The 576,716-nt window shown below is 41.4% G+C and overlaps 5 protein-coding genes, 3 long non-coding RNA genes, 1 other non-coding gene and 3 pseudogenes across 20 annotated transcripts in view, besides 30 other annotated features; 6 read left to right on the top strand and 6 right to left on the bottom strand.

Annotated features, from left to right (window-relative positions):
- The window catches only part of EIF5A2 (eukaryotic translation initiation factor 5A2), a 20,220-nt gene extending 8,074 nt beyond the window's left edge, over positions 1-12,146 (top strand). Inside the window, exons 4-5 of the mRNA NM_020390.6 lie at positions 6,141-6,272; positions 7,145-12,146. Of these exons, the coding sequence (NP_065123.1) occupies positions 6,141-6,272; positions 7,145-7,204 (192 nt within the window). The 3' untranslated portion in view covers positions 7,205-12,146. The remainder of the gene's footprint in view (positions 1-6,140; positions 6,273-7,144) is intronic.
- Positions 16,250-16,830: an enhancer, noted in NCBI's record as "NANOG-H3K27ac-H3K4me1 hESC enhancer chr3:170601523-170602103 (GRCh37/hg19 assembly coordinates)". NCBI's record gives its function as "activates a minimal SCP1, AML or CMV promoter by ChIP-STARR-seq in primed H9 embryonic stem cells {active_cell/tissue: H9 hESC(primed)}" and the evidence as "EXISTENCE:reporter gene assay evidence [ECO:0000049][PMID:30033119]".
- Positions 29,205-29,930: an enhancer, noted in NCBI's record as "H3K27ac-H3K4me1 hESC enhancer chr3:170588423-170589148 (GRCh37/hg19 assembly coordinates)". NCBI's record gives its function as "activates a minimal SCP1, AML or CMV promoter by ChIP-STARR-seq in naive H9 embryonic stem cells {active_cell/tissue: H9 hESC(naive)}" and the evidence as "EXISTENCE:reporter gene assay evidence [ECO:0000049][PMID:30033119]".
- Positions 29,931-30,657: an enhancer, noted in NCBI's record as "NANOG-H3K27ac-H3K4me1 hESC enhancer chr3:170587696-170588422 (GRCh37/hg19 assembly coordinates)". NCBI's record gives its function as "activates a minimal SCP1, AML or CMV promoter by ChIP-STARR-seq in primed H9 embryonic stem cells {active_cell/tissue: H9 hESC(primed)}" and the evidence as "EXISTENCE:reporter gene assay evidence [ECO:0000049][PMID:30033119]".
- Positions 30,369-35,689, top strand: RPL22L1 (ribosomal protein L22 like 1). 3 transcript variants are annotated; one of them, NR_135259.2, is made up of 4 exons: positions 30,369-30,405; positions 32,174-32,266; positions 32,363-32,551; positions 34,040-35,689. NR_135259.2 is itself a non-coding variant. In NM_001320451.2 (4 exons), exons 1-4 carry the CDS (start codon positions 30,397-30,399, stop codon positions 34,182-34,184), a joined length of 366 nt encoding a protein of 121 aa, NP_001307380.1. In that variant the 5' UTR covers positions 30,369-30,396; the 3' UTR covers positions 34,185-35,689. The 3 variants fall into 3 exon arrangements, 2 of the variants coding, with proteins under 2 accessions (NP_001307380.1, NP_001093115.1); NM_001320451.2 differs by having other exon boundaries at positions 32,177-32,266; positions 32,430-32,551; NM_001099645.2 differs by having other exon boundaries at positions 32,430-32,551.
- Positions 30,827-30,876: an enhancer, noted in NCBI's record as "active region_20807". NCBI's record gives its function as "activates an Ori minimal core promoter by ATAC-STARR-seq in GM12878 lymphoblastoid cells {active_cell/tissue: GM12878}" and the evidence as "EXISTENCE:reporter gene assay evidence [ECO:0000049][PMID:35858748]".
- RNY5P3 (RNY5 pseudogene 3) lies at positions 58,392-58,466 on the top strand (annotated as a pseudogene).
- Positions 60,698-60,898: a silencer, noted in NCBI's record as "peak4920 fragment used in MPRA reporter construct". NCBI's record gives its function as "represses an SCP1 promoter by STARR-seq MPRAs in K562 erythroleukemia cells {active_cell/tissue: K562}" and the evidence as "EXISTENCE:reporter gene assay evidence [ECO:0000049][PMID:32103011]".
- Positions 62,941-132,649, bottom strand: LOC105374211 (uncharacterized). Its single transcript, XR_924701.2, has 3 exons — positions 131,639-132,649; positions 128,497-128,695; positions 62,941-63,251 (listed from the first exon to the last, which is right to left on the bottom strand). It is a non-coding gene; the product is annotated as an uncharacterized LOC105374211 (long non-coding RNA).
- Positions 64,698-65,261: an enhancer, noted in NCBI's record as "NANOG hESC enhancer chr3:170553092-170553655 (GRCh37/hg19 assembly coordinates)". NCBI's record gives its function as "activates a minimal SCP1, AML or CMV promoter by ChIP-STARR-seq in naive H9 embryonic stem cells {active_cell/tissue: H9 hESC(naive)}" and the evidence as "EXISTENCE:reporter gene assay evidence [ECO:0000049][PMID:30033119]".
- Positions 82,394-82,971: an enhancer, noted in NCBI's record as "OCT4-NANOG hESC enhancer chr3:170535382-170535959 (GRCh37/hg19 assembly coordinates)". NCBI's record gives its function as "activates a minimal SCP1, AML or CMV promoter by ChIP-STARR-seq in naive H9 embryonic stem cells {active_cell/tissue: H9 hESC(naive)}" and the evidence as "EXISTENCE:reporter gene assay evidence [ECO:0000049][PMID:30033119]".
- A 12,709-nt stretch (positions 132,650-145,358) lies between the features above and the next one.
- On the bottom strand, positions 145,359-433,279 carry SLC7A14-AS1 (SLC7A14 antisense RNA 1). Of its 3 annotated transcripts, NR_135556.1 has the most exons (6): positions 433,168-433,279; positions 423,691-423,793; positions 192,370-192,520; positions 174,945-175,004; positions 170,869-171,208; positions 145,359-146,175 (listed from the first exon to the last, which is right to left on the bottom strand). It is a non-coding gene; the product is annotated as an SLC7A14 antisense RNA 1 (long non-coding RNA). The 3 variants fall into 3 exon arrangements; NR_135555.1 differs by lacking the exons at positions 145,359-146,175; positions 170,869-171,208; positions 174,945-175,004; positions 192,370-192,520 and adding an exon at positions 238,441-241,161; NR_135557.1 differs by lacking the exons at positions 145,359-146,175; positions 170,869-171,208; positions 174,945-175,004; positions 192,370-192,520 and adding an exon at positions 395,187-397,753 and having other exon boundaries at positions 433,162-433,279.
- LOC124906302 (uncharacterized) lies at positions 166,614-191,791 on the top strand. Of its 2 annotated transcripts, XR_007096159.1 has the most exons (3): positions 166,614-166,881; positions 186,497-186,661; positions 190,190-190,294. It is a non-coding gene; the product is annotated as an uncharacterized LOC124906302 (long non-coding RNA). The 2 variants fall into 2 exon arrangements; XR_007096158.1 differs by lacking the exons at positions 166,614-166,881; positions 190,190-190,294 and adding an exon at positions 191,681-191,791 and having other exon boundaries at positions 186,175-186,661.
- Positions 170,070-170,364: a silencer, noted in NCBI's record as "tiled region #4779; HepG2 Repressive non-DNase unmatched - State 24:Quies". NCBI's record gives its function as "represses a minimal TATA promoter and a strong SV40 promoter by Sharpr-MPRA in HepG2 cells {active_cell/tissue: HepG2}" and the evidence as "EXISTENCE:reporter gene assay evidence [ECO:0000049][PMID:27701403]".
- Positions 210,928-211,500: an enhancer, noted in NCBI's record as "OCT4-NANOG-H3K27ac hESC enhancer chr3:170406853-170407425 (GRCh37/hg19 assembly coordinates)". NCBI's record gives its function as "activates a minimal SCP1, AML or CMV promoter by ChIP-STARR-seq in naive H9 embryonic stem cells {active_cell/tissue: H9 hESC(naive)}" and the evidence as "EXISTENCE:reporter gene assay evidence [ECO:0000049][PMID:30033119]".
- Positions 211,501-212,073: an enhancer, noted in NCBI's record as "OCT4-NANOG-H3K27ac hESC enhancer chr3:170406280-170406852 (GRCh37/hg19 assembly coordinates)". NCBI's record gives its function as "activates a minimal SCP1, AML or CMV promoter by ChIP-STARR-seq in primed H9 embryonic stem cells {active_cell/tissue: H9 hESC(primed)}" and the evidence as "EXISTENCE:reporter gene assay evidence [ECO:0000049][PMID:30033119]".
- Positions 218,197-218,915: an enhancer, noted in NCBI's record as "OCT4-NANOG-H3K27ac hESC enhancer chr3:170399438-170400156 (GRCh37/hg19 assembly coordinates)". NCBI's record gives its function as "activates a minimal SCP1, AML or CMV promoter by ChIP-STARR-seq in naive H9 embryonic stem cells {active_cell/tissue: H9 hESC(naive)}" and the evidence as "EXISTENCE:reporter gene assay evidence [ECO:0000049][PMID:30033119]".
- Positions 222,186-222,687: an enhancer, noted in NCBI's record as "NANOG hESC enhancer chr3:170395666-170396167 (GRCh37/hg19 assembly coordinates)". NCBI's record gives its function as "activates a minimal SCP1, AML or CMV promoter by ChIP-STARR-seq in primed H9 embryonic stem cells {active_cell/tissue: H9 hESC(primed)}" and the evidence as "EXISTENCE:reporter gene assay evidence [ECO:0000049][PMID:30033119]".
- Positions 246,263-246,628, top strand: RPL28P1 (ribosomal protein L28 pseudogene 1; annotated as a pseudogene).
- Positions 265,840-266,049: an enhancer, noted in NCBI's record as "active region_20806". NCBI's record gives its function as "activates an Ori minimal core promoter by ATAC-STARR-seq in GM12878 lymphoblastoid cells {active_cell/tissue: GM12878}" and the evidence as "EXISTENCE:reporter gene assay evidence [ECO:0000049][PMID:35858748]".
- Positions 267,371-267,450: an enhancer, noted in NCBI's record as "active region_20805". NCBI's record gives its function as "activates an Ori minimal core promoter by ATAC-STARR-seq in GM12878 lymphoblastoid cells {active_cell/tissue: GM12878}" and the evidence as "EXISTENCE:reporter gene assay evidence [ECO:0000049][PMID:35858748]".
- Positions 267,511-267,560: an enhancer, noted in NCBI's record as "active region_20804". NCBI's record gives its function as "activates an Ori minimal core promoter by ATAC-STARR-seq in GM12878 lymphoblastoid cells {active_cell/tissue: GM12878}" and the evidence as "EXISTENCE:reporter gene assay evidence [ECO:0000049][PMID:35858748]".
- Positions 293,598-293,798: a silencer, noted in NCBI's record as "peak4918 fragment used in MPRA reporter construct". NCBI's record gives its function as "represses an SCP1 promoter by STARR-seq MPRAs in K562 erythroleukemia cells {active_cell/tissue: K562}" and the evidence as "EXISTENCE:reporter gene assay evidence [ECO:0000049][PMID:32103011]".
- SLC7A14 (solute carrier family 7 member 14) lies at positions 314,489-441,016 on the top strand. The gene is made up of 8 exons (NM_020949.3): positions 314,489-314,653; positions 373,476-373,931; positions 399,219-399,455; positions 401,680-401,897; positions 414,196-414,342; positions 417,042-417,250; positions 419,398-420,275; positions 433,187-441,016. Exons 2-8 carry the CDS (start codon positions 373,628-373,630, stop codon positions 433,507-433,509), a joined length of 2,316 nt encoding a protein of 771 aa, NP_066000.2. The 5' UTR covers positions 314,489-314,653; positions 373,476-373,627; the 3' UTR covers positions 433,510-441,016.
- Positions 315,710-316,004: a silencer, noted in NCBI's record as "tiled region #6075; HepG2 Repressive non-DNase unmatched - State 10:DNaseD, and K562 Repressive non-DNase unmatched - State 10:DNaseD". NCBI's record gives its function as "represses a minimal TATA promoter and a strong SV40 promoter by Sharpr-MPRA in HepG2 and K562 cells {active_cell/tissue: HepG2 | K562}" and the evidence as "EXISTENCE:reporter gene assay evidence [ECO:0000049][PMID:27701403]".
- On the bottom strand, positions 403,468-405,199 carry KRT8P13 (keratin 8 pseudogene 13; annotated as a pseudogene).
- Positions 465,873-481,696, bottom strand: CLDN11 (claudin 11). Of its 2 annotated transcripts, none has more exons than NM_005602.6 (3): positions 481,272-481,696; positions 477,237-477,401; positions 465,873-468,040 (listed from the first exon to the last, which is right to left on the bottom strand). In NM_005602.6, exons 1-3 carry the CDS (start codon positions 481,495-481,497, stop codon positions 467,808-467,810), a joined length of 624 nt encoding a protein of 207 aa, NP_005593.2. In that variant the 5' UTR covers positions 481,498-481,696; the 3' UTR covers positions 465,873-467,807. The 2 variants fall into 2 exon arrangements, with proteins under 2 accessions (NP_005593.2, NP_001171985.1); NM_001185056.2 differs by lacking the exon at positions 481,272-481,696 and adding an exon at positions 479,227-479,338.
- Positions 474,208-474,707: an enhancer, noted in NCBI's record as "H3K27ac hESC enhancer chr3:170143645-170144144 (GRCh37/hg19 assembly coordinates)". NCBI's record gives its function as "activates a minimal SCP1, AML or CMV promoter by ChIP-STARR-seq in naive and primed H9 embryonic stem cells {active_cell/tissue: H9 hESC(naive and primed)}" and the evidence as "EXISTENCE:reporter gene assay evidence [ECO:0000049][PMID:30033119]".
- Positions 474,708-475,209: an enhancer, noted in NCBI's record as "H3K27ac hESC enhancer chr3:170143143-170143644 (GRCh37/hg19 assembly coordinates)". NCBI's record gives its function as "activates a minimal SCP1, AML or CMV promoter by ChIP-STARR-seq in naive H9 embryonic stem cells {active_cell/tissue: H9 hESC(naive)}" and the evidence as "EXISTENCE:reporter gene assay evidence [ECO:0000049][PMID:30033119]".
- On the bottom strand, positions 477,402-477,461 carry MIR6828 (microRNA 6828). The gene has a single exon (NR_106886.1). It is a non-coding gene; the product is annotated as a microRNA 6828 (primary transcript).
- Positions 480,996-481,948: an enhancer, noted in NCBI's record as "H3K4me1 hESC enhancer chr3:170136404-170137356 (GRCh37/hg19 assembly coordinates)". NCBI's record gives its function as "activates a minimal SCP1, AML or CMV promoter by ChIP-STARR-seq in naive and primed H9 embryonic stem cells {active_cell/tissue: H9 hESC(naive and primed)}" and the evidence as "EXISTENCE:reporter gene assay evidence [ECO:0000049][PMID:30033119]".
- Positions 503,715-542,849, bottom strand: SKIL (SKI like proto-oncogene). Of its 6 annotated transcripts, NM_001145098.3 has the most exons (8): positions 542,801-542,849; positions 540,688-540,865; positions 539,135-540,196; positions 519,223-519,320; positions 515,799-516,031; positions 510,100-510,341; positions 509,304-509,528; positions 503,729-508,305 (listed from the first exon to the last, which is right to left on the bottom strand). In NM_001145098.3, exons 3-8 carry the CDS (start codon positions 540,170-540,172, stop codon positions 508,147-508,149), a joined length of 1,995 nt encoding a protein of 664 aa, NP_001138570.1. In that variant the 5' UTR covers positions 540,173-540,196; positions 540,688-540,865; positions 542,801-542,849; the 3' UTR covers positions 503,729-508,146. The 6 variants fall into 6 exon arrangements, with proteins under 6 accessions (XP_005247778.1, XP_006713798.1, NP_001234937.1 ...); XM_005247721.2 differs by having other exon boundaries at positions 503,715-508,305; positions 539,135-540,865; positions 541,919-542,849; XM_006713735.2 differs by having other exon boundaries at positions 503,715-508,305; positions 539,135-540,865; positions 542,708-542,849.
- Positions 515,847-516,047: a silencer, noted in NCBI's record as "peak4917 fragment used in MPRA reporter construct". NCBI's record gives its function as "represses an SCP1 promoter by STARR-seq MPRAs in K562 erythroleukemia cells {active_cell/tissue: K562}" and the evidence as "EXISTENCE:reporter gene assay evidence [ECO:0000049][PMID:32103011]".
- Positions 538,257-538,757: an enhancer, noted in NCBI's record as "H3K4me1 hESC enhancer chr3:170079595-170080095 (GRCh37/hg19 assembly coordinates)". NCBI's record gives its function as "activates a minimal SCP1, AML or CMV promoter by ChIP-STARR-seq in naive H9 embryonic stem cells {active_cell/tissue: H9 hESC(naive)}" and the evidence as "EXISTENCE:reporter gene assay evidence [ECO:0000049][PMID:30033119]".
- Positions 542,267-542,336: a silencer, noted in NCBI's record as "silent region_14887". NCBI's record gives its function as "represses an Ori minimal core promoter by ATAC-STARR-seq in GM12878 lymphoblastoid cells {active_cell/tissue: GM12878}" and the evidence as "EXISTENCE:reporter gene assay evidence [ECO:0000049][PMID:35858748]".
- Positions 542,427-542,556: a silencer, noted in NCBI's record as "silent region_14886". NCBI's record gives its function as "represses an Ori minimal core promoter by ATAC-STARR-seq in GM12878 lymphoblastoid cells {active_cell/tissue: GM12878}" and the evidence as "EXISTENCE:reporter gene assay evidence [ECO:0000049][PMID:35858748]".
- Positions 542,607-542,836: a silencer, noted in NCBI's record as "silent region_14885". NCBI's record gives its function as "represses an Ori minimal core promoter by ATAC-STARR-seq in GM12878 lymphoblastoid cells {active_cell/tissue: GM12878}" and the evidence as "EXISTENCE:reporter gene assay evidence [ECO:0000049][PMID:35858748]".
- Positions 542,997-543,896: a silencer, noted in NCBI's record as "silent region_14884". NCBI's record gives its function as "represses an Ori minimal core promoter by ATAC-STARR-seq in GM12878 lymphoblastoid cells {active_cell/tissue: GM12878}" and the evidence as "EXISTENCE:reporter gene assay evidence [ECO:0000049][PMID:35858748]".
- Positions 544,177-544,276: an enhancer, noted in NCBI's record as "active region_20803". NCBI's record gives its function as "activates an Ori minimal core promoter by ATAC-STARR-seq in GM12878 lymphoblastoid cells {active_cell/tissue: GM12878}" and the evidence as "EXISTENCE:reporter gene assay evidence [ECO:0000049][PMID:35858748]".
- Positions 547,462-547,531: an enhancer, noted in NCBI's record as "active region_20802". NCBI's record gives its function as "activates an Ori minimal core promoter by ATAC-STARR-seq in GM12878 lymphoblastoid cells {active_cell/tissue: GM12878}" and the evidence as "EXISTENCE:reporter gene assay evidence [ECO:0000049][PMID:35858748]".
- Positions 561,676-561,876: a silencer, noted in NCBI's record as "peak4916 fragment used in MPRA reporter construct". NCBI's record gives its function as "represses an SCP1 promoter by STARR-seq MPRAs in K562 erythroleukemia cells {active_cell/tissue: K562}" and the evidence as "EXISTENCE:reporter gene assay evidence [ECO:0000049][PMID:32103011]".
- Positions 569,909-570,203: an enhancer, noted in NCBI's record as "tiled region #5121; K562 Activating DNase matched - State 8:EnhW". NCBI's record gives its function as "activates a minimal TATA promoter and a strong SV40 promoter by Sharpr-MPRA in K562 cells {active_cell/tissue: K562}" and the evidence as "EXISTENCE:reporter gene assay evidence [ECO:0000049][PMID:27701403]".

The following is a 576,716-nucleotide window of genomic DNA, read 5'->3' as shown; positions in this document are numbered from 1 at the left end:
CAAGTTAGCTCTTGAGTCCCTTTGACATGGGCCTAATTTTAATTCTCCTTGATAGCTCCTTGCTTTTTAGTACAACAGCTTCTCCAGGTTCATCTTACACACTTCCTGATCTGGACCTGGAATTATGCAAGGAGCCCTAGAATATTTTAGTAGGAAATAAAAAATACCCCATTCTTTTTTTTTTTTTTTTTTTTTTTGAGATGGAGTCGTGCTCTGCCACCCAGGCTGGAGTGCAGCGGCGTGATCTCAGCTCACTACAACCTCTGCTTCCTGGGTTCAAGTGATGCTCCTGCCTCAGCCTCCCAAGTAGCTGGGACTCCAGGTGCCATCACATCTGGCTAATTTTTGTATTTTTAGTAGAGACGAGGTTTTGCCATATTGGCCAGGTTGGTCTCGGACTCCTGACCTCAAATGATCCGCCTGCCTTGGCCTCCCGAAGTGCTAGGATTACAGGTGTGAGCCACTGCACCCAGCCAAAAATACCACATTCTGATAGCCTTATAACCTTATATACTGCTCAGGAGCTTGGTACGCCTCCACATGCCTAACATCTCTAAAGTTTTTTGACCCTCACCTCTGCTGTCTCCCTGCTTGCTACTAACAATAATTACTTTCTACCAAAAAAAAAAATGTTCAAAAACATCTAAAAGTGATCAAATCAGTAGGTTTGTTTAAAGGTAAAGGACCAGAAGAAGATACTTACAACAATTTCCTTACCATCCCCACCTTCCAACTCTATGGAGTCAGAGAGGCCTTTGAGAGAAGATAGAAACATTTGCACAAAAATATGCTTGGGGACTTGACGATGACACTGTTGGCTTTTTTTTTTTCTTAAAGCTTGCAAATTACAAAGGGGGAAAGTGTAACTTTGGAGTGGAAAAATCTGGCAGATAACTACCTTAGTCAGCATATCAAAGTTGGCATCACTTGTAATGGGACAAATTGACATTTGCCTCCTGATAGGATACTCTGAGGACACATCATTTGTATAGTATTCCTTTCAAAAATGCATTACCTTTATCATGAGGAAACAGTGAGACAAACACAAACTGAGGAATATTCTATAAAACAGTGAACCCCCAGGAGTTTGAGACCAGCCTGGGCAACACAGGAAGACCCTGTATCTACAAAAAATAAAAATTAAAAAAATAAAAAATAAAAAAAATCCCAACAGGCATAGTGGTTGTATGCCTATGGTCCCAGTAACTCGGGAGGCTGAGTTGGGTGGATCACTTGAGCCCTGGAGGTTGAGGCTGCAGTGAGTCATGATCATGCCACCACACTCCTGCCTGCATGAAAGAGCAAGACCTGGTCTCAGAAAAACCAAACCCCCCAAAAAACAAAAAGATACCATGAAAGTTAAAGGGTGGAGGAAACTGTTAGAATTAAGAGACTAAACTGACATGATAGCCAGATAAATACAAGGTATGACCCTGGAGTTAGGGAAATAAGTTGCTATCCAGGACAATACTAGGACAATTGGCAAATTTAAATATGTACTATATATTGAATAATAGGTTATCAATATTAAATTCCCTGATTTTGAAAAATAAATTGTTGTTATCTAAGAGTATATCCTTGTTCTTGAGAAAAATACACTGAAGTTTTAATTGCTGAAAAGTCATGGCTGTTGCACTGAAGTATTTATTGCTGAAGAATCATGATCTTTGGAACTTACTCTCAATAGTTCTGTAAAAATAATAAGAATATATATGATATATATATATATTGGATGTATACATAGAGAAAATAGTGCACATGTGATTAAATGTGAACAATGGATGTATCTAGGTAAAGGATATGGGATTTCATTGCATTATTGCAACTTTTCTATAGAACTTAAGATTTTTTAATAAATAATTCAATTTAAAAGATTGTATTAGTCCATTTTCACACTGCTATAAAGAACTACCTGAAACTGAGTAACTTATAAGAAAAGAGATTTAACTGATTCACAGTTCCACATGGCTGGGGAGGCCTCAGGAAACTTACAATCATGGAGGAAGGTGAAAGGGAAGCAAGGCATGTTTTATATGGCAGCAGGAGAGACAGCAAGCAGGGGGGATCTGTCAAACACTTTTAAGCCATCAGATCTCATGAGAACTCACTTACTATCATGAGAACAGCATGAGGGAAACTGCCCCCATGATCCAATCACCTCCTACCAGGTTCCTCCCTTGACATGTGGGGATTATAATTCAAGATGAGATTTGGGTGAGGACACAGAGCCAAATCATATTATTCTGTCCCTGGCCCCTTCCAAATCTCATGTTCTCACTTTCAAAACACAATCATGCCTTCTCAACAGTCCCTGAAAGTCTTAACTCATTCCAGCATTAACCCAAAAGTCCAAGTCCAAAGTCTCATCTGAAACAAGGGAAGTCCCTTCCGCCTATGAGCCTGTAAAATGAAAAGCAAGTCAGTTACTTCCTAGAAACAATGAGGATACAGGCATTGGGTAAATACTGTTATTTCAAATGGGAGAAATTGGCCAAAACAAAGGAGCTACAGGTCCCATACAAGTCCGAAACCTAGCAGGGTAGCCATTCAGTCTTAAAGCTCCAAAATAATCTCCTTTGCCTCCATGTCTTACATCCAGGGCACACTGATCCAAAAGGTAGGCTCCCAAGGTCTTGGGCAGCTCCACCCCTGTGGCTCTACAGGGTACAGCCTCTGCAGCTGCTTTCACTGGTTGGTATTGAGTGCCTGTGGCTTTTCCAGGCACATGGTACACCATTCTGGAATCTAGAAGATGGTGACCCCCCTTCTCACAGCTCCACTAGGCAGTGTCCCAGTGGGGACTCTGTGTGGGGGATCTAACCTGACATTTCCCTTCCACACTGCCCTAGCAGAGGTTCTCCATGAGGGCTCTGCCCCTGCAGCAGACTTCTGCTTGGACCTCCAGGCATTTCATACATCCTCTGAAATCTAGGCGGAGGCTCCCAAACCTCAACTCTTGCCTTCTGTGTACCTGCAGGCCCAACACCACATGGAAGCCACCAAGGATTAGGGCTTACACTCTCTGAAGCAACAGCCCAAGCTGTACCTTGACCCCTTTTAGCCACAGCTGGAGCTGGAGTGGCTGGGACACAGGGCACCAAGTCCCGAGGCTATACAGAGCAGCAGGGCTCTGGGCCTGGCCCATGAAACCATTTTTCCCTCCTAGGCCTCTGGACCTGTGTTGGGAGGGGATGCCATGAAGATATCTGGAATGCCCTGGAGACATTTTCCCCATTGTCTTGGCTATTAATATTCAGCTCCTTGTAACTTATGCAAATTTCTGCAGCTGGCTTGAATTTCTTCCCAGAAAATGGGTTTTTCTTTTCTACTACATGGTCAGGATGTACATTTTTCAAACTTCTATGCTATGCTTCCCTTTTAAACATGAGCTCCAGTTTCAGATCATCTCTTCATGAATGCATATGACTGTACACTTTCAAAAAAAGCCAGGTTACCTCTTGCACACTTTGCTGCTTAGAAATTTCTTATGCCAGGTAACCTAAATCATCTCTCTCAAGTTCATAGTTCCACAGATCTCTAGGGCAGGGCAAAATGCTGCCAGTCTCTTTGCTAAAGCACGGCAGGAGTGACCTTTGTTCCAGTTCCCAGTGAGTTCCTCATCTCCATCTGAAACCACCTCAGCCTGGACTTCACTGTCCATATCATTGTCAGCATTTTGTTCAAATCCATTCAACAAGTCTCTAGGAAGTTTCAAATTCTCCCTCATCTTTCTTTCTTCTGAGCCCTCTAAACTGTTGCAGTCTCTGCCTGTTACCCAGTTCCAAAGTTGTTTCCTTATTTTCAGGCATCTTTATAGCAGTGGCCCAAACTCCTGGTACCAATTTTCTGTATTAGTCCTTTTTCACACTGCTATAAAGAACTACCTGAGACTGGGTAATTTATAAAGAAAAGAAATTTAATTGAGTCACAGTTCCACATGGCTATGGAGGCCTCAGGAACCACGGCAGAAGGCGAAGGGGAAGCAAGGCACATCTTACATGGCAGCAGGAGATACAGCAAGTGAGGGGGGAACTGCTAAACACTTTGAAGAGAACTCACTCACTATCATGACAACAGCATTGCGGAGACTGACCCCATGATCCAATTGCGTCCCACCAGCTCCCTCCCTCGACATGTGGGGATTACAATTCAAGATGAGATTTGGGTGGGGACACAGAGCCAAACCATATCAAAGATTAAATAATTCATTCTCATTATTTTTGTTTTTCGTAGCTTAGTTTTATTTTTGAAAACTAATTGTATTTAATATAGCAATTTATCTTAATGTTTAATGTTTGTAAATGCATTGTTTTACTAGATGTTTTATATATTTGTACATCTGAAATGCTTTATATATTTCATTCCACAGTTTATGATTCTTAACTCTTAAAAAATAAAATAGCTCCATTACATACATCATTTTCAAAATATCAGTATTATTATTTGGCTTCTGTGTTTCAGTCACTAGTGGCACAGTACGAACATTTAACTCTTGAAATAGACAAGCTGTGCTTTAGGGAATTACTAAAAGAACAGAAATCAGAAAGATTTGTCTTGGAATGTTGTGGTTGTTTAAAAATTACACTTCAAGCTAGGTGCATTGGTGCACACCTATAGTCCCAGCTCCTTGGAAGGCTAAAGCAGAGGCTCACTTGACCCCAGGAGTTCGAGGCCAGCCTAGGCAATATAATGAGACGCCCATCTTTAAAAATATATATATTTTTTAAAAAGTTACACTTCTACCTCAACCTCCTTGCTCCCACTTCTCTACCAGCCACCTCACAAATATTTGAGGGTCTAAGAGGTTAGTTAAAAGTCTTTGTTGTAGCTCTGTAGGATTTCTTATTTTTGAGATTTCTAGACATATAAAAACTCAAATTTCCTGTGATAGATGGAGTTTCTGTGGAGAGCCATAGGCAGTTTTGGTAGATGGTGTATGTGGAGGAGAGCAATCCCAACGATATGCCTGGGTTATATCATAGTGGTTACAGGGGTTCAAGGACCATTGTCTTTGACTCCTTTTGTAGATATTAGTAGCTGGTATTCTGGATGGTAGCCTTTTATAAAACATGTTAGGATTCGAGGCATACTAATAGTGTACATGCTTTTATTAATAGAATAAATGAGTGGAGGTTGGTTGTTTACTCATTCCTGTAGTAAAAGAAGTTCAGTGGTATCAAAACCGTGCTTTTTTGCAGGTTGGGTTGACAACTGGGTTTTTTTTTTTCACTAATGTTATCCATACACTAGTGGATTTTGTTGTTGTTGTTGTTGTTGACTGAAGACCAAAAGTTTTCCACTTAATTTTGTTCATACTCAAATTAGAAAATGCATTGTTTGTAATAGCAAAAATAACTTTTATGCCCAGTAATGTGAAATTGGTTAAATCAGTAATAGTATGTCCATGCAGATATGTGGTAGTTAACTAAGGTAGGTTTACATTTTCTGCTTAGAAAGTATTTATAAGACATATTATTAAGTCAAAACAGCTCACTGTAAAGTACTTATAATATCTCTTTTTTTTTTTTTTTTTTTTTTGAGACAGAGTCTCGCTCTGTCGCCCAGGCTGGAGTGCAGGGGCACGATCTTGGCTCACCGCAAGCTCCACCTCCTGGGTTCACGCCATTCTCCTGCCTCAGCCTCCCAAGTAGATGGGACTACAGGTGTCTGCCACCACACCTGGCTAATTTTTTGTATTTTTAGTAGAGATGGGGTTTCACCGTGTTAGCCAGGATGGTCTCAATCTCCTGACCTCATGATCCGCCCGCCTCGGCCTCCCAAAGTGCTGGGATTACAGGCGTGAGCCACCGCACTTGGCCCAATATCCCATTTTGATTAAAAAAAAAAACAAAACAGCAACTATATTTATTTTGTGAACATAAATGGAATACACTATAAAGAAACCTAAACTGTTTAACAAGGCAGAGATTGGGTATGGGAAGTACCGGGAGGAGTAAACTTATATTTCCATTCTGTACATATTTTATATTTTTTATATTTTTAGCATTTTAAATACCAAGAATATTAATATATTACTGTATACTTATATGAATTAATATCAATTGCAATTTAACTATGTAAGCATTACACAGAAGTGGATATAATCTAATCAGCACAAATGATATAATTTCTTCTAATAGCTGATATGCATTCAAGATGGTTACCTTTCCCTGCTGACAGAAACTGGTGAAGTTCGTGAGGATCTTAAACTGCCAGAAGGTGAACTAGGCAAAGAAATAGAGGGAAAATACAATGCAGGTGAAGATGTACAGGTAAAGACTTAGAGAAGGATTATTTTTGAAAACCATTTTATAAAAACTTTGACCTCAACTAGTTAACATAAAATACTACATATGGAATGTGGTTTAAAAATACTGCTAAAATGTTGAAAATGATCTCTCAGGCAGGTTTTCCATAAAACCCTTAGAGACTCATTATCAAAGAAAGTATCAAAGTTCATTTTTGCTACATCAGCATTACTCTCAAACCCAAATTTGTTTTGAAGCTCTGCACCTGACTTTTTTTTTTTTTTTGAGACGGAGTCTCCCTCTGTCACCCAGGCTGGAGTGCAGTGGCGTGATCTCGGCTCATTGCAACCTCCGCGTCCCAGGTTCAAGCGATTCTCCCCTCAGCCTCCTGAGTAGCTGGGATTGCAGGCGCGTGCCACCACATCTGGCTAATTTTTGTATTTTTAGTAAAGATTGGGTTTCAGCATGTTGGCCAAGCTGGTTTTGAACTCCTGACCTCAGGTGATCCCCCAACCTTGGCCTCCCAAAAGTGCTGGGATTACAGGCCTGAGCAAGGCGCCCAGCCCTGAGCTATTCTTACAGGTAAGAAATGATGCTAGTGGAATGTTAAAGAGTGAAGGAGATTTACTGTCTTCGTTACAACTTTCAGAAATGTAACGGGTAGTAAGTGTTCAAACATTTATAGTTATTTTTCCTGTTCCCTGGAAGTTGTCTTACAAACCACTCTGAGAAATTCTGCTTTAGAAAACTGTAAAGAAAGTAGCTTGTTTTGGAATACCCCTTTCAGAAGTCCATATGTACAAAATATCCACAAATATACAATATATGAGGAACTAATTATATCTTCTATATGTATTGTCTTCTGAATAACGTTTTGCCTGCTTTTTTCCTTCTAGGTGTCTGTCATGTGTGCAATGAGTGAAGAATATGCTGTAGCCATAAAACCCTGCAAATAAACGGAAACATCAGGCATGAACACTGTTTATGTCTGAATCAACTGCAGATCTAATTTGGTTCTAAGTTGTCACCAAAGCTATAGCCTTCATAAGCAACCTCATTTCTTTTTTTAATTGTTTTCAGATTGTGCTGGGTTAGTTTTGCAAGCAATTGATAATTTTTAAAAAATTATCAATATGTATAATTTTTTTTGAATTTTGTAGATATGTTTCCTATAATATTCCTGTGGTTTTCAGTATGTCAGTCCAAGAAACAAACAAGATAGCTTCAGCAGATGTGATTTGTCTGAGCAAATCATTCCTGTGTTTTAGTTAGATGATAAACCAGGGTTTTAAATCAAACAATGTAGCATAAAGTGGTATTGAAGTACCATATTTAAGTTGAACTGCTCTGCATTAATTACAGATTTAATATAAAATGAACTGATTATATATTGGAATTGTTGCACTTTCAGCCTGTGTAGGGCAAACACAAATCCTTAAACAAAAATCATGTTATCAAAAACTGTCAGTTATTTTGGTGGCCACATGCAACCATGTGATTACTTTGGTCATACTATTTACCAAATTGTTGGCAAACTTGATGTAACCTTATATGGTGGTTTTAGTCCCTTCTTATGGTTGGCAGAAGGGCACTGAACTGTTGGGTGAAAGTTAGTTAGCAAGTAAGATTATAAGGAAGACACAAAAGACAGTGGCAAAGAGGGTTGATTAAATCTATAAGTTTTTATGTGAGGACTTTGTAAGTCAGCATAAAAATGAAAAGTTGTTTCTCAGTTGTTTTTGCTTTTAACTTTGCCCCCAACGTTTAAAGGGAGTGATCTGCTTTACATGATACTATGCAATGCTTGTTTTCCAACTATGTTGAATAAATAGTAATATTTATCAGTAAATACTCCTTTCCAACTTCCTTTTTTTTTTTTTTTTTTTTGAGACTGAGTCTCACTCCATCAGCCAGGCTGGAGTGCAGTGGTGCAATCTCGGCTCACTGCAACCTCTGCCTCCCGAGTTCAAGCAATTCTCCTGCCTCAGCCTCCCAAGTAGCTGGGACTACAGGTGCATGCCACCACGCCCAGCTACTTTTTTGTGTATTTTAGTAGAGATGGGGTTTCACCATGTTGTCTAGGCTGGTCTTGAACTCCTGACCTCAGGTGATCCACCTGCCTCAGCCTCCCAAAGTGCTGGGATTACAGGCATGAGCCACCACACCCAGCCCCTTTCCAACCATTTCTAAGTAGATTTTTTGACATTAATGTATTTATTAAACAAAAACTGAGAATTCCTTAAATTGATTTGGAATTTTTGTTAATTTTATGTCCTTTTTTTCCTAAAGTGAATTAAAGTGAATCATGGAAGCAGCATTACTTTATATGAATATTATTATTTAAGTTAAGTTATTTTAAGTATATGCATTTTTTCTGATTGTTGTGTGACTTAATTCAGTTGCTGGTGTGAACTATAACTAGCAAATAATTCTATAAACTGAATTATTTTAAAAGGTATTTTAGGTGACACCACTGCATTTCTATTTCATCTTTTGAGTCATATGTATATTATTTCCAGAATTTTAGACATTATTACAGGGTTTGTGAGGACCTTTGACTCAGTGACAATCATCATATTGGAGCAAAACATAGAACAAAATCACTATCTCAGAAATACCTTAATTCTCTAAGACTGGCTCTTAGACCTCTCCCATCATGCCTTGACCTCTAAAAAGCCCTTTGTTCCTATCTTCTAAAGGAAAGTATATCATATATGATGATGTAACTGATCTAATCAGTGACTGGAAATAGCATTAGTAACAGAAGATCCCAAGTTTTAGTTGCTTAATTTGTACACACTTTTAAATATTGTCTTAGCCTCGGCAAACCAATTTGGGGAAGAAGCAAGATACTTTAAGAGAAATACAAAGGAAATTTCTAAAGCACAAGAAATAGTGAGGTAGTAGTTAGTCGTCTTTCCTACAACATTTTAGCTTTTGCCCATCTAAAGCACAATTAAAATTAGGCTACATTCTTTCCAGTATTCTATTTAAGTACCTACTACATACTGCTCTAGTTTCTTAGTACTCTGTAATGTGTATCTTAATTGCTACTGGTTGGCATTGTAACTCATAGGAATTCCAGAAAATTATTAATCCGTGCTGCTTGCAGTTCATTCATATGGCCCCTCTTAACCATGCTGGTGTTATGATTCAGTATTAACTCTCAATTAGCATGCCCCTGTTCTTCCTAACTTGTAAAATTTCACATAAATATATTTTCAATTGTGTACAAATTAAGGGTGTACAAATTATAATAATGCATCTCTATCTTCATACTTTGAATGGCAAACGCTATTTATGCATAAATATTTTCATTTTAAGTAATATATGAAGTGTAAATACTCGATATATAAGTATAGATTTTAAAGATATGGGACTTTATTTTCACATAAGTCAATAGATGTTTCTCTAGAACAAAATATTTAGTAAAGCTTTATAAATTATATTAAAAGGAAGCGGGGAACATGTATTTTTTAACATAGAACAGAAGTGACTTCATTCTTTTTAGACATCAGAAATGTTAAAGTTGATTCCCAATATTTGTTGTACTTTTTTGTAGCAAATGTTAAAAATCACGAGTTACCATGTATAGAATGTGGACTGTCATGTTGATATCATTGTACAGTGATAAGCCATTTTTATCTGTATACATTTCACCAATTTATTAACAGGTTGAATATTTGTTTCTTTTTAGAACATTTTATTTATACTGTGAAGACTTTGTTATACCTTATTTGCTACAACATAGATCATATCATTGCTACTTTGACTTAGCATTTGCATCATAAACATAATTATGATGTTTTTTTCATGCTCCCTTCCAGGGGCTCAGTCACTTGAAGAAACTGTTGCTAACCAAGCTCTTGACTCTGTTTCCCTTAATGATACAAGTCTCTGTACCAGCGCTTTATGTTAATTACCAAAACTCTCCTGCATCAGAGCATGATATCTATAATAGGAGATACTGCAATAAAATGATTAGGCTGTAAAATTTGGAGACACAATTTTTCATTACAATGCAATTTGCATGTGCACATGTGCGCACATAACTTTATATGTTAGTTCTTTTTTCCAAACTCCCAACTCTTAAAAGTATTGTAGTCTGTTGGTGCCTCAACTGTTGGTAACTTTTTTTTTTTAAATTTACAACTTTCCACAACTTGTTTTTGTACTTTAAGGTTTCTCAATTAGAATATTTCTAGTTGAGCTGTAATTTGAATGCATTGTTCTCAGGGCTATTTGTGCTAAAAGCTGAAATTTCATTATTTTAAAGCTAATTGCCTGAAAATATATTGGCAGAATTTTCCCAAATTGTAATAACTGTGATACATGCATATAAAAAAATCCTTAATGTCAACACACTTAAACTACATGCTAAATAGTCAAGAAAAAAATGGAAACAGTAGCATCCATACTGGAATCTTGCCATATTTTTTTCATTTTAGAATAGATTTTGGCAGTCTCATCTTAGAATCCTATCCTTAGGATACATCTGAAAGCATTCCTTTGGCATGGACCCCAGAGATAGTTTTGGAGCCAGGCATTGATGTAGAGGTTCACCAAACATATTTAGGGATAATAGATAAATTCATAATGCTTTTTTGGGTACACTGAAATGTTTACATACTGAATTCTGTAATATGAACTAGGAACGCATTTACTATGAGAAAATATGGCTCTTAAGCAGTGTAAGAGTGAAAATATAAGCATATTTCCATTAACAGTATATTGTACTGATCAGCAGCTCTCATTTTAACATCAGTTAGGCATAATATTTCATAGTTTTCAAGCCTTTTTTTTCTGCTAACATTCAGACAAGTAACAGGCAACAAAGATTTAAGAAAAATTTATGGTGGAAAACCTTAAAAATTGAGACAATTCAATCTATTTAATCTATTAAATTTTTTCTCTGAATTGGGTATATGGCATCATTATTTGATTTTAGCAGGGAACATTTGGATTTAGCTTATGAAACACAGATGTTCTATGGGAACATGGCTTGAAGCCAATATGTAATTTAATGTTTTTCCATTAAACAAACATCTGAACACCAACTTAGCTACCAAGTGAGGTCAAGTGCCTGAAAAGTACTGTATACATCTAATAAGCATGTTTTCCTTATGTAAAAGATGCACTTTATGGCAATGCATACCAGGCTTTCACCTGCTAGAAACATACTTGTTGCCAACTTTGCCATCTACCACTATTCTCCTCCTTAGAACAGGTAGAAACCTATTTTACAAAAAAAAAAAAAAAAAAAAAAAGACAGGTTATTGTATTTATATGAAGTCCCTAAAACTGTTTCTTGGTATTGATAGACTTAAGTTTATCTTAGTTCAAGATTGCACTTTTTAAAAAACTCTGGACTATTTTCAGCAATGACCGAACAGCTTGTCACACATCATAGTTGTGATCTTTTTTGAGGAGTTATTTATTGTGGTTAATATCTACTATAAATAAGCATTCTTGTGCTTGTTACAAAGCATAATGCAAATTACTAGTTCTATACTAGTATAATGAAAATGACTAGTTCTATACTGTTATGTACTTTTGTCTTCCTCCCCAAAAAGGAAACAGTTTAGCATTGTCTAAATTCAGTGGCACTTTTTTAGTAATACATTTTTTTTTCTTAGATACAGGAGAACTATTGCTTTTACCTGCAGAAACTCAAATGTTTTCGCTAAAACTTTAAAATTCTAAAATACGTAGTATGGGTATTACTAATTGTACATTTTACATTTCAAAAATAGTTAAAATTCAAATGTTAAGTCTTTGACTTAAAAAACCTTTAAATATAGATAATACCTTAACAATTATAACTTTGTGATATTATTAAAATATATTTGTCTGTTAACTTCATCAGTTGTATTAAATAAAAATAGTTAACAGCTTGCACTATTCTTGTACATATACATCTTTAAAACAATTTCATACCCAAAAATTGTATGACTTAAGCGTATGTCACTTTAAAAGAAAATCTAACTTGTTTTTATTGAGTACTTTTATATTCTAGGTCCTTACGTAGTGCCCTCGCATTATGACTGGGACTATTAATTTCTAAATTTTAGTTTGAGGTTTAGGTACAATTTTATTTTTAAATGTTTAATGTTTTTTAAACTATATAAAATAGTCACTTGGTTCAAAATTCAGCAGGTACAAAAGACTAAAGACATTTTCCCCTCTTCATCCCCTTCCTATGTGTCCTTCCAGAGATATTTAATGTAGGAGAGGGCAATGCTACTTCCCTCACCCCTGATTTCCCAGGGTGTGAGGTGTTTCTTTCCTACAAGCTGGGGTTGCTTTTCCCTTTCCACAACATGAGTGGTGTGATAATTCCCTGAAGCAAACGCTTCACCCTTTTGCCAATCCTCACCATGTCTAATCCACACCAACTGGACATGTTCATTTCTAGGTGGCTCGGTGGTTTCTTCCTTATACACTGTACCATTCTAGAACATCCCTCTTGCTCCCCAACAGGTGAGCCATGCCAGAGATACCATGGCAGTTGTCACCTTGTATCTATGATCATTACAAATATCCATAATCTACCAGATCCACAACGCAAAGTTGGGCAGTAAAAGAAGTACCAGTTAAAGTCTTCTAGCCTGTATCCCCACTCCTTTTTGCCACTTGCAAATTCGGTAGCCCAGTTACCCAGAGGGAGGCATAGGAGGGAAAACGAAGACTGAAAAGGGCTAATATGAGTTTTGTCTCTTACAATTTATCTGCATCTTATCCTTCCCCCACCCCCCATCATTAAATCATTAAACATTCTATCCAAATAGAATGCCCTTCTGTGGAACTGCATATTTGGAAACCATACTGCCTGTTTAACTTATGCACTCCACTGGGAACTTACAGTATCTGTTTCCCACAATACTTGCAGTCATATCAGTTACAACCGCTGGGTGTGTATTGGTTCAAAAGGACCTACCTACAAGGTTATATCAATCCATTGTCCAATTTGAGAGATTTTTTCTGAATCCAGTTAAAATAATTTTTGGCTACACCTGGGGACACTTCCCAGGACAACAATGACTTGTAGTCTAGTGCCCAAGAAAGCCAAAAAGGCCCGGCAACCTTGGTTGCCACCAGATCCCCAACAGACAGATTCTAAGGGAGAAGAGAAGTTCATCAACTAACACTCACAGTGTGTCTGCATTTTTCCTTCATAATTATGTGAGTTTCACTTAATGGGGCTGTCACTGTAGCTCATTTTAATTGCTATAAATCAATGAGGTAAATCTTTTGCATATATATCAAATATTACCATCCTGATGTTAGAGATTTTCTTTCCAAGGCAAATAGAACTTTCACCAAAAAAAAAGGATACTTAGAGCACAAAGAAAATAGCAGTAGCTTCTATAAAGCAGAAATATTAAAAACACTGTTACCAGTCCCAAGTGAAATTAAAAACAAAACTAGAAAATAAAAAGGTCTTTCTAACTAGCAATTTAAAACCTATTATGCAGGGTACAATGAAAGGGGAAATACAAAAATTAAGGAATTCCTGAAAGATAATGAAAATACTATATATCAGAATCCATGTAAAAGTATTATCAGGAAAATTCATTGCCCTACCATCTATATAAATAAAAATGACAGAATGAACATAAATAGTAAATCAAACAGCTAGAAAAATAAACCAAAAGGAAGCACACAGGAGGAAGTAACAATAACAAAAGCAGAAATTAATAAATAAGAAAAATAGCAAATAGATTAAAATACTAGCTCTTTGAAAAATTAACAAAATAGATCGATCATTAGCTATTATTTAATAAAGCACAAATATAAAAAATGAGAAATGACAAGGAATAACTAATGCAGAGGAAATAAAAATAAAAACTGCAAATCTCTGCACATAAATTTGAAAACCTAGATGATATAGTTTCTTAGGAAAATGTGTTTATTAAAATTGACCTCAATAAAGATGGAAAGCTTAAACAGTAATTTTAATAGAACTACAGAAAGTTGTCAAGAAACTGTCCCACAAAGAAACCAAGCTGGGGTTGCTGTTCCCACAAAGAAACGAACCAAACAAAACCAGGTCCAAATGGTTTCACAGGAGAATGTTACCAAACTTTTAGAGACCATATGGTCCTAACGTTATGTACAATGTTTCAGAACAGGGAAAATAAACAATCTAAATTCTTTTTAGGAAGCAAACATTGATACTAAACCTGTTAAAAATAACAAAAAATATATTAAGGCAAAAATCCTAATATAATACTAGTTTTTAGACTCAAACACCACGTGAAGAAAGTAATACACTATGTCTACATGGAGTGTCTATCAGAAATGTAAGAATGGTTCAATATTAGAAAATCTATTAATATAGCTCACTATCATAGGACATATATTAATATATTGGGAAATCTTTTCATAGCATTTTCTATATTAATAGGCCTAAAGGGAAAAAATAAGGCTGGGCATGGTGGCTAATGCCTGTAATCCGAAGCGGATGGATGGCTTGAGCCCAGGATTTGAGACCAACTTGGGCAACATAGCGAAACCCCCTTCTCTATAAAAAAAATACAATTAGCCAGGTGTGGTGGAGGGCACCGGTAGTCTCAGCTGCTCAGGAGGCTGAGGTGGGATGATCACTGGAGCTCAGGGGGTGGAGGCTACAGTGAGCTGTGATTGCGCCTGCACTCCACTCTGGGTGAGACAGCAAGACACTGTTTCAAATACACAAATAAATAAATTGAAAAAACATATGATGTTCTGCACACATACTGAAAAAAAACTTGGGTAAAACAAGATCCATTCTTAAAACATCTCTTTAGAAAACAGAGATGTATGAATACTTATTTGATGTAAATGTATTTATGTTTATGTATGTTAACATGGTACACCTAACATTAGCTATGTATGTGTATGTATACATATGTATAAATATGTGCATATATATGTGTGTGTGTCTTTGCATAAAATTCCAAAAGCTAGCCTTTTCCTTGGTGGAGAAATGCTAAAGGCAGTCTCACTAAGGTCAAGAACTAGACAACAATGCTCAATATCTTGACCCCTATTGTTTTGGAATTATTAGCTAGTACAAGTGGACAATAGAAAACAGACATATTAAAATTGTAAGAATAAAAGAAAAGACTATTTTCTGTTTTCAGATGATCTGACAGTATATCTGGAAAATCCCAGATAATGATAAAGCAAACTCAAACAATAAAGTTATTCATCGAGGTAGCAGGAAATGAAATTAACATGCAAAAATAAATAGCTTTATATATACAAATAATAACCAATTAGAATACATAATGAAAGGAAAATGTTCAAAGCCTATACAAAGATAACTATAAAGCACTCCCAAGAGACAGAGTTGACCTGAACAAATTCCATATTCTTGGTTGATAGCTAGTTAGTAAGATGATAGTTCTACCTAATTTAATTTATAATTTTAATACAGTCTTAATAAAAATATCAAGTTTTTTTAATGAAGTTAAACAAGTTGTTAATAAAGTTCATATGGAAAAATGAATATGCAAGAATCACTAGGAAAATAATGAAAAGACAGAGCTGAGTGGGGACTAGCATTACCAGAAACTAAAACATATTACAAAGCCTCTATATCAAAACAGTGAGGTACTGGCAAGTGAATAGACAGATCAATGGAATAGTATAGAAAATCCAGAATAGATCCAGATACACATAGAAATTTAATATACGATCAAGATAGTATTGCAAATCACTGGGCAAAGATTGACATACATTGGAAAGGGAGGAGCCAAGATGGCCGAACAGGAACAGCTCCAGTCTACAGCTCCCAGCGTGAGCAACGCAGAAGACGGGTGATTTCTGCATTTCCATCTGAGGTGCCGGGTTCATCTCACTAGGGAGTGCCAGACAGTGGGCACAGGTCAGTGGGTGCACGCACTGTGCACGAGCCGAAGCAGGGTGAGGCATTGCCTCACTTGGGAAGCGCAAGCGGTCAGGGAGTTCCCTTTCTGAGTCAAAGAAAGGGGTGACAGACGGCACCTGGAAAATCGGGTCACTCCCACCCGAATACTGTGCTTTTCCGATGGGCTTAAAAAAAGGCGCACCACGAGATTATATCCCACACCTGGCTCGGAGGGTCCTACGCCCACGGAGTCTTGCTGATTGCTAGCACAGCAGTCTGAGATCAAACTGCAAGGCGGCAGCGAGGCTGGGGGAGGGGCGCCCGCCATTGCCCAGGCTTGATTAGGTAAACAAAGCAGCCTGGAAGCTCCAACTGGGTGGAGCCCACCACAGCTCAAGGAGGCCTGCCTGCCTCTGTAGGCTCCACCTCTGGGGGCAGGGCACAGACAAACAAAAAGACAGCAGTAACCTCTGCAGACTTAAATATCCCTATCTGACAGCTTTGAAGAGAGCAGTGGTTCTCCCAGCAGGCAGCTGGAGATCTGAGAAAGGGCAGACTGCCTCAAGTGGGTCCCTGACCCCTGACCCCCGAGCAGCCTAACTGGGAGGCACCCCCCAGCAGGGGCACACTGACACCTCACACGGCAGGGTATTCCAACAGACCTGCAGCTGAGGGTCCTCTCTGTTAGAAGGAAAACTAACAAACAGAAAGGACATCCACACCAAAAACCCATCTGTACATCACCATCATCAAAGACCAAAAGTAGATAAAACCACAAAGATGGGGAAAAAAACAGAACAGAAAAAATGGAAACTCTAAAAAGCAGAGCGCCTCTCCTCCTCCAAAGGAACGTAGTTCCTCACCAGCAACGGAACAAAGCTGGATGGAGAATGACTTTGACAAGCTGAGAGAAGAAGGCTTCAGACGATCAAATTACTCTGAGCTACGGGAGGACATTCAAACCAAAGGCAAAGAAGTTGAAAACTCTGAAAAAAATTTAGAAGAATGTATAACTAGAATAACCAATACAGAGAAGTGCTTAAAGGAGCTGATGGAGCTGAAAACCAAGGCTCGAGAACTACATGAAGAATGCAGAAGCCTCAGGAGCCGATGCGATCAACTGGAAGAAAGGGTATCAGCAATGGAAGATGAAATGAATGAAATGAAGTGAGAAGGGAAGTTTAGAGAAAAAAAATAAAAGAAATGAGCAAAGCCTCCAAGAAATATGGGACTATGTGAAAAGACCAAATCTATGTCTGATTGGTGTACCTGAAAGTGATGGGGAGAATGGAACCAAGTTGGAAAACACTCTGCAGGATATTATCCAGGAGAACTTCCCCAATCTAGCAAGGCAGGCCAACGTTCAGATTCAGGAAATACAGAGAACGCCACAAAGCTACTCCTCGAGAAGAGCAACTCCAAGACACATAATTGTCAGATTCACCAAAGTTGAAATGAAGGAAAAAATGTTAAGGGCAGCCAGAGAGAAAGGTCAGGTTACCCTCAAAGGGAAGCCCATCAGACTAACAGCGGATCTCTCGGCAGAAACCCTACAAGCTAGAAGAGAGTGGGGGCCAATATTCAACATTCTTAAAGAAAAGACTTTTCAACCCAGAATTTCATATCCAGACAAACTAAGCTTCATAAGTGAAGGAGAAATAAAATACTTTACAGACAAGCAAATGCTGAGAGATTTCGTCACCACCAGGCCTGCCTTACAAGAGCTCCTGAAGGAAGCACTAAACATGGAAAGGAACAACTGGTACCAGCCGCTGCAAAATCATGCCAAAATGTAAAGACCATCGAGACTAGGAAGAAACTGCATCAACTAATGAGCAAAATAACCAGCTAACATCATAATGACAGGATCAAATTCACACATAACAATATTAACTGTAAATGTCAATGGACTAAATGCTCCAGTTAAAAGACACAGATTGGCAAATTGGATAAAGAGTCAAGACCCATCAGTGTGCTGTATTCAGGAAACCCATCTCACGTGCAGACACACACATAGGCTCAAAATAAAAGGATGGAGGAAGATCTACCAAGCCAATGGAAAACAAAAAAAGGCAGGGGTTGCAATCCTAGTCTCTGATAAAACAGACTTTAAACCAACAAAGATCAAAAGAGACAAAGAAGGCCATTACATAATGGTAAAGGGATCAATTCAACAAGAAGAGCTAACTATCCTAAATATATATGCACCCAATATAGGAGCACCAAGATTCATAAAGCAAGTCCTGAGTGACCTACAAAGAGACTTAGACTCCCACACATTAATAATCGGAGACTTTAACACCCCACTGTCAACATTAGATAGATCAACGAGACAGAAAGTTAACAAGGATACCCAGGAATTGAACTCAGCTCTGCACCAAGCGGACCTAATAGACATCTACAGAACTCTCCACCCCAAATCAACAGAATATACATTTTTTTCAGCACCACACCACACCTATTCCAAAATTGACCACATACTGGGAAGTAAAGCTCTCCTCAGCAAATGTAAAAGAACAGAAATTATAACAAACTATCTCTCAGACCACAGTGCAATCAAACTAGAACTCAGGATTAAGAATCTCACTCAAAACCACTCAACTACATGGAAACTGGACAACCTGCTCCTGAATGACTACTGGGTACATAACGAAATGAAGGCAGAAATAAAGATGTTCTTTGAAACCAACGAGAACAAAGACACAACATACCAGAATCTCTGGGACACATTCAAAGCAGTGTGTGGAGGGAAATTTATAGCACTAAATGCCCACAAGAGAAAGCAGGAAAGATCCAAAATTGACACCCTAACATCACAATTAAAAGAACTAGAAAAGCAAGAGCAAACACATTCAAAAGCTAGCAGAAGGCAAGAAATAACTAAAATCAGAGCAGAACTGAAGGAAATAGAGACACAAAAAACCCTTCAAAAAATTAATGAATCCTGGAGCTGGTTTTTTGAAAGGATCAACAAAATTGATAGACCGCTAGCAAGACTAATAAAGAAAAAAAGAGAGATGAATCAAATAGACGCAATTAAAAATGATAAAGGGGATATCACCACCGATCCCACAGAAATACAAACTACCATCAGAGAATACTACAAACACCTCTACGCAAATAAACTAGAAAATCTAGAAGAAATGGATAAATTCCTCGACACATACACTCTCCCAAGACTAAACCAGGAAGAAGTTGAATCTCTGAATAGACCAATAACAGGAGCTGAAATTGTGGCAATAATCAATAGCTTACCAACCAAAAAGAGTCCAGGACCAGATGGATTCACAGCCGAATTCTACCAGAGGTACAAGGAGGAACTGGTACCATTCCTTCTGAAACTATTCCAATCAATAGAAAAAGAGGGAATCCTCCCTAACTCATTTTATGAGGCCAGCATCATTCTGATACCAAAGCCAGGCAGAGACACAACAAAAAAAGAGAATTTTAGACCAATATCCTTGATGAACATTGATGCAAAAATCCTCAATAAAATACTGGCAAAACGAATCCAGCAGCACATCAAAAAGCTTATCCACCATGATCAAGTGGGCTTCATCCCTGGGATGCAAGGCTGGTTCAATATACGCAAATCAATAAATGTAATCCAGCATATAAACAGAGCCAAAGACAAAAAACCACATGATTATCTCAATAGATGCAGAAAAAGCCTTTGACAAAATTCAACAACCCTTCATGCTAAAAACTCTCAATAAATTAGGTATTGATGGGACGTATTTCAAAATAATAAGAGCTATCTATGACAAACCCACAGCCAATATCATATTGAATGGGCAAAAACTGGAAGCATTCCCTTTGAAAACTGGCACAAGACAGGGATGCCCTCTCTCACCACTCCTATTCAACATAGTGTTGGAAGTTCTGGCCAGGGCAATTAGGCAGGAGAAGGAAATAAAGGGTATTCAATTAGGAAAAGAGGAAGTCAAATTGTCCCTGTTTGCAGACGACATGATTGTATATCTAGAAAACTCCATTGTCTCAGCCCAAAATCTCCTTAAGCTGATAAGCAACTTCAGCAAAGTCTCAGGATACAAAATCAATGTACAAAAATCACAAGCATTCTTATACACCACCAACAGACAAACAGAGAGCCAAATCATGAGTGAAGTCCCATTCACAATTGCTTCAAAGAGAATAAAATACCTAGGAATCCAACTTACAAGGGATGTGAAGGACCTCTTCAGGGAGAACTACAAACCACTGCTCAAGGAAATAAAAGAGGATACAAACAAATGGAAGAACACTCCATGCTCATGGGTAGGAAGAATCAATATCATGAAAATGGCCATACTGCCTAAGGTAATTTACAGATTCAATGCCATCCCCATCAAGCTACCAATGACTTTTTTCACAGAATTGGAAAAAACTATTTTAAAGTTCATATGGAACCAAAAAAGAGCCCACATCGCCAAGTCAATCCTAAGCCAAAAGAACAAAGCTGGAGGCATCATGCTACCTGACTTCAAACTATACTACAAGGCTACAGTAACCAAAACAGCATGGTACTGGTACCAAAACAGAGATATAGATCAATGGAACAGAACAGAGCCCTCAGAAATAACGCCGCATATCTACAACTATCTGATCTTTGACAAACCTGACAAAAACAAGCAATGGGGAAAGGATTCCCTATTTAATAAATGGTGCTGGGAAAACTGGCTAGCCATATGTAGAAAGCTGAAACTGGATCCCTTCCTTACACCTTATACAAAAATCAATTCAAGATGGATTAAAGACTTAAACGTTAGACCTAAAACCATAAAAACCCTAGAAGAAAACCTTGGCATTACCATTCAGGACATAGGCATGGGCAACGACTTCATGTCTAAAACACCAAAAGCAATGGCAACAAAAGACAAAATTGACAAATGGGATCTAATTAAACTCAAGAGCTTCTGCACAGCAAAAGAAACTACCATCAGAGTAAACAGGCAACCTACAAAATGGGAGAAAATTTTCGCAACCTACTCATCTGACAAAGGGCTAATATCCAGAATCTACAATGAACTCAAACAAATTTACAAGAAAAAAACAAACAACCCCATCAAAAAGTGGGCGAAGGACATGAACAGACACTTCTCAAAAGAAGACATTTATGCAGCCAAAAAACACATGAAAAAATGCTCATCATCACTGGCCATCAGAGAAATGCAAATCAAAACCACAATGAGATACCATCTCACACCACTTAGAATGGCAATCATTAAAAAGTCAGGAAACAACAGGTGCTGGAGAGGATGTGGAGAAATAGGAACACTTTTACACTGTTGGTGGGACTGTAAACTAGTTCAACCATTGTGGAAGTCAGTGTGGCGATTCCTCAGGGATCTAGAACTGGAAATACCATTTGACCCAGCCATCCCATTACTGGGTATATACCCAAAGGATTATAAATCATGCTGCTATAAAGACACATGCACACGTATGTTTATTGCGGCATTATTCACAATAGCAAAGACTTGGAACCAACCCAAATGTCCAACAATGATAGACTGGATTAAGAAAATGTGGCACATATACACCATGGAATACTATGCAGCCATAAAAAAGGATGAGTTCATGTCCTCTGTGGGGACATGGATGAAATTGGAAATCATCATTCTCAGTAAACTATCGCAAGAACAAAAAACCAAACACCGCATATTCTCACTCATAGGCGGGAATTGAACAATGAGATCACATGGACACAGGAAGGGGAATATCACACTCTGGAGACTGTTGTGGGGTGGGGGGAGGGGGGAGGGATAGCATCAGGAGATATACCTAATGCTAGATGACGAGTTAGTGGGTGCAGCGCACCAGCATGGCACATGTATACATATGTAACTAACCTGCACAATGTGCACATGTACCCTAAAACTTAAAAGTATAACTAAAAAAAAAAAGGAAGAAAGAAAGGGAGTAGAACAATAAGTCAATTATGCATTCCTCTCATGCTCAATAAATCTATATTTTACATAAGAGAAAGTAAATATGTGAAATTACAGCTATCTGTCTGGGGACAGAAGGAAGGCAGTTTTTGCATGACTCAGTTCCCAAGCTTAACTTCTCCTTTGGCATAGTGAGTTTGGGGTCCCAAGATTCTATTTTCCTTTCACACTTTTCTGGCACATAAGTTGTATTTAACATATGAAGGGAAGCCCAATTTTATTGTAAACAAATATTTTAAAGTACTCTGTTTATCTGTTGCTTATATAAGGAATATTTGGTTGCTGCAAAATAAAACCATAAGTTTTATAACAAAAAAAAAAAAGATTGACATACATTAATTGTTTTAGGACAACTAGAAAAATAAGATGAATTCCATACAACATACATATGAATAAACTACAAATGAAGCAGAGATCTAAATGAAAGCAATAAAACTATACAAGTCCTAGAAGAAAACATGAGTGACTTCCTCTGTAACCTGGCTTTAACAAAACTGGTTGGAAGTCCAGAAACAATAAAAGAGGTATATGTGTTGGTGAGACAGAGAACAAATAAGTGGGACAAAATAAGTAAAAATCTGGATAAAGGGAGGGTGTGTGTGTGTGTGTGCTTTGAACTGTTTTTACAATCTTTTATAACGTTTAAATTACTTCTAAATAAAATTTTTTGAACTCAAAAAGTATATATAGTACCATCCAATCTTTATAAATTTATGTCATCTAAAGGAGATAGATAGATAGATAGATGTAAGTAGATAGACAGATGCACACAGACATGTTTACAGACATGCACATCTCCAAAGCATTTAATAGCTATTTCTGAGCAAGTGGGGTTTTACATATTTTTATGCATTATATTTTTGGTTTCTCTATATTTTCTTGCATGAACATTTCTTTTCACATAAGATAATTTTGTTAATTAAGAAAGTTCTGGCTGGGCGCAATGGCTCACACCCCAACACTTTGGGAGGCCGAGGCAGGCAGATCACTTGAGGTCATCAGGAGTTCAAGACCAGCCTGGCCAACATGGTGACACCCCGTCTCTACTAAAAAATACAAAAATTAGCTGGGCATGGTGGTGCATGCCTGTAGTCCCGGCCACTTGGGAGGCTGAGGCAGGAGAATGGCATGAACCTGGGAGGCAGAGCTTGCAGTGAGCCGAGATTGAGCCACTGCACTCCAGCCTGGGCAACAAAGCGAGACTCCGTCTCAAAAAAAAAAAAAAAATTCCTCAAAACATTGTTTATAATAGTGAAAAAATGGGATAATCTAAATATCCATCCAATATGCTGAAAATAACAAGAAATAAAATGAAGCAATGAAAAAAGATACTTGTTTTCATTTTAAAGACTGATCAATGTTCAGAATTCCTGTGGCACTATACAACAAGAAAATATTACTTGGATGAAACTGCAATTTGTTAAAAATAATAAAAACAAATAACTTAGGTTTTCCTAAATACACATTGAGACAAAAGATGCAATGAAGCAAGCGTACACGTTTTAATCATAGTTTTTAATGCTCTTGAATCTAATTAGTAAAGAAAAGGCAAGCAGCAGTAACTTAAGTCCCTATTTCCCTTCCCTGGTCCCCTTAGCTTTCATTAATGAGTATATAACAAAGAACTATACATAGGTTTGGGATTTTAAAAGCAATATTCTTCAGTACTTTTAAGATTGTCCTCAGTATCTCATTGTTGTTTGCACAGGGCTTCAGCCCATTCTTAGCCAAAGCTGCACAGTTTGCTTCCATGAGACTGTTTGCACTTCAATGTCATTAAAGTATATTTTCCCGGAAATGGTAGTGCAATGCCTCATGATGCTCAACACGCTCCACTTTGTAGCACATGGCACAGAAAGAAATAGAATGCTGTTTGCTACACATATAAAATCTATATATATTTTTTTACAATACTTAAACAGTGGTAACTTTGATGACTGGAAGTTTGGGTAAAGGGTAATTTAGAGACTTCTCTTTTTTTTTTTTTTTCCAAATCAGCTTCTAGAAAATAGATGAGCTCTTTGGGAGGCCGAGGCGGGTGGATCACGAAGTCAGGAGTTCGAGACCAGCCTGACCAACATGGTGAAACTTCGTCTCTACTAAAAATACAAAAATTAGCCGGGCATGGTGGCACACACCTGTAATCCCAGGTACTCAGGAGGCTGAGGCAGGAGAATCGCTTGAACCCGGGAGACGGAAGTTGCAGTGAGCCGAGATTGCACCACTGCACTCTACCCTGGGTGACAGAGTGACACTCCATCTCAAAAAAAAAAAAAAAAAAAGAAAAAAAAAAGAAAAAAAGAAAATGAAAAAGAAAACAGATGAGTTTTAATAACAAGTATATTTCAGAGATGCACACATTGTCTACTTTCTACATTACAGTGTGATCCTTTGTGCTGTTAGCAGAGCTGAGGTCTTCCAAAAGACAACACTACAGAATAAGGTGAACCATCTGCTCCTGTAAGAAACCTTGTGTGATGCACAAACCCAGGACAGATACAGAGCTGCAGAAAGACAAGATGTATGACATATAAAAGGACCACAACAGAGAATTCTGTTTAGAGTACTATTTGCCTAAATGTCACAGCATTTTTTCATAGTTCAAAATACACAGATACTTACATTATGGATATATTTATGAATGATTGTAAATAATCTAATGATATATTGTTAGATATGGTTTGCTAAATATTTATCTGTGACTATAGTATGTTGTATATATACACATATATATAGAATATATATATATATATTCATGAATGAGACTGGGGTATAATTTTCCTTTCTCAAAATGTCCTTGTCAGGTTTTAATATCAAAGTTATGCTGGCCTCATTAAAAAGTTGATGAATGTCTCTAATATGCCCAGAGAGTTTGTAAATTGGTTTCTTAGCCTATTGGCTGCATGTAGTTGATTTATTTAGGAAGTGATCTCAGGTAACAGAAGAAACCAGGAAAAATGAAACTTGGAAAGAACAAAAGCAAACAGAAATGTGCTGGGGACAACCGAGGCTTAATTCTTCTGGAATCTCTCATGTAGTAATATAGAATGCACTAAACCGTCCAATCAAAAGAAAGAAAGGAGCAGCAACCAGTTTCATGCAGGCGTAACTTGACAGCACCTCCCCGCATATATTTCACCTTCTACCCCATGGCTTCTCTGACATGAAGCATGGGACACCTGTGGGAACCTCCCTACAGATACCCACTTATATATTTACAACCTGAAAATGCAAGGGAGTTAACAAGCCAAAGACAAACATTTATCAGCAGGGGACAGGAAGCTGTAGATAAATTCTCCCCTGCCCTGAATTAAAAGGTAAACTGGCAGAATGTGAGTTTTGGCATAAAATTGTTACAACTGGCATTGTTTCTTCCTCAATTGTTTGGTAGAATTCACTGCTAAAACATGAACAGTATATAATCTGCCTATGGTTTTTTTGTGGGAAGGTTTTAATTACAAATGCAATTTATTTAAAAGATATAGGACTATTCAGATATTCTATTTCTTCTTGTGTACATTCTGATAAACTGTATTTTTCTAGGAATTTGCTCATTTTATCTAATTTGCCATATATTGGCAAGTGGTAGTTTATACTATCTTATTACTATTAATTGAATTATAACATATATACAGAAAAAATGAACAGATTATAATTTACAGCTTGATGAGTCTTCACAAAGTAAACATACCCATGTAAATATCACCAAGATGAAGAAATACAACATTAACAGTACATAATCTGCCTATGATATTGAGTTTTTTAAAAAAGTTCTGTGAACCCACAAATTAGACATAATTATTACTATTGTCTACAGTTAGTAGTTGTTTAGATTTACTCACAAGTTTGCTATTTTCTTTGCTCACCATTTCTTTTGACATATAAGCCTTCTTTCTAGGGTCATTTTCCTTCTTCCTAAAGTATATCTTTCAGAATTCCTTTACTGAAGAGCTCTTGATGGCAAACTTTCAGCTTTGTGGCCTAAAAATGTCATAAATGCATCTTTACTCTTGAAATGTATTCTTGGTTTTGTTTTGTTTTTTGTAGCTCTAGGTAGACAGTTATTTTCTCACAGTGCTCTGCAGATAATATTCCTTTGCCTCCGGCTTCCATTGTTGCAGATGGAAAGTCAGCTATTAGTATAAGTCATTTAGTAAATATTTTGTCTTTTCCTTCTCTGGGTGCTTTTGAAATGACTTTGTGTTTTGAAGTTTCACTACAATGTATATAGGTGTGCATTTCTTTAAAATTATCCCTCTTGGGGATTCCTGTATCTGGAAATTCAGCCATTATCTCTCTAGATTTTGCCATTTCCCCATTGTCTCTATTACATCCTTCTGGATCTCCTGGTTGACATATCCAGAAAACTTTTATTCTGACATCCTGGTCTCTTAACCTGTTTTTTATACCTTACATCTATTTGCTTTTCCACATTGCATTCTAAGTAATTTCCCACTCACTGATTTCTCTTCAGCTGTTTACTCTCTTGTTTAACTCATCTACTTTTTCTAATTTCAGTTTTTCTCTTTTTAATGTCTAAATGTTCTCTTTTGTTTTTTTGTTTTTTTTTTTTTTGAGACGGAGTCTTGCTCTGTTGCCCAGGCTGGAGTGTAATGGCATGATCTCAGCTCACTGCAACCTCCACCTCCCCAGTTCAAGTGATTCCCCTGCCTCAGCTTCCCAAGTAGTTGAGACTACAGGCATCACCACCACACCCAGCTAATTTTTGTATTTTTAGTAGAGACGGGGGTTTCTCTATGTTGGCCAGGGTGGTCTCGAACTCCTAACCTCAAGTGATCTGCCTACCTCAGCCTCCCAAACTGCTGGGATTACAGGCTTGAGCCACCGTGCCCGGTCTCCTTTTGCTGTTTTTCAAAAAAAAAAAAAAAATCTGATCAATTTTGATTGTCTCTGACTTCCTTATCATATCCTAAATACTTTTAGTTTTTGCATATACTACAAATACTTATTTTATATTCTGCATTTCATAATTCCAACATATAAAGTCTCTGTGAGTCTGATTTCATAGGTTTTTGATGTTGATTTTCATCCACGGTGGCTTGTTTTCCTGTATTTTCATGATTTTAAAAAACTGTCAGCTCTGCCGGGCACGGTGGCTCACACCTGTAATCCCAGCACTTTGGGAAGCCAAGGCGGGCAGATCACGAGGTCAAGAGATCGAGACCATCCTGGCCAACATGGTGAAACCCCGTCTCTACTAAAAATACAAAAATTAGCTGGCATGGTGGTGCGCCTGTCGTCCCAGCTACTCGAGAGGCTGAGGCAGGAGAATCACTTGAACCCTGGAGGCAGAAGTTGCAGTGAGCTGAGATCTTGCCACTGCACTCCAGCCTGGCGACAGAACAAGACTCCATCTCAACAAAACAAAACAAAACCTGTCAGCTCATATTTCTTGAAGCTTATCTCAGGGAATTATTTGTACCTGGATCTAAAATGCATTTCTCCAGAGAGTATTTGCCCTTGCTTCTGTCTGGTGTTAATAATACAAGCACACTTTAAACTACATATTCAGTTTGGAGCTTTTTCATGCTATCTGAGCAGAGCTAATTCAAGTTCCAAACATGTATGATCATTGCTTGTCATTTCTGCCCCTAAAAATTATTTTACTTTTCCACCAGCTCAACCATACATTAAAAAATTATTTATAAAACTGTATTTTAGGCCGGGCACAATGGCTCACACCTGTAACCCCAGCACTTTGGGAGGCCAAGGTGGGCGGATCAGTTGAGGCCAAGAGTTCGAAACCAGTCTGGTCAACATGGCGAAAACCCTAGTAAAAATAGAAAAATTAGCCATACCTGGTGGTAAGCGCCTGTAATCCCAGCTACTTGGGAGGCTGAAGCAGGAGAATTGCTTGAACCAGGGAGGCGGAGGTTGCAGTGAGCTGAGATTGCGCCACTGCACTCCAGCCTAGGCGACAGAGCAAGACTATGTCTCTAAAAAATAAATAAATGCATACATAAAAATAAAACTATATTTTAGCCATTGGTAAGGTAGTTACATATGGAGGGGTTTTTCTGTGTTTTTTTGCTTACTGATCTGTTTACTAAGGCTTCAGCATCATGTAGATCCAATGACTGAAGTTTATAATATATTAAATACATATCTATCATCTATTATATCTTATATTGGAAGAGCTGGAAAGGCATACTCCCTTTCATTGGTCTAGAGTGTCTTGGCTCTTTTCAGACATTTATTGTGTCATACGTTTTAGAATTAGCTGTCAACACAAGCCATAAAGAACAAAATCACATACTTTGCAGCAACATGGCTGCAGCTGGAGGCCATTATCCTAGGCGAATTAATGCAGGAACAGAAAATCAAATACTGTACTTCTCACTTGTAAGTGGGAACTAAACATTGGATACTCATGGGCATGAAGATGGCAAAAATAGACACTGGGAATACTAGAAGTGGGGAAGGGTTGAAAATCTAATTATTGGGTACTATTTTCACTACCTGGGTGAAGGGATCAATCGCACCCCAACCCCACCATCATTATATATATTCATGTAACAAAACTGTACATGTACCCTCTGAATCTAAAATAAATGTTAAAATTTTTTTAATTAGCTGTCAAATTTTTAAAAAATAACTATAGGGTATTGACTAGCATTGTGTTACTATATACGTGTGCACACGCACAGTTTGGGAAGAACTGAATTATTTACAACTTTTAGTCTTCCCATCTGCACATTTCTCGCTAATATTCTTGTTTTTTTTTCTAATTGACAAACATTTTTCCCCCATTACAGTTTCTAACTAGTTATTTGGTGATTACTAGTTCTTGTGAAACAGGTATGTTTCCATATCCTCCTTGTACAAATGGCTTAATAGTGCTTAAGGAGTTTATTGTCAAGACATGGAAGACTGCTAAAGACAAGCAAAATAGAATCATTTCTGCCCCTCAGCTTAGGCAGCCCTTGAGGAGGAAATGCCAATTGCTCCCTTTAATGTTTGGAAAGAGAAATGTGATTATTGTAGCTCTTAAGGCAGACAACTAAAAAATCTTGTTGAAATGGATTTCTTCTAGGAATTCAGGGCCTCTCTTCAGACTCTACAAGTCATATGCTCTATTAAAGCATAGTTTCCACGATAACTACTTGCTGGCATAAAGGCCACGAACAGTTCTTACTTTCTGGGGTCATTCTTCAAATTAACAACAAAGTCCACCCCATCCCTTACCCCTACCCCTAGGTATGATAATTTCATCTCCACGAAAACATATTACTGCTAAACCCAAGCGGTTCAGCATGCCACTTTTCGGATCTGATGTCAATTTACAATCCTTCAAAGCTCAAAAGCTACTTTTTCCTTTTGTCAGCAAGACACTTCCACCCTCGTGTGTCTTGTACATACTGATAGGTCACAGCAAACATTCATTGAATTTTAACTGGGAGCATTTTGGATGGAAATCAAGAGACCTGGGATTAACTGTAAAACCCATGATAAATTATACCAAACGAATGAACAAGAAGCAAGCACTACGTGTTTTTCCCTTTGAGACAGTCTCACTGTTACCCAGGCTGGAGTGCAGTGGCTCGATCTCGACTCACTGCAACTTCCGCCTCTCAAGGTAAAGCGATGCTCCTGCCTCAGCCTCCCGAGTGGCTGGGAGTACAGACGCGCACCACCACGCGGGCCATTTTTTTTAAAATTGTTTGTAGAGACGGGTTCTCCCTATGCCTACGCTGCCAAGGGTGGTCTCGAACTCCTGGGCTCAAGAGATTCTCCGGCCTCGGCCTCCCAAAGTGCTGGGATTACAGGCGTGGGCGTGTAAGCATATATATACATGATTTTTTTTTCCCGAGGACCTGGTCCCCGAAGCACCAATTTCCCTCAACAGTCATTTAGAAAACGAGGCTCACAGACAAAACACAAACAAATAACTTTTTCGCTGGAGGATTATAACTGCAATAAAAGGAGATCCCAAAGCAACCTGAGACACTGCCTTGCCCTGATTGGAAAGGGGATTCCGGTGATTAGTGAAAGATGACTCCTGCATCCCTCGCGTGCGTCCGTATCCGGGAGCAGCCACTAGGTAACTGTAGAGGCCACTGCAATTAATCGGCTTGAACAGCCAGGAGCGGAAACCCGAGAGTCAGTTCAACCACAGCCACCCGCGTGTGCCCGCGGAAAGCCGATGGCCTACTCTCGTCCGGCAGCGCACTGGTTTCCTGGGTTACCGGCCTCAGCGCTCCTCCCGCTTTCTTTTCCGGGAGGCGACAATCTGACGCTCTCAGCGCGTGACGCAGCACGCTTTGATATAAATGCAGACCGCGCGGCCGTAGCTTCCTCTCTGCTCTCGCGGCCGACTCGCAAGATGGCGCCGGTGAGTGAGCGATGTCTTGGTGGGAGTGTTGTGTGGCAATTTAATGATTTCCGCTGTAACGATTTTTGCATCTGTCGAGTGGAGACGTCTCAGTCAAGATAAAGGGAGGGGAGTAGTGAAGTCTGGGTCAGAAACACAACCAAGACGCGAGGATCCTGAACTGTTTTTCGAGACTCCCTGGCAGCTGCCATGAGGTCTAGTGGAGTTGGAGCTGGGCCCGGAATTGGTTTAGGATGGGTGGTTTTGGACACGCGGGAAAGAGGGAGGCACAACTGTAAATGGGCCGGTGGTACTGCAATCTGAGCCATTTCTTTACTATCTCGCGCCTGATAATGCTTTTGCCACTCAGCACTGGGTAGGGGAATGGTGGGTAATCGGGCCGGTCTGACGACCTTTGCCAGGCCAGAGGGAGCTCCTAGGCGCTCAGCTCCCGCGATGGCCGACATCACAAGTTTTTGAGAACTTTCAGTTGGGGAAGAAGTTTCTCGGTGAAGTAATTTTTAGAAAAGTATAAGTCTAGATTCCAGCAATGTGAAATAAACGTGCTTCAGATGTTTTACTTAAGTCATTAGTAAGGGAACCAGTAAGATGTTAAAATGTTCCTAAGAATATCTGAAAAGCTAGATATACATGCGCAATTTACAAATAAAGTTAGGATAAAATTGCTGGGCTAGCTACAAAACTGGGTAATGCCCAGCATGGCCATAAACCCTATAGGGTTATCTGTTCCATTAGACAGAAGTTGTTTGTGTCTCCCAAATTAACTTCTGCGCCAACTGGGTAATTATCTTTTGGCACATGTTACCATGCTACCTGAGAAAGCAAACTAATGTGTAATACTTGGTAGCCACTTGGGTGAATCTAAATTGGAGGTTATAGTCTGATAAATACAGATTTGTTTGTTCATATTGCAGTGAATGTACATGGTTGCTGGCCACAGTAACATTTTGCTTATGTAGCCATATTATATGGTCTTGGTATAAAAGGTTTGGATATGGAAAATTTAAGTTCCACGGTGTTGGTTTTTAGGTTTTTTTTTTTTTTTGAGACAGAGTCTGTTGCCCAGGTGGGAGTATAGTGGCATGATCAGGCTCACTACAACCTCCGCCTCCCGGGTTCAAGCAATCCTCCCGACTCAGCCTCCTGAATAGCTAGGATTATAAGCATGCACCACCACACCTGGCTAATTTTTGTATTTTTACTAGAGATGGGGTTTCACCATGTTGGCCAGGCTGGCCTTGAACTCCTGACCTCACGTGATCCTCCTGCCTCAGCCTCCCAAAGTGCTGGGACGGCACCTTGCCTTTTTTATTTTTATTTTTTCTTTTTCTTTTCTTTTCTTTTTTTTTTTTTTTACCAAAGTCCCCTTCCCTTGCCTATAATAACGTAAGAATTGAATTTTCTAGACATAGGTGGGTGGAATCCTAGCTCTGGCACTTACCTGAGCTTGGGCTAGGCAGTATACTAACCTATTCCCATCTGCAGTGGGGTGGCAGAAAAGCACGATAATTTAAAATTGATCATTGGTAGTATAGAAAACAATGAAAGTCCGTAACTTTTTGACAACTTGAACATATTAGGACTTGGTTAGAGGTTCAAATCAACCCCGGCGTGGGTAGTGGTGGTGTTTTTTTATTTATTGTTACATTTCTGTATATGTAACCTAACAGTACATTGTACAGATTGCATTGGTACAAACTTTAAAATTGTTTATATAAATTGAATAAGTTGTTTTATATAGCTACATAATTATTTCTCATTTATGTAGCAGAAAGACAGGAAGCCCAAGAGGTCAACCTGGAGGTTTAATTTGGACCTTACTCATCCAGTAGAAGATGGAATTTTTGATTCTGGAAATTTTGTAAGTATCATTCTACTCGGCTTATTTTTGTAATCAGAGTTATTGATAATGGTTTAAATATATAGTATTTGATAATAACCTAAGCTCTATTCCTAGGGTACCTTCCCTAGTGAATATCTAGGGTTCTCTTCCCTAGTTTTGCATTTTTTCTGTTTTAAAATAGGAGCAATTTCTACGGGAGAAGGTTAAAGTCAATGGCAAAACTGGAAATCTCGGGAATGTTGTTCACATTGAACGCTTCAAGAATAAAATCACAGTTGTTTCTGAGAAACAGTTCTCTAAAAGGTTGGTACTTTTGCAAATTTTAATAAAACTATAGTAGTTTTGGAATATTTCATAGAATATGTAGTTATTACATGTATTCTGTTTATATGCAAGAATAAATATGAACTTTAGACTAAAGGCCTACATAAATGGGAAATTCAGTAAATGAGTGCCAATTGCTGAGTCTAGTTGTAAGTGTCATTTATTGCTAGAATATGAGCCAGTTGTGTCCACAGTCCCAGTCCAGTAAATTATAGGCCCTGTAAATCCAAATTGTATATAACCTTTAATGCTGAGTACTTTAGTATTTGAGTATGTTGCAAGAAACATGTCTGATGTGTACATAGGAGAATTGTCTCAAGTTATTTATTCAGTAGAGGTAGCCAGTTAAAGTCAAAGTCTTAACATCTTGCTGCCAGTTTTTATTTGTTGAATTTATTCACCAAATATTAAATACTACATGGGCAGCACAGGACTGGGTAACCCAACAGTGAACCAAGCAGGCAGTTTACCCACCACCAAGAAACTTCTAGTGGAGAAGAGAGAGTGAAATGGAATTAATCAAGCAGTGATAAGTGCTGTAAGGGCATAAAACTAGTTGCAGAGTTTTTGGGTACGTTGGTAAGTTGGTCAGGAAATGAAATGCAGAAGTGAGCCTTGCAGTTGTTACAGGCAGGATGAACCAGAAGCCTGGCAGATTAAAGTAATAGTAACAAAGCCAGTGTGTCTGGGGTATAGTGTTCTGGGAGGAATGCATGAGATTGGAGGGTGTCTGGGGAGCAGATCTTGAAAGCCATGGGATGTGTAATGGGAAGCAATTGTTTATTGTGGCTGAAAAAGACTAGGGTGATACATCTGGTGGAAACTGAAGATGTAAGAGCTAATTTCAGTGAGAGACAATGATGGCTTGGACTAAAGTGGTTGCAGTACATGTTAACTGAGATTATAATCACTAAGGATTCAGAGATAAAAATGTAGTAGCTGTAGTAGCTGTAAATCAAGTATCTTACAGATAATCAGATAATTATTGTAAAATACAACTCTAGTTACATTAGATGTAGAGAGAGCCCAAGAATTTTCAGAGAAGTTGAGACTTAATGAGCATAGTATGGGTTTAACCCTATTATTAATAGGTTGCCTGTTGAGCCGGGGTGGGATTGGGAGCTAGGGGGCTTGATAGTGGTGAAGGAGGTGTTAACGTTTTCACATATATATACACAGATAATATATTTGAAGAGTGAAATCATATTGCTTAAATAATTTGGCTGTAGCAGTTTGACAAGAGAATGCTACCCTAACAATCTTGAACAATATATAGTGTGGCAGTATGACAAGAGGATGCTACCCTAACAGTCTTACACAATACATCCTGTGAATGGAAGGATGAAATATTTTGGAGGAAGCTAGGTACAGAAAAGATGAATATGATGATGTATATTTTTCGTATAGTAAACCTTTACATAGTAGGAATTGTATTTCTTAATGAAATTTATGTTTTTATTTTAAAAGGTATTTGAAATACCTTACCAAGAAATACCTTAAGAAGAACAATCTTCGTGATTGGCTTCGAGTGGTTGCATCTGACAAGGAGACCTACGAACTTCGTTACTTCCAGATTAGTCAAGATGAAGATGAATCAGAGTCGGAGGACTAGGCAAAGGCTCCCCTTACAGGGCTTTGCTTATTAATAAAATAAATGAAGTATACATGAGAAATACCAAGAAATTGGCTTTTAGTTTATCAGTGAATAAAAAATATTATACTCTTGAACTTTTGTCTCATTTTTTTGAGTATGCTGTTTATATGATTTTGATTTCCCTCTGATAACTATCAACAGTATTTAAATAGCTTATAGCTGGTATAATTTTTTCCCACGATTTCCAAAATCTTTTATGTACTCAGGTAAAAGTAGCGTTATATAGGAAATCTTTTTTTTAGACACTCTCGTTCTGTCACCCAGGCTGGAGTGCAGTGACTCAGCTTCCTAAATAGCTGGAATTACAGGTGTGAGCCACCATGCCCGGCTAATTTTTTGTACTTTTAGTAGAGTAGGGTTTGGCCATGTTGGCCAGGCTGGTTTCAAACTCCTGACCTCAAGTGATCTACCCACCTCGGCTTCCCAAAGTGCTGATTATAGCTGTGAACCACCATGCCCGGCCAGGAAATCTTACTGTAGAACAATTTTTTATATAGCTGTATAAAATGTATATGATTGTCTTGACAGTCTCAAATACTGTTTTTAATAGCTTGTAAATGTAATCTCAAGTGCTTAGAACAGTTCTTACATATAAGTTGCTCTGTAGTTTGCTCTTATAGTTAGCCCAAAGACTCTGGGTGTGAGGCCTGCTGTAAACCAATGTTAAACTGCTTATTAGAAAGCCCTAACCACCTGCTTTGTAGGCACCAGAAACTCAAAACCAAATCTCAACTCAGCTACAGAATCTACTGTGGTCCTTGTCTGAAAAAATTAGTTCACTCGGTTGGAATCTTGTCTCAGAGCATCCTCATCTCTTTCTCAAAAGCCCCTACCCCAACACCGGCGTGTTGGTTGTCTATTGAAACTTACAAGTGGATGGACCCTTTCTCCCGAATAAACTGGCCTTTGAAAGCTCTAATCGAAATGGTTTGGCAAAATCCATACTGCAGGAGATTAGGGAGGACAAGAATGATGTGCCTTTTTGTACTGCTGAGCCTGATGGTGGTGCCACTACTTCAGGTACTTAGATGAGTCTTGATGCTAATAGAATTGTGTCGCCAAACATATCTGGACAGTTACAACCTAATCTATGCATTAATTGGTTTGGGAATTGCTTGAAATTATTGTTTAATTCAATGTTTTAATTCGTTTTCCTAAAAATTTAAGTGCCCCCATCATCGTGCAATACCTCAGTGCAGCAACTCCTTGATTCTTGGATGACTGAACTTCCTAACTTGGCTCTGCCCCATTGTTCCCATTTTTCATGTTTTTCACAAATAGTTAACCAGGTACCTACTACTGTGCACCGCTGCAGAGCATTGAGGATGTATGTGATGAGTAAAAACACCCAGCCTGCTCTGCTGTGTTAGTATTATGACGGAAACTGATCAAATCACATGTGAACAAATTTACTGCTACAAAAGGGAGGGCTTAATAAAAGGAATTTCATCTGGGAAGGCAAATGAAGTTTGTGAGCACTTTATAGAACAGGGAAGGTAGGCAGTATCTGGGAAGGGGAAAGTAGGGCATTCCAGACAGAGGGAGGAGCACTTCTGAAGTTCTCAGGGCATTGGGAGTCTGGTTGGCCAGAGTACATTCTGGAATAGATGTGATCATGAGGATAATCTGGAAAAGTAGAAGCTAGCCAATGCAGGACTGAAGTCCATGTTTTCATCTTGAGGGCAATGGGAGCTTGTAATGAAAGTAACGTGACCTGATGAGATATGCATTTTGAAAAAGATCAGACTGTATTGTGGAGAATGGATTTGTTGTTGTTTTGTTTTTTGAGATGGAGTCTCACTTCGTTGCCCAGGCTGGAGTTCAGTGGCATGATCATGGCTCACTGCAACCTCCACCTCCTAGGCTCAAGTGATAATCCTGCCTCAGTCTCCCGAGTAGCTGGGATTACAGGTGCCTATCCCACGCCCAGCTAACTTTTGTATTTTTTTTAGTAGAGATGAGATTTCACCATGTTGGCTAGGCTGGTCTTGAAATCCTGACCTCAAGTGATCCACCTGTCTCGGCCTCCCAAAGTGCTGGGATTACAGGTGTGAGCCACCGCACCAGACCTGTTCTCAGTATTTTACATGAATTGAATCATTTATCATCATAACATTCTTTTGAGATAAGTATTAATATCCACATTGGCAGCTAGGGAAACTGAGGAACATAGAGTTAAGTAATTCGTCCAAAGTCACACAGTAAGTTATGCAACCCAAAGTTGAGAAAGAGGGTAGCTTTGGGAAATCGGACAGGGACAATGCAAATTTTAAGGTTAAATTGCATTTAGGAAGTAATGAACAGTGAGGATGGGTGAAATTGCCTGACAGAAATGTCATGATCTGATCTAGTTTAGATTACAGTGAAGTATTTCGTTAGTCTATGACAAGAAGGAATGAGAATGCAGAGAATCTCTTAATCAGACTATGCATTTTGAGAATGTGACTTCACAGTCGTGAAGCTGACTTTATTCTGAAGGGCTGAATATTCTGAAAGAGAGCAAATGAGAATCAAGTATTGACAAACACCAATTGCTTCCTCCATTCTTTTCCTAGAGTGATCTTTCAAAAACACATCTGATATTCACATGTTTAAAATTCTTGAAAGCTAATTTAGCATTTAATATTTATTATGTGCCAGGGACTGGGTATATTATGTCAAGTAAGATATTCATGCCTTTAAGGTGTTGGGAGGTTTGTTAAATAATAAAATTTATTGAGGGCTACTGCAGGCCAGGTACTGTTTTGGATACTGAAGTAAACAAAATGGAAACTCCTGCCTTCATGAAGATTACAATCCAGCGGAGGAAGACAGACAATAAAATAAATAAAGTGTATGTTACATGGTGGTAAATGCTATGAAGAAAAATAAAGGAAATAGGGAATGTAGGAAGGAAGGTGTGTTACATTTATAAGTAGGATGAGGGAACATCCTCACTATTCCCCTCCTCACTTTACTGAGAAAGGCTCATTTGAGTAAAGACCTAAAGGAGATACTGAATCTAACCAAGTAGATGTCTTGGGGAGAAGTACTTCAGGCATAAAAAATAGCAAGTGCAAAGGCCCGAAGGCACGAGCACCCCTGGTATAATCAAGGAACAACAAGGAGGCCTCTATGACCTGAGCTGAATGAATGGTGGAGAGTAGAGATTAGAGAAGTAAAAAGAGGTATACATGGGGTGTGGAGAGTGGGATGATGGTATATGAGTTATCGATTACACTAAAGTGTAGCAACTTGAAAGAAATATATCTCACATTTCCTGAGGCTCAGGAATTGGAGCAGCTTATCTGCATAGCTCTGGTTCAGGGTTTCATGAGGTGGCAATCAAGCTGTGAGCCTGCACTGAAGTCATGGGAGAGTTACCAAACTACTGCCTGTTTTTGTAAATAAGATTTTCTGGGAACACGTTAATTTTCATGTTGTGTATGATGGAAAAGTTGAGTAGTTGCAATATAAACCACATGGCCTGCAAAGCTCGAACTATTTACCATCCAACCCTTTAAAAAAAGTGGCTTGACTGAAGCTGGAAGATCAGCCTCCATGCACACTGACAGAGCGGTTGGCAGGAGAATTCAGTTCGCCGGAATTCTTGCTATGTGGCCTCTGTATGACACTGCTGATAACATGACAGCTGGTTTCCCCCAGAGCAAGTGATCCGAGGAGGAAGAAAGAAACCAAGATGGAAGCCACAGTGTCTATAACCGAATCTCAGAAGTAACATGTCATCACCTTTTCTTTATTTTACTGATCACATAGACCAGTCTTGGAAGAGAATAACAAATACCAGGAGGTGGGGATCATTTTGGGGGGCCATCTTGGGGGCTGGCTACCACTGAGGGGATATCAAGTAGGGAGAGTTCTGTAGGCTATTACAAGGGCATCAGCTGTTTTTCTGGGTACATATAAAGTACTGGGGAGCTACAGATAGACTTGAGCAGAGAAATGTCATGATCTGATATATTTTAGATTACAGTGAAGTATTTCGTTAGTCTATGACAAGAAGGAATGAGAATGCAGAGAATCTCTTAATCTCAATCAGACTATCCATTTTGAGAATGTGACTTCACAGTCGTGAAGCTGACTTTATTCTGAAGGGCTAAGAGATTCTTAGATTTTCTTGCCTTGCAGTCTCTGCAAGAGCTGGGCAAATTTTTGTTTTCTTTTTAACTTTTTATGGTTTTTATTTATTTTTAACTTTTTATTATGAAACATTTCAATTACATATGTAAGTAGAAAAAATGTGTTTAATCTATATTCCTTCTACTCCCACATCCCCAGATTATTTTGAAGCAAGTTCCCAACATTTTATCATTTCTTCTATAAACTTATGCTTATATCTCTAAATGTAGTGTCTAAAAGATAAGGACTCTTTAAACATAACTGCCATACCATTATCACACCTATAACAAACAAATTAACAATAATTTCCTGTATTACCCAATGCCCACTCAGTGCTTAAATTTCCCCAAATATCTGGCAATTTTTAGCTTTGTACAAAGTACAGTTGTAATAAGGTCCACAGTTGCAATTAAATGTCTCTTAAACCTCCTTTAAAAGTTTGCCCCCTGCAGCCTGGGCGACAGCGCAAGACTGTCTCAAAAAAAAAAAAAAAAAAAAAAAAGTTTGCCCTCACTCTATTTCTCTCTACTCCCCCATCCCAATTTCTTTGTTTATCACACTAGGTCATTTGTCCTGTAGAATTTTCTCAATTCAGATTTTCATAATTCCCCTCCCCATAGTGTCATTTAATGTGGTCCTCTGTCCACTGTATTTCCTAAAAATTGATGGTCGGATCTAGAAGTTTGATCAATATCAGATTCAAGTGATATTTTTTTACCTGAATACTTAAAAGTGCCATTGTGTATATCTCTTAAGAAGTATGTAATGTCTAGTTTCCTCTTCTGTCGTGTTAGCAGCCATTGATGACCATTGCCTAGATCATTGTTTCCCTAAATGTTGCCCAATGTTAATACTCTATCATTCCTTTTTCACTTAGTAACTAGAATACCCCTATAAAGAGGTACTTCTCGTCAACCCTGAGGTACAGTTCACATAAGAAAGATAGGATAAATGATGCTTCTTTTCCTCTATATTATAATTTTTCAAGTTAATTCCCAATCAGATATTCTCTAAAGGTGATCAGTGAGGGTTTTATTTTTGTTATTTGGTTTTGTTTCAGTTTCTTTGTTTTAGTATCATATTGAACCTATGATGAAAAAGATATGTTATATTCTAATCCATTGTAGTTACTCTTACTTGCAGGGACCAGCCCCACAGGGTCGGTGGGTCTGTCCGTGTGTGCGGAGATGACAGAGTGTAGAAATAAAGACACAAGACAAAGAGATAAAAGAAAAGACAGCTGGGCCCGGGAGACCACTACCACCAATGCGCAGAGACCGGTAGTGGCCCCGAATGCCAGGCTGCGCTATTTATTGGATACAAAGCAAAAGGGGCAGGGTAAAGAGTGTGAGTGATCTCCAACGATAGGTAAGGTCACGTGGGTCACGTGTCCACTGGACAGGGGGCCCTTCCCTGCCTGGCAGCTGAGGCAGAGAGAGAGAGGAGACAAAGAGAAAGACAGCTTACGCCGTTATTTATGCATATCAGAGACTTTTAGTACTTTCACTAATTTGCTACTGCTATCTAGAAGGCAGAGCCAGGTGAACAGGATGGAACATGAAGGCGGACTAGGAGCGTGACCACTGAAGCACAGCATCACAGGGAGACGGTTAGGCCTCTGGATAACTGTGGGCGAGCCTGACTGATGTCAGGCCCTCCACAAGAGGTGGAGGAGCAGAGTCTTTTCTAAACTCCCCCGGGGAAAGGGAGACTCCCTTTCCCGGTCTGCTAAGTAGCAGGTGTTTTCCCTTGACACTTACGCTACCGCTAGACCTCGGTCCGCCTGGCAACGGGCATCTTCCCAGACACTGGCGTCACCGCTAGACCAAGGAGCCCTTCTGGTGGCCCTGTCTGGGCATAACAGAAGGCTCGCACTCTTGTCTTCTGGTCACTCCTCACTATGTCCCCTCAGCTCCTATCTCTGTATGGCCTGGTTTTTCCTAGGTTATGATTATAGAGCGAGGATTATTATAATATTGGAATAAAGAGTAATTGCCACAAACTAATGATTAATTATATTCATATATAATCATATCTAAGATCTATATCTGGTATAACTATTCTTGTTTTATATTTTATTATACTGGAACAGCTCATGTCCTCGGTCTCTTGCCTCGGCACCTGGGTGGCTTGCAGCCCACATCTCCCCCCTTTTTATTAACTAGGATCGCCATCGCCATCATTGCTTGTCGTTGACTTCGGACTTGGTTTCGGACTCCTTGGAGGCATCTGCAGACTAAAAGGAGACTACATAAGCATACCAATATTAATAATGCCAGTAACAACAATGATCCTCCGAAGGGTTTGAGCCATTTGAAGGGATTAAAATCAGATAATTGTTTAGTTATGCCTTGAAAAATATCTGAGCCAGGAACAGTGGATAAATGGGCTTGTGAAGTCTCAAAGAATTGCTCTTTAAGTTGTGAAATATCCAACGTTATGTTATCATCACAGGTTTTTAAATGTCTTGAGACCTTTTCCCAGCTATGTTGATCTTGATTATAAGCATAAGGCGTTATGCAATAATCAGAAGTATTCCAATCACACTATAATTGCATACAGTGTTCCAAGTTCATAACTTTATCTCCCAGCCAGGTTACACTTTGGCGGAGATCATTAATTTGATTAGCTAATTTTTGAACAAATTGAGCCTGAGAATTCCAAAGTCTGGAGGAGTTTTTTTGCCATGCTTCAACATAGTGAGCAGTTTGAACAGAATTGTGGATGGCAACTCCAGCAGTTGCCGCTGTTGCAGTAACCGCAATTAGTCCTGCAAGGACTGCATTAAGAGTAAAAATAAATCTCTTTGTTCTTTTGAGGATACCTTTAAGAACTTCATTGACTGTGTGAATAGAGGGGGAAGACTCCCATGGACGATGTAAAGAAACTGGTATCCATACCCCCTCTCCAGCCCTAACTAAGAGAATACTTGTAGTGGGATTAAAAGTAGTATCAATGCACGTGAACAGCTTACAGTTATCACATTGTATAGTTTGTGTATTAGGAATAATAATTATATTTCCAACCAACAGCATGTAAGGGGGTTTGACACAGCTGCTGATGGGTATCACCCGTTCAGATATGAAGGTGATGTTGAATGTGGGTGTTTTGGTATTAGTACGAAGGAGTTGATAGGTAGTGTTCCATATCCTTATTCCTGTCAAGGCTGCAGCTAATTTCCATAGTTCAGGATGTTCTGGGGTAACAAAGGGATGAATCATTTTTGGTCTAGGAGGAGCAATGCCTGCATCCGTCCATCCATTTGAATGGGTAAGGAGACACCCATTGTCTCAGCCTGTAAGACTGCCATCCATTCTCCATATAATCTAATAAATAAATAAACTCTGAGCATGAGGTATTTTTGCCGGAGCAATCTTGCGAATAATGCCCTTTTGGAGCCCAATCAATAGCAATACCCGTGGCTAGACTTTGGAGCACAACAGCTTTGGAAGCATTACAATTATCCCATAAAACTGAAGTCACTATAAGAGGCCCCTTTGTAGGTTTCTTCGGGCAGTCTGGCAGTTCTTTTGTTTTATTAGTTTTGGTAGTTACACTTACTAATATGCAAATGGTCTCATACTGAGCCAATAGGAGCCTCTTCAGGTTGACTCTTGTATCCTTTTGGCATGATCTTATTTGGATTTTATTGCTTATTTGGTTTCTGGTATAATAGGATGTGCTAGGCTCTTCCAAATTTCCTGCCTCAGATCTGGAGTCATCCGTTTTTTTGTTGTTGTTGTTTGCTTGTTTTTTTGAGACAGAGTCTTGCTCTATCACCCAGGCTAAGTGCAGTGGCGCGATCTTGGCTCACTGCAACCTCCGCCTCCCAGGTTCAAGTGATTCTCCTGCCTCAGCCTCCTGAGTATCTGGGACTACAGGCATGTGCCACCATGCCTGGCTAACTTTTGTATTTTTAGTAGAGACGTGGTTTCGCCATGTTGGCCAGGCTGGGCTTGAACTCCTGACTTCAAGTGATCCTCCTACCTTGGCCTCCCAAAGTGCTGGGATTACAGGGGTCAGCCAGTGTGCCTGGCCAGGAGTCATCCATTTCTACAAGGAGCTCTGGACTATTTTCTAGGTGCTGGAGATGCTTGTCATTACTGGGGTGGTGTTTGTTTCTAGGCCTTTTGAGTGGACAGAGTGAAGGAATACATTTTTGTTCTTAAGAGGAAATGATATGTTTATTCTGATGCTTCCAATTCAAAATCAGGATAAAAGAGTTTTTATTTCATCAATTGTATGACCATATCTCTTTTTTCCCATGCTGAAAGTTCCAGTTCTCAATGACACCAACACAAATGCTCATTTGCTTTATCTCACAATATACACATAATAGTTTCAATAAAATAATACCAACAAAACTACCTATAATATAATGACTTTACAGCTTAAGATTGTTTTGCAGTTCTTTTTGTCCTTATGGTATATCCCACTAGAAATGAACAAAGTTTCGTGTTTTAAAGTCACTAGAAATGATTCATCTCTGTGTGGGCGTAGAACAAGCTTGATACACAGAGTCATTTGTTTCATTTTGCTTTTGATTAAAAAGTTTGCTTAAGCCCACTTTGTTTTTTATAATTCTGTAAAATATTTACAGGATTCTAAAGTCCAATCTACAAAACAAAGTATATTTAGAAAAGTCTAGTTTCTCTGTCTTTTTTTTTTTTTTGAGACAGAGTCTCGCTCTGTTACCCAGGCTGGAGTGCAGTGGTACAATCTCAGTTCACTGCAACCTCTGCCTCCTGGGTTCAAGCAATTCTCCTGCCTCAGCCTCCTGGGTAGCTGGGACTACCAGCTCCTGCCACCACACCCGGCTAATTTTTGTATTTTTAGTAGAGAAGGGGTTTCACTATATTGGCCAGGCTGGCCTCGAACTCCTGAACCTGTGATCCACCCGCCTTGGCCTCCCAAAGTGCTGGGATTACAGGTATGAGCCACCGTGCCCAGCCCCTAGAGAGGAGTTGTAAACCTGAGACTTACAGGTCAAAAGATAAATGAATGTGTAATTTCTAGATATTGCTGAATTTCCCTTTACAGGGGTTGTAGCATTTTGCTCTCCCACTAGCCTTCCCACCAGCAATCTGTGAAATCTGTTTTCCTGTAGACACACCAAGAGATAACCTTGTCCAATTTGAGGCTTAACTGACAGGTGAGACCTGGTTTTCAGGGTAATTTTCCTTTGCATTGTATTTGTGAGTGAGGTTGAATGTCAATAAGGGTCATTTGCATATCTTTCTCTGTGAGCTGCCTGTTTATATCTCTAATATATATCTGTGGAATTCTTGTTTTTATTTTTAATTTTTTACTTTTAGAAGCTCCCTCTATGTTAAGGCTATTAACTCCTTGTGTGTGATGTAAATTACAATTTCTTTTTTCAGCTTCTCATTTGTCTTTTTCCCCTACTTATGGTATTTTTGTTTTTTAACTTTTTTTTGAGACAAGCCCTTGCTCTGTTGCCTAGGCTGGATCATGGCTCACTGCGTCCTTGACTTCGTAGATTCAAGCCATCCTCCCACCTCAGTCTCCTGAGTAGCTGAGACTACAGGCACACACCACTACCTGGCTCATTTTTTAAAAAATTTGGGTAGAGATGGGGTCTTGCTATATTGCTCAGGCTGGTCTTGAATTCCTGAGTTCAAACAATCCTCCTGCCTGAGCCTCCCAAAGTGCTATTATTGCAGGTGTGAGCCACCATACCCAGCTGCTATTTTTCTTTTGTTTTATTACTAGTTTTCATTTTGTTTTGTTGTAGTTGTTGCTATAGAAGCATTATTTTTATTTTTATGTAATTAAATCAATTAACTTTTTTCTTATTGCCATGGTTAGAAAAGCTTTCCCCGTTATCAAGAATTCATTTATGTTTTCTGCTAGTACTTACATATTTTCATCTTAAAAAAATGTAGGTCTCTATTCTATTTGGAATTTATCCTGGTTTACAATTTGAGAAGTGGATCCAATTATACCTTTTTCCCATGTGACTACCCACCTATACCATTACCCCTGATGAAAAAGTTCCCAGGAAGTTTTGCTTAGCATAGGTTTTCCTACTTACTGTCTGGAAACCCTTGTATGTGGTCATGCTGAAGGGACTGGAGTCTAGATATATAGCTTCAGTGTGTGCTCTTTTACAAGCTGGATGATTAAAATGCCAGGAAGGCCAGTTTTAAACAATGTGTTGCATTTACAAATGGCTTTCTCTTTTCTTTTGATCCCTTAACAGCCCTCTGTGGCACAATATTATCTTCCCATTTTTCAGATGAAAAAACCAGGTCTCAGGTTTACTGGCTTGCCCATGGTCACACCATGGCACCCACCTCTCACTCCTCACCCAGTGCTCCTCCCACACACGGGGCCATGTCACACATCCTGCCTCTCTGTTGCCTACTAGCTTTGTGACCTTGGACACATCTCTTCACCCTCTGGGCCTCAGTTTCCCCTTCTGTATATAAAGAAGTGGTTAAAAATAGGTCAGCATTTCTCGGGCTTTAGTAACACCTGCTTCCTTTTGATAAACACAGATATTTCTCATGTTCCTTGTTCCCAGTTCCAATTGCCACCCTGTGATATAACTGATGCATAAATATCCCCACCAACCAAGGTATTTTGGGGCTTTCTATTCTGAAACAAAACAAAGTAAGATTTTTGGGATAATTTTCCCACTATAAACTCATAATATTGGATATACCTTTTTTTTTTTTTTTTTTTTTTTTTTTTTGAGACGGAGTCTTGCTGTGTCGCCAGGCTGGGGTGCAGTGGCGCAATCTCGGCTCACTGCAACTTCCGCCTCCCAGGTTCAAGCGATTCTCCTGCCTCAGCCTCCTGAGTAGCTGGGATTACAGGCCCACACCACCACACCTGGCTAATTTTTTGTATTTTAGTAGAGATAGGGTTTCACCAGGTTGGCCAGGATGGTCTCGGTCTCCTGACCTCATGATACACACAAGCTTCTTGAGAGTAACATACTTCCCCCATGATAAGGCTTTTTTTTTCTGTCCTAAAATCCTATGAGTTAATGAGCCAAACTGGGAATCATGATCTGCTATCTCAATTATGATGGAATAGATATGTTTTCTCCCAAGGGAGGGAACACTGCAACTCCTCTCTCCCTCTTTCTCTGAGATGGGGAGGTGTGAATTACAGATTCCATACATGTCACAAATATATGGTCAATGATTTCTGCCTTGGCAGTCGCAGTCATGGGAGATGATGGGTGAGTTATATATACTCTCTGCACTCAAGGAAATCCCAGTTCTAACGAGGGGAGCAAATGTGGGTACAAATGACTTTAGGTAAGTGTGGTTCATGCAGTAATAGAGATATTACAAAATGCTTTAGAAGCACCAATACCATAATGAGTGGGAAAAGGAATCCAAGAAGGCCTTCTGCAGGAGGTGGCTTACCCTGACTTCTCTTTAAGGAAGAATGGGAATTGATGGGGCAGAGAAGAAGAGGGAGAGAATTCCAGGCTGAGGAGGAATGGTGATAGTGGCTACTACTCATCGAAGGCATCTGTTTTGGAATCTTTACATACTACATCTCATTTAATTTCCACAGCTACCCTTCAAGCTAGTTATTAGTCCCCTTTTACAAATCAGAAAACCAAGGGCTTAGAGTGCTAAACAGTCGGTCTACGGCCACACAGCTAATAAGTTCCAAATTGGAATTTAAATTCAGATCTCTCTGGCTTCAATGCTCATGCTCTGTAAATGCTTTAGTGTAAAAAAATGTTTCTAAATTTCTCCCTGCCAGGCAATCTTTTCTCACAGTGATGCACATTCAGCTGGCTCCTTAGGAGAACCAAGCCTAAGAATAATCTAGCTTTTGAAGAGAACCAAGCTTCTTTTTTCCTCTTCTGGAGAACCACAAACTGGCTTAACAGAGGGCTCTCTGACGCACAGTTTTATTGTAAGAAGGCCAGTCACAGGAGACGGCCTACTGCCTTCAAGAAACAGCATGGAAGATTCCTTATTTCATCACCCCTGTACTTTTCATTGAGGTATGAAACAGACTTTTCCAATGAGACTTTTTCTCTCCTATTTCAGCTGAGACTCCAAGAACTGAGAACAAAATTAAGGTGCCAAATATTCCCACATTCCAAATCTATGCAGAGCTTACAAAGGAGGTGCTCCAGCTCCAGTTTTCTAAGACTTAGTTCATTTCCTACTTCCAGGACACATGAGAAATTGAAGACTTTTAGGCATTTGACTCATCCTTGAGAAAAACTAAGGCAAAGGCAGTGGCTGGAGCAGTTTGCCTACGGGAGAGCAATGAGGGGTACATTTCCATAGCTACAAGGAGGCACAGGTGCTTCCCCTGGACCAGATGTAGTCCACAGATGTAGTGCACGGGGAAGGACCAGGCTTGGGTTGAGTTCTTGTTCACCTAAGAGGACTGCTTGGGAGAGAAGTGGGACCCCAAACAGAAAGAGTCTGTGTATAAGGGACAACCACATGCTCAGGAGCTACAGGTAGTGAGTGAAGATCCTGAGAAATGGCATTGCTTATGTCACGAATGTTGCAGCAAAAGATTCTCTGTGATAAATCTTTGAGAAATCCAGAAATGTATACTTCAAGAGAAAGAAGAAGCCTTGAACTTTCTTCAAGCCCAGAAAGCCACATCACCAAACTGTAGTGGTGGAGACAGACCTTTTCTGTCCCTTCCTTTTGCCTCCCAGACCCTGCTCATTTCAAGGCCAACCCCAGAGAAGCCAGAGGCAGCCTATTGAAGTTGGAGGAGGTACACACCTTGGAATTCCCTGGTACACAAACTAATACCACTGCCTTTTTGTTTAAGCTATATCATAAACATTCTGACACTTTGACAGAATTTTTGGTTTATTTGTTTTCCTCCCTCACTAGACTGTAAATACTTCGAGGCTAAAAACCAGGTCAAATTTATCTCTGTGTGCCTTTCTGGGTAAGCAAATCCATATAACTACAAAAGAATCCCAAGTCAGATAATTAGTAACATTACCTTTCATTCATAAATGTAGAAAGGCAACCAAGGTTCACTCAAAATGAGTAGAACCAACAGTATCAAAGAAAATGATTGGAATGAACAAATTAAAACAAGTGACCCAGGACAGATATGCAAGTAGCAGAAGAAAGTTTCCCTCCGCCCAAGAAAATCTGGATCCTCATATTGCGAGGTAGGCCAGGTAGGATGAAGGGAAAAGCTCATAACTTCCTGAAGAAGTTTCAGTACTCCAAAGGATAAAAAGAAAATCCCAAAAGCTTCCAGAGGGAAGAGAAAACAAAACAAAACAGTTTACCTACAAAAAAATAATCTTGAATTGGACCTACTAAGGGAGTGCACTAAGCTTACCAGCAGGAATGTCTGGGTCTCATCAGCTATAAGAATCCTTTCCTGTCCTTAGGCTTCCTGTTTTCTATAAATTAAGAGATTAAACCAGCAGATTTCTGTTTCTCTCTCTCTCTCTCTCTGTCTCTCTCTCTCTCTCTCGCTCTGTGTGTGTGTGTGTGTGTGTGTGTGTGTGTGTGTGTGTGTGTGTGTGTTTCCAGGTCTGACTTGCTGTGAATGCTTGTTGATGTACTCCAAGGCTGACCTCTCTTTTGGAGCTTTCCTCATGAAACCCAACAGGCCACTCCATAAATCCACAACACATACAGTGGATTTTTTTTTTAAACTGCCATATGCTTTAAATAAGCATGTGAGTTTATTGCCTGAACACATGCTGATTTATCAACTCAATCTTATTTCTTAAGGACAGGAATAGTGGTTTCGAGTACAGTACACTATAAATAGAAAACACAACACGTGACTGCTGGATTAATCAATCAGCGAACTTTTATGAGCATCTGCAGTATGTCTCTTTCTGTCTCTCTTTTTTTTTTTTTGAAACAGGGTCTCGCTGTCTCACTCAGGCTAGAGTGCAGATCACAGTTCACTGCAGCCTTCACTTCCTGGACTCAAGGATCTTCCCACCCCAGCCTCCCAAGTAGCTGGGACTACAAGTATGTGCCATGAAACCCAGCTAATTTTTATTCTCTCTCTCTCTCTTTTTTTTTTTTTTTTGTAGAGATGAGGTCTCGCTATATCCCCCAGGTTGGTCTTGAACTTGTGGGCTCAAGGATCCTCCTGCCTCAGCCTCCCAAAGTGCTGGGATTACAGGAGTGAGCCATTGTGCCCAGCCAATATGTCTCATACCATGAAAAGTCATAGGATTTTGAGAAGACCATACAGATCTTTTGCTCCAGTGTTTATCAAAGTGCATAAAACAGGACTGTAGTTCCATGTGAACATAGTAAGTAGTACAGTAACAACAAAATAACACATGGGAAATGGACAGTTAAGCAAACTAAACATTTATTTGCTTTGGGAATTTTTCAGGTCTTTGTGACTCTCCATGCATCGGTTCCCCCAAATATGTAGCTTTGCTCAAATGTAGTGGATCATAGAGTACTTTTATTTACCAACTCAAGAAAGCATATGAGTTTCTAGATCTAACTGATGGTTTACAAAAGATGCAGTGGGTAAAGAACATATTAAATGATACCAGGAGGATTTAATCAGCCATTCCAGAATGTAAGAGATTCTACAAGATAAATGACCAGTTTCTCCAATGACAAAGAAATAGCATTAACAGAAGAGGGTGGGCCAGTTATAGAACAAAAGAGATTTAAGAGAAAAATCACCATATGTAATATGGGGACTTTTTGGAAAATGATCCAAACAAACCAAATGCAAATAGATATTTTTGAGATAAGCAAAGATAATTGAACATGAACTGGGTATTAAAAAATATAAGCATTACATATTCTAAAACCTAACTATTGTTCATTTTACTCAGTGTGATTATGATATTACTGTTATTTTTTAGTTTGTTTTGATATACATACTGAAGTAGTAAAGGTAAATTAATACCAGAATTTTCCTGTAAACATATACTGGTAATGCTTTTCTCCTTGATATGAGTGTTTTGTAGGTGGGTATGTTAACTTTATTAAAAAGATGTTCTTAACACTTATGATTTGTTCACTTTCTATGTGTAAGTCCTATTTCAAAAATTTTATATATAATTTAAATATTATATATGCATATATAATGCATATAGGTGGTTTAAAAATCAGTTTCTATTGTAAAAGAGTACACAGTGAAAAGTATTCCTTCCTTTCCCTGAAGCCTACTGACCCGTTTCTTCTCTCAAAGACAATGACTATTACCAGCATTCATCTGAAGGTATTTTTATTTTATGTGTGTACAAGTATGTCTATGCAGATATGTCTTGGATATAATCCATGTAAGTATATATAGATTTTTCCATTTTTAGTAGTAACATGTTATTTTATTGTGTGTTTTACTGTGTGTTATTTGCCTGGTCACTTAGTGCTGGAAATTTAGGCAGTTTACAGTTTTTGTACAGTTTTTGTACAGTCTTTATGCTCATGGGTTTTTAAATGTTAATAGATGTTGCCAAATTGTCCTCCAAGATGTCTGTACTAGTTTACCTCCATTTCCACCCAGTAATATATATATCACGGTGCTCAAGTTCACAGTATACTGAGTCATATATAGTAATGCCCTCAAGAGGGAGGTATCTTTAAAATAAATTCAGGATAAATTGACCTTTGATTATAACTGTTCTTACTCAAATACCTTAAACAAGGAAGACACAGCTTATTTGTGTATAAAATTAGTATAGCAGAATGTCTACTTAAGTACTTCTAGAATTAAAGCTTTTCTCTTCTAAATGGTGTGAAAAATGGCTATAGTAATCAAGATTGTGTGGTGCTGACAGAGAGACTATAAAGGGTTGGTTCAGTACTATGCACAAGATGTAGCACCAGGTGCTTTAAATATATTATCTTATTTTCTACTGATACATTTTATAAATGAAGTAATTGAGACTCAGAATGACTAAATAGCAAAGCTGGAATTGGAACCACTTGCAATTGGTCTGATTCCACAGCCTGTTTTTTCCACTTCTTCAAAGCAGAAAGGTATGAGCAGGAGGAAATAGAGCTATAGTACATGGCATGAGTGGAAGGGTATGGGGAACATTGGAGGAAAAGTTTGAAAAATTAGAGTGGAGTGAGAGTAAGGAAGAAATTGAAACAGAGATGTGTATGTTGGGGAATGAAATGATGAAGGCTGAAAGTAACATGTAAAATATATTAGTTGAAAGAGACTGATGTCTGGTGTGGGGGAAACCCTAGGAAATCATCAAAGAAAATTAGCAAAGAGACTTGAATGGTTACCCAGGCAGGAGGAATTGAGGGTTTAGTCTTGAGATGAAGGAGTGGATGGATGCAAGAGAACCTGACTTCATTTGCTTAATTTTGCATATACGTATAGAGTGCTTGCCATGAGCCAACATGATGCTCAGGGCTAGGACTGCAGCAGTGAACAAGATAGACCCATGCTCTGCTGTCATTGAGCTTACAAAAAGTACTAACAGGATTTGATGATGAAATGGAGAGAGGGGTGAAAGAAAAATGGAGATAAAATAGACTATAATTTGAACCTGGAGGTCAGATTCTCAGAAGTGAGGACAATTCATATCTCTGATTTGATGTCATTGAGTTTGAGTTTTGAAATAGACATTTTCCTGCTGTATCTTCATAGAAGAAAGTTTTACATAAAAGAAAGGATGGGCAAGAACACTATGATGATTGTGTTTTCTTATCTATTTCTAAGAATTGTGATTTCTTACATGTCAGAGACTCTAACATTCTAGTTATAGAATCACTTCTCTTCAGTGGGGCTTGGTTTCCTCTATCGTAAAATATGTTGGCTGTCTTAAAATTCACCAGGGCCTAAACCTGGCTGCACGTTAAAGTCAGCTGGGGGATTAGAATCACCTGCACATTAGAATCTCCTGGGAGAGCTTTTACGTAATACCCAAGCCCAGGACTTACCCAGACCAGTTAAAAAAGAATTTATGTTGGTGGTTTCAGGCAGGGGTATTTTTGTTAACTTTCCCAGATGATTCTAATACTTAGCCAGGGTAGAGAACCACAAGTTGGATAATCTCTAATGTCCTTTCCACGTTTGAAGAGGCCATGATTTTCAAGGGCAGAAAATTAAACACTCTTAAGGTTACATTTTGTAGATTAATAGGGTGGGAATGAGCTTAGGGTGTGGGTGGTTATACGTAATAAAAATATATTTATATTCGTCTAATCCAAGGAAAAGAGATGCTCTTGAAAGAACTATAAAAATAAAAATAGCCGAGCATGATGGCTGATGCCTGTAATCCCAACACTTTGGCAGGTCAGGATGGGAAGATCACTCGAGCCCAAGAGTTTGAGACCAGCCTAGACAACATGGTGAAACCCTGTCTCTACAAAAGATACAAAATTAGCCTGGCATGGTGGTGCGTGCTTTAGTCCCAGCTACATGGGGGGCTGAGGTGGGAGGATCACTTGAGCCTAGGAGTTTGAGGCTGCAGTGAGCCATGATTGCACCACTGAACTCCAGCCTGAGCAACAGAGCAAGACCCCGTCTCTAAAATATAAAAATAAAAATACATTTACATTAGTTCAATCCAAGGAAAAGAGCAGCTCTTGAAGGAACTTTTAGATCCTATCTGGCTGCAAAAAAGGAGAAGCACAGAAACACATCCAGTATTTGTGTATGTGTGTGTATAAACTACATACACATATAATTATTATTAGCACTCATAGAAATATTGGATTAATTCCTAGCTGCATGATAGGCTGTAATGTGATATTTTTCCCATTAGATGGAGCTATATCTTTGTTAAGGAGACTTCTTATAACTTTCTAAAAGGGATATTTTATAGATGATGAATTTTCCAGTGAAACAGGAAAGAACCATTATTAAAATGCATGATATAAATTGTTTCTAAAATAGCCATGTTATTTCTAACTCTTTAAATATCTTGAGTTGTTCATCTGTTTGGCTTTGCACAGGCTTTATATCTCACATACTGTGTGGACATAAACATACTTAATAAAACTTTGTTTTCTGTATTTCCCTTCAAAAAGGCCCAAATCAAACTCAACTCCTGGAATAGTAGCTCTTAATAGTATTTCAATTAGGATATTTTTAAATACGAGTCTACAATCTTTTATTTGCAGTTTCAAATTAAAAGAGGCACATTTCATAAATTAAAAAAAACAGACATTCAGTTAAACTTGAATTCTACTTAAACATTTTGTGTGCATGTGTGTGTGTGTGTTTTGTAGAGACAGGGTCTCCCTATTTTTCCCAGGTTCATCTTGAACTCCTGGCCTCAAGTGATCCTCCCACCTCAGCTTCCTAAAGCCCTAGAATTACAAGCGTGAGCCACCACACCTGGCCTGAATATGTATTTTTTTTTTTTTTTTAGTATAAGTGTGTTTCATGCAATGTTTGGGGCATATACTAAAAAATTACTTGTTCCTACACCACCACCACCACCACCACCACAAAAAACAAAAGCAACCACAACGATAAAAATTATTTGTTGTTTATCTGAAATTCAAATTTAACTGAGCAGTCTGTATTTTATCTTGCAACCCTATCTAAAAACCTAAGATTTTTGTAACTATTTTATGGCAAAATGTAACCTAGAGGTGAGGCTATTTATCGTCTTTACTTTGTGTGAATGTTTATATGTATTACTGTACATTATATGTATTAATGTTTTCAGTAATGGGTACTGCTCCAGATTCCACTGGGAATGTTACATAATCCCTGATATTTGTACCGTATTATCTTTTTAGAATAAAAAAGCAAGGAATTCCAAAATATATTTGTCTCCAATACTTTTGGAAAAGAGATTGTGGGCCTATAATAAATTTCTACCTTTGTAAGCAAGAAAAATAAATATGCAAGAAGTTATTTCCGAGAGTGCTGTAAGAAATTTTTAAAATTTCAAAATTACTTCATTATCATTAGTAGGACTGGAAATAACCATCTATTTCTTTTTTAAAAGAGTCTCTTACACATGGACATGGGGGGGTAACATCACACACCAGGGCCTGTCAGAGAGTGGGAGGCAAGGAGAGGGAGAGCATTAGGACAAATACCTAATGCATGCGGGGCTTAAAACCTAGGTGATGGGTTGATAGGTGCAGCAAACCACTATGACACATGTATAACTATGTAACAAACCTGCATGTTCTGCACATGTATTCCAGAACTGAAAGTTAAAAAAAAGAAAATGAGTCTCTTAATTTTTGCTGTCTTCAAAGAAGTCAGGGAAAGAATAAGGGAGACAAGGAACCTACAGTCCAAACTGAAAGAACTAAAGGAGAAACCATCGTCCTCCTCAAAAGGAAAGTCACCACAGACCCCAAAAGATAGGTGGCCATTTTTTCTTTCCTTCAAGCCAAACAAACCCTGAGAAAGAAGACTCCCCAAATGTCTTCACATTATATCCCAGAATGTTGTTACTTTGCTACCTAGGAAGTGCTTTTTTTTTTTTTTTTTTTTTTTTTTTTTTTTGAGACAGTCTCACTCTGTCACCTAGGCTGGAGTGTAGTGGTGCAAGCTCAGCTCACTGCAACCTCCGCCTCCCAGGTTCAAGGGATTCTCCTGCCTCAGCCTCCCAAGTAGCTGGGATTACAGGTGCCTGCCACCACGCCTGGCTAATTTTGCATTTTTAGTAGAGATGGGGTTTCTTCATGTTGGTCAGGCTGGTCTTGAACTCCCAACCTCAGGTGATCCGCCCGCCTCGGCCTCCCAAAGTGCCGGGATTACAGGCGTGAGCCACCGCACTTGGCCTGGAAAATGCTCTCTAATTTGTCTGAAATCTGTCTGCTTTCAGTACATGTTTAATAGAATCAATGTTGATGACCATTAAAGCACTGCTTACCAACATTCTCACAAATATGCCTTTTACTTCATTAAATACGTATTGGTTTTCTCCTCAGATTTCTATTTCCAGTTTCAATCACCTCAATTCCCTTCAGAATTTTTCCATTGTAGCCATTTCTCAAACATTATTATTATTATTCTAAAACAACTAGCATTAGTCTTGTATGCATTAGTATATTAAAAGCTTAATATATAGGATTACCTCTCTGCAGTTAATATACACCCAAGAATTATGCTCCAAAACAGTCTCAGTCTTTACAATGTGTTCACTAGGTTTTTTTCTGCTAAGTCCCTTTATATCAAATCAGTTTCTTCTAATAACTTTGAAAAATGCGTTTTCCCTAATATTCTCTTTTTCTTTTACAAAGAAACACACACACACACAAACACACAGACACACACACACACATGCATGCATGCATTTTGCCTATATCTTCCAACTTTCTAAAATCAACTCAAAATCTTATTATACCCTTGTGCTGTCAGCAAGTTTGTGGTGATCTGTCTTGTTAATTAAAAAATAATAGTAGTCCTTTGGTCACGCATGTATAAAATGCATAGTATCAAAAGGGAAACAGGTCTGTTTAGTGCCATTGTATGAAATGGTCTATTCATAATGGATGTCAAAATATGTACAAAAATATATATTATATGATATAGATACATTTAACACATATTTGACTACAGTATATGAATAATTTTATATTTTTGTTGCAAATTATAAATTTTGTTATAATTACAAAATCTTGTAATTTTGTATTTTTAAGCTAATATTATAATGTTATCATTTTCCCAACAAACACAACTTTCAATAGGTCCCTCATGTAGATTTACCATAATTTGCTTAAACCATTCCTCTGTCGTGGAACATTTAAACTACTTTAAATTATTTACTACTATAAACAGTCTGGCAGTGAACATCATGTTGGGTTTTTAAACACTTAGGGTTCTCTAGGATAGATTTCCAATAATTGAATTGTGAGGTAAAAGAATGAGGAATAATTTAAGGCTCTTGATACGTAGTGTGGCATTTTTTCCCAAAAGGATTGTGTCAGATTATAGTCTCATTAGCAGTGTATTAAAATGAGTCTTGCTTGCAATTATCAGGTACCTAAATAAGGTGATCCTTTTCTTTAGTTTTTCATATGACTCTCTTCCTTGAGATTTTTATTTCAAGATGGCTAAGAGCATTACCTGAAAATGGCTAAATTTACCTTTGTAATGAATTATGCAGTTTACTGAACCCAGTATTGATCTGTGGCTTTTAACGAACATAGAATTACAAGTACAGAGAGTTTCTGATGTTAATTCTAATACCTCTTCATTACTGAATGGTGAAATCCATAGTGAAACTAAATCAAAATGGCTGATACATTGCATGGAGGCACATGGACAGCCTTTGTGAACTTTGGAAGCAGAGAAATTGAGGGAGGACAACCTGCTAGCCCTCCCTTATTAACTTAGCATTGCAGTTCCTTGTGGTAGTCACTGGATCTGACCTCAAATATCCTACTTTTCCTCTTTCTGGACATGAGACTGCACATTCTCAGCTCCCTTTAAAGTTAACTGTGGGCATTTGGCTTGCTTTGGCCATTGAAATGTGAGAGTAAAGTGACACAGGTCACTTCTGGGTGGAAACTTTAAGAGCTAGTGTGTATTTTGCCACTTTATCTTTTCATGCCTTGGTGATTGTGGAAGCACATGTTGAAATGAAGATTCCATCAGCTTGGGTCCCTAAGAGATTACAGTGAGCAGAACATCCTTGCCAATCTGCAGTGGATATATAAGTGTGAGCAAGACATTAACATCTGTCATTTTAAGCTCCTGAGATTTTTTTAAAGTTGTTTGTTTATGCAGCAAAATCTAGCCCATACTGACTGATACACTCCTTACAATTCAACTGCATATGGGAGAATGGTTTCTTTCTCCACCTAAGGTGAGTCAAAACATGTGTGTAGTCTCATTCCTGTGGATAGTTTCCTAGGAACTTCCACCTCCAGTGCCTTTACAGCCCTTTTCATCTCCAAAGAGCACATGCCATTTTTCTTCTCACCATACCATACCTAGATTTTGCTTTGGCAACCCTTTCCTCTGTTCAAAGGTAAGAAAAAGGAATCTCTTTTTTGTTTTATGCAAGGAATGCAGAACACAACTAGGAGTATGAAGCAGGGAAGACATTGAGAGTTTATGTCAGGACTCATTTCACTAGTATTTCCCCATAACTGCAATTGGCCCCCATTTTTCCTTCACTCAGGTTCATTCATTGTTATCCTTCCAAATCCCATAGTTGTTCACAACTCAGGCAAGTCACGGTTCCCTCCTTTGATAAAGAATAATAATAACAATGTAGATCTCTCTCACTTTCTCTTTTTGCAGTTCTCAAGACCAAATTTTAAACTACAGAATCTTTACTAACTGTATTTCTACTTCCATGGCCCCACCACACAGTTTATCTGCTGCTGCATGCATCTTTATAAATGCTGGGGGTTAAGAATATTTCATTCTATGTTACTCTGCATAAATATCTGATGCCTGAAAATTGTTTTTTCAATGTGACTCTGATAGATGGGATAGATAAGCTGTCCTAATTTTTTTTTTGAAAGAGGCAACTTCCAAAGTTGGATTTTACATTGAGATATTCTCCTTCATTATTAAAACAAAAAGACAAACAAAACCAATTCTGTGGTTATTTCCTGTCTTGAATTATGGAAACCATCCCTGTTATCTATAGCTGTCTGAATTTTGGAAACCATCCCTGTATCTATAGCTATCTGAATTTTGATGTTTGGGCATTTTGCATACATTTATGTGAGGGTTAGACAGATGTCTTATGACTGTATGAGGAAATGACATGATATAATAGTTTAGAATGAAACTCTGAAGAGAACCTTGGCTTGTACTCTGGACATTCTTTAATGCAAACTTGGGGTGATGAAACCTATCACAAAGGCTTGTTGTGAGCACTTAATGTGAATGGAATAGAGGAAAATAACATTGTTATTCCTAACCCCCTTCACTTTTTAAAGAAGTTTAATTTGCTGATAACTGGGTGTATAATTATGCAGGCTGCAGGTGATAGACTGGAGGGAGGAAAAGGAATCAGTGGGGCTGGGGGCTCTATGAGGGTTGAAGGGGACAAGGAAAACCCCAGCTGGCAGCAAAGTTGGAGAGTCGGGGGAGGATAGTTAGCTCTGATGAGGATGTTTGAAACAATTTGATGAGGATATGTGATGTAAGACCTCTTCTGTGTTTCGTCTTTGAAATTTTTAATAAAGTCTATTTTTTAAAATCTCAAAATGCTGACAATGATTGTGTTTCTTATGTAAAAATGGTGTGGAGGCCTAAGTTCTTACTGGCATTAGGCTAAAACAGAGTCAGTTTGTAAAGAAGGAGTAACAGCTTCTATCTTCATTATAAATGAAAACAGTCCACTGCCTGGCAAATCAAGGAGGTCTAAAAATCTCTCTACATCCATTGTCTGAGAGAGAAGGAGGTATTTTGTAACAGGGAACAAGAGTGGACATTTATAGCATTTGAACAGTGTTACATTTGCAAAGGTCTGTGATACAGCATTTAGAGATTGAAGTAGCTGGCAATTAGCAACAAAGTTAAAGAAGACATTGTTTCTTAAAGTCTGAGATTTAGACAATTGGAGACAGAAATACTAAGGATTCAAGTACAATATAAAGAAATCAAGTGCTATCGTGAGGACTCAAGACTGCCATGTGATACGGTCCATTGTGCATACAGAGGTAGCTGTGGATGATACTGAACTAGGTTATGAGAGAATACAAAAATCTGGACAGGACCGGGGCTTCCATAGGAGTTTCTATAACCATTTATGGTGGATCATTCATCTGTATCCTAGAGTAAACAGTTTTGGGGGAATATAGTAGTGTTTGTAAACTATATAGTTGTTGTTTTGCTTTGGGGCTTGGCTCAAATGTTTATTAACTTTATCATAAATCATTTCTTAATGTGGGATCAGTTCTTAATCAAACTTTTTAACAAAATTCTTAGAAAATACATCTAGGTACCTAACTTAGATGGATACAGGATTACATTTATGGCTAAGTTTCTGAATCCCAGAACGTAGAGTAGGTAAGAAGCCATCCTCGTGAAAATCTGTCTCAAAACTCATCATTGTGCACTTCCATGTGTGTTTGATAGCCCAGGATTTTCTTTTCAATATCCTTCCTCCTAGTTATAAAAGTAATAAGCACTATAAAAATAAACACCATAAAAACAATACAAAATAGTTGGTCTGAGGGTGCTGGGTTATTGTTAAGCTGAGTAACATTGTCTCCTCCCACAACCATACTTGACTAGTTTTTTAAAAATATAAAATGGGAACGCCTAAAGAAGAAATTGAAAACCATACTTAATCTCACCATCTAGATATAAACATTTTACACCATAGAATATTTAACATTTGGGTTTTGGAAACTAAGTTGATGAGCTCTATAAGGACAACCCTGAAAATAAAAAATTGGTCCTTAGCCAAGATTGAGATATATGTACATATATATCCTTTAATTCTTGAAATTTACAGAGGAACCCTACAGTCTTTTATATTATTCCTTAGATACGCAGTGATTTCAGTATTTGGAATTGCAGAAATGAACATTTGATTTATTAAGATAATCTTTACTTGCTTGCCAAATTTGTTTAACTATCTAACAAGAAAAGTATTGACTACTCTAGGTGTTCCATCATAGCTGATTCATGTGTGTGATGAAACAGGTGAAGGTATCTATTCTCTCTCTTATTGTCATGAAATAAAAAGACATCTTTTCTCCTATTATTATACACCTTTTATGGCAAGTACACTGTTTATTATAGTTTTTCTTAACCTCTTTACATGTTTTCTTTATTCTGTGTGTTACTTTTCTGATTTAACTCTGAAAAATAAGATAGAAAAGAATGAAGAATGTAATTTTAAATAATTAGGACTTGATATATTGACACATCTCCTTCTTAAAAATTATTAAATTCTATGGGAAAATTCACGGAACACTAAGCCCATGAAGGAATCTGCATACATGTCTGCATTACAGTATTGGATATAATATTTTGGCAAGTTTGATTACAGAAAGACTTGCATAGGATGATAAAGTTTGGTAAGGGCAATGTTTTCTGGGGATGTGTTTAACCTCCCATAGTGGAGAGAAGGAAGTCTAGGGAAAATTCCCTAACTACTTTGATTAGTCTGTAAAATTTATCTAATTAGATGACTTCTTCTGAGCACATTTGACTTGCTAATTAGTTTTCACTTAGTTAAGCAAGAAAAAAACTGGTCACCATTAAAGAAATTCTCACCCCCTACTCACTTAAACTAGATCATCTTCATGGAGATGTTTAGAAATTAACTGAAATGTCATTAGCATATTCCATTTCTTAGTCAACCTAACAAGACAATTCCCTGATGTAAAAAATGTGCCACTTTATTCTGAGCTAAAAAAAAAAAATCTATCTTTGACCAGAGTTTTTCTCATATGAATATTTTAGAACCAAGTCTTATCATTTCTAACCACAATCATCTACCAAAGAGGGAAAATTATCTGCGATTTTGAAAACATTCTTGCTGCTGCTGTGTTGAAGAAAAATGCATCTTATTAAAGCATCTTCAGCTGGCATTTTTCATGAATTGATGGACATCTGTTCAGCTTGGGTATTGTGCAGCTCAAAACACATTTATTCTCTCAGCATTCTTAAGGGGCTCTGTGCACTCTTTGAATGCCAAAGATAACATCTAGATCAGCAATTTCTCATAAATCATTGGAACATGGAACATAAAACAAGAAGAAACCAGGAATTCAATAATAAATATGGCAAGGTGCACAAACAAGAGAATTGAAACCAGATGAAAAGAAGCCTTTCAGAACAGAAGGTCAAGAAACACGTTTCCCCTGCTCCCTCAGAATAATCCCTCTGATTGTGCTTCTATCCAGCCATCAGCTTACTGCTCTGAGTTGGTTTTGGGATATTTATGTGGTGAATTTAAGGTTTTAACATACAACTGAAAAATTAGTGTAGTTTATTTTAGTTTGCTCTAGGCTCCAGGCCATTACGCAATGAGGGGGTAAATAGTGTTTATTGTACTTTAAGGAGTACTGTGCCCACATGCCTTAACATAAATTCTGGATATGAGTACATAAATGTAGCTCAATGTATGACATACACACACACACACACACACACACACACACACACACACACACACACACGAAGTTACATAAAGCAATGTTCTTACCAAAAAGGGGTCCTGATCCAGACTCTAGAGGGTTCTTGGATTTCATGCAGGAAAGAATTTGGAGTGAGTCCATACAGTAAAGTAAAAGCAAGTTTATTAGGAAAGTAAAGGAATAAAAGACTGGCTATTCTATAGGAAGAGCAGCTCTAGGGGCTGCTGGTTGCCCATTTTTATGATTATTTCTTGATTATACGCTAAACAAGGGGTGTAGTATTCATGCCTCCCCTTTTTAGACCACATAGGGTAACTTCCTGATGTTGCCATGGCATTTGTAAACTGTCATGGTGCTGGTGGGAGTGTAGCAGTGAGGACAACTGGAGGTCACTCTCATTACCATCTTGGTTTTGGTGGGTTTTGGCCAGCTTCTTTACTGCACTCTGTTTCATCAGAAAGGTCTTTATGACCGGTATCTTGTGCTGACTGTCCATCTCATCCTGTGACTAAGTATGCCTTAACTTACTGGGAATGCAGCCCAGCAGGTGTTAGCCTTATTTCGCTCAGCCCCTATTCAAGATGGAGTTGCTCTGATTCAAATACCTCTGACAATGTAACTAGCTTTGTTTTTAAACAAAAATGTCAGAATTTGTCAGGAGCCATGTTAGAAAGATATACATATTCCAACAATATTGACATAACTAAATATATTATGGAAATATTGCTTTGAATCTTGAAAACTGAAGTCCATTTATTAAAATATCCTCTGTGGTGACAAATTGTCATCATTTTCAGTGAGGTTGAACTTCTGGAAACATAATCATTTGGTGACAAGTATGGTAAATAGTGTAGGTGAAATAATCTTGTTAAAAACAACGTGGAATACTTAATAATGAAAGTGGTTTTGAAAGCACTTCCAAGGACAAGTTACAAAAGATGGCCAATGTCTTCCCACACAGTTATTCAATATGTAAGCTGAATATTGGGATGTTTTTGGACTTTGTTTTGTCTGTAACAGCCTCGTTTTACTCTTTTATTTTTAATATTTTAGTTTAAAGTGCTTGAGGAGAGCACACTTATAAAATGAATCCTAAGCAATCATTTTAAACTAAAGAAATTATCATATGAATAAACAGTAGATCACTGCAAGTTCAGATTTATTAACACTTGCATGTTGTTTGTTGTTTTAAAAAATCTGAATGCTTTCATGGCATATTTTGTGATTATATCATCTTTAAGATACTAAGTTGATTCATTTTGGTCCTTTCCAGGTCTCCTTAAATTTAGTTTTTTACCCTTGATTTTAGTTATCCATATTAGGCTTATCAGAAATAAACCATTGCAACACAGGCAAAATCCCCTCACACCCACCTCCTCAGTCCCCCACTGAGGATAACTTCTTCCCATGCAGAGATACATTATCCCCCGCATTGGTCACTGTTCAAAAACCGAATTCTATTTTGTTACCTAGGTTTTTCACTACACAGGTAGGCATTATCACATGTGGACCTGGCTCTATAGCTAGAAAAGCAGGGTCAAAGATGCAGCCCTTCCACGTGCCAACTATTACTCAAGTTGCTCAACTGCTCTGTGCCTTAGTTTTCTTGTGGGCAAATTGGAAATTATTGTAGCTCCTAATTTATGGATTGTAAGTTTTAATGAGTTTAAAACACCACAAAGAGCTTCTGGTAAATGGTGAATCTCAATAAACATTTGCTATTATTAATATACTAAAATAAATATATAGACAGGGCATGGTGACTCACGCCTATAATCCCAGGAGGATTGCTTGAGGCTAAGAGTTCAAGATCAGCCTGGGCAACATAGAAAGACCCCCATCACTACAAAAAAAAAAAAAAATAGCTAGGTGTGGGCGTGGTGGTGCACTCCTGTAGTCCTAGCTACTTGGGAGGCTGAGGTGGGAGGATCACTTGAGCCCAGGAGTTCAAGGTTACAGTGAGTGATAATCATGCCACTACACTCCAGCCTGGGCAACACAGTGAGACCCTGTTTGTAAAAATTAAAAAAAAAAAAAGAAAAGAAATTAAATCAATAAAATAGATATACAGAGTAGCCTTTTAGCTGTATAATTATTCTTTTAATTTAGAAATGTATGGAGAACATTCTCCCATACCTGTAAACACATATTTTATAGCTGATAGTATTTCAGTTTATGGATACACAATAATTTACTACATTAACCCACTACATTGGATATTTAGATGTTTCTAAATTTTTGCTTTTGTAAATGATGTGACAACTTTGTTCATTATTGTTTCCTTAAAATAATTGCAGTTTATGGGCAATTTTATACTGTGGGTGTTTTTTGTGGGTTTTTTTTTTTTTTTTTTTTTTGGTAGAGATGAGGTCTCACTATGTAGCCCAGGCTGGTCTTGAACTCCTGGCCTCAACGATCCTCCCACTTCAGCCTCCCAAAATGCTGGGATTGCAGGTGTAAGCCACTGCATCTGGCCTCAGGTACATTTTTAATCATTTTGATTTTATTTTCCAAATCAGCCATTAGAACTGCATCAACGTACAGTCACATCTATAGAGACTATATTAATCTCTAGAGCTAATCATGTACATTTCAGTCTGTACATCAGCATAATTCCTCTCTACTGCTCTAATATATTAGCTGCCTCTATACATTTAACACAGACTTCTCACACAGAAAAACAGGTTTTTACTAGTTCAGTCACCCAAATTATCTATATTATTGCAAATGCCTGGTTCTTTCCCACTGCCTTTGTCTTTCTTCTTGATTCCATTTCCTGTCTCGTCTCTACTCCTTTCTCCTTACATCCTGTTGCATGTCTGTTTCTTCAGAAAGGTGCAAGCTCCCAATCTCAGGAATTTTCTTCTGACCTGCTATCACTAGAGTTCTTCAAAGCTTAGGGTCCCTACTGCACAAAGATCTGGTCTTCTTCCTTTAAGCCGGATGAAATAAAAGATGAATACTAAAGAAGGCTTACAATGAAAGCAGAGGCAGAAAACAATAAAAGAAGAGAAACCGGCCGGGCGCGGTGGCTCACGCCTGTAATCCCAGCACTTTGGGAGGCCAAGGCGGGCGGATCACGAGGTCAGGAGATCGAGACCATCCTGGCTAACATGGTGAAACCCCGTCTCTACTAAAAATACAAAAAAATTAGCCAGGCGTGGTAGCAGGTGCCTGTAGCCCCAGCTACTCGGGAGGCTGAGGCAGGAGAATGGCGTGAACCTGGGAGGCGGAGCTTGCAGAGAGCCGAGATCGCGCCACTGCACTCCAGCCTGGGCGAGAGCGAGACTCCGTCTCAAAAAAAAAAAAAAAAAAAAAAAAAAAAAAGAGAAACCTCTACTATGGGGGATGATTCTAAGGTAGGGCTCATGTACGTGGAAGTTCTTTATACATTGAAACAAAAACATTTAAGAGACATCCTCAGGTGTAGAAACAAGGCATAGAACAAAGTGTAGTGAATGTTGCCATTTGCATTAAAAAACAGAGTATAAGAATATGTGTGTGTTGCTGGTTTATCCATAGCACACATCTGACAGCATACCAAACACTCTGGTAGCTCTCATGGCCTCAGGAAAGCTGGGGGTGAAGAACAAGGATGTGAAAGGGTTCTTTTCATTCCCTATCCTTTCATACAGTTTGATTTTTTTTTTTTTTTTTTTTTTTTAAGACAGAGTCTCCCTCTGTCGCCAGGCTGGAGTGCAGTGGTGTGATCTCGACTCACTGCAACCTCCACCTCCCAGGTTCAAGCGATTCTCCTGCCCCAGCCTCCCGAATATCTGGGATGACAGGTGCGCACCACCATGCCTGGCTAATTTTTTTTTTTTTTCTTAAGTAGAGATGGGGTTTCATCATGTTGACCAGGCTGGTCTCAAACCCCTGACCTCAGGTGATCCACCTGCCTTGGCCTCCTAAACTGCTGCGATTACAGGCGTGAGCCAATGCACCCAGCCTGAGTTTTGAACTATATGAATGTATTGTCTGTTCAAATGTAGATAAGTAAAATATGTTAAAACTTCTCATTAGTGAATGCGTTGTATTACTCCTTAACTTACATAATGAAGCTTTTCTCTTTATAACCCACTCCCTGTCTTTATCCTAAATTGTCCTATTAGCATACACAATAAAGGACCCCGGGGACTAAAAGGCATTCTTCTGACAAAATTGTTAATCGTAAATTTCAATTATCCACAGCCTGAATATGACACATCTCTGTCATGAAATCCTTCCATGTTATCTTCATTTTCATTTTATGTTGGGTAAAAACTAAGGGTTTGGGAGGGAGGGGCAGCAATTGCTTGTAGGTTTCAAACTCAGAGGCAGGGTTGGAGGAAAAAAAACCTAGGCTTTCCTTTTTTCTTTTCTTTCTGTTTTTTTTTTTTTTTTTTTTTTTTTTCAGAAGGAGGAAGCTCATTATGTTTGGATCACCCACAGCTATAGATTCTAAAAATATTTTGGCTTTTTTTGAGGTGCTTTAGTAAAATATAACCCCAAATGATTCACTTGGACAAGTGGTCTTAACAGCAAGGAAAACAAACACTTTATGAAAACAGCTATAAGCCTTCTGTCTTTTATCTTTACTATTTTCTCCGAGTCTGGCATGAAACAGATACACAGCAGCCTCCACAGGGGGTTAAGTAGAGAACCATCCAAGCATCACAGAGTGTCATCCAGAATTCTGATGACTTCCATTCGTTGACTCTGATGCACAATATGCCTGGCTTGGGATGCAGCGACCATGATGCCCCTCCCAGAACAGACACTTGCAGAGTGTTCCAGGAACAGCAGCTCCCTCCAGCCCCCAGCACAAGATGCACACATCTCAGAACAAGCCTCCATCCTTTTCCTAGAGAACTGAGCATAAATAACTTGTTCTATATCTGGCTCCAAGTCCATTTCTGTTCTGTCTTGGAGTAGAGTCTTAGCTCCCAGTTTGTTTTAGGTCAACTTTCAGCACCTACTTCAGCTCACTTGTTTGATTTACTAAGCTCTTGCTTCTGTATATTATCAAATGTAGGGATGTAGGGAGAATAAAAGGATCTAGATACTTGCTTTTAGGAGAGATTAGAACAAAGCTGAAGGTGGAGGCATTAGTTCCTAGGTCTTCAGATCTCAGAGCAAAGGACCCACTCTGGAGCCTAAATTCTATGAGAGACCACAGAGCAGCCTGAAATCCAAAGGAGTTTTACACAGGAAAAAAAAAATACTGTGAGGACTTACACTAAATAATAATGTTGTTTTGAATGGGGTTGTGGGTAATTCCTATATTCTTCTTTATAACTTTTGTACTTTTCAAATTCCCTAATGTGAACTCACTACTTAGTAGGTCTGTAAGCTTAAACATTACTATGGCTTGGAATCTCATTTCAAAAAATCTTTAAAATGGGGACAAGAGTAAAAATTTCTTAGCTTCTATGGAAGAATAAAATGAAATTATAATGATACAGTGCCTGGCATGTTGTGGTCGCTCAATAAACACTGCTTTCCTCCCCATTGTCCTCCTCTTTATTCTGTTTCATTACAAGGTCAGCAGATTGAATCAGGACCAGCTGGGAGGGCTACTTCTATGAGAGAAGATCTGTCCACAGTCATGGTTTTCAATGTTTAGTGCACCAGAATCACCTTGAGGGTTTGTTAAAACAGACTGCTGAACATAACACATCTATGAGAATGGCCAAAATCCAGAACACCAAATGCTGGTGAGGATGTGGAGCAATAAAAACTCTCATTTATTGCTGATGGCAATGCAAAATGGTACAGCCACTTTGGAAGACAATTTGCCAAATTTTTACAAAACTAAGTGTACTCTTACCATACAATCTAGCAATCATGCTCCCTGGTATTTACCTAAAGGAGTTAAAAACTTATGTCTAGACAGAAACCTGCATATGAATGTTTATAGCAGTTTTTTTCATAATTGCTAAACTTTGGAAGTAACCAAGATGCCCTTCAGCAGGTGAATGGACAAATAAACTGCAGTAGATGCAGACAGTGGAATATCATTCCATTCAAATGAGCTATCAGGTTGGTGCAAAAGTAATCGCGATGTTTGACATTATTTATATGGTTAATGGCAAAACCCACAATTACTTTTGCACCAACCTAATGTTAAGCCATAAAAAGACTTGGAGAAAACTTAAGTGCATATTACTAAGTGAAAGAAGCCAATCTGAAACGGCTACAGTCTGTATAGTTACGACTATAGGAAATTCTAGAAAAGACAAACTATGGAGACAGTAAAAGGATCAGTGGTTGCTAAGGGTAAAGGGGAGAGAGGGATAAGTAGGCAGAGCACAGAGGAATTTCAGAGCAGTGAAACTATTCTATATAATACTACAATGGTGGATACATGTCATTAGACATTTGTCCAAACCAATAGAATGTACAATAGCAAGAGTGAGCCCTTAATGTAATGTATGGACTTTGGGTGATAATGATCTGTTCATGTAGGTTCATCCATTGTAACAAATGTACCACTCTGGTGGGGGATGTTGATAATGGGAGAGGCTATGCATTTGTAGGGGCAATGGGTATATAGGAAATCTCTGTACCTTCCTCTCAATTTTGCTATGAACCTAAAACTACTCTAAAACATTGAGTCTTTAGGAAATAAACTTATTTAGGAAAAGAAAAAAAGAAACCAGACTGCTAGGTCTCGCCCCCAGAGTTTCTGATACAAAAGGCCTGGGGTGGAACCTGAGAATCTGCATTTTAGTAAGTTCCCAGGAGATATTGATGCTGCTGGTCCAACAAGCACACTTTGTTGGTCCAGAGAGCACATGTGGATCTACAAGATGTATGATAAAAGTCCATTTCAAATTAGTCTAAATGTAAATATCTGGTTGCTTCTTTCTTATTTCTCTTTCCTCCCTCCCTTTCTTCCTTCCTCCTACCTCCCACATTTTTTATCTTCATATTTGGGGGTTATAGAAACCAACTATATTTCTCACCTCTGTATTTTTTTGTCAACAGCTCAAGCCTCTTCTTATGTTAAGAAACCAGGAGGGAGCAACAATGTTGTTTTGTGTTAAGTATCTTGTTTCATTCAGATACTAAGAAAGAGAAACAAGTATTCTCTGGGTTGTTTGCTAATCTGAACTGGTATTGTCTATTCAGAATAGAAAGTCTTTTTGATGACTGATGGTTTAAAAAAAAAGGGGGGAAACTCTATAGGCTACCTGTTGCCAAAGAGTATTTTTGACATTTTAGGGTTTGTTTTATCTTTTATCAATATAAATATTTGAAAAATATAATAGTCAGGAAAATGGCTAAGGAAAACATTTCAGATCAGTGCTTGAAAGGACAGCTCAAGTTCAGCCTGAAGACTATTAAAGCCCTCCTCGTCTTCCACTCAGCAGCACCGTGTCCTTTCTTGGGGCCCATGAGCCCACTGAAGTTGAATACAAAGTGCTGTGTTTGCTTATGTGCATTTTTCTGGGAAGGTTTATGGCCTTTGGTGGATTTTCAGAGGGATTGTGACACACACACAAAAAAAGATTAAGAAATACTGCTATGGGGATGTGTCTGGTCAAAAGCTACATCTTAATTTCTTGATAAAAAAGGTAAATTTCTAGCGAGCTAGCAAGATACCACCATCTCAGCGTTTCTCATTGTTAGAATAGAGAAAAATGTTTTCCTAAATGAGTTCTTGTCACATTTAATGAGAGGTTCGTAAGGCCCTTAGCATAGTATCTGGTGTATGATAGATGCTAAATAAACGGCAGCCAGTAACAGTGAAGTCCTGCTTGCTGTGCCATTTGTCTTACGGTGATTGCTACACAAGCACTAGAAGCAAAAATCTTTGGCATATCTTTGATTCGAACTGAAGGATCAGTGGTCTCTCTCTGTGAGATAGGGGTTATTACCTTCATTTTACCAATAATGAAACTCAGCTTCATTTCCAAAAGGACTTAGAGGTAGGTGTTATTTTGTTACATTCACTTATTAGAGCCATATTTTCTGTCAGTGAAGTTGTATCATCATTACATACGTATACCAGCATTTTACCCATTGTGTCTTGCAGGGAGTATCGTGATTTCTGAGCACTCAGCCTCTGAAACAAGTCTGAGAAGGACTGGTCAAGATGAGATCTTGGAAGACAGCTTGGCCCAGGCTGGGAAGCATTGATGGGTAAAGATTCCTCCATGCCTTTTCATGGCCTTGTCTGGTTCTCAACTCTGTGCTCTGCCTCTGAACCACTGCCATGGTGAGGAGTATTGCTTATCCCCCCGTGTCATGCTCCCTAGGAAGTAGTTTTGTACTTAAGCAAAAACTTGGCTAAGAAAGGGAAAATATAACATATGCTCATGCACAAAACAATAACACACACATACCACTTAAAATATTTTGTTTTCCGAAAAACGTGAAAACAAACAGACTCCAAATTAAGATAATATTTTAACAACTTACACTGTTGAGGTTGATGATAACACTCAGCAGAAATGCTTACTGTTACTCCCAGCTAATTAGTCTCTTGTGTTATTACAGTTCCTCCTCTTAGCCAAGGACCTCACAAATGGAGTAGTTAGGTCCTTGCTACTCAACATGTGGTCTGTGCATCAGCAGGATCAGCATAACCTGGTCACTTGTTAGAAATGCAGAAACTCAGGCCCACCACAGACCCGCTGAGTCTAAAATATACATTTTAATAAAAGCTTCAGGTCATTCATATGCACATTAACGTTCAGGAAGCATTGGTTTAGGTAACCAAATACTTTCTGCTGAGCACATTTCCAGGGCATGGAGATAGCTTTCTGCTTCTTGCCTTTCGTCCTTCCAGCACACAGAAGGGTCAGTACCAGAGTACCTCTCTGCTCTCTAGAATCCTCCTCCTCCTCTTCCTCCTCCTCCTCCTTCTTCTTCTCCTTCCTATTTCTCTTTCTCTTTCTTTTTTCTTCTTCTTCTTTATTAGAGACAGAGTCTCACTATGTTGCCCAGGCTGGTCTTGAACTCCTGGGCTCAAATGGTCCTCCCTCCTCAGCCTCCCAAAGTGCCAGGATTAGGCTGGGTGCAGTGGCTCATGTCTGTAATCCCAGCATTTTGGGAGGCTGAGGTGGGCGGATCACTTGAGATCAGGAGTTTGAGACCAGCCTGGCCCACATGGCAAAACCTCGTCTCTACTAAAAATACAAAAAAATTGGCAGGGTGTGGTGGTGCACACCTGTAGTCCCAGCTACTCAGGAGGCTGAGGCAGGAGAATTGCTTGAACCCAAGAGGTGGATGTTGCAGTGAGCCGAGATTGTGCCCCTGCATTCCAAGCTGGGTGACAGAGCGAGACTCCATCCCAAAAATAAATACATAAATAATTTTTTTAAAAAAGGTAGCGAGATTACAGGCGTGAGCCACCACAACCGGCAAACCACCTCCTTCTTCTCCTTTTGTGGCTTCTGGCTCATTGAAGCATCTAGGGATGTGTCCCATGTTGATCAAGATTGATTGCCACCCTCTCCTGAAAAGCCCTGAGCCAGCAAAATCAGAAGCCAGGCAGAAGCAATTCTCCATTCCACCAAAATTCTTCTGTGTGGGCACTAATGGGTAAAGTGTAAAGGCTCTACTTCCCAATCACAGCACTCCTAGAGCAAGTTTTTAATGACTTAAAATGAAAGAACTTGCTGCTCAGGATTCTAACACATAATTAATAAGAGCATGCTGGAAAAAAAAAAAGGAGAGGTTAGGAAGTGACACGAGTAAAGAGAGATGTATTTAAAATAGAAACATTGTGGGCCTTGCTGGGGCACTGTTCTATTTACAGGTAAGCCACTTACCTAACAATTTCTGTATGGGAAAGTGCTTTACCCAGTTCCACAGTGATGATTTTCAGAGTGCGCTTGCATACCAGTAGTGAATTTGAACCCACTATTGGCCAAGAGCAAGCTGACTATGTGGATCCTGGGACTGCCAGTTCAATGTGTGTGCCTGTTTTAAGGGTAGAAAGGATTTGTTGTTAACCAGGTATAGTCAGAAACGTAGACACGGACACAACTGTCCTGAAGGAAGAAGTTTTCATGCTCACAGATCCCTAGAAACAGGAGGCGTGGCAGGTTGCACAGGGCCACATAGGGAAGCATTCAAGAGGCAGAGGAAGCAGGAAAACACAGGCAAGAGCCTCGATTGTGGTTTTCACAGGAAGGACCAGGCGAGGCTGAGTAGGCAGGTTCGTGGCAAATTTGAGCACTTTCAATGAGCTCTGGGGTACGGGAGCTGTGTCAAGCTGTCTTGTAGCTGGCCCTGGGGTGATTAGGGCAGGTCCCAGAGTGTAAGAATCCTGAGAGAGTTCAATAAAGGAGGTGTTTGTGGGTTTGGGCTCTGGATTGGTTGGTTTGTATGTAAAAGGCGCATTCACAAGCTAATTGTCTGCTTTCTCTAGTAATTAGCTAACCTTGGGAGGGGTAGTCCCTCCAGGGTCAGCAAGGCCTGAAAATGTCAACACATCAGAAATATAAAAATAAAAAGGCACGATTAATACCAGCCCAACGAAATGGAATGAGCCTTTGAAGCCAAAGTCTGGAGAAGTTCAAGCTGTCTGTTCAAGCTGTATCTACACACGCAAACAATCATTTTGACCATTTGGAGGGAAGAACTAAAATTAATTCTGTAAGCTGTTCATCTAATATACATTTATTAGTGGACAAACTGAGTAATTCATTTGGGGGGTGTCTAGGGAAGGTGGCATTAGTGAGCCCTAACTTCAGGAATATAAACCATGCTCTTAGGGGTATCCAGTAACTATCACCAAGAGAGATGGGAACTGTTGTTGCTGTTGTTATTATTATTATTATTAAAATGGTGTCCAGACTTGGGGACAGAGCAAATGATGGCAGCTTCCCAAAGACACAGGGAGAGAAAAAGCAGGTTGAGTCGCTGAGGGTAGAAATCAAAAAAGAGAACCTTGTCAGGGGCTAGCCTTTGACACGAGGAGCTCTGGGATTCTGCAGCAGAAAGTCCTCCAGTGAGATCTCCTCTCAGACTCAGGGAGGTTAAGTGATGTGACAGAGGTCACAGAGGAAGAAAAAGGCAGATCCCAAGCCCAAATCCAGCTCAATGGGCTTCTTAGCCTGGAGAAGTCCAGGGTAGTGTTTCTCAAACTTTAGCTGCTTCCAAATCATCCGGAGGGTTTGTTAAAACAGAGTGCTGGGCTCCAGCTCCAGTGTCTGATTCAGTAGGTCTGGAAAGGGAACTGACAGTTTGCATTTCTAAGTTCCTAGGCAATGCTGATGCTGCTGGTCCAGGGACCACACTTTGGGAACTCCTGCTCTATAAACTTCCACCACTAGATAGAGACAGTTTGGATACTGCTTTCCTAACAGGCCATTACCATGTTCCTAACTCCTAAGGACGGCTTGTCTACTGGACTATAGCAGAGAAGTCCATTAATGCATAATAGGGACAGGAATGATCAGTGTTCAAATGTCTCCTCCCTCCCTCTGTTTCTTCTCCTCTTCCCCTTCCCTTTCTCACTGGGGAAAGATTTTGGCTTAACAGTCAGCTCCCAGGTTCTTTTCTAATATGTTGAAACCTCCAATTAGGCGAAACAGAAAATACAGGAAGCCTGAGAGGCTAAATTGCTGTAAATTAATGTTAAAAGAAAAGGAAATAGATTAAAAATCAGCTTAGGCTAGGCATTGCAAAGAGCCTTGGGGGTGAATTGAGAGTAGAGTAGAGAGTAAGAGGATCTGGAATCACGGCAGAAGGTCAGGAGGAGAAGAGAGAAGAAAGGTTCAGTAGACTATGGACTAAATGTCTTTCATAGCCTTCAACAGATACAATCAGAGATTGAAGTGACTTTTACTCCTGAACTGTCTCTTTCATTGTAATTCCATGTGAGTCTGGGTCACATGGGTTCTAGGATTGATAAGGAACACAAAATTGGTCTTAGAGTAGTGGTGATGGCTTTATTTAGACTCATTCTCTCCATTCCATTTCAACAGATGCCAAGAAAGCCAGCTAGGAAGGCATTATCAAGATGCCCAAGGAAATTCAAGAACACTGATGTTGCATATTTAATTTTTAGTTATTTTAAAATTTGTACTATGATTCTTCTTTGTTGCCTCCAAACATTCAGTAAAAGTTTATTATACAAAACAGAAATGTCCTGGAGAATGAGAAAGAAAGTAGTGTGTCTGTAATGGGAACAAAGTGGTAGTGAAGAGGATAGCAGCTGATAAGAGCAGTGATGCAAAAAGTAGAGGGGATGGAAATGAGACCAGGAGTGGAGGTTTGGAGTGAGAGGTGATAAGTGAGTGTGAAAATAATATAAAAATTGTAGAAAGCACTGAGTTCCTTACAGGCTATAATAGTTCTTTAACCATTAAACACAAAATTGGTTCCAAAAGCTGGAGAATAGTGGTACCTCTTAATGCTAGAGAAGAGAGTTGGATCATTTAAGCAATTTTTATAAACTCGTATAAGTTATTTAAATGTACATATGATCTGTCTTGAAACAAGAGAGCTATTATACTAAGAGTCAAGTCACCAGGAGGTGACTTCAGGATATGATGAAAAAATATATTCAATAAAAACGTCATAAGAAAGGCTGCATTTTGTAATGTTCCTAGGTGGATTCACCTTGATCAAAGAGATTTGAGCAAGGAGTTAAACATCTGGATTACAGGAAATATTTAAACAGTGTTGGTATTCTCAAAGAACCACAGAGTCCGATTTAACTTAACCAGTTGGTTTTTAGACTAAAAATCACCTGCCTGCCTCTGAAATACTTACAGAGCAATTTCAGCATTCAAATGCACAGCAACCTGACACAGGATCAATAATTTCTTTATTTTTTGAGGTTTGCTTTTCCATAATTTTAGGTAAGTTGCCCTCATTGAATTCTACCTTTCCAGACTGTAGAATTAAAGTGTGTCTCCTATTTTTATGATATATCATATTTGTCATAGTATTATTCTCTATTATATCACTATCATATATATTATTACTATATGGCATGTCATGTATATATCATAAAAATAGCCTGAATCAACAGCCCAATAAGCCTGCAATGAGCAGGCCCAGAAGCTAGATACCCATGTCTGTGGTGTGAATTGAAAAATAGTTCTGCTAAGGTGCCCAACTTCTTCCTTAGGACAAAGGCTATTTTACTCAGGAAGGTAACACATTAGATAATTTAAGCGGGTTGCATTGTAAGAGGTCTCTGATGTCACAAAATCCCAGTTCTACCATTTACTAGCTTAATATCTCCAGCCTCACTGTTCTCACCTATAAAATGGAGGTAAGTGTAACTATTTCACAGCACAGTGCCTGGCATTCAGTGCAGGTTCAGTAAATGTTAACGTCCTTCTCCCTTTGGTGTCCTTTTGGGTTACTCATAAGCTCACAAAGAGGGGCAGGATAGGAACACAAGGGCTGATCTCATTTCCAGACTGTGAGAAAGTAGGCTAGATAGAGATGAAGGTGCTACACAGGTAGAGTACTGACCTGTCTTTGAAACCTTTTAAATGCCAAGCATTGTCTATAGGCTACATGAACAAAATGCCTCACCTATTTCATTTTTCAAAAGTCTGTGGATGCTGTTATGATTCCTAAAATGTAATTTTAAAAATATCCATTTTGAATATATGGTAGCTTTGGTCATTCTATATGTTCTCAATCACTGGATGATAAAAGTATCACTATGCTAATAGATGGCATCCTCCCTCTCCACCTCCCCCCTCTTTTTAAACTTTTTTTTTTAAACAAAAAAACCACCTCTGATTGGAATAGGCTTGGACTGTCTGACCTGGAACTGGAGCCTTGTCCTAAGCTAAGGAGACAGGAAGGATCTAGGTGGCCAGAAGACCGGGTAAGCCTTGGCTTTGGGATTAGGGATGAGAAAAAGAAAGTGACAACAGGAGAATGTGCCCCCATCTCCCCCCGCCCCCAGTACAAATGTGTGGGGTTAGTTTGGGCTAGGCTCCCCCTAGGACAGTGAAGCAAAGTGACAGCAAATGAGCAACAACCTCAAAGCAAAGCTGGCTGTGTGAGGAAAAACCAGATTCTGCCATAGACTGGGAGATTTGGAATTCCTTCCACAGGCGGAATTGTAATTCTATTTGCTTTACCCCCTCCCACATTCTCCACTTCCTTTTGGTTTCCCCTCTGCTCATCTTTCCTTCTTTCTCAGTTCTTCATCTTTTCACACCCAGGGAGAAACCTGATTCCAGTAGTGAGAAAAACTTGTGAAACAAATATTTTTGTTGTATTACAAATCGGTTGTCATTTGTTTCCCATTTCCGCTGACTATTTACATCTGCCTCCCTGCCTGGCTTTATTTGGAGGCGGGGGAATGTGTAGTCAAGCCTTAGTACACGAACTAAAACAGGGATGACTCCAGAGCAGTACAACATGATCAATTAAGATGCTTGCTCTTAAAAAAACTTTGGCTATATACCTTTTTTTTAAAACAAACAAACAAACAAACAAAAACAACAGAGTCTTGCTCTGTTGCCAAGGCTGGAGTACTATGGCACAATCTTAGCTCACTGCAACCTCCACGTCCTGGGTTCAAGCAATTCTCCTACCTCAACCTCCCAAGTAGCTGGGACTACAGGCACCCATCACCACGCCCGTCTGATTTTTTTGTATTTTTAGTAGAGATGGAGTTTCGCCAATTTGGCCAGGCTGGTCCCGACCTCCTGACCTCAGGTCATCCACCCACCTTGGCCTCCCACAGTGCTGGGATTACAGGCGTGAGCCGCCGTGCCTGGCTGGCAATATACTTTTTTTTTTTTTTGAGACGGAGTCTCGCTCTGTCGCCCAGGCTGGAGAGCAGTGGCACAATCTCGGCTGACTGCAAGCTCCGCCTCCCGGGTTCATGCCATTCTCCTGCCTCAGCCTCCCGAGTAGCTGGGACTACAGGCGCCCGCCACCATGCCCGGCTAATTTTTTCTATTTTTAGTAGAGACGGGGTTTCACCGTGTTAGCTAGGATGGTCTCGATCTCCTGACCTCTTGATCCACCCGCCTCGGCCTCCCAGAGTGCTGGGATTACAGGCGTGAGCCACCACGCCTGGCCAGCAATATACTTTTTAACCATTTGAAGGGTGTTTTCTGAAGACCATATGGATACAAATGGAGTCTTGCCAGCTGCAACCAACTTTGTAATGTAACAAGTTTTACAGATATATGCCATTCTTGGAACTTTGAATTGCACTGTAGATACTACTTTATGTCTTGCTTTATTTTACTTAATATTTTGTTGTGTAAATTTTCCTTGTTATAAAATTTATTCATAGAGGAAAACATCTTTCATGGTCACATTCTATACTCCAGTGTGTAAGGTAGTAATATGCATGTAATCACCCTTCATTTGTTGTATATTTAGGTTAGTCCCAGTACTTACTAATATAATCCATGCTGTGATGGCCATCTTTGTGAACAAAACCACCACCTGCATTTGTGGCCCTTTCCATGGGACAGTCACTTGAAGTGACAACTCCTTGGCCAAAGAATATGAACATTTTGTGGGCTCTTAACCCATCTTGCCAAATTGTTTTCCAGAAAAGTTGTACCGTCTCACTACTCCACACCTACTACCCCTACCCTGTCTCCAGTCTCCACATGAGTATAAAAATAAAATGTGAAATGCTTGGTATACAGTACTTGGCAACTACTAGTGACTCTGTAAATGGTAGTTGATGGTGACGTTGCTGATGAATGAGTTTATTATCACTGTTACCTCTTCCTTTTCTCAGACTTGGTGTAGGGCCACAGTGCTTCTATAGTGCTCTAGGGTTTTCTCTGTTGTACATCATCTGCATGTCCAGAATCACCCATTTATGTCCCCGTGGTGCACTCCCAAGGAACTGAGTGGCTAAACTGATACATTTCTTGAAACAAGGGTCATTTTAAGAAAAACGGCTTACAGGTTTACCAGCCGTGGATTTTCAATTAGTGTCTTAAGACCAAACTCAGTGGTTCTGAGCTCAGGCCATATAATAGGGTCACCTGGGAGATTTGTACACAATACTAAAGCATGGCCTTTGTTGAAGGGAAGGCCTGGGCATTGGCATTTAAAAAATTCTTCCCAGGCAATTCATTTTTTTTGAGATGGAGTCTTGCTCTGTCGCCCAGGCTGGAGTGCAGTGGTGCAATCTCGGCTCACTGCAACCTGCAACCTCTGCCTCCCAAGTTCAAGCAATTCTCCTGCCTCAGCCTCTCGAGTAGCCCAGGCAATTCTTATGTAAGTGAGGGATGAGAACCACCCCCTTAACCCAAAAGGGAAGTCATTTGGGAATTATAGTTGTCATGTGGGACCTAGTGGGAGACTTATTTAGAAGCTAGGTGTCCTTCATGATCTTTCCCAAAGATTAAACCATGAACACTGGATGAAACCTTAAGGGTCCATGATACCTCAACAGGTTGGCAAGTATTAACTAACATTCTGCCAGATAAATCAATGAACTCTTTCTAGAAAAGCTCTGATTCTCTCTGTGTTTATAATAACTTTCATAATACCCTCCCGAAGAAGAAACTGAAGCTCAAAATGGTGAATTTGTCAGGCCTCTGAGCCCAAGCTAAGCCATCATATCCCCTGTGACCTGCACGTACACACCCAGATGGCCAGTTCCTGCCTTAACTGATGACATTCCACCACAGAAGAAGTGAAAATGGCCTGTTCCTGCCTTAACTGATGACACTGTCTTGTGAAATTCCTTCTCCTGGCTCATCCTGGCTCAGAAGCTCCCCTACTGAGCACCTTGTGACCCCCACTCTGCCTGCCAGAGAACCCCCATTTGACTGTAATTTTCCTTTATCTACCCAAATCCTATAAAACGGCCCCACCCCTATCTCCCTTCTCTGACTCTCTTTTCAGACTCAGCCAGCCTGCACCCAGGTGATTAAAAGCTTTATTGCTCACACAAAGCCTGTTTGGTGATTTCTTCACACAGACTCACATGAAATTTGGTGCCATGACTCGGATCGGGGGACCTCCCTTGGGAGATCAATCCCCTGTCCTCCTGTTCTTTGCTCCGTGAAAAAGATCCACCTACGACCTCAGGTCCTCAGACCCACCAGCCCAAGGAACATCTCACCAATTTTAAATCAGGTAAGTGGCCTCTTCTTACTCTCTTCTCCAACCTCTCTCACTATCCCTCAACCACTTTCTCCTTTCCACTCTTCAGTCTCTCCCTTCTCTTAATTTCAATTCCTTTCATTTTCTGGTAGAGACAAAGGAGACACGTTTTGTCTGTGGACCCAAAACTCCGGCGCCGGTCACGGACTGGGAAGGCAGCCTTCCCTTGGTGTTTAATCATTGCAGGGACACCTCTCTGATTATTCACCCACGTTTCAGAGGTGTCAGACCACGCAAGGATGCCTGCCTTGGTCCTTCACCCTTAGCGGCAAGTCCCGCTTTTCTAGGGGAGGGGCAAGTACCCCAACCCCTTCTCTCCATGTCTCTACCCCTTCTCTGCCTTTCTGGGGGGCAAGAAACCCCCAATCCCTTCTCCTTCACCCTTAGTGGCAAGTCCCGCTTTTCTGGTGGAGAGGCAAGTACCCCAACCTCATATCTCTGTGCCCCGATCCCTTATTTCTGTGCCCCGACCTCTTATATCTCTGCGCCCTGATCCCTTATTTCTGCGGCCCGACCTCTTATATCTCTGTGCCCTGATCCCTTATTTCCGCTCCCCACCCTCTTATATCTCTGTCTCCTGATCCCTTATTTCCATGCTCCGACCTCATATCTCTGCGCCCTGACCCCTTTCCTGCTTTTCTGGAGGGTAAGAACCCCCGAACCCCTTCCCTCCATGTCTCCACTCTCTCTTTTCTCTGGGCTTGCTTCCTTCACTATGGGCAACCTTCCACCTTCCATTCCTCCTTCTTCTCCCTTAGCCTGTGTTCTCAAAAACTTAAAACCTCTTCAACTCACACCTGACCTAAAACCTAAATGCCTTATTTTCTTCTGCAATGCCACTTGACCCCAATACAAACTCGACAGTAGTTCCAAATAGCCAGAAAACAGCACTTTCAATTTTTCCATCCTGCAAGATCTAAATAATTCTTGTCCTAAAATGGGCAAACGGTCTGAGGTGCCTGATGTCCAGGCATTCTTTTACACATCGGTCCCTTCCTAGTCTCTGTGCCCAGTGAAACTCATCCCAAATCTTCCTTCTTTCCCTCTCGCCTGTCCCCTCAGTCCCAACCCCAAGCGTCGCTGAGTCTTTCTAATCTTCCTTTTCTACAGACCCATCTGACCTCTCCCCTCCTCCCCAGGCTGCTCCTCGCCAGGCCGAGCTAGGTCCCAATTCTTCCTCAGCCTCCGCTCCTCCACCCTATAATCTTTTTATCACCTCCCCTCCTCATACCCGGTCCGGTTTACAGTTTCATTCCGTGAGTAGCCCTCCCCCACCTGCCCAGCAATTTCCTCTTAAAAAGGTGGCTGAAGCTAAAGGCATAGTCAAGGTTAATGCTCCTTTTTCTTCATCAGACCTCTCCCAAATCCTGAGCATTTAGGCTCTTTCATCAAATATGAAAAACCCAGCCCAGTTCATGGCTTGTTCAGCAGCAACCCTGAGACGCTTTACAGCCCTAGACCCTGAAAGGTCAAAAGGCCGTCTTATTCTCAATATACATTTTATTACCCAATCTGCTCCTGACATTAAATAAAACTCCAAAAATTAAATTCCGGCCCTGAAACCCCACAACAGGGCTTAATTAACCTCACCTTCAAGGTGTACAATAATAGAGACAGCCAAGTAGCAACATATTTCTGAGTTGCAATTCCTTGCCTCCACTGTGAGACAAACCCCAGCCACATCTCCAGCACACAAGAACTTCCAAACACCTAAACTGCAGTGGCCAGGTGTTCCTCCAGAACCGCCTTCCCCAGGAGCTTGCTATAAGTGCCAGAAATCTGGACACCAGGCCAAGGAATGCCCACAGCCCGGGATTCCTCCTAAGCCATGTCCCATCTGTGCGGGACCCCACTGGAAATTGGACTGTTCAACTCACCTGGCAGCCACTCCCAGAGCCCCTGGAACTCTGGCCCAAGGCTCTTTGACTGACTGCTTCCCAGATCTCGGCTTAGCAGCTGAAGACTGCCACTGCCAGATCGCCTCGAAGCCTACAAGACCATTACAGACACTCTGGGTAACTCTCACAGTGGAAAGTAAGTCCGTCCCCTTCTTAATCAATACGGAGGCTACCCACCCCACATTACCTTATTTTCAAAGGCCTGTTTCCCTTGCTTCCATAACTGTTGTGGGTATTGATGGCCAGGCTTTTAAACCTGTTAAAACTCCCCAACTCTGGTGCCAACTTAGACAATATTCTTTTAAGCACTCCTTTTCAGTTATCCCCACCTGCCCAGTTCCCTTATTAGGCCGAGATATTTTAACCAAATTATCTGCTTCCCTGACTATTCCTGGACTACAGCCGCATCTCACTGCTGCCCTTCTCCCCAACCCAAAGCCTCCTTCGCGTCTTCCTCTCATATCCCCCCACCTTAACCCACAAGTATGGGACATCTCTACTCCTTCCCTGGCAACAGATCACATGCCCATTACCATCCCATTATAACCTAATCACCCTTACCCCGCTCAACACCAATATCCCATCCCATAGCACGCTTTAAAAGGATTAAAGCCTGTTATCACTCGCCTGCTACAGCATGGGCTTCTAAAACCTATAAACTCTCCTTACAATTCCCCCATTTTACCTGTCCTAAAACCGCACAAGTCTTACAGGTTAGTTCAGGATCTGCGCCTTATCACCCAAATTGTTTTGCCTATCCACCCTGCGGTGCCCAACCCGTACACTCTTTTGTCCTCAATACCTTCCTCCACAACTCACTATTCCATTCTTGATCTTAAAGATGCTTTTTTCACTATTCCCCTTCACCCCTCGTCCCAGCCTCTCTTTGCTTTCACCTGGACTGACCCTGACACCCATCAGTCCCAGCAGCTTACCTGGGCTGTGCTGCCGCAAGGTTTCAGGGACAGCCCTCATTACTTCAGCCAAGCTCTTTCTCATGATTTACTTTCTTTCTACCCCTCCGCTTCTCACCTTATTCAATATATTGATGACCTTCTTCTTTGTAGCCCCTCCTTTGAATCTTCTCAACAAGACACACTTCTGCTCCTTCAGCATTTATTCTCCAAAGGATATCGGGTATCCCTCTCCAAAGCTCAAATTTCTTCTCCATCCGTTACCTACCTTGGCATAATTCTTCATAAAAATACACGTGCTCTCCCTGCTGATCGTGTTGGACTAATCTCTCAAACCCCAACCCCTTCTACAAAATAACAACTCCTTTCCTTCCTGGGCATGGTTGGATATTTTCGCCTTTAGATACCTGGTTTTGCCATCCTAACAAAACCATTATATAAACTCACAAAAGGAAACCTAGCTGACCCCATAGATCCTAAATCCTTTCCCCACTCCTCTTTCTGTTCCTTGAAGACAGCTTTAGAGACTGCCCCCACTCTAGCTCTCCCTGACTCATCCCAACCCTTTTCATTACACACAGCCGAAGTGAAGGGCCGTGCAGTCAGAATTCTTACACAAGGACCGGGATCACGTCCTGTAGCCTTTTTGCTCAAACAACTTGACTTTACTGTTTTAGGCTGGCCATCATGTCTCCGTGCAGCGGCTGCTGCCGCCCTAATACTTTTAGAGGCCCTTAAAATCACAAACTATGCTCAACTCACTCTCTACAGCTCTCATAATTTCCAAAATCTATTTTCTTCCTCACACCTGACACATACACTTTCTGCTCCCCAGCTCCTTCAGCAGTACTCACTCTTTGTTGAGTCTCCCACAATTACCATTGTTCCTGGCCCGGACTTCAATCCAGCCTCCCACAGTATTGCTGATACCACACCTGACCCTCATGACTGCATCTCTCTGATCCACCTGACGTTCACCCCATTTCCCCACATTTCCTTCTTCCCTGTTTCTCACCCTGATCACAGTTGGTTTATTGATGGCAGTTCCACCAGGCCTAATCGCCACTCACCAGCAAAGGCAGGCTATGCTATAGTACAAGCCACTAGCCTGCCTCTTAAAACCTCTCATTTCCTTTCCATTGTGGAAATCTATCCTCAAGGAAATAACTTCTCAATGTTCCATCTGCTATTCTACTACTCCTCAGGGATTATTCAGGCCCCCTCCCTTCCCTACACATCAAGCTCGAGGATTTGCCCCCACCCAGGACTGGCAAATTAGCTTTACTCAACATGCCCCGAGTCAGATAACTAAAATACCTCTTAGTCTAGGTAGATACTTTCACTGGATAGGTACAGGCCTTTCCTACAGGGTCTGAGAAGGCCACTGCAGTCATTTCTTCCCTTCTGTCAGACATAATTCCTCAGTTTAGCCTTCCCACCTCTATACAGTCTGACAACGGACCAGCCTTTATTAGTCAAATCAGACAAGCAGTTTTTCAGGCTCTTAGTATTCAGTGAAACCTTTATATCCCTTACGGTCCTCCGTCTTCAAGAAAAGTAGAACGGACTAAAGGTCTTTTAAAAACACACCTCACCAAGCTCAGCCACCAACTTAAAAAGGACTGGACAATACTTTTACCACTTTCCCTTCTCAGAAGTCAGACCTGTCCTCAGAATGCCACAAGGTACAGTCCATTTGAGCTCCTGTATGGACACTCCTTTTTATTAGGCCCCAGTCTCATTCCAGACACCAGACCAACTTAGACTGTGCCCCAAAAAAACTTGTCATCCCTACTATCTTCTGTCTAGTCATACTCCTATTCACTGTTCTCAACTACTCATACATGCCCTGCTCTTGTTTACACTGCCGGTTTACACTGTTTCTCCAAGCCATCACAGCTGATATCTCCTGGTACTGTCCCCAAACTGCCACTGTAAACTCTTGAAGTAAATAAATAATCTTTGCTGGCAGGACTATGCTGAATCTCCTTAGGCACTCTCTAATCAGATGTCCTGGGTCCTCCCAATTCTTAGACCTTTTATACCTGTTTTTCTCCTTCTCTTATTCCATTTAGTTTTTCAATTCATACAAAACTGTATCCAGGCCATCTCCAATAATTCTACACGACAAATGTTTCTTCTAACAACCCCACGACATCACCTCTTACCACAAAATCTTCCTTCAGCTTAATCTCTCCCACTCTAGGTTCCCACGCTGCCTCTAATACCGCTTGCAGCAGCCCTGAGAAACATCGCCCATTATCTCTCCACACCACCCCCAAAAATTTTCACCATCCCAACACTTTACCACTATTTCATTTTATTTTTCTTATTAACATAAGAAGACAGGAATGTCAGGCCTCTGAGCCCAAGCTAAGCCATCATATCCCCTGTGACCTGCAGGTACACACCCAGATGGCTGGTTCCTGCCTTAACTGATGACATTCCACCACAAAAGAAGTGAAAATGGCCTGTTCCTGCCTTAACTGATGACATTGTCTTGTGAAATTCCTTCTCCTGGCTCATCCTGGCTCAAAAGCTCCCCTACTGAGCACCTTGTGACCCCCACTTTGCCCGCCAGAGAACAACCCCCCTTTGACTGTAATTTTCCTTTATCTACCCAAATCCTATAAAATGGCTATACCCTTATCTCCTTTCTCTGACTCTCTTTTCGAACTCAGCCTGCCTGCACCCAGGTGAAATAAACAGCCATGTTGCTCACACAAAGCCTGTTTGGTGGTCTCTTCACACTGAGAACCACCCCCCTTAACCCAAAAGGGAAGTCATTTGGGAATTCCAGTTGCCATGTGGGACCTAGTGGGAGACTTATTTAGAAGCTAGGTGTCCTTCATGGTGTTTCCCAAAGATTAAACCATGAATACTGGATGAAACCTTAAGGGTCCATGATACCTCAACAGGTTGGCAAGTATTAACTAACATTCTGCCTGCTTGAGAGGCCAGATACATCAATGAACTCTTTCTAGAAAAGCTGATTCTCTCTGTGTTTATAATAACTTTCATCATACCCCCCCGAAGAAGAAACTGAAGCTCAAAGTGGTGAATTAACTTGCTCTGAGTCTCTAGCAGCAAGAGACCAATTTGAGAATCACATCCAGGAATCTAAATTCCATGCTCTTTCTGCCACATCATGTTGCCCTTAAAAAATTACATCCATCTTTTTGTACTCATGTAACTGATTTTGATTTTATTTTTTTGCTACATGGGGCTGACTTGGCTCCTCATTTTCAAAGAAGCTTGCCAATAAAAGTGCTCCCCGAACCAACAAACAATAGTTGTATTTTGATCAGATATTATAGGTGTGTCTGAGACACAGCCCAGGAGGAATGTGGCTGTATCTATTCATCTCTTTATAAATATTGATGAAGAATGGTAAAAATGTTTTAAAGGAAACTTTATCTGAAGGAGTGTCTTGGAACGCAGCTGCTTCTTTCCATGTCTTTCATATTTCTTACCCCTGGCACTGAAATCCAAACACTGAAGGGTGGGCCACATCCTAGGGTTTGTTTATGACTGTGGCATCAGCAGTTCTGTATTGGGTTGGCTTTGGGGGAGGGTGGCCCCAGCAATTACCATTGGCATACCTGGTCATTGTCCCTGAGCTGTGACAAAAAAATAACACGGTAGCTCCACAGAGGGAGTTCTGAGTTGCAGATAATTTTATGAACGCCCTTTATTTCAAGGATATGAGAAAAGAAAAAGCCCATTTTGTAGCAAAGAAAACTGAGGTGAAGAAACATTGCTTAGCTTGCCTGAGGACACAGTAACACTGGCACATGTTGGAAGGGAAGTCAGGCCTTCAGGGGTGTGTTACTCTGGGGCCTGCTCCACTACTCATCATTTTCCTTTATTAGTTTCTCATTTAAAAGTTGAGGACAAAGAAGTATGCACAAAGAGGTTTCTCCTTCCTTAGTTACAACAGCAAAATTGAAAACAATTTAAATGGCCAACAGTAGGAAATGTTTAAGAGAAAAAATGTGGTCTATTTATTCTATGAAATATCTAAATATTAAAAACAATAGTTAAAAAATAGTTTGTAATGACTTGGAAAATGCTTTAGTAGAAATTTAGTAGAAATTATCTTTCTGCTGCTTTTTCATCTTCTGGACCTCTGAGCCCATGGTACTCAAAATGCAGTCCTCCCACTGGCCAGCAACATCAACTTCGAGCATGTGAGAAATGTAGAATCTCAGGCCCTAGCGCTGCTGAATCAGCATCAGCATTTGAGCACCATCCCCACGTGATTTACATCACATTAATATTTGTACCTATCTGAGTAAGGAGTCTCAAAGATTCAGTCCTCAGGCAACTTCTCAACTCTGAATACATCTGTGCCTTAAGTTAGTGATTCTGGTGGCATGTTAAGTTTGGTTAAGTTTGGCATGTTAATGGTGGCATTCTATTGCTCTGGGATGTGGCCATGGGGCATAGCACTTGTGTAAGTAACTCAGATGTTTCAAAAATACAGATGAGGTCAAGATCTACCATCTGTGTCAGTGGTGCCCAAACTTTTTGGCACCAGGGACTGGTTTCATGGAAGATAATTTTTCGATGGATGGAGAGGCAGATGGGGGATTGTTTCAGGATGAAACTGTCCCACCTCAGATCATGAGGCATTAGAGTCTCATAAGGAGCACACAACCTAGATCCCTCCCATGCACAGTTCACAGTAGAGCTCCTGCTCTATGAAAATCTAATGCCGCTGCTGATCTGACAGGAGGCGGAGCTCAGGTGGTAATATGAGCCACGGGAGTGACTGTAAACACAGATGAAGCTTGCCTGCCGCTCACCTCCTGCTGTGCCGTGTGGTTCCTAACAGGCCACAGACTGGTAAAAGTCCTCGGCCCGGGGGTTGGCGACCCCTGGTCTACATGATTTCCCCTGTGATACAGTTTTAAGCAGAAAATTCATGATACCAAGTTGTAGGTTCTATGTGTTATTAACTATGGAAAAATGCATACAGAAAAAGACTGGAAGAAAATATACCAAAATATTAATCATTATAAAAATTGAGCTGGGTCCAATGGCTCAGGCCTATAATCCCAGCACTTTGGAAGGCGAAGCAGGTGGATGGCTTGAGTCCAGGAATTCAAGACCAGGGCAACATGGCAAAACCCCATCTCTACAAAAAAAGTTAGCCAGATGTGGTGCTGTGTCTGTAGTCCCAGCTACTCGGGAAGCTGGGAGTTGGGAGGATTGCTTGAACCCAGGAGATTGAAGCTGCAGTGAGCTGTGATCACGCCACTTTACTCCAGCCTGGGCAAGAGAGTGAGGCCATCCAGAGAGAGAGAGAGGCAGAGAGAGAGAGAGAGACAGAGAGAGAGAGAGATGCATTCTTTTGAGGAGGAGTTGGTTTCTTCATATTTTTCTTTATAGTGGTCATAAATCTCAGGCCACAGACTCAGATGTGCAAGAGACATTAACTTTATTCTTTCATACGCCAACTTAATTTCTACTTAGTTCCTCAATCTGCTTGTGGTGAAAACTTTTCAGTCACTTCAGAGGGACCTCTGTCAAATCAAGTTTTGCTCAGTCAAGCTGCCACTAACCTATGGCATCATTGTGCAAATTAGAAAAAGATCCCCTTCCAGGAGGGTGCAGCCCCGCGCCAACACAAACTAGATTTCTGCCTACACCTGCTTCTTAAGCTAGGGGTCCCTGTGCAGTGAATAGTATGCATTTCTGTGTATGGTGGTTCTGGGGACAGCTAATGTAGGACCCCAATTCTTTATCCAGCATTGCAGGTAAATTCCAAGAAGCTTTCAGGTGGCACTGGACTGAATAGAGAGAGGCCACGGAGGGCATAAAGTCCCTGTAGCCTTCATCACTGACATTGTCCTTGCTAGTGTGCTCTGATTCCCATTAGGTCACCAAGGGAATTGGCTGAACAGACTAAGCTTTTTTGGGCTCGGCTCTCTCTCTAGACTTCTAAGCCCCTCTGGGAAATAACTGGCTGCTCCATGAGCCTCCGAGGGAACTCCATGAGATCACCTCAGCCTTGTCTGCCTGGATAGTCTTTGCAGCCATTCTTTAAGTTACATTTGGGGAAGCTGCATAATGGCTGCTGCCCTCCTGAACTTCAGTCACATGCCCCAAAGCTTCTATTCTTAGATATCTCAAACTTTCTTATGAGTTTTTTTTGCCACCTCTCCCTTCTCTAAGAATGGCTGGGGGCTAGAGGAGGAATGGGTAGGACATAAAGCCCTTCCTCAGTGCTATTCTTTTCTACGCAGGGGATCTGTTCCTCTGGGGTAGGCAAACTGCCTCTTGTATCATTTTGTACTCTTCCAGTCTATTGCTTATCCATGGGCTTCATGTCCTCCTCTAAGATTTACAAATCAAAACTTTGACTTAAGGCATTTCCTCTACTTTTCTCTAGTTTCACTCTTACCTGGCTTAGTGAGACGTAATGTTTTTGCAGGTGGTCTGATGTCTGTTATTAAAGGGAAATGCAAGGTTCACAGTGAGAACCCGACACTGGTTTTAGCTCATTCCTTGCAGGAAGCCTGATTTTTCTCACTCAATTTTGTTGGTCAAAATTTAATGAAGGCTGTAAAATCCAATGCAGGATGAGAAACACAACATTCATTCCTGGGTACTCATAGACATTCATGGAGACACTTAGGAGCATCACTTGGGTAGACAGGAGCACGTTCTTCTGCCTGACTACATCTTCCCTACTGAAATGCTGGTTTCGAGTTCACATACCCAGAGATCACTGAAAGCCAGGCACTGGGGAATGGCTAGTAGGGAGAATAGTACAGGGGAAAACACTTCACCCGTGGGTATTCACGAGCTTCCCCAGGAGTGTTTTTAGATCAGAAGACAACTGGTGAATTTCCAGGAACAGCTGCTTCAGTGCTGCCACATCCGTCAGCTCTCAACACGTGTTAGTGTCTGTCCTCCCTCCTTCTTTGGAATTTAGAACTGTGCCATGGTCTGGTTGCAGGAATCTCATTAAAGAGCTTCCCTTTCTGTATTAGTTTGCTAGGGCTGCCATTAACAAAATACCAGAGACTGGATGGCTTAAACAACAGAAATGTGTTTTCTCACAGTTCTGGAGGTTGGAAGTCCAAGATCATGGTGTGATCAGGTTGGTTTCTGGTAAGGCCTCTCTTCCTGTTCTTTGTAGACAGCCACTTTATTCCTGTGTCCTCACATAACCCTTTTTCTGTGAGCACGCAAGGAAAGAAATTTCTGGTGTCTCTTCTCCTTCCTATAAGAACCCCAGTCCTTCAGATTATAGACCAACCCTTAGGACCTCACTTAATCTTAATTACCTCCCTAAAGGCTTGAACTCCAAAAACAGTCACATTGGGAATTAGGAGTTTAACATCAGAATGGGCTTGGGGACTGGGAGAGTAGTTCAGTACTTTAACGCTTTCCCTGACAGAAAATTTTGTGATCACCTACTACATGTTGGGCCCTGTGCCACATGCTGGGGATAATAATTTATAAAAATGTTTCAACCCCTGCCTCAAGGAGCTCCTCCTCTGGGGACTGAGTCTGCAGCCATCAGAGGAGTGGGGTCACAATGAGATGTCTGGAAATGGACCTCTGTGGTAAGTGGGGATTCCTGCATGGCTTTTGCTATGATCGTATCTCAAGAAAGCAAATTCTGCAAATATTCTGAGTGGGTGGTAGTAGAGCTATTTTCTTGATGTGGCAGAGTCGCATACAAAAGCCCTTAAAGGGATCAATGAGACGAATTTCTGAGCTAGTCTGAAACAAGAACTGGGGATGAACTTTGGCAATTGGGCCAGAACTTAAACACAGGATTTTGCTGGGGTCCCAAGGTTCTGCCCATTTGGGACAATCTCTTTCACATGCGCCACACCATTCCCCTTACCACGCCAGCAGATTCAAAGAGGCAGCTTGGTACGTTTTGGTAGGTTTTGGGAGTGAGAAGGCCTGGGGTGGGGGTTGCGGCAAGAGGAGAGCAGCAACCCCTCTCACATTATCAGCTGTGCAGAACCAAGGAGAACCTAAGAAGATCCGCCAAACAGAAAAAGCTGAGATTATGCTTCACAGACCCAAAGACTTTTAAGCTCTTTATTAGCTGCAACAGAATCACCACATGGCAGTACAAAAATGTTCTTGAACTTGACACTTGAACTTGGCTGCAACCCTGCTGGTAAAACTTAGTAATTAGGCAAACAAAAAGCTGGGGAGTGCAATTACGGCCATTGAACCACTAGGGGGCACTCATGGTTTCTCATTCAGAAGAGGAGAGGGGAGGAGGAGGTTATAGGGCTATGGCTTAGGGTGGGGCATTCAGTGTGGTATTGGAGAGGGATGAAAGTTAAAGCTGTTTTGTGTGTTTGTTTTTTGGAGGGAGAGGTGTTAAAGACCTAGTTATTTCGCTAATAATATAGTATGCATTAACCTGGCCTTGACTTCTGTGAAGCTAGCGGGCCCAATAGACTAGCTGGTGGAGAGTTCTGGAGTGTGACATCCCAAACAAATAATTGTTCACTTTAAGATAACTTTCTTTCGTGGGCATTAGAAAAAGGGCATGTTTTGCATCACGAGGGAGAGCGTTTTACGCGCATGCACACACATACTAAACAGACACACCTACTGACTTAAAAACATCAACACACTGTCTGAATATTGCTTCAGGTTGGAAAACAAGGTTGCATCCAAATTGTGTCATCTTTTCAAAATACAGCTGGAGAGAAAATGCTGCCTATATTTCAGGGAGCTTTTAAATTTCAGTGACATACCAGTCTAGGCTGCCAAAAGCTAGAAGAACATGAGTCATCAAGCTAGGTGCACTGATCATAGGAAACACCAGGTCTCAGGCTCCAGCCATCCCCTATCCTCTTCCCTACCCCTACACAAATTTGTGGCTTGTGGCCAGTACCAGGATTTGCTGTTAGTCCCCATGTTCCCGGGGCCTCCTTTCCTCTAAGGTCTTCCAGCCATTGTAACTGGCTTTCTTCCCTTTTATACCTAATAGAGAACTGCTGAGGGCCTTCTTCTTTGTATTTGGGATTATCGGATCAAAAGATTGAAAGTGTGATTGCCAGGTTCTCCCAGAGCGTCCTGCATCCAGATTTGCCACCCTCATCTCATCTGCAGGAGGTGACAGTCAGAAGCAGAAGTTAGACCATGGGCAAGGGCCCTAAAATATTCATTAGGCAAAAGCAAGAAAGCTTGCCTGCCATTGGGGCAGGTGTTGGGCTTGAAACGTTCAGTGTCATTATCTCATTTAATTTTTACAACAATCTGCCAGTTGCTATTACCACCTCCATTTTACAGATAAGGAAACCGAGGACCAGAGAAGCTAAGTACCTTCATATAGATCTGGGATTTAAATTCAGGCATTCTGACTTAAAATTGAATGTATTTTTTAGTCCTAGCTACAAAGCCACTGTCTACCAGAACTACTTGAAATCTCCTTCCCTTTTCTCTGGCTTCTCCTTGTAATTGAGGATCTTACATTGGCAATGGTTATATGAATGATGACGATGATAATTACAATACCAGCTAACTTTTACTGATTACTTACTATAGGCCAAGCAATGTGCTCAACACCAAACTTTTATATCTTCAATTCTCACAGAAAATTTACCGTGAAGTTAGTATTTTTACTGCCATTTCATAGATGAGGCACCTGAAGCTTAGGAATGTTAAGAAATTTTTGCAAGATTACACACCCAAGTAGAGCCTGGTTTGGAACCTAGGTCTAATTGCCCCTAAGCCCGAGTATTTAAACCACTATGCTATACTGTGCATAGGGAGATAATTGAATCTATGGAGAAATACTCAGGGCTATAGTACTACTAATCAGACCTTTAAAAACTGAAAGAATAGTGAAAAGGGGTATAGTCATATCTTTATGTGGCATGGTATAATGATGAAGCTGGAAAAGAGTGCTTACATTCTAAAACAGGAAGCTTTCTAACCTTCCCTGCTTAGAAAAATAATCAACTCTGATTATTTCCATGTATTCTGTTCTTGAATTGGAAATTCCAGGAGTCTGGTTTTAATTGCATAGGAAGTCAACCTGGACTGTTATTGTTTGTCAGGAGTCTGTTTTATCATTTTTATGGTCAAGCAATGGACTTCATCACTAGGGATTTAGTTCATGTGTGTTTCTGTTTCAATGGATACTATCAAGTAATTAAGGTTGAGGGAATGAATGGCTACTTTATTGCTAAACGCTAGCATCTGGCTATAAAATGAGGAAAGAGGGAGTGGTCAGGGGAAAGTGGAAGTATGACTAACACTGAACTTCAGTTAATAGATCTGGACACATTGAACCTGAGTAAATAGGTCTGATATTCTCCTGCTTGCAATGCTGGGGATGAAGTAGATGAGCTCCTTCTCACCAGCACCTTGAAAAGAATCAGATATTAAACTAGAACTCAGCAACTACTCAGTATTATTGGAGTAATATTTTTAAACCCAAAGCATTTGAGTAGTTCCCTAACAATATTTCAAAGAACAAACAAAAAGATGTGTTCATCAGCAAGGTCAGATGTGTATCATCTGAATGCCTGCACTGTGAATAGCTCTGCTAATTGGTGAGCTGAGCATGAAGTGACTTGGATGATTAATTAAGGAGATAGGCCTTGAATAGGACGGAGGTGCATGGCCATTGTTGAGCACCTAAGGCAACAGCCTAAGGAGGAAAACTCACTGAAATTCCCTAGGTGGCAGCAGTGAACAAGGCGTTAGAAGGCCCCGAGGATGTGACAGCTCAGAGAAGGAGTATCTTCTAGGGGTCCAGGAGAAGCTGGATTTGCCATCTGGTTTAAGATTTTGAGGTGGGTGGAGATGGGTGTGGGAATGGGAGACAGTGTAGCACAGCGAAGAGTTAGAATCAGTAAGCCTTCTTAGTCCAGCTCTGCCGATCACTGGCTGTGTGGCCTCGGGACAACTGTTCTGTCAGCAACCTCCACCCACCCCCATTTCCTCCTCCCACAAATGGGGCTAGGTGAGGTCATCCCTGGGTACCTTTTGGCATTATATGATTCACAATTTGATGATGCCTCTGGCATTTTCATTGCACTCTTTACAATGAAAGAACTTGATTACCTTGGTTGGGACGTGGAGGAGAGGGTTGTATGTGTGTATTCCAGAGAGATGCATTATGCTACTGTCTTTTTAGCAGTGTTCTCTGTCTGGAGAATATGCTGATCTTTGCAAACTAGAACAATATTGTTGTCCTACCATTAGCGCAGGTAGGTTTTATATGGTTGACATAATTCGCTCACCTATCGCGCACTCTCAACCGTACGCCCTTGCAGTCCCGCAGCTGTGCTCATAAGGGACAGAGCTTTTTAGCACTCTCTTCCAGCCAACTGAGTTTTTGGCTATGTCTTGGTAGTTATAATATCTTTGTTCTTTTTACGTGGTGCCAGGCACTTTGTTAAGCCCATAATACCTCACAAACATACAGCTCTTTTATTCTACCTTCAAGTAGCTTTTAATTATCTTTGTTTAAACAAACCAATCTCTCAAACCCAATTCACCTTAATAATAACTAATATGTACAAATGTTTATTATGTGCCAGGCATATATGTGTGTCCTGAATATGTTATTCTATTTAACCCTTAAAATAAGCCTATGGATTAATACTAGTACTTTACATTATCTGTAGATGGAAATTGAGGCCTAGAGAGGTTAAATAACTTGCCCAAGGCCACAAGACTGATACACAGCAGAACCAGGGTTTGAACCCAGGAAGTCTGTCTCTAGGATCCTCCAAGACACTGCACTTGAAAAAGGGCTAGTGATTTATGCACATGGCTTCTTTTCTTCTCCACTAGATTAAATATAGGTTTTTTTGTTTTTGTTTACTTTTTCAATTTGTTAATTTGCTACAGAGACACTGTATTAGTTCGTTCTCACACTGCTATGAAGAAATACCCAAGACTGGGTAATTTATAAAGACATGAGGTTTAATTGATTCACAGTTCCGCATGGCTGGGGAGCCCTCGGGAAACTTATAATCATGGTGGAAGGCACCTCTTCACAGGGCAGCAAGAGAGAGAATGAGTGCCAGCAGGGGAAATACCAGACATTTGTAAAACCATCAGATCTCATGAGAACTCCCTCACTATCATGAGAACAGCATGGAGGAAATCACCCCCGTGATTCAATTGCCTCCCACCGGGTCGCTCCCACAACATGTGGGGATTATGGGAATTACAACTCAAGATGAGAACTGGGTGGGGCCATAGCCAAACCATATCAGACACTCTGATTTAATTTTGTTCTCTTCCTAGGATCTATAGTTTGGGAATGTCATCACAATAACAAATCCCACCACCACCTCACTAAGATAATTTGTCTCCCCACTAACATTTATTTTAAAAGTCTTTTTTTTTTTTTTTTTTTTTTTGAAACAGTGTCTCGCTCTGTCACCTAGGCTGGAGTGCAGTGGCACGATCTCGGCTCACTGCAAGCTCCGCCTTCAGGGTTCACGCAATTCTCCTGCCTCAGCCTCCCGAGTAGCTGGGACTACAGGCACCCGCCACCACGCTTGGCTAATTTTTTTGTATTTTTAGCAGAGATGGGGTTTCACCATGTTAGCCAGGATGGTCTCGATCTCCTGACCTCGTGATCCACCCGCCTCAGCCTCCCAAAGTGCTGGGATTACAGGCGTGAGCCACCGCACCTGGCCAAAAGGTTTTTTTAAACCTATAGTAGAGGTTGGAGACAGTTATTTTTTGTGTGAGTTTGTGTGTATGTGTGTGTGCATGTGATTGCCAAGGAAATAGTCGCTGAAAAATGGAGAAACACCTTGATGAAAAAAAGGCAGACGCCTTTGGCAACACGTTGCAGGGTATCTGCCAGGGGAAGTTATAAGGATACAAGAAAAGAGATCCATGGCTTGAATGAGTTATTTGCAACAGGGCACAGAGATGAGAAACAGTGAAGAAGACACTGAACGGCAGGAAAGTCAACTGTGGAGTCAAAGGTACCCTCTTGAAAGAATACAGCTGGAGTCCAAGGTCACACTGCAGGAGCCCCAGTGAATTTTTCATGGCTAACTGGAGGACACTGACTGTACTTCTAAAGTTTTTTTTATCTTGACTATAGGATAATTGGTCTACTTTATAGATGTCTCTTATTTAATATTCTTTGGAGAATTTCTCTGTGGAGTTAGACTGGTATCACAAATTAGTGTCTCCATTTTTGAAATGGAGTAAATGAGGTTTGAAATGATTAAGCTACTGGTCTGCAGCTCACCACAGCCTGATGTTACCAGGAAAATAGCTCTTCATTCTGGTGGAGTTTCCTCTCCTCTCTATTCTATCTTCTTCCCTGAGTTTCAGCGAAGACTCAGGTGTTTATGTGATGTCTGTCTGGGGCCAAGGTAAGCATGGAATATGGTTTCTGCATATTTTGTTCAGTATTTGTGCATCTCAGAGGTGTTCCAAATTCAGGCTCAGAGCCAAATTTGCCACTGGCCATTGGCTTCAGTTTCTCCAGAGGAGGAACTCACAGAATAGCCAAAGGTTTTCATTCCTCAGGAATTTAAATAACAATCTATCTTTGTTCATCAGGGAAGAAAGAAGCAAAGACTAATCTCTCAGCTGTGGGAGTTTATTACTTATATGTCACCATGTGGAGCACACTGTCCTCAGCTCAGTGATACTTGGCAAGTCAACAAAGTTTTTCTCCAGCATTGAACTGTTTACGTTGCACCTATTTTGACTGAAGGCTCATGCTATGTGCTTCCTCCACAGAGCCTCTCCCAGAGTTGTTCCTTGAAGGACGTTGGTAAAAAATACATATTAATCACAGGAACACCTGCAGTGCCAGAAAGGACTATAATTGGGAATAAGTGCCATTTGAGGTCTGTCCTTGCCTTCCCCAGTGTCTTATCAATACCCTAAGCCTTTGCTTGGGAGAGAGAGATTTCAAGTTTTCTGTTGATTTACTCTCATCTAAATGCTTGAGGGAAAACTCTTCAGTTCTAGGGGCAGTTGACTCAGCTAGGAGACATCACTTGACCTTCACCTTATATAAGATATCTTGACTTATTCAGGGTACTTTGAAATACTTGGCAATAGGCCAGGCGCGGTGGCTCACGCCTGTAATCCCAGCACTCTGGGAGTCCCAGGTGGGTGGATCACAAGGTGAAGAGATCAAGACCATCCTGGCCAACATGGTGAAACCTTGTCTCTACTAAAAATACAAAAAGCAGTGGGCATGGCGGCATGTGCCTGTAACCCCAGCTACTCGGGAGGCTGAGGCAGGAGAATTGCTTGAACCCGGGAGGTGGAGGCTGAGCTGAGATCACACCACTGTACTCCAGCCTGGATGACAGAGCAAGACTCTGTCTCAAAAAAAAAAAAAAAAAAAAAAAAAGAAAGAAAAAAAGAAAGAAAATTAAAAAGAAATACTTGGCAATAAATCTCATCATTTTACCATTCATTATTCTGAAGTCATTGGGCTATCTCTTTCAGAAATGCACACTTCCCTGGTATTATTTACATAGGTAATAGTAGGAAACACTGTTGATGTTTCTCCAGTATTTCACAGTACTGCAAAACTCTTTTTATTTTTATTTCGTTTTTCTATAACTTATTGGGGTAGAGGTGGTATTTGGTTACATGAGTAAGTTCTTTAGCGGTGATTTGTGAGATTTTGGTGGGCCCATCACCTGAGCAGTATACACTTCACCATATTTGTAGTCTTCCTTCCCTCACCCCCTCCCACTCTTCCCCCTAAGTCCCCAAAGTTCATTGCATCATTCTTATGCTTTTACATCCTCATAGCTTAGCTCCCACATATCAGTGAGAACTTACGATGTTTGATTTTCCATTCCTAAGTTACTCCACTTAAAATAATAGTCTCCAATCTCATCCTGGTTACTGCAAATGCTGTTAATTCATTCCTTTTTAATGGCTGCATAATATTCCATCATATATATATATTACAGTTTCTTTATCCACTTGTTGATTAATGGGCATTTGGGCTGCTTCCATATTTTTGCAATTGTGAATTGTGCTGCTATAAACATGCATGTGCAAGTATCTTTTTCAAATAATGACTTCTGTTCCTCTGGGTAGATACACAATAGTGGGATTGCTGGATCAAATGGTAGTTCTACTTTTAGTTCTTTAAGGAATCTCCACACTGTTTTCCATAGCAGCTCTACTAGTTTACATTCTCACCAGCAGTGTAGAAGTGTTCCCTGTTCACTGCATCCACGCCAACATCTACTGCTTTTTTATTTTTTGATTATGATCGTTTTTGCAGGAGTAAGGTAGTATCGCATTGTGGTTTTGATTTGCATTTCCCTGATCATTAGTGATGTTGAACATTTTTTCATATGTTTGTTGGCCATTTGTATATCTTCTTTTGAGAATTGTCTATTCATGTCCTCAGCCCACTTTTTGATGAGATTTTTTTTCCTTACTGATTTATTTGAGTTTCTCACTGATTTGTTGTAAATTCTGGATATTAGTCCTCTGTCAAATGTATAGATTGTAAAGATTTTCTCCTACTCTGTGGGTTGTCTGTTTACTCTGCTGACTGTTCCTTTTGCCGTGTAAAAGCTCTTCAGTTTAATTAGGTCCCAGCTATTTACCTTTGTTTTTATTGCATTTGCTTTTAGGTTCTTGGTCATGAAATCCTTGCCTAAGCCAATGTCTAGAAGGGTTTTTTCCAATGTTATCTTCTAGAATTTTTAATAGTTTCAGGTCTTAGGTTTAAGTCCTTAATCCATCTTGAGTTGATTTTTGCATAAGGTGAGAGACGATAATCCAGTTTCATTCTCCTACATGTAGTGAAATGATCTTCTTCTACATGCATCTCACTCTGCTTTTACTTCTCGCTTGCAGAGCAAGAGGGAGGAAAACTGCTGCTTCTATGATAGAAACACTGCAGACTGAGCCTTCATGGAACTTTCTGTAGATTTCCTCCAGGATGAAGGGCTTAGCATATGGAATTATAGATCTTCTGGGCTGAAGGTGACCTTAGACAAGCCTGGCTCCCTCTCATGCTGAGGAGGAGGCTGGAACCCAGAGGGTCACATGGCTGATAGATGTCTGAACTGTCTCCTGACTCCTAATCTAGTGCTCTGGCTTTGATCTACAGACCATAAACATGGCACCCCTTTTCAGCTCAAAGGACCAAACAGCTTTCTTGTTCCTCAGTAAATCATCACATTTGCACTGCAAAGCTTGTTTAAAATAGAGTGGGTGATTGTCATAACAACATGTGGTTAAAAAAAACAAAGTAGAAAGAAAAAGATGATGACTTTTGGGGAAGCTAGTTAGATTTTTGATAAAGAGGCCATTTTAGTTACTTTTAAAAGAAGTAGGGAAAATATTCTGTGCATTAAGCCTTTAAAGCAGAAAAGGAAAATTTAAATGTGATTTATTTATTTATTTATTTATTTATTTATTTATTTACCTACCTTCAAGATGATCAAAGGTTGAACTAATTTACATTTAGCTTTAGCTAAATGTAAAGAAAAAAAGTCATCTGAGATTGAATTTGAATTGAAATGGACTTTTCTGGTCACTGGGCAAGATTTTAAAGGAAGGAAGAAAATTGTTCCCCATTCCCATTCTCTAACAGAAATGTTAGCAAGCTTTGGGTTATTCATCTGAGAAATTTTTCTTAGCACCATTAAAACACATCAGTGAGTAGACTTTAAATCTCTACTGTAATGTATAGGAGATGAAAGGAATCATGTTTGGCATGCAGCTGTTTTATCAAAAATAAGGAACATGTAGTTCGTTTGTGAACAAAAGACTTTAGTTTTCGCAAATTGGGATGGGAGGCAGAGATTTAAAGGGCAGAGGCATAGCTGACTCCCAAGAAGACCCTGCAAAACTTGCAAACCTTCAAAAAATGACAGGTCCCTCAGTATCAATGTGAGGGCATTTGTCCATATAATGTAGAAAACAGTTGTCCTTCAGGGAACAGAATTTAAACTACAGATAGGTCATACAGAGTGAGGGCAGTGATTATTTCCCTGAGTCTTGTGATCTGCCTTTTTCTTTAAGTTGCACTCAGACTAGCAAACTGATGGGTGAGCAGTCCCACCTTTTTTTTTTTTTTTTTTTGAGACGGAGTCTCGCTCTGTCGCCCAGGATGGAGTGCAGTGGCGCGATCTCAGCTCACTGCAACTTCCACCTCCCGGATTCAAGCAGTTCATTACCTCAGCCTCCCGAGTAGCTGGGATAACAGGCGCCTGTCATCACGCCCGGCAAATTTTTGTATTTTTAGTAGAGACGAGGTTTCACTGTCTTGGCCAGGCTGGTCTTGAACTCCTGACCTCATGATCCACCCACCTCCACCTCCCAAAGTGCTGGGATTATAGGTGTGAGCCACCACGCTGGGCCTCCCCAGTATTTCCTGATAGGAATAGCTCACAGTGCCTAAACTATTTATGCAAACAATGTGGTTTACACTGAAAATCTGCTTCCCTTCTGGGAGTCTGGAATTTTGGTATGTGAAAACCCTGCGTGCTAAGTCTCAATGAACTTTTCTGGAAGACAACATTTTATGCATGTTGTCACAACTCATTGCTGGAAGAATTTAGCATGTGCTGTGCAATTCCACTGGGAGAAGATTCTTGGAGCGTGTGCCTGGCTTCCCCCAACATCACCCGATGTGTCTTTTATCTTTGCTGATTTACTGTGTATCTTTTCACTGCAATCAATTTTAGCCATGAGTACAACAATATGTTAAGTCATGTGAGTCCTCTTAGTGAATCATCTAAGCTGGGGGTGATCTTTGGGACACCACCCCCGTAAACAGCAGGATTAACGGAAATAATAAAGGATGGTAAGGCCTCCAGTGATTAGCAAGAGAGGAATGCCAGTTAGGGGCAGGAGAAGGAAGCAGTTACTAGACCTCTGTGAGAGCTGGAGCTGCAGAAAGTGGGGGACAGTTTACAAGAACTGAAGCTCTATGGAGAAACACAGCCACTGACCAAACACATCCCTCTCTGTCTCTTCTGGACCTCCAATAACCTGCTGGTGCCTCCCAATAGCCACTCTACTGGAAGGCAGAGGCCAAGGGATCCTGGGTGAAGTAAGCCTCCTATGGCACAGAGTAGGAGACAGAAGGTGAAGAATGGATCTGAGGGGGAAAATGGAGAATAACTAGGACAAGTTTAGAAACAAATCCCTTAAAAATATTGCTAAGCCAAGTTGATAAGTCAGCTTATTAATAAAAGGCAATATTTCATAACATTGCATTATTCAACAACCCTGGATAGACCCTCATTGCACATACAGAATAAAGTCCAAATTATGTTGCATGGCATTCCAAAGCCCTTCTTAATCTGGCCCAAGATGCCAGCTTTAGCTCCCTCTCCACTGTCTCCTCACCCCACAGTCGTGTGCCTTTTACACTCCTCGTCAACCAGCACCAGCATTTCTTTAATACAGCAGCATCCTCCCACCTTCATATTTTGTTACCTCTTCTTTGTACTTTGTATGTGACCTCTAGTAACCTCAGATTAATGAAGTCTCACCAGTCCTTAGAACCCAGCTCAACTGCCATACTGCTTACAAAGCATTTTCAAACTCCACCCTCTCCCCCAGAAAATAAACCTGCCCCATGGTACTGATCAGCCTACCTCAGGTCAGGTTTGGGTTAATGTCCACCCTTATGAGCCCTCTTCAGTGTCCAGGGCAGAGACCATAGGCACCACCTAGGAATGCCCAACTGAGCCCCGACCTATGAATTCTCTCACACATTGTCTTCCTTCGTGTGGTAACCATTTCCGGTGCTAATCTGGTACCCTACTGGATGCTGCATATTGTTCACACCCAACCAATGCAGGCTCTAGACCTGTGTTTCTGCAGACCCCAGAGTAAGTGCTGGAACTCTATCCCCTGGGCCTGGGGTAACTTAGTTCCCTTGGAGAACTGCTCCCTTGGAGAACTGCTCCCTTGGAGACTGGTACTGGGTATTGTCCATTTTCCTCACTAGGTTATGACCATCTTGAAGACAGTGACTGTCACACATTCATCTTAACACTCTCAGCATTGATTAGTACAGTGAATTGTGCATAGAGGGTGTTTAATACACATTACTGAATTAAATTAATTGGAATAAAAATAAGTAGAATAATAACAACTTTTTTTTACACTCTAATCTCTGTAACTTTTAGAAGTCAGGAAAGTAGACTGTTCCAGTTTCTAGTTTTAAACTTGAGAGCCCTAAGAAATAAGGGCTATGAAGATGAATCGTCTCTGAAGGAAGACCTTTTCTGTACCCTGGAGACTTTGTCTTTGACAGACAAAATGAATCAGCCATTTTAGAAGGAAGGAAAGGTTTCTGTGATATGACCTCCCCTTTCACTTAGACAAATTAATACACAAAGTGAAAACTTGCAATTTTAATTATAAAGTCAGCTTTTTCAATTCCTAAACTAAAAAAAGAAGACTTTAGAATTACTACCAAAGATTCAAAGTCATTCTGGAAACTGTTTTATGTGTGCATGGACCTTGCTTTTTTTCTTTTCCTAAGGCCATGTAGAATAAAAACTTGATTAAAAATAAATTTTTAATATTTCAGTAAGTGGTATCCTAGCAACAAGAAGTGAGAGAGTGGAGTGAATAGATACAAACTGTGGATAGACATTCCATCTGAAATTGTTTTTAAAGGCAGTTGATAAAGAATGACCATAATCAAAAGCTGGTGGGAATGTAAACTAGTACAACCACTGTGGAAAACAATGTGGAGATTCCTTAAAGAACTAAAAGTAGAACCACCATTTGATCCAGCAATCCCACTACTGGGTATCTACCCAGAGGAAAAGAAGTCATTATACAAAAAACATACTTCCATACGCATGTTTATAGCAGCACAATTCACAATTGCAAAAATGTGGAACCCGTCCAATGCCCATCAATCAGCGAGTGAATAAAGAAATTGCGGTATACCATGGAATACTACTCAGCCATAAAAAGGAAAGAAATAATGGCATTTGCAGCAACCTTGATGGAAATGGAGACCCTTATTCTAAGTAAAGTAACTCAGGAATGGAAAACTAAACATCATATGTTCTCATTCATAAGTGGGAGCTAAGTTGTGAGGATGCAAAAGCATAGGAATGATACAATGGACTTTGGGGACTCAGGGGAAAGGGTAGGAAGGGGCTGATGAGTAAAAGACTACACATTGGGTACCGTGTACACTGCTCAGGTAATGGGTGCACCAAAATCTCAGAAATCACCACTAAAGAACTTAGTTATGTAACCAAACACCACCTGTTATCCAAAAACCTATTGAATAAAATAAATAAAAATAAAGGCAGTTGATAAGGTGATCAGATCATACATATGGCTTATCAGGCAACAAATTATGTTCCTGAATAAAAGATACAGTGGAGAGGAGATTTTCACCTAATTTGCCAGTGTTTTATGGCTTTATGCTCAGTACAGATTAAGAAGTTTTTGAATTAGCTATTCTGCAAGCTGGTCATTTAAATTTCCCATAGAATTTTAGGAAATAAACCAGAATTTAATTCTTCTGTACATTTAGCTCTAGAGTATCTGTCTAAAGAACCTCTTCTATAAGGAAAATGTATGTAAGTTTTGCCAAACAACAGACCCACTAATCTTTGTGAAGTTGTTGGGGAACAGGGCTGTTGACTCTCAATTTGTTTGCCTTAAAACACAAATCAAGCATTTATCTGATTTACTTATCAATATACATATTCCTAGAAATGGAAAGTGGGCTTATAATCCTGTGGAACCCCTGGAATAGTTTACTAAGCTATCATCACACTCTAGCTATTGAATTTTTGTGAGCCCAAAGATATAATTTTTATAATGACCTTATTGACACAAAATTCATATATCACAAGATTCACCCTTTTATGATGTAAAAGTCAGAGGTTTTTACATATACATACAGAGTTGTATATGTACAGAGTTGTGCAACCTTCAACATTACCTAATTTTAGAACACTTTGATCTCCCTTCAAAGAAACTGCGCATTAGCTGTCATTCCCTATTCTCCCCTCCATCTAACTCCTCACATCCACTAATGTGTTTTCTGTTTCTTTGGATTTTCCTATTCTGGACATTTCATATCAATGGAATTAAACAATACGTGGCCTTTGTGTCTGACATCTTTCAATCAGCATAATGTTTTCAAGGTTTATCCATATTGTAGCATGTGTCAGTATTTTGTCTCTTTTTATTGCTGAATAATGTTTTATTGTATGAAAATACAATGTTTTGTTTTTACATTCATCAGTTGATGGACACTTGGTTTGTTTTTACCTTTTGCTGTTGGGAATAGTGTTTCTGTGATCATTAGTGCATACTTTTTTGTTTGAACACCTATTTTTAATTATATTGGGTATATACCCAGGTGTGGAATTTCTAGGTCGTATGATAATTTTCTGTTTAACATTTGAGGAATTGCCAAACTATTGTCCAAAACTGCTGTACCATTTTACAGCAAGGTATGAGGGTTTCAATTTTTCCACATTCTCACCAACACTTGTTATTGTCTGTCCTTTTTAGTGTAGCCATCCTAGTGGATGTGAAGTGGTGTCTTATTTAGATTTGTATTTACCTAATGACTAATGATGATAAGCATCTTTGCATATACATAGTGGCCACTTGTGGGTCTTCTTTGGAAAGATGTCTATTCAAATTACTTGTCTACTTTTAAATAGGCCATTTGTCTCCATTATTGAGTTGTAAGAGTTCTTTATATATTTTAGAAATAAGTTTCTTATCAGATATATGATTTTCAAATATTTCCTCCCATTCTTGGGTTGATCTTCATTAAAAAATAGACTATTGCTTATCGCTTTTTTAGGTTCAGAGGAAAATTGTGCAGAAATTAGAGATGTCCCATATAACCCCTGGGCCCACAAATCCACAGCTTTTCTTACTATCAACATCCCATACCAAGTGGTACATTTGTTACAATTTATAAATCTACATAGACACATCATTAACACCCAAAGTCTGTAGTTTACATTAGGGTTCACTCTTGGTGTTGTGCATTCTATGGGTTTGGACAAATGTATAATGACATGTATCCACCAACATAGAATATTTTCACTGACTTGAAAATCCTCTGTGCTTCACTTATTCAACCCTTCTCCCTCTCAACCCCCAGCAACCACTGATTTTTTTTTTACTGCCATCATAGTTTTCCTTTTTCAGAATGTAATACAGCTGGAATCATACAGTCTGTAGCCTTTTAAGCTTTGTTTCTTTTGCCTAATGACATACATTTAAGTTTCCCCTACGTCTTTTAATGGCTAATAGCTCATTTCTTTTTAGCACTCATAATATTTCATTGTCTGCATCACAGTTTATTTGTCCATTTACATACTGAAAATCATCTTGGTTTCTTCCAAATTTTGACGATTATGAATAAAGCTGCTATAAACATCCACGTGGGCTTGTCTTTTTTTGTGTGTGCATGGACGTAAGTTTTCAACCCTAATATGGTTTGGCTGTGTCCCCACCCAAATCTCATCTTGAATTGTAGTTCCCCTAATCCCCACGTGTTGAGGGAGGGACCCAGGGGGAGGTAATTTAATCATGGTGGGGGTTACCCTCACACTGTTCTCGTGATAGTGAGTGAGTTCTCATGAGATATGATGGTTTTATAAAGGGCTTTCCCCTATTTTGCTCAGCACTTCTTCCTGCCATCATGCAAAGAAGGACATGTTTGCTTCCCCTTCAGCCATGATTGTAAGTTTCTTGAGGCCTTCCCAGCCATGCTGAACTATAAGTCAATTAAACCTCTTTCCTTTATAAAATACTCAGTCTTGGGTATTTCTTCTTAGCAGCATGAGAATGGACCAATACAAACCCTTTTGGATAAACACCAAGAGCACAACTGCTGGTAAAAGTATGTCTCATTATGTAAAAAACTAGAAAACTGTCCTTCAAACTGACTGTACTATTTTGCATTCCAATAAGCAATGAATGAGAATTCCTGTTGCTTCACATCCTTGCCAACATTTAATGTTGTCCCTGTTTGGGGTTTTTGCCTGAATTGATTTTTCACTTTCTTGACGTCGTCCATTGAAACACAAACATTTTTAATTTTGACGAAGTACAGTTTATCTATTTTGCTGTTACTTGTGCTTTTGGTCTCGTATTTAACAAACCATTGCCTAACCTAAGATCAGAAAATATAAATTTACTTCTACATTTTCCTCTAAGGCTTTTATTGTTTTAGTGGTTACATTTATGTCTATTATCCATTTTGAGTTATTTTGTATATGTTGTGAGGTAGGGGTCTGACTTTACTGTTTTGTGTGTAGATATCCAGTTTTCCCAGCACCATTTACTGAAAAGACTAGTTTTTTTTATTGAATGGTCTTGGCATCCTTATTTAAAATCAATTGATCATAAATGCAAAGATTATTTCTGAACTCTCAATTTCATCCTTATTCCAACACTGTCTTGATTACTGTACCTTTGTACTAAGTTTTACAATGATGAAGTGTGAATACTTCAACTTTGTTCTTCTTTTTCAAGATTGTTTTGGATATCTTAGGTTCTTGACATTTCCATATAAATTTTATTTTTATTTATTTATTTATTTATTTATTTATTTATTTATTCCATATAAATTTTAGACTAAGGTGATCACTTTCAACACAAAAGTACACTGGTATTTTGATTAGGTATGCACTGAATCTTTACATCAATTTAGAAAAATTTGACATAATAACAATAATTGTGTTATCTAATCCATGAACATGTTATATGTCTCTACTGATTTAGGTCTTATCCAGAATATTCAGGTAGGTGTAGGGTGGGGGGTGTTGAGGTTTAAGTAAGCAAAGTACAAGTACTTTATTAGGGTGGCAAAATTATTCTGTATGATATTGCAATAGCGAATACAAATTGTCAAAACTCATAGAACTTTACAACACAAAACATAAAGGTTGTGGACATATTTTGTTACAGTTATTTTGCTTTTTTGGCATGGTATTAGCAAAAGAATAGACCCAAGGATCAGTCAAACAGACTACAGGGCCCAGAAATAGACCCACACAAATATAGTCAACTGATTTTTGACAAAGAAGCAAAGGCAATACAATGGAAAAAGAATAGTCTTTCCAACAAATGGTGCTGGAACAATTGAGTGTCCATATGCAAGCAAGGAACTCAAACACACACCTTACACTTTTCACAAACATCAACTCAAAATTCATCATAAACATAAATGCAAAATGCATAGGTATAAAACTCCTTGAAAAAAATAGGAGACAATTTATACAGCCTTGGGTTTGGTGGTGAATTTTTAGATACAACACCAATAGTAATGCAAAAAAAAAAAAAGATGAACTTTCTTAAAAACAAAAATTTCTGCTCTGCAAAATACCCATTAAGAAAATTAGACAAGTCTCAGACTCATCCGATATGCAAAGCACATATCAGATAAAAGATCTGCGTCCAAAATACATAATAAGAAAATAACAATCCAATTTAAAAATAGACAAAAGGCCTCATCAGACACCTCACCAGAGAAGATATGTAGGTGGCAAATATGTATATATAAAGATGCTCTACATTATTTGTTACTAAGGAATTTCAAATTAAACAACAATGAGAAGTCACTGCATACCAATCAGAATAGCTAAAACAAAACAAAACAAAAACTACTAACAGAGTAACAGTAGCTCTCACTCATTGCTGGTTGGAATGCAAATTGATACAGCAACCTTAGAAGGCAGGTTGGCTGTTGCCTACAAACTAAAAATTGTCCTACCATATGATCCAGTAACCACGCTATTCGGTATTTACTCAATGATTTGAAAATGTATGTCCATACAAAAACCTTCATGAGAATGTTTATACCAGTTTTACTTATAATTCCCCCCAAACTGGAAGCAATAATGATGTCTTTCAGTAGGCAAATGAACAAACTGTGGTACATCTATTCAATGGAATATCATTTAGTGATAAAAAGGAACAAGCTAGCAAGCTATGCAAAAACATAGATAATTCTTTGATGAATATTGCTAAGTGAAAAAAGCCAGTCTGAAAAGGCTGTATATTATTTCAATTTTATGACATTATGGAAAAGGAAAAAGCCATAGCAATGGTAAAAGGTCAGTGGTTTCCAGGTGTTCAGCAGAGGGTGGGTGAGTAGGGCCGGGAGGTTCGAACAGGTAAAGTATAGGTAAATTTTTGGGAAGGCAAAACTATTCTATATGATACTGTAATTGTGAATGAAGGTTATAAAGCATTTATCATTCCAATTTTAGTATGTGTGCTGCCAAGGCGAGCATGAGCATTTATCAAAACTCATAGAAATTTATAACACAAAAAGTAAACCTTTATGTATACAAGTTTTTAAAAACTTTAGAATGTCAGAGGATCCCAGGATGGAATATAGAGTATAACAAAACAATCTAACTCTATTTAAGTGTAGGTAGCCACTTCATTTAAGGAGGTTACTTAGAATGCTGATCTAAGTAACTTTGGAAATGAGTAGAGTCTGTAAAACTAAGGGTAAAATTAACTATACATAAGGACAGTATGCTAGTTGATAACCATTTTCCCCCTACAGAGTTAGAGGATAACAATTCTCAAACCAGTATACATGTATACTGAAACTGAATAATTAAGCAAATGAATGGAAGATGATGTGATCCAGGTTTCTTGTTGATGCAATGAGAGGTTAAAAGGGAAGGAAGCAAAGATGATCCTTGTGATAATAGATTAAGTTGGAGATATCAGTATGAACTTATGTTTGGCTTAACATAGATACCCATGGTTACATATAGGAATATGTGTAGATGTGTATATATACACAAGGAAGTATATACACAAGGAAATATGTACACACATATATGTCTTTGCTCTGGCAGCTGAGAAGACCTAAAAGCAATGACACCCCAATAGCAATGAACATACCTTGCACCCAGATATTGGTTTCCAATAGCATTCTCCCATAAAAGGAACTAGTTCTCCTTGGAGAAATGGCTGCTTCTAGGAATAGAGCCAGAAATACACAATATGTGCCTGGAGCATCTTGTAATGTCAGAACGTCAAAAAATGCTCAAATATAAAAACCCACAATGATGACAATATGTTAAAGGGACACAGAAGTCAACTAAAAGAGCTCCCAGTGGCCAAAGTTGGAAAAATCTGAGCAACATAAATAAAGTAGTATTGAATTATAACCCAAAGTATAAATAAATATCCATGAATGCATATGGACATAAATCAATGATTGAACAAATAGTCTGGGAGCAGTGGCTCACACCTGTAATCCCAGCAATTTAGGGGGCCGAGGTGAGCAGATCACTTGGGGTCAGGAGTTCGAGACCAGCCTGGCCAATATCATGAAACCCCATCTTTACTAAAAATACAAAAATTAGCTGGGCGTGGTGGCGCACACCTGTAGTCCCAGCTACTTATGAGGCTGAGGCAGGAGAATCACTTGAACCCAGGAGGTGGAGGTTGCAGTGAGCCGAGGTTGTGCCACTGCACTCCAGCCTGGGTGACAGAGCAAGACTCCGTCTCCAAAAAATAAAAAATAAAATAAATGATTGAACAAATAATTAATTAGGGGAAAGTAGATAAATCACATCTTCAGAAGAATTCCAAATAATTCATGTACATTTTTAGTACCTAAGGAGATAGAGCAAAACTCCTTACTCCTTAAGTGCAGGTAATGTATACACATGACGTTCCAAAGAGTACAGTATGGACAGGAGCTGCAGCAGAGTGGCGAGTAACTTTACAGTGGTGAAACCAGACTAATACTGCTGCAAGCCAAGTGATCAAAGTTAACATCAACAGTAATAAGTGTTATTGATATTATGTACTCTGGATATGATATAGTGAAAATGGCACTTCATCTCCATGGTCTTCCCCCAAACTCATAATCCCAGCCTAATCATAAGAAAAACATTAGGCAAATTCTAATTGAGGGACATCTACAAAAAGCCTGACCAGTATTCCTCAGAGTTATAAAGGTCATAAAAAACAAGAAGTGTTTGAGAAACCGTCGTAATTGAGGTGTCTATGGAGACATGACTACTAAATGCAATGTATCCTGGATAGAATCCTGGAAGAGGAAAGAGGATATTAGAGAAAAACTGGGAAAATCTGAATAAAGCATGGGTGTTAGTAATATATCAATACTGGGGCATTAATTATGATACATGTCCCATACTAATGGAAGTTGTCTATAATAGGAGAAATTGGATTTGATGTATGTGGAGAATCTCTACTATCCTTGCAATAATTCTGTAACTCCACAACTGTTCTAAAATGAAAAGTTTATGTCAAAATACTCCAGAGATTAAGTATATATAGGTATTGAAGAAATAATATTAGGATAAAATTGCTAGATTGATTATAAAACTGGTTAATATTCTACAAAGAAATAAAACAAATTCTAGGGTTATCTTTTTTACTAGACAGAAATCATCTGCAACATATTAATCTTCTGCATATTAACACATAGCTTCACAGAATCTGCTCTCTAATCAATAGCAAAAACTAAGTCAAGCAAAAGTGCATTCCCCTAGAGCAGAGGTTGGGAAGTTTTTCCTAAGGAGCTAGACAGTAAATATTTTAGGCCTGCAGGCCATTCAGTCTGTGTTGCATCTACTCAACTCTCTTGTAATAGCCCCAAAGCAGCTATAGATAATATACAAAGAAATGAATGTGGCTGTGTTCCAACAAAGCTTTATTTACAAAAACATGTGGCCAGCCTATGAGCCAGAGTTTCCTGACCTCTGCCTTAGAGTATTGAATAAGCCTCAATGGGGCTGTTAGACAATACTCCAATATGACATTGAAAAGACTTGGAGTCGCCTGTTTGCCTTTTCTTTAGGCTTGGATCCATTTTCCTACCAGTCCCCAGTTGATGGTCTTCTGTAGCTTGCTACTGCTGAAACAACCTCCTTTGCTCCAGCATGTTTTATAAACACTGGTCAGAACTTTATAAATGATGTTTTATAAATTTGGTGAGACTATTTCTGGCCACTGTCATCCATTTGAGACTATGTCTGCGGCCAATGCTGTGTGTCTTTCCTGGGCTTCAGAGAATCCTCCCCATAGAGACAGTGATTGGGCTGTCCTTGCTTGGCCTCCCCTCCTTGGGCCTCCCCTTTACTGTATTGTCCTGTTACTAAGGTCAACTGGGACTTCACTTTTGTTCCCATCTGTCTTCCACCAGGGATGTATTAGAAATCTGTCAACAATGGTTCTGATTTTTCACCATTGGGAAGAGCATACTCCTGCACACATTCTTCAATCTGTCCTTCTGGAGGGAGAAGTGGCTGCACTAAGTCTTTAAGATTTAATAGGAGTTAGAGGACTTTTAGTTATGTGACATTCTTTATCCCTAACCCACCCTAACCTCTCCTTCTCAAGACAGACTGTCCAAAGTTCTCAATATATGTCTTTATAAGGTTTTAAGTAGTTCTTGGTCCTAGAGGTAAAAATACAAGCATTGTTTCCCTAGCCCATATTGGTTTTAAGGAACAGTTTTTGACTCTTGAACCCTCACTCAGTGTCATTATTAGAAGACAAATCCCCCTCTTGTCTTTCAGTACCCAAGAGTTTCCTGGTCTGCCTTGGGGTTCTTGGCAATTCTTTGAGGTAGTTGCCCCCCTCCCTCCAATACTTGAATTTTCCTCCTTACTGTTCTCTGATCCACAGAGTGGTGCTGCATTCTAATTCTGCCTGGTCTGTGCCACCACCCCTTCTTGCTAATGTTTCTATTTGCTTATTCTGTATCATGCTAATTTCAGAGTATAACAAAATAGCTGAACAACTTAGGTCGAGTATTGATTTGTCAAGTCTTCAAACTGATAGTCTTTAAACATTTGTCCAATATTTGAGAGAGGGGGCAAGTGTTTGATGGAAGAAAGGAAAGTAGAGATGGACAGCCTGAGAGATAGACAGCACATGGCTGAGACTCTATTGTCTGGAGCAATTCAGCTCTGGCCCTGAGCTTGCAAACTCCATTCAGCAAAACAAAATCTCCACAATTAGACAGAACCACCATCTTTAAAAGGCAATCAGAAACACATACTGCCTATCCAGATCCTTTTCCCCTAAATAAGTTCTGTATATTCTTCAAGACTTGATTCAGATGTTGTATGCTCCAGCTTGGCCTGACACCTGTACACCTCTAGAACCCTGCGTATATATACCTGACTCTTAAAATGAACTATTTATGTGTCTGTTCTCCTACACTGTGAATTCCTCAAGGACTGGGCCCAGTCTTCACTACTATTGTATCTTCTGCACTTATAGTATTGTGCCTGACATGTAGTTGAAGTTCAATAAGTTTTGGTTGAACTCAGTTGAACACTCATTACATTATTGAGAACTTACACATAACATTATAGTGGATCAAAATAGTTATTTCTAATTTAATTAGCGTCTTTAAGACTCACTTATGCTATTATTAAATATGAATGATGACAGTAACTATGATTCACATACTTTATGGGCTGAATTAATCTCTAGCTGTAGTGTTTACAGCTAAACTTTTTATTGAGGAGCTAGCTTACTTTGGCTATGCCTTAAAAAAAAATGACAAAGGAAGAACATCTGTTTATAGTTTTACTGATTCTTCTAAGTTTCCATTTAGTGTCCTGATGCAGAAAATTACTAAATGCTACCCTGGGATTTTGAAGGCATAAATAGAGCTTACAAAGAGCCCTGTGAATTTCCCTGGAAGCAACTCATTGTTTTAGGAAAATGTGCTTCATTAACTATGATAATAGGTCAAAGAGAGATGGATATGGAAGCATTTTCATAGCAAGAGCCCTGAATCTGTGCAGATGATGCATAGATTAGGTGTGGGTATAAAACTGTTGGTGGAGGGGAAAAGGTGAGATGTTGGGAAACCTGTGAGACTAAGGTAGATCTTTTTAAGTGGTTTCGACTTGATCCTCAGTAAAAAAATAATTTTACATCATGATCCAGTACATACATACATGCATGTGTATTATGTATAATTAAAATTTAACTTTCATTCAAAAACACTTTTATTTTATGTGTTCTGTTTTAGTCTATTCTATCCCATTAAAAAAATGCTTATTTACTCTCTAAATTTATTTTACCGCCCTTTAGGTTGTCAAGGTTTACAATTATTTCCCCAATATTTTATTATGAAAATATTCAAATATATAGAAAACCTAAAAGAATTACATTAAACACTCATATGTCCACCATTTAGTTTCAGCAATTCAAACTAAGTTTCAGACACTTAACTACCAAATGCTTCACATACATATTATAAACTAGAGTTCAATTCTTCTGGTTCTTTTTTTTTAGGTAAAATGTGTAGGTAGTGAAATGCACAAGTTTAAGTGTGTATTATAATTTCCTAGGGCTGCCATAACTAATTTCCACAAACTGGGTGGCTTAAAACAACAATTTTGGCCTGGCATGGTGACTCACACCTGTAATACTAGCACTTTGGGAGGCCGAGGCAGGTGGATCACCTGAGGTCAGGAGTTCGAGACCAGCCTGGCCAACATGGTGAAACCCTGTCTCTACTAAAAATACAAAAATTAGCTGGGTGTGATGGCGGGCACCTGTAATCCCAGCTACTTGGGAGGCTGAGGCAGGAGAATTGCTTGAACCTGGGAGGTAGAGGTTGCGGTGAGCCAAGATTGTGACATTGCACTCCAGCCTGGGTGACAAGAACGAAACTCTGTCTCAAAAAAACAAAACCAAAAACAAACAAAAAAAGAAATTTGTTCTCTCCTAGTTGTGCAGGCCAGAAGTCTGAAACCAAGGTGTTGGCAAGGCTGGTTTCTCCTGGAGGCTCTGAGGGATAATCTGTTCTATGCCTGTTCTCTCTCCTGGCTTCTGGTGGTTGCCCATAATTCTCAGTGTTCCTTGGCTTGCAGCTGGATCACTCCAATATCTGTCTCTGTCATCATATGGTATTCCCATTTGTCTCTGTATCCCTGAGGCTTTACATGGCCTCCTTGTACTGTCACCAGTCATTGGAGCTAGGGCTCACCCTAGTCCAGTATGTCCTTATCTGAATTTGATTACATCTGCAAAGACTGTATTTCTAAATAAGATCATAGTTACAGGTACCAGAAGTTAGGACTTTAAATAACTTTTGGGAGAACATAATTCAATCCACAACAAAGTGCAAAACTCATTCCACGAGATTTCACAAGTACATACACGTATGTACCTGAAATTTTATTAAGATATAGACTATTACCTTCATCCCAGAAAGTTCCCTAGGTTACTTTCCAGTTAAGAGACAACCGCTCTCTTTATTTTTTTCACCCTAGAGTGGCTTTGCCTGTTCTAGAACTCCATATAAAAAGAATCATACAATATGTATTCAGTGTTTTTATTCAGAATGTTTGTGAGCTCATCCATGTTGTTGCATGTATAGTAGTTTATTCCTTCTTATTGGGGAGCAATGTTTCATTATATGAACATACTATAGTTTGTTTATCCATTATCCTATTAATGGGGATCCAGACTATTTCCAGGTTTGGGCTGTAAGAATAAAACTGTTAAGAGCACTTTTGAACAATTTTTTTGGGGGACGTATGTTTCCATTTCTCTTTGGTTTTGGTTTGTTTATTGTTTGTTTTTGTTTGGTTGGTTTTGTTTTGTTTTGAGACACGGTCTGTGTTGCCCAGGCTAGAGTACACTGATGTGATCTAGGCACACTGCAACCTCTGCCTCTCAGCCTCAAGCGTTCCTCCTGCCTCAGCCTCCTGAATAGCTGGGACTACAGGCGTGCGCCACCATGCCTGGCTGATTTTTATATTTTTTTATAGAAACGGGGTTTTGCCATGTTGGCCAGCCTGGTCTCAAACTCCTGGACTCAAGCGACCCGCCTGCCTCAGCCTCCCAAAGTGCTGGGGTTACACGTGTGAGCCACCATGCCAGGCCTCCTCTTTGTTACTGTATTAGCATCGCTTTCTATTGCTGATGCAACAAATTACCACAAACTTAGCAGTTTATCATACGAACGTATTAACTTACAATTCCGCAGGTTAGAAATTCAACAGGGCTCTCACTGGGCTAAGACCAAGGTGTTGGCAGGGCTGTGCTCCTTTCTGGAGGCCCTCGGGGGAGAATCCATTTCCTTGTCTTTCCCAGCTTCCAGAGGCTGCCCACATCCTTGGCTAGTGGCCTCCTTTCTCCATCTTCAAAGCCAGCAACATTGCATCTCTTTGATGTTTCTTCTCTAATTACATTGCCCTCATACCCTAATACTTTTGCCTCCCTCTTCCACTTTTAAGGACCTTGTGATTACACTGGGCCCACCCGGATAATCCAGGATAATCTCCCTAATTTAAGGTCAGCTGATTAGCAACGTTAACTCTCCTTTGCCATGCAACAGAGGTCTTAGGGATTGGTACATAGGCAACTTGGGATGGAGTGGGGGTGAAGGGGGCACATGGTGGCATTATGCTGCCTACCACAGGTAAATAGTCAACAGTGGAATTAATTGCTAATCATAGGGAAGATGTATGTTTAACTTTTTAAAAAATTGCCCAAACTTCCCCCAAAGTGACTGTAAAATTTTATATTCTCGTCTACAATGTGTGAGAGTTCTGGTTATGTTATGCCACATCCTTGTCAACATTTGCAAATGTCTGTTTTAGACATTCTAGTGAATATTAGTGATGTTTTATTGTGGCTTTAATCTGCATTTCCATGATGACTGGTGACTTTCAGCCCTATTGATTTGCATATTTTTCTTCTGCAATTTTTTTTTTCAAATGTTTTGCCCTTTGACAAACAACCCAGTAAAAAATTAGGGATTAGTACAAAATGCCATCATGTTCCCCCTCCCCCAACCCCCCACTCCATCCCAAAATGCCTATGTACTAATCCCTAATTTTTTACTGGGTTGTCATTTTATTCCTGAATTGTATGACTTCTTTTTATATTCCGGATAATAGTCTTTTTTTTAAATACGTTTTGCTAATATTCTCTTTCAGTCTGTGATTTGTCTATTCATTTTATTAATATATTTTGATAAGCAGAAGTTTAAACTTTTTGTTTTATGATTTTTGCTTCCTGTGTCCTTTTAGAAGTTTTATAGTTTTAACTTTGATGTTTAGGGGAATGATCCACCTTGAATTATTTTTCTGTGAATAGTGTGAGCTAGAAGTTGAACTTTCTTTCTTTCCATATTGCATATTCAGTTATTCAATAATCATTTGTTGAAAAGATTTTCCTTTTCTCATTGGATTGCTTTGGCGGCTTTGTTGAAAATCCAATGACTATATATGTGTGGGTTTATTTTTGAATTCTTTACTCTGTTCCATTGATCTAGTTATCTTTCCTTACGTATATGAGTAACAAACTTTTGATTACTGTGGTATATAGCAAGTCCTGAAGTCAAGTAGTGTGAGTCCTCCAACCTCATTCTTCTTATTCCATTTGGTTTTGGTCTTCTTTGCACTTCCATACAAACTTAAATATCAGTTTATTCATTTCTACCTAAAATCTGGTGGAATTCTGATTCAAGATGCATGAATCCATAAATCAATTTAGGAATGATTAACATCTCAAAATATTGAGTCTTATAACCCATGAACCTGGCATTTTCCCATTTATTTAAATCTTTAATTTCTCACATCAATGGCTTGAGTTTTTAGTGTAAAGATTATGTCCATGTTTTGTTACATTTATTTCCAAATCTTACATTTACGTTTCTATATTATTGTAAATAGTATTGTTTGAAATTTTATTTTCAAATTGTTTGCCATCGTTTTGTAAAAATATGATTTATTTTTGTATATTGATTTTGTGTCCTGTGATATGGCTAAATTAACTTGTTAGTTCTATTAATGTTTCTGTATATCTGAGTATTTTCTACAAGCAGTCATATTATCTGTGAATAAAGATAACTCTCTTCATTCTGTTATAATTTCTATGCCTTTTAATTCTTTTGCTTATTTTGTTGCATTACCCAGGATTGCCAGGACAGTATGCAACAGAAGTGGATGAATATACATGCTTATTCCTGATTTTAAAGGGAAAAGATACACTACCTCAACATTAGTATAATATTAGTCGTAGGTTTTTCTTAGATGTTCTTTATTAGATTGAAAGGTGTCTACTCCTTATTTGCTAGGTTTAAAAACAATTATGAATGAGTGGTGTATTCTGTCAAATGTTTTCTCTGTGTCTATTTAGATGACAATGTTCTTCTCCTTTCTCCTGTTGATATACTGAATTTGTTGATGGACTTTTGAGTGTTTAACCAAACTTGATTTCCTATAAAGCCAACTTTGTCATAATGTGTCATCCTTTTTATATATCACTAGATTCCATTTGCTAAATTTTGTTAAGGATTTTTATGCTATGAACAAATGATTTTGGCTTGTATTTGTGTGTGTGCGTGATTTCTTTTTCAGGTGTTAATTAACATTATGCTGAACTCATAAAATCAGTTTGAAAGTGTTCTCCTTCCTGAATATCTGAGGTTCTATACAGCATGATTTTCTTTTAGTCTAAAGAATTTCCTCCTTAAACTACTGGGTGGGGAAAAAAAAGAATTTCCTTTAGAAGTTTTTTGTGGTACAGGTATGCTGGCAACTAATTCTGTTTGTACTCATTTATCTTTTAACAATTCTACCTTCCTCATTCCTGAAGGAGCCTTCCTTCCTTTCTTTCTTTCTTTTTCCTTCCTCCCTCCCTCTCTCTCTCTTTCTTCCTTCCTTTCTTCCTTTTTGTTTCTTTCTGTCTTTCTTTCTGTCTTTCTTTCTCTCTTTCTTTTTCTTTCCGTTGTCTCTCTCTTTCTTCTTTCTTTTCTTTCTTTCTCTTTCTTTCTTTCTCTCTCTCTCTTTCTCTCTTCTTTTCTTCCCCTTATTTCTTTTCTCAAGGTCTCACTCTGTCACCCAGCCTGGAATGGTATCTTGATCATGGCTCACTGCGACCTCAACCTTTCAGGCTCAGATGATTTTCCCACTTCAGCCTCCCGAATAGCTGGGGCTACAGCACTCCTGGCTAATTATTTAAATTTTTTTGTAGAGACAGGGTCTTCCTATGTTGTCCAGGCTGGTCTGGAGCTCTTGGGCTCAAGCAACCCTCCCACCTTGGTCTTCTAAAGTGCTGGGATTACAGGTGTGAACCACCATGCCCGCTTCTATTTTTTTAAATATAAAATTCTAGGTTTACAGTTCCATTCTGTCATGCTTTTAAAGACATTCTACTGTCTTCTGGCCTCCACTGTTTCCAGTGAGAAGTGAATGGTAATTCATGTCTTTGTTTCTCCGTACATAACAAGTTGCTTTCTCTGGCTGCTTTCAAGATAATTCTCCTTACCTTCACTTCCTACATTTTGACTTTGATGTGCTTAAATGTAGTATATTTTGCAACAGTCGTGCTTGGATTCATTGAGCTTCTTGAATCTGTAAATTTATGCCTTTTACCAAATTTAGAAAAAAAAATATGCCATTGTTTCTACTAATACTTTTTTGTTCCTTTCTTTTGTTTTGGGATTCCACATGCACATATGTCAAATCAGTAATGTCAGCAGGGACCTAGCTTCCTTACACTTTTCTGCTCTGCTATTCTGGCATATTCTTCACACTTACTTTCTTCATGTTTCTAAGATGTTCACCACAGGACCAGACCACATGAAGATGCAACACTCCATAAAAAAAGAAGGTGTATTTCTTTTTGTATGCATGTTTTTAAGAGCTAAAAGAAAAACTTTCCCAGATGGTCTTTAGTAACATTCCACACGCAAACATCTCATTGGCCAGGACAAACACAACAGTAAGTTAATCAGTGACAAGGGAAATGGGACCACTCTGATTAGCTTAGTTTAATCAATATCTATCCCTGGGAGGTCATGGAACAGAATATGATTCTCCCAGTATGGGAAAAGGATATTGGGTATGAGTTATCAGGAGACAACAAACATTGCCACCTACACTGGAGAACTCCTCAGGTGTTTCTATTACCAAGTCCTAGAGTCATGTCTATATCCCTTCTCTTTGGGAGTTTCGAAGCTGCCATCCTCCACTCTTCTCTGTGATATTCCTGGCTTTGGGTTTCCCAAACCCCTCAGGATGCTTGGCTTTTTATCCCTCCTGCAAATGCACAGTTTGTTTCATTATAACATCCTTGTCTTTAGGAGATTGTAAGAAAAAAAGGGGGTTAAAAATGAACTATGAAGAGGCTATGAAGCTTTAAAAAAACATTCACAGTGTTTACTCTCATGGTCTCTGAGCCATAGTTCCCAAGTTCCTTCTGAGATAATAGCTAAATATCTGCTAGATTATTGTTTTCAGCTCTCTATCTATTCCAGAATGTCCCCTGGCTGAATCCACAGTACCTTGTTCTTTAGATTCAAAGCAATGCTAAACCCTTTATTCATGAAAGCATTATATTTGGCTAATACTTGCAGAGATCCGTCAGTTGGAAAATAGCATTGGGAGGATCCCTTGACTGATGACAGTGATATGTTCCCCCACAAAGCAGCCACTTTGGGCACCTCTGCCAGTCCATGCTGGGCTTCTCCTGATTCTCTAATGCTGTAAAGAGAAAGGCTGCTGTATTCAGACTGCGATTTAGGAATTTTCTAGAGTCTTTCTTTGCCATTGAACAGTATCTCTGAAACTTTATGCCATTTCTTGATATTCCATCCCTAAAAAGCCTCATCTCAAAATCTTCAAAATAGGTTCCCCAAGCTCAGATAGATATTCCATCCCAAACATACACATAACAAGGAGTACATGCTTGTAAGTGTGTGTCATTATTTCTGGGTTCTGTATTCTGTTTCATTGGTCTATGTGTTTGTTTTTGTACCAGTACCATGTTGTTTTGGTTACTGTAGCCTTGTAGTATAGTTTGAAGTTGGGTAACGTGATGCTTCCAGCTCCGTTGTTTTTATTTAGGATTGTCTTGGCTATTTGGGCTCTTTTTTGGTTCTATGTGAATTTTAAAATAGTTTTTTTCTAGTTCTTTGAAGACTGTTATTAGGAATTTGATAGGAATAGCACTGAATCTGTAAATTGCTTTGGGCAGTATGTCCAAAATATTCATTCTTTCTATCCATGAGCATGGAATATTTTTCCATTTGTTTGTGTTGCTTCTGATTTCCTTGAACAGTGTTTTGTAATTCTCATTATAGTAAACTTTCACCTTCCTGGTTAGTTGTATTCCTAGGTATTTTATTCTTTTGGTGGCTATTGTAAATGGGATTGCATTCTTGATTTGGTTCTCAGCTTGGATGTTGTTGCTATATAGAAATGCTACTGATTTTTATACATTGATTTTGCATCCTGAAACTTTGCTGAAGTTATTTATCAGATCAAGGAGCTTTTGGGCTGAGACTGTGGGATTTTCTAGATATAGAATCATGTTGTCTGAAAACAGGGATAGTTTGACTTCCTCTCTTCCTATTTAGATGCCTTTTATTTCTTTCTCTTGCCTGATTTCTTTGTCCAGGACTTCAAATACTATGTTGAATAGCAGTGGTGAGAGAGGGCATCCTTGTCCTGTGCCAGTTTTCAATGGTGTTGCTTCCAACTTTTACCCATTTAGTATGATGTCGGCTGTGAGTTTGTCATATGTGGCTCTTATTATTTCGAAGTATGTTCCTTCATTGCCTAGTTTGTTGAGGGTTTTTAACATAAAGGTATGCTGAATTTTATTGAAAGCCCCTATTGAGATAATCGTATGGTTTTTGTCTTCAGTTCTGTTTATGTGATGAATCACATTTATTGACTTGTGTATGTTAAACCAACCTTGATCCCAGGGATAAAGCCTACTTGACCATGGAGGATGAGTTTTTTGATATCCCCCTGGATTTGGTTTGCTAGTATTTTGTTGAGGATTTTTGCATCTAAGTTCATCAAGGATATTGGCCTGAAGTTTTTCTGTGTGTGTGTCTCTGCCACGTTTTGGTGTCAGGATGATGCTGCACTCATAGAATGAGTTGAGGAGGAGTCCTTCCTCCTCAATTTTTGGGAACAGTTTCAGTAAGAATGGTACCAGCATTTTTTATACATCTGGTAGAGTTTGGCTGTGGACCTGTTTGGTCCTGGGGTTTTTTAGGTTGGCAGCCTATTTATTACAAATTCAATTTTGGAACTCGTTATTGGTCTGTTCAGGACACACAACAGTGTGAACAGGCATAATTGTGGCTGTCTGGCCATTCTTTCTCTCTACTCTAGAAATAAACAATACAGAGCAGAATAGCTAAGAAAAGAATAGAAGCAGAGTATGAGCACAATAATGACAAGGACTGAAGTCATATCAGATTCAAGAACTCATGTTATATGGTAGACAAGGGAGTGTTCAGAAATAAGGGAGTGGAAATCATGTCTGAAAATCCTGGTGGTTAAACATTTAATAGGGGTTTGACATCGAGCTGTTGAGGCAAACACTATTGAGTTGTGGTCCTTAGAAGTTAGGCTATGAGAAAAGTTTTGGGAGTTTGGAGTCTAGGCAAGGGAGTAAGAGAAGATAGCAGTAGAATTGTAGAGATGGATAACCCAGAAAGTTAGGCAAAGAAGACAAAAGAAGATGTGGCCATTGGCCAGGAGTGTATCTGGCCCAAAAGTGTGTGTCTTCTGGCCTGAATAATACCTTCTAGTGGGCATGGAAGGTCCTGGGTCTGCAGGTGTGTTCAGAGAGGTATGGTATGTCACAGAAAGGATACTGGATTAGGAAGCACCAGGCATAAACTTTAATCCTAGCTCTGCCCCATGCAAGCTATATAGCCTTAGGGAATTCATTTAATCTCTCTGAACCTTCGCTTCTTCATTTGAAAAACTTTGATGAAAGCACTTGTATTCTGTGAGGATAAGACAATACATGTAAAATTACTTTGAAACTTTAAATTACTGTGCAAGTGTAAGCCATTACTATCTTATTACTGTGAGTACAGTGCCCTCTGATTAAAATAAGCAAAGAAAGGAGATAACAGAGGTATAGCGGATATTCAAGTTCCAGACATCCAATAAAGAAGCTATCCATATGAGCTATCCGTATCCATATGAGCCTAAATTATTTTTTTCTCAGCAATGTGAAGTTATCTAAGACTTAGAGTAGTAAGACAATGCAAATAGCTATCATTTTGTATAGTTGTTAGGACTTTTGGCTTCAAATGACTGAAATTGGCTTCAAATGACAGAAAAAAGGGAAAGTTTGTTGACTCACAGAACAGGAGAAGGCAGAGAGGCAGCTTCATTTAACCATGGCTCAGTTCAAGGGCTTAAATGGTGTTGTAATCTTTCTCTTTCCCTTCTTAGTTGTTTACCCCTGTGTGGACTTGTTTGCCCTCACATTGCTGGCTCATCATATCATTCCAGCTTAGCAACCTTAGCAGAAGGAAAAATGGACTCTCCCACCTTCCATATGCTAATCCCCAAAAAAGACTTGGATGCCCCCTGCCCCAGCACCACCCTGTCCTCAATCTTTGGGTAACATGCTCACCTCTGAATAAATCAGAGCATATTTACTTTTTCCAAGTATCAGATGCATAAAGTTATAAGTAAAAGAATCTATTTTCATTAACATGTGGTCAAACCAGAAGCTCTCTTCTATCAGGAATATATTTGATAATACAATATGTACAATTATAAAAGTGCCATATGCTTTTTTCTTATGATAGAAACTCCATGAAATTGAATTTATTAGAATTCTTGAGTTTATAGCCTATGCTTGTGATATTTGACAGCTTTCTGAAATTTGTCACTTGTTTCAATTTTTCTTCTCTTCATTTGGCACCTACTGTGTGTCAAATGCTTCACTGGTCGCTGGGGATATACAAGTGAACACAGTAGGCCCTTATGTCACTTGCCTAGGAAATTGTCAGATCACCACCAGTAAAATGAGAGGGCCTCCAAAGGACTTCTCTGTGAACCTTTGGTCACCCAAAAACTGTAACTGCCACTTCACTATACACTTAGGTTGATTTTTTAAAATCTGTAAGTCTCCCTGTAGCCTAGCACTGGAAGATAGACAAAAACAAAAGAGAACTAGTTAACATCTATTAATGAGACAGAACAAAGCAAGACAACAAAGGCAAGACTGCAATAGTGGCAGAGACCAACTTTCTGTATTTGAGGTTGGATCTTGACTTTTTTGGAATTTTATTTTAGCTATTTTTATCTTAATGAAAACTATATAATAATGATGGTGAAATGTATAAGCTGTGAAATCCTGTGTTTCTGGATGCAGGAGGGATATTCAATGGGGTGAAACAGGAAATGTCATAAAATCCAGGCACTATTATGCTGGAGAGACATTTTAAAGGTGCAGATTAGCCTGGAATTTGTCTCTTAGCTCAAAAGCCGTAAGTTTATAAAACTCTCCCTACCACCACCTACAGCAACCCAGAACATATCAAAATTAAAAGCTCAAAAAGACAGTGCAGAGAAATGCTCTGCCATTTAAATAGAGACAAGACACTTTCAAGTAGTAAGCAACTTCGGCTGGCATTTTGCAGAGTGTATTAAAAAATAAATCTTCTTAAATTGTAGCATGCAATGAAGACTTAAAGTATGAACTTTAAAAATCATTGCCGCCAAGAGATTTGTGAATTCTCTAAAATGGTATTGAAATATCTGCTATAAGAAAGAAGCCATTTCAAATGCAGATGGTGAAGGTGGTAAATACCTTCTGAAAGGGAAATAATCTATAAATTTACAGTAAAGGAAAAAGAGACATTCCCTTGGCATCCTCAGCTAAGGGTTTCAACAATTCCTAGTTAAGGATTGAAGGGTTGAAAGTTATTATCAGACTCTATGCTGTTTATTATTTTTTAATGTACATACACCTAATAGGTATGTGTATGGGCATGGGTATGGATATGGACACAGACATAGATATATAGATACATGGATATAAACACACCCATTCTGGAAGGGCTATTATTGCATACTTGATCTTTTACCTTTATGTATCAAACTTCTATACACATCCACACATGGTTAAGTAATGTAATAGTCAAGTATATTTAGTTTTCATTCTATTGAGTGAGTTTAGTCAATTTTACCCTCTTTGTTGCCATTACAAAGTCTCTGCTTCATTACCCTCTCTGGTGAACTGAAAAGACCTTGACATCAGATCTTGGTATAAAATTTGACTCTTTCACCTGCCAGACATGAGACCTCAAGCAAATTGTGTAGTCTCCAAGTTGGTAAAATAAGAAGAATAAGACTGATGCCCAAGGCTACTTTGCCCAAGATTAAATTATGTAATATATGTAAAGTTTCTGTAACCTACCACCCTAAGGGAAACTTCCTGCCCATATTTTCTGTTCACAGGGACTAGTGTGCCACATATAAAACAACGTGACCTCCCCTATTAGTTTTGGCCCTGGGTGGTGACCCACTCTCTGGTACCAGAGAGGAAATGACCCCAGTCCCTGGGCCTGTGTCCTCTGAGCCTATGGGGGCAGGGGCCGCCCCATCAGCCCTCTGCATCCATGGAAGTTGTTCTTCCTTCATTTCATTTCATCACTGTCCTTTTCAGTCCAGGCTGGCAGTATTTGTACTGGTATAAAATTCTCAGAAACCTCACTGGCCTTCTGTGCAATTCATGGAAATCCAAGCTATCAGACAAGAGGTCTTCCAGACTTTTAGATAACTATATCTCTATTCGTGGCTTCTGCTGAGATGGCTAATGGGATCCATGAGTTAAAAGCCTAATCTCTTTAGCAAAGGCTTCTCTAGACACACCCTTTGCCCTCTTTCCAGAGAACACTATCTGGTGAGGCTGAGACTCAGCCAAAGCATCAAGTGCTGGTTTCTTTTTACTTAGCAGTTTATTCTTCAATTTATTTCTTTCTTCTCATGTTGTGTTAAAAGCAATAAGGAGAAACCAGGTAGTACCTTCGAAACTTTTGTTAGAAATTTCCTCAGCTAAATATCCAAGTTCATTGCTTACAAGTTCTACTTTCTAACACAGCACAATTCAACCAAGTTATCAGCCACTTTATAACAAGGATCACCAGTCCTCCAGTTTTCAACATTTCGTCATTTCTGTCTGAGACTTCACCAAGCACCTTTAATGTTCATATTTCCAGCAACATTCTGTTCATGTGAAAAATGTATTTTCTAAGACAATAGTAGCTTTCTCCAAAGCTCTCCTCTTTCCTTTCTGAGCCCTCACCAGAATCTCCTTTAATGTCTATATTTCTAAAAAAGTCTTTTCAAGGAAATCCATGCCTTTTCTTTCACGCACCACACAACTCTTCCAACCTCTATCCACTACCCAATTTCAAAGCCATTTCTAGCATTTTAGACATTTATTACAGCAGCTCCCCAATTCCTGACACCAAAATCTGTACTAGTTTTCTAGGGTTTCCATAATAAAGTAATACAAACTGGGTGGCTTAGACAACGGAAATTCATTGTTTACTGTTCTGGAGGATAGAAGTCGGAAATCAAGGCATTTACAGGGTTGCTTCCTTTTGAGGGCTGTGAGGAAAGGAGCTGTTCCAGGCCTGTCTCCTTGGCTTGTAGAGGGCTGTCCTCGCTGTGTGTCTTTACATAGCTTTCTCTTTTTGTGCCTGCCAGTGTCCTAGTTTCTTCTTCTTATAAGAACACCAATCATATTGGACTTGGTGCCCACACTACTCTAGTATGGGCTCATCTTAATTATTTATACCTGCAATGCCCCTATTTCCAAATAAGGCCACATTCTGTGGTATTGGGGATTAGGATTTCAATGTATGATTTTTTTGGCTGGGGGGAGGACACATTTTAGCCCACAATATCTCCCTTACATGGTACCAGTTGATTAGGCCAGGGTTGGGCAGCTGATCTATATATTACTAATTTATAGTTGGCCTATGACATTATCTAGAATGAACAAGTAACTCTTGGGCATTTAACTTGAAAAGTCTAGCATCATCCAGAAAGTTTGCAGGAAGAGGTAACACTGAGAGAAACACAGAGAAGAGTCCCTGAGGTAAACAAGGGTTCCTGAGCAAGCCAGTTATGTGGGGGCAGTAGCTCTGAGTCTTGAATAAGCTGAGATGTGTGATTAGGGTAAAGATACAGGGCAGGGAGAAGTAGCAAAAGGAGACTCAATAAGCTACACATGGAGAAGGGCCGACAGAGAGCAGTGGAGTTAAGTGAAGGCAGAGCACTAGAGGATAAATAGGTTCAGTATCACAGCCAAGGCCCCCGGAAATGACCAGGATATGGTTCCAGGCCCCATGAGGCCAGGTCCTGCTGTGGCCCCTGTTCCTGGAATCATGATCTCTGTCTCCTTCCTAACTCCTTTCTTACTGGCCCCTCCCCGCAAAAAACCCCAACACCTCCTTGAGCTAAGCCAGGTACAATACAAGGAGCCCAATTAAATTAGCACCTAATTCAAGGATGGAACAAAGTCGGTCCTCAACAGTGTTAGTTTCCATCCCTCTTCACCAGCTGTTAACTAGATCAAGATTCTGGTGCACAAAGCTACCAGACTAAGCAATGGCCCTTCCATGGTGGTTGGCTCATTAACCCCTCTTACTCTTATATGGGTTTTAATGAGTTAAGGCACTGTCAGATGCCGCTTCTTTCAGGAACACATCCTTCAGACTGTACAAACCTTGGTACAAACATTAGGAATTGTTACACTTAGAAACTCTCATTTTTATGTTTATAAACTGAGAAGAGGAGGTCATCACAGAGCAGTGGCTTTCCTTCTCTTTAGTATGCAATAGCAAAGGTGGGAGAGGAAAAAAGAGAAAACTGATGAGAGAAAAGAGATGGCTGACTGTTGCTAAGCAACCTTTGTTGGCAAAAAATCTAAAAACAAGAATCATGAGCTTGTAATTTGGCCAATATCATAGAGGATATTTATAATTCCTGAGAGATTTGTTTTCAGACCATTCCTTTTTGTAATTGAAGCACTTAATCACTTATTTTAGAGATGGTTGTCATAATTACATAAAATTTTATCACTTAAAGCTAATTTTGGAATGTCACTGATTGAGTTCCAAGTATTTGCAGAAGATATCTTAAGTTTTTTTTTAATGAAATATGCATCAGAATATATATGGTTTACACATGAGTACCATGGCTCTCCATATCTATAGGCAAGTATGCGTCTCTCTGTTGCTGTTATAGCACTGAGAATGGAAGGGCAGCACCAAAGCTTACCGTTTACATAATTACAGTCTTGGATAGGGAGATTAATTCATCCTGATTTGTCCAGAAATTTCCCAAGTTTAGTACTGAAAGTCGTACATCCCAGGAACCCCCTCAGTCCTGGGCAGACCAGAACAGTTGCACACCTTATCTCTGATCTTATTGTTGTACCTAAGAGGGTTAGATTGGATTTGCAATGAACCCTGGGGCTAGAGTGTTCTTGAAAGATCTTTTCTGAACACAGCTGAACTTCATATCTTCATATGAACTTTATATCTGGGGATTCCTCTGGGCAACTAGCTAGTTTGAACCTGATGGGCTTTAATTCATTTGGTGGAGCCTCAAGAAAGAGTAGTTCAGTGGAATCCACTGGAACTCCTTGGGAGTGAGAGTGAAACCAACCTGTTTCCTTAATCTGTATTCTGGGCCCATATCTTAAGCCCAAGACTTCCAACCTCTTGTCGAACCCTAGATGCTTTATATATGTAACAAATTCCTGTCTATAACATCAGTCATTATACAAAGCAATTCCCAATGGGTATGGATGTAGTGGGGTCTGCCATGGCAGATGTGTAGTAGTAAACGGATGTGCAATTTGAAAGAGAAAGCCATCCTGCAGTTCTTACATGTATCCCAGGGAAGAGGCTGTTCCCACTATGGGAGCAGTCACATCCTCTCACACCAATACAAAAGCATTCTTTCGAACCACTTTGGCAATCAGAGGTTTGGGTTAGGCACAATAAATTGACCAACTACATGTCTACTTGCCTCTGAGGTTCTTGGCACATGGTACTATTGACTATGTGATCAATTGGCCTGCATCCTGTGATCAGTTGACTATGTGATCAATTGACCTGCATCCTGTTATCTAGGGCACATAATAATAAGGTAGGCTATGCATCACAGCAAACTGAATTCAATGTGGAGGGCCCAGGAAGGAGGTATTCAAGGTGCATAAATAGTTAGAAAATAAGATGGCCAGAACAGTGGTAATTTAACTTAGTAGAGATAAGACTGGGCATGGCGCAGTGGCTCACGCCTGTAATCCCAGCATTTTGGGAAGCTGAGGCAGGCAGATCACCTGAGGTCAGGAGTTCAAGACCAGCCTGGCCAACATGGTGAAACCCTGTCCCTAGTAAATATACAAAAATTAGCCAGGCGTGGTGGCTCATGCTTGTAGTCCCAGCTACTCAGGAGGCTGAACCCGGAGAATTGCTTGAACCCGGGAGGTGGAGGTTGCAGTGAGTTGAGATCATGCCAGTGCACTCCAGCCTGGGTGACAGGGCGAGACTTTGTCTTAAAAAAAAAAAAAAAAAAGATAAGACTGAAAGGTAATAATCAATGCTCATGTAGATAAGGATTATTTCAGCTAAGGGATAGGTCTTGTACTGAAATAGAGCAAATAAGGGAAATTTTGAGCAATCCAAATATGCCAGAGTTAGGTGGAACATCCTGACATTCAACATGTAATAATTATATCTCATCTGGCAATACAGGGATGCCCTGTATCCAGGGTTAACAAAGGATTTCCCAAGGCTTGACCTGATAATTCTCTGTGTTAATCAGTTTATACACTGCAGGAAAGACCCTAGATGAATGTACCACCACAGGTGTCCCTAATAATAATCCATGGTATCGCTCAATGCCTTGAATGAATACCAAAAAATTCTACAGTGATTTGTGTGTGTGTGTGAGCTGATGGCTAAGAGGCTGAGAGGTGAAATAGGACTAGGCAATTAGGTTGTAAAGATGTAGAATAAAACTCAGTTGATGCCCTTAAACTCAGCATCATGCCATTCTTTCAAATGAATAGAATTATGTTTTAGGCTGGCATTAAGGAGGGACAATGATGTTGCATATTTAACTAACAAATGCTAAGGGAGTTATAAGTGGATTTAAATGAAAAACTTTGCAGGTGAAGAAAGATAGAAAAAAGCTGAGAGTAGAAAAATAACAAAAAGCTCTCATCATTCTTTATTCTGGGAAAACAAGGGTACCAGTTTCTGGGTTGACTTGCTTATGTAAACTAAAGCATTTTTAAAGGGTGCAACCCATACATTATCTTCCTTAACAATGAATGAAAGGGTGGTACTATAAGTCACAAGAAAGATTATAGTGGGGTGAGTCAAGCGAATACTCAGAATTCTAAAATTCTGAATTCAATTCTTTGGGCTCAAGGGATATATTCTTACTTATATAATACTAAGTCAACAAGGAATTGGTATGGGGCATGGTGTAAAGTAGGGGAGGGTTGTGGAGGTTCAGAGATGGCTTTTTTATTCCATCTATCTTGTTCTCAGATCCATCCACAGACACAGGAACTTAACCCTAGACTCTTAGGGGCCCCCTGTGGCTAAGCCCTCAGTCAGCAGAGCTCGTTTCACCTGCACTATCTTCCTTGCTCCAACCTCTTTCCCCCACTACATACACACACACACACACGCACACACACACACATGCACACGCACACACACATACACACAGTCCCCAAGCCCTTTTAGGTCATTTCATGACCAGCTTTCCACTTAGTATAGCACATCAGCCATCTTCTGCTCCACAGGGACTAGGAAGTGGGGACATGCTTCTTCAGATCCTGACCTAGGAGAGAATCCCTACAAACACATTTCCTACTAGAACAGCTACAAATCTTATTGTGGTCAATGAATGTCTGTTTCTCTCTCAACCTTAAAGCCTTCCTCCCAATTCTTATCCTCAGTAGTCACCAGAAAAGGGAAACTTGTCCTGCCACAAAAGCATTTGAGGTTTATCGTCTTTAATGCTCGTATCCCAGAGCAAAGTAGTTGGAGAGGCTGATTCAGTAAACAAAGATTTGGACCAGGGAGAAAGGAAGGAAGAAACGGGGGAGAGAATATGTGAAAATAAATAAGGAAAATGAAGGAAGAGAAAAGAAAGACAAAAGGTAAACCATTTTCTAATTTGCCAGTGGAAGGAGTCTATGTCCCACAGACTGTATAATAGGATGACAGGAGTCATATTCTCTGTTCTCTCAGGACTTTCATCCTTGCCATTCCTTATCCCCAGAATGCTCTTCCAGCAGACTCTGGCTTGCTCCCTTGCTCCCCTTTTCCTCTGTTCAAGGTCAGCTTGGCAGGGAGGCCTTTCCTGACTACCTCTGACCCCTTGTCTTTATTCTTGCCCTTTATTCTTCTTGTCTAGCACTTATCACTGCATAATAAGTAGTACTACTTATTATGTTTTTACTTGTTTATTGTCTATTTTCTCCATGCTAAAAGGCAAGCTCTGTGTGAACAGGGACTTGCTGGTCCCCAGAACAGCCATCCTCTGCAACATAGCGAAAGGTCCTTAAGTATTTATTGAATGAAAATTAGGGTAGGGCTTCCTCTGGGAGCTTTACTGATGTTTTCAGGATTCACTCTATTGGTTTCAAGCACACAAGATGGGTGCTGGGGTATTAGGCCTATGATCAGTGTTCTTCAGCTAAAAGAATAAACATCAGAACCAACCTGGGCACTCCTTGGTTTGTAGACCACCAGATGCTTCCTGGCAGACTAATTTCTTTCCTCTTGTGGTAAATGAGGAAGAACTCCTAATACCTGGGTGTGAATGACCAAGGGCAATGGCCTTTCAGACACTGTAAGCCTTTAGATGGGTAGGAATTCTTGAAGGATACTAGCCAGTTGCATACAGGTCAAAGCCATCTGGGAGCTCTATTCTATGGGCTGCAACCCTTGCCACTCACTCCCAACAGGCAAGTGGATGTTTTAATTTGACTAGCTGCAACTCATTTTATCTCTGCAATAATTTGAGCAGAAAAACATCTGCTTGAAAAGAGCTTTGAGACCCTAGAATAAAAAACCAATGACCCAAGATTAAGCAAAGGGGAGTGTGGATGTGGGAGAGTCAATTAATTGAACACTGAAACATCCCACTTGGGGTTTGGGCTCATCTTCAAAATTCTTTTCTTGTTTCATCTATTGTAATTCCCCCAGACTGCTACAAAGAACTTGCATTTTATCCAAAGTAAATATTCCAGTAGATGAAATCTAAGCAGACCACTCTAGCACTACAAAGTGGAATTCTAATGGGTTTCTCCCACGCTGAGATTTGAGACTTTGGTGGAGGTGGGGTTGGGAGAACTATAGTTTTGAAATGAACAGTATTTTCTCTCTCTAAATCAATTTTACTTTAATGGATCTACACCTCCAGACCAATCTGTTGTAGCAGGCTGAAAAACAAAAAGTTTCTTTGGAAATATTCCCCTCTCCACTACCAGATATAGAAAATCTTACCTTATTCTAGATGTCTGTATCATTTTCTGCTTTATTTGCACATTGTGTATGCCTCTTTCACTTCTTATTAGCCTGCAGTATTTTTATGCCTTTTCCTTAAACTTGATGGACATCTGAGGATGACTTGGAAGCTCTCTCTCGGGAATGTCATGCTTAAGACAGACATGGCTTTCCCTCAAATCAAAGATGAGTTGAACAGCTGGCAAAGAAGGTCATTAGCTTTAGAATGGCTACATTTTTTAAATTATTTTTTAAAATTTACCCCTCCGATAGCATCAAGAAGAAAATTTAACATTTCTATGCAAGTCCTGAGCATCCTCTTTGTGCAAAGACAGATGACCACTGGACTGAGACGTTTCTGCCATTGTTTCTGCCTGAGGTCTGAGTCAGAACCCTTCCTCGAGCACCTGCTCTGTGTCCAGGATTCTGCTATACACTTGGTGTAGGGACTCACAGGAAGAAAAGATGCAGCACAGTCCTTCAGCATTCCTGAATGGCCTCTGTACAGGGAGGCTGCTCATGAATGTCCTAAAATATCTGCTCTCAAGTCAATCTTGCCTCCTCCAATCCACTCTCCATACAGCAGCCTGAGTAGCCTTCCAATACCAATCAGATGAGAGTCATTATCCCAGCTGAAACCCTTCAGTGTCTTGCTCTGAGTAACTTGGGATAAAGTCCAGCTTTTCTTTTTCTTTTTTTGAGATGGAGTTTCGCTCTGTCGCCCAGACTGGAGTGCAGTGGTATGATCTCTGCTCACTGCAACCTCCGCATCCCGGGTTCAAGCGATTCTCCTGTCTCAGCCTCTTGAGTAGCTGGGACTACCGGTGCACCCCAACATGCCCGGCTAATTTTTTGGATTTTTAGTAGAGATGGGGTTTCGCCATGTTTGCCAGGTTGGTCTCAAACTCCTGATCTCAGGTGCTTTGTCCGCCTTGACCTCTCAAAGTGCTGGGATTACAGCATGAGGCACCACATCCAGCCAAAGTCCAACATTTTAAATATGATTTATTCCTTGCCTAACCTTTCCAGCTCCATCTCTTACCTCCCGCTTAGAGCTCTGGCTGTGAGCAACATTTTACCTTCCTTAAACACACCTGTCCCCTTGTGCTGAGGCTCATCTCTGAGCCTTTCCATCTGCTGCTTCGGCTGCCTCACATTCCCACCCTCCCTTTCCTGCCCCTCATCGCCTGGAAATCCCCATTCATCCCTAATGTCTCCAGACTAGGTCCTCTTCTATATAGTTCTACACAAGAGTCTTCAACTCAAATACGTTCAGGTGCAAGACTGATAAATCAGACAGGTGAAACTGACTCTATATGAGACAATTCAGAGTAGAGGAGAGTAGCAAATGGTAGAGTGCATCCTTTTCTAAATAGACAGTCATTGTCTCAGCTCCAGGCAAGTGTTGCCATTTGGGACTACAAGCCTACTTTTGCCATCTTTTCTTATTTTTAAAGAGACATTAGAAATCTATATTTTTATTGGAAATGCCTCGATGTTTAACATGCTCTGTGGGCCCAGATGTGGCCTGTTAACCATCCAATGAAATATAGATTTGCTTTAGTTGTCTTCTCTGCAGAGTCTGTTTCTCAAACTGTAGTGAGCACGTCCTCAAAATGCAGAGATTTAGGCCTCACTTTCAGAGGGAGGCAGATTTGGGGGAGGCAGGAAGACAGAGGTGGCAGTCTGTGTTGTTCATTGTTTTATGGTACTTACAATGCCTAGCATGGGATCTAGGGCATAGCGGGTGCTCCAAAAATTACTGGTTGAATAACACATCCTAAGTTGAAGTATCGAACCTGGCCTAGTTCACAAGCTGCTGCCTCTCAAATCACCAAGACTAGTTGGGAATGAGTTGAGAGGAACTGACGCCGGCTACCACCAGCCCTCCCAAATTCCCTCCTATTTTTAGTTTCTGGAATTGAGGTTTATCCAGATATGGTACTGGATGAGGTAAAACCATGAGCATTTAGGGCATTGTATCTTTTTCCCTGACCAATTTAGATTTTTCTAGAATCAGTTGCTGAGGAAAGAGATGAGTAGTTTCACAGACAGGACAGTGAAAATCAGAAGGTGGTCTGCTTGGCAGCCCAGGGAGGGAATTCTAACCTCCTCCTAAGCTTTTCTCTGCTGGGTCCGGATTTCAAGGTGTCTCCATATACATGAGGGCATGTCCACCTGGGTGGTAAAAAATGTCATCTTGCATGGACAGCCTGGAGTCCATCTGGGAAGACTCCCTGCAGTGCACTCCACACTAAAGGTGGGAAAACTACCTCTTGTAAACCAGATTATTTAGTTGTAAGCTATTCTGTGCTTATTTACTTTTAATTTTCATTACAAGGCCTTTAGCACAGTCTTGCTTAAATGTTCCAGCCTTATCTGGAAGGGGAGACACCTCAATATAAGCAGCACCCTTTAGGTGCCAACTGGTGGCAGCAGTAGAGACGGAGCAGTATGGTCCTAGAGTGCTTGTTAGAAATGCACATGCCCAGGCCTCCTGCCCTCCCCTAGACCTGCCTCCTTCTGGGAGTGAGGCCTAAATCTCTGCATTTTGAAGACATGCTCACTACAGTTTAAAAAGCACTGCCTGGCCCAGCGCAGTGGCTCATGCCTATAATCCTAACACTTTGGGAGGCTGAGGCGGGTGGATCACTTGAGGTCAGGAGTTCGAGACAAGCCTGGCCAATATGGCAAAACCCCATCTCTACTAAAAATACAAAAATTAGCAGGGCGTAGTGGCACATACCTGTAATCCCAGCTACTCAGGAGGCTGAGACAGGAGAATCACTTGAACCCGGGAGGTGGAGGTTGCAGTAAGCCGAGATTGCGCCCCTGCACTCCAGCCTGGGTGACAGAGTGAGACCCCATCACAGAAAATAAGTAAATAAATAAATAGCACTACCTAAGGAGAAGAGTAAGGGGAGGTGAATTTTTCCCTCCTTCGTGTCTACCTTGTAACTTTGAGGTTTCATTTTGTCCAGGAAGATGGCAGGTATTTTTTTCTGGGGCAGAGATAATGCTTATTTCCTGAATGTGTCACACGGCATGATCTAATAAAGGCACACTTGGCTAAATGGTCCTAATGATTTGGACCTTTGCGCAAGGCGTCAATTTCAGCTCTGTTGCTCACTTATGCTCTCACCTGAGACTTTGGTGGGCTTATTTTGTCAATAAATATGTGGACCAAGACCCTGTAAGTAGGCCATTTCACAGTCATCCTCTTGTCTGTCTTCCTAGCAGTCAACCGCAGGAACAGACTGTTCAAGTGCATAAAAAGAGACATGTAGTGACACTCAGCAGGGAAGTAGGTCTTTTCTAAATAAGCAGCTTCATTGTTTTCCTGCTCTGTGTGGTGTTTACAGCATGGGAGGCTGACCAGCTCAGTTGACTCAGAAACAGAAAGAAAAATCAGGGAGCTGGGAGCTGGGGAGTTGTCTCAGTCCCTGCCTCACTGTGTGGTCTGTGGTGAAGTCCTCTGCCACCCCCCTCCACCCTGACACCCTGTAACGAGAAGGAAACCACACTACCATGCTCTGTAAGCTGAGGATGATAGGATCATGCATACTGGTTATTCAAAAGCAGTTTGCAAATTCCAGCATGAGATGAGTCTGCTATCTGTGTGTAGAGGTGAGGAAGGAGAGTCTGGACTGTTGCTGAGCCACATGTGCTATTATTGGAACGATGTTATTCCAGAGTCTGACCAGGTTTTAATTCTTGGCTTTGACATTAGCCTAACTGTATTATCATGAGCAAGTCACCTGACCTTACCAATCATAAGTAAGGAAACTTAATGCGAAATGTGAGATGGGTTAGGTGATGCCTAAGGTCCTCTTGATGACCCTAGCCCTGTCTAGTCCCTTCTGAGTTCATTCAGAAGGAAATCACCTTTGCTCAGGAGCACCATTTGTTGCTCTGACTTCCTTCAAGTCCTAGGTAGTTTGGTCTTGGAATAGGTACCACAGAGCAGAATAGGCTCTATAATACCTCTTGTGTCCCTTCATATGTAATTTAAAATTAAAGCAGTATGAAGCTATAAGGCAAGTGTTAGGAAGTACAATTCAATTCTCATTTTTTCCTACAATTAAATTTTTTGAAATGTTTTCTTGGAAATAGCAACCAAATTCTTTAAAAAACAATTGTTTTGGTGCCTCTGATTTGCAGAAGACAAGAATGTGTGTTTATTCCTGGTTAACTCAACACCGGAAAGACCATCTTGCTGTCTCTGCAGGGATTCTGCCAGTAATTGAGCCTCCACCACAAAGTGGAGATAATTCTGCTCAGAGAAGAGGAATTGGGGTATGAAGTGTGAAGGAGAAAGGAATCCAGGAAAGTAAACACTCAATGATAAACTGAACCCCATGGTCCCAGCTCAGGTTCAGATCTCAAGTCCTTGTTTTGATTCAGATAGCTGGGAAGGGAGTGGTGTTTGTCTCATGGGCTCTCTGATAGCTACTCTAAACCAAAGCTGGCTGATTAAAAAGATTCTGGGCATTATTATGAGAAAATATCAGATCAGTAATATTCTTGTCCTCATCAGGAGCCCTTTGATCAGGTCCTTCAGGTTATGGGGCTGTCAGGTGGTACAAAGAAGAGAGTGAGGAAGGCCCTGTTGATTCACTTGAGGCCTGTACCTCCAGCATGGGGCCTCTGAGTTCCCTTTCTCTTCCCATTGTCTTGCCTTTTTCTTTCCTTGAAAGTTATGTCACCATCTGAACACAGCTCTTCTGCCTTCTGGGCTGAGACTTATCCTTTCCTCTGAAGCAGAAAGCAAACAGGAGGTCAGCCACCTGCCAAGATCTAGCCTGTGGGACATGGCCAAGAACCTCCCTCTTCATTATATTCCTAGTTTCTGCTGTTTAGGACCCAGTGGACAGAGGGTCAGATGATCTCACCCAAGTGGCTGACTTACAAAGATATTGATTTTCTGTAAAGTTTGAGGTGGTGGGCTGGGGCCAGGGAATGTGATAGGAGCCTAGGCATGGAAGGCCTTTCTTGCTGAGGAGCTTGGGAGAGGACGTACTAAATAATTTTAAACAGGAAGTGAAAGATCAGATGTGTGCCTTAGCAAATCACTCGGTGTTGAAAGTAGATTATGGCAAAGTAGTCAATGGGAGATATAATGGTGGCTAGAGTGGGGGTAGTGTGAACGGAAATGGGGAGAAGTATATCGATTCCTGAGATTTTGGAGGGAGCATTGACTAGTCTAGGTGATTTACTGACTATGGGGGATTGGGAGTAAGGGAAAGAGAGAAATCTAGGTTTTTAGTTTGGACAAACGAGATGATACTGAGACCATTCACTAAACTTGGAAACACAGGTGGAGGGACTGTAATTTTGTCTGGGTGGCAGATATTGAAATGATGAGTTTGATTTGACTATATGATTCTGAGGTATCTTTGACATATTCAAATACAGATTCTATTAGATAGTATTATACACTTGCCTGGAATTCAGGAAAGACATCAGAGCTGGAGAAAACCACGAGGATAGTTGAGGTTGTCCGGGGAAGAGCTGCAGAGTGAGCACAGCAGAAGTCCTAGACTACCCTTCAAGGAGCACTCATGAGAAAGGAAAGGAACCTTGCAAGGGGGGCTGAGAAGGAGATGCCAGAGAGGGAGGAAGAGAGTCAGGAGACTTAAAGGAGGAGTGCTTAATGGTGACAAGTGTGGCCAAAGGGGTAAGAAAAGGAAAAGGTGAAGTGCCCATTGAATACAGCCAAAAGGGAGTTGTTTGTGATCTTGTTAAGGGTAGTTTTAGAGGTGTGGCGGGGACTGAAACCAAAATGCAGTGGGTTGAAGAAAGAGGGGAGGAGAGAGTGAAGGGATGACTATTTTAAAAAGTTTGCCTAGGAAGGGGAGACAGGAGTGGCTGGGCTGGAGGGAGGCTGTGTATAATCAAAGGAAGTTTGTTTGTTGTTTTATTGTATTTTGTATTTAAGATGAGAGATAAGTATAGTGATGTAAAAGAAAAGAAAGAAAAATAGCCGTCAAGTATGTCCAAAATGAATGAATCTGAAGAGTGTCATGCTAAATGAAAGAAGCCAGACTCAAAAGACATCATACTTTACGTGTAAGGGATTCTAGAAAAGGCAAAACTATAGTAATGGAATGCAGATCAGTGTTTGCCAGGGCCTGGGGGTGAGGCAAGGGACCAACTGTAAACAGGCAGCAGGGAGCTATTCGGGGCATTGGAAAAGTTCAATACAGGCAGTTTTTGCTTTGCATGTTTTCCATATGCCCAAATTTCAGTTTATCATAGTTTGGTTGAAAAACATGAGTTCCTCAACAACATAGTTCCAAATTTCAGTTGCCACAGTTCTCTTAACTGTAATTGCATAAAGTACAAATTCTGCTGCTAGCTCTTCAGTCTGCAAATTGTTGTGTAAATAACAGATGTACACATGATCAGTGACTGGCCACATCCCGTCTGTGACTGACCAAAGTCTGTTGGTCACAGCACACTTGATATCCATGTGACTTGCAGACAACAAAGCATATCTCTCTGTTGACTGCTTGTGTCCCAGTGATAAAATCCATATGACATTTTACAAAAATGAGCTAATCGAAAGAGGGAATTGGCCAACAGAGATGAAATAACAGCAAATAAATGAAAAGTGATAATGCTGGACATGAAATTAGAATTGAATGTAAATGATGTTCTAAAAGAAATAGCTGGCTGTTTGAGAGACTCTAGATCTGCAGCCAGAGGAATTTAGAAAAGGTGAGCTTATTGACATCAATGAGGAAAGTAGTTGTGATGAAAAAGATGATGATGTCCCGGAAGAAGTAAAGTTGATATTTGTAAAAAACAGACTTCACATAAAAGGCATTCTCAGAGAGCTATTTCATGACCTTGAAAATACAAAAGATACAATGTTTGGAAGCAGATCCAGACCTAGAAAGGAGTCTGGCAATTCACCAAGGCATGGGAAAGATGCTCACTTTGTATAATAGGTTACAGGACAGTCCAGGTGTGGTGACTCGTGCATGTAATCCCAGCACTTTGGGATGCTGAGGCCGATGGATCACCTGAGGTCAGGAGTTCAAGACCAGCCTGACCAACATGGTGAAACCCATCTCTACTAAAAAAATACAAAAATTAGCTGGGCGTGGTGGCAGGTGCCTGTAATGCCAGCTACTTGGGATCAGGAGGCTGAGGCAGGAGAATTGCTTGAACCTGGGAGGCGGAGGTTGTAGTGGTCTGAGATCGTGCCAATGCACACCAGCCTGGGTGACAGAGTGAGACTCTGTCTCAAAAAAAAAAATAGGTTACAGGACAAGAAGGAGGCAAGCACTGCTCCTGCTGCTCTTGAAAAGCTTTTCACAAATAAATAAAATTCTTTAATTCTCAGTGTTTCTAATGTTTTAAATTACAGTGTACTAAATAAACATTTGCTTTACTACTTTTTATTTCTCAATTCACTGACATGAGTGTTTTGAATGTTTTGACAAAAATGTTTGTAAGTCACAGACCAGTTGAAATTTTCCTCATTATGTATTAACTTGGCTTTGCGTGGTCTCAGATTGCATGGTCACTTTTACTATCCCGTGCTACTGTGCCAAGCAAGGACTGCCTATATCTCAATTGAGGGGTAATTATAAGACTATGCTTGTCAAAACTCATCAAATTGTATATTTAAAACAGGTGACTTTTTGTATGAAAACTGCATCTCAATAAAACTTTTAAAGTAGCAATTATATATTGAAACTGCTATTTGACATTTTAAAACACGTATTATCTCTAATCTTGCAGCAGTGCTGCAGGGTGGTTATGATATCAATTCATAGATAAAAGAACAAAGGCTCAGAGAGGTGCTATGACTTTCCAAGGCCACACAGCTAACAAACATCAGAGTTATGCTCTGTGCCCTCCCTACATCAGAGGTCTCAAACTGGGCTGCTTATTATTAGAATCATTAGAGGAGAGAGATTTTAAAGTCCCAGTGTCTAGGCTGCATCCCTAACCAGGTTGGTTCACCAGGGCCTACACCTGCTGTCTTTCATCTGGCCAGCATGAGATCACATGGGGTGACATCCCACATGAAAATCATTTTCAAATCTGGGTGGGGGAATGGAGTGTCTAATTTCTGTAAATAGGAACCAGTGAAGGTTCATTACAATTGTTTTCTATATAGAGGCCCAAACTGCAAAGCAAACTTATACAATTTATAATCTTGTCTAGACCAAAAAAAAGCCACAGGTAGAATTGAGATTTCCTTTACAATCCTTTACAATGTACGAGATTTGGGTTCTGAAAGACTTTTTAATCTCAGTTTTAACTCTGACTCTTTAATCCTTAATTTTCAAGAGTTATTGAGTACCTGTTATGGCCTAGGCACTTGCTGAGGGCTTTCGTACACTATCTCATTAAGTCCTCACCCACGACAACCCCATTATCCTCATTTTTCAGATGAGATTCAGATTATTTAAAGTCTAGATTTAAACCCACATCTGACTCTGAAGCCTGTACTTCTACCTGCATTATGTCATTATAATTACTAATAAATTGTTATTAAATAATATTGCCTAAACAAAATGTCTAGTAAGGTTCCTGGTGTATGGAAAACACTTAGCAAATGTGTGTTCCCTTTTCTAAGGCTCTTGTCAACAGGGTTGGAAGGGACTTCCCAAGGCCCATCAGTGGCAATGAAAAGGCAGAGAAAATCTCTGAGGAGCTTTGCAGCCCCAAGTGGGACTCTGGGCAGGAGGGGAATAAAGCAGGTGGGGTCTGTGCCTTTGATGACTAAGGGGCAAGGGCTGTGCTGGTGGGAAATTATCAAATGATGTGACTCTACATGGTGGGCTTGTACTGGGCTTCAGGAAGCTGACACCTTGGGCAGGCTACAGTAGGATGCCTGCTGAATTGTTGGAATACAAAGGACATCTGCTTGAGTCAGGTTCATTTGCCTTTGGGAAGACCCATGTGAAGCAAGTTAAGGTTATGTTTGCTAATCATGAGACACGATATTACCAGCCACAAAACACAGGTGTTAAAAGCCTGGTGGTTAAAGACATGGGCTTTGGAGTCAGGTATACCTGAGGTTAGATCCTGGCCTGACCACTTATTAACTGTGTAACTTTGAGCAAGTGGTTTAGCCTGATTATCTTATTCATAAAATGGAAATAAAACTGCTTACCATCTAAGTCTATTGTAATTCATAAGTAAGTTAATATATGTAAGGCAGCTGGCACAATGCATGGCATATAGTAAGTTCTTAATAAATAGTAGCTATTGTTATTACTGCTGAAACACAAAAGCAGTTGAGAGGAGAATACTATCTTATTTCCTGTTTCATTAGAGTACAATGACATGAGAGCTAAATTTTACAATAAATCCAAAGATATAGGATTCTTACCTTTTTCCATGTCTTCCTTAAGGCACAACTCATGTGTGAACCTGTCTTTGATGCAATTCTTTCTTCCTTTATGTTCCCTTAGCCTGCTTTTTAATTTTTATTTTACCTGTATTATGATACTTCACAGGCTGACTACATTGTGTAAATGTAATAATCTTGAGATCTGTTTATGCATCAAGGGGCATGTTGAGTGTCATTTGGAGAAAGTACTGAGTTCTGGTATCCTTTTTAAAAAAAACCAATAATTTAAATCACTGAATGGAAAGTTTCTGTCCTGAGTGTGTCAATGCCAGTATGAATCAACCAGGTACCTCACAATTTGGAACGGGTGACCATAAAACAATTAGAAAAAAAGATTGATTGAAACTGGAGTAAATGCCTGGTATTAGACTTAAGACAGCCCTCCAATACGCAATCTATGAAGTAAGAGGATAATAGAAAACAGTTGTGATTTGAACAGGGATCAACAGTGTAAAGCTGTTTTTGAAATTTGCAGGATACAGGGTTGGGCCAAAAATGAATAAAGTCATAAATATTCTGATCCTTTGGGATATGTGTACATAGGGAAATACCAAAATATTAAGGGTGATTATTCTAAACATTGACAAATATAAAGATGTTAAATGTAGTCAAGAAAAGTAGAAAATGAAAAAGAAAACATGAAAAACAGGAGAAAGGAAAAGGAGAATGAAACAAGGTCAGAAAAGAAGAGCTAGTTAGCATTTTAGATGCTATGTAAACAAGAATTTCTCAATTTAAAAGTTATTAAAAGTTTAATAAATGTTATTAAAAGTTTCTCAGTTAAAAGTTTGTGAAATGAATGAAACTATCTTCTCGGTTACCTTGAAAGCCACATTCAAATTTAAGGATGAACACAAAGGACTTCTTTGAGTCCTAGGAGTCCATGACACTTGGCTTTCTGGCTTGTGCCTCTGGACGCACTATATGTTTCTAAAAATCAAAATCTTAAACCATGAAGCTTGAGTGGCTAGTGCACTTTTCAGAGGATTCAAATCAGATTTTTGGATTTCTCATTCTGTGATCATCATTCAATTCCATTTGCCAAACAGCCTACCAGACCCCTTTCAGACTGGAAACAAATGGGCCAGGTGAAATAGCAACAAGGGCCCATCCTACAAATACTACCATGTTTTTTTCCCCAGTATGGACTTTATATCAGGTTTCAGAGTCCTCAGAGTACAATCTGTATGCCACTGGAAAAATGTTATTCCTGTTATTCTGTTGTTTCTTCATAGAAGTCCAAGGATGTACGTTTACCTGAAAGTTTTGTAATGCACTGTCTTTCATTCTGTGTCCAGTGAGCAGCCTGGCATGGACACTGTGGCAGCCTCAGTTCTCTGGGGCAGAGCATGAGAACTGGGTGATTAACCCTGTGTAAAGAATGGGGCCTGATTCAGTTCTGACACATTAAAGGGTCAATATTTCTTGCCAGTAATCGTTCCTGCAGGATACCTTAGAAGGAAATCTTACAGAAAGGAAGTTATAGGACTGAATTCCAAACCCACTGCTTGCCGAGTTAGGATGGATAGAACCATAATGCATGCCCAGGTATATGCAGTGCCAATGACCTCATGAAGAAATCTAACTTGTTATTTTCAACAACACCCCTTAGAGTGCAATAAAACCACCAGAGGGTCTGTGCTTCTGAAAGAATGTGTTGCCAGCTGTGGTTGTTGCCACATGAAACCCTACCTGATGCTAACTGAATAATACTCTGCAATCCCATTTCATAAAGTTGTATTTTTAAAAAATTTCCTCTGTTCCTAAGAGCCTTCTGTTCTCCTGCTACCAGTCTCAGGAGTCGTTCCTCCCTCTTTGTTCTCTTCATCTGTGCCTCTTGCCCCCCACCACATAGCTCTACAAATACAATTTTCCTTTACCAACAGCTCCATGCTTTCACTGTGCCCCAGTTAATCATTCTAATTTCCTTTGGTGGTCTCATTACCTCCCAAATTAAGCTCCCCATTGCACCAATATTCAAGCTTAAAATGATTTGGAAATTAAGCCTGTTTTTCCACAAGGGCAAGATGCCTGTTGAAGTAACAGTGTGAGGTTGAATCTCTTTGATGAATGCCTTTTATTAACTGATTAGACTGGATTTTACTTCCTGCCTGAAGTCAGAGTCAAAGAATCTCTGAGTGTGTCTAACCATCTCTACTCTTCTACCTGATCTGAAAATAATGGCCTAACCCTAAAGTGTTCCCCTGTCTCCCTGCTATCTGTCTTGCTTCCCAGCTCCCTGGTAACTGGTTCAGCTTTGTGTGGTGGTGGTGAAAGTTACATTTCTATGGAGAAATGCAGCAGCACATAGCAGAGTGGCAGAGAAGCTCTATTTAGGCTTTGTTTCTTGACCACATCACTTGATTTTTAGGGAGATCCTATGATTGGTATTCTGAGCATTTTCTGAGTTGCCTCATCGCTGGGTCAATGGCTTTATCTACTAAAAGAAACAGAAAGGGAAATTGGTTCTGTCTCACTGAGCTTGCCAGAGTGGAATCTGGCCAAACTGCTAAACACCACTGAGCTTCATTCCTCACCTGTAAAATAGAGATAAATAATAAAACATACACTGTGTGAAGATTAAATAAGACAATGTATGTAAAGTAAATAGCGTGGTGACTGAGAGGTCAGCACAGTGCCGTGAATAAGAGCATGAACTGGAGCAAGACTGTCTTCCCCAAATTCTCCCTCAGTCTTTTGCTGTCTATGTAGTTTAGGGGCAAGCCAAACCACTTGTGCCTCATTTGCCAATCTGTAGAAAGGGCGATAATAAAATTTACCTTATAGGGTTGTTGTGAAGATGAAATGAATTAGTGAAAACTGCTGAGAACCATGCCTGGCACACAACCACAACAAACACTAAAAGTGCTTGCCAAAAAAAGTGTTTGCCATTATTATCAGAAAATACTGGTATTATTACAGCTATTAAAATAAGCTCTGGCCTTGAAAACATTGTCCTGAAAAGCTGATACAATCAAAATGAAGCAATAAAGGTTTAACCTTTGGTCATGCATAGACTAAGATGTTTTACTTACTTTTTCTTTTATTTGCCAAAAGGAAATAGAAAATTCAGAGGCGATGTTGACTTGGGGAGACCTTCTGAGGAAGGAAGAAATCCCAGGTGACCTGGTTCTCTTCACATTCCTCAGGAAGCCCGCTGGTTTCAGGAAGACCTGCACAAAGGGGAAACCTGACCTCATAATTGAACAAAGCTGATTTTTAAACATGGGAAGACAGGGCTAATGGGGTGGTTGTGAGGAGTATTAGTCCCCTTCAGGGAGAGAATTTAATATGACTGAGGTCACAGGAGACAATCTCCAATATACTCATTAGCAAATTAGTATTTTGTTTATCTTTAAAAAAAAGGGTGAGCCGGGCACGGTGGTTCACACCTGTAATCCCAGCGCTTTGGGAGGCCGAGGCGGACGGGTCACGAGGTCAAGAGATTGAGACTATTGTGGCCAACATGGTGAAACCCCGTCTGTACTAAAAATAAAAAAATTAGCCGGGCGTGGTGGCGCACACCTTTAGTCCCAGCTACTCAGGAGGCTGAGGCAGGAGAATCGCTTGAACCCGGGAGGCGGAGCTTGCAGTGAGCTGAGATCGCGCCGCTGCACTCCAGCCTGGGCAACAGAGCGGACTCCATCTCAAAAAAAAAAAAAAAAAAAAAGGTGGGGGTGGAGTCAGTTCAAAAGCATGGTGGGGAATTCTATGTTGAGGCAGTGCAGTATTTGGAGAAACTGCTGAGAAGATGTGAAAGACCACACATAACTATTTTATGCCCCTGTGAGATCCTTGCCAGAGCTTGATGGTGCCCATTAGTTCATTATTCCTTATGTTTTAAACTTTTGGTAGAACCTATAAGGATTATTATATGCCAGATGTATCAACTATGTTATAAACATGAACAATGAAAAGCTATTTTTTAAACCTATATGAATCTTGTGTAGCTTTTAAGAACATGTGTCCAAAAAATAAAGAATAAAAATAAAAACATGTCCAAAAGAACCATCATATAGAGTGGTCTGGTATAGACAGTGAATTAAGAGTCATCTGGGTTAAGTGCCTTTGGGAAAATCACTTCTCTGAATTTTAGTTTCTACTTCCCCTGCTTATTCCAGAGGGTTATTGTGGACACCAAATAAGGTGATGAATGTGAGAAAACACTTTTTAAATGCAAAACTCATGTTAGGAAAACATGTTATAAATGTAAATTTATAAAGGTGAGACTGGGAGAAGCAGGATAAAGAGAGGGAGAAAATCAGAAAGACGTCAGTGAGCAAAAAAGGAGGAGGAAACGTGAGGAAAAAAATCAATTTTCAAGATATTCAGGCATAAAAGAAGGCAGTTTGGAAGTGAAAATATACATGGTAAATGAACGACAATAGACAGAAGCTAAACATAAGTCACATATCTGTAAGACGGAATATTATGTGGATATGAAAAGTTATGCTTATGAAGTATTTGAATGGCATCAAAAACACTCAGCATGTTAACTAACAACAGATACAACATTGTATGTGTGAAGAAAATGCAGCCAATTGCATAAGAAAAGTATTAAAAGAGATTAGAAGGAAACATGGTAAAGCGGTTGCCTCTGAGTCGTAAGCAATTAAAGGAGGTTTCTATTCTTTCTGAAAAATTACCGTTTTCTTTAGTGAACATGAATCACTTTTCTATTTAAAAACTAAGCTGAACTAAATTAACAATAAAAGATAGGAGAAAAGCTAGATCAAGGAGATATATGAAGCAGAGTATCAGGAAACCTCCTGAAGCTTCTTTAGGCCTAAATATGGGATTTGTACCTGAAAGACCAAATATAAGTGCTTTGTTACCTCCACTTACGAGCGGTTCATTGTATACACATTGTATACACATGTACATTGTATACACAGTTCAATTATACACTGCTCATGTAGTACAAGGAACTATTTATTTTATTTTATTATTTTTCACACATTTTATTTTTTTCATGTATTTTTTTAAATTTTAATTTATTTCAATCGTTTTTGGGGAACAGTCGGTTTTTGGTTACATGGGTAAGTTCTCTAGTGGTGATTTCTGTCTGAGATTTTGGTGCACTTGTCCCCGAGCAGTGTACACTGTACCCAATGTGTAGTCTTTTGTCCCTCACCCCCGCATCCTTCCACTTGAGTCCCCAAAGTCCGTTCTTAATGCATCATTCTTATGCCTTTGCATCCTCATAGCTTAGCTCCCATTTATAAGTGAGAACAGACGATATTTGCTTGTCCATTCCTGAGTTACTACATTTAGAATAATGGACTCCAACTCCATCCAGGTTGCTGTGAATGCCATTAATTCATCCAGGAACTATTTAAGTGGTTTATATTGCTAAATAAAATATATGGGAGGCTACTGTTTTGGACTAAGCTCCTGCACTAAGTGCCACCAGACAAGACCAAAACAGAATGGAGTCACTCCTGCTAGATAATCATACTATACTTAGAGATGGGCCAATTTTCAAAAAGAAAAAAACAAAAACAAAAACAAAACAGGAGATTTGCAGCAATTAATCCAAAGGGCCCCAGTCAACCTGAAGCAGCATGAAAGAAGTCCCCTCTACTTTAACTCTGTAAGGAAAGTAACCTTTTTTTTTGAGACGAAGTTTCACTCTTGCTCAGGCTGGGGTGCAGTGGTGTGACTTCGGCTCACTGCAACCTCCACCTTCTGGGTTCAAGCGATTCTCCTGCCTCAGCCTCTTGAGTAGCTGGGATTACTGGCACCCGCCACCACTGCTAATTTTTGTATTTTTAGTAGAGACAAGGTTTCACCGTGTTGACCAGGCTGGTCTTGAACTCCTGACCTCAGGTGATCTGCCCACCCCGGCCTCCTAAAGTGCTGAGATTACAGGTGTGAGCCACCATGCCTGGCCAGGAAAGTAACTTTGAAATGACCAATCTACTGTTGGTTCCTGATTTTTGTTTTCTTCAACCTTTTCTTCCTGGAAAGTCTACCCCCCTGCTCTGATCATCAGAGAGCCTTTCTATTTTGAAGATGGTATACTACTTGACTTATACAAGTCAATTAGATCTTTAAATTCAATTTGTTGAGGCCAGGTGCGGTGGCTTATGCCTGTAATCCTAGCACTTTGGGAAGCCAAGGGAGGCGGATCACTTGAGGTCAGGAGTTCAAGACTAGCCTGACCAACATGGTGAAAACTCGTCTCTACTAAAAACCCCATCTCTACTAAAAATACAAAAATTAGTCGGGCATGGTGGCACATGCTTTGCCACTTATTAGCCCTCAGATCTTAGGAAGTTATTTCTCTGGATCTCATTTTCTACCTCTGTAAAATAAGGAGGGGGATAAAATTTCTTTAAGAGTGTTATGAGTGAGCCATTTATTATTTATTTATTTATTTTTGAGACAGAGTCTTGCTATGTTGCCCAGGCTGGGGTGCAGTGGCACTATCTCAGCTCATTGCACACCTCCTGGGTTCAAGCAATTCTCATGCCTCACCCTCCCAAGTAGCCATTAACCATCCAATAACCAATGTGATTATTACACATTAGATGCCTGTATCAAAATACCTCATATACCCTATAAATACATAAACCTACTATGTCCCCATAAAAATTTTAATTTCAAAAAATAAACTACCTTCTCAACTATCAATAGATAAGGTTGAATTCAATAAGCAAGTTTTGCCCCAGAAGTCTACCTATATGTGTTTGATTTATACTCCAAGATACTTCTTACTGGGCTAGTTTCATGTACTCTGTACAGGGCCAGGGTACAAAGCATATGGGGTTAGAGCTTCTGAAGCTTCAGCAAGTTGAGCCACTGGTGAATGAATGGAAGGAGGCATTCACAGGTATGTGATCCCACATCAAGGGCCTGGCATTGCAGCACAGCCAGTGGCGGTGATTTTGAGGTTTTCTCACATTTTCTGCATTTTATAATTATTCACCTGGTACTGCAGTTTGGCTGGGAGATCAAATGGGTCCTACCATTTGGCATCGTGAGCTTGCTACCTCCCTAGGAAAGATCACTGCCCCAAGCTCACACAGACCCTCCCCCAGCAAGTTGAGAAGCTGCTCACCAAGGGCTCTGTATGGTGAAGAAGGGAAAACCATCTACACTGGACAGTGCAGGGTCCCCAGCACCATGGCATCCTGTTGATCCCTCAGGCCCTGGGGCCACATCTGGGCACGTGCCTATGGGCCCAAAAGGAAGACCAGAGCCCTGTGTCATGAGAATTTGCACAACCAGCCCCATGGAAGTGTCTCACACTGACTTCAGGGCATCTCTCAGTCCCTAGCAAGTCACCATTCACTATTTGATTGCTTGAATTACAAGTTTTCAATGGAATCTTAGAGTTTTAGGGCTGGGAGACGCCTCTGAGATCATCCAATCTCCAAGAAACAGTACAGGGTAGTGTGTGGCAAAATCAAGGCCAGAGGCCATGTCTCCTGATACCCCATCCAACAGGAAGCTGGTGATGGAAAGATGCCTACTCTTGAAGGCTCCTCAGATGGTTTGTTTTATTTGTATGGAAACAAATTTCCCCATTGCACGTTTCAATGTCTTTCTTTTGCTTTCTCTACTTGCTTCCTTATCTGTAAAATGAGACCCTAAAGCCCATAATATGTGTAAAGCACTTGGAATTGTTATTAACACATAGAAAACAGTAAATGAGATGCTGTTGCTATTATTCATATTACTATTATAATCATTGTTAATTTCCAAGGGCTGCCATAACAAAGTAACACAAACTAGGTGGCTTAAAACAACAGAGCTTTTTTGTCTCGCAGTTCTGGAGGCAGGAATTCTGAAATCAAGCTGATAGAAGAGCTATGTCCCCTTCGAAGCTCTACAGGCAATTCTCCCTTGCCCTCGTCCAGCTTCTGGTAGCCCCAAGAGTTCCTTGGCTTGTGGCAGCATAATTTCAATCTCTGCCTCCATCTTCACATGGTCATCTTCCCTCTGTGTCTGTGTCTCTTCTCTTCTTACAAAGACATCAGTTTTATTTAATTAAAGATCCACCCTACTCCAGTATGTTAACTAATGATATCTGCATCCATCCTATTTCCAAATACAATCACATTTACAGGAACCAGGGGTTAGGACTTTAACATATCTTTTGGGATAATCCAATTCAACCCATAGTAATCATTACCATTGTCAAATTAGCACTTGTTGGAATGGACATTTCCATGTAGGGTAAAATGTGTTCACTTCATTCTTGTCATAGCCCTGGATAGAGCTGCCTCAGAGCTTGCCTGTACTCATTTCAGTCAAAAACTGATTTAGATGCTGGGCTTATAGAAGTTTCAGATCTTCTGGATAGAAAAAAAAAGAGGGATTTTAATTTGTGAAGAAACTGCAAAGGCAATACATTAATGCTGCTCTGTTGTTTTTATTAAGGAAGCTATAGAGAAAGTTAGAGTTCATCAGTAGGGCAGTTTCATTAGAACCATTTTTTTCTGACTAGCAATTTCTCAGTATTCTGGGTTTACACATCTAATTCCTCCAGAAGTTTCCCAGGGGGAGAAAAGACAACAAAACTTGAATAAAATTATGACTGTTGCACTTCATGAATATATTATTCTAGTACCAGGACTCTCCAGGACAATTTGTCCTCACAGTTTATTCAGAAGAGGGTAGGATAAGAAAAATGCACACATATTTGTATATGTATATAAATGTTATGTATACATGTATCTATATATAAATAAATACATATACACATAGATATGCAAAGGGTGAGTCCTTATCGTAGCTCCCCAGAACTAAATGTATCATTTGTCATTGATAATATAAGCATAGGTAGAAAATGCTTCCAGTAAATTCCAAGGGAAATGAGTAATTAAGAGAAATACTTTGATGGTGATTTGAAATCCCCATTTTAAAATGTATTTCAAGCTCTTGCCAATTGATTCAAGTATAGGTCATTTCCCCCATTTGCTCTCCATGTCACAAACATCTTTAAATATTGATTATTTCTTTGGCTACTACTAAAATCATGTCATACTACCATATTGAAAAAATTATGGAGATTTTTTTTATTACCCTAATTTGTGAGCTTTGGGCTGTTTATAATTTTTCTATGAGTCATTTTGAAATCCAGGATGCTGCTCAGGAACTCAAATAACAGTGATTTTGTATGCTATTATTCAGCTCCTTCCATACAGAGAACAGACTCTAACGTGCATCTAATGGAGTTAATATAATAAGTGCACTTTTCATGTGAGCAATTCCCCAGTGGGTTGCTGCTTTCTCTTTGAACATGAATCACAGATTACAAAATCTATAAGTAACAAAGCAAAATTTCTTATGCATCTAAAGGAGGAAAGATACCTTGTCACATCTTATTTTATATTCGAAATGCCTTTTCAGTGAAGGTAAGATATTTGTTTCCTAAATTTTTGACTAGTAGAAGGTGCCTCGGTACTTTCTTGGGGTCAAAAATAAGATAAGTGAACTAAAATGGATAACAAAGTGTCCCAAACTGGTAATGATAATGTGAACCAATTTTGAGTTATCATCCAAATGATGTTTTCAAAAGAACACAGAGGAGTTCTCGTCAGAGCATTTTATGTTGATTTTTTTTCTTTTGCATTAATGGTTTGCTCATTCCTGAATCTTGCTTGTTTAAATTGAACAAGCCGCAGTGACAGGCAAGAATGACTCTATTCTCTCTCGTCTTCTAAAAATGGCTTCAGGCAAAATATCATTTTTTCCTCCTGTTTTCCTGATGAAATCAGATAGTCGGATGGCATCTGTTCAGGAAAGAGGGCAGCAGCACGAGGTCTCTGGTGAAACCTAGCCACTCTGATTTGAATCTACATTCACCAGGTATCTTGTAGGGCTCCAGGCAAATGCTACCAGGCTTTGCCCCACTCTCTCCTACTCATCACTTGACCACCATGCCACTTTCACCAAGTTTGAAGTCCCTGGAACACCATTTGTTGATTCATTAACCAACATTTATTACACAACTGCTATGTGTCAGACACTGCTCTAGGTGATGGGGGCCCAAACATACTGTCCCTACCCTCAAGGACAATACTGATTATCTCTTAATCCCCAGGAGCCCCTAGAACACTCGGGCATTAGGCCCCTAACATCCCAGCAAGCCCATTCTGGGTCCCATAGAATTAAAGAATCTGAAGCTAATGCATATTTACTCAGATTTCTATCCCCCGATTTGGATTTGTGGGTTCAAGGGAAAGATTCCAAAGAGGGGTGGGAGTGGAAACTGACATTTCTCTGTACTTCCTGTACATAGTCTGCAGTTGGCCTTATCTGTGGGCACTGTAACTTCTAGGGATGGCTAGTGCCATTTTGAGCCTGAGTTGTTTATTTTGCTCTATAAACTTAAATCTCAGCTGTGTCATCAACAACTAGAGAGAGGAGTAAGGACTCTGACTTCTATTTCTTTGGAATCTGCATATTGTATTATACACCAGTAGGTTCTATAAACATGCTCTTGAGAGGCATATGAATGCATGCTACTGATTTGTCATCAAACTTGTCCTCAGTGTGAATGCACAGATTGGTGTCAGCAGCAACAACTCAGAAGGGAGCTCTCTCTTTTCTTCCTAAATGGCTCTAATAAACACCATCCTGTCAAACCCCAGACTTCTCTTTCACACACTCAGCATATCCTGCTCATGTGTGTGGGAGCTGTAATCACTTCTGGGGTAATTCAAAAATCCTGAATCAACCAAACACTAAACACAGTGATAGGTGCACAGTGCAAACTTAAAAGATATTTGGAGTTGAAACCAAATGTTCTATGAGAAATCTCAGGGGGTCCTTCTGAAATTCGGTCCCTGTGAGCATGACTTGCCTGAGGCCCCCTCTAAAACACGTTCCATCTCTGCTTTCCTCCCTCTTCCTCCCCACATTTCCCTGGAGGGTACAGGCATGCTTGGGTTGGTGCCCAATCCTGAATGACTCAGGGAGTTTACTTTCCTGGTAACATTCCCCAGCTGCCATTTAGAAATAAAAGAAAACAAATACATGGGGCCAGGAGGCCAGGAGCCAGCCAAGAGGTGGTCCTGCATACTGGTTACAGGCTCAGACTCTAGGGTCAGGTAAATCTGGATTCAAATTCAGGCTCTCTCACTTGCCAGTTTTGCACTTGATGGAAATTATGGAATTTCCTTAATGCTCATTTCCTGATCCATGACTAATGATAGTGCCTCTCTTGTGGTTTACTGTGAGGATTAAATAATGGCATTAATGGGAAGTCTTTAGCAGAGAGTCTAAGAGAGAGCACAAGCTCAAACTAAATGTTGCCCAAAAGCATTTTTCTGAGATGCTCTTTTCCTATGCTTCCTGGGGTCTATCCTGGTCTTTATGCCTCTTTGTGGCTGCTAGAATCCCTCTTCTTGAGGATTTCCTCTGCTTGGCTGCCTCTGCCACTTCTCTTTCTCACCCATTGCATCACATCAAAGATGCAGACTCTGATATATACCCTAGCCTAAAGCTCTACTTCCCAGGAATGGGGGCTCCCAACCAATAGTCTCCCTGACCCCAGATCACTCTCCATCAAGCTCCTCCTAGCTTGTTCAAGGCATCTTGTAGCCCGAAACAGTTGACACAATAAAGAATAATTTTGCTTGGTTACAATTTATAAGTGTGTCTTGATTTTATAGGTATCACATGCTATAACCATAAGCTTTATGTTTGTTCTTATTTGAATAATAGCATGATAAAAATAACTCAAGTGAATGCTGCAATAGTTTCTTTTAAAAGTTCTGTGTGTTTTGTAAGTTGAAAAAGATGGGTTTAAAGGATTAAAGTTACAGCATTTCAAAGCTTTTTTATGAAATGTATAACATGCTAATGTTTACTGTGTAGTACATATGTAAATGCCTTACTTGATTGTACATGTTTTGAGCAGAAATGGAATTGTATTTATATATCTCTATAGTGCCTACTACTGAGTTTTGCCTGTCACATGTTCTCAATATATATCCTAATCATGCAGCAAATGGTTACTGAGTATCCGCCTTGTGGGAAGCAATCTACAAGGCTTTGTAAGGAACACAAAGATGAGAATGACACAGGTCTGTCCTGGAAAGACAAGTGATAGGTAACCAGCCAGCTACCATAAGGGGAGGGTGGTTGGTGTGGTCGGAGATAAAAATTAAATGCTGGAGGTTCAGAAAGGGAATATGTGCTTCTGGTTAAAAGACCTCCCTTAAACCTCATGGAAGAGGAGGCATTTGAGCTGAGATTTGAAGGAGATGTAAGATCTGGACATGCCAAGATGGAGCAGGAAGGCTTTGTAGACAGATGTGACAACTTGATCAAAGACCAGAATGCACACAATACAAATAGAATATGGGCAGGAATCTGATTGGTGGTAAGTATGCTAAGTAGGAGAACAAGCCAAGAAAGCAGATTGGACCAAATCCTAAGGAGCTTGGCTGCAGGCTGTGAGGAGTTGTTCATGGAAAGTTTTTGATTAAGTGAGCAACATAGACAAATTATTCTGGTACTTCCCATTTTCAAAGAGTAAAGAACAAATATCCTAATGAAATGTAATCCAGAATCACAAAGTTTTGAAGGATGTGATAAAATTGGAAGAGTAGAGGATTTTCTGGAATCTATTGCAAAGGCCAGAGTGGGAATTTCTCAGGAGCTTCATGGCACTTAGAGCTGAAACCATATGTTAGACCCTTATCTATCCTCATCAGTATGATGTTTGCTGCTTACATCTGTCAAGTCAGGCAACTTATGAGGCACTCAGAGCCTCACAATCCACACTCACTGATGGAACAAGTAGATATTTCTCAAAGATGAGTAAGATTCTGTTTAGTTCTTTCCTTCAAAGAGACTTCTGAATAATAGGAAGAAGACAATCACTCTGATAATATTGTTCCTTGAAAGCCTGTTCCCAAGGCAAATGACCCATGAGAATGGAGCCTGCTGAGTGAGGGGGAAGAAATTGGATGTAGAGATACCATTTAGGAGGCCAATTCAGCCCTCTATGAGAGGCATAGTAAGGAACTTAATGTGAGGGCCACAGGGTGGGGAGAGGGGGTGGAAAGAAGGGAAGATGGGAGTTTAAAGTGTAGACTTAAAACAAACAGGGCTTGTCACATCATTGGATATTAGATGGGGTAGAAAGAGAAGTTCAACATGACCCTCGCATCTTGTGTGTTTAAAGAGATGATGGGGCCATTGCTCCATCAGTAAGAGCATGTTGGGGAATAGGGGGAGTTGATGAGCCTGGAATATTTTGAGTATCACTGTGACTAGATTATAGGTATCTTCATTCAGTGGTTTGCCCAAGGGAAAGGATTGTGTGATGTTCATGTGAGTAGTCCCAGCACCCAGCACAAAGCCTGATACTGAGAAATTTCTCAATAGATATCAAAGAACTGAACTGTTGACTTGAATGGCCCAGCACACAGATATGCCAGTCTGGTGCTAGGGAGAGGAGTGGATCTGCTGAGAGGTGAATGTTGAGGAGAAAGAGCATAGAGCAAAGAGGCAGAGGACAGCACCTTATACTGAGGTAGCCACACGGAATATGGGGAAAGGAAGAAAAACCCATGAAGGAAACTGAGATGGAACTTTAGAAAGGAGAAAAGAACTGAGAAAAATGCAGGGTCCCTGAAACATTGAGAAGAAAAAACTTCAAGAACAGGAGTTAGAGAATACTTTTTAAACAGGAGACTAAAACCACTAGCTGTTAAGGAAAATATGGAACAATTTAATTAATGTTAACATTTTCTGTCCTTCAAAAGTAACCATTAAGATAGTGAAAAGGCAAGCCACAGATTGGAGAAGATATTGACAACACAGGTAACTGACACTGAACATAATGGAGACTATATGAACAACTACTACAAATAAATAAGAAAATGAAAGGCAGTACAAAGGATAAACAGGCAAGAGACTTGAAAAGGTACTTTATAAATAAAGAATATCCAAATGTCCAAAATGTGTGAAAGGATATCAACTAACAATCATTGGAAAGCAAATTTAAAATATTATACAACTACCTTTATGGCCAAAATTAATAAGACTGATTATGCCAAGTTTTGGTGAGGATTTAGAACTATAGAAACTGATATACTGCTGGTGGGAGTGTAAATGAAGACAAACACAACACTCTGGAGAACTGTGTGGCACTGTTTACTAAAGTACTGGATAATGCAATCTATTCCTCAGTAATTCCACTCTTAGGCATATCTCCAGAAGAAATGTGTGCCCACACATCAAAAGACATACACAAGAATGTTTAGAGCAACACTATTCATCCTACCTCCATCTGGAAACAACGCAAATGGCCATCAACAGTAGGATGGATAAATAAATTGTGGTATATTGTGTGAAACACTATAAGAGCAATAAAAATAACTAAACTGCATCTAAATGCAGGAAAACAAATAAATCTCACAAATATAATGTTGGCTGAAAGAAGCCAGATCCAAAATATTATTATAACCAAACAGAATATACTGTTTGGGGCCAGGCACAGTGGCTCATACCTGTAATCCCAGCACTTTGGGAGGCCGAGGCAGGTGGATCACCTGAGCTCAGGAGTTCGAGACCCTCCTGGCCAACAAGGCGAAACCGTGTCTCTACTAAAAATACAAAAAATTAGCCAGGCATGGTGGCGGGCACCTGTAATCCCAGCTACTTGGGAGGCCAAGGCAGGAGAATCACTTGAACTCGGGAGGTGGAGGTTGCTGTGAGCCGAGATCATGCCACTGCACTCCAGCCTGGGTGACAGAGTGAGATTCTGTCTCAAGAAAAAAAAGAATATACTGTTTGGTTCCAATTGATAGACAAAACTAAGTATTTAGGGGTGCACACTAGTGGCAAAAGAGTAAGAAAAGGCAAGCAAGTAAGTGATGTAGAAACAAGGGTAGTGGTTGCCTTGAGGAGGGCAGGATGGGAACTGGAAGGGTCGCAGCTGGGAGACTGGCATTGTTTAATTTCTTGTCCTGGGAAGTGATTACATGGATAACAATCCATCAAGCTGTGTATTCATGTAGCTTGCACATTTGTATACATATTTTATTTTAGAGGAAAAAAAATTTTTAAAGAACAGGATGGTAAAAAAAATTACAGCTATTTCAGTGTGGGGTTTACGTGGATAATAGCAGAGGACAGACTCTTGGCTTTATGGGTTACTTTTAATTTTCCAAAGAAGAGTTTCAGTAAGACAGGACAGAAGCTACATTTTAAGGGGTTAGGGAAGAAATTGGTTTTAAGGAAATGGAGGTCAATAGTAAAGACATGCAAAGGTTTTTTTGACAAAATGAAGGAGAAAGAAGAGGAGGCAACTTGATTGGGTAGAAAGTTTCCACTTTATTTTTAAGGCTATAAGTGTCTTCAATATAAAGACAATCTGGAGAGGTGAAAAATTCAAATGATAGCAAAGATAATTGATGGATAAGGTAAATGACATGTGGCAGTATTGGCTGTCATTGAGGGGTTACTTCCTAAGTGGTAAACATAAAGGAAGAGCTCTCAAGGATGGAAAAAAGGGGGGTCAAAGAGGAAAACTGGGGTTCAGAGGTCCCCCTTCTGCTCAGTGACACAGAAGGTAAGAGGTGCTAAAGCAGCCTTGAGGACCTGAGAAAGGTATACATGCCCTACGTAGACCCCAGGGTCTGTAGGTGGCATCTCAGGTCTAGCTGAAGTTGGTAGGAAGAACTTGGGTGGATTTGATCAGCAAGGCTTTTGAGGTTCTCTAGCAAGTACAACAGATTGGAAAGAATAATGATGAACTGGACAGTGTCATTTATCATGGTCCATACATTGATGGTAAGGGCAGGCACTGCTGTAGCTATATTTGCAGGGAAAGTTCAGAAAGCTGAAGAGATCAGAAAAATGATATTCCCTTGTTCTTCTCAACAAAATAACAGAGAAGATTATTTGCTGAGGGTGGAGGGATTGAGAGCTTTAAAGAAACTGATAAAGTTTGAAAGAGTCATTGAAGGCAATGAAAGAAGAGCTGATCAAAGTCAAGTTCAAGAATTGACTGACAAGGCAACACGGAGAGCCAGGCTGAGGTTTGGAGCCATGAGTCTGCTGTTGCATGAATCTGCAGGCTGTGTTCCCAAAACACCAAAGGTTCAGTCTAGGTCCTGCTGCTCACCTCACAGAAAGCCAATCACTGAGACAAGAGTATTTCCAGAGAAGAAGGCTTTAATTAGGTACTGCAGCTGGGAAGATGGGACGTCAGTCTCAAATCCATCTCCCTGACCAACTAAAACCAGGAACTTATATAGCAGGGAAGAAATGTAACATGCAGGAAAACAGGAATTAGGGAGGGGTAGGGAAGAGGAGTTGGTCAACAGAAAGCAAGTGGTCAGATAGGCAATCATGATGGGTGAGGGGTCTGGAATGTTGTCCAGATGGAGTGAACTGGTACGTTCCAGTTCCTTGATGCTATCTGGGAGGACTGATGTTTGGTTTCCTGGGAAAGAACTCAGATAAGACAAATTTATCTTCCTTAAGTTTTAAGACTGGAAGAGTCAATTTTTATGTTTATTCAAAAGAAACCATAGTATCAGTTCTATGGGTCAAGTGAAATCAGTTGAATGGGACAATTGGACTTGTTTCAGTTGTAGGATTTTCTCCTCAGCTTCTTGGAGAAGGAAAAATAAAACTGCAGTACTAATCCCATACCATGTTTTGCTAGATGAATATAGCAAGGGACAGGGTGAAGAAGTGGTGGCAAGAAATTAGAAGATACTGGCAGAAATTGGTTTAGGATCTCACCATGTGGCCCAGAATTTGAAAGAAAAGATAAAAGAGGAATTTCTGGATAAAATGAACCTCGATAGTCAAAGAACAAAGGCAAAAGAAATAGAGTCATGAGAACACTGGAAATTTTGAATATTGCAATCTGGGAGGATATTAAGATAACTGTTCCAACTAGTGACAGTTTCTAGGGTGTAAATGGATGGCTGAAGTAGAAACAAGGTCATTAAAAGAAGTGGTCTAGGAACTGAAAGGCTAGGTGATCAGATAAGCCTAATGGATGAATGTTCATAGGATGATAAATAGGTTTCAGATTTTATGCCAACTCAGCCTGAACATTCTGGCTGCCTCAGTGCAGTATTGAGAGGGATTCTGAGGCCATTTTAAGGGCCAGACAAAAAGAGTGCAGGAGTTGGCATGTAGAAGAAAACAGAGTAAGGTATGACTCAGGAATTCAAAGAATGAGAGGTAGTGACTAGTTCAAGAAGAATTGCAGGCATGCAATAAATATTAATCACCAAGTTGATATTCTTTTCTTTCCAGTCAGGCTATATTTCTTCTCTTATCTCTCTTCAACTAGTTACCACCATGAACCCAAATCCCCATTCATTTTAAAGATGGCTTAAAATCTTCCTTTGCCAGCACTTTTTGAGTTTTGTCCAATCAGAGGTCACTCAGTGGAAAACTGTACAGCAACATCCATACACACTTAAGGAATTCCAAGCCATTCACATTGAACCCACATGGTCTCTTAGGAGTGCTCCCAGGGTTGTGTAGAAGAAAAAGAAAGCAAATTGGACCCTTTACAGAAAACACATTTTTATTATCTGTGAAACTCAACTGGCCATTTAGAGTATGATTGTTCTGTACTTGGAACAGTGGAAAGATGGGCCAAGTTATAACACATTAAGCATGCATATTATTTCAATTAATACTCATGATGGCCCTGTTGATGAGATATTATCACTACCATTTATTTAACAAAGTATTTAAAATACTTTGTTATTTTAAATTAAAATTACATCTTTCATGTAACAAAATACAGATGCATGGATAGCATAAATTAAAAGTCTTTTTCTCAACACATCTTACACCCTTGTCCATTTTGTTGACAGAGACAGTCCCTTTGAGATTAAAACACTTGTCAAAAGTCACATAGGGAGTGGAAGAGGTAGCAATGAAAGCCATGTTTGTCTAACTAAAGACACTTTAATCTTTGTTTTATTACTTAAACACCATTGCCTAGTACTAGTCTTTTCAGGAAGGATATTACAATGAGCAGAAAAGATAATAAGCGGCGATCATGAAGACTACTTATTATTAACTAAACAGAAAGATGAGGCAATGTCAAGTGATATGGTTTGGCTCTGTGTCCCCACCCAAATCTCATCCTGAACTGTAATAATCCCCATGTGTCAAGGGTGGCACCAGGTGGAGATAATTGAATCATGGGGGTGATTCCCCCATGCTGTTCTCATGATAGTGAGTGAGTCCTCACAAGATCTGATGGTTTTATAAGGGGCTTGCCCCTTCACTCAGCACTCATTCTGTCTCCTGTGGCCCTGTGAAGAGGTGCCTTCTGCCATGATTGTAAGTTTCCTGAGCCTCCCCAGCCATGTAGAACTGTGACTCAATTAAACCTCTTTTCTTTATAAATTACCCAGTCTCAGGTATTTCTTTATAGCCACGTGAGAACAGACTAATACATCAAGGAAAATGGAAACTGACACAAATGTAAAAATTCTATTGAGACAGACTGACCTAAGCTGGTTCTGTCTATGGTTCTGGACTTGCTTATAAAAGCAAGTGACAACAGCAAAAATATGGAATCAATGTAAGCGCCCAACAATGGATGAATGGATAAAGAAAATGTGGTATACATACAGAATAGAATATTATTCAACCATACAAAAAGAATGAAATCCTGTCATTTGTGACAACCTGGATGAATCTGGAAGACATTTTATTAAGTGAAATAAGCCAGATGCAAAAAGACAAATACTATATGATATCACTCATATGTAGAATCTAAAAAAAATTGAAAGGCTAGGCATGGTGGCTCACGCCTGTAATCCCAACACTTTGGGAGGCCTAGGAGGGAGGATCACTTGAGATCAAGAGTTCAAGACCAGCCTGGCCAACATGAGGAAACCCCCATATCTACTAAAAATACAAAAATTAACTGGGCATGGTGATGTGCACCTGTAATCCCAGCTACTCGGGAGGCTGAGGCACAAGATTCACTTGAACCTGGGAGGAAGAGGTTGCAGTAAGCCAAGATCATGCCACTGCACTCTAGCCTGGGTGACAGAGTGAGACTCCGTCTCAAAAAAATAGATATCATAGAAGCAGAGAGTAGACGGGAGGTTGAGGCAGGAGGATCACTTGAGCCCAGGAGTTTGAGGCTGCAGTGAGCTATGATTATGCTGCTGCACTCCAGCCAGGGCAACAGAGTGAGACCTTACCTCTAAAGAAAAAAAAAAAAAGAAAGAAACAGAGAGTAAACAGTGGTTACCAGAGACTAGAGAGGGGAGTGGGGAAGAATGGAGAGAGAGTGGTCCACGGTACAAAGTTATAATTAGATAGGAGGAATAAGTACCGCTGTTCTATTGCACAGGAGGGTGACTGTTACAAAATAGCTAGGAGAGAAGCTTTTGAATATTCTCACCACAGAGAAATGATGAATGCATGAGGTGATGGATATACTAACTACTCTGATTTTATTGTTATACAACATATATATGTATTGAAACCCTAAATTGCACACCATAACTATGTACAATTACAATGTGTCAAATTTTTTTAAAAAGGCAATTGAACATATAGTTGACTTTCACTTCAGCCAAAGATGGAGTAATAGGGACAGGACTTACTTTCCTCCTGAAAAAAATCTGGAGAAAATATATGAAACAACCAAGACCATGGACATCAGCAATGCAGGACAGTAATTCCTATGGACAGTTGCCCTAGGTTACCGCCTGGAGAGAATGTCCAAGCTGTGCCACAGGGAAGTGGAAAGCAGAAGGGCCCAGTGTTCTCTCTGAGTGGAGGAGATGAAGCAGGGAGTCTGGGAAGGTGGAGTCAGCTGGAGTTCTTGGGGCAGAGTTGCAGAGAGGAAAAATCTGCATGCTAAGGGAACTCCAGAGGTCTGTGGAAGGTTCCCTTTGGGTCTTTAGCTCCATACTGATTGGCACATGTAAGATAAGAAACTATCTGAGGTCGGTATACAAACCAACCAACAGGATTAGAGGGAACATAGCTGAGGCTCACACAGAACCAGGAATAATTTCTGATCTACCAGCCACAGTACAAAACCTCTTAATTCACTGGGCATCAGATGGTGTATTGAAAAGGTCTTTGCCTCAAAAGAGGAGCAAAATTAGGTCTAGAATAAATGATGCTCTGGTCTCACCTAAAGAAAAACCTTAAAATCAAGACCCAGAAAGATCAAAGTGTGTCTAGATAACTTAATTGTTAGGACAAATCTCATGCATGTTTATAGGAATATACAAATATTCAGCACTCAACAAAGTAAAGCTGCCAATGTCTAGCATCCATTCAAAAATTATCCAGCATGCCTCTTCCTCAATCCATGTTTTCAGTTCTGATCCATCTGTTCCATATTATTTCCAGCTGTACCTTAGGTAGCAAATGTTAAATGTGTCTTTCCTCTCTGCCACTTTCTCTGAATTCTTAGCAGCTTTCACTAGGATTTTGAAACTGCATTCCTGTACCCAAAGACCTCTAGGCCTCACTTGGTTTCTCTCCACTCTCCTGCTAACATAGCCTGAAGCCACCTTTTAGAGAGGATACAAACAAAAACAAAAACCCAAAAACAAACCAAAAAAGGAATGTTGTAGGCCCCAGCAATTTCTTGGTGTAATTCATTTACTAAGAACTGCTCCTTTGGGGACGAATAATCCAGCTTGTCTGACAATTTCTATGTATTATATGCCACTCAGTACAAAGTGTAGTAGTTTAATGACAGGAAGATTTGTGTTGTGAGTAATCTGAGCAAATGTTCCTCAAAGCCACAAGAAGCTTAGGGTTTAAAGGCAAGAAATTTGGGAACGTTTTAAATGTGACTCATCCAGGTAAATAGGACCACAAATATAAAATTCAAAACACATGCTCTAAAAATATCCACATCTTCACATGAAGCATGCTCTCCTTATGTAATAAGGCATGTCTTTTAGATATTTTTCAGAAAGAATCTGATTTCATTCTTGAGAAAAGCTATTAAATTCTAAGATCTGTGCTTTGTGTGATCTCAGTCTCCTGACTAAAGCCTCAGGCAATAATAATATATCAAAAACAAAATCGGCATTGAAAAGATTTTAAAATAGAGGGAACTGCAATAATCTCTTCCTTCCTGGAGGCAGGTCTCTCAGGCTAGGGATGGAGTCACAGGATTCACCTAGAAACGCTTGGTATCCTTGGGATGTCCTCTTAGGTAAGAAAACAAACAAACATCCAAGTATTTGTCAGATTCCTACCACGTGCCAGATTCTGTGTTGTGTGCCAAAGGCTTGGAATAAAATGAAGCCACGCCCCAGCCTCGCAGTTAGTGATGCTCTTATTCAAGTGGTTTTGGTTTGGCTGCCTCTGACACTTTATTCCATGTTGCCTAATAGTTTTAAAAGCCCCTATTTTATAGTCAGTGCATCTTTCTGTGGGTCCCCAGAGAAGGGAAGACTGTGAGGTAAGGGAAATACAGTTTCTTCCCTCCTCCCTCTCTCTCCTCCTCCTTTCATGCCCTTCTGGGCTCTCTGACAAGGGCTGTTGTGGGCGGGGGAGCTCGCAGCGTTTGAGGCTTTAGTTTTAAATTCTGTTCAGGTTTTCCTCTAAGTACTGCTCTTCACTGTGTCTGCTCATAACTGAGTCTCCCCACTTTCCTGGCTCTGCTTATTCTTAGAGCTCAAAGGCCCCTAGGATCACTTCTTCTGCCCCAGCCAAACTCAGCTCTCCCCTCCATTTTGATGTACCAGAAACAACTTTCGGTCCACAAGAAACAGTGGGTTTGTTTGGCAAGTCCCAGGACACTGGGGTATGGCCTGGCAATCAGACCCTGCTGGGCTGGGCTGTGAGTGGCATGTGAATGTGAACGCTCCTACCATGAGCGGCATCAGGCTGTGTCCTGCTCCTTCCCCTTCTTTCCTTTGTATATAGTGATCCCTGTCCCTGGAACTCTTCTCTCATTCCTGCCTACTGCCTCTATTTTCACCTAGCCAACTCCTTTCTTCAAATGTTTCCTCCTATAGAAGTCTTTGGGGGTTAGGTAGTGTTATGGACTGAAATGTTTCCTCTGCTCCCAAATCCATATATTGAAATCCTAAACCCCAGTTTTCAGAATGTGGCTTTATTTAGAGATAGGTTCTTTTCAAAGGTAGTCAAGCTAAAATGAGGTCATTAAGGTGGGCTGTAATCCAACATGACTGGTGTCCTTATAAAAAGAGAAAAGTGAACACAGAGCCGTGCAGAGGAAAGATGATACAAGGAGACACAGGGAAAAGACAGCCATCAACAAGCCAAGGAGTGAGTCTCTCACAGCCCTCAGGAGGAGCTAGCTCTGCCAACACCTTGATCTTGGACTTCTAGCCTCTAGAACTGTAAGAAAATAAATGTCTGTTGTTTAAATCGCCCCACCCATGGTATTTTATTATGGCAGCCCGAGCTGTTGCACTTAGCCTCTCTGAGCTTCAGTTTCTTCATGTATTGACTAGGGGTGATAATTTCTATTTTATGGGTGGATGTGAGGATTGAATGAGATGATATATATGAACATCCCTGGATAGATGGCTGTTCTGTGCACAGGGACAGGCAGGGCATGTCTGCACAGCAAGTGGGGACTGAAGCCAATTTGGGACTTATTGATCATCAGGTGCCTATGGGACATCCAGGAAGACACTCTAGTAGCAATGGCACATACAGTGCTGGGTGAGTGCCAAATCCATGTCAACTGAATTCCTTTATTTTCCCTGTTCCCCATTTCTCTCTCCCTCATTTTCATATGTGTAATCCAACAAGGCTGATGTTCTCCACACCGCCTTTCCATCTCCACTCTTCTCTCTACTCCTTATAACCTGTCAGCACAAACAATAAAATGTGTATGTATCTATCTATCTGCCTCTATTACCTGGGAAGTCATTTACTTTATGAAAAAAATAAAGATTGGAAACCCATGGGGCTTATGGAGGATGTAGAGAATGTTTGAATGGAGCAGGGCTTCCTTTGTGTCACAAAGACGATAGTGGGTGGTATGGATGATTTGTGAGGTTTTTGATGGTACTTACCATGAGGAGACTTGGGGAGGCAAACCAACTCATTTATAAATATGAGCTACTTCCTTCGAACATTTTATACTGAGACATGTAGATAGAAATGCCTCAGGCATGAATTCTTGGCAATTTAGTTGCTTCTGGGTTTTAGAGAAACAAATTTAAGTGCATTAAATGATTATATCTGGGAAATTATACCATACTGCTTTGAAATTAAAAAAAGCTCTGTCATAAGCTCAACATGTGTAAGTATATGTAAATGCGTGTGTTTATGTGTGTGTGTGTGCGTGCACACACATACATGTGTATTTGTGTGTTTGAATAAGAAAGTAAACTGAGGGAGAGGAAGATACTTGATGTTCGTTTATATTCACTAGTCTTTTATCTCAAGCTGAAATCTTTTTTCTTTGGATACCTGTGGTTGTCTGATCACCACAGGTGTTAGTGAGAGCTAACAAAATGACCAGAGAGAAGAAATATAAAATTATACAGAGAAAAGCCCAGACTAGACTTTCAAATCTGACCCATTCCATGATGTATTGCCTTTCACAGAATTATGAGCCATAGCATGTCATAACCAGGAAGGACACCACTGTCACCTGGTTCAGCTCCCTCATTCCAAGGCAACGATGGGAGGAACAGAGAAACAAAGCGATCTGTCTAAATGACCCATGGAAAAGCAGTGGGGCAGCCCCATCCAAGCCTGGGCAGAATTTCATGCTGTGAGGCCACTGTGTAATCCACATGAGGATCTAGGTCAGAGGTGATGGGTTTATGAGAGGGCAACGCTTCAGTGTGGCATTTTAATTTATGAAATTGAAGCCTACTTTGCAGTAAGCAACTCACCAGCTGCTGAAGCAGGGCTCCAGTAGCATAGAAGGTGCCTTCATGACAAATTAGAAAAAGGCACCCCCTTCAGGCATATGACACAGGAGAGAGATATACCTTTCAGTAAAACAGGGAAATCTCCCTTCACTACCTCTGAGTAGGTGTCCATGGTTGGACACCATGCTTGGAAAGCAGAGAGCAGCCTGGATTTCAATCCCCACTGGTCCCTTGGCTGAGGGCTCTATTGCAGAACAACCTGCCCAACTGTGCCTGGCAGATCTTTGCAGAGCTGTACCCTCACTGTGGCTGAAGGAATGGGGAAGTCTTTGCATAGCTAGATGAGACCTGGGGTTCCTCTTTAAAAAACAATAATGTGTTATTGATACATTATCTTTGAACGTATTTGTGGGGTACATGTGAAATCTTGTTACATTCATAGAATGTGTAATGATCAAGTCATTGTATTTGGGCTATCCGTCCCCTCAAGTATTTATCATTCCTATGTGTTGGTAAGATTTCAATTCTTCTCTTCTAGCTATTTATTTTGAGATATACAATACATTGTTGTTAACTATAGTCACCCTCCTCTGCTGTTGAATATTAGAACTTATTCCTCCTCTCTGACTATATGTTTGTTCCCATTAACCAACCTCTCTTCATCCTCCCCCTGCCCCAACATACCCTTCCCAGTCTCTGATAGCTATCATTCCATTGTCTACCTTCATGCGATCAATTTTTTTTTAGCTCCCACATATTGATGAGAACACATGATATTTGTCTTTCTGTGCCTGCCTTATTTCACTTAACATAATGACCTCTGATTTCATCCATGTTGCTCCAAATGACAACATGGATGAATAAAAAGGATTTTATTCTTTTTTATGGCTGAATAGTATTCTATTGTGTGTATATATACCACATTTTCTTTATCTACTCATCTGTTGATGGACACTTAGGTTGACTCCATATCTTTGCTACTGTGAATAGTGCTGCCATAAATATGGGGGCACAGTTATCCTTTAGATACACTGATTTCCTTTCCTTTGGATAAATACCCAGTAGCGGAATTGCTGGAATTTTAGTTTTTTAAGAAATTTCCATACTGTTTTGCATAGTGGCTGTACTAATTTACATTCCCACCAACAGTGTATAAGAGTTCCCATTTCTCTGCATCCTCAGTAGCATCTGCTATTTTCTGTCTTTTTCATAATGGCTATTCTAATTGCGGTAAGATGATATCTCATTGTGGTTTTGATTTCCATATTCCTGATGATTGGTAATGTTGACCTTTTTTTTTTACCTATTGACCATTTGTATATCTCCTTTAGAAAAATGTCTATTCATGTCCTTTGCCCATTTCTTAATGAAATTATTTAATTTTTTTTTTTTTTTTTTACCATTGACTAGTTTGAGTTTCTTATCTGCTGGATATTAGTCCTCTGTTGGATGAATAGTTGGCAAATATTTTCTCTTTCACTCTGTTGATTGTCTCCTTCACTCTGTTGATTGTTTCCTTCACTGTGCAGAAAAGAAGCTTCTTAGTTTAATATAGTCCCATTTGTCTATTTTTTGTTTTCGTTGCCTGTGCTTTCGAGGTCTTAGCCATAAAATCTTTGCCTAGATCAGATCGAGACCATCCTGGCTAACACGGTGAAACCCTGTCTCTACTAAAAATACAAAAAATTAGCCGGGCGTGGTGGCGGGCGCCTGTAGTCCCAGCTACTCAGGAGGCAGGAGAATCGTGTGAACCCAGGAGGCAGAGGTTGCAGTGAGTCGAGATCGCGCCACTGCACTCCAGCCTGGGTGACAGAGCGAGACTCCATCTCAAAAAAACAACAAAAAAAAAAAACAAAAAAAAACTTTGCCTAGACCAATGTCCTGAAGTGTTTCCCCTGTGTTTTCTTCCAGTAGTTTTATACTTTCAGGTCTTATGTTTAAGTCTTTAATGCATATTGAGTTAATTTTTGCATAGGTGAGAGATGGGGTCTAGTTTTATTCTTCTGCGTATGGGTATCCAGTTTTCCCAGCACCATTTATTTAAAAGGGTGTCCTTTTCCAAGTGTATGTTCTGGATGCCTTTGTTGAAAATCAGTTGGCTGAAAATAATAGATTTGTTTCTGGGTTCTCTATTCTGCTCTGTTGGTCTATGTATCTGTTTTTTTATACCAATATTATGTTGTTTTGGTTACTATAGTCTTGTATTTTGAAGACAGGCAGTGTGATGCCTCCAGCTTTGTTCTTTTTGTTCAAAATTCCTTTGGTTATTTGGGCTCTTTTTTGGTTCCATACAAATTTTAAGATTGTTTTCCAATTTCTTTAAAACCTTGCTCTTTTGATAGGGATTGCATTGAATCTGTACATCGTTTTGGGTAGTATGATAATTTTAACAATATTAAATCTTCTGATCCATGAGCATGGGGTGTCTTTCCATTTGTTGGTGTCCTCTTCGATTTCTTTCATCAAGTTTTGAAGTTTTTCTTGTAAAGGTCTTTTACCTCCTTGGTTAAATTTATTCCTAGACATGTTGTTGTTATTGCTATTTTTTTGTAGTTAGTGTAAATAGAATTGCTTTCCTGTTCTTTTTACGTATTTCATTATTGGTATATAAAAACACTACTGGCTTTTGCATGCTGATATTTTGTCCTACAATTTTACTAAATTAGTTTACCAGTTCTAAAAGAGCTTTTTTTGGTGGAGTCTTTTGTTTTTCCAGATATAAGATCATATTATCAACAAAGAAGAACAGTTTTACTTTCTCTTTTCCAATTTGGATGCCTTTTATCTTTTTCTCTTGCCTGATTGCTCTGGCTAGGACTTCCAGTACTATGTTGAAAAGAAGTGGTGAGAATGAACATTTTTTTCTTGTTCCAGTTCTTAGAGAAAAGGCTTTCGACTTTTTCACATTCAGTATGATGTTAGCTGTGGGTTTGTCGTATGTGGCATTTATTATGTTAAGGTATGTTTCTTTTATGCTCAGTTTGCTGAGAGTTTTTATCATAAGGGATGTTAAATTTTATCAAATGCTTCTTCTACATCTATTAAGATGGTCCTGTGGTTTAGTTGTTCATTCTATTGATATGATATATCACATTTGTTGATTTCTATGTGTTGAACCATCCGTGTATCCCTTGTATAAATCTCATTTGACCATGTTGTATTATTGTTTTATATGCTGTTGGATTCAGTTTGCTGGTATTTTGTTAGAGGATTTTTGGGTCTATGTTCATCAGAGATTTGGGTCTGTAATTTGTTTTTTTGTTGTTGCATCCTTGTCTGTTTTCGGAATAAGGATAATGCTGGCCTCATAGAATGAGTTAGGGAGAATTCCCTTCCCTTTAATTTGTTTAAATAGTTTGAAGAAAATTAGTGTTAGTTCTTTATACATTTGGTAGAATTTAGTAGGGGAGCCATCCAGTTTGGGACTTTTCTTTGTTGGGAGACTTTATTACTGATTCAATCTCACTACCTGTTACTGGATACCTGGGCTTCTTAAGCTGCTTCACCATCTCTTCCTGCCTCCTTCCTGTCTCCTCTTTTACTTCTTCTTCTTCTTTTTTTCTCACCACTTGGTAAAGTGGCTGGTATGGCACCAATAGGACACAAAGATGCTATTTTAGAATAACATACGGAGACTAATATACTTTACCTAGCCTTGCAAGATTACTGGCTCAGGAGAAGCCACACCAGGGTTCCCCACTTCTCCCCTGTGTTTATGCAGATGGGATGCGAGCCACTTGCAGGCCTGGCCTATAAAAGATTCCCATACATGCTTTCCATTCTCAGCTCCCTTTCCAACTGACTGGGATCTCAATGCCCATGGAGCCCTTGGAGGCCACATACTGAACACAGACAAGTCTCCTTCAGTCAGAGTCTCTGAAAGACCGTGTCAGGGAGAGCTGCTCCACCAACCTTGTAGCAAAAAATGTGTTTTTATTATGTTAAGCCACTAGAATTTTGAGGTCTATTTGTTTCTACAAGTTAATGCAATCCACTTAGCAGATGGCTGCATGGCCCATAAAAGAGATGATGAGGATTTGGTTCAGGGATGAGGCCACAGGGAATAAAAATGCAAAGATAAACTGTGGCTCAAGCCATACAAGCTTTCCTCACATTGCTCAGAGGAATGGAGAGGAGTTAAAGGAGTCCATTGGAGTTGAATGAAAGCTCTACTGCCTGGAAGGAACTCCTGCAAGCAGGTAGCCAAATAGATGATGAAGCTGATGGTGGAGGTGTCAGTCAGGAAAAGTAGTAGCCATGGCAACAGACTTGGTAGAAAGGCCACCAAGAGGCAGTACAGAGCAATTTGGCCGGGACAAAACAGCAGGAAGATATCAATAACAGAGATGGAAACTGTTGGGACTCGGGAAGGCAGAGGTGGAGGCCCTGGGTTTAGCTCAGGGGGTTTGTGCTGTCTTTCTCCTTGCCTCGCTCTCCCTGCCATAACACACTGAAGAGAGTGTTCAGAAGCCCAAGCTACAGAGGGAGAGAGGAGGATGAATAGGTCTGGAAGAAGGAATTTGCTTGAGTTCTTTCCTCTTCCACTTTTCCTGTCCTTTTCTTCAACACTTATCACAGATCCTCCCTGGTTGCTTCCAAGCAGAATAGAGCCCAGGCTGCCATGCTAAACACGACTAAAACATTCCAGAGATGTCATCAAGCCCCAAACACTTGCTAGCAACACATTTTAAGAGTGTATGTGGTATGGGGGCGGAGTAAAAGAATTTATTAGGGGGATAACTAATGATTTTGGCGGGTCTCAAAGATAATTGTTTTGAGCTGTTATTTATCCTGTTTTACCTCTGCCCGCCTTTTCCCATCCTACCCCAATTCTCAAATCCTTTACTAAGTGTTTAAGAGATGCAAATGCCCTTCCCCCCTTCCCTATCCTGCTTTCTTTTGCTGTCAGAGTCTCTATTTTTACTTCTATTTTTTCCCCCAGATTTCAATGCAGCAAACCCTGTGAAAACCTAATCAAACTTTTTATTAAATATGAAGATTCAGAGCAGAATGGAGCTGAATGGATGCTGGGCAGAGGGTCAGTTTTACTTTAGTAGAGCATCTTTTTGATGTGCTGGTAAAGACACGACATTTATCAAAGAATAATTTTCCCAAAAAGGGGCAAAATCATGACTCTCATAGAGATAAAATGAACATGTGCTAAAGATTTTATTCGACTCATTGATTAAGTGACTGAACCAGGTAAATATTATAACTGCTTAAAGGAGAAGTGAAAGAAGCAAAAATATATACTCCAGTTTTATGGCAGTATATATTTTTATATTATTTTATTGAATAAAGGAATATGAAAATGAATGTGAAAATGAATGCAAAACTGACTTTTTCTTGGAGTGAGGAAGAGGTTGTCCCTTCCTCGGACTTAATTTATTTACTTATCTATAAACAAGAATTATTTTGTGTTGCTATCAGTTATGTACAACTTATAGTCCGAAATAGTGCCCATGGAATTAGAAGTAGACAACCCCAGATAAGTGTGCTTTAGAAAAGGCACAGTTTTTTACTGAAGTATACATTTTTTTCCTTATACATTTAGACTAAATGCTCCTGGTGTGGAAACTCACTCACTAACTTCTCCCATGGGTGGCCTGGACTACCTCAGAGAAAGTGGATTACAATGAGCATCTTAAATATATAACAATCCAGGCTGAATTAATAATAATTTAGCTTCAGTAGTATACAAAAACTCTGCTCCTAATCAGCCCCATCCTCCTTATGTTGTTATTATCACATATTACATTTTTGTACAATGTGTCAAGAAGGAAACTTGGGTCTAATTGCAGTTTGCCTTCCAATTGCCACACAAATAACTCAAATTGGAACTTGACCCTATCTAATTTTCATGAAAGGGCATTAAACTGTGTCTCATGATGAGTTAAAAAAAAAAAAAAAAAAAGACAAGTCTGGATTTGGCAGTTGTAGAAAGATTTAGGAAGCCCATGACCTAGTTCCAGCTTTCTGGCCAAAGGGGTGTGTAATCTCTGAGCCTCACTTTTCTTATCTCCAAGATGGAGAAAGGGCAGACAGATAGCCTCAAAAGTTCCTTTTCATTCTCAGTTCCTGTGATTCTACTTATCATATCAATAGGATGTTTTCTGTTTTATATTACTGTGTGGGTTAATTTTATTTGTCAACTTGGCTGGGCCATGGTGCCCAGGTGTTTGGTCAAATATTGTTCTGGATGTTTCTGTGAATATAATTTTTGGATGATATTAACATTTAAATCAGTGGATTTTGAATAAATCAGATTACCATCCATAATGTGAGCGGGCCTTATTGAATTAATTGAAGGCCTTAACAGAACAAAGACTAACCTCTCCTGAGCAAGGAGGAATTCTGCCAGAAGACTGCCTTTGAACTTGAACCATAACTTTCCCGAGTCTCCAGCCCACTGGCTTAGCAAATCAGATTTTGGATTTGCCAACCCTCCACAGTACATAATGTGAGCCCGTTCCTTACAATGGATTACACACACATACACACACATGCATATTCTGTTGGTTCTGTTTCTCTGGAGAACCCTGACGAATACAATTGTTGTTTCAACAACAGAGAGTTGTTGAAAATAGATTCCTCTACGCTCTTCTGAAATCTGACAAAACCCATGATCTTCTGCCCATCTGAAGAGAAGAACAAAATTTTGCATATGATGTCTATTCAAAGGACCTTTCAGACTTCTTTGATAAAATCCAATATATTCATTGAGTAGGAAAAAGAAAAGAGCATTCTTGAAAGTGATAGCTTGATTCTCTGATCTATGACCTCTCATTTTTTGACACCAATTGAAGGGGACTGACCCAGAGGATCATGAGCCTATAATTTCCTTCCCAACTTCTCAGTGAAGTCTGGCATTCCTAGGAGCTAAAAAGGTAGGGTTATTAACCTTAGTTTTCACTACCATGATCCTTGATCTTTCTCTTATCCCATCTGAGACAGGATGGAGATTATTAAGTTTGAAAGCATCCATTTGACTTATAGATTTATTAAGGCCCAGGGGTAACCGGATGGGATGAAACTGAGGAAGCAGATTGGGAATCAAGTGGCCCATTCCATACTGGCAACACATCAAGATCATTTAAGTAATGATACTAAGTGCATCAATGATTTATTATGGAGCAAGAAATTTCCCAGCACTGCTCTTTTAAGTATAAGGCATGTCATGATGATATTGAGCTCCTGCAACGTGCTAGACTCTATTCAATATCATACAACATTCTTGTATCTGTTCTTATCTTTTTTTGTCTCTTTTTCTTGTTTAAACAAATACAATTAAAGGGATAGTAGAATCAAGTGGCTCACTAAAGACCACAAAGCTGGTAAGGAGCAGAGACAAAAATCTAAGCCAGATTTGCTGACTGTAAGGTTCCCTGTCTTTCCACTGCATCACAGCTCTGCTCCTGTGGCCTACCCTCTCTGCTCCCCTCCTACTGTGTGGCCATAAACAAGAGCTTCACACAGAATGCCAAATGAGAGATGATGCTGCAGGGAAAATGAAGGAAAAGAAACAGCACTTCTTAAAGCAGCTATCATTGGCAAGGGAAGCAGTGTTCCTGTGAAAACATGGTATCCAAAATGCTTTTATTGGTGGGAAGGTAGGAATCTCACACACAGACACACACACACAATGGGTAGGGTCTATATTGCAGAACCAAGAGGATAATCTTCACGACTGTTGTGACTGAAGAAGAGTGCTAACAGATTTCTCCACATGGTTTGCTGCATATGCCTGCTATAGAAAAGACTTATAATTTCACACTAAGGGTAAGCTTGATGGTGAATATGTACATTTTTAGTAATTCGATTGAGTTTATTAAACATGTATTATGGTCAAGACTCTGACCCCAAAGAGGCTGGAGAGGGGCCCCAGGAAAAGGAATCCCTAGTCTCTGCCCTTCATAGCTTTTTTTTTTTTTTTTTAAGATGGAGACTTGTTCTGTCGCCCAGGCTGGAATGCAGTGGTGCAATTTCAGCTTGCTGCAACCTCCAGCTCCTGGGTTTAAGCAATTCTCCTGTCTCAGCCTCCAGAGTAGCTGGGATTATGGGCCCCTGCCACAGTCACCACCCGGCTAATTGTTTTGTATTTTTAGTGATATGGGGTTTCACCATGTTCACCAGGCTGGTTTTGAACTCCTGACCTCAAGTGATCCACCCGCCTTGGCCTCCCAACCTTCAGTAGCTTTTTATCCAGACTTACCAATAAAGAACTTACCAAGGAAGTTACCAGACTGACCAAGTAAGATTGAATTAGAGCTGGATGTACAGCCAGTCTGCCCCATTTGCTCCAAAGGAGGAGTGCTTAATTTCAACTGGAGAGTTGGGAAAGGCTTTATAAAGTAGGCAGAATGTGAACTGGACCTTGCAGGCAGAGAGCCACTCTGTTTGGCAGAAAATGAAGGGAATTTCATTTCCAGCATAGGAAACAGACATGAAAGTGTGGCATCATGTGTTTAGGGAGAAAGGAGACCATTCAATGTGGCCAGAGCACAGACAAGATAAGGAATGGTGGGAGACGAGGCCAGCTGTGTTTTACGCTAAGATAAGGAGTGTGCTGTAGATTTTTATTATGCTTCCCAGTGCTTCACTTTTCCTTCCTGTGAGAGAATTACACATCTCCAGTCATTGCCATTGGACTGTTAGTGCCCACCATGAGAGGAGTACACATTTCTGCCCCACTGACATGGGACTCACTCATGTGACCTGTGAACAGATGCCTTCAGGCCACTCCCTGTTGACAACAGCTCTCTAGCTTTTTTCCCTTTGCCACCAGAATGGCTTATTCCATAGAGGAGCTGCTCCTCCAGCTGAGTTCTGGAATGAATGTTATCCATGGAGCAGCCCCACAGTTGACCCCACAATGACCTATAACTAACATGTAACGTGATAAAAAGTAAACCTTTGTTGTAAGTAACCGAAATTTTAGGGTTGTTTGTTGCCCCCAGCAAAGTTGACTAATAAATGTTTTTTACTTTATTATCAAAAGCAATGGATTTTGTAAAAAAAAAAAAAAAGAGAGAAGAAAAAAAAATTTTTTCCTTCTCTCCTTTCTGGCAGTCTCATGAATTTCAGTGCCGAACAAAACTTCATTTTAAATTTCCAACTGTGCTCAGATTCAATTGCTTTTTCCATATCAGGCATTCTGGAGGAATAGAATAACAATTAATTTATACTCACTTTTTGTAGCCACTGGATCAGATTCACCTGGAATTCATGTAAATCTAATAAATAGCACAGTGGGCGTCCAGTGCTTTGTAGCTGATGGCAGCAGATACATCACTTCCTTCCAATTGTTGAGGATATATAGCCAATTTGCCAGATAGGAATAAAGATTTCAATTTAAACACAAAGTTTATTTTTCAGAGATGGAATATTCCATTCAGGCTCAGCAAAGAAATAAGTAGACAGATGTTTCATGCTGAGGGGAACACCAGGGAAATGGCTTGGTCATGCTGGCCATGATGCTGAAAGCTCGTGCTGCCACCAATTTAAGTAAGTTCAAGGAGGCTTAACCTTCCTGGGGTTGATGAGAAAAAATTGAGAATACATTTTGTTATTATTTATATTATTTATGTATCACTGAGTTGAGCACTACCAAAGGTCACCATTCAGGTAGTATGGGAGGGAGCATGCCAGGTGGAGAGTACAGAGACTTAAATAGTATTAGGAATGGTGATGATAATGATGATAAGATATAAAAAGAGAAAGAAAATGGGCCTGGAGTCAGCTAAAACTCAATTACAAGAATGGCTTACAACTTACTAACTAAAGGTTTTATGGGAAAGCTGCTTTTAAAAAAATCTCTAAAACATAGTTTCCTCATTTCTCACATGGAAATAATAATACCTCTCTATTATAGTCATTATGAGGATAATATGAGATAATGAATGTAAAGTATTTGACATGTAGTAAGTGCTCAATAAATGTTGTTGGAGTTCTTTTTCTTCAGCTTTTTAACATCCTCCCTCACATGAATGCTTTTTCCTAACCCTGTTCAAAAGCCCATTCATCCTATAGTGCCTGGACTTACCAGCTCATCAAAGCCTTCTCTGACTCCAGTCTGTGATACTCTACCTTCTCTGAAACAGCAGTAATGGCCATAGGTGTTCATTATTTTGAATTCATTCACTCATTAATTCATTCATTCACCAAATATTTCCTGAGTACCTACTCTGTACCAGGCACTATTCAAGGTTCTGGAAATACAGCCGTGAACACAATATCCTTTCTCACCAAGCTTACGGTATAGTGAGGAGAGAGGGGAATAAACAAATAACAAGATGTAGCAAATCAAATAATGATTAAGTACGATGAAGAAAAATAAAATAGGGCAAGAAGAAAAGGGAGCGCCAGGGTGGGAGAGATAGGATTTCGTGTCAAGGCAGAGGGTCAAGAAAGGCCTCACTGAGGGGACACTGGAGTAGAAGGAGTGAGCCATGGGGAACCTGTGTGATAAAATCTCAGGGTAAAGGATCTAACCCATGCAAAGGCCCTGAGGCAAGCCTGACATGTTCTAGGAAGGACACCAGTGTGGCTGAGCAGAGTGAGCCAGAGAGGGAGTGGTGGGAGATGAAGACAGAAAGGTAGGATCCAGCAGGTGATGAAGAGGATTTTGATTTTTAAACTGAGAGAGTCAGGAAGCCATGGGAGGGTTTTGAGGAAAAAAGTCACATTATTTTACTTAGATTTTTAAAAAAAAAAAAAAAAGGTTCACTCCATCTGCTGGGTTGAAAATAGACTTCAGAGGAATAAGGAGAGAAGGAAAAACAAAGTTAAGGGATTTTTGCAATAAGAAGTGAGAGATAATGGCAGCTTAGAAGAGATAGTAGTAATGGAGGTGTTGGAAAGTGGTCAGAGTTTGGTTATATTTTGAAGAAGGAATTTCAAAAAAATTATCTGATGTGGTGCGACAAGAAAGAAAGGAGTCAAGGATGACTCCAAGGATTTTTGTCTGAACAACTGAGAAGATTCAGAAGATAGGAGTAGGAGGAGTTTTTGAGTAGGGGGAGAATCTTGTGTTCATTTTGGCATCTGTTGACTTTGAGATGTCTGTTAGATAGCCAAGTGGAGACTGAGTAGGCAGCCGGACATGAGTCTGGTCTTCAAGGGGCGAAATCTAGGCTTGAAATATGAATTCGGGGATGAAATAAGTAAATAAAATTTAAAGCTATGATCCTGGAGAAATCAGTGAAAGAGTGATTCCTGGGGCACTCCAGTGGGCAGGGCTTGGGAAGATAAGGAGGACAAGGAAAAGATACTGAGATGGAGCAACCAGTGAGGAGAAATGAGGGTGATGCCTCAGAAGCCAAGCAAAGAAAGCATTTGAAGAAGGAAGTAAGCAATGGTGTAAAATGCTGCCAATAAATTCAATAAGATAAAGACTGAGAATTGGCTATTGGATTTGATCATGTGGAGGTCACTGGAGATATTGATAAAAGCAGTTTTCAGGGAGCAATTTTGAGAGTGAAAGATTATAAGGAGAGGAATTGGAAGTAGTGGGCTTAAAAGTCTTGTTCAAGGAGATTTGCCGTAAAGGGAGCAGTAACTACAGGGAAAGTTGGGTCAAGGAAGGTTTTCTCTGTGAGACGGGTGGTGATTCAGCATGTTTCTATGCTGCTGGCAGTGACTCAATAGAAAAAGAAATATTCTTGAGCAGGAAAGAGAACAGATAATTGCTGGAAATAAGTTTGTGGATAGGAAAAAAGGATGGGATCAAGTGCACAGTGTAAAATTTGGCTTCAGATAGAAACCCAAACAGATCATCCACAACATCAGGAAAGAAGGCAGGACATAGATGGACAGACAGTCAGTTGGGAGAAGTGGGAGTTGGGAGAATAGGGAAGGTCTCTTTTGAGAGCTTCTATCTCCACCAACCCTACCCACACCCTCCTCCACCACCACCACAAGCCAGTGAATTAGGAAAAGGTAAAAAGTTGGAGGAGGTGCTGGAGATTTGAAGAGAGACAAGAAAAGGTACAGTGGTTATAGGAAAGTAGAGGATTGAATGGACTGATCAGGACAATGACGAAACCTTGCCAGCAGCTGTATGGGCCCACTGTGGTTATTAGTCATGAGTTTAAAATGAGATTTGTCAGTGTGGTTGTGGGGATTTTCTCCAGCCACAATCAGCTGTGGGGGTGCAGGGTGTAGAAGAGGAGGGAAACTGGATTTAACCAGGGTTTTACCAAGCAGACGTGATGAATGAAAGGAAGGAAAAGGTACTGGAGGGTGAATGAGTGAGCAGTTTTTAATAATGGACCATAGAATGTAAGCTGAGTCTAGAGGGAACTGAAGATTTTATGGGAGTGAGGGATGGTGAATGGATGGAGCATAGGTCCTAGTGAGGATGAAGAATTTTTGGAGTTGGAGTATCGAGGAATGGCATGGAAAGAAGAGATCAGTAGGTCTAAGAGTGGATGCATGAAATGACCAAGTCTGGGGTATAATTATCGGGTAAGTGACTGAGGCGAAGCAGAGGATAAGATCATTAATCATCATTACCTGGGTCTTATGTCCCCAGTAAGTACTTAGAGGAGAAGAACCATATCTTAAAAGTCTGTACCTTTCTCCTCAAGCATCTAGCACAGTGCAATGGGTTTCACAAGGGCTTTGTTAATTTTTGAGACAGAGTCTCCCTCTGTTGCCCAGGCTGGAGTGCCCTGGTGCAATCTTGGCTCACTTCAAGCTCCGCCTCCTGGGTTCATGCCATTCTCCTGCCTCAGCCTCCCAAGTAGCTGGGACTACAGCCACCCACCACTACACCCGGCTAATTTTTTTGTATGTATTTATTTATTTTTAATAGAGACAGGGTTTCACTGTGTTAACCAGGATGATCTCGATCTCCTGACCTCGTGATCAGCCCACCTCAGCCTCCCAAAGTGCTGGGATTACAGGCGTGAGCCACCGCGCCTGGCCTGGGCTTTGTTCATTTTTATAAGTTGATATTGAATGAAAAGTTTAACATCAACTTATAAACATTGAGGAATTTTAAAAATTGGGACAATGAGACTCAAATTTTCTACTACAAACTACTATTTTCTGCATCACCCCGTCACCCAAATTATTGCCAAGCTTTCGGGATCAACTAAAGGGGATTCCTGGCCTTACAGATATTAAAGTAATGATTTCAATTATTCAAAGCCAACCACAGAGTTCCATGGCAGGAGGTCATTTGTAACTTGTGAAAGCATGAACTTGGACTTCATGGCTTTAAGCCTTAGCTGGTGAGTAAGACTAGCCAATCAGCTACTTACCCTCTGTATCTCAGTGTGGCCATGTTATTTTACAGTTATTATCAGATCTGCAGACACTCTCTAAAGAGAAGAAAACATTATATGTAAAATTGCCTGAAAATCAAAGTGGTACTTTCATTAGGGCATCCATAGAGGGCTCTGCATAGAAACCTCAAAACGTAAAAACAACCAAATTTCACAACCGGTTTATTTAAATGGGCTCATTGCTTTAATCTGTATTTCAACATGTTGCTAAATACTCAGGCCAAAAAGTACTAAGCACTTGGAAGGGGTGGAGGTTGGGGGGAATTATCTTCAGCTCATTAGTGGCAAGCTCAGGGAAACAACAGAAAAAAATCTTTTGGGGTCATGGGCTGGGAGAATGAAAATAAACCAAGGTTTTTAAAATAAATAAATACTATCTTGTCAAATAAAACATACAGCCATAACTTGCAGGGGAGGAATAATTGGAAGGCTGAGGCTTATAGTAATCAATCAAACCTGATCACACAGCAGCTTTGGCAAGGAAGAGAAATAGGGGCTTTAGTTAATGTCTTGGCAAGAGCCTGCTTCCTTTCCACTTGACCTGGCCAGAGAGACAAGGTGTCCAGAGGTGTCAGACATAATGTTAGCTACCACCCCCACCCCCATGTGGTCCCTCGCAGTCCACAAATCTTGCTGACTGAGTTCTCATAACCATCCTATGTGGTAAGTATTAGTGTCTCATTTTGAGGATGTAAGTGGAGGCTGAGGGACCAGGCAATCTGCTTAAGAACATCCAGCTTGTATGTGGCAAAGTAGTGATTCAAACCACATCTTCTGGGTCCAGGCCAAGCTGTTTTCACACTCCAGCCAGCCCTGTGTCCATGAGTGTCTAACCTAAGGAGTATTTGTCCTAGTTTATTTAGGGTGCATTTCAATCAGGATTACCATTTGGGAGGGAAGCACATGCCAGCATGAGTTGCTCAGCCTAGCATTCAAGAGGACTGAGTCTTCCTTCATGATGTCTCATGTATGTTTCTTCCCCTTTTTCTTCTCACTGCCCTTCTTTACCTCATGCTGGGATATTGTGTCTAAGCTGAACATTCTGCCACTTTCACTTCTTTCCTCCAAACCAGTTCTTGTATTAATATAGACTAATTTTCCTAAGATACCAGCTTCATTACTTATTTTAAAATGTTTGCTGGCTGCTGTTCTCAGGATCAGGTATAAACTCCTTAGCTTGGTGTTCAACTCCTCTGCAATTTGGTCCCTAGTTATTTTGTAATTTTATGTCCCCCTTTCTGCCCTTTGACAGCCCAGAATGAGCATATTTCCCAATCCGAACCCTCATGTCCTGTGTTCACTTTGAATGCAGTGCCCTCGTCTCTCTTCTACACCTATATTTTCTACTTTTACTCTTTCAAAGCTAAGGTCCATTCTTACCACCTCATGGCCTTCCCCCAACATTTCAGCATATGGTGATTCTTCCAGGGCTAGTATGTTCTGTTTATCCCTCCAGGTCTGCTCTCCATCCTCTCCTCCCCGCTACCCAGGAAGCTGAGCAGCATCGACTGTCTCCCTCACTCCCCAAATACTGAACTCTCTCTCTGGTTTTCTACCACTCAACACCCACCTTTGTAAATAACTTTTTAAACAATTAAGCTCTCCTCAAATTACCCAATTTGAATCTGCCATCTGCTTCCTGCCAGGACTCTGACTGATATCTCTCCATTCCTCTGTATGTTCACAGGCCTTATTTATTGCTCTAAGTCTTCATGTACCATATCAAAGTCTGCTTTGAATTAATAGCTATTTTTCTCTGTGATTACATATTCCCAACCTGACTAAAGTTTCCTAAAGGCAAGGAATATGTATTACACTTTTATGTATGCTTCAATATTTTCCTCACCGCCTCCTACCCCAATAATACTTAGCACAATATACTAAGCAGTTAATAAGGACATTACAGGTCAATGTTCAAGGATAATGCTAAGAAGAGGGGGTGTGGGAATCAAACTAGAAAAACCTTCAAGTCTTCACCATTTTCTTTATTTCAAAAATGAATAAGGCTTAATTTTCTTATTTACTATTTGTAAAATGGGGATTAGGTACTTGCTCTTTCTACCTCACAGGAATGAAGAAAGAATTAAATCATGCAAAGCATGTAAAAGTAGTTTGCAAACTATAAAACATTGTGCTTTTTAAATGTAAATGATTATTACTTTTAGCAAGTTAATAGCTAACCAGCTATAAAGGCTAGTGTTTCAAATGATTGATGAGAGAGGCAAACTTCCAAAGGAATGAATGCACGATTAGGCCATGAAATTTGAAAAAGTAGTAAGGAAAACACTTGAAAGTTTAAAGAATTTTCAATGAACAAAGCATTTGGACATCTTCTATTATCTTGTGTTCCTATTTTAAAAACATTTAAATTGGTTAGAAAAAGCAGGCCAGTTTAAAGCCTTAACAAACACACACTTGAAAGCATCCAATTACAAGGATAATAGGTAATTGAGTGGTGGCGGGAATTGATGATTTACAAGTCTTGCTCAAAATTAAGCAAGTTCTTTTTTTGTGTTTTTTGTTTGTTTGTTTGAGACAGAGTCTCCCTCTGTCGCCCAGGCTGGAGTGCAGTGGCATGATTTCGGCTCACTGCAAGCTCTGCCTCCCAGGTTCACGCCATTCCCCTGCCTCAGCCCCGCCGAGTAGCTGGGACTACAGGAACCCGCCACCACGCCCGGCTAATTTTTTTGTATTTTTAGTAGAGGCGGGGTTTCTCTATGTTAGTCACGATGGTCTCGATCTCCTGACCTCGTGATCCACCTGCCTCCCAAAGTGCTGGGATTACAGGTGTGAGCCACCGCGCCCCGCCAAGCAAATTCTTATAATAACTCAAAGACATCTCCACTGGCCTCAGTTTACATACCTCCTGGCTAGTGGAAGACAGCTACATTGAATGCTACCAACTTTAAGGATCTGACAACAAACCTTCTGTACCTTAGAAATGGCTTCTAAAAGATCTGGAAAACAATTTTCCAGGAATTAAGGAAGCAACCAAAGTTATTGTAAAAGGTACACCTATTTTCCACAACATTGATGAAGAATTAAATAATCAATATAAAATACCTAGCTCAGTGCCTGATGCTGACATCATTCAGTGGGGGTAGCTCCCTTCTCCCTTATATTCAGATGCATATACATCATATATAATTATATTAAACATGCAGAGTTATAAATAAAAATTATACATAGGCTTAATTATAAATATATTGCATATGTTAAATGTATAGCAACATAATACAGATTGTGCTTTTGGAAACTTAACTGAGAACAAAATCTACATGCTTTTAATTATAGTAAATATGCCATGCATTAAGGAAAATTAACATTTCTCAAAATTCATATGCAAGAGAGTTGCTGCCTAAGACAATTTGCTGGAAAATGAATTGTGATCTGTACAGTGTCTTTGTGCTTGTTGTGAATTGCAGATATGGGAGTGTTCTGAGTATTTATTTTATGAACTTGTCCTAGGCATTATAATTACTTGTAAACTCAATCTCTATAGACCTTATAAAGAAGCTTTAAGAAAAAAGATCATTGAATCAGTTGACAAGAAATGAGAATTATAGATAACCAGCTAAAAGGTATCTTTATATTCTTGTAAACATCTCACGAATAATGGGAAATTGAGGAAGGCATCAGACTAAATCCATCTACAGGCTAGATTTGAGTGAATTAGGGTTTTTCAGGTTTCCTCCATCTCTTCTGCTTTTTCTTCCTGCTTTTCTTATTCCTCTGCTACTTTGTTTCTTAGGCTCTGCTTCCCTGCATTTGGGAACAGTTGCCAACCAGTAGAGCATTTCTGTTGGGCTGAGCTCTAGCACCAGGTCAGCACCAGCATAGACATGACTGACTTTTGGTTCAGGTGCTGCTCCAGGCTCTGCTCCAAGCAAATGTGGCCAGATATTTGGTATTATGTAATACCTGTGTCTGAGAAATTCTCAAAGTGGCCTGGAGACATGGTTAGCACCAGTGTAACTCACAGAATATAAGCACTCCAGGAAAATCATCTTTTTTAAAAATTATCTTTAATTTCACATTGCAGGTGCATATATCTATGGGGTACAAGAGATACTTTGATACAGGCATGCAATGCATAATAATCATGTCAGGGTAAATGGGCATCACCTCAAGCATATATCATTTGTAATACAAACAATCCAATGATACTCTTTTAGTTACTTTAAATAGAGATGGGGTCTCACTGTGTTGCCCGGACTGGTCTCAAACTCCTGAGTTCAAGCAATCCTCCTACTTTGGTCTCCCAAAGTGCTGGGATTACAGGTGTGAGCCACTGCACCTGGCAATACTCTTTTAGTTACTTGAAAATGTAAAATTAAACTGTTATTGATCGTAGTCACTATGTTGTGCTATCAAATATTAGGTCTTATTCATTCTTTCTAACTATATTTTTGTTTCCATTACCCATTCCGACTTCCCCTTCCCCTCACCCCGCCACTACTCTTCCCAGCCCCTGGTAACCATCATTCTATTCTCTGTTTCCATGAGTTCAATTTTTAAATTTTTAGCTCCCACAAATAAGTGAGAGCATGCAAATTTGTCTTTCTGTGCTTGGCTTATTTTACTTAACATAATGACCGCCAATTCCGTCCATGTTGTTACACGTGACAAGATCTCACTCATTTTTACAGCTGAATAGTACTCCATTGTTTATAAGTACCACATTTTCTTTAACTATTCATCTGTTGAGGGACACATAGGTTGCTTCCAAATCTTGGCTATTGTGAATAGTGCTGCAATAAACATAGGAGTGCACATATCTCTTTGATATATAGATTTCCTTTCTTCTGGGTATATACCTATCAGTGGGGTTGCTGGATTATATGGTAGCTCTATTTTTAGTTTTTTGAGGAACCTTCAAACTGTTCTCCATACTGGTTGTACTATTTACATTCCCACCAATTTCTCCAAATCCTCACCAGCATTTATTATTGCTTGTCTTTTGGATAAAAGCCATTTTAACTGTGGTGAGATGATATCTCATTGTAGTTTTGATTTGCATTTCTCTGATAATGATGTTGAGCACCTTTTCATATATCTGCTTTCCATTTGTATGTCTTCTTTTGAGAAATGTCTGTTCAGAACTTTGGCTCATTTTTTAACCAGATTATTAGATTTTTTCCTATAGAGTTGTTTGAGTTCCATATATATTGTGGTTATTAATCCCTTGCCAGATGGGTAGTTTGCAAATATCTTCTCCCCTTCTGTGGGTTGTCTCTTCACGTTGTTGTTTGCGTCCTTTGCTGTGCCGAAGCTCTTTAACTTGATGTGACCCCATTTGTCCATGTTTGCCTTGGTTGCCTGTGCTTGTGGGATATCGCTCAAGAAATCTTTGCCCAGTCCAATGTCTCAGAGAGTTTCCCTAATTTTTTCAGTTGTTCTATAGTCTCAGGTCTTAGATTTAAGTCTTTAATCCATTTTTATTTGACTTTTTATATGGAGAGAGGTAGGGGCCTAGTTTCATTCCTTTGTTTATGGATATCCAGTTTTCCCAAACCTATTTATTGAAGAGACTGTCCTTTCCTCAATGTATGTTCTTGGACCCTTTGTTGAACCCTTTGTTGAAAATGAGGTCACTGTAGGTGTGTGAATTTGTTTCTGGGTTCTCTATTCTGTTTCATTGGTCTATGTGTCTGTTTTTATGCCAGTGCCATGTTATTTTGGTTACTACAGCTCTGTAGTATAATTTTAAGTCAGGTAATGTGATTCCTCTAGTTATGCTATTTTTGCTCAGGAAAGCTTGGGCTATTCTGGGTGTTTTGTGGTTCCATATAAATTTTAGGATTGTTTTTTCTACTTCTGTTAAGAATGTCATTGGTATTTTCATAGGGATTTCACTGAATCTGTAGATTGCTTTGGGTAGTATGGACATTTTAACAATATTGATTCTTTCAATTCATGGACAAGGAATATCTTTCAATTTTTTTGTGTCCTCTTCAATTTCTTTCATCAATGTTTTCTAGTTTCCATTGTAGAGATCTTTCCAGGAAAATCATTTTGAGGTCACTTCTAAATCTAAGATTCTATGACTACCAATTCAGAATGAGATTCAATTAATATGTGTTGGATGACTATTGCATGCCAGCTGTTCCCACATATACAGTCTCATTTATTTCTTACAAAAAATACCACAGTACAGTTTTACCATAGTTTATTGACTCGGAGATGCCAGTAGTTATAAGCTGAATCATTATTTTATATGCCATTAAGACTGAAAAATATTCCCAATTAAATTTTGACACAATATTCTCTTATCACTTAGCTTTTTGTTGTGCTCATCTCAAAAGCACTCTCTTAAACTTATATAGACATAGCTTTTCATTACATATCATTTTGTGTGTACGCTGAAGGGAAAATACAGCAAAATAAATTAGTGAAGGTTTTCTGAAAACCTCTTCACTTTCAGAGTCTGACTCTTTTGAATTACTTTTCTGTTGAGTTGTCCAAAGATGCCCAGGTTCTTGCACTTGATATTGTCCTCTGGACCATCAAGTGCATTGGTGATTCTTCTGTTCTTTAAAGAAAATGTGGCATATATGCACCATGGAATACTATGCAGCCATGAAAAAGGATGAGTTCACGTCCTTTGCAGGGACATGGATGATGCTGGGAGATACATTTAATAAATAAAATTCATGCCATGTTCATAGATGGAATGCTAAATATTAAATATCCATTTTCCTGGAAAAAAAAAGGGGCTCCGCTATTGTCTCTGATAGTTTCTTTCATGCTGCTTATGCCTATTTTGCAAGTTTTGATGCTAGGACATTGTTTTTATCTTATTGTTGTGGAAAATTGTACACTCAAATTCCTCAAATTCTTCTTAAATGGTCAGAAGAGCTATAGGTCCAGTCATGCCTTCAGGAATAACAGTAAGTTCACACCTATGCAAGCAATAACAGCCATGTCACTACTGCCCTGTGACTATCCAAGACAGTAAGATGTTGCTAATTGCAAGATGTTAAAATGCCAAAAGCATATCTTAGAATCAACAATTTAGGTATTATTACCATAGATGAGGCTCAGGGACATTTTACCTGGTTCCCTGTGAAAGCGGTGGGAAGAGAATTAAGTTATTGAGTATCTACTTGTTTAAGTATCCCAGAAAGTTCATTTGTGTTATATCATTGAATGCTCAGGAAAACACTCTTTGAAATATGTGTTGCTTTACAGATGAGAAAGTTAAGATTAGAAGGTGAAATAATTTGCCCATAATCATAGATCATCAAATGGCAGAGCCAGAATTTAAACCCAGATCTGTCTTGTTCTCAGCTAGACCAGTCCATAAAGGTTGGAGTGGGATTAGAAGACTGGACAAGAAAGACAGCTAAGACTCAGAGAAAGCACTCTTTCACAGACCAGCACACTGCCAGTATTAAGGATACACATGAAAGAGTGGATGAAGTTCCTCGGTGTCTGAGGTTTGGTGGTTAATGGAATCAGCTTCCAGCCCACTGGCTCACTGCTTTTTATACCCTAGGCTAGAAATGGGGTCTCATCAGTTCTCAGAACTCTAGCACCCATCATATGGAGAAGTCACACTACACAAGTTAGTTATATTCTTCTCCATTCTGTTTCTTATCATTTCATCCAGCTTGCTGTAGATCTAACTATGACCTCCTGACTCAAATGACCTACTACTGAGCATAAAGCTTGTACTTTCTTTTTTGTTTGGTTTTTGTTGGTGTTGGCGTTGCTTTGTTTATTCGGTCCTAAAGTATTAAAAGGATGTCATTTTATAATGTGATCCCAAAGAAGTAACTTAAGTGAGCATTTTCTTTTCATTTTATTCAACATTTAGACAATAATGAACCAAGAAAATGTCTAGTATAAACCTGAAAAGAGCACAGCTGTTTTTGAGTGTTATACCTGAGGCTAAGATTTCTGCTGTGGGCAGAAGTGAATGGCTGGACATAAGATTTCATCATTACAGATTACATTGTTGCTCTGAGCTCCTTCAGCTCTTGGCAAGCAGCCCGGGGCTGTGTCTAAAATGAAAAGCCAAAGGGCGAGAAGTCAGTCCAAGATGGGGCTAGAGCTCTCCACGAATGGAAGTGTTTGATGAGTGCTCTGACTTCCCTTTTTGACACCCTTGTTCTACATCCTCTGTATTTTGACTCACTCCAGTTTGAAAACCTATTCTTTTGGGACACTTCACACAAAGGAACAACACTTCCCTTCAGTTCAGCAGACCAAGTTAATGCAACAGGTCCAGACAGAAGGTCTCTGGGACATGGGTGGGAGTTGGAATAAGTCTCCTTGATTTTCCCACAAGACCTTGATCTTTACATAAGACCATCTGAATGGGAACATCAGGACCCAAAGACTTTCACACAGGCAAACCAAAGTAGGGTGGCCAATGTTGTTGGAATGCCATGGTTGATAGTTGGGTCTCTAATGTCAGAGAGCTTGTATTAAACATATCTATAGGGAATGGGGTCTACCTAGCCTTGGTTCAAGGTTCAGTAATGGTGATTCTAGGTACAGGTCAGTAGGAATCGTTGGAGCACGTGTGTGTGTGTGTGTGTGTGTGTGTGTGTGTGTGTGTGTGTGTGTGTGTGAAAGAGAATGTGGAGTTCTGACTGAGAAGGTGCAGCACAGGAAGACCATGCTGAGAGGAAAACTAGAAGCTATAATTTGAGGTGGAAAATGTAAGCAGATATAGGTTATTGTGGAGCTTTCATAATCTTACTCCCTCATTCTTCATGTTTTATCTTCATAAACCCTTTTTACTTTTTCCTCATTGGCCAATTTATTCACTCAATAGATACTCATGGAGTTTCTATGATTCTGCATTCACTTTACTCAGGGAAAATGTTCATTCTCATTCAATTTCTTTATGGAAAAGAGAACTATTCTAAATATGCCTCCACATATCCCCTCTGGAGTGCACTATAGACTCTTTACTGCATCATCTCACTCTTCAAGGCATTTCCTTCTAGAAAGGCTCAATAAATGCTCAAATGCCTCCCACAAAGGAAGCCTGAGGCAAGATTTAGACCCACCATCCATCTGGAGGCACGCATTGTTATCTCTGTGCTGAAAATTCCAAATGAGGCATAACAGTCTGAGAGATTTGCCAGTTCTAAATCACTGATTTGCCCTTCCACTGGCATCCCGTTGTCCTTAAAATCATGGACAGGAGAAAAAGGTTTAAAAGAAGGGAGGGAGTCGTGAGTGGAGAAAAGAACAAAAAAGGGAAAGGAAGGGAAAGGATGGAGAGGGAAGAGAAAGAAAGAAAAGAAAATAGCCATTTCACTCTGCTGGTGGGAGGAGAATAATTCACTGAGTTACGAAAGCATCCTAATCCAGGGTCCACTTGTGTGTGTGTATGCACATGTGTGTGTTTGAACATGTGTGTGTGAAGACGAAAATGAGTACATGCAGTTTTTGTATTGCTTCAGAAATTTATTAAAATTTATCACATTTGATCCATGACCAAAGTGCTATTTATGTGCATTACAACTAAAGTATGACTACATTTAAATTACCAAATAAGCCGAGCTGAATAATCTCTACAACTGAAAATGAGATGCTCCCTCTTTCTTGGCTCTGACTTAGCATTCCTTGATTGAATTACTGATAGTTCTGTTTCAATTTAGACCAACTTCTTCTCTTCATCAAGGGTCAATTTTGGCTCAGAGACACCATGTATTTTCAACTTCTCTTCAGATTGAATGTTTTGGTGACTATACTAGTACTGATGGTAATTATCAGGCAGAGATAGGGTACAAAGTCATCCTGTATAATAATTAGCACTCTCTCCTCCAATTTGACTTTCAACCTTAGGGTCAGTCAGAGACTCTGCAAAGCTTTGCAGGGACAGATATATCACTGCTGTCTTGATATGGTTTGTCTGTGTCCCCACCCAAATCTCATCTTGAATTCCCACGAGTTGTGTGAGAGACCTGGTGGGAGGTAACTGAATCATGGGGGCAAGTCTTTCCTGTACTGTTCTCATGACAGTGAATAAGTCTCACAAGATCTGATGGTTTTATAAAGAGGAGTTCCCCTGCACAAGCTCTCTTTCTTTGCCTGCTGCCATCCATGTAAGACATGACTTGCTTTTCCTTTCTTTCCACCATGATTGTGAGGCCTCCCAAGCCACGTGGAACTGTAAGTCCATTAAACCTCTTTTCCTTTGTAAATTACCCAATCTTGGGTATGTCTTTATCAGCAGCATAAGAATGGACTAATACATGTCTCCATATCTATGAGTTGTGGCACCTGTTTCTCTCATTCTGAGTTTTCATAGACTCTTGTGCAAGAAATTCTGCTTGAAAGAATTCATTTTTGCATTCTTGATCATTCTATTATATTCATTGAAATTACTTGTCACATGAACATTATCAGTGAGTTACCACAAGCATTGCAGTTACTCGTGTGCAACTTTATTATACTTCCACAAGTTATAGCACTATGGAGGATAAGAACTTTGCCATTCTATTCATCTTTCTGTGCACTTAGTAGATACTCAGTGAATGTTGCAGAATCTATGAGGAGTTGTCATTTCTAAATGAATGCTCTTCTAGAATAAATAAGAATTTTCAGGTGTTGACAAATGGTATTCTCTTTGATATAAACCAGTTCCAAATTGCTGAGTAGTTTAGAATTTGTTTGATGTTGTCAGTTTGGGCACAGCATCATTATTTTCAGCAGTAAGTACCATTTTTAAGTGGTTATCTATCTGCCAAGCACTGTGTTTAACATATAATTTTTTTCTAATCTACTAAATAATCCTGGATATAAATTCTACCATTTTGATTTTAAAGATAAAGAAAGTGAAGCTTAGAAAGGTTAAGTAACCCGACCAAGATTGCATATATAAACAGTGAGTAATGTTGCTGGGATTCTTACCACAGTGGGTCTGCATTCATCTTCTACATCATCATACCTCTCATAACCCAACTATAAGGAAAAAAAACAGAAACTCCAAAGATTGTTTGAGATGTGTAACTTATGCAGTGGGTAGCTTTTCTGGAAGCAAAACTATTTTACCTTTATATAGCATTTTAGAATGTATTAAGTACTTATTCATATTATGACTTTATTTGATCTTCACCGAAACCTTATAAGATATTGTTTTTATTTTTATAGTCCAAAGAATTTATAGATAATCTTACTGGATCAGAAAGACTAGAAACCTGCCCCAGGACAGAAGTTGCAGAGCCAGAACTAATCACAGGATTTCTGTGGTTTCTACATGATTCAGCATCCCAAAGATAGCAAGGAATCCTAAAAGACTGAACAGAGAAGCAGTCAGCGGATGGGCTCTAGTCTAACACTGTGGAAACAGAATTGGAAGTCAAATACGTGCCAAAATGTAATGCTGATAGCATGTACATTCAAAGAACATATATAGCAACCACACTTCAGTGCTGATTGGGCAGGGTTTCCATAGCAATATGATTTATTTCCAGTAGAATTTTTCAACTGAAAAGAGTAAGCTTCCCCTCATTAAAAGAAATAAATAAAAAGTTCATCAATATTTATTTTTCCATTATACACAGATCATAATGCCTGGTTATGGCAAAAAGACCGCAATTCCCACCAGAGAGCAAAAAGGAAGTAAAGCTACCATTGTTGATCTGAAACTAAATGGATTCTTGTCCGTTGTGAGGAGCAGCAGCCTACAAAGCACACTGAATGCCAAATGTGTTGCACCAGGGCTACAGGTCTGGCTCCTTCATACCTGCACTGTACTATAATGCACAGATGTTTACACTGGTCTTCCTTAAGTAGAAAAAAAATTAAAGAGGAAGTGAACGATTTTCTTCTAGCTTTCTGTAGGGCTAAGGGAACACTTAGGCTTGAATGGGGCAGAGAAGTCAAGAACTAGAAGAAAACAACAATAATAAAAGTTAACATTTTTTGCATTCTTACTTTGTGCTGGACGCTATTCTAAGCTTCTCCTATGAATTATCTCAGTTACTGTCCCCAACAGCCCCATGAGGTAGGTATTACTACTCTCCCTGGTTTACAGATGTGCAAACCAATGCGCAAGAAGTATCCTGTCCAAGGGCACACATTTGGGGATTGGCAAAGCTAGGATTTAAGCTCTGGAATTTTGGCCCTCAAACCTGAACTTTTAACTCCTTGTCCACACAGGGAAGGAAATTAAAAAGAGAAACTTTCATGCTCAAGCTTCTACGTGTCCTATGTGACCAAACTTGAGATCTTAAGCTGCAGGTTCGCTGGGATTTCCATCATCCCAGGCTGGCTCTTCATCCACAGACTAGGGTGCTTGGAGAATGAAAAGAGACTCACAAGAAGCAAAGCCATGAAACTGATAAAGGCATCTGTTTTTCTAATGCTTTTTCATAAACATACTCATTCCTCTATAATTTCAAATATACAGCTTTCTCCAAAACTCCCTCTACAGCTCAAAGTCTGCTGAAGCCCAGATTTTGGTGAAGCTGCAATTTGATTAGCTGATAATAATTATTTCAAGTTCAAACCTCCGATTTGAACTTGAAATAATTTGCCATTCAGCAATTGTCGTATTTGGAGAAATAGGGTCTGATCCACATTCCTTTCAGCCAAGGAATGATGATATTGTACAATGGCTGCATTCCACACACCAGCTATCTTTGATGACCTTGCAGATAAAAATATCTTGATTAAAAACAAGTACTTTGGCAGCTACTTGATGAGAGCAAAAACCAGAAAAGTTTTTCTGTGAGCTGGAGTAAGAAGATAAATATTGGGGAAGCAGTTTTGCATAGCCATTAATAATGTCACTTCTTCAGGAGGGTCAAATCTCATTTCTACCATCTACCAGTAACCTTGAACAAGTTATGTAACCCCTCTAAGGCTCAGTTTGCTCCTTTATAAAATGGGGCAAATGGTACCACCCTCATAGTGTTATAGAAATTAAGTGAGATAATAAATATTTAGCAGTTAGAATGGTATCTGGCACACTATAAGCCTCGGCCCTGGCTTCCTTTACCTTTGCATGCCAATGATACTAAACTTTTTGAAGTTGTCCAGACATGCCATGTTATATAAGGCATCAGTGCCTTTCTACTCTGCCTGGAAGTCCTATCTCTTATATATTCTCTTGAAAAATACCCTTCATTCTTCAAGTTCAGCTGAAGTTACTCATGTCTCACCCAGGCAGTCTTCCATATCTCTTCTATCCTTCCACTGTTTCTAGTAATCCACTTCATAATGCTTATTTAAACTGCAATGATTTGCCAGAATATCTTTCTCTTCATTCAACTATTTGAGTATATATTAATCCCCAGTGCCCAGCACAGAGCCTGGCACATGATGGGCACTCAATAAGTAGTTGTATTCAACAACTACTTATTGTAGTCAACAAATACTGAATTTCGGTATGAAATCCAGTCATATTCAACAAATTAAAATGATAAAATCTTCAGGAGGTAGTAACAATCTAATATCAATCAGAAGGGCTCTAACCATGAAATCTAAAGTACATTCCCACTTTGGTTTTAACTGAACCCCAAAGCTTTAGAAACTATAGTCCCATTAGACCCAGAAGAGATTATAGATAATTTTGTAATGAGGCCAGTGAAGCAGTTACAATGGCATCTGGCACACTGTAAGCCTCAGCCCCTGCTTCCTTTGCCTTTTGCATACCAGTGATACTGAACTTTTTCTCAGCCTGAAAAAGAGGCTGAGATCTTGACCCAACTTCCACAAGAGAAATTCCACAGAATTCAAATTCTTATTTCATGTCCAAATCAGCACATAGTAATTGATTTTTTTGCCATCTAGTAAGTTTTACAAATAATAATGGACCAGGGGACACTGATATATAAAAACACATTGTCTTAGTCCATTTTGCATTGCTATAAAGGAATGCCTCATACTGGGTAATTTATAAGGAAAAAAAAGCTCATAATTGAGATGATTTGGTTCATAATTCTTATGTCTGGAAAAGTTAAAGATTAGGCATCTGATGAGAGCCTCAGGCTGCTTCCATTCATGGCAGAAGGTAAAGGGGAGCCAGCTTGCGCAGACATCACATTCTGAGAGAGGAAGCAAGAGAGAGAGGAGAGGTGCCAGGCTCTTTTTAACAACCAGCTCCCTTGGGAACTAATAGAGAACTTACTCCTCACCCTAACCTCCACCTCCACCCTCAGGGAAGGTGTTAATCTATTCATGAGTGATCTGACCCCATGACCCAAACTCCTCCCATTAGACCCCATCTCCAATATTGGGGATCAAATTTCAACATGAGATTTGGAGAGGACAAACATCCAAACTGTAGTACACATCAAGAATAACTAGAGTATTTTTTTTTTCACGCTAAACTAAGGATCTATGGAAATAGTGATATCCCTTTTATTGTTCCAAAGGGACATCCAGTTGTTGAGCAGCTTCACTATAATGGAAACAGAGCTAAGACCTAAGTCTGGAAACTAGCCCATCCACACAATTCATAGCTCCCCAGGCCTAGACTACTGTAGCAGGGAGGATGAGAGCATATTGAAAAGGACAGAATATTTCCACTTTTCCTGAATGAGATCTGAGAGAATATGCACTAAACAAATACCTTATAAAGTCACACTGTAGAACACCCCCTCCACACCCCAACCCCATGTAGCCTGTTGACCAGACTATATAAAGCTGTATCAGCTCATAACCAATGGAGAGAGCCAAAATCATAAGTATCAGGCAAAGGCCCCAGAGCAGAGGGAAAAGCAAGGCTTTTTCTCAGGCAGACTCCATGAGAAAAGCCAGATTATACAGGGTGTCTGCAGGCTTGGGGGGGACGTATGAGGTCCCACAAAATTACTTTACAGACTAAAATTGCTTTTGTGTACATCCATCTACAATGTCATGGTCAGAAGGAATATGTGTGTGTATACACATAAAAACACATACCATATTTTCCTCAAGATACAAGACAATCTGATACTTAAAAAAAATCAATCTGATACTTAAAAAAATCAATAGGATGGCAAAAGTGTGTCCAGCTGGAGTCCACAAAATCCAATTTACATTTCTCATCATTTTTCCATGTGGCTGTTTTCAGGTTTCCATAGGAGGACAATGGGTATTCCCTACTCTGATATTTCCTTCCATGTGGTGGGTGTTCAGTGAGAGTGATGCTCTACTGTCTATCTGCTCCTTTAATGGTTCCTGTCCAATAAGAGTGACTGATCTTATTGGTGAGTTTAGGAAAGGAACTAGGCAAAAGTAGCTCAGTCTTTTCTCTCTCCTTCCTCTAGGGAGTCGACTGCTCACAGAAAGCAAGCATTCTGTTCTAATTCTGTGCTGTAAGCTTTGCAATAAGAGGCTCCATATGAGAAGGCTGGTGGTTGCCCAGCTGGGCTTATGACAGGTGGGTCTGTCTGATTCTGGGTGCAGAATAGGAAGTTAATTCTTCCTGCACCTAAATCACATTCACCAACCTAATCTATACCATCAAAAAAGCTGATATGTTGGACACCAGCTGCCTGATTGGTTCAATTTTGAACCAATTGGTTCAAAACTAGATAGAAGAAAAGGAGTACATGGGCATACTTCAAAAATATTGTGGGTTTGGTTCCAGATCACCACAACAATGTGAAATCTTTTTTTCTCTCAGCAGTAGATCTCAACAATAGGCTTAAAATATTCAGTAAACTGTGCTACAAAGAGATATGCTGTCATTCAGACTTTGTTTTCCCATTTATGAAGCATAGGCAGAGTCGATTTAGCATAAACATTAAGAGCTTTAGATGTTTGGAATGGTAAAAGAGCATTGGCTTCAACTTAAGGTCACCAGCTGCTTTAGCCCCTAGCAAGAGTCAGCCTGTCCTTTGAAGCTTTGAAGCCAGGCATTGACTTATCTTCTCTAGATGTGAAAGTCTTCTTCCAATAGAAGACTGTTACGTCTCCATTGAAAATCTGTTGTTTTGTGTAGCCACCTTGATCAATTATCTTAGGTAGTTCTTCTGGACAACTCGCTGCAGCTTCTACATGAGCACTTGCTGCTTCACCTTGCACTTTTATGTTATGGAGATGGCTCCTTTCCTTAAACCTTATGAACCAACATATGCTAGCTTTGAACTTTTCTTATATAGCTTCCTCACCTCTCTCATCCTTGATAGAATTGAAGAGAGTTAAGGCTTTGCTCTGGATCAAGCTTTGGCTTAATGGAATGCTTACTGGGGAGTTGAACAGAGGAGGCTTCCAGGGGGAATAGCGTGAATGTGTGATCTACTGGGCTTCATGGCTGCAGGGTGATATCACCATGGCTCATGGATAGAGGGGAAGGAGCCCAGATGGATGAGCCAAAATGACTCCACCAGGCTGGGTCACAGGGTGACACATTAGCCTGGGTTCCAGGCTAGATGAAGACCTCATAGACTTCATAGAGACACTCCAGATGCACAGGCTAAGGGGGAAGTTTGGAAAGGAAAGGCTCTGACAGAGCAAACAGATGGTATTGAGAAATCTTCTCAAAAGAACTTTGCATCATCCTCTGCTTTGGTTTTGCAGATGTGATTACATCAACTCCCAAGGATGAGAGAATTTGCTACAGATCAACAAGCATTTTCAAACAATAAAAATTGTATAGTATGTATCTCACCAATTTTAAGGTGATGAGTGAGCCTGGCAAATTCCAATTTTCATTATGAGAAAGACTAAATAGAATGTATTATTTTTGTATGCATGCTTTCATATCTAAAGATTTAGGGTTTTACATAACATTGTATGTTTTTTTCCATTTTCAGACACACCCAGATGTTTTTAATCTATGCAAAATAATGATGGATACTTGCTACCTTCTTCAACTAATTTTCAAGATGTATTTATATAAAATAAAAGAGTCTTTTAAAGCACAACTTTTTTCAAATGTATTTGTTACTGCACCTTTTGCCCTGGAAAATTATTTTTCTATTTTTATTTTTATTTTTTGAGACAGGGTCTCACTCTGTCACCCAGGTTGGAGTGCAGTGGTGTGATCACAGATCACTGCAGCCTCGACCCCCACAGGCTCAAGTGATCCTCCCACCTCAGGCCCCTGAGTAGCTGGGACTACAGGCATGCACCACTATACCAGCTGATTTTTAAAACTTTTTGTAGAGACAGAATCTCACTACATTGCCCAAGCTAGTCTCAAACTTCTGGTCTCGAGCCACCCTCCCACCTCAGCCTCCCAATGTGCTGGGATTACAGGCATACGCCACCACACCCAGCCTTATTATTTTGCTCTTTAGAGATAAGATATCCAAACTTCAAAAATATTGTTAATTTGGTACAAGTTAAATCTCAGAAATTTTGGAAACAATCGCCTTCTGTAATATATGTAAAATATTATACACAGTGTCTGGCATACAGTTAGTGCTAAATAAAAGTTTTTCCCTCCCTTCTTCCTCCTCACTTACCTCATTGCCAGGGGCCATTTGGGAAAGAACCCTACCTTCTCATCCTTCCTGCATTGGCGTTCCCATTCCATTCCCATTCCTAATCTCCCTGAAGATACGAAAAATCTTCAAGATATTTCTGCTTAAATTGCACCAGGTGCTGAGAATGCAGAGATGACTCAGTCTTTGCCCAAAGAAGCTGACAGCCTAGAGGGGGAGAAAGGCATGAAAACCTTTAACAAACTCAGTCAGACACTCACCTGTCTGTATCTAATTCTATGGTTTTCTGTTACATTATGCTGTGATCATCTCACCTGGCTAGCTCTCCACTGGTTTTCTTCTTCCTTGGACCACTGTCTGATGAATGGGGTCAGCCCTTATAAATTATGCCTGCCTCACACAGCCCTTCAAACTAAACTGCAGAAGAGTAATAGCTACATGGCTAGGCTTAATAGAGGCCTTAAACAGGCTTTCTAAATGAAGGAGAATCTGTTCTTGAACAGGGAGATAGTTTTAAAAGTAAGTATTTGTGTAGCAAAGACACCTACCTACTCACAATTTGGATTTTAGGAAACAATTTTTCTCACTTCTTTTCATTTTTACCCATCAAACCTTCCATTTAATAAGTACATATGGAGTGCCTGCCTTGGACCAGGCACTGTGTAGGGTTAAGATGAGTTGAACATGGTGCCTGCCCTCAAAGAGTTCACAGCCAAGGAGAGAAGAAAGGCAACTCAACAGGAAATGAGAAGGGAGTGTGATGAAGGTAATGACAGAGTCATGCACATGGAGCTTCAGAAATACAGAGGAGATTCACTTCAATCAATTTGGTAACACTTGTTCCTTCACAATGTCTCCCTGGCCAAGTTAATCTCCATTACTGTAAGAGCAGTGATCCTGGCACAGAGAATAAGAAGGTTATTTTTCCTGATTCCAATTTGGCTCCCAGGAAAGTGGAAGTGGTATGTCTTAAAGTTTGCATTCTTACTGCTAAAGCAGTTAAGGTTATTAAGATATTGGTCTCAGTCTGACAGTCTTCTGGACTCTGTATTCAACATCCCTGAGAACATCTCAGGATGCACATCTCAAAAAATGGCAGCAGGACTGTCAATGGCATAGTCAGAGCTCCTCCCAATAAAGTCTGGGTTTAGAACTGGTTTTGTCCACACTGAACAGAAACTTATCCCCTCATATTTCCACTCTTGGTCCATTGGTATCCCACTAACACTTGGTGTGCATCATCACCTCTTTGCTTTTTGCACCTCCAAGCTGGATTAGACATTTTCATTTCCCTCTAATTCTTTCTCTCTCCCGACATCCCACTTTTTTTTTTTTTTTTTTTTTTTTTTTTTTTTTTTTTTGAGGCAGGGTCTCACTCTGTCACCAGGCTGCGTGCAGTTCAGTGTCACCATCAAGGCTCACTGCAGCTTTGACCTCCTGGGCTCAGGTGGTCCCCCTACATCAACGTGTTGAGTAGCTGAGACCACACAGGAGCACTCCACCATGCCTGGCTAATTTTTGTATTTTTTGTAGAGAGGGGGTTTTGCCATGTTTCCTGACCTTCTAATTCTCTTTTTTAAAGGTGTGTCCTCTAACTCTTTATTCTCGTATCAGGACGGATGAGCTGCGGGGCCAAGGAGACTCTCTCACCTGATTCCAGTTCAGAGAACTAAGAGATATGGCATGTCCTTTCTTGGGTTCTACCACTGCTATTTCTAAAGTAAGAAGTTTTGTAGTGCTAGGGGTAAATATGGGGTTGGAAGAAAAGACCTAGGCCAGGTGCTGTGGCTCACGCCTGTAATCCCAGCACTTTGGGAGGCCAAGGTGGGTGGATCACCTTAGGTAAAGAGTTTGAGACCATCCTGGGCCAACATGGTGAAACCCTGTCTCTACTAAAAATACAAAAAAAAAAAAAAATTAGCTGAGCGTGGTGGCACGTGCCTATAATACCAGCTACCTCAGAGACTGAGACAGGAGAATCGCTTGAACCCAGGAGGCGGAGGTTGCAGTGAGTGATCGTGCCACTGCACTCCAGCCTGGGCAACTCCATCTCAAAAAAAAAAAAGAAAAGAAAAGAAAAAAGAAAAGAAAAGAAAAGAAAAGACCCAGTAAACGCCCTGGAACCTGTGGCAGAGTGGAAGGTAGGGGAGACCAGAACATGAAAGTGGGCCTGGTGTGGCCAGAGCTAAAAGTTAGGAGGTAGTCTTATCAACCAAGCCAAACTCAGCCTAAGATGGAGAGATTAAAAGTGCTTAAAAATATATTAATTTCTTAAAATAACATTTAAACAGGCCGGGTGCAGTGGCTCATGCCTGTAATCCCAGCACTTTGGGAGGCCGAGGCAGGCGGATCATGAGGTCAGCAGATCGAGGCCATCCTGGCTTACATGGTGAAACCCCATCTCTAAAAAATACAAAAAATTAGCAGGGCATGGTGTCAGGTGCCTGTAGTCCCAGCTACTCGGGAGGCTGAGGCAGGAGAATTGCTTGAACCCAGGAGGCGGAGGTTGCAGTGAGCTGAGATCATGCCACTGCACTCCAGCCTGGGCGACGGAGCAAGATTCTGACTCAAAGAAAAAAAAAAAACTTTTAAACATAAATAGAAATCAAGTTTAAAATATTTTATGCTTTGACACAGACAGTTGTTTTAAAAATTGTTTGGCAATTATGAAATTTTTGGTAATGTTTTACAAATTATTGGAGTTGCTGGAAACATCACTAGGGTTTTAAGGGAGAGCTATTTATGAAAGTAGGGGCGCTTCAAGCTTCAAGCTTGTCATAAACAGCTCCTCCTTAAAACTTTAGGTGAGAGTAAGAGCTTCTCAAAAACTTTTTTTTCTTATTGAAAAAAGATTTTACATTACTGTGTGATTCAGAAGTGTTGCTTCTGCTTTTGCCTTGTTGGGGAAAGGGAGAGACGCCGCTCCCAGGAGGGGAGGAGAAAGACGCTGTGTTTTTCTCCCTCTACTCACAGTTCTTCTTCAGTTCAATGAATGACAACGAGACTAAAATAACAGAGCAATAAAAGCAACTATGTATTGCTACAAAAACAACTATCTTACTTCATTGCAGAGTTAAGCTCTTTATAAGCCTAGAGACTTCCATAGCAAATCAAAGAGGGACAAAATTAACATGTTTGCATGGCTTTTTTTTTATATGAACAGACACTTCTCAAAAGAAGACATTTATGTGGCCAAGAAACACATGAATAAAAGCTCATCATCACTGGTCATTAGAGAAATGCAAATCAAAACCACAATGAGATACCATTTCACACTAGTTAGAATGGCAATCGTTAAAAAGTTAGAAAACAACAGATGCTGGAAAGGATGTGGAGAAATAGGAACGCTTTTACACTGTTGGTGGGGGTGTAAATTAGTTCAACCATTGTGGAAGACAGTGCGGTGATTCCTCAAGGATCCAGAACTACAAATACCATTTGACCCAGCAATCCCATTACTGGGTATATAACCAAAGGATTATAAATCATTCTACTATAAAGACTCATGCACACGTATGTTTATTACAACACTATTCACAATAGCAAAGACTTGGAACCAACCCAAATGCCCATCAATGACAGACTGGATAAAGAAAATGTGGCACATATACACCATGGAATACTATGCAGCTATAAAAAATGAGTTCATGTCCTTTGTAGGGACATGGATGAAGCTGGAAACCATCATTCTCAGCAAACTAACACAAGAATAGAAAACCAAACACTGCATGTTCCCACTCATAAGTGGGAGTTGAATAATGAGAACATATGGGCACAGGGAGAGGAACATCACACGCTGGGGCCTGTCGGGGGTGGGGTGGGGGCTAGGGGAGGGATAGCATTAGGAGAAATACCTAATGTAGAAGACGGGTTGATGGGTGCAGCAAACCACCATGGCACATGTATACCTATGTAACAAACCCGCATGTTTTACGCATGTATCCCAGAACTTAAAATATAACTTAAAGAAAAAAGAACTGAAAGAAAATGTAGAAAAGTACCTTAGCAGTTTCTATGAACCATAACTGATGAGGTTTAATGAATAACGTGCTAAAAACATACATAGATGTTTATTTCTGTAAATCTCGCTCTATAAGAGTAGTGTTCTCTAATGTTCTTATACCTATTTTCAAAATGTCATATTTTACAAGATGATAACTGGGTAGAAAAGTGGGGTTTTTTGTTTTTTTTGTTTTTTTTCAGTTCACTTGCCTGCTATACAGATTCTCTGACCAAAACTAAAGTACCTCAAGTGACTTCAAGTCAGGATATACAAATTGCAGGAACACTCCATAATGGGTTTGGGATTAGCACATTCTTAAGTAATGAATTTGCAAACTTAAATATAAAATGGCAAGGGGTACTCAGTAAATGCCTATCTGAATAATAATATGTCAAACTTACAGTGATCAAAACATCTTAATGATTGAACAAAAACCATTCTCTTTGAGCTCTGAAGGCAGTAAACATGAATAAAAGTCTTGCCAAAAATTATTTTGGAGGCCAAATGGTGGCTTCTATGGTATTAATTGTCAGAGTTGAAATCAAAGTCAAAGCCACCTGTGAGAAAAATGAAATTTCTCAACCCTGAGAATGATAGTGTAATTTTTTTTTTCCTGAGGTATGTGTAGATAATTCAAAACTGTAAGCTGGGTTTACCCTTTGGAATCACATATCTTGAAAGAGGCTAGATCACAAGAAAGCCATTCACTGCTCTCTTCCCTTCATGGGCACTGGCCTTTGGAACCCAGCCACCATGCTGTGAGGAAGCCCAAATAAGCCCAGGCAGAGAGACCACATTGGGAGGCCCCATATAGGTGTTCTGGCCAACTGAGCCCAGCAGAGACCCTAATCTACAGTATCCACTGCCAGACATGTTGAGTGGAGATACCTCCAGATGACCCCAGCACCAAGCTGTTGAATCTTTACAGCTAAAAAGCCCCAGACATGTGGAGCAGAAGTTAGCCGTCCTTGCCATGCACTGTCTGAATGACTCACAGGATCTATGAGTATTATCAGATGATTGTTCCATCCAGCTTAGTTCTGGGGTGGTTTCTCACATAGCAATAGTAACTGCAAAAATATCTTGAAGTCTCCCAGTCCAGAGAAGCTCTGTTATAGTATCTTGAGAACAAATCTCCAGTCTTAATTCAGGATAGAAGAGAAGCAAATGCCGGCCATTTGGACTCAGAATCTAACAACTTCTTTAATGTACTTTCAGTTATGCTTATCCTTAATCACACACATACTCCCACTTCCAGAGGTCTTGGTGCCATCAATTCCTAAGACTTTTGAGGGGTCCGCTAAATTTTTTCTCACCTTCCCCTTATGCCAGCTCAGGATCCCACTTTCTTTGCCTCTAAGGTCATTGCTTTAGTTCCCCAGCTTCCACAATTTTGTTGCTGTAGTCTTCTCTTCCATTTCTTTTTCCTGAGAGTTTATGCTTTAAAAAATCATCATATTGATGTACTAATTGAATTTGTGGAGGAAATGGGATTAAATGAACATGTTCAATTTACTGTCTCCAATTAGAATTTTACCTAGCACTTGTATATCTTTTCTGGATGCTATGACTCTGTTTTCTTTTATTTTTTAATTAAAATCAATTACTCAAGAGCGCTGGATGCAAGAAGGCTTGTGCTTTATTGAAAACAGCAACAGCAACAAAAATCTTTACACTCACTATCTTTTTCAAATCTTTTAGTTCTTTGAGGTTTGTCCAAACACATGTGAGTCTGAAATCTCCCCCTTTCTCTAATTCCAAACATCATCAAAGAGCTTTTGTGTATGGTCTGTGTTGCATATTCATAAGAAGTTTTAAAAACACAGACTCATTTCTGAAGGAGAAGACAACTTAAAGATAGAAAACAATGTAGAGAAAACACCAAGACTGTCAAAGAGCATGCCATAATTGTAAATAATAAGTAGATTGGATAAAAGATTTACAGACTGAATGAGCTAAAGGTAGAGTAGGTGGTGTAGGCCATGGTGTCAAGAAAGTTAGAGGTTTTTTTGCTGTGGTCACAGCTGTTACCACTTAACAGGACCTCTGACATGTCCCTTTTCCCCTGCAGACAGGGCCTTGGAGACTGCTGTTTCTGCTGTTGGACTCTTCAGAAATGGGAGACTCTCCCTCTCCTGTTCTCTGTCTTTGCAGAAAAGAAAACACTTCTCCCTGGGGTACAATGTCCCCCAACCTCTCAGCTGAGTCACAGCCTTTCTGTTACTTGCTGCAGGTCTTCCTCATTGTCTCAGCCATTGGATGGCTGCAAAGGGCTACCCAGAGAAACCATTCTCCACAGTTAACCAGTTAACCAGCACTTCCATTCCCTACTTCTAGACCTGCTAGTATTGGACAGCCATTCTGCTATTTCCCTACCACATTCTGACTCATTCCAAACTCGAATTCTTCTCTATGTGGGAGCCTCTCTTTCTCATTCTCTTTGGGGGAAAAAAAAATTATATATATATATGTAAAATATATACTCTTTTTGTCGTTTTAAAAGGATCGGGTAGCCTGAAGTAGCTTTGTATGTGATAACCCTAGCCAATGAATGATCAAGCATCCTGTGATCATGTGAAAACCATGCCTATTAATTCACAAGTGTTTTCTTTAATAGATATGAGGTTGGTAGTCCTTAGAAGAATTGTATATGTTCAAGTATTTAGTTTTTTAAAGTAAGCTTGAAATTTCTCTAAGTGTAACCTTAAACTAGTGTCATTTATTTTAAAATAGTATATAAAGCTTTTTTTTTTTTTTTTTGAGATGGAGTTTCGCTCTTGTTGCCCAGGCTGGAGTGCAATGGCGCGATCTCGGCTTATCACAACCTCCATCTCCCAGGTACAAGTGATTCTCCTGTCTCAGCCTCCCAAGTAGCTTGGATTACAGGCATGCGCCACCATGCCCGGCTAATTTTTTTTGTATTTTGTAGAGACGGGGGTTTCACCATGTTAGTCAGGCTGGTCACAAACTCCTGACCTCAGGTGATCCACCTGCCTCAGCCTCCCAAAGTGCTGGTATTACAGGCATGAACCACCATGGCCGGCCACATTTTTATACACCAAATAAACAGTATATAAAAGCATTTTTGAAATTATATGCCTCTGACAATTATCTGTGCAAATACTTTCATGCATATTAGGGTATTTATTTGTTTAATCAAGTCTAAATAACTTAAGGAATATGAAAATAGTTAAAACGCCAAAGAAGAAATGCTTAAGTGAGAAACAAATGGGCTAATGGACAAAATGAAACTAACACTATGAAGACAAAGAAGGACACATATCAGAAACAAGAAAGAGTGAAATGCCAAAAGACTAATGAAATAGAAGCATCTAATGAGATCCCTAACAAACCATAGTGAAGATAAAAGAATGTGATAGGAAATGTGTTGACTTTCTGTAAACTTTCACGTTGGCCTCACATCACACATGTCTCTTATTTCATCTGACACAACTGCACTTCTCAGAGGCAGACAAGGCAGTTCTCTATACATTTCACACTTTTACAGTCACCATCAACAAATTAAAGAAGCATATTTATTAAATAGAATATGCTATACCTTTAAAACCTATTTTTATTCATAGTTATGCGCTAACCTCAATAATTGAACCTCCTGTGATCCCAGCACTTTGGGAGGCCAAGGCAGTTGGATCACTTGAGGCCTGGAGTTTGAGACCAGCCTGGCCAACATAGCAAAACCCCATCTCTACTAAAAAATACAAAAATTATCCAGGCGTGGTGGTGCATGCCTGTAATCCCAGCTACTCAGGAGGCTGAGGCAGAAGAATCACTTGAAACTGGGAGGCGGAGGTTGCAATGACCTGAGATCACACCACTGCAATCCAGCCTGTGTGACAGAGTAAGACTCCATCTCAAAAAAACAAAGCAAACAAAAAAAAGAACCCATTTAATATAATGGCTAAGAAAACAGATTGTACAACATTATGTTTAAGTGACAAATATAAGTAAATAATTACAATTTAATGATATTTTTATTAATACATTTAAAATCCTTTGGTTCAGGTTACTCCAAAGAAAATGTGATAATTTTCAAGTAAACCATAACAGTTCTTTTTAAATTCTCTCCTAATTCCCATTCCTTCTCTTCAGAGGCAACCACTGTTAGGTACTTAATTCATTATGTAATTAGGCGTATGTACTTCCAGTCTTTTTCTATGCATTTTAATATGGATTGGCTGTGTCCCCACCCAGATCTCATCTTGAATTGTAGTTCCCATAATCCCTACGTGTCGTGGGAGGGACTCAGTGGGAGGTAATTGAATCATGAGTGTGGTTTCCCCCATGCTATTCTCGTGATAGTGAGTAAGTAAGTTCTCATGAGATCTGATGGTTTTATAACGGGCTTGCACCTTTATTCTCTCATTCTCTCTCCTGCCACCATGTGAAAAAGGACTTGTTTGTTTCCCCTTCCACCATGATTGTAAGTTTCCTGAGGCCTTTCCAGCCATACTGAAATGTGAGTCAATTAATCCTCTTTCCCTTATAAATTACCCAGTCTCAGGCATGTCTTTATTAGCAGAGTGAGAACAGACTAATACATATTTACACACCTATGAGTATATATACACTTGTGGTGGGCAGAATAAAAACCTCCCAAAGATGTCTACATGCTATGCCCTGGAATTGTGAATATAGTAGATTATATAGCACAGGGCAGTTAAAGTGGCTAATCAGCTGACTTTAGAGAGAGACATGAACCTGGATTATCTGTGTGAGCCCAGTGCAGTCACGGGAGTTCTTAAATGTGTAAGAGGGAGGGAGGAGAACCAATGTCAGAGTGACGCAATGTGAGAAAGACTTGAGTGGCTGTTGCTGGCTTTAAAGATGGAGGAAAGGGCCAGGAGCTAAGGAATACAGACAGCCTCTAGAAGCTGGAAAAGATAAGAAAACAATTTTTCCCCCGCAGCCTCCAGAAAGCAATAAAACCATGCCAGCATTTTAATTTTAGCCTAGTGAGACTTACTTAGGACTTCTGGCCTAAGATACTGACAGTGGGAATTGCTTAATAAATGGCCTACCCAGTTTATCCAACAGTGATGTTCGGAATAAATAAGCTCTATGCAGATACACAGTTTCTAATCAGCTCTTTTCTCCATTTATAATCATGAGCAAATAGACAAAGATCCACAGATATCTGAAGAAAGCCTTATACATGAAAAATAGAAAACAATGTTTTAAAAAAGCTTGGAGTAGTCAAATCTGTTAGTCTTCTCCTGTAGGGCTTCTGGATTTTTGTGAATTGATAAGCAAAACCTGCCCTCTTTTTCCATCAAGATACTAAGGTTGTTTTCTATATTTTCTTTCAGTTCTTATAATGTTTTAGGTTTTCATTTTTAGCCCTTGCTTTATAACCCTTTTACCCATAATAAGCCTGGGCTGATGGTCTCAGCCTTCTATAGTATATACAGATTATCAGTGCCTTTATATCATGATCTCTCCCATCCTGAGGGGTTCTAGCCCTCAAGGTTTTGTGATAAGGAGTGAGTAATAATTACAAAACTAATTTGTAAAAATAAAGTTTAAAAAATTATAAAGCACTACTCAAATATAAAGTTTTAGAATGCTGATGATGATGATTACCAATATTTCCCACAGCTCTATTCTTTGCCAATTATTTGCAGGCACTTCTTTCTCATCATCTCATCTCTGTATTTCTGACTTCCCTTTTGTTTCTGCCTCATCGGTCATGTCCCCAGAATTCCCAATAAGGAATTCTATATCACCTGGGAAGATGGACTCTGCATCACCAGAAACAGGCCTGAGCAGCACAAAAATCTCGGAGTTCTCATAATGTCTCTAGCATCACCATTTAGAGCAACCTGGATAAAGGCAATTGCTTCACACAGACAAAAGCAAATCATCCTCTGGGCCCCACCTGCTGGGGTTTATTTACCAGGCTGGTATTCCAAACAGAAGCTCCACTCACTTTATCTCTTATTCAGGCTTCAGAGGGTGCCAGACACAGGTGGCAGACACATACCCTACACCATGGCTGAAGTCCTGAGTAAGCTTGTTAATAAAAGTTTCTCCAGCTTCATCTAACAACAGGGGTGTGTTGAATAAAACTCTCAGTCAACTGTTGGCTCTGCCTCCTTGAAAGGAAAGCAGTGAGACAGGAAAGGCATCCAACCGAGATAAAAGCTAAGCTAACAAATGATAGCATTTCTAAAACAAATCATTGGACTTGAATGCCCTGGAATGAAATAGAAGAGGAGGGAGTGTCAGAGAAGAGCACAGGACGAACCCAACCTTTTGGTCAACAGAAGGCAGGGGGCTGACAGAAGACCTTGATATAAGACGTGGGTCTTTCTGACAGTTTTCCCAAGATGCTGCCCGGCCTGTATTATGCTACTCTTCCTGTTTGCCCCATACTTCCTGTCTTCTTCACATGGTGCATGCTGAAAGGACATGTTAGGCTGTCATTCTAGGCTGATAATTATTTTCACTGTTCTGTTTAAGAAAACAGTCTATTGGGGAGAAACACAGAGTTGATGGAGAAGAAATAGCCTCATTGTCTTAGCATGGACAAGGGGTAGTGAGAAATGATGAACAAATGTGATGATGGAAAGGTTTGGATGGTGGAGACAAGATCATGCCCAGGCCTCTTAGGTCACAGTCTTGCTCCTACATCAAGGCGATCTCTGAGTCGCTGTGCTGTAAAAGCATAGCTAGGCCACTGGAGAGTGCAGAGGGAAACCATCCCAATCCATGCTTTCTTAGTACCTTCTTTGTGCTAGGCATTATGCTATCTTGGAAAGGGCATAAAGATAAGCAAGACATCCTTGTGCCCCCAGAGGCACATCACTCAGCAGAGGTAAAGGAAAACAGGAACATGTGACTCATTTGAAGAGTGTCAGCAGGATTTGGTGATTGTCTTCAATAAAACTCTTTTGGTTTCAAGGATGAACTTGACCTAACCTTCGCATGGGGGTGGGTATCACAGGTGCTACATCATGGAAAAACCAAGTATTGCAAAGGGCAGTAATACGGTAGAGTCTCAGAGTCAATTGGAACTGAGAACTTGAATGCTGCCATGAACTCTTTTTTCATCTTAAGCAACTGCATCCTTCTTTCCTCTTTACCTGTTGATTATCCTCTACTTCTCTAGTAAAGCATTTGATAGAATTCAGCTATTAGAGAAATTATTTTTGTCCTTTCTTGATTCCAAGTCTAAAAGTCCTAGGTGGAATGTCATTGATCCATCTTGATTTGTGTTCCATCTCTGATCAACCCACAGAAGTGAAGGAACAGCTCCATGTAAGAGCATAGATGCTCTAGTAGGAACCTCGCAACTACCCTCTTCAACTTGGTAAATCCCTATAAGCTTTGCTTCTCATAGTCACTTTAAGCCTTCTGATGTTTATCTGTTTTTTCTGCTTTTCTCACAGAGTCTTATGTCCATTCAGATTCCCCTTTCTCTGCCCAGCTCTTTCAGAATAATGAGCAATTTGAATGATCTGTGTAGTTTGAACCTGCTCTGTGAACACTGGCCATAGGCTCATGATGTCTATCCAGCCCAGGCTCCTGGATGCCAGGCACCATTGCCTAGGCAGTGATATTATGATGTCCATCAAATGACCATGGAGTTACCCAGAACACTGTTTGAAATGTGGGTCTGGAGCTCAAAAGAGCATTTGGATTGAAGGCATTGATTTAGGGGAATTGTGTGCCTGGGGATGACAGCAGAAGTTGTGCAAGCCTATATATCATTACCAAAAAAGAAAATGGTGTGTGAGAAAAGAAAAGAGCCAACGAGGACATGGAGTACCCTATATATAGGCAGAGGAGAAGAAGACTTCATGGGAAAAAAAAAAAGCCAGAAGATGAAGAGTAGGAGGGAATTTGATTGACTTAGAGGACTGACTTGTATTATGCTGCAGGCAACTCTTAGCTATCCAATGGCCAGAAGTGCTAGACTTCAAAGTCCATGATTTCTCTCCATTTTTCTATTTCTAGTCCTCTATTTCACTTCTTGATAACATTACCATTTGGGGCCGAGAAAGCAGATGAATCAATTTCATTTTGCTTCAAACACTAGGCCTGATAAAAAAGAGCTGACTGGATAGGGAAATGGCAAATGTGCAAAGTAAAGATTTTTTTATTTTCTTATTTATGGATTTTTATTCATCCCTTCTAACAGGGCATTAAAATTTTATTTCATTTTATAGTTGCTTAGGATTCTAAGAAACAAACTGACTGCCTTCCAAGTTTAGGAGACCAAGGTATATAAGATTGCTTATTATTGCCTAGAAAGGTCTTTCACTATAGGATACGCTTTTTATGTCATCCTGTTGTCCTTTTATTTACACACTTGGCATTTAAACCATGGCAGGAAATGGACAACCCTACTGAGAAAAATATATGTCTATGTTTGCAATAGCATTCATTGCCTAACTGTTTTGGCCAGTTTCCATGCTTGTGAGTATATTAATAGATATATTAACTGCAAAAGGATATAACCGTCAATTAACATAGATGTTGGAGGTCATAAATGAATAAGTTCTTCTTTTCTCATCAGTGATGTAAAATATTCCTCAAGGTTTTGAAAATCAGATCTTGTGGGTCAGATTATGGTGATTTGTCAGGCAAAGTGCGTGTCCTGGGATTTTTTTTAATAAACAGCTCATATCAATTTTCTGCAAAAGCCATTCATCATCAGTTTCTGAAATCAGTAGTAAAGGAAATTTTCCAGTGCCTTTTAAAAAATCCTTTCTTTTTATACATTGAACAATGAGCCAATTGAATAAAATCAGAAATCCTTCAAAGAAACAACAGCAATTAAGATAAATGGAAGTAACAACCACAGAAGTTGTGGCACCACCCTAAAGTATTATACCAGGACAACACTCCATTGGGCACTTCAAATATTTAGTGACAGGGACCATGTTAACTCCTATCACGTTTGCACTGTACTTACTTTGGCACACACTGCCAGCCTCCTACATATTCCCATTCCTATTTAAATCACATTTCCAACATACTTCTTTATATTAGACATTCCGCTCCTGATCCACTGAAAGGCCACCTTTTAAGTGTGGGGCTTCAGCTGACCAGAGGGCTCCAGATGTGGCCTAACTAAAGCAGAGGGCAGTAGCAGGATTCATACTTCTTGTGGTCTAAATATTGCATTTGTTTTCTGAACAAACTGTTCATTAAAACAGTTGTTTATTGGCTGGGCGCAATGGCTCATGCCTGTAATCCCAGCACTTTGGGATGCTGAGGTGGGCGGATCACGAGGTCAGGAGATCAAAACCATCCTGGCTAACATGGTGAAACCCCATCTCTACTAAAAAAAAAAAATACAAAAAATTAGCTGGGCGTGGTGGCAGGCGCCTGTAGTCCCAGCTACTCAGGAGGCTGAGGCAAGAGAATGGCGTGAACTGGGAGGCAGAGCTTGCAGTGAGCTGAGATCGTGCCACTGCACTCCAGCCTGGGTGACAGAGCGAGACTCCGTGTCAAAACAAAACAAAATAGTTGTTTATTAAAACATATATATATATATATATATATATATATATATATATATATTTGAGACGGAGTCTCTGTCACCCAGGCTGGAGTGCAGTGGCACAATCTCAGCTCACTGCAACCTCCGCCTCCTGGTTTCAAGCAATTTTCCTGCCTCAGCCTCCTGAGTAGCTGGGATTACAGGTGTGCACTACCACACCTGGCTAATTTTTGTAATTTTAGTAGAGACAGGGTTTCACCATGTTGTTCAGACTGGTCTTGATCTCCTGACCTTGTGATCCACCCACCTCGGCCTCCCACAGTGCTGGGATTACAGGTGTGAGCCATCACACCCGGCCTATTAAAACATATTTTGTAAAATGCTTGGTGTAAACTGTCTATACTGCATTGAGAAAAATCTTAAAGAACAGGAGTTTCCATGGCTGGGATAAATTTGAAAAAGATATTTTTCTATCTGACAAGTTATGGCCAGAGAGAAAGGGTATAAGTGAAATGCCTTACCACTCTTAAAAATCAAGAATAACCAAAAATGGATGAAGAAATAGAAAGAACTATGGTGAAGGAATTTGAATGCAGCGTGGTATCATGAGTGAGATATGGGCAGAGATGAGCAGAAGCCAACTCAAGGCCACAAAGAGATGGAGTCCCAGAGCACCTCCTTTTCATAATATCCAGTGCGTGTGTTGGGAGTAGGAAACATGGCCTATAAGGGTAACACGATAAATATTCCCAAGTGTATTAGTCAGGGTACTCCAGACAAACAGAACCACTAAGAGACAGATAATTAGATGACAGAGACAGAGAGAGATGAGAGGGACTCATTATGCAAATTGGCTCGCACGGTTATGGAGGCCAAGAGGTCCCATGATCTGCCATCTGCAAGCTGGAGAACCAGAAAAGCTGGTGATATGATTTAGCCCAAGTCTGAAGGCCTGAGAACCAAGAGCGCTGATGCCTGAGGACAGGAGAAAACGAAGGTCCCACCTCAAACAGAGGAAATGAATTCACTCTTCCTCTGCCTTTTTATTCTGTTCAGGCCTTCAAACTATTGAATGGCACCCACTCACATTGGTGAGGGCAGAGCTTCTTTACTTAGTCCACTGATTCGAATGCTAATCTTTTCTGGAAACATCCTCAGAGATACACCCAGAAATATTGTTTTACCTGCCACCTGGACATCCCTTAAGCCAGTCAAGTAGACATATAAAATTAATCTCCACATTGACAAAATCAGCTGAAGCATTTATAAACATCATCTTCATTGACAGTTGCCAAATACCATTATGGTTTTGATGATTTTCACATGAAACATTTGATCCTAACCGATCCAGTTGTTAGTATTATTCACAAATTATTTCTGGCTTTCATTTTCTAGACATTGAACTTCACTTCCTCCTTGGAAGCTAGATTTGGCCATGTGATTAGCTACAGTTAATGTTTGTAAGTGGAAGCCTTAAAAGTTGATGTGCAATTTGCTACACTCCCTTCCCACTGCCAAATGTTGGTGAAAACGTGTCAAGATGATGCCTCTGCCAGCTTGAGTCTTCATACCCTTCTTCTGACTTGCTTTGGACATGTAGTATCATGGAGAACTAGGATTTCAAACTGGATCATTTTGAGGGTAAAAGGGACAACAGGCACAATTTGACAATGTATGTTCATCCTAGTGAAACTTGTAATGTTAAGCCACTGAGACCTGGGGGTTGTTTTTTTACCGCAGCGTAACCTAGCCTATCTTGATTGATATATAAATGCATGTATAGAAATGCTCAATAACTCATTCATAGAAGTGCAACAAATGACTCATGTTGCACTATAACTGTGTGAGGTTGGTAAGAAAATGGATTCTAACATCTAGGCCTAAGGTGAGTCAGCTACATGGACACTGACAAGTGAGTAACCTGCTGGGATCAAGAGCTCTTGGCTTCCAAGTGAAGGCTCTTTTTCAGATCTTTCCAAGGAAATGTTACCAAGGAGCTACATTCAGGACAAAAGCTGCTGACATGAGAAAAGGGTTAGTATAGCCCAGAAAGACTAGCCTCGGTCTTGTCTGTATGACCGTATATGCTTAAGAGTATGGCACCAAGTTTTTACCGTGGAGGAGCCTGAGCCAACCTACAGAATGTTTGATTTGACCAGCAGAGTATTGTAGACAAAACATGAATTTGCAGCCCTTTCAGTTGAGGAAGCACTCTCAGCTTTGCCACTGCCCTTTGTTTCTTTCTGTCATTTGATCCTGCTCTTTTCCACTTCTTCACCTCAGTTGTATTACCTGCCTGGCTTTTGAAGACATTTGAGTTTGGACCTCTGCAGGGAACCATTGTACCTGAGATGGAAAGCACAGCAGCCCGCATGGACAGAAACAGGGCACTTCACCTCTGCAGTGTTCCTTCCATAACCCCAGTCTAATCATAAGCAAAATAATCAGACAAACCCAGATTAGGAGACATCCTACAGGATACCTGGACAGCATTCCTAAAGCCTGTCAGGGTCACAAAAAACAAGGAAAGACTGAAGACTGTCATAGGCCAGAAGCAAATGGAGAGACATGGCAACTAAATGCAATGTAGTGTCCTGGATCAGATACTAGAATAGTAAGTAACAGGTCATCAATAGGAACACTGGTGAAGTCTGAAGAATGTCTGGAATTTAGATAACAGTTACGTACCAATAATGGGCTCTTAGTTTTGACAAATGTACCATGGTAATGTAAGACATTAACAATGGGAGAAACTGGGTGAGGGGTATACAGGAATTCTCTTTGCTTATATGTGTGACTTTTCTGTAAATCTAAAATTATTCCAACATAAAAAATTTAAAAATCCTTCTTTGTATAGCGATGAAAATGGAATGAGCCCATCCAGAACCCATTTCTTCCCTTCTCTCCACATTCCAGATACTTGAGATGCAGTAATTCTTTGCTCACATGTCTCCAGACCTACACAGGACTCTTCTACATCTCCATCTTCCACATGGAGACTATGCTACCATTATAAATCTGTCTAGGCCCCTGTGGTCCCCAAAAGGAGGCTGTTTACAAGCTCGTGTGGACAGGGCTTGGATAGGGAAGCCAGTGTGCCTATGTGCAGGAGGCTCCTTGTGGGGTCGGATGAAGCCAGGGGATGGGAAAAGAGGGTGAGTGGGCTGCCAGTGGGGATCCCTAGCTGTCCCAGGTCATCACATTCTGGGGAGAACTCTGAGAAGTCCAAGAAGGCTGCAGCTGAGCTTGGCCTCTCAGATCTTTACACATATTTATGAAAAGTAGGAGGACGGAACATATTAATTCATCAGTCTCTTAGCTTGATGTAAAACTTTTAGGTATCCAGACATATGGTGCGTGGGCCTCCACTGGTATCTGAGTGGGAAGACACATGGGCCAGGTGCTGTGAATCTCTCTCCGCACCTGCTAGAAGTGGTGCTCAGGGCTGTTGCCCTTCACCTTGCTTTGCAGTGTATATTTCTTAGTAGAGGTTGCAGAAGCCCAATCAAACAAGCAGAATATGGCACAGCAGCCTCAGGACAGAATTCACCCTCCCTCTACCCCACGTCGCATCCCAGGGCAGGAAATATTACCCAAGTGGGGATAAAGGATATCACGGCTTTTTGTACAAAAGGTCCACATGTCAAAATACATGTGGTTGGCTTTAAACACAAGGAGAAAGACACAAAAGGATCCTGGTTGAAGTCTTATGGGAAAAATGACCAGGACCAATGCTGAAGTTTTATCAAGGAGCAGGCATATCTTTGCTCTGCAGGAACTGGGGAAATGTGTATATGTGTGTGTTGAAGGGATGGGGACCAATCCACTCCAAGGTCAGATCTGCTCTGAAAGCCAGGCCACTGTGCCCCACGTTTTCAGAATAAGGCATCAGATCCCACCCAGGGAACAGCATCTGGGGTCACCGTGTGGCCTTCACCTTCACCTGCCTCCTCTAGACTCAGAACATGTTAGAGAGCTCCACAGTGGACACCTTTATATAAACATAAAATACAAAAATACAGAAAGCATATATTTATAAACAATAAATAAATAGGTAAACATAATAAAATTTAAATAAATACGCATAAATAGAATACACATTTTATAAAAAGGAAGCCTGCAGAAGACACACGGCTTTCCTAACACACATAACGCCCAGGCCGGCCAGGCCGGCCAGGCACTTCCAGCTGCCTCCGGCACACCGCCACTAGGGGGAGCGGGGTCCCTGCACTTCCTGTGGTGGTGGTGGTTATTCTCCAAGACATTTTAAAGGCCCCACTTCATCCTCTTTTTTATTTTTCCCACTCTCCTGCCCACAGAGCCCAGAACAAGGGGGAAATGGAAACAATGAGAGAAGACATATTTTCTCCTAACAGTAGGTTCTCACTCAAGTCTCGCCCACCCCGGGGAATTCTGACTCAGTTGGTCTAACTAGGGTATAGTCTGGGCATCAGGAGTTTTGAAGTTCCTTGCATTGTTCTGCTGCTCTAACACCCCCACACCTGGGAAGACGTTTTCTGTTTTAGGCCAACGTTTCCCAAACTGCCATGCCACTGAGACTTCATTCAGGAGAAAGACATCCTTGGGCATCCTTTCAGCAGCACTGGGCAAATCCATGCTATAAGTGTAGACACAATAATGGTGAACTTATACTTCATGCAGTGTCAATAGACACATAATACTCTCCCCCATTGCTTGCTATTAGCACCATATTTGGCACAGATAAAAATCAATATAAAAATAGCTTACTGCGAGGGCTAGAACTTAAATACCTAAACTATTTCACTATTTTAAAAAACACAACCTAAGGCAATAATTTGTTTCAAGACTTTAAAGTGCTAAGTAAATATTTTAAATTGTAAAATTATGATACGTATTCTTGATAATTACTAGGCTTTTCATTTGCACAGAGGTCCTTTGCATATGAATCTGAAGGCACCAAGTGTTTTTTTTTTTTTTTTCCAGAAAATATGTAAGGAATCTTGAAGGGTAGACTCAACTCCTTGGAATGCTCTTCACTGATCACTTGTCCTGAGGCCAAAGCAGGCAAAGCCCCAGGGGCAGCTCTAGAATGTCTGTGAGAGACTTAGTCCTAATGCTGACAGCCTGGTGGCACAGACTGCCTGCTAGGCCCATGTCTCCTGCCCCCACTGAACTGTACTTTCCCTCTTTGTTAAAAGGAAGAGAAGCAATCCAGAAAAGAATTTGAAAAAGGAAATGAACTGGAATGTCACTGGTAATAGTCTCTGCCTCTACATGGGGAACAAAGAGAGTTCATCTGATAGGTAAAAAAACAAGGGATGGGTCTGGGCAAGATGGTTCATGCCTGTAATCCGAGCACGTTGGGAGACCAAGGTGGGAAGATCACTTGAGCTCAGGAGTTGGAAACAAGCCTGGGCAACATAGCAAACCTCGTCTCTAAAAATAAAAAACTTAGCTGGGCATAGTGGTGCACTGCACACGTGTGGTCCCTGTCAGGCCTCTGAGTCCAAGCCAAGCCATCACATCCCCTGTGACTTACATGTATATGCCCAGATGGCCTGAAGTAACTGAAGAATCACAAAAGAAGTGAATATGCCCTGCCCCACCTTAACTGATGACATTCCACCACAAAAGAAGTGTAAATGGCTGGTCCTTGCCTTAACTGATGATATTCCACCACAAAAGAAGTGAAAATGGCGGGTCCTTGCCTTATGTGATGACATTACCTTGTGAAAGTCCTTTTCCTGGCTCATCCTGGCTCAAAAATCACCCCCACTGAGCACCTTGCGACCCCCACTCCTGCCCGCCAAAGAACAAATCCCCTTTGACTGTAATTTTCCTTTACCTGCCCAAATCTTATAAAACGGCCCCACCCCTATCTCCCTTCGCTGACTCTCTTTTCGGACTCAGCCTGCCTGCACCCAGATGATTGAAAGCTTTATTGCTCACACAAAGCCTGTTTCGTGGTCTCTTCACACGGACACGCATGAAATTTGGTGCCGTGACTCAGATCGGGGGGCCTCCCTTGAGAGATCAATCCCCTGTCCTCCTGCTCTTTGCTCCATGAGAAAGATTCACCTATGACCTCAGGTCCGCAGACCGACCAGCCCAAGAAACATCTCACCAATTTCAAATCTGGTAAGCAGCCTCTTTTTACTCTCTTCTCCAACCTCCCTCACTATCCCTCAACCTCTTTCTCCTTTCAATCTTGGTGCCACACTTCAATCTCTCCCTTCTCTTAATTTCAATTCCTTTCATTTTCTGGTAGAGACAAAGGAGACACATTTTATCCTTGGACCCAAAACTCCGGCGCCGGTCATGGACTAGGGAAGGCAGCCTTCTCTTGGTGTTTAATCATTGCAGGGATGCCTCTCTAGTTATTCACTCAGGTTTCAGAGGTGTCAGACCACACAGGGATGCCTGCCTTGGTCTTTCACTCTTAGCGGCAAGTCCTGCTTTTCTGGGGGAGGGGCAAGTACCCCAACCCCTTCTCTCCATGTCTCTACCCCTTCTCTGCCTTTCTGGGGGGCAAGAAACCCCTGACCCCTTCTCCTTCACTCTTAGTGGCAAGTCCTGCTTTTCTAGGGGAGGGGGAAGTACCCCAACCCCTTCTCTGTGTCTCTACCCCTTCTCCTCCTTTCTGGGGGGCAAGAAACCCCCAACCCCTTCTCCTTCACCCTTAGTGGCAAGTTCTGCTTTTCTGGGAGAGTGGCAAGTACCCCAACCTCATATCTCTGCACCCCAATCCCTTATTTCCATGCCCCGACTACTTATATCTCTGCACCCTGATCCCTTATTTCCATGCCCCAACCTCTTATATCTCTGCACCCCTATCCTTTATTTCCATGCCCTGACCTCGTATCTCTGTGCCCTGACCCCTTTCCTGCTTTTCTGGAGGGTAAGAACCCCCGAATCCCTTCCCTCCATGTCTCTACTCTCCCTTCTCTCTGGACTTGCTTCCTTCACTATGGGCAACCTTCCACCTTCCATTCCTCCTTCTTCTCCCTTAGCCTGTGTTCTCAAAAACTTAAAAGCTCTTCAACTCACACCTGACCTAAAACCTAAATGCCTTATTTTCTTCTGCAATGCCACTTGACCCCAATACAAACTCGACAGTAGTTCCAAATAGCCAGAAAACGGCACTTTCAATTTTTCCATCCTGCAAGATCTAAATAATTCTTGTCATAAAATAGGCAAACGGTCTGAGGTGCCTGACGACCAGACATTCTTTTACACATTGGTCCCTTCCTAGTCTCTGTGCCCGTGCAACTCGTCCCAAATCTTCCTTTTTTCCCTCCCGCCTGTCCCCTCAATCCCAACCCCAAGCTTCACTGAGTCTTTCTAATCTTCCTTTTCTACAGACCCATCTGACCTTTCCCCTCCTCCCCAGGCTGCTCCTCGCCAGGCCGAGCTAGGTCCCAATTCTTCCTCAACCTCCGCTCCTCCACCCTATAATCTTTTTATCACCTCCCCTCCTCACACCTGGTCCGGTTTACAGTTTCATTCCGTGAGTAGCCCTCCCCCACCTGCCCAGCAATTTCCTCTTAAAAAGGTGGCTGAAGCTAAAGGCATAGTCAAGGTTAATGCTCCTTTTTCCTTATCAGACCTCTCCCAAATCGTGAGCATTTAGGCTCTTTCATCAAATATGAAAAACCCAGCCCAGTTCATGGCTCATTCGGCAGCATCCCTGAGACGCTTTACAGCCCTAAACCCTAAAATGTCAAAAGGCCGTCTTATTCTCAATATACATTTTATTACCCAATCTGCTCCTAACATTAAATAAAACTCGAAAAATTAAATTCCAGCCCTGAAACCCCACAACACGACTTAATTAACCTCACCTTCAAGGTGTACAATAATAGAGGCATCCAAGTAGCAACATATTTCTGAGTTGCAATTCCTTGCCTCCACTGTGAGACAAACCCCAGCCACATCTCCAGCACACAAGAACTCCAAACGCCTGAACCGCAGTGGCCAGGGGTTCCTCCAGAACCTCCTCCCCCAGGAGCTTGCTACAAGTGCTGGAAATCTGGCCACTGGGCTAAGGAATGCCCAGAGCCCAGGATTCCTCCTAAGCCATGTCCCATCTGTGCAGGACCCCACTGAAAATCAGACTGTTCAGCTCACCTGGCAGCCACTCCCAGAGCCTCTGGAACTCTGGCCCAAGGCTCTTTGACTAACTGCTTCCCAGATCTCAGCTTAGCAGCTGAAGACTGACACTGCCAGATCGCCTGAAGCCTACAAGACCATTACAGACACTCTGGGTAACTCTCACAGTGGAAAGTAAGTCCGTCCCCTTCTTAATCAATACGGAGGCTACCCACCCCACATTACCTTATTTTCAAAGGCCTGTTTCCCTTGCTTCCATAACTGCTGTAGGTATTGACGGCCAGGCTTTTAAACCTGTTAAAACTCCCCAACTCTGGTGCCAACTTAGACAATATTCTTTTAAGCACTCCTTTTTAGTTATCCCCACCTGCCCAGTTCCCTTATTAGGCTAAGACATTTTAACTAAATTATCTGCTTCCCTGACTGTTCCCAGACTACAGCCACACGTCATTGCTGCCCTTTTCCCCAGTTCAAGGCCTCCTTTGCATCCTCCTCTCATATCACCCCATCTTAACCCACAAGTATAAGATACCTCTACTCCCTCCTTGGCGACCGATCATGCACCCCTTACCATCTCATTAAAACCTAATCACCCTTACCCCCCTCAATGCCAATATCCCATCCCACAGCACGCTTTAAAAAGATTAAAGCCTGTTATCACTTGCCTGATACAGCATGGCCTTTTAAAGCCTATAAACTCCCCTTACAATTCCCCCATTTCACCTGTCCTAAAACCAGCCAAGGCTTACAGGTTAGTTCAGAATCTGTGCCTTATCAATCAAATTGTTTTGCCTATCCACCCCGTGGTGCCAAACCCATATACTCTCCTATCCTCAGTACCTCCCTCTGCAACCCATTATTCTGTTCTGGATCTCAAACATGCTTTCTTTACTATTCCTTTGCACCCTTCATCCCAGCCTCTCTTCGCTTTCACTTAGACTGACCCTGACACCCATTAGGCTCAGCAAATTACCTGGGCTGTACTGCCGCAAGGCTTCACAGATAGCCCCCATTACTTCAGCCAAGCCCAAATTTCATCCTCATCTGTTACCTATCTCGGCATAATTCTCATAAAAACACATGCTCTCCCTGCTGATTGTGTCCGATTAATCTCCCAAACCTCAATCCCTTACAAAACAACAACTCCTTTCCTTCCTAGGCATGGTTAGTGTGGTCAGAATTCTTACACAAGAGCCAGGTACGCACCCTGTAGCCTTTCTGTCCAAACAACTTGACCTTACTGTTTTAGCCTAGCCCTCACGTATGTGTGCAGCAGCTGCCGCTGCTTTAATACTTTTAGAGGCCCTAAAAATCACAAACTATGCTCAACTCACTCTCTACATTTCTCAAAACTTCCAAAATCTATTTTCTTCCTCATAGCTGATGCATATACTTTCTGCTCCCCGGCTCCTTCAGCTGTACTCACTCTTTGTTAAGTCCCACAGTTATCATTGTTCCTGGCCTGGACTTCAATCTGGCCTCCCACATTATTCCTGATACCACACCTGACCCCCATGATTGTATCTCTCTGATCCACCTGACATTCACCCCATTTCCCCATATTTCCTTCTTTCCTGTTCCTCACCCTGATCACGCTTGATTTATTGATGGCAGTTCCACCAGACCCAATCGCCACACTCCAGCAAAGGCAGGCTATGCTATAGTACAAGCCACTAGCCTGCCTCTCAGAACCTCTCATTTCCTTTCCATCATGGAAATCTATCCTCAAGGAAACAACTTCTCAGTGTTCCATCTGCTATTCTACTACTCCTCAGGGATTATTCAGGCCCCCTGCCTTCCCTACACATCAAGCTTGAGAATTTGCCCCCACCCAGGACTGGCAAATTAGCTTTACTCAACATGCCCTGAGTCAGATAACTAAAATACCTCTTAGTCTAGGTAGACACTTTCACTGGATAGGTACAGGCCTTTCCTACAGGGTCTGAGAAGGCCACCGCAGTCATTTCTTCCCTTCTGTCAGACATAATTCCTCAGTTTAGCCTTCCCACCTCTATACAGTCTGATAACGGACCAGCCTTTATTAGTCAAATCAGCCAAGCATTTTTTCAGGCTCTCAGTATTCAGTGAAACCTTTATATCCCTTATGGTCCTCCGTCTTCAAGAAAAGTAGAATGGACTAAAGGTCTTTTAAAAACACACCTCACCAAGCTCAGCCGCCAACTTAAAAAGGACTGGACAATACTTTTACCACTTTCCCTTCTCAGAATTCAGGCCTGTCCTCAGAATGCTACAAGGTACAGCCCATTTAAGCTCCCGTATAGACGCTCCTTTTTATTAGGCCCCAGTCTCATTCCAGACACCAGACCAACTTAGACTGCGCCCCAAAAAAACTTGTCATCCCTACTTTCTTCTATCTAGTCACACTCCTATTCACCATTCTCAACTACTCATACATGCCCTGCTCTTGTTTACACTGCCAGTTTACACTGTTTCTCCAAGCCATCACAGCTGATATCTCTTGGTGTTATCCCCAAACCACCACTCTTAATTCCCTCTTAGAGTGGATAGATGATCTTTGCCGGCAGGGCACCCTCCAATATTTCCACCCTGATGAATTTCTATTCTTTACTTTTATACTCACTCTTATTCTCATTCCCATTCTTATGCCACCCTCTACCTCTCCCCAGCTATCTCCACCACACTATCAACCTTACCCATTCTCTCCTAGCCACAACTGCTGGCGAACAGCAGTTGGCTTTGCATTTCCCTTTCTTCCAGTGCCTACATAGCTGTCCCCGCCTTACAGACAGACTGGGCAACATCTCCTGTCTCCTTACACCTCTGAACTTCCTTTAACAGCCCTCACCTTTACCCTCCTGAAGAACTCATTTACTTTCTAGACAGGTCCAGCAAGACCTCCCCAGACATTTCACATCAGCAAGCTGCCGCCCTCCTCCGCACTTATTTAAAAAACCTTTCTCCTTATATTACTCTACTCTCCCCATATTTGGACCTTTCACAACACAAACTAGTATTCCTGTGGCCGCTCCTTTATGTATCTCTCAGCAAAGACCCACTGGAATTCCCCTGGGTAACCTTTCACCTTCTCGATGTTCCTTTACTCTTCATCTCTGAAGCCCAACTACACACATCACTGAAACAATTGGAGCCTTTCAGCTCCATATTACAGACAAGCCCTCTATCAATACTGACAAACTTAAAAATGTTAGCAGTAATTATTGCTTAGGAAGACACTTACCCTGTATTTCACTCCATCCTTGCCTATCTTCCCCTTGCTCGTCAGACTCTCCTCCCAGGCCCTCTTCTTGTTTACTTATACCCAGCCCCGAAAAAAACAGTGAAAGGTTGCTCGTAGATACTCAACGTTTTCTCATACACCATGAAAATCGAACCTCCTCCTCTATGCAGTGACCCCATCAGTCCCCATTACAATCTCTGACAGCTGCTGCCCTAGCTGGATCCCTAGGAGTCTGGGTACAAGACACCCCTTTCAGCCCTCCTTCTCACCTTTTTAGTTTACATCTCCAGTTTTGCCTCACACAAGGTCTCTTCTTCCTCTGTGGATCCTCTACCTACATGTGTCTACCTGCTAATTGGACAGGCACATGCACACTAGTTTTCCTTACCCCCAAAATTCAATTTGCAAATGGGACCGAAGAGCTCCCTGTTCCCCTCATGACACCGACATGACAAAAAAGAGTTATTCCACTAGTTCCCTTGATGGTCAGTTTAGGACTTTCTGCCTCCACTATTGTTCTCGGTACTGGAATAGCAGGCATTTCAACCTCTGTCACGACCTTCCGTAGCCTGTCTAATGACTTCTCTGCTAGCATTACAGACATATCACAAACTTTATCAGTCCTCCAGGCCCAATTTGACTCTTTAGCTGCAATTGTCCTCCAAAACCGCTGAGGCCTTGACTTACTCACTGCTGAGAAAGGAGGACTCCGTATTTTCTTAAATGAAGAGTGTTGTTTTTACCTAAATCAATCTGGCCTGGTGTATGACAACATAAAAAAATTCAAGGATAGAGCCCAAAAACTTGCCAACCAAGCAAGTAATTACGCTGAACCCCCTTGGGCACTCTCTAATTGGATGTCCTGGGTCCTCCCAATTCTTACTCCTTTAATACTCATTTTTCTCCTTTTATTCGGACCTTGTATCTTCCGTTTAGTTTCTCAATTCATTCAAAACCGTATCCAGGCCATCACCAATCATCCTATACGACAAATGTTTCTTCTAACAACCCCACAATATCACCCCTTACCACAAGATCTCCCTTCAGCTTAATTTCTCCCACTCTAGTTCCCACGTCACCCCTAATCCTGCCTGAAGCAGCCCTGAGAAACATCGTCCATTCTCTCTCTCCATACCACCCCCCAAAAATTTTCACTGCCCCAACACTTCAACACTGTTTTATTTTTCTTATTAATATAAGAAGGCAGGAATGTCAGGCCTCTGAGCCCAAGCCAAGCCATCACATCCCCTGTGACTTGCACGTATATGCCCAGATGGCCTGAAGTAACTGAAGAATCACAAAAGAAGTGAATATGCCCTGCCCCACCTTAACTGATGACATTCCACCACAAAAGAAGTGTAAATGGCCGGTCCTTGCCTTAACTGATGATATTCCACCACAAAAGAAGTGAAAATGTCCAGTCTTTGCCTTAAGTGATGACATAACCTTGTGAAAGTCCTTTTCCTGGCTCATCCTGGCTCAAAAAGCACCCCCACTGAGCACCTTGCGACCCCCACTTCTGCCCGCCAGAGAACAAATCCCCTTTGACTGTAATTTTCCTTTACCTGCCCTAATCTTATAAAACGGCCCCACCCCTATCTCCCTTCGCTGACTCTCTTTTTGGACTCAGCCTGCCTGCACTCAGGTGATTAAAAGCTTTATTGCTCTCACAAAGCCTGTTTGGTGGTCTCTTCACATGGATGCACATGAAAGTCCCAGCTACTCAGGAGGCTGAAGTGGGAGGATTGCCTGAACCTGGGAGGTTGAGGCTGCAATGAGCTATGATCGTGCCACTGCACTCCAGCCTGGGTGACAGAGTGAGACCCCATTTCAAAAAAAAAAGGAGGGGAGGTGGCATGGTTTGATGACAAGGAAGAGATTAAGAGTCATTGCAATAATAATATAAGACCATCCAATAGGCTGTTTTTCAATTTATAATGGCATTTGTTCTTTAGCGATTGAAAAACAAAGTCATTTTCCACTTCACTGGTGATAAGTCAATATTTTTATTACAAAGAATGACTGCTTTCTTCTTTTTCCTTTTGCCTAAATGAAATTCTTAATTGATTGGCATTTAACTATGTAAAGCATTCAAACAGAAGTGTTAGGAAGACATCTCTCACTCAGCTCAGAACAATATATTCTTAAGAATGTATTGCCTCAATGTGGAAGCCATTCTATAGCGTGGGCACTTTGCCGCTGCTGTCAGATCCTGCCAGGTACCTGTTACAGACGGCCAAAGGAGAGTCCTCAGAAACCTCTGACGTAGACAAGAGATGATCAGTGTCAAACACTCTAAATAAATCCTCAAAACAACTCTGGAATTTGTCCAAAAACAAAATCCCAGCAAGTTTAGTTTAAAGGTATAATTGGCGGGAACATATTGTAAGGACAGAAGTATAAAAATGAATTACTAATCATTCAAAAAGAAAAAAAATTTAAGGCATAGTTGGCTTTTTTAGTCATTCATTAATCAGAAACAGCTTATCTCAGATTTAGAAAGGTGCTCCAGTGAGCTGGGCAGAAGAGGTGGGCTTCATAGGCAGAAAAGACTGATGAAAGCTAAAATGAGGAACAAAAAGCAAACTGGTCATTACAAAGCTGTTTTCCTTATAGAATTAAAACAGTGGGGACCTCCTTATCATGCTGGCTCAGACAGACTGGGCCCCTTTTGATTGGCTGATGTGAATCTCCTGTTTTTTGGAAAACTGGCTCATTTTAAACTTTAGTTTGACTATGTAGCACCTAGCACAAGTGACTGCACTCTGGTTTTGTCTTGTTTGTTGGGGCCTGAAGGAGGAGTTACTCCAAAACAATGGCCTCCCATAAATATAACAAAGTTATAACTATTTCCATTTCACAGATTGACATATCAGGTCAGTAAATAAAGGCAGAGAGAAAAACAAAGTCCAATAAATAACATGCCTATCATAGGGAAATAGATGGGTTAGGTTTTCAGTAGAGCTTTAATAAATCTATGTTAGTTTGAATTATAACATCTATGGAGGGCAGTTTGGCACTACCTATCAAAACATAACTGTGCTTACCCCATAACACAACAGTTCCACATACTGGGATTTAGCCCACAGATACATGCATACCTACAAGAAGTGCACGTGTATCATATCCATTTTAGCAGTGTTGAAATAGCAAATCTTGGAAGTCTACTATGAATGAGTGCCAATAATAGACTGGTTAAATCACTTTATGGCACATCCATCAATAGAATATTGTGCAGCCATTAAAAATGAGGCCGCTTTTTCTGATGTAGAAAGATCTTTAAGGTATGTTAAATGAAAAAAGAAGATATGGAACAGTGTGAATGTTTGTATAAAGAGTAAGCATTTATGAATTTACATGTATTTTTATATTCACATATATTATATATTTATAGGCTATCTTCAGAAGGATGCATAAGAACCTAGTAAGATAGCCTGCCTCCTGTGAGGGAAGCTGAGTGACTTTGGTGACTAGAGGGAAAGAAACTTTTCACTTTGTACCTTTTGAATTTTGTACCATGTCCAGGTACTATTTAGGAAAACAATTGTTTTTAACAATTTAAAAGAGGTCTATAATCCTCTGCTGAGGCCCAAGGAGGTAAACCACAAGCCCAAGGTCACAAAAGGTGGGAAGAAACGAAACCAGGGATTAGCACTGGATTCGTCTGATTCCCACATCCACACACTTTCCTCAGCACCACGCTGCTGTTCGTCCAATTCTCCTCTGCATCACAGCTAATGATGAGATCCTAAGGCTGAAATAGAGCTCTCACCATCTAAAGGGGCCCATTTCCCACCTTCAGCAGGAATATTTTGAACTTAACCTGAAAGAGACCTGCCTCTTACTAAAAGAAATCCAGGAAGGAGATTACCTTAGTTTTCCTGTTTCAGTATCTTACGAATAATTTTATTTAGCAAAGCTTCTTTTCAACATTTGGTAGCAAACCAAGCTCCTGAATAATTTACAAAATAAAAATTTCATAAACCTATACTGTGGCTTCAAGTTAGCACCTTGAAATACTGATTCATTCATTTCAAGAGCGTTTATTGGGCTTGGAGGCCTGTTGGGAGATGAGTTGAGCATGCAGGAATCTACGATATGAGGAAGAATGTGATGCCAACTATAAGCAAGACAGGCAGGAGGCTCCTTCAGAGCCCAGGTCACATGCCACAGGTCCATAGGGCCCAGCCAGTGCCATGAGTGAGCAGCAGGGCCCCTGGGGGCATGGAAAGCTCAAGCCCTGTCTCAAGGGGCAACCACTGCTCCCCTCTCCTCTATCAATGCCTTATGGGAATGAGGGATCCATGTTGTTTATCTTCCTATTTCATGTGGAATCTCTTAACTTTTATGTAGTGGCTTATAAATTTTAAAAGCCACCAGGCATCTCAGATAAAATGTGTCTGTGGGTAAGTTTGAAAGTCTTGCTGTAGTGTTTTCATGCACTTCCTAGAATTCCCCCATGGACAAAGAGGCAGTTCAATGTTTGGGCCAAAATCAAAAGCCCTTTTCTCAGTCTGGGTGTAGAGAAAACTCCCAGTGTGGTAGCCTTGTTCTCTTGGCCCTGATTTCCCCTTACCCTGTCACCATTTCCTTAGACTGTCCTTGCAGACAAATCTTCAACTCTGAATTTCCAGAGCAAATTTTCCCAAAGGGTTTTCTGCAGCCCACCTCTCACAGACATGTCTTATCTTTAAGAGCTGCTCATGGGGTAACTATTCCTGTAATAATGGTGATGTCCTGGATGTGATACATTGCTGTCTTACCAACTGCTCACACCTAGTGAAAAAACAGTAGTGAAAGCCATCTTTGTCCCCAGGTATCTTCATTATTGACTTTAATTCAGGGCTTTCCTCGCTTAGAATTGCCATGGCATTGGAAGGGTCAGGAGAAGGGACTAAGCTCTAGAATTTTGAGAATTTTCTAAAGAGAACTTGAATATGGGGGCAGACTAGTCTTCTAGCCAAGAAACTTGGGTTTCAGCCCTTGTTCTGCTGCTGTGTGACCCTGGGCAAGTCATTGTTGCCAGTTAAATATCCATTTGCTCCTCGATACAATGCAGACTCTGATGAGAATATCCCTAATGTCCCTTCTGGCCCTTGTTGTCGAGTTTCCCTGATCCTGATCTGAGTGGACTTAGTGGACATAGAGAAAGCTACTCTCAGTAAGAACTTGGTGGATTGACACATGGCTGATTTAAATAATAACTGTCAGGGCTCTGAGCCCAAGCTAAGCCATCATATCCTCTGTGACCTGCACGTATACATCCAGATGGCCGGTTCCTGCCTTAACTGATGACATTCCACCACAAAAGAAGTGAAAATGGCCTGTTCCTGCGTTAACTGATGACATTGTCTTGTGAAATTCCTTCTCCTGGCTCATCCTGGCTCAAAAGCTCCCCTACTGAACACCTTGTGACCCCCCACTCCTGCCCACCAGAGAACAACTCCCTTTGACTGTAATTTTCCTTTACCTACCCAAATCTTATAAAACGGCCCCACCCCTGTCTCCTTTCACTGACTCTCTTTTTGGACTCAGCCCGCCTGCACCCAGGTGAAATAAACAGCCATGTTGCTCACACAAAGCCTGTTTGGTGGTCTCTTCACACGGACACGCATGAAATTTGGTGCTGTGACTCAGATCAGGGGACCTCCTTTGGGAGATCAATCCTCTGTCCTCTTGCTCTTTGCTCTGTGTAAAAGATCCACCTACGACCTCAGGTCCTCAGACCCACCAGCCCAAGGAACATCTCACCAATTTTAAATCGGGTAAGCGGCCTCTTCTTACTCTCTTCTCCAACCTCTCTCACTAACCGTCAGCCACTTTCTCCTTTCCACTCTTCTGTCTCTCCCTTCTCTTAATTTCAATTCCTTTCATTTTCTGGTAGAGACAAAGGAGACACATTTTATCTGCGAACCCAAAACTCCGGCGCCGGTCATGGGCTGGGAAGGCAGCCTTCCCTTGGTGTTTAATCATTGCAGGGATGCCTCTCTGATTATTCACCCATGTTTCAGAGGTGTCAGACCATGCAGGGATGCCTGCCTTGGTCCTTCACCCTTAGCGGCAAGTCCCATTTTTTGGGGGGAGAGGCAAGTACCCCAACCCCTTCTCTCCATGTCTCTACCCCTTCTCCACCTTTCTGGGGGGCAAGAAACCCCCAACCCCTTCTCCTTCACCCTTAGTGGCAAGTCCTGCTTTTCTGGGGGAGGGGCAAGTACCCCAACCTCGTATCTCTGCACCCCATCCCTTATTTCCATGCCCTGACCTCTTATATGTCTGCACCCTGATCCCTTATTTCCATGCCCCAACCTCTTATATCTCTGTGCCCTGATCCCTTATTTCCATGCCCCGACCTCATATCTCTGTGCCCCAACCCCTTTCCCGCTTTTCTGGAGGGTAAGAACCCCCGAACCCCTTCCCTCCGTGTCTCTACTCTTACTTTTCTTTAAACTTGCCTCCTTCACTATAGGCAACCTTCCATCCTCCATTCCTCCTTCTTCTCCCTTAGCCTGTGTTCTTAAGAACATAAAACCTCTTCAACTCTCACCGGACCTAAAACCTAAATGCCTTATTTTCTTCTACAATGCCACATGACCCCAATACAAACTCAACAGTGGTTCTAAATGGCCAGAAAATGGCACTTTCGATTTCTCCATCCTACAAGATCTAAATAATTTTTGTCAAAAAATAGGCAAATGGTCTGAGGTGCCTGATGCCCAGGAACTCTTTTACACATAGTCCCTCTCTAGTCTCTGTTCCCAATGCAACTAGTCCCAAATCTTCCTTCTTTCCCTCCCTCCTGTCCCCTCAGTCCAAACCCCAAGTGTCGCTGAGTCTTTGTAATCTTCCTTTTCTACAGACCCATCTGACCTCTCCCCTCCTCCCCAGGCCAAGCTAGGTCCCAATTCTTCCTCAGCCTCTGCTCCTCCACCCTATAATCTTTTTATCACCTCCCCTCCTCACACCTGGTCTGGCTTACAGTTTCATTCCATGACTAGCCCTCCCCCACCTGCCCAGCAATTTACTCTTAAAAAGGTGGCTGGAGCTAAAGGCATAGTCAAGGTTAATGCTCCTTTTTCTTTATCCCAAATTAGTTAGATTTAGGCTCTTTTTCATCAAATATAAAAATCCAGCCCAGTTCATGGCTCATTTGGCAGCCACCCTGAAACGCTTTACAGCCCTAGACCCTAAAAAGTCAAAAGGCTGTCTTATTCTCAATATACATTTTATTACCCAATCTGCTCCTGACATTAAATAAAACTCCAAAAATTAAATTCCAGCCCTGAAACCCCACAACAGGATTTAATTAACCTCACCTTCAAGGTGTACAATAATAGAGGCAGCCAAGTAGCAACATATTTCTGAGTTGCAATTCCTTGCCTCCACTGTGAGACAAACCCCAGCCACATCTCCAGCACACAAGAACTTCCAAACGCCTAAACCACAGTGGCCAGGTGTTCCTCCAGAACCACCTTCCCCAGGAGCTTGCTATAAGTGCCAGAAATCTGGACACCAGGCCAAGGAATGCCCACAGCCCAGGATTCCTCCTAAGCCATGTCCCATCTGTGCGGGACCCCACTGGAAATCAGACTGTTCAACTCACATGGCAGCCACTCCCAGAGCCCCTGGAACTCTGGCCCAAGGCTCTCTGACTGACTCCTTCCCAGATCTTCTTGGCTTAGCAGCTGAAGACTGACAGTGCCCGATCGCCTCAGAAGCCTACAGAACCATCACGGACAATCTAGGTAACTCTCACAGTGGAAGGTAAGTCCGTCCCCTTCTCAATCAATATGGAGGCTACCCACTCCACATTACCTTCTTTTCAAGGGCCTGTTTCCCTTGCCTCCATAACTGCTGTAGGTATTGATGGCCAGGCTTCTAAACCTCTTAAAACTCCCCAACTCTGGTGCCAACTTAGACAACACTCTTTTAAGCACTCCTTTTAAGTTATCCCCACCTGCCCAGTTCCGTTATTAGGCCGAGACACTTTAACTAAATTATCTGCTTCCCTGACTATTCCTGGACTACAGCTACATCTCATTGCCGCCCTTCTTCCCAATCCAAAGCCACATTTGTGTCCTCCTCTTGTATCCCCCCAACTTAACCCACAAGTATAAGATACCTCTACTCCCTCCTTGGCAACCGATCATCCACCCCTTACCGTCTCATTAAAACCTAATCACCCTTACCCCGCTCAATACCAATATCCTATCCCATACCATGCTTTGAAAGGATAAAGGCCTGTTATCACTCACCTGCTACAGCATGGCCTTTTAAAGCCTATAAACTCTCCTTACAATTCCCCCATTTTACCTGTCCTAAAACCAGACAAGCCTTACAAGTTAGTTTAGGATCTATGCCTTATCAACCAAATTGTTTTGCTTATCCACCCTGTAGTGCCCAACCCGTACACTCTTTTGTCCTCAATACCTTCCTCCACAACTCACTATTCCGTTCTTGATCTTAAAGATGGTTTTTTCACTATTCCCCTGAACCTCTCGTCCCAGCCTCTCTTTGCTTTCATCTGGACTGACCCTGACACCCATCAGCCCCAGCAGCTTACCTGGGCTGTGCTGCCACAAGGTTTCAGGGACAGTCCTTATTACTTCAGCCAAGCTCTTTCTCATGATTTATTTTCTTTCCACCCCTCTGCTTCTCACCTTATTCAGTATATTGATGACCTTCTTTGTAGCCCCTCCTTTGAATCTTCTCAACAAGACACACTTCTGCTCCTTCAGCATTTATTCTCCAAAGGATATCGGGTATCCCCCTCCAAAGCTCAAATTTCTTCTGCATCCGTTACCTCGGCATAATTCTTCACAAAAACACACGTGCTCTCCCTGCCGATCATGTCTGACTGATCTCTCAAACCCCAACCCCTTCTACAAAACAACTACTCCTTTCCTTCCTGGGCGTGATTGGATACTTCCGCCTTTGGATACCTGGTTTTGCCATCCTAACAAAACCATTATATAAACTCACAAAAGGAAACCTAGCTGACCCCATAGATCCTAAATCCTTTCCCCACTCCTCTTTCCGTTCCTTGAAGACAGCTTTAGAGACTGCCCCCACTCTAGCTCTCCCTGACTCATCCCAACCCTTTTCATTACACACAGCCAAAGTGCAGGGCTGTGCAGTCAGAATTCTTACACAAGGACTGGGATCGTGTCCTGTAGGCTTTTTGTCCAAACAACTTGACCTTACTGTTTTAGGCTGGCCATCATGTCTCTGTGCAGCGGCTGATGCCACCCTAATAATTTTAGAGGCCCTTAAAATCACAAACTATGCTCAACTCACTCTCTACAGCTCTCATAATTTCCAAAATCTATTTTCTTCCTCACACCTGACGCACATACTTTCTGCTCCCTGGCTCCTTCAGCTATACTCACTCTTTGTTGAGTCTCCCACAATTACCATTGTTCCTGGCCCAGACTTCAATCCAGCCTCCCACATTATTCCGGATACCACACCTGACCCTCATAACTGCAACTCTCTGATCCACCTGACGTTCACCACATTTCCCCACATTTCTTTCTTCCCTGTTTCTCACCCTGATCACAGTTGGTTTATTGATGGCAGTTCCACCAGGCCTAATCACCACACAACAGCAAAGGCAGGCTATGCTATAGTACAAGCCACTAGCCCACCTCTTAAAACCTCTCATTTCCTTTCCATTGTGGAAATCTATCCTCAAGGAAATAACTTCTCAATGTTCCATCTGCTATTCTACTACTTCTCAGGGATTATTCAGGCCCCCTCCCTTCCCTACACATCAAGCTTGAGGATTTGCCCCCACCCAGGACTGGCAAATTAGCTTTACTCAACATGCCCCGAGTCAGATAACTAAAATACCTCTTAGTCTAGGTAGACAATTTCACTGGATAAGTAGAGGCCTTTCCTGCAGGTCTGAGAAGGCCACCACAGTCATTTCTTCCCTTCTGTCAGACATCCTCAGTTTAGCCTTCCCACCTCTATACAGTCTGATAACGGACCAGCCTTTATTAGTCAAATCAGCCAAGCATTTTTTCAGGCTCTCAGTATTCAGTGAAACCTTTATATCCCTTATGGTCCTCCGTCTTCAAGAAAAGTAGAATGGACTAAAGGTCTTTTAAAAACACACCTCACCAAGCTCAGCCGCCAACTTAAAAAGGACTGGACAATACTTTTACCACTTTCCCTTCTCAGAATTCAGGCCTGTCCTCAGAATGCTACAAGGTACAGCCCATTTAAGCTCCTGTATAGACACTCCTTTTTATTAGGTACCAGTCTCATTCCAGACACCAGACCAACTTAAACTGTGACCCAAAAAACTTGTCATCCCTATTATTTTCTGTGTAGTCATACTCTTATTCACCTGTTCTCAACTACTCGTACATGCCCTGCTCTTGTTTACACTGCCAGTTTACACTGTTTCTCCAAGCCATCACAGCTGATATCTCCTGGTGCTATCCCCAAACCACCACTCTTAACTCTTAAAGTAAATAAACAATCTTTACTGGCAAGGCTATGCTGAGTCTCCTTAGGCACTCTCTAATTACATGTCCTAGGTCCTCCCAATTCTTGGTCCTTTAATACCTGTTTTTCTCCTTCTCTTATTCCATTTAGTTTTTCAATTCAAACAAAACTGTATCCAGGCCATCACCAATAATTCTAAATGACAAATGTTTCTTCTAACAACCCCACGACATCACCACTTACCACAAAATCTTCCTTCAGCTTAATCTCTCCCACTCTAGGTTCCCACGCCGCCCCTAATCCTGCTCAAAGCAGCCCTGAGAAACATCGCCCATTATCTCTCCATACCACCCCAAAAAAATTTTCACCATCCCAACCCTTTACCACTATTTCATTTTATTTTTCTTATTAATATAAGAAGACAGGAATGTCAGGCCTCTGAGCCCAAGCTAAGCCATCATATCCCCTGTGACCTGCAGGTACACACCCAGATGGCTGGTTCCTGCCTTAACTGATGACATTCCACCACAAAAGAAGTGAAAATGGCCTGTTTCTGCCTTAACTGATGACATTGTCTTGTGAAATTCCTTCTCCTGGCTCATCCTGGCTCAAAATCTCCCCCACTGAGTACCTTGTGACCCCCACTCCTGCCCGCCAGAGAACAACTCCCTTTGACTGTAATTTTCCTTTACCTACCCAAATCTTATAAAATGGCCCCACCTCTATCTCCCTTCTCTGACTCTCTTTTCGAACTCAGCCCGCCTGCACCCAGGTGAAATAAACAGCCATGTTGCTCACACAAAGCCTGTTTGGTGGTCTCTTCACACAGACGTGCATGAAAATACTGCAGGACAGGAAGATAAGGGGAGAGGGGCATCCACCAAAGGTGTGATATTTTTATTCATCAATGAATGATGCACAGATTTTGTCAAAGTAAGTTTTTGTCCTGAAATGCTTGAATCAGCATGAGGCCATGCAGCATAGGACCATGAGAAATGAACCACTGGGTTTTTCCTTTTCCTCTCCCCTGAGCCCAGCTGGCAATGCCAAGTGATAGGTGCTCTGATGGGAAAGGACAAGAGGCCACAGGAACATGGATGGCAGGATCTAAACCAGGGTCTAGAGGAGTCCAGGAAATCTTCCAGGACTAAATTACCTGAAATTTTATGTAGAGGCCTGAAATCTGAGTAAGAGTTAGTCAGGCAAACAGAAAAAGGAAACACATTCTAATCAATGAGAACAGGGAAGGTAAGGGCCAGAGTTGTAAGAGAGTCACCACATTAGAAAAACTGATTGAAATTCAGTATGGCTGGAGCACGGAGTGCAAGAAACTGAGGCAAGATGAGAGAGAATGTGTCTGGAGATAAGCAGATACCAGATCATGAAAACATGTCAAGCCATGACTCTATGCCCAATTCCTTAGTCCATTCATTTATTCACGTATCTATGCACCCCATGCATCTAGTCATCCACCCATCCATCTATCATTTGTCACCCATCCAACAAAAAATACAGTGGTTCTCAACCTTGGCTGTTTATTAGGGTTACATGAAGAACCTCAATACCTCAACCCCAGGCTGTATCCCAGACCAGTTAAAAGGAACCTCTAGGGGTGAAACCCAGGCATCAGTATTTTTCAAATCTCCCCAAGAGATTCTAATGTGTAGCCAATAATGTGTTACCTTATACACTTTCAGGTTAGCCTTGGTCTTGCAAGTAACTGCTCTACTTTCCCCTTACTGCTCTGAGTCTTGGTTTCTCAATCCCAGGCCCATGAGTTTTATAGAACTGGCCATTCAATCTAGGCCACTAGTGGTTTATAGGACACCATTGTGAAAATTAGAACAGGCACTCCTTCCTCAAGGCACATTGCTTCATTCTGTTTGAAATCGTCTTCATATTGTATATTGATTATACTGAACAAATCTGCCCATCTGTCATAAAACTGTTGTATTCAACATACAAATCAATAATGTCTGCAGTACAAATAGAGACTCCTTGCAGTTGCAGCCTGGTACAGTGCACAACCTGTACAACCATAGATGATAAGCCTCTTTTAGTCAAGGGAAGTATGTGATTTCAACCCCGCAAGTATTTTGTTGATCCTCAGCAACTTATTCTTTGGTTCCTTTACAGTCAGGATGATCTATAAATAAGGAGAATGTATGTCTGAAGTTCAAGTGACTACTCTTGGTGCTGAGAAAGATTTTTGTTTTGTTGATTAGTGAATTTATTTAAATAAGAAGTCCTATTAAATGCATAAAAATTAAATCACAGTTTTTTTAATGAGTCATCATTATTTAAAAAAATTATGTTGCATAAAATTGGAACTGTTCCAGAAAATCTGAGAAGGATGCCTGCCAAACTCTAACTTCCAGTCTGAAATTCTACAGCCCAATCTCCAGCTCCCATGATGGGACATTTCTGCCCCAGTCTGCTCTCTTTGCCTAGTGGGTCCCTTGCAGTTTAGAGGCACTGGTGACTGTGATGGTTCTAATTGGGACAGGAGAGGTGCACAGAGCACTGTCCCTGTGGTGCTGTCCCTCCAACACTTCTCATGCAGAGATGGCTGCTAGAGAGGGAATGACTGTGTGGTCTGGTCTCTCTCTCACTAACCCTTTAGGCACTGCCATGTACTATTTCCCGTTACTGCTGTGCACCTGAGCTCACTGATGGCTGAGGAGGGACAAAACTGACAAGAGTGATGATGGTCCCCAAATGCACATGGAGCATTTGCCGCACAGATGATCAAGAGGTAGGGAGATGCACCTTCAGAGGAAGAAGAGCTGTGCTGAGCTGGAAAACACCGCTTGTAAACTTGAGCAGGGCATCTTCATCCCAACTGTGAAGGACAGAAGAAGGACTATCAAAAAACAGTAGCGAAAGCCATCTTTGTCCCCAGGGAACTATCATTCAAGGTGGGGAAACATGAGGATGTGGCCAAGCCCCCATCCTTCATAGAATTATCTGCCCAAATAATCTAAGGGCACAGTGATATAAGTCATGTTCTGAAAGATAAGATTCTAGTTCCAGTCCAGATGTTAATCAGCTGTTTAATTGTGGGCAAGTCCTCTCATCACCTGGTACCTCTGAGTCCACATTGTGGAATGAGGGTGAACTAAATGACCTGCAAGCTCCCTTGCAGATCCAGAGGCAGCATGGCATAGAGAGTAGAGACTCTGGAGCCAGAAAAAAACACCTGGATGTACATCACGACTCTGCCTCCAGATAGCTGTGTGACCTTGAGCAAGTGACTCCTCCTCTCTGTGCTCAAGTAAAATAGGGGACTTAATTGTTACCTACTTCATAGACTTGCTGAGGGGTTTAAATAAGATCACATGTGTAAAGTGCTGAGAACAGAGCCTGGCACATTGAGCTTGGTTAGTAACTCTTCTACTAGAATGGAGACTACATGAGGGCAATAATCTATGTCTGTTTTGATCACTGATATGCTTATTACAGTGTCTGATAACAGTATCTGGCACATAGCAGGCACTCAGTAAATATTTGTTGAAAGAATGAATGAGTTAATAAACATTCTGACTCTATGCCCTCATAATTAGGGTTTGCACTTATTGTGCTTGTCTGTCCTCTCTCTCCCTCCATTGATGTTTCCCACCATCATTCTTACTATAGTGTGGAGGATCTTGAGGAAGCAAGAGAGAAGAACAGAAAATGTAAATTTCAAAAAACACCTTAGTTATTATGACAGGTTGCATTTTCCAAAAATGGTTTTAACAATATCAACCCACATGCTCTTGCAGAAGAACTTTGCCACATCCCCACCAAGACATGGAGGGAAGCTAGACATTCCCTCTACTTGAATATGACCAGGCCTTTGACTGCCTTAACTAATAGAGTATGGAGGATGTGACATTATGTGACCTTCCAAGACCAAGTCATAAAATGTGATACAGCTTCTGCCAGACTCTCTGACTTGAAATACTCAACTTAGGACACTGAGCTGCCATGTGAGAAGTCCAAGGCTGCCATGCTGTAGGGAAGCCCAAGCTTGCTGGTCCTCATCAGGTTACACTTCAGCAGGGCCCCTGTTTTTTCTCTTTGCATCCAGTAACTGTTAGGCCCTTCAACAACCATTTCACATGGCTCTTTCTTGAGAGGTTTAATATTTTCTTCCTTTTCCCATAATTTGCCAACATTTTTCTCAAGTCTCAAGATGACAATAACTCCAACATTTTCTTTTTGTCATTAATGCTTGACTCATTATAAAAGGAAAGACCTATAAATTCTACATCCACCCTGGTAAGCATAATAAAGATTTGATTCCGGGGGGAAAGGCACATTGATCATGATGAAGGAGGTACTATTTATCATAATGGCTATTCGGGGTGCATATTTGCAAATTTTTAAGAATAACAATGCCTTGGGCACTTTGAAATAATAAAGTATTCAGGAGCTATTCACATAAATCTTACCTGATAAATTCAAGGCTGGCTACTCCTCTGGAACAGAAAGGAAGTCAGAGTTTGGTGGAGCCAAGATGGCTGAATAGGAACAGCTCCAGTCTACAGCTCCTAGCGTGAGCGACGCAGAAGACGGGTGATTTCTGCATTTCCATCTGAGGTACCGGGTTCATCTCACTAGGGAGTGCCAGAGAGTGGGTGCAGGACAGTGGGTGCAACGCACCATGCATGAGCTGAAGCAGGGCGAGACATTGCCTCAATCAGGAAGTGCAAGGGGTCAGGGAGTTCCCTTTCCTAGTCAAAGAAAGGGGTGACAGATGGCACCTGGAAAATTGGGTCACTCCCACCCTAATACTGTGCTTTTCCAACGGGCTTAAAAAACAGCACACCAGGAGATTATATCCCACACATGGCTCAGAGAGTCCTATGCCCATGGAGTCTCGCTGATTGCTAGCACAGCAGTCTGAGATCAAACTGCAAAGTGGCAGCAAGGCTGGGGGAGGGGTGCCTGCCATTGCCTAGGCTTGGTTAGGTAAACAAAGCAGCTGGGAAGCTCAAACTGGGTGGAGCCCACCACAGCTCAAGGAAGCCTGCCTGCCTCTGTAGGCTCCACCTCTGGGGGCAGGGCACAGACAAACAAAAAGACAGCAGTAACCTCTGCAGACTTAAATGTTCCTGTCTGACAGCTTTGAAGAGAGTAGTGGTTCTCCCAGCACGCAGCTGGAGATCTGAGAACGGGCAGACTGCCTCCTCAAGTGGGTCCCTGACCCCCGAGCAGCCTAACTGGGAGGTACCCCCCAGTAGGGGCAGACTGACACTTCACACAGCCGGGTACTCCTCTGAGACAAAACTTCCAGAGGAACGATCAGGCAGCAGCATTTGCGGTTCACCAAAATCCGCTGTTCTACAACCACCGCTGTTCTGCAGCCACCACTGCTGATACCCAGGCAAATAGGGTCTGGAGTGGACCTCTAGCAAACTCCAACAAACCTGCAGCTGAGGGTCCTGTCTGTTACAAGGAAAACTAACAAACAGAAAGGACATCCACACCAAAAACCCATCTGTACGTCGCCATCATCAAAGACCAAAAGTAGATAAAACCACAAAGATGGGGAAAAAACAGAGCAGAAAAACTGGAAACTCTAAAAAGCAGAGCACCTCTCCTCCAAAGGAACGCAGTTCCTCACCAGCAATGGAACAAAGCTGGACAGAGAATGACTTTGACGAGTTGACAGAAGAAGTCTTCAGATGATCAAACTACTCCGAGCTATAGGAGGAAATTCAAACCAATGGCAAAGAAGTTGAAAACTTTGAAAAAAATTAGATGAATGTATAACTAGAATAATCAATGCAGAGAAGTCCTTAAAGGAGCTGATGGAGCTGAAAGCCAAGGCTTGAGAACTACCTGAAGAATGCAGAAGCCTCAGGAGCCGATGCGATCAACTGGAAGAAAAGGTATCAGTGATGGAAGATGAAATGAATGAAATGAAGTGAGAAGGGAAGTTTAGAGAAAAAAGAATAAAAAGAAACCAACAAAGCCTCCAAGAAATATGGGACTATGTGAAAAGACCAAATCTACGTCTGATTGGTGTATCTAAAAGTGACGGGGAGAATGGAACCAAGTTGGAAAACACTCTGCAGGATATTATCCAGGAGAACTTCCCCAATCTAGCAAGGCAGGCCAACATTCAGATTCAGGAAATACAGAGAACGCCACAAAGATACTCCTCGAGAAGAGCAACTCCAAGACACATAATTGTCAGATTCACCAAAGTTGAAATGGAAAAAATGTTAAGGGCAGCCAGAGACAAAGGTCGGGTTACCCACAAAGGGAAGCCCATCAGACTAACAGCAGATCTCTCAGCAGAAACTCTACAAGCCAGAAGAGAGTGAGGGCCAATATTCAACATTCTTAAAGAAAAGACTTTTCAACCCAGAATTTCATATCCGGCCAAACTAAGTTTCATAAGTGAAGGAGAAATAAAATACTTTACAGACAAGCAAATGCTGAGAGATTTTGTCACCACCAGGCCTGCCCTAAAAGAGCTCCTGAAGGAAGCGCTAAACATGGAAAGGACAACTGGTACCAGCCACTGCAAAAACATGCCAAATTGTAAAGACCATCAAGGCTAGGAAGAAACTGCATCAACTAACGAGCAAAATAACCAGCCAACGTCATAATGACAGGATCAAATTCACACATAACAATATTAACCTTAAATGTAAATGGGCTAAACGCTCCAATTAAAAGACATAGATTGGCAAATTGGATAAAGAGTCAAGACCCATCAGTGTGCTGTATTCAGGAAACCCATCTCATGTGCAGAGACACACATAGGCTCAAAATAAAGGGATGGAGGAAGATCTACCAAGCAAATGGAAAACATAAAAAGGCAGGGGTTGCAATCCTAGTCTCTGATAAAACAGACTTTAAACCAACAAAGATCGAAAGAGACAAAGAAGGCCATTACATAATGATAAAGGGACCAATTCAACAAGAAGAGCTAACTATCCTAAATATATATGCACCCAATACAGGAGCACCCAGATTCATAAAGCAAGTCCTGAGTGACCTACAAAGAGACTTAGACTCCCACACAATAATAATGGGAGGCTTTAACACCCCACTGTCAACACTAGACAGATCCACAAGACAGAAAGTTAACAAGGATGCCCAGGAATTGAACTCAGCTCTGCACCAAGCAGACCTAATACACATCTACAGAACTCTCCACCCCAAATCAACAGAATATACATTTTTTTCAGCACCACACCACACCTATTCCAAAATTGACCACATACTGGGAAGTAAAGCTCTCCTCAGCAAATGTAAAAGAACAGAAATTATAACAAACTGTCTCTCAGACCACAGTGCAATCAAACTAGAACTCAGGATTAAGAAACTCACTCAAAACTGCTCAACTACATGGAAACTGAACAACCTGCTCCTGAATGACTACTGGGTACATAACAAAATGAAGGCAGGAATAAAGATGTTCTTTGAAACCAATGAGAACAAAGACACAACATACCAGAATCTCTGGGACACATTCAAAGCAGTGTGCAGAGGGAAATTTATAGCACTAAATGCCCACAAGAGAAAGCAGGAAAGATCCAAAATTGACACCCTAACATCACAATTAAAAGAACTAGAAAAGCAAGAGCAAACACATTCAAAAGCTAGCAGAAAGCAAGAAATAACTAAAATCAGAGTAGAACTGAAGGAAATAGAGACACAAAAAACCCTTCAAAAAATTAATGAATCCAGGAGCTGGTTTTTTGAAAAGATCAAGAAAATTGATAGACACTAGCAAGACCAATAAAGAAGAAAAGAGAGAAGAATCAAATAGATGCAATACAAAATGATAAAGGGGATATCACCACTGATCCCACAGAAATACAAACTACCATCAGAGAATACTACAAATACCTCTACGCAAATATACTAGAAAATCTAGAAGAAATGGATAAATTCCTCAACACATACAACCTCCCAAGACTAAACCAGGAAGAAGTTGAATCTCTGAATAGACCAATAACAGGCTCTGAAATTGTGGCAATAATCAATAGCTTACCAACCAAAAAGAGTCCAGGACCAGATGGATTCACAGCCGAATTCTACCAGAGGTACAAGGAGGAGCTGGTACCATTCCTTCTGAAACTATTCCAATGAATAGAAAAAGAGGGTATCCTCCCTAACTCATTTTATGAGGCCAGCATCATCCTGATACCAAAGCCTGGCAGAGACACAACCAAAAAAGAGAATTTTAGACCAATATCCTTGATGAACATTGATGCAAAAATCCTCAATAAAATACTGGCAAACCAAATCCAGCAGCACATCAAAAAGCTTAACCACCATAATCAAGTGGGCTTCATCCCTGGGATGCAAGGCTGGTTCAACATACGCAAATCAATAAATGTAATCCAGCATATAAACAGAACCAAAGACAAAAACCACATGATTATCTCAATAGATACAGAAAAGGCCTTTGACAAAATTCAACAACCCTTCATGCTAAAAACTCTCAATAAATTAGGTATTGATGGGACGTATCTCAAAATAATAAGAGCTATCTATGACAAACCCACAGCCAATATCATACTGAATGGGCAAAAACTGGAAACATTCCCTTTGAAAACTGGCACAAGACAAGGATGCCCTCTCTCACCACTCCTATTCAACATAGTGTTGGAAGTTCTGGCCAGGGCAATTAGGCAGGGGAAGGAAATAAAGGGTATTGAATTAGGAAAAGAGGAAGTCAAATTGTCCCTGTTTGCAGATGACATGATTGTGTATCTAGAAAACCCCATTGTCTCAGCCCAAAATCTCCTTAAGCTGATAAGCAACTTCAGCAGAGTTTCAGGATACAAAATCAATGTATAAAAATCACAAGCATTCTTATACACCAATAAGAGACAAACAGAGAGCCAAATCATGAGTGAACTCCCATTCACAATTCCTTCAAAGAGAATAAAATACCTAGGAATCCAACTTACAAGGGACATGAAGGACCTCTTCAAGGAGAACTACAAACCACTGCTCAATGAAATAAAAGAGGATACAAACAAATTGAAGAACATTCCATGCTCATGGGTAGAAAGAATTAATATCGTGAAAATGGCCATACTGCCCAAGGTAATTTATAGATTCAATGCCATCCCCATCAAGCTACCAATGACTTTCTCCACAGAATTGGAAAAAACTACTTTAAAGTTCATATGGCACCAAAAAAGAGCCCGCATCGCCAAGTCAATCCTAAGCCAAAAGAACAAAGCCAGAGGCATCACGCTACCTGACTTCAAACTATACTACAAGGCTACAGTAACCAAAACAGCATGGTACTGGTACCAAAACAGAGGTACAGATCAATGGAACAGAACAGAGCCCTCAGAAATAACGCCACATATCTACAACTATCTGATCTTTGACAAACCTGACAAAAACAAGAAATGGGGAAATGATTCCCTATTTAATAAATGGTGCTGGGAAAACTGGCTAGTCATATGTAGAAAGCTGAAACTGGATCCCTCCCTTACACCTTATACAAAAATTAATTCAAGATGGATTAAAGACTTACATGTTAGACCTAAAACCATAAAAACCCTAGAAGAAAACCTAGGCAATACCATTCAGGACATAGGCATGGGCAAGGACTTCATGTCTAAAACACCAAAAGCAATGGCAACAAAAGCCAAAATTGACAAATGGGATCTAATTAAACTAAAGAGCTTCTGCACAGCAAAAGAAACTACCATCAGAGTGAACAGGCAACCTACAAAATGGGAGAAAATTTTCGCAACCTACTCATCTGACAAAGGGCTAATATCCAGAATCTACAATGAACTCAAACAACCCCATCAAAAAGTGGGCGAAGGACATGAACAGACACTTCTCAAAAGAAGACATTTATGCAGCCAAAAAACACATGAAAAAATGCTCAGCATCACTGGCCATCAGAGAAACACAAATCAAAACCACAATGAGATACCATCTCACACCAGTTAGAATGGCGATCATTAAAAAGTCAGGAAACAACAGGTGCTGGAGAGGATGTGGAGAAGTAGGAACACTTTTACACTGTTGGTGGGACTGTAAACTAGTTCAACCATTGTGGAAGTCAGTGTGGTGATTCCTCAGGGATCTAGAACTAGAAATACCATTTGACCCAGCCATCCCATTACTGGGTATATACCCAAAGGACTATAAATCATGCTGCCATAAAGACGTATGCACACGTATGTTTATTGTGGCACTATTCACAATAGCAAAGACTTGGAACCAACCCAAATGTCCAACAACGATAGACTGGATTAAGAAAATGTGGCACATATACACCATGGAATACTATGCAGCCATAAAAAATGATGAGTTCATGTCCTTTGTAGGGACATGGATGAAACTGGAAACCATCATTCTCAGCAAACTATCGCAAGGACAAAAAACCAAACACCACACGTTCTCACTCATAGGTGGGAATTGAACAATGAGAACACATGGACACAGGAAGGGGAACATCACACTCTGGGGACTGTTGTGGGGTGGGGGGAGGGGGGAGGGATAGCATTAGGAGATATACCTAATGCTAAATGACGAGTTAATGGGTGTAGCACACCAACATGGCACATGTATACATATGTAACAAACCTGCACATTGTGCACATGTACCCTAAAACTTAAAGTATAATAATAAAATTAAAAAAAAAGAAAGAAAGAAAGTCAAAGAGAGAACAAGCTCATGTCAAACACAAAATGTCTTGGATGCCAAAAAGGAGTTCTCCAATGTTGAGAACAGAAAATAAGAAAACATAATTTCAAAGTTACCATAGGAGACAACTGAGGTCTGACTTCACAAAAGCAGCTTATAGTGTGGTGGAGAGAGCCCAGAATCTGGAGTCAGAAACCTTCATTCATATTCCAGCTCTGTCACATAGCAGCTATATAACTTAAACAATATCTCCAAGACCTAATTTCTTTTATTTATTTCAATACTTTTTGGGGTACAGGTGGTTTTTGGTTATGGGGATAAGATTTTTTAGTGGTGATGTCTGTGTCTGAGATATTAGTGCACCTGTCACCCAAGCAGTGTACACTATACCCAATATGTAGTCTTTTATCCCTCAACCCCCTCCAAGCCTCCCTTCCTGAGTCCCCAAAGTCCATTATATCACTCTTATGCCTTTGTGTCCTCATAGCTTAGCTCTCACTTATGAGTGAGAACATACAATATTTGCTTTTCCATTCCTGAGTTGCTTCACTTACAATAATGGCCTCTAGCTCCATCCAAGTTGCTGCAAGAGACATTATTTCATTTCTTTTTATAACTGAGTAGTATTCCATGGTGTATATGTAACACATTTTCTTCATCCATTCATCAGCAAGATGTAATTTCTTTATTTGTCAAATAAGATCTGCTTTTAAAAGTATGTAAAAAAAAGAATTGAGAAAAAGATATTCAAACAAAAACTTACACATAAATACTCATAGCAGCACCATTCACAATAGCCAATAGGTGGAAACAACCCAAATGTCTATCAACCAGTAAATGAATTAACAAAATGTGGTGTATCCATAAAATGGAATATTATTTCATTATAAAAAGGAATGAAGTGCCGGCTCATGCTACAACATGGGTGAACCTTGAAAACAATATGTTAAGTGAGAGAAGCCAGACATAAAATACTACATAGTGTATATCACTATTTATATAAAATGACAAGAATAGGCAAATCCATCAAGACAGAAAGCAGATTAGTGGCTGCCAGGGGCTCGGAGTAGAGGGAAGTGACTTCTTAATAGGAACCGGATTTGCTTTTGAGATGAAGCAAATGTTTTTGAACTAGATAGTGGTAATAAATGTACGACATTGTCAACGTCCTAAATGCCACTTAATTGTACAATTTAGAGTTGTTAAAATGGTGAATTTTATGTTATGTATATTTTACCACCCCAACAAAATAAAGTATTGTAAAGCATCTAGCACAACTTCCAGCACTTCACTGGAGTTCAATAAATAGGATTTCTTCTTTCTCTTTGATGACCTATTGCTAAGTTTGTCTGCTGTCCCCCAGGGTCCACAAAATTGAGATGAGCACACAGTGCATCTCATTGGCAGAGCCAAACTTGCACCCAGAACCCTGGTGGACAGGTGGTCTAGGAAATGTACCACTAAAGAAGATGTCAGCAAAGAGCTAAGAAATAATACCAAGCACAGAAAGGCACCATGTTGTCTCTGCAAGGATGACATTCCCACAGAGTTTGCTGCTAGTGCAGTTGCTTTCACTCCCTCATTGCCACATATTAATACGGTCCCATCCTTAAGACATGTGATCCTGGGCCCCATCATCAGAGATTCTTCTTCAGGAGGTCTGGAATTGGGCTTAGCATTGGAACTTTTAAAATCTCTAAAATAACTCTGCACAGCCAGAAGTGAAAGCCACAGCCTAGATAGTGGGCCAGGACAAGAATACAAGGAGAGAAATAGAGAAAAGAAATCCTATGTAAACCTGAAAAAAGCCAGGAGAACTTTCGCTTCCAACTGGGGGAGGAATGGGGAAGGAGATGGAGAACACTTTGTGGAGGAGATGGCATCTGTAGCAGAGAGAGTTGGAATACGAATTCACCGGGCAAAAGCCATTCCAGGTCAAGGAAATGGGTGGAGCCAAGCCCTGGCAGTAGAAGAGCCCAAGTCCTGTGTGAGGATCCGCAGCTTGGTGTTATGGACTGAATGTTGTGTCCTCCCAAGTATTCATATGTTGAAAAACTAACTCCTCCATTTGTGGCTGTAATAAGAGTAAGGAAGGAAGTAATTAAGACTAAATGAGGTCATAAAGGTGGGGCCCTGATTTAATGGGATTATTGTCCAAATGAGAAGAGACACCAGAGAGCTGTAATAAAGGAGAGGCCATGTGAGGACACAGTGTGGCTGCCTACAAGCGAAAAACGGAGCCCTCACAAAAAACTGGCACTTTCATCTCGGGCTTTTAGCATCCGGAACTGTGAGAAAATAAACTTCTGTTGCTTAAGCCACCCAGTCTATGTATTTTGTTATGGCAGCCCAAGGAGACTAATACACATGGCTAGAGCATAGAAGGTTCAGTAGACAATGGTTTCATCTGGAAGGTAGGCCGGGACTAGATCCTGGAAGACTTTGCATGCCAGTCCTTGGGTAGATAATATTTTAGAAGAATTGCTGTTTCCATAATGAACTTCAACTAAGAAAGGCCCAGTGTAAAGATATGCTTGTTACTTCTGGGAAAATTCTTACTTGAAAATGACCTCCTGCCCTCAAAACACGCCTGGGAAATCTGTCCTATTAAATTATTGAAATATGCAGGCTTCAGGTGATTTGTTCTGAAGTCCAGGCTGGGTCTTTGGGTGAGCAGAAGACCTGGCTTAATTAGAAGCCCTGGGTTTTCACCAGAGCTTCCTAAGGCCCCCCTTCTCAATATTCACTTTTCCAGCAGGACATAGGAGTCTCATTAAACAAATAGCTTTTTCTCCTGGAGAACAGCGATCACTGAAGAACAAAGGTGAAATCAGTAACTTTGTCAAGAAGCGAAGAGAAGGCCAGGTGGTCGGGGCTTTTCTCCATAAGTTCTGGAGAGAGGAGCCACAGTGATTGTTTATTTCTTGTTCTCCTCCACTGAAGAGTGATCATTACCAGAAATCCCTGGCACACCAATGACCTGGAACAAACAACAATGCCCTTAGTACAGTTCTCTCTTCCTCCACATCTGTCAGATGCTGTGTGGAGTATTTTACATATGATGTGTCATTTAATCTTTATAACAATTCTATGAGTTAAATTGCCTTGCTCAGGCTGGGCACAGTGGCTCATGCCTGTAATCCCAGCACTTTGAGAGACTGAGGCAGGTGGCTCACTTGAGCTCAGGAGTTCAAGATCAGCCTGGGCAACATGGCAAAACCCCGTCTCTACAAAAATTAGCCTGGTATGGTAGTGCATGCCTGTAGTCCCTGCTACTCAGGAAGCTGAGGTGAGAGAATCTCTTGAGCCCAGGAGGTCAAGGCTGCAGTGAGTGAAGATAGCACCACTGCACTCCAGCCTGGGCAAAAGAGCGAGACCCTGTCTCAAAAAATAATAAATGAATTGGCTTACCCTACTTTACAGATGAGGATATTAAAGTTCAGAGAGGAACAAATGTGTTCTTTTTTGGAAAGGAGCCATGAAAGCAAATCCAAATAGAATCTCAAGGCCACTCTTACTTTAACAGATCATGTACCCCCTCTCCCCTTCCCCATGCCACTGGACTGAAAGGAAACCAGCAACAGCCTGGAACGGGTGATCCCAACCACCCCATCACAAATGGAGATTCCCATTAGAAAGTCAATACAGGGGAAGGGACAATAGAGGTCAGAGAGTCATCTTCATTTGCCTTGCGTGCAACTGTGGCATGTGTTTTTGCAAAATCTCCCCTGGTGATTCTCACTTGTGCCCAAGTTAGGGACTTCTGTACTAGATTAGGCAGCCTCCCATCAATGGGTCCAAGACAAAAACTCCGCTTCATACCAGGAGTCCTGTGAATCACCTGACTCCAAGTGAAGTTCTGTCCACCAAAGATACATAGCTGACAAGACATTCAATTCAGGAGCCCTTTCTGGAGGACAGGCAAACCCCTCCAAACAAGATGGAACTACCCATCTCAAGTGAGTTAAATTGCAATCAAAGCAAAACTCTACCCTTGGCTTTATCACTGTGAGAAACAGCCGTAAAAGAACCCCTTCTAATTATTTTTTGCAGAATTGCTATTAAATGCCTTCTAGAGTGTGTTGAATAGTGGCATCCAAAAATGTTACATCCAAGTCCTAACCCCTGGTAACTATGAATGTGACCTTATTTACTGGAAATGAGGTCTTTGCAAATGGAATTAAACTAAAGATCTCAAGATGAGATCATCTTGGATTTAGGCTGGGGCCTTGATCCAATGACTGATGTTCTTATAAGAGGAAGGAGAGGGAGTTTTGAGACACAAAGACACAGATTTAGGCTGGGGCCTTGATCCAATGACTGATGTCCTTATAAGAGGAAGGAGAGGGAGTTTTGAGACACAAAGACACATATGAAGATGAAGGCTGAGATTGAAGTAATGCAACCCAGGGAATGCCAAAGATTGCCTGCAACCACCAGGAACTGAGAGAGAGGCATGGAATGGAGTCTCCCCTACAGCCTCCAGAAGGAACCAACCCTGACAGCACCTTGATTTTGGACCTCTGGCCTCCAGAAATGTGAAAAAAAGTAAATTTCTGTTGTTTTAAAACACCAATTTTTCTGTCAATTGTTATAGTAGCCCTAGAAAGCTAATGCATCTTATGCATTACATCACAGTTCATATCAGGGAGTAAACAACAAATTTCCTTATAGAATTCAGTATACGGAAGCAGCATGTGTCTCCTGATAAACACACAAAGAGCAATAAGATTGTAACTTGACAATTTCACACTTTTTTTAAAAAAAAATCGATAAAAATTAGGGCTCAAGTTCAGTGATTTCCCATCTTGAATTCTTGCCATAAATGTCTGCTTGCTTTTCTGTTTCTGTTCTCTCTTTCACTTTGAACTTTATTTTTAGTTTGCTTACTGTGCACCAGGTTATATTATAAATCACCTAAAATCCCTTTTGAACAGAGATGGCTACAAAATTATAAATAACAGCAGAGTGACTGAAAGAATGAGCTCAAGAATCAAACTTCCTAGGTTCAAATACCAGCTCCACAACTTAGGAGCTAGATGACTGTGTGCACACTCCATGCCTCAGTTTCCTCAGCTGTCACATGGGAATAATATCAGTATTGTTCTATAGGGCTGCTGCAAAGGATTAAATAAGTTAACCAATACATGCAAAGCACTTAGAACAATGCCTGACATCTAAAAGGTATTCATTTCACAAATGTTGGCTATTACTATTGTTTGTCTGTGTTACTGCCTTAGTTACAATGCTCTCCTGGAGCTTCACTGCCTTCAGGATGAAGTTCAAGCTCCCTGCCACAGCACACAAAGCTTTCCATGATGGCTACCTGGGGGCTGCAACTTGTCTCTGCCAAGGGTGTCCTAGCTGACCCTCCAGCAATGCTGACCACACCTGCACACTTGGCTGTCTTTTCTGCTAGGGATTCTCTAGTTAACTCCTACTTACCCCTCAAGGCTCGGCCCTGGGGTTACCTGTTCCTGAAACCCAGGCCTCCCCTGGGTTGTGGTAGGCATTCTTCATCCCAGCTCTCTCTGTGCTCTGGGCCTGTCTCCATGTCTAGCTCACCATGTCCATAATCTGTTAGAGGGATTTGTGTTGTGTCTCCCTTGTCCAGGATGCATCCAGATCTCCTGATTTCAGTTGTGTTTGTTAGCAAAGAATGAAAGCACGGAAGCCCTTTGGAAGATGAGCCATCAGGCTGTGGTGAGGGAGGCTCCCTGTCTGAAGTCTGTATCCTGACTGAGCAGGGTGCCCCCGGAAGGGACAGATAGCCTCCAACTGTTTAAAGCTCCAGAAAGTTCTGCAAACCACATCTGGTCTGCTAATGCTTGGGGTAAAAGCTGGCTTTTCCATTAAGGCCTTTGAACCTTAAGGCTGGTGTTACACAGTTGGTTAACTGTCACTCTGCATTTAGAGTCACTGACCCCTATTTTGAGGGAGTTAAAGAATAACAGCCTCTGGGAGAAATAGAGTTTCCAGATAGATGACTTTGCTTGAGCACATTTGGAAGCATGACATTAAATCCTGTGAGAGGTTTGCCCTCATGCCCTTTTTGAAGACACACACACACGTATGCATGTATATCTGGGCACATGCACACATGTATGTGCATAAGAGAAAGAATTGGTCAGTGCCCTGTGGTATCATGGGAACATCCTCATATGAGAATCAAAGGATAACAGGTTCAGGGAAGAAACCCGCCCATGGACTTGGGTTTAGCTGGCCCTGTGTCCCACCCAACCCAGCTCTCCAGCTTCCCCCGACAAAGTTCCAGACCTCCTCTCCTGGGATCCCTTATTCCCACTGAAGGCAGTATACAGAGAGTGAGGGCCCCAGACTTGGGGCCTGTGCACATCCTGAGATGGAAGCCTGAGCCTGCACAGGGGGAGAAGTGGAACAGCCAGACTGCAGGTTCTCAGACAACACGGGCCCCTGTGCTCTCCAGGGCCCTCCTGAGGCTGCACCTTTTGACACTCTCCACCATTCAAGGGGCCCTTTGTGGTTATTCAGATGAAGAAAGATCAGGAGGTCTTCAGATGCAGAAAACAAGATATTAGGGGAGTAGAAAGGGAGCCAAGGTGATTTCTCCTCAGGTGGACCTGCACCAACAGCCAGTGTGGAAACAGTGTGGAACCTGGAGTCAGGCTGGCCTGGGCTAGAGCCAGAGGTGGGAGGAGGAGGGCAACTGGGAACCTGCTACATCCAGGCTAGACTGTAAATGTCTTCGGATGGGTAGCTGGTGCCAGGCACTCCTCCCTGTAACCACCCATAAAGACTGGCATGGAGCACATTTTCTTGCACACAGAAATCCTTGTACCATCAGCCTGTACCATATCCCCACTCTTCCACCCCCCAATCCCAACCTTCCAGGAGCGAAGGGGTGGAAACACTGATACTCCAGCCTCACCTGATCCAGCCTCATCATTCAGAGGGTAGGGAAATAAGACTCAATGTGCTTATGCCAAGATCAGATCTGCTTTGAGCCTGAGTTGCCTCAAGCAACTGAACGCCTCTCTGGCCTTGGGGCAGGTCTCTGGTCACTTACATAGAGGCCAAAAATCAAGTGCAAGCAGTAGGCAAGGCATGAAGTCAAAGTCAGATCATATGCAGGATGACAAGCGCCCAGTGGAACAACCATCGGCCTGAGTTGTGGTCTAGAGCTAAGATTGGACACCACCAGCAGCAAGGAGGTGGCAGCCAGTCAACCAATAGGTTCTAGGTGGTGAGGACGGAGCAGGGAACAAAATCACAGAAACCCTATCTTCCTGGAACCTACATTTCTCACTGAGAAGCAAAGGCTGGTGGCCCAACCCAAGTCTGAAGGGTTCACTGTGGCACAACGAGGCACTCAGACTCTGGGTTTGACTCCTCTTTGCCTCTTACATCTGTGTGACATTACGCAGGCCATTTACTTCTCCAGATCTCAATTTCCTCATCTGTAAAATGGGGTTAATAAGACCAGCAGCCTCAGTGGGCTGCGGCGAGGATTTTGTCAGTAAAGTAAAGCACTAAGAACAGCATGTGACTCACAGTAAGCAAGGTAAGAATTTCTTTGCTATTGTCCTGGACACTGCCCTTACAAAATTGCCAGGAGTGTGCAATGCTTGCACTGCAGAACATTTTAAAGAGGCCACCCAGGGCCTGCCAGCTTGTGTTCCATCAGTGGTGACAAATTTCTGCCTGGCCTCAGACAGGTCGCCAATTGTTCTCAGCCTCCATCCCCTTCCCCATTCCTGGGGTGGAAGAGGAGCAGATGATGCTGGCCCACTCAGGAGGTCCTAGGAGGCAATCTGAGGTCACCACAGAAGAGTCAAGGCAGGAGATTCCAGGCTAGCCATGGAAAGAGGTGGCAAGGCTTCATCTGGCAGGGTAAGCAGGAGCTCCGGGCTCACAGAGGTTACATATGCGCCTCTGAACATCTTGGGTGGCATCTGGAGCTGTTGTGTCATGATTTACTGAAAGCTGTACTTAAGTTAAATCAAGGTTGGAAAGGCTAATGAATGAACTCCTACCATTTAAAAAAAAAATAGTCGCCTTATTTTGATGAAGTTGGGATAGGAACAAGCAAGAAGAGTATCCAGCTCCTTCCGTCTCCGGCGTTCGCTGTGAGAGGAGCTGCCGCCATGTCTGCGCATCTGCAATCGGTGATCATGCGGAACTGCTCCAGTTTCCTGATCAAGAGGAATAAACACACCTACAGCACCGAGCCCAATAACTTGAAGGCCCGCAACTCCTTCCCGCTACAACCGGCTGATTCACTGCAAGACTGTGGGCGTGGAGCCGGCAGCCCATGGCAGAGGTGTCCTGGTGGTCACGAAGCGGAGATCCGGCCAGCGGACGCCTGCCATCTCCTACGTGCGGACCATCATCAACAAGAACGCTGGAGCCAAACTCAGCAGCATCAGATACATGATCCGCAAGAACAAGTACCGCCCTGACCTGCCATGGCTGCCATCAGCAAGGCCAGCGCCATCCTGCGCAGCCAGACGTCTGTGATGGTGAAGAGGAAGCTGACCAGCCCCACAAAGAGCTTGTGAGTTGCCTGCCCCCGAGCAATAGTCGGCTGGCTTTCTCACAAAAGGAAGAAGAAGAAGGAGGAGAAGGGAGAAAGGGGAAAGGGGAAAGGGGAAAGGGAAGGGGAAGGGGAAGGGGATGCAGTGTCCTGCAAAAAACTCAAGAAGACTTTTACTATTTGCGCTGATTTGTCATCCCCTAGGCATAGTCAGAAATAATATGAATGTCCGGCCACCTTGAAAGCCCTTGCAGTGTTTAGAAAATCTGTACTCTCCAATATGACAGCCACAAGCCACATGCGCCTATTGAGCACTTGAAAAGTGGCTCCTTGAGATATGCTGTATGTGTACACTCTGGATTCCAAGACTTAGTATGGAAAAAAAAATGTAAATATCTCATTAACAATTTTTATTGATTACGTATTGAAATACTAATATTTTCATATATTGGCTAAAATAAAATGTATTACTAAAATTAATTTCATCCATTTTTCTTTTTTTATGTGGCTACTAGAAAATCTACACATGGGGCTTGCTTGATATTTCTATTGGATGGTGAAGTTTAAACAGAGAATGGTGCTCATGGGGTCTGCCTTTCCCAGTGGTGCCAGCAAAAAGACTTTGCAGTGGAGAAAACCCTGGGCCAGGAGACTGCAGATCCAATTGATCACTTCACCTCAGCCACCAAGTTGCTGGATGGCTTTGGTAACAATAGTGATAGTAGCAAACACTTCCATAGTTTTTTATGTATATATGGAGGCCAGGTGCTGTTCTAAACATTTGACACATGTAAATTTCTCACTAAAACTCTATGAGATGATAGAAGCTATTATTAGCTCCATTTTCTGTATGTGGACACTGAGGTGTTAAGAGGTTAAATCACAAGCCCTAAGCTCACGACTGGAAATTGGTAGAGTTAGGATTCAAAGCCAGGCAGTCTGGTTCCAAGGTCTGTGTTGTAAACCACCTCTTACCTCAAGTAATCCAAACTCGCTTGGATTCAGTTTCTTCGTCTAAGAAACAAGGTTCAGAAGACGACAAGGGTGACCGCAGGCTGTGTAGATGTAAGCTGGCAGAAGCTTAGGAAAGGAAATTACATTGAAAGAGCTTCCCATCCACAAAGCTACTAAAACCCAAACCCAGTGCTTACAATAATGTCTTCCCAAATGCCCCCAAATGAAATTAACTTTTTCTCTTCTTATGCTTCATAACATTCTGATACATTACAGTCCTTCACACATCTTATCTTTCATTGCACACACACACACACACACACACACACACACACACACACACACACGTGTATATATATCCATTTCCTTCATTACTGTTCAGATTTTTTAAAGGCAGGCTGTCTTACAGATCAGTGCTTTTTAACTGGAGGTTAAAATTTTGCTCCCAGAGGACATTTGGTAATGTCTGGAGAAAGTTTTGATTAACACAACTTGTGAGGTTGGAGGTATGTTGCTACTATCATCTAGTGAGTAAAGATAAAAAATGCTGCTAAGCATCCTACAAAGCGCAGGACAGCCCCCTACAACAAAGAATTATCTGGGCCAAAATCTCCATACTTCCAAGAGTGAGAAACCCTGTCCTTCATTAGATCATTAGATGATCCATTGTGCCTAAAACATGCATGAAACAATAGGCACTCCATAAGTGACGAAAGATTGATTGATTGATTGATTGATTGATTGAAAGAATAATAAATACATATTCACCTATCTGCCCTGAATGTAACTTCCTTTTGGTTAGGCTCATCAAATATGTATTCAATGCCCACTATATGCCAGGCACATTCTAGGGCTGGGGGATAGGGGAATGCAAAGTTCTGAGGCACACGAGGCCCCTGTCCTCAGGGTAGGACAGTCTCCTAGGGGAGTCAGAGTCAAAGCAGTGTGTCAAACGTTAAGTGCCCTCAATCTCGCCAGCTCTGGACAGGAGCACCACACAGAAACTTTGTGAAGACAGATGACCCAGCCAATCCTGGAGATACTCATCATTTTTTCTCAATCTTTATTTTGAAAAATGTCAAACATACAGAAAATGTGGAATAACAGTACAATACACATATATATATACATAGTAACATTTAGATAGATAGATAGAGAAATATAAATACACACAAAATGCTTTGGAAAATAAGATGCAGACATTATGACCTCAGCCAAATACATCAGCATGCATAGGACAGACCTGCTGATTTAATCAGTCTGGAGTGGGGCCTTGGCATCACTAGTTTAAAAAATTCTCCATTTGGGTAAGGGCCAAGATAGCCGAATGGGAACAGCTCTGGTCTGCAGCTCCCAGCGAGACCAATGCAGAAGGCAGGTGATTTCTGTATTTCCAAATGAGGTACCAGTTCATCTCACGGAACTGGTTAGGCAGTGGATGCAACCCACAGAGAGCAAGCAGAAGCAGGGCGGGGCATGGCTTTACCTGGGAAGTGCAAGGTGGCAGGGGACCTGCCTCCCCCAGCCAAGGGAAGCCATGAGGGACAGTGCTACCCGCCCCGGGTACTATGCTTTTCCCACAGATCTTCGCAATCCACAGATCAATAGATTCCTTTGTGAGCCTACACCACCAGAACCCTGAGTTTCAAGCACAAAACTGGGTGGCTGTTTAGGCAGGCACTGAGCTAGCTGCAGGAGATTTTTCATATCCCAGTGGCACCTGGAACCCCAATGGGACAGGAGAACCGTCCACTCCCCTGGAAAGGGGCCTGAATGAAGTTAGGGAGCCAAGTGGTCTCACTCAGCAGGTCCCACTCCCACAAAGCCCAGCAAACCAAGAACCACTGGCTTGAAATTCTCACTGCCAGCGTAGAAGTCTGGAGTTGACCTGGGATGATGGAGCTTGGTGAGCAGAGGGGTATCCACCATCACTGAGGCTTTAGTAGGCAGTTTTCCCCCGACAGTGCGAAGGAGACTGGGAGGTTTGGACTGGGCAGAATTCACCACAGCATGGCAAAGTGGCTGTGGCCAGACTGCTTCTCTAGATTCCTGTCACCGGGCAGGGCATCTCTACAGGAAATGCAGCAGCCCCAGTCAGGGGCTTACAGATAAAACTCTCATCTACCTGGGACAGAGCACCTGGTGGGAGGGGCGGCTGTGGGCCCTGCTTCAGCAGATTTAATCTTTCCTGCCTGCTGGCTCTCAAGTGAGCAGCTGATCCTGACAAGGGAGATTCTCCCAGCACAGCACACCAGCTCTGCTAAGGGACAAACTGCCTCCTCAAGTGGGTCCCTGGCCTCCGTGCCTCCTGACTGGGAGAGACCTCCCAACAGGGGTCGACAGACACCTCATACAGGAGAGCTCCAACTGGCATCTGGCAGGTGCCCCTCTGGGATGAAGCTTTCAGAGAAATAAGCAGGCAGCAATCATTGCTGTTTTGCAGCCTCCACTGATGATACCCAGGGGAAGAGTGTCTGGAGTGGACCTCCAGCAAACTGCAGCAGACCTGCAGAAGAGGGGCCTGACTGTTAGAAGAAAAAATAACAAAGAGAAAGCAACAACAAAAACAACAAAAAAGACCCGCACACAAAAACCCTATTCAAAGGTAATCAGCCTCAAAGATCAAAGGTAGATAAATCCAGGAAGATGAGGAAAGACCAGTGCAAAATTCTGAAAATTCGAAAAGCCAGAATGCCTCTTCTTCTCCAAATGATTGCAACTCCTCTCCAGCGAGGGCACAAAACTGGTTGGAGAATTAGATTGAGAAATTGACAGAAGTAGGCTTCAGAAGGTAGGTAATGACAAACTCCTCTTAGCTAAAGGAGCATGTTCTAACCCAACGCACGGAAGTTAAGAAATTTGATAAAAGGTTACAGAAATGGCTAACTAGAATAACCAGTTTAGAGAGGAACATAAATGACCTGATGGAGCTGAAAAACATAGTACAAGAACTCCGTGAAGCATACCCAAGTATCAATAGCCAAATTGATCAAGTGGAAAAAAGGACATCAGAGATTGAAGACCATCTTCTTGAAATAAGGCATGCAGATGAGAGTAGAGAAAAAAGAATGAAAAGGAATGAGCAAAGCCTCCACGAAGTATGGGACTATGTGAAAAGACCAAACCTATGACTGATTGGCATACCTGAAAGTGACAAGGAGAATGGAACCAAGTTGGAAAACACACCTCAGGATATTATTCAGCATAACTTCCCCAGCCTAGCAAGAGAGGCCAACATTCAAATTCAGGAAATACAGAGAACACTACTAAGATACTCCATAAGAAGATCAACACCAAGACACATAATCATCAGAGTCTCCAAGGTTGAAATGAAGGAAAAACTGTTAAAGGCAGCCAGAGAAAAAGGTCAGGTTACCTTCAAAGAGAAGCCCATCAGAATAACAGTGGATTGCTCTGCAGAAACCCTACAAGCCAGAAGAGAGTGGGGGCCAATATTCAACGTTCTTAAAGAAAAGAATTTTCAACACAGAATTTCATATCCAGCCAAATGAAGCTTCATAAGTGAAGGAGAAATAAAGTCCTTTACAGACAAGCAAACGCTGAGGGATTTTGTCACCACCAGGCCGGCCTTACAAGAGCTACTAAAGGAAGCGCTCAATATGGAAAGGAAAAGCTGGTACTGGCCACTGCAAAAAGCACACCAAAATATAAAGACCAATGACATTATGAAGAAACTGCACCAAATAATGGGCAAAATAACCAGCTAGCATCATAATGGCAGGATCAAATTTACACATAATAATATCAACCTTAAATGTATATGGGCTAAATGCCCCAATTAAAAGACACAGACTGGCAAATTAGATAAAGAGTCAAGACCCATCCATATGCTGTATTCAGGATACCCATCTCACATGCAAAGACATACATAGGCTCAAAATAAAGGGATGGAGAAATATTTGCCAAGCAAATGAAGAGGGAAAAAAAGCAAGTTGCAATCCTAGTCTCTGATAAAACAGGCATTAAACCAACAAAGATCAAAAAAGACAAAACAAGGGCATTACATAGTGGTAAAGGGATCAATTCAACGAGAAGAGCTAACTATCCTAAATATATATGCACCCAATATAGGAGCACCCAGATTCATAAAACAAGTTCTTAGAGACCTACAAAGAGACTTAGACTCCCACACAATAATAGTGGAAGACTTTAACACCCCACTGTCAATATTAGAAAGACCAATGAGACAGAAAATCAACAAGGATATTCAGGACTTGAACTCAGCTCTGGACCAAGTGGACCTAATAAAGATCTGCAGAAGTCTCCACCCCAAATTAACAGAATATACATTCTTCTCAGTGCCACATAGCACTTATTCCAAAATTATCCACATAATTGGAAGTAAAACACTTCCCAGCAAATGCAAAGGAATGGAAATCATAACAAATCATCCCTCAGACCACAGTGCAATCAAATTAGAACTCAGGATTAAGAAACTCCCTCAAAACTGCACAACTACATGGAAAGTGAATAACCTGCTCCTGAATGATTCCCAAGTAAATAACGAAATTAAGGAGGAAATCAAGAAGTTCTTTGAAGCCAATGAGAACACAGAGATAACGTACCAGAATCTCTGGGACACAGCTGAAGCAGCATTAAGAGGGAAATATACAGCACTAAATGCCCACATGAGAAAGTGGGAAAGATCTAAAATCTACACCCTAACATCACAATTAAAAGAACTAGAGAAGCAAGAGCAAACAAATTCAAAAGCTAACAGAAGACAAGAAATAACTAAGATCAGAGCAGAACTGAAGAACATAGAGACACGAAAAACCCTTCAAAAAATCAATGAATCCAGGAACTGGTTTTTTGAAATGATTAACAAAAGAGATAGACTGCTAGCCAGACTAATAAAGAAGAAAAGAGAGAAGAATCAAGTAGATGCAATAAAAAATGATAAAGGGGATATCATCACTCTTCCCACAGAAATACAAAGTATCATCAGAGAATACTATAAACACCTCTGTGCAAATAAACTAGAAAATATAGAAGACATGGATAAATTCCTGAATACATACACCCTCCAAAGACTAAACCAGGAAGAAGTCGAATTCCTGAATACACCAATAACAAGTTCTGAAATTGAGGCATTAATTAATAGCCTACCAACCAAAAAAAGCCCTGAACCAGATGGATTCACAGCCAAATTCTATCAGAGGTACAAAGAAGAGTTTGTACCATTCCTTCTGAAACTATTCAAAACAATAGAAAAAGAGGGACTCCTCCCTAACTCATTTTATGAGGCCAGCATCATCCTGATACCAAAGCCTGGCACAGACACAACAAAAAAAGAAAATTTCAGGCCAATATCCCTGGTGAACATTGATGTGAAAATCCTCAATAAAATACTGGCAAACCGAATCCAGTAGTACATTAAAAAGCTTATCCACCATGATCAAGTTGGCTTCATCCCTGGGATGCGGGGCTGTTTCAACATATGCAAATTAATAAATGTAATCCATCACATAAACAGAACCAATGACAAAAACCACATGATTATCTCAATAGATGCAGAAAAGGCCTTTGATAAAATTCAACATCCCTTCATGCTAAAAACTCTCAGTAAACTAGGTATTGATGGAACGTATCTCAAAATAATAAGAGATATTTATGACAAACCCATAGCCAATATTATACTGGATGGGCAAAAACTGGAAGTATTCCCTTTGAAAACCAGTGCAAGACAAGAGTGGTGTCTCTCACCACTCCTGTTCAACATAGTATTGGAAGTTCCGACCAGGGCAATCAGGCAATAGAAAGAAACAGTGCATATTGAAATAGGAAGAGAGGAAGTCAAATCATCTCTGTTTGCAGATGACATGATTGTATATTTAGAAAACCCCATCGTCTCAGCCCAAAAACTCTTTAAGCTGATAAGCAACTTCAGCAAAGTCTCAAGATACAAAATCAATGTGTAAAAATTATAAGAATTCCTATACACCAACAGTAGACAAGAAGATAACTAAATCATGAATGAACTCCCATTCACAATTGCTACAAAGAGAATAAAATATCTAAGAATACAACTTACAAAAGATGTGAAGGACCTCTTCAAGGAGAACTACAAAGCACTGCTCAAGGAAATAAGAGAGGACACAAACAAATGGAAAAACATTCCATGCTCCTGGATAGGAAGAATCAATGAAAATGGCCATATTGCCCAAAGTAATTTATAGATTCAATGCTATTCCCACCATTGGGAATCCCATCAAGCTACCATTGACTTTCTTCACAGAATTAAAAAAAACTACTTTAAATTTCATATGGAACAAAAAAAGAGCTCATATAGCCAAGACCATCCTAAGCAAAAAGAACAAAGCTGGAGGCATCATGTTACCTGACTTCAAATTATGCTACAAGGCTACAGTAACCAAAACAGCATGGTACTGGTACCAAAACAGATATATAGACCAATGGAACTGAACAGAGGCCTCAGAAATAACACCACACATCTATACCATCTGATCTTTGACAGACCTGACAAAAACAAGAATGGGGAAAGGATTTCCTGTTTAATAAATGGTTTTGGGAAAACTGGCTAGTCATATGTAGAAAACTGAAACTGGACCCCTTCCTTACACCCTATCCAAAAATTAACTCAAGATGGATTAAAGACTTAAATGTAAAGCCTGAAATCATAAAAACGCTAGAAGAAAACCTAGACAATACCATTCAGGACATAGGCATGGGCACAGATTTCATGACTAAAACACCAAAAGCAATTGCAACAAAAGCCAAAATTGACAAATGAAATCTAACTAAACAAAAGAGCTTCTGCACAGCAAAAGAAACTATCATCAGAGTGAACAGGCAACCTACAGAATAGGAGAAAAACTTTGCAATCTACCCATCTGACAAAGATCTAATATCCAGAATCTACAAAGAACTTAAACAAATTTACTAGAAAAAAACAAACAACCCCATCAAAAAATGGGCAAAGGATATAAACAGACACTTCTCAAAAGAAGACATTTATGCAGCCAACAAACATATGAAAAAAAGCTCATCATCACTGGTCATTAGAGCAATGCAAATCAAAACCACAATGAGATACCATCTCACGTCAGTCAGAATGGTGATTATTAAAAAGTCAGGAAACAACAGATGCCGGTGAGGCTGTGGAGAAAGAGGGACACTTTTACACTGCTGGTGGGAGTGTAAATTAGTTCAACCATTGTGGAAGACAGTGGGGTGATTTCTCAAGGATCTAGAACCAGAAATACCATATGACCCAGCAATCCCATTACTGAGTATATACCCAAAGAATTATGAATCATTCTGCTATAAAGACACATGCACACATATGTTTATTGCAGCACTATTTACAATAGCAAAAACTTGGAACCAACCCAAATCCCAAATGCCCATCAATGATAGACTGGATAAAGAATATGTGGCACATATACACCATGGAATACTACACAGTCATAAAAAAGAATGAGATCATGTCCTTTGCAGGGACAAGGATGAAGCTGGAAGCCATCATTCTCAGCAAACTAACACAGGAACAGAAAACCAAACACCGCATGTTCTCACTCATAAGTGGGAGTTGAACAATGAGAACACATGGACACAGGGAGGGGAACAACACATAGTGGGGCCTGTCAGGGGCTTGGGGGGGCAAGGGGAAGGAGAGCATTAGGGCAAACACCTAATGCATGAGGGACTTAAAATTTAGATGAAAAATTGATAGGTGCAGCAAACTACCATGGCACACGTATACCTGTGTAACAAACCTGCACATTCTGCACATGTATCCCAAAACTTAAAGTAAAAAAAAAAAATTCTCCATTTGGACCCACAGCCAGACTTGAGAACTCCTGGGATATAGGAACTGTAGGAACCAGACCTCTTTTGGGAAAGAGAGATGGCTTTCAGGAGGAGGTAAAGCTGAAGCTGGGAACCTGAACAAGCACAACAGTGAAGCTGTAGAGGGAGGAGGGAAGGACTTGAGGGGAATTTATCTAGGAGGTAATTAGAACCACCTGGTGACTGGAGCCTGGCCTGCTTCCTGGTTCCCTTTTCCCCTCTCTGGCTGGCCTGTTTCCATTTACAGGCTTACCTTCCAAGTCTCTAGAACCAAGACTGGGTGACACAAGGAGGTACTGCTCAAAATCAGATCACCCTTGCTTGGGTCCCCATTCTGGCAGCTGCACTTCTGCTCTGTACCCATGGCGTGCCTCAGCCCTGGAATCCAATATTTGCCCCTGCCGGCCCTTGTGTTTGTGTTTGTGTCTGTATTAGCCTGTTCTCGTGCTGCTAATAAAGTCATACCCAAGACTGGGTAATTTACAGAGGAAAGAGATTTAATTGACTCACAGTTCAGCATGGCTGGGGAGGCCTCAGGAAACTTACAATTATGGCAGAAAGGGAAGCAAACATGTCCTTCTGCACATGGTGGCAGGAAGGAGAAGTGCCATGCAAAGGGGGAAAAGCCCCCCTTATAAAACCATCAGATCTCATGAGAACTCACTATCACAAGAAGTGATACAATTCAATCACTTGAATTAAAGTGATTGAATTGTATCACTTCACACAAGAAGTGTAACAATTCAAGATGAGATTTGGGTGAGGACACAGCCAAAACATATCAGAGTCTCAGCAACCTGACCAGAGACACATGGGCCTTCTAAGATTGGAGCCCTCATTAATCCTTCTCCCTTTATTAGAGGTTTCTTAAGCTTTTGCCTGATTTCTGAATCCTGCCTGCTCCCAGGCTTACAATTCCACCTTCTATGCACTGCTGGGCCCCTCATGCATACCAGCTGTGTCACTGGGGAGTGCACGCCTGTTGCAGTGTCCTCTAGATGCCTTCTTCCACCTGCTTAATGCACGTCCTGCCACCCCACCCACCCTGGGAGCTGGGTCTGTTTACAGGGCCCTTTCCCTTGCACTTACGACAGCCCTGGTGCACTTCCCCACTTCTGGTTTCCATCTCCTAATCTGTACACAAGCAAGAGGCTTGCTTTAGTGATCCCTACAGCCTCTTTCAAGCCAAACATTCTATGATTCCCAAATCTGATCAATGATAACAGTGAGCATCAGAGTGCATGCAGAAAGTCCTTATGTTGGCTCTGGTTATCTTAAAACTTAGCCTACTAGCACATAATCTCAACATTCATAGAGGGCAAAACCATCAAGCAGGCTTGTTTTTAGTCAACGCACAAACAAAACCTGCATGGTTGGTTGATTGCATTGTTGAATAATCTCCTGGTAAGTTTCCTATTAATTTAAGTCTTTGTACCTCCAGCATTCTGGCTAATGCTTCACTCCACTCATCTTAAGTATATTTAGCTCACTCATTTTCCTCAGTTCTGTAAATTGAAGCAAAATACCTCCATGCTCCCTCTGATTTCCACAAAGCCTGCAAAAGCAGCTACCTTTAAAGAGGTCAAAACAGAAGAGATGCCACTTAAGGACAAATGAGGTCAGGCCTGGCCCTTGGACTTGGCTCTTCAAGTTCTGCTCTGTTGGCTGTGTACAGAATAAATTTTGGCTCCCAGCTGGCTGTGGTGGCCTGGACACAGATACACTGTGTTCATGGGCAGATCACAAGGGCCAGACCAATGATCTTTGCCAAACTCCTCACAGGCGGGAGGTTCTGAATCCCAGGGACTTCCAAGGTGGAAAGAAACTGCAGGTCGTTCAGGGCAACCCCTCTCCTTTACAAAGAAGAAAATGAGGCCCAGAAATGTCAAGTACCTTCTCTGAGGTTGCACATCAAATTAGTATGTGCTCATCTATGCTGTCTCTTTCATTCTGTCTGACCTGGAAATTCTGCTTTGTGGACTTTATGCCACAGATCTGCTCACACACAGGCACAATGATGTATAAGCAAGGTTATTCACTGCAACACGGCAGCAGAGTACAACACTGGAAGCAGCTTCAGTAACCATCAGGAGAGGACTGATGTTCAATGGAATGCTAAGCACCTGTAAGGAAGACTGAGGTAGCTCTCCATGTGCTGATATGGAAAGATCTCTGAGATACCTTAGATGAAGAACCCAAGGTGCTAAGCTGTGCCTATGGTATGCTACTGTTTGTGTGAAAATGGAGAAAAAGGCTAAGAGTATATGTGTGTGTGTGTGTGTGTGTGTGTGTGTGTGTGTGTGTTTGCTTATAACAGGTATGACTTTCATCTTGTTTGCCTATAGAGAGGGGAACTGCATGGCTGGGGATGCGAGGCAGAATTTTCACTATAAAACTTTTAACTAGGCTGGGCACGGTGGCTCACACCTGTAATCCCAGCACTTTGGGAGGCTGAGGCGGGCCGATCACGAGGTCAGGAGATCCACACCATCCTGGTTAACATGGTGAAACCCCCTCTCTACTAAAAATACAAACAATTAGCCAGGCATGGTGGCGTGCGCCTGTAGTCCCAGCTACCCGGGAGGCCGAGGAAGGAGAATTGCTTGAACCCAGGAGGCTGAGGTTGCAGTGAGCCGAGATCGCACCACTGCACTCCAGCCTGGGCTACAGAACGAAACAGTGTCAAAAAAAAAAAAAACTTCTAACTGTTGGTGCCATATTATTACTCATTCAAAAGCTTAAGTAAACATATAGACCATGTGGCAGACTGGGGTCCAGGTGGCTTGTCCAAGGTGATTCAGCTGGCTAAATGACAGAGCTGCTCCTGGGTCCCGGTCCTCCTTATTCTTGGCATGCACATACAAAAAAAAATGCTTTCCAAAATACTTGTTAAGTTCTAGAAAGAGGGAAGTGGTCAATTCAGAAGAGGAGGGGAAAATGGGGGAGGGGAGTAGAATACTGTTAAGGTGAAGACAGAAGACAGGGGGAAGAGGGAATGGGAAGCAGGAATGGAAGGAGAGTGGGCGGGAGCAGGAGCCTGTAGGAGAGAATGTGAATTTGCAGCCCGAGTGCCCTTGCAGACTCAAGATGGCTCCAGCTCAACATGCGCTTGTAGCCAAGATTCATTTGCTAAGCAGCAATAGCAAGAGAGTTAGTCCAGGAAGGAGGTGGCTGAGTGCAGCCACAAGCTCTGTAGAGGGCCATGAGCTATCCAGTCGGCATCCACCTCAACTCAAATTCCACAGAATAAGCCTCTCTGGGCAGCTGTGCTCTGCCATGTGCATGAGTTCAACAACACCACAGCCTCCCCCAAGAAATCTGCACATTCATTTTTCCAGCCTCCTGAGAGAGTGACACCTTTTGTGTGACATGACACTTTGTTTCTCCACCAGAGGTCTGACAGAACTTTCTGGGGTGTTGACTGGACACAGCCTTGGGCTGGTGCCACTGTGGCCCTGGGCAGAGGTCCTATTGAGTCAGCCATTGTCTCTTTTCCATTTTCTAAACATGCCCCTTACAGTTAAGAGAACTTGTCTGCCAGAACACCATTTTACGTACTCTCCCTTGTCAGCTCAGACCATTTTGGAGACAGGAGAAGAGAAAGGTCTTGGGGAGTCAGGCTCTGGGCTGTCTCCACCCTCTTGTGATAAGGAATGGAGCTAGCTTTCCTAACAGCTGAAGCTCAGGCTCCATTGCTGGGACTCTATCTTACATTCTTTGGGAATCAACTCTCCTTTGTTGTCTTTCTTTTTCTCATTTGTTAAGCACAGAAGCAATTTTCTTTCTGGGTCTGTTTAGACAAACTAATGTAAACACCATGAGAAGCTTCAAACTCTCTCTGCCGATAGGCCAGCTCCGTTTTGCAGTCAAAAGTCATGTCTAAGCAAGGAGCCTGATGAGTACAAGGGGAACCCTAGAGGTGCTGTGGGACCATCCTGAGGTCTCACTGTGGCCTGGCTTCCAAGGGTCTGGGTCCCCAACCCCCAGCCATAACTGGGTCACAGGCTCCAAGGCACATTGTCTCCCTGGAGGATGTTTCAAATGGCTTGCCTCAGTCAATGCATTGTCAGAAAGGGGAGGGGAAGGCATCAAAGAAAGGGTTCATCTGACATAGGAAACCTCTTTGTGCAGAGATGACACAGTGATGCCTCAATGAACACACAAAGCATCTTTCACTAAAATCAGCCAGGCACAAAGGGGTAGCTGTGGTCTCCTAGACCCTTCTGCTCTGGTTGGCTGGTGCTGCAGCTGTGGAGGGAAGGCAGGGGTGTGGTCTCAGCACAGGTGTAAGCCCCGTACAGGTGGGCCATGTGTGTAGGATAAGGGGAGCTCACAATGTTATGGGCCTTGGACTTGTGCAAAGACAGCCAAATTCAGAGTCCTTTGGAATATAAAAACTTTTGCTCAGTCCCACAGCTTGCCTGGTCCAAGACCAGAGAGAGGCAGTCTGGGACCTCCTACCCTGGAGCCCTCTCCAAGTCGGCACACCTTATGTAAGGTATTCTCTCTGCCGCACCTCAGCCATTCATCCTCCATGTAGTTGCAAGATCAATCTTACTGAAAAACAGCTCTAATAACATTACTTACCCATCAAAAAACTATGATGACTTCCTGTTTTTACTACAGAATGATGGGCTAGTTTCTTAGTAATTAACTTACTTAAAACTAGGTGTAATAGGGGAAAATTTTCCAATTTTCTTATGGCAGTGAAGCTGAGGCCTGGCCCTCTGACTGCAGTTGGGAGATTTCTCCATTCCTGGTAAACTGCTCTGGCAGCATATATCTATTTCAAGCTACTTCTTAAGGCAATACATGGCACCTTTGAGGCAGGGTTTCATCCTCCATGGCAATTACTATTGGATGGTAGGACAGTCATGATCATTAATTATGAATATCTGATCTGACACAGTTTTGAGAAAGGGAATTGATTGATGGCAACTGTTCCTAGTATTTGCCATTCATACATTATAGAATCAAGAAGAAAAAGTGTGCGTGTGTGTGTGTGTACATAATCACAAACTATACTGTGTTCTCCTCATCACTAACAGTCTATTAATGTAGTCATTGCCAACAGCAACACATAGGTCCTGGTAAAGTAGTTGTCTCTGTTACAGCAGGGTGGGAAAGAGAGAAGGAGGCCCCATCACTGGGCCATGGTCAGGGAATCCATGTCTAAGTCTCATCCCTGTGACTATTATATCAGCTTCTGATAATAAAAATTTTTCTAATAAATATTGTCTTTGGAATCTCCTGTGGTGAAATTTATTCATGAATAAATGAGAAGGAGCAGGAAGCATTGGCTGGTAATACAATGCAGAGTAATTCTGAAATGAATGGAGAGGGTGACATCTCAGGATGTTCAAGCATGGCACAAGCATGATCTTAGCTGTAAAATTAACTCTGTCACCCCACAACATTCCCACATTCTGGGTTTCACTATCTCCTACAACAAAACTCAATCTTGCCCCATCGTTTTCAAGCCTCTGTTGAGACTTAAATCATTAGTACCTGGTCCAACACTGGTTCTGGGAGAATGTACCAGCATTGTTGGGTTCTGCATGCTGTAACCCAACCTCGGAAGACCAGTTGGTTCTGGGAAAACTCTTATCTGCCTCCATCAACCACTCATGTTATCTAGGCTGAGCCACTTTCCCCAGGAAAATCTTTAAACTTCTTTCCAGTTCAGACCGACTGCTTGGATGTGGCCCACAGTGAATCCAGCCTGGGCCATCATGGTACTCCAAGTGGCTTCATTTTCCATAGAGCTTAGTGTCCAGTAAATACCCAGGCATTTCCGAATTTCACCCCATTAAAACTGAAGCCTTTCTTGTGAAAACAGGAGGAAATTATAGTCACTAATCTGAGATCAGGCGACAGTTACACTCCTCTGTAGACCAGGGGCCAGCTTGCTGATAGTCATCTTTTCTGAAGTCAGGCCAGGACCTTAGGTCTTTAGGAGAAGGCCCAAATCTAATTTAGCAGAGGGATAAGACACCAGCTTGCCAACACAGCATCTCCAAGTCCCTTATTTCTCTAGGCAGACATCTGCTACGTTTGGCTTCGAGTGTTGTCTGTCAGTTAATAGCAATGAAGTTACTCCTGAGGCTCCAATATATGACAGATTTGTGCTTATTCATTTCCCTTTCCTTCATTACAAATTGTTTTGATTATAATTAGTGTACTCCATGGAGTGCTATTGGATTTTAGAATCTTTAATTATCTATAGTAAATATATTTCCTTTTTATACCAAAATACTTGGTAAATTGGTGTTTAGTTGAAATGTCCTGTCAGCCTCATAAATAAATAACAGTTTGCACTCCAATGGTCGGCCACATTCTGGACATCTTCTCAGAGTGGAAGCCTGGGGTGGGAGATGGAGGATGGAGGGTGAGAAACTTCCTGACCTCTTCCCTTGTTGCACTGACTTGGGTGGTCTGGGCTTAGTAAAGCACTTCTAACCTTGGACTTGTGTTTTCCCAAAGCAAGTGGAAAAGCATCATCAGCTCTCAGGTGAGGAGCTTTGGCTTGGACTTTTGGCCATGAGCACAATTAATCAACAGGTTATGCAAATTAGATGGTAATTAATTCCTGGTAGCAGGCACATTTCCATTCAGACTGCTGCATATGCTGTGTGGTGATCAATTTGGTCTCCAAGGAAGCCCTGCTTCTTCCAATGTTGTGGGCCTTGGACTTGTGCAAAGACAGCCAAATTCAGAGTCCTTTGGAATATAAAAACTTTTGCTCAGTCCCACAGCTTGCCTGTTCCAAGACCAGAGAGAGGCAGTCTGGGACCTCCTACCCTGGAGCCCTCTCCAAGTCTGCACACCTTATCTAAGGTGTTCTCTTTGCCACACCCCAGCCATTCATCCTACATGTGGTTGCAAGATCGATCTTCCCGAAAAACAGCTCTACTCATGTTACTTAGCCATCGGTAAACTATGATGACTTCCTGTTTTTACTACAGAATGGTGTGCAAATTTCTTAGTAATTAACTTGGTAATTAAAACTATATGTGGTAGGAGAGAAATTTCCAATTTTCTTATGGCAGCGAAGCTGAGGCCTGGCCCTCTGACTGCAGATGGAAAGTTTCTCCATTCCTGGTAAACTGCTCTGGCAGCATATATCTATTTCAAGCTACTTTTTAAGGCAATACATGGCACCTTTGAGCCAGGGTTTCATCTTCCATGGCAATTACTATTGGATGGTAGGACAGTCATGATCATCAATTATGAGTATCTGATCTGACATAGTTATGAGAAAGAGAATTGACTGATGGCAACTGTTCCTAGTATTTGCCATTCATACGTTACAGCATCAAGAAAAAATGTGTGTGTGTGTGTGTGTGTGTGTGTGTACAAACTATACACAGTTCTCATCACTAACAGTCTATTAATCAGTGGGCCCAAAAAATACATTGGCTGCCCCATAATTGCAAACAGGGCCTGTGGACTCAGGGCTAGCAGCTAGATGGAGATCACAGTGAAGACTGGGAATGCCTATTGGGAAGGTGCTCCAGCCAAAGAATTCAAGGGACCAGAGGTCAAGAAAGAGCAGAGAATCAAAGCTGGGCCCCTTGTGGGGAGGCCGAAGTCAGGCAAAACAAGTGACAAAGAAGGCGGTAAGTGCAAGCTGAGCAATTATGTGAACAGAGGCAGAAAAAAGGAACTTTGGAACTGAAGAAAGCTGTTCCATGGCTTGTTCCATTTCGGAGTACTAAAATGTCACCTTCTCAGAATGGCCCTCCCTGGTGTTCCTGGCTAAAAGAGTAGGTTCTGAGACTCTCCATCTGAAACTTGCTTTATTGTTGTTCATAGCTCTTTTCTCCGTCTAATAAGATATTAATTTTTCATTTCCTTGTGTGTTTATTATTTGTAACCCCCAGCAGAGTGTAAACTCACTATAAGTGGAGACATTTTCTTGTTCACTCTGGTGTCCCCAATGCCTAAGACAGCTCCTAGGACAAAGTAGAGTTTCAATAGATATTTGCTGTCTGAATGATGAACTCACTTAACAGATGAGGAAAGTGGGGTTCAAAATGAGGAGTGGCTTACAGAGGTCAGGAGAGCTGTAAACATCCTGCGATGCAGAGGATCCCCCCCTAGCACCTACAACCGAGACTTAGCCAGCCCAAAATGTCAGTGGTGCCCAGCTGAGAAACACTGGGCTACACAGACAGGATGGGAGGTTGGCAATGGAAGAGGAGGGTGTGGAGAGGATGTGCATGACCCAGACCTTGGATGATGGGAACATTTGCACATATGGAGATGAGGAAGAGCTGGCGAGGGAGGAAATTAAACATCTGTCCGCCATCCCCAGTGTGTGGCCTCCCTCATTTTGTGCCTAGCACTCCCTCCCTGAAGTTGTGCGAACCAAAAATGTCTCCAGACATTGGCAAATGTCCCCTGGAGGACAAAATTGCCTCTGGTTGAGAACTGCTGGAGTCTAGCCAAAGTCAGCTCTCCCCTCTCCTTCCTCAGAACTCCAACCTCACTGTGGGAGACACTTCTTAAAGGCTGGGCACTGCTTAACTTGCTCATCTTCTCTCCTGCTGGGTGGTGAGCTCTTCATCCTGACCCTGGAGGCATTTCTCTCACGTGTGGGAGTAAGGGGCATCAGGGCATCAGTTTCTAAAGCACTTGGTAACCTTTGGAGGAGAAATAACCTAATTTAGAGCCAAACAGAAATAAATCAAGACTCTAGAGATAGTTTGGATATCACTGGCTGCCATAAAATTGTGATGACATTAAGCCATCCTGCTAGATTGATTTGTAAATGATGCTAACATAGCTCTGATATTATAAGGAAGGCATTTGAAATAAAAGACAAACAACTCTCTATTTATCACTGCTGAACATTTGAAGGAAAGCTGGAAAAGGAAAGAAGCATTGAGGGCAGAAATCCAAGAGACTTGATTGACAGTTCAGACAATAGTCCCTGAGGGGCACCCTCAGAAGCTCAGGGCTACTTTATTTAGCATTTAAAGATGTTGCTATCTGTCCATTCAAAGGAAAAAAATAACCTTTTTTGTTTGGTTTGATGTTCTTTCTTTCTGGTTTAAGATTCAGCACATCACCCAGAGGGGTGAATTTCATCAAAATATTTTCCCCAAATGATCTACAGTTCCATTTTGTAATATGTTGCCACCCACGTCAATAGCTATTGATATTCTGTAATTTTCAGTGACTAGCTGAAGCTCTCCCATGCACTACACTAATCCAGCTGCTTGTTATAGGTAAAAATAAAGGAAGTGATTATTACGCTGGTGGAAAACTCAGTTGCAGCTCAAAGACTACATAACTATAAATTGCAGAAGGATTAGGAATTCATGGTTGGGTAGAACAATTATAGGTCAGCAATTTCATGTTAAATTGCTTATTGCAAGGTGGAAGTGGAAGATACTGCCAAGCAAAATCAATTTACCTTGAAAATAATTAGTGAGATGCAAACACCTGGAGATGGGAAATTCGTTTGAAAGTAATTATTGCTGCTCAAATCTAGCCAGTCTCTTTCAGCAGCAAGGACTGTCTGCAGATGGAGATTTCACTGAATTGAGTGCTGCTTGAAAGGATCTGTTGGATTCTCATCTAAAATCAGCTTGAGTTTAGCATTATAGGGGAAAGCTCACGCTGTACAAAGAGCTTAATAGTCAGGATTAGATGGGTTTCTGAATGCACAGGGAAGAGAAAAATGGGAAGCAATATGTGAACTGAACAATCAAGTCAGATTTAGAGGCCTTAGCCTGGTCTAGTAACCCAGTTAACTGCCAATTCCTTTATGTGGATGAGGAAAGATGAATGTCTCCTTTATTCACCATATGCAACACACCCTCAGTCATTGAAGACAGAAACATTGAACGGAGTGACACATTGCTTTTCCATGTGCAATTTGCTGTATCTTTACTGGAGAGCATTCCGAGTACTGAGGCAGAAGTTGTGAAGTCAGTTAAAATCACCAGCAATGGTTGGCAAGGAAATTTGAACAATAAAGAAGCTGAGACTCTAAACACACCCCACAAGACTGGGTCTCACATCCCTGAAGGGAGGGGAAATTAGATAGGGCAGATGGTTTTATTGCATTGAGGTATACTTTGTCCTTTAGAGTCATTTCTATCATCTATGCTAAAGACAGAAATGAAAACAGGTTCTGCAGACATGCAGCTGGTCCTGTATCACACAACGCTCCAGTGAGTTGAAGAGGGCAGATCTGCATGAAAACACAACCAAAAGAACAGGTAAAAACAGCCACAAATCACCAAATGACCAGAGGGACTGTTGTCTTTGGTTTGTGGTCTTTCTGCTTCTGTAGGATCAGCCAAAGTAGTCAGTCCTTGGAGACCAATTGGAGTCCCCTTTGTTTCTGCTTCTGTGGCTGCAGCTTGGATAGAGATGACTTGCTCAGGCTGCAAGCAAAAGCCACAACTCACAGAAGGGGCAAAGAAGAGAAAATGAATCTCTGAGATATTTTTTTTCCTTTTTTTTTCTTTTTTTGAGGTGGAGTCTCGCTCTGTCACCCAGGCTGTAGTGCAATGGCGCAGTCTCAGCTCACTGCAACCTCCACCTCCCGGATTCAAGAGATTCTCCTGCCTCAGCCTCCCAAGTGGCTGGGATTACAGGCACCCACCACCACACCCAGCTAATTTTCGTATTTTTAGTAGAGACGGGTTTCACCATGCTGGCCAGGCTGGTCTCAAACTCCTGACCTCACGATCTGCCCACCTTGGCCTCCCAAAGTGCTGGGATTACAAGAACGAGCCACCGCACCTGGCCCCTCAGAATTTTTTTTTAACTTAGTTCTTTTCAACTTAGTTTAAAGTTGAGGCTCATATACATACATTCAGCCCAAGGCACCAGCCTAATCTCTCCTGGGTAAGCATTAGGAAAAGGCACCTCAACCTCTGGGGTACACAGCTTGTTGAGCAGATTGCAGGTTGAATTTTAGGACGCAGCCATTAAACCAACATGAATATGTCTATCAATGTCTGTATTGGTCATGTCCCAGAAAAAAAATAGATGGCACATTGAAATTAGGGCAATTCAAGGACAGCATAATAAAGGGACATTTATGAAGGTGTAGGCAGAGTATGGGATAGCACAGTACTCCTAGGATGAAGGTCAGAGTGTTACAAGAACCAGGTAAGGGAGGATCACTAGGAGAGGGTCTACTTGGCAGGAGGTGTGGAGCTGTGACCTCCAGAAAGCCCCACTGGAGGCCATTCCACAGGGGAGAAGTCAAAAGAATAAACACCCCAGCCTCATCTGCTTCTTCCCTCCAAACTCCTCTGGGGCGCCTCATAGGCTGAAGTTACCTGATAAGCCAGAGGTCAAGGTATCCCATTGAAGTGGCCTATGGGGTCAGCCTAGGGCAGAGAGCAGCAGGTTGAGGGTGGAGAGTGGATCTAGGGGCACACATGGGAAATATCCAGCTCACAGTTCATGACCGGGCTGCCCCAGTGGTTTATTCTTTCTAACGTGTGTTCAGAACCACCTCCTCGGTGCTGGACCTGTTCTGGGGGCACGTTGATGTGTCCATTATGAATCCCTAGCCTCGAGAAGCTTTTTTCCAGCAGGGAAAATGGTTGTTTGGGGGCTTTGGTTTTGGCTTTTTGCCTGTGAATCTCCTGCCAGAGAATAAGTCCCCAAATTTTGGGAAATGGAACTTCTTTATTTCCAGCCATGTGGCTTCAGCTTTCACCCTAGGTGACCAGAGGGGGCTGATATTATCCCGAAGGCTCCTGACAACTTCTATTTTATGAGTGCATCCACTTTATAAAATATTAACCAGAAAAGTATTAAAATTTGCAAATGCAACAACAGACCCAGAGGGACAACGTGATGATACCATTTTTTATATATTTTTTTAAAACATGAAAAGCATTTCTGAAAGACAAAGGAAAAAAAGGTGTGTCTTTGTTCTCCTTTCAATGTAAGCAGAGTGGTATATGTTTGTTTTCTGCGGACATTGCTGATTCACCAAGGATTCAAGAATTACTAATGAGTGTTTTTCACTTCTCATTTACAAATGGAATACATTAAGAAATTACTCAGCCACACTCGGTGTGGTTTTTAATTGAAACCAACCTCTCTGTACGGATGAGTGGAATTTCTTTTTCTCTGCACACAGGGGTTGGTTGACATTTTCAGCTTCAGAGGGCCTGAAATGTGGTCAACACATTTGTTTTCACATGAACAACCCCATGTGGTCTGTTTAAATAGAGTAACCAAATTGTCTAATTTTCACAGAACTCATTTCTCTCTGCACGAGCACTTTCATTGTTCCCCACCTTCTGAGGTAGAGAAAATGCACTAGATGACACTTTTATTAGCCTAACTTCTGCCCTTTATTTTTCCCCTTTAATATCAGACCCACAGAAAATAATAAGCAAACCATAGACTAGAAAGAATTATTAACCCAAATGTGACAAGTGAAGTGTAAATATCCTCTTATTTTCAAACACTAATAAAAACTAATAAAAATCTGATACCAACAAGTAGATGGACAAAGGACATAAACCAAATGATGCATCCAGAAATCACAGTTACTGCCCAGCGTGGTGGCTCATGCCTGTAATCCCAGCGCTTTGGGAGGCTGAGGCGCACGGATCACCTGAGGTCAGATGTTTGAGACCAGCCTGGCCAACACGGTGAAACGCTGTCTCTGCTAAAAATACAAAAATTAGCCAGGAGTGGTGGTGCACACCTGTAATCCCAGCTACTCAGGAGGCTGACACAAGAGAATCACTTGAATCCAGGAGGCAGAGGTTGCAGTGAGCCGAGATTGCGCTGCTGCACTCCAGCCTGGCCTGGGCGACAGAGTGAGACTCTGTCTTGAAAAAAATAAAATAAAATAAAGAAAGAAATCACAGTTACTAAACAAACATGGGGGGAATGTTCAACTTTATTTACTCGTTCATTTATTCATTCATTTGTTAAATACTTATTAAGCACCCACTCTGTGCCAAGTACCACACAAGATCCTGAAAATATGTAGATTAGTAGAACACAAACCTCATCCACAAAGGGTTCCAATTTTAGCAAGAGAGAACTGTAAACAAGATCTATGGACTAGGCTGTTGTGTTCAGGGAATGATAAGCAATTTAAAAAGCTAAAATGGTTAAGGTAGAAAGAGTGAACTCAGCCCTAAAAGAAACAAGAACTCAAACAAGTGCCATTTTCAATGAGGAAACTGGCACATATTTTTAATGTTAATATTTAATGTTGTAGTGCTTGCTTTGGCAGAAGATATATTGAACTGGGCTGACTCTGTGGCAATTTTAGTAGTAAAATCCATGACTCTCTAATTCTATTTCTGAAGTTCCATATTAAGGGTATAATCTATCGAAAAAGCTATATGTCATAAGATGTTTATATATCATACAACATTGTTATGTATAATAGCAAATAATTGGAATCATCCTAAATGCCCAACAACCACAGAAAGATTCAATAAATTATAGCATATTCATTTGCAAGAACATTCTGCATCCATTAGAAATGCTTATATTAACGGAAAACATGAAATTAAGTATACACTAAATAATCATCATGTTTAAATATGCCCAGAAAAGAAAATCTAGAAGGAAATACATTAAAATGCTAACAGTGATTGCATGCATGTGATTTTTTTCTTTTTCTTATGTTCCAAAAAATTTTTATTATTATTATTTTTGTAGAGACAAGGTTTCTTTAAGTTGCCAAGGCTGGTCTTGAACTCCTGGCCTAAAGCAACCCTCATATCTTAGCCTCCCAAAGTGCTGGCATTACAGGCATAAGCTACTGTTTCTGGACCCCCAACATTTTTAATACGATTAGTTTTTTTAGAATAAAGTTCAACCTTGTAAAAAATGAACAGTTAACCAAAAAACTGAAATTCTACTTCATTGTTTCAGTAGCAGTTTTCTATGGGTTTGAATTCAAATTGTGGGAAAAGCAGTGTTGTCAATCATGCATGAGTTCTGGATGGCAGGCCTATCTCTCTAATCACAGTGTTAATTTTGGCCAGGTCCTTTATCTCTCTCTTTTCATTTTCAGAAAATAAGAGAGATGGCCTGAATTCTCTCAAAAGCTCTTTCTGACCCAAAAATCTATGAATCTTGACATTCTAGGAAAAAGAGTTTTTGCCTCAATTCACTGAAATCACAAACAGTGCATTGAAACACTTCTTTACATAAATCAGGCACAAAATGTCAGACGGAGAGGAGGCATAATCAGAAAATAACGTGTGTTTGTCTCATCAGATATTTTTCAGAAAAGATTAAACAGTGTCTTTTCCCACTGAATTCATAGCATCCTCTAGTTCTTGTCCTTAAAATCAATCTTTACAGAAGAGCAAGCTTTATCCATTATTTAACACATATTTCAGTCTGTTGTTATTTGGCCATGAGGAGGCGGTGGCTTAAATGTAGAATTTGGGTTTCCTATGCCAATACAAAACCTGTAACCCTAATTTACAGGGCCTCCTGCCTTTTTTATGGTCATTCACAATATAGCATGAACTGAGCCTTTACAGATGCAGTGTCTCAAACTAAACGTAATCCTGGGAAATAAGTCTATCTAATTTCTTCAGAGTAGAGGAAAGTGCAGCATTAGTAGGGTATTTCTGGGCATATGCATGCTTGGAAGCCTGGAAATATTCCATTTCATTTTCCAGTTGGAGAGATTTTAAATGTTAGATCGCTTTCTTTTCCAAAGCAAACATATCATCTCTTGGATTGACTGAGACCTGATGGGTTTCCCTTGATCAAAGAACCACTTAAGGTGACAGCCTACATGGTCACAGAGCATGAAAAACCTTACCCACATTTCCCCCTCTTTCCCTGTAGGAGGATCCCTAAGGGTTAGGTGATACCAGAACTAGGAGAGGTAGGCAGAGAGAAACTGAAAGACCTGAAAGAAAATAATTTCTCTGGATAGTTTCTCTGACCACTGAGGGATTATTTAATAGTAAAAACATACACTACAAATCATCAGAGAGCTTGACTTTCCACCAGTTGGGGATTTACTTCTGGTCATGATTGCACATCTCTGAGAAGTTACTGACTCAGTCCTGGGCTCCTTCTTTTCCCCAACTACACACTCTCCTTGAGTCTCATCCAGTCCTCGGGCTTTGAATATTGCCAGGCTGATAATATCGACCTGAGACTCCTATATCTCACTGCCACGCGGATAGTTCCATTCGGATGTCCCACAAGGCATCTCCAACTTAAATATCCAGGAGAGACCTCTTGCCTTCCTGCCTCTCACTTCTAAATGTGGAGCTTGCCTGGAAACCTGGGAGTCATGATTGGCAACTTGCTTTTCTCTCATTCTTCACAGTCCTTTCAGCCAGCAGCTCCAGCCCCCATACCCGTGATTAGTCTCCACTTCCACTGCCACCACTCAGATTCCAGCCAAGGTCTCTTCTCGTGCAGCAACACCAACGACCTTCTAATTATTCCTTCAACTTCCATTCTTGCCCTCCTCCAATCTGTCGTCCACGCAGTGGCCAAAAGTTCTTTTTAAAACACGATTTGAATTACACCATTCTCCTGCTTAAGACTTTTACCTGGCTTTGCATTGTACCTTGAATGAAATTCAGGCTCCCGCCGTGGTGTTCTGGGCCGTGCATGGTAAGACCCATGCCCTCCTCTCCACCTCGCCCAGGCCACGTTGCCTGCTGCCCCCTGCACCACAGTCCCAGTGGTCTTAGTCATCTCAAGCATACACCATGCCTCAGAGCCTTTGCTCCTGCTGGCCCCTATTTCCCCTGCTCTTTGTGTGGCTGACTCTTTCCTCTCCATCAAGTTTCAGTGTCAACGTGACTTACTCTTACAGAGAAGCCTCCTCTCATTCGCTATGTAAAGAATTTCCCAACTTCATTGCTATCTGTGATAGTGCCCTGAATCTTTCTTAATAATTACTAAAAGTTGTCATTATTTTATTTATTGCTTATTTGATTACTATGCTATACCTTGTCTAGATTGTAAACTGTAAGGGAGCAGAGGTCTCGGTTATTTTTTCCCTATGTATGCCACATCCAGCACATAATAAATGCCCAATAAATATTTGCTGATTAAGTTAATTAATTAAAGAAGGCCATTAGTCATTGACACTTTTAGCTAGTTGCTAGAAAATCAACCTGATTAACCTAATCTGATTGAGGCATGCCACTGTGCTCCTTCTACCTCTGTGCAAGCAGAGTTTCAGCTACAGGAATGGAGAAAAAGAATTTGCAGGCTCATTTCCGTAAAGGTATAGAAAAGTCTATTTCTTCTTCAGGAGGGCATCTGAACAGTTTCCTCTTTACAGCACCTCCCCTAGAAAGTTTTTATTTCACAGAGTATAGACAATGTTAGTTATAATTTTTTATAGGCAATGCTCTCCATTTTATAGTTAATTACCATGTAGCTCAATAACATGTGTATTATTAAATATATGTCAGATTAATTTTCTTGTAATTTTTTTTTTTTTTGAGATGTAATTTCGCTCTGTCACCCAGGCTGGAGTGCGGTGGCACGATCTCGGCTAACTGCAGTCTCTGCCTCCCAGGTTCAAGTAATTCTCCTGCCTCAGCCTCTCAAGTAGCTGGGACTACAGGTGCACGCCACTACACCTGGCTAATTTTTACATTTTTAGTAGAGATGGGGTTTCACCATGTTGGCCAGGTTGGTCTCGAACTCCTGACATCAGGTGATCCACCCACCTCAGCCTCCCAAAGTGCTGGGATTATAGGCATGAGCCACTGCGCCCAGCTTCTTGTAAGTTATGATTTTTAACTATAGCTCAGATAGTACAGTTTTTCTTTTTAAAAGTGAGAGGAAACAATCCAGTGACTACATGGACTATTACACAAGCACATAAAGTTATTAAGTAAACATGGTAACAAATAGCAATGTTTATGATTCAGTTTAAGAGACAAAAGCAGAATACATAATTGTTCTGATTTGTAATTAAAATGATCAAAGTATGTATAAAAGCAAGCAATAACTAATAGGGAACAAGAAAAAACACCTTGGTTTTCTAGTGTGGTAGATTTATGTCTGTTTCTTTTTTAGTTATTTCCATTTTCTTGGTACAATAGTAATTGCACAATAAATTTGGGGCTGAACTAGGCTGTAAATATGATTGCTGGTGTGCCTGCAGTTAGTATAGTGACTGGAAACATGTGGGGTCGGTCAGAGAAAGTCTCGCTGCAATATTCCTGCTCATTTGGACTGTCTAAAAGTTGTGCCCTCTTGTTTAATGCTTCCAGCTTGATCATCTGGTTAAATTTGTCACTCAAATACTTCTATCAAGAAGTAGCAGCGAGAATAAACCTCTTTATTTGTATTTGTACTTCCTGCTTGTTCTCCATGTGAGTGCATGTTAGGGTAGAGGAAGCAGGGAGGACCATACACTTAAAATAAATGCAACCCCAAAATTACAAAGAACAATATGTGTTTGTATGTCCCATATGGAACAATTCCCAAGATATACTGTTAGCTCTCTTTAAAAAGTAGAAACATGCATATTATGCTGTCATAATTTAAAAACAGAATAAAACAAAAAAGAAAATCGAGAAGGGGATGCATATTTATATATGCATTTATAGAGAGATTTACATAAACTATATATTTGCATTAAAATATGTTCTTTTTCCTTTTCTTTTTTGACACAGAGTGTCACTCTGTCACCCAGGCTGGAGTGCAGTGGCGTGATCTCAGCTCACTGCAACCTCCACCTCCCAGATTCAAGCGATTCTTGTGCCTCAGCCTACCAAGTAGCTGGAACTACAGGCACATGCCACCACACCTGGCTAAGTTTTGTATTTTTAGTAGCGGAAGGGTTTTGTCATGTTGGCCAGGCTGGTCTCGAACTCCTGGCCTCAAGTGATCCGCCTGCCTGGGCCTCTCAAAGGACTGGGATTACAGATATGAGCCATGGCACCCAGCCAAAATATGTTCTATATCTATAATATAGATGCATATACTAGACACATGTACACACACACATCTGTTTTTAAGCAAATATGTATCTGGAAAGATAGACAATACGCCGGTAATAATGGTTACCTCTAGGGAAGGAAAGAGGGAACTGAGGGAGGTGGGGCACTTACCTTTCATCATATAATCTTTCATACTGTCTAAAATATTTACCATGGACATGTATTACTATTCAAACAAATGATTAGACATAATAAAGACAGAGAGCTATTTGCCAACAAACCAAAATAAACAATGAAATGAATTGCAGCGGGGCACGGTGGCTCACACCTGTAATCCCAGCACTTTGGGAGCCCGAGGCAAGTGGATCTTTTGAGGTCAGGAGTTTGAGATCAGCCTGGCCAACATGGTGAGACCCCATCTCTACTAAGAATACAAAAATAAGCTGGGCATGGTGGTGTGTGCCTATAATCACAGCTACTCAGGAGGCTGAGGCACGAGAATCACTTGAACCCAGGAGGCAGAGGTTGCAGTGAGCTGAGATCATGCCACTGCACTCCAGCCGGGGTGACAGAGTGAGACTCTGCCTCAAAAAAAAAAAAAAGAAGAAGTCAATTACATTAACTATTATCTCATTAATAGATTTTTTTAAATACATAAAAGATAAAAAACAAATGCAACTGGTATCGAGTGTTGTCTAAGTTGTGCATTGAGCATTTTATAAAGCATGATGGGTCAAGAATATGTTGGAGAAGTATAAAATGTCATTATCTATATTCATTTGCTAGGGCTGCTGTAACAAAAATACCACAGACTGGGTGGCTTAAACAATAAATTTTATTTTCTCACAGTTCTGAAAGCTAGAAGTCCAAGATCAAGGTGTCACAGGATTGGTTTCTCCTGAGGGCTTTCTCCTTGTCTTGTGGATGGCTGCGTTTTTTTTTTTTTTTTTTGAGACGGGGTCTTGCTCTGTCTCCCAGGCTGGAGTGAAATGGCGCAATCTCAGCTCACTGCAACCTCCGCCTCCTGGATTCAAACAATTTTCCTGCCTGGGACTAGAGGCATGCGCCACCACACTCAGCTAAGTTTTTTGTATTTTTAGTAGAGATGGGGGCTCACCATGTTGGTCAGGCTGGTCTCGATCTCCTGAACTCAAATGATCTGCCCCCCACAGCCTCCCAAAGTGCTGGGATTACAGGCGTGAGACACCACATCTGGCTGATGGCTGCCCTTCTTGCTGTGTCCTCACATGGTCTTTCCTCTGTGTGTGTGCATCCCTGGTGTTTCTCTGTGTGTGCAGATTTCCTCTTCTTATGAAGACACCAGTCAGATTGGATTATGGCCAAACCCAATGGCCTCATTTTAACTCAATTGCCTCCAAAGGCCCAATGTCCAAATACAGTCATATTCTGAAGAACCAGAGGTTAGATATTTGTATTAGTCCCTTCTAGCACTGCTATAAAGAAATACCTGAGACTGCGTACTTTATAAAGAAAAGAGGTGTAGTAATTGCCTCACAGTTCCACAGCCTGTACAGGTAGCATGGCTGGGGAGTTCTCAGGAAACTTACAATCATGGCAGAAGGTGAAGGGGAAGCAGGCACATCCTACATGGCAGAAGCAGAAGAAAGAGAGAGAAGGGGGAGGTGCTACACACTTTTAAACAACCAAATCTTGTGAGAACTCATTCACTATCATGAGAACAGCAATGAGGAAATCTGCTCCCATGATCCAATCTCCTTCCACCAGGCCCCTCCTCCAACATTGGAGATTACTATTTGACATGAGATTTGGGTGGGGACACAAATCCAAACCATATTAACCTTCAGCATATGAATTTTTGGGTGGAGGTTGGGGGGGACACAATTCAGTCCATATTATTCTTGAGGAATTTTCAGTTTAGTCGTGAGCTAAGCCATACATTCTTGAGTCAAAAAAAAAAAAAAAACCCCAGCAACTTTAAAGGTAGCAAACAAATGTCAAAGTGAATAATAATACAGAAAGTAATGAGCTGAGATTTTCTAGGGCAGTGGCAATTTCCCAGGCACAATCTCCTATTTAAAAAAATAAAAGTCAGGAATACATGAGGACAAAACCACTAGTTAGTTTTTGCCATAGTTACTGTGCATAGGGCAAGGGGCCTGTCTGCTTTTGATTTGGAAAAACAATTAGTTCAGCAAATTATAATATGGCAGACATGACACTAAAGCAATCTATTAATTTAATCAATCTGGTGAAAAATATTATTCCTAATGCGTTTGAAATTGTCTAGGCAGGAGAAAATTAGATTGTTTGAATGTTTTATTTGTTACCAATCATGTTTTGAAAAGAACAGGTGAGTGGGACCTATACATGTAAAAATGCTAAAATTCCTCCATCCAGAAGGAAGCATTGTTAAGTCATCTCTATTCATCAGTTCATGCAGCAAATTTTGAATTGAGAGCTCCAACGATGTACTTGGGCCATTTGTGGGCTTGAGATAGATCAAAAAAAAAAAGGAACCACCTTGTCAGCCTTCTGCAGCCCTCAGTCCAGCCAATTGGAGCTTCCAGCTGTTAACTGTTTTACTTGTTATTTTAACACAATGACCTGTCTTCTTCTTTCCCATTTTCTCCTCCTCTTACTTCTTTCCTCATTTTTGTCCCTTTCTGTTCTTCATTTTAGTGGTAAAAGAACGCATGATCAACAACCACAACAAATTGACATGGTCCCTAATCTCCCAGATCCATAAAAATGGTGGTGAAACCATTCTATGACCCACTCTTTACAGGGGCACCTAATAATATTCAGTTCAACCGGCTCCAAAGGCATTGTGAGGGCCTCTTTGTCAATGTATGTAAAAGCATTTTCGAGCAGTAAAGGCCTCTTTAAATGTTGGCTATTACTACAATGGAGAACTAAACAAAGTAAAGAACTCAAAGGAAAAAGGGGTCCATTGAAGCTGGTCAATTGGTCAAGTATACTGTAACTGTTAGGTATCTTGGAGCTAAGAAGATGCTTTTGTACCCTCTGATGGTAAAATGAGGAGCCATGTCATGAGGGAAACAAATATATATCATGGAACAAAGGGAATTTCTGTATCCTCTTGATTTTTTGTGAACTGTTTATAAATCAGTGTTTGCTTTTAATTTTCCTACTTGTGATATATCTGTTTTGTAGGCCTCTCAAAAAGATTAATCATAAAACAGAACAAGATGGTACACTGAATTCCAGAACACAAGAAAGAGACCCAAGAAACTCAAGTGTCAATCAGCTACTCAAGTCATGATACAAAGACAGTTTAAAAGCTAAGCAAAGTATGGACCTAGTGACCTGCAGGTTGACTACAACAAATACCCTTTCCTCAAATGGGGTTGCAGTCACATTACAACTGCAGAGTCAATCCATACTGCTCTCTGCCAGAGGCAGCTGTAGCTGCTCCATGATTGCCTAGGCCCTGCAACAAATACCAAGAGTGACTCCAAAACAATTCCCCAGGTCATTGACCCAGGTCATTGACATAGACCTAGACCGGTATATTCCCCTGCAACACAAAATCCTAGGGGAAAATCTAAATAAAGAAAGGGATTGTCAGCTCCATTTTCTCAGTTTAAATCCACAGAAGAAAAACACCATAGATTTTTTTTTGTTTGTTTTTACAGAGTTTTGCTCTGTAGCCCAGGCTGGAGTGCAGTGGTGTGATCTCAGCTCACTGCAACCTCCACCTCCCAGGTTCAAGCGATTTTCCTGCCTCAGTCTCCTGAGTAGCTGAGATTACAGGTGCCTGCCACCATGCCTGGCTATCTTTTTTTTTTTTTAACAAAAGAAAGATTAGACCACTTTTTAGATTAATTTACCTTCTTGCAGAGGTTTATTTGCTTGTTTGTTTTTCCAACTTAACCAGTCATTCTAAATAGCAAAATTTTATTTGGCCTCAAGGTCCAGCTTGCTTTTCACTCAAAGAACACCTATCTGGTTTTGAACGAGGGGCTCTTGGACCTTTCCTCTTCCTACAGGGAAGTATCCACTTCCTATCTGGGATCAGGGACTTCCCAGTTACTCCCGAGGTGGGGAGGACACTGGATCTGGAAGGCTGGCCCCCTACTCACAGTCTCCGTGCTTGTCTACCAGATGGCACCAGCTCCCACTAAGCTGAGCCAGAGGGCGCATCTGGAAAGCACTTGAGACATATGGAACTCATCACTGTCATCACTGTGCCCCTCCCTCCCCTGCTTCAGTGCTTCTAAGAAGGGAGAGGCTGACACGAACCCTGGGGAGTCAGATCTGCTGTGCAGTTTACATGAACCCAGCATTCATGGTTAGACAGAAGTCCTCTGGGCTGACTGTACTCTCCTGACACTTTCGTAAGCTCTCACTAGCATATGTAAAAGGAGGGAGGAGATGCCACATGCTGCACAAACAGTGTTTAAGCCTCTGTGTCTTTCCCACTGGAAGGTAGAGTGTTATGAAGGAAAAGTCATGGGCTTTGGAGTCAGAATCCTGTCTTTGCTACTGTACTAATCAACTTAGGCTATGGCATGATGTGGTAACAAACAACCCCAAATCTCAGTGGCTTGGAATAGCAAAGGTTTATTTCTCACTCAGGCTACATATCAGCTGCATCTGTCTTCCCTGTGGTCATTATCTCCAGACCCAGACTAAAGGAGCAGCCAGTATCTGGGAAATTGATCTTGTGAAATAGAAAAAAAGACAATGGAATCATATGTTGGCTTTTAAAGTTTCTGCTCACATCACTTCCATTTATATTTTATGGACAAAACAAATCATATGGCCAAGCCTGACCCCAAAAAAGCAGGGATTTTTTTTTTTTTTTTTTTTTTGAGATGGAGTCTTGCTCCGTCACCAGGTTGGAGTGCAGTGGCGCAATCTCGGCTCACTGCAACCTCCGCTTCCCAGGTTCAAGCAATTCTCCTGCCTCAGCCTTCCGAGTAGCTGGGATTACAGGCATGTGCCACCACGCCCAGCTAATTTTTCTATTTTTAGTAGAGACGGGGTTTCACCATGTTGATCAGGCTGGTCTCGATCTCGTGACCTCGTGATCCACCCACCTCGGCCTCCCAAAGTGCTGGGATTACAGGCATGAGCCACCACGCCCGGCCCAAAGCAGGGATATTTAACACACTCCCAAATAGCAAATAGATTGAGCAATAATACAACTTACTACAGCCACTTACTCTGTGTCCTGTGGCAAATTACTGTGATGTAAAAATGATGATGTACACCTGGAGATGATGATAGGATGATTAAATAAAATACAGGTTTAAAATAGAGTATTATGTTCCCCTAGCCAGGGGAAGCAGTGAGGGACTGTGCCATGAGGGATGGTGCTATCTGGCCCAGATACTATGCTTTTCCCACAGTCTTCTCAACCTGTAGACCAGAAGATTCTCTCTGGCACCTACACCACCAGGGCCCTGGGTTTCAAGCACAAAACTGGGCAGCCGTTTGGGCAGACACCAAGCTAGCTGCAGGAGTTCTTTTTTCATACCCCAGTGGTGCCAGGAATGCCAGTGAGACAGAACCGTTCACTCCCCTGGAAAGAGGGCTGAAGCCAGGGAGCCGAGTGATCTTGCTCAGTGGATCCCACCACCATGGAGCCCAGCAAGCTAAGATCAACTGGCTTGAAATGCTCACTGCCTGCACAGTAATCTGAAATCAAACTGAGATGCTGGAGCTTGGTAGGGGGAGGAGCATCCACCATTACGGAGGCTTGAGTAGGCGGCTTTCCCCTCACAGTGTAAACAAAGCCACCAGGAAGTTCAGACTGGGTGCGGAACCCACGACAGCATGACAAAGCTACTGTAGCCAGACTGCCTCACTAGATTCCTCTTCTGTGGGAAGGGCATCTCTGAAAGGAAGGCAGTAGCCCCAGTCAGGGACATATAGATAAATCTCCCATCTCCCTGGGACAGAGCACCTGGGGAAAGGGGCGGCTGGGAGAACAGCTTCAGCAGGCTTAAAGGTTCCTGCCTGCCAGTTCTGAAGAGAGCAGCGGATCTCCCAGCACAGTGCTCAAGCTCTGCTAAGGGACAGACTGCCTCCTCAAGTGGGTCCCTGATCCCCGTGCTTCCTGACTGGAAGACACCTCCCAGCAGGAGTTGACGGACACTTCATACAAGAGAGCTCCAGCTGGCATCTGGCAGGTGCCCCTCTGGGACGAAGCTTCCAGAGGAAGGAGCAGGCAGCAATCTTTGCTGTTCTGCAGCCTCTGCTGGTGATACCCAGGCAAACAGGTCTGGAGTGGACCTCCAGCAAACTCCAGCAGACCTGCAGAAGAGGGACCTGACTGTTACAAAGAAAACTAACAAACAGAAAGCATTAGCATCAACATCAACAAAAAGCATGCCCACGCAAAAACCCCATCTGAAGGTCACCAAAATCAAAGACTATAGGTAGATAATCCACAAAGATGAGGCAAAACTAGCACAAAAAGGCTGAAAATTCCAAAAACCAGAATGCCTCTTCTCCTCCAAAGGATCACAACTCCTCACCAGCAAGGGAACAAAACTGGATGGAAAATGAGCTTGATGAAATGACAGAAGTAGGTTTCAGAAGGTGGGTAATAACAAACTCCTCCGATCTAAGGAGCGTGTTCTAACCCAATGCAAAGAAGCTAAGAACCTTGATAAAAGGTTACAGGAACTGCTAAATAGAATAACCAGTTTAGAGAAGAACATAAATGACCTGATGGTGCTGAAAAACACAGCACAAGAACTTCATGAAGCATACACAAGTATCAATAGCCAAATCAATCAAGCAGAAGAAAGGATATCAGAGAAGATCAACTTAATGAAATAAAGATCAACTTAATGAAATAAAGACAAGATTAGAGAAAAAAAAGAATGAAAAGGAATGAACAAAGCCTCCAAGAAATATGGGACTATGTGAAAAGACCAAACCTACGTTTGATTGGTGTACCTGAATGTGATGGGGAGAATGGAACCAAGTTGGAAAACACACTTCGGGATATTATCCAGCAGAACTTCCCCAACCTAGCAAGACAGGCTAACATTCAAATTCAGGAAATACAGAGAACACCACAAAGATATTCCTCGATAAGAGCAACCCCAAAACACATAATCGTCAGATTTACCAAGGTTGAAATGAAGGAAAAAATGTTAAGGGCAGCCAGAGAAAAAGGTCGGGTCACCCACAAAGGGAAGCCCATCAGACTAACAGTGGATCTCTCTGAAGAAACTCTACAAGCCAGAAGAGAGTGGGGGTCAATATTTAACATTCTTAAAGAAAAGAATTTTCAACCCAGAATTTCATATGCAGCCAAACTAAGCTTCATAAGCAAAGGAGAAATAAAATCCTTTACAGACAAGCAAATGCTGAGGGATTTTGTCACTACCAGGCCGGCCTTACAAGAGCTACTGAAGAAGGCACTAAATATGGAAAGGAAAAACTGGTCCCAGCCATGGCAAAAACATACCAAAATGTAAAGACCATCGACACTATAAAGAAACTGCATCAACTAATGGGTAAAATAACCAGCTAGCATCATAATGACAGGATCAAATTCACACATAACAATATTAACCTTAAATGTAAATGTGCTAAGTGCCCCAGTTAAAAGACACCGACTGGCAAATTGGATAAAGAGTTAAGACACATCAGTGTGCTGTATTCAGGAGACCCATCTCACATGCAAAGACACACATAGGCTCAAAATAAAGGGATGAAGGAATATTTACCAAGAAAATGGAAAGCAAAAAAAGCAGGGATTGCAATCCTAGTCTCTGATAAAACAGACTTTAAACCAACAAAGATAAAAAAAAAAGGCAAAGAAGGGCATTACATAATCGTAAAGGGATCAATGCAGCAAGAAGAGCTAACTATCCTAAACATATATGCACCCAATACAAGAGCACCCAGATTCATAATGCAAGTTCTTAGAGACCTAGAAAGAGATTTAGGCTCCCACACAATAATAGTGGGAGACTTTAACACCCCACTGTCAATATTAGAGAGATCAACAGGAGAGAAAATTAACAAGGATATTCAGGACTTGAACTCAGCTCTGGACCAAGCAGACCTAAGAGACATCTGCAGAACTCTCCACCCCAAATCAACAGAATAAACATTCTTCTCAGCACCACATCGCACTTATTCTAAAATAGACCACATAATTGGAAGTAAAACATTCCTCAGCAAATGTGAAAAAACAGAAATCATAACAGTCTCTCAGGCCACAGTGCAATCAAATTAGACTCAGGATTAAGAAATTCACTCAAAACTGCACAACTACATGGAAATTGAACAACCTGCTCCTGGATGACTACTGGGTAAATAATGAAATTAAGGCAGAAATAAATAAGTCCCTTGAAACCAATGAGAAAAAAGACACAACGTACCAGAATCTCTGGGACACAGCTAAAGCAGTGCTAGAGGGAAATTTATAGTACTACATTCCCACAGGAGAAAGCAGGAAAAATCTAAAATTGACACCCTAACATCACAATTAAAAGAACTGGAGAAGCAAGAGCAAACAAATTCAAAAGCTAGCAGAAGACAAGAAATAACTAAGATCAGAGCAGAACTGAAGAAGATAGAGACACAGAAAACCCTTCAAAAAAATCAAAGAATCCAGGAGCTGGTTTTTTGAAAACATTAACAAAATAGATAGACTGCTAGCCAGCCTAATAAAGAAGAAAAGAGAGAAGAATCAAATAGACAAATAAAAATGATAATGAGGATATTACCACTGATCTCACAGAAATACAAACTACAGAGTATACTATAAACACCTCTACACAAATAAACTAGAAAATCTAGAATAAATGGATAAACTCCTGGAGACATACACCCTCCAAAGACTAAACCAGGAAGAAGTTGAATCCCTGAAGAGACCAATAACAAGTTCTGAAATTGAGGCAGTAATTAATAGCCTACCAAGCAAAAAAAAACAAAAAAACTCAGGACTAGACAGATTTACAGCCAAATTCTACCAGAGGTAGAAAGAGGAGCTGGTATCATTCCTTCTGAAACTATTCCAAACAATAGAAAAAGGGGGACTCCTCCCTAACTCATTTTATGAGGCCAGCATCATCCTGATACCAAAACCTGGCAGAGACAAAACAAAAAAAGAAAATTTCAGGCCAATATCTCTGATTAACATCGATGCAAAAATCCTCAATAAAATACTGGCAAACCGAATCCAGCAGCACATTAAAAAGCTTATCCACCATGATCAAGTCGGCTTCACCCCGGGATCCAAGGGGCTCCATTTTCAACATATGCAAATCAGTAAACGTAATCCATCACATAAACAGAACCAAAGACAAAAGCCACACGATTATCTCAATAGATGCAGAAAAGCCTTTGATAAAATTCAACACCCCTTCATGCTAAAAACACTCAATAAAGTAGGTATTGATGGAATGTATCTCAAAATAATAAGAGCTATTTATGACAAACCCATAGCCAATATCATACTGAATGGGCAAAAGCTGGAAGCATTCCCTTTGAAAACTGGCACAAGACAAGGATGCCCTCTCTCACCACTCCTATTCAACATAGTGTTGGAAGTTCTGGCCAAGACAATCAGGCAAGAGAAAGAAATAAAGGGTATTCAAATAAAAAGAGAGGAAGTCAAATTGTCTCTATTTGCAGATAACATGATTGTATATTTAGAAAACCCCACTGTCTCAGCCCAAAAACTCTTTAGGCTGATAAGCAACTTCAGCAAATTCTCAGGATACAAAATCAACGTGCAAAAATTACAAGAATTTCTATACACCAATAACAGACAAACAGAGAGCGAAATCATGAATGAACTCCCATTCACAATTGCTGCAAAGAGAATAAAATACCTAGGAATACAACTTACAAGGGTGGTGAAGGACCTCTTCGAGGAGAACTACAAACCATTGTTCAAGGAAATAAGAGAAGACACAAATGGAAAAACATTCCATTTGAAGAATCAATATCATGAAAATGGTCATACTGCCCAAAGTAATTTATAGATTCAATGCTATTCCCATCATTGGGAATCCCATCAAGCTACCATTGACTTTCTTCACAGAATTAGAAAAAACTACTTTAAATTTCATATGGAACCAAAAAAGAGCCCGTATAGCCAAGACAATCCTAAGCAAAAAGAACAAAGCTGGAGGCATCGTGTTACCTGGCCTCTAACTATACTACAAGGCTACAGTAACCAAAACAGCATGGTACTGGTACCAAGACAGATATATAGACCAATGGAACAGAACAGAGGCCTCAGAAATAACACCACACATCTGCAACCATCAGAACTTTGACAAATCTGACAAAAACAAGCAATGGGTAAGGATTCCCTATTTAATAAACAGTGTTGGGAAAACTTGCTAGTCATATGTAGAAAACTGAAACTGGACCCCTTTCTTTTTTTTTTTTTTTTTTTTTGAGACGAAGTCTTGCTCTATTGCCCAGGCTGGAGTGCAGTGGCGCGATCTCGGCTCACTGCAAGCTCCGCCTCCTGGGTTCATGCCATTCTTCTGCCTCAGCCTCTTGAGTAGCTGGGACTACAGGTGCCTGCCACCACACCTGGCTAATTTTTTTTTTTTTTTTTTGTATTTTTAGTAGAGACGGGGATTCACTGTGTTAGTCAGGATGGTCTCGATCTCCTGGCCTCGTGATCCACCCGCCTCGGCCTCCCAAAGTGCTGGGATTACAGGCGTGAGCCACCACGCCCGGCCACCTTTCTTACACCTTACACAAAAATTAACTCAAGATGGATTAAAGACTTAAACGTAAGACATAAAACCATAAAAACCCTAGAAGAAAACCTGGGTAATGCCATTCAGGACATAGGCATGCCATGCGCAAAGACTTCATGACTGAAACTCCAAAAGCAATTGCAACAAAAGCCAAAATTGACAAATGGGATCTAATTAAACTAAAGAGCTTCTGCATAGCAAAAGAAACTGCCATCAGTGTGAATAGGCAACCTACAGAATGAGAAAAAATTTTGCAATCTATCCATCTGATAAAGGGTTAATATCTAGAATCTACAAGGAACTTAAACAAATTTACAAGAAAAAAACAACCCCATCAAAAAGTGGGAAAAGGATATGAACAGACACTTCTCAAAAGAAGACATTTATACAGCCAACAAACATATGAAAAAAAGTTCATCATCACTGGTCATTAGAGAAATGCAAATCAAAACCACAATGAGATACCATGTCACACCAGTTAGAATGGTGATCATTAAAAAGTCAGGAAACAATAGATGCTGGAGAGGAAGTGAAGAAATAGGAACGCTTTTACACTGTTGGTGGGAGTGTAAATTCGTTCACCCATTGTGGAAGACAGTGTGACAATTCCTCAAGGATCTAGAACCAGAAATGCCATTCGACCCAGCAATCCCATTACTGGGTATATAACCAAAGGATTATAAATAACTGTAGTATAAAGACACATGCACACATATGTTTATTGCAGCACTATTCACAATAGCAAAGACTTGGAACCAACCCAAATGCCCATCAATGATAGACTGGATAAAGAAAATGTGGCACATATTCACCATGGAATACTATGCAGCCATAAAAAATGAGTTCATGTCCTTTGCAGGAACATGGATGAAGCTGGAAACCATTATTGTCAGCAAACTAACATAGGAACAGAAAATCAAACACCGCATGTTCTCACTCGTAAGTGGGAATTGAATAATGAGAACACATGGACACAGGGAGGGGAACATCACACACCAGGGTCTGTCAGGGGGTTGGGGGCAAGGGGAGGGATAGCATTAGGAGAAGTACCTAACGTAGAAGACGGATTGATGGGTGCAGCAAACCACCATGGCACATGTATAGCTATGTAACAAACCTGCACGTTTTGCACATACATCCCAGAACTTAAAGTATAACAAAAACAAAATCAAACAAAAAAAAGTAAGGTTAGGGAGGCATGACAGTAACTACATTCTGATAATAAACATGTCTTTTTTATTAAAATAAAAAATAAAAAAATAGAGTATTACATAGTAAGAGCTAAATAAGTTAATTCTCACCGACACATTATATACTGGACTTATCGGTCAAAGAAATTCTCAATCCTTCAGAACTAGCTATAATGATACTCTAATAATATGCAGATGTGGCAAGGTTAATTACTTCTCTTGGGAAATACTTGCATTTTAATAATGGCCTTGCATGCTGTTTTAACCTAAATGCTTAACTCTGATAGTGGGAATGTCAGACACGGTAAGGGGTTAATCTACTTGACTGCTTGCCTCCCTGCACCTGTGGCCCTCTAAGCTTTTCAATTTGGACCATTTAACCTTGATGCGTGGATTCAGCCCTGGGACAGGGCCTGGCACTATTTCTCTCTCACACTAGAAAGGATTACGTAACCCCAGCACAGTCACTTGGTGACTCAGTCCCAACACAACTTCAAAAATAGTTTCATGCAGTCTTTTCCTGTGCTTCTTATAGGTTCCAATGGCTGAGTCCTCATCTTTGTTCCTGAACCTGTGCCAGTTTCTTCTAAAGCCTGCCTTGCTTTCCCACTTATCCCCACCTCCTAGAGTTCAGAGACGTCCTGCTGACCCTCAGCCTGCAATTTCTTATTTTACAAGCTTCTTATATAAATTAAACAATGTCACAGTCCTCCCACCTGCTGGAACACTCACCCTTTGCCTCCCACAGAACCTCCCTGATACCCACGGTCCACCCATCTGGACCACCACCTGTTGACAACTGACGGTACCTCCTATGTCCCTACTGATGTCTTGGGCTCAGTGAATCACATTCTGTTGGTCCTGGCACCAACCACACTCTAGTTCAGTAGCAGAAAGGAGAGAGGCATTTTGTAGAGTTGTTAAATCACTGGTACCAAAGCCAGGCCTGGATGATATCCCATAAATAGTTCCTCCAGGCATCAAAGCATAAGACATTTCTTCAGTCACTGGAGTCATCACAGCTGCCCCTCATAAAGTGTCAACACTATCATGCCAGTGGCAGGGAACAGAGGCAACTCTAAACAACAGAAGCAGGGGTCCATATCTGTGGGGTTCTGACTCCCTCAAGGCTTTGTGGTGATGATACTAAGGATCTCTAAACATGTTTTCGTGTTTTCAAAAATTCCTGAAATGCTTTCTATTGTCCTAGAATTGGTGGCCAGTTATCTTTACTTTCTAACAGTGCCATCTATGGTTGCACCATGCACTGCCCAAGAACATACTAAGAGCTAACAAAACATCCCTACTACTCCCAAGCATCACACCAGCCCAGTTTACACAAGAAGGCTGGAAGTTGGGAAAGCACATGTGATGTGTCCCATTGCAGGGAGTTCTGTGTTCATGGTGAGAGGCTTTTCCTCTGTTTACCAGCAGGGAGGACAGGCACTTTCTTCTCACATGTAATATTTGGTGTAACATTAGCTGCTGTAATCGGTGAATCCAAAATTCCATTATGGCTCAAACACAATAGTTTCTTTCTCACATAACAGTTCAAAGCAGGTGTTGTAGTTCCACCAAGGGCTTTCCTCTGTACGTGATTCAGGGATTCTGAGTTTTTCCATCATATTGTTTTGCCATCATTTCCTGGGTCCTCATGATCTGCAACCAGCCGTTGGAAGTGGCAAGAGCGCCTGAAGTGAGCACATCTGCCTCCTAAATGCTTTGACCTGGATATGCACCACATCACTTCTGCTCACAACCCATTGGTGAGAACCAGTCATGTGGGCACACCTGGAGGCAAAGGGGCTGGGAATTGTAGGCCCTGATTGGAAAGCTCTTTCTGAGAGACATGGGGAAGAGAGGGAAGCACAAATCCTAGTGGATATCTACCTACAACTGCCACATTACCTAGTAATATCAAGTGAAGGAGAGAAGGCTTCACGGGCATCACTTGTAGAGATTGAAGGTCCCTGCAAGAAGTGGAGGCTATCACTCCACCTCTGGATGGATGCTTACAGAGCCACACAATCTCAATCTTGTTCTGGAATCGCAGAGAGTGGTAACAGAATTGTTAGGATACCTAAACATATGTCCACTGATGGGGCAGAAGAGATGCTTCTGAACCCAGAGACTAGTGCTTGCTTTTTGTCTGGATATTTCTAAAAAAGAGTTAGCAGAGTGAGAAATATCAATAATATACCATATCATGTAAGAAAATGATGAGACTGGGACAGCCTCATCCCAGTCCACCATGACTCTCAGAAGGTATGGAACATACCTCAATGATTTTTATAGCATCATGAAAAGGAACATAGAAGCTGTAGCAGGAGAGAGGAGATGTAAGGTTGTCAGGGCAGCTATGAGCCAAGTGAGGTAATACCCTATTGGGAGAGGAGGGTAGGAACCTGGACTGCTAGCCAGGCTGAAAAAGAGATCCAATTGTCTCTCTCTGAGGGGATCTCAGTACCAAGGGTGGTCGTGGGCCGGGAAACAGACAGAATTTGACACCACCCTCAAGGAAACCTTGAAGACTACCTATGCAAAACTACCCCATCAACTACCCCATCTGTTTGGGCCACCAGCATCTAACAGAACCAGATCAGAACAGAGCTTGGTCAGAGATATCTCCCTACCACACATATGTGGCCAGTTATGTAAGATGACCCCTGCCTGCACCATCTCTCCTTCTTGACTCCTAGCACCCCAGAGGATGAGTACCTAAAAGAGGAGGAGAGATAGGGGTGTGTGCATCTTCATCCTCCTCTGCTTCCAACATTTAAAGGTCACTGCTCAGGTCTGTGCTGCAAGGACAGGGTCGGGGGATGAGTTTTAAATAGACTTAGAAATTGAAAGTTTTAAATAGACTTAGAAATTGAACTGGACTCATAATTAAACAAAGGTGACAAGAAAGTTATGAAATCAGCTGAATATGGTGTTAAGAAACAGGAAATAGGGGACTTATCGGAGCATAGCTTATAGTGGTAATTGGGAAAATAAAACTGTTATACTCCACTGAGTTTTATCTTCTCAATACATTCATTGTTAAACCTATTCCTGAGCCATTACCTGCATGTATTTTCCTGATTAAGAGCTAACTTTCTAATTTCAGGAGTGGGGTTAAATGCAGGCTGTTTTTTCTTTAAAGTGTGGGCATTAATTTAGGGAAGATGGTCTGGTAACCACAGGTAAAACCCAACCAAGCTTTAATTTTGCCTTCCAATCTCCCTTGTCTCAAAAGGGCCCCAAAAGAAGATGGGGCTCCCAGCCAACAGAAGAATAAAGTTTCTTCTCATTCCAAGCAGGATTTCACGCTCACAGATGGTGAAGAGGAAATGGAGTGGTTCCAACTGTGACTTCCTAAGAAAACTAGGTCTTCTTCCTCCCATTAGGGGAAAAGACAGCACTGGCATAGGTTTCAGAAGGTGCACCACAACAGCATGGACTAATGCGTTGCATTACCTTAGGCTATCCTGGAGACAGTGGTTATAGCCCTGAATCTTAACAAGAAGGCAAGGCCTCATATTCACTGATTTATGATCTATTTGGCAGATACTGAACATCACAGCATGTCAGGCATTCTCTGCTTCACTGTTGGGATACATCAGTGAACAAACAGAAAATTCCTACCCTAGTAGAGCTCACATTGTGGCGGGGGAGAGAAAGAATCAACAATGAAAATGTCATATATGTTTTTAATGAAGTGAGTGAGCAGGCTGTGCAGTTATCTTGGGGACGAGCATTCCAGACAGAGGCTCTGAGGCAGGAGCTTGCCTGGATTTTTTGAGGAACAATGAGGACGCCAGGGTGACTGGAGCAGATTTTGAGTGGAGGGATATGCAGCAGGAGATGTGGTCAGAGAGGTAAGTTGGGGTGATCTTGAGGACTCTGGCTTGTGCTCTGAGTGAAACTGAGAGCCATCAGAGGGTTCTGTGCAAAGGAGTAACATGATCTGAATTACATCCCCAGAAAGGATCTGGGGTCAGGTCTGGTGGCTTATGCCTGTAATCCCAGCATTTTGGGAGGCCAAGGTGGGCAGATCACCTGAGGTCAGGAGTTCAAGACTAGCCTGGACAACATGGTGAAACCCCATCTCTACTAAAAATACAAAAGTTAGCCAGGTTTGTGGTGCACACCCATAATCCCAACTACTCGGAAGGCTGAGGCAGGAGAATCACTTGAACCTGGGAGGCGGAGTTTGCAGTGAGCCAAGATCATGCCACTACACTCCACCCTGGGCAACAGAGCAAGACTCTGTCTCAAAAGAAAAAAAAAATAAAGTTAAAAAATTAAAATTTAAAAATAAATTAAAAATTAAAAGGACCTGGCTGGGTGTGGTGGCTCACATCTGTAATCCCAGCACTTTGGGAGGCCAAGGCATGTGGATCACTTGAGGCCAGGAGTTGGAGATCATTCTGGGTAACATGACAAAATCCCATCTCTACAAAATAATACAAAAAATAAAAAAATAAAAAATAAACTGGCCAGGCATAGTGGCGCTTGCCCATAGTCCCAGCTACTCAAGAGGCTGAGGTGGGAGGATCACCTGATCCCAGGATGTCAAAGCTGCAGTGAGCCGTGATCGCAACACTGCACTCCAGCCTAGATGACAGAGTGAGACTCTGTCTGAGAATAAAAAAAATCATTCTCAGTACTTGAAAAACTGGAAGAGAAACTCTAGGGAAGGCAAGGGTGAATGTGTAGAAACTCAGTGGGTGGCTACAGAAATGATTCAGCTAAGAGATTATGGAAACTTGGGCTGGAATAGTGAGAAATTGCCAGATATGCATTTTTTTAATGTAGAGCTGGTGCAGTTTTCTTTTCTTTTTTCTTTTTTATTATTTATTTATTTATTTATTTTATTTTTTTTTTGAGACGGAGTCTCGCTCTGTAGCCCAGGCTGGAGTGCAGTGGTGCGATCTCAGCTCACTGCAAGCTCTGCCTCCCAGGTTCACGCCATTCTCCCGCCTCAGCCTCCTGAGTAGCTGGGACTACAGACGCCCACCACCACACCTGGAAAATTTTGTTTTTGTATTTTTAGTAGAGACGGGGTTTCACCGTGTTAGCCAGGATGGCCTTGATCTCCTGACCTCGTGATCCACCCGCCTCGGCCTCCCAAAATGCTGGGATTACAGGAGTGAGCCACTGCACCCGGCCAAGCCAGTGCAGTTTTCTAATGGATTGGATATGGGGTATGAGAGAAAGACAGATATCATGATGTATACGACTTTTTAGTCTGTGCAACTGGAATATGAAGTGGTCATCAATGTGGGTAGGAAAGACTGCAAAGCAGCAGGCTTTACAGAGTATATCAAGAGGTCAGTTTTGATCATGTTAAATTTGAGACACTCAGGAAAGGATTTTGAGTTAGCAGCTGGATATGTGAGTAGCACTCAGGAGAAAGGTTCAGGCTGGAGATAAAAATTGGGAACTCATAGGCATATGCATGGTTTTTAAAGCCCTGAGAAAAGATTAGATTACCAGGGTTAAGGGTGGAGAGTCAGTGTAGACAGAAAAAAGAATCAAGAACAGTGCAATGGGACACTGAAATGTTAAGAGGTTAGGAAAAAGAGGAGAAATCAACAAAGGAGATGTAGGAGGGATTAGTGAGGTATAAGAATAGTCAGTGGTTTGCTGGTAACTTTATAACATCCAGTTTATCAGAAAAAAAAACAATCCTGATATATAGAGCTTGCAAATTTCCATGATGTAAATAATTCAACTATGGCCAATGTTAAGTTACCAGTGTGGAATCAACTACTCATGAATTTCTTAAAACTTTAACAATCACCAGCCCTCACGAACCAATATTAACCAGCTCTACCACACCACTTATATGACTATCACGAACAGCTATAAACTACAAAATTTTAAATCATAGTTTAAATGAATAATTTTCTTACAATATATTTTAAAATGACAAAATCAACACAAGGAGAAATAAAAAACTTGTATAAGCCATTTACCATCCAAGAAGTTATAATTGCAATCAAAGCTCCCTCTTTCCTCCAAAAAAAGAATCACACCCAGATGATTTCATATTATGAGTTCTATCAAACTTTGAGTGAGATAATTACTCTCTGATATAAGTTGTTTAAGAAGTAAAAAGGAAAAGCTGTCCAACTGGCTTTATTCAGATTGTATAATCTTGGTAATTAAACTGGGAAAGGGCACCATAAGACTTGAAAATTTACAGGCCAATTTCACTTTTGAACAAAAATACAAAAGCCAAAAAAAAAATGCTAACTGTCTTACTTTGAGATCCCTCAAAGCAGATCCTATTATAAGGATTCATGGGCAATGCTTTTATTTGGAAGGTGATGCAAAGAAACAGCAGTGAGTGAGTGAAGAGGTGAAAGAGTAAGAGGAAGGAAGCAAATGCACTTTCAAACAAGTTACCACTGTGAGTAACTTGAGTTTAATCTATTGAGTTAAACTGAAAGCCAGTGTAGAACACATGCCTCAGTGTTATTCCTCCTGAAGGACATGGAAACTGGGTCCTTTATTCTCCCAATATATCAGTCATTCGTTGATGGCTATTCCTGAGATAGAAGAAGTGTTATTGGTCTGGTGCTTACAGTCTGACATGCACTCAGGCAGGGGAGGCCTAGTGACCACAGAAAACTCTGAGGCCAAGAATCACAGATGCTGCTAGTCAGCTTGTCATGCACAGAAATGGTCCATACCAAGTCAGCATGAGAAGGACACAAAAGCACCTACTACTTTAGCTAACTAACTAGCATATTAAATAGAATGTTATAATGCTCAAGTAGGATTTAACACAGAAATGCAGTGAACATTTAAAAATCTGTAATATCATAATGTGTTTACACCACATTATAGCACTACATGTAAGTAATTATCTCAGCAGACATTGAAAAGTTATTTAATAATTCAACACCTATTTATGATTTTTTTAAGTTTTTAGGAAAAGAAGAGAGAACTTAACTTGCTTTTGGAATAGCTTACTTGCATAGATATACATTTCCCTTACCCTTGTTTGCCAATGTGTGAGCAGCTTTATATGATAATGTCAAGAAGTTACCCATCATTGCCTTGATCCTTCCCAGGCTTAGATGACTGTCCCACCTTAGCCTCTGGAGTAGCTGGAACTACAAGCGCATGCCAGCACGCCTGGCTAATTTTTGTATTTTTTGCAGAGATGGGTTTTTTCCATGTTGCCCAGGCTGGTCTTGAGCTCCTGGTCTCAAGTGATCTACCTCCTAGGCCTCTCAAAACTAGGATTACAGGTGTGAGCCACCATGTCTGGCCTAGTGTCAAGAAAACTTATAACAGATTGCTGCCCTTCCTTAAAAAAGACTATCTATGATTAAAATGATGTACTCGTAGGCCAAGCAAAAGAATTAGGAACCTTTGTCACTCTCATGGGATGTCCAGAGTATGTGCATTCTTTTCTGTACCTAAGTCATAGAGTTGTATTGAAAATTACATTTTAAAAGGGCCTTCCAAAAAAATACCCAGAATCTGGCCATTTCTTACCAAATGCGTCACTCCCACACTGATATGAGTGACTATCATTTCTCATTTGGCATATAATCAAAGTGACCAACCAAATCAATAGTGAAAGAATGTACTATTTAGAAAATGGTATTGGGATGAGAAGTCAGTATATTGAGAAAATTAAGTGGACTTTTCACTTCTTACCATATTTAAAAAATTAAAAGAGGCCGGGTATGGTGGCTCACGCCTGTAATCACAGCACTTTGGGAGGCCAAGGTGGACAGATCACGAAGTCAGGAGATCGAGACCATCTTGGCTAACACGGTGAAACTCCATCTCTACTAAAAATACAAAAAAATTAGCTGGGTGTCGTGGTGGGCACCTGTAGTCCCAGCTACTCAGGAGGCTGAGGCAGGAGAATGGCATGAACTCGGGAGGCAGAGCTTGCAGTCAGCCCAGATCGTGCCACTGCACTCCAGCCTGGGCGACAGAACGAGACTCTGTCTCAAAAAAAAAAAATTAAAAGAATAAACTATATAATTCTATTTACATAAAGTTCACAAAGCAAAACTAAAAGATGTTAAAAGTAAAAATAGTTGCAGTGATGGTTTTTAAAATATATTCACAAATTTTTTTGTATTTCTTTCTTTATGAAGTAGCATCTAATTCTCCTCCTCTTGAGTGTAGACTATACTTAAAGAATAGCTTCTAATAAATAGAATGAAGTGAAAGTGCAATTTCAGAGCCCAGGTCATGAAAAGGCACTACAGCGCCTATCTATCTCTCTATCCATCCATCTACCTATCTACCTATCTATTTATCCCTCTCCTACCTCACCCTGGGGAAGTTAGCTACCACATTGTGAGGAGCCCTAGGGAAAGGCCCATGTGGTGAGGGACTGAGGTCTTCTACAACAGTGAGTGAGGAGCTGAGGACTCCAGCCGACAGCCCTATGAGTAAGACTTCTTAGAAGCAGATTTTCCAGTTTTAACAAAGCCTTGGGATGACTGCAGCCCTGGCCAACAACTTCACTGCAATCTCATGAGAGACCTCAGCTCGAACCAACTAGCTAAGCTGTTCCTAGATCCCTGACACTCAGAAACTGTGAGATAATAAATGTTTATTATTTTAAGTCACTACATTTAAGGTTATTTGTTATGCAGAAATGGATAACTTACATAGTTGTTAACTTTAGAGAAGAAAGGGGAGTTAGTAAAGGAAAGAGAGCAAAAGAGAGACATATATTTGTAATGTCCTATTTCTTGTCAGTGGAGAAGAACATAGGCATGTTCATTTTGTGATAAATAATCAAGCTGTAGACTTAGAATTTGTGCAAAATTATATGTCTATATTTCAATACTAACCCAACCTGAAAGTTTTGCTAAATTCAACTATGACAGACAAAATATTTCTGTTCATCAGAAAGACCCTAGGCCAGACATGATGGCTCACACCTGTAATCCTAGCTTTGAGAGGCTATAGGTAGGTAGATCACTTGAGACCAGGAGTTCAAGACCAGCCTAGGCAACATGGCAAAAACCCATCTCTGCAAAAAATAACAAAAATTAGCCAGGCGTGGTGGCATGCGCCTGTAGTCCCAGTTACTCAGGAGGCTGAGGTAGGACAGTCGTCTAAGCCTGGGGAGGTCAAGGCTGCAGTGAGCCACTGCACTACCTCCTAAGCAACAGAGTGAGACCCTGTCTCAAAAAAAAAAAAAAAGAAGAAGAAGGAAGGAAGAGACAGAGAGAGAGAGAAAGGAAGAAAGGAAAGAAAAAAGAGAAAGAAAGCAAGAAAGCTAGCAAGAAAGAAAGAGACACTAAAGACAAAATTAACAGACCAGTGACTTTCTAGAAGATATTTTATCATTTCCAAGACTGACAATAGGTTAATATCTAAAATGTACAAAGAATTCTGTAATACAAAAAAGGCAAGGACATAGGAAAGCAGTAAAATAATAATAAAGCAATTTTAGAGTAAAGAAAATACAGTTAGTTAATAACTACATAAAGACATGTATAACACCACCAGTCCCAGAGAAACTCAAATAAAACAATAGATACCACTTTACACACATCCAGCTGGCAAAAAATAGAAAACCAAACAATGTCAAGTGCTGATGAGGATGTGCAAAGACAAAAATATCCTTGCACTGCTAGTAGAAATGCAAACTAGTACAGCCTTTTTGGAAAGTAATCAGGCCTACAGAGCTTGTACTCTAGAACTCTATCATTTCCTTCCTGGATATAGATCCACAGAAACTCTCATATAAATGCACAAGGAAACATGTAAATGATTATTAATTGAGCATGATTTGAAAGAGTAAAGAGTAAGAAGTAACCACCAGGGGAATTCATAAATAAAATTCAGTATACACATAAAATGGAAATTTATGCAGGTATCTGAGAAATAAACCAAATCTACATACTGCAATGAAAATGAAACTCAAATAATTCTTACCTTCAAAATAAGTAACAAAGCAAGATTTCTGACCAAATACCATTTCTGTACATTTAAAATGCACACGCAAAAATATCATGTACTTTCACTTACACATATGTGTAAATAAACATAAGAATAGTGAAATAGGCATTCATAAGACAAGCAAAACTGGGTGCCCTTGAGTGACTGATGGGAGCCTGGTGATATGAGATGAAGAAGAGAGAAAGTAATGAAATAAAACATAAACAAAGGAAATATTTTCTATGAACCAATGATAGTGAGGCATGAATTTAGGAGTAGATATGATGAAATTAATTCTGTGTCTCAGAGTGCAAAAGAAGAAAAGGAAATCTGAAAAGAGAATAATCCATTTATAGACTACCATGTATAAGAAACCTAGCTTCAAAGCCCTTTAGAACTCATTACCTTACAGCCTGAGCCCTCATGGTTTGTTTGTCAGTCAGCTTCTCTCCCATCAAGCGTAAGAGAAAACAAAGGTGCACTGGCCTCACCTGCAATGAGACTGTACTGGCTTCTATCAAAATATAATGCTTTCTGATTCTCTGCCCACATACCCATCTTCAAGAGGAAAAAACCCTTTCTGGAAATAGTAATATTTAAATTTAATAACTACCATTTATGGGGCACCTACTGTTTGTCAGAAACTGTGCTGGCACTTCACATGTGTTCTGCCAGTAAATCCTCACTACAATTTCAAAGTTAAGTTTCTTATGCATTTTATCAATTAGCAAACCAATGCTCAGAGAATTAATTAATTTCCCCCCAAACCATACAGCTAGCAAATAAATAAACTGAGCTTCCAGGTCTGTCTAGCTTTCTGCTACACTATGCTAACTCCACACTTGTCTTAGAAAAAGAAAGAGATACAAGTTCTTTGTCAACAGAAAAGTGTTGACATCATATGGCTATGGGATGCAAAGAAGCCCATGTTTAAGCAATATTTTTTTCAGTCTGTCCCCAGAATTGATGCATTTATGAAGATGGTCTTGGCCACAACCCCGCCAGCAGCCACTAAGAAAGTGGGGCCACGAGCAGCTGCTATACTGCATGTTTTCAGACACCCACCCCTTACTGCCTACACATAGCCATGGCATCTGCTGCATCAGGACATGGGGATGGAGAGCACCTCTACTCACTGTGCTGCCCCCACACTTGTGTGGGGAGCCTTCTTTGGAGCCAATTAATTATAAGATGAATTAGACTAAGAAGGACTAGTGCTCTGTCTCTGTGCTGACTGCTCATCAGCATTGCCATCCCCATTTGTCAAAATGGAGCCTGCTCACCCTCTGTCCAATCTGTCCTCTAGATAAATGATTTCTTCTCTGCCCCTCATCACCAATTTTAGAAACCAGTGCTGTTTACAAAATCCACTCTTCCTACCCGAAAATATCTGTTTCAGCACCAAGGAGAGAAACCCTCCATTTCTCGGTTGCATGAGTGGGAAAACATACCATTCTAAGAACTGTACCACGTTTAAGGAAAATGTCTTCAGCTGGTAAAAAGGGTCTTATAAATATTGTCTGATTATTCCTGCCAAATTGATCAACCCCTGCACTATTTTCAGGCCAGCTCATGAAATGAAAGCCATAAACACTAATGGATGTTTTAAGCAATCCCCGATTCTCTTAGAGTGTTCCAGTAGCACCTACCACAATGAATTGTAATTTTTTTTATAACTTCTCTGCATCCCCCATTAGATAATAAGCTCCTGGAAGGCAGAGATTGCAACTTCTACTTGGTTATTCCTAGCAACTTGCATCGCACTGGGCACATAAAGGCTGTATAAACGGTTGCTTAAATAAGTGACAGGTAGAGGCTGATGATAAGTCTAAATAAAAACCTAAGGGATGTATTAAGCTTCAAAACTAAAATCAAGGGCTAAATTCTACTATCACTTCCTCATTCCTCCCTTGGCTTGCTCACCAACTCCAAGCCTCTCCCATCCCATTCACTCAGGTTACCATCTTAAATCAAAAGAAGAAGAATAAAACTATTTTTATGCATCCAAAAATATTATCTAGGAGCTAACTGTGGCTGGAGGGATGGGAAAGGAAGCTCTATGGGCCAGGAGTTAAGGGAGATGATCTCACTCAAAGTAATGTCAACTCCCAAAGTCAAAAGAAAAATCGGAGAAAGAAACAAAAGCATGCAAGAGTGCTCAGTGAAAAATGCCAGGAGATCATCCAAAGCCAAAGGGGCCACAAGCAGGTATTGAAGTCAGAGTACAGAGTAAAGATTTAAAGTGGGTAAGATGAAAGCAAGAGCAACCATAAGTGGAGGTCATTACCTTTTAACATGAAGGCATGAAGGAGAGAGCAACTCATGCACCCTTTGTGGATGCTACATATCAAGATAGTTTAAGATAAAGTGAATACTAATCTCTCTTAGTGTAATTTTCCAGAATAAAATTCACAAATAACCCCTAGCATAAACATAGACAATTTCTAATCAAAGCACTTAGTCATTTCTGCCATCACTGAGTGGCTCCAGACATAATTTAACAGCAGTTCAAATTTAATATGACGTAAGATATTTTAAGAACTGTTCACTTGGTTTTACAACAACACAGAAGTTCTCTGTTCCAAAATGATGCACTTTTCCATGAAAAAAGTTGATGCTGAAGTATCTGATTCATAAGCTGTGATGCATACTGTTGCAGAGTGAAGCAGTATGGAAAAGAAATTCCACTCATTTTTTGGAAAGTCAGTTTCTCATGCATGCTCTTACTTTTCAACTACTCATCTGTGGAATGAATAAAAAGCATAATTTAATTGGATCAAATTTTTATTTTATTTCATCAAATATCTGCATTGAAAGAGAACAATTTACTGTATGGCCATATGGAAAGCTTTGACAGGTCATCCATCTAAGTGGCCATGACTCGCCATGATAATGTCAACTTTACTAACAAATAAACACTGATGATTGGAGAGGACCATTTGAGTATTCTGCTGCTAGTAAAACATACTTAAGAGTGGCTTAAGGAATTTATAAGTTAATTTTTCTCATGCATAAAGGAAGGCTCCAGGTAAGAAGTCCAGGGCTGAACTGGCAACCCTAGACTCATGAAGGACCCAGAGCCCTTCTATCTTTCTGCTCCACCAACCTTGGCTCATGGTCTCCATTCCCAAATCACCTTCCCACCCAAAATGGCTGACTGGGCTCTAATGATCATATCCAAATTCAAGATAAAACAGGTAAAGACCAAAAAGTTACACAGCTGTCAGTTCATCTTTTAAGCAGATTTCCCAAAAGCCCTAGAGGCCAAGTAGACTAAGAAGTGTAGACTTTAGCTGGCACTTTTCCAACCAGAACAAAAAGGAAGTATTGTTACTAAGGAAAGAGAAAATTAATATCAAGTACCTGAGTAGCCCCCATTATATGGACAAGGAAAATAAAGCTCAAAGTGTCTGACTGTCTTGCCCAACCTCAAAAAACTGGTAAGGATAGATTCCAGAAAAGTGTCATAGGCATCCATTCCTTTCTCTCTTCTGTCCTCCTAAAAGAACTTTGATTTTCTTCAGGTATTCACTCCTCCTACACACAGAGTCAAAGCTATTCATACATCTACCCTCAGAGATGGGCTTGATTCATTTAAAGGCCATCCCATCTCCCTTGCTATAATGAGCTCCAGACCAGTCACATGAAGTCAAATGAGTCAATTAGACACAGAAGGGGTTTTTCCATGGCTTCTGGAAGTTATTCTTTGATCTTTTCAGAAGAAATCCCCAAAAGCAATATTTTAACTCCCTCAATTATCTTATTAGTAGATATGAGGTCTCATTCTAGGGCAACCCTTCAATATCACCCATGTAAACAACATACAGGAAGAAGAGAAGAACTAAGAAAATGGCGGCTGCGTGTGGTGGCTCACACCTGTAATCCCAACACTTTGGGAGGCCAAGGCGGGTGGATCACGAGGTCAGGAGATTGAGGCCAACATGGTGAAACCCCGTCTCTACTGAAAATACAAAAATTAGCTGGGTGTGGTGGTGCACACCTGTAATCCCAGCTACTTGGGAGGCTGAGGCAGGAGAATCACTTGAACCCAGGAGGTGGAGGTTGCAGTGAGCTGAGATCGCGCCACTGCACTCCAGCCTGGCTACAAAGCGAGACTCTGGCTCAAAAAAAAAAAAAAAGGAAAATGGCAAGAAAAAAAATTGGAGTAAATGGATTAAATTAACATAGTGGGCCGGGCATGGTGGCTCATGCCTGTAATCCCAGCACTTTGGGAGGCTGAGGCGGGCTGATCACAAGATCAGGAGATCAAGACCATCCCGGCTAACACGGTGAAACCCCGTCTCTACTAAAAATACAAAAAATTATCCGGGCATGGTGACGGGCACCTGTAGTCCCAGCTACTCGGGAGGCTGAGGCAGGAGAATGGCCTGAACCCTGGAGGTGGAGTTTGCAGTGAGCCGAGATCATGCCACTGCACTCCCGCCTGGGTGACAGAGCAAGGCTCCATCTTAAAAAATAAAAAAATAAAAATAAATAAAATAAATTAACATAGTGGTCTACCTTACCTCTGGAGTCCAGGTAAATTTTCTTATTGTTTAAGATGATTTCGGTTTGGTGGCTCTTGTTGTTGTCGGTGTTTCAGACACACCTGGTTTGACACTGGTCCCTGACTGGTTGCCTCCAACATCCTGCATCCACATTCTTTCTATAGTGGAACCATTTTACTAACATCCTAGGGCCTGACAGCACTTGGAAGTATCATTAAAAAGGCCATGTAAGTAACAACAAGTTCTTCTTTGAATTTAGGCTTACCTTAAGGATACTTCCATATTTAGCTATTCACCACAGTAACTATAATTAAAGTTCCCTCTTTTTCTCTGTTTTCACAAAAAGCCATGTTTTCTTTCTCTACCAAAGCCTGGTATCATAGTAAAGGTCACAGCATGTCTTCTTTACCTCAACAATCATGTCAGCCTTGTTGCTTGACAGAGATCAGGCATCTCTTGACGTCCCATTGCTTAAGCCTGAATATATTTCTTATTGTGACTGATCTCTGGCTCCTGCATCATGTCAGTTGTCTCCTTAAATTGTTACTTTCTTGTGCATATTTATGGAAGCAATCTAATCGGTTGAAATTGATGCTGCTACATTTAAGGGGAGTTTGTATCATAAATACTATTGCAGCTTGAGTAAACATGCCATGGCCAAAGTCCACCAACAGGTTAACAACCATCAATGACCGCCTTTTCAGAATTGTATACAAGCTGTCTTTACTGATGGCTGTTTACACATCCAACAACGTTTGTTGATACCAATGCTTATCATTATTGAACTTTTTAAGCTTTTTTTTTTTTTTTTTGGCTGTGCTAAGTATTTTTGTGATGCATAGTTAAGAACAGGCCATTAGAGAACATGTGTCAACAAATGGACAAATACTGATGGGATTATTAATGAATTTTATCCAGTTGATGGTCATTTGCTGTAACAGAACATGCATATATAGATAATAATGTCTATAATTAAAGTTATTCATTTACGTCAGGAAGGGAGAAAGCATTCGATGTAATATTTATAAAAGTAAAGAACATTATCACATTTACTCAAAACGAACCTCTTTACATCTCAATTATCAATATAGTTTGCTATAGTCATAACTACCTATATAAAACAATGTACTTTAACCTCAGACAAAATCATAAGTTACATGTTTGGAGTTTGTTCTCTGGAGTCTGTCCTTACTCAATAGTTTTAAACAATGACTATTTTTTATAAAGGAAGAATGTCTTACCTAAACTTAAAAATAATATTTGGGCAGTAAATGTTAATAAATTTGCTACAAGCTATTCTGTTTTCCAACTGTGACCTGATTTGATTCTTTATTCAAAACACACACAACATGTTATATATGAGGGTAGAAACATAAAATGTTAAAACTTAATGGCAACTCAATAATCATCAAATACAACTCCCTTATTTCACAGAAAAAGAAGTTGAAGGCAGGAAGGTTAAGTGATTTGCCCAAGGTAATGAAGATGCTTAGCATTTAGAACCTACACCTAACTCTTGGCCTGTGATCTTTCTATTATACTAAACCACAGGGTTGGGTAATTACCACTGTTTATAAATGATTACAATCATCGTAAAATTTCATTCATTTGCACAATAACTACAGCTTTTATTAGAGTACAAAGTCTACTTGGAATTCCCAAGTGGATTGACATTTTTATAATGTTTCCAGGTCCAGAAACAAAGTTCTCAATTTCAACCTATAAAAATATCTAATTGTAAGATAGACTTTATGCCATGAATACAGATTTCAAAGAATTCAAATAGAACAAAATATATTTAGTACTAAAGCTATGTATGAATGTAAGATGAATGTTACTCAGCCTAGGTCCAATGATTCAGAGACACTTGCTCTGTCTTGAAAAATCATCATTACAGATGCTAACACTGAAGTATTAATTTATGAATTCACTGGCAAGTACAAATAAAAACAAAAATTGGCATATAAAGACCAAATTGATTTTCCAAATTTCTAAGAACCATTAAATTTTTTGGATTTTAAAAATGAAGCATAGCTATATTTCTAAAAAGAGGCCTTATAAAATCTTAAGAGGTAAAGACTACATTGATAAATTAACGTATTGATAGCTAAATGGATGGCTACTTGTTTGTATCCAAATTAATTTTATATCCAAATTATTCTGGTAATAGAAATAAATTTTAAAACATAAAGCCAAGCATGCTGACACTTACAGAGGTTCAGAAATCACTGTCTGGTTTTAAATATCTTAATGCCATCTCCAAATTTTCTTTAAGCATATAAAGAACTCTATTCAAAATGTTTATGGATATATGAAGCATAAAGAAAGCTTCCGAGATAAGGTGTTCCTATTATTGTCCACTTGTTTTACTAGTTACTGCAGGTAACCAAGCAAGTTATCATTTAGTAAGCAGATGCTGTGTGCCAGGCATCACTGAGCACTGTGTAGATACCAACTTATATAACCATACTCCAGATATTATGAGATCAGTGTTATTATCCTGTTTGTCATATGAGAAACCTGGGGATCAAAGAGGTTAATGATTAGCTCAAGGTTGCATGGCAAATTGGTATCTGTCTGTTCCAAAGCCCACACTTTTTACCTCTGGATATTCCAAGCAGAATAACTAGTGCAGTGCATTACACTGCAGAGCATAATCTCTCCCCACATGACACTGTCCTGGGATACTGAAAATGTTTCTAAAAATAACTCCTTTGATCACAGAGGCATCCATCTGGTCTTTCTCCAGCTATTCCAAAGTCATTGTTTCTTGTACTCAGCACCATATATCTAAAAGCCACTGCTGCTGCTTTTTTCTGCAACTGGAGGTTTTTCCTAAGCAAATCTACTGCTCTGAGTGATTGCTCTGAAATCTCTATTTCTCATTAAATTATGCTGGCCATGAAAAAAATAGTAACAACTTACATTTTCATTATAAACTAGAAACTGCTACTAAATTTCTGTTCTTTTCTTTGATCATAAAAACCTTGTGAGGTAGATAGGGTAAATATTATTTCCATTTATCTGATGAGAGACACTGAGTTTCAGATATGAGATGTGGAAGTTCCCCAAGGTCACAGAGATGCGATATGACAGACCCATGCCTTAAACACTGAATTCCGAATCCAATAATCTTTCTGTTATCCCTAACATCCTCCTACTGATGGCCCATGCCTGCCTGAAATCTCTTGTAGAATGAGGATAAATAGATAATATCTCAAAGAAGATAAGAAAAAGAAGGAGAATACAGTGATACAAACCTACTCTGGTGGGCTTTGCTTGAAGTTGCCTCCTCCATATTCAGCTCCCATTCCTTGGTAGCTACCCCATTTTACTCACTACTCATATGTTTTAGAGGAAACTAATAACAAGTCTGCCTTCAGGGATAGGTAGACTATTAATCAGCATAATTCAAACATCTGGTTAGAGCTTTTGGTTTGGAGGGGGTATATAACCTAATCCAGGCCAAAGAGAGTGGAGAAGATGTTTGCTGGGAACCCTTTTTTTCTTCTTTTTCTTTTTTTATGGCACTAAAATAAAAACATTTTCACAAAGACAAAATTAATTAGGACACTTAACATCTTCATTAAGAGTTTTGTACTCCAGCGAGGTGGCAGGTTGAGCTAAGGGGAGTTGGGAATCAGGTATGATATTTTGCCAACTAATGGCAAGAAAACTGATGTCTGTTAGTTGACTCCAGACTGTATAATTGACTCCAGTTGATGTCATCTAAGAGCTAATAAGATCGTATGCAGAAGAAAAACTCGATAAAGTATAAAGCACTGAAGAAATGCAGAGTGGTGCTATAAGAAAAAAATTCATTCATTATTATTATCAATATGGCAGTTCTTAGGGGTGTCAAAAATCAGGCAATACACTTTTTGTCCTTATTTACACATGACATTAATGGGGTCAGGTAAGAATCTCTAAGCACAAGACCATGATTATTATGCAAAATGATTTGGGAATTGGATAACTTATGACTGCATTCTATTGGATAGTAACTTCAAGAAAAAGAATTCCATGGTCAATAAAGTTTGGAGAATGTTTTCACCTGATTAGGATCTTTTTCTCCTTCTTCTGGTAACATGTCCCAACCCCACTCCCACTCCATGTGATTTATGTGATACTAACCCCACCTTCCAGAACTTTGGTGGGCACAGGATATAAATCAGACAATTATCATATTCCATTTCCCTGAACTTAGTGATTGCTTAAGGAATGGGCAAATGACCCCAGTCAGTCCAATGAGAGTCAGCTCTGGACTTGTGCTAGAACTGTTGGAAAAGAGGTACTCTCCTTCCACTGGAGGTGTTAATCTGCTTTTTTTTGTTTTTTTTTTTTTAAGTGAGCCCAGAGCCATTTGCCACCTTAGAGGAGAGTTTGACTAAGGATGAAGCTAACTCAGAAACAAACAGAGCTGAGAGATAAAGGCAGATACCTAATCATGCTCTTTCAGCACCTGGACCCAGCTATGCCTGAAGTCCCTGACCTTTCCATTACATGTGCCTCCAATTTAGAGGACCATTTCCAGGGAAGACTAAAAAGTCCAGGTCACAGCCACATTCCCCTCACTGCCCACTCAATTATAGACCACATTAAGACTGGCAAACTGCTGGACAACAACCGTCCTCCTAGCTCTGTGTACCCTTCATTCATACACAAAACCCCAGGGCCTACACCACAGAAGAATTTCTCAGTTCTATTAAATGACTCAGGGTTTTAGGTAGCTCTACTCCTCCTCTTTTTTCTTTTATCACAAAGGCTTAGCCTGGCTAACACACACATAGTAGGCTCTCAGGAAATGTTTGTTTGATGTCTGTTGAACAAACGGCCACAGGGCAACTGTTGAGAAGTTCTCTCTGCAGAATGCATAGGTCAGATTCTACCTTTAATTTTGTCATTCAAAGTTTATTTTGGCTAAGTTAGTCAATAAATGACTGAAATCTATGACCTTCCTGAAGAGCATTTGCCACCTAGTCAGCACCCAATAAGTGTTAGCCATATAATTTTTGTTTTTAAAGTCTTTGGTTTCACACCATTTAGGATGGCTATTAAAAAAAATACATGTTAGCAATGATAAGGAGACATTGGAATCCTTGGGCATTGCTGGGAGAATCGTAAAATGGTGCAGCCAGTGTGGAAAAGAATATGACAGTTTCTCAAAATATTAACCATAGAATAATCATATGATTCAGTCATCCCACTTTTTGGTATATACCCAAAAGAATTGAAAGCAGGATCTCAAAGAGGTATTTGTACCCCTATGTGCATAGCAGCACCATTCACAATAGCTAAAATGTGAAAGCAAGTCAAGTGCCCAACAACAGATAAATGGATAAACAAAATGTGCTATTTGCACACAATGGAATATTATTTAGTTTTAAAAGGAAGAAAATTCTGACACATGCTGCAAACATAGATGAACCTTGAAAACATTACGGTAAGTAAAGCAAGCCCATCACAGAAGGACAAATACTGTATGATTACACTAATATGAAGGGCCTAAAGTAGTCAAATTCATAGAGACAGAAAGTAAAATGCTAGTTGCCAGGGACTGGGAGAGAAGGGTATGGAAAGTTTTTGCTTAATGGGTACAGAACTTCAGTTTGGGATGAAGTTCTAGAGATGGATAGTGGCGATGGTTTCACAATAATGTGACTATAGTTAATGCCACTAAATTGTATCCTTAAATATGATTAAAAATGGTAAACTTTGTGTTATATATATTTTACTACAATAAAATTGTTTTAAAATTAAGTCTTCTAGCCTTCCTATTGAGGCTGAAATAACATGCACCAAAAGAATGAAATGCTTTTTAATTAGCATCTTTTTCTGTTTGTCCACATAAGCATTTCCTCCACAAAGATCCTAAACTAGCCCTAGCCTAATCAGGGGAGACCTCTGGCCACAGCAGTTATTTCCATTTTTCACATCATTGGTGGTTATTTTGCCATCACTCTTCCAACCTAGACCAACATATACACAATATATATAATTTGAGATTCCTTTATCTTGTAATCCACTTACCAGATATGAAAAAAGGCCTAATTCTCAAAATATATTCAATGCTATTCCCTTGATAGACACACTGCCTTTTCAAAGCCAGAGGTCATGTCACCTTTCTGAGTAAGGCAAACATTCTATCATTGCTCTCTTTCACACTGACCCAATTTCTCTTGTTTGATAAGGATTCCCAACCAGCTGAAAGCATTAGCATATGAGAGATGACCCAAGTTTTATGCAGAGTTCATTTAATAAAGAATCAGGGATGGCAAATCTTACTTATAGAATTCAAAGGAGATGGGTATTTGCTTGTTAAACCAGCCATTGTCAGCATCTGTTCTGGACAAAACAATGACAGCCTTTAAGCTATTGTGAGATAGGATTAAGTTTGCCTCATTTCCCATTATAGTTTAAAGTACTTCCGATGATACCTTAATTGATACAAATGTTCCCAACATTAAACATAGTGAACACAGCAGCAGCCAATAAAGCCAGGGTATGGGGATTAGGGAATGGGGAGTGAGAAGGAAGCCACAGACATTTTTATTGCACTGTCATCATCATCATCCTCACCATATCTTCAAATCAGAAGATGGAGATCCCAAAGAACATGCAGAGAAGCACAACACTGGAAACAGACCTCGTGGATGAAGCAAACCATTGCAATGATGATTATGGGACAGTAAGTGTAAGTGAAGCCATCCTTATTTCTTATAATGGCATAATCCATGAAATAAGTGCCTCCTATTTGATCACAATTTTAATAGATAAAGCCTCGATTGAATACCAATATATAAACACAGATTGAAATAAGAAATAATTTAGTGTGCCTCCTCTACAATAACACAGGGCTTGGCTGGATGATTAAATGAGGAATCTACAGGATCAGACCTGGAAGGCAGTGAGCTGGTGTCTGGTTCAGGACTTGGTCAAAGAGGCCAAGTCATGTTTCAAAATCCAGGAGTTTGCTAGAAATTCCTCCAAGCCACATGGGGAAGATGACCTGGACCAAGCTGACCACAGAGCTAGGGGCCAGAGTCCAGAATGATTGGCCAATCTGAAGACAGGTGGCTGCAGGGAGCAGCTACTCAGGTGGAATGACTGAATCCTCATATCAGAACACACTGGTTTTCGCCCTCAGTCATCTTAAAGGCACTCTTGGTACCTGAAACAATAAGACTTAGGAAACCTTAATGCAAGGATGATTAAACACTACAACATTTTGTGGAAGGAGGGGGAGTAGGGCAGCCAAGCTGTGAACTCTCCTTCCCTGAGGATTCTGGAAGGAGACATCCTGGTTGATGATTTAGGTCTTCCCCAGCTGGGACCTGGAGGAGATAAAGACTGGAACTTAATTCCTGTTTCTAAATTGTCTCATCATTTTCATCTAATGTACTGGAACACTTTGCAGAGTCTTTGGTCTTCTTAAGAGCTTTAAGAAATGAGTAAAAAAATAAAATACTCTCATTTTCTAAAAGTCATTGAATTAAATAGGAGAAAGCTTATACACAGCAGGTGAATACATATCTTTAGAAGGCTGACAATAAAATAATCACTGTTTTACACGATGGATGCTTACTCAGAGCGTAGCGATTTGCTTATCCATCTCCTAAAGGGAATTTGCTGCGGACATAATTGGCCCACTACCAAGTATAATACATTATGCACTTGGTGGCAATCACATGGACTGCCAAGACTGGAGCAAGCTAACAATCCCATTAGAGTGAGCATCATTTCTTTCCCTCCAATTCTGTCTGTGCTTGTTGACATTTTTGTTTTGTATTCAAAGCTGTTGCTGTGAATGCTTCCTCAACAATGTGACCTTTCATACATGCAAAGTTGGCTTAAAAGGCTACTTCTTGACCTGTGGTCATTTCCTCATTGTCTCTTGTTGTAATGAGTCATTGGCTGGTGGCAATGGCCAGAAAATGAAGTTTGCAACACCTGAGGCTCGGGAACTCTGCCAGTGGGCCCAGGGTCTCCTTTATTCAGCATGAGCTGGCACTCTTCTCATTGCTGCACTCAGTGTGGCCGCTCACCAGAACTACTCCCTACCCTGCCCCGGGAAAACCACACAACTCTTGGCTTGTAGTGTTGAGTCAATGGAAGAGTTGTTTGAAGAAACCTATTCCCATTCCCTCATTTTTGTGAAGAATAAATGAGACTCAGCATGGGGAGCTGCCATGGCTGAGCTCACTCAAGTAGATAGTGGCTGAGCCTATTTAGTCCCCTTCATATCCATCTTCTTATTGTTAACAACACAAAGAATAGTCATCAATATTGAACAATGATAACCACCAGGCACTTTATGCATATTATTTCCAAACTTCACAATTCTACAGTCAGGCATTATTATGCCCTCTCAGAGGTTAGTACACTGAGCCTCAGAAAACTGGAATGATTTGCCAAATAACACATCATTAATTCATAGTTGAGTTTGGATACAAACCTAGGTCAGTTTGACTCCCTGCTCCTTCCCACCATGATCTCAGCAGTATATGGGACAATTCTAGACCCCATCACTCTCAGGCTCCAGAGAACGACTCCCCAACACCCATGCTAGCTGTGAATATCATATCCTCCTACAGCCCAGACAGGGTAAACTTCCAAGCATCTATTCCCTTCTATACTGTGAGATAGGTCTCTTAATATATTGCAAAGTTTTTCCTAATGTTTATTATAGATTTTTAATTGTACGTTTGGAATGCCTGCTTGATCATATCCTTAGATTATTTACTGCAACCATTGCTCTTATGTCAGATATACTGACATAAGAGACGTTTTCATGTGGTGAAAAAGAATGGGGAGTGGAATCAACTTGTAGCATGATGGGAACTCATGTATACATCTCTCCTCAGTGGAAGACTGTGGCATCTCATGTAGTAGCCACTATAGAATTTGGATGTTTCAGCTGTTTGTCTGCACATGCCTAATACAGCAAAGCCAAATCTCAGGAATTCCAATGTCAATGTGAACAAGTGGCCCATTCTCCAGAGCCAGTGCTGCCTGGCTCCCTTTCTTAGACTTCCTGGGAGAGATTCTAAATTTGCAGTCTGGCATTGATCCTGATTTATTCTCTATTTTGACCTTAAAAAATTATATAAGCCCTCTGAGCCTCTGTTTCCTTGTGTGTAAAGCAGGATGATAACAACTTGACAAGAATATTATGAGTACAAAATTATTTAAATGTCTTAATACAGGGCCTAACACTTAGTAGGCCCTCAAGAAGTGATAGTTTTCTTTCCTTCCCTTTTTCTCTGCCCCCTCTCCCCTGCAATCACCCCGACCACTTTCCCTGACTGACCTACCTCTTTTGATGCCCCTGCTGTCACCAAAATGACATTCTGCATTCCCGCTGCCATTTGCCTGCCTTTTCCCTATGTATGATGAGAACTCGGGGAAAAATGGACAAATGGTGGCCCATTGTTCTGGGAAACTTAGTTAGGAAAGATTAAGAGAAGAGTAATTGAGAGGACAGAATCAAGGACTGTTAGTGATGGAAAAAAAAAACCTATATGGTAGAGACTTTTACCGTTTACTTTATCTGATTCTACTCTCATTACATGTAGAAGAAAGTATTATTCCTCCCTACTCACCTTGTGATTGCAGTGGGGTCATATGAGCCATCCTGGACTATGAGTTGTGGGCCATGGTGATGTGCATCACTTTCAGCACAGAGCATTTAGTTGCTGGTACAAGGTCCTTCAGCCCTGGTCTTGCCACCCAGGGTGAACTCTGAAGCGTTAGGCTGAGACAGGACATCATAAGATAGTATTGAGTGACTACATGGAGCGGAGCCCACAGTGACTGACAGTGGGTGCATAATGTGAACAGTAAATAAACTTTTGTTATTTCAAACTACTGAAAGTTTGAGCATGTACATTACCACAGACTAACATATTGAATACAACAGTCCAAGTATTGGCTTTTATTTTGTATTTACACAGAATAACCTATAGAATATAGCAGTCTAAGCCTTGGCCTTCATGTTGTGGCCCCTTGAAAAGGGGTGGGTTTTTGGCCCTAGTAAGCAAGATATTTTACAGATCTTTTGGGAAGGAGCACCCAGACTTGGAGACAGATCTGTGAAATGTAAGTTTTAGCTCTGGCTCACCTACCAACTAAATAGTTCTAATACAAAGCTATTTCTGTATTGTTCATGGCTGTATCCCAAGTGTCTAGAATATGTTGAATAAATAATCAACACTTCCACATTCCACTTGTTAGAACAAGAAAACTAACCGAGGTTAGTCAAACCCTCTGAGTCCTAACTTTTCTCATCTTTAAAATAAGAGCTAGTATCTCCCAAAATATGGAAAATACAGCATCAAAGGCACTTGCTATTCAAAGATCCTTGCTACTCAAAGAGTAGTCCAAGAATCAGGAGCATCAGTGTCACTGGGATTGTGCTGGAAATGCGAGCTCTTGAGTCCCACCCCAGTCCTACTGAATCTAATTATGCATTTTTAACAAGGTTCCCTAGATGATTTCTATGCACGTTAGAGTTAGAGAAATATTGATTTAGATGGTACTAGGACTCAACATTAAATGGCCTGTAATCACCTAGTGGGAAGGTTATCCCTTTTCCACTTATCATTCAATCTTTTTGGTTACTTTATGGAGAAAGACAGTTTGATGTCAATGTCTTTAACACCTCACTAACAGCTGCTAATTTCCTTTTTAACAAGGAGAAAGCAAGCCTTCGGTTCCTGGGAAGGCAAAGGTATTTATCTTGACTATAATAGCATTGTTTTATTCTCATTGTGTTTGTTTAAATAGTTGCCTTGTATTTATGGCAACTGATATCAGTTTTCTATTTAAGGTAGTGATGAAAACCTCTTTAAAATAAATTAATTTAGGAAAGTGAATGTAATTAAAGGAAGGAAACACATAATAAATGGGAAGAACTGTTTGCTTTAACGATTCCTTCCATGTCAAGGAACTCCATTGGTTTGACAGTCCTGACCTCTGTCTTGACTCCATAGTTTCACTGATTAGGCAACTTTATTTACTCTGCATGGGGTAGGAGTGGGGAAAGTGCTATATTCTATTGTAAATTTAGGAATAAAATGAGCATGCTTAGGTCAGCATCCTCCTTCTTCCTTTTGAAATTTAAATACCTAGAGGATAATTTACTCATAGATAATTTGCTTATAAATTTCCAGTCCAATTGGTAGGATCCTAGCAGCAGGTTGTTTGTTTAATAGATCTTTATGGTGTGCCTATGGTAATGCTAGGTTCTGGTTGTGTGTCTTATTTTCTGTCTTCCTGCTGCTCAAAGGTACTGCTCCCTTTGGAAAGTTCCAGACGAGCCTCTAGCCAGGCTATCACAGTGTCTTTGGTTTCTCAGGTTTTGAATCTGCTCAGAGGCAAGAGTCAGGGGCACTGATGAGCTTGGGGTCCTTCTAGAAGAAAGCATCAGGTACTCATTTTCATGAATCATGAGACAAAAATGGAGAATTGTTTTTAAGGCATCTGGCCAATTCCCTCATGGCTTAACCACCATCCATTCAAGCAGGTCAGTCATGAGGGATTTTAGTCGTTACCCTTTTAATGACCCTATTTTGGCAAAAGGCCCTAGATAAGAGTGCTCTGCTGCTTCCCTGGAGAGTAATCGCTTTTGTCTCTGAGCCCCACATTTGCTTATGTTAGTTCTCTATCACTTAAGTGGTGCCCCTTTACTCTTCATTATATTGTTCTGTTGTATTTCCATCATGATACTTATCTCCACTGCTTTGTTTACTTGTTTGTGGTCTGACCCCCTGCTCTAGACTGTAAGCTCAAGGAGAGCAGAACCATTTCTGTATTGTTCATGGCTGTATCCTAAGTGTCTAGAATATGTTGAATACATGAATCAACACTTCCACATTTCAACTGTAGGAACAAGAAAACAAGGATGTGTACTTTAAAGATCTAGTTAGTAGTCACTTTGTAAGATCATTGTTGAACTCTGGAACTTCACCAATTGTTGCGGCTGTGCATGGCTCTAAATAATTAAATTTTTGTCTGCTGCATTTATATTTCTTTGTTCATTAATGCTCTACTTACAGCTGGAAAGTGTTTGCAGTGGCTTATGATAAAGTCAACAATCATCATGCAAAAGACAAGAGCTTATAAGTAAGGGAGGACCCAAGGGAAACCTTTACAAGAAATCATTGCTAAGGTATAACTTTCTACTGCAATCTATGCAAGATCGGTTCTCTAAGTTTCCTTTTCTGCTCTTCACTGGGTAAAGTTGCCTTGGACATTTAAAACTGCTTTGAAAAAATATATATTCAGAGTCCTTGAGCAATTTCTGGTGAAACTGTTCAAAATTTTCTGAAATTTATGCTTGTCCAGGTAACTGCTCATAAAGGCATCATGGCCAAATTAAATGATTTCATGCTTATTTTTCCCTTTCTCATGTTTCTTGATGTCAGTGGAGAGGTAGGCAGGAGTCAGAAGCAGCATTTTACCTAGCCCAGACAATTTTTTCAGTGGTATATATAGAAGCATGGTTGACACTTTCTGGTCTTTTAGTCTCCCTAAATACAAAGAGGTCCAGATTAGCAATTTCCAAAGAATATTAAGGGGAAGTACACCAGGAGATAGGATTGGAATCTGCTTAAGGTTGGAGGGTTCCAGGAGTTCCTGGTTTGTGTGAGGATTTCATTGAGTTTATTGGCAGTGGACTAGAAACACATATCATCATTCAAGCTGCTGATGAATGTCTAGAGTTTGTTCCTAGAATCCAAATTTTTTTTCTTTGAAATCGAAGCCATTTTGAATTACCAACCCAAGTCAATTTTACCTAGCAAAGGCAGAAAAGTCTAAACCCTGCTGTCTTGAAATATAGGCACAAACTTTTCTCAGATAGTAAATATTCATAACTATTGTGATTGTGGCTGGTGTTCCAGAAATAAAAGGCCAGGGAAATATGGAGATTTAAATCAGAAATTTATCCAGAAAAAGGTGAAACAAAGAATGCAGTTCTCCAATAATCACATCCCCTGAGCTACAGGCATACATGCAGACTTAGAGCAACACACCAACATTTTAGTAGCTGCATATTCCATGACAAATCCCATCTTCCCATCTTATCACCCTCATAATTCATTTGGACTAGAATAGACTCAGGGTTTTCTTCAGCCCATAGTATTCATACTCTTTACCTTTTACAGTGACTTCTCATGTGCTATCCCATCTAAACATCACAACCATCTTATATAGAAGGCAGGTAGACATTCCTTTCCCATTCTGAAGATGAGAGTCTGACAATTTAAGTGATTTGTGAAAAATCATATGATAAGTAGCTGGCAGAACCTGCACTGAGATTCCAAATTTCTGATTTTTTAACTTTGCACTTTTCCTACAATGTCTCACAGCTTCTTGGTGATCCCAGGAGGTCTAACATATCCTGCAGAACTACTCAAAGCTTAAAATATGGGGATATTGTCAGGCTTAGATGCTCATCGAAGGCAGTAACAAGCTTGAGGTAGGTGGACTAACCAAGACTGTCCTGGCAATGATCAAGCAACTTTCTGGGAAGAGCCCAGGGCAGACCCACAAAGTAGAGCTAGATTTGAACTGCTCCACCCTAGAGGAGTATCAGTCAGCCAGTATTCTCCCCAAACACAAGCCCAGTGAATTCATTTCCAAGGATAGGAGAGTTACATTTTGTTGCCTCCCATGTGTTTTGAGGGCTTGGGCCAAAGTGCAAGAATTTATGTAGATAACTTTCATCCAAATCAGTCTACTCAATGCTTGTTAAATAATTCATTCGGTGATGTGGCCAAGCATGCCTGGGTTGGTCCCATCTAGTCCCAATCCTTTTGGGACATAACCTGGCTCTAGGACACTCATCTTAAAGGAGCTAATACAAAACAGAAACCTTATCTCACTCTTGTCTCCGTTTAGACTGGTACTTGTCTAGCCTGACCTCACAGATGCCTCCTTCCATGTTTAAAAGATGCTTTCACTGTATTAGCACACATCACATCCTTCTTGCCTTGTGAAATTTATTTTAACAAAGGTGGGGGAAAAAGAACTCTCCTTTATTGAGCTCCAAATACCTGTCCAACTCTAGGCTAGGCAATTCTAAGAACATGATGATTTCTCAATCTCATGACAATACTGCAAGGTGGTTATTTCACAGACGAGAGAAGAAAAGCTAGAAAGTTAAATGCTCCAAGGTCATACAGATTGGAATCCTAATGGCTCTTCAAATCTCAAGTCCATGATCTTTGCACCCATAAGATGTTGTGAACCCAACGATAAACTTAAGCTTTGAAGACAGAGGTGGGTCTTGTCTTCTTTAGGAGGAGAGGAGAAATCAACCTCTCTCATTTTTTCTTTCCTGTAGGGCTCAGGGATGTGGAAGTTTAAGAGCAACGAAGGCTCCGCAGAGGATGAGGGAAGCTTCCAGAGGGCAGGAAGGAGGTCTGGACAGCCCAGTCTAGCAGGGGCAGAGCTGCGGCAGATGCCTTCCCAACGCACAGACATTGCAGAGTCCTGCTGGTCCCTGCTTTCCCAGGGCAAAGAACTGCCCCCATCCACGGCCCCCTCAACCTCCCTGCAGCCTGACATAAGACACTGGAGGTCACAACTGGAGGCTCAGAAGGCCAGCGAGGAGTTGTGAGCGGCAGACAGAGGGGAAGGCAGGGGGGCCAGGTGGGAGGTGGTCTGGTGCCAGGCTTGGGCCCAGTATGTAAGGGGTTGGGCAGGCCATGTGACTCCAAGGAGGCGGAGACAGGCGAGCTGGAGGGAGGACGAGCAGGCACGGGGAGGGGTTCGGGGGGTGGGGGCCCAATCTGAATAATTGAGGAGCTGTTCAGCAGCAGCGGCTGCCTCCTGCCTTCCTTTGCCGCCACCACCACTTCCCATCCCAGCTAGAGAGACAGCTCCGCGCAGTAAGTGCGGACTGCCAGCCACCAGCCTTGGCAGCCAGCTCGTCGCCTCCAGCCCCGACCCCGGTAAGTGAACGGCCCCCTTCGCTGCCGTTTGTCCCCCTCCGCGCCCCCCGCGCCCCAGCGGGACCCCTGCAACTGGGATGGCCGCCTCTCCCGGAATGACCCAGGGAGCCGGAGTCACCGGGAGCGGGGGACCAGGAATATGGCGCGGAGGCCCAGGGCGCCCTCCGAGAAGGGGTTCCCTGGAAGAACCGAGGAGGTGGGTCGGGCTCTTTCCTGCTCTGGCCCGGAATGAGGCCCCGACTGCCCGCGGTCTGGGGGCACCGGGCTCTGACTCGCGGGAGCTGCCGGGCGGGGCGGGGGCCAGCGCGGCTCCGGCGCCGCTAGAGCGGGAGGCAGAAGGGGAGCCGCGAGCGGAATGCGGGCAGCCTAGGTCTCGGCAGACGCCGGGCCCGTCCTGTCCCCCGCCTTGGCGCGCACCCCGCACGGGCAGCTCCGTTCTCCGCCTCGGACCGAGACCATGAAACGGAGACGCTTTTCCGGCCGCAGACTCCGGGGAGGTCGGGAGCAACGTCTGCCCTTTTACCTGGGAGCAAACTCCTCAAAGGGACTCCCGCCGAGCCCAGCACCCCGACCAGGATGGTGGCGCCCCGAGGGGCGTCTGTCCCCGGAGAGTGGTGACTCTCCCGGGAGCGGCGAAGAGGACGTGACGGGAGCGGTGTCCAGGGAAGCTCCCTGCCCAGAGCCGGCAGCCCCAGCAAGGGGAGCTCTCCTGCACTGCTTCAACCCTCAGTCTCCTCTCTTCTCCCATTCCAAAGCACATCAGCTCCCCTCTAATCCAAGAGGGCCAGGTTAGGGCTGCGTGGCCACGCGGGATGCAGCCCCCACCCTCCTTCTCTCTCCTGTGTCACCCTGCCCCCTCCCCAAATGAGTATTTTATATTGCGATTGAAGAGTGAGCAAAGCAAAGGCGAGAAGAGATGCAGGAAGGCTAGAGCAGCGGGGCTCGCTCCTGTTCTGGCACTCCTCATCCCCCCACCTGTGTGAAGCTCGTTTCCTTGAGATTTTGAGCGGAGACACTCAAAGGAACTGGCTCTGGCGAAGGGATCCCCGCCTGAGTGTCGGTGAACGTCACTGGCCCGAATTGCCCAAGGGCCGCAGGATGTCACCCTGCCTCCCCCTAGGTATAGGGTCTAGGAGAGCGCTGGGGGCAAGGTAGCTCTCCTCCTCCGACTGAGTGCAGGGAATGGCGCTGTCCGCGGTGCTGAAAGTTCTCAGAGGCTGGGTGCTAATACCGCCAGGGCCCACATTCCCTGCGAGCAGAAACTGCGTTAGAACCCTAAAGGGTTCTAAGCAAGCGACCTAGAGAAACAGGAGAAGAAGGGGCTTTGCCTTTCCCGGTTTTCTGCTTCCCCAGGACTCCGCTTGGGAAAAGGTTCCCGGCTTTCCTGAGTGGAAGAGCAGGAAGCGGGTGTCACTTCAGGATCCAGTTTTGCTAACTTCGGGAGCTTCCTCGTTCTACTTCCTATACCTGAGCAGTGAGACTTCCTGTCGGTAAAGTGTTGAAAGGCAGTTAGGGATGCTGTTTTGATAATAAACATTTCTGTGGCTTTCAGGAATCAGAGAATTGTTAGGCTACACAAAGGAGGGGCTTCATGGTTGTAGCTTTTTCCTCTTCTTAGAACCCTTCTTTCCCCACTGCATGTTATTTACATGCTCTAGATAAAGATCGCTAAGCAGCCCTGTATGTTTGTTTCTTTAGCTAGTCTTTTATATTATGGGCAAGATGGGGAAAGGATTGAGCCAATTTGGGGAGGCCTATTTGTACTGAACACCTCTATCTGCTGGGTAATAATATTTCATTTAAACTTCACAATAGCTGCCAACCAAAAGTATCACACAGAGAAGGAAACAGAAACTTGATTCCAGAGATTGGATTCAAAATCAGATCTATTTAACTCAAAGTCCAAGCCATTTTCATGCCTTCATTTTGGTATTTGGCTCTGAATAGCTGTTATTGGAGATTATAGCAGGAGAATGACAAAGGAGGGAGGCCTGCTCTTCTCTTTCACACACTCTCCTCTCTTCCAACCCTTTTCTCTTTAATCCGTTCACCCACTCACTGTCATGCACTCCCACCCTCCCAACTGCTTTTGCATGCTGCTTGAGATACCACTGTTCACACAACTTCAGCTCCAATATTATGGAAACAAGTTAGAGAACTAAACCAGCAGCCTTTTCTAAAAGAGTAGCAGGGCTTCAGGAAGTCTGGAGAACTAGAGTCCACATGTACTTTCATATTTAGAATTATACTGTTGAATTTTAGAACTAGAATAGCTTTGAATATCATTTAGCACCATCGTTTTACAAGAAAGAAAACTTGGAAACCAAAAGATGGTCATTAGTCTAAGTCACATGATTGAAAAATTAGAACCCAGTTAACTTGATTCCAGGCCCAGGGCCTTTCCCACTATTTCATGGTGTCTGAAATACTCTTCCATACTGCTTTCTTTGATTATCTTTGACTAAACGTCAGCATCAGTGAACTAAATTAAACAACATGCCAAAAATACAAACACTTAACATACAAGCATTCCTCTTACCTTTCTTCCAACTCCTTTGTCTTCCAGCTCTTTCCCCTCTGGTCCTACTATTCCAGTGTTGTCTAACCCAACATACCTGGGAGATATGACCCACCTTCCTCAGTAACAGTTTTCTCTGAAGCAGCAATTCACAAATGGGAATGGTAGTGTGTCATTTCTTTACTTGCCCTATCTTGTCTATATCTCCTCTTCTATGACCTATTCCCCAAAAAATAATTTTCCCAAAATTGGTTACCCTAAGCAACTGCCCATGTTCTCATAGGGACTGGGAAAAGGCCCTAATAAGACCTAAGGATTTTTATAAATAAAGATCATTATAAGTGCTAATATCTATGAAATGCTTATCATATGTGAGGCACTATGTGAAGTTATTTCATCAATCATTTTACTGAATTATCACAATTCTGTCAAGTAGGTGGCTCCACTAAAGATGGTCCTAGGATTCTAGTTCGCTCTAACATACAGCAGAACCTGATGTTCTGTTCATTTCCTCTTTCTTCTCTTTCCAGCTCATAGTAAAGTCTCATCTTCATCAATTGGATTTTTGTATTTAATTGATAGTTCCATCCTGCTCCAAAACATAGCATTTAGAAATTCAAATTCAGTTCAAATGACACTGTTTTGCTCTCTCATCTCTTAATATTTACCAAACATATTCTCCCCATTTGTTATCTCTTATTTAAAAATTCCCATATGGCTTCTTATTGATAATGTCAACATTCTGCTTCAAACCTTCTCTAGAGCCAATTAAGGTATAATTTGTAATTAAATACATAACTTCTATTGTACCTTCACTAGGTGATCTGTCAAGAATGCTATTGCTGAGGTGCTCTGGGCCCTGTGAACCAGAACCTTAAACTGTCTAGAACTGCTCTGTCCAACATGGTAGTTGCTAGCCACATGTAACTATTTATAATTAAATTTTAATTAAACTTTTTAAAATTAAAAATTTAGCCCCCCAGTCACACTAGTCATATTTCAAGTGCTCAATAACTCTATATGGCTAATGACAACTGTGTTGGACAGGGCAGATATCAGAAAATTTTTATCATTTAAGAAAGTTGTGTTGAAAAATGCTGCTTTAGACAGTACTAAACACACCCTCACAGCAACCAAGAACTAGGAACTGGGAAGAAGTAAGGACCTACTCTTCTTTGAATCTTCTGCCAAGAAAGAAAGAAAAAGCCACTTATGCCTAATACATCACCAGTAGCCCAAAGATACCTAGGACAATTAGGCTATGAAGGAGTGTGCATGTCTTACTTAAGGAGCTGGTAGCCTCTGGAGTTTGCTTCATATGAATTCTATGTTACTATAAAGTAAAATATTCCATGAATGAGGTTTGCTGGTTTCATGAATTTTGACTTAGATACAATCTGAAAGTTCCAATTCAAAATCCAAGTTTATAGATTACATGTATATGTAATAACATGTGTGTGTGTTTATCTTGTCTTAGTAATCATAGTATGATAGACATGGAAAGAATATAAGACTTGGAGTCAGTAGTACAGGTGTCACATACTACTTGGTGACATTATGAGGCCCTCTAGAGCTCCATTTCTCCATCTCTAAGATGTTGATGAGAATTGCCATAACTATCTCAAAGGACTATTGTAAAACTCAAAGTGTAGGTATACGAAAGTACTTTGTAAGGAGCATGATTGAATCTGCAATGGTTTATTATTTTATATAGATATGGTACAATGTACAAATAGGGTAGTTCAGGCTGAATGCATTTCTGAATGATTTTAATCTGATATGACTGTATTTTTGCCTTTGTGGTCATTTATTTCACTGAAAAGTGGAACGGTGAAGAAAAAATTTAGTTATTGAAATTTCTGATTGGTTAGATTCTATTAATTGAAATACCGTGCATTGTTTGTTGTTTAGTTTATTTGGTCCTGAACATTTTCTTCTCAGGATTAAAAAAAATAATAACTAGGAAATCTAAGTTGTTTGGAACAGCTTTTACCTTTTAACTAATAGTTTTTAAGTAATCATCAATAATGAACCCATCATGGTAATAGGGGTTCAGAAATAACAAAATACAAGCATTATGGATATTCCTCAGTGTGAGGGGGTGAGAGGGATAATTTTCAAAACATATTTTTACTAATTACAAATTGAAATGAGCTTCTATCCATTCTCATAGATCAATCAGAACAAGAATAATTCTATTTCATGCATTGATTAAACCAAAACAAAAGTGAAGGTCATTAACTTGACTGAATTATTGAGTTTGCATTAGGGATTCTAACCTTAAATAACAAGTCTTTATTCATTCTCTAAGTTGAAATCTGTTGGGGTCATTAGGAGAACCTTATGCATCTGGCTAACATTTACTCCCAAACCTGGCATCTATGACCTACTCCCGCACTTTGATCTGTGTATGCTATTTATGCGTCAAGTAAAACTGCTTTTCAGATGCAGCCATACCTTCTATAGTGGCTCACGATTTTGATACTTAAATATTTTTCTCTTATAACACAAAGATTAACACAGTGCTCAGATATTGTAGAAAATAAGCCTGGAAACAAAGCTATTCCATCAGATGTTTCTTCACTGTATTTATTAGGTTTTATCATCTTGAAAACTCAACGAAGTCACTTTATTTATTCATTCATTCATTAACAAAGCACCTGAGAATCAAGCTGAGTATGACCAAGGGCATGAGGTTTTATCTCCAGTTCCAGAGATCTAGTTTACCTTTGTTTAGAGTTAACAAAGGTATAGATGCTACCTTGTAAGATGCTCTGCCAGGTAAATAGTTGAGATATACACTTAGCCACTGTTTCTGGTCAAGCCTGCTGTCCTCAAGCCTTTGTTGCATATGGGACTATATTACTGAAGGAAAAATAAGCGAAGCTGTTAACTCTGGCCTCTAGTAGATGATGCTAGCTTTAACAATAAACATATGTTGTTGGGCGTCATGATTTATTCACTTCATTGGACTTGTTTACCTCTTGGAAAGACCTGGATTTTGGAAAGGGGAAAATGCCATTACCTTGGAGCTGAAAAGAGTTCTTCTCTGTCTGTAGCTTAAAGGATTTCTCTAATTGTAGATCCCAAGAGATAAAGAGAACTGACAATGTAGCTTTGAAACAAATCCTAATAGCATACAATCATCCATTTAATCAATAACATAGTTGAAGAATGTCCTATTTTGACACAAAAATGTTGTGGTTAAGGATGTTTGGAACACATGGATGATCAATAAATATTTGGTGAATTCAGACCATTGTTCCAGGTTAATTCATGCCATACACTCGTCTATCTCTACCAAGAATTCAGTATTCCCTATGGCATTTTCCTTTAGCAAATAAAACAGGAGGCAAACACAGTATATCAAATCTTACCCTAATAACCACACTTCTAGCCCTTCTCGGGGCATAAATAGTGATGGCCAAGATAGACTACTCCTGAGAACCGTGTCTTGCTGCTTCACCCAGAAAACAAAGCACAAATCAGCCCAAGGGCCTTGCATTTCACTGTGATGAGGCAACTTCAGAAACTCAAAGCTTAAATGGAGTTGTGTGTTCTTTTCCACTCTTATCTTGAAGAGATACCTGTCATTTCCTTCAGAAAGTATTTGGCTGGCCTTCATGATAGCAGCAGGCAATTGCTATTGTTCCTAAATTCAGAAGAAGCTTAGCTTAGAATGAAAGCACATATATTAATTAGAGGAGAACTAGCGACATTGCAGTCTGATGGTTTACAGAATATTATCCTTTTCCAGGAATAATAAGGCTTCCCTTTAACGGTTTTAACTGGTGATTACTGACAAAAATGAAAGAAAAACAGCTCATTCTATTCTAGCAAGTCAATAAGGAAACGCCTAGAATTAACTGATTCTTATTTGCCAAAGGCAAAATATTCCAACCCAATGAACAACAAATGATCAAGCTGGTTCTCATTTTCTCTTCATTTTAAAAAAATTTTTCCATGTTTTTGAAAAATAATCAGTAAATAAGAAACAATTGCACCCAGGTGTTTAAACATTCTGTTGACAAAATGGTCTTCAGAAATGGAAAGGCTTAATTGTTTGTTAGAGATTATACAACATATTATTATGTCAATATTTTATAACAATCACATAACTGAACTCTCTCACTTTAGAGAGAAATTGATGCTGGGAACACTCACCTGAGTTGATGTCAGAGGAATATGACTTGAGTCTTCTCTCTCTCAGGCAATTATAGAACCCACTCTGCATTTTTTAACATCATGCATCATTTCATTAGTCATGAAAACTTGTTTAGTCTATGAGTTTATCAAAGATTCAGGTTTATCTTTTCTCAAAGATTCAGGGAGTAGGAAAGAGTATGTGTTTGGATTTCAGATTATTTCCCTTTGTACCTCCAGGTGAAAGAACTACTGGTCAAGGATGGTCAGCAGGTAGAAATTTCAGGGGTGGAACTATAAGCCATAGAAAAAGATTCAAAACCTCAGCATCATCCATGTTGCAAGAACTTAGGCAAGGATTTAACTCTTCTTACTTTTTAATCTTCATCCCTAAAAGAAGTTATTTAGATTAAATAGTGTACAATATCCTGCAAGCCATAACATTCTATGGTTCGATGAAATAGGGCCAAGAGCTTGAATAATCCATTATTTGCCTCCTTAAGACCGAAGAATTAAACATAAATCAAGATTCTTATTTTTACATCATTATTTATCAGAAGTTCTGAATTTCATGCTAGTACCTTACCTGGAAACAATAATGATAATGATAGCTAATACTTATATACAATTACTATGACTTTATAAGGTTGGTAATGCTATCATCGCCATTTTACAGATGAGAAACCTGGATACTAAAGTAGTTAAATTACCTGCCCAATTTGACACAGGTAACAAGTTTGTGCTACCATGCTACACCGCCTCTATAAAAACCACAAATCTGACAGATAGATAGCTGATGTGTGCCATTTATAGCCACTTGACACACCAGCCAATTCTCTGGAGAATTTCTATTTTAGCTCAATTTTTTACTAGAAGAGCAACCAAGATGGTGAATAGAACTTCAGTCCTGTGTGTGGGAATCTACATTGTCTTTCTGTAAGATGGCTCTTGTGCTTTTGCAATTGATGTCATTGACCAATTGTTTACGTGATTCAGCATTGAATGTTGGTGCTGTGCAGGTGGCTGCATGTGGTGAGGACCACTCTTCTGCCTCTTCCCAGAATGTGTGGCCAGCCACACCACCAGAAATAGATGGATGCTGGTGCAGGATCAATCCAGCACCTTCTAATGCTATAAAGGTCAGCCCACCACATCTTTACTGTTCAGTAGAGTCTTCTAGCTTCTGCCTTTAGGTTTTTGACTCAGTGTAACAATCTAGACAGCTTTTACAGTAGAGAGGGAGAGCTCCCAGAGTGTCATTTCCTGGAGGTAGGCTTGGGTCAAGGCTAAGACTAAAACTTTCAAAATCATGTTGTGAAAATCGTTTTCTTCTCATTAATCCTATGTTAACAAATTAGTCATAAATACAATACACCACAGTACCCATCTGTTTCACTGTGTATTTCAATGTACTGAATATACAAATGGGCATTTAGCTCTTAATATGGTATATCTAACCAGCTGAGAATGCTCTGACAGTAGTCAAATATACATGTTTATTCTTTAGCTCTAGTTTCTGGCTTGTTAAACTAGCTACATATCCCATCAACACCAAGGCCAATTACGGAATACATAACTCTACTTCTTCCTCTGTGGTTTTCTTTTTTTTTTTTTTTTTTTTTTTTGAGACGGAGTCTCGCTCTGTCGCCCAGGCCGGACTGCGGACTGCAGTGGCGCAATCTCGGCTCACTGCAAGCTCTGCTTCCCGGGTTCACGCCATTCTCCTGCCTCAGCCTCCCGAGTAGCTGGGACTACAGGCGCCCGCCACCGCGCCCGGCTAAGTTTTTGTATTTTTAGTAGAGACGGGGTTTCACCTTGTTAGCCAGGATGGTCTCGATCTCCTGACCTCATGATCCACCCGCCTCGGCCTCCCAAAGTGCTGGGATTACAGGCGTGAGCCACCGCGCCCGGCCTCCTCTGTGGTTTTCTAGATACTCTGTGGGGAGCGGGATGGCCTAGGAGTCAGAAGATCTGCTTTCCAGACTCAGCTTTGAAATGTACTACCTGTGACACTTGGGCCAGCACCATTCACTACTTCAAGACTGAACTTCCTTACCTTTAAAATAGGGGTAATAGATCTTGCCCCTCACATTACAAATAGGGCCAGTGAGATGGCATTAATTAAAGCTCCTTGTTAACCATAGAGTTAGTCCAGAGGAAAGAGATGGGTTTTCCATCCTTTCAGTCTTTCCCAGCCAGAAATTACTCTCAAGCTGTTGATACCCAATTCTGAACCAGGGTTGACAGCTAAATCAATGTCTTCAAGGTTAAGAAGAGCTTGGATTTAAATTTGTAAATCTAGAAAATGGCACTTACAATAGGAGAGGCCTCCTGGTTTCTTCCAAATTAATGGTCCTCAACCTGAGGCAATGTCACCTCAATAAGGGGTATTTTATATTGTCACAGATACTGGAGGAGAGGGGAGTTACTACTGACTTTTGGTGGACTGGGATCTAGAATGTTAAATATCCTGCATTAGACAGAAAAATCCTGCAGAATAAAAAATGTCCTGTCCAAAATGCCAATAGCACTCCACCCCCACTGAAAAATACCGCTCTAAGTAATGTGCTGTTCCTGGTCCCTAATTCTCCAATTGATGCAGACAGAGAGCGTTTACTTTTCATCTCCACCCACAGGTGAAATCCAGCCATGCTCATGTGAGGTCTGTAGTAGTTATTGTTCAGAAGTATGACCAGACTTCCAGTAAGTTTACCAATAAGTAAAACAATGGGGTCAGAGATCAGTGGTTTTAAAATTAGCCCCCAGAAGCTCCTACAAAAAGCCTCCTCCAACCTCTGCAGGGGCAAAGATTCCCAGCAGGTTAATATGCCTATAATGTGAGAGCTGGCCTAAAGGTTGGCATTTAGGGATGCAAAATCAGTAAATCATGATTCTAAAATGACTATCTTTGCAATTTATTGAAGAAACATTGTAATATTCACTTGTTTTATGACAAGCATGGGCCTAGCTAGGCACTGGATATGAGACATAATCCCTGCCTCAAGTCACCAGTAATCTGAAAGTTCCACAGATGTAATCCCCACTAATTATGTATGCAACATGACACATGCTATAACATATTATGAGGGAGCCTCCAAGGAGAGACCAGGAAACAATTCACTTCCACAGAGGAAATTATAATTGAACAGTATCTTGAATGGTATATAATATTTTTTCAGGTGGATAAATGAGAGAGAAAGCTATTGTAGAAATGGGACCAGCATAAGCAAATGCTGAAGGTGTGAACAGAAATGATACAAGTGCAGGCTGACCTTATCTGGCTGGTGGGAGGTCATACTGGAAGGACTGAAGAAACTTGAATACAGATAGGTGGATGTATTTATTCAGCCAGGGGCTTATCCTTTGAACAGGGATTTTATGAGTATCTTAGGAATATCATTTGAATTCAGGGCTCATGGAGTCCAATCTTGTAACTAGAAGAAATCTCAGAAATCACCCTACCATGCTCTTTTCCCTATGTATTACAGTTGAAGTAGTTAAAACCCAGAGATATTGAGTGACTTGCCCAAAGTCAGCTAGTAAATTTGTGGCAGTATAAGAGCTAGAACCTAGTCCCTCCTCTCAGTTCATAGCATTTTGTCCTGCTCTGTGCTGCCTTTGGGAATTTTAGCCATCAATTGAGCATAACCCAATGTAACACACAAAGTGACTACTAAATATTCATGAAGCTCAAGTTTTCCATTGTTCACTATGAAGCTATACCATTGTTCCTTAATTACAAGCAGGTGATAGATAAGACCCTGCTTCTACATTCTGAGCTCCTTCTACATACAGCATTCTCTTCAGAAACACAGACAGACAGTACACTAACACATGAGCATGACATCCTTTGCCTGCCACACACATCCTCCCCTGCCTCCTCATTTCAAACTGCCAGAGATTATGGAGTCACAGCCTGAACAGAAGGCATCTTAATCTCTGGTGGTTCTGTAAATAATATGCTGTTCATGCTTGCATATAAATTATCACAGTCTCTCTATTTTCTAGATGAGGGAGGCTTCAGAAAGATGAAGCTGCCTGCACACAGAGCACATAAGAGATAGGATTTCAGACTCCAGAGTTTCAGCCCTCTTTGTAACAGGGTTGAATTTTTCCCTCATCTACATGCTCCTAATAATTTATCCAGGCTTATGGTCTTAAATTTCACCTTATAGCCAAATTAATCTAGTCTCTGTATATTTAGGTTTCTAAAATCAGTTACTTCTTACTTCCCTTTCTCTCTAACCACTTTTCCTCCACCCTTCATTCAATAAGCATTTAATAGAAATCACCTAAGCTAATCCATTCAGTTGATGAGAATAGAAACTGAGACCCAGAGAGGTGAAGCCACTTGCCCAGGTTTGCTCAGTTAAAAGCAGTACGGTGACTAGATTCCCTGACTCCCAGTCCAGGGCTTTGCCCTTCACACTATACTGCTATTTCCCAAGGATAAATAACATGGCATTTCCCACTCTCAGGCTCCCTCACTCCTTGCACAACCCCACAGGATGGATAGAAATGACTGATTGCATGTGCTCTGAGGTTCATTCCAGGACCTTTTCTAGAATTCCCACAACTTGTTATCCTTCATGCTGTATTGGCCCATCTATCACATTAAGAAGCTGGTTAGGGAAGAGTTTGACATACTTTCTGGTCTAGGATATTTATGATCAATGCCACCACTCAGGTAGTGATCACCATAGGAAACAGTGTGCTCAGGAAGAAAAAGGGCAGAGTCCATGGCTCCCATCATTTGAGAATAAGGCAAAGCTCACCCAGAGTTTACTGTAAGTGGCAGGATATTAGATTCATAATCCCAGAGACCAGGCAATTGGGCAATTAGATGGATTTAAGCAAGATTGGGAGTGGCCAAGAAAGTGAAAAAAGACAACTGCCAAACCACTTCTGCTTCAGGGGCAGGGTATTTTGCCTGGATTGATCACCATGATGCATTTCATTACTGTAGACAAAGATCACATTGATAAAAGACTTTTTTAAATCAATTGAACTAAAATTTTCCATTTATACATAACTTCTCAGGAATCGTTTTAAGACAAAACCAGATGGTATTTCAGTAAAGATTATATTGAAAAGAGAAGCAAGTAAGAGAGGAAAGAAACCCCAGAACTAGCTTCTCAGGTAGGGCTTTGTAGGGTCACAATTGTCTCACAGGCTGATCAGGCTAATTAGGTACAGAAGCTTAATTTTATCAGTTTTATCAAGAGTGATCCAGCTCTGAAGAATCTAGCCATGCTCCCCAGGTCCCAAGAGACTGATTTGTTAGCTAGATGCCAATATAGCCACATACAATAGAAGATGCTTCTAAGTGTGGCCCAGGCTATTTCCTTCCTAATAGCAGGACCATGAGAAAACCAAATGAGTGGTCAAAGATAACCTGTGGGCACAGTGTCAGGATTAATGGAGTGGGACAGACAGTCTTGTGAAATGTGCCATTCAGGCTGCAACAGAGACAAGAGAACTCTTCCAAACTCCACCCAAGAACACTTTTCAGGTTACCAGAATAGTTGTGTCCTTCAAAAACAGGGTCTTGTTCTCTCTGTTTCGCTAGTGGTGAAGAAACTGGCAAATTATTTTGGGAAAAGATGGAGACTTTATCTAGTCTTTATGCAGCCCCCATCTTCCTTAGGGTATTATTCTAGGCATGTTATAATACTCAACTCATAGCCTATCTTACTTGTGTCAGTGACATCTTGTCCAAAGCCCCTTACCAAATCTTTGAACTCCTGGGCCTAATTCTCTGCTAAGGCAATGAAGATAGATCAGCAAAATCATTATCATTATTCACGTACTTGTATAAGATCCATTACGATTAGTCTGCTTCTGAGAAAGTTGTTTAATTGTGGATGAACTGTACAGATGGTGAGAATCATGGTCTCAGGTGGCATGGCACTTGAATCTCATATTAGTGACAATCTTTTGTTGGTCTCCTTTGGAGAGTTCTGGTAGATGCCACTGATTAACCATCAATAATAAATAAACCATCCAAGTGGTTGGGTTATTTCTGTAAGGGACACATCTCTTGTATTTTGTGCTAATTCTGTTTGTGTCATTTCAGAGGGCACTATGATCTGGCCTTGCTCTGAGTGCACCTGAGTCTGGTTTATCCTTGTCAGTAATCTCCATGTGTGGACCCTGACATTTGAAACTGAATCTGTTAGTCACTCTCACTACAGAAAACAGTCATGTGGCGACTATGACTCATCTACAAAATGCTGAAGGAATAGACTCCCAAGAGGTTTTTTTTAAAAATCACGCAACATTGCTACCTCTAAAAGAGGCCAAACAACCATTTTGAATATTTTTATTTTCCCCTTGAGCTGACTGGTTATCCTGATTCTGAGTAGGAACAAACTACACAGACAGTTTGGGATTCATTTTAGAGTCTGTCCTAGTCACAAAGACTTTTGACACACTTTCTATTCCAGCATCACAATGCAGAGGAAGAAAATATCTGAATGAGTAGAGACTGTCGTGCCAGAAATAAATTCCTAATATAGACAACAGAAATATGCCAGTAGAGAATTTAACTATCAAAACAAAAACAAGAATTCCCTGTTTCAATACTCTTAGTGAATAGCCTCTGTTCTTCCTTTCTGCCCCCAAGTCTATTTCAACCTACAGTTATAAATAAACACTCTGATCCCATTACAGCACATTAAGAATCTAGAGAAAACTTGTCATTTGAGTACTATCATCTCTTTACACATATGATTCCAATATAGCAACTTATTGAGTGCTCTTCTTAAAGTCAAGAATAATTTGACAGCTATATCATAATACTTATAATAATAGTAGCAATCACATTTACTCATTTAATCATATAAAGTAGATATTAATATCCTCATTTTACAGATGAGGATTATAAAATTTGAATGACTGGCCCAAGTTCTCACAGCCAGTGAAGGTTAGAGTCAAGATTCAAAGACCATGCCATCTGACACCATGATCCTCACCATCTATACAGTCCATCTGCAATTTAAAAATTCTCTCAGAAGCTGATCAATCCTAATGGATCTTATACAAGTGCATGGATAATAAGAATGACTTTGCAGGTCTATCTTCATTGCCTTAGCAGAGAATTAGGCCCAGGAGTTCACAGATTTGGTATGGGACTTTGGACAAGTCTTACTTTTTCTTTCTTTCTTTCTTTTTTTTTTTTTTTTTTTTTGAGACAGAGTCTCCCTCTATTGCCCAGGCTGAAGTGCAGTGGCACAGTCTTGGCTCTCTGCAACCTCCATTTCCTGGGCTCAAGTGATTCTCCTGCCTCAGCCTCCTGAGTAGTTGGGACTACAGGCGTGCACCACCATGCCCAGCTAGTTTTTTTGTATTTTTAGTAGAGATGGGGTTTCACCATATTGGCCAGGCTGGTCTCAAGCCCATGACCTTGTGATCTGCCTGCCTTGGCCTCCCAAAGTGCTGGGATTACAGGCATGAGCCAACGTGCCTGGCCAAGTCTTACTTTTTCTAGGACTGTCACTACATCTAAGAAAGAAATAATAGCTTTTTATTCATTTAGTTATTCATTAATTCATTCAACAAACATACTAAAAACTGAAGCTATAATGGGAGAAAAACAGACTAGGAAGCATTAATAAAGATAGGAACCATTTTCTTGAGTAATGTTGCTAAACAATATTGTTGCTAAAATAAAAACAATATGAAGTCCCAATTGCCTCAGGTATGTGGAAGATTATGTTCAAGATTTATTGTTTTGGTTTTAGTTTTCTTCATCAGTGAAGTGACTTGAATTAGTCTCACGTAACTGTCAAGGAAACAAAATTACAGGCCCTAATGACCAACATAATATAACTTACTGCTTACAAAAACAAAGGCCTAGATCCTCAAGGCTCCTGTGAGTGGTTTGTGAAAGACAGATTTGCCCTAAACTGTCAGCAATACACACTACATCTCTAGACTTAAATTAATATTCTAGAAGTTCAAGATGTATCTACATGTGCCAGGAACTCATTTCTTTCAGTGAAGGCTCAGATTGTTTGATTACCCCAAAGCAAGAGCATAGTACAGGAAGACTAATAAGCTGTAATGGGAGAACTGATGGCAGAAGGGATATTTATTAAGTAAAGCAGAATGGGGGTTTTGAAAGGAAGGCAAGTAATTTGAAAGGCCATTTTGTTTAGTTTAAGAGAGTTCTAAAGTTTAATCTGGATGATGGACTGGAGTATATTAAGGAAATGTTGAGTGAGAGAATGAAAAAGAAAATTAAGTCAACAATAAAAGAAGGGGTGAGGAACAAAAAAATCACCTGTTGGGTACAATGCACACTATTTGGGTGATGGGTGCACTAAAAGCCCAGACCTCACCACTACACAATTTATCCATGTAACCAAAACCACTTGTACTCCTAAAGCTATTGGGGTGGGTGGGGGGTGGTTTGGAAAAAAAGTATGGGAAAAAGAGAAAAGAAATGACATTAATTTTTAGATACTTTTTATCCTTGGGAAAGTTAGGATAGAAGGCATAGGGGCATCTGCTGAGCAGTACAAAGTGAAAATGCATCTCATTCCCCACAATGAAATACTTTACCAGTGTCCGGGCTTCGGAGTGAGAAGTACATGTAAATAAATAGTTGTCTCTTTCTCAGTTTTGAATCATTCCATTTGTTTCCAATTTTCAGAAATCACTTACAAGAGATATCATCATTAAGCCATTAACTAATGGATCCCAACCGCACCAAGCCTAGAAGCCTAGTTTATATACAGAAAACTATTTGGACCCTCTTTTTATTTTATTTTATTTTATTTTATTTTATTTTATTTTTTGAGACAGGGTCTCACTCTGTTGCCGAGGCTAGAGTACGGCGGTGCAATTATGGCTTACTGCAACCTTGACCTAGCAGGGCTCAACTGATCCTCCCACCTCAGCCTCCGGACTAGCTGGAACTACAGGCATGCGCCACCACACCTGGCTAATTTTTGTATTTTTTTTGTAGAGACAGGGTTTTGCCATGTTGCCCAGGCTGATCTCAAACTCCTAGGCTCAAGCAGTCATCTGCCTTGGCCTCCCAAAGTGCTGGCATGAACCACTGTGTCTGGCCTACTATTTGGACTTTTAAGGTGATTTTCTCCTCTTTAGGCAAGGAACATCAAGCCTTTCCTAGCATAAGACCAAAAACAAACCAAAAAATCAAGAGGAGATCAGTCATTAGAAAATAGAATAAATTTACCAGCTTAATCTCAGCTTGTATGCAGGGGCCAACTTCTAAGTTTAAAACTAAAAAACCCTTCAAAAAATTAATGAATCCAGGAGCTGGTATTTTGAAAGGATCAACAAAATTGATAGACCGCTAGCAAGACTAATAAAGAAGAAAGGAGAGAAGAATCAAATAGATGCAATAAAAAGTGATAAAGGGGATATCACCACCGACCCCACAGAAATACAAACTACCATCAGAGAATACTACAAACACCTCTACACAAATAAACTAGAAAATCTAGAAAAAATGGATAAATTCCTGGACACATACACCCTCCCAAGACTAAACCAGGAAGAAGTTGAATCTCTGAATAGACCAATAACAGGAGCTGAAATTGTGGCAATAATCAATAGCTTACCAACCAAAAAGAGACCAGGACCAGATGGATTCACAGCCGAATTCTACAGAGGTACAAGGAGGAACTGGTACCATTCCTTCTGAAACCATTCCAATCAATAGAAAAAGAGGGAATCCTCCCTAACTCATTTTATGAGGCCAGCATCATCCTGATACCAAAGCCTGGCAGAGACACAACCAAAAAAGAGAATTTTAGACCAATATCCTTGATGAACGCTGATGCCAAAATCCTCAATAAAATACTGGCAAACCGAATCCAGCAGCACATCAAAAAGCTTATCCACCATGATCATGTGGGCTTCATCCCTGGGATGCAAGGCTGGTTCAACATACGCAAATCAATAAATGTAATCCAGCATATAAACAGAACCAAAGACAAAAACCACATGATTATCTCAATAGATGCAGAAAAGGCCTTTGACAAAATTCAACAACCCTTCATGCTAAAAACTCTCAATAAATTAGGTATTGATGGGATGTATCTCAAAATAATAAGAGCTATCTATGACAAACCTACAGCCAATATCATACTGAATGGGCAAAAACTGGAAGCATTCCCTTTGAAAACTGGCACAAGACAGGGATGCCCTCTCTCACCACTCCTATTCAACATAGTGTTGGAAGTTCTGGCCAGGGCAATTAGGCAGGGGAAGGAAATAAAGGGTATTCAATTAGGAAACGAGGAAGTCAAATTGTCCCTGTTTGCAGATGACATGATTGTATATCTAGAAAATCCCACTGTCTCAGCCCAAAATCTCCTTAAGCTGATAAGCAACTTCAGCAGAGTCTCAGGATACAAAATCAATGTACAAAAATCACAAGCATTCTTATACACCAATAACAGACAAACAGAGAGCCAAATCATGAGTGAACTCCCATTCACAATTGTTTCAAAGAGAACAAAATACCTAGGAATCCAACTTACAAGGGACGTGAAGGAACTCTTCAAGGAGAACTACAAACCACTGCTCAATGAAATAAAAGAGGATACAAACAAATGGAAGAACATTCCATGCTCATGGGTAGAAAGAATTAATATCGTGAAAATGGCCATACTGCCCAAGGTAATTTATAGATTCAATGCCATCCCCATCAAGCTACCAATGACTTTCTTCACAGAACTGGAAAAAACTACTTTAAAGTTCATATGGAACCAAAAAAGAGCCCACATCGCCAAGTCAATCCTAAGCCAAAAGAACAAAGCTGGAGGCATCATGCTACCTGACTTCAAACTATACTACAAGGCTACAGTAACCAAAACAGCATGGTACTTTTTACCAAAACAGAGATATAGATCAATGGAACACAACAGAGCCCTCAGAAATAACACCGCATATCTACAACTATCTGATCTTTGACAAACCTGAGAAAAACAAGCAATGGGGAAAGGATTCCCTATTTAATAAATGGTACTGGGAAAACTGGCTAGCCATATGTAGAAAGCTGAAACTGGATCCCTTCCTTACACCTTATACAAAAATTAATTCAAGATGGATTAAAGACTTAAATGTTAGACCTAAAACCATAAAAACCCTAAAAGAAAACCTAGGCATTACCATTCAGGACATAGGCATGGGCAAGGACTTCATGTCTAAAACACCAAAAGCAATGGCAACAAAAGCCAAAATTGACAAGTGGGATCTAATTAAACTAAAGAGCTTCTGCACAGCAAAAGAAACTACCATCAGAATGAACAGGCAACCTACAAAATGGGAGAAAATTTTCACAACCTACTCATCTGACAAAGGGCTAATATCCAGAATCTACAATGAACTCAAACAAATTTACAAGAAAAAAAAAACAACCCCATCAAAAAGTGGGCAAAGGACATGAACAGACACTTCTCAAAAGAAGACATTTATGCAGCCAAAAAACACATGAAAAAACGCTCACCATCACTGGCTATCAGAGAAATGCAAATCAAAACCACAATGAGATACCATCTCACACCACTTAGAATGGCAATCATTAAAAAGTCAGGAAACAACAGGTGCTGGAGAGGATGTGGAGAAATAGGAACACTTTTACACTGTTGGTGGGACTGTAAACTAGTTCAACCATTGTGGAAGTCAGTGTGGCGATTCCTCAGGGATCTAGAACTAGAAATACCATTTGACCCAGCCATCCCATTACTGGGTATATACCCAAAGGCCTATAAATCATGCTGCTACAAAGACACATGCACACGTATGTTTACTGCGGCACTATTCACAATAGCAAAGACTTGGAACCAACCCAAATGTCCAACAATGATAGACTGGATTAAGAAAATGTGGCACATATACACCATGGAATACTATGCAGCCATAAAAAATGATGAGTTCATGTCCTTTGTAGGGACATGGATAAAATTGGAAATCATCATTCTCAGTAAACTATCGCAAGGACAAAAAACAAAACACCGCATATTCTCACTCATAGGTGGGAATTGAACAGTGAGAACACATGGACACAGGAAGGGGAACATCACATTCTGGGGACTGTTGTGGGGTGGGGGGAGGGGGGAGGGATAGCTTTAGGAGATATACCTAATGCTAAATGATGAGTTAATGGGTGCAGCACACCAGCATGGCACATGTATACATATGTAACTAACCTGCACATTGTGCACATGTACCCTAAAACTTAAAGTATAATAATAATAAAATAAAATAAAAAAATAAAAAATAAAAGTAGGACAATATCAGTTGTAAATGAATGTTTAAGGTGTAACTTGTAGAATGACTGCATCATATCTCTCAGGGTGGTCTATTTCAACTTCGCTTTAAATGTTAAAGCAAAAGTCTTGCTTTGGGGTTTGTTTCGTTTTGTTTTGTTTTTCTTTTCTTTTTCTCTTTTTTTTTTTTAACTGAACTATAAGGTGATCCTCACCAGAATTTTTTGGGTGCTCAGCTGCTTGCAGTTTTCTTAAAGAAGTATTTTATTACAAGCTCAATGGCTGTAGGATGAGTGAAACTCATCTCTTCCGGGCCTTGACGGCTGAACTAAGGAGATTAGACCTTAAGCCACAGGCAGTGGGAGCCACCAAAAGTGGTTGTGACAGGGACAGTGATGGAAGGTTCTGACAACAGTGAGTGGGATGGATGTGGCAGGAGAGAAACAAGAGACAGAGGAGAGAAGCTGGAAATAGAAAGTCAAGTCAGGAGATTAAACTGAAAATTGTGCAAGAAAAAGAGCATTTCATTGCTATAGAATCAGGGCCCATTTTTGCTATTTGTTGGCAATGTTTAACCATCCATATCACTGAAATCTTGTTTGAGAAGAACTTAGCTCCAACTTCGAACACTAAGGAGAAAGATGACCTCTCCTCTCCTTGGCTCTACACCTGACTCCAGTCTCCCAACTTTTACTCTCAGCTGAAAGGACTCCTCCACTTACGGTAAAAGGGTTAGCAGAAATGAGCAGAGGTACAGAGAGGGAGAAAAACCAGATGAGCTTTGCATGCTTGGAACCAAAACAATGCCGAGGAAGCAAGCACCCAGAGGGGTGGAGCTGGGCAGTGGTTTCAGCACATCCCTCCCTCACTGTGTTAGCCTCACCTCACACAGGTCCCTTTGCTTCTCTGGGCCTTAAATTCCTCTTCTATAAGACAGAAGGGCAACCACAGATGATTGCCATGGTTCCTTCAGGCTGGAAAATTTATATCAGCAGCATATTATTAATTTAAGGATGCATTGCATGAATCATATTCAATTCAATCCAATTCCAGTATGAACCACTCCACAAAATGCCAAAGCTCCTAAGGGCATGCTTTCCCCACTTTATTTTTCTACCTCCCATTTCTTGTTTTTTTCCATTACTCTTCTGATGCAGTATTTTCCCCCTCTTCCACTTGTTTCTTCATTTTCTAGTAATAGCAGGGAAGGGGTCATTCAATAGGACCAGAAGCTGAGATCATCTGTTTATCCACAGGACAAGGAGGAACCAAGGCCCAGCCAGCCAGCTCTTTCCCACACTCTTCTGCTGGTGACCCTCAACCCTACACCAGCAAGAAGAGGAAGTCAAGCTCAGCCTCCCTCTGACTTTTTTTGCACTCCTTTCTTCACCAAGCTGCAGGGTTCCGGATGTTGTAGACAACTCTCCTCCTCGCTGTCTACAGACCCATCAAGGAGGCTGTTGTCACCCCTTTTTCCTAGGAAAAGTATCAAAGAGGGAGACAATTTGCACAAATCTTGTTCTAGCTTAGCTTGAAAATAACCACCATGGACACATGCACATGAACACATGCAGCCCCCAGTCTTTTATCTGCAACTGCCTCTATTTAACTTTAGCCTGCTCAAATCCAGCAGATCAGCAGAACCATGGCAGCCCCACTCCCAAGGAAAGGACTAGACCCTGACTAGTCACTTATTTTCTAGTCCTCTTAGCTACTACTGCAGTTGAGAGCCATCACCTCCTTGCATTGCTCATCTCAGCTAGCGAAGAGCCCAGGCAGGGTCTCCTCTACCATGCTACCCTACTCTACCCCACCCCTGCCAGGCCAGGGATTCCTACTTCCTGCTTGTATGTCTCACCTCCTATGCCAACTTGGTTCTCTTTCTTGTGAAACAACTGAAGTTGCCTTGAAATAGTAAGGGCAGAACACAGAATCTATCCTGGTCTTCAGAGCCTAAAGAGACTAGAGATTTCCTTCTAACAATCGAGGCTTCTGTAGCAAGAACCAGATTATTGAATTTCTAGAAGTCCTAAAACAAAACAAAACAAAACAAAAACCCACTCACTTCTCAAAATAGGCCTACAGGGCCTGAATCTACATAAAGCCCAAAGCAGGAAAGACAGGAAAGACTTAGTTGCCAAACAAGTGCTATAGAAAGTGCAAGTTACATTAAAATTAGAGGTAGCAGTTGGTCCACCCCCATCACCTAGAGTACTGACAACACTGCGTTTTAATATGTATGCACCAGGCATTTCATATACATTAACACAAATTAGGGCAACAGTCCTATAAGGTGGACATTATCCTCATTTTTTAGATGAAGAAACCAGTGCTTAGAAAGAATATACACTTGTAACAGGTAGGGCAAGGACTGTAACACAGACTTGTCTGGCTTCAGAGACTAGAGGCTTTGTAGAAAGCTACCTTGCCTCTGCAAAAGGATAAACTGCTAAAACATAAACTTCATGAAATAAAACCAAAATCAGTAAACTGGAGGGAGACCCCTGTGTCCTGGGACTATTGCCTCTAACTAGCAGCATGACCCTGGGCACATCTTTTGGGTTTCAGTTTCTTTGTCTATGAAATGACAGTGTCAGATCCAATTGTTTCTTCCAGCTCCAGCACTGGAGAGTGTGCTTTCTAGTCCTGCATGCCTCCTCAGCGAGCAAGGGACCAGCAGCTACAATCTAACCTCAGCACAACAGATCTCTAACAACAGGAAGTGCCTTTTCGGAGGCTCTGGAAATGATTCAGAATCAGTTTCTGTTCTCCAGTGAGGACCTATAATTTCTATGACTGCAATTCCCCACTGGTCAGGGCTGGCTTAGGTAGCATTCACTGCTGTTTATTACCCCGCCACTCCATGACACTCTCTGACGACACTGGAGAGAGGATCTGTGCTCCATACTTGTCACACATGGGTTTAAAGGGGTAGTGACTCAAAAGTGAAATGGGGAGAAAAGATAAATGTTACACACCCACACATAGCTCTTATATGAAAATCCATCACTAGAACATAATAGTAAGGCTGGAATTATTTACTGATAAGGATTCGTTATTTAATAAAAGAAATCACCAGGATTCCTATCAGTAGTGTGTTCACAGTTCATCAAAGACTGAATGTGATGAAGAGATAAATCTAAATCTAATGTACTATGAATCAAAGCTAACCAAATGCAGATGAAAACCAAAGAGGGTGCATGTATTATTTAATGTGAAAATGGGATACTCTGTTTGCAAAAATTTGCTTTATATACAATCTTTAAGACCAGTGTTTGTTGGGCCGGGCGCGGTGGCTTACGCCTGTAATCCCAGCAGTTTGGGAGGCTGAGGTGGGTGGATCACCTGAGGTCAGGAGTTCGAGACTAGCCTGACCAACATGGTGAAACCCTGTCTCTACTAAAAAAAATACAAAAATTAGCTGGGCATGATGGTGGGTGCCTGTAATCCCAGCTACTCAGGAGGCTGCGGCTGGAGAATTGCTTGAACCCAGGAGGCAGAGGTTGCAGTGAGCCGAGATCGCACCATTGCACTCCAGCCTGGGCGACAGAGTAAGACTCCATCTCAAAAAAAAAAAAAAAAAACAAACAAACAAACAGTGTTTGTTGAACTGATGTGAGTGCACCTTTTTTGCAGCAGGAGGCCCAGCAATATAAATCTTTGCAAATGGGCGGGGTACACACCAGTAAGAGAGAGGGAGGGAGGTGAAGGTGAGATATGAGACAGCAGATGTGTGCATAGAAAGGCATCATGGTGGCAAATATTGTATTGACTTTTTTTAAAATGGAAGGGTGTTGATAGAAGAGAGGTTGAGATGCAATTCTTCAAGTTAAATGACCAAAAAGAAGCTTCACCTAAACCATCTAGAATATCAGTAGGGTTCCTTTGGTCAGCACATTAACCATTAAAGGGAGTTTTACAGGTGAAAATAATATTTCTTGGCCAGGAACAGTAGTGCACACCTGTAATCCCAGCACTTTGGGAAGCCCAGGTGGTCAGTTGACTTGAGGCCAGAAGTTTGAGACCAGCCTGGCCAACATGGCAAAACCCCATCTCTACTAAAAAATACAAAAATTAGACAGGAGTGGTAGTGTGCACCTGTAATCCCAGCTACTCAGGAGGCTGAGTCATGAGACTCGCTTAAACCCAGGAGGCCTCTAGAGGTCACAGTGAGTTGAGATCGTGCCACTGTACTCCAGCCTGGGTGACAGAGCAAGGCTCTGTCTCAAAAAAAAGAAATGGAATAATAATAATAATATTTCTTGTAGCAAGGCTGCAGCTAAACAATGACAGAGCATTGGGAAATCTCATTGCTGCCTCTGTGGTTTACCATATCCTGATTTATATTTTTTTAATTTTTAATTTCCATAGGTTTTTGGGGAACAGGTGGTATGAGTACACAAGTAAGTTCTTTAGTGGTGATTTGTGAGATTTTCGTGCACCCATCACCTGAGCAGTATACACTGAACCCAATTTGTAGTCTTTTATCCCTCACCCCCTTCCCACCCTCCCCACTGAGTCCCCAAAGTCCATGAAATCATTTTTATGCCTTTGCATCCCCAAAGCTTAGGTCTCACTTATGAGTGAGAACATACAAGTTTCATTTTCCATTCCAGAGTTACTTCACTTAGAATAATAGTCTCCAATCCCATCCAGGTTGCTGCAAATGCCATGAATTCATTCTTCTTTATGGCTGAGTAGTATTCCATTGTGTGTAGATACCACAGTTTCTTTATCCACTTGTTGATTGATGGGTATTTGGGCTGGTTCCAAATTTTTGCAATTGGCGAACTGTGCTGCTCTAGATATGTGTGTGCAAGTATCTGTTTCCTGTAATGACTTTTATTCCTCTGGGTAGATACCCAGTAGTGGATTGCTGGATCAAATGGTAGATCTACTTTTAGTTCTTTAAGGAATCTCCACACTGTTTTCCATGGTGGCTGTAGTAGCTTACATTCCCACCAGCAGTGTAAAAGTGTTTCCTTTTCACCGCATCCATGCCAACATCTATTATATTTTTATTTTTTGATTATGGCCATTCTTGCAGGAGTGAGATGGTATCACATTGTGGTTTTATTTGCATTTCCCTGATCATTAGTGATATTGAGCATTTTTTCATACGTTTGTTGGCCACTTGTATATCTTTTCTTGAGAATTTTCTACTCATGCCCTTAGTCCACTTTTTGAAGGGATAGTTTGTTTTTTTTCTTGCTAATTTGTTTGAGTTTGTTGTAGATTCTGGATATTAGTCCTTTGCCAGGTGTATAGATTGTGAAGATTTTCTCCCACTCTGTGTGTTGTCTGTTTACTCGGCGGCCATGTCCTGATCTACAAACAACACATAATCAACAATAGCCCATGGATAGCCTTTTAAAGTTTTTACCACTTTTCCATGTAGCATTTTTCATTTAATCCTTGTCATAACCCTGTGGGGTAAGCAGAGCAGATATTCTAGCCTCATTTTGTAGACAAAGAAACTGAGGTTCCCAAACGTAGAATGATATGTCTAAAGACACACAATTTGTCCACAACAGATTAGTCTAAACCCTGGACTTGTGGCTTCTAATCCAGTACTCTCTTCATGACACCCCAGTAGGACCTAAGGCTTAAGGCACCACCAACCAAAGCAGTTTAAGTGGAAAACTGCACATATATTTTGTACGAAGATGCACACACAGCAATTGCCCAGACTGAGGAGTCTGTGGATCACTTAAAAAATATTTGCTGCAAGAAGCTTGCTAGGCTCTGTATTAATCCTGAAGAAGACTGAAACATGAGCCATGTCCTCAGGGAGCTGACAATTCTGGGTGGGGCCTAGACTGTGAAGGGACTTCAGGCCACAAAATGCATTATCAGAAGTAGTAGTCATACCAGTTTAGAACCAGAGAATGAGGAGAGGAAAGAGTCAGAAGGAAGAAGTGGAGGCAGGTTGCTCCCAATCAGGGTGAGGGGAAGAAGGAGTTACAAGACCCTGGAAAGGGCACTAATGTGGGGAAGGGGGTGTCTTTTCTGCTATGTGTTACCATAAGTACACATGGTTAAAGTGGTTATTACTTACTATAAGTACTCGTGGTTAAAGTGGGTAACCATGTGTACATGGTAAAGTGGTTAAAGTGGTTACTATAAGACACGTGGTTAAAGTGGTTATATATGTGACCGAAGCAATGCAATTCATAGGCTAAATTAAAACACGTCAAAGATTAATTGGAGATAATTTTTCATTAGAAATGAAAAACACTGTCCAACTATGCTCAGGATTTTCTTCTGTTATTGAGAAGAGTTGCAAATGCCGGGTCACATTTTGTTCACTGTTGTTTTCCATGAACCAAAACCTTGGTCCATTATGTACGGATTATGAGGGGATCTATAGAGAGGCAATGCTTATTTTTTCTGTGCATCCGTGCTAGTGCCTAGGTGTTATCAGACTTTAAAATTGCTACTTAAATAATAAGTCTGAAGTAGCTTCAAATGGGTTTAATTTGTATCTCTCTGATGACTCATGAGGACTTTTCACGTGTTTTCTGACCATATGGACTTCCTTTTCTGTGAGTTGCTTGCTCCTAACCATTGCCCATTTTCTGCCATATTGTTTGCCTTTTTTCTTATACATCTGTAGGAATTTTAAAATACATATTATTTATACTAATCTTTTGTTCTAATCGTATATGCTTTGAATATTATTCTCTAGGTCTCTGGCTTTTCTTTCTTTCTTTCCTCCCCCTATCTTTTAAGTTCAGTTTATTATGGTATCAAGGAGATTTACAGCTAACACACTTACCACTCTGCTGACAGAATTCTAAACTTAAGAAAAGAAATTTTTCTTTCTGTTGAAGGTAGGTTTTCAGAAACTTAAATTTAAAATGATAGAATTACTTGAGCAATAGACCTCCTGTGCTGTTTCTCTCCAACCCGATAGCTAATGTAAGGTCTGATTCAAAAGGGAATTTGATTGGGATTATTCTTGAAGTCACTCATTTCTTATAAAGTTATTGATAAGACAAAATTTACCAAAAATAAAAGAGCTACGGGATTATCTTTATTCAGCAATGCTGTGTCCTTCCAAAAACATTTGGTAAAGACAACCAGGCTAGAGAGGTGGCAAAGCCTAGCCAGTCCTCCTCACCTGCGAAAGCCCAGTGGACAGAGAGTGTTTGGTTTTATTTAGTTGCTAACTACACATTGTGTGAGACTGGGTTCCCACTTACTGAAGACAACTGCAGTATAACTTCCCAAATTCAGGAGAAAGTGAAAGATAAAAAAGAGGGAAAGGAAGAGAGAGTGACAGATAAACTGTATTATGTCACTTGAATCTATTGGGTTATTTTTTAATCCAGGTATCAGAATTAGTAATTTTAAAAGAAAAACTGTGGCATTTAATTAGAACATGGATTAATCAACATCTCTTTCTTGAATAATGCAAACTAATGAGTGTTCGAGGGTGAAAATAAATTTGCCAGAGAAACAGAAACTGAACAAAAAATCACATTGTGACTGCCGCATCTCTTATATAAAAATATTTTAAAACTATTATAATAGTAAGTGTGTTAAAGTGATGTTATGGATCTTTCTCCCACTTAATAAATTTTCTCTATAATGATAGTCAATTATTATTTTTATAGTAACAAAATCTTTAAGGAAAACAGGTAGCATTATATTTCTGAAATCGATTAGCTCTTCTGATTCAAAGAAATATCTTTTCTGATATTTAGAAGACAATCACTTAAGAAATCAGTTTTAATAACAATTCCCCTCTCTGAAACAGAAAAAAAATACATTTTATATTTTGTCCCCTGAAAAAAATCTAAAAGTTGGCACGACTCTGAAAACACACGTGTGCTGTTTAACTTGTCGTCTATCAGTTTAATACTGGTGGCAATTGACAAGAACATATTAAGTAATAATTTTGTGGGGAAAAAGTTTGGAAAGCCCTGTCTGGTACTGTAGGTTTTGTGAAGCAGATTTTCATGCAGTTGGATTCCGACATCAACCTCCCAACACAGCACTTGGCCAGGCAGTTACCAGCATGAAAATCTACAGCTCACATTCTTCAGTTTAACAGGCCCACACACAAGGAAAACTATTGATACCAGGACTAAGCACTATTATAACAGGAAGGAATGACCACCTCTTCTGCTTAGGTGTAAGCAGAAGCTTAAACAAGCCATTTTTATAGTATAACCTAACATTTATAGCCAGCAAAAGAGTCCAGTCATTGAAATCCAGCTCTGTAATTCTTCATTCAGAATGACATTGTAGGAAAAACATCTTGTTTCACTCTGTCATTTGACATTTTTTAAATGAAGTAGGTGTGTTTTGTATTTGAATTTCAGCTGCACAGTCTTAGTACTGAGCTACTCACATCTACCATGGTAATCTGAAAATAAAACTGGCTATTTTCCCAGATACCTTGGTGTACAAAGCACAGCAAGTCAGAAGTAGAATGGGGATTGTGAACTTGAGAATTGTACTCCTGAAAGGGAGTTTAAGTAGTTAACCCCTTCCACCCTACCCTTTTATTTTCTAAACTGAGAATACCAAGGTTCAGAGCTGTCCTGCCTGAACTGGGTTGTTGGGGTGATCCACTGACTTTATTTATTTGTTTGTTTGTTTTATTTTTTGAAAGGAAGTCTCACTCTGTCACCCAGGCTGGAGTGCAGTGGCATGATCTCAGCTCACTGCAATCTCAGCTCACTGCAACCTCTGCTTCCCGGGTTCAAGCGATTCTCCTGTCTCAGCCTCCTGAGCAGCTGGGATTACAGGTGTGTACCACCACACCTGGCTAATTTTTGTATTTTTAGTAGAGATGGAATTTCGCCACATTGGCCAGGCTGGTCTTGAACTCCTGACCTGAAGTGATCCACCCACCTCGGCCTCCTAAAGTGCTGGGATTACAGGCATGAGCCACCACGCCCAGCCTCCATTGACTTTAACCAAAAGACGTGGAAGTACTGGGATGTCCTAGGGAAATCTCTGTATACCAGACAGACTTTTTGCCCCCCAGCGTGTAGTGTAACCCAATTTCCCCTTTGATAATCAGGACCAATCAGCCTAAATATAGTAACTCCTTTTCTATCTCTTTCCTTGCCTTTTAATTCGGAGTCATAAGTCTTGCTCAAGATCACTAAACTATTCAGTGGGAAACAGAACTAGAATTCAGGGTTCCTTGCCTCTCAATAATAATAAACACTATTTACTAATGCTTACTATATACCCTGCATTTTCTAAGCACGTTCCAAAAACCATCTCCTTTAATCCTTACAATAATACTTTTGGGGAAGATACTATTATTATCCCCATTTTACAAAAGGAAAAAATGAAACTGAGATGTGGAAAGCTCAAGTAACAAGATCGCACAGCTGGTCAGTGAAAGAGCTGCGATTTGAACCAAGGTTTGGATGCCAGGTCTCCACTCTTATACACTAGGTCATACAACTTCCTTCCGGTCAGTCCACATCTTCCAATTCAAAGATATTTTCACTTCACAAGCTAAAAGCAACTGACTATGAGATCCCTGAGGGCAGGAACCTCTTCCCTTTTATCTCCTGCTCCAGCACAGCACCTGACACAGAATCAGTATTTATTAAGAGTTTGACGAATGGAATTGAACCTCTCTAGGTAACAAAATTGGACAACTCCGATTTCCCACCTTGCTTTCTGGAGACCAGGCTCGGCTGGGCAGCAGAACTGCCCATTGCTGTGAGGTTTCTGAAAAAAAAAAATGGGCTCCACATTCCAAAGGATGGCCTTACGAATGGATCCCCATAATGCATCCTGTTAGAAAGTCCTGGATGGCCTATACCCAATAAGAAGACCAACCAATTTATCCAAAAATAAATAAATCAATAAGGCAGGAAGCTACCACACAATACACTCAGTAGGAGAACTGTGCATCATAACCCACCTGGAAGCCATGGGAAAGAACAGACTCTGAGAACTCTGATCTGCCCTCTGACTGATTAGGACTGAGAAATGGGTGCAAGAGAAAAGAAATCTTTGAGGGACCAGAAAAGCCTCATGCGCACCACTTTTTAAATGAGACTCCCATTCATCCATTTATTATTACTTCTGTTACAAAGGTTGTGATGAGAGTGGGAGATAGCCTGGTAGGCCATATTTCAGTGAGAATAACGTAGATCTTGAAATAATTCACATGAAAAAACCAATGAAGTGGCTTCCTTCAGTGTGTCTGTGTCTGTCTATGGTAGGCAAAAATCAATACCTAGTTCCTCTAGATTTTCTGAGGAATGCCTAAATAGGGCCTGGGTTGAGATTCTGCTAATAAAATACACATGTAGAAAACAGGCTTTTACAGCAACTCAATGTTCTCTGTGCTGATGTTGAAAAAGAGTATTAGTGCCCTCCTCAAAGAAAAACCCTGCACATCCAACTTTTTTGTTGTCATCCAGGCCACATGAGGCCTAAGTGATTTACTGAGATATACCTTACAATAATAGCTGTGACCATTAAAAACCCTACTATTATTACAAGGAGCCCTACACATATCATCCCATTTAGTCCTCCCACAAAACCTGCAAAGTAGACATGATTAATGGTATTTACAGAAGATCTGAAATTTAGAAAGGCTAAGATACTTGCCCAAGTTTGCACAGAAGAAATTAAAGCCAAAGCTAAAGCCAAAGACTTCCCACTTTGCCATATTGCCTCTGGACAGCGAGACCCCAGTCTTTATCCAGGTTACAGGCCATTATAAGCCCCACAGAAAATGAATTTGCCATATAAGAAATGGGCTGGGATCACAACTATTTATGAGTATCATATCTTAGATACATGTTAGCTAAGGTCTGAAAGTACAAAAACCATAGCATCTCATTGCAAAAAGATGATATAATTCAACACCTTCATTTTACAAAAGAAGAAACTGAAGCCCAGGGAGGTAAACCATATTTTAGTACAACCAACATTTGTGGTACACCCACTATGGGCAGAACTTTGTGCCAGATTGCACATTTAGTAGGGGAGATAAAGAAACTATGCCAATTGTTAAAGTAATGAGCAGAAGAGTTGTAAGGCACCATCTTCTAGGAATCTCTTCTAAGCAAACATCAAAGATGTTGTCAGATTTACATGCAAACAAGTTCACTGTAGTATTATTTATAATAGAAAAATTTGATAGAAAACTAAATGTCTAACAATATCAACATGGATAATTACATCAATTATGTCACTATAGTCATGTGCTATATAATGGTGTTTGAGTCAACAAACTACATATACAACCGTGGTCCCATAAGATTATAATACTATATTTTTACTGTAACTTTTCTACATTTAGATACACAAATCCTTACCACTCTGTTCCCATTGCCTCCAGTATTAGTATAGTCACATGCTGTACAGGTTTATAGCCTAGGAGCAACAGGCGATACCATGTAGCCTAGGTGTGTAGTAGGCTGTACCATCTGGGTTTGTGTGGGTACACTCTATGAGGCTTGCACAGTGATGAAATTGCCTAGGGAAGTCCTTCTCAAGCATAGCCCCATCATTATGTAATGCATGACTGGATATAGTGGAATGTTGAACAACCATTCAAATCATATTTTATAAGAATATTTTAATCATCTGAACAAATGTTCTTAATATAATGATAAGTGAAAACAGCAGGATACAATATTGTATATACAGATTGAACATAATTTCAGACCATTTTCAACCAAAATGTTAACAGTGGCCAATTCTAGGGAGTGGAATATGGGTGATTATTATTTTCTTCTTCACACTCCCTGTATTTCCCAAATTGTCCACAATGAGCATGTATAACTTTCATAATTAGCTAAACAAGCAATATATATATTATATATATATATATTTTTTTTGAGACAAAGTCTTGCTCTGTTGCCCAGGCTGAAGTGCAGTGGTGTGATCTTGGCTCACTGCAACCTCCGCTTCCCAGGTCCAAGCAATTCTCCTGCCTGAGCCTCCCGAGTAACTGGGATTACAGGTGTGCACCACCATGCCCGGCTAATTTTTTGTGTTTTTAGTAGAGATGGGGTTTCACCATGCTGGCCAGGCTGGTCTTGAACTCCTGACCTGATGATCTGCCCACCTCGGCCTCCCAAAGTGCTGGGATTACAGGCGTGAGCCACCGCGCCCGTCCCACAAGCAATATTTTTTTAAAAGTGCTTGGCAACCTCTTCACAGATTACTTTCCACTGGCACCATCTTCAAGTAAGGGACTATAAGTAAGGAAAAATAGATGAGGGCAAATAACCTAAGGATATAAACTTCATTCTTTTTGCATCAGGGTGTTGTTGAAGGCTCCTGAGCAAAGAGATAATAACCACAGTTGGGCTTTAGGAGGAACATCTGCCGTGGGGCAGAGAATAGGGAGGAAGGGACTGAAAGCAGAGGCCAATCAGGCTGTGACTGCAGTGGTCAGGGCAGCTGGTGGCTCATGAAGGCTGAAGCAGGTGAATGCTGTGGGGAGAGAGAAAGGGACTGTGTCACAAAGGCCTAGTGCTGGCTCTTTGTGGAGATGAAGGAGAAGCCACCCAGCTGGGAAAAGGAAATGCTGAACATCAGTTACAGTGCAATTTCCACATGGCCCCTGAGACTTTGTACTAAATAAATGAAACATAGGCATGGAAGACAAAATGTGAATTAATAAACCTCCTACAAGAACTATTTCTCCTTAGCTTAAGAAGCCAGGAGCTGCCATCTGACTCATGGTTAATTTCATTCTGGTCATTCTGAATTGCATTACTGACATCATGGCTGTGCAGTGGAAGATGTAATAGTATCAATACTCTAATCACTCCTAGCCATGCCCAGCATGGTTCCCGGACAGAAAAGAAGAGCTGGCAAATGTCTCAACATTTATTGTTTTCATCCTCTTCTTGCTCTTGCCCATTTTTTTTTCTTTTTTAGCTCTGGAATTTGCAGTTTTCCTTAACAACTGACTATCAGAGTCACACCAAGGAGGTCTTAAAAATACGGAGAGAAACAAAGCTACTGGAAATATGCACAATGATATATTCATAGTGCCATCTGTAGGCAGTGGAATTCATGGTAATGGGTACTGCTTCTTTCTATTTAGCCATGTTTCTCAAGACTTTTCCAATTAATGTGTATTAATTTTGGAAAGAGAAAAAAAAGATAATATTAAAATGTCAAACCATGCCAAAAAAAAAAAAAGTTTTTTTAACGGTGGCTGGGGCACCAGAGCTGCAATGGGAGCATTTGTGTTTATGGTTGACTCTAGTTCCAATATTGGCAAGCAAGTCGCTTAAACATAGCAGCTGCAATTCAGACAAATCTATTCTCCCACCTGTTCTCATTTCAGAAGCCCCTGCACTATGGCTCCTTTTAGGTCCTAGGACTTCTTCAACTGTTCATAGCCTCAGCTCATCCTCCACCGGACATTTCCATCATCCTTGAACATCTCACATGGGATATTTGAGTTTTAAACTGTCTCTTTCCTTTTGGACAAAAAAGCTTTGCCCCATTAAAGAATTCTTGCTATTTGGCAGGCTTTCTATTGTTGCAATGATGATGATGATGATGACGACGATGATGACAATGTTACTGTTTTGAACTGGGAGTTTCCCTTACTCCCTAAAATTACACGTACAGATTGCCTATCATCTCAAATAAGGGCATATGTAGTATATAAACAAATGGTAATACATCTTTATGAGCTGCAAGACTAATCAATGTCTCAGAAGAACTAGAACAGTTAGTTTCCTAAGGTGTAAGAACATATGGCAATACTGAAGATTCACTCTTTCGACCAAAATTTACTGACCTTAATGATATGCTAGGCACTGTGCTTGGGATTGAGGTAGAGCCAGGGATGCCAAGATGAACAAGACAGGGCACTTACAGCCAGTGGCAGAAAGAGAATCCAGCTCTTGTGTTTCAGAATGATAAATGCCGGAATGAAACTCCCCCCAAAAGGCACTTTGGGGAGCTCAAGGCAGGGCACAACTAGCTGAATAGAAGAACAGCAAGGCTTTTGCAGGAGCTGATGCAGCTAGTTCCAAAGGATGAATGTGATTTTCAAAGAGCTGTAGGTATACCTGGTAGAGGGGCAGTGCATGTGGAGATCAATAATCTCACAGGCTAGGTGGAATGTAGGAAAAGGATTTGGAAGGTGATCAAGCTGATAAGTCATGTTGAGAAGTTTGAACTTCATATTACAGACCATAAAGAGTCATCGAAAGCTTTCAAGCAAGGAATAACCTGGACAGTTTCCTATTTTAACCATGTGGGACATGGGCTAGAAAAGGCAGAGAAGAAAACAGGCAAAAGGATGCAGAAGATAACTTTAGAAAAGAAGCTCTCAATGGGTGTGGTATTGCCTCCTAAGCAATGTTCTAGAAATTTTTGAGATGTCTTGACTGTCAAAACAGTTGGGGGACACAGTGTCATTTAGTTGTCAGAGGCTAATAATGTTAGATGTACTGCAATGGGCAGCACGGTCACATATGAGGAAGAATTCGCTTTCAAATATACAACCAGACAATCACACAGGTCAAAAACCTGTTAATAATGATCTCAGCATCCCAGAACACAATACCATTTTGCATATAAACATAAAGTACTATGTATAAATTTTATATGTGCTATAAAGATTGATATGTAGATCAATGGAATAAAATTAAGAGTCCACAAATACATCCTTACATTGTTAGGCAACTGATCTCAATGCCCAACAATGTGAGGGTGTATTTCTGGACTCTTAATTTTGTTTTAAGTTTTATTAAACTTATTAATGTAAGAGTGTATCTCTAGACTCTTATTTTTCCTATTGAATTGTCTTGACACTAAGACACCAATTGTCTTGACACCAACACAATTCAGTAGGGAAAAGATCAGTATTTTCAACAAATGGTGCTGAGTCCACTAGATACACACATGATAAAGAATGAAGGTGGACCCTTACCTCAGTTGTTATTCAAAAATTAACTCAGAATGGATTAAAGACCAAAACATAAGAGCTAAAACAATAAAATTCTTGGAAGAAAATATAGTCATAAGTCTTTGTAATTTTGGATTAGGCAATACGTTTTTTAGATATGATATCAAAAGCATAAACAATAAAAGGAAAAATAGATAAATTAGACTACTTCAAATCCAAAAAACTTTTGCACTTCAAATGAAACCTTTAAGAAAGTGAAAAGAATGAAATCTTTAAGAAAGTGAAAAGGAAAAGCACAGAATGGTTTATATTGCAACACATATATCTGAGAAGGATTTAGAATCCAGAATATATAAAGAATCTTATGACTCAACAATAAAAAGAGAAATAACCCATTTTTAATGGGCAAATGATTTGAATAGATATTTCTTCAAAGGTATGTACAAATGGCCGATAAAGATGCTCAAGATCTTTAGTCATTAGGGAAATAAAAGTAAAACCACAATGAGATACAACTTCACACCCTTTAGGATGGTTGTAATTTTAAAAAGATTAACAATAACACATATTGAGGAAGATGTAGAGAAACTGAAATCATCCATTGCTGGTGGGAATGCAAAGTGGTGCTGCTGTCTTGGAACACAGTCCAGCAGTTCCTGAAAATGTTAAACATTGAGATGCCATATGACACAGCACTTCCACTCCCAGTATGTATCCAAGAGACCTGAAAACGAATGTCCACACAAAAATCTGTACACGAATGCTCACAGCAACATTATTCATAATATCCAAAAAGTGGAAACAATCCAAATGGTATCAACTGAATACTATGAATGAGTGAACAAAATATGGTATAGCCATATAATGGGATATTATTCAGCCATAAAACAGAAATGAAGTTCTGATATGTGATACAACATGGATGAACTTTGACAACGTTATGATAAGTGAAAGAAGCCAGATACAAAAGGCCACATATAATATTACTGAATTTATGTGAAATGTCCAACATAGGCAAATCCATAAAGAAAGAAAGTAGATTAGTGGTTACCAGGAGTTGGGGGAGGAGCAATGGAGAGTAACTGCTCATGGGTATGGGATTTTTGAGGGGGTAATTACAATGTTCTAAAATTAAATCAGTGTGATAGTTTCACAATTCTGTGAATATACTGTACTAAAAAAACACTGAAATATATACTTTAAAAGGATGAATTTTATAGTATGTGGATTACACTTCGCTTTTAAAAAATATATGTGCTGAATTTTTCAGAAAGGCAACCAATATACAAATCAAGGAAAGATGGTTGGGCGCGGTGTCTCATGCCTGTAATCCCAGCACTTTGGGAGGCCTAGGCAGGCAGATCACCTGAGGTCAGGAGTTCGAGACCAGCCTGGCCAACATGGTGAAACCCCGTCTCTACTAAAAATATAAAAATTATTCAGGCATGGTGGCAGGAACCTGTAATCCCAGCTACTCAGGAGGCTGAGGCAGGAGAATTGCTTGAACCTGGGAGGCGGAGGTTGCAGTGAGCCGAGATCACACCATTGCACTCCAGCCTGGGCGACAAAAGCGAAACTCTGTCACCAAAAAAAAAAAAAAAAAAAAAAAAATTCAAGGAAAGATGGCATTAGGTTTAGTTTGAAAGATTACAAGAGTCGTTTACCATTTCAAAAAACCACTTCACCACAAACCCTGTGCAGTAGTATTTGAATCACCAACACCCACACTTTACGGTTTATGGCTATTGAGATCTCAGTGACTCTATGCATAGATGCAAGTTTAAGTATTTCATTATATCATTCTTGTGCATTTACAGCTTAAAGAGTATTTTTTACTACAAATTAATTGCCTTCTAGTTCTTCTTCATATTATAGTAAGTGCACTATATTGATTTTTCTTGAATAATGTTTGTGGGTTGGTTATATTATCTATGAACTTCATTTCAGCTTAGAAATGGGCAGAATGCCCCATCACATTTATAATGCAACGTGTGCTGTTAAAAAGGTGGCATTAAGGCTAATAGAATTGAGGACCACTGACTTATTTTCAGGTCAACCCTTCATTACACACACATGTCCAATCACAACCATCATTTAATTATAGCTCAGGGTCTTCCTCTTTTCCCCTCTGCACATAAAATTACAAACAGATAAAACCACAGCAGCCACAGCTTTTGGCATTTCCCTAGACTAAAGCTTTCACCCATCAGACCTCTGCCCCTGGAATTATAAAGATTTACTTGTAAAGAGTTTAAATTGCTTTCCATCCTCACTGTCATTCAGTTTCCCCATGCCTCCATGGTTTGAGAGGTGATTTTTAGCTGATTGATCTAGATATGTTTTCTCCCCTGCTTATGTTAAAAAAGTAAAATGTGGAGGTGACCTGGGGAACCATTGTTTATTCTCAAAGGATGCAATCTTCGTGTCACTGTTCAAGCAAAGTGCCTCTCCCCAGGGCATCGGGTAGCTCTAACTGTTAGCATTTTTAATTTCTGCGGTCATAAGTGTCACACTGGCGATATTTAAACAAACTTCCTCAGCTTGGGCTTATATAAGAGCTATAGAGGAGCAGCCTGGATTGCAGAGAGGGGATTGGCCCACCATTCAAAAGGCTGGGCGTGGTGGCTCACGTCTGTAATCCCAGCACTTTGGGAGGCCGAGGCGGGTGCAATCACAAGGTCGGGAGATTGAGACCATCCTGGCCAACATGGTGAAACCCTGTCTCTACAAAAATACAAAATGTTAGCCAGGTGTGGTGGTGCGCGCCTGTAGTCCCAGCTACTCAGGAGGCTGAGGAAAGGGAATTGCTTGAACCCGGGAGGCAGCGGTTGCAGTGAGCCAAGATCGTGCCACTGCACTCTAGTCTGGCAACAGAGCAAGACTCCGTCTCAAAAAAAAAAAAAAAAAAAGAAGAAGGCCGGTGTCCCAGTCTGGATTCAGCCTGTATTATATTGAACTAGTCACTTTCTCTCTCTCCAAACCTCTCTTTTTGTGTCTGTAAGATGAGGATATTAATGCCTACATTTCCTGTCTTACAGACTCATGATAATCAAATGTGAAAATATTTATAGTGTTTTATGTCTATTCATTTATTTATTTCTATGTCCCAAGTGCCACCTACTTACCAGCAGATCCTGACTTGGTATCAGGGACACTACAGTGCCCACAACAGACACACTCTGCCTTCATGGAACTCAGAAACTAAAAGAGACACAGACTCTAATGAATAATGACACAATTAATTAATTTATTACATAACGTGCTCCAAAGGAAAAGTGCAGAGTGCTATAATAAAAGTTTATAGTGGTGACATAGGATCTAAACTCATTCACAGATGAGAAGTGATGCTCAGAGTGAGACCTGAAGGGTTAGTCAGAGCAGCCTAACCAGGAATTGCAAAAATATGGTCTAACGGTTTTCTTTAAAATACTGATTCTTGAATTCCACTCCCAGAGATGTGGACTCAGAAGCTCCATGAAAGAGCCTGAGGAGCTGCATCTGTGCTTTTATTTTGTTAAGTTTCCCAGTTGATTCTCAAGTGCAGCCAGGCATGGGAACAACTAAGCTAGGCAAAGAGTGGGGAAGAATAAAACAGAAGCAGCAGCTACTGTGAAGACCCAGAGGTGGGGCAGAGCCTCACTGCTAGATGCAAACCAACTGCAGCACAGGTAGAGGCATCTTCTGGAAGCTTCTTAGTAGAATCTCAGGCCCCATTCTAGACCTAAGGAGGCAGAAACTGCATTTTCACAAGATTCCCAGGTGGGTTTGTGTTTATTTATTTAAGCCACAGGCTCCACTTCCAGTGATTTTTTTTTTAATGTCTGTTAAAATACCTAGAAGCACTGGGTAGGAGAATTGAAAGAACCTTGAAGGAAGAGTCCTGGCTTATCTGTTCTGGTATCCTTAGCTCCCAGCACATATAAGGCACTTGGTAAATGTAGCTTAAATCATATTGCACAAATGTATTTTTATTTTGTGGGAGCTGCCAAATTCAAAGATTACCAAGATTGATGAAAAATTAATACTTCTTCATATGGAAATGGGCAAAGACATATTCTACTGAAGAGTGGTGAAACTGGCACAATCTTTTGAGAGGGCAGTCTGGCAAAGGGCACTAGAACATAAAACATGCATGCCCATTAACTTGGTAACTCCCCTCCAAGGAGCTTAGCCTAAGGAATTACATAGGCAGGTCTGCAAAATATATGTCCACCGTAGCATTGCTTATGAGAAAAAAATAATGAGAATAGCTTCAATTTCCATTAAAAGGCAATTAAACCATCGTTGTACATAAAATGAACAATCCTGCAGCTCTTTAAGATGACACAGATGACATATACTCTCTTGGATATGTGATATCGCTGATACATTAGGTTTTAAAAAGGTCATAAAATAATATCTCAGTTTTGTGATATGTATTTCTTCCACCTCCTTCACCTCTTCCACCTTTGCTACCCCTGAGAGAGTAAGACCAACCCCTCCTCTTCCTCCTCCTCCTCAGACTACTCAACACAAAGACTATGAAGATGAAAATATTTATGATGATCCACTTTCACTGAATAGAAAATATATTTTCTATTTCTTATTATTTTCTTAATAATTACATTTTCTTCTCTAGCTTATTTTATTGTAAGAATACAGTATATAATATATATGACATACAAAATATGTGTTGACCATTTATGGTGTTGGTAAGGCTTCTGGTCAACAGTAGGCTATTAGTAGTTAAGTTTTTGGAGAGTCAAAAGTTATATGCAGATTTTAGGCTGCACAGGGGTTGGCACCCCTAGCCCCAGTGTTGTTCAAGGGTCGACTTTATTTACAATTGGTATATATTTTTTGTTTATAGGAGATAAAAAATATTTTCTTTTCATAAAAGAAAACAAAACCCTCCACTTCAGAAGGTGGAAACTACTCTATTTGGCTCATAGAATCTGCAGGACACAGTGAAGAGAATGAAAAGGAAGAGAGAGGAAAAGGAGAAGAAGGAAGGGAAAGAGGGGAAGGGGTATGGTGTCTTGACAATCTTACATCTCCATCCAGGTAGACCCAGCCATGGCTGCACATTAGAATCACCTGGGAAGGCTTCTGATGTCTCTGATGCCAGGTTCCCACTCAGACCAATTCAATATAAATCTCTTGGAAATATGGCTGGACATTATTATTTTTAAAAGCTCCCCAGGTGATTCTAATGTGTATAAGGGCTGTGAGCCCTTGGAGACTGGCCTGACAGACCAAGAAGACCTGTCCATCATCTACCTGCATGTGATGTTGTTCACGGTGCCACAGCTCTCACCAACAATACCAATTCAAGTGCACCCTGTAGGGAGAAAAAAAATAACTGGAGACGTGAAAGACTGATCAAATCACCCTCTAAGGCAAGCTGTCCATCAGTATGAAGGGCCTCCCCTCAGTTGCTCTGAAAGTCGGAGCACAGGGGACCAGCATGGGTTGACAGTGGGATTACTCCAGGAGGCAGCTTGGAGATCTGATTGTTTGGGAGCAGGAAGAACTTCTGTTTAAAAGTACAATGCTAGGTTTCATATCTTGAGAAATTATAAAATTCCTTCTTATCTCTTTCTCCTTCTCTGTTCATACCACCATATAAACTTTTTCCCGTTAAACAAGTCAGTGGAAATGGAAACACTATATCAAGGTTCTGGATAGTTTAAGTACCAGCAGGTTGGCTTTACTGGCATGGGTCAATCACCATTGAGACCTACCAAGTCCAGGGTGTGTCACAGGGAAATTGGAAGCATCAAGGAGACCCCAACACAAATGCCCTTTCTCTGCATAGTTTTCACTGTCCTAAAAAAAGTTCCCCTCAGTCATTTATCAACCTGCTTTCCAACAGACTCCTACTTTCCAGGTCACTGGAAATCCTGGTGTGCTCCTCTCCACCAGGTAACATTAGATTCTGTCTGCTTCTGTCTGAGAGCTGGGTGAGTCTTCATCTCCAGCTGAGATAAGATCACCATTTGTGATTAGATGGGCAGCCTGCTAGCTGACAAAGTAACAGAATTTCTTCTCTTCTAATGCCAAAAAGGATTGCCTGGTAGACCAGTATTTCAATTTGGTTTTTCTTGGTTAGATACACTTCTGTTTTCTTTGTTCATGTCCAGTGGTTAAAGCAGGGTTTCCTGCTCAGATAAGTCCTAAGTCATTAAAGGGCAGCAGAGGAAGGCAACTCCATAAAATGTTAACAGTTTTTGGGAGGCTGCTGGCCACAAGGCACTGTGCTCAGCTTACTATGAGTTAACATAAAGTTGGTTTATTCAAAACTGTGCTTAGGAAAAAGTGACAGTCTCCCAAGCCATAAATAATTAAATATCTTTTCTTTAATAATAATATCAGCTAATGTGAACCTAATTGAAAAGTTTTCTTGGCAGGAGAAGAAGACTTAAAATTAAATAGCAAAGATTGAGGTGGCTATAACTTTAGGACCTTTAGCCAAAGGCACTTTTGTTTATATGGCATATGTTTTGTTACCAGTGATGGGAGAACCAGGGTAGGGTGGAGGGAAAAATAATAGGAAGAAAGAGACAGCAAAGAGTAGTTTGGGATAAGGTCTTAAGGATGTTAAGAATGAGTATATGCTTGATACCAAGTTAAGCTCTTCCAATTTGGCCAATTAAACTCTACAGGGACAGCCCACATCATCCACACATGTAGCATGATGTTCATCACCAACCACTGTTCTCCTGTTACTACATTAATAATAGAGGAAGGGAAAAAGACTCTGGATAAGGGTGAAGGAGAAAAGATAGGCTTTCAGATCCAATTTGGAAAGAGATGAAGAGCCAAGAGTAGATGGCAGAGGGGTTGGGGGAGGCGTTCACTGCTGGTGACCAGAGCACATGGCCACGGAAGCTGGCATCCTGGCTCTTCCAATGCTAGCTTCAGAGACTTGGATAAATTCTCCAGCTAGCCTGACACCCAATGTCCTCTTCTGTAAAGGATACCACACCTTTCTGGTGTTGTTTCTAAAATTTATGAAGCGCAGACTCTGCAGCTATGCTGTACAGTATAATAGCCACTGGCCACATGTGACTATTTAAATTCAAATTAATTAAAATTAAATTTAAATGTAAAATTCAGTTCTTCAGTTGCACTAGACACATTTCAAGTGTTCAATAGCCACATGTAGCTAGTGGCCACTGTATTAGACCGCACAGAAAATATTTTCATCATCACAGAATGTCTACTAGACAGTGCTGCCCTACAGTCCAGTCCCTAATCTGCTCTGAATGGAGTCATGTGCCAGCTCTGACAGCAGCTGTGTCACTTTTAACAAATGTTAACTGCTCTGTGCCTCAGTTTCCTCATCTTTACCTTGGGAGTGGTTAAAAATAGTATCTCTCTCACAGGGTTGTTGTTAGAATATACAGACAGCCCTAACTTAAGATGGTTCTACTTAATGACATTTCCACTTTTATGGTGCAGACATGATACACATTCAGTAGAAACCATACTTCTCCTACAATGCTGGGAAGTGGCTGTGAGCCACAGGTCCCAGTCAGTCATGTACTTTCAACTTGGGACATTTTAAACTTATGATGGGTTTATCAGGTACCTTATCATAAATCAAGAACTGCATATAAATCAGTTAAAATCATGGCAGGTACATAGTAAGCATCATATAAGTGACACTGTTATTTAGGCGAGGATTATCTAGGCTTGTTTAAGCACTATAATTTGGATCTCAGATATATAGCCTTTTAATCTCTCAGTTTTTAGCCTCCCAAAAAGAGGCTCTTCTCTTTTGTGTGTGTGTCTGTGTGTGTGTGTCTATTTTACCTTTTTTCTGCTTGCAACAGAGTGACACCCAGAGTTCAGAAAAATGAGGCTCTTTCAGTCCTGTAATGTGTCCCGAGAGGAGTTCACCCCTTTTTATTTGGAGATTTCTCACTAAGTGAATAGAATGGGGACCCTGGCCAGACCCAAATCACAGGCAGGGAGGATCTACCAACTCTCACCTATGACAGGCAATACAAATTAAGCACGCTCAATACTAGGCTCCGAATGTGGAGGCTTATTTATTAAAATACTCTTCAGATGTCTAAATAGAAAATGCAGGCCCGGGTGTGGTGGCTCATGCCTGTAATCCCAGCACTTTGCAGGACTGAGGCGGGTGGATCACAAGGTCAGGAGTTCGAGACCAGCCAGGCCAACATAGTGAAACCCTGTCTCTACTAAAAATACAAAAATTAGCCAGGCATGGTGGCACATGCCTGTAGTCCCAGCTACTTGGGAGGCTGAGGCAAGAGAATCACTTGAACCCAGGAGGTGGAGATTGTGGTGAGCAGAGATCACACCACTGCACTCCAGCCTGGGCAACAGAGCAAGACTCCATCTCAAAAAAAAAAAAAAAAGAAAGAAAGAAAGAAAGAAAATGCAGTTTAGCCCATCCCCTTTCCCAACCCTCTTGGTCCTGGAGAGACTGTGGTTCTTTTTGTTTTTGTTTTTGTTTTTTTTCTTTTGAGATGGAGTTTCACTCTTGTTGCCCAGGCTGGAGTGCAATGGGGCGATCTCGGCTCACTACAACCTCTGGGGTTCAAGCGATTCTCCTGCCTCAGCCTCCCGAGTAGCTGGGATTACAAGCATGCGCCACCACTCCCAGCTAATTTTGTATTTTTAGTAGAGACTGGGTTTCTCCATGTTGGTCAGGCTGGTCTCAAACTCCCAACCTCAGGTGACCTGCCCACCTCAGCCTCCCAAAGTGCTGGGATTACAGGAGTAAGCCACTGCACCCGGTGGAGACTGTGCTTCTTAAAGACAGAGGGACCGTGACCTCATGGATCTCTTTAACGCAGAGCATAGTAAAATGGCCTCTCCTTGGGCTGGTTCGAGACACTAGGCATCTTGGCCCTCTCTTCCGGAGGAGGCATAAAACAATAGTAGCAGGTCCAGCAGCCTGGCTTGGCACAGGGATTTTATGTCATCAACCTGAGCTTCAGATCTGAGAGAGTGACTGTCTCAGACAGGTCAACCCCACACGTGACTCAAAGAGCAAAGATGACCCAACAGTCCAGATAGACCTGAAAGTTTATAAACCATCTAGCCCTCTGCTTTAAGGAATATTTTTATTCTTGTTCAGGTTTGTCAAGCAGAGTTTCCCATTTCTTTTTCAGGTTAAACCTCTTTCCCCTTCTAGATCACTCTTTCAGCAAAGAGATTCTAGGCATCATGGCAAACTGGATTCTTGATGATGACTCACACTGTCCTCTGCATACTCACATCTAAATATCACTCTGTGATTTCATCTAGTAGTAGAAACCACGTTAAGGACTGAAAATGTAGCAGCATTAAAAATCTTCTAAAGGACATGTCCTTCCGAAGATCTTTTGAAATCTTCTTATACTAAAGAAGAAAAAATCAGAATAGCTTATTCCTAAAAGAATGATATGAGGTCACCGTCAACCTTGCATGTGGACATGCACACACAACCCACGGCTTTCACTGTTGTGAGACGAAATCCAAATCTTTTTAAGAAGGAGGACTTGAACAACACTGAGTGCTTGAGATGGGCCAAGTGAGAGAGATGAAGGCTTGAAATATGTTCATTGGATTTAGCAAAATGGTAGCTGTTGATGACCTCAGCAAAAGGAGCTGTAGTGGCAAGGGACATGCAAGAGGCAGAATGGGGAAGGCCAATGGTTGACAAGCTGTGAGAGAGCAGACACAGTCCAGGAGAGAGTAGCTATAGAGTGGCCTGGTGCCGGTGGGTGCTTTTACTTGCTAGTTTTGTGAGATGGACCTGTTGAGGATACTTAGAATTCTTAGGACAGTCCATGAAATTAACACAATTAGTTGCCTCTGGGAGAGTCAATGAGAGGAGAAAGAAAACCAAGCTATTAGAAACCAATGTCACGAAACTGAGGTCTTTGCTTCAGGGGCAGATTCCATCTTTCCAGTAAAGATGTTGGCTCGAGCTTTGTGTAGCAACTGGGAGAATCCTGCCTCTTGGCTCCTGGTGATTCGATTCTGCTGTTTTAAAGCTGATTCTGTAACCAAGTAAGAGCTTTCCCTAGGCCTAAAAAATTGTATCTCCAAAGTGGAAAGAAAGCTAATGATAATTTAGGCAAATCTAATTCAGTGGAGGCTACAGACCCTAAAACAGTTCACCGTAACGGAGATGCGTAGAAGCATAACTACAAAAACCGAGGATATTTCTGCATGATCAGGAACAGGAGCATGCACGTTATTCTGGGAGCTTCTGTGTTTTGTTTGGGGTTTTAGTTACATAATTCTTTTCTGATTTTAAAGGAATAGATCCTGACCACAGAAAAGATAAAAATATTAGGTTGGTGCAAGAGTAACTGTGGTTTTTTGCAATTTTAATTGCAATTACTCTTGCACCAATCTAATAGATATCATTCCTAATCCCACCACTCATAGATTCCCCATTTTTAACATTTTACCATACTGCCTTTAGAAGAGAATAAAATTAAATCATATTTTTTATTGCTGTAGTTGTTTTAATTTATCCTGAGTAATTTCTCATGTAATTACACATTACCTTTTTGGAGACAAGGTCTTGCTCTATGACCCAAACTGGAGTAAGTGGTGTGTAAATCACAGCTCACTGCAGCCTCAAACTCCTGGGCTCAAGCAATCCTCCTGTGTCAGCCTTCTAAGTAGCTAGGACTACAGGTGTGCCACCATGCCACCTTATTTTTTTTTCTTTTGATAGAGATGGGATCTTGCTATGCTGCCCAGGCTGGTCTTGAACTCCTGGCCTCAAGTGATCCTCCCACCTTGGCTTCCCAAAGTGCTGGGATTACAGGTGTGAACCATAACACCTGGCCAATAAGTATTATTTTTAAACAATATTTTAACAGTTGCTTAATATTTTATTCTTTGAGTGCCTGATAATCCATTTAACTGTGTCACCATATTGAGAAATGTAGGTTGTCTCCAACTTTTACCACTGTGAGTAATATTACAATTAATGCCCTTGAAATAAATCTTTTTCTGCACCTGATAATTTCCACATGATGTAGTTACTTTCCAAAAACATTTATATCAGTTTATATTCCCACTATCACTGTGTGGATGTATCCTTTCTTTGACATCCCACTAGCAAAGAGTACTTTTATTTTTTTAACCTTTGCCATGTCAATAAGTGAAAACATCTCCTTTTCTTGGCATTTCCTTGAATATTAGTGATAACTGATATATTTTTACATATTATTGAATATTTATATTCACATAAACAATTGTTCCTTACCTGGCTCTATGAGGAATACATTCAAACTTAAGAGCTTGCAGTCTGGAAAAATTTTAACTCAACAGTTTAGAAGCAAGCACTAATCAGTTGAATAGCTTGAAGGCTGGATATTCATTTAAAAAGTCACCAGACAACATCTGGCATTCCTTTGTGAGCAAGGGCTGTTAGCATTGAAAGATGTTCTCCTAGCTTTCAGATTTCCTAACGGAAAGACATGATGATAGGAAAGGAACCTGCCTCAGAGAAGAATTCTCTGGACCATGGATCCAAAATGTACCCTGAGGGCCTGTGCAGCACCATCCTCAAAGGAGACACCAGAAGCTAGAAATGAACAGTGCACTCCTGGGCGATGCAAATCTCTATTTTTCCAAAAACGTTTTAAATTCCCAGACTGTCAAAAGTCTCAACTATTTTCCTGCCAGATGAAAAAAAAAAAAGAAGCAAACTAAAAATCAAAAATATACCTTTTATGTTGCATCCTCTATGATTTATGAGATTTTCACTGCTCTGATTGGGTAAAAGACTGAGGCTCCAAGGAGCTACATGGAACTTCTACATTGATAAGTATAGCTCTAAACCTAACTAAATTTTAATATTTTAATATTATGGTAGTCCTCCCTTATTCACAATGTTGCTTTCCATGGTTTCAGTTACGCATGGTCATCTGAGGTCCAAAAATATGAAATGGAAAATTCCAGAAACAAACAACTCATAAGTTTTAAATTGCATGCTGTTCTGAGTAGCATAATGAAATCTCACACCATCCCACTCTGTCCCACCCAGGACATGAATCATTCCTTTGTCCAAGGTATCCACACTCTGTACTACCCCCCACCCCGCCACTTAGTCACTTGGTGGCCATCTCAGTTATCAGATCGACTGTACATTGTATTACAGGGCTTGTATTCAAGTCATCCTTATTTTACTTAATACTGGCCCCAAAGTACAATAGTAGTGATGCTAGAATACTGTTATGTATCCTATTTTAATATTAGTTATTGTTGTTAATCTCTTACTGTGGCTAATCTATTAATTAAACTTTATCATAGGTATGTACATATAGGAAAAAACTTTAAGTATATATAAGATTCAGTACTATATGCAGTTTCAAGCATCTACTGTGGAGGTCTTGGAAGGTAGCCCCTGCAGATAAGGGGAAAATACTATATGATATTGTAGATTTTAAACTCGTGTTTCCCTTAACTTAATGAATATAAGAGGATTTTTAAATAGAGATAATTTATCTATAATTAGATACAAAATTCCTACCTTCAAGGAGTTTGCAGTCTAGAGGGAAGAGACAGACATAAAAATATAAACAATTAAATGTCAAATCAAGATAAATTACTCGAAACTAAATAAATAAGTAAATAAGTGAATAGATGGATACATAGACGATAGACAGACACAGATAGATGACTGATAAATACACAGATAGGTAGATACATAGATAGATGCACAGACAGATACATAGGCAGATAATGAGGAAAAGAGTACAAGAGACCACAGAGAGGCCAGGGCCACTTTTAGCTCAGGTGGCCCAGGAGGACCTCTCTCTGCAAAGATGACATTTCAGCTGAGACTGGAAGCATGAAGAGTAAGTCATGCAAAGACCTGGGGCAAGAGATTCCAGATAGAAGAAACAAGTGCAAAGGCCCTGAGAAAACAGAGAGCTTGATGTATTTCAAGAATGGAAAGGAAGTCAGTGTGGCTGAACCAAGGAGGGTGGTAGGAGATGAACTCGGAGATGAAGTAGACATCAGATTATGTAGGGCCCTGGAGGACATTTTGAGGACCTTGGATTTCATTTCATTTGCGATACAAAACCATTGGAGGGCTTTAAGAAGAGATCCTAGCTCTCAAGTGTTTAACAATCTGCACAAGGCAATTGACGAATACACGTTGAGTTGAGGGTCCTACAGGAAATCAGAGAAGAGGAGGCTCCAGTGGTTAACACACATTTAATGACAGATGGGATATAAGCTGAGTCCCAAAGGAACATGGAAATGTGAATAGCTTCAGAGAAAAAGGTGAGGAAAACAGGAAGAGGAGCTAAGAAGTGGGAATCTTTATGGTCAGTGGGGAGACTTCCTTGTATCACATTGGATGGTCACTCACTTCTTGTCCATCTTGCAGGCCAGCCTGAGAGCTCCTGGAGGGCAGGGGCTATCTTTTTCTTCTTTTTGCCTCTACATTTTGCACACACAGTGCAGACATTAACTAGGTGCTCCATATTTACAGAAATTCACTGCAGATGGTGTGTACTGAGAGCAGTAAAGCCAAGAGTAGAGTGAGGCTGGGTGTGTTGGAGTCAGGCTTTATTGAGAACTGAAAATTTGTGGAGCATGTATAATAACGTATATCGACAAAATTAAAGTTCTATTGGTCCATTTATTGTTGTATTACATGAAATGGCAGTTCCTGACATTTTGAAGGGTCTAGTTGGAATTATCTGACTTAAAATGCAGACTCTTTTAAAAACAGAAATTTCCTTTGGGTGCAATGAAATAAATCTCAAAGAAACAGGTGGCCAGCCCCCACAAGAGCAAAATCTGAAGTACAAGAGAAGCCTGGCTGTGGGTAAAGATACAGAGAATAGAGAAAACAAAAGTAATTTCAGATATAAGCTCCAAACCCAGAAGCACAAAGTCAGTCATCCAAATTGCAGCTATTGACTGGGGAGGAAGTATCTCAGATGGACAACTCTATTTAGCATATCCAGAGTGAGTAGCTACAGAGATGCATCCACTTAAAGATTTTCCTGCACAACCCTGGGGAAGCCAATTTGTTAATACTAATGTGAACAAGTTCATTTAGGAGACTTCTGCTAGAATTGGGCTTCTCCAGATCAGGATGAGGAAATTCCTATTGAGGCCAAATCTCTAGGAAGACTTTCAAGATTAGGTCATCTTTCTTCCCTCAAATCCTGCAAGAAAAAAAATATGTTTAGAAGGACCACGACCATATAGACAACTAGGCAAATGCCTAATTCTCCTCTGGAGATTATCCCAAGCCTGGGATAACATTATATGCAGAAAATATAGGCTGCTCCATTCACCTTTTTAAATACGGAGCAGTACGGAAAGCACTGGCTTGGAGGTCAGGACACCTGCCATCACTTGGGTGTGGCCTCAAATAAACCACTTCAGCGCTCAGGCTCTGAAGCTGCTCCTCTGAAAGCAGCTGAGTAAATGACTCTACCATGAGTATTCTTGACAGACAATAGGTACATGTAGTTCTGGTTAAGTTTTTGTTTAATTAGGGACAGAATTTTTCCAAAAGCATATAAATGCTCAGCCGAGTGTTTTCAGGAAAAGAGAGATGAGAGAGGTGGCAGTTTGCCATAGAGTACAGAAATACGAAGAGAGACATGTCTAAGATAAGAGTGGTTCTTAGAAGATGGAATAATGTTCCCCAGAGATGTCCATGTTCTAATCTTCAGAATTTGTGACTATGACAAAGGGGACTCTGCAGAGGTGATTAAGTTAAGAATCTTGAGATGAGGAGATTATCCTGGATTAGAGAATAGATTTGATATAATTACAAGGATCCTTAGAACAGGGGAGCAGGGGATCAGAGAGGAGAGAAGATACTATGTTGCTGGTTTTGAAGAAGGAAAGAATCACAAGTCAAGGAATGCAGGTGACCTCTAAATTCTAGAGGCTGGAAAAGGCAAGGAAATAGACTGTCCCTGGAACTTCCGGAAGGTACACAGCCCTGCAGACTCAGAGCTGTAAAATATCAAATCTGTCATTTTTGGCCACTACATTTGTAGCCATTTGTTACAGCAGCCAGAGGGACCTAATACAAGAGGGAATTGTGTGAGATATGTGATAGCATTTCTCTATTTTGCCAGAAAGGCTTCCATTTCCTTCAGTATCTTAGGAGTCCAGTTAGTGTTCTGTCTTGAGTGTAAGGACATGCTGAGATGGGCATCCAGCCAGAGTGGGTGCAGATTGTCTTCTGGGGGCTCAGATTACACATGGCATGAAGGTGCCAGGCTGGATGATCTCAAATACAAATATTTTATGATCTCATCATTTCAGAATGGCCTCTACAATCACATTTGGGATGAGGAGACCAGAATTTTTGTGCAAAAAGCCACCTTATGCATCTCTCATGAGTACACTTTGCAACTATAGTGTTGCATTAAAAAGTCCCTATCAACATTTTCTAAATGAGAAAATAGAAACCTTAGCAAGCTGTGGCTTACTCAAGTCTCACCCATAGCTTGTCCTACGGGACTGGGACAAAACCTCCGGTCTCCTGATTCATGAGTACAGAGTATTCACTCTATATTCATGGTATGATAGTGTGCTCTCACTTTTCAGTGTTAATTTTGGAAATCTGCATGTATTTAGAAATGACCTATGGGCCCATCAGACTTCCCAATAACTTTTGTATGCAGTTAAACTCCAAGTAACTGGAAGGTTTGGGAAATATGTTCTAACTAATTAACTTTTCTGGCTAATCAAATATGAACCAGAAAAAATATTGCTATATCAGTCTTCCATTCAAAGTTTTTCTAAACTTTTATGGTTCACTCTTCTTCTTTGGCAAGCAAAGCATTGCAAACAGCTTATGATCTACTTCTGCTAATTACCAAGTCTCTTACGGTCTCTTAGCTATATTTGGGGCATTGGTCACATTTTCAATACCTACACTTATAGGTTGCTTTGTGGTTTCCAAACTGCATCCACAAGCATCATCTCATTAAATCCTCATGACAGGTTTACAAGGTAACTATTATTTCTCCTGTATTTCAGATAATAAAACTGACGCTCAGGGATTTTAAGATACAAACCCAAGGTCACACAGCAGAGTCAAAGCCCAGACCTCACTGTTCAGACTTCAAACCCAGTATCTCTGTAGACACAGCGGGTATTGTTGATTTCCTGAATCTATCTCAGCCGTCTAATATACCCATGTATCAGTCAGGATCCCAGCAGGAAGCACGTGGCACACTCAAGCCTGGTATTTTGAGGAAAGTTAGTGAAAAGAACTGTTAATATATATAAAGATGAGGGCAGTGGGCAGAGAAATCATGAGGCAAAATGCAGTTCCAAGGGCTAGAAACATGAGTACTACCCACTGCCTGAAATGACAGGGGGGATAAAGAAAGAATTATCAGAACCAGAGAGAGTTAGGGCTATGTGGAGAGGGCCACCTGGCTGGAGCCACAGCCAACCCACAGTGACCTGGCAAAGGGAAGCTAGGGATAAACACCTGGCCTGCCTCTCTTCCATCCTCCTGATCACCTGCTGGTGCCTCCCATTGACCAATCCAACCAGAGGGCAAGGGAGCATGTCAGCTCCCCAGGACACAGCCAGTGGGCTGCTGGGTGGATCTGGAAGGACAAGCAAAGGACACTCGCACTCCCTGAAGCTGCCTTGTGCCTAAATTCCTGATATTCTGTAGATTACAATAATTTATTTTATGGCCATAACAGCTACCATTGAACTAAACACACACCGGGAACTCATTAAATACTTTTGCAATGATTAATACAAATTCTTAAATCTTTTATGGTGGCATAGAAGGATTAACTGGTTTTTGGTATTATTTGTCCCTTCTAACAGAGAGGTTTCCCAGTAATATCTGATTAATGAAGAGTTTTTCATTTCCTGAACTCTGGTTTTGTTAATATTATCTTATATACAATGAATAACACATGACACCAAGCAGAGACCTGAGACCCTAACCTGGGAGACCCTGATCTGCGGGAGAAGAGTGGAAGGTGATGCCAGACTGTGGCCACACATGCAAGGACACCTAGCCCCAAGCAAAGACCTGAGGCACCGGACCTGAGGTCCATGGAAAAGGAGAGGAGAAGGTGATGTCAAACTGTGATACCCTCCCTGACTGGGGCATCGAAGGAGAAACGTGGTGTCTCAACGCTCAGTAACCAATCTCTGAACAAGCCTATCCTTCCTTCTCCAAGTAGATGCTCTTGAGAGTGTTTTCACCACAGTTTCCAACAAATATATACACAGAGAGTATTCGCAACTCTGGAGTGTTGACAAACAGGGGAGCAGAATGGGAAACTATTTGTGTCAGTAGAAATATTGTCCCAGACCAGGTAAAAATCAATTGTTTTCATAAGTTTTTTTTAAAGAATTATTTCAAGCAAACAAAATTAAACAGGTTTCTCTTTATTTTGTTCTGCCTGGTGTTGGAAGCAGATGAATTTTTAATTTACCTATTTACAGGCAATCATTATTTATATCTTTAAAGAATTAATTGTGGAAATGCAGGAATGAACACATCAGAGTCTTAAGTTTCTTCCTCAGATGTACAGATATCTGCCCATTTCAGAGAAAACAGCCTCAGAAGAAAAATATAATTGCTTTGCCTAGTGCATAGTAAGGGATCAGTGACATATCATCAAAACTGTTTACATCCTCCTTCATAAGAAAAGTGCACAACTTCGCCCTGTGCCATGTGACTCACCTGCCTTCAATGGGAGGAGGACACTTCTCACCCCACTAACTTTGGGCTTGGTCATATGACTTACTTTAGTTAATGGAAAGTCAGTGGAACTGCCAGTTCCCAGCACAAGCAGTAGAGACATTTTACATTTCCACCAGTTGTGCCACGAAAGAGCAGCATGCATCAGATAGGGATTGCTCCTTCAGCCTGAATCCTGGAATAAGAAGGCGTGTGGAGTAGACTCCCAGTCCAGATTGGGGAAAAGATCTGAAGCCGATCCACTGTCTGGAGTACAGCCACAGCAAGAGACAAACATCACCATTGTAATATTCAAATTTGGGGTTGTTTGTTACTACAGCAAAAGCTGATTAATATACTCAATAACTTTTTAGAAACAAACAAACAAAAAAAACCAACAAGCTTTGAAAAGGAAGCTTAATTGGTGCAATCTTATTTGCATAGCTAAAATATGCAGTCATTATAGATTCATAGTCCCCTTTAAAGATATTCCAAGTAAAACGAAGTTGGCTGTGTCTGAGACTCCACATACAATATAAACAGGCTAGCACATCATTAAATAATATGGTAGGTAATCAAAAAATATTTGAAGTGGGTTTGATCAAACACTCAGCAAAGATACAACTGAAAAAATTAGCCATCTGAAAATCAGGAACCCTGGTTTTAAAGCCAATCGTACATCTAAGTGAATTTGTCAGGCACCAACACTGCATGATTTAAGAGGCACGTGCTTGTGCACACATGTGTGTGCGTGCACACACACACACCACACACACACACACACACACACACACACTGGGCCAGATGGATCAAAAACATCTCCCTTACCACTCTGTCATGGTCCAAAAGTGTCAACCATGATAAGCTGCAGCCTATTCAAGAAGTACAAATCAGAATGTGGTTGATCTAGAAGCTATAACATGTGAGGCACTGTTGATCGCAGAAGAAATTGAAGATGTTTAGTCTAGGAAAGATAAGACTCCAAGATATATGTTAGTTGCTATCAAAAACTTGAAGACTTATCCCATAAGCAGATTAACTCTAATCTGTATAGATACAGAGAGCAAAACTGCAGACAACAGAAGAGAGTTACTGGGACACACATCACAGTTCAGTTTACCAGGATATTCTGTCAGAGCTGAGCAGACCCTGAGATTAAGACGCATCTGGCCTGTACCTGGCCACGTAGTATAAAGTCAGAGTGGCTGACATGCAAGCACATCCCCAGTTATGGTGCAAACATAAAGCCGTATCTGGTGAGCTTGGAAGGAGTAGAAGAGCAAGGACTTCAGGAGAGGATCCACCATCAAAGCTTATGCTAGCTGAGTGAGCCAGAGTAAGCCACAGGCATAAAAGTCAGAAGGGGATCATGTTTTCAGGGATGGGGTGGCAACTGAAGGTGAACCTACCATGGTCTAGCCATCCCAAAGGTATGTGTGCATCTTGGGGAAAAAAGTCAAAAGTATAGAAGAATGAGAGGAGGCATAACACCCAAAGGCCTAAGCAAATCTGCTGAAGGCCCCTTTAGATAAAGGAAAACAGGAAAGAGGAAAGCCGTTCTCCACAAGTTTGAGAAAGGTAAATAAGAATCCCTTGGAGTGGAAGTACCAGGTGCACAGGCTGCAGCCAGGAGAAACCCAGGGGAGGTTCAACAGAAAAAAGCCCTGATTAAGGACTTGGCATCAGGCCAAGGGCCCTCTGAGAGCTGCCTAAGGAGGTGAAGGTGGTGGGAAGGGTGTCAGTAGCAGGGAACAACAACAACAAAAAAAAAAAAACACCTGGTCAGGGGCCACAGCAGGGTGATGCTAGCTAACGCTCCCACAGCATGCACTATACGCCAGGCGCGGTACTAAAAGCTCTACACGTATTAGCTCTTCCACTCCTCACCACAACCCTGTGAGCTAGGTACCACTGTGATCCCATTTTACAAATGGCAAAACTGACGCATAGTGAGGTTTGCCCAAGGTCACTTAGTTAGTAAAGGCAGAGGCAGAATTTGCATGCAGGGCACCTGGTTCCTGAATTGTGTTCTTAACCCAGAGCCAGGAGCTCAGCCCAGAGGAAGAAAAGCAGGGAGGTGGTGAGAGGGTTAGCCAAGACCTGGATGCGGGAGTGGGCAGAGACCTCAGAAGGGTCCTCAGATCCCACAGTCACCAGGTGGGGCTCAGAAAACCAGGCAACGTTTACTCTAACTGCAGCCTCATTTTTCCTGGGGACATCAATTAAAAGAATCTTGTAGCAATCCTAACTGTCCCACCACGTGAAAGGGCTGCTTCTATCAGCCAATGTTCCCTGCGGCCCAGATGTTCCAGAAAAAGCTGGACAACTACTCATCGAGTGTGTCATGAGGGATTTTTGTAGTCCCTTAGCATATTTGCAAAATCAGGCAGGAATGATTACTGGCTGTTTACTGTTTTGTTAGCCTTCGTTTCCTTCCTCTCCTCACCTCCAAAGGCAGTCTCTAGCCTAATTCGATAATCCTACTCATTCAGTGAACTACTCAACTGTAATTATTTGCATCCTGAAACAAACCTGCTTTTATCATCATTATCCTTGGAGCCCACTGAACCCTCGAGCATGCCAGCAAGCACCACAATGATGACTCTCTTCTCCCAGAGGCCCTGTAAGCCTTCCTTAGTTATAGCTGTGAAGTATTTTGAGAAACCTGAATTAAAGTGCTAGAGAAAGCACAACACACATTTATTGCTCATCTTGGAAAGACAACAGCAATGAGCTTCCAAAACTATATTTGATTAACATAATCTGGGGGTAATGAATATGGATATTGCCAATAGTCACCTAGAAGCATGTTTTCTTTTGTACATTTTGTTCTCTCCAGTACATTTCCTACCAAGAAAGGAAATGGTCCCAACTCCCTGTTTGCATCAATAAAGCAAGCACTCAGGGGAATTGCGTGAAGAGAATAGGACCAGGGGGCATTCTTGCCACCCTCAACCTTTGCTTTTGGTTGATTCTCCACATTTTCAATACGGTTTCTAATTACCAGGAATACGAAGTGCAAATAGAAGCCATCACTTTCATAAAAAGGCTGGTTTGTTTCTCGGTGTCCTTGTGACAGTTTCTGATGAAGGCTGAACAGGACAAGTAGCCCAGGAGATATCTCCAGACAGTGCCGCCTCCATAGTCATTGCCTGCCGAGGAGAGCTGTTAAGAGGCCCCATGACCTGCCCAGGGAAGGAAACCGGAAGTACCTGTCAGAGTAGTGGCCTCCTGTGGAAAACAGCAATATCTGGTTTTCCACACGGAGCATTTGTCATTATGCCTGGCATGGGGCAGGGAACCTCAATTCTGCTGTGCTAGCATAAGCTGGGGCATTTAAAGAACCCCTGTATATAGGCCATACTTCAGGCAAATTACATTAGAATTTTGGGGATGGGGCACAGGCACCAGCATTTCTGAAAGATCCTTGGGTATTTCCAACGTGCAACCAAGATGGAGAGCCACTGCCAAGGGTCTCAAGATGGGAAACCATTCACCACCCCTCAAAAGCGGGCATGAAGCCCACCTGCATTTACCACAGCCACAACCTGCCGCAGGGCCTCTCTCCTCGATTCCAGCAGCGCACAGCTTGTGAGGTTCTCCTGGAGCCGGCTGACAATTTTTCTCCCTCCTGCATAGTGTCCTGTGTACAGGCACTGCCCTGGCTGCAGAGTCCCACTGGCTTATAGATCTCTGCTTACTTGTCGGCCTCCCCGCTGCAGCAGGTCCACACCCCTCGCCTTTTTACATCCATCCCGGGCTGCCTTAAAGGATCCCAGGGCCCAAGATTCTGCCGCAGCTACAATGAGCTTTTAGAAAGTAAGTCATCTCATATTGCTCACCTGAATAAAAGCCTCCAAGGGCTTCTCACTGCACTAAATATCCAAATCACATCCCTGTTATCTTGGCTGACCAGCCCCCTGGCAGTCTGACCTCTGCGCATCTTAAGCAAGAGAGCCCCACGGAGCCCAGGGCCAAGCTCTGGCTCTGGTGACTTTGGGTAAGTGACTGCCCTTCTCCCGGCCTACTTTGCCTCATCTGTAAAGGGAGATATGTTGTGAGGATTTAATTAGTCAACACGACACTCAAATCCTCCTCCTTACCCCATACCAGTCTCACTTAGATCCCAGCAGATGCAACACCCGCTCTATCCTCTTGAACCACAATGTGAGGAGCATTTCCCTGACATCTGGTACAACTGGCTTCTTTGCACCACTCAGGAGCCAATGCCATGTCCACAGAGACCTTCCCACCCCTTTATCACCCCCATTTTATTTCCTCTAAGCCTGTACTAGTTTGCTAGGGCTGCCATAACAAAGTATTGTGTTGGTGCAAAAGTAATTGCGGTTTTTGCAATTTGTGCTTTACTGCAATTACTTTTGTGCCAACCTAATACCACGGTCCATGTGGCTTAAGCAATAGAAATGTATTGTCTCACCATTCTGGAGTCTAGAAATCCAAGACTAAGGTGTCAGCAGGGTTGGCTTCTTAGAGCTATGAGGAAGAATCCGTTCCCTGCCTCTTTTCTAGCTTCTGGTGTTTTCGTGGCAATCTGAGGCATCCCTTTGCTTGTAGAGGCATAACCCCCATGTCTGTTCTCCCTGTGTGTGTGACTTTGTTTACAAATTTCCCCTTTTTATAAGGACATCAGTCATATGGACTAAGGGCCCATTCTACTTTGGTATGACCTCCCCCCAACTAATTTCATCTATAATGATATTATTTCCATATACAGTCACATTCTGAGGTGTGGTGGCTAGGACTCCAACATTCTAATTTGGGGGGGCCATGATTCAGCCCATAACACAGTCTGTATCCCTCTCTGAAACTGACTGATTTTATCTGTCAGCCTGTGTATTGCCTCCTCCCTCTTCACCAAACGTCAGCACCATGACAGCAGGACTTTGAATGTCTCATTTGCCACAGCAACTGCTACCTAAGGCTGGGCTGACACAGAGAAGATGCTTTGTATAGTTTCTTGAACGGATGAATTAAAACTAAAGCAACAGGCCAATTTTCTGAATAAAAACACTGAAGCCACAATAGTGAAGCTACTACTCAGTTATTAAAAATGATGTTTCCATAACTATTGATGTGGGAAAACATTCTAACATATTGTTAAGCAAAACAAGAAAGTTTCAAATCAGAATAAATGATATAACATTTATAAAACACACACACATATATATATGTCCATTCAAATAGGTGTGTAGTTACATAGAAAAGGGTCTGAAAGAATATAAATCAAGTTGTAGCTAGCTGGGTGGTATCTTATTTACTCATGTGGTTCTTTGTTGTTTATATTGTCTGACTTTTCTGCAATAGATATGCGATGTTTGTGTAAAAAGAGAAATAATAAAGGCCAAGCTTTTCAGGGAAAAACAAAAATAAACCCTCTCACTTGCAGTGTGATTTGGCGTCCACTATCTCTCATCCCAGGCTGCAAGCTCCATGGGAGCAGGGACTATGTCTTTGCATCTACAAGCCTCACGCCATGCTTGGCACATAACAGGTGTTCCTTATATGCTGGCTGAGTGGAAATAAATAGACACGTGGATTCATGTCCCCACAAGACCTCAACCAAAGCAGTTGTTCTAGCGGCCTTCTCGGTAAACATATGGTATATTTTCTTGCCAATACGAAAATCTTTAGAAGAAGAAAGAGGAGAGGAGGAAGGGGACGTGGAAGGGAGGAATGCAGACACTCTAGCCTGTTAAATATCTCTGGCGTGTTATCCAACTATAGTGATATCTAAGGTGTTGTCAAGAATAAAAACACAGCACGAAGCCACACTGTCAAAGCTAGGAAAAAATTAAACCAGAAAGGCTGTCACCCAAACCTGTGAACCAAACAGCCACATTTCACCTGATTCTTCTAATTAGCGTTTGAAAAGCCTTTAGAAGCAGACAAGTGCTACATTAAGTGCTTAGTATTCATTAATACTATGAGTAGATGAGGTAGGCAGGTACTTACTGATTATATAAATGTCCTGAGCTTGTCAGTACAGTATTTGGAATCAACGTCTGGCTATACTTCAAAAATTCTATACATTTATGAGTTTTATAAATTTTATACAGTTTTTATAAATTTTCTCCAGCTTCCGGCTTCCAAAGAATGTAGCTTCATATATTTGCAGTTCCTAATTTACTAAACTTTAGAAATTACCTAACACTGTAGTTCTTAATTCTATCAGATCCAACACCCCTTTTTATAATAAATACTTTGTCATACCTCCTTTTAGTATCCTGAAGTGAAATTATTGATCATCTACCTATATACAACATATTTCAGTGTGTAAATACCCAGGCATATCCAAATGACGGTGTCAAATGCTTGCACTATGTGAAAAATCACCGCAAACGTGCCAGTTCCAGATGGCAGGCTGTTCCAGGGTGCAGCATGAGAAATGCAATACCACGGGTGGCATTCCCATGGGGTCCTTGGTTTTCTGAAAGGGCAAACAACTCCTCTTAAGTTCCAAACTAAATACATTATAATCTTCCTTTGATTTATTCTATAGTTGTATTCCTGGAAAATTCAATTTACTTGTATATTAAGGCTATCCAAAATATCCTATGAGTTTATATGTAAAAGAGAGTGAGTTGACAGGCTCAGATCATCATCACCAGGATTTTTATCTACAGGAAAGTCAAGCAAAATATCTAAAAGTTGTGTGACAACATCCTACACAACTCACATCTCAGGTTCCCCCCAGATGCCAGGAGTACTCCCCACCATTCCAATGTTTGAGAGTAAAAAAAATTCCCAAAACATTTTTTATTTCATTTGGGAGCCAAGTGCCAAAATAACCCATGGGGTGGCATGGCCCCTCTTAAGACTCATGGATCTAATTTTACATTTTTATGTTAAAAAACATGTAGATATCATGTCCCCTCAAAATATGCCCAAGAATCACAGACCAAGTATTGGCAAAGTAAGAGGTAGTTAGAGTTGAGATGGATGAGCACTTTCCATACGCCAGGCATTTTCTTAAGCTCCTTATGGACGTCACTCATCTAATCTTCACATCAACACTAGGAGAGAGACTTTATTGTCCCATTGGACAGCTGAGACTGAAACACAGACATGGCTTACCCAAGACCACAGAGCAGTAAGTGGCAGAGCTCTAACTCAGACCATCCTCATCAGGATGACTGTGCAACACAGTGCACGCGCCGGCAGTCCTTTAGGACTGGAGAGAAGAGCAAGGAGAGTGGAACCATGGAACCCTTCCGTGTTATGAGCACACGGGTAGACCAGTTCTACCAGTTCAGGACATTAACCTCCAACCATCCCCGCAAGTCAAGGTTTGTTTCTCACTCGGTCTCATCTTCTGCTTTCTTGTGTTTTTCCTGCAGACATTCATGCCCAGGAGAAGGCTGCACTGGGTCCCTCTGGGCCTTTCCTAAAAGGGAGATCCCTGTTCACTAGATGAGTTCCAGAACCATCCACTAAGGCTTTGTAGCCCCCTTCCATCAGCTGACCTTCACTGCATCCCCTATCGCTCAAGATGAGTGGCTTCTTCACCTCGCTGGACCCCCGGCGGGTGCAGTGGGGAGCTGCCTGGTATGCAATGCACTCCAGGATCCTACGCACCAAACCAGTGGAGTCCATGCTAGAGGGAACTGGGACCACCACGGCACATGGAACTAAGCTAGCCCAGGTACTCACCACAGTGGACCTCATCTCTCTTGGCGTTGGCAGCTGTGTGGGCACTGGCATGTATGTGGTCTCTGGCCTGGTGGCCAAGGAAATGGCAGGACCTGGTGTCATTGTGTCCTTCATCATTGCAGCCGTCGCATCCATATTATCAGGTAAGTGTCTCCATGCAGGGAAGTACTGTGGAAAGTGTGCTTACCAGCCTGGTCACTGTTCATCCCCTTTCTCCGGAGTATTTAGTGGTGAGATGTATGAAGTGGCAGAAAAGTGGATCATCATGCTCTTTTTTGCCTTGACTGCCAGGGAGGTTAGGGCCAGGTTTTGACTTAATTATAGTAGCTTCCTTTTTTTTTTTTCTTTTTCTTTTCTTTCTTTCTTCTTTTTTTGAGATGGAGTCTTGCTCTGTCGCCCAGGCTGGAGTGCAGTGGCATGATCTCAGCTCACTGAAACCTCCACCTCCTTGGTTCAAGCAATTCTCCTGCTTCAGCCTTCTGAGTAGCTGGGATTATAGGCGCCCGCCACCACGCCCGGCTAATTTTTGTATTTTTAGTAGAGACGGGGTTTCACCATTTTGGCCAGACTGGTCTCAAACTCCTGACCTCAACTAATCCACCTGCCTCGGCCTTCCAAAGTGCTGGAATTACAGGCATGAGCCACCGCGCCTGGCCTTCTTTTTTGTTGTTGTTGTTTGTTTTCTGGGTTTTTTTTTTTTAAACAGAGTCTTGCTCTGTCGCCCAGACTGGAGTGCAATAGCGCGATCTCGGCTCACTGCAACCTCCACCTCCCGGGTTCAAGCGCTTCTTCTGCTTTAGCCTCAGCCTCCTGAGTAGCTGGGATTAAAGGTGCGTACCACAACGCCTGGCTAATTTTTGTACTTGTAGTAGAGCCAGGGTTTCACCATGTTGGCCAGGCTGCTGTCGTACTCCTGACCCCGCACTTTGGGAGGCTGAGGTGATCCGCCCGCCTCGGCCGCGGCAAGTGCTGAGATAACAGGCGTGAACCTCCGCTCCCGGCCTATTTTTTCAATACAGAGAATTATTCTGGTTCTCATACACCTCCCAGCTTCTCATTCCCTGTCACGTTCTAATGGCTCTGTTTTTATTTTAACTCTCCTTTACACCGGAAGATAGGTCAATCCTCTTGAGGGACAGTGGAAGGATACAGCTAAGATATAAATAATAAAGATAGGCAGAGCAGCAAAATGACAAGTCAGTAAATCTGATATGATTGGGATTTGATAAACCTCAAACTGGCATCGAGCCCCCAAGGAGAAGGAAGCCAGGCCAGGAGATTTAAAGCCCTTGTGAGAATCACAATGCGCCATCTGCCACAAACACCTCCACAGATTTATAGTCCACAGAGACAGGTCCACTAGCAGCTCCTTGTCTCCCCTTGAGAAAGAATCATAAAACTCATTTTTAAAAATAAGGTGCAAGGACTCACATGCCGATACTTTGTAAAAATGGCTCTCCTATTGCCTTTTCCTCTTCCTTCCTTTTCTCTTGAGTAGCAATCTACGGTATCTTCCCAGAATTGCTGGAGTAGGCCAATGGACAACTTGAGAAAGGAAAACCTCCGGCTTTTTGCAAAAGCATGAGGCTTTTCTGGGTTTTAGGGTGGCAGATCATGTGGGCCAACCCATGTACTGACAGCAAATGTCTTGGTCTCTTCGAATATTTCAGGAGAAGTGGGAATTCTAACTTATATTGGGAATTCTGTGTACCAATGCGTGCTATCATAAGAAAAGCATTACATTAATATCATACGTGTAGAATAAATAGTGCTCACATAGGACACAAAGACAGACTACAAGCATGCAACCAGAAAGTGTGCTGGTTTGTATTTAACGTCTCTTTAATTTGATAAGGAAAATAAGCTGAGTTTATTAACCTCCTGTCATGTCTTCTCTTTCCTGTTGGTTTTACCATTTATCCCCTTCTCCTGAAGTTATCCTCTCATAAGCACTAATACACTAATAGTTGAGGTTTCTTCAGAATTGAGGAGTTTTCTCTCCTATTGATGAAAATAAATTACTCACATGGATGAATTTTGGGAATACTTGCAATTCTATTAATGTGATAGCAATTACCTCCAAACTTTTTTGACAGAGAAATTGACTCACCATGAGTTTCTAGATCTAAACATGTTATCATGTGGAACAAAATGTGGATAGTAGGACAAAAGGCAGCCATATACCCAAAGGGTTCCACAGAAGGCACAGGGCCAGTGCATCAGATTAATGAAGACTACACAGTTTTCAATAGATCTCATCCATTTTGACCCAGTCTCCCAGACCACAGTGATTTTTGTGAATGAATTACCTGTGTCTTATTCTTCACAGGATACATTACATCTGGAAACCAGAGCCTGCCACCTACCCCCATCACAGTGCTCATGAGCAGTATATAATCTAGACTTTTCCACTGCTCACATGGAGAGCCTGAAATTGGTCCAGACTGTGTTATGCTGGAGCCAGCTCACACCAGCTGCCAAGAGTACTAATGGTGCATACCTCTTTCCAGCTTTACATTCAATGATGTCATGCTGTTAACTTGGCATCAGCTATGGAGGGCCTATGTGTTTGTTGTTGTTACCATTGTTCAGAGAATTAGTTGTTAAACCTTTACCAGCACATCACTAGGCCACCTCCACTAAAGACCCTGGTCCTGCCCAGTAATTGAGGCCTTCACCACAGCACCAAGCACAAGAAGAAAAAACCCTACCTCTCCCCAAAACAGGATTCCTCCTCTCCACATAACACTTCTCTATACTGTATGACTGACTTATCTAGCCACTGAGGCCATTTGGAATCCTCCCAGAGCCCCTAGTCAGGCCAGGACCAAAATATCATAACTTATGCCAATGTTAGCATATTTATAGCAGGTTTCTTCAAGCAGGCCTCTCACTCTTATGATTGTTGGTCACTAAACTAAAGGAAGTGCTGCTCCAGTGTCTTTTTTCCACTTTCACATCATCATCCCCATATTGTTTCACCTTTGGCAAAACTTCCCACTGCTTCTCCATACAACAATAATCAAACTCTCCTATATCTTCATCCTTTTAAATACACGGTCCTTTTCTCCTTCTGGTCTTAATTAAAACCTGGCTCACCTGAGGGTGAGTCCAGTCTCCACAACTGCACATTTATCTCCAGCAATAATTGCTGCTTAGTTGCAAGAATGAAGTAAAGAGAAAGTTGAGATTAACTTAGATTTAACTTTTTCCAAGCAGAGGGAGAAAAAAGTAATGGGGTTAAGAGTGTTTTCAAAGGAAGACTAAACTGTGCTGAATCACATAATCTAGGCTGAATAAGAAGGGAAGTGAAACACAAGAGTGACGATGACTCATGAAAAGTGGTGGAATCGGTAGAAATTGGAATTGTCAATCAGGTCAAGATATCATTGCAATAAAAATACTGGGAAAGTTAGACAGAAAGCTAGGAAGTGATGGAAATGATAAAGAGTGGGATGTTTGAAATAAAGATTTCAGAAGTAGTATAGCAATCAATAACATTCAGTTTAGACTTGAAACCTGGTTCAGCCACTGACTAGCTGTGAGACCTTGAGTAAGTTCCATAATTTCTCTGAACATCGGTTTCTCCACTTTAAAAATAATAATACCTACTTCAAAGGATTGTTGTCAAGACTAAAGGAGATGCATATTAATTGCCTGGTACATTGCCGAGCACATAGCACTAAATAAGTGGTTTTTATTATTTTGTGCCAAACCCTAAATTAGGTGCTTTCCAGAGAGTGTGGCCCTTAAAACTCTTTATCTCTTTAAAGTAGGTTTTATTATCTCCAATTTCACATACGTGGAAAATGTGTAAACCGAAGTTTAAATGACAGAACCCACATTCAAATCTGTTGATAGATAGGTTGAGAGATAATGTCAACAACTCTCAACCCTGGCTATGGGTTTAAATCACTTGGGAATTTTTTTTCTGTAATAATGAAAAATGGATGTTGGAGTTCAGTTTTATTGAGTTATAATTACATATCATAAAATGCATCCTTTTTTATATACACTTCTATGAGCTTTAGTAAACACATATAATCGTGTAAGCTTCACCACAATCAAGATGCAGAAGAGCTCCATCACCTCCAAAATAATTTCTCCAGGCTGCCTCTTTGTAGTTAATCCCTCCTCCCACTCCCAGCCCCTGGCAACCACTAATTTGTTTTCAGTCCCTATCGGTTTGCCCTTTCCAGAACATTATGTAAATAGAATCATTCAGTATATAACCTTTTAAGTTTGCTTTCTTTTGCTTAGCAAGATGCATTTGAAATTCATTCATGTTGTTGTGTGTATCAGAAGGTTGTTCCATTTTCTTGCTGAGTAGTATCCCATTGTATGGCTCTACTACCATTTGTTTATCCTTTTACCAGTTGGAGGACAACTGGGTTGTTTCCAGTCTTTGGCCGATGTAAATAAACTCACTGCAAGTATTTACATGTAGGTTTTTATATAAACACAAGTTGTGGTTTCTCAAGTAAGTACTTAGGAGTGAAGTTGTTAGTTTATATGGTAAGTGAATGCTCAACTTTATAATAAATAGCCAAGCTTTTTTCCAAAGTAGCTGTATTATATTTGACTTGCACAGGAATATGTGAAAGTTCCAGTTCTTTGCCAGCACTCAGAATTGTTAGGTGTGGTTTTTCATGGTTGTTTTGTTTTTTGTTTGTTTGTTTGTTTTGCCATTTTAAAAGGTATATAGCAATGTTTCAATGTGGTTTTAATTTGCATTATGCTAATTACTAATGATGTTGGACATCTTTCTATGAGTTTATTTGTCATCCATGTGCTCTCCTTGGTAAAGTGTCTATTTAAATCTTTTGCCCACCCCCCACCTTTTTCTTTTTTTTTTGAGATGGAGTCTTGCTCTGTCTCCCAGGCTGGTGTGCAATGGCACGATCTCGGCTCACCACAACCTCCACCTCCCAGGTTCAAGCGACTCTTCTGCCTCAGCCTCCCGAGTAGCTGGGACTACAGGTGCATGACATCACACATGGCTAATTTTTGTATTTGTAGTTGAGACAGGGTTTTACCACATTGGCCAGGCTGGTCTCGAACTCCTGACCTCGTGATCTGCCTGCCTTGGCCTCCCAAAGTGCTGGGCTTACAGGCATGAGCCCACGCCTAGCCCTTTTGCCCATTTTGTAATTAGGTTCTTTATTTTCTTATTAATCACTTTTAAGCATTCCTTATATATTCTAGAGACAAGTCCTATATTAGGTATGTATTTTTGCAAATACTTTCTCCAGTTTGTGGCGTGTCTTTCAATTTCTGTTTATCTCTTTTTAAAAATACTGATGCCCAGGCACCACCTCCAGAGTTTCTAATTCAATTGGTCCAGGGATTGGAATTTTTAAAGTTCCCCAGGGAATTCTAATTCTAATTACTTTTGCACCAACATAATGGAAACTATTTGGACAGCACAATCTTAAGAGAGTTTTTGGCCTTGCCGCACCATTCCCCATGCTATGCAAACCAGCTTATAACATGAAACAAATCTGACTCACAGAGCAATCTATTTTCTTTACAATTTGTCAAGCTGGGAAGTTATAGCAACTTGCCAAGCTCCTCCCACTAGTCCTGCCCCAACGTTATAATTGCCCACTGCCCTGTCACAGGTGGAAGAAAACTTATCAGAGGAAGCAGCTTGTGCTTTGTCCAAAAGGTCTTATCTACTCTTCAATAGCTCAGTAGGCCACAACCAGACCCCATAGCCATGCCAAACCTAAAAGCCCTTTTGTATATTGCAGATTGTATAAACTAGATAGAGGAAATAGGTTTCTTTTCATCATGGTTCCCACCTACAGCCTTTTGGAGAGACTGAAGGGTGGAGGCAGGATGGTTTACAGAGGTTCTCTAATGTAGTTGGCTATGGATGAAACAAAGCAAAGCCATCGTGCCAGTGACATCCAGCCATTCAAAGCCCCAAGAGGCTCTTATTTGAGTAGTGGAAGAGAGGCAGATTAAACTTTTTTTCTAAATTTATATCCAGTCCTCTTTTAACATTATTAAAATTGTTCCTCAAACAGAATATAGGTCTGAATCACTCCTAAGTTCATACACTGTCTATAATAACCCTTCAAGCCCATTTCCCAAATGTTTTTGGTAAGGATTCAACAACAGTATGCATACACAGCATCAGTCCTTTCCCTGGTACACAATACTTACAATTTTTGTCATCTACTCATAAGAAATGTTTGGCAAAAATCTAATAAGATAAGGTTCAGTAAAAATGTATTGGGCTCCTACCATGTATCAGTCCTGAGACAGTACCAAAAATAGGCAAGAAATTGCCTCTTCTCTATTTCCAAAGGACCCATTGCTATTGGGTCCCATTGCTCATTGATGGAGATGAATGCTAAATCTGATAAGTGACTATGGCAATAATAGTCATAACAATGTAATGGTCATAGTGGCAACTACCACTTATTGAGTACCTACTTTGTACCAAAAGAGTTCTAAGTGCATAACCCATTATTTTACTTAATCTTCACAAAAACCATATGTGACAAGTGGTGTTACACTTACTGCATATTACAGATGAGAAAACAGAGGATTCTGAAAGGTTTGGCTCCTTTGCTTAAGGCTCCTGCTTAAGAGGTGACAGCGTAAGGAATGGAGTGAAAGCAGTCTGACTCCAGAGCTCACTTTTTAATCATTCTGCTACTCTGCTACTGTATTAACAGATTATATTACATTCAATTGCAGACAACAAAACACCAAAATAAGGGAGAATTTCATTTCTGTCCTGTGTACAAGAAACCTGGAGAGAGGCTGCTCTTGTGGCCTCTCAGACATGGGGACAGAGGCCCCTTTATTTTTCTGCTGTGCCAGTCAGACATTTGGCTTCCATTGCAAGATGACTCAAGACCAAAGACGGCTGCTGTAGCTCCAGTCAGTATGTCTGAGTTCCAGAAGGCAGAAAGAAAAATGGAAAGTTGGGGCAGGTGATTCCTTACCTTTCGGTCCTCTTTTTTTGTTTGTTTGTTTCATTTTTGAGATAGAGTCTTGCTCCGCTGCCCAGGCTGGAGTGCAGTGGCACGATCTTGGCTCACTGCAACCTACACCTCCCCAGTTCAAGCGATTCTCCTGCCTCAGCCTCATGAGTAGCTGGGATTACAGGCACCCACCACTATGCCTGGCTAATTTTTGTATTTTTAGTAGAGACGGGGTTTCATCATGTTGGCCAGGCTGGTCTGAAACTCCTGACTTAGGTGATCTGCCCGCCTTGACCTCCCTAAGTGTTGGGATTACAGGCGTGAGCCACTGCGCCTGGCCCCTTTCTGTCCTCTTTTCAAGAATCTTTCTTATAAGTCCTTCCCCATTTCTCCCACTGACATTGGCCTAAACTTGGACATCTGGCCACAGCCATTGAGGCTGAGAAGTATAGTCCTCTAAATGGGTATATTGCCAACTCCAGAATTACAGAATTCTGTTGATAGGAAGGAAAGGAAAAGCTGGCTGTCACTGCCACATCTATAAGGCATGCAAAACCCTGAAGCCTTCCAGTTTGCTGAGGTCAATTTTTTCTGCAATATTTAAATAAAATTGGTTCTGATTCCCAATTTACGATGGGAAGATCTAAGGTCCCCCTCAGTAAATCTAGGGAGTTGTGAAGCTGACCTTCCACTTCACTATTCTGGCTCTAAGTCTCTGCTTCTACAGAGTCTCTGTTTCCACTTTGCATTTTACCTCCTACCTGCTGTCCCCTTTCTTTATCATCATTATCAAACTCATCTCAAAAAAGCGTCAGTAATGCAAGATTGTGTGTGCCATAGACTTTTATGGAAAGTTTGGACCAGAGATGGGAGATATAGTACAGTCAATCCCAGCAAACAGCAAGCTCACACTTGAATATAGGACACTCCAATTCTCTCTGCCTTTAGGGAACATCCACCAACCCTCTCTTCTTCTTGGCACCAGCTTTTAGCCCCATGGATGGGCAGCCTTTCTCCCATAACCTCACCGTCTGCTCTGCTCATTTTTAAGCTCTAAAACTCTGTCCATATCCTACCAAGCAGTTATTTCTTCATCACCCTCCAAGTTCATCCTGGTCATTCTCCAAAGAATATCTTTCCCCAACCAAAATAATTTATTGAGATAATTCACTAAACAAAGAAGGTTCTCAAAGGAGGGATTTGGAGGCCATGCCGGGAAGGTTAGGTATCATTCTCTAGGCACTGAGAAGTTCAGTAACATGACCAGATATGTACTTTAGTAATACAGTGGAAAGAGAATGGAGGCAGGGAAGCTGTTATGCACATATTGCACAAAACATACAGGAGATATGAAGTCCTAGTCCCTGAAAGGCCAAAAGGAAGCTTAGGATGAAGAGAATTTGGGCGTGAGTAGATGAGGGACAAGGAGGGAGGGCAAGAAAGGCTCTTTCTAGCCAAGAAAAGACATATAATAGAGAAACTATTGAAACAATGTCATTAAAATAATAGATTTTACAACACAGTTCTGGTGCCAGAAAGTGAAAGTAGAATCAGAAAACTCTAGCGAAGAAGACCACCACAGAACACCACGAGGGGTCTAGATCTCATCTTTGCGTGTAGCACACCATGGAAGGCGCTTTCATGTAGCACCTCCTTCCCATCTTCATCAACCCTGTGGAGGGAGGGATGACTTTAGTTCTGCTCTACAGATGAGGAACCAGAGTCAGAGGTTAAAGGAGCTTCCTGAAAGTCCCACAACTATTTAGTGCCGTGCCAGAACTCAAATCTATGACTGTAGGATTCCAAAGCTCATGCTCTGCCATTTCAGCGAGCTATCTCTGAGATCTTTGTAGCCAGAAAATCTTTCTCATAGTTGTGAATTAATAAATTGTGATCAGTTCCCATTGATTGGGTCTAAAAGGCAATGAAGGGTCATCACACTGAGCAATATTTTTCTCGACACCCTTAGTTTATGATTTGGCATTAGGGTTTAAAATTTGTGTTTCCTGCCATCCTCATTTGATCTTTGGCACCTCGTGATCCATCATCAGGCAAGCTCATGGTAATGGAATCCCTAGGGAGGAGGTAAGAGAACAGAGAGCAGAGCTCTGTTGAGCAGATGTCTCTCCACAGGTTCCCAACCTCCTCCTGGGCTGGTTCTTGCAAAGCTCAAACATAGGCTCCCCATTCCAGTATTCATCTTGGGTTTGAGTTTCATGATCAAAGAAAGATTTCTAAAGACTCAGTCTATATAGTCTGACAGGTTCCCTTGTTTTATCTTTCAGAACAATAAATGATTTTCCCTCCTCAAATTGAAGACAGCCTTGAGAGGTGAAACAGGAGGGTTGGTCCTTTGCAACTCCTCCGTGATCTAGGATTAGTCATTCATTCCACAGCTTGCATTTGTTTGTTCCCTGAAACACCTCTGGAAACTGCTGTTAACAACACTGGGGAGTGGAAGAGGCAGAATATTGTGAGGACAGGAAGGAAATGCAAAGATGAACAAATGCATGCCAGTCCTCAAATCTCTGAAAGACTAGCTGTCTCAAATGTCCCAATACACAGCCATATGTCAAAATCATAATAATGATGCAGCCACTCCTGATGCTTATAAAGTCTCTAAGATATAATTTAGCAAGCACATGATAAATGTTAGTTCATATTATTATTACTATCAGTTTTATTGTTATTAGGCAAATACTGTGCAGCAGGCACTGTGCATACATTATCTCATTTAATTCTTTCAATCTTCCTATCACGTGGATATTAATGTCCCCATTTTATGATTCATCATAAAACTAAACAAGCAGTTTTGCTGTGCCTCACACTAGCTGAAAACCATTTGCATAATCCCAAAAAACCCTACAAAATAAATGCCATTATCATACTTATTTTGCAGATGACAAAACTCAGGCTCAAAGAGGTTAGGTGACTTGTCCAGAGCCACAGGGTGGTCAGTGGCAAAGGCTGGGTCTAAATATGATTCAGCCTGCTTCCAGAGACCATGACCCCCATGCTGCTTCATACAGACACAAACTTCCAAATTTATTATTTATTTATTTATGTTTGAGATAGGATTTCACTCTGTCCTCCAAGCTGAAGTGCAGTGGCATGATCATGGCTCCCTGCAGCCTCAAACTCCTGGGCCCGAGTGATCCTCCCAATTCACCCTCCTCAGTAGCTGAGGCTATAGGTGTGCATCACCACACTCAACTAATTTTCTTTCTTCTTCTTTATTTATTTATTTTATTTTATTGTTATTATTATTTTTTTTTTGTAGAGACAGGTGTCGCTGTGTTACTCAGGCTGGTCTCAAACTCCTGACCTCGAGCTATCCTCCTGCCTCAGCCTCCCAAAGTACTGGGATTACAGCTGTGAGCCACTGTGCCTGGCCCACCCCTAAATTTAAAAACTCACCAAAGAGAACCAAATGAATCAAGGAACGCTCACGTTTATTGGGGTTTCAAAAGACCCTGTACCTCACCCTATTGACTAGCAGAGCACTTTTCCAGATCAAAACTTCTCTAAGTCAGGTCATGAAGATGACTTGTAAGCTCAGCATCTTTCTGTCACCTGTCAGCAGTGAGGAGAAAGGTGTTGTAAAGTTCATGTAGCTCTTCTATATAGGGATCAATTGACAGCCCTGTAGGAAGGATGTCAGTTAACCAATTCAGAGAAGGTGAGCACATTTTAATAGAAATTTGCAAGTTTCTTAAATTGCTGATGGTGATAATGAGTTTCCTCCAGCAAAGCCAGGAAAACCTGGGCTTCTTTTACATCTTCTGCAGCACCTAGTAGTGTGGACAGTGCATGCCATGAGCACCTAGCATGGCTGTAGGAGGGACTGACCACCTTCTCTGGGCCCAGCATAGCAGGAGATGCTGCAGAACATGGGAAAGAACCCTGAGACAAAGGGCTTGATATCAATATGAAGAAACAAGATGTGCACACGTGAAATAATTGTGAGTGCTGCAAGAGACAATCAGGCCTGCGTCAGAAGTCGGGACACCTGAGGTCTGATTCCAGCTCTCACCCTCAGCAGTCCAGGGCCCTCAGGCAAGTCATTCACATGTCCTGATCTCAGTTTCCTCCTCTGAAAAATGAAGAGTTTGAATTAGATTGCCTGTCTCATTAGTTTGCATGAAAAACAACCAAGAGAGGGGAAAGATTTGTAAAGAAGGGCCTATTGTCTCAACTCCCCCCCCACCCCAACACACATCCTAACCCCAGCTAGCATCTGGGAGCCAGGTGCAATTAGTCCCTGTAGCTGAACTGCCTCAGTTCAAGCCCTGCTTTGTCATTTTCTCCTTGTATGACTTGGGAAATACATTTAACCCTAGAGCTTTCCAAACAGGTTGCTGAAAGTTAGAGGTGTGCCAAGATATGGATCCTTCAGCTTTAGGACACCTGGAAAGTGATATAGGCCCCAGGCTAGTGAGCAGCCTCGCCCTTTTATACATTACAACCTTTCCATATCCATAATATATATATACATATATATATATTTTTTTTTTGGGGGGGGCGGACAGAGTCTCACTCTGTCGCCCAGGATGGAGTGTAGTGGCATGATCTCAGCTCACTGCAGCCTCTGCCTCCCAGGTTCCAGTGATTCTCCTGCCTCAGCCTCCTGGGTAGCTAGGATTAGAGGCACATACCACCCTGCAGGGATAATTTTTGTATTTTTAGTAGAGATGGGGTTACGCCGTGTTGGCCAGGCTGGTCTAGAACTCCTGACCTCAGGTGATCCACCTGCCTCGGCCTCCCAAAGTGCTGGGATTACAGGCATGAGCCACCGTGCTTAGCCCAAATATTATTTTCAAGGTGGGTTATGTGATATGGAAAAGGTTGAGAAGTCCTGATAACCTGTTGAGATCTTGGATTCATCATCTGCAAATGGAAATTATAACAGTTTCTGCATCATAACCATCTTGTGAAGATTAAGTTTTTGTATGTAAAGTGCTTAATATGCCCATGCACATAGTAAATGCTCAGTAATGTTTGTATTATTATCACCACTACCAAGAGTATTGGCCAGTTTCCAACCTAACAAGACTAGGTTCTTAGTGCAAATGAGTAGTCCTGGTTCCAATGCTGAAGCTCCTCAGTCCGCCGCTAGCAAAAAAATGGGTAGACTTGCCTCCTACTCACTTTCCTCCAGATGAACCCTGTGCAAAGAGCACGCTTTTGACTCTGAAAGTATATGCCCAAGAAGAATTCTCTTCTCTACAGGAACAGCCTCCTTTAACAAGGCTATGCCTTAAAACACATTGTTAATAGGCTGTGCCTCAAAACAAGTAAATCAATATGTATAATAATTACAAACAGTGACGAGTGCTATAAAGGAAAATAAACAAGGTATCATGACAAAGTACTTTTTCTGAAGAAGTGATACTTAAGCAGCCTCAACTTTGTGCACTGAAATAGATGCTAGAGATGCAGAGATAAGTAAGGCATGGTACCTGCCGACAGCCATGGGATAAACACCTGAGACAGGAATGTTGATGAAAACTCATGAAAAGGAGTTATGCCAAGCACCAGCCCTTGCCCTCAGAGGTCTGCACAGCAGACTTTCTGAGTGGAGTCTAACTCGCTGATCACAGCAGCTCAGGAGCTTTGCATGTGCCAGGCCATCTACTTTGAACACTCTGGCCCACTCCTCATGTTGCTAGTTCACAGAGGCTGCAGACAAGGAGCCACGGCCACCCCAGGGAATCAAAAAGCTCCTGACACTTGCCCTGGCAAGGAGGTGAGATCACCAAAGCAAGGGGTGCAAGGAGAGAAAAGAACTGAAGGGAGAACTTTGTTAAATGACTACACACAGATGGAGATGGATAAATAAGAAGCGATGATGAAGAAAGAAAAGAAGTGGGCAGAAGAAAGGGAGTGAAACCAAAGGAAGAACAGATTCTTACACAAGGGAACAGAGAGGGAATGAGTGTTTGCATCACAAGCTGCAGGGACACTGATAAAAGGCCATTCTGTTGACAGCTTGTGGGTTAGAGATGGCAATTTCTGGGGTGTGATGAAGGCCAACACCACAGTGCAAAGGGAAGCATTAGCATGGAGAAGAGCAAACAGCAAGCAAGAGAATGGATCCTTTATTTAACAACCCAACGAATGCATTTGTCCTGGACACAACCTGTGCCTGTGCCTTGTTAAAAGTCATGAATATGTATGTGAAAAGCAATTATTTGCTAACATGCAACATAGACATTTTATATACTATTCTTCACCACTCGTCACTCTCATAGATCTGGCCCTGAAAAGTCCCTTGCAAAGTAATTGAAAATATATATATAATGTATACATTTACATATGTATGCATATACACATATTTGCACAAATATATCTGTAGACCTTATTAACTCTTTAGACATTTCCCACTTGGAATAAATTCAACAATAGCCCTTGGCTATATTAATTTCTCTTGAGAGTTTGTTTATAAATGCCCTAGCTTATCATTTCTTTGACTTCTAAAGAAAAATAACCAATATAATGAGTTTCTCTTATATGTGAAGTATAGATACAAACACCTGCTCCTTTGAAAACATTTCTAAGATTATTTTAATTAGGAGAGTGCTTATGTGGCAAAATACTATAAGCTCAGCCAAGGGCACTTGCTATTTTTCTTGGTGGGAAAGCCTCTTTCAAGAAGCCCCCCAGTGTATCCAAGGGAGTCACTATTCCATTCACTGGAGTTCTCTTGTTCAAAATTTAGCTCAAAACTCACCATTGCTGTTGCATTCAGTAGGAGCTACTTAGCTAGAAACAATCCATCAGGACCACGTAGGTGAGATTCTTCGGAAGAACAGTAACCCATAACCCCCATCTTTGTCAGCTGTGCACAGAAGACACTGCGGCCACAGTTTACCCAGTGCATGCCAGCCTTCCATCCTCATAGACCAGCAGCAGGTGGCAACACTCACGCCATAAAATGCAAATTGTAGATCGAGACCATCCCGGCTAAAACGGTGAAACCCCGTCTCTACTAAAAATACAAAAAATTAGCCGGGCGTAGTGGCGGGCGCCTGTAGTCCCAGCTACTTGGGAGGCTGAGGCAGGAGAATGGCGTGAACCCGGGAGGCGGAGCTTGCAGTGAGCCGAGATGGTTCCACTGCACTCCAGCCTGGGCGACAGAGCGAGACTCCGTCTCAAAAAAAAAAAAAAAAAAAAAAAAAAATGCAAATTGTACACATGTGCCCTATAGAAGGCTGAATCCGCCTAGAGTTCTGAGGTGTGGGGGAGTAGAAAAGGGGAGAGGAGAAGGAAGGAGGTAAAAGTGGTAGAAGTTTGTATCACAGGATAGGGGAGAACCAGAAGTAGGCACTGTAACCGAATCCATCTCACCAAAAGATTCTCTCCTGCAAGCCTCCTAAATTCGGAGTCTCTGGCCCTGTTCTTCCCCTCCCTGTGTGTTGGCATCCCTGTCATGAAGGGTCTCTCATGTCTTTGGGAAGGCCCCCCAGAGAGAATGGGTGCAGGCCCATGAAAGATTTGCTGTGGCTCCCCCTCCCTAGTCATCTTCTGAGAATGTGTCCCCTCCCAGTGGAACCCCCATCTCACCTGCTCCTCATCTGGGCTGGGGAGGCCACGTGAGGGCTCAGGTGGGTCCTCTCGGCACTCACCTTGAACCCAGCCCATTGTAATCTCAGGGCAGGGGGTATGGCTGATCCCCCACAGAATCTTCTGAGATCTGTCATCTCTGTTGGTGCCACTTTCACCTGCTTTAGAAATGGGACACTGCCTGCTTCCTGAGAGTGATGAGTTGAGAAATATTCGGGTAGGAGAGAATTGTTGGTTGTCACTTCAGCTCCAAGTCTCCTTTCCTTTTCTGCACAAAGCCTTTTTAGTCCAGTTATAAGAGTCCCCTGGATGAGAGACAGTAGGTCTCACAAAGAGAGGTTGAGTGAGAAAATGGGAAACTTCTATTCACCCTCACAATTTCTCATTGCAGTTGTGGAACAGAACAAGAAGTTTCTAGATTAAAGATTTCAAACCTAGGAAGAAACTTCTCCAGGTTCTGTTTTAGAAGTGCATTGAGCACACCTAGGGCTTGGTCTAGACTCTGGATGATTTCTAACCTTCCTACCAACTCTGAGACTCTAAAACTATCAGCCAACAATACTTGCTTCCAACCTGTTTTATCCCACTCTGAGGCAAAGGCTCCTGTATAAATACTCCACAGGCTACTGCTAAGTAAAGCTCTCTGGGATTCCTCTTCCTCGTCAATGAATAATGGCCCTAAGCTCCCACTGAAGGAGTACCTAACATATGTCAGGAACTGTAACACCTGTCCTTCGATGACTCATAACAACCTGCATAGTAGATATCACCATCACTATTTTCCAGGTAGGGAAACAGGGTCAATGAATTGGGTGACCTGCTCCAGACCACAGAGAGCAATAATTTTATTTGTCCTTTTTTTTCTTTTTTTTTTAAGACGGAGTTTCGCTCTTGTTGCCCAGGCTGGAGTGCAATGGCATGATCTCGGCTCACCGCAACCTCCACCTCCCAGGTTCAAGCGATTCTACTGCCTCAGCCTGCCAAGTAGCTGGGATTACAGGCATGCACCACCACACCTGGCTAATTTTGTATTTTTGTTAGAGATGGGGTTTCTCCATGTTGGTCAGGCTGGTCTCGAACTCCCGAGTGATCCACCCACCTCAGCCTCCCAAAATGCTGGGATTACAAGCGTGAGCCACTGCACCCGGCCTATTTGTCCTTTAGTAAGCACTTACTTAGTATGCCCAGGCACTGAGCAAAGTGATCTGTGTGCAACATCTTACTTCATTGTCATAACCACTCTCTGGGTCTCTCTCCAGAGGCTGTGTGAATTCTACGACACCTCACTCCCTCTCCTAAAATAAGAAGGGGCTGCTGATGCTGGCCTCGGCATTCTCTCCCAGGTTGTCTGAGCATCAAATGTGAAACCACGTACAGTGAGTCTAGCATAGGTAGATGCCAAGAAAACATGCGCCTTCACCTTTCCCTTTTGTAGTGACTTTTTCCTTCCAAGGTGGCCTTTGATGATAACCTGAAGCCACCCACATAAAAATGTTAGGAGCAGAAAAAAGGACAGTTCCAGCCCACTTGCCGCTTCAACAATGAAGAAGGACCAATCTGGGCCAGAAGATTGGCTTGGGGCACAGATAACCCTGTGGATTCTTTAGTTGAAAGTAACCACATGAGCATCATCATAACCATCATCATCAATTACCATCATCATTATCATTTGATAAAGCAGTCAAGTAAAATAATGTATGCTGATGATGATTATTAACAATAGCATGACCAGACAAGATAATACTTGAATTCCTCATATTATAGAGACTGTACCTTCAATAACCTCCAAAATATTTTCATAGAGGGAGATCTAGAGAAGAGAGTAAACAGATAGGTTGGTTACATTCTTTATTTATTTATTTATTTATTTATTTTTTTTTTTTTGACAGAGTCTTGCTCTGTCACTGAGGCTGGAGTGCAGTGGCACAATCTTGGCTCACTGCAACCTCCGCCTCCTAGGTTCAAGCAATTCTGCTGTCTCAGCCTCCCGAACAGCTGGAATTACAGGTGCCCTCCAACACGCCCAGCTAATTTTTGTATTTTTAGTAGAGACAGGGTTTCACCACGTTGGCCAGGCTGATCTCGAACTCCTGACCTCAGGTGATCTGCCTGCCTCAGCCTCCCAAAGTGCTGGGATTACAGGCGTGAGTCACCACACCTTGCAGATTGGTTACATTTTTTTTTTTTTTTTTTTTTGAGACAGAGTTTTGCTCTTGTCCAGGCTGGAGAGCAGTGGCGCGATCTTGGCTCACTGCATCCTCTGCCTCCAGGGTTCAAGTGATTCTCCTGCCTTAGCCTCCTGAGTAGCTGGAATTACAGGCATGCATCACCACGCCCAGCTAATTTTGTATTTTTAATAGAGACAGGGTTTTGCCATGTTGGTCAGGCTGGTCTCGAACTCCCGACCTCAGGTGATCCACCCACCTCGGCCTCCCAAAGTGCTGGGATTACGGGCATGCACCACCACGCCCGGCTAATTTTGTATTTTTCGTAGAGACAAGGTTTCTCCATGTTGGTCAGGCTGGTCTCGAACTCCTGACATCAGGTGATCCACCCACCTTGGCCTCCCAAAGTGCTGGGATTACAACCATGCACCACCACACCAGGCTAATTTTTGTATTTTTAGTAGAGACGGGGTTTTGCCATGTTGGTCAGGCTGGTCTCGAACTCCTGACCTCAGGTGATCTGCCTGCCTCGGCCTCCCAAAGTGCTGGGATTACAGGTGTGAGCCACCGTGCCCGGCCAGTTGGTTACATTTAATCAACAAATTATTAAACTTCCTTGACCTGTTTTGGGGGGTGACTTCTCTGACTCAAAGGACAACTTATTTCCTACCTGTTTATATGTTGATATATTTGGGGCAGTGGTTTGGCAGACTTGGGAGTTCTCTATTCCCTACCCAACTTTAATTGGAGCCCTGTCAGGTTCAATAACATGATGTCATACACCCCTGATTAATGATGCTGCCTGTCCCCTAAACACAGGTGGTTACTGTCCACCTGGCGCCTGCTTGGGCAGAGAAATCATAAGTCTCTTCTTAGACACAAAGAAACATAGGCATTCCCAGACAAATTGCTTTTCCTTCAGACACCTTTGTAAAAATTGCCTGGGCTTCCCTGACAGGTGATGGAGTGACCGAGGTTGCTCAAGTAGAAGAGACAGTAGCAGTGAGGCTGAAGGGACAGAGCACCTGACCAATCACTCCCTGAAAAACCCACAGTTTTCGTGGCTAACCAAGGGCATCGGGAAGAGGACATCAGTGCAGGTTCACTGGGTCCAGCCGCATATGACAGGGCCTGGATAGATGTTTCTCAGGACCCAGCAACCTGCTTCTCAAGACAGCAATAATGGGGACACTGCATTACCCACCATATGGAGCTCAGTGTCACAGAGAAAACAAATGTTTCTGAGAGAATTCACACTTCATTTCTCTCTGAGGTCCTGTGATTTCTCTTCATACCCCACTCCCCATCTACATTTAGGCAGGACTAGCAACAATAGCTACATATACAGCATGCCTTAGCCCCGCTGCGGCTGCATAAACGGAACAGAGATGTTTTAAGAAAAGTAAGGAAATCAGAAGAAAATAAGTAACAACTCAGCAAAATGCTGTATTTGGTGAGGACTTTCTTACAGACATGTTTGGGCCTAAGTAGTGAATTTCACCAGCGTAACCCAACGGCTGATTCCATCCTGTGTCTGGGAGATGGCAGATAGTTGGCACTTGGGAAGAATTGACTTCATGGATGAGAAATCACTGACCTCATCCATTTGCTAGATCAGCCCACCCCAACCTTCCTGCCTACCCAGTGTGAAGTATAAGACACAGTATGCGCAAAATACCTAATAGGGCCTGATATCAGCAACCTATGGCCCACTCAAGGCAGCCTGACCGAACCTCTGAGCAACGCTCCAGTTGTTGCTGATCCCAGAGGCCTGCATGAAACTGTAAAGTTGGCAAATTGTTTTCTTGGACACCTGCCTCCACTCCCTCTCATAATTCTTGATAGCCTCTTTCCTTTTGGACAGTCTTTCTGGTTGGTTGGTTTTCTGGTCTGTTTCCTCCATGATACTATAAGGCCCACAAAAAAGAGACTGTATTCTTCCTGTTCACCTTTGAATCCTTAAAAGCTGATATAGATACATAGAGATGATCCCTTACCAGTGCATGGGATAAATGAATGAGTGAATTAGAAAGCTGCTAAGGCTGGATATCAGGAGACCTCAGGTCTAGCCCAAACTCTGCCATTAATTGAATACGCAGCTTCAGATCTGGAGCTCAGTTGCATCATCTATAAAATAAAAGAACAACTCTGATGAGCAACTGACACCTCTTCCCATTCCCATGCTCAGTACAGCCCTGGGGGTCCACAGAGGAGGGTGAGGGGCTTTGGGGAAGTATGGGATGAAGGAGACCTTGAGCAGACCAGCCTCGGTTCTCCCACCCTTCAAACGGAGCCACCTGCTTTTACCTATTTATGTATTGGGCTCTCAAATAAGACTGTGTGTGGAAAATAGAGTTCTACAACTAAGAGAGAGCTTTAAACTATACAAGTAGATGAACTGTACAGTCCTTTTCAGCTAGTCCACTCGTCTGTTAAAAAGGTCCCACCCCCTCAATCACTTGATCTCAGTCCACCTCTGCAGGCTCATCTTCCACAATCTCGAAAGTAGCCTGCATGTGTCTGCCCAGCTACACCTTTTCGCCTGCCTGAAACCACCCTTTCCTCTATTTTTTTTCTGACTGGCAAAGCCCAGCTTACCCTCCAAGAAGTAGCTTAAAAGGCTCCCTCCCCCAGTCTCCGGGCTTCCACAGCAACCAAAGAACCGTGCTCCTAAGAACCACGCTCACCGCACTGAGCTCCAAGAACACCTCATAAATGCTCAATAGTATTAAATACTGGCCACATGGAATCAGCTGTTTATTAAACTCTTTCCTGATTGAAATATAGATGCTTCAAGGTCAGGAAATCTGTCTTACCATTTGTGTCTCTGTCATTCATTGCACTTCCTCATTTCATAGCCACTTAATGTGTGTGGAATAAAGGAAGGAAATTAGAAAGTCAAAAATTATTTGGGAAACTGTTAAATGAGCTGATAAGTAGGTTAGGGAATAGTCAAAGTAAGATAAGTTACATATTAATGGGAAAATCTGTCTATCTGGGTAGAGTAATTGGCATTCAAGTGTGAATAACCCCTAGATTTAATCCTTCCAGGTGAAAGTACACTTATTTAAAAGTACTTATTTATCTAATGGCTTTCTTTGGTGGAATGCAGAGGGAAATTTATGTCTTAAGTGGAGAAGCCTTTCTCCACTTATGATCAGGCAACATAATAATTGAATTCATCATATTATATAAACTGTACCCCCAATAACTTACCCCTTAAGTGGAAAAGCTTCCCCACTTAAAAATAGAATTTTCCTCCTTTTGCCTACTCCCAGCTGGGTCTTTCTCCTTTACCCTGTTAGGAAGGAGAAGTTTTGCTTCCTGGTTCTAAAAGGGCAATAGGGAATCCGGGTAGGCTGCAAGTGACTCAGCAGAATTAGAGAGGGAGAAGCATGTCGTGATTATCTTTGCTATTGGGTTGTGCTCTGTTAAGCATAGTTTAGAAAGGTCAACATTGCATGTAGGCTGTCTGAAAGAACTAAACCTAAGGCTGGCTCTTTATTTACATATATGATAGAACCATAGACTGTAACTTGAAAAGAAATTCACATTGAAAAGGACCATATTTTTCTGAAAACCCAAATCACACATCATCTGGGATACATATAAGAGGATTAACAGAGAATATTGCAAATCGAGAATCTCCCGGTACCTTGTCCCAACCCACTTTTCAATGTGGAAGTTCACTCCAAGTTCTAACTGATTTTTAGGCTGGCAAATTATCAATTTAACCACAAATAGTTCTGGGTATAGAAATATAAAACACTAGAAATGGGACAAAATATAAATAGGAATCTGTTTACAATAGATTTATATCGTGGGTAATTGAAAAGGTGTCAGACTTGCAGGCTTATTACCTCTAGTCCTGCTGAAATAAATCCTTTATATTTCTCAAGGACTTAGAATTCTCATCTCTGACCAACACTAAGGGAAAATTTCCATCATGTGGTCTGCAGCATGCAGTCACTCACTGATGGCTGCCTGCACCTAAACACTGGATTTCATATTGATTCTCTCTAGCTATATCAATAAGTACTTTTGAAATCAATATGCCTCTCCCTCTAATCACTTGGTGGATAACCACAAAATGTAAAATCACTTCGATAATAGCATAAGGCAAATATGATTAGAAAGGTAACTCAGGGGCAAAATTTTTTAATGGATTCACCAAATTAAGTAAATATTATTTATATGTTAATCTCTCTTTTTTTTTTTTGAAACAGAGTCTTGCTCTGTTGTCCCCACTGGAGTGCAGTGGCATAATCTCACTTCACTGCAACCTCCACCTCCCAGGTTGCAGCGATTCTCCTGCCCCAGCCTCCAGAGTAGCTGGGACTACAGGCGTCCGCCACTGCACCTGGCTAATTTTTTTGTATTTTTAGTAGAGACGGTGTTTCACCATGTTGGCCAGGCTGGTCTCAAACTCTTGACCTCAGGTGATCCACCCGCCTCGCCCTCCCAAAGTTCTGGGATTACAGGCATGAGCCACCGCGCCCGGCCATTGATCTCTCATTTAAAACAGTGATTCTCTACCCTAGTACACCCAAATTCATTTTTGGTAATAAATACTTTGTAATGCTTCCTCTACTATTCTGGATGAAAACTAGAGATGGTTACCTTCCTACGCACTTGATTTTTTAAAAAATAAATATGTCCTGAGTGTGAAAGATAAATCAAAGGAAAGTAATTTTGAATAAAAACAATATTTATTTCAACATGTGAATGATGGGGCATGCGTACATTAGGAGACGCAACGAAGTCGTCAGTTGTTTGCAGTCATTTGTAGAACCACTGTGAGTACAACTGCCACAAATGCAGACTCATATAGGACAGTTATTTGATGCTCAAAGTCCATGAATAACATTGTTGTTGATGATGGTCTTCCAAAATGATGATCAAGTCGGTAAATTCCAAACCAAACAAGAGACAACTGTCTCTCAATTTACCCAGCTGTTGCAGTCCTGGAAAATTCAATGTCTAAAAAGCCATGCAAAAAAAAAAATGCTTTGTGTGTATATGTAAAATGGAGATAAATTCAAGTTCAAAAATTATAAACAGGTTTGTACTTAAATGAATGTCCACTGGGGCCATCAGCAGTCATATATGATACAAGACAGAGCTTCATTCTGTGAGTCAGTCACATTGCAGAATGATAAACAGCCCAGGTCCCTGTCCACTTAATGCCACAAGTGCCCACAATCATCATGAGAACCGTAGACACTCCCACATATTTCCAAAATTCCCCTAGGAGTCAGTACCACCTTCACTGAGAACCATTGGTTCATACAGTATTTCCTACAGGGCTTCCCTCACTAACTAGATGATTAAGAGTTGACTTTAGCTGTAAAACCAAAGAATGATGCATCAGAAGGGACCCTAAACTGTATCTAATTGGCCGTCTCATTTCATCCATAAGAGGGTAACTTGCCCCTCAACACTCAGTAATCTAGGACCCTAGATAATCTAGGATAAAAACCAAGGTTTCGCCGGGCGCAGTGGCTCACGCTGTAATCCCAGTACTTTGGAAGGCTGAAGCAGGAGGATCACTTGAGGTCAGGACTTCGAGACCAGCCTGGCCAACATGGAGAAACCCCATCTCTACTAAAAATACAAAAATTAGCCAGGCATAGTGGTGCATGCCTGTAGTCCTAGCTACTTGGGAGGCTGAGGCAGGAGAATGGCTTGAACCCAGGAGGTGGAGGTTGCATTGAGCCAAGATCACACCACTGCACTCCAGCCTGGGCGACAGAGTGAAACTCCATCTAAAAAAATTTAAAAAAAATTAAAAAAATAAAATAAAATTCCATTTCCATGCTTTTAATTTCTTATTGAAATTAGAAAGATACTCTTAAATGTGTTCCTCTTACATACCAGATATTTTAAAATAGTTGAATGAGAACATTTTTCTCAGGATATTTGAGGCTGTAAACATTCAATTATCACCAGTGAGCTTCAATGCCAGGCTAGATGCTCTCTAGTACCCACTCTAAGTCTGAATTTCTCCATACAAACAAATCAGAAAGATTTTAAAATATTATAAGATCTTTTACAGTGTGTCCAAAACAACGATTTCGTGAAGCAGAAATTGTCTTGTATGGTTAGTGCCTGATTGATTTTCCCAGTGTTCTCCCCAAACTACAGTCATTAGGACCCCAGCAGGACCTTGGGAAATGACTAAGATTCCAAATGCTCCTTATACCATGCACAGCCAGGGCCTCTTTCTCTGATTCAGACAGCAATGGACTGGTCCATTCACAAGACCTAATGAAGACTTGGCCATTTGCTAATTACCCTTGGCAAGTGTATTCTGGTGGCAAAATGGGGGTATTTTTAAATTTAATTTGTCAGATCGAATGTTATGGAGAGAATGTTTGATTGCACAAATTCCATAAATATTGGCTCTCCAAATTAAATTTGCAATCAAATCGATGCCTGCTTCAAAAGCATCATTTGGAAAAGATTTTACTTATAAATCTTGTACAATATCAGGTGGTAAAGTTGGGTGATGAGAATAAGCTCATAGAATATAGGAGTAATTGGATAATGCTGTGGATCCAATACCAAAGCAGGGAAGTGAGTTGCATCTTCACTTCCTTCCTCACACATCACTGAAAGAGCAACCTAATCCGTATGTGCAAACTCAACTCCCGAGAACCCTGAAAACACACGGCATCCAAGAAAATATCATCAGGTTCTTGTATTTAATGCGTGCACACTCTATACTTTCCCCATGGAAGAGTTCTTCAGGCCTTCTTCAAAGACCATTTCCTCTTAATTTTAGACTCACTCTAACAATTTAAATATCAGGTGTTGGAAGCAGCAATTTAGAAAAGAGGCAGTCTGACTGCTCCAGGTAAGCACTGGGACAGCAACAAGAAGTAAAAACTGACAGTCTGACATCAAGGAAGGAGATGGAAAGCTACATTTACAAAGCAAGGGGAGGAGGGCTGACATAGGAACTCAAAATAAATAACAGACTGGGCCATTTAATGTAGAGACAAACAGCTTCACTATCCCTGACAGCATCTCCATAATACTGAACAATATTGTAACTGATGTAAAAGAAAAGCTAAGCTGTGCTCAACAGATTTTGCAGCAAAAAATACTACAAAGTTCAATATAACAGATGGAATCCTAGAGGGTCAGAGTTAGGAGATCCGTAAGAGAGTCTTTGGTGTAATACTTTTATTTTAGAAACAAGGATGCTGAATCTACAGGGATGGAGTAGAAACAGGAGCCCAGCATAACTGGTCCAGTGCTTCTTCCGTGTAAACATCCTGACAACTGAAGCAGCTGAGGGGAAAGAAGAGATAGTACATCACATGGAATCATTTATTGTGCCATTGCTTTTGACATCTCTGTTTTTGCTTCTTTGCATTGATTTCACTCCCTTCCAAATGAGAAGAAACCTGCTCTCTTTATTCACAAAAGAGTGAACTATTGTTCCCTGGTTTGTGATGAGAGAACTTCAGGGTTGGCCCTTAACAAAATTAGGACTGAAGGTAAAGTTGACTTTGAGTTCCCTCCTACATCCTCTTACATCCCACCCCTGGTATGTTTCCTCCAAGCTGTCCTATGTCTGACCTCCAACTCGTTGCCCCACCCACTGGCCCACACCCAGAATTCCTAGCACAAAATAGGGAACTCTCCCAACTCCCAGAAGTTTGGTATGTTCTTAATCTCTTTCTAATATATTCTCTAATTATGTCAGAGAATGAGGCAATATTCCAGTGCATTTCTGATACAAGTGAGCACATGTATTACCTTGGGAACTGGTTAAAATGCAGCATCCTGATTCCTATCTCCTGAAATTAGGATTCAATCGATGATTCTGGTGGAAGTGGGCCCTGAACCCACTTTGGAAAACACATGGCTCTGCTTAGCTGGCCAGCGTCATCTCCTCCTAATACCTCAGTGCACACTCCCCTCCACCCAAATACTTCATACTGTCTCTCTCTGCCATGTCTTTGCCTCATGTTCCACCTTCTTCATCCAATTAATCCCTACATATGCCTCAAAACCCTCTAAGTACATGTCTCACATCTCTCCTCTCATTGTTATACATTTTTACACTGTCAAGCTTACACAGCCTACAGTGGGCACTGATGGCCTCTCTCCCCTTAAGGGCAGGGGCATATGCCATTTGTCTTTTTTATACCCAGTGCTTCACACCCTGCCATGCACATGGTAGGACTCTAAAAGTGTTTGTTAAATTACTTTTTGTGCATGTGCTAGATTTCCTTGTTAATAATTAGTAATTTATTTATATTTGCATCTTTTATCTACCCCCTAGATATAGTACAGCATTTTCACAGATTGCTCAAAGTATCACTCTCAAATGAGGAGCACCTTCTATAATATGTAAAAACTGAAAGAGAAGAAGTTTGTGCATAATATAACCCTGGTGCCATCTAGGGTGGGGGTCGTGATGAATTGGGCCCATGTTCACACAGGATATCTGACACCTAAGGAGCATGATAGAGACACACACAAGTGGAATTTTTTCTAAATAAAGATCAGTTTCCAACAGTTTAGTAGAATTAGTTCTGATTGCCTTGCTAGTCATTCAAGTTTGCATTTTTCAGAAGTGAGGTTGGAAGAGGTAAGAGTTGGCTCTGAATCGATTCATATACATAAAACTTTGTGTATTTGTTCTGAGATCCTAGAAAGTCTCAGTATGTTCCACCCAAGATTGTTGGCCACAGGATGTCAGCTCATCTCCTGAAGTCCACCATCTGTGTATGTCTGTCCCTTGCAGGCGTCTGCTATGCAGAGTTTGGAGTTCGAGTCCCCAAGACCACAGGATCTGCCTACACCTACAGCTATGTCACTGTTGGGGAATTTGTGGCATTTTTCATTGGCTGGAACCTGATCCTGGAGTACCTGATTGGCACTGCGGCCGGAGCCAGTGCTCTGAGCAGCATGTTTGACTCACTAGCCAACCACACCATCAGCCGCTGGATGGCGGACAGCGTGGGAACCCTCAATGGCCTGGGTGAGACTGCCACATCCTCCTACCCTCAACATGCAAACTTACCAAGCCACATAAATGAGTTCTCCTTTCAGAAAGCAATTTGGCAAAATGTATCAAAAGCCTTAAATATATCTCTCTTTTTCTTTTGCAAAGTAATTCTTTCTCTATGAATCTATCCATCCTTAAAAAATAATTCTAATGTCCATGGAAGCATTATACAAAAAGATGCTCACCACAGCCTTATTTACAATAACAAAAAGTTAGAGACAGCCTAAATATTCTACAGTGGGGCAAGTGACTAAGTAAATTGCAGACAAATACTATGTAGCTAGCAATTAAAAGGATGATTAGGGAAACTTGTAATAACATGGATTATGTTTTAATGTAATGTCATACGTCAAAGGCTACAAACCATACAGGCACATGTCAATAACTATATAAAAATAAAACCAATGCAGGAAAAAAAGAACTGTCAGCAATTTCTCCAGTGGTTTCATCAGATTTTTTTTCCAAATTTCAATGAAAAAAAATTTAATGAATAAAATGGGTTCCAGCCTAGAAGAGGTCAGGGAGGGGTAATATAACAGTGAATGCTAAACCATCAGAAGCTCGTGTAACAAATACCATGAGACCTCAGGCTCCATCCATCATTTGCCATCCACTCCTTTTTTTTTTTTTTTTTTTTTTTTTTGAGACAGAGTCTTGCTCTGTTGCCCAGGCTAGAGTGCAATGGCATGATCTGGGCTCACTGCAACCTCCACCTCCCTGGTTCAAGCAATTCTCCTGCCTCAGCCTCCTGAGTAGCTGGGATTACTACTCAGCTACCACACTCAGCTAATTTTTGTATTTTCAGTAGAGATGGGGTTTCACAATGTTGGCCAGGCTGGTCTCAAACTCCTGACCTTGTGATCCACCCACCTTGGCCTCCCAAAGTGCTGGAATTACAAGCATGAGCCACTGTGCCCGGCCACTCTCCATCTTGATGCCTGATAAACTCACATTCTAGAAAAGCTAAACAATAGTTGAGGAAGCTCTGGAATCTTGCCTCAGAACTTCCAAGGAATGATTCTGTGGCTGTGTCAAGTCATCTAACTTCGATATTCCTATATCAAAAGAACTGACAAAAATGCTGAGCACCCAAGTACCATGACAAGATAAAAATATAAAGAACAAACCTGTTCTGTGTACTGATTGCATAGAATTTTAGGTCTAAAAGAGTCCTCCAAAATCAGGCCATTCATGTCCTTCACTTTACAAATGAGGTCCAGAAAGATGAGGCAACTTGCCCAAGGCCACACATCTGGCTATGGGCAAAAGTACAGCTGAAATTCAAGATCCCTGCAGCTGAGGCAGTGCCTTTTCCACTCTATAGAGGGCAGGAGTCCACTGGCCGTTGGGCAAAACCAAGCAGGCAGGGCGTGTTCACTGGTTATTTTTTTCTCTACAACCACATATACACAAAAGGACAGAAAACCCCTCTTACCATCATTTTCAAAGACACACATTCTTAAAATTGTTGATAAAGAAAAGGTTTGGGAATGGGATGGAAATTTTACAGACTGTAAAATTAAAAATAATGAAGCTAAAAACAATTTTCAAACATGTTAGACCTAAATATACATCCCAAATATCCCAGGATGGTTCCCACTTCAAATGTTCTGTGCCATGGTTTCATAGGCGCTGTTGTAATTGTCACACCACATAGCCCAATTTTTGGTCCAGGATACCAGATCATCTTACCTATCTACCAAATCCTGCTCATTTGCAAATAGATACTGGTATCTGCTTGTGGACTATAGCATAGGCATGTGTAGGTGCACACACACACACACAGAGTTCCTTTTAAAGACTTACTGCCCTTCTTTTTTTTTTTTTTTTTTTTTTTTTTTTTTTGAGACAGAGTCTCACTCTGTCCCCCAGGCTGGAGTGCAGTGGCGTGATCTCGGCTCACTGCAAGCTCCACCTCCCAGGTTCACGCCATTCTCCTGCCTCAGCCTTGTGAGTAGCTGGGACTACAGGCGCCCGCCACCACACCCGGCTAATTTTTTTGTATTTTTAGTAGAGACAGGGTTTCACCGTATTAGCCAGGATGGTCTCAATCTCCTGACCTCGTGATCTGCCTGCCTCGGCCTCCCAGTTTACTGCCCTTCTTAAAGCTGAGTACGGATGCAGTGGGGTAGGACCAGGAGTTTGCATGGCCCTTTCTTCCCTCCAGACAATGTCAAATCATGTCTTTCCTCTCTAGGGAAAGGTGAAGAATCATACCCAGACCTTCTGGCTCTGTTGATCGCGGTCATCGTGACCATCATTGTTGCTCTGGGGGTGAAGAATTCCATAGGCTTCAACAATGTTCTCAATGTGCTGAACCTGGCAGTATGGGTGTTCATCATGATCGCAGGCCTCTTCTTCATCAATGGGAAATACTGGGCGGAGGGCCAGTTCTTGCCCCACGGCTGGTCAGGGGTAAGTTTGTTCCAAACACCTGGTGTGCCTGTCACACACTCTGCCTTCTACCCTGTGACCAACCTAAGACATATTTTCAAGAAAATGCTGTTCTGTTCCATAATTACCACAGCACCCTCTTTATCACCTTTTGATCTTAATTTAGTTGGAATATCCTGAAGAAGTGGTTCTTGTGTGTTGTTTTTTTTTCCACAGGCATTTGTTAAGATCTTATTTTATACAAATAATAATAATAGATTCAATGTTTTGGCAACCTGCAATTGCCTAAAATTGTGCTAAGTGTCTTTGCACGTACTATCTCATTTAATCATCCTGATAATCTTGTGAGGAAGATATTTACATTCTGCTCTTAAAGATGAAAAAAACTCCCATTCAGAGAGTTCAAATGGCTTACTGTTAAACACACAATGTAAGTGGCAGAACCCAGTCAGCCACGACTGCCTGGCTCCAAAGTCTGTGCAAGAACAGCTCAGTTCTATAGAATTATGTCTACAATCTACTAAGAGAGATCAAGAAGAACATAAATACACAAGGCAATAAAGGAGGCCAGGGAAAGGGGACAGTAGGGAAGGGATGAGTTTTGCCTGGGTATGACACTAGGAAAATAACAGTTTTTAATTCCAATGTCAGCATTTGACTCTAGGAGGAGAGTCCTACTGAGGTCAGAGGACAGCTGAGCTGGCCTAATGGAGGGCTGTGCTATAAATCCCATTCCAAAGGCATAGTTCATAACAGGCAGGTTTACCTGGTGTGGTCTAGGGGTTAGCAAGAGCATGGGCTGGACCAAAAGGATGTTTTCAGATCTCATTCCATGATCTGGCTAGTGCGGTTTATGCTAGAGAAAAATAGGAAGGTCAGAGAGGCAAATTCTTTATACTGACAAGTGGCTGTGAGTTGCACCTGGTTTCTTTCTCTAGGATGACTAAAAATACTTATGTTGTGGATTTATTGGTGAAATTCACTAGCCCACCTCTTTTTCATGGTAGAACATAAATCAGAGAATTTTGAGCTGTCAGGGACCTTAGAGGTTACCTGGTCCTATCCGTTCATTTAACAGATGAACAACCTAAGGTCGAGAGAGGCAAGTCTGCCTAGAACTGATGACAGAAAGCAAGTCCAGGATTCCACCCACTTTGCTTTTGCAGCTTTTGCTTAGGCTGGTTTTTCTCCAACATGTCCAGGGATCAGAAATGTTTCTTGGAGAACACTCAAAATCACTTGTTTATTCCGAACCACGCCATGCCGTTCAATGCAGAGAAATAAGCAAGGAAGCAATTTAAGCCAAGATTCCTAGTCTTCTCCTTATCTATAAGAATTCCACAGAACTACAAAGTTCATCCCTCCTCTTTGAAATGAATAAATACTGAAACTGCTTAAACCCAAAAGAAGAGACAAAGAAACACTGTTGGCCCCATTCTGGATCCCCAGATCTATATTATCTTATGATACAAACTGTTCCTTTCCTATCATATAAGAGAAACAACAAATTACAAGACTGAAAAGAAGGAATGTTTTCCTGGAACTCAGTTGCATTTTCTTTTTTCTTTCTTTCTTTCTTTTTTTTTTTTTTTTTTTTTTTGGACAAAATAAAGCAATTAAATTGTTTTGTAGCTGGAGGCAAGGGGGGTCCCCAAGCAGTAAACTCCCCCGCGCGTGGGCTGAGAGCTAGGGCTGAGCTTCAGGTGGGTCTCCTGTTCCCTGTGCTCCCCTGCACAGCAGCCTCCCTCCCGGGCTCTGGGGGAGCCACAGTAGAGGCAGGCTGGGAGGGACTGCCGCAGCTCTTCACTTGGGCAGGACGTCAGAGGACTCGGATACCAGCTTCCCATCGCGGGTCTCAATCTTCTGCACAACCATGGCCCTGGCGGAGCCGGTGCGGCTGAATGAGCTGGAGCCCGCGACAGAGCCAAAGCTGGAGCTTAGGCCATAGCTGAGGCCAGGGCTTGTGAGGCCCCCATAGGCGGAACTCAGACCACCTGCATAGCCGCTGGTGGTCTTCCTATGGATACTCGTGTTCTGCATCCCAGACTCCAGCCGGGCTCTCCTCGCCCTCCAGCAGCTTCCTGTAGGTGGCGATCTCCATGTCCAGGGCCAGTTTGACGTTCATCAGCTCCTGGTACTCACGCAGCTGCTGCGCCATGTCCTGCTTGGCCCGCTGCAGGGCGGCCTCCAGCTCCGACCGCTTGGCGCTGGCATCCTTAACGGCCAGCTCCCCACGCTGCTCGGTATCTGCGATGGGGGCCTCCAGGGAAGCCCTCTGGCCTTTGAGGCCCTCAATCTCAGCCTGGAGCCGGCTGATGTTCCGGTTCATCTCGGAGATCTAAGTCTTTGTACACCGCAGGTCATCCCCGTGCTTGCCAGCCAGCGTCTGCAGCTCTGCATACTTGATCTGGTACATGCTCTCAGCCTCAGCCCAGCTGCGGTTGGCGATCTCCTCCTACTGTGCCTTGACCTCAGCGATGATGCTGTCCATGTCCAGGGAGAGGCTGTTGTCCATGGACAGCACCGCAGACGTGCCCGAGATCTGGGACTGCAGCTCCTGGATCTCCTCTTCATGCAGTTGCCTGAGGAAGTTGATCTCGTCAGTCAGCCCTTCCAGGCGAGACTCCAGCTCTGCCTTGTTCATGTAAGCTTCATCCATGTCCTTCTTGATGAGGACAAATTCATTCTCCGTTTCTGTACGCTTATTGATCTCATCCTCATACTTGTTCTTGAAGTCCTCCACCAGCCCCTGCATATTGCCAAGCTCCGCCTCCAGCTTCAGCTTCTCCTAGCCCAGAGCCTCCAGCTGCCGCCTAAGGTTGTTCATGTAGCTCTCAAATACGTTGATCCGAGCCATCTTCTGCTGCTGCAGGAGGCTCCACTTGGTCTCCAGCATCTTGTTCTACTGCTGCAGGAACCGTACCTTGTCGATGAAGGAGGCAAACTTGTTGTTGAGGGTCTTGATCTGCTCCTTCTCCTGGGTGTGCATGGCCTGGATATTGGGATCTACCTCCAGGTTAACAGGGCTCAGCAGGCTCTGGTTGAACGTGACAGTGGTGATGCCTCCTATGCCGCTGGCCCCACCATAGCCTCTGCCCAGGCCACCCCGGAAGCTGCTGCTGCTCACTCGGGAGAGGCTTGAAGAGCTGATGTGGGCACCAGGCCCATTCGTGTAAAAGCGGCTGCTAAAGGCCTGGGGGCCAGAGGTGGACACCTTGTAGGACTTCTGGGTCACCCTGATGGACATGGTGGAGGCAGGAGTGGAGTCAGGCAGGCTGAACCAGGCAGAGATTCCAGAAGGAGCCGAGAAGCTGCTTCTTGGTCCTCAGTTGCATTTTCATTGTAGCAGGAAAATGTCCTCACCATTTTCTTAACAGTATAAGAAATTATTGGGTCATGGACTTACTGGAAGACTTTGGCCATCAATTAACTTCTGTGCTTTCAGTTTTTCTTATCTATTATGTGGCAAAACTAATTGCACTACATGTTTGCAAAAAAACAGCAAAATCTTGGATGTTTTTATGTGCAGCTTGTTACGGTTGTCAATAGTTAAAACTACATGAGGAAGGAACTAGTTTTTATTGACTACCTGTTAAGTTCCTGGCATCGTATTCCATGAATAGTATCTCACCCTTAAAACAAAACTTTTGAGTGGTGCTGTTATCCCTTACTTAAAAGTGGAGAATCCTCATAGAGGCTGCGAAACTGACCTGACCTCACTTAGTCAGCTCTGGGGCTGGGGTTTCTGCCCAGATCTGTGTGACTCCAAAGCCCTTTCTACCAAAGCAGTACCTTGTGTATCACGCTCATTCTCTCTGAGTTTTCTTTAGTAAGTAGTAAGGTAATAAATCTAAAATGTTATACTTCCTTTAAACTTTCATGATGTCAGAGAATCTTGGAGGAACATTAAGAGATAGAAAATAGTTCAACTGACCCAGGCTGCATATGCATTGTTTATGAAGACATCCTGTCAATGCAATTCTAAAACTCTTCTTAATTACTTGATTGATATTTAATTTTCAAAATCCTCCTATTAGCTCACCCAAACGGCACACACTCTAGTTTAGGCCCCACTTAAAGACTGGAAAGAGTTAATATCCTCTGTGTAAATGTTCTTTACCCATCCTGAAGAAGATGGAGGCACATTTTAGCGTTGCCTTTAGCCTTGTGTTTTGTTCTGAGGCCTTTATTCTCTTTGGGGGTCTCCCTTTCCTTCTCAGGGGCTCCACATCCTTCCTCAATCAGGAGCCTGCCTCATCAAGGAAGGAGCTAACCATGCCAGCCTTGGGGTTCCCCACTTATACATCCTGGGTTCTCACTAACTTTCCTAAGAGAAGATCAGAAGTCAGGCATAAGAAAGAAATGAAGGACGCTTTTCCCAACATTGAACATTTTCTTTGTGACAAACTCTTTCATGTACACTTTTAATTTAATTTTCACAACAGCCCTGCAAAATAAGTACAGAGCTCTCCACTTTTACATGCAAATAGCTCAAGCTTAGAAAAGTTAAAGACACAGATCTAGATGGTAAGTAATAGAGCTGAAATTCGATCCCAGTCCTGGATGGGCCAAAGTACTTATTTACCCCACTGCCACCTGGGTTTGGGACCATGAACTGGTTATCTTTTTTTGCACTTCTGTTCACTGTCCTCATTCCAATCCAAGCCTACTGCCTTGAGTAGATTTGTCATTGGCCAAGAAAAAAGTTTGGCTGGGATTGTGAATGTTTTGCTGCAATTCCATTATCCCTAAAGGAAACTTGGGGATGATATATGTCCTAGTGAATGTGCCTAAAAGTATCATCTGAGAACAAAGGACAGCCCAGTGTGAAGATGTTGCTGATTCATCCTCTCTGCACTCTGCCTGGCCTTGGATTTCTACGTAGTACATTTCCTTCCCAGTGAATGGGCCTGGACCTGTTATTTCTCAACTTTGGTTTCAGGTCACTTTTCCAAAGTCCAGCAAAGTCATTTTGAATTTAGACCCTATTTTTTAAGGTCTGACACTGCCTCATGAGCATGTCATACACCAAGGTAATACACACATTCCTCGCTCTGTTACCTAAAAATCGTCTACAGAAGTGTGTTGCCTCGTCAACAGATACATGAACTTCTTCACTCCTTATCAAAACCCTTACCTCTACCCCTGACTAGGGGACTAGTACAGAGGTCCAACCCACTTTATTCTTCAATTGCTTTAGGTAGGATGGAATGGAGGAAACCATTGTATAGGAGATGATTTATAAGAATAGCATGACATGACTTTCCACACAATTCTCAAGGACTTTGAAAGAGTTAATGAACAATCCATCCTCTAACCAGGGACCCCTCATAAACCTACTCTTTCCCCTGCTCCAAACACTTCCTTCCAAAGAAAATAGCTTAAGGAATGGTTTACTCACTTACAGGTTCTGGGTCAAATGCTTCTGTGGTCTTGAAGAGTTTAAGAACAACAAACATTTTTCCCTATATCAAGTAACTCTGGCCTTCAGCTGAACCCCTGCTTCCATCTGCAATTCCTCAGCCCTTGAACATTGCTGGACGCGTGTTCCCTTCATGTTATTTGTTCTTGATACTATCTTATAGTTTTTCTTTAAGCAAATAAGACACTCTACCAGCACAAATAGCTCCCAGGAAAATGGTCCATAGCAATCATTTGTGGGGAATCCTGACAGCCTCCAAACAAAGGAAAAGTTGTTTTTCATGTTCTCCACATCTGAATCCATTTGTGGGAACCTATTAGCACATTCCACTGTCACTGGGGACAGGCTGCTAATAGAGCTGGGGCATGAGGGTGGTAGAAAATGCTGTGAAAAGTTGGAATTTTGTTGCCTAGAGAGTGAATAACATAAAGGCGCCTAATTATCTCCCAGGCATCCGGCAGACTGGCTGAGGCAGAATGTGTGAAGGCTGCCTCATCTGAATGCCTCTCAAATATCAGCAAGACGCAGGGGGCCAGTTTTTAGGGACCTCACATACTGAGTAGCAGGCCACTAATGACATTGCTTTTGACAATTAACTAAGCAGAAGCCCTCCAGCAACTGAGGCACGTGCTGCTTTCCCACAATGCCATTCTAGAGGGATGAACTCTGTTCTGGATCAGCTGGCTGAGTTTTTACACCAGGTTGACTTCAAACAACAATCTCAGCTATATCATCAAATACAAAGGTCAGTACTTTTTTTTGAGGCAGAGTCTCACTCTGTCGCCCAGGCTGGAGTGCAGTGGTGCGATCACAGCTCACTGCAGTCTCAACCTCCCAGGCTCAAGTAATCTTCCCACCTCAGCCTCCCAAGTAACTGGAACTACAGGTGCACACAACCACACCTAGCTAATTTTTTTCAATACTATTTTTTAATTTTGCAAAACATTAAAGCAAAGAGTTAGGATAACATACCAATAAACCCAGAAATACACATACACTTGCACACGAACACACATACACATATTTCACCCACCAATTTTATTCACAGATGCTCACCCCTAGGTACTGCACATGTGCTTTTATGCATGGAAGTCTATCCTAATTATAAACACCAGTGGTCAGATCTGAGATCTGGATAGAGTGACGTAGAAAACGGTTTCAGTGGTTCTTTGGGTAGAGACACCCATATACAGTTTCATTTCATGGGTCTTTGTATTTACCAACCAGGGACCATTTGCTTGCAAGGAAGAAAAGCTCATTCAAACCAACTCAAGTAAAAAGATGACCCTTTTTGCTAATTTTCTATCTTCTCTTTAATAATCTGTTTATTTCATCTATGTCTTGTTAGGCCAAGTTTGGTTTGACCCTGGTAGGTGTGTTGGTCTTTCTTCTCCATTTGCCTCCGCTCCCCAGACCTATTCTCCACCCTTCATGCCCTGTTCTCTGCTCCAGGTTGCTTCCTGTTGAATTTAGCCAGTGGGAAATACTATCAAGTCAGAAGGCGAGAAGAAAGCAAGGCCAGAGTATTTCTTCCTCGCTGCCTCCCAACCTTGGCACCACACTGGCTGTGCCTCCACAAGGCCGCTACTTCTAGGAATCTCTGCCCCATACCTCCAGCTCCCACCGGACTCCAGGACACCATTCCACCCCCTACACTTAGGCCTCAGGATGAGAGCTTCTCAGTGTTGCTAAGTCTCTGATGCCTCAGCATCCCTAGACACCTCCCTTAACCCTGCCTAAATACTCCCCAGACCTGCCTATAGTCCCTCATTGAAATTTTGTTTGAATCATCTGCGTTATTAATAAATTATCTTGACTGCCTAATGTGGTAGAACCTCCACATGTCCTGCCTTTGATCTGTCCAGTCTTTCTCCAACTGTACTTGCTTTCTAGTTCTACATATGCAAATGCAGGCTAAGAGACATCCTCTTTGCAAGTTTACTTCCTCTTTTCCCTACTTGATCATAATTAACTTTCTAATAGCTAATCATTATCAGTAATTGCCATCCCTTCTCTTGTTCATTTAGAGGAAAGTAGCATTTCTGTTTCATGAATAATATAGATGCTTATTAATCTTGTTGAGTTTGTTACCATAATCAAGAATGCATTTCGGATCTTACAGTATCCTCTAGACTCAATCTCTGTAAAATCAAGCTGGGTACTTGCTCATGACTATATCCCCATCACTAAGCACAGTGCCTGGCACATGGTAGCACTTAGTACACACAAGTCAAGTTCTAAAAGGAGGAAGGTAGGGGAGTAGAAGGAGGAGAGAAGGAGGAGGAGTTTGTGCCCTTGGGTGTCAACTGCTCTAGAAAAACTTAGAATTGTAATAATAATACTGGTGGTAAGAGCTAATATTTACTGAGCACCTACTGTATTATAGGACTGCAGTTTACTCTATTATCTCATTTTATCCTTGTAACAACACTATGAGCTAAGTGCTATTATTATCTCCATTTAAGTAAGAATGAAACTTAGGCTCCAAGAGGTTAAGAACTTGTTCTAGGTCACCAAGCTAATATGTGGCAGAATCAACCTGGGCCTGACAGTCTACAAAGTCTATGCTCCTAACTAAAGCCAGTCACTCCCATGTGTGTGGCCCTAGGATTTCCTCTGAAGCCTACAGTGGACATCACATTGACTCCAACTGCCGGTACTGCACATATTTAAAGGTGTCCTCTTCATCTTCCACTGAGTCTTCTGCTCTTCAAGTTAAACATCCCCAGGTCCCCAGTTCTTCCTTACGTGGCATGGTTCACAAACCTCTCACCTTTTTCTAAGATTGCTTTGCCCAAATTTATATGGTTGTTGTGCCAAGTCACTAAATGATTTACAAGAGGAGGGTATGTATGCATGTATATGTATGTATATGTGTTTGCATGTGTATGTATGTGTGTTTATCTGTGTTTATATGTATTTGCATGTGTGTGCATGTTTATGTGTGTACATATATGTGTCTGTGTGTGTAGAAGGGAAGAATAAATGTTAAAGGAAGAGAAAGCAGGACCTGTTTTTCTGGGTTTGTTTTGTGGGTACTTAGTACGTGTATATATTTATGGGGTACATGAGATGTTTTGATAGAGGCATGCAATGTGAAATAAGCACATCGTGGAGAATGGGGTGTCCATCTCCTCAAGCATTTATCCTTTGAGTTATAACCAATCCAATTACACTCTTTAAGTTATTTTAAAATGTACAATTATTACTGACTATAGTCACCCTGTTATGTTATCTAATAGTAGGTCTTACTCATTCTTTCTACTTTTTTTGTACCCATTAACCATCCCCACCTCCCCCCGTCCAGCCCCCAACTATCCTTCCCAGCCTCTGATAACCATCCTTCTACTCTCTGTGTCCATGAGTTCAATTGTTTTTATTTTTAGATCCCACAAATAAGTGAGAATGTGCAATGTTTGTCTTTCCATGCCTGATTTATTTTGCTTAACATAAAGATCTTCAGTTCCATCCATGTTGTTGGAAATGACTGGATCTCATTCTTTTTTATGGCTGCATAGTACTCAATTGTGTATATGTCCCACATTTTCTTTATCCATTCATCTGTTGATGGACACTTAAGTTGCTTCCAAATCTTAGCTATTGTAAACAGTGTTGCAACAAACATAGGAATGCAGATATCTCTTCAATACGCTGATTCCCTTTCTTTTGGGTATATACCCAGCAGTGGGATTGCTGGAACATATGGTAGCCCAATTTTCAGTTGTTTGAGAAACCTCTAAACTCTTCTCCATAGTGCCTGTACTAATTTACATTCCCAAAAACAGTGTACGAGTGTTCCCTTTTCTCCACATCCTTGCCAGCATTTATTATTGCCTGTCTTTTGGATATAAGCCATTTTAAGTGAGGTGAGATAATATCTGATTATAGTTGTGATTTTCATTTATCTGATTATCAATGCCTGTTTGCCCTCTGTATGTCTTCTTTTGAGAAATGTCTATTCAAATCTTTTGCCCATTTTTTAAATCAGATTATTAGATTTTTTCCTATAGAGTTGTTTGAGCTCCTTATATATTCTGGTTATTAATCCCTTGTCAGATGGGTAGTTTACAGATATTTTCTCCTATTCTGTGGGTTGTCTCTTCACTTTGTTGGTTGTATCCTTGGCTGTGCAGAAGCTTTTTAACTTGATGTGATTCCATTTGTCCATTTTTGCTTTGGCTGCCTGTGCTTGTGGGGTATTGCTCAAGAAATGTTTGCCCAGACCAGTGTCCTGGAGATTTTCCAAACATCTTTCCAAACATCCCCTAGGGGTAGTCTTACAGCCTATGATTGCGTTTGAAAACGTTGGATGAAAACAAAGTACAAAAAGGTGAATGAGTTCCCTAAGATATAGAGATAGCCAACATACTGATTTATTTATAACCCCGCTTATTTCCACAAAGGACTTGAACGTGTAGAATAACTCTGTTTTTATTGGGTTGCCTGTGCTTGTGGGGTATTGCTCAAGAAATTTTTGCCCAGACCAATGTCCTGAAGATTTTCCCCCAATGTTTTCTTGTGGTAGTTTCATAGTTTGAGATCTTAGATTTAAGTCTTCAATATATTTTGATTTGATTTTTGTAGATGATGAGAGATAAAGGTCTAGTTTCATTCTTCTGCCTATGGATATCCAGTTTTCTCAGCACTATCTACTGAAGAGACTGTCTTTTCCCCAGTGAATGTTCTTGGCACCTTTGTCAAAAATGAAGGAACTATCTTAAAGTGAGACTTTTCTTGATCAGGACTACTTAGTGAGCCAGCAGTCTAGCATCCGTTCATCCTTGAAGACCAGTAATATTTTCTAGATAAGTGAAAACAAGCACATTTCCAAGCCTGTGAACCTCCATGTATGATGAGGTGAGATCTATTTTCCCTCCTTGTCTGGAGGCCAAAGACGTTTTCCACACCACTGTATGAAAAACTTTGCTGTAGGGAAAGCAGGAGTTCTCTTTTCTTCTGGAAAGTAGCCATCTAGAGATGGAACTGCTTGTATTTTAGAAGTTCTTTCTACCTGACTTATTAGAATAGACCAGGAGTTTTTAAATTTTCTTGTGCCATGGACCACCTGGATGTTTGATGAAGCCTGTGGATCCCTTATGAGAATTGTGATTTTAAATGAATAGCCTAATTACACACGAATTCAAAGGAAATCAATTATATTGAAATGTAGTATTAAGTATTTTTAATTTTATTTTATTTTTATATTGTAATCTAGTAACAATGTGCTTCTCTATTAGGGATTTATATGTTAACCTCTATGTGTAATAACTATCATAATCTGAAAGAAGTAATAAGCATAAGTGATATTTCAAGATCTCTGCAACAACTCTCATATGAAGTGAAAATATCTGATTGCTATTGGTGACACAGGCACAGGTATTGTTAGTTTGTCACCTACATTCATAACTGAAAGAAATGCTAATTCAACTAGAAGGTAGTGAAAAACATATGCAATTCTTTACCAGCAAAATTTTTAGATGCCCTGAATTCCATGGCCTCCAGGATAAGAACCCCAGAGTAGAGGGTTGAAACATTAGAATCCTAGCTGAGAGAAACGGTAGGAAACACCAGCTCATTTTACAGATGAGCAAAGTTTGCTTCTGAAGGTTTGAGAAGATCTTTAATTTTGTGATGTACCTTACAGGTTCTAGTATTTCATATTTGGTCTTATTGAGAAGTCAGTGAGGAAAGTAAGAGTGACAATTTTGGACAAGTGTCAGCTTGGCACACGTTTTGATTTCCATCATTTATAAACTGAATGTGGAGAAAAGAAAAATAAAATGGTCCAGTCTGCAATGGGTCTCACCTCCTGGACCACTGGCTAGGGCTTGCTTCTTTTTCCCTCACCCCATACACACAAGTCCAAAAATATCTCTCACCTTCTAAAAGGACGTCCCTAAGCATTCAAAGAGGCACTTTTTTACTTAGAGCTAACAATGAAAATACTGAGGTGGGGAACCCTCATTTAAACTTCAATAGGTTCTTTCAAAGAAAGTAGCCACTCTTCAATGGAAGGTTTTCACTGACATTTTGACATATATAATACATTCCCAAACACCCCTGGAGCCATGTGGACTCCTGGCAGACAGACTGCCAGCAGATGTGAGCGGATACCATCCCCCAGCTTTACTCTGACCTCCTGCCTCGTGCCCAACTAGGTTATTCAAGCCCCAAAAGGAGCAACAAATAAACTGTCTTTACCATGTCTTCCCAGTGAAGACAATAGAATGTCTGAAGATCTGAAAATCTTTTATATCATTTTAGATCTGGAAGTTACCATAGAGCTGATCTGTCAGGGGTACTAACAGTAATTTAAGTAGGATAATTCTTCCTTATGCAGAAGTATCTGAATCCCCTACACTAAGAGCCAGAAGCATTTTTTTTTTTTTTTTTTGAGATGGAGTCTCCCTCTGTCGCCGAGGCTGGAGTGCAATGGCGCGATCTCAGCTCACTGCAACCTCTGCCTCCTGGGTTCAAGCAATTCTCCTGCCTCAGCCTCCTGAATAGCTGAGATTACAGGTGCGCGTCACCATGCCTGGCTAATTTTTGTATTTTTAGTACAGACAGGGTTTCACCATGTTGGTAAGGCTGTTCTCAAACTCCTGACCTCGTGATCCACCCCCATCGGCCTCTCAAAGTGCTGTGATTACAGGCATGAGCCATCGCACCCGGCCAATTCTTCTTATCTCTATTTACACATCATAAGAGAGTTGCCCACAGCCACACAGCTAGAAAGTAGAGGAGATCAGAACCTGCGTGTTTAGCACGAGTTCCACCATGTTACTCCCTCAGCCACTCAGTCATGTCTGCAGGGCATAGAGCAATTGCACTTTCCACATTTAAGACCCAGGTGCCACCCCGATCTTCTGAGTCTGACAAATGCCATCATCCACACAGGTGCTGCAAGGAGCAGCAACATGCTTCTACGCTTTCATTGGCTTTGACATCATCGCCACCACTGGAGAGGAAGCCAAGAATCCCAACACGTCCATCCCTTATGCTATCACTGCCTCCCTGGTCATCTGCCTGACAGCATATGTGTCTGTAAGTACCAGATGCTTGCGGGACCCTCCTCACGATGTGGCCCTGGCACTGAGCTCCCTTCTCTGTCAGGAAGGAGTCCTTTCCTATGTCTTCTTGGTGTCTGTCTTTTGTCCCCTGTAGCCCCATTCCCCACTCCCCATGACAAGAAAAAAATTAGGACTCCAAACTGAAGAAGAGGAGAAGCCCCAGGACTTCACTTCAGCCTTGGCCTTCATTCCCACCCCTCCATCCTCACAAGCTCTTGGTGTCTGCTGCTGCCCCAGGGGCTGGTGTGCAGGGAATGGGCTGCCATCCAAGGAGCTCAGGTCATAGGCTGGCAGTAACGGGTGGATGTGCAAGCAAAGGCATTGTGGGCCTCTGTGCACTTTCCTCAATGCTCTTCTGTCTTCTGGGAGCTTCCCGGCAGCAAAGAGGCGAGGCTCCCTGCACAGCGGGGAGAGAGAATACATTGTCCTCTACAAACTCTCTTCCCCTTAAATCTGGGGAGGAAAGTGCCATTTCTTTCAGCTGTTGCTCCCTCTTGTTACACCAGCTCAAATTCACCTTCAGGTATCCCTACCTAGGGGAGCCTCAGGATAAAGACTTCAGCCTTGTCTTCCTCAGGATCACGCCCCTGAGACACTCCTCATGCTCTGATGCTTGCTCTCGGAGCTCCCATCCCAGAATTTCTATCACAGAAATAGCCCAGCTGCATCCAACATCCCCCTCTGCCCCTGGCAATGGAGAAAATTGGCTCACAGGCCAGGAAGTGTGTGGTTCCACAAACATTCTCAGGTCCTGAGGGGCGCACTCACTTGGGTCACCACAATTAGGAAAGAGCTGGCAGTGGGGGGTGCTGCTGCTGATCAGCCCTGCTGTTTCTCTTTCCCAAAAAAGACATCTTTAGCAACTAGCTAAGGAAGCCAGACCAATTGATCATTAAGGCAAGCTGCAAACAGGATTGTTCTAGAAGCCAGAGAAAAACACAGGGCAAACTTGAGGGTCGTTTACAGACATTCAGCTGCCTACCCAGAGGTTTTATGGGTGCCTCAATTATCACCTCCCACTAGCACACACATGCAAGGGGTTTCATCGTGTCCATACATACCCTGATTATCCCAGTGGGCAGAATGTTGAGGGAGGGGTTGCGGGGCAGAAGGAACAGCAAGGACACTCTGCATTTCCCCTTCTACTCCTCCTTCATTCCCGCCCTTCCTCCAGGAGTGGGCCCTTATCACACACAATAAAGTCAATCATCACAGTGCCCTCCTTAGAATAGCACTTTATAGACCACAGAGTACTTCTATGATCCACCAACTTTTTACCCATCCTGATCTAACTCAGGAGACTCCCTGAAGCTGGAGGAGGCTCAATCCCACTCTCCTCCAGCCCACCCTGCCCCATCCCCAGAGGAAATATTGCAAGTGGTTATGTTACTAGGAAACATTCTCTTTCATACTGCACAGGCCTTAAACACGCCCTAGGAGCTGTTTGGTCTTGTACTGGTCAGCAGGCAGCCCCTCCCCCACCATGAGAAGAACAAGGTTGCTGGGCTTTGCTAGGACATCCTGTCCTCCTTGGTGGCCCTTGGCTCCACTGGAGGATCTTGGCTCCAGAGGAATAGGCAAAGAAATGGTCTACATGTGACCACCCTCTTTCCTTCAGGCTTTGAATCCCTTCTTGATGTCAATTTGGCCTTCATAGGCCTGGGGGGCCCCCCATATCTGGCCATATGACTGGTGGCTCCATTGCCTATGGCCAATTCTGAAGGCAGGGATGTTAGGCAGATCAATAATATGCGAGGGGAGTAGGTCCTGGGAGCCCCCAGTTAAGTGCTTATCACCTCCCCGATGCACATGCATGCCAGTGGCTTTGTCCTGTCCATACCCTGATTTCTCCCCGTAGGCAGAGTGTTGAAGGAGGGGTGGTAGGGTAGAGGGAATAGCAAAGACATTCTGCTCTCTATTTCCTCTTCTGCTCCTCCCTCGCATCTCCCTCTTCTCTGGGGGTGGACCCTTATAGCACACACAGTAAATGATTCCTGATTAAGCAAAGCCATAGTTGTCTGACAGCCATATAATCAGTAGGACTTGATTCTGTCCTGATGCCATCATTTGTCTGTTGGCCTGCCTGGATCCTAGGACTAAGCTAGAGAAAGGAAATAGAAATATGAGTCCTTATCTGGGTCCCAACAGTTAATAGGCTATAGACCTCTTAAGCACTTATCTTTGGAGATTTTATCTCTGGTGTTTCACAGTGAGAGGGAGTACGGATAAAACCCTGTAGGACCAGAAAGCAGAAGAGAAATGAGAGTCTTGTCCACGTGGGCAGGGTGCTCATGGTCCCTGCCAGGCCCTGGTTGCAGGGCATTGGCTGCAGCTCCTTCCTTCCAGAAATATCTGCTCTCCACTGAACTGTTAGCATAGCTCTGCTCATGGGGCTGAAATACCTGCAGACTTACTCCTCAGATATCAAAGGACCAGAGAGATAGAGAGTTTCTGGCCCAGTCCACTAAATTCACATGTGGGGAAATAATATTGAGCAAGGCCTAGAGGCCAGATGACTGGTCTACAGTAAAGGCACATGCCAGCAAGTGAATGGATCCAAACTGCCATGCAAGCCTCTGCCTCCAGGGGCAGGGCTCTTTCCTCTCCCGTGGGGCCTCTATCCATGCTGTTCTTCCCCTGTACCTCCAGCCCTGTCTTCTCTTGTTTTAACAGGTGAGCGTGATCTTAACTCTGATGGTGCCATATTATACCATTGACACGGAATCCCCACTCATGGAGATGTTTGTGGCTCATGGGTTCTATGCTGCCAAATTCGTAGTGGCCATTGGGTCGGTTGCAGGACTGACAGTCAGCTTGCTGGGGTCCCTCTTCCCGATGCCGAGGGTCATTTATGCCATGGCTGGTGACGGGCTCCTTTTCAGGTAAGGGCTATGCTCCATGAAATTTATCCTGCTCTGCCACGTCTGTCCAGGGAGAATGTCTACCCACTGTCAGACTGACTGTGATTTTGACATCAGTGCCTTTCACATGGACTGTGGACCTTGTTATGTATCCTGAAGAAAAGTCTGAGTAACAGAGCTCAGGCCCTGAAGCAGCCCCTAGTTTAACTCTGCAGTCCCTTAATCCAGCACAAGCTGATGTGTGTCCCCCCACTGTCCTCCCTCCTGTCGACATTGCGTGCTCCTTTGTGAAGATGATGGGGCCAAACTGCTGTACTGGGTGGCCTCCAGAAGGAAGAACCATCCTAGGGACATCTTAGGCCTGCCCTCACATTGAGGCCTGGTAACTGCCCCACTCTCCACAGCCCCTCTGAAAATGAAAAAAAAAAAAAGTCAACAAAGAGTAGATAAGACCCTCTGAACAGATCCTAACAATACCTGCAACACCAGCTGCCATTTATTGAACATTTGTGTGTCCTGGGTGCTGTGTATACAGTATCCCATTTAGTCCTCACAGTAACTCTATTTTGCATATGAAGTCTACTAGGACTCAGAGAGGTGAAACAAAATTGCCACAAATCCCTCAGCTACTGAGTGGCAGGTCAGGATTTGATCCCAGAACATCCGACTCCAAAAATCAGACTTTTAACCACACCAATATATTGGCAGTTCTTGCCCCCTACATTGGCCATGAAGTGGCCCATCTGCCCATGGTACAAAGGGGATGTGGCCCCAGCCCTTTGTTTCCAGCATGAGGGGCCTGCTGAGAAGGCATTCTTCAAGTGCACAAAGCAAGGAGTAAACCGTGGAGGCCAAGGAGCTCTCAGGTGTGCAGAGGGGGCCGGTTCAGGGACTTTGTCTCTGCAGACATCATCTTCTGACTCATTTCCCCTGCATACTCTCTGAAGCCATCACCAGATCAGAGCTGCTGTGATTAGGTTGCCGAACAGATCAAGAGGGGCCTAGGGTGATGGAGGCGTGGGAACTTCACACATCCAAAAGATTTTTCTGCTGTCAAAGAAACTAACAGGAAAGATACTGGGGCTTCAAACACATTTACAGTCTTGTGTGAACCATAAAAATAAGGGACCAGGAGGAGAGGGGAGAGGAGAGGGAGCCTATTGCACATGCCATTCAGTCGCTCTTCTTGGTCTCTTCTTCAGTCAGTAACTAGCTGGACATAAATCTGTATCTACGAGCACAGTTTCTCAATTACTGTGCTATTTTGCCAACTAAACCCATGAACTTTTGTTATAGGTGGTGTCTCAAGCTTTGGCATAAATCAGAATCCTCTGGAGGTCTTTTAAAGCAGTTTGCTAGGCCTCACCCTACTATGATTCTGGTATAGTAGTTATTGGGTGAAACCTGAGAATATACATTTCTAACAAGCTCCAAGAGAATGCTAAGATGCTAGTTCACAGGTCAGGAGGACCCCCAAGCAGGTCCATGACTTCCTCCAACCATCACTTTTTCACGCAGAGCCTGGGCTTCAATCTAGGTTTCTGAAAGACAGACCTCCTAGGTTCAATCAACCCTTCCCATTACATAATGATTAGGAACTTTACTAAAGAACTTTGCCTTAAAATCAAAGAACTAGTCTAGGCACAGTGGCTCACACCTATAATCCCAACACTCTGGGAGGCTGAGGTGGGTGAATCATGAGGTCAGGAGTTCGAGACCAGCCTGGTCAACATGGTGAAACTCTGTCTCTACTAAAAATACAAAAATTAGCCGGGTGTAGTGGTGCATGCCTGTAATCCCAGCTACTCGGGAGGCTGAGGCAGGAGAATCACTTGAACCCAGGAGGTGGAGGTTGCAGTGAGCTGAGATCACGCCACTGCACTCCAGCCTGGGGGACAGAGTAAGCAGAGTGAGACACCATCTCACCAAAAAAAAAAAAAAAAAAGAAATCAAAGATTTAAAGTGAATTCTTTTTTAATTATATACCAAATCCTGGGGTAGGAATAGCAGCTGGATTTAAAGTAGTGAATGCAGAAGTAAATTGGTGGAGCAGGACCAGGAGGAGTTAATCACACCAGCCTATTGATAGTTCTAGCTCCCTATGTTGGCTGCACTGGAATCGGTCACTGTAGCTCACCATTAACCCTCTGCTTGCCCGGCCCCTCCAGGTTCCTGGCTCACGTCAGCTCCTACACAGAGACACCAGTGGTGGCCTGCATCGTGTCGGGGTTCCTGGCAGCGCTCCTCGCACTGTTGGTCAGCTTGAGAGACCTGATAGAGATGATGTCTATCGGCACGCTCCTGGCCTACACCTTGGTCTCTGTCTGTGTCTTGCTCCTTCGATACCAACCTGAGAGTGACATTGATGGTTTTGTCAAGTTCTTGTCTGAGGAGCACACCAAGAAGAAGGAGGGCATTCTGGCTGACTGTGAGAAGGAAGCTTGTTCTCCTGTGAGTGAGGGGGATGAGTTTTCTGGCCCAGCCACCAACACATGTGGGGCCAAGAACTTACCATCCTTGGGAGACAATGAGATGCTCATAGGGAAATCAGACAAGTCAACCTACAACGTCAACCACCCCAATTACGGCACCGTGGACATGACCACAGGCATAGAAGCTGATGAATCCGAAAATATTTATCTCATCAAGTTAAAGAAGCTGATTGGGCCTCATTATTACACCATGAGAATCCGGCTGGGCCTTCCAGGCAAAATGGACCGGCCCACAGCAGCGACGGGGCACACGGTGACCATCTGCGTGCTCCTGCTCTTCATCCTCATGTTCATCTTCTGCTCCTTCATCATCTTTGGTTCTGACTACATCTCAGAGCAGAGCTGGTGGGCCATCCTTCTGGTTGTTCTGATGGTGCTGCTGATCAGCACCCTGGTGTTTGTGATCCTGCAGCAGCCAGAGAACCCCAAGAAGCTGCCCTACATGGCCCCTTGCCTCCCCTTTGTGCCTGCCTTTGCCATGCTGGTGAACATCTATCTCATGCTAAAGCTCTCCACCATCACATGGATCCGGTTTGCGGTCTGGTGCTTTGTGGGTAAGCAACTTCCTTTGGAGCCTTAAGAGTTCCCTTTTAAGGTCTTAAGCATGCTTATCCCAAAATTACCTCCTAGCTGGACTAGGCAACTCCGTTCCCAGAGAAATCTGGCTGGTTCTATGGACCCTTGTGTTCCGCCTAAGAGTCAATAAAGCCAGTTGTCCCCTTTCTGCCTGTAATGTTCTTAGTCATTGGTTCTGGAAAAATGATGTTGATTAATCCATCGCTTTACTGAATTACTGAAAGTTCTTTCTATATCAGGATAATTAATACCAGAAAAAGTCCACTTAAAGTGAATCCACATTTTTAAGGTGACAAAAATAGCATAGTATAATTGGGGTCAGGGCATTTGGATGGAATTTTATCATAGAAACTAAGAATTGTAAAATGAAAAACTATCTTAGATTTCACAAAATTAAATTAAAATAGCAATTATGCTCTCATTTTTAAATGAACAAGGTGTGAATTAAGTGTGGATTTTTTGGCATAATTTTTCTGACAAAATTGAATCATGGCATCATTTAACATCTCTCACTTCATACTGACTTTTGTAAAATATTCAAAAGTTTTTCATATTTCCCAAGGTCCTTTCTTCATTCATTGACATTCCAATCATTCACTTGGGAAGTACCCATCATGCCACCATCCTTACTGATTTTCTCTCTCCTGCTGGTAATAACTAATATGACTCTGTTAGGTCCTCAATTGTCTACAATTTTGGGTGTGAATTCAAATTGTTCTCTAAACTCACTTTCACGGACTTCAAGAAGTCCTGTACCTTCTCTAAGATTTCTAATTTTACTTTGTGATCCATTTCTATTGTATTTGCAGTACTTGCTTATCATCTAGGACAATCTCTGATGTTCATGAGGTGGCTGGGGATTGATGCTAGTAAGAACTTGAGAAGTGTAATGGAAGACTCATTTTAAAGTTCCTTAGTCACTATTTGTATGTCCTCTGAACAACTTGGTAACCCTGGGGTCTCTGATAACAAATTCTTAGCTAAAGAGGATCTTTAGAAGCTCTGGGGAATAGAAGAGTAAACCCTGCCTAAAGGAGAGGCAAGACAAACACACGAGTCACTTAGCCCAAGAGAGGCCAAAGAGACTCTTTTTGTTGTTGTTGTTGTTGTTGTTATTTGTTTGTTTTGTTTTGTTTGTTGTTGTTGAGATGGAGTCTTGCTGTGTCGCCCAGGCTGGAGTGCAGTGGCTTGATCATGGCCCACTGCAACCTCCGCCAACCAGGTTCAAGCAATTCTCCTGCCTCAGCCTCCTGAGTAGCTGATATTACAGGTGAGTGCCACCATGCCCTGCTAATTTTTGTGTTTTTAGTAGAGATAGGGTTTCACCATGTTGGCCAGGCTGTTCTCGAACTCTCAACCTCATGATCTGCCCACCTCAGCCTCCCAAAGTGCTGGGATTACAGGCATGAGCCACTGTGCCCAGCCCACAGAGACTCTTAGTGATGAGTGGCAGTGCATCCACTCCTAGAGATCAGGAATACACTTGTTCAACATGTGTCCTCCGTGTCTGGAGCAGGGTGCCCGCAGTATGTGCTCAAAAATACTTCTTAAATTATTATAAAGTACTCTTCAAAGGGGAAAAAGGAAAACTTCCAGTCAGAATTGCCAGAAAAAACTTGGAGGGGGTAGAATACAAAGTGGCCCTATAAGTTAAGATATAGATAGAAAGAAGTGGGGGAAAAAGTAGCAACCAATGGAAAGGGCATATGTCTTCCCCAGAGGCCTGACTCCTTGCTTCTGAAGGCTGCTCTATGGCTTCCTGTAAGCATTTTGTCCCAATTTTTCACTATTCTAAGTCCCCCTGGTTAGACTTCAGGAGGATTTCTTGAGAGGACCCCACTGACTCATCAAGATTTTAACCAATTTTTATAACACATTTACAATCTCTTGGCTGGGCATAGTGGCTCACGTCTATAATCCCAGCACTTTGGGAGGCCGAGGAGGGCAGATCACCTGAGTTTAGGAGTTCGAGACTAGCCTGGCCTACATGGCAAAACCCCATCTCTATAAAAAATGCAAAAATTAGCCAGGCGTGGTGGCAAGTGCCTGTAATCCCAGCTACTTGGGAGGATGAGACAGGAAAATTGCTTGAACCCAGGAAATGGAGGTTGCAGTGAGCTGAGATCACACCACTGCACTCTAGCCTGGGAGACAGAGCAAGACTCCATTTCAAAAAATTTTTTTAAAAAAATTAATATTTTAAAACTTTTTAAAAAAATACAATCTCTTATCTCTAAACATTTTTCCACTGGAACATGTAGCTAGCCAATGCAGATTCTACTCTGGATAGAAGTGATGGAAGTGGGTAGAAATATTTCAGTCATGTATTTGTCAAATTATTCAAGACACAGACACAAATATACATAGACTTATTTATTCATAGACTATTAAAGCTGAAAAGGGCCTTCAGTGTCTAGTACAATGCTACCCACAGTGTGGTGCCCATTCCATTGGTAATATTTTCAACTGGTATTAGAAAGCATATGAATGAACTTTTAAAAATATTGTACAGTTATTGTACATTTTCACCTGGGTTAGAAAAACCACACATACACATGAATCTGGTGATTTCACAAATACTATTACTTGGAAAGAGACTATAGATGACTTTTTTAAATTTAAAGTGTGAGTCATATTAAAGAAAAAACATTAGTACTACTAGTACAGATACCGTATGATTCATAGGAATAGTAATAATGAGCACTTGTACCGTGCTTATCACATATCAGCCATTATTCTGAGGGCTTCACTTACTTATTTATGTAATCCTCACAGCAATCTCTATTTTACAGATGAGGAAACTGAGGCACTTGCCTGAGGTCACATAGCTAGAATATAGCAGAGCCAAGATTAGAACTCAGGGAGTGTGGGGCCAGAGGCCATGGTTATAGCCTAAATGGTTATATACTAAAAATGTGGTATATAACTAACTGGAATTGGAGAAATACAGATGTAGTCCACCACCTTCCCACTTCTCCCTCTCTCCATTTAATGGATGACTAAACTGAACCTCCAAGAAGTTAAATAACATGCTCAAAGTCAACAGGAAGTTATTCAAAGAGCTATTACTAAAACTCAGTATACCCATGCTCAAATCTGGGGCTCCTACTACCCCACCAGGGTGCCTCTGAGCAGACTCATTTCATTAGAACGTTCGATAGAGCCTAACACATAGCATCAGGGCTGGCCTCATGGGCACACAGCTGTGCACAGGGTCCCATGCTTGGTTTAATGCTCTGCTGCTGCCATCTTGAATTCTTAATAATTTCTGAACGAGAGGACCCATGTTTTCATTTTACATTGAAAACTCTATAGCCAGTTCTGCAGAATATTTATGGCTCCTGAAGCACCAGAGGCATTTTGCAAAAACAGTCAGGTGGCAGGGGCCCTTACCTTTGGAGTCAAACAGCACCAACTTCAAATCACAGCTCTGCCCCTCCTTTGTCTTGTGACTTTGGGAAATTTACTTAACTTCTTTGGGCCTCAGTTTACTTATCTGTAAAAATGCAGATAATTTTATCAGCCTTGACCTGGTTATTCTTTGGGGCTTAAATGAGAAAATGTTGAGAAAAGCAACAAGAAACATGTATTTCCTGCCTTTCTTTTAAAAATCTGAAATGATTCATTGTCCACAAGTATGGACAGACTGGCTATCATATGCCAAAGCACGATGTGAACCTGCAGCGACTCAGGCTGCCCTTCCAGCTATCAGGCAGAGGAAAACTCCCTGAGCGCCTTTTGTAATCTTGCTGATAGCACAAACTCCAAACTCCCTCCAGAAACTGCTACTCGCTGACTCAAAAGAATGCCACCCTGCAGAGTGGGGCTGGCCAGCCAGAGGGCACAGAAGTCTGCAGTTCAACAAGCACCCGGTGATTCTGATGCACAGCCCGCAAATCACATTTGGGAAGGACTGCTAGTATTTCTGGGCACCTGCTGCTAACTGCTTTAGTATCATGATTTTTGAAGGCTGCTATATGACTAAGTTTCACCCAGAACAAAGATTCTCAACCCTAGCTACACATCAGTATCACCCTGGGTTGCTTCTGAAACATTCTAAGCCCAGGCTTCCACAACAGAGATTTTCTGATTCAATTGGTCTGGTGGCCGAGTATTGAGGAATATTTTTTAAGTTCCCAGGTAATTTTAATAGGCAGCCAAGTTGACAATGATCTAGATCAATGGTCCTCAATGTGTGACCCCAGACCAGCAGCATCAATGTCATCGGGGAACTAGTTAGAAATGTGATTTTGAGGCTGGGCGTGGTGGCTCATGCCTGTAATCCCAGCACTTTGGGAGGCCAAGGTGGGCAGATCACCTGAGGTCAGGAATTCGAGACCAGCCTGGCCAACATGGTGAAACTCCGTCTCTACTAAAAATACAAAAATTAGCCAGGCGTGGTGGCGGGCACCTGTAATCCCAGCTACTCGGGAGACTGAGGCAGGAGAATCTCTTGAACCCTGGAGGCGGAGGTTACAGTGAGCCAAGATTATGCCACTGCACTCCAGCCTGGGCAACAGAGCAAGACTCTGTCTCAAAAAAAAAAGAAATGTGATTTTTGAACTCCACCCCAGGTCTACTGAATCAGAATCTCTGAGAGCAATTTAGGGTTTAACAAGCCCTCCAGCTGACTCAAATGCGTGCCACTGCTCTAAGGGGAGCATAGTTTTATCAAGCAGGGCAGACAATTTAATTACAAAGACTTGTTTTTCAAAAACTATTTTTTGCATATATAAAATATATCCAACCCACAATCCCAAACTGGCTATAAAATCCTTAATGGTCTTATAAGATAAATATGTCACCTCTGAACTTCTGAGCCTCCAAGATATCAGATTTTTCTTAATCTGTCTATACATAGTGTAACTTTCTGGGGGAAAACAGTAGAGATATTTTTAAATGGAGCTGCTTATGAAACTGAAGATTTACATGATTAGGCTGAGTCATAACTTGATAAACTTCTTAAGACACATTTTTTTATCCAAGCTTTTCTAAATAAATCTTAATTGCGGCATTTTTGTAACAATGTTTTGCTAAGCTTTTGACCTTCAGAAGAACACAACTCAGAGAGTAAAACGAGGCACAAGCCCCAACAAGATTATCCAGCACATGTTTCTTTTCCTTCAGACAAGAAAAGGAATACAAACACCAAATGTGTATTAATCCCAGTAAAGTGAGCACAAAGCAGCCTTCATTTTCCTTTTAGTTGATGCAGTTTTGTGAAAGAACCTCTCAAGGGGTTGGGCAGAGTCTCAGGGAACATGGAACTAGCAGGGGCTCAGTGAGAATGCTGCACCATGGTATCTTCCAGGGCATCCTTCGGGCCTGCTGTTCCCTGCGGGTTTTTATTATAATGTAACCACCTGTTAGAATAGCTTGCCCTTACCATAGGATTTGCCATGTAGGAATTTTTTCAGTCTTTCTGAGGAAATCAAATTCTTGTCTGTAGATTTAGAGGACAGGACTTGTGATACGGGCAATGGACCTCATGAATCCTATCTCAAAATAGAAATATCCCAAAGAGAAGACACACCTCATGGTCTATACCTGAGCTATTATCTGAAATCCAACTGGAAATTGACCCAAAGCAGCCAGGTGAGAAAAAGAAGAAGAGGGAAAGAAAGAGCAATGAATTGGGACCTGATAACTAAATTCTTGATGACATGTCCCATAAATAAGCTTGAAATTCTCCTTGGAGGCAGAGGAAAAAAAAACGGGCTCTTCCAATGTCAAAATTGTGCTCAGACGAGCAAGAATAATCCTGAAGGCCAGGATGAGGTTGGCAACAGGGCTGGTGGGATTCCAAGGAGGGAGGGTGAAGGTAGAGTGTGAAGGTGGATCATGCAATCGTGAGGCTGTCTGCTGGCAGAGGTGCACTGCCAGATGCAGAGCGGGCGGAGCACTCACAGGGCTTTGCAATCAGTGGCAGCTGAGACACTGGCTCTCCTGTGATCCCAAAGAATGAAGAGGTGGAGGGCACAGAGCTGGCATGCGCAGCTTACCTGGAACAGAATTCAAGCCACAACAGAGGGGATGTTTGCCTTCTTTCCCTCAATATTATGTTTGTGAGATTCACGCCCATTGTTGCTTGTAGTTTCAGTTTGTTTGTTCTTGTGGCTGTCTAGTCTCCCACTGTGTTAATATACCACAATATATTATTCATTCTAGTGTCCAGGGACATTTGGGTTGTTTCTAGTTGAGGGCTGTTACAAACAGAGCTGCTGTGAACATTCTTGTACATGTTTTTGGTGGACACGCGGACATGTATCTCTTGGGTTTCTGTTGAGTTAGAATTGCTGGCTCAGACTACCAGGTTTTTTCATATTCTTTAACAAGATTGCATTACTTCTCATGGCCATTATATACTGCAAATAAAATAAGCATCCCCAACCCCGTTTTGCAGATGAGAAACTGAGACATAAAGTAGCATGACTTCCCATTAGATCAGCTGCAGGGTCATGGAGAGAATCTCCGCCCAACTTCATCCTAAGCCTGCTCTTCCTGGCCATACCATATTAAACAAGCCTTGTTGTTATTATAGTCAACAGAGTCGTGGTGGTATTTTAAAAAATAATCAGCAATAGTGGGAGTTGGTGGGGTTGAGGTGGGGGTGGGAAGGATACCTTCTCATTACCACCCAGTCTCCCTTTCTGCTTCGGCAAATGTCTGTTTTGGAAAGTTGATCCCAGAGTAGTCAAAATAAAAGCCCTCTAGGCATAACAAAGTGCCTCAGCTATCTGCAGTGGGCAGAGCTTCCTGCTGGAAAGTGCACCCCAGCAAGAGGCAGCTCCACCCAGCCTGAGGTCAGGTGGCCCACCTCTCTCGGTTCTAAGTATGGAGCTTCATGGAGAGGACAGGGAGTTCCCAGGAACTCTGGAGATAGGGGACCTGGTCTGCAACCTAAGTGTGTGCCCTCAGAGTTGGAAATATGCTGTTATTGTTTGCATTACTCAGTCTCTTCAGAGTTGAGTTTTTGTTCTAGGATTTCTCCTGTATGATCAAGACCTCCCTTTCCCACCTCTCTTTCTTGTAGGTTTGGGGTCATTTGCTTAATTTTCACAGGATGGATAAACACAGGGGGGTGAGCAGGTATGTCACCTGCTGATGCCAAGGTACCCTAGTATATGAACGCAAGCTTAGCTTTTGTAAACCTTCCCTGGAGGCACCTGGGTGGGACAGGAACAGCCCTCAGGTTAGAGTTAAGAGATATGAGTCCCAATGCTATTTCAATTACTGATTTATCACACAGTTCTTAACTTCCCTGGGATGATGGATGAGAAAGTGCTTTTTTTAATATATAAAGTGCATTACAACCACAAAGTATTTAATATCATAAAGAAAGCCCATTCAATTGCTAAAGGCATGATTCTTGATCTTGTCTAGCCTGAACTTCTCATAGACACATTTTCCACTGGGGAACTTCTGTCTAGAAAAGAAGCCAAAGCCTCCCTTTGAATATTTCCCGTCACTGCAAACAGACTTTCTTTTTTTTTTTTTTTGAGACGGAGTCTTCACTCTGTCACCCAGGCTGGAGTGCAGTGGCACAATCTCAGCTCAATGCAAGCTCTGCCTCCCAGGTTCACGCCATTCTCCTGCCTCAGCCTCCGGAGTAGCTGGGACTACAGGTGCCCACCGCCATGCCCGGCTAATTTTTTTGTATTTTTTAGTAGAGACGGGGTTTCACCGTGTTAGCGAGGATGGTCTCGATCTCCTGACCTCGTGATCCACCCACCTCCGCCTCCCAAAGTGCTGGGATTACAGGCGTGAGCCACCGTGCCCGGCCTTTAAACAGACTTTCATAAGACTAACCACCATTACCTTTGACCAGGACAGGCATGCAGCCCACGTGCCCCAGTCCAACCATGTCTGTGTTAAAATATTGAAACTTTTTTTTTTTTGAGATGGAGTCTCACTCTGTCGCCCAGGCTGGAGTGCAATGGCGTGATCTCAGCTCACTGCAACCTCCACCTCCTGGGTTCAAGCAGTTCTCCTGCCTCAGCCTCCCATGTAGCTGGATTACCAGTGCCCGCCACCGTGCCCAGCTAATTATTTTTTTTTTTTTAGTAGACGGGGTTTCACCATGTTGGCCAGGCTGGACTCGAACTCCTGACCTCAGGTGATCCACCTGTCTCGGCCTCCCAAAGTGCTGGGATTACAGGCATGAGCCACCGTGCCCAGCCAGAATATTGAAACACTTCTGTGTTTACTGCTAACTAGTCACTTTCCTGCACACACCACGCACCCCCACCATGACCCATCAACTCAAAAAAAATAATTCCAGCCCCACAGAGGAGCCTCCAGGACACTGCTGCAGCACAAAGGCTGACACCCTCTGATTTTTGCCATCACACCTGCCTTTAGTTTCTTACTGACATAAGTTATGTAACTACAAAGCAATGGCTCTAAGTTATCTGCTTTTAAGGTACAGCAGAATTAAATATCCAAATAGAATAAATAGTATTATTTGTGAATCAGCCATCTTATTCTTGAGGCTTGGTTTCAAATGACTTCTGGCTTATAGCAAAATCAAATCCACCCTCAAAAGATATTAGATTGCCCTCCGCAAGAGTTTACAAAAGTATATGATGCCGTTCCCAGTGACCATCTTGATTAGCGGTGCCCAAAAACTACTTCAAGCAATGATGGCATCATAGGAATACGTGTGTAGCCTCATAAGGTGAAGAGTTTTCCACACACATGTAATAATTTAGATAAATTTTAATACTGCTGGATATCAGATAATATTAAGAAATTATTATTAATTTTTAGTTGTGATGATACTGCTTTTTTTAGAGATGCATACTCAAATATTTACAAATTAAACCTATGATAGAAGGGATTTGTTTCAAAACAATCTGTAGAGAAGGGGTCAGGGGAGGGAGCATGAAGGGAGCTGGTGATTCATGATCCTATTCACTCCACTTTTGTATATGTTCTTCCAAATAAAACGTTAAGCCAAATTGTTTTCCATCCCTGGTAGGCGGGAGATGTAAGAGGGATAGAAGCGCCCTGGATTAGGGCATGGGGAGACCTGGAAGGATTCACTGTCCACCTGCTCACTGTGTGGCTGTGGACCTTCCCTTATGTTTTCTGTGCCCACTGTCCTGTTGTCCTGTCTGTGAAGTGTGCAATGCACATAATCACTCACACACACACACACACACACACACACACACCCCTTCCCAGACAGGTTAAAGGGAGTCTAAACAAAACAAGATACTGTTTGTGTAACATTTTGAGCTCTTTGGGACAAAGGTGCAACATCAACCATCCATCATTATCCTAACCCAGCACACAGAAATGCTTTGTGAAGTTTAGTTTAGATGATTCAGGATTCCCAGAACCCCTACAGATTTTTCAGAAACTACCTCATGCTTCATTCTCTAAGCCAACTAAAAAAAGGAGCAGAAACAAAACACCCTGCTTCCACACAGGAGGCGTGGAGCAGCTCTGTTTACTCCTCCGACACAAAGCCCTTGTTTATGTGGGACAGATGGTAATACGTTTCTCTTCTCTTCTCTCTCTCTCCCTCCCTCCCTCCCTTCATCTGTTCCTCTCTGTTTCTTTGTCCCCCTCCATTTTTCTTTTCTCCAATCCTTCTCAGTTTCACACCACTTTTCCTGAATTGACTCAAGGGCCAGCAAGAAAGATAGACACACAGAATGCCAAGCCCTAGGGGAACGGCTTTGCATCTACTATTTACTCTACCAGGCTGCATGCACACGGTCGTTTCTTGTTTCACAGTACTCACATTTGAAATGCATTTTTGAAGACAGAGTGATACACCTTTGAAACTCCAGGGGGTTCAGGGCAAACATGAAAAGACCCATAAATATTTATGTGGCAAGTTTCCATGGATTGTCTTCACAAAGTAAAAAGTAACCACAGTCAATATGTGAGAGCGCGCAGACACAGACACACACACATACACACACACACACACACACACACACACACATGTTCCTTCCAGGCCTGGCCACTCCCAAAGAACACATGTAAACCTCTTATCACATGTTTACTGCAGTGGGCATAGTCTGTAAACCAGCCTGGGGGAGGGGAGAGGAGGTGTGAAGGACTAGACACGCAAGAGACTTCTCTCCCTCCATGTATAAAGCTGGTTCCTCTCCTTCTCAGACCCAGGCAAGTCACTTATTCTTTCCCAGCCTCTGTTTCTTCTTCTGTAAAATGAAGGTTTTAGAATGCATAGGTGATCTATAGCATCTTTTCCAGCTCTAAATATCTATGACTCAAGGTTTTTAGAGAATTCCCATAATATGAATCTATCTGACACCCAAAATACCTTGTGGGGGCAGGGACAGGTCTGTTGGAATCGACAAACCAGTGATGAGTGATGTCAAACCAGTGACTGAACAATGACCTTTGTGGTGGCAGAGGAGAGACGTTTGGGGCAAAGGGAAAAGAAAAAGATGGTATTAAGTTCAGTAGGGAAATGAGTCGTCTATAAGCAAAGTCAGAGAAGGGCATCAGAAAGGAAAGAATTGGCATAATAGGTACCAAGCAGGAGTAGGAGGCAATATTTGGCATCTGCCTGGGTGTCTAGAAGAAAAGATGGCAAAAAAGCAAAGCAGTGCAAAAGGAGGTGTGCACAGGTCCTGCCTGGTCGCCTGAAATCCATTCTCAGATGCCAAACATGCTTCAGACAGAGGCATTCTCCAAGAACCAGCACACTGGCACTCTTAGAAGAGGCCTTAATGTGATGCCCTGTTCTACACAAGGATAATAACCATCCCCCATAGCCACCCCCCACCTACAGAAAAGAAAGAGTAAATACCCTGCTTTTAAAAGATGAATCATTATTTGAGCACTAATAGCTACATCTGCAAATAATTAACTCTAGGATTTATTACCAATTAGGACTATAAATCTGTGCTTACTTTGGCTCCTGGAAAGTTGATTTCACTGGGGAGTGTGGGAGGGAGGGGGGACAAAGTCATTTGAGACAAGGAGGGAGAAATCCAAGCTTAAAAAGGCACACTTCAAATTCAAAAGAGAGCAAGATTTCTCAAGCACCACAGCAGCAAAGCAGGCTTGACTTGCGGTTCTAAGCAAACCAGCCCAGCAGAAGCCTGCAGGGTTAGCAAAGTCAAAGAGACTGGTGCTACTCAGAGGAGGATGTTAGGGCCCGGGAAGGAGGTTGCATACTGTATGGACCCCAGTGCCTAGGCCATAGTGTGGGCTGAGTGGGCAGTGGAACACTGTGCCCATCAGGCACAGTTCATTATCTCAGGGACACTCTGACCATTGGAATCACCTGTGGAGTTTTAAAAACATACCTATGCTTGGGTTATACTGCAGACTAATTAAATCAGAATCTCCAGGATGGGGCTAGGGTATCAGAGTGGTTCAAAAAACACCCCCAGGTGACTTTCAAGTGCAGCCAGGGTTGAGAACCACCACTTACCTCATTTCATCCTCAAGCACTCCCATGTTAAGAGGGTTGCTATAGCTCTCATCGTTTTACAGAGAATGCTGAGGAACAGAGAGGCTAAGTAATGGGACCAGGGTTACACAGCTAACAGTGATGAAGGCAGGATTTGAACACAGAGCCCACAGTCTTACTTATCATGTTCTATGGACTCCAAGGTTATGGTTCCCAGACTTCCAGGCCCTGAACCTTCACAGTCTATTCAAGATAGAAAATGGGGACTCAGGCCAGGACTGATGGCTCATGCCTGTAATCCCAACACATTGGGAAGTGGAAGCAGGCGGATCACTTGAGTCCAAGAATTTGAGACCAGCCTGGGCAACATGGTGAAACTCCATCTCTCAAAAATACAAAAATTAGCTGGGCGTGGTGGCACATGCCTGTGGTCCCAACTACTCGAGAGGCCAAGGCAGGAGAATCGCTTGAGCCCATGAGGCAGAGACTGCAGTGAGCCGAGATCATGCCACTGCACTCCAGCCTGGACAACAGAGTGAGACCCTGTCTCAAAAAAAAAAAGAAAAGAAAAAGAAAATGGGTACTCATAAATGACTTTTATGCATGTTTTTTAAATCATAGAAATGAAACATTAGCATATATGAATGCTACATATTAACGAGGGGGGCAAGTTTCTTTCCTTTGATTGGGATGACATCAACACAGAGGTTGCACTGGACATTTCACGCTTATCAGGAGTTCTCACCCATTCATTCAACAAACATTAAGTGCCAATTTTCTGCAGAGTCTACGACCCTGTGCAGATAATCACACAACAGATGTTCTAAGGGACATAATAGTAGCATGCACTAGACACTCTGAGAGCACACAGAAGAAAGCAGGCAGCTTGGAGTGGCCATGATATATCACGCCTTTAGTGAGTGTAAAATGTCAAGGTAAATCACAGGATAATATATGCATGCTGCTAAGAGGTGAAACATGAGATAGAGTCCCTAACTGGAGGCAGAGAATAATCAAATCTTATAAGAACGTTGGGAATAAACTGTTGCTGATCCATAAATAGTTCACCCAGGGTAGAAAATGCAAATTCCTGGCTGGCAGCTATATGAGTGTAATGAGCCCGACGTCAGCATGGGAGGTGGGGACTGAGGTAACCTAGAGACCCTGTATCCTGTCTAAAGAGGCAGCCAGTTCTCAACACCAGCCAAAAATCACCATGTAGAAATGTGGATGCAGTGTTGTCAGACCTTTTGACTTTTCTAGGAAAATCTGTAAATATGGGTTACTTAACGCAAGATCTCCCAATTTTTAAAAGGCATCTAATTCAAGTATTTTCAAAACACCACATAAAGCAAAGAAAATACATCCCCGCCCCCACCGCCCCCCACCCCGCCAGCTTTGATTTCATCACTGAAGGTGATCTCTCTGCTAGTCCCAGGATCCCAAAGCAATTGCTTATTCACCTGTACCTTTCCCCTCGCCCCACAGGTCTGCTCATTTATTTTGGATATGGCATCTGGAACAGCACCCTGGAAATCAGCGCTCGAGAAGAGGCCCTGCACCAAAGCACGTACCAACGCTACGACGTGGATGACCCCTTCTCAGTGGAGGAGGGTTTCTCCTACGCCACAGAGGGCGAGAGCCAGGAGGACTGGGGCGGGCCCACTGAAGACAAAGGCTTCTATTACCAACAGATGTCAGATGCGAAGGCAAACGGCCGGACAAGTAGCAAAGCGAAGAGCAAAAGCAAACACAAACAGAACTCAGAGGCCCTGATTGCAAATGATGAGTTAGATTACTCTCCAGAGTAGGAGAAACACACAAGTGGGTAGAAATGGTGATGACTGATTTTCAGTAACTTAACCTGTGGGCTAGAAGGTGAAAACTTTTTTGGCTCTCATTTCACAAATCCAGCCTTCCCCAAATTCAATCCCTAGTCATAGCCTGTCATTTGCTACTTTTGCTCTTCAGGATAGTTCTGTTGAAGGGCTTAACCTGGGTCCCCTAACTGGTCGCCTTGTTAAATAAAATAAATAAATAAACAAGAGGCTATATGAAATTCCATCTTAGGTGCAACCACCAGAGCTGATGGTACCAAATGTTTCCTAGGCCTTTGCTTTGCTGGTTGAAGCCCAAGCAGGGGCTCTGGGCAGAAGGCAGAATTTCAGTCACCTGAGACATGGGGACAAAGCTCTGTTCTTGGCATGTCAGGCTGAGTGCTGCTCCCCGAGGTCAGGGTGGGTAGATGGGCATTGGCACTTCCTGAGCAAGCATCATTTTATCCTGCAATCTCACCCAAAATTAATTCATGGAAAAGACACATGCTTCTTTTTATTCACCAACATTCTCACAGCTTCCAAACTATAATTTTAGGATCCAGCAAAGTTCAGGGACTCTGGACCATTTTCCCAATGGTTTCAGATTCACCATAAAGCAGTCAGGCAGACCCAGTGATATGGTAAGAAGCACCATCAAAGCTCTATGTAAATGCCCAGAAGAAAATTAAATAACCATATCTTGCGGTAAAAGCCAGAAGGGCATTGGCAGAAATTAACTCTCTGTCATGGCCTCTCTTATATCAGACTGCAGCTCCTGGTGATATGATGAAAGCGGGCAAAGGTGGAGCATGATTTCATGGCACTGATATGCCTTGAAAAAGTAGGTTGTTTGTTTTATAATCAGATAAAAATTTTTACAAGGAGAAGTGAGCCAGCCACTGAGATCACATTGCAAATTCTCTTTCATATTTCTAAAATTATAAATTCTAAAGTTTTTGAGATAGGCAACCACTTGATTGGTGTGTGCTACTCTGAAAACAAAATAGGCTGAAGTATAGCGACTTAGGTAGTTGCATTCCATGAGATCACATTTCACTTCTGAACCTTATTCCTTGGGGCTAGCTCACTTTCAGAGGTGTATTTTTTTTTCCTGTTATTTCCCAGAGTAGTTTCACTGAAGCCCAGAGAAATATCTACCTGGTAAGATGTAAATTTGGGCCATAAAAGGGGCTATTAAAAGAATTTTCTCAGAAATAGAATAGATGAGAGAATTTGCAAAGGAAAAAAACACACATGGGCTACAATATAAATTCTACTCTTGGGTTACAAGAATTCCTGTGGCTGCACTGAGATACGTACAAATGTATGTGAAGGCACAATTTGAATCAAGCTATCATAGAATTAACCAAGCTATTAAAATTAATCAAGCTATTAATAAAATCTCTGTGAGGATTTCCTGAAAGAGGGACAAAAGAAGAAATTCCTTGTCCTTTCTCTCCTGGATGTATCAGTATGCCAAACGTTTTCCAGAACATATTCGCTAGCACTCAAGTCTGTTCTTTCTGAAAGGCTGAGGCTCATGCCATCTTGGCATGCTTTAGGATTATGGCAAGGAGGTAAAAGTCCATTTTTTCATTCAACTAACACTGGTTGAGAATAGACCCAATGCTAAGTGACAGGAATGAATAGAAGCATGGCACTTGCCCTTGGGGGCTACAGTCCATGGATGAGCAGCACTGGAGCCTGGTAAATGCAGATAAAACAACAAACTTGACAAGTCTCCAGGCTGATGCACTGGGTTTTAACATACATATAAAGATGAATTGAAACTAGTTTTTAAAAAATATGCTTTAAATAAATTACATATCGTAATCATAGCCAATGTATACCATTAAACTAAAATAACTGCAATTTTCTAGATATTTTTTATTCTTCTGTAGTCATTGTTTAGAACTCTGGTTTCCTGAGGTCATTTTGTCATTTTAATATCATGCTTGACAATGCTATGTTTTCTCTTCCCTAGAGTTAACCATAAAGATACAGTGCCTACTCTGTGAAATACAGCATTAGGAATTAATTATAAACTAATTATCAGTCATCTTTTGAAAACAAAGTTTTGAATTGGCTATAGGACTCAACAAATCTGCCTGGTGTAAATAGAATCTGTTAAGCTTGATACATATCTAGATAGATGAGGAGGGGTTGTATTCATTAAGCATGAGAATAGAGAAATAGGAGTGCAAAATGGCAAAATCTTAACGTGGGTGAAAGAGCTTCCTTTTACTAGTGAGGTTTAAGTATTAAAGTAACAATAGCCTGGTGGCAGATGAATGCAATTTCTATAGGATGGGAATGGAAAATGTATGCTTTGGTTAACACCATTGCTGTTGACTTCATGCAGATTCTATTAAGCACTCTCATTTCAGGAGCCATTTTTCCCACATAGTATATTAGTATATTTTAAGCTTAGCTCCCTTTATTTTTCTAAAGTTGATAAATCACCTCCCTAGCAACCTTAGTTTTAAAAAAAAAATCACTAAGATAGAAAAAGTATTTTCAGGTACATAGACATGTTTGTCCTCAGGTTTACCTGCTTCTGTGAACAGTCCCAGATTTTACAATGCAGTTTTCAAATACCATCAATCACTACAATGACAATATTACTATTTTCTTAACAGGTTTCTAAACGATGTATGTGTGGGATCACATTAAAAGTAAGATCACCTTATAATTATCTTAGAAACTTTGCCCCTTGAAGGGAGTCCAAGGAAGACCTACATTTTATTGAATTCTGAATAGCAAAAGCTCTCCGAGTGAGATTTCATTGTGTGGATTTGTGGTTTGGAGCCAATTACTTGATTTTCTTCAGATTTTATTCTACTTATTTATTGGTACTCTGCTTCATTTCAAAAGGATTTGAGGCAGCTACTAAAATATATATAATACAAAACAAAAATTAAGTGAGGAACTCAGAGCAAACAAAAATAGAAACAGAAAGGATAAGACAAAACTAGACGTATATTTAGTACATAAATGCAGAACCCTGACATGCTTTACTAAATTTGCCAATGAGTGACACCATGAAAAATAATAGAATTAGTGGTAATGACAAGAAGAAGTACTTCTGCATGATAAGAACAAATCTTTCCCCATGCAGGTAGAGGTTTGAAATAGCATAGATCATTAAAATCCACAGGTAAGCTTCAAACCTAGATTTTGCTAGCTACATGTGCCTGGCATATAGTGTGTATTCAAGAAATACCTGATGATTGACAGAATGAATGAATTGGAGGAAAATGAAATATTTATTCAACAATTACTTGTGGAGTGCCTATTATGTACTATGGCAGATATTGATATCGTAAGTCAGATAAAAATCCAGCTCTTAAGAAGTAGAGGAAATAGAGCTTGGTGTGGTGGCATGTGCCTATGATCCCAGATAGTTGAGAGACTGAGGGAGGAGGATCACTTGAGCCCAGGAGTTCAAGGCTGCAGTGAGCTATGATCACACCACTGTACTCCAGCCTGGGTAACAGAAGAATACCCTGTCTCTTAAAAAGGAAAATCAAATAGGGGAAATGGGATATATAAATAAAGAACAATAGTGAATGTGTCAGGTGAGATGACGGACTTGTAATGTGCTGTGGGGGGTCAAATATGAAGAAGGCCTTCTTCCTCTGGAAAGGTCATAAAGAATGTCACACTTGTGTTGGAACTTGTGAAGTGGGTAGAATTTTATCAAGTAGAAATGAGAGAAAGGCATGCCAAGCAAAGGATCGGCATGAATAAGGTCTACTAGTTTGTGGTCCTCTGGCTAAGAATTTGTGCTGTGCCTCCATTAAGAGAAAGCAAGGAGCTAGTTTGCCTGGAGCACATGATTTATGCATGACTTATACATGCAACAATAAGAAATAATGCTAGGAAGGCAGGTGAGGGATCACTCACAGAGAGACTTGAATGTCACACTGAGCTGACTGGCTTTCCTCGGGTGAGAGAGTGGGAAATAATTGGGGAACTGACGAAAGTGTGAATCCAGGAAGGCTGAACTTTAAGAAAGCTGAGACGGTGGCTTCCTTACCTATGCAAGGAACTAACAAGCCACATATACACTCCAAATTGATTTAACAAATTAAAGAGAAAAATAGCTGTACTTTGAGTCCTGTGTCTGCATTCATCATTAACCTAAGAAAATACAGCCATTTAATACGTGGACAAGCAACACAATTTAACAGCCACTTTAAAGTTTTCAACAATAGGTTTCAACAACTAAACCTAACAACTTTTTATATCTATCTAATCTAAACAGTAAAATCTCAGCTCCAGGTTTTACTGAGCTTGAGTGCTACTTTTTTTTTTTTAGACAGAGTCTCATTCTGTCACCCAGGCTGGAGTGCAGTGGCATGATCTTGGCTCACTGCAACCTTCACCTCCCGGGTTCAAGCTATTCTCCTGCCTCAGCCTCCCAAGCAGCTGGGATTATAGGCGTGTGCCAGTTCTACTTCTTAGTAACAAACTAGTAGCTAATCAAATGCCTACATAATGGTCATGATAAATCTGTTTAAATAAATGGCGGGCGGAAGGGAGTTGTTGAATTTAACAATCCATCCTTCTTCAGAATCTATAGGTCAGCCAGAATATAAATCTAGTAATTATTGAAAAACAAAACACAAACTCCTTCAAAGAAATCTCTCTCCTCTATTCTGCTGAAAAGGGTTGGTAAACCTGACATCCTTTCTTTTATTGGAAGACAAATCCAACATTTGTTAGACATCCAACATTTGTTGGAAGTCTACCTTACAAGAAACCACCTCTTATCTGCAACATAAACAGAAGCTACATCAGGTTGAAAATCCACATAGAAGACTGGAGAAAATTGCCGTCCCCTTTCGCACTAGGTTTTACCAGGGGCCCAAGATGTCAGAGGAAAGTCCGCGGAGGGCCAAACACAGGTTTACCTAATTATGAATCTCAGATTAGAATGTCTTATTGTGTGGAAAAGTCAGAACTCAGGAAATGTGTCTGAAGCCAGAGCGGGGGTCTGCTTACGGAGTCTACGCAGCGGGTAGGGGTCCACTATTGGAGTATAAACCTCAGGTCAGTGAGTAGTGCAGAGGTGTCCCTAACTTCCAATGGAGGGAAAGAGAGGAGAGCAAAGGAAACACATCCAGAAGTCGCCACGAGGGCTGTGTGCCAGCGCTCCATTTTCATGCTGTTTGGAACAAGACGTGTCAAGGAAGATGTTTCTATCCAAAGTCTTCATGGAGCCTCTGCTTCCCCTGTACCTGTGTAGCTCCCTGAAACTGAGGACCCACGTGTCTGCAAAGACCTCTGGAGATCCTAAGAGAGAGAGGCACCAGCAGGTAACCAGTGGTGGCCTGGCCACGAAAGAGTATTTGAAATTCAACAGTGAGCAAGTGCAGAAACAGCATCCCAAACCGCAGGCCCCACCACACGCAGGAACCAGAAAGCTGAAGTTTCACCAAGGAGTTTACTTAGTATTTCTCGCTGGGAATGGGGATGGGTAGCAAAAAGCCCCTTTCATGTACATAATGGTTGGTCCTATGTCCTACTTTTATTTTCTCTAAGAGTTTTAGAAGAAAGGCTGTTTTAATTTTTTTTTCTCCTTAAGAGCAACTTCCTTTTTAAAATGCTTTCCTCTTCTTGTCCTGCTTGAGTAATGCAGGCATCATTCTGAAATCATTCTGAAACAGCTAGGCAGTCGCCTTTTGCCAAAATTACTTCTCTAAGAAAATAGAGTGTTCTTTTTTTTAGGACTTAGAACCCACAAGGGGTGAGTGGAAGTTTTGTAGCCCATCAAAGGTGAATATGTGTTCTGCAGTATCAACTAAAACAGTGTACAAAATCATTAAACTGGGCCGGGCGCAGTGGCTCATGCCTGTAATCCCAGCACTTTGGGAGGCCGAGGCGGGTGGATCACCTGAGGCCAGGAGTTCAAGACCAGCCTGACCAACATGGAGAAACCCCATCTCTACTAAAAATACAAAATTAGCCAGGTGTGGTGTTGCATGCCTGTAATCCCAGCTATTAGGGAGGCTGAGGCAGGAGAATCGCTTGAACCCGGGAGGCAGAGGTTGCAGTGAGTCGAGATCACACCATTGCACTCCAGCCTGGGCAATAAGAGCAAAACTCCGTCTCAAAAATAATAATAATAATAATTTAACTGTGTTCTGCACACACAGAATTACAAAATCCCTATAGGACTTTCACAGATAGCTTTGGGCTTAAGGTCTTCGGACAACAGGTAGTTCTAATTTCTTACTCTTTGGGACATTTAGTACATGTTGGTACACATAAGGAAAGAAAATGGCTTATATTAGAGCTAGGAAACAGGGGCAGCCTGGATTTTTATGGTAGGAACTCACTCTGTGCTTTTTTTTTTTTCTGTTAAGTTTTCTTGACACTGACTTCGGTAACATTGGCTAAAGGGAATTGTGAGTCATGTGAATTTCACCTGCAGTGCAGACTTTAAAGGACTGTGTTCATTCTGATTTGGGGATGAAGAGAATGTTCCATGCACATCTATTGATTGGTCTTGGCAGTTGCTGATACGCTTGTCTCATTCACACTCCCAAAGGCGAGGATTTACCCTAGAAATCATAAACCCCCACTTTCCAAAGCAAAGATGCTGTTAATGTTATGATGGTGCATAAATACCTCAACTGTCTGGGCTGAGAGAGGGGGCTGCAGGTTTTTAAGAGAGCAGCTATAGTCCTCATTCCATGTAGTCACATCATCTGATGACAGGACTCCACATTCTAGCTTTTCTCACTGTGGAAAAGAAACGTTACTGTTTAATTAATATCCAAAGTTATAAATACAGCTTGTAAATTTTACTAACTTGTTTCTTTTTCGTTTCGTCCTTGAGAAGTACAACTTGCATTTACAGATGGTAATTCCTAGTGTTGTTCTCTGCTATCTTTTTTTGGTATGAAATTGCTGTATTTGTTAAAGTTTGTTCGTTTTGTGGTTTTTAATTCCCATTGGTGTGCTGTACAATGTAGTGTATCATGAAGAAAGAAATAATATGCAGATGTATTATGAAATGTGTTTTATTTTCAAATGTGTGGTGTTGACAATATATTGATTTATCAAGATACTAAGGGAAAATTCTAAATTTAACAAAATGTGTATATTTTAATAAATGCATAAAGCTTTATTGTGTGCCTTTAAATTTAAAAATGGGTTTATAAAGAAAGTCAGAAACAAAAGTGTCTTACTATAAAATATCCATAGTAATGTAAAGCTTTTACACGAGACTACCAAAAAAAAAGAAAGAAAAGAAAAAGGAGCCTTCCCATATTTTGTTAACCTTAACCAGTATCTGAAGTCTGTTACTTTTTTTCCATTCTTAAATGGAGATGAATAAGTGAATTTCGCCTTAAGTGTTTCAATTGTCCTTTGTAGAAAAGCCAGATAAATGAGTTCACTTTGAATTGCATTATTGTGGAAAATTCATTTTCAGAATAAAACATTTTAAAAAGTACAGCTAATCGACTAATAAAATTTAAATTTGAAGAAAGTCAGTGCCATCCTACCCCTTTAAATTTACTTTACTTCCATGAGGAGAACATGAAAGTTCCACTTTAGTGGGCTCTCAGAAGAACCTGACCTGGCGCTGTCTCCCTCTCACGTTCTTCTAACAAGGGTACAGGGCTCTCTCAGGGACCCTGCTCACTACACTGCCTCATTAATTACCCCTCTCCCGGTGCAGTCCTACTCAAGCTGCAGCCCCCCACACCCTCTGCACCATCTTATGTCTAATACAGAACATTCAGTTCATTGCCCCCATTTATTTTAAAGAACAATTAGAAGAACAGTATCTGCCTACAGTCCCAAACCAAATTACCATAGCATTGATGGTGGCTTAATTGATCTTACTTGTTGATGGCGCAGGTGGTGATACCTGGAGAAAAAGGTAGAGGGTGTAGCAGGGCCACATATTTTCCATATCACATGGGATGCAAAGAAACTGCCATATCTTTATTTCCTGCAACTCCCTGATCTCCCTTGCAATGGTCCACCTGCCTCGATAGCAGGGGAAGAAAAACAATCCATAAATATATTAATGTTTTATATATAAATGTATTGTGTAATCATGTCTTAAATGTATTAAGGTATGACGGAATCCCAGTTGATTTCCATTTGCTGTTTTTAGATGGTTGAGTCCATTTGGGATAAATGCTCAGTCTTTTGGATTTCCTCCCTTCCCCTTGCTTCTCTCCAAATTACTTCTGGAAACAGAGCTTCTGTGATCTCATAAGGAGAGGGGTGCAAATGAGAACTAGGGTACTCTGGACCCCTTAGCTCCTGCAGAATAGCTACCTGGACTGCCCCTGGACAGGTGACAACTGAGGAGAACCTGACCCATCCAGCCATGTGGGCTTCATGATGACATTCACTTTCAACGTCTGCAGGTCTGGCACTGAACCCAGTCATGAAGTTCCGGCACACTGATGCCTCTTCATTCAGACTCCAGGCCTGGGCTGGCCCACTGAGCCCTCAGCACTTTAGAATCCACTTCTTGTCACCCTGAGTCTTGGGAAATCAGAATCACCACGTTAGACTCGAGTATCCAGCCACTTCCTTCACTAATAATACACATTCATTCCTGAGCTCTGCTCATTGAGAATTGGAGCCAATGACATGCTGCAGCTTGCTCATGAAAATGATTGGTAACTTACAACTTTTGTGAGTCAGTTGCTAAATACAACATTATTAAAACTTGAGTTCTATAAACTTACAAATAAATTAATTACATTGAAAACAAAGGCAATAAATACTCAAAGCTATTTTACTATGTTTTACTGTTACCTATGCTCTCGAGGTTATTTACAATTATTATATCTGCATGGCAGAAATACTACATAATGATGAGCTATTGCACATCTCTTCCTCAACTCTATGTTTAGTGAATTCACATTGGAAGCTTGAAATCAGCCGTAGTGGAAGGATTTACACCATGGGAATTGGAAAATGCTACAAAATCAGAACTGTTTTTCTCTCTCAGAGAAATGGCTGTACACATTTACCAGCAGATCACTGCTTATATCCCTTCCAAGTACGTATACCATTACCCCCAACACACAATGTTTTCAGGCTTTCTCACTCCTACCATACCTCCACCCACAGAGGAGGGAAAGCCTGGACAAGCATTTCATCCCCTCTATTCTACCTCTATTTTTCTTCCCCTGTCCACCATCCATCAGGACCAGCAGGGGCTGGGTTTCCACTCTTTTTTCCTTCTGACAAGGACTCCCTCTACATATTATCTTACATATGTCCTCCTGGGGACAATAGCCTCATAACTGGTGAAAGGATTGCCCTTTTTTTTTTTTTTAACCACAGAAGAGACTACAAATAGTATCCAAGAGGAGTCATAGGACAATTTAGAAGTAGGGATTACCAGGATCAAAAATAATTGGATTAATATTCCAAACTACAACCTTATTACATGGGTCTTAAAATTAAAAGGTTATTCAATAACAAGTATTGGGGAGGATGTGAAAAAATTAGAACCCTTGTGTACTGATGGGAACGTAAAAGGGTATAAACTTTATGAAAAACAGTATGGCAGTTCCATGGCCGGGCGCGGTGGCTCACGCCAGTATTCCCAGCACTTTGGGAGGCTGGGGCGGGCAGATCACTTGAGGTCAGGAGTTTGAGACCAGCCTTCCCAACATGGTGAAACCCCGTCTCTACTAAAAATACAAAAATTAGCCAGACGTGGTGGCACACACTTGTAATCCCAGCTACTTGGAAGGCTGAGGTGGGAGGATTGCTTGAACTCAAGAGTTTGAGGCTGCAGGGAGCTGAGATTGTGCCACTGAACCCCAGCCTGAGCAACAGAGTGAGACTCTGTCTCAAAACAAAACAAAAACAAACAAAAAAGAAACAGTGTGGCAGTTCCTCAAAAAATTCAATGTATAATTACCACATAATCCAGCAATCCCAGTTCTGTGTATATATCTAAAAGAATTGGAAGCAGCATTTCCAAGGATATTTGTACACCCATGTTCATAACAACACTATTCACAATAGCTAAAACATGAAAACAACCCAACTGTCCACCAATGAGTGAATGGATAAGCAAAATATGACCTATACATACAATGGAATATTCAGCTTAAAAAGGAATGACATTCTGCCATATGCTATAACATGGATGAACTTTGAAAACATGCTGAGTGAAATAAGCCAATCAGCCAAGCTCGGTAACTCACACCTATAATCCCAGCACTTTGGAAGGGTGAGGCAGGGAGATTGCTTGAACCCAGGAGTTCAAGATCAGCCTGGGAAACATGAGGAAACCCAGTTTCTACAAAAAATACAAAAATTAGCTGGGCATGGTGGTGCATGCCTGTAAACCCAGCTACTCAGGAGGCTGAGGTGGGTGGATCCCTTGACCAGCCTAGGCAACATGACAACCCCATCTGTACAAAAAAATATGAAAATGAGCCAGGTGTGGTGGCGGATGCCTGTAGTCCCAGCTATTCGGGAGGCTGAGGTGGGAGGATTGTTTGAGCCTTGGTGCTCAAGGCTGCAGTAAGCCATGATCTTGCCACTGCACTCCAGCCTGGGCAACAGAGCAAGACTCAAAAAAAAAAATCAAATACTTTCACAAATTATGCATCCAGCAAAGGTCTAACATCCAGAACCTATAGGGAACTTAAACAAACCAACAAGCAGAAAACAAATAACCCCATTAAAAAATGGGCAAAGGATATAAACAGACATTTCTCAAAAGAAGACATACAAGTGGCCAACAAACATATGAAAAAATGCTCAGCATCACTAATGATCAGAGAAATGCAAAGCAAAACCACAGTGAGATACCATCTCACACCAGTCAAAGTGCCTTTTTAAAAAGGCAAAAAACAACAGATACTGGAAAGGTTGCAGACAAAAAGGAACACTTACACACTGTTCGTGGGAATATAAATTAGTCCAGCCACTGTAAAAAGCAGTCTGGAGATTTCTCAAAGAACTTAAAACAGGCCGGGCACAGTGGCTCACTCCTGTAATCCCAGCTGTTTGGGAGGCTGAGATGGGTGGATCACTTGAGGTCAGGAGTTCAAGAACAGCCTGGCCAACATGGTGAAATCCCATCTCTAAAAATACAAAAATTAGCCAGATGTGCTAGCGCACATCTGTAATCCTAGCAACTTGGGAGGCTGAGGCAGGAGAGTCACTTGAGCCTAGGAAGTAGAGGTTGCAGTGAGCCGAGATCACACCACTACACTCCAACCTGAGCAACACAGCGAGACTCCATCTCAAAAAAAAAAAAAAAAAAAAAAAAAAAACAGAGCTACCATTTGACCCAGCAATCCCATTACTGGGTATATACCCAAAAAAAATAATTGTTCTACCTTCTGCCAAAAAGACACACGAACTTGTACATTCATCACTGCACCATTCATAATAGCACAGACATAGAATCAACCCAGGTGCCCTATCAATGGTAGATTGTATAAGGAAAATGTGGTACAGATATACCATGGAATACTATGCAGCTGTAAAAAAGAATGAAATCATGTCTTTTGCAGCAGCATGGATGCAGCTGGAGGCCATAATCTTAAAAAAAATTAACATAGGAACAGAAAACCAAATACCACATGTTCTCATTTATAAGTGGGAGCTAAACACTGAGCATTCATGGATATAAATATGGGAACAACAGACACTGTGGACTACTTGGGGTTGGGGAAAGAACTACCTATTGGGTGCTATGCTCACTACCTGGGTGATGGAACCCATACTCCAAACCACAGCATCACGCAATAACCCCATGTAACAAAGCTGCACATGGACCCCTGTATCTAAAATAAAAGTTGAAATTTTAAAAAATAATAAATACTTGATTAGAAATTTAGGAGATCTTCATAAGCCAAACAGTTCTTCCACATTTTATTCCCAGCTATCAACAGTTCGCTGACTGGCAAAGAGAGCCCTTTCTGTGCCAAATTCTCAAATTCCTCCTCTTTCCCCACCTGAGGGTAGGCCCTTCCATGCTCTCATCAGCCTCAATCAAATCCAGGGCAGAAAAAACACCCAGCTCTGAGGCTCAGAGAGAAAACCACATGCTCCCATTTCTAAAACCTAAAAATTCAAACTTTTCGAACTTTTATTATATATATGTGTTAGCCTGATGCTTACCCATCAGAGCCATGCAGAGTGTTTTTAGGAAGGAATGAGCCCTTTGTAGGTCAATTAACTCGATGAGATAAGCATTGCAGCAGGCTTTCCTTCAGAGAGGGGAAATACGAATGATTTCTGACTCTAACTTCAAACAGAGCAACAGGAATGCAATTTGGAACATAATCCAAAGAGGAAATAGTCCATCCCAATTCAATTCTGGTGGCTGGAAGACTGATTTAATTTCCTTCCTAGTGGAGACACTCCTCACAGGGTGGGGTGGGGAGGAGCGAGGGGTTTCCTGGCCACGGGATTTCCCTGTTTCATGAAGCTCTATTTCCAAAGCAGCCCCTTTCATGTACTGAGATTAAGTTTAAGATGCGGATGCAATGTCCTTGGCTTCCTCACTCGTCATGTCAATCTTTTAAGAGAAGGTGGAGATTGGATTAACCAACGTTGATGGAAAGGGCAGGGAAGGAGATGTCCTCCAAGGATGCTTCCATAGCAAGCTGTGAGCCTTGAGGAGCCGCAGAAGAAAGCACCTCTGCCCTATCTGCTCTCTGATGCCAGAAATTCCTCCATTGGAAACAAAGTCCCGCGTTCCTCAATAAGGAGATTGTTAAGTGCCTTCACAGTTAACTCCCCCTGGAAGAAGGAACACAGCGTCTTAATTCACCCACGTTGAGATATGAACGACTGACATCATCAGTTCCTTCTGAGAAAGCAGGTCTTCACAAGCCATGAGAAAAAATATTCTGAGGTCCCTGGGTGCCTGAGAGGGAATTAAGGGGACTCAAGTACAGAAGGGAGAGGCCAGGGTCCCAAAGACATACTTCACAACTTTTCCCCAAGATAGCGCTAAATACAACAAGGACTGGAAGACACCATAAACCTGCCCTGAAGTGAAATCCCCAAGGACCACTCTGAGGGGAGAGATGGCGGTGGGGGGGCGGGGGGGTGGAGCAAAGAGGCTCGGACTTAGAGAGACCAGGATCGCCATTGCTGTCTATGTAAATGCAGGCAAGCCAGGAGGGCAGTGAACGTGCTCTCCTGCTTCCTGCTGCACGCTGGCACCTAGTGCGGAGCCTGGGGCACAAGAGGCACTCAATAAATATTTCCTGAAGGAGTGAATACATACAAGTTAAGTTTTCCGGCCGGGTGCAGTGGCTCACACCTGTAATCCCAGCACTTTGGGAGGCCGAGGAGGGCAGATAACTTGAGTGACTTCGAGACCAGCCTGGCCAACATGGTGAAACCTCGTCTCTACTAAAAATACGAAAACTAGCCAGGCGTGGTGGCGGACGCCTATAATCCCAGCTACTCAGGAGGCTGAGCCAGGAGAATCGCTTGAACCAGGGAGGCGGAGATTGCAGTCAGCTGGGATAGCGCCATTGCACTCCAGCCTGGGGTAACAAGAGCGAAACTGTGTCTCAAAAAAAAAAAAAAAAAGGAGTTAAGTTTTCCCTCATCATCCAGATACCCTCGCTATGCTCCCGCCAAAAGCAGAGAACAATTTCAATCACTCTGTTTAAATATTCAACAGTTCTATCTGAAAGAATTCAGATCCTTTAATCACTTTTAGAAAATGATCCTAAGAAAATAAATCACCAGATGTATTTATCTGTAACTACAGGGGAAAAAAATACCAAAAAAAAAATTGAAATCGACTTAATGCCCCAAACTAGAAATTGTTTAAATTAATTATGGTGTATCTATAAAACTCAATACTGTATAGCCATCTAAAAACAAGTTTTCAAAGAATGTTTAATGACATAAGGAATGGCAATTATGTTAAATTGTAAAAGTAGGATGCAAAATGTATATTTAGTATATATTTAGTTTTGAATAAGTGTGTATGTTATATAGCATAGAAAAATATTTGGAAGAAGATTATATAAAGTGTTAATGATTGTTACCTCTAAAAATTCTGATTTGGGGTGGTTTTGCATTTTCTTTTTCATACTTTTTTGTTTTCTCTAGCTGTTCTTCAAAGCATATTTTACTTTTCTAATCAGAAATAAAAATAATCTTTATTTCTTATGACAGAAGGGCCTTTTCAAATATTTGTCATGTTCTCACTGACAAACCAAGAAGGCATCCTGGCACCTTTTTCCAAACAATGACACAAATAATAGAAGCTAGCCTCTCAAGGCCACATCATACACAGGCCACTCTCTCTACATGGCATATATAGGTTTAGGATGCTTATATTCCATCAGCAGAAGGAAGTCACACTCAGAGTTCATTAGCTTGGATGTCTGGCCTACATACATATTGGTTTTGTTTTGTTTCTTTCAGGATGTAAGTATGATTTAATCATTTCATACATATAAATTCTCAGTTAGGAAGAAAAGTGTATGGGGGTTCTGGAAATATGGTCACCTTCATGATAGCATAGAATACCATATCTATAGGTCAGCCTTGAACTTAGATGTCATTGATCTCTGAAGAATGTCATAACACTGCCTTATTCATAACATAGTGCTACAACATAAACCCCAAACATATATATTGTTAAGGACTAAATATTAGTGTGAATTTGTTCCAGATGTCAAAGATTTCCAGAAAATTACAATTTTAAAGGACAAATGCATACATCTGTGTATTTCACTGTAAATATTCAGCTTAATTGTTCCACCAAATCTGGGGATACCGCTTGCCATAATGGCCAATAATTATTTGTTAAATCAGATCGAACAGAATTTTATCCACATCTGCCAAAAATGTAATTATGTATAAAATGTGTATATGGTTCATGATTTGTAAATGAAATATATCCTTCACTAAGGTCATTTTTCCCCTTAAAATCTTCAGTGGCTCCCTACTGCCAACAGAGCAAAGCCCCTCACAGCCGCATCACACCCAGCTCTCCAGGTTCATGGCTGCCCCTCCCCCAGGCATCTTATATCCTGACCTCAACCAGCTCCTCAGTGTTTCCTGAGCACACTCTCTTTTCTTGTGTCTTCTTGAATGTCCTTGGCCCACTTGTTGGTTCAGCATACTCCCATTTATTCTTCAACTTCGTCTCAAAAGTATCTCCTCTCTTTGACTTTCTGGAATTTGCCCTCTGTCTCCCTTCCTCCCCCACAAGTTCCCATAGCAGTCTTTTTTTCATGTACATAGCATTTTACATGTTGAATACAGTTATTGGTTTATATGTCTCTCTCTCTCTTCCCCTGTGGATCAGAAGCCTCCAAAAAGATACAAAAAAGAAAATATTATTTAATTTTCTAAAATGTTTTTAATCTCAGGATTAAGAAAAATTAAGCCTCATATTTAATATGTAAGGCCTAATTTGTATCGTATTGTATTGTATCATGGAGTTTACTATGGATTTAGATGGAATCACGTATTCATCAGAGCATCCTTCTGTGGTCTGATGACCATGCGGGTCATCAGGTGCTCCCGAGGATAAAGGATCCTCATCAATGAAGAGAGGTGGGCAGTGCCACCATCACTCTTCATTTGAGATATGATAGTTGTTAGATTATAAATGCCCATTTAAGTAGACGTTTACATTGCATTATTTGTTTCTTCTAAACTAACCCCATAAAAAACAACTAGTCATTTTAAAAGATTCCTGCAAAGATACCATAAAATAGCCATTGCAGTGAAAACAGTGGAGCCAAAAATACAAAAGTTTGCCATGTAACAAGAATTTCAAAACAAAATAAGGCTGGGCACAGTGGCTCACGCCTGTAATCCCAGCACATTGGGAGGACGAGGCAGGTGGATCACCTGAGGTCAAGAGTTTGAGACCAGCCTGGCCAACGTGGTGAAACCCCATCCCTACTAAACATAAAAAATTAGCCAGGTGTGGTGCAGGGCGCCTGTAATCTCAGCTACTTATGAGGTGGAGGCAGGAGAATCGCTTGAACCCCAGAGGCAGAGATTGCAATGAGCTGAGATCGTGCCATTGCACTTCAGCCTGGGCAACAGAGTGAGACTCTGTCTCCAAAAAAATAAATAAATAAATAAAATAAAAATAAGCACTGTTAATCTGTGATTTTATGAGAAATAATCCGTGAACTCATGAGAAAGCAATTGCTTTTAATTGCTTTTCAAATGAAATGAGTTCTATGGAGAGACCATTTTGAACAAAGATATTTGGACAGGTATATTATCTTATTAATGAAAATATTATGTGTCATCCATAAAAATAGTCCTATCATAGATACAGAAAATTTAGAATTTTTAAACGTGGTTAAGTAATCTTACAAATCAAGAGTCTCCATGGGCTTTCAAGCCATTTTTTAGAAATACAAAAATGCAGCCGGGTGCAGTGGCTCACACCTGTAATCCTAGCACTTTGGGAGGCCAAGGCAGGGAGATCATCTGAGGTCTGGAATTTGAGACCAGCCTGGCCAACATGGTGAAACCCCGTCTCTACTGAAAAAAAGTAGCTGGGCGTGGTTGCGTGTGCCTGTAATCCCAGCTACCTGGTAGGCTAAGGCAGGAGAATTGCTGCAACCTGGGAGGTGGAGGCTGCAGCGAACCAAGATTGCACCATTGCACTCCAGCCTGGGTGATAGAGTGAGACTCCATCTCAAAAAAAAAAAAAAAAAGAAAAAAGAAAAGAAAAGAAAAAGAAATGCAACATATTCTGATTAGCTTGCAAGAACAACTGAAAGGCATCAAGGAAAATGGAGAAACTACTGCCAAATTTTAATGTAAATCTTTGCAAAATGTTTAATATAAATCTTTGCATTATACCCTTTGACGCAGGGTATAACGATATGATTATGTGTTTCTGCTGTATGGTTCTATGTATCCATATAAGATTTTTTTTTCAGCTAAAGCAGCCACTGAAACCAAGTAATAAAATTAACTGAACTAAGAATCAGACCTTTGAATGTTTTTATCCCAAATATTAAATAATGAAGTAGGTTCAAATATTGATCTCACTAAAATATTACTAACAAAAAAGAAAAAAGCTTGTATCATTAATAAATAATATGAAATAAAATTAAAATGTTATTTCATTTTTTCCTATTATTTAACTTTTTGTGTACATTTTATGCTGTACATGATACATTATTACAGCTGCACATCTTTATACAATTAAATAAACATAAGTATGGACATTTATTGCCAGAGGAGGTAGTTAATAAAAGTTTGCAGAATGAGAATCTTCTTATAAGATCTAATAGTATAGATATAAAAAATGGCATGAGTCCTATACATAAAATGTGAAGAAAGATATAAAAAGGGGGGGACGGGAAGAGAAAAAGAAACTGTTGGGAGGCCATGGTCTGTTTTTTTATAATAATCAAACAGAGAGAAATCCTCTCTAAAAATTTCGGTGGCCTAATATTTAAGCTACACCACTGGTTAAAAGACAAAAATGTGGAATTATCTATCCATATAAGAAAGTATATTAGAGAAGAATTATATCTTGAAGTTTAGTGGCATTTTCTAGCAAACTCTCAAGATCTGATCATTAAAAAATAAATTCATTTGACAGAACAAAGGCACATTCTAGTATCTTTCCTAAGAACACACTAATTTGAATTCATAATAGGATGAATTCTAAGTTTCTAAAAAATGCCCAGCTGGTTATTGAAAAAAAAAATAGATGGAAATTAGAGGCATTTTTATCACTTATCATTATATAGCAATTTAGTGTTTGAAAATGAGATTGAAACATGTTTTGTTTTCTTCTCACGCATCCCGTGGAACTTTTGTTTCCGCTTAACAGGTTAGAAGGCGGATGCACGTGAAGCTAATGCACTTATTGCTGTACCCATATCTTCAGTTGCCCACAAAATATTTTACCTCAATTCTTCAGCAAAACTTGAATCTTAAAAACTGCTCTTTTCAGGTGCTGGAATTCATTTAATGACCTAATGAGACGAGGAGAGCAAATTTGATGGCAACCAAATGAACTATGGATGGGGCAAAGGGACAGGAGACAATTGGAGAAGAAATAAAAGGAAAAACAACTTTCACTGTGGTGGGGGCAAACATATGGAACTTGTTAACTTCAAGTGACATTGCTAGCTGAAACATTATGGGGTTCAAGGAGGGTTCAGAGGTATTCATGGGGAAAAACTCTCTAACAGGCTACGAAGTGAAAGTTGGATTTGTTCCGGAGACAACGCCTGGCTTTGGAGGTGGCCCTCCAGGAGGACACTTACCCAATCCTTCTCCCCATCAGGAGCACAGCAGCTACCCCAGCCTGACACAGTGCAAGATTCTTTTGTCCTTATCATGACATCAGAAATAAATTCCAAATCTTAATACACAGAAGGAGTCTTTGATGGCCTCCCAGCCACAGCTTGGCCCAGCACCCTCCCTTGGAGGGAAAGTACAGGACTGAGAAATCAGAATCCTGGCTCTCTTTCTTTTCCATCCTGAGGCCAATTTTTTTTTTAACAATACCAAGGCTCTGTCTTCTCTCTAGGGGTCTTCCAGGATCAAAAGTGGCTTAAAAAGACCTCTTGATCTAGTGTGCACTCTTGTTTTATTTTCAAGTTTTAAGCCAAAACTGGTTAACTTCAAAAGGGCTATGTGCAAAAATCCTAATATTGTTTTCCTAAAGAGGTCTTGTTGTATGATTGATATTTTGAGGGTTTTCCAGCCCAGTGATTTCTTTGCTGAAAACAGAGCATACCCACTCGTTTTGGCATTTCGTTTGCCAACCAAATCTATAGCCTGAACACTGTCCATTCCCTTGCCTTAACAACACTGGGACTTGCTAACAAGTGCTGCCCCCAGTGAACCACACCTACCAAAAAGTATTTGTGTGTGCCTTTACTTTCTGCATACATCCCTGTCATTAATTAGGACCTCAAGGCCTACGAGAGAGTTTATTTCCTTCCATAGAGAATTCCCCTTATTTCCTGAAAATCTGTTTGTGACGTGGTAGAGAATATGAGTCTATATTTCCTCTTTCCAGAGATACAAATATCCAAGAGCCCCTATACCATAGAGAAGCTTGAGTTCCTTTTATTTTCCAATTGACTACAGACAAAGGATTATTTTCTAAGAAAATCTGTTTTGAAAAACCAACAGGTCTATAATTTAACCCTACCCCTAAACTAACATTTTTAACTGGGAAAGTATTTGTGTTAAAAAATCTTTTTTTTGAGATGGAGTCTCACTCTGTCATCCAGGCTGGAGTGCAGTGGCACAATCTTGGATCACTGCAACTTCTGCCTCCCGGTTCAAGGGATCCTCCTGTCTCTGCCTCCCAAGTAGCTGGGATCACAGGCATGCACCACCACACTCAGCTACTTTTTGTATTTTTAGTAGAGACGGGGTTTTGCCACATTGGCCAGGCTGATCTCCACTCCTGACCTCAGGTGATCCACCCACCGCGGCCTCCCAAAGTGCTGGGATTACAGGTGTGAGCCACCGTGCCCGGCCCTTTTTTTTTCTTTCTTTCTTTTTTTGAGACAGTCTGGCTCTGTCGCCAAGGCTGTAGTGCAGTGGCATGATCTTGGCTCACTGCAACATTCGCCCCCCAGGTTCAAGTGATTCTCCTGCCTCAGCCTCCCAAGTAGCTGGGATTACAGGCACCCACAACTACGCCCGGCTAATTTTTTGTATTTTTAGTAGAGACTGGATTTCACCATGTTGGTCAAGTTGGTCTCGAACTCCTGACCTCAAGTGATCCACCTGCCTCAGCCTCCCGAAGTGCTGGGATTACAGATGTGAGCCACTGCTCCTGGCCCAAAAAATCTTATACTAAGTCTGAAACTGTCCTTTTATTAAAATGGCTCTCCTTTTTTATTTTTTTATTTTTAATTATACTTTAAGTTTTAGGGTACATGTGCACAAGGTGCAGGTTTGTTACATATGTATACATGTGCCATGTTGGTGTGCTGCACCCATTAACTCGTCATTTAGCATTAGGTATATCTCCTAGAGCTATCCCTCCCCCCTCCCCCAACCCCCCAACAGGCCCCGGTGTGTGATGTTCCCCTTCTTGTGTCCATGTGTTCTCATTGTTCAATTCCCACTCATGAGTGAGAACATGCGGTGTTTGGTTTTTTGTCCTTAAAAAAATAAATAAATAAGTGAATGAAGTCTCTTTCAAGAGTAAAATTTTATTTTTATTCTAATTTCAAAAATTAGAACAATAGTCTAAGGTAGTTAAAATATACATTAAGCAATGAACTTTTCCCATTTAATGGAATAAAACTCTAAAACTGAAGAAAAAAAAGGCTTTCCATTCTCTTTTTTTTTTTTTTTTTTTAACAGAGTCTCATTCTGTCACCCTGGGTGGAGTGCAGTGGTGCCATCAAGGCTCACTGTTGCAGCCTTGACCTCCCAGGCTCAAGCAATCCTCCCACCTCAGACTCCTGGGTAGCTGAGACTATAGGTGTGCGCCAACACGCCAGGCTAATCTTCATATTTTTTCTAGAGACAGGGTTTCTCCATGTTGCCCAGGCTAGTCTTGAACTCCTGGGCTCAAGAAATCCTCCTACCTCAGCCTCCCAAAGTGCTGGGATTACAGGCATGAGCCACTGCATCTCTGGCCTTCAATCCACTTTTTTTTTTTTTTTTTTTTTTGAGACGGAGTCTCACTCTGTCGCCCAGACTGGAGTGCAGTGGCGCGATCTCGGCTCACTGCAAGCTCCGCCTCCCGGGTTCACGCCATTCTCCGGCCTCAGCCTCTGGAGTAGCTGGGACTACAGGCGCCCGCTACCACGCCTCATTCCACTTTCTTAGGGAGTAAGTTGCACTTGAAGGCTAGAGTAGCGGTTACTACCTCAGGCTTTACATTCAGACCGCAAAGTTTATAATCCTGGCTGTGGAACCTTAGGCAATTTACTTAACTTCTCCATGCCTCTGTTTTCTCATCTATAAAATGAGTATGTTAACAGCCTCTAACTCATGGGACTGTTGCAATAATTAAGTTAATTAATACATGTGTGTTGTATCGTTATTGTTTTAAATAAAATTGTGTTTCTTTAATATCCTATGAGAAAGATGTGTGTTTTTTACATTCTCATCTCACTGTATTTTATTAAACATAATTCAGTTTCATTTCATAAACGCTAAGCATACCGCAGCAGTAAGAGAACTGGCCTTAACTTTAGAAGATATGGGTTCAAATATTGACCTTGATACTTGCTAGCTCTGTAATCTTGGCTCGTTACCTCATCTCCCTGAAGCCCAGTCTCTTAACATGGAAAAAGGAGATGATACCTTCCTTATAGAATTGTTAGAAAGTGTGACTTAGGCTACAAGTTTCCCCCAAGATCTATTGTCTTATTCTTACAGACTTAATCAAAATTTTACCTAGGCTCCCAGCCTGATAGAATAAAGGCCAGGACCGGCTTCATGGACATGCAACCTGTGCGATCTTACAGGCCCTGCAAGCAGAAGGACCCAGCACTTGGTTTAATGCTCGGCTGTCAACATCTTGAAATTCTTAATAATTTGGTCATTGAACTGGTGTTTTGTTTTTTTGGTGAGGGGGACAGAGTCTTTCTCTGTCACCCAGGCTGGAGTGCAACTGCAAGAACTCGGCTCACTGCAACCTCCGCCTCCCAGGTTCAAGTGATTCTCCTGCCTCAGCCTCCCAAGTAGCTGGGATTACAGGCACGCACCACTACGCCAGGCTAATTTTTGTATTTTTAGTAGAGATGGGGTTTCACCATGTTGGCCCAGGCTGGCCTCGAACTCCTGACCTCAGGTGATCCACCCACCTCGGCCTCCCAAAGTGCTGGGATTACAGGCATGAGCCACCGTGCCTGGCCTGAACTGGTATTTTTTAAGTGAAGTCTGATGGGACAATGGAGCATGCAAGGAAGCAGAGAAAATATGTGTAACATATGCATGAGGATCATTGCTTCGATTCTCCACTCTGCTCTGCTAAACTACCTGGCCGTGCATTTTATGTACATGCCAGTGGCAACTAAGTCAGCTACGTTTTTGCTGCACTTGACACAGTAGAAGCTGAGCTCCGACACCTGGAGAGTTTTTTAATTATTCTGACAAGCAAAAGAGTGATGCCTTCAACTAAGTTCCAGCTCTAAGAAGAAACAGCATGCTCCTCCACAGGTCTCAGCAGGACATCCCACAGAAACCTGAAGATGGCACTTCTCTGCCAGTATCTCACTGTTTTTGCTCATAATTAAGTCAATAAACTTTAGGAAGTTTCAGAATTGGCTGACTTTCCACGCCCACAAAAAAGGTACAACCTTGGGGGAAGACGTAGTTGAAGTCAATATGCATTTATACATCAAATTTTTTTTTTTTTGAGACGGAGTCTCGCTCTGTTGCCAGGCTGGAATGCCGTGGCACCATCTCACCTCACTGCAACTTCTGACTCCCTGGTTCAAGAGAGTCTCCTGCCTCAGCCTCCCGAGTAGCTGGGATTACAGGCACGCACCACCAAGCCCAGCCAATTTTTGTATTTTTAGGAGAGACAGGTTTCACCATGTTGGCCAGGATGGTCTCGATCTCCTGACCTCATGATCCGCCTGCCTCGGGCTCCCAAAGTGCTGGGATTACAGGCACGTGCCACCACGCCTGGCCACATCCAATATTCTTTAGCCTCTTATATTTAATCTGTGCAATGATGCGCGTCCGTTGGTATTTTATTTTCCCCTCTCAGCCAGGGCCGGGCATGGTGGCTCATGCCTGTAATCCCAGCACTTGGGGAGGGGGAGATGAGTGGATCACTTGAGGCCAGGAGCTTGAGACCAGCCTGGCCAACATTGCAAAACCTCCTCTCTACTAAAACCACAAAAATTAGCCTGGTGTGGTGGCTCACGCCTGTAATCCCAGCTACTCAGGAGGTGGAGGCACGAGAATCATTTGAGCCCAGAAGGCGGAGGTTTCCATAAGCCAAGATCACGCCACTGCATTGCAGCCTGAGCAACAGAGTGAGACCCTGTCTAAAAAAAAAAAATTAAATCATTTCAGGTGTAACTTTTCAAAGTACATTAAAGATGACAATGATAATAAACTAATATCATTATTATTCATGACATGCCTGACTTTGCCACTAGACTCTGAGTTATTTGAGCCTGGTACTGTCTCTGTGCTTCCTTTTTATATCTGGTGGCTAATGCATGGCTGGCACATAACAAGTGCTCATTAAATGTTTGCGTGATTAGTTAACCAATTAACAAATGAATGAATGAATAAATAATATGATTTTAGCAGACACTCATAAAACTCATTTTAAGATAAAGTTTTAAGAGTTTGTGAATTTTTAAATAATACAAAAATGTTTCAGTCTTAATAAAATATCAATAAGCTCTAAGGAAGCCCAGATGTGAAAACACAGTGCAGCCATGAATTATGTATCTAGCCTCATACCCTGAAGGCCTGCTTATTCAGAATTCTGTTCCATTCTGAACAGAAGGCAGAATGAGGGGAGATTTTTCATTAATAAAAGCTTTTTAGATTTACTGAAAATATAAATAGTTTTAGGGAAAGAGCTCAAAATTTACAATAATTAATTCTCCAGGATATTGTTCTTATAAAGAGTCTCTTGTTTAGTGATGATTGATTCTCTCCCAAAGACCATCTTGATGAGATTATGGGGCAAGGGGCAGGGAGGAGACAATAAGAATGATTGAATCATACTTTGGGATATTGGTAAATGTAATAGACATGAACACATGAACACATGAACACATCCAAGGTAACACCTTGGATCCTTTCATGTCCCCTAAGCACCTTAATTTCTTTGGGGAAACCCTCCTCTTTTTCACCCCCACCAACCCCCAGGGAAAAAAATATATATGGAGCATAGGACCTAGGCCTGGCCCAATTTCCCTAGCTACATACAGTGATTGGCTCAGGGGCAGGCACATGACTTTTCTAAGCCAATCAGATGCTACCTTCTGGTATTTTAATCTTAAACCAAGTGACAAAAAGACTGAACACAGCTGGAGTTCCTTCATCCTAGCAACAGAACCCTTGCAAAACTGTCTACTTTTTGCTTGCCCTTCCCTGAGTTTGGTTTTTCTGAAAAACTAAATTTTCTTCCCCCAAAACCCTGTTTTCCAAACTCCCCCTCCCCCCCAAAAAATCCCTCTTTTGTTTCATCTATCCAGAGTCTGTTTCTCTTGCTCATAATCAAAGACCCTTATGTGAATATTTTTAATAAAGGCCAGGAAGGTTTCTGAAGGGCCTTGCATGCCAAGCTAAGGCAGTTGCATTTTGAGAAGCGGGGAAAGGGGGAACTCAAAGGATGACAAGCCAGGGAAGCACCTGTTGAGATCTTGATATTGACAAAGGGGAAGCTAGACTCGAAGGAGGAGAGACAGGAGGCATCCAGGAAGGAGATGGTGCGGTCTTGAGGAGATACAGAGACAGCAAGAATGGAGAGGGGAGAAGCTCCAGAGTGCACGATCACGGTAGCATCAATGGGAAAGTAGGTAGTTCAGAACCAGGATCTGGCTTGGGTTCCAAGGAGCAAGCAGAGGAAGAGAAGCAAAGTCATCCCTGAACCTGAGCAGTAGTATTGTAGGACCTTCTATGTGCTACCAAAGCATGACCAGTTCCAACGGGGAAGGTAGATTTGGGAATCGGTTTTGAATCGATGTCCTAAGCAAGCCCAGAACTCATTTGTGAAGTATTTACTGGCAGGCACTCAGAGAGTGGCCCTCACCCTGCCCCATGAGGTCTGAGCAGCTTCCAGATTTTGAGGCTCCCTAATCCTTGATCTATTTCTGCCATATTCAGGCTTAACTATGCATGTGCTCTGAGAGCCATTGTCTGGCCCATCCTCAGTCTACATTTCCCAGGCTCCCTGGACTTCTGACTGGGTAGGTCAACCTAAGAGAGGCACAGGCAGATGACTGGAGGGCAGGAGAAGGGGAGAAACCGCGGTATTTTTCCCTCTTTTGCTCTGCTTCGGTGATGTATTTAGCAGGGACTGAGTCACCTCCCTGGTCCCAGATCCTACAAGGCCCCTTCCCTCTGTGGTCTTAGCCCTCAAGAGGCAGTCCCACCATGGTCCCAGCTCCCCCTAGGTGGCCCTAGCCTCTGGGTTCTAGTCACAGCCTCCTCCTATTGCCTCTTCATCCCCTGTTAGTGGCTTCCAGCTATGAGTTACCTCATCATTCTGCTTGACTTCTCTGCTGTTCCATTATCTACAACCAATTCCCTGTATTAAATTCCCTCTGAAATCCTCAGGTGGTTGCTTTTTTCCTGAACTCTGATTTAGCCAGCTAGTATAGGGAATAGAGGTGCGGGGGGAGTAGAGGTGTGGTGGAGGTGGGTGAGGAAGGTGTCTGTGGGTTTAAGTCAGGATAAATGTTAGTGATAAAACCTCACCCTTTTTCCTTGCATAAATTTACAAGCAGCAGCCCACATATGAGACCTCCTCAGGCTTAAGGTCTAAGCCAATTGGTTCAGGAAGCCCGCTATCCACGTGGACTTTTTTGATTGAAAGTGACAGTGACTCACTTCATACTTGCTTTGACCAAAAACCATGTCGCTGTCTCCTCCAGGGTCACCTAGAATGAGACACCTCAACATTGTTGGGCTCCCTGCTCCCCATCTCTCATTTCTGCTTCCTCTCCCTTCCTACAGATAAGCTTCTTCACAAGACTTATGGACACCATGGATACTGCAAGCTCTTCTAAATGGAGAAAAATGGTGTCCTCTCACAACTGCAGTTTGAAAAGTTCCAGGAGAGAACTTGATTGGCCTGACTTGGGTCACACACCCATCTTCTGGACCTAACGTTCTGGCAAAGGAAGAAGGCCATGGTCCCATTCAGAACACATGGCTGGTGAAAGAAAAGGTGAAATCCTCCAAAGGAAGACGGAAAAACGGACTTGGACTTTGTAGGAATATCTATCAAGACTAGAGTCTCTGCCAAGTCAGAATTCTTTTGGTTGCAATTGACAAAACCCAAATAGGAAAAGTAAAGGAATTGGTGGGGGTGTTGGTTTATGTAACCAAAGGGCTTTTATGAAGCTGGCCTCAGAAACTATGGAATCAAGCCCCCCATATATCATGAAATTCTCTGTTCTTTGGCCTCCACTTCTCTCTGCATTTTGGCCTCATTTTCCCAGACTCACTCTTTCCACACAGCTGGAATGACGGCTGCTAAGAGCTTCTAGACTCACATCTTTCCGGTTTTGCTATCAGAGAAATGTGCTGTATCCCATGGCTCCAATAAAGAATGGGCTCTGGCTGGTCCAATTTAGATGAAAAGCTGCCCTCCTGGGCTGATCCCAGTTATCTCAGGTCAGTGATGTACTGTGATTGGCCCAGCCTGAATTAGGCTCTCACCCCAAAACCAGAAGGATGGGCCAAAAAAGATAAAGGCAGCTCTCATTCTGATGGAATGGCTAGTTCAAAAAAGGAGCAGCTCCCCAACACTACAATCCCTTCATTTTAGAGCCCTAGGTAATAGGAAATAACACCCTGGCAATACACCCTTGGGGAAATCCCTTTACTTTTCTGGCTCCCAGTTCCTTCATATGACTCATCTTTCTGCAATGGTCTGTTCCAATGCCCATATTCATTGGACCTTTTTCAATGGTTCTCAAACTTTAGAGAGCACCTCAATCACCTGGAGAGTCATGTAAAATGCCGATTCCCAGGGCGCATCCCTACTCCATTCATCTGGAGTAGAGCCCATGTATCTCCATTTTACTGAATGAGCCATATGCTGATGATCCCCATACCACATTTTAGAAATAATGAATGAAATGACTCAAGATCTTGCTTAGATACTCCATGACTGAGGCAAATCTGAGCTTTGTTCTGGTTTGAGAAAGGCCATGGTGAGGAAAGAGGGGTCTCTCATAACCCCGAATTGAAGGGAAGAGCTGCACCCCCAGGTCCACCCTGTGGACTAGGATGAATGAGTGGTGTTTCCTAACTGTGTGAGGGGAAGGCTCTCCTTGCTCATGGAGGCTACTTCAAAACCAAGAGAACGGCCCAAGGCCCTCGGCTGCCCTGCGGTGCAGAGGCTCTCATCCCCAACAGTCCTGGGCCCCTCACACCTCTAGAAGCTCTCCTTGATGTGCATTTTCCCCGACCTTTTGTTGAAACAGTAATAAGCAAAATCAGACAGCAAATGAAGCCAGGTAAATTTTCTTTCCATCATAAGCACAAGATTAACGTCTAGAAGGCTTGGGAAAAGAGAAAGTAATTCATTTTTACCTTGCCTTGTTTTGGTCTCAGTAGATTATGTTTGAGATACTATGCTGGGAACAAATAAAAATAATGGTTCAGCCTACAATTCTCCCAGAGCTTCCCACCCTAAACAGGGGCTACTGGAATCAGAGTGTCCCACACACAAAGTCTCCTGAAGACAAACACTCCACTCCCGGTGGACATTGGTCAGCTAAAGCAGGACTATAATATAGGGCAGAACTTCAGTCCTCCAGCATCCCATTTGCATACATTCTCTTCCATCAATAATTTTGAAATGTTTGAATTAGCTATTTATCAAAAGTATTTGTTTATATAACTCCACATCAACAAAACTGAAAAAAATGAATATTTCAAATAATTATAAAAGAACAGCATATTAAATTGATAAACTGCATTCTATTATTAGTGCTGGAGAAACTAGGCACCCTCCTACCAAAAAGAAAAAAAGAAACCTGTTTTTAAAACACTACTTGGAATATAGGATCCAGCAACTCCTTTCTAGGAATTTATCTTTAAAAAGATCATCATGGATATGTGCAAAAATTTGCCTATAAGGATGTTCATGGCAAAATTACTTAGAAGAAATTTAAAAGAAACCAAAACAACTAAGACATTCTTCGGAATTCATTGAGTAGATTATGTAGATTGTTAGTACATCCAAACAATAGAATATTATGCAGATATTAAAGATCTTTTCATAGAAAAACCACTTAATGACACAAGAAAATGTATGTATTTTTTTAAAGCAGGAACAAATTTATATGTAGAGTATGTTAGAGTTTTTATTTTAAAATAAAATGATGGCTAAACATATATACAAAAGAAATTAATGATGAAATGATGGGTGATTTTTTATTTAATTTTGTATTTTTCCACAGTGTTCAAATTTTCTGTAAATGTACATTACTCAATAGTTGTGTGATTTAAGCCAGTTTGAAATCACCTTTGTCTTAATTTCCTTCTTTGTAAAATGAAAATATCAATAGCCCCTAATTCATAAGGGTTGTTGTGAGATTAAATGTGTCAGTATATATAAAATACTAGGACTGTGTCTGGCAAAGAATAAGCTTTCAATAAACATGAGTCATTATATTATTATTACTATTACAATCAGGAAAAAAAAGTGACCTTTCAAAACTAAATCTGCCAGGAAACTTCTAGAAGTCAGATGAGTGACGCCCCAAGTATATGAGTTCAAAAGAGGACAGGATGGCCCTATGCACCAACCTGGTAGCCATGGTATTTGATATATAAGCCGGTTTTACCGACTGCTCTCCAAGCCTAGGAACCAGACTAAAAGGTGAGGAAGCAGCCCTTTCTCTGCCAGGCCACCAAGACCCTCAGACTCAGGACAAGGAGACCAGTGCACACACAGCTCCAAGAGACTGCAGCTGGCACATCTCTTTCCCCTCAGTCACCTCATGTGCTCCCAGCTCTACCCACCTTCCCTCATCGAAACTTCTTCTCAGGAAGGGGAGGAATAGAGCCTTTCCCAATTACAGTGACAAGGACTGATATAGCTTAATGTATTGTTCTCCAAGAGCTGAGCAGTGGTGGCCTGGTAAATGTTTAGCAACTGGCCGGAAGGTGGAGCTGGGAGAGAAATGCCTGATTTGCAGTGTTTGGTGATTTCTGTGGAATGACCCTCCCACCATGGCTGCTATCAAGCTCCCAACGTGACATCAACTGGCTTGCAAACTTCCTGAAAATGTGAATGAGCCAGTACTTAGCTCAAGAGTACCACTGGGTGTTTATATTTAAATAAGGAACAAAACCTTGAAGTCAAAAGAATGATTCTACACCAGAATTATTGGCCAGTGAGGCTCCAGAATTATTTTGAAGGGCAAAGAACCACTCCCAGTGTCTTCCACAAAAACAGGCGCCAGTCACCATGTCTATGCACAAAGCCCGTCTGTGCTTCCGCAGGAGGCAGACTCCAGAGTCTGTGCACTCAGGGTGTGAGTCTGGGACCATCAGCTTCAGCGTCCCCCGAGAGCTGGTCAGAAATGCCAAACCTCAGGCCCTATCACACACTTGCTGAATCGGAATCTGCATTTTAACAAGATCCCCAAGTGATCCGTATCAACACTACAGTTTGAAAAGCATAGCTATAGAATTCAACATAAGAGAAATAGAGATATAACCATTTTTATTCAAGAAAGCCCCCAACTGTGACGATCAGGTGATCTTTTGTATTTGTATTTTTATATTTGGAAGCAATTCTTACCTTCCACAATCCTCTAGAAACGGCTTAACATTTCCACATTTTCCATTTCAACAATGGGGCATGGAGCAGTGACAAGTTCCTCCGTCTCCACTCCCTCCCCCAGCCATGGAGCCACAAAGCCAGAGCTCTAAGATTCTGCATGAGGTAGAGAAATATAGATTCCTCAAGAGCTGCTATTCAAGCCATAAGCAGCATGTGCCAATGTTCCACCCACAATCCTGGTTCAGTCTCCATTAAGCTGCACATCTGGCTGTCACACACTCTTTTGTGGGGACATCTCAATGGTAGCACTGATGCCGCCTCTCTTCGAGGCCAGCCCCACACTGGCCTCCCTGTCCTCTCAGCATGTGATGTCATGAGCATGAATGTCCTGCCAAACATTTAAGATGTTGCAGTTCACATTGTGTACATTGTATAGAGAAACACTGACACGCAGATTTCTTTTTAATTTAAAAAAAAAAAAAAAAAACAGGGCAAGATACAACTAAACCTTGTTCTATTGTTAACCCAAACCACCAATTCAGCACAAATATGTAACTTGTATTCTTTAAGCACACAATCTTCTCTTTTTTATTACTGTCATTGTAACTAACATCCTTAGATTCAGAGATTGCCTTGAAACATTCTTTTCTCTCTAATTTGGTTTCTATCAAATTCTTGGAAAACATGAGCCAGACTGTTTCATTTTCAAATCAAAAATCCCCTGCATGTGGTCTCTTCAGAACAGGCTAAAGAGAGAGAGTAAAGCATGGTGCGATTCTCAAAATCATCTCATCTCCAGTGACCATCAAACAAGAGACCAGGGAGGACATGAGCCGCACTTACAGAAAGGCATGAGAAAGAAGTCCTTTTATTTGCTGTTTCTCAAAGTGTAGTGTGGGGACCACCTTATAAGAATCACTGAGGATACACAACAACAATGCACATTCTTGGCTCCCACCCTAATGAAGAGAGTGAATCTCCAGTTTACTTTATTACCTAGCCATGATTCTTTTTTTTTTTCCTTTTTCTTTTTCTTTTTTTTTTTTTTTTTTGAAGAGACGGAGTCTTGCTCTGTCGCCCAGGCTGGAGTACGCTGGCGTGATCTCGGCTCACTGCAACCTCCGCCTCCCAGGTTCAAGCAATTCTTCTGCCTCAGCCTCCCGAGTAGCTGGGACTACAGGTGCAAGCTGCCACACCCAGCTAATTTCTTCTGTACTTTAGTATAGACGGGGTTTCACCGTGTTGCCCAGGCTGGTCTCGAACTCCTGAGCTCAGGCAACCTGCCCCACTTGGCCTCCCAAAGTGCTAGGATTACAGGTGTGGGCCACTGCGCCCGGCCCTAGCCATGATTCTTAAATTGGACAACTCGGGCTTTAGAGTCACATAGTCTTAAATCCCTTTTTGTTTATATAGTGGCTATATGATCTTGACAACTTAAACTCTCCACATACTATTTTCCTCATCTATAAAATGGGGACCATGGGGAGGATTAAATGTATGACGTTCCTAACACATACAGGTCTCAACAGCGTAAATTCCCTTTGCCATGTTACTTACGCAGAGTACTTTAAGCCTGCCATTTTACACGTGATTGGAGGTCATTGTCTTCACCTAGGTGAAGATTTATTAAAATTCTTCAATAAATTGTAATTGCCAAGTTCTCAGGGGACTCTAATGACAGCAGATAAGATAATCAAGACTGATCCTCTCGATGGTTACTGAGACAGAACCTGTTGTTCCACAGTTGTGCTGTCCAATCCAAAAGCCTCCAGCCACATGTGGCTACTGAACACTTGAAATGTGGCTGGTGTAAATGGAAATGTGCTGCAAGTGTAAAATACACGCTCTTCCAAAGACAATACAAAAACAAGGGCGTGAAATATCTCATCAATTGATTACATATTGAAATGATAATATTTTGGATGTACTGGATCAAATAAAATAAATTAATTTCACTTGTTTATTTTTAGCTTTTGAAATGTGGCTACTGGAAAATTTTAAACAGCTCACATCGTATTCCTAGTGGACAGTACTGTTCTAGAGGCACATCAACCTCTCCTCCATCAAACTGATACTAAACCTAACACTAGAGTTATGACCTCCAAATTGGGATTCCCTCATTAGTCAGGGAATGGTCAGCTAGGAGCGATTTGGGAGTCTCTCTTCTTACACGGAAGGGAAAAGTGGAGCTCATGCAGCAGCCCCCTTATGAGAGAAAACAAGCAGCAGCTCAGGGAAGGAGCGGGCGAGTCAATACATCCATAAGAGAGGAGACCCACTTAATGACACTTCTGACACAAGCTGGTGGTTGTGAGGAAAGGGATCATGGGGTCTGAAGCCTCCTCGTCCACTCCCTCAAACGCTTTTTGCTCCCTTCTGGTTCATAATCGTTATACCTTGACAACTTTTAATGAGGTAGGGAGAGTCCTCCAATGTAGTCACATGACTTTTATCCTTACAAAAGCTATATTATAATAGCTAAGCAAATATTTTAGTTAACATAAAAATTGTCTTCTATGGCCAGGCACGGTGGCTCACGCCTATAATTCCAACACTTCGGAAGGCTGATGCAGGAGGATCACTTGAAGCCAGGAGTTCCAGACCACCCCGGCCAACATGGCAAAACCCTGTCTCCACTAAAAATACAAAAATTAGCCAGGTGTGGTGGCACATACCTGTAGTCCCAGCTACTTGGGAGGCTGAGGCACAAGAATCGCTTGAACCCAAGGGGCGGAGGTTGCAGAGAGCCGAGATCGCACCACTGCTCTCCAGCCTGGGCAACAGACCGAGACTTCTTCTCAAAAAAACAAACAAAAAAAAGATTATCTTTTATGTATAAGTAATTTAGAAATGCTCTCCAACAGGTTATAATCAAAACTACACAAATTTCTGCAAAATGGCTAGCCCAAATTGGTATTTCCAAAGAGGAAATGTTTGCCAATTACTATACTATCAGCTAATGAAATTAGTATTTTATTTGAAAGAAGTCTGCCAAAATAGATTGCAATGTGTTTTCTTAGACCAGGCCCGTAACTTGATGAAGTTTCTGGAACAGAAAAACAAATAAAAATCAACTCAATGTGTCTTTGTCCAAAATGTCCAAACAGCTACATATGTATGTTTGAACGAAATGTATTTAGATATTATTACTTAAAGATCCAATAAAATAGGTTTCGTTAATTCTCTTTTTATACCTAGCCAATCAATTCCTTTACTAAGTGTTAGAAGTAGATGAAGGACATTAACTGCATAATGCTGAGAACTTTGTTTCTGATTGCTGCCCATTGATCGATGATTAAAGATGCCATAAAGTCACCCCACTTAAGAAACCTAGAGAGCACTGAGGTTATGCTTTCATGACCACAAATTACCACTGCAATACCGTGAATAAAATATAACTTTTTAATTATTCAAGGCAATGCAGAATTACTTGTTCTTGAATCACTGATCAGATTCCCTATAAATTACCAGTAGAGATTAATGAGATTTTTTTAAATCAATAATGATACCTCTGGATACAACAGAAGATTGAAGGCCAGTTTTGCAGACAGTCTGTTATTTTATTGCACAGATTTCACTTCAAGAATAAAATGCACCATCAGTATTTGGAGAGTTTGGGGTCTCAGATACTGATATACCATCAGTGTTTACACCCGTAAAGCCAAATTCAACAGTACAATTTATGTTAAACAACATCACTTCAAGATGGCTAACAATACAAATAGAGAGAAAAGTGGGGGAAAGCTTTAAAAATGTGTTAGTTTGAAGCATATGAAAATGTACGATTAAAAACTACATCATACAAACCTGAAATCAAAAATGTTTTGTGGAACATCAGTTAGAGTTATACTCACTTGCACTGTTATTTATTGCATAAAGTCTATGTGGTTCATTTCCTTCATATTGATGAATTGAGGATTTCAGGAAAACCATGGTTATAAAAATGATCAATCTTGAAAAAGTATGTACAGATAAATGTAAAATCACAAACTAAAAAATATCCCTACCCCTGGCCCTCAACTTACAAAAGGGAAAGTTTCCCATGGAAAGTTCGTTCCACTATTGCCCTCCCTCCCCCATCCCATGTCCCCAATGCTATCTTTTTCTGTCTCGTACAAGTAAATGACCTTGAAGGGAAGAAACAAAAGCCATCTTTATGAGGCTCCCATTGTCATCTGTATCAGTTTGAAAAGCATCTTGGCCGGTGTGGTGGCTCACTCCTATAATCCCAACACTTTGGGAGGCCGAGGCGGGAGGATACTTTGAGTCCAGGAGTTCGAGACCAACCTGGGCAACATAGGGAGCCCTCATCTCTATAAAAAACTTAAAAATTAGCTGGGTGTAGTAGTGAACGCCTGTAGTCCCAGCTACTTGGGAGGCTGAGGCAGGAGGATCACTTGAGCCGGGGAGGTTGAGGCTACATGAGCCGAGATCACACCACCGCACTCCAGCCTGAGCAACAGAGTGAGGCCCTATTTAAAAAAAAAAAAAAAAAAAAAAAAAAAAAAGTATCTTGTATTTCTCTTCCCCACCCCCACCTAACTCAGTGATGTTTGCAAAACATTTGAAATTTAAAGAAACAAAATATATATAATATATTTTTAATAAACAGCAAAAGAATGCCCAAGAAAAGAGCTAATAGGGGCAACACCAAGGGAAAAAAATGTCTGGGCATTATCTGAGCTAGAGATTTCTTTTAAGGCAACCAAAAGATGGGGGAAATGGGGAGAAGTTAAGACTACAAAATGCCAGACAGGATGCTTTTCTAGACCTTTGGCTTTAGAGCCTGGCAGAGGAATGGGCTTCCCCACACTGTGACGAGCAAACCTAGGGCCCTGGGCCCAGCATCTACAGCACCTCTGTGGGCAGCCGGGCAGCCCTCTTATACGTGGGCACTCTTCGCATGAGTCGGGGAGCTAGAGCCCGCAGTGTAGTAGAAACGGTTTTCACCAAAGGCCTGGGCATCTCCAGCGCAGCAGAGGATGACACAGCCACCCACGAGGCACAGCACAGCACCAATCCAGCCTGCATACAGGGAGTAGCCAAAGCTCACGATGGTGGTCTCACGGTGGGCGCACACAGGGAACCAGATGGTGGCAACAAGGGCGCAGAGAGCTGGAGAGACATGGAGAGGCGGTGACTGGGCGCAACCATCACACACCAAGCACTTGGGCAGGCCCACTCACTCCACATACACACACTTGTGGCTTCCAACCAGCTCCAAAAAGCTCCATACACACAGTTCTGCTCCCTCAACACTGAACCAATATGTAGCAGTTGGCATCTGTAGAAGAAGTAGACTGCTGGGTCCTTATTTTTTTCAGCAGGTAACAGAGACAAAACAATTCCAGTGTAAAAACCTAGAAATAAACCATTTAAGTCCAAAAAATATTTATTTGTATTTACTTGTATATCAACACTTCATATCTACAGTTATAATTCTAAAATTAGTATTCTTACTTAATTGTATTATAATTACCCCTTTACATGTCTATGCATCATTCTAAGCTCTGAGTTCTTTGAAGGTAGGGTCCATGTCTTACCTATGTCTACCTTGGTACAAGGCAAATAGTATGTGCTCAATGTAGACCAGTTGAATGGCTGAATGATCTGAGCTATTCAAATATGAGAAACAAGATGGCAGCCACCTCAATTTTCCACTCTATTTTCTCAGTTTGGTCAATTCACATTACAAAGATCTGGAGAAGGTATGAAATTTCTCTTGCTGTGGTGAATGTTGCTAGATGAAAACGGAGTACCAGATAAAGGTTCAAGTTTTTATTACACTGTTCACAATCACAAAATCCCAACACACAAATGAACAGTCCTTGGAGTAGAAAAACTCACCCATTCAAGGGTCAAAATGGTAGAACTTTACTTATGGTCTTGCACCAATCAATCTAATCTTCATTTTGGTTTTGATTTTATAGAGTAAAATAAGAAATAGCTTATATATCATGTAGTTTTTCACCTCTTTATAAGCAAAGTAACAAAACATGGGCAGGCAAGAGGCTATAAAGACTTTTTTTTACTTTTTTCAAATCTCTAGACCAGCACTGTCAAATGGAGTGGCCACAAGTTATGTGGGACCATTGATCATTTGCCATGAGGCTAGTGAGATGAAGAACTGAATTTTGAATTTTCATTAATTTTAATTTAAATGGCCACATGTAGCTAGTGGCTACTGTACCGAACAACACAGCTCTAAACAAAGTAACTCCAAACCTCTTTAAGTTGAGATGGCACATTAAAGTTGGCAGACAGAAAAATAATAATAACAATAATAATAACAATGAGGTTTCCATCAACAAATTCAAGACAGATACTGCACTGCCAGTCTGATGTTTGCCACCAGGGGTACCGTTATCACTTTCAACTCAGCAAGCTTTTTTCTGATTTCTACTCATAGTAAGTGATTTTCTAACTTACTCTCTATGCCCACAGAGAAGAAATATAACTTAACATAAGCAATCAAATCTAACAGCCTTGTATATTAGTTCTAAATGGAAAAAAGATTGGTCTTACCCATTTTGAAAGACCTTTTAAACAATCTCATCGCATTTGTGTTGCTTGTAACATAGATTTTTATTGACAATAGATTAAGCCCACCCCCACAAGCTGGGTATAGATATATGTAGGAAGATATGATTTCTATCCTTAAAAAGAATAGATCTCAAGAGGAAATCAGAAGGAAGAGAGTTAATTTGAAAAGCTATGAATTGCCCAGATTGGCTTTCTAACAGCCCAAATTCACTCCATTAATTATTTATAGATTATCTAAGAAGCTAAAATTGGCCAGGCATGGTGGCTCACACCTTTAATCCCAGCACTTTGGGAGGCCAAGGTGGGCGAATCACCTGAGGTCAGGAGTTCAAGATCAGCCTGGCCAACATGGCAAAACCCCATCTCTACAAAAAAATACAAAAATTAGCCAGGCATGGATGGTGGGTGACTGTAATCCCAGCTACTCAGGAGGCTGAGGCAGGGAGAATTGCTTGAACCCAGAAGGCAGAGGTTGCATGCAGTGAGCGGAGATCTTGCCACTGCACTCCAGCCTGGGCAACAAAGCAAGATTCTGTGTCAAAAAAAAAAAAAGAGAAAAAGAAGAAGCTAAAATCTATCCATATGCTAATGCTTCCTTTTTCTTAAAAAGTAAGCACAGTCATGCCAGCTTCTGTAATATTTTCATATGAGATACCATGAGAAGATGTATTTTCCTTCTGTGACTAGAATGTTCAAGAAAAGCAGTGTGTACGTGAAACCTCCCTTTCTAGCTCAGGACTTTGGAAACCTCAGATGCAGGGGAAAGTCTTTTTCTTTCTCTTCTCTGGCGTGAACTCCAAATCAGGCACTCTTGGAGAATTGCTTGGCTATTATCAGAGTCTCTACTTTCAGCAAGACACAGAGAAAAACCTTTTTCTCTGTCAGCAAAAGGGACTAAAATCCTCTTCTGGAGTGTTTCAGCCAGAGAGAACTACTGTAGATTTTCCGTAGCAATACACAATCTACTTACACAGCCCTAAACCTCAAAAGTGGGCATTCGTTCTGCTGTGGGCAAAAAACAGCAACCTAGCAAAGGCTTCCAAACACCCAGGCTTGTTTAGAGGAAAAAGAAGGGGAGTGAAAAGCTGAATTCTGTAGAGAAAAAAGTTCTAATTCCCAAACAACTGATATGGTTCAATCTAACCGATCTTTCCTATAAACAATTAACTGGTTTCAAAACAACTCAGGGTTCAAATCAAGTTTTATATTTTTCAACTATACTTTGTATTTACACATACAGCACATGTGCACACACATGCAGGAAAGCATTCCCCACATCTATTGTTAACCTAACTTTCACACTGAGATTTTATAGAATAAGACAAGAAACTGCCTCTAAATTCATTTCATTGTTCCCTTAAGCAAATCATAAAACAAGATTATCTTCACACAGGGAAATAACAGACTCAATATCCCAAAAGTAACCATCAGTCTTGGTTTTGAGTATTTTAGGGATTTTGTTAGGTTTTATTCCAATATAAATCATTAGAAAAAGGGAAAAATCAGAAAAAGGTCTAAATATTTCATACAATGAACCTCCATAGGAATGGATGAGTGAACGGGGGAACGAATGGATGGATAGATGAGAAGTAGTCTCATTTCAATTCTACATTTTACTTCATACATACCAAAACTGACACCCAAAGTCATAAAATCTTATTGTGACTTTAACACACTTAAAGTCGCAAGCTCATCACTGACCTCATTAAAGATTTCCTTCTCTTACAATTCACACAAAACAAGGCAAATGAGTGCCAGCAGGCTCTTTACTTCCTAGGAGACAAATGAACCCTGGGTGGAATTCCTGTGGCTCTCAAAGATGAACCACATCAAAACCACTAAAAAATGACAGACTGCCACACAACATGAAAGGAAATGAGAGGCTCACTGAAAACAGTGACCTTCAATTGAACCCAAAATGAGAAATGTTTAAAAACTAAAAAAGGAGAATTTACTCAATTTCAGCAATGGTTTCAAGAGAGAAAGAGATATGTTTTGACCAGTAAAGTTAAAAATTCAAGACAAATCATTACTTAACTTTTAAAAATGTGAAATAGTAATATAACTGGCCAAAAATAATTGCCTTTCTTAAAGACACAGAAGGCCTGATAGTTTTAATTTTATTCGCAAACCCAAAAAGATGAGTTTGGAATGGTTCTCTCTGTTATTTGGGAAAAATAAAGAAAGTGTTTTTCTAGAAAGTCAGTTACCTGTAAGGTCAAGAAAATTGAAGACAGACAAAGGGAATTTTTGTTCTTTTTCTTTTTATATCATCAGAGTTTATTTTTAAATTAAGTCTCTAAAAACAAGACAGAGTAATTTTAGCACTCAGATTTTTCAGTTTTTCTCCTTTTTTACCTTCAGAAGATGCAACAGCTAACTACACAAGGTGGTGGGGGGTACCATTTGTTGTTGGAAAACAGAAAGTAAAACTGAGGTATATTCTTAGCTAAAAATGAGAAGGAGGAGAAGGGGGAAGAGAAGGGAGAGAAAGGGAAGGGAAAAGAAAGCTTCACTATGTAAAGACAGATATATCTAAACCTGGTCCTCTCATAAGCAGAATTCCTTGCTCTTCAAAGAATAAAATTGTTTGCCCCTTTTGAGAACAAGTTTCAAATAATGCAACACAATACATTCTTTAATTGATAAGATATGCCTTGTTAAAAACTAAGAATGATGGTGATGTGACCAAACAGAAAATATTTGAGAAGTCCATTTTAAAGCAATGAAATGTAAGTGTGGCTTTTAATCTCTTTAAAGATGAGATGACACATGGTAACACATGGAGTTAAATAAACATGAAGTTAAATAAAATCAATACAGGTATGTTTGACGTTGGAGGTAACAACTGAGAGAAAGAGAGACAGACAGACAGACAAAGAGGCAGAGAAAGACAAGATCAGTAGACACTGACATTTCTTCCTCCTTCCAATAAATCTTTTTTTTTTTTTTTTTGATAGGATATCTGTCACCCAGGCTGGAGGGCAGTGGTGCAATCTCGACTCACTGCAGACTCATTCTCCCGAGCATCAATCCTCAGCCTCCCAAGTAGCTGGAATCACAGGTGCACACCACCAGGCTGGCCTAACTTTTGTATTTTTAGTAGGGATGGGGTTTTGCCATGTTGGCCAGGCTGGTTTCGAACTCCTGGGCTCAAGCAATCTGCCCGCGTCTGCCTTCCAAAGTGCTAGATTACAGGCGTGAACCACCATGCCTGGCCCCAGTGAACCTTTTTTCAAGCTTTGTCACTTCCCACTGAAAGGACTTTTTCTTTTTTTTTTTTTTTTTTGAGACAGTCTCACTCTGTCGCCCAGGCTGGAGTGCAGTGGCATGATCTCAGCTCACTGCAAACTCTGCCACATGGGTTCAAGCAATCCTCGTGCCTCAGCCTCCTGCGTAGCTGGGATTACAGGCACCTGCCACACCTGGCTAATTTTTGTAGTTTTGGTTGGTTTTTTTGTTTTTTGTTTTTTTGAGATGGATTTTTGCTCTCGTTGCCCAGGCTGGAGTGCAATGGTGCGATCTCGGCTCACCACAACCTCTGCCTCCTGGGTTCAAGTGATTCTCCTGCCTCAGCCTCCCAAGTAGCAGGGATTACAGGCGTGTGCCACCATGCCCTGCTAATTTTATATTTTAAGTAGAGACAGGGTTTCTCCATGTTGGTCAGGCTGGTTTCGAACTCCCAACCTCAGGTGATCCACCCACCTCAGCCTCCCAAAGTGCTGTGATTACAGGTGTGAGCCACCACGTCCAGCCCTGAAAGAACTTTTAAAAGCATCATTTCTAGCACAAAGCAAAATTTTCATTAAAATCATTTAAATTATTCTGACTTCTTACATTAGTAATAGCGAAAAAAATCTTTCTTGATATGCTATCTAAGATTTCCTTTTAAAAATCTGAAGACTGGAAGAAATGGAGAAGTGGAAAGATGAAGCATATATTACAGCCATGAGTTGATCACTGTTGAGGAGGTTGGGTTCACAGGGGTTTATTATACTATTCCTCTACTTTTATATAGGTCTGATATTTTCCAAAATAAAAACGTTCTTAAAGACCTTCTTGGCCAGGCACGGTGGCTCACGGCTCAGGAGTTCGAGACCAGCCTGCCCAATATGGTGAAACCCCATCTCTACAAAAAATACAAAAATTAGCCGGGCATGGTGGCACATGCCAGTAATCCCAGCTAGTCGGGAGCCTGAGGCAGGAGAATCGCTTGAACCCAGGTGGCAGAGGTTGCAGTGAGCCAAGATTGCGCCACTGCACTCTAGCCTGGGCGACAGAGCAAAGGTCCGTCTCAAAAAATAAAAATAAAAAGAAGGAAATTGACATGATTGGAAGAATACCCAGCTGCTCTCTGGGTATTCTTTTAACCAGCTAACCAACAATAACAATAATAATAGCAACCATTTATTGAGCACTTACCATGTGCCAGATCCTATGCTAAATAATTTTCACACATCATTTCACTGTTTTTACTAACCTGAGAAGCAGGCGTTATTGTTCCCATTTTATGGAAGGGACCAGAGACATTAAGGAACTGCCCCAGTTCACACAGCTAGAAAGTAGTAGGTTCCAGATTCAGCACAGTTGGATCTGACTCCAGCTGATAAGATCACACAATTCAGGGCACAGGCACCTCCTGCCTTGGCAGGGACTCTTGAAAAGCCACAAACAGATTAGCCTCAAATCCACCACAGATCTGAGAGCCTGCTGCTCCTGTACTACTCATCTGGCTTTAGAAGCAACTGGCTCCTATTTCTTCCTCCACAGCAGGAACCAAATCCTCACACCATCAAACGTAACTGCTGAGAAGATAAAGTTGTACAACAGACATAATTTTTTTAAGCTTTCACAAAAATAATTACAGATTTTCAGGGTCAGGAAAAACTGATTTCAATTAGCAGTGTTCACAGTTCCCATACCAGGACTAGCTGTGACACTGTGTCCAGTTCCCAGGCCCCCGAAACCCAGGAGGTGCCTCATCTTCTTTGGTCGAATGAGGTGTGTTTGTTCAGCCCCATTCAGTGACCCTGAGGACCTTGCACAGGCCTAGCGCTGGCTTCTCTGGGGGAGTGACAGAAACAGTCCAGAGCAACACAAAGGGAGCCTTCAGTCCCCATGCTCCTCCCACCACTGCCAACAGGGGAAACAAGGCACTTGGGGCTCCGTGGTGAGAAGACCTAGAGGAGATCAGCAGGTGCCATGCTTGAGACAATGAGCTTTACATTTCCAGAGCTAGCTCGTTCCGGTCAAAACAACATCCAGCCCAAAGGCAGTGGTGATCCACTGAGAAACAAATCCGGATAGGAGCAAAGCAGGCAGACAATATCGGAAATGCAAGGCCGTAAAAGGGCAATGAGGGGACTCTGGTGAGTGTCCGGAAATGGGCAGCCTCCTTGGGTGGGGTCAGGTCCCTCCATGTCCTGCTTCCCCCATAGTTTCACTCCAGACAGGCAAACAGGGACTGAGGCACTCACCCACTCCCCAGCCCCACCTTGCTTTCTTCCTCTGTGATGCTGCCTATCTATATCAACACACTTTTAGAAGATAAAGAAAAACAAATTCAGCTAGGAAGTTTCAAACCACCGGTTGCTTTTTCCTTCAATATCCCTGATTATTCAACTAAACAATTCTGTTGTTTTTAGGGTTGTTTAAACTACGTATACTTTGCTTTTATCCCTCTATTTTCCAGGGTTTGTATGTTTGTTTTAGTGTGTTCTCTCACTTGTGGATACCTGTGACATTCATATGGAAGGCCAGAATTTCTAAACATGAGCACTCAACACAACAGACCCACCTTTTGGCTCTGCCATCCTCAGAGCCCAAGAGAACCTTCCGGGGCTTCTGTGAGAATGTGAGGAAAGTAACAAACAGCAAGTGTCTAGGAGAAGGGTTTCACCTGGATTCTGCAAACCAAGTTTACTTGTGGAGCTTTCACTTTCCTGTTGGAAAGGGAGTCAGACAATAGACCTGACCTCCATAGAGCACTGCAAGAGGGAGCCCCTGTGAGTCAGATAAAGCACCGGATGCTGATATGTGTTCCGTGTGACGCTGGCACACAAATTCTTTGTGGCTGGAACCAAAATTTCCACATTCAGATTTTTCTCTGGAAATTAGTGGCCTTTTCACTCCTGTTAACACACACACACGCGCGCACACACACACACACACACACACACCCTTGTGGCTTCACAAGAACCTGCAAACCTCCGTCCCTTTGCAATCCTGGAAAATGGTGCCCCACCTCTCATGTCCCCTCACCTTACTGGTGTCATTATGAGTGTGAGGCCTCCAGATGGGAGGTACCCACCAAGTGGCATCAACCCACACAGAACCCTGACCCCTTATCCTTACCCCTCAAATTCATCATCTGATATGCCAATCTGGGGGTATGAATTCCTTGTTTCAGAAGAAGGTGATTTTATATCTAACCCATTACCAGACTAATTTGTTGTCACTGATATGCGCACTTTGCAACAAGAGTTGTTCTTAAAATTCATATTGTCTATTAGGATTTAGAATGTGCTAATGAAACTAGCATCTGAGGGAAAAAAACGGAGAGAAATTAAATCACTGACGAGAAGAGAGCTAGAAGGACCCTCCATAGGTTGTTAAATGAAGCCCTTTATGTGCAGGTATAATCAGCAAAACCAAATGAGCACATGCCATTTCCTGTCCCTGGACTGTCCCTCCCCTCAATTCATGACCAGCCCACCTCCTCTTCAAGTCTCAGAGCTTACTGCTGGGTTCTTCCACTCTGGAAACTCATCCAGTCTGGGTTAGGTGCCTTCCTATGTGTATGCACAGACTATATACCTTTTCTACATGAGCACATACCATATTCTATTGAGGTTTCCAAGTACACTCAAAGCAAAGACGGCCTATTTTCCCCAGTGTCCCCAGTACCTACCATGGTGTCTGGCCCACATGCTCAAGGAAGGCTTACTGAGTTAAAGGACGGAGCCATCACCTGGTGGTCTAACCACCCTCAACTCCTGACTTTTCTCTTGCCCTCTTCTTTACTTTTTTCTTTCTTTCTTTTTTCTTTTTCTTTTTCTTTTTTTTTTTTTTTGGAGTTGCACTCTGTCACCCAGGATGGAACGCAGTAGCGTGATCTCAGCTCACCGCAACCTCTGCCTCCTGGGTTCAAATCATTCTCCTGCCTTAGCAACCCCCGCCCCGAGTAGCTGGGATTACAGGCATGCACCACCATACCTGGCTAATTTTTGTATTTTTAGTAGAGATGGGGTTTCACCATGTTGGCCAGGCTGGTCTTGAACTTCCAACCTCAGGTGATCCGCCCACCTCGGCCTCCTTCTTTATTAACTGAGCTGCTCAGTCTTGCCTGCACATAAGCATCACCTGGGAAGCTTTCAAAAAATATCTTTGCCTGGCCTGATGCCCAGAAAATTCTGATTCAATTGATCTGCTGTGGGACCTGGGCATAGGTGTTCAAAAAGGATTCCACTGTGAAGACTGAGAAGGCTTCCATCTTTCAGGTCTTTCCCTTAGGTATTTCCTACCTTCAAAATCCTCTTTCTCTTTTTAAACTTATCTTCATGGTCAGTGACTCCCAGAGACATTACTTAGCCCTCTGTGTAAACTGCCCATAAAATACAAAGGGATACAGATTGTGGGAGTCCATCCCCCACTGGCTTCACTTGGCTTCCTTTCACATTTCTCTTGAACTTGAGAAGGCAGCAACCACAAGATCTGAGATTCATCAGGCTCCCTCATAGGTAGGGTACCACTGAGAAAGCTGTCTTACCCAGCAGAATGAGCAAAACACCAGCCAGCTGGGCCCGCCTGTACTTAGCCACACCGGGCTCCTGGCCCATCCGGATGCAGGGAAGAACAGTCAGCAGCAGTAAAATGGCCGGCAGACCCAGGACCGAGGCAGCAATCATCAGGGCGCGGCAGGCCTGCACGTAGCCTGGGAACAAGAGAGCAGATGGGAAAGGTTAGACCACAGGGTTCTCTTGCTTCCTGAGCCCTGCCTTAGGGGAATTCAGCACCATCTCCCTTCCTCCTTCTTGGTGGATTCCAGGACTTAGAAGGTGCTAATGTTGTCCAAGGTCACTAAGCACTTTTTAACTTTTAAAACAACTCAGCAAGAAAAAAGGGGGCTGGAGAAACTAAATGGGGACCCCTGGTTTAGGCCACTTGGCCAAGCTTCCAGGATGGAGGGGCCAAGAGTCCATTTACATTATTACATCCCCCTGAGAAAGTTCAGATGAAAACTGAAATCTCCCAAGAATCATTCTGTGAGGGCCTCTATTGGTTCCAGTCTGCTATTGATAGCTCTACCTGTGTGACCTTGGGCAAGTTACTTAACCATGATGTCTTATTTTCCACATCTATAAAGTAACAACAGGCCAGGCATGGTGGCTCACACCTCTAATCCCAGCACTTTGGGAGGCCAAGGCAGGTGGATCTTCTGAGGTCAGGAGTTCAAGATCAGCCTGGCCAACAGGGCGAAACCCCATCTCTACTAAAAATACAAAAATTAGCCTGGTGTGGTGGTGTGAGCCTGTAGTCCCAGCTACTTGGGGAGGCTGAGGCAGCAGAATCGCTTGAACCTGAGAGGGGGAGGTTGCAGTGAGCTGAGATCGAGCCACTGCACTCCAGCCCAGGTGACAGAGCGAGACTCTTTCTCAAAATAAATAAATAAATAAACAAACAAAGTATTGATAATAATATAATAGTACCTACATCTCTGTAATAGAATTCTACTGAAGATTACATTAGTTAATTTATTTAGTGCTTAAAACAGTGCCTATACCAAATCCTCAAAAAAGGTTAGTTGTTATCATTGGTGTTCTTTGTCTGTCTCAGTGCAGCGCTTTCATCTTCAGGTGTCCTAGGTGATTTTCTCCTAACCATGTGCTTTCATTCACATTGGCTGTGGCCCTAACCCAGACTAAACTAAGACTCAGGCTTCCTCTCTTTGCTGTCTCCCCAGAGGCTGCTGTCCTCATGGATCCTGCCCCTAAATTGTTGGACCCCATCTCCTGCCTCACCCACAGTGCCCTGGGCATCCTTCCCCAACTGTCCATCATTGCTTAAAAGGCATCTCTCCAGCCCTCAGGGTTCCTGGAGGGCAGACACCTGCCTTGGTATTCACGGAGTTAACACAGTGCCCACAACAGATCATGGAAACAATTGCGAATCAAGGAATAAGAGAACTGAAAAATAGAAGAGTAGAGCAAAACTACATGAACTTTATCCTGTCAAGTAAAATGCCAAGTAAAAACTGTATTAAGAAACAGATTACAATATGTGTCACATTTATTTAGAATAAATCTGACAAGATACTGGGAGAATTTCACAGACAAATTTGTTTCACTTTCAAATGTAATGTTTCTCATTAAAACTCTCCCTCCTCTTAAAAAAGGTGGGGGGGGTCACATTTATTACCCTCCCTTTTTTGCTCAGAAGGAACTAGTACTAGTGGCCTGGGTGAGGCAGAGTTCATAGCAAAGCCAGGAATCTAGCCGACATCTGCCTCACACACCACGACCCTCACGTGCAAAAAGGCCTAACTTCAACGCTGTCTCTTAGCAAGGAACGTTTTGCCAGAATTCGGACTTCACAAGGGCCCTCTTCCAGCACTGCCCATCTCAGCTCCTTCAGAATTAAAGATAATCAGTCAAGTGTCTACTGACTTGAAGATCTCCAGAAAGGAGCTCCAGGAAGTCTGAGGCCCATCCCCTGACCCAGCCGTCCGCCTCTGCGGCTTGTAGAGAGCCAGTACTCACACAAAGCAGGCAGTCAACTGGCAATGCAGGTTCTGAAATCCATGGCACTGGCTGTCCACATGCTACAGTGCCAAGGCCATGTCCGGACACCAAAAGATAGGGACAGAGGACTGTTCCTGCCTCCACCCAAAGTATGAGGGAGGGGGAAGGCAGGAAGGACTAGCGCCGCCCCCCACCCCCCCCCCACCCCCAGAGTATGCACTCCCCTCTGGAGGACAGCCTTTGTTCTCTGAAAACAAACCACTTGGCACTGAATGCTCAGTAAAGTTAATTTCAGGAGAAGAAAACAAAGTTAATTTTATGCTTCAAAGATCCCTACAAATACCATGCCCAGCTTTTAATAAAATACTATAGGTACCATTCATGAAGCATCTACTATCTCAAAGGAGATTACATTTCTTATCTCATTTAATCCTCAAATAATCGTGAAAGATGGGTGGTTGATCTGATTTTAACTTTTAAAAGAAGACAACCGTGGTTCACTGAGGCTAGCAATTTGTCCCCCCTCACCCAGATTGTGAGTCCTGGATGCCGGAGGCTGGCCCGGGTCTGCCAACACCAGCATTAGCCAAAGCTGAGTCTAGATCTGCGTTCGTTGACCTCTGGCCTTCTGAAAGTTCAAAATGAAGGAAAGGATAGCGTAAGGCAAACCAGGCAAGCACTGCCCGCAGCTATTGTGTGCCAGAGGCCATGCCAGGTCCAGAAGAGGAAGCAAAGAGAATAACAGGACGCCATCTCTATCTTCAAGGAATTTAAAACGTAGTGGGAGAACTTCACTCACGAACAATCAACAAAAAACAAGATAAAATGTGCCTTTGTGAGGATAAGAGCCAAGTACTAGGCAGCAAGGAGAAAGGAGGGATTCAGATTCCGACTGCGAGGACCGGAAATAGGGCGTGCTTGGAGGAGGCTTAAGGGGCGAGCACAGTCTTATCTGACTGGCGGCTTCAGGGACAGGTTTCTCCCCATCTTGAGGAAACCGGGAAAATCCTTTAAGTGAGCACAATCCACGAAGGCTGGGGGACAGAAGCCCACCTTGTAGGGACATGCCTTGGGGGTAGAGCAGAGATTCCAGCAGAAAACCAAGGGGGTGCCCGCGACCTCGCCATTGCCCAACCCATTGGTTTAAATCTGAATTGAGGCTGTCGCCCAAAATGTTTCCACAGGACACATGTGAAAATGTGGCCCCTGGCCGGCGCTAGGCTGTCAATTTTTACCTCCCCTTCCCAATCTGAGACACGCTGGAGGGGTGGCGGCGAGCGACCCTCGGCGGCGCGCTCCGTATCTCCCCAGTGGAGTCCGCCCTCCGAGGAGCGCCCGCTCGTCCCTATCCAACCCAGCGGCGCGGAGCGGGAGCCGGCGTCACCGCAGCCCCGCAGTCTGACGCGCCCACAGCAGGGGCGGGGGTAGCGGGGGCAGCGGAGATGGCCCTGGGCACGTGCGGGAATCAACGTGACATTTCCCAAACCAGGCAGCCCAGAGAGCCCTGGACGTGAATTGCTCAGCGGCTGCGCGGACGGAGCTAGGAGGGCTCTAACCTGGCCGGGGGCGCTTCGCCCATCCCATGAGGACCGAGAAACTCAGCCTGAGCCGGTTCGATTCTCCTGTCAGCTTGTGTTACACGCTCCTTCTCACCTCTGCGGGCGGAACCTAACGCGAAGGCTCGGCGCCCCGGGGGAGGCCGGGCGGGAGCGGGAAGCACTTCGGGAAGCGGACGGTGGAAGGATGCGGGCTGGGACCGCAGTAATTAACACGGACTCAGTTCCTATTAGGTGTTCCGGTTTGTTCATTCTCAAAGGGACCCGGCCAGTGTTACCACCGGCCACATTGCCACTATTATCTCAAATTCCAGATAAGAATACTGCGGCCTAGAGAAGTTAAGTTCGGGGCTGCCTAATTCTTTTACAACAAGGTGGGACTAGGGATGTCAAAAACGTACCCAAAGGTCTTCAAGCCCCCAAAATGTCTCTGTGACGCCGTCTAATATCCCGCTCTCTACCCAGAGGATAAGGATTTGGGAGCCGCCGCCAAGCTCGGGTCCTTACCCGGCAGGATGAGGATGTCCACCAGGGGCTTGCAGTGGTACAGCCCCGTGGCCATGACGCAGTCGGCCCACAGCCCCTTGGAGCCCAGCTCATCCAGCTTGCGGCAGGTGGGGATGGTGTAGCCGCAGGTCACCACCCAGTCATTGGTGGAGGTGGTCACGATGACCCCGATCCAGCCCACGAAGCTCGTGACGAAGCCCACCACCTGCAGGCACGTGGCCACCATGGTGGCCGCCAGGATGTCCCCGTGCCTCGCCCCTCACGGCTGTGCCTGGGCCTGGGCTGGACAGTGCCTGCCCAGGTACGTCTCCCACGCTCGCGAGCCGCTGGAGGGCGACGGCCCGAGGCGGGACACTGGAGGTGGAGGTGGGCGCCGGAGGCTGCGAGCTCAGCGGCGAAGGGCGCACGGCGGGGACAGCAGCGCTGCTGGGCAGCGCGCCCCCGCCCCCTCTTTAAGCCCCGCGGCTCCGGCCGGCGAGCACCAATCGGCGGCAGCCCCGGGGCGCGCCGGCCAATCGCGGGGCGGGGCCGGGAGGGAAGCGTGAAGGGGAGCAGAGTAACCCCAGGGGGGCCATTGGGCCGCCCCACCCCGTCCGCAGCGCAGTCCGGCGATGCAAAGTAAAACAATTCCATCCAGGTCCAGAGAAACGGAGAGCGCAAAGAGGGCGTGCGTTTGTCGAGAGTTCTGTTTTCCTGCGACTGGTTTCTCTTCTTATAGCCCCTCTCTCATCTCAGTCTCTGGGTGTCCATTCCGCTCCGACCCTCCTCAGCTCCTCCCTGCTCGCTCCTTCTTCCCTGCTGCGAGCACTCCAAGGGCGCTCGGTACAGTCCCCCGACGACCCAGGATTGTGACAGACTGAAAAGTGCAGTAGGGACAAACGCGAGGCATTCAGTACACACAGTTACTAGAAGAAAGAAAACGATGCTTTTCAGTGGTTGAACATCATCAGCGGCAAACGTGGCCATAATAATCAACAATAGCAACTCACATTTATCGAGCTGTGTTATATATTATGCAGATGCATTTTACATGCATTAGCTCATTTAATCCTCATAACAGCCTTTGAGGTAGGAACAATTGTCAATGACACATACTAGGCCGGGAGTGGTGGCTCACACCTGTAATCCCAGAACTTTGGGAGGCCAAGGTGGGCGGATCACCTAAGGTCAGGAGTTCGAGACCAGCCTGACCAACATGGTGAAACTCCATCTCTACAGAAAATACAAAAATGAGCCGGGCATGGTGGCGCATGCCTGTAACCCCAGCTGCTTGGGAGGCTGAGGCAGGAGAATAACTTGAAGGAGGTTGCAGTGCGCCAAGATCGTGCCACTGCACTCCAGCCTGGGCAACTGAGTGAGACAACGTCTCAAAAGCAAACAACAACAACAACAACAAATTACACGCACTAGCCATAGAGAAACAGCACAAGAAGGTTGAGTTGCCCAAGTTCACGCAGCTAGGAAGGGGTAGATACCATGGGCCCATCTCATCCCTTTCACGAACTGTTTCTAGGAAACTGTCCTGATCAGTCTGAAAATTCCTAAGGGGTTCATGTGTCCCATTTTAGACGCATTAAAAGCTACAGCAGACTTCTCTGGCTCACTGTAAATAAATTAATATCTGTACCCCACTGAGAAAACTGCCTAGCCCAGAATGAGCGCTCTGATAGTGTAAAGCTATCATCATCACCATCAACATCATTAAGCCACCATGCATACAAATAGGCCGCATTATTTGCACCTTTTTATTCAGATAGGGAAGTCTTCCTTGAGCTGCATTTACATTCAACAGTTTTCACTCCCTTTGAAACATTTGGCTTATCTTATTATCTCCTTCTATCCATTCCCTTGGACCACTGCCTCCTCACCAATCATGAGACTTAAAGGTGTGAGGATTTCAGAAAGCACAAAAACTTCCTGCTCAGCGTTCTAAAATCTAAGATACTAACCATAAATCATAGGTACTGAGCTTTCCCAAAGCCAGCCCTAATGCTGGTTATCAGTGCAATCACCATGTCTTCTAGGAAAGCCTGGACTTGAGGAGACAATTACATTTCCCTGGAGACCCCAAGGAAATCAAGTGCACACACAGAAATGGCTCTTGTAATTGATAGCAGAGTGTCAAGTACAAGGGTCACAGTAATCACCCAGGAAGCACAGTGACTAAGAACACAGTCCAACTGCCCAAGTTCAAATCTTGGCTCCATCACTTTCTGGCTGTGAGACCAAGTTACTTTATCATTCTTGGCCTCCTTTTCTCATTTGTAAAATAAGGATGAAAACTGTACCTACCTCATAGACTTTTTTTTTTATTCTGTGAGCTATTAGGTTGGTGCAAAGTATTAAACATAACGGCAAAAACCACGATTACTTTTATACCAACCTAGTAATATATATGCAGAACTTAAAGTAACATTGGTACAAAGTAAGTATTCAGAAACCCCTGGCTAATGTGATGCTTCAGAACGTTGTTGTTGTTGTTGCCGTTGTTGTTGTTTTGAGACAAGATCTGTGTCACCCTGTCTACAGTTCAGTGGCGTGATCACAGCTCATTGTAGCCTTGAACCCCGGGACTCAAGTGATCCTCCCACCTCAGCCTCCTGAGTAGCTAGGACTACAGGCATGAGTCACTATGCCCAGCTAATCTTTCTTATTATTAGTAGAGAGAAGGTCTCACTATGTTGCCCAAGCTGGTCTTGAACTCCTGCGCTCAAGCAATTCACCTGCCTTGGCCTCCCAAAGTGCTGGGATTATAATAGGCATGAGCCAGCAGGCTTGGCCTGATTTTGCATTCTTATGTATCCTCCCTATATTCGTATGAGTTTGATTTGTGGAAACTATTCCATAGGAGTATGTTCTGAGTGAGCCATTGTGTTTGGGGGACGTTTCATCACCAGGGTCTATGGACTGAATGTTTTCAGATATTTCCTTATAACACTTTTTTAAAATGGCTTTTGTGCTAAATACAACATAAAACATAAAACCCAAGCAACATCAACTTCTTGTAAAAGCACTCATGGAATCTGCACTCTTATGCCTCCATTAGAATTTGACATTCGAACCATGAAACTTCAACCAATCAGAATATAATAATGCCCAGATCATCCACAGGTCACACACACATAGTGTTTGTAAAGCCAGATTTCAGAACTCAGGCACTAAATGGTAAAAAAAAAAAAAAAAAAAAAAAAAAATTGCCAAGTTGTTAAGATTGCTGTCTTGGACTGGGACCTCCTAGGTTCACATTCTGTCTTCACCACTTGAGCTGGCCCTTCACCTACGTGACTCTCAGGTTCTTCATGTACAAAGTGAGATAGTAAATGCCCCCTTAGGGCATGGTGAGGATCAAGTGAGATAATTTATATGAAGTACTCAGCATAGTGCCCAGCACTGCTGGACACTCATTCACATTAGACACTGTTAGAATGATTTATAGGAAGCGTAGATTAATTGGAAGTGGGAGTTCCCTTTGGTAGAGATACAAGCTAAATAATTAGGGTATTATTATTATCCAATGAAAGCAATTGTAAAGCCAGTGTCTAATCCATTCCAGCATAGATGTACAAAAGGCCACTTGAGGAGGCCACAAGATGTAACCTGTTTGAATTCATTAGCCCAAGGTAAAGAGAGGGCTTGTCCCTTCAAAAGGAAGGCAGGAAGCCATGGAAGCAAAGAGAACTGGGGGCCAAGAGGCAGAGAGACGCAATGGGAATCCTTGACTATTTTCAGAGTCTGTGGCTCACAGACTCTGAGGATGCGGTGCCATTAGCAAGGCTCTGTAGGGTGGGGAAGTCCCTCAAGCTATCTTAGCTGAGACTTTTGCTAAAATCATCCACATTGCGGCCAGGCACAGTGGCTCACCCCTGTAATCCCATCACTTTGGGAGACCAAGGCGGGTGGATAACGAGGTCAGGAGTTCGAGACCAGTCTGGCCAACATGGTGAAACCCCGTCTCGGGGTTTCAAAATTATACAAAAATTAGCTGGGCGTGGTGGCAGGTGCCTGTAATCCCAGCTACTCAAGAGGCTGAGGCAGGAGAATCTCTTGAACCTGGGAGGCGGAGGTTGCAGTGAGCCGAGATCGTGCCATTGCACTCCAGCCTGGGTGACAAGAGCAAGACTCCATATCAAATATATATATATATATATATATACAAAATTAGCCAGGCATGGTGGCACATGCCTGTAATCCCAGCTACTCAGGAGGCTGAGGCAGGAGAATCGCTTGAACCCGGGAGGCGGAGGTTGCAGTGAGCCGAGATCATGCCATTGCACTCCAGCCTGGGCAACAAGAGCAAACTCTGTCTCAAAAAAAAAAAAAATATCATCCACATTGCTTGGCTGTGGCTCTCCTCCCAAACCCTCTTTGTGATTAAGACCTGACTTCCCATGCAGCACAACTTACTAAACTGATATTCTGGGTCTGTCACAGTCTCAGGTACCCTTTAGTTGTAAGAGTCAGTCTCTCAAGGTCTAATCACCCTCAGATAAACGTCAATCGTTGGTCCCCAGACCATCCAGACAAAGGTCTTCTCAGTTAATTTTTTCTCAGCAAACTCTGCCATGCCATCTTTTCACATTTCCACAGTACATATCAGAACTAGGAAGGTAGAGCTGAGACCTGATTTCAGGTCTTCTAACCCTAAGTCCAATGTTTTTTTCCATTATAAAAAAAAATATAAGATGAGTCATATGCTCTGTGGCTTGAGCGTAAGTTCGTTCCTTCATCTTACTCTTATTCAAAGGTATTTGAAGGGGAGGATTAGGGGATTAGGGCCAGTAAGGCCCTAAAACCCAGATGTGAACTAAACAAAGGAAAAGGCCTGGTTAACTGTTCTTCTACCATTTACACCCAAAAATAGTCAATCAAACTAAAATGCTATTCAGATACAGCACGAATGCATACCACAAAGCAGATGTGACTGCTGGCAAGCATCAAAACCCCACATTGAGAGCAAAGTTTGGGCCAACGAGTAGGCTCTTAGCGCCTGCTAGTGGTTATCTTTTATCATTGCATGGCTGGTAAAAAACTGAAGGGAGCTGTAACTTGTAGAGAAACATGATTAACCTCAGCTTTGCACATTCCAAATGAGGGATAATTAAACCCAACTGGAATGTGCATTTCTCTGTGGAAGTTTTCTTCATATATTTTAAAAAGATGATTCACCTCTTTAGAAAACCAAACATGAAAACACAGGACATATATGAAATTACTTAAGCAAGATTACTCAATTAAAAAATCAAGTACTTCTACTAGGCCCTTATTTACTTATTTATTTATTTTGTTAGAGACAGAGTCTTGCTGTCCCCCTGGAGGCTGAAGTGTGGCGGCACAAACATAGCTCACTGTAACCTCGAACTCTGGGCCCAAGTGATTCTCCCACCTCAGCCTCCTGAATAGCTAGGACTATAGGTGCACACCACCACACCTGGCTAATTTTTTTATTGTTGTATTTTTTATAGAGATGGGGGAGGGGTCTCTGTATTGCCCAGGCTGGTCTCAAACTCTTGGCCTCAAAAGATACCCCCATCTCAGCTCCCCATCACATCCGGCCTGGGGACCTCTTTTTAAGGGATAAATTCCTCTGGTGGATTTTAAATATTTGATGATACACACATACACACATTTTTAGAAATACTGTAGAACAAATTCATAGCATAAAAAGAATATCAAACATAGGCTTTAAAAATGAAATGACCTGTAAGTTTCAGGATTTTGTCTATTTTGTTCATCACCGAAACTGTTGAATGTGGCACAGTACGTGGCATACACAAAGGCACTCAATACATACCTGTTGAATGGAGCTGACTGAAGGGTTGAAAGGGAGAGATTGAATTTGCAAGCCTACAAGTTCCACTAGGATGAGAACCTGAAGACACCATGCAGAAGAAATCAGGAGGTGGTGATTGGAGCTGGTCTAGGGAGTGGGCAAGAGGCAGAGTACAGCTCTTTGTGGTCTCGGGTACCCACCTGCCGCCCACAGGAAAGTGAAGCCTTCAGCAGTAGAAGGGATGTGTACTGCTCAGGTCTCAAACAGAAAAGTCTCTAATTACCTAGACACGCTGGCCTCAATGCATATACTTCCAGCAGAGAAGAGTGGCACCTTCACAATTCACTTCCACCTGGAGATTCAAATTCAGCTACGAGAGGGGAAAAAATTCCTTTTCAGGAAATTTCTCCAACAATCACTGTGGAAAACACACCAGGTTCTCTAGAACAGACAACAGGGCTCCAGGTGCTCCCCCATATCTTGCCCTTTCTTCACAGTGCAACTAGAATATCATTCCTTCAGAAGCCATTTCATCCCAAATTTCCCTTCCTTCAGCTTGTAGATAGAGTAAAATAATGAAAAACTTGTACCTGGAGTTTTAGGCTTGAATCCTCTCAGAGTGTTTTCTCTCTTCAAGTAGCAATTCTATTCATCCACTTCTCTGCCAAGAGTCTCAGACTGCATTAAATGATATCCTGTCTAATTCAACCTATGAGATCATAGTTCCTGAAGAAGAGCAAAAGTCCTTATTTTTAGCCCAAATTCAACTAGCGATTACATTTTCAGAAAACATAGTAGTAATAGAGTATATAAGTGCTGAAGTGAAAAATAAGGAAATAATCTAACTAAAAAGCCACATCTTTAAATTCTCTATCTTAATAATTAAGGGGCAGGGCACGGTGGCTCACGCCTGTAATCCTAGCACTTTGGGAGGCCAAGGCAGGCAGGTCACCTGAGGTCAGGAGTTCGAGACCAGCCTGGCCAACATGGTGAAACCCTGTCTCTACTAAAAATACAAAAAATAGCTCAGTGTGATGGTGGGTGCCTGTAATCCCAGCTACTTGGGAGGCTGAGGCACCAGAATCATTTGAATCCAGGAGGCAGAGGTTGCAGTGAGCTAAGATCACGCCACTGCACTCCACCCTGGGCAACAGAGTGAGACTCTGGCTCCCAATAATAATAATAATAATAAAGAACAGGTGTTTGTCGGCCAGGCGCAGTGGTTCACACCTGTAATCCTAGCACTTTGGGAGGCTGAGGCGGGCGAATCATGAGGTCAGGAGTTCAAGACCAGCCTGGCCAACATGGTGAAACCCTGTCTCTACTAAAAATACAAAAAAATAGCTGGGCGTAGTGGGGAGCGCCTGTAAACCCAGCTACTCAGGAAGCTGAGGCAGGAGAATCACTTGAATCCGGGAGGCGGAGGTTGCAGTGAGCTGAGATCGCGCCACTGCATTCCGGCCCAGGTGACAGAGTAAAACTCTGTCTCAAAAAAAAAAAAAAAAAAAAAAAAAAAGAACAGGTGTTTGCATTTAGCTACCTAGGACATGGAAACACAGAGCAATTTGTTGACTTTTAAGTCTTTTACTGAAAACATGAATAATAAAATGATCAAAACAATCATGTGTCCTCTTATTATTCATTCAATATATAATAAAAAATCACCAATCATGTTATCAATGCTACACTGTTCCATAAAAAACTGTCTACAAGAGAAGCCTGTGTCTCAATGACACCAATTGTTTTCTTTTTGTTTCTTATGTAAATAAAGATTCTATTTTATTAAATTATCCTGAATGAGGACATTGTTGGGCACCAAGATCCAAAGCAGACAACAGAGTAGAGTAGTAAGGGGAATAGGGTGGAATCCTGGCTCCATCACTAACTAGTTGTGTGATCTCGAGCAGGCTGTTTAACTTTTTTGTTTAGTAACTGCATTTAATAACTAATATTCTATTTCCTCACCAGAAAAATTGTGTTAACAACGGTAACTGGCTGGGCACAGTAGCTCATGTCTGTAATCCCAGCGCTTTGGGAGGCTGAGACAGGAAGATTGCTTGATGCCAGGAGTTTCAGACCAGCCTCAGCAATCTGTCTCTACAAAAATAAAAATAGCTACTAATAGTCCTTGCTACTGAGGAGGCTAAGGCAGAAGGATCACTTGAGCCCACAAGTTGGAGGTTACAACGTGCTGTGATCGCATCACTGCGCCCCATGCTGGACAACAGATGGAGACTCTGTCTCAAAACAAAAAACAACAGTAACTATTTCATAATAGCTGTTCGAATGTTAGAATTAAATGTGTTCCTAAATGTACAATTATTGGAGTAGTGTCTAATACATAGTAAGTACTCAATAACTATTGGCTTCTATACCAAAAAATAATCAGTTGGTTGTAAACCTGTTTGTTTGTTTTGTGACAGGGTCTCCTTCTGTAGCCCAGGCTGGAGTGCAGTGGCGGGCTATCACAGCTCACTGCAGCCTTGACACTCCCTGCCCACCAAGCTCAAGTGATCCTCCCACCTCATCCTCTTGAGCAGCTATGGCCATATGTGCCCACAACCATGGCCGGCTAATTTTTTTATCATTTGTAGAGACAGGGTCTTACTATGTGGTCTCGAACTCCTGGCTTCAACTGATCTGTAAACACAATCTTAACCTTCATATTACAGAGCAGTGAAACTCAAAATGTTTCAAAATCTGGTAACATATGAATAAGAATTTGAAAGGAAAGAAAATGTGATCTCACCTACAAGTACAGCATATGGCCCTTTAAACAGCTAAAATAATTCTAGCCATCCCTTCTCTTCGCTGTCAAGATTTAACAACTGCATACAATTCCTTTTTCATTCTGATGATGGTATTTTTGCAGAAATTAGCTTGGCCACTGGAGGGCTCTTGCAGTCTCTCATTAGTTCTAGATAAATGATTTGATAAAAATTAACTTTACTGACAGACAAAGGATGAAGTTTACAAAATACCAATAGCACGGCTGACATGCCCCATTTCAAAAACAATTTGCAATATATAGCAAAAGGATTTAAAATATGTACATTCTTTGATCCAGCTTCTAAAAATGTATCTAATAAACTAATTATAAAGTATTCAATTGTTTTTATTTACATTTCAATTAACTGTTCAATTTAGAAGTAAATTATATGTTATAAAATATGAATCTTGGCCATGCACTGTGGCTCATACCTGTAATTCCAGTACTTTGGGAGGCCGAGGCAGGCAGATCACTTGAGGCCAGGAGTTCAAGACCAGCCTAGGCAACGTAGAGAAACCGTGTCTACTAAAAATACAAAAATTAGCTGGGTGTGGTAGCGTGGGCCTGTAGCCCCAGATAGTCCAGAGACTGAGGCAGAGAATCGCTTGAACCCAGGAGGCGGAGGTTGCAGTGAGCAGAGATCGCACCACTGCACTCCAGCCTGGGCAAGAGAGCAAGATCATGTCTCAAAAAAAATAAATAAAATAAAACATGAATTTGAAAATACAAATTGCTAAATGTACTTCCAAAATATCTGTACAGTTGGAGATTGGTTTTTAAAATATATATAAATATATTTGAAAAATATACACCGAAATGTTAACAACTTTTTTGGGTAGTGAGATTGAGAGTTCTTCCTCTCTTTTGTTCTTTAGGCATTTTCCAGTTCTCCATAATGAACGTGAATTCTTTTGATCATGAGTAAAAAAAAGTTTTAAATTTTAAAATTTAAAATATTTTAAGTATTTTTAAATATTCAGTATTATATAAGGATCTATAAAGAGTACAGGCATACCTCAGAGATAATGTGGGTTCAGTTCCAGATCACCACAATAAAGCAAATATCACAGCAAGGCAAGTCATGCAAATTATTTGGCTTCCCAGTACATGCAAAAGTTATGTTTACGCTATACTGTAATCTATTAAGTGTAGAATAGCAGTAAGACTTTTAAAAATGTACATACCAGCCAGGCACGGTGGCTCATGCCTGTAATCCCAGCACTTTGGGAGGCCGAGGCAGGCCTATCACAATGTCAGGAGTTCAAGACCAGCCTGGCCAATATGGTGAAACTCTGTCTCTGCTAAAAATATGAAAATTAGCTGGGCGTGGTGGCACACGCCTGTAGTCCCAGCTGCTTAGGAGGCTGAGGCAGGAGAATTGCTTGAACCCGGGAGGTGGAGCTTGCAGTGAGCAGAGATCGTGACACTGCACTCCAGCCTGAGTGACAGAGCGAGACTCCATCTCAAAAAAAAAGAAAAGAAAAGAAAGAGGAAGAAAAATGTATATTCCTTAATTTTAAAATACTTTATTGCTTAAAAAAATGCTAATAATGATATGAACCTTCAGCAAGTCAGAATCTTTTTGGTGGTGCAGGGTCTTGCCTCTATGTTGATGTCTGCTGACTGATAAGGGTGGTGGTTGCTGAAGGTTGAGGTGGCTGTGGCAATTTCTTTTTTTCTTTCTTTTTTTTTTTTTTTTTGAGACGGAGTTACACTCTTGTTGCCCAGGCTGGAGTGCAGTGGTGCCATCTTGGCTCACCACAACCTCCGCCTCCTGGGTTCAAGCAATTCTCCTGCCTCAGCCTCCCAAGTAGCTGGGATTACAGGCATGCACCACCACGCATGGCTAATTTTGTATTTTTAGAGGAGACGGGGTTTCTCCATGTTGGTCAGGCTGGTCTCAAACTCCCGACCTCAGGTGATTTGCCTGCCTTGGCCTCCCAAAGTGTTGGGATTACGGGCGTGAGCCACTGCAACCAGCCGGCAATTTCTTAAAATAAGAAAACAATGCCTGTAATCCCAGCACTTTAGGAGGCCAAGGCAGGCTGATCACCTGAGGTTGGGAGTTCGAGACTAGCCTGGCCAACATGGCAAAACCCTGTCTCTACTAAAAATACAAGAATTAGCCAGCGTGGTGGTGGGTGCCTGTAATCCCAGCTACTCGAGAGGCTGAGGCAAGAGGGGAATCACTTAAGCCTGGGAGGTGGAGGTTGCAGTAAGCCAAGATTGTACCACTGCACTCCAACCTGGATGACAAAGTGAGACTCTATCTCAAAAAAAAAAAAAAATTTCTCTGTAGCATGCGGTGCTATTTGATAGCATTTTACCTACAGTAAAACTTCTTTCAATGATATTCCCAGCATCTTCACCAGGAGTATATTCCATCTCAAGAAACCACTTTCTTTGTTCATCCATAAGAAGCAACTCTGCATCTGTCCAAATTTTATCCTGTGATTGCAGCAATTCAGTCACATCTAATTCTAGTTCTTTTACTATTTTCACCACATCTGTGGTGACTACCTCCACTAAGGTTTTGAATCCCTCAAAGTCATGCAGGAGGGTTGGACTCTACTTCTTAACTTGTAAGTGTTGATATTTTGACCTCCTCCCATGAATCATGGGTGTTCTTAACGTCATCTAAAATGATGAATCCTTTCCAGAGGTTTTGTGTTTATTTTGCCCAGATCCAACAGAGGAATCACTATCTATAGCAGCTATAACCTTACGAAATCTTTTTCTTAAATAATAAAACTTGAGGCCAGGCGCGGTGGCTCATGCCTGTAATCCCAGCACTTTGGGAGGCCAAGGCAGGTGGATCACGAGGTCAGGTGTTCAAGACCAGCCTGACCAATATGGTGAAACCCTGTCTCCACTAAAAATACAAAAATTAGCTGGGCGTGGTGGTACATGCCTATAATCCCAGATACTCAGGAGACTGAAGCAGAATAATTGCTTGAATCTGGGAGGCATAGGTTGCAGTGAGCCGAGATCACGCCACTGCACTCCAGCCTGGGTGACAGAGCGAGATGCCACCTCAAAAAATAATAATAATAAAACTTGAAAATCAGAATGACTCCTTGATTCATGGACTTCAGAATGTATGTTGTGTAAGCAGGCATGAAAACAACATTAATCTCCTTGTACATCTCCATCAGAGCTCTTGGGTGACCAGATACATTGTCAATGAGTAGTGATATTTTGAAAGAAACATTGTTTTCTGAGCAGTAAGTCTCAACACTGGGCCTAAAATATTTTGTAAATCATGCTGTAAACAGATGTGCTGTCATCCAGGCTTTGTTGTAGCATTATAGAGCACAGGCACAGTAGATTTAGCATAGTTCTCAAGGATCCCGGGATTTTCAGAATGGTAAATAAGCATTGACTTCAACATAAAGTCAGCAGCTGCATTCGCCCCTAAAGGGAGTCAGGCTCTCTTTTGAAGCTTTGAAACCAGGCATTGACTTCTCTCTAGCAATAAAAGTCCTAGATGGCATCTTCTTCTTCAGATAAGATAAGGTTGTTTCATCTATATTGAAAATCGGTTGTTTGGTATAGTCAACTTTATCAATGATCATAGCTGGATCTTCTGGATAACTTGCTGCAGTTTCTGCATAGGTACTTACTGTTTCACCTTGCACTTTTATATTATGGAGATGGATTCTTTCCTTAAACCTTTGTGTGTTCACTAGAGTTGTACTTTTAATTTCCTTCAAAAACTTTTCGTTTGCATTCACAGCTTGGCTAACTGTTTGGCACAAGAGGCCCAGCTTTCAGCGTATCATGCCATGTTGCAACATTCCTTCCTCACTAAGCTTAACCATTTTTAAGTTTTTATTTAAAATAAGAGAGTTATATATTTTATTATTTATTTTTTTTAATTTTTTTATTTTTTGAGATGGAGTCTCACTCTGTCACCCAGGCTGGAGTGCAATGACGCAATCTCAGCTCACTGCAACCTCCACCTCCCAGGTTCAAATGATTCTCCTGCCTCAGCCTCCTAAGTAGCTGGGTTTACAGGCACGCGCCACCATACCCGGCTAATTTTTGTGCAAAATGGCAGTAGTAAGTCTTTACCTGTCAATAATTACCTTGAATGTAAAGGATTTAAATTCCTCAATCAAAAGGCCTAGGGTAGTAAGGTGGGCTAGGTGTGGTGGCTCATGTCTGTAATCCCAGCACTTTGGAAGGCAGAGGCAGGTGGATTGCTTGAGTTCAGGAGTTCAAGACCAGCCTAGCCAACATGGTGAAACCCAATTTTTACTAAAAATACATGCTAGGCACAGTGGCTCATGCCTGTAATCCCAGCACTTTGGGAGGCCAAGGCAGGCCGATGATTTGAGGTCAGAGTTCTAGACCAGCCTAGCCAACATGGTGAAACCCCACCCCTGCTAAAAATGCAAAAATTAGCCAGGTGTGGTGGCACACACCTGTAGTCCCAGCTACTCAGGAGGCTGAGGCAGGAAAATTGCTTGAACCTGGGAGGCGGAGGTTGTACTGAGCCGAGATGGCACCACTGCACTCCAGCCTAGGCAACAGAGCAAGATTCCATCTCAAAAAAAAAAAAAAAATTAACTATCTTTTCTGACCACAATGGTATGGAACTAGAAATAAATAATAGGAGGAATTTTGGAAAATTCTCGAATATGTGGAAATTAAACAACATGCTCCTGAACAACTGATGGGTCAAAGAAGAAATTAAAAGGAAAATTTTAAAAAATCTTGAGACAAATGAAAACGGAAATAAAATATACCAAGACTTACGGAATACAGCAAAAGCTGTCCTGAAATGGAAGTATATAGCAATAAACTACTACATTAAAAGGAAAGATTCCCCAAAAATCAACCTAATGTTACACCTTAGGGAACTAGAAAAAGAAAAAACTAAGTCCAAAGTCAGTAGAAGAAGGGAAATAATAAAGATAAGACCAGAAATAAATGAAATAGAGACTAGAAAAACAATGCAAAATATCTGTGAAACTCAGAGTTCTTTTTTTAAAAAGATAAAATTGACAAAACCTTAGATGAAGAAAAGAGAGAAAGCTGAAATAAAATAAAGAGATATTACCATTGATATAACATAAACGCAAAGGATGATATAAGACTACTATGAGCAAGTATTGAGTAGTTAAGTAGTACCCAACAAATTGTATAACCTAGAGGAAATGGATAAATTCCTAGACACCTGCAACCTACCAAGATGAAATAAGCAAGAAAATTTGACATACCAATAACAAGTAGAGACTGAATCTTTTAAAAAACAAACAAACAAAAAGTCTCCCACCAAAGAAAAGCCCAGGACCTGATGGCTTCACTGCTGAATTCTTCCCAATATTAAAAAAACTAATACAGGTCAGGCATGGTGGCTCATGTTTGAAATTCCAGCACTTTGGGAGGCTGAGATGGGAGGATTCCTTGAGGCCAGGAGTTTGAGACAAGCCAGGGAAACATAGCAAGACTTTGTCTCTACAAGAAAAATTTTAAAAATTAGACAGTTGTGATGGCACATTTCTGTGGTCCCAGCTACTCAGGAGGCTGAAGTGGGAGAACTGCTTGAGCCCAGGAGTTTGAGGTTACAATGAGCCATGATTGTGCCATTATACACCAGCCTGGGCAACAGAGAAAAACCCTGTCTCAAAAAATAAAAAATAAAGAACTAATAAGGCCGGGCGGGGTGGCTCATGCCTGTAATCCCAACACTTTGGGAGGCCGAGGTGGGGGGATCACCTGAGGTCAGGAGTTCAAGACCAGCCTGGCCAGCGTGGTGAAACCCCATCTCTACTAAAAATACAAAAATTAGCCAGTATGGTGGCAGGTGCTTGTAATTCCAGCTACTTGGGAGGCTGAGGCAGGAGAATTGCTTGAACCCAGGAGGTGGAGCTTGCAGTGAGCCGAGATCATGCCACTGCACTCTAGCCTGGGCAACAGAGTAAAACTCTGTCTCAAAAAAAAAAAAAAAGGGAGAGAGAGAGAACTAATATCAGTTCTTCTCAAACTCTTCCAAAAAAAAAAATTAAAGAAGGAAAACTTCCACACTCATTGTATGAGACCAGTATTACCCTCATTACCCTGATACCAAAAGCAGAGGACACTACAAGAAAAGAAAATCACAGGCCAATATCTCTAATGAACATTGATGTAAAAATCCTCAACAAGGCTGGGTGCAGTGACTCATGCCTGTAATCCCAGCACTTTGGAATGCCAAGGTGGGCAGATCACTTGAGGCCAGGAGTTCGAGACCAGCCTGGCCAACATGGTGAAACCCTATCTCTACTAAAAATACTAAAATTAGCCGGGCACGGTGGCTCACGTCTGTAATCCCAGCACTTTGGGAGGCTGAGGCAGGTGGGTCACCTGAGGTCAGGAGTTTGAGACCAGGCTGGCCAACATGGCGAAACCCCATCTCTACTAAAAATACAAAAAAAAAAAAATTATCTGGGTGTGGTGGCAGGCGCCTGTAATCCCAGCTACTTAGGAGGCTGAGACAGGAGAATTGCTTGAACCCGGAAAGCAGCGGTTGCAGTGAGCCAAGATCACGCCATTGCACTCCAACCTGGGCCATGGAGCAAGACTCTGTCTCAAAAAAAAAAAAAAAAAAAAAAAAAAAAAATTAGCCGGGTGTGGTGATCCACCCCTATTATCCCAGCTCCTCGGGAGGCTGAGGCATAAGACTCGCTTGAACCTGGGAGGTAGAGCTTGCAGTGAGCTGAGATCATGCCACTACACTCCAGCCCAAGTGACAAAGTGAGACTCTGTCTAATAAATAAATAAATAAATAAATAGATCCTCAACAAAATACTAGCAAACCAAATTCAACAACACATTGAAAGGATCATTCACCATGAATAAGTGGGATTTATCCCTGGGTTGTAAGGATGATTTGACATACACAAATCAATAAATGTGCTTTTGTCACGTTAACAGAACGAAGGACAAAAAACATAATTATCTCAATAAATGCAAAAAAGACATTTGACAAAATTCAACATATTTTCATGATTAAAAAAACTCTTAACAAATTAGGTATAGAAATAATGTAACTGAACAAAACAAAGGCCATATACAAGCCCATAGCTAACATACTCAATGAAAACTTGAAAGCTTTTCTTCTATGATCAGGAACAAGATAAGGATGCCCACTCTCACCACTTCTATTCAGCATGGTACTGGAAGTCCTAACCAGAGCAAATAGGCAAAAGAAAAAATAAAAGGCATTCAAACTGGAAAGGAAGAAATTAAATTATCCCTGTTTGCAGATGACATGATTATAAGTATATATTCATAATCATATATATATCACTAAAGATGCCACCAAAAAACTGCTAGAATAAATAAATTTAGTAAAGCTGTAGGATATAAAGTGAACATACCAAAATCAGCATCCTTTCTATAAACTAACAACAAACTATCCAAAAAAGAAATTAAGGAAACAATCTCATTTACAATAGCTATAAAATAAAATAACTTAGAAATAAACTTAACTAAGGAGGTGAAAGACCTGTACACTGAAAACTATAAAACATTAATGAAAGAAATCAAAAACACAATAAAATGAAAAATTATCCCACATTCATGGATTGGAAGAATTAGTATTGATAAAATGTCCATACTACTGAAAGTGATCTATAGATTCAATGCAATCCCTATCAAAATTCCAATTACATTTTCCACAGAAAAGGAAAAAGACTCCTAAAATTTGCATGGAGCCACAAAAGATGCCAAATAGCCAAAGCAGAAAGATGCTGGAGGCATCACACTACCTGACTTCAAAATCTACTACAAAGCTATGGTAATCAAAACAGCATGATACTGGCACAAAAACAAACACATAGATCAATGAAAGAGAACAGATAGCCTAGAAATAAATCCATGAATTTATGGTCAATAATTTTCAACAAAAATGTTAAGAACACACAATGGGGAAAGGATAGTCTCTTCAATAAATGGTGCTTGCACAACTGGATATCCACATGCAGAAGAATGAAATTAGACCTTTATCTCACACTAATACAAAAATCAACTCAAAATGGACTAAAGGCTTGAATATAAGACCTTAAGCCATAAAACTACTAGAACTCATAATGGAAAACTCCAGGACATTGATCTGGGCTATGCTTTTTTGCATATGAACACAAAAGCACAGGCAACAAAAGCAAAAATAGACAAGTGAGATTATATCAAATGAAAAAGCTTCTGAACAGTCGAGGAAACCATCCGCAAAGTAACAAGCAACCTAGACTGAAAGAAAATATTTGCAGACCTTACATTTGATAAATGATTAATGTCCAAAATACTCAAGAAACTCAAACAACTCAACAGCAAGAAAACAAATAATTTAATTTTTATTTATTGTTTTTTTCGAGACAGAGTCTAGCTCTGTCACCCAGGCTAGAGTGCAGTGGTACAGTCTCAGCTCACTGCAACCTCTGCCTCCCGGGTTCAAGCAATTCTCCTGCCTCAGTCTTCCAAGTAGCTGGGACCACAGGCACACACAACCATGCCCAGCTAATTTTTGTATTTTTAGTAGAGACAGAGTTTCACTACATTGGCGAGGCTGGTCTTGAATTCCCGACCTCAAGTAATATGCCCAGCTCAGCCTCCCAAAGTGTTGGGATTACAGGCATGAGCCACTGAGCTTGGCCTATTTATTTATTATTTAGTTTTTTTTTTTTTTTTTTTTTGAGACGGAGTCTCGCTCTGTCGCCCAGGCTGGAGTGCAGTGGCGGGATCTCGGCTCACTGCAAGCTCCGCCTCCCGGGTTCACGCCATTCTCCTGCCTCAGCCTCCCAAGTAGCTGGGACTACAGGCGCCCGCCACTACGCCCGGCTAATTTTTTTGTATTTTTAGTAGAGACGGGGTTTCACCGTTTTAGCCGGGATGGTCTCGATCTCTTGACCTCGTGATCCGCCCGCCTCGGCCTCCCAAAGTGCTGGGATTACAGGCGTGAGCCACCGCGCCCGGCCTATTATTTAGTTTTTTGAGACAGAGTCTCACTCTCTTGCTCACGTTGGAGTGCAGTGGTGTGATCATGGTTTCACTGTAGTGTCGACCTCCCTGGGCTCAGGTGAGGGACTCTTTAGTAACTAGGACTATAAGTGCTTGCCAACATGCCTGGGCAATTTTGTGCATTTGTATTTTTTGTAGAGATGGGGTTTCGCCATGTTGCCCAGGCTGGTCTTGAACTCCTGGGCTCAGGCGACCTGCCCACTCAGCCTCCCAAAGTGCTGGGATGACAGCATGAGCCACCATGTCTGGCCCAAATAACCTGATTTTAAAATGGGCAAAGGATCTAAAGATATTTATTAATAGAAGACATACACACCTGTTAGAATGGCTATTATCAAAAAGACAAAACATAAGTGTTAGGATGTGGAAGAAAAAAAAACTTGCATACAGTTGGTAGAAATGTAAATTAGTACAGTCATTATGGCCAACAGTATAGAGAGTCTTCAAAAAATTAAAAATAGAACACCATGTGATACAGATATCCCACTACTGGGTATATACCAAAAAAATGAAATCAGTGTGTCAAAGAGTTATCTGTACTCCCATTCATTACAGCACTGATTTGCAATAGCCAAGATATGGACTCAACCAAAGTGTCCATCAATGGATGAATGGATAAAAAATATGTGGTGGCTGGGCACAGTGGTTCATACCTGTAATCCTAGCACTTTGGGAGGTCAAGGCAGGAGTTCAGGAGTTCACTTGAGCTCAGGAGTTCAAGACCAACCTGGCCAACATAGGGAGACCCTGTCCCTACAAAAAAATTAAAAAATTAGTTGGGCATGGTTGCACATGCCTGTGGTCACAGCTGCTCCGGAGGCTGAGGTGGGAGGATGACTGGGGCCCAGGAAGTCAAGGTTGTAGTGAGCCAGCAGCCCAAGACCCTGTATCAAAGAGAGAAAGAAAGAAAGAGAGAGAGAGAGAAAGAAAGAAAAAGAAAGAGAGAAAGACAGAAAGAAAGAAAGAAAGAAAGAAAGAAAGAAAGAAAGAAAGAAAGAAAGAAAGAAAGAGATAGAAAGAGAGGGAGAGGGAGGGAGGAAGAAGAAAGAGAAGGAAGGAAGGAAGAAAAGAAAGAAAGAAGAAGGAAAGAGAGAGCAAAAGAAAGAAGAAAGAGAGAGAGAAAGAACAAGAGAAAGAGAGAGAAAAGAAAAAAGGAAGGGAAGGGAAGGAGGAGAGGGAGGGGAGGGGGGAGGAAGGGGGAGGGAAGGGGGAGGGAAGGGAAGGGAAGGGAAAGGAAGGGAAGAAAAGGGAAAGGAATGGAAAGAGAAAATGGGGTATATGTAGCATATATACAAAATGGAATGTTATTCATTCTTGACAAAGGACAACCTGTTATTTTTCAACAACACGGATGAACCTGGAGCATATTATGGGGTGTTGTTGTTTTTCTTTTTAGAGACAGAGTCTTGCTCTGTCGCCCAGGCTGGAGTGCAATGGTGCGATCTCGGCTGACTGCAACTTCCATGGAGGATGTTATTTTAAGTGAAATCAGCCAGGCACAAAAAGACAAATACCATGTGATCTCACTTATATGTGGACTGTAAAAAAGTCAATCTCATAGTAAATTGGTGGTTACCAGAGCCTAGAGAGATTGGGGAGATGTTGGTCAAATAACACAAAATCTTAGTTAGGAGGAATAAGTTCAAGGACCTATGTTACATCGTGGTGACTACAGTTAATAACAATATATTATATACTTGAAAATTACTAAGAGAGTAGATTTTGTGTCCTTACCACAAAATAATAAGAATGGGAGGTAATGCATATGTTAAATAGCTTGATTTAGCCATTCCATGTGTATACACATATCAAAACATGATGTTGTACACCATAAATGTATACGATTTTAATTTACCAATTAAAAGTAAAAATAAGGGCTGGGCGCGGTGGCTAACGCCTGTAATCCCAGCACTTCGGGAGGCCGAGGTGGGCAGATCACGTGGTCAGGAGATCGAGACCATCCTGGCTAACACGGTGAAACCCCGTCTCTACTAAAACTACAAAAAATTAGCCGGGCACGCGCCTGTAATCCCAGCTACTTGGGAGGCTGAAGCAGGAGAATCGCTCGAACCTGGGAGGCAGAGGTTGCAGTGAGCCGAGATCATGCCACTACACTCCAGCCTGGGTGACAGTGCGAGCCTCCGTCTCAAAAAAAAAAAAAAAAAGTAAAAATAAGCCATCGGCAGAATGGATTTTTAATAATGATCTAATGGCCGGGCACGGTGGCTCATACCTGTAATCCCAGCACTTTTTTTTTTTTTTTGAGACAGGGTCTCACTCTGTCACCCAGGCTGGAGTGCAGTGGCGTACATCTGCCTCCCGGGTTCAAGTGATTCTCCTGCCTCAACCTCCTGAGTAGCTGGATGGTGAGTACAGGCATGCACCACCACACCTAGCTAATTGTTTTTGTATTTTTAGTAGAAATGGGGTTTCACCATGTTAGCCAGGCTGGTCTCGAACTCCTGGCCTCAAGTGATCCACCCACCTCGGCCTCCCAAAGTGCTGAGATTACAGGCATGAGCCACTGTGCCTAGCCTAATTCCAGCACTTTGGGAGGCCGAGGTGGGCAGATCACCTGAAGTGAGGAGTTCAAGACCAGTCTGGCCAACATAATGAAACCCTGTCTCTACTAAAAATACAAAAAAATAGCTGGGTGTGGTGGTGTGCGCCTGTAATCCCAGCTACTTGGGAGGCTGAGGCAGGAGAAATCGTGTGAACCCAGGAGATGGAGGTTGCAGTGAGCCGAGATTGCGCCATTGCACTCCAGCCTGGGTGACAGTGCGGGACTCCATCTCAAAAAATATATAAAAATAAAAAATAAGGGATTAATATCCAGAATATATAAAGAATCCCTACAACTCAACAATAACAACAATTTTTTAAATGGGCAAAGGACTTGAATAGTTCTCCAAAAATACACAACGCACACGGTGCTCAACATCATCAGTCACTAGAGAAATGCAAATGAAGTAACACTTCACACCCAATAGGATGGCTAATACTGGTAAAATGGAAAATAACATGTGTTGGCAAGGGTGTAGAGAAACTGTAACCATCATGCATTCCTGGTGCGGATGAAAAATGAAGCAGTCCTGTGGAAAACGTATGTGATTCTTCAAAAAGTTAAATATAGAATCACCATATGATCCAACAATTCTACTCCTAGGTATACATCCAAAAGAAGAGAAAGCAGGGACTTAAGTAGACAACTGTAAACCAATGTTCATAGCAGCATTATTTGCAATAGCTAAAAGGTGCAAACAATGAAATTGTCAATCAACAGATGGATAAACAGAATGTAGTATAAACATGCAATGGAGTACTATTCAGCCATACAAACAAGTGAAATTCTGAGACATGAAACAACACGGATGTATGTTGAAAACATCATGATCAATGAAACAAGTTAGACATAAAGGACAAGTATTTTTATTCCACTTACATATCTAGAATAGGCAAATTCAGAGACGGAAAATAGAAAAAAAGTTATCAGGGGCTGGGGGAGAAGATATGCATTAGGGAGTTACTGTTTAATAGGTACAGAGCTTCTGTTTGGGATAATGAAAAAATGCTGAAAACAATGGTGATAGTTGCCTAACATTGTGACTATGTCATTGAATCGTACACTTAAAAACGGCTAAAATACTAAATTGTTGTGTACATCTCATCACAAAAAAAAATTTAATTACAACTTAGAGGGTACTATAAATAGACTCTAAGATAGTCCCTAATGATCCCTGCCTCCCGGTATTCAAACCCTATGTAAACTTGTCCTGTAATAAAACAAAAGTGAGTGTGTGACGTACAGTCTGGGTCATAAAAAAATTGTGGCATGACGTTTTCTTCTGGATCACTCATTTGGGGTAAACTAGTCATGTCATGAACAGCTCCATGGACAGGTCCACATAGTGAGCAATTGAGCACCTTGTCGGCAACCATGTAAGTGAGCTCGGAGGCAAATCCTTCAGTTCAATGCAGCTTTCAGACTTCAACCCTGGGTAACATCCTAAGTGCAACCTTACAAGAGCTCCTGAGCCGCAACAGCAAGCTAAATGTTCCTGGATTTTTTTTTTAATTGCCCTTATTGATAACACCATGATATAATGTATAAGTAGCTTGGGGTTTTTTATTTTTAGAGACAAGGTCTCACTCCGCTCACTCTTACCCAGGCTGGAGTACAGTGGTGTGATTATGTAACAGCTCACCACAGCCTGAAACTGCTACTCCTGGGTTCAAGCGATCCTCCCACCCCAGACTCCCAAAGCACTGGGATTACAGGTAAGAGCCAGTGTGCTTGGCCATCTCCTGGATTTCTGACATTGATAAATTGTGGGGTAATTTGTTATGCAGTAGATAACTTATACCAGGGATTTGGTAAGGATGTTAAAGCTGAAGTCTAAAAATCATTAAATAATCACATAATGCTGGTATTTTCATCACCTGAAATATTGCATAAAATTTCCTGTTCTACAATAAAACACATTTTTCAAGTTAGTGTGTAACGAATAATGTACTTTTTTTTTTTTTTTTTTTTTTGAGACAGTTTTCGCTCGTCACCCAGGCTGAAGTGCAATGGCACGATCCCGGCTCACTGCAACCTCTGCTTCCTGGATTCAAGCGATTCTCCTGCCTCAGCCTCCCAAGTAGCTGGGATTACAAGCATGAGTCACCACACCCGGCTAATTTTGTATTTTTAGTAGAGACAGCGTTTCACCATGCTGGCCAGGCTGATCTCAAACTCCTTCACCTCAGGTGATCTGCCTGCCTTGGCCTCCCAAAGTGCTGGGATTACAGGCATGAGCCACTGCGCCCAGCCTACGAATAATAGACTTTAAAGGAACAAAGAAGAAAATGTCAATCTTAGGGAATGAGAAAGTTAAGCTCACACACGATACTGAAATAACTTGAATCAAATTTAATTGGCATTAAAAGTTTTTATTTAGTATTTGATCCACAATCTATACAAGTTATTTACAAGGCATGAAAATGGAAAACAGCACAAAATACAATTGAGGTATAAGCTCAGAGCACAGTATGTCATGTTTCAATAAATATAATTCAAAATTTGTAAACTAGGTGACCAGATACATGAGTCTTATTTTTAGTAAAACCATATAAAATATTTATTTCACGTGAGGTAGAGGACAGTTTTCTGTGTCATGTAATGCAACCAACCACAGCAACTTTAACCATAAAACTGTACATCATTGGCAAAATTTTAACTTTAATTATGGTCAATGTAGCCAATTATTTGTTTCAACAGTTGCAGAACAGATATTTCATTTACTGCCTTCACAGATTAGAAATTCAAAAGTAATTTAAGACTACTATGTTGGCTTAAAATTATCAGGATAAACAAATACTTCTAACAGGATAGTAAAAACAAGTAAAATTTTATTTCTCATAAACTAATTCCTCAAAAGATGTCCTACATTTAGCAACTGTTTTCTAGGACATGTTTACTAGAACTACTTTAAGTATGCTGTGCTTTCTTTTCAAGTGAGGTATCTATATTGAGGAAAAAAATCTTATAAATTCCTTTTACATTAAACTAATTTAATACACTATTTTGTTTTCTGGGCTGAATTTTTAAATTTTTTTCTTACATTTGATCACTTTCTAATTCAAAAATTGTAGCACTACATAGGACATTTAATTCTATTACTAAATAGGCTCCAAATTACATTATACAGTTTAGAAACCATTTCAATGAATGGATTTACAAAAAAAAAAAAAAAACTGTCCTTTTAAATGAAATGCAATATAAAATACTAATACACTTTTCTTCCAAAAGTGGAAATGCTTAAGTACCCTATACTAGAAAAAAAAAATTAGGCTGTTTATTCAATTCCACAATGTATAATACAGCAGTTTTATGTCCCTTATTGCTGACAGCTTCGATAAAAACTATTAACAAGTAGTTCCAAGCACAGAAACAGATGTACAGTATGAGCACGATTTTTCTTTATATTAATTTTTAATGTCCTATCATGTGGATTAAATGCATAAAGGGCAAATAAAAATGAGGAATCTTCCCTAAGTAATCAAAACATATGCCTTATTGAGAAGAAAATTTTAGAAGCTGATTAAAATCCTTCAGCACTAGCTTTGCAATTAATTCTGGAGAAATACCTTGACACATCTTATAGTATTTGAGTTTCCTTATAACTTTACCTTCCTTCAAACAGAAGCTACCTATGTGCAAATAAACTGGTTGTTCTGTCAGGACTTCTAAAAGATATGGATAACCGGCAAATATATACTTTATTTCACCTACTTTAATAGCTGCTTTACAATTCGCTATGTACAAATGATTTTATATCTTAACTGGTAATATATTAAATATGTTATAAAATTAGTTCAAGAAGCATAAAACACCCTAACTCTCATGAACACAGAAATTCAAGCAAAAGAATATGCTTAAACAAAAACTAAAGCACACAGCAAACGTAAATTGTTGGTCAAATCTTTTCATAGTGTTATAAGTTACATTTGTGAAATTTAGGGTAGTTGAAGAGCTTCCTCAATAACAGCAAGAGGTTTTACATTTATTACCTTTATAGAGTAGGTACACTTTTCTCATAAAGTTTAGCCTACAGAAACTATCGCCACCCAAATTAAACATCACCCAAGCTAATATTCTTTCTTCCTTCTAAAGATGAGCTAGCAAAACTTTTTATAGGTTGTCCCTTTAATGCAGCTTTTTAGAATAAACATTTTTACATTTTTTCTTAAAAGAATTATTTTTTGAAGTCTGAGGAAAAATCCGCTTGCCTAGTGAATTTGGCACACAAAGAGTAACAACAAATCAAACTTTAAGCTAGCAACCAACACACAAAATAAGCATGCAAAGAATAGAATAAGTTTTATATGGATAAGGTATTTTAGCCAACTCCACTTATAAGGTATTACAAAATCTCTATATTGTTTTGAAGCTATGTGTTGCAGTTTAAAGTTACTTTTAACAATAATACGTATATTTACAATTGACTTAAAAAACTATTTTCAAGGAAGTTAGAAACCTATGGCACACCAACGCATCTTCTGGAAAATGAAGACGATACAATGTCATGTGGCAAGTTTTCAATATATGAAGGACTAGAAAAAATATTTCTTTACTCAATTCTGAATTACAAGTTCATAATAATTTAATGGTGTTTAAGCACTGCTTAAAATTTTCCAATAACATATTTCAAGGATTAAGCAATTTATTTTAGAAGTTTTGGGTTAAACAAATTATCATTTTCTAGGTAACATAAAGCAGAAAGGTTCCAAGTGAATTAGAAATATAAATGAAATTATAGGTGTTTGAGTTTGTCTTCCAAAAAGCTGAGCTGTGACACAAATAATTCAAAATTAAAATAAAACTATATCATAAATATCTGATTTTTCCTTCTCCAGATCTAAATAGATTGTATTGGGAGAATATGTCATTTTAAATATTTGTTTCTAAAAATTAGCCGGGAGTGGTGGTGGGTGCCTGTAGTCCCAGCTACTCGGGAGGCTGAGGCAGGAGAATGGCTTGAACCCAGGAGGCAGAGCTTGCAGTGAGCCGAGATTGCACCACTGAACTCCAGCCTGGGAGACAGCGAGACTCTGTCTCAAAAAAAAAAAAAAAAAAAAAAAAAAAAAAATTTGTTTCTACATGTCATTTTAATATTTGTTCCTCCTTGAGAAGATTCCAAGACTCAACGAATTAAATTAGTCTTAATATAGCAAAATTTAAATGGAAAATAGAAAACACACATTTAGGTTATACTCAATTTAGTAAATAAATTACATTTGGGGAAGTACAAAATTCTTTTTGGATATGTACTATTAAGCAAAATATGAAAATAACTGGTTAAATGACAACCTAGTGATTCTTTCTACACCATTAGATTATCTACCTTCTATGCTGGAAATAGAATATAACCTTAACCCTAGCTAATTTATTTTAAAATAAATATAGCTCTCTGAAGTAATTTCATACATAGTATCTTATAAGAGAACATGAAAAACATTTATTATCCCATAAAATCCATGGGGTAATAATGTCAATTAATGATAGTTTCAGGAAACTCCCTTTAAAAACAGATCTAAGAATTTTACCTAATATATTTTGAGCCAAGAATTAACAAATATGAAATTTGCCATTAGAGAATGACAGACTTTTCTGTGCAAAAAAAAAGTGCAGAAGATGTTGTCCCTCCTGAAACTATGGAATTCCTTTATCTTCTAAAACTTATCTAAAAATCTTTTAGTAGCAGGTAACTAAACTGTCCTATATGCACCTATCATGTACTATCAGTTGACTGTAAATTCCTGATTTTGATATTAAGTAGTAAATGAAAATGGTCCATTCGTGCAAATTTTGGTAAGACAACATTTAAACATACAGAAGTCCAAAATAACCTTCAAGGTGTTTAACATTTTACAACTTAAAGGAAAACAAGTCCATTATATAAATTTTAGTAAGACTCATAACTACATGTAAAAACTGTACAGGAGGATTATGGATTGTATAGAAACTGATACACAACAGTGGTATCAGTTTTTCTCAAGAACGTTAATATTTTCACACCACTATTAACAACACAAACAAAAGTTCAGAAATTATCACATTTTATTTTTGAAAAGTTGCTGCTTAAAAAAAAATCTAACTATAACCACATTTAAACTGAAAAACAAATTACAACTGCTGCTTCTGTTTAGCAGCAGCACATAACAACACATTCTTCTTCCCCACTGTGCTCATGGGGTATGCTATAACCTCAGTAAAATTCCTCCTAGGGTACACATTAAAAAGAAGAGAACTGGTGGAAATTCATTCCACAATCTGAACAAAGTAAAAGTAAATTTGGTGTATGTTAATGAGTACACCATATCAACTTAGAAAAATTGTGTTAATGAGAAAAGGGGAGATTCAACTCCTTGAGTAGCTCTATATACTTAAAATATAAAGCCACCATTGTATCTAAAATTGAGTCTGAAATATGGATAACAAAATTGACCACAGCTATTTTCCAACACATATTGCAGCTTTTAAAAAGTACACAATTGTTAAGTTTGCATTAGAAATATAAGCAGATTACCTACTAGTTGAAACCATATAGTATTGTTACTAAGCTGATTTTTTTAAAAAAGTACAAAGAAACATACATTTTCATTCATTTGGAAAATGTAAAAATTTAAGTACTAATATATAATCTCTTCACTTTCTCTGATCTACAAATGGATAGAATGCCTAGTTATCGTCATGCAGATAAATTCTTCAGAATTCAATTACCAAAGCAAGCAACAAACAAAAAAAACCTTGTCAGTAATACACAGATGAATCTCTTTAACAGTTTCTATTCTTTAGCAGTCTTTGATGATTTCAGAATTTGCAGCTTTAGCTCTTTTATCATCATCTCTAACTTCTGTCTTGCTTCCCGTTCCTGTCTGAGTTCATCTTGGAGTTCTTGCCTATCGGCCTCAGCATGGTCCAATCTCTGCCTCAGTTCTGCCAACTATGTGATTTAAAAGGCGCTATCAATTTTAATTGTTTTGTTTTTCCATTTAATCCTCATATCATAGAAAATATCTATTTTCAAATTACTTTTTACAAAACGAACTATTTCATGTATACTAAATCCATTAAGCATCTAATACTATTAATCTGACATCTGACAGGACACTAAATTTAAGAAAAAGCAAAGGAACAAGAGGAAGGAACACATCCAGCATGTTCATGTTCATTATGCCCTATACTTTACTATACCGCTCATCACAGCCTGCTCATGTTAGTTATTTGTTCATGTTCCTTAAATTGTGAGATTCTATTAACAAAAGAGAATTGCTTATTTTTGCTCCAGTGCTTTTGAACATAACAGGCAACAGTTCCTGTTTGTTAATTTGTAGATTTGAAAGCTCATATACTACATTAAAATAATATAACATATAATATTCAGAGGGCTAGAGATTAGCAATTTAGGTAACTAAACTGCAGTAACCCGATAAAAATTTAAACTAATAAAAGCAACAAACATCAAAATAATCATCTTGGACAATACAGCATAAAGCTATGTTTAACAGAATTATCTATTTTGAAATCTAGCTTAGTAAACTGAGCTTGACAAAAAGTAATTCCTTTATTAGAGAAGTAACGGTGGCCGGGTGCAGTGGCTCATGCTTGTAATCCCAGCATTTTGGGAGGCTGAGGTGGGCAGATCATGAGGTCAGGAGTTCAAGACCAGACTGACCAACATGGTGAAACCCCGTCTCTACTAAAAAATACAAAATTTAGCTGGGCATAGTGTCGCACGCCTGTAATCCCAGCTACAATCAGGAGGCTGAGGCAGGAAAATTGCTTGAACCCGGGAGGCAGAGGTTGTGGGGAGCTGAGATTGTGCCACTGCACTCCAGCCTGGGCGACAGAGCAGTCTCTGTCTCAAAAAAAAAAAAGAGAGAAGTAACAGTTTCCATTTCCATGCTGAAAGGGCACCATTATACAAACAGTAATTCTTACCTGTCCTGCATATTCAGCCTCTTTGTCTTTTTCTAAATTTGAGTCACAGGTACATTTTTGCTTCATTATCTGCTCCAATTTTTTCTCTAAGTCTTTCTGTTCAACATAAAATTCTTCCATTCTTTGAGCATGTTCATTCTGCAAAGATTCAAGCTCTTTCTGTAAATTCTGCTGTTCTTCAGTGAGTTCCTTCATAGATTTTGAACTACTCAACATTTTTACTTCCTGTAATGTAAAGAATCACAATACAAGTTTTACTTTATTTTCACCATGTTAAAATTTTCAGTTCTGGAAAACATAGCACAGAAAATACCTAAAATTCAGCTATCATTATCAGTTCTATATAGAGGTAATTATTTTAAAAAACTATTTTCTCAAAAAATTTTAAAATATATTAAAATTGCTTTTCAGTGTAAAACAATAATCTTAAGTACATTTGTAGCATCTCGTTTTGACTTTTCTTACTAAGAATATACAGGGGGGCTGGGCGCAGTGGCTCACACCTGTAATCCCAGCACTTTGGGAGGCCAAGGCTGGTGGATCACAAGGTCAAAAGTTCGAGCCTGGCCAGCATGGAGAAACCCCATCTCTACTAAGAATACAAAATTTAGCCAGGCATGGTGGCACGTGCCTGTAATGCTAGCTACTCGGAAGGCTAAGGCAGAAGAATTGCTTGAACCTGTGAGGTGGAGGTTTCAGTGAGCTGAGACTGCGCCACTGCACTCCAGCCTGGGCGACAGAGCAATATACAAAAGTATCTTTTCATAATGGACTATCATTTAGATAACAATTTTACCATCTGAAGTTGTTGCTTCTTTTGCAAAATCAAGTTTAGTTTTTCCTGTTGTTTTAAATAAGTTCTCATTACTTCTTCCATGATTTTTCCCTTATCATCCTCACAAATGACATCTTTCACAAGAAGCGGAGATGAAGCGGCAGCAACAAGGCCAATTCCCACTTTGTTTATGTCTCTGACTAAGTTGCAAGTGGCAGACTCAGATTTCCTTTTACTTGTAGAATTATTTGAGATTGATGCATCTTGGAGAGAAAAAAATCAAGTAACAAAGTATGAATATCACTCCATTAAAAAAATCACTAGAACAATCCATAAATGTAATTTTTAAAACATTTCATTTATAAATTAGACCAAAACAAATAAAATAGGAATAAATTTAACAAAAGCAGTGCAAGTACAATGAAAACTACAAAACATCACTAAAAGAAATTTAAGACCTAAATACATGGAAAGACATCCCAAATTCATGGATTGGAAGACTTAATATTGTTAAGACAGTAATAGTCTCCAAATTGATCTACTTATCAGTGCAATCCCTATCAAAATCCCCACTGGATTTTTTGCAGAAATTGAAAAGCAGTTTCTAAAATCCATATGGAAATGCAACAAACCCAAAATAGGCAAAATAATCTTGAAAAAGAATAACGAAGTTGAAAGACTCACAATTCCCAATTTCAAAGCTTACTACAAAGCTACAGAAATCAAGACTGTGTGACATGATTTAAAGATAGACATACAGATCAGTAGAACAGAATTCAGAGTCCAGAAATTTAAAAAACTCATACTTTATAAGGCAATTGTTGTTGACAAAGGTGCCAAAGCAATTCAGTCAGGAAAGAATAATCTTTTCTGGCCAGGCGCGGTGGCTCACGCCTGTAATCCCAGCACTTTGGGAGGCCGAGAAGGGCGGATCACGACGTCAGGAGATTGAGACCATCCTGGCTAACATGGTGAAACCCTGTCTCTACTAAAAAATACAAAAAATTTGCCAGGCTTGGTGGCGGGCGCCTGTAGTCCCAGCTACTCGGGAGGCTGAGGCAGAAGAATGGCGTGAACCTGGGAGGCGGAGCTTGCAGTGAGCCGAGATAGCGCCACTGCACTCCAGCCTGGGCAACAGAGCAAGACTCCGTCTCAAAAAAAAAAAAAAAGGAAAGAATAATCTTTTCAACATACGGACAACTATATCCACATGCAAAAGAATAAGGTTGGACCTTATGCTGTATACAAAAATTAACTCTAAACTGATCAAAGACCTAAATGTAAGAGCTACAACCCTTAAACATAAATTTCTTGGCTGGATGTGGTGGCTCACGCCTATAATCCCAGCACTTTGGGAGGCCGAGGCAGGTGGATTACCTGAGGTCAGGAGTTCACCACCAGCCTGACCAACATGGTAAAACTCTGTCTCTACTAAAAATACAAAAAAAATTAGCCAGGCATGGTGGCGCGCACCTGTAATCCCAGCTACTCAGGAGGCTGAGACAGAAAAATTGGTTGAACCCGGGAGGTGGAGGTTGCAGTGAGCTGAGATGGCACCACTGTACTCCAGCCTGGGCAACAGAGTGAGACTCTGTCTCAAAAATAAATAAATAAATAAATAAATACATAAATAAATATTTCTTGGAATTGGGATTAGGCAATAGTTTCTTAGATATGATACCTAAAACAAGAAAAAAATAGATAAATTGGATGTAATAAACATTTAAAACTTTTGTGCTTCAAAGAACACTAACACGGCCAAGCGCGGTGGCTCACACCAGTAATCCCAACACTTTGGGAGGCTGAGGCAGGTGGATTGCTTAAGCTCACGAGTTTGAGACCAGCCTCAACATGGCAAAACCCCAACTCCACCAAAAATACAAAAATTAGCCGAGCATGGTGGTACATCCCTGTAGTCCCAGCTACTTGGGAGGCTGAGGTGAAAGGATGGATTAAGCCCAGGAGGTAGAGGTTGCAGTGAGCCAAGCTGGGGTGATACAGCCAGACTTTGTCTCAGGAAAAAAAAAAGAACACTAACAAGAAAGTAAAAAGAAAACAGTATGGTAAATCAAATATCTGATAAGGATCCAGTATCCAGAATATATAAAGAACTCTTACAACTCAATAGTAAAACAACCTAGCATTAAAATAGCCAAAAGACCTGAATAGACATTTCTCCAAAGATATGCAATGTCCAAGAAAAACATGAAAAGATACTCAATATCATCATTCACTGAGAAATTGCAAATTAAAACCATGAAATACCACTTCACAACCACTAGGATGGCTATATTCAAAAGACAAACAATAACAAGTGTTGACAAAGATATGCAAAATTTGAAACTCCCAAGCTACCACAGGAATGTAAAATGGTGCAACTGCTTTTGAAAAGTTTGGCAGTTCCTCAAAACATTAAACATAATTACCACATGACCTAGCAATTTCACTCCTAAATACATACCAAAAAAAAACTGAAAATATAGTTCTACACTTAAACTTCTACACAAGTATTTATAGCAGCATTATTCTTTTTTTTTTTTTTTTTTTTTTTTGAGACGGAGTCTCGCTCTGTCGCCCAGGCTGGAGTGCAGTGGCGGGATCTCGGCTCACTGCAAGCTCCGCCTCCCGGGTTCACGCCATTCTCCTGCCTCAGCCTCCCAAGTAGCTGGGACTACAGGCGCCCGCCACTACGCCCGGCTAATTTTTTTGTATTTTTTTTTTTTTTTAGTAGAGACGGGGTTTCACCGTTTTAGCCGGGATGGTCTCGATCTCCTGACCTCGTGATCCGCCCGCCTCGGCCTCCCAAAGTGCTGGGATTACAGGCGTGAGCCACCGCGCCCGGCCTATAGCAGCATTATTCTTAATTGCCAAAAAGTAGACCCAATGCAAATGTCCGACTGACGAAGGAATAAAAAAAATGTGGTATATTCACATAATGGAATCTTATCAGGCCATAAAAAGAAGTACTGGTACATGCAACAACATGGACTGTGAAAACATTATCTTTCATGAAAGAAGCATAAGCTTCTTGACCAGACATGAAAAGCCACATATTGTACAATTCCTTTTATATGAAATGTCCAGAATAAGCAAATCCATAAAGATAGAAAATAGATTAGTGGTTGCCAGAGGCTTCGAGAAAGGGAGAATCAGGGAGTGACTCCTAATGGATTATAGGGTTAATTTTTGGAGTGATGAAAACATTATGGGCCGAGGCGGGTGGATCACCTAAGGTCAGGAGTTCAAGATCAGCCTGACTAACATGGCGAAAACCCTGTCTCTTACTAATAATACAAAAAAATTAGCCAGGCGTGGTGACACACGCCTGTAATCCCAGCTACTCAGGAGGCTGAGGCAGGAGAATCGCTTGAACCCGGGAGGCAGAGCTTGCAGTGAGCCGAAATCACCCCACTGCACTCTAGCCTGGGCGACAAGAGTGAAACTCCATCTTAAAAAAAAAGAAAGAAAAGAAAACATTATGGAACTAAATTAGCTGTGATGGTTGCACAACTTTGTGAATGTATTAAAAACCACTGAATTGTAGGCTTTAAAAGGGTAAATTTTATGGTATATAAATTATCTCAATAATTTTTTAGAAGTCATTAGAATTAATTTAAGAAATAAAATACAATGTAAATATGGCATAATAGTCATTACTAATTTTTGTTTACCATATTTAAATCTGAAGAAAACTGAGTTTTAAAAATCTCAAAATTGGCCAGGCATGGTGGCTCACATCTGTAATCCCAATGCTTTAGGAGGCCAAGGCAGGAGGATCACTTGAGGCTAAGAGCTTAATGCCAGCCTGGGCAATACAGTGAGACCCTGTCTCTACAAAAAAAATGAAAAAATGAGGCAGGCGCAGTGGCACATGCCTGTAGTCCTAGCTACTAGGGAGGCTGAGGTGCAAGGACTATGAGCCCAGCAATTTGAAGCTGCGGTGAGCTATGAATGCATCACTGTACTCCACCAGCCTAGAGCAACAGAGTGAGACTCTGTCTCTAAAAAAGAAAAACGAAACAAAAAACCCTCAAAATAAATGTATAGAAAACCCCTGGCCGGGCGCGATGGCTCACGCCTGTAATCCCAGCACTTTGGGAGGCCGAGGCAGGCGGATCACCTGAGGTCAGGAGTTCGAGACCAGACTGACCAACATGGAAAAACCCCGTGTCTACTAAAAATACAAAATTAGCCGGGCGTGGTGGTGCATGCCTATAATCCCAGCTGCTCAGGAGGCTGAGGCAGGAGAATCACTTGAACCTGGGAGGCGGAGATTGCAGTGAGCCGAGATCACACCGTTGCACTCTAGCCTGGGCAACAAATACGAAACTCTGTCTCCAAACAAACAAACAAACAAACAAAAAAACCAGAAAACCCCCACCCAAGAATCAGCCAGGCGTGGTGGCTCACGCCTGGAATCCCAGCACTTTGGTTGGGAGGCCGAGGCAGGCGGATCACCTGAGGTCAGGAGTTCAAGACCAGCCTGACCAACATGGAGAAAACCCGTCTCTACTAAAAATACAAAATTAGCGGGGTGTGGTGGTGCATGCCTGTAATCTCAGCTACTCAGGAGGCTGAGGCAGGAGAATCTGGGAGGTGGAGGTTGCGGTGAGCTGAGATCTCACCATTTTACTCCAGCCTGGGCAACAAGAGTGAAACTCCTCAAAAAAAAAAAAGAAAAAAAAGAAAGAAAGAAAGAAAAGAAAACCCCCAAGAATCTCAATTCTCTATAAAAACTTAAATAAATAGAGGACCCTCCAACTGTTCCAATGCAGCTAAAGTAACTGTCACACTGCCTAATCACTAAGCAAAGCTGTGCTGCTATATGGATGGTAACACAGGCAATATCTGCAGACATGTCTCATTTAATCCACAGTATTTTAAAAGGCACGGTAAGTAACCAGCTATTTTTCTTTTAAATGACCAGTCAATATTCCACATTTATGCTATATGCCTGGCCCCCAGAGCTTTCAATCCTTGCTTTATTCCATAACTAAGCTTCCTTGAGTTCTATACCTAACTACTCTTACTTACATAATACTTCTTATTATTAAATGGTGTCTCAGTTCATGGCAAATCAGAAAGAAAAATAAAGGTTGGGTGCGGTGGCTCACAACTGTAATCCCAACACTTTGAGAGGCCAAGGCAGGAGGATCACTTGAGCCCAGGAGTTCGAGACCAGCTTGAGCAACATACCAAGACCATCTCTACAAAAAAAAAAAAAAAAATTTTTTTTTTTAATTAGCCAGGCACAGTGGTGTGCGCCTCTGGTCCCAGCTACTAGGGAGGGTGAGGTGGGAGGATCACTTGAGCCCAAAGGTTGAGGCTGCAGTGACCGCAATCTCACCACTGCACTTCAGCCTAGGCGATAAAGACTCTGTCACAAAAAAAGAAAAAAAAAGGAGGAAAGAAAAACAAGGATCTCCTGAAGACTGACAGCAAATAAAAGGTAGGAAAGGAAAAAAATTCGGACAAAAATAACTTGCAGTCTGAGGCCAGGTAGCCTGTATCTATCTCAGTCTCCTGAGCTATCACCACGCTAGAAAAGTATAGCAACTGAGATTAAAATAAATCACCCAGAGTTTTGAAGGGTAGCATTTTTAAAGGTAAAAGCTCCAATTATCTGAAAATTTAGCTCAAACAAAAAGCCTGTTTGAAAATGCTCAATAAATGTGTTCATTAGATATTTAATTTTAGAAAGATAATCTCTGAATACTTACCTAAACGGCTACATAATTCTCTACTTGTTTTTAAATCCATTTTCTCCTGTTCCTCAAGTGAGACATCTGGATAAGACACTGTTTTTTGAAGTTTACCACTACTGTGAGCCTTCTCTGACTGTCTTGATATGGACTTACTTGCCTCTGTCTTTGTGAGCTCTTTAGACTGGGATACAGCAGAAGTAAGTGACACATTTGGGGCAACCACTTTATCACACATGTATAAGTAGTAGCTGAAAACAAGTAAAAGCAAAACAAGACATATATTACATATTACAATTAAGTAAAAATCAAATATGTAACATGCATTTCTGTGGTTAAACTTTTTTTTTTCTAACCAAAACAGACAATATTACAACTCAGAAAATAAAGGTCACAGTAAAGAATTCTTAGGAAAAAAATCAACACTTTAGGCATTACAAACAAAATTATAAGGGATTTTTTGTTAGTTTGCAAGTAACCCAGGCTGGAGCGTAGTGGTATGATCATGGCTCACTGTAACCTCTAACTCCTGGGTTCAAGCAATCTTCCTGCCTCAGCATCCCAGGTAGCTGGGACCACACATACCCATTTTTTTTTAGAGATAGGGTCTTGCTATGCTGCCAAGTTGGTCTTGAACTCCTGGGCTCAAGTGATACCCTCCCACCTCCAACTCCCAAAGCACTAGGATTACAGGCATAAGCAACCATAACCAGCTTGCAAGTAATTTCGTGTTTTTTTTTTTTTTTGGCAAGTAATTTCTAAGCACTAAAAAGATACACAGAAGGAAAATCACAGGCTCTTCTCCTTCCCTCAAAACCACCTGAGAATTAAAAGCATTAAGGACTTTATACAGCTGTGTAACAACTCTGAGCAGGTAAGTTTTACTCCAGAAAAAGAATAATCTATAACTACTTTGGAGGACTTTATCTTGCCCACCACCCTTCCAAAGCAGGGAATCTTTGCTTTGGTGAGGCTGCTTCAGTGGCAGACTGCAAGGCTATGTCCTGACTCACAGGAGGCTCAGTGAGGAGCTCCCAGGGCTCTTCTTATATACCTCAGAGAGAGAGCTCTGAATGTCGCCCAGCTACTGGGCAGTTCTTGTATCAAACCCCACTGAGCAATCTTCTTGAAATACTTCACTACTTCCTACTCATTTGATAAAATGGCAACAATAAATTATGCAAAACTAAGATAAAAGAGATTACCAATTTTGACCAAAACTCACATAAAATTGCCCAGTAGACTCATGTGAGAAGCTCATGGGACAAACAAATTTCAGCTAGATATTTAAGTACCATATTTGTAACTATATTCTGAGTAACACTTAGCAAAAAGATGTAACCATTTAAGACTTGACACTCTATCCCCTGAACTCCAGACAATCTCCTCTTACATTTCATTTTCTTTGTACTAAGACATCTATATTGTTCCCCTTTGTTAATAACATCCATTTTTGAGCCAAAATCTCAGTTTTCTGACAGGACAAGAAAATTGACAGGTTTAATAGGGCTCAAAAGACTTACTGCAAATACAACAGGTAAAGTAGTGATTGTACAAATGTAAATAAGACTCAGTCCCCTTATCACCATACTTGGAGGGAATACAGATTTACACTAGTAGAAAAAAATCTAGGGCTCAACAACAAAAAACTTACAATCTAGGGTGAACATTTATTGAAACAGTAAAACTCTGATTTTGAGAAGTACGGTTATTAAGAAAGCTCTTAGTTTCAAAAGAATTTCTTTTTAAAATATCAAAGTTGCAGGCCGGGTGCAGTGACTCATACCTGTAATCCCAGCACTTTGGGAGGCTGATGGCAGGTGGGTCACTTGAGGTCAGGAGTTCGAGACCAGCCTGGCCAACATGGTGAAACCTCGTCTCTTCTAAAAATACAAAAATTAGCTGGGCGTAGCAGCGGATGCCTGTAATCCCAGCTACTCAGGAGGCTGAGGCAGGAGAAATGCTTGAACCCGGGAGGCGGAGGTTGCAGTGAGCCGAGATCATACCATTGCACTCCAGCCTGGGCAACAGAGCGAGACTCCATCTCAAAAAAAAAAAAAAAAAATTGAAGTTGCGGCTCGGGGCGGTGGCTCACACCTGTAATCCTAGCAGCACTTTGGGAGGCCAAGGCTGGCAGATCACCTGAGGTTCAAAACCAGCCTGGCCAACATGGTGAAACCCCATCTCTACTAAAAATACAAAAAAATTAGCCAGGAGTGACAGCTGGCGCTCAGGCTCAGCTACAGGATGCCATGACAAGAGAACTGCTTGAACCTGGGAGGCAGAGGTTGCAGTGAGCCAAGATCCTGCCACTGCACTCCAGTCTGGGTAACACAGTGAGACTTTGTCTCAAAAAAAAAAAAAAAAAAATCAAAGTTGCACACCAAATTCTTGAAGAGTTTGTTTACCTCTTGAAGAAAAGTAAGAAATTAAAGGAGAACTTCCATTTTTTACTTGAGGGCAAAAAGAAAATGACCTATTTCTAGAAAACACATAGAAACACATAGTAAAGGTTATTTCAAATATTCAGTGCAATTTACAATTCATTTCATTTCAGATTCTTTCTTTGAAATTTTTTCTAATAAGAGTAACAATACAATTCACCTACCATTTCCCTATAATGATAAATAGAAACAAAAAATACATTAAATACCAATGTACTTATTTAAAAATAATTTTGAATTTTCTTTTTTTCTTTTTTTTTGAGACAGTTTTGCTCTGTCGCCTAGGCTGGAGTGCAATGACGCGATCTCGGCTCACTGCAAGCTCTGCCTCCCAGGTTCAAGCAATTCTCCTGCCTCAGCCTCCCGAGTAGCTGGGACTACAGGTGCCCGCCACCAGGCCCGGCTAATTTTTTTGCATTTTTAGTAGAGACAGGGTTTCACTGTGTTAGCCAGGATGGTCTCGATCTCCTGACCTCATGATCCACCCACCTCGGCCTCCCAAAGTGCTGGGATTACAGGCATGAGCCACCGCGCCCAGCCTAATTTTGAATTTTCAAAGATAATCTATGATTAACAAGAAAGCCTGAAAATAAAGAAATAAATTCGTGGTCAGGCACAGTGGCTCACACCTGTAATCCCAGCACTTTGGGAGGCTGAGGCAGGCAGATCACTTGAGGTCAGGAGTTCGAGACCAGCCTGGCCAACACTGTGAAACCCCATCTATACTAAAACTAAAAAAATTAGGAGGGCGTGGTGGTGTGAGCCTGTAGTCCCCGCTACTCGGGAGGCTGAGGCAGGAGAATCGCTTGAACCCGTGAGGCGGAGGTTGCAATGAGACGAGATCGCGCCACTGCACTCCAGCCTGGGTAACAGAGCAAGACTCTGCCACCAAAAAAAATAAATAAATAATTAAATTCCCATGTCCTAGAATAGTGCATGGCATATAGTTGTTGAATGAAGAAATGAATGAACAAACGAACAAATAAATACCAACTCACCTGGGGTGTAAAAATGAATGTGTCTGAGAAACATGGTCACCTTCCTGCTTTATAACAGGATACCATGACTGTAATTCCATTCCTGATGGTGCATCTGTCTGCAGAAAAACATGGAAGGGAAACATTTATTGAAGTAAAACTGTGAAGGTTAATTTTATGTGTCAACCTGACTGGGCCACTGGGTAAAGACAACTAACATTATTTAAGAGTCATCATGCCACGCACAGTGGTTCACACCTGTATTCCCAGCACTTTGGGAGGCAGAGTGGGGAAGATTCCTTAAGCCGTGGAGTCAGCCTGGGCAACATAGGAAGACCCAGTCTCTTTAAAAAAAAAAAAAAAAAAATTAGCCAGTTGCAGTGGTGTACATCTGTGGTCCCAGCTACTTGGGAGACTGAGGTGGGAGAATCCCTTGAGCCCAGGAAGTTGAGGCTTGCAGTGAACCATGATTGAACCATGATTGCACCACTGCACTCTATCCTGGGCAAGAGTGAGACCCTGTCTCAAGAGTCATCTTCCAATAAGGCAGTCTTCCCTTGAAGAAGCCTGATTATCACCTGAAACTCAGAGACACCCACATGAACTATCCCATCACAAGAACAGTTTCAGTATGCATGCTAACATGGAGTACCAGAAATGACTGCATCAAATTTCATACTTACGAAATCTATTTTATTTATTTATTTTTTTTTTTTTTTTGAGATGGAGTCTCGCTCTGTCACCCAGGCTGGAGTGCAGTGGCGCGATCTTGGCTCACTGCAACCTCCACCTCCCGGGTTCAAGCGATTCTCTGCTTCAGTATCCTGAGTAGCTGGGATTACAGGCACCCACCACCACACCCAGCTAATTTTTTGTATTCTTAGTAGAGATTGGGTTTTGCCATGTTGGCCAGGCTGATCTCAAACTCCTGACCTCAGGTGATCCCTGCTCCTCAGCCTCCCAAAGTGCAGGGATTACAGGCATGAGCCACTGAGCCTGGCCAGAAATCCATTTTAAATAATAGAACTCTATAAAGGTATAGCACTGGAAAATTGATTCTTATTCCTGTACTACAATCGGCTAGACTATACCCTATCCCTACAGTATTTGTTAGCATATTAGCTAGATACCATTCTACAGCAATACTTTGCCAAATTAAATCCAAAACCACATAGTTTGCTAACACTTGTCATTAAACTATATTTCCTAATAAATATAAAAAGGATTTTTTAATACTTAAAGATGAGCTATAACTAAAAATAAAGAAAAATAAGGAGAAAGGTAACTGGTAACTTAATGAACATCTACGGGCTGAGAACTTTATACATCATTCTTAATTCTAACAAATATCCCCCATTAAATAGGTATCATTACCATTTTACAGATGAGAAAACAACTGACGTTCAGAAATTGAAGAGGGGCTCGGTTCAGTGGCTCACACCTGTAATTCCAGCACTGTGGGAGGCCGAGGTGGGTGGATCACCTGAGGTCAGGAGTTCGAGACCAGCATGGCCAACGTGGCAAAACCCCATCTCTATTAAAAACGCAAAACTTAACGAGGCATGGTGGTGCGCTCCTGTAATCCCAGCTACTCGGGAGGCTGAGACAGGAGAATCACTTGAACCCAGGAGATGGAGGGTGCAGTGAGCCAAGATCATGCCACTGCACTCCAGCCTGGGCAACAGAGCAAGAATCGTCTCAAAAAACAAAACAAAACAAAAAAAGAAATTGAAGAGAAAAAAAGAATAAATGATCTGTGGTTACTAACTTCTCCCTTATTTTGGTTTACTTTATTTACACTTTGTCCTCCCTTCATCCCCTACATATTTCCTATTATACGAAATTACCTTGCTTTTGTGGGAAAAGGATACTTAAAAGGGGGGGCAAGACTCACTGGTAAGGGAAAGGGGAAAGAAGGAAAGGAGAGCTGAAATGTGGCATGGTTAAGGTGACCAACAAAAATAGGAAGTTAACAGACAAACCCAGGAAACTGAGGGAGAATGCGATTAGGAACGAGTTAAACAAGGGAAAAAACAAAAAAGAGAGCTGGATATTTCTCTAAACCCTACCTTTAAGAGGTTCCATGGCCAGGCGCAGTGGCTCATGCCTGTAATCCTAGCATTTTGGGAGGCCGAGAAGGGTGGATCACCTGAGGTCAGGAGCAAGACCAGCCTGGCCAACATAGCGAAACCCAGTCTCTACTAAAAATACAAAAATTAGCTGGGCGTGGTGGTACGAGAAGGGTGGATCACCTGAGGTCAGGAGCAAGACCAGCCTGGCCAACACAGCGAAACCCAGTCTCTACTAAAAATACAAAAATTAGCTGGGCATGGTGGTACGCACTTGTAATCCCAGCTACTCGGGAGGCTGAGGCAGGAGACTCACTTGAACCCAGGAGGCGGAGGCTGCAGTAAGCCGAGATTGCACCACCGCACTCCAGCCTGGGCAACTGAGCCAGAATCCATCTCAAGATAAAAAAAATAAATAAATAAATAAATAAATAAATAAATAAAAGAAGCTCCAATTCTGGTCGGGTGCAGCAGCTCATGCCTGTAACTTTGGGAGGCTGAGGGAGGTGGATCACCTGAAGTCAGGAGTTTGAGACCAGCCTGGCCAACATGGAGAAACGCCGTTTCTACAAAAATTAGCTGGACATGGTGGTGAGTGCCTGTAATCCCACCTACTTGGGTGGCCGAGGCAGGAGAATCACTTGAATCCGGGAGGCAGAGGTTGCAGTGAGCTGAGTTCGCGCCACTGCACTCCAACCTGGGTGACAGAGCAAGACTTTGTCTCCAAAAAAAAAAAAAAAGAGAGAGAGAGAGAGTCCAATTCCCAATTCAACAAATTAGGAAAGTAGCAAAGCTGTTTTGCCTGATGTCCCAATATTCCAGTTTGGAACCAAGAAACTAAGGACTGCAAACAGATCTCTGGATGTTAAGCAGTAGTGATTAAAACAAAATCAACTCTAAACTATCCAAACTCTGGTTTGATTACTGAGATCCTACTAATGGAGGAAATCAATGAGAATGAAGAAACCTGGGAGAGATCTGACAAGTAACCCACTGCCCTCAACAAAACAGGCTGAAAACAGAAAGGAAACCGCTCTTAGAATATGTATCTTAAAATCTGATCAGTCAGGAGATGACTTAGGGCCAACTAAAGGACAAAAATAGGCAGGGCACAGTGGCTCACGCCTGTAATCCCAGCACTTTGGGAGGCCAAGGCAGGCAAATCACGAGGTCAGGAGTTCAAGGCCAGCCTGGCCAATATAGTGAAACCCTGTCTTACTAAAAATACAAAAATTAGCCAGGTGTGGTGGTACGCACCTGTAATCCTAGCTACTCAGGAGGCTGAGGCAGGAGAATCGCTTGAACCTGGGAGGTGGAGATTGCAGTGAGCCGAGACGGCGCCATTGCACTCCAGCCTGGGTGACAGAGCAAGACTCTGTCTCAAAAATAAAAAAAGAAAAAAATATGTATGTGGGAGATCTTTATTTTTGTTAAGAATTAGGCCAGGCACAGTGGCTCACACCTGTAATCCCAGCACTTTGGGAGGCCAAGGCGGGTGGATCACGAGATCAGGAGTTCAAGACCAGCCTGGCCAAGATGGTGAAACCCCGTCTCTACTAAAAATACAAAAAAAAAAAATTAGTCGGGTGCGGCAGCAGGCGCCTGTAATCCCAGCTACTCAGGAGGCTGAGGCAGGAGAATCGCTTGAACTCAGAGGGCGGAGGTTGCAGTGAGCCGAGATCGTGCCACTGCACTCCAGCCTGGGTGACAGAGTGAGACTCTGTCTCAAAAAAAAAAAAAAAAAAAAAAAAGAATTATTGAGCAATGAATTTGAAATACTAATAAGACCTCAAAATTATAAGAAAAAAATTAATATTTTTAAAAGATTTAAGAGTTGAATATTCAGTGAAGGTCTCTACATGATATGTAAATGTGGAATTAAAAAAAAAAAAAAAGGCCTGGGCACAGTGGCTCATGCCTATAATCCCAGCACTTTAGGAGGACAGGAGAATCAACCGAAACAGGGGAACAGAGGTTGCAGTGAGCTGAGATCGCTCCACTGCACTCCAGCCTGGGCAACAAAGTGCAACTCCATCTCAAAAAAAAAAAGGAAAACAGAAAACGAAACATCACATTTTGAACTAATATTCAGAATCTGGGCAAATTCCACTGCTTATTTATAAAACAAACTGATCACTTATTTACATAGTTCCTCAGCCTATAGCTTAGTTATAGCAGTAAGAAAGGGAACTGACTTCTGGCAACAGAAATACTAAATGATAGATGCTAAGTGACAGCTGACAGCCTAAGGAGAGAGGAAAATTACAAGATGCAAACACAAAAACTGCTTCAAAAAGCAAGACAATCTGAGTAAAGGCTTTAGCATAGACCGGGGCAAATAATTTAATATATCTCAATTGTCCCCTACCCCAATTCAACAAAGTATGGTAATTAATGTTTAAGAATCTTGAGTTGGCCAGGCGCAACGGCTCACATCTGTGATATTACCTAGCACTTTGGGAGGCCAAAGTGGGCAGACTGCTTCAGCTCAGGAGTTTGAGACTGGCCTGGGCAACAAGGCAAAACCCCATCTCTAATAATAATACAAAAATTAGCCAGGCAAGGTGATGTGTGCCTGTAGTCCCAGCTACTTGGGAGGCTAAGGCAGGAGGATCACTTGAGCCCAGGAAACAGAGGTTGCAGTGAGCTGAGATTGCTCCATGGCACTCCAGCCTGGGTGACAGAGCCAGACCCTGTCTCGTTAAAAAAATAAAAACTCTTGAGTCAACGTGACATAGCTAAATTATGTTCTGTATACCACTTAGATTCAAAACTTTTTCAGACATTTTACAATTCATGAAAACAGTTTTTTAAAAAAACACAATGCTTTTAAAAAGTAGCTTAACGGGTAGAACATTTTGCACCCCAGCTCTACATGACCAAAGAGGTGTCAATGAACGAGGATAAGTTCATTCTAACAAATCAGTAAAATTTAAGATCAGTTTGAGGGCAGGAACAGTGGCTCACACCTGTAATCCCAGCACTCTGGGAGGCCGAGGTGGGTGGATCATTTGAGGTCCGGAGTTCGAAACCAGCCTGACCAAATGGTGAAACCCCATCTCTAATAAGAAAAAAAAAATTAGCTGGGCATGGTGGTGCATCCCTGTAATCCCAGCTACTCGGGAGGCTGAGGCAGGAGAATCACTTGAACCCAGGAGGTGGAGGTTGCAGTGAGCTGAGATTGCGCCACTGCGCTCCAGCCTGGGCAAGACAGTGAAACTCCGTCTCAAAAAAAAAAAAAAAAAAAAAAAGGAAAATCAGCTTGAATTAAATGAGAATTTCTTTTCTAGACATCATTTGTTAAAAAACAAAGAAAGCTCCTCTTTAAATAAGTGTTATATCTGAAAGAATTCTAGATGTACTGCCCAAGAAATCAATTGTTTCCAGATTTTTTAAATTAAAACTACTAAAATTGGCCCTACCCAGTGGCTCACACCTATAGCCCCGGAATTTTAGGAGGCCAAGGCACAAGGACTGCTTGAGTCCAGCAGTTCGAAACCAGCCTGGACAACATAGAGAGACCCCCATCTCTACAAAAAAAATTGTTTTTAATTGGCCAGCCGTGGTGACGCATGCCTGTAGTCTCAGCTACTCAGGGGACTGAGGTGGGAGAATCAGTTGAAGCTGGCAGGTTTGAGGTTGCTGTGAGCTATGATCCTGCCACTGCACTGCAGCCTAGGCAACAGTGTGGGGCTTGTCTCGAAAAAAGAAAAAGAAAAAAATATAAAATTACTAAAATTGATTTATATATTTCAAAGTTTTTCCTATAATGAATACTGGAATCTCAAATCTTCAGAATATCAAGCAAATTCTAAATTTGCTCAAAGACCTTGACTTGAAATCTGACTCAATTTTGATCAAGTTCATTTCAAAACCCTACAGTTTGATTTATAAGAGTAAGTTTTATCTTTACTCATGAGCCAAACCTAGCATCTATTTATTTCTGTGTCTCTAAACTTCAGGTGCCACCTTAAATAACTGCTAGCACATTCCTTTATTTTTAAACAGTCATCCCTCTTAGCTCCTATTCTTTATTTTATTTCCTAGTCTTGACCAACCCAGTAAGAGTCAGACTAGAGCTTCTAAGGAATCTTAAAGATCACCTAGCATAGTCCCCTAGCCAATGTCTGAATTCCCTATTTAAAATCCCTGTTAAGTGGCTACGCAGCCTCTGCTTAAACAGCAGCTTGAGGTCAAGAACCAGCCTTACCTTTGTATTTTTAATACCTAGCACTATATGCCTAGCATGTAGTAGGGACTCATCTATCAAATATCTATTATTTGTTGAATGAATTCTGAATGACAGTGCAGCTCATTAATTCCCAAGGTAGCCTTTTACAAGGTTATTCTGCTACCACAAAACTCTTGGTCTCTTTCACGTTTGATATCCCTCTACTCCATGAAGCACCAAGGAAGCCCAACAGTTTCTAAGGCTGCATTTTTCAGAGATATAAATTAAACAATACAAATGATGGGGACACGCACAACACTAACCATGATAAAATGTTGCAAGCTAATTTTACCTAATATGCTGTGGTAAGCCATAAACACATTTATAACAAATTATCCTAACTGTATGTTAAAAACAATTAAGAAAAGCACAATGTTTATGATACAACAAAACATTCAGAGGCATGCCAGATTTTCTCATCTATTCTGCATTTGTGTCAACATACAAATTAGGTTTTCAAAAAAAGAACAATATAATTAAATGGTTCAGCAGTAATGCTACTAATCAGGAATAAAAATTAGATACCAAATTATGAGTATCTACTGCCTGGTATCTTACCTTTCAACATAGGAATCATTTATTTTTATGTGTATTTAAATTTTAAAATACAATACATTATATAACTTGCCAAAGAAGTGGATCATTTAGTAGCTTAAGTTAGAGCCTTAACATTTCAAAATGCTCTTATCACCCAATTTCCCCATCATTATTTACCCCAAAATGAACAGATAGCATCCTCATTTCAAACACATAAGCAAAATTTCAGACACAAAAATTTCATTCCAAAGGTTCTTTCCTCTTAGGTCATAAAACTCCAAATGTCTATGAATGTACAATTTAAACAATTCCAAAATATACAGTAAAAAAATATAAAATAAGTAAAAACTAAGAAACATTTTATGAAAGTTTCTCTAAATTTCTGCACCTTCCTATGCTTATTCTGTATACGTGACCCTTTGATAATCAGATTTCCTAATGAAGAACCACTCTATTTTAGTGATACGATGCTAATCAGTCTCATAATGAAAAATAATTTAGAGAGCTTGATTTCATTTACAAAAAACTTCTTGTCACTCCTTTCTAAATACAAAAGCTATTCCACCTGCTCAGCATTATTCATACAAGTATTCGAATTTGTACCAAAAAAAACCCTTTAAAATTCTTAGACATTTTTTTTTTCCCTTGAGACAGGGTCTTGCTCTGGGGAACAGTGGTATAATTATAGCTCACTGCATCCTCCAACTCCTGGGCTCAAGGGATCCTCGTGCCTCAGCCTCCAGAGTAGTCAGGACTATTGGCCCATGCCACCAAGCCTGACTAATTTTTTTTTAATTTTTTTTGTAGAGACAGGGGTTGCACTATGTTGCCCAAGCTGGAACTTATTTTCAAATACTAAATCTTGCTTTTAGGTGGCACTCTAATTTTTAATTACAGCATCAGATTACTATTTTGATCTTTAATTAAGTCCTAATGACAAACATTAATGAACTAAAGAAACCAAGATAATGCCTCAAAACACTAGTGGGAATTCCAAAATTCCAACAAAAATCAGAATTAAGCCTTTTTACAAATATATGAGCCGGAAGGCCAGGCACAGTGACTCACACCTGTAATCCCAGCACTTTGGGAGGCCAAGGCGGAGGATCACCTGAGGTCAGGAGTTCAAGACCAGCCCGGCCAACATGGTGAAACCCTGTCTCTACTAAAAATATAAAATTAGCCAGGCATAAAGGCTGGGCACGGTGGCTCATGCCTGTAATCCCAGCTACTTAGGAGGCTGAGGCAGAAGAATCGCTTGAACCCAGGAGGTGGAGGGTGTAGTGAGCCGAGATCACACCACTGTACTCCAGCCTGGGCGACATAGCAAGACTATCTAAAAAATAAAAATAAATAAAAAAATTAGCCGGGCCTGGTGGTGCACGCCTGTAGTCCCAGCTACCGAGGGGGCTGCAACAAGAGAATCGCTTGAACCTGGGATGTGGAGGTTGTCGAGGTTGCTGTGAGCCGAGATCACGCCACTGAACTCCAGCCTGGGCGACAGAGTGAGACTCCGTCTCAAAAAAAAAAAAAAAAATTGAAAATTATTTCTAAAAACAGAATTTTTAAAGTGCTATAAGTGATAAAGATTAATTTTTAAATTTGTGTTCATAAGACAGAAGCAGTAGTGTAGGTTGGTAAATTTAATAGTCTATCTCCCTAATGGCCTATTTACACAAGAAATAAAATATAATGCATATGAAATGCACATTACTTTGTTCTGACCCAAAATAAATCATTAGCAACCTTACTAAACATATGACTGGATACACAGGAAGTGAATATATCTCATCAGGGTCTTTTTGCTGTGTATAATACTAAGACATTCAAGTGGTCAATAAATGATTTCAGAAGTATAAAGACACCCTACCAGATAGCTGCCAACAACTCTTACCAAAAGAAACAGAATCCCTCAGTACACTATCAGGTTTCCTTAATATTTCCAACATGTTGTGAGTTAGTGTTTCAATAAATGAAACAGAACAGTGTTACAAGGTAGCAAATAGCTACTTAGAGATTTCAAGGCTTAGTCTTGGGCCTCACTTCTCTGTAATCAATAGAATTGATCAAATTAATGCAAAACTGGGACAGTATGATCTAAGCATCTGCACTAACTGATCAAAAACAGATCGTCAGGAGTCACAGCAATGGCAGCTGTTTCCACAGGCTGAAAGATCATACCACCTACCTCACAAAGCCAATTTTAGGTTTGAGATACTTAAAAATGCTCACAGAAAATGCAAAGGCTCGAGTTCTTGTAATATTTTGCAACTATTATTTTGAGTCCTTAATGGAAACAAAGCCATGTAAAGTTGGTAATATAACATCCCCTTTAGAACTTGAAGAAAAATACACTGATAAAAATCCTGTTAATCCTGTGACATTTTATACTGAAGGTCTGTGATGCCCAATAAACTTAATACTGCAACTACATGGAAATCTCAGTGTCATACACATTATTTTCCACTATTTGTCAAAAATTTTAATCTGTATAATTCTAAGGCTTTACTTTTCTATCTCATTTTAGCATATATGCTTAACAATTTACAGTCCTGGATTATTCTGGCCTTCAAATAATGTAAACTGGCAATTTCAAAACAGAGATTGATTAATCTTCCTATGTGCAATGTCCTCTATTTTCCATTTTATTCTACTTCAGGTTTTTATGTTTTTTAATGCTGGTGACCCACTAAATTGATTTCATGACCCTCCTGGCGGTTTTCAATTGAGGTTCTCAGGAGAATTTAAAATGCCCCAAGGCATCCATTGTATGTAATGAATTACCTTCTCTCCAGTGCATTTAGAATGGTACCAGTACGATCACTGGGAGAAATGACAAAACCAGCACTCAATTCATTTTCTGTAGTGCTTAAATCTCCCCTTATGGAACCCTGCTTGAGATGGCTACATGAATGACAAATTGCAGTTAGAAAAACACTGCTCTAAATGAACTGTCTTAAAATTGGTCCAAAAGTATTATTCCAGTAACTACTCCTTTTGTTTTTCTTTTTCTTTTTTTGAGACAGAGTCTCACTCTGTTGCCCAGGCTGGAGTGCAGTAGCACGATCTCCGCTCATTGCAACCTCCGATTCCTGGATTCAAGCAATTCTCCTGCCTCAGCCTCCCAAGTAGCTCTAATTACAGGCGTGTGCCACCATGCCCAGCTATTTTTTTTATTATTATTTTTAGTAGAGATGGGGTTTCACCATGTTGGCCAGGCTGGTCTCGAACTCCTGACCTCAAATCATCTGTCTGCCTTGGCCTCCCAAAGTGCTGGGATTACAGGCGTTAGCCACCGCACCAGGCCTACTACTCCTTTATTAATACTTATGCACTCTAGAAATGCTTTTGCACAAACACAGTTACAATTACATACGCAAATGAATAAATTCCAGAGGCAGTTATCACATGGTGCAATTATGAGGAAATTGTGTTTTCTTCTTTGTACTTTTTTAGTATTTACTACAATGGGCCTATATTGTTTTCATAATCACACAAAAAAATTTAACATAGACTATAAAAAGCATAGAAGTCTTAAATCATTTTTATTAAGTTTTGTTTTGTCTTGTTTTTTTTGAGAAAAACAGGGTCTTGCTCTGTTGCCCAAGCTTGGAGTGCAGAGGTGCCATCACAGCTCACTGCGGTCTCAACCTCCCCAACTCAAGCGATACTCCCATCTCAGCCCCACAAGTAGTTGGGACTACAGGCATGCCCCACCAAGCCCAGCTAATTGTTTTTTTCAATCTTTTGTAAAGACAGGGTCAAACTATGTTACCCAAACTTTTAGTAAGTTTCTTAAGCTTTTTAATTCCTTGTTCCCATAAAAAATGCAAAATATGTACTTTTAATGCCATTTGAAATCTCAGAATAAATTCAACATCACAAATAAAAACGAAATGCTGGTTTGTTTTAAAACTAAACCTGTTTCCCTCTTCGAGAATCACTGGTAACTTTATAGGGCCACTTAGACTTCACTGTTATCCAAACCTTTATTAGGCATCTACCACATTCTAGATTCGAAGACTGTAAGATATAAGAAGACTGTAAGACTATAAGATGAACTCCTGCTCGGGGGGGGGGGGGGGGCTCTCTCTCTCTCTCTCTGTATATATACATATATATGTATATATAGAAATATTACATATTTCTATGATCCACTCTTAAGTCTAGAAGTCATGAAATCAAAAGGACTCAAACTAATTTTATATCTTTCCTATTCATTCTTTCTGCCTAATATAATGAGTTAGTGATTGAAGCAAACCACATTTTATTTTATTTTATTTTTTTGAGACGGAGTCTCACTCTGTCTCCCAGGCTGGAGTGCAGTGGCGCGATCTCGGCTCACTGCAAGCTCCGCCTCCCGGGTTTACGCCATTCTCCTGCCTCAGCCTCCCGAGTAGCTGGGACTACAGGCGCCTGCCACCGCGCCCGGCTAATTTTTTGTATTTTTAGTAGAGACGGGGTTTCACCATGTTAGCCAGGATGGTCTCGATCTCCTGACCTCATGATCCGCCCGTCTCAGCCTCCCAAAAGTGCTGGGACTACAGGCGTGAGCCACCGCGCGCAGCCGGAAGCAAATCACATCTTACAACAAGATGCATTGTTTATATATTCTTTTGCTTTCTAGAGTCTAATAAAATCCTTATTTTATGTAATATGAATCCCAGTAGAATAAAATTCTATATGTGAACAAAATACAGATTCAAGCTATTACCAAAGCTATTCTCAAACAAGTTCTACCCCTTTACTAGGAACAAACTGAATTCTAGCTCGACAATCACTTTCCACTCCCAGAATTCTAAAGGGATTAAAATTAGCCCAATTCGCTGGGTGCGGTGGCTCACGCCTGTAATCCCAGCACTTTGGGAGGCTGAGACAGGCAGATCACCTGAGGTACGGAGTTCGAGATCAGCCTGACCAATATGGTGAAACCACATCTCTACAAAAAATACAAAAATTAGCCAGCTATGGTGGCACATGACTGTAATTCCAGCTACTAGGGAGGCTGAGGCATGAGAATCACTTGAACCCAGGAGGCGGAGGTTGCAGTGAGCCGAGATTGCCTTATTGCACTCCAGCCTGAGCTACAAGAGCAAAACTCCTTATCAAAAAAAAAATTAGCCCAATTCTTGATTACTTCTTTGGTTTCCCAGTGGCATAATTGATAACATATGCACTGCTACGAGAAAACTACTGGCTGACTATGATGATCCAGGCCTACTCTGAAAACACGGCCATCTCTTTTTTGTTTTTCTTCTTTAAAGTTTCTAAGTTTTTTCCCATTTCTCAAACAAAAAGGATAAATTTCTAACTTTCAAAAATCATATGCTAACAATTCTATTTTTTAATAATAAAAATAAAGAGGCTCTATTTCCTAAACCACAGGGGGCACTATTTGCAAAGCCACTCTACAGATTTCAAAAAAAAAAAAAAAAAAAAAAAATGCCAGGGATAGGGAGGGTCCACATATCCTGTTATTAACAGAATGAGCTCCAAAAACTTGATTACTCTGAAGTTATTATAAAAGTCGTTTTGTAAAAAATGAGAAAGGCACTAAACAAAACCTTATCCAATCTAAGCAGGTCTGTATTGGTCTCCATCATTCAAAACCCCAATGTGGTATCAACCGAATAAATGGAATGGGCACTATCTCCAATCAATGTATCTTTTTGGGTAACAAGTCGAAAATAATGAAATAATTCAGAAAATGCTTCTATAATAAAAAAACTGTTTCACACTTTCTTCTTGCACACTTCATTTTAGTAAGCAAATATCCAACTACTGTAATTACTGTGTAAAAAAAACTATAAATGAGATACATTTGAACCCAACATTCAGTTATCTTGTTTGTCTCAGAAATATAATTCTAGATAAGAAAATGAGGAAAGGAGGACTCCTCAAATACATAATATTTCAATAGTAGTTTGAAATACCATCCTACATTTCTGCAGTAAAGGCTCTTAACTTCCAAAATGCTCATTCTCTTGTTTGATGAATTATATTAACAGTTTATGTGCAAATTGTATCTGTTTAAAGGTTAAGCCATCTTTAAAAGAAAATCCAAATATTCTAAAATATAGTTTAGTGTTATTTTTCAAAAATCTATTCAGTTAAAAAAAGAAAAATTTAATTGAGTGCCTTTGACATGCCAGGCTTTGAACTCGGTTCCAAAAAAATAGAAAAAATACTCTGTAAACTAGTGGGAACAGTTACTAATTTTAGAAAGTTAGACAAAAGTATTCATAATGGTCCCTCATATGAGCACAAATACTTCATCTGACTCTCAACTTATCCCCACTTGATCAAAAATTTTGCTAATTGCAAAATATAATCTGTATCACTGGGGTAGCAAATCACCATCAAATCCACCACAATTATTACTAGATCACATTCTGTCCCAACACAACTCTTTGTAGTTGCCCATTCTACTGTTCCTTATCTCAATTAGGTTTATACTGACAAATACGCTGCCTAATACAAGTATAATTAAAAGCTTGCAAGAGGGGAGAAATATTTTGTACTATTATTACTCCAATGATCTCTACAGAAATGAAGAAGTGAAACGAAAATGCAAAATTAAACTCTCAAACGGCTAATACGCTTTCAGGGAAAAAAAATTTTTTAAGTTGCTATCTTTAGGTCATCTGTTTGTATCATAAGTAATCTATAGAGATTTTTCCCCCCTAAGTAGATTAAAAACTAAAATATTTTACTTACCTAAGAGTAGTCCAGTCTAAATGTTAAAAGTTTAAATTTTAGCCAGGCACGGTGGCTCACGCCTGTAATCCCAGCACTTTGGGAGACTGAGGCTGGTGGATTGCCTGAGATCAGGAGTTCGAGACCAGCCTGGCCAACATAGTGAAACCCCCATCTCTACTAAAAATACAAAAAATTAGCTGGGTGTGGTGGCAGGCACCTGTAATCCCAGCTACTAGGGACACTGAGGCAGGAGAATTGCTTGAACCTGGGAGGCGGAAGTTGCAGTGAGCCAAGATTGCGCCATTGCACTCCAGCCTGGGCAACAAGGGCGAAACTCCATCTCAATTTAAAAAAAAAAAAAAAGGGTATATATAGTTCTTAACTTAGTAAAGTGGAGACTGTCAGCCACATGCTACAATAGGGAAGAATCGGCCAGGCGCAGTGGCTCACGCCTGTAATCCTAGCACTTTGGGAGGATGACGACGTCAGGAGATCGAGACCATCCTGGCTAACACGGTGAAACCCCGTCTCTACTAAAAAAATAGAAAAAATTAGCCAGGCGTGGTGATGGGTACCTGTAGTCCCAGCTACTCAGGGGGCTGAGGCAGGAGAATGGCGTGAACCTGGGAGGTGGAGTTTGCAGTGAGCTGACATCGCGCCACTGCACTCCAGCCTGGTCAACAGAGCGAGACTCTCGTCTCAAAAAAAACAAACAAACAAACAAAAAAAGTGAAGAATCACCTACAACAAATGACCACTTCCAATATGTTTGAAAATAATCTTAAGTAAACATTACTCTTCAAATTTTATTTACAAATGATTAATTTGCCTGTTGATCTTTTTTTCATACAAACGTAATATTCAACAAAATTAGAATTAGATCAAATTTATTTTAATTTTCTATTTTTGTTTACATATATTTGATCTACTTCTGATTTTGCTGAATATCCACTGAAGATGTGAAAAAGAATCAGGAATGTGATGTTTGCATGTATTTATACAGTTTAAAGTAAAATAATGATTATTCCAATAAAAAACACAAAAAGCTCGTATCAGGTAAGTAACTTGACAACATTCTGTAGAACAACATAGGCAGATCTAAAATCAAGTATGTGTGTGTGTGTGTGTGTCTGTGTGTGTGTGTGTGTGTGTGTTTTGAGACAGAGTTTCACTCTGTCACCCAGGATGAAGGGCAGTGTGAACTCGGCTCACTGAAACCTCCACCTCCTGGGTTCAAGCCTGCCTCAGCCTCCCAAGTAGCTGGGATTACAGGCGTGTGTCACCATCCCCTGCTAACTTTTGTATTTTCAGTAGAGATGGCGTTTCACCATATTGGCCAGGCTGGTCCCGAACCCCTGACCTCAGGTGATCCACCCAACTCAGCCTCCCAAAGTGCTGGGATTACAGGCATGAGCCACCGCGCCTGGCCTAAAATCAAGTATATTTCTTATGGCGACTTGAGTAAGAAAGAGTTATTAGCTATATTTAATTAAGTTGTCTCATTTCAAATTATTTATAATTTACAAGATACTACAACTTATTAACATTAAAATGTATTAATATATTACATATTTTATAATTGTAAAATAATTAAGTTGTTTCATTTCGAACAACTTACTGAGTTTCAGGACTTTTTTTAATCCAAAAGCAATACTTTGATTACATAAACTATATACGCATGTCAAATCATGTCAGTATTCACACCAAACATCAGGTCCTTTACATAACACGTTAATATATTTAGTACAGTCTTAAAAAAAAAAAAAAAAAAGGCCAGGCGCAATGGCTCATGCCTGTAATCCCAGCACTTTGGGAGGCCGAGGCAGGTGGATCATCTGAGGTCAGGAGTTCAAGATCAGCCTGGCCAGCATGGTGAAACCCCGTCTGGACTAAAAATAAAAAAATTAGCTGGGTATGGTGGCAGACGCCTGTAATTGCAGCTACTTGGGAGGCTGAGGCAGGAGAATCGCTTGAATCCAGGAGGCGGAGGTTGCAGTGAGCCAAGATCGCGCCATTGCACTCCAGCCTGGGCGCAAGAGCGAAACTCCATCTCAAAAAAAAAAAAAAAAAAAAAGCCTAGTTTGACTTTTTAAAATGAGCTCCCTCTGGGTCAATTTGGCTTGTTTGGCAACCAACTCAATGACTCACAGAAGAAAATAAAAACTGTTCCTCAGTCAAGGACTATCTCATTCTCAGTTAAATACCTTAGTATTTAAATTTATATGCAGGTTAAAACAGAGTTTGAGAACCATCATAGAGGCTGAATATCCCTTATCAGAAATGCTTGGGACCAAAAGTATTTTGAATTTCTGATTTTTTCAGATTCTGGAATATGTGCACGATATGGCAGTTGAGCATCCCAAATCCAAAAATCAAAATCTGAAATACTCCAATGAGCATTTCCTGTGAGTGCCATGTCAGCATTCAAAAAGTTTTGGCCTTTAGAGCATTTCAGATTTTGGATTTGGGATGCTCAACCTGTACTAAGGTAAATTGATAAGAAAAGTTAATGTTTCTCAAAATTCAGTTTCTGCTACTAACATGTGCTTCAGGGGCAAATAGTGAAAAATTACTAAACTTCGAGTTAGAAGCCCTGTATTCAACTCCTGATTCTGGTTATACAACCAGGAGCATGTGACTCATCTAAGAGGTGGAAATATTGTCATTCACCTTCCTCACAGACCCTAAAAAATAAGTGTACTTCACAATGTTCTGAGTACGTTTTTAAAACGTGAAGTGGTAAGCATAATAAAACAACCACTCAAGTACGTATTAAATATGAACCAAAGAAAAGAATCTTTCTTAAAGTATGGGTGTTTGAAATTTTCTTAAATTCCTTTAAATTTCTCAAATTCACATAAAATTACAAGCAATATCAAAATACACCACAAACACTAATTCAAATACTGCAAAATATAACACAGCAAAAAGATCAGAAAGAAACTCACACCTTCCTAAAATCGAAAATGTATTCAAATCAGTGAATTCTGGGACAAAAAGGGATTACATCCCAGACGAAGGATGGTTTCAGTGTTAACCAAACCTCAGCACATTGTTTCAGTTAAGTAAATTAATCCATCATCTTTTTTTTTTTAAACCTTTATCATGGTTCTCAGATGTTTTTCACATAAACACAGAGCAAGAATATTAGGAAAAGTAGTTTATCCAAAATACACTTATGTCAGACTAATAATTAGACTGGGGCGGGCCAGGCGCCATGGCTCATGCCTGTAATCCCAGCAATTGAGAGGACGAGGAGGTCGGATCACCTCAGGTCAGGAGTTAAGACCAGCCGGCTAGGCTGTAAAATCCCATCTCTACTAAAAATACAAAAAACAAGCTAGGCATGGTGGTGGGCACCTGTAACCCCGGCTACTTGGGAGGCTGAGACAGGAGAATCACTTGAATCTGGGAGGTGGAGATTGCAGTGAACTGAGATCGCGCCATTGTACTCCAGCCTGGGCAATAAGAGCGAAACTCTGTCTCAAAAAAAAAAAAAAAAAAAAAAAAAAAAAGACGGGAGCAACAATATCTGGCAAATGTGGCCTCCAACAGACATGTAAGAGTAGACCACCACTGGGCATGGTGGCTCACGCCTGTAATCCTAGCATTTTGGGAGGCAGAGACAGGCGCATTGCCTGAGCTCAGGAGTTCGAGGCCAGCCTGGGCAACATGGTGAAACCCCCTCTCTACTAAAATACAAAAGAAATTAGCTGGGCATGGCGGTGGGCGCCTGAAGTCCCAGCTACTCGGAAGACTGAGGCAGGAGAATTGCTTGAACCCAGGAGGCAGAGGTTGCAGTGAGCCGAGATCGTGCCACTGCACTCCAGCCTCGGCGACAGAGCAAGACTTGTCTCTACAAAAAAAAAAGTACAGCACCTAATTAGCTTGGGGGCAAGATATCACAAATATCAAAAGGGGCATTCCACATTTTGAAATATAATCTCTGAGCACAAACTTCAGCACGGGACAAGTCCAACTGTAAGCAAGTTCTACACTGAGCACTGGCTTGAAGTCAATCCTGATTTAAAATTAGTTAATAGGCCGAGAGCAGTGGCTCACACCTGTAATCCCAGCACTTTGAGAAGCCAAGGCGGGTGGATCACCCGAGGTCAGGAGTTTGAGACCAGCCTAGCTAACATGGCGAAACCAGTCTCTGCTAAAAATAACAAAAATTAAAGGGTGTGGTGGCTGATGCCTGTAATCCCAGTGACTCAGGAGGCTGAGGCAGGAGAATCACTTGAACCCAGGAGGCGGAGGCTGCAATCTGCCAAGATCGCGCCACTGAGCTCTAGCCTGGGCAACAGGAGCGAAACTCTGTCTCAAAAAAAAAAAAATCAGTTAATAACTACACCTGAAGAATATAAACTTATCTAGCAGCCACTGGCAAGAAATTTCAAAGTGCTGGTCTTCTGGAAGCAGCAAGCAGCAAACTACCATAAATGAGTCTAAAATTATTATCTTCATTAGGCTTAACCAATGTCTTAAACTACACTGTTAACTAAATTTCCCTCAAAACCTTAAAGGCACCAGAATAAAGCTCAGGATCCCAAGTCTTAAGGACTAGTCCAAGCTCTAACTTTGCTGTGAATAAACCTTCAGTCAGTCATTTAATATGCTTTATTCATTTCTTCTGTAAAATAGAAATGGGCAAGGATATTTCAAGGAATCAAAACTAATAGTGGAAAAATTCAAAGTTCCTAAATGAAACACAGCCAACCTCTTGTTAAGAATTAAATAAAATTATATATGTAAAACTGCTCAAGAATAATGTTTGCCACATTTTAAACACTTAGTGTTAGGAACTGTTATTACACATTAATTTTAGTCAAATAGGAAAAAATATAAAACAACCCGATCAAGAAACTAAATATTTAATAATCCCAATCTTGTCCATTACCTCGGCATTCAAAACCTTGGAATGAAAATAATAGTTTAGCCTACTAGATAATGCAGCAGGAAAAATAAAATTATGATACCTTGGCTGATAGGTGGTTGTGTTTTTTTTTTTTGAAATGGAGTCTTACTCTGACGCCCAGGATGGACTGTGGTGGCGTGATCTCGGCTTACTGCAACCTCCGCTTCCCAGGTTCAAGCGATTCTCCTGGCTCAGCCTCCCAAGTAGCTGGGACTACAAACACACACCACCATGCCTGGCTAATTTTTGTATTTTTAGTAGAGATGGGGTTTTACCATGTTGGCCAGGCTGGTCTCAAACTCCTGACCTGAAGTGATCTGCCCACCTGGGCCTCCCAAAGTGCTGGGATTGTGAGCCATTCATTGCTCCCACCTGTTGATAGGTTGTTTGTTTGTTTTGTTTTGTTTTTTGATGGAGTTTCCCTCGACGCCTACGCTGGAGCGCAATGGCACAATCTCGGCTCACTACAACCTCCGCCTCCGGGGTTCAAGCGATTCTCCTGCCTCAGCTCCTGAGTAGCTGGGATTACAAGTGTGCGACACCACATCCGTCTAATTTTTGTATTTTTAGTAGAGATGGGATTTCACCATGTTGGCCAGGCTGGTCTCAAACTCCTGACCTCAGGTGATCCACCTACTTCAGCCCCCCAAAGTGTTGGGATTACAGGTGTGAGCCACTGAGCCCGGCAGGTTTTTATATTAATATTTTATTAGTTTAAAATAACTTTTCCTTACTCTAGCTGTCATTTTTTTTGTTATTCCTTTCAAATCACAAATTCTTCAGATACATGTCTTTTCCATTTGTTTCAAATATTGAGCAAGCCTGAATATCCAAACATAGAAACATCAGAAATCATAGGTGTATCTCTGAAAAATGCTGTTTTGAGCCCACGGGAATTGTGGCCATTGTACCATTTGCAAATGGAGATAACACCAAAGCGCAAATTATCGAGTCCTAGAAAAACAACAGATGTAGTGGTCAAGAAGCAAGATGTGTGCCAAAGAGGATAAGAAAAAGAAGCCCTGGCTGGACACAGGGGCTCAAGGATGTAATCCCAGCCCTTTGGGAGGCCAAGGTGGGCGGATCACGCGGTCAGGAGTTCAAGACCAGCCTGGCCAACATGCTGAAACCTGGCCTCTACTAAAAGCACAAAAAAAAAAAAAAAAGAAGCCCTAACTCCTCCACTCCCTGGCTACATAATTTTGGGAAAGTCATTTTATCTCTCTGAGCTTCATTCACTTTATCTGTAAAACGGAATAATAGTCTTACTTCTCTCACAGGATGTTTGGAAAGTCAAATGAGGAAACATACTGCAAAGCACTTTATGGCCTAAAAACTGCAATACAAATATATCAATCGGTATTTTGTTGTTGTTGCATGAGCAATGTTCAACATACAGGTTAAGTTACACACTAAACATAGAATTTTCATTTCAAAGTAAACCATTACCATTATTAAAAATTGATATAAAAAACTTGCCTTGGATTGATTTCTCTTTCCACTTCTCATGCTAAACTTCTCCTTCATTTCTTCTAAAATTATCTTCAGTTTCTTTTCTTCAGGTGTTCCTAAGTATTTTTGGTTCACATGAAGATAGCAATGCCATTTAGCTGATTCAAAGCCCCAGTGGCAAGTTCTTTTGTCAGGTGATCTGTGAGAATGCATCACAAACGTCTGGGGTGCAAACATTCCACAACACTCCAGACATTGAATACACGGAGCATCAGGCTGAACATAAAACTGGGGTGCAAATAAACCCTGACATTTGCCTAGGCATTCATGCTCCACTTCAAAGGCACTGCCAGTTTCCTTTAACTGGGCCAATGAGCTTTTAGCAGGAAGTACGCTACCATTTTGAGGAAAAGTTCGTGGCCGCAATAAAGCATTACATAATCTTTGTGCATCAGTTAATGTAATCAGCCCACAGGATGGGGCATTGAATGGAAGTATGCCCAGTACCTTTAAGATATGAAGCTGGTCTGAAGTACACCTTGAACAATATATGTACAGTTCATCACACACTGTATTTATTTGCTGGAGTGTAAATTCTCGGAGAACAGAATTTAAGACTTGGGGCAAACAGAGTCTCTTTTCTCCTCCAACTTGAAAACAAGAAATAGATTCCCCTTCCAACACAGTCTGAGTGAGTTCTGTGGAGCTATCTGAAGGGATGAGCAATGGGCCAGGAAGAACCTGAGGTGATGGAAGAGGCAGAAATACAGTAGGCGACATGCTTTCTTGGGAATGCCGAGCAGAAAATGCTGCTGGTCCACCCAGCGAGCTCTGACTACTTAAATGGAATTGTGCCAATGTGTGTTTCAAACTGGGATTTAAATGCAAAGTTTCAGGAACAGAAGTACAGGTTCGCTTAACATGCTCTCCATCAGTTTCCACTGGTGCTTCTCCATAGTCATCCAAGTGTTCCTTCTTAACTGTTGGCACCTTGTTTATCGTTTTTCCATTTGCATGAATGTCCGTTATCATTTTTTTCGCTGGGGGGCTGCCATCATCTCCCATCCCATTCAGTTTTTTAGTTGAGCCCTGAACCAAGGAGAAATTTGTCTGGAGGTTTTCCATGGTACACTCTTCTGTTAAATAATTAAGTCTGAGATTAGCATTTCTATTTAGTTGCTTATTTGAAAAGAGGAAAGTAATGAATGGATACAAATGCCTATCGTAACTTACTCTCAAACTTTCAAAGCGAGAGCCCCTTAAATTAATAAATTTTGCGACTTAGTTTTGGTTCTCCTTATAATCTGGTATAATTTCACTACAAATCCTATAAAATTGTTCGTTTTGCCTCTAATAATAAAGAAAAGAGGCACACCTCTGAGGATGCCTTTGTTTTCTTGAATTCTTCAGATATACATATTAAAATAAAGTTACCAATTTCTCAATTAAAGATGTCCAGGGTCAATGCAATGGTCTGGTTTGTTTTAACCAAAACACATGAAAAGTTTATGCCATTCCTTGTGCCATAAAATCTAGACTCAAACACAAGTCAAAATGATGCAACCAAATTTAATCTTTACCACCAAGGAAACCAAAAAGGAGGGCAGAGGGAGTATTTCCTCTAAAAATGATGGTCTGCTGGTCTGTGCTGAAAAACTGAAGACGTGTGTAAATCCTCACACCAGTAAGAACAGCCTCCGACTTAAAAAATTGCCCAGTTATCTTCAAGGATTATAGTTCATTCTTCTTTTAATTAATCTGGAAGAAGAGAAGGGGGGTTGGGGAAGAGTTACATTTGAATTTGCTCCAGAGGCCAAAGGGCCAATTTGAAACCAGTTTCTTTTATTTTTTTTTTTTTCTTTTTTTTACGGAGTCTCGCTCTGTCGCCCAGGCTGAAGTGCAGCGATCTCGGCATACTGCAACCTCCGCCTCCCGGGTTCAAGCAATTTTCCTGTCTCAGACTCCGGAGTAGCTGGGACTACAGGCACAAGCCACGACACCCGGCTAATTTTTTTGTATTTTTAGTAGAAACGGGGTTTCACCATATTAGTCAGGCTGGTCTTGAACTCCTGACCTCAGGTGATCCGCCCGCCCGGGCCTCCCAAAGTGCTGGAATTACAGGCGTGAGCCACCGCACCCGGCCGAAATCAGTTTCTTAATCTTAAACTGAGTTCAGTTTACCAAGGTGAAGCTTGAGTGATTTCTTTAAATCTAACACCAGTTTACTAGAAGAACATTCATTTAAATAGGAAAGCAATTTGGAGTTGCGTAAAGCGAGCAATAATATAACATAAAAGGCCTTTCGAGTTCAGAATATGAAGACTCTTAAGCAGATCATCTCAATTAGTAGTACCGGGGCTTTCTCAGCTATGCCATTTTAAGGGAGGGAAAAAAATCCATTACTTCATCTCCTATTTAAAAACAAAACAACAGTTTCATCCAAAAAAATCAGATAGGAGTTAACATATCTACCATATGTAACTAAGTTACAATTTTAAGTGGATTAATTCAGCTAGTCCGTGTACACTATTTTTCTGGAATGACTGCAGGCAAAAATTAACTTTCTCTTAAAAAAAGGTTAGCGATTTTACTTAATGGAAGCCAAAAGCTATAGACTCCACGCCTGGGAATCTCCATCCTTCAACAAGACTAATCCGGGACAAAAAGCACAAGGCAGACAAACCTCACAAAGAATGCAAATGGAGGAAGAGGGAAAAAGAAAAGACTCTTTTTCCACTTCCTTCTTGAGAGAAAAGCCAAAAGAAATCCAATAAATAGAAATTTTTGCTTCCCAAACTCTCAGCACTTTACCTTAAAACAGACCCAAAGGATTAAGGACCAATGCCACCAACCATCGTACAGACTTTCGTCCACCACAGGAACACACCTTACTCAACACAGGCCAAGGAAGAGAGCAAGAGGCATGACCTAGAATGGGGGAGCCCCTAAAACCCTGAAGTCCTCCGCCCACTCAAAGCCACCCACCTATCTCTAACCCGGAGAGAGGGAGAACAAGGGACACGGGAAGCCTGGGGGTGGGTGTGCAAGGGGGTGGAGGGAAGTAAAGGGAGGAGTCCCCCCACCCCCACCGGCGAGCCTGGGATAACCCCAAGTGCCCTCCCAACACCGCCCCCCCGCGGGGGCCGCGGGAAGGACTGTGGAAATCCACCCCCCCGCGCACCCTCTCCCTGGGAAGTTCTCGGGTGTCACCTCAGCGCCCCTAATGCTGCACCTCCCCGCGCCAGCCCCGGGCCAGAACGAAGAGGACACCAGGGCAGTTTAGGCGCCGGGCGCGGATCCCTGCGCCGCCGGGGGCTGACGGACCGGGTCGAGACCAGGGCATCCCCGCGGAGCGCTGCTGGACTGGGGGAGGGGGGCGGTGACGGGCGTCCGGGTCTCCGGGGTCCCCGCGGCTCCCGTCAACTACAGCGCCCTGCCCTGCCGGCGCCCACCGCCTGGGGCCAACGAAGCGTGATCAGCCGTGGAACACCCGCCTAGCGACCCCCTCTGGCCCCGACCCCACCCGGGACCCGCGCATCCAAACCCCCTACTCGGGCCTCGGTGCCCGGGTAAGCTCGACGAGCTTTGTGAATTCCCCACCGCCCCTGTCGCCGCCGTCGGGCTCCTAGGAGGGTGAGCGCCTCTGGCCTCCCGCCGCCTCCGCCGCGTCGCCGCCGTAAGCCGGAGCCGCACCTGTGCCCGCCGCCGCCGCCGTCGCCGCTCGCCCGCTCCCTTCGGCTGTGCCGGCGCGGCTCCGAACCCCACACACATCGCTACACACAGCCCTCTGACGTCACCGAGTCCTCGGCCCGCCCACGTCACTGCGGAGACACACAGCTTCCCGCAGACGCCGCCGCCGTCTCCGGCCGCCCGGGGGAGAGCGAGGGCGGCGGGGAGGGGGAGGGGAAGGGAACGGAGCCAGCGGCGGCGCCGCGCGCGCGGGCCCGCCGGCGTCGTCGCCGCCGCCGCCACTTCGCGGCTCCCGGCCCCCTCGTGGACGCGCGTGCCGTCTGGCCTATTGTGGCTCCTCAGAGCGCCCCCCTGGCCCCGTCGTCTCGCGCGCGTGCCCCTCCCCCCAGGCGCGCGCCCGGCGCTTCTGGCCCCGCGCGCCGTCTGGGAAGCTGGCGCGCGGCGCTGTCTGCGGTGCACCCGGCGCAGACAGGATGTTCCCTCCCCACCCCACCCTCACCGCCGCCCTCCCTCCTTCCTTCCTCTAGTCGCCCAGCCGGCTGTCTGGGGCCACCGCCCCGCCCCCGCCCCACCCGCCGCTCTGTGGTGATGGGCCAGACGCGGGGGCGCCCTGGCCGCTCGGACGCCGCGCAGCGGGGAAGAGGGGGCAGGGCAGCCGCGCGGTGCACTGTGCGCGACCCCAGCAGCCGGCAGGGCGGAGGCAGTGCCCGCCCGGCAGAGTGCCGCCGCCCGAGGTCAGGCACGGGCGACCCTCCCCCTGCGGGGCCGCAGCTGGGCCGCCCCGCCCCGGAGGCAGCCGGGCGGCGGCCGCCCTGCAGGGCCCCCGGGGCCGGCTCTGCTCCCCGCCCCCGCGGGACCTCCCTCCTGGGCTGCCCCTCGCCCCCGCGGGGCCTCCTGCCCGAGGGCCGCCCAGCCAGCTGCCGGCGCTCCGCCCCGCCCCGGCGGCCCCGGCCTCGCCCGGGCGGCCTCCACCCAGACGCCTTCCCCTGGCTGACCTCCATCCGCCATCGGGCCGGGCGGGAGGGGTGGCCAAAGTTCCGGCAAAACCGAGAGCAAACATTTCTGTCCCTACTCCCCAGCCTCCTGCCTCCACCCCACCAGGCTGCTCTCTCGGTTCCAGAAGGGAGCTATAAATTAAAGGTTTTTACAGTGTTTACTGAGGGTGTTTTTTTGTGTGTGTGTTTTTTTGGAGAGGGACGAGACGAGGTAGGGAAGATAGGACTCAAGAGCTTTCCGGCTGTGACCCTCTGAGGCGTGTAGGGTGGTCTTCCTGGTTCCCAGGGTAGCCGATTAGCATATTGAACTCTGCAGAGCTGCTCCGTCACATTTCGAAACACCAAGAAATCCCCTTTTCTCCACCCCACCACAAGATCAGGAACTGAAATAGTCCACCGAGTAGCAGTGCACAAAATTCAGGAGACTCGAGCTTTGTCCCTTTTTTCCCCCCCATTTTCGTCCAATTTCTTCTAGTTTTACTGCTTCGGGTTGTTCCTGTGGGGGCCCACATTTGCAGTCGGCCGGCTGGAAATACTCTTGTGCTCGTACTTTTTATTTTTTTTTTCCTCACAACAGGCCTCCGAAAGGCTCACAAGCCTCTCAATCCCCACCACTCCCCGCACCCCCACCCAAGTTCCCTTCCTTAGGCCTCCACCGCCGAGCTCCCAGGTCGTGCCCCCTCTCCACCCCGCCCCCCCACCTTTTCTTCCTTCTTGACTGCCTCCTTTCCTGAACATGAATAATTCCACAGCACTTTCCATCTGTTATTGCCATAGAGACAGAAGCGTGGCAAAGATAATGATGTTCTGTGCAGAGCCAGTGGGGGAAAAACAGCATCTGCGAGTCTAGGGGGATAGATTTTCTAACTGTGAGAATATTCAGAAGGCCTAGCTGAAGATCTGATGTGAAGACTGGACAGTCCTGAAACTTGGCACCAGGTCAACTCTCAGCACCTGGCTCCTGTGTCTAGCCAGAAGTAACAATTTTTAGAAACCAACATGACTGGTTAATAAAAAAGTAATTCCAAAACTGCAATTATTAATAAATGTTTAGCAGTCATTTTACCAGCCATAAGAATAATTACTTGCTAGCATGTCCAAGGACGAAGATAAATTGGACAGTAAATAGACTTTTGAGAAATCAAACACATTAATCCGCCTCCCCGTTCTGTTGATTTGCATTCCTCAGAAATCTGTTTTTGAGAGATCTTTCATGCCTGTGATTTTAAGTGCAATGGTTTGACAAATAGTGACCGGCAAATATGACTAGAACCAATCAAATTTGAGGGCATTTATTTTTCCCTTATTGGTCAAAGTACAAAATGCATCAAATTAAAATCATTTTGTCCTTGAATTCCCAAACCTCAAAGGTACGCGTTTGAAAGCAAGTGAAACTGAACGGGGTCCATTTATACATAGATCTGAGGCAGATGGGGAGGCTCACAGGAAGGCACATTTTTGCAGGCCTACTTAAGGATTTTCAGAAGTTATCAGTAAAATTGATTGTATGTATCATACGACATTGAACACAAATGATAATGGTTCTTTATTCCAAATACAGAATTGCACAGACACAGAAAATGCAGGCCTTAGAAAAAATAAGCACTGCGAGGTAATGAATTTTGTAATTCCACAGGCTCATGGTCTTCATCAGTGTCGAAAAGTCAATTAAAGGATTGGTCAACAAATAGTTATGTAGTTATTAGGTGGATTTTGCATGACCTCCCACCTCACCTTCTTGGCTGCCAGCAGGAGTTGAGCAAGACCACCATGAGAGTGTGCTTGTCTGCGCATGAGAATTTCAAATGATTGGGGGTGGGGACTACCTATTGTTTCATCTTCTTCCATTAAATAGTACAGATACAAGATCCAAATTAACTGGTACTAGGTAGTCTAGAATGTCTTCTTCGTTAATTATGGCTGTCTGATAACAGAGACCAAGAATGGAGAGGTTACAAACTCGAAGGCCAGCTCTGTTCTGTGACCTGATAAATAGTTTGAGGCAAATGCTTTTCTTTTGTCTCCATTTACTGATCTGTTGATAATGACCCACTAATATTAATTACAAAGAAGATGGAAATGAGAAAGGATAGGGTAAGATGCAAAAATTCAACATAAATTATTTTTATTTTTATGAAGGAGGGGGAAGAAATTCAAATGTTAATTGAGCATGCAAACACTGGCTTGTGTTTGCATTTACACCTTCTGCTCTTTTCCAAAGAAAAGAAACCAGTTATGGTCTCTGATGGTCCTTCTGCCAAAGTCCTCCTTCCTTGAGCCTCGATTTAAAAAAATGTGTTTAAAAGGTTTTGTTTTGTTTGTTTAGCAGCAAGTCAAATGCTAGGAGGTCAGTTTCACAAAAGAATGTCAACCATTTCCTTTTCCATCTCATTTTTTTCCTGTAGCTTTTCGTTAATTTCTTTTTTTCGGAATTATGATCTTTAACTTTTTTTTTTCTTCTTTTGAGATGGAGTCTGGCTCTCTCACCCAGTCTGAAGTGCAGTGGTGCTAGCTCCCAAGTGGCTGGAACTACAGGCGCGCACCACCACGTCTGGCTCATTTTTTGTATTTTTGTAGAGAGGGGGTTTCACCATGTTGGCCAGGCTGGTCTCGAACTCCAGACCTCAGGTGATCTGCCCGACTTGGCCTCCCAAAGTGCTGGGATTACAAGCGTGAGCCACAGCACCCGGTCTGATCTATAACTTCTTCACAGCACTTTAATCATTTTCGTACCTGTCCTCTTCCCTTTACACTTTATTCCTCCATACTTGTTTTGTGTTACTGTTACTGCCAATGCACAGTATCTTCCCCTCGTTGAGTAGGGTTTCTCCTCTGGACTGCTTTCTCCTCTTATCTGCCAAGTCAGTACTGGATCTACAAGGTCCCTATTTCTACTTTTATACCTTATAGTAAGGTATAAAATAGGATGAAAACCACATGCTTAAAAACTATTAACCTCATCTCCCTGAATAGTGTCATGCAGCACTTCCTTTTATTTTTTTCCAGCTTTTTTTCCTTTCTTTTCTTTTTTAAATAAGATAGGGTCTAGCTATGTTGCCCAGGCTGGAATACAGTGGCTGTTCATAGATGTGATCATAGCATACTGCAGCCTTGAACTCCTGTACTCAAGCAATCCTCCCACTTCAGCCTCCTGAGTAGCTCAGACTATAGGTGCATGCCACCATGCCTAGCTGTTTTTTCAGGCTTTAACTTAGGCTCCATGCAACTGGAAGGAAAGAGAAAAAAACAAAAAGGAGTAGCCAGATATGGTAAAATAGAGAAAGATCATGTTAGAAATGTTTGAATTTTCAATATTTAATTTGCAAAAAATTCTAAAATCAATGTAATAGTCACATTAAGTGTATTTCATTATCAATTCTAGGAATTTCATAAGTGTTTAGAAAGTTAAGCAGTTTAATTTATTGCAAATCAGAAACTTTTTTCTCTGACGTTCTCCTGGAAAAAAAAAAATGGGAAGAACTATTATCTTGGCAACAGCTCTATGATATTGCCGAGCTATGATTTGCAAACCATAAATTGAGAGATGCTGAATTAGTAGTGCTAGACTCTACGTAGCTCAAAGTGCTTCACTTATTCTTATGAGATACATACAAGAAATCCCCTTTTTTTAACAAAAGGGAAGTTGAGACAGAGTTTAGGTCGCCTGCTAAACCACATTGCTCATCGGTGATAGAACAGACATTGAAACCAAATGGACTTGACCCACATCCACGGAGTTCCATTCGTTTTCTCAGTCTTCTTGTGCACATTCAAATAAGCTATAAGGACTGCTTCAAATTATTCAAAAAGAGCAAATATTAAAACTCACAGGTTGGGTACATTTATCACAACCCACAGTAATACTTATCCTTACTATGAGCAATGCTCTCTGATCATTCAATTTTATTCTGTTTCTTTGTATTTAAGTCCACTACTAATGCATTGTAATCTGCAGTTTAAGAAACAATGAATTAAATAACAATAATCAATGTTAACATTTATATAGTGTTTACTATTGCTAGGTTCTGTTCTAAGCACTTTACATATAATAATTCATTTAATCTTAATAACAACCATGTGAGGTAATGGCTATTATTGCCCCATTTTACAGATGAGGAAAAGCACAGAGTTATGCCCAAGATCACACAGCTAGATAAATCCTTTGCTTAGATTGTGAGAAAGGCTGTCTTTGATTTTTGAATCTGAGTTCTATGTAGGATCAATATGGAGGTAAAAAAAAATAGGATATCAAAGTTTATGTCATATGATTTGTGGGTCACTAAAGATTCTAACTCCTTCACTGCAATATGACATAGTGTTTGAAATCCCTAGAATAGCTGGGCGCAGTGGCTCATCCCTGTAATCCCAGCACTTTGGGAGGCCAAGGTGGGCAGATCACGAGGTCAAGAGATTGAGACCATCCTGGCCAACGTGGTGAAACCCGGTCTCTACTAAAAATACAAAAATTAGCTGGGAGTGGTGGCGTGAGCCTGTAGTCCCAGCTACTCGGGAGGCTGAGGCAAGAGAAGCACTTGAACCTGAGAAGCAGAGGTTTCAAAGAGCCGAGATCACACCAATGCACTCCAGCCTGGCGACAGAGTGACATTCCATCTCATAAAACAAACGAACAAACAAACAAAAAACTGAAAATGTGTTACTTGGAAGGGAGTAAGCATTATTATTATTATTATTAATCTCTAAACCTTATAACAGTGCTTCAAGGTAGGCAATATTATCCCCACTTATCAGATGGGAAAATTGATATTTTGAGTTTATCTGGAATCTTTGCTGGAGTTTGCTGTCAATATCAGATTAATTACTTATACTATAGAGTCCTATTTTGATGGAACACAACATAAAGCAACTTTGATTAGCAGAGGGTGTAGAAATCTTCAGAATGGGGCTGGGTGCAGTGGCTCATGCCCATAATCCCAACATTTTGGGAGGCCAAAGTGGGTGGACCATTTGAGGTCAGGAGTTCGAGAGCAGCCTGGCCAACATGGTGAAATCCCATCTCTACTAAAACACAAAAATTAGCCAGGCATGGTGGTGCATGCCTGTAATCCCAGCTACTTGGGAGGCTGAGGCAGGAGAATCACTTGAACCCAGGAGGCAAAGGCTGCAGTGAGCCAAGATCACGCCACTGCACTCCAGCCTGGGTGACAGAGAAAGACTCCATCTCAAAAAAATAAAAAATTAAGTAAAATAAAATAAAGAGATGATTGGGGTGTATTCATGGTATAGCTCAGGAGAGGGAAAGCTCAGGGGAAGGACTAAAGTAGGTAATTGGGAGCCACCAAATGGTAGAATGAGAATTGTAGTGGCCTCCCTGGGGTTGCCTGCCCAGCCCCCATTTCTTTTCCTGGCTTCTGCCCACCCTCCTGGACTACAAGGCCATAACAGCAGGGCTTCATGCAGCTATGATTGACCTTGCCCCCAGTCACAGACAGCTGGACCAGGAATAGACACCTGAGCCAAGTGAGGCCAATGATCACCTCCCAGAAGTGTTTGGAATGAGCACTGAAAGAGTCTAGTCTCAGCTTGGCTGGTGTACTGAATGGAGGAAACATAATCTCAGGAGCTATTGGCAGTCATACTTGCTTATTGTGGAGTAGAAAAGAAGTGTAAGCCAGTCTGCAGAGAGAAACTAAAATGAGGCAGATGCAAGAGAGGAGCAGATAGAGTGTTGATAAGACTCAAGTCTTAGATTCCAGTTTGTCCCAGAGGCTGAGCTGTGTTTCTGTCCTTGGATGCTCTCGCAACCTTTAAATGAATCCTCTTTTTTGGCTTAAGCTAGCCATCATGGGTTTCTGTTACTTGCAGCCAAAAGAGCCCTAACTAGGCCGAGCACAGTGGCTCATGCCTGTAATCCCAGCATTTTGGGAGGCCGAGGTGGGCAGATTACTTGAGGTCAGGAGTTCAAGACCAGCCTGGCCAATATGATGAAACCCCGTCTCTACTAAAAACATAAAGCATAAAACATAAACAAAACATAAAAAATGCCTCAGCCTCCCTAGTGGCTGAGATTACAGGCGTGTGCAACCACGCCTGGCTAATTTTTGTATTTTTAGTAAACCAACTTTACGATTTGCTTCCTGTCACAGAAGTAACTCTCTATTTTCAATGGTTAGAGGGCTGTGCTGTCCGATATGGTAACCACTAGCCACAGGTGGCTACTTAAATTTAATTAATTAAAATAAATATTTAAAAATTCAGTTTCTTAGGGTTTTTTCTTTTTCTTTTCTTTTTTCTCTTTTTTGTTTGTTTTTTGAGACAGGGTCTCACTCTGTCACCCAGGCTGGAGTGCAGTGGCGAGATCTTGGCTAACTGCAACCTCCGCCTCCCAGATTCAAGGAATTCTCCTGCCTCAGCCTCCTGAGTAGCTGGGACTATAGGTGCATGCCACCATGCCCAGCTAATTTTTGGTAATTTTTCACCATGTTGGTCAGGGTTGTCTCAAACTCCTGACCTCAAGTGATCCATCCGCCTCTGCCTTCCAAAGCGCTGGGATTACAAGCGTGAGCAAGGTGAAAATCAAAAGAAAACTGGAAGTGAGTACTGCAGAAACACTAGGGGACAACTGTGAAGTACCTGAACCAGTAATTGCAATCTATGTCCCTACCTCCCACTCTATGCAATAACTTGAGGAAAAAAAGGATATTAAGTTGGCTCTCTGAGAATTACCTGTAAAACAAACAAAACGAAAGAAACAAAAATGGGAAGGAAAGAAAGAGGAAAGGAAGCAGACAGAGGCAAAGTCACTTTAAAGAGAGAAAATGATTCTCTGTTCAGAGTAAAATTTGACTGGATGCATTAACAAATCAAAATAAATGTATCCTTCAAAAGGCATAATTCGTCAGCAGGGTTACAAAATTATCTCAGTTGTGGAGATTAAAGAATCAGCCTCAATGTATTCAGAAAGTAAATCAGGTGTTTACCTTCCCTTATTCTGAATTTTTTTTTTTTTTTTTGAGATGGAGTTTCGCTCTTGTTGCCCAGGCTGGAGCGCAAGGGCACAGTCTCGGCTCCCCGCAACCTCCACCTCCTGGGTTCAAGCAATTCTCCTGCCTCAGCCTCCCGAGTAGCTGGGATTACAGGGATGCACCACCACGCCTGGCTAATTTTGTATTTTTTTAGTAGAGATGGTTTTTCTCCATGTTGGTCAGGCTGGTCTCAAATTCCTGATGTCAGGTGATCCACCCACCTCAGCCTCCCAAAGTACTGGCATTACAGGTGTGAGCCACTGCACCCAGCTGATTTTTTACCCATGAAATAAGCTTGTGATTATAATGGGGCACTCAAACCATTTGCACCTGGAGTTCTGTGCCAGTGTAAATGCTCCAGTTCCTTTTCTAACTGTAAACCCATGTATGGCATGTTGGTTGTGTGCTTCCAATGCTGTACGTTTAGTTAAGATGAGTCTGCTCATCACAGACCAGATCAATCTTGTTTGTTGACAAAATCGGGTATCTGAACCTTCAAGGCAAAGAGCCAGGTTCTAATTAACCCAGATAACCTTGGTCTGGCCAGGTCTCTGGCAGACAGCAAGATGACCTCCCTACCAACTCCCTGACCTGTTCCAGGAACATATCTTCAAAATATTATTTTCTAAGTAGGATCAGGAGAAACTGTGGAGATCCTTAATGGATTCTGCCATGGCCTAATAAGAACAGAGAACCAGAGGGGTTAGATACGGAAGACTATGAGACAGATGGGTTAATCTAAAGGATGATAGCAGGAAAATGAGAGGGCCAGCAGCATTCTTACCTAGGAAGTACTACTGGGCACTTCAGAATTGAATATCCCCATAAGAAAGTTGTTTGATGAGACCCAGAACTGACTTACTGAAATGAAGAGTAGCACAACCAGTGTTTTTAAATAGGAAACTTTTCATCTTGACTTCTCCTTTTTTTTTTTTTTTTTTTTTTTTTTTTGAGACAGAGTCTTGCTCTATCGTTCAGGCTGGAGTGCAGTGGCGCGATCTTGGCTTACTGCAACCTCCAACTCTCAGATTCAAGAGATTCTCCCACCTCAGCCTCCCAAGTAGCTGGGACTACAGGCACATGCCATCACGCCCGGCTAATTTTTTGTATATTTAGTAGAGACGGGGTTTCACCATGTTAGCCAGGATGGCCTCAATCTCCTGACCTAGTGATCTGCCCACCTCAGCCTCCCAAAGTGCTAGGATTACAGGTGTAAGCCACCGTGCCCAGCCTCATGTTGACTTCTTACTACCCAAAAAGTACCCATCAAAGCACCAGAGCAATTTTTCTGAAAGTGGGATTTGCCAAGTGCCTGCACCAGAATCATCTAAGGAGCCTGTTAAAAATATGGGTTCTTGGGCCCTAGAACTACCAAATTAGAATATTAGGGATCAGAATGCAGGAATCTTCCTCCTTTAACCCTTTTTTTTTTTTTGAGACAGTTTCACTCCATCACACAGGCTGTAATGCAATGGCTCGATCTTGGCTCACTGCAACCTCCACCTCCTAGGTACTAGCAATTCTTCTGCCTCAGCCTCCCAAGTAGTTGGAATTGTAGACGCGCACCACCATGGCTGGCTAATTTTTGTATTTTTAGTAGAGACGGGGTTTCGCCATGTTGGCCAAGCTGGTCTTGAACTCCTGACTTCAGGGTGACCCGCCCACCTCCGCCTCCCAAAGTGCTGGGATTACAGGCCTGAGCCACTGTGCCCGGCTTTCTTCCTTTAATCTCTATTAAGCAAGCTCCCAAGTGCTTCTCTGTCCTCTCAAGTTTAAGATGCTCTATACCAAGTGAAGGGAAGTATACAGAAAAAGTAGAGGGAACAGTTCCCCTACCCAAAGGGTGACCAAGGGACAATGGTGGCAGCAGGGTCACTCAGATTGGCCACTCAGGCAGGCAGGACAAAAGTGTAATGCAGACTTTCCTAAGAGAAGGAACAGGCCCGACTGTCCAAGATAGGCCCGCTGCTCCACCACCTTGAAAGTAGTTTTTTAAATGCTCTTTAGCAAAATTGGCATAATTAAGTAAAAGGAGCACTCTGGAATTCTCTCTCTGTTTCTCTCTCTCTCTCTCTCTCTCTCTGGGCAACATGGCAAGACCCCGTCTCTACTAAAAATACAAAAAAATAGCCTAGCATAGTGCTGCACACCTGTGGTCCCAGCTACTCAGAGGCTGAGGTGGGAGGATTGCCTGAGCCTGGGAGACAGAGGTTGCAATGGTCCAAGATGGCACCACTGCACTCCAGCCTGGGTGACAGAGCAAGACCCTATCTCAAAAAAAAAAAAAAAAAGAAAAGAAAAGAAGAAAAAGAAAAAAATGTCAGGCCGGGCGCCGTGGCTCACGCCTGTAATCCCAGCACTTTGGGAGGCCGAGGCGAGCAGATCACGAGGTCAGGAGATCGAAACATGGTGAAACCCGGTCTCTACTAAAAATACAAAAAATTAGCCGGGCATGGTGGCGGATGCCTGTAGTCCCAGCTACTGGGGAGGCTGAGGCAGGAGAATCGGTGAATCCGGGAGGTGGAGGTTGCAGTGAGCCGAGATCATGCCACTGCACTCCAGCCTGGGTGACACAGTGAGACTCCGTCTCAAAAAAAAAAAAAAATTTCAAATCCTTTGACTCAACAATTATTCCAAGAAATGTATCCTAACAAAGAGAGTGGAAAAAATGCTAAAAGATGTATAACAAATATGTGCATCAACGGCATTTACCATAACAAAAAATTAGAAACTTTCTAATTGAATTATTTCAATCATGATGCATGCAACTCCTCCATCCTCTTCTAACAGAAACCATCTCACTCACTTACTCTGGCCTTAGGGTATTCTCTGAGCAAAGGATGGTTGCTGAATGAGTCAGGAGCAGGGACCAGAACCATAGTCTAACCAAAAACCTAGACTTAGCCTGACCCAAAAAGCCCAGCCCAGAGGGTTAATACTGATTAATTAGGCCAATTAGACTTTCTCTTTTTATAATTTAACAGGAAAAGACGGAGTTAGTTAGCCAAGTGGAATTTATGCATTTTCCCTTATAAATGAGTTATATATTAAGTTATATATTAAAACCTCAGGCAGTAAAATGATTATTTGCAAATATGCCTAATGTATTAAAGTTATTTTCCAGAAAAAAATGTTAACAACACTGTTGTTTTATTCATTAATGTTTCAACCACTTCCCAGTTAAATTAGTTACGGTAGGTGGTCAACATATTCTTTCAATTGACAGCAGGGGAAATAAGTGTTGATACTATTCTCACGAAGTTAACTATCCTGGATTTAAAGCTTACTAGAATTGGCCTCTGTGGGAAATAAATATTGGCTCTGTTGCCAAAATCAGAGACTGGATTTCTAATGAATAGGTTTCTTTTGCACAGGTAATATAGATTTTAAAGAAACCACATGGTCTCATTAAAGGTTAATGTAAATGTGAAATTACTACCCTGAAGTTCCATCAACCACTTTGTCAATTTTTAGATAAACCAGTTTCTCAAATAAAGCTCTATATAATACCTTTATTTAATGATTATTATTTTTTATTTATTTATTTTTGAGGAATTTCACTCTTGTTGCCCAGGCTGGATGCAATGGCGCCATCTCGGCTCACCGCAACCTCCGCCTCCTGGGTTCAAGCGATTCTCTTGCCTCAGCCTCCCGAGTAGCTGGGATTACAGGCATGCGCCACTACGCCCAACTAATTTTGTGTTTTTAGTAGAGATGGGGTTTCTCCATGTTGATCAGGCTGGTCTTGAACTCCAGACCTCAGATGATCTGCCCGCCTCAGCCTCCCAAAGTGCTGGGATTACAGGTGTGAGCCACCACGCCCGGTCTATAATATTTTTTAAATGTGCTTTAGTCAGCTTCTCCTGAATGGACAAAGGCCAGGCCTTCAGTATTCAATATTTAAATATTTTACACATTCTAAAATACATATTAATAAAATAAATACTGCATTTTACGAAAGTGGAGAACAACATGCTAATAAATGTTGCAAAATTATTTAGTTGTAAACAATCATCCACACTGATGCAGACTTCTGAGGCCATTCACTAAATACATACGTATTGCAGAGATCATGGTGGGCCATAATAAATAGGAAGTAAGAGTCCAGTCTCCTGCAGGCCTCTGTGACCTCACCAGCAGCATCACACCTGCTTAGATATTCAGCTGAGATCTCTACCTAAACTGGAAGATCTTCTTATGTTGCCTCTCCAGGTTTGGCTTCTTGCTTCAGAAAATGATACCAATCATAATCTCTGCTCCATCTATTGTTCAAATATCAAAATGTCAGAAGTAGGCTTCAGCTGTTAATCAGCTGTATTGAATTTCTGTTCTTCAGGATATAAGTTCTCTGCACTTTAATTCTTATCAAAGCACAATTGTGAGGAATGCTATTCATCAAAGACTGCGTGGAGGACTGCAAGGCCATTTACTCTTTAGACATGTTATTTTTCCCTCCTTGGATTTTTCCCTTGGATCAAATCAGACTATCAGAAATGTTCAAACTTAAAACATGAAGAGTTCCCTTTCTGAAGAGGATTTTTTGGCATTATGTTCTCTATCTGTATATGGGATTTTCTAAGAAGGAGCCACCTATCTTTTGTTGGTTGAGGATGACTCGGTGTTTTCTTTATGAGAAGCCATGAGAGAAGTTTCTGTTGGGCCTTAACTGCTTTGCTTCTGTCTTGCAAAAACTAAGAGGAATCTTTTTTTTTTTTTTTTTTTTGCTCTTGTTACCCAGGCTGGAGTGCACTGGCACAATCTTGGCTCACTGCAACCTCCGCGTCCCGGGTTCAAGTGATTCTCCTGCCTCAGCCTCCCAAATAGCTGGGATTACAGGCACACACCACCATGCCCGGCTAATTTTTGTATTTTTAGTAGAGACAGGGTTTCACCATGTTAGTCAGGCTGGTCTCAAACTCCTGACCTCAGGTGATCCTCTCACCTTGGCCTTCCAAAGTGCTGGGATTACAGGCGTGACCCACCGCACCCAGCCCTAAGAGGATTCTTATTAATCACATTTTTTCCCCAGCTCCTTAGAAGCTCAGGATCACACTTGTAGGCTACCGCTAGCTGCGATTGTGTGTTGACTATACCCTTAGTTTGATTTTATTTCCCATCTTAAATTTCTCATTGCTCTCATTTCAGCTATGAGACAGGGAAGAAAGAGGGGAAGGAGAGAGGGAGGGAAAGAGAGAAGTCCAGGATAAGAGAAAGATAAACTGAAAGTTCTGGTTAATATGTCATTTGTTGATTCCTTTTGCGTACAAATAGAAGTGCCATGTCCACCTTATAAACACTAAGATGACTTTCATCTTAGTACAAAGTATTTGTACCAAGAGGATCTCAGAACTAAAAGAGAGAGAGAGAAAAAAAAAAAAACCAAAAAACTTTGTCATTATTTTCATCCATCCTGTCCATATAATTTAATCAGATAATTTTGGTTAATGAGTAGATATCCATTCCATTAGCTTTAAGTCACATGGAGGTGGTGGATTATAAGGAAAACCGTAACTGCAACCAGAAAGTCCTCAGGCTCCCAGGTAGCCAAGTACACCTTCTTTTCTTCATAACTTTGACTTACAAGTGGTATCGTTAGAGGCGTGTGAACCAGTTACAGGCAACTACATGTAAAATAGAAGCTGGGTAAAATAAGGCTGAAACCTACTGGGCTGCATTCCCAGACGGTTAAGGCATTCTAAGTCACAGGATGAGATACGAGGTCAGCAGGAAATACAGGTCATAAAGACCTTGCTGATAAAACAGGTTGCAGTAAAGGAGCCAGCCAAAAACCCTCCAAAACCTAAATGGCCACGAGAGCAATGTCTGGTCATCCTCACTGCTACACTCCACCAGTGCCATGACAGTTTACAAATGCCATGGCAATGACAGGAAGTTACCCTATATGGTCTAAAAAGGGGAGGCACGAATAATCCACTCCTTGTTTAGCATATCATCGAGAAATAACCATAAAAATGGGCAACCAACAGCCTTCGGGGGCTGCTCTGTGTATAGAGTAGCCATTCTTTTATTCCTTTACTTTCTTGGTTTTTTTTTTTTTTTTTTTTTTTTTGAGATGGAGTTTCGCTCTTGTTGCTCAGGCTGGAGTGCAATGGTGCCATCTCGGCTCACCGCAACCTCCGACTCCCGGGTTCAAGCGATTCTCCTGCCTCAACCCCCTCTCCCCCCGCCCTCACACCCCGCCCCCCCGCCCTAGTAGCTGGGATTACAGGCACGGCCACCACCCCCAGTTAATTTTGTGTTTTTAGTAGAGACGGGGTTTCTCCATATTGGTCAGGCTGGTCTCGAACTCCCAACCTCAGATGATCCGCCCGCCTCGGTCTTCTAAAGTGCTGGGACTACAGGTGTGAGCCACTGCACCCAGTTTATTTCTTTACTTTCTTAATAAACTTGCGGCTCACATCTGTAATCCCAGCACTTTGGGAGACCGAGGCGGCAGATCACGAGGTCAAGAGATTGAGACCATCCTGGCCAACATGGGGAAACCCTATTTCTACTAAAAATACAAAAATTAGCCGGGTGTGGTGGCATGCCTGTAGTCGTAGCTCTTCAGGGGGCTGAGGCAGGAGAATAGATTGAACCCAGGAGGCAGAGGTTGCAGTGAGCTGAGATGGCGCCATTGCACTCCAGCCTGGCAACAGTGTGAGACTCCGTCTCAATGAAATGAAATAAAAAATAAATAAACTTGCTTTCGCTTTGGACTGCGGACTTGCCCTGATTTCTTTGTTGCGTGAGATCCAAGAACCCTCTCTTGGGGTCTGGATCAGGACCCCTGTCCTGTAACATATTTCTGGCGACCACAGAAGGGACTACAGTGCAGAAACCCCCGACCCAGCGGCTACTTTTGGGTAAGTGTTGGGGTCTGGTAACATCTTTCTCATGAACCACAAAAGGGACAATACTGAGGAGACCCCCTGACCCAAAGGAAATAGACTGCAGCACTGATTGGACGACTTTGGGTAAGTGATGGGGTACCCAGATAAAGAATGGGATCGGGTTAGAGGCCAAAACTTAGGAGAGTTAGAGTCTCTTCTAAAACAAAGTGCATTAGAGGTCCCTCTTAATAAAAGGCAAGGATGCAGCCAGGCATGTTGGCTCACGCCTGTAATCCCAGCACTTTGGGAGGCTGAGGCAGGCAGATCACAAGGTCAGGAGTTCGAGACCAGTCTGGCCAAGATAGTGAAACCTCATCTCCACTAAAAATAAAAAAAGTTAGCCGGGTGTGGTGGTGTGCACCTGTAATCCCAGCTACTCAGGAGGCTGAGGCAGGAGAATAGCGTAAACCCAGGAGGCAGAGGTTGCAGTGAGCCGAGATAGTGCTATTGCACTCCAGCCTGGGTGACAGAGCAAGACTCTGTCTGAAGAAAAAGGACAAGAACGCTTCTCCGACCTTAGGGTTAGAGGCCCAACTTAGAAGAGTTAGAGTCCCTTCTAAGATTTAGGGTATTGGAGGCCCCTCTCAGTAAAGGCCCTCTCGGCTAAGAACAGGTTCGGCACTATGGGATGCTATTCTCTTTGGATTAATCTGCTTTGCACTGTTTGCTGATGGCTGTGGGTGACAGTGTTAGGCATGTACAGGATCATGGAACATGGGGAGCTTTTTCCTCCCCAGAAGGGGAAACTTGAGAGCTGATGGCACTGCTGGAAAAGATCCCTTTGCTACTGACAAGCGGCCGCCTGAACTTTTCATTGTCGGCTGCAATGAGTGGGTCTTTTCTCTGGCTCCCTAAGCTCTTCACCTTCCCCACCCTGCCGCAGATAATACTTTCCTTCTCTAATTTTCCTTTCTCTTTTCTGTTACTCAGGGCAACCATCTTGCCCAGAGACCACGTGTTGAAACTCCAAATCAGAGGTTGGATCAAAGGTGACGGGCCTGGCTGGGCATGGTGGCTCACACTTGTAATCCCAGAACTTTGGGAGCCTGAGGCTTGGGATCACGAGGTCAGGAGTTCGAGACCAGCCTGGCCAACATAGTAAAACCCCATCTCTACTAAAAATACAAAAATTATCTGGGTGTGGTGGCGGGCGCCTATAATCCCAGCTACTTGGGAGTCTGAGGCAGGAGAATAGCTTGAACCCGGGAGGCAGAAGTTGCAGTAAGCCGAGAACGTGCCACTGCACTACAGCCTGGGCAACAGAGTGAGACTCTGTCACAAAACACAAAAAACAAACAAAAAATGACGAGGTTCATCTGGGGGCAAATTTAAGCCTTGTCAGTTTGATATTGGTTGCTAAGCAGAGTGGCTAATGTCTATGTTTTATCACACATATTTTGCTCTGGCCAAAATGAAAAAAAATGTAATTTCCCTTTATGATGCGGCTTGGCCCCCAGGGCGATGGTGCCACAAGCCTGATCAGTAGTGCTGCTCAGGGAAAGGGAACCCAGAAGCCTGGTGTGCTGGCAAAAGGGTAAGAATTTTCCTACCAGTCAGATTTCTGGCTTATCTCTCTGTACAGATGGTTTGATGAATGGTTAAAACAAAACAAAACAAACAAACAAACAAACAAAAACCAGTGCTTATTTCCTCTGTAAAGTTTTGATTAATGTGAAAAGAATTCTAAGGCTAATCTTAAGCTGGTGTATTTTGTGCTATGAATTTGTTTTTCTGTGTTGAAGGGTACTTTAGGATAAAACACGGACTTGGAACACCTGTAAGCCCACTTTTCAAGACCACCCAGCAAGCTGGTCAGTAACAAGCTTGGCTGCAGCTCCCTGAAACAAAAAAACTGGATGAAGTCTCCACGTTTTTTTATGTTCTTGGGAGCCTGACCTTTTAACCATGTGGCAGTACTTTATTTTGGTCTCTGCCATCAGGGAACAGGAATTTTAGGATTTATATCATATTCATCTCTAAAAATCATATTAAATTGTTAAAAAGCCTTTGGAAGCTCAAAATTAACTACTCTAGGCTCGTTCCAGGAAAAGAAGTGGGGACTGCCCATGCTGTAGCTCAGAAGCTGAGATTTTACACTTTCACAGTGGTGGTCCAGGTTTGATTCCCCACCTAGGAAGTAAGTCGTTTCTGGTTTAATATCTGCGTAAACTTGTCTATTCTCTTCTCCTCCACAGACTGTCTTACATTTTCCTTTCTCTATGTACCTGGGAGATTACCTTTGGTAAGTTTAAAAAGCCAGAAATATCTGCCATTTGGCATAAGAAATTCTAAAGGAACTTTAATAAAGAGTGCTATGGTTAAAATCAGTATAATTAAAAGTGGATATTCAAGCTCTAACAGCCTGGACTCCTTGGGAAAAACAGGAGGCACAGGAGACCCCTTTCCTGGCCATGTTCTTCCAAGGGCTCCACCATAAAGCCATTAATGCAATTAAGAAACTTAAAAACCAGGCCGGGCATAGTGGCTCACACTTGTAATCCTAGCAGTCTGGGAGGCTGAAGCAGGTGGATCATGAGGTCAGGAGATCGAGACCATCCTGACTAACACAGTGAAACCCCGAATCTACTAAAAAATACAAAAAATTGGCTGGGCGCGGTGGCTCACGCCTGTAATTCCAACACTTTGAGAGGCCGAGGTGGGCAGATCACCTGAGGTCAGGAATCCCAGACCAGCTTGGCCAACATGGTGAAACCCCGTCTGTACTTAAAACACAAAAAATTATCTGGATGTGGTGGTATGCACCTGTAATCCCAGCTACTTGGGAGGATGAGGCAGGAGAATCAACTGAACCCGGGAGGGGGATGTTGCAGTGAGCCGAGACAGTGCCACTGCATTCCAGCCTCGGGAACAAGAGCAAGACTTCATCTCAAAAAAAAAAAAAAAAAATTAGCCAGACATGGTAGTGGGCGCCTGTAGTCCCAGCTACTCAGGAGGCTGAGGCAGGAGAATGGTGTGAACGTAGGCAGTGAGCCTAGATTGTGCCACTGCACTCCAGCCCAGGTGACAGAGCAACACTCTGTCTCAAAAAAAAAAAAAGAAACTTAAAAACTGGCAAATGAAAAATCTTACACCTACTGTAGTAATCTTCTTCTGTCTTTCTGTGTACCTGTATATGTGTTGTGTATAATGTTTATACAAAAAAGCTCTAATTAATTGGCTTAAACAAAAATAATCACTTAAATCAAATATTTTGAAAGCATGGCCAGGTGCGGTGTCTCATGCCTATAATCCCAGCACTTTGGGAGGCTGAAGTGGGTGGATCACCTGAGATCAGGAGTTCAAGACCAGCCTGGCCAACATGGTGAAACCCCATCTCTACCAAAAATACAAACATTAGCCAGGCATGGTGGTGCCTGCTTGTAGTCCCAGCTACCCGGGAGGCTGAGGGAGGAGAATCACTTGAACTTGGGAGGCAGAGGTTGCAGTGACCCCAGATTGCACACTGCACTCTAGCCTGGGTGACAGAGTGAGACTCTGGCTCAAAAAATATATATATATATTTTGAAAGCAAAACACAAACTGTAATGCCTTTTAGTTCATGTGACTTCAGTAATCTTTGGGAAATAAAAACAGCTTTAAAAATTATTGATAAAACATTTAGTCTAAATTATACAGGTCAAATATTAAGTTTGCTAAATGCTTTAAGGTCATAAACTGCTTCTTTAACTTTTAAAAATTGTTCAATGGATATCTTAAAGCCATTAGATTCTAGATAAGGCCTGCAGACATGTGGAATTAGCCATGCCCCCTAGCTATACAAAGAAGATTATAAAGAAAGAGATTTTATGTAAGAAAAGATCTTGTGTGATAAATTCTTGTTCTAAAGTAAATTGATGGGTTGTTTAAAAGGAGGGAAGTTTAGGGCAAGTCACAAAGTCCAAGAATGTCTCAGATGGTCTGTGTAAGTCGTGAAAGGGAATTTATGCAAGAAATGTACAATTCAAAGGTTGTTAGGTCTCCTAAATGCTTCATAAAATGCCACTATGACTCTTACTGTACAACTTGCCTGCTTAAGTAAGGTAAGGCCTGGGGCTGTGTGGAGTTAGCCTTGCCCCCTAGCTATGCTGGAGAGTCAGCCCTTATCTGCACTTCTGTGTGGTATGTCCTAGGCTAAGCTTCACACCTAGTACACAATTAAAATGGCTTACTAACCAGGGTTTTCACCAAAAGTAGAAGTGGCTAAAAGTTAACATTGTGACATGTAATTGAGACTATTGAATAAACAATTTTACATGTAAGATGTCTAAGGAAAGTAGAATGTACTTTTGGTAAAAGATTATAACAAGGCATGGGAATATGGTTTTATTGCCTAAAGGGTTAAAGAATTGTTTTAACTTAGAGTAAAGCTAAAGGTTTAAACAAGTTATGGAAGGTTTATAAAAATTAATTTTAAGAAATTCTGTATGTGAACATGTTGACTAAAGTTAAAGGGGTATTATTCAGTTTTTCCATAAATTAAATATTGGAATAAAAGCACAACAGGTTTTTCTTAGAGCACTAATCTGCTCTTTCACAAAAAAAAAAAAAAAAAAAGAAGGGGTTATAAAAGGTTTATAAGAATCTTACCTTACGGCTAAACATTAAAATTGGGTAAATATGTCTATAAGGTTTTATTAAAAATTGGGTTTAACATTAATAGTACATTAATGTGAAGGTGAAATTTGGCTTATTTGGTATAAGAATCATACAGGAAGCATTATCAAATGTGGAATGGTATTTTGCTTTCTTTGGACTATATTTGCATAAATGTGTTATTGGTATAAGTTCCAAAGTTATGGAAACTCCTGTAATTCTAATATGACTTAGTGTATGTTATCAGAAATTATAATTGTTATGTAAAATTTTGTGTGCCACAGAAGTAACCAAATTTCCTTGTCAATTGTGGCTTTAATAGCGGCTATCCTAAAACTTTTTATCTTCCACAGACAAGTGTTGTCTTGTTTTAATCCTCTTTAGAAGGTGGTTTATAATCAATTATAGAACTCTAACAGGTGTTCTTAAATGCAGGTTTTTCTGTAACTTTGGAGACTGTGACATCAAAATAGAGGAAAAAGCTTTCAGAACTCTCATAGAGAACTAAAATGTTAGTAACTATCAAATAGAAGTTAACTACATGGGCTAAACTGAAGAAGTCTAATCTTTTTAACTTTGCTTAAAACGCTGCTGATCCTTTGTTTTGTTTTTCAGAGTCAAGAAAACTTTTCTTTCGAGCTATTTATAGCTTTTAACAGTTGAGTATATTCCTATGAACAAATTTGGAGCATATTTGTTTCTCTCTACCTGATTTCTCCCAAATTTGGAAAGTAGTTGTTGAGTATTCTTAACTTATAGCAATATAGTTATTTGCATAGGTGCAATAAGAATCTGTTTTCTTTTGTAACAGGACGCAACTGGAGAAATTGGTTATTTTGCCAAGGCTTTGACTGGAATGGTGTGTTTTTCTTTAGGGAATTAAACTTGACTTATAGAGCCAATGAAAGCCCTGTGGGGAAGTGGCCTCATACCTTGCCTACAACAGTCCCTGTGCAGGGTTTCTGACCTGTGGTGAGTAAAGAATGTCACTTTCTGACAGGTCCAGGAGCCCCAAGTTATTTTGGACCTCAAGAGGAAAGAAATTTACCCAACTCATATGTATTTGAGGTTACAAACCCATAGTTGGGCTCAGCTTTAAAAAAGTCTTATCTAAAATTCTTTCTATGGAACAGAATTACATCAAAGCCAATTTAAAAAGAGCTTCTGCTGGGCACAGTGGCTCATGCCTGTAATCCCAGCACTTTGGGAGGCTAAGGTGGGCAGATCACCTGAGGTCAGAAGGTTGAGACCAGCCTGGCCAACATGGTAAAACCCCATCTCAACTAAAAATACAAAAATTAGCTGGGCATGGTGGTGGGCGTCTGTAATCCCAGCTACTCAGGAGCCTGAGGGAGGAGAATCACTTGAACCCAGGAGGCGGAGGTTGTAGTGAACCAAGATCGTGCCATTGCACTCCAACCTGGGCAACAAGGTGAGACTCCATCTCAAAAAATATAAATATAAAATAAAAAATAAATAAAAACAAAAAGATCTTATGTGAAAAATAATTATTCTTGCTGCACTTTATACAAATAATCAGGCCAAGTATAATATAGCAAATCACTGTTACCATGATTTGTCTATAGTAAAAATGGGAAACTGGAGAGAGAAATATATTTCAAAAACTATGGTATACTTGTTATTAGAGTCTAGTCTCATTAGTTGTTTTTAAATTTTGCTTTTTTAATGTAGGCTAACCTTGCTTATTCCTTTTTTTTTTTTTTTTTTGAGACAGAGTCTCGCTCTGCTGCCCAGGCTAGAGTGCGGTGGCACAATCTCAGCTCACTGTAACCTCTGCCTCCCAGGTTCAAGTGATTCCCCTGCCTCAGCCTCCCAAGTAACTGGGACAACAGGCAGGCACCACAACACTCAGCTACTTTTTTATATTTTTAGTAGAGATGGGGTTTCACCATATTGGCCAGGCTGGTCTCGAACTCCTGATCTCGTGATCCACCTGACTTGGCCTCCCAAAGTGCTGGGATTACAGGCGTGAGCCACTATTCCTGGCAACCCTGCTTATTCCTGTGAACCAAACAGTAATCGCTGACTGTTGCTCAGAAGAAACAAGAGGGATGGGTAATATAAACATTTGGATCAGTATTCTAAGTCTGGGCACATTACAATCAGCTAAAAACCCCATATTGACTTAGTTCCAACAGTTGCCCAGTTCATGAAAGGCCTTCTAATTTAACTTGGAATAGTTTACTTATTTGCTTTACTCTTTTTTTTTTTTTTTTTTTTTTGAGACAGAGTTTTGCTCTTGTCGCCCAGACTGGAGTGCAATGGCATGATCTCGGCTCACTGCAACCTCCACCTCTTAGGTTCAACCAATTCTCCTGCCTCAGCTTCCCAAGTAGCTGTGATTACAGGCATGCCCACCATGCCTAGCTAATTTTGTATTTTTAGTAGAGGCGGGGTTTCGCCATGTTGATCAGGCTAGTCTTGAACTCCTGACCTCAAGTGACTTGCCCGTGTCAGCCTCCCAAAGTGCTGGGATTATAGGCATTAGCCACCATGCTTGGCCTATTTTGCTTTACTCTTGGGGAATATATTGCCGTTGTACTTTGTGTAGGAACACAGGACAAGTTTACTGAATCTTTTCTTAAAGACTTATTAATCTTGCAGATATCACTTCTTGTCGAAACTCAAGAGTTATGAGTGTATCTTACCATACTGAAGCTTTCTGACTAAGCTCCTCTCTACCCAGAATGCAAGAGACCCTCATAGTTATGCAGGAATATCATCCCCCTATTCAGCCTGAAGAAGTTACAGAAGATGGATCTTCTTCCCTCTGCAGCCCTTAGGATTAAGGCTTCTCTTATAAAAGGGAGGGGGGAAATGTCTGAGGTTCGTGAATCACAGCAACTCCATCTTTTTTTTTTTTTTTTGGAGATGGAGTCTTGCTCTGTTGCCCGGGCTGGAGTGCAGTGGTGCAATCTTGGCTCACTGCAACCTCCACCTTCTGGGTTCAAGCAATTCTCCTGCCTCAGCCTCCCCAGCAGCTAGGACTACAGGTGCGTGCCACCACACCCAGCTAATTTTTTGTATTTTTAGTAGAGACAGGGTTTCACTGTGGTAGCCAGGATGCTCTCGATCTCCTGACCTTGTGACCTGCCCACCTCAGCCTCCCAAAGTGCTGGGATTACAGGCATGAGCCACCGGACCTGGTGCAACTCCATCTTAAATAGGAGCTGGGTAGAATAGGGCTGAAACTTACTGGGCTGCATTCCCAGGCAATTAAGGCATTCTGAGTCACAGGGTAAGATAGCAGGTCAGCACAAAATACAGGTCATAAAGACCTTGCTGATAAAACAGGTTGCAGTGGCCGGGCACAGTGGCTCACACCTGTAACCTCAGCACTGTGGGAGGCCGAGGCAGGTGGATCACCTGAGGTCAGTAGTTCAAGACCAGCAAGGCCAACATGGCGAAACCCCATGTCTACTAAAAATATAAAAATTAATCAGGTGTGGTGGTAGCAGGCACCTGTAATCCCAACTACTCAGGAGGCTGAGGCAGGAGAATCGCTTGAACCCGGGAGGCAGAGGTTGCAGTGAGCTGAGATTGCGCCACTGAACTCCAGCCTGGGCAGCACAGTAAGACTCTGCCTCAGGAAAACAAACAAACAAACAAAACAGGTTGCAGTAAAAGAGGTGACCAAAACCCACCAAAACCAAAATGGTGACGAGAGTGACCTCTGGTCATCCTCACTGCTACAGTCCCACCAGCACCATGACAATTTACAGATGCCATGGCAATGTCAGGAAGTTACCCTATATGGTATAAAAAGGGGAGGCATGAATAATCCACCCCTTGTTTAGCGTATGGTCAAGAAATAACCATAAAAATGGGCAACCAGCAGCCCTCAGGGCTGCTCTATGGAATAGCCATTCCTTTATTCCTTTTTTTTTTTTTTTTGAGATGGAATCTCGCTCTGTCACCCACGGTGACGTACAGTGACACGACCTCAGCCCACTGAAACCTCCGCCTCCTGGGTTCAAGCAATTCTCCTGCCTCAGCCTCCCAAGTAGCTGGGCCTTCAGGCATGTGCCACCATGCGCGGCTAATTTTTGCATTTTTAGCAGAGACAGGGTTTTCTCATGTTGGCCAGGATGCTCTTGAACTCCTGACCTCAGGTGATCCTCCCGCCTCAGCCTCCCAAAGTGCTGAGATTACAGGCGTGAGCCACTGCACCTGGCCAGAATCTTTCTTTTCTTTCTTTTATTGAGATAGATTCTCACTCTGTCACTCAGGCTGGAGTGCAGTGGTGCAATCACAGCTCACTCCAGCCTTCACTTCCCTAACTCAAGTGATCCTTGAACTTCAGCCTCCAGAGAAGCTGTGACTACAGGTGTGTGCCACCACACCCAGCTAGTTTTTATAATTTTGTGTAGAGATGAGTCTCACTATGTTGCCCAGGGTGGTCTCAAAATCCTGGGCTCAAGTGATCCCCCTACCTCAGCCTCCCAAAGTGCTGGGACTACAGTCATGAATCACCATGCCCAGCCATCTCAACCTTTCTTAATCTCATGTGCATTTACCACATTATGTCTTATAATGTAATTTATTTATTTTTAGATAATTTATTTTTTCTCTTGAGACAGGGTTTCACTCTTGTTGCCCAGGCTGGAGTGCAATGGCGTGATCTCAGCTCACGGCAACCTCCGCCTTCCAGGTTCAAGTGATTCTACTGCCTCAGCCTCCTGAGTAGCTGGGATTACAGGCGCCCACCACCATGACCAGCTAATTTTTGTATTTTTAGTAGATACAGGGTTTCACCGTGTTGGCCAGGCTGGTCTCGAACTCCTGACCTCAGGTAAAACCTTCATCTACCATGTACAATCTGGCAGGGCAGAAACTGCATCTTCTTCATATCTGTGTCCTCAAGGTTTGCTGTGGTTCCTTTACATAGTAGTCTCAATAAGTATTCGTTCTTGACAGTGCAGAAGTTGATACATTGAGTTTTTCTGCTAACCCACCAATAAATAATAATCTTACCTGATGAGCAAAATATTGAAACACAGCCTAAATTCTTTTTTTTGTAACAGTTTCCTCTCACCTTCTGATAATTTTTAGCATTTAAAAGAATGCTTTAAAAGAATTTAAAAGAATTATTTGACAAACCTGACAAAAACAAGAAATGGGGAAAGGATTACCTACTTAATAAATGGTGCTGGGAAAACTGGCTAGCCATATGTAGAAAGCTGAAGCTGGATCCCTTCCTTACACCTTATACAAAAATTAATTCGAGATGGATTAAAGACTTAAATGTTAGACCTAAAACCCTAAAAACCCTAGAAGAAAACCTAGGCAATACCATTCAGGACATAGGCATGGGCAAGGACTTCATGACTAAAACACCAAAAGCAATGGCAACAAGAGCCACAATTGACAAATGGGATCTAATTAAACTAAAGAGCTTCTGCACAGCAAAAGAAACTACCATCAGAGTGAACAGGCAACCTACAGAATGGGAGAAAATTTTTGCAATCTACCCATCTGACAAAAGGCTAATATCCAGAATCTAAAAAGAACCTAAACAAATTTACAAGAAAAAAAAAACCATCAAAAAGTGGGCAAAGGATATGAACAGACACTTCTCAAAAGAAGACATTTATGCAGCCAACAGACACATGAAAAATGCTCATCATATCTGGTCATCAGAGAAATGCAAATCAAAACCACAATGAGATACCATCTCACGCCAGTTAAAATGGCGATCATTAAAAAGTCAGGAAACAACAGATCATTAAAAAGTCAGGCGATCATTAAAAAGGAAACAACAGATGCTGGAGAGGATGTGGAGAAATACGAATGCTTTTATACTATTGGTGAGAGTGTAAACTAGTTCAACCATTGTGGAAAACAGTGTGGCGATTCTTCAAGGATCTAGAACCAGACATACCATTTAACCTTGCCATCCCATTACTGGGTATATACCCAAAGGATGATAAATCATGCTACTATAAAGACACATGCACACGTATGTTTATTGTGGCACTATTCACAATAGCAAAGACTTGGAACCAACCCAACTGTCCATCAACGATAGACTGGATTAAGAAAATGTGGCACATATACACCATGGAATACTATGCACCCATAATAAAAGGATGAGTTCATGTCCTTTGCAGGGACATGGATGACGCTGGAAACCATCATTCTCAGCAAACTATCACAAAGACAGAAAACCAAACACCACATGTTCTCACTCATAGGTGGGAATTGAACAATGAGAACACTGGGACATAGGGTGGGGAACATCACACCCCGGGGCCTGTTGTGGGCTGGGGGGCTGGGGGAGGGATAGCATTAGGAGAAATACCTAATGTAAATGAAGAGTTAATGGGTGCAGCAAACCAACATGGCACATGTATACTTACGTAACAAACCTGCACGTTGTGCACATGTACCCTAGGACTTAAAGTATAATAAATAAATAAATAATTTTTTAAAAACTCGGCTTTTTTTTTTTTTGAGACGGAGTCTTGCTCTGTCGCCTGGGCTGCAGTACAATGGCACAGTCTTGGCTCACTGTAACCTCCGTTTCCTGGGTTCAAGCGATTCTCCTGTCTCAGCCTCCTGAGTAGCTGGGATTACAGGCACCCACCACCACACCTGGCTGATTTCTGTATTTTTAGTAGAGACGGGGTTTCACCATGTTGGCCAGGCTGGTCTTGAACTCCTGACCTTAGGTGATCCATCTGCCTTGGCCTCCCAAAGTGTTGGGATTATGGGTGTGAGCCACCAGGCCCGGCCATATTTTTAAATTGAATAAAAAATCAACCAATTACAGACAGAAAAGCAGAAGTAGGTTTTTGCCTCTTTCTAAGGCCCTTACTCCCTGCCTTTACTCTCTTTCAGTGCGCAGGGAAGTCTCCCATGACTGGGCAGTCTAAATATGCCCTTTGTCTGTGTGCAAAAGGGTGCCTGCCCTTTGGACCCTTTCACTGTGGCTGCGGGCTATCAGTCCTGAATGGGGACTTCTAACCCTCCACCTGCACGGGTTTCCTGTGCTGGCTGACACACTTACGTGTACAAAATCTTATCATTAAATCAACACAGTCAGGCTCCTCAAGGGATTGCCTTTTTCCTGATAGAGCACTTCCTACCCATTCATTCTTGCTTTGTCAGTGAGAAGCATAATATTTTTAATTCACTCTGATGAAGTGCTAGAGTTTTGTATTGACTGTTAAGGAGATGAGTATGGCCAAAGTATAGGTTTAGGTCTACTTTAGGGATCATGAATTTGGCCAGAGAATGTAACTTCTTTGGTCTTCAGTGTTTCTCTCTTTCTCTCCCCACCTTCTTTTTTTTTTTTTTTTGAGACAGAGTCTTTCTCTGTCGCCCAGGCTGGAGTGCAGTGGTGTGATATCGGCTCACTGCAACCTCTGCCTCCCAGGTTCAAGCAATTCTCTGCCTTAGCCTCCTGAGTAACTGGGATTACAGGTGCCTGGCACCATGCCTAGTTAATTTTTGTATTTTTAGTAGAGGCAGGGTTTCACCATCTTGGCCAGGCTGGTCTTGAACTCCTGACCTCGTGATCCACCAGCCTTGGCCTCCCAAAGTGCTGGGGTTACAGGGGTGAGCCACTGTGCCCGGCCCACCTTCTTCTTTCATTGAATTTGAAGGCCTTCAGCTAGAGCATACTCTTCAGTTTACCATGGCCCCAGCACGTCCTATCACTGGACCAGGGAAACATTTTCACACTCAGCAAGTACTACTATTCCCAGTGACCAGCTACCCTGGATCTACCTTGGCTCTGCTGACGCCGGTGACTCACATAGGCAAATTTTGTGATGAGTCAGAGGGGGCCTGGGTTCCTCGGTGTCTATGCCAGTTTTCTGACTGTTGTAAAGAGACCCAACCCTGTGGGATAACAGTTTGTGGGACAAGGAAGGCCAGCCACATAAGCCTCTCTTTACTTTGGTATGTATTGCCAAACAGCAAGAAGTCTTTAAAACACAATAAAAAATAAAACCCACAATCACAATACCAGTATCGTACCTTAAACAATTAACTATATATGTATATATTTGTTTGTTTGTTTGGTTTTGTTTGAGACAGTTTTGCTCTGTTGGCAGGCTAGAGTGCAGTGGCGCGATCTTGGCTCACTGCAACCTCTGTCTCCCAGGTTCAAGCGATCTCCTGCCTCAGCCTCCCAAGTAGCTGGGATTTTAGGCACGTGCCACCACACCCAGCTAATTTTTGTATTTTTAGTAGAGACAGAGTTTCACCATGTTGGCCAGGATGGTCTTGATCTCTTGACCTCATGATCCGCCCCCGCTTGGCCTCCTAAAGTGCTGGGATTATAGGCATGAGCCACTGCGCCTGGCCAACAATAACTTTTAATTGTTAAACAATTAACAATAATTCCTTAATATCATAATATCATCAAATATCTAGCCAGTGTTCACATTTCCTGGCTGTCTCATAAATATTTGCTTGTTTCTACAGTTTCTGTGCTTGAATCAAGGTTCACATACTGTGCTTGAGTATGTTTACGTCCCTTAATCTACAGGCACTCCTTTTTTCTTGCACTTTGTGGAAGAAACTATCATTTCGCAGGGTGCTGTGGCTCATGCCTGTAATCCCAGTACTTTGGGAGGCTGAGGTGGGCAGATCACTTAAGGCCAGGAATTCAAGACCAGCCTGGCTAACATTGTGAAACCCGCTCTCTACTAAAAATACAAAAATTGGCCGGTTGTGGTGGTGCACACCTGTAGCTCCAGCTACTCAGGAGGCTGAGGCAGGAGAATCGCTTGAACCTAGGATATGGAGGTTACAGTGAGCCGAAATAGTGCCACTGTGCTCCAGCCTGGGCAACAGACCAAAACTCCGTCTCAAACAAAAAAAAAACTGTATCATTTGTCTTATAGAATTTGTTGTATTCTGAACTTTGATTATCCTTTTGAGTCCCTATAATGTCAATTTATCACGTTTAGGCTCCCTCTCTTTTCCCTTTAGCTGCTAAGAAAAAATTTATGGAGAATGGTAGTAAAATCTAGGGACTTAATCAGATTACATGTGGTTTTTTTTCCAGCAAAAAGATTTTATTGTCAGTTTTGTATACTCTTACATGACATGATACACATAATAGCTACTTATCCCTCTTGTAATATTAAGATTGATCAGTGTGTTCAGATGTTGTCAGCCTGATCCATCTATTATAATGTTCCCCAATCAGTTTTCAGCAAGTGGTTTTAGCAGCCATTAATGATCATTGCTTGGATCCATTATTTCATTAGGGATTGCAGTATCATTTATTTCATCTTCATTTCCTAGCTAGAAATTTTTTAAAAGGAAGAACTTTTGCTTATCATCTATTGGTTACCTTGAAACACAGCTTTTTTCAGGAAAGGAAGGAGGTTTTATTTGTTTTTGCTTACCTGTTTTCAGGATAGTGAACATCCTCCAAACATTGTGTCCAGAATTGGTGGGTTCTTGGTCTCCCTGACTTCAAGAATGAAGCTGCAGACCCTTGCGGTGAGTGTTACAGCTCTTAAAGATGGTGTGTCCGGAGTTTGTTACTTCTGATGTTTGGACGTGTCCACAGTTTCTTCCTTCTGGTGGATTCGTGGTCTCGGTGGCTTCAGGAGTGAAGCTGCAGACCTTTATGGTGAGCATTGCAGCTCTCAAAGGCAGTGTGTCTGGAGTTGTTCTTTCCTTCCATCCGGAGTTGTTCCTCCCTCCCGGTGGGTTCATAGTCTCGTTGGCTTCAGGAGTGAACCTGCAGACCTTCAAGATGAGTGTTACAGCTCATAAAGGTAGCGCAGACCCAAACAGTGAGCAGCAGCAAGAGTTACTGCAAGGAGCAAAAGAACAAAGCTTCGACATTGCAGAAGGGGGACGCCAGCTGGTTGCTGCTGCTAGCTTGGGCAGCCTGCTTTTATTCCCTTATCTGACCCCACCCACATCCTGCTGATTGGTCCATTTTACAGAGAGATGATTGGTCCGTTTTACAGAGAGCTGTTTGGTCCATTTTGACAGGGTGCTGATTGGTGCATTTACAATCCCTGAGCTAGACACAGAGTGCTGATTGGTGCATTTACAATCCTCTAGCTAGACATAAAAGTTCTCCAAGTCCCCACTAGATTTAGACACAGAGCACTGATTGGTGCGTTTACAAACCTTGAGCTAGACACAGGGTGCTGATTTGTGCGTTTACAAACGTTGAGCTAGACACAGAGTGCTGATTGGTGTATTTACAAACCTTGAGCTAAACACAAAGTGCTGATTGGTGCATTTAAAATCCTCCAGCTAGACATAAAAGTTCTCCAAGTCCTCATCAGATTAGCTAGATACAGAGTGCTGATTGGTGCATCCATGAAACCCAAGCTAGACACAGAGTGCTGACTGGTGCATATGCAATCCTACAGCTAGACATAAAAGTTCTCCAAGTCCCCACTAGACTGAGGAGCCCAGCTGGCTTCACCTAGTGGATCCTACGGGCCAGGGCTGTTGGCGGAGCTGCTCACCAGTCCCACGCTGGGCGCCCGCACCCCTCAGCCCTTGGGCAGTTGATGGGATCTAGCGCCATGGAGCAGGGGGCAGTGCCCGCCATGGACACTCAGGCTGCACAGGAGCAGGAGCGGGAGGTGGGGGGGCTCGGGCATGGCAGGCTGTAGGTCCCGAGCCCTGTCCCACGGGGAGGCAGCTGAGACCCGGCAAGAACTCAAGTGTGGTGCCGGCGGGCCAGCAGTGCTGGAGGATCCAGCGCACCCTCCACAGCTGCTGGCCTGGGTTCTAAGCCACTCACTGCCCGGGACCGCTCTGAGTGCAGGGCCCACTGAGCCTGTGCCCAGCCAGAATTCACTGGCCCGCGAGCGCCACGTGCAGCCCCAGTTCCCGTGGGCGCCTCTCTCTCCACACCTCCCAGCAAGCAGAGGGAGCCAGCTCTGGCCTCGGCCAGCCCAGAGAGGGGCTCCCACAGTGCAGAGGCAGGCTGAAGGGCTCCTCAGGCGTGGCCAGAGCAGACACCAAGGCCGAGGAGACACCAAGAGCGAGCCAGGGCTGCTAGCACGTTGTCACCTCTCAATATGACAAGTGAGTTTTTGGGTTTTGGTTTTCTGTGTCCTTATGAGCATATTTTATGTGTCTTAATCCATTAAAGTTTGTTTTTGACTCAGATTTCTCACTTTTGCCACAGAGTCCTTTGGTTGTTAGAGATGAATGACCCACAACCACATAAGTGTTCACTTTCCCATATAGCTAAGAGCTACTTTCCAGAACTTAAAAAAGGAGTGGTCATGAGTTTCTTAAATCTGGTATCTGTAGACCAGAATTAGCATTACTAGAGTTTACAAGGACATTTCTTTCCACTGTGAAGTCTGACTGTATACAGATAGTTGGAATCATCTCAGGCTAGGGTATGTCATGTTTCCAGTACCTGATAAGCCCTCCCCAAAAAAATAATATCTGTACATTTCTGAACCCTCATAAAAAAGGAAGTAAATGTCTAAAATAAGCATAAACCCACAAGGATGAAAAATGCAAGCAAAGAGGACAAACAGAGACTGATGGTGAAGGGAAGCCGCAGAATCACAACCATGTACTGGTCCAGATTAACGCAGGAGGATGAGAAGTGACAGAAAATGACACATTTCCTAATGTTTGAACATGTTGAGAGAGATTTATCATTTAGTGAGACGTTTTGATGGTGAATTGGTAAATAGGTAAATAGAAAACCAAGCAAAATTTTTGTTTTAAGGTACTTATTAACTGTAGGAAAACCCAAAAAGTTGGCCAGGCATGGTGGCTCATGTCTGTAATTCTAGCACGTTAGGAAGTCGAGGTGGGCGAATTGCCTGAGGTCGGGAATTCAAGACCAGCCTGGCTAACATGGAGAAACCCCGTCTCTATTAAAAATATAAAAAATGTGCTGGGTGCGGTGGTGCACGCCTGTAATCCCAGCTACCCTGAAGGCTGAGGCAGGAGAATCACTTGAACCCGGGAGCCGGAGGTTGCGCTGAGCTGAGATCACGCCACTGCACTCCAGCCTGGGCTACAGAGCAAGACTTCATCCCAAAAAAAAAAAAAGAAAAGAAAAAAAAGAAAAACCGAAAAGTTACTCAAGAAGGAAAAAGGAAAAATCATAATACATTACCTGGTTCTGCTATGGAAAGCATTGACATAATCATAGCAATGTAAATACCTTATCATTAACCAAAAATGGTGTATAACTATGCTGAGGGCAGAGAGGAGAGGTAAAGTATATGTGTGTGTGTGTGTGTGTATACATGTAAAAAGTGTTGAATTTTTGTCTCCCATAAGTGTCCTTAAATTGTAAAACACAGAAACTTCAGAAATAGCAGGGCTGGGCACGGTGGCTCATGCCTGTAATCTCAGAACTTTGGGAGGCCCAGGTGGGTGGATCACCTGAGGTCAGGAGTTCAAGACCAGCCTGGCCAACATGCCGAAACCCCATCTCTACTAAAAATACTAAATACTAAAAAATAATAAAAATTAGCTGGGCGGGAATGGTGGTGGTCCCCTGTAATCCCAGCTGCTCAGCAGGATGAGGCAGGAGAATGGCTTGAACCAGGGAAGCGGAGGTTGCAGTGAGCTGAGACTACACCACTGCACTCCAGCCTGAGCAACAAGAGTGAGACTCTGTCTCAAAAAAGAAAAAGAAGATATTTTAAATTTTAAAAATCACACTTTTATGTGTCTCTAATTCAAATAATTCTGCTGCCAGGAAATTAATCGGTCATGATTTGGGGGTTCTCTCTCTCCCTAAGGCCATGCAAGAGTCCCAGATGTTCTCATGCATTCTTGAATATACAGGGCAGACCCTCTGGTCCCCAGTGCACATAGGTTCCCACACCTTGCCCAAGCCTGTAATCTCTTCAGTTCTTGGGCCAGACTTGCGGGGAGGAGTCTTTCACTGCTGCCCTCAAATCTTAGCATCCCCTAAAACCTCTCATCAGAAGGTTCTTGTTGCCTCTTGGGGCCCTACATGGAGTGGGACTTGCATTTCTCTGCTCATAGAACCTGAAAACATAGACACAGCTGCCTTTTCAGGTTGCAGTTACTGCTTTCCCAGCACTTTCTTCTCTCCACCCCCATACCTCTCCTCCACATCTGAGAAAATCAGGAAAATAGCTTCACTTAAAGAACCTTTGGAAACCCAGAGCTCGCCCCTCTTTACTGTAGGGGGCGTGGTGAGAGAAGGTGGCAAGGAGCAACTGGGGCCTGCCCTAGTCCTCTCCCACAATCTTTCATTCAAACAAGAGACGTCTAACCAATTTTATGTCATGTTCTACTTTAAAAAAGCTTCCCTGCTAGAAACCATTACTTCTTACTTGGCCCCTCATCCACTTGCCCATCCCCAAAACAAAATTCTGTAGCTGTAGCCAGATGGAGCCTACAGGCAGCCTTTTTTTTTTTTTTAAATTTGTACTATTTTACTTTGGTTGTACTTGTGTAATCTATGTATTGTTGCAATTTTTATTTTAATTTTGATTCTCTCCAATTACCCAGTTTCCCTCCTCGGCAAAGGAGTGTGACAGGTGGGTCTTTTGCCTCATCAAGAGCCAGTTCTAAAGTAGCAGCTCCAAAGAGGCATGTGCACATCTCAGGGGTACACAGGATGATCAACGGGGTGTGGGAAGAAGATATTAGGACTTCTATTCTCTTTTTTTTTTAGCTGGGTTCTCACTCTGTTGCCCAGTCTGGAGTGCAGTGGCCCATTCATTCCTCACTGCAGCCTCCAGCTCCTGGGCTCAAGCTATCCTCCCTCTTCACCCTCCTGAGTAGCTGGGATTACAGGTATGCGCCACCATCCCCAGCTTCATTCTTTTTGCTTTCTATTTTTGCATGCTTTCTCAAATGTATATATAGTATTTTTATAAACAAAAATTTGGCATATTTGGGAATGCATTCTAAAACTTTTTTTAAACTGATGAAGTATGTGATCCAATATATTTGAGACTTATGTTCTAGGGTAATGCTGTCCAATAGAAACATAATGTGAGCCACAAATGTGAGCTTCATGTGTAACTTTAAGTCTTCCATAGCCACAATTTTTTAAAAAAGTGAAATTAATTTTAATATTATATTTAATCCAGTATGTCCAAAATATTCTCATTTCAACAAGTAACCAACATCAAAATTATAAATGAAATATTTTTCATTTTTTCAACTAAGTCTTCAAAATATAGCATGTAGTTTACAGTGGCACCACATCTCAATTTGGACTGGCTACATTGCAAGTGCTCAATAGTAGTACATGTGGCTCATGGCCACCATGGTGGACAACACAGCTCCCAGGTATTAGGTCCTGGATATTAGCGGATATATGAGACAAGTGCTGCCTCTAGAACTGCTTCTGATGACAGACTTCTTGGGGTTGAGACATAACTGAACCTGCCTCATCTCCGCAGTACACCCAAGGCGGTAAGAAGTGAATTACAACTCATTAAACATCTACTTTTCAGTTAAGCACTTTTACGTCCAT

This window comes from Homo sapiens, chromosome 3 (assembly GCF_000001405.40).
Source record: "Homo sapiens chromosome 3, GRCh38.p14 Primary Assembly".
Taxonomy (NCBI): domain Eukaryota; kingdom Metazoa; phylum Chordata; class Mammalia; order Primates; family Hominidae; genus Homo; species Homo sapiens.
This window is presented reverse-complemented; position numbering and strand designations above follow the sequence as displayed.

Bases quoted from the DNA above. Each gene is read 5' to 3' on its own strand.
- CLDN11 (NM_005602.6), bottom strand. From the start codon at position 481,497: ATGGTGGCCACGTGCCTGCAGGTGGTGGGCTTCGTCACGAGCTTCGTG. The intron at 477,402-481,271 runs GTAAGGACCCGA...TCTTGTTCCCAG, and splicing joins GGACATCCTCATCCTGCCGG to GCTACGTGCAGGCCTGCCGC. The intron at 468,041-477,236 runs GTAAGACAGCTT...ATGTCTCTCCAG, and splicing joins TGTTTTGCTCATTCTGCTGG to CTCTCTGCGCCCTTGTTGCC.
- SLC7A14 (NM_020949.3), top strand. From the start codon at position 373,628: ATGAGTGGCTTCTTCACCTCGCTGGACCCCCGGCGGGTGCAGTGGGGA. The intron at 414,343-417,041 runs GTAAGTACCAGA...TTGTTTTAACAG, and splicing joins GCCTGACAGCATATGTGTCT to GTGAGCGTGATCTTAACTCT. The intron at 417,251-419,397 runs GTAAGGGCTATG...CGGCCCCTCCAG, and splicing joins GGTGACGGGCTCCTTTTCAG to GTTCCTGGCTCACGTCAGCT.
- SKIL (XM_005247721.2), bottom strand. From the start codon at position 540,232: ATGGAAAACCTCCAGACAAATTTCTCCTTGGTTCAGGGCTCAACTAAA. The intron at 519,321-539,134 runs GCAAGTTTTTTA...GTTTTTCTGCAG, and splicing joins GAAAGAGAAATCAATCCAAG to ACAGATGCACCATCAGGAAT. The intron at 509,529-510,099 runs GTAAAATTGTTA...TTTACATTACAG, and splicing joins AGAAGCAACAACTTCAGATG to GAAGTAAAAATGTTGAGTAG.
- RPL22L1 (NM_001099645.2), top strand. The intron at 32,267-32,429 runs GTAAGTATCATT...GTTTTAAAATAG, and splicing joins TTTTTGATTCTGGAAATTTT to GAGCAATTTCTACGGGAGAA. The intron at 32,552-34,039 runs GTTGGTACTTTT...TTATTTTAAAAG, and splicing joins GAGAAACAGTTCTCTAAAAG to GTATTTGAAATACCTTACCA.